The sequence below is a fragment of the Callospermophilus lateralis genome, chromosome X (assembly GCF_048772815.1).
Source record: "Callospermophilus lateralis isolate mCalLat2 chromosome X, mCalLat2.hap1, whole genome shotgun sequence".
NCBI classification, from domain to species: domain Eukaryota; kingdom Metazoa; phylum Chordata; class Mammalia; order Rodentia; family Sciuridae; genus Callospermophilus; species Callospermophilus lateralis.
Window position 1 is genome coordinate 94998925 of NC_135325.1, and position 576716 is coordinate 95575640.

The 576716-nt window shown below is 35.5% G+C and overlaps 2 protein-coding genes and 1 pseudogene across 3 annotated transcripts; 2 read left to right on the forward strand and 1 right to left on the reverse strand.

Moving 5' to 3' along the window:
- Positions 1 to 58052: 58052 nt before the first annotated feature.
- Klhl13 (kelch like family member 13) lies at positions 58053 to 240274 on the reverse strand. Of its 2 annotated transcripts, XM_077106678.1 has the most exons (8): positions 239995 to 240274; positions 174919 to 174992; positions 105157 to 105298; positions 80420 to 80552; positions 79675 to 79871; positions 69162 to 69957; positions 61673 to 61786; positions 58053 to 59578 (listed from the first exon to the last, which is right to left on the reverse strand). In XM_077106678.1, exons 2-8 carry the CDS (start codon positions 174966 to 174968, stop codon positions 59091 to 59093), a joined length of 1920 nt encoding a protein of 639 aa, XP_076962793.1. In that variant the 5' UTR covers positions 174969 to 174992; positions 239995 to 240274; the 3' UTR covers positions 58053 to 59090. The 2 variants fall into 2 exon arrangements, with proteins under 2 accessions (XP_076962793.1, XP_076962794.1); XM_077106679.1 differs by lacking the exons at positions 174919 to 174992; positions 239995 to 240274 and adding an exon at positions 138151 to 138212.
- Positions 240275 to 240574: 300 nt separating this feature from the next.
- Positions 240575 to 415581, forward strand: LOC143638647 (large ribosomal subunit protein uL15 pseudogene; annotated as a pseudogene).
- A 34831-nt stretch (positions 415582 to 450412) lies between these two features.
- Positions 450413 to 539539, forward strand: Wdr44 (WD repeat domain 44). Its single transcript, XM_077106379.1, has 20 exons — positions 450413 to 450851; positions 481643 to 481676; positions 486447 to 486521; positions 491274 to 491907; positions 492630 to 492760; positions 493768 to 493863; positions 495593 to 495729; positions 496375 to 496458; positions 501177 to 501283; positions 502006 to 502157; positions 503867 to 504005; positions 505574 to 505638; positions 520938 to 521051; positions 528879 to 529001; positions 532890 to 533081; positions 533278 to 533379; positions 533606 to 533721; positions 534860 to 534987; positions 535765 to 535899; positions 538672 to 539539. The coding sequence occupies exons 1-20, from the start codon at positions 450790 to 450792 to the stop codon at positions 538764 to 538766; spliced, it is 2721 nt and encodes a 906-aa protein (XP_076962494.1). The 5' UTR covers positions 450413 to 450789; the 3' UTR covers positions 538767 to 539539.
- The last annotated feature ends 37177 nt before the right edge of the window (positions 539540 to 576716 follow it).

A 576716-nucleotide genomic window follows, 5' to 3' on the forward strand; every position in this document is an offset into this window, starting at 1 on the left:
CAAGTGGTGGGTTATATGCTGAATGAATTGCAGTATGCTGCCATTTTAAAGCTGATAACAACACACCTGTAATCCCAGAAGCTCAGGAGGCTGGAGGATCTCGAGTTCAAAGCAACTCCATGAGACCTTGTCTCTAAATAACATATTAAAAAATTCTGGCGATGTGACTCAGTGGTCAAGTGCCCTTGAATTTAATCCCGCCAAAAAAAAAGGCAGGTAACAAAACCAAACAACACATATGGTGGTCAGATTTTGGTCTTCAAGATATTAGTCTGTAAAAAAAAGTGGGGGTAGAAGAGAATAGGAATTTCAGGAAGAGATAATGACAAAATTGAAGACACAGACATTAAAAACAAAATACTGTGCTCAAAATAATTAAACCACTTTAATTGGAGCATACTGGAAAAGGGGGAAGGTGGGGCAGGAAGTGGAGAGAGGGAAGGGAGAAGGTGAGAAGATGGATGGAAAGAATATTCACTTAAACACTAATAGTATTACCTACATTGCTTCATTTAATCTCTGCAATCACTTTTAAAGAATATATTATAATTCCTGTTTTGAAGAAAAATAAAACTCAGATACAAATAGTTAGGTAAATTGCCCAAAGCCATAGAGATAAGAGTGGTAGTGGTGGAGAACAAACAAAACCTTGCCTATTTCTGAAACTTCTTTCCATGATATCATACAAAGTGTATGAACAAGGTAAATGTGAAGAGTTAGGACCAAACCCTGAAGGTCCTTGAATGTCAAACAAATAAGTTCAATAAAGAATGCAGTTGTATGAAATCAGATAAAAAAAGTTTAAAACATTCCATAAGTCATAAATATAGAACCTGTAAACATTTTATATGAAAGTCATGCTGTTTTACAATGCTTCTCTCTGCCCTTTTCTTATTGGTATCTTACTCCATTTCCCCAACTTTTGATAAATCAAGCAGTGATGTGTTAATAAGCCTGTTCTGGCACCAAACTACTTACATTTGAATCCTGACTCTGCCACTACTGAAGAAATTATTTAACCCTTCTGAATCTCAACTCATCTATAAAATAGGAATGATAATATTCTACCCCATAGCACTGTTGTACAATGCTCAGAATAGAGTAAGTGCTCAAAAATATTAGCTTTTGAGTCCAAAAGCAAACCTAATTACAATTAAAGAGACTAAGAGGAGACTCAGGGATAGTTCCAATGAAAAACAAAAAGCCAAGCATTTAGAAATGAATTTAGACAAAGAACCAGATTGTCACTGTGGCAAAGACCATTAGTTGATTCCTGATATCTATTGTCCCATCTTCTTTAGTAAAGAGAACCTCCACTTTTAGCTCAGCACATTCAACACAGAAAAGACTATATTTCCCAGCCTTACTTGCAACTAGGTGGACCCATGCATATAAGCTCAAAAGAGTGTGACATATGCAAAATTGTTCCATGGAACTTCTAGAAAGTTCCTTTAAGAGGGAGATGGGGTCTAGGGATGTGGCTCAAGTGGTAGCGCACTCACCTGGCATGCGTGCGGCCCGGGTTCGATCCTCAGCACCACATACAAACAAAGATGTTGTGTCCGCCGAGAACTAAAAAAATAAATATTAAAAAATTCTTTCTCTCTCTCTCTCTCTCTCTCTCTCTCTCTCTCTCTCTTTAAAAAAAAGAGGGAGATGGCTCACTCTTTCCCCTTTCTTCCTCTATTTTGCTTCCTGGAAAATAGATGTGATAGTAGGAATTCTAGCAATCAACTTAGACTCCAGGAATGGGGCCTCCAAGATGATTCCAGTGTGCATTAAAGTTTAACAGCAGCTGGCTTGTACTGAATTTGAATTTTGCCTTTCATAGAAATATATTAGTACTGCTCCATTCATAGTGTAAATGATTTCATCTTTTTCCAGGAAAAAAAGTTACAGAAAGATAAAACAGCATCAGGATAACAAATATATCAACCTGGGGTTCCTTCACTTCTCATGATCTGTATCTATCTTCTCTACTAGAATATAAACTTCATGTTATTTAACAGAAAAACCCCACGTATTATTTAATACATGCCAGTCACTCTTTTAGTCCTCAGTACAACACTATGAGGGGTTAACTCTTATTATATCCATCATACAGAAGCAGAAACTAGAGCACAGAAAGGTTAAGTGACTTGACTACTATCAAACAGCTGGTAAGCATCAGTGAGAACAGAGTAGCATTCATATAGAGTTACAGTTGAAAATTGAGACCTTACATTGTTCACCACTTATGCCCTAGATGTCTGACAAATACTAAAAGTTGAATAAATACATATTAAGTGAATAAATGAAAAGAATGAATGAGAGAAAAAATAAAGAGCAAGAAACTTGTAAAACACTAGATTTTTTTCCATGTACTTCATAATGTGAGCTTCAGGCCATATACTTCCAGAAAGAATAGAGAATGTAAGAACATATATTGCTGTGGGCCTAGATCCCACAGACAAGGCTTGAAGAACTTTCTCCACAGCAGTTTCATTGACTTTAGACAAAAATTGTGGTTGGACAAATAAGATGAAATTTCCCTTTCAAGACTAATTGCAAGAGAGAGAGTTTACAAGAGCAATCTCTATATAAACCTCAATAATGAAAGTTGCCCTCCCAACCTTGATTCCTGAAGCATCTTTAGGAAGTAAGCATAGATTCTGCTTCATGGGTTGCCGCAGTCTGGCTGGGCACAAAATAACAAGCCACCACACAGCCTTGTAGATTCAAACAGCAACTCTTTATTCCCGAACTCTCACCGGCACTCTACACACACTACCTGGGAAATAATACACTCCCTCCACCGGGCTCTGTGTACCAATTCTCTCAGAACCCCAGCAAGAACTCAATGGGAGGATCCAACATGGCGGCCGGCGAGGAAGCAGCACTTTCAATATCTCCACATTAACGGGATCAGAAACACCCATTAAAACAGCTACATTCTACCTACTGAGGATCTTCTAGCAAAATTCCGTTGAAAGGAGACCTGCCGAGAATTAGTAAGTTTATTAGACGTGACAGTTTGCCCCAGACAAGTGAAACTTGACCGGCAGCGCGGGCTCAGAGTCCAATCTCGCGGCCACCCGCCGCTTCTGCAAGCGGCAGGCGGCCCAGAGCAGCGCAGCAGAAGGGTCCCTGCCCGGCCAGCAGACAGCTCCCGCCATCCCGGCTACCCTGGCGGCCCTGCTCTCGCTCGGCGAACAGCCACCCCGCCAGCCTGGTTCTTAGCCACGCGGCTGCAGCCACCCGGCTTTACAAGCACCCCCGGCGGCCCTGCTCGGCGAGAAGGGTTCCCGCCCTGCCGGCAGACAGCTCCCGCCATTCCGCTCTTGTTCTGCAAACAGCCACCCCGCCCGCCTGGTTCTTAGCCACGAGGCTGCAGCCGCCCGGCTTTACAAGTGCCCCCGGCGGCCCTGCTCGGCGAGAAGGGTCCCTGCCCGGCCGACAGACAGCTTCCGCCATCCCGGCTACCCTGGCGGCCCCGCTCTTGCCCTGCAAACAGCCACCCCGCCCGCCTGGGTCTTAGCCACGCGGCTGCAGCCACCCAGCTTTACAAGCGCCCCCGGCGGCCCTGCTCGGCGAGAAGGGTCCCCGCCAGGCTGGCAGATAGCTCCAGCCATCCCGCTCTTGCTCTGCAAACAGCCATCCCGCCCGCCTGGTTCTTAGCCACGAGTCTGCAGCCGCCCGGCTTTACAAGCGCCCCCGGCGGCCCTGCTCGGGGAGAAGGGTCCCTGCCTGGCCGACAGACAGTATCCGCCATCCCGGCTACCCTGGCGGCCCCGCTCTTGCCCTGCAAACAGCCACCCCGCCCGCCTGGGTCTTAGCCACGTGGCTGCAGCCACACGGCTTTACAAGCGCCCCCGGCGGCCCTGCTCGGCGAGAAGGGTCCCCGCCCTACCGGCAGACAGCTCCCGCCATTCCGCTCTTGCTCTGCAAACAGCCACCCCGCCCGCCTGGTTCTTAGCCACGAGGCTGCAGCCGCCCGGCTTTACAAGCGCCCCCGGCGGCCCTGCTCAGTGAGAAGGGTCCCTGCCCGGCCGACAGACAGTTTCTGCCATCCCGGCTACCCTGGCGGCCCCGCTCTTGCCCTGCAAACAGCCACCCCGCCCGCCTGGGTCTTAGCCACGCGGCTGCAGCCACCCGGCTTTACAAGCACCCCCGGCGGCCCTGCTCGGCGAGAAGGGTCCCCGCCAGGCCGGCAGACAGCTCCAGCCATCCCGCTCTTGCTCTGCAAACAGCCACCCCGCCCGCCTGGTTCTTAGCCACGAGGCTGCAGCCGCCCAGCTTTACAAGCGCCCCCAGCGGCCCTGCTCGTCGAGAAGGGTCCCTGCCCGGCCGGCAGACAGCTCCCACCATCCCGGCACTCCTGGCGGCCCGCCCGCTCTGCGAAGGGTCACCCCGCCCGGCTCTTAGCCACGCGGGCGCCGTCTGCCTGGCTCTGTGGGCGCCCCCGGCGGCCCAGCGCAGCCAGAAGGGTCCCCGCCTGGCCCGACAGAAGGCCTGTGCCCTTCCGGCTCTGCTAACGGCCCTGCCCACCCGGGAAAGGGCTCCCCCCCTTGAGAGGACGGGAAGGAAATCTAACCAAGCCTCTATGAATTAGCGAACTGTGATCTAAAACCAGAGATTGTGTCAGACCAGAGACAAGCCAGTTCCACCTCTCCCTTCGGTCACTCCTGCAAGGAGCCAGGGGCCGCCATAGCAGAGAGGGGAAGTCACCAAAGATCGGCCAAAGAGATTCCTTCCCAGCGGATTCTAAATTAGCAGGAGCGGCGCGGGAGCCGGCCGGAGCTGGCGGGAACCGCGGCAGCGGCACGGGAACCGGCGGGAGCCGAGGCGGCGCTGACGCAGGAGCCGGCGGGAGCCGCGCGGCGCGGGTCTCCCAGCTACCGCTCCCACCAGTGCTGACAACTGAGGTCTCTTGCACCAGATACGGGGGCGTGGCTACCAGAAGGTAAGCAAATTTGCTGGGGGTTCTCAGCCCCAAGCTCTACAAACTTAGGGCCTGAGGGAGGCAAACAAGGAGAGTGTGCCCAGGCACTAATGAAACAGCTGCTCCACGCGTGTGCAAGGTAGGCGGAACTGTGACCACCGACAAAACAGGCCCAGTGGACCGCCAGACACATCGCTCCAGTTGGGGGAGGGGCAGAGCCGCCAGGCGCCTGCAAGGTAGGCGGACCCACTACCCACCAGCAGAACAGGCACAGCAATACACAGAGCGACAGAGCCACCCCCCGAGCCTACAAGGTAGGCAGACCTGCGACCCACCGGCAGGTCAGGCCCAAAAACCTGCGGAGGGGCACAGCTGCCCCACGTGCCTGCTAGGTAGGCTGAACTGTGACCACCAACAGAACAGGCCCAGCGGCCGGCCAGACACATCGCCCCGCCCCGGTTGGGGGAGGGGCAGAGCCACCGGGCGCCTGCAAGGTAGGCAGACCTGCGACTCACCAGCAGATCAGGCCCAGTGACCCGCGGAACAGCAGAGCCACCCCCGCGCCTGCAAGGTAGGCACACTTGCCACCCACCGGCAGGTCAGGCCCAGCAACTCTCGGAGGGACACAGCTGCTCCACGTGCGTGCAAGGTAGGCGGAACCATGACCACCGACAAAACAGGCCCAGTGGCCCGCCAGATACATCGCCCCGGTCGGGGGAGGGGCAGAGCTGCCACCAGCGCCTTTTAGGTAGACAGTCCTGCAACCGACAGACAGAACAGGCCTAGTGGCCAGCGGAGGGGCAAAGCCGCTGCTCACGCCTGCAAGGTAGGCGGACCTGTGACCACCGAAAGAACAGGCCCATCGAAAGTACAGGTACAGCGGCCTCCTGGCGTGGTAGGCACATTGCCTCAATTGGAGGAGAGGCAGAGCCACCGCCAAAGCCTGCGAGGGAGACTTTGCAGCTTTACAAGAGCAATATAAATATATAGGGGGAAAAATCAATAACACAACAGTTTCACCAAGCAGAAAGAAACGCGATCAGTATGAAAAGACAAGGAAAGAAAGGACCACAAGCAATGCAGGTCAACTCAACTTTAGAAGAGGTAATATCTGCAGCAGATGGAATGTCAGATAAAGAATTCAGGATATACATGCTTCAGATGATCTGGAGTCTCAAGGAAGACATTAGACAGCAAAATCAGACAATGAAAGACCACTTTGACCACTTCGACAATGAATTACATAAACAAATCCAAGAAGCAAAAGATCAATTATACAGGGAGATAGAGGTTATAAAAAACAAACAAACAGAAATCCTGGAAATGCAGGAAACAATAAACCAACTTAAAAACTCAATTGAGAATACTACCAGCAGAGTAGAACACTTAGAAGATAGAACATCAGACAATGAAGACAAAGTATTTCAACTGGAGAAGAACATAGACAGCTCAGCAAAGCTGTTAAGAAACCATGAGCAGAACATTCAAGAAATATGGGATAACATAAAGAGACCCAACTTAAGAGTCATGGGGATACAGGAAGGTATTGAGGTCCAAACCAAAGAATGAGCAATCTATTCAACGAAATAATACGAGAAAACTTCCCAGACTTGAAGAATGAGACAGAATCCCAAATCCTAGAAGCCTACAGGACGCCGAATGTGCAAAATCATAAGAGATCCACACCTAGACACATTATAATGAAGATGCCCAACATACAGAATAAGGAGAGAATTTTAAAAGCTACAAGAGAAAGGAAGCAGATTACATTTAGGGGTAAACCAATCAGGATAACAGCTGATCTTTCAACACAGACTCTGAAAGCTAGAAGATCCTGGAATAACATATTTCAAACACTGAAAGAAAATGGGTTCCAACCAAGAATTGTGTATCCCGCGAAATTAAGCTTCAGGATGGAAGATGAAATTAAAACCTTCCATGATAAACAAAAGTTAAAAGAATTTGCAGCTAGAAAACTATCTCTTCAAAACATCCTCGGCAAAATATTACAGGAAGAGGAAATGGAAAATATCAATGAAAACCAACAGCGGGAGGTAGTACAGTAAAGGGGGGGGGAATAATCAAAGAGGAAAACAAACCATGTTTAGTAACATAAATAAACAAATATGGCTGGAAGAACAACCCATATCTCAATAATAACCCTAAATGTTAATGGCTTAAACTCACCAATTAAGAGACACAGGCTAGTAGAATGGATCACAAAACAAGACCCAACAATATGCTGCCTTCAGGAGACGCATTTGATAGGAAAAGATATACATAGACTGAAGGTGAAAGGTTGGGAAAAATCATATCACTCATATGGACTTCGGAAACAAGCAGGAGTGTCCATACTCATATCAAATAAAATAGATTTCAAGCCAAAGTTAATCAAAAGGGATGAAGAGGGACACTACATACTTCTCAAGGGAACCATACACCAACAAGACATAACAATCATAAATATATATGCCCCAAACAATGGTGCAGCTATGTTCATCAAACAAACTCTTCTCAAGTTCAAGAGTCTAATAGACCACCATACAATAATCATGGGAGACTTCAACACACCTCTCTCACCACTGGACAGATCTTCCAAACAAAAGTTGAATAAGGAAACTATAGAGCTCAATAACACAATTAATAACCTAGACTTAATTGACATATATAGAATATACCACCCAACATCAAGCAGTTACACTTTTTTCTCAGCAGCACATGGATCCTTCTCAAAAATAGATCATATATTATGTCACAGGGCAACTCTTAGACAATATAAAGGAGTAGAGATAATACCATGCATCTTATCTGATCATAATGGAATGAAATTGAAAATTAACGATAAAAGAAGTAAGGAAAAATCATGCATCACTTGGACAATGAATAATAGGTTACTGAATGATCAATGGGTTATAGAAGACATCAAGGAGGAAATTAAAAAATTCTTAGAGATAAATGAAAACACAGACACAACATATCGGAATCTATGGGACACATTGAAAGCAGTTCTAAGAGGAAAATTTATTGCTTGGAGTTCATTCCTTAAAAAAAGAAAAAACCAACAAATAAATGATCTAATACTTCAACTCAAAATCCTAGAAAAAGAAGAGCAAAACAACAGCAAAAGAAGTAGAAGACAAGAAATAATTAAAATCAGAGCTGAAATTAATGAAATCGAAACGAAAGAAACAATTGAAAAAATTGACAAAACTAAAAGTTGGTTCTTTGAAAAAATAAATAAAATCGACAGACCCTTAGCCACGCTAACAAAGAGAAGAAGAGAGAGAACTCAAATTACCAGCATACGGGATGAAAAAGGCAATATCACAACAGACACTTCAGAAATACAGAAGATTATCAGAAATTATTTTGAATCCTTATACTCCAATAAAATAGAAGATAGTGAAGGCATCAATAAATTTCTTAAGTCATATGATTTGCCCAGATTGAGTCAGGAGGATATTGACAACCTAAACAGACCAATATCAATTGAGGAAATAGAAGATACCATCAAAAGACTACCAACTAAGAAAAGCCCAGGACCGGATGGGTATACAGCAGAGTTTTTCAAAACCTTTAAAGAGGAACTAATACCAATACTTTTCAAGCTATTTCAGGAAATAGAAAAAGAGGGAGAACTTCCAAATTCATTCTATGAGGCCAACATCACCCTGATTCCTAAACCAGACAAAGACACTTCAAAGAAAGAAAACTACAGACCAATATCTCTAATGAACCTAGATGCAAAAATCCTCAATAAACTTCTGGCGAACCGGATACAAAAACATATCAAAAAAATTGTGCACCATGATCAGGTAGGATTTATCCCTGGGATGCAAGGTTGGTTCAATATACGGAAATCAATAAATGTTATTCACCACATCAACAGGCTTAAAAATAAGAACCATATGGTCATCTCGATAGATGCGGAAAAAGCATTCGACAAAGTACAGCATCCCTTTATGTTCAAAACTCTAGAAAAACTAGGGATAACAGGAACATACCTCAACATTGTAAAAGCAATCTATGCTAAGCCTCAGGCTAGCATCATTCTGAATGGAGAAAAACTGAAGGCATTCCCTCTAAAATCTGGAACAAGACAGGGATGCCCTCTCTCACCACTTCTGTTCAACATAGTTCTCGAATCACTGGCCAGAGCAATTAGACAGACGAAAGAAATTAAAGGCATAAAAATAGGAAAAGAAGAACTCAAATTATCACTATTTGCAGATGACATGATTCAATACCTAGCAGACCCAAAAGGGTCTACAAAGAAACTATTAGAGCTAATAAATGAATTCAGCAAAGTGGCAGGATATAAAATCAACACGCATAAATCAAAGGCATTCCTGTATATCAGCGACAAATCCTCTGAAATGGAAATGAGGACAACCCCCCCATTCACAATATCCTCAAAGAAAATAAAATACTTGGGAATCAACCTAACAAAAGAGGTGAAAGACTTATACAATGAAAACTACAGAACCCTAAAGAGAGAAATAGAAGAAGATCTTAGAAGATGGAAAAATATACCCTGTTCATGGATAGGTAGAAGTAACATCATCAAAATGGCGATATTACCAAAAGTTCTGTATAGGTTTAATGCAATGCCAATCAAAATCCCAACGGCATTTCTTGTAGAAATAGAGAAAGCAATCATGAAATTCATATGGAAAAATAAAAGACCCAGAATAGCAAAAACAATTCTAAGCAGGAAATGTGAATCAGGCGGTATAGCTATACCAGACTTCAAACTATACTACAGAGCAATAGTAACAAAAACAGCATGGTACTGGTACCAAAACAGGCAGGTGGACCAATGGTACAGAATAGAGGACACAGAAACCAATCCACAAAACTACAACTATCTTATATTTGATAAAGGGGCTAAAAGCATGCAATGGAAGAAGGATAGCATCTTCAACAAATGGTGTTGGGAAAACTGGAAATCCATATGCAACAAAATGAAACTGAATCCCTTTCTCTCGCCATGCACAAAAGTTAACTCAAAGTGGATCAAGGAACTTGATATCAAATCAGAGACATGGCGTCTGATAGAAGAAAAAGTTGGCTATGATCTACATACTGTGGGGTCGGGCTCCAAATTCCTCAATAGGACACCCATAGCACAACAGTTAATAACTAGAATCAACAAATGGGACTTACTCAAACTAAAAAGTTTTTTCTCAGCAAAAGAAACAATATTATTGAGAGGTAAATAGGGAGCCTACGTCCTGGGAACAAATCTTTATTCCTCACACTTCAGACAGAGCCCTAATATCCGGAATATACAAAGAACTAAAAAAATTAGACAATGAGATAACGAATAACCCAATCAACAAATGGGCCAAGGACCTGAACAGAAATTTCTCAGAGGAGGACATACAATCAATCAACAAGTATATGAAAAAATGCTCACCATCTCTAGCAGTCAGAGAAATGCAAATCAAAACCACCCTAAGATACCATCTCACTCCAGTAAGATTGGCAGCCATTAGGAAGTCAAACAGCAACAAGTGCTGGCGAGGATGTGGGGAAAAGGGTACTCTTGTACATTGCTGGTGGGACTGCAAATTGGTGCGGCCAATTTGGAAAGCAGTATGGAGATTTCTTGGAAAGCTCGGAATGGAACCACCATTTGATCCAGCTATTCCACTACTCGGTCTATTCCCTAAAGACCTAAAATGAGCACACTATAGGGACACTGCTACATCCATGTTCATAGCAGCACAATTCACAATAGCAAGACTGTGGAACCAACCTAGATGCCCTTCAATAGACGAATGGATAAAAAAAATGTGGCATTTATACACAATGGAGTATTACTCTGCATTAAGAAATGACAAAATCATAGAATTTGCAGGGAAATGGATGGCATTAGAGCAGATTATGCTAAGTGAAGCTAGCCAATCCCTTAAAAACAAATGCCAAATGTCTTCTTTGATATAAGGAGAGTAACTAAGAACAGAGTAGGGAAGAAGAGCATGAGAAGAAGATTAACATTAAACAGGGATGAGAGGTGGGAGGGAAAGGGAGAGAGAAGGGAAATTGCATGTAAATGGAAGGAGACCCTCAGGGGTATACAAAATTACATACAAGAGGAAGTGAGGGGAAAGGAGGGAAAATATAAGGGGGAGAAATGAATTACAGTAGAGGGGGTAGAGAGAGAAGAGGGGAGGGGAGGGGGGAGGGGGGATAGTAGAGGATAGGAAAGGCAGCAGAATACAACAGACTCCAGAATGGCAATATGTAAATCAATGGTTGTGCAACTGAAGTGATTCTGCAATCTGTATATGGGGTAAAAATGGGAGCTCATATCCCACTTGAATCAAAGTGTGAAATATGATATATAAAGAACTATGTAATGTTTTGAACAACCTACAATAAAAATTAATTAAAAAAAATAAATAAAGGAATACAAAAACAAACCAGCCCATTCCCAGAAACATACTGCGCTCCTTCAGAGGATGGACGCCTTGCGCCATCCACCTCAGTAGGGCCTTCTTGCCATTGCCTGAGTCAGGGGAGGGGTGCAGCAGGGCCATTTTATATTTGTGGCATCAAGCATAATTTATCACATCTAATTCTTGTTACAGTTATGTATTTGAATAAATGAATAAATGCAAGACATATATTACCTTAAAAAAAAAAAAAGAACTCAATGGGAACTCCAAAGGAGTTCAGGATACACCCTAATCCCAGTTCAGCAGGATAAGCCCTATTCCCAGCAGGATCCACCCTAAACCCTGAGCAGGGTCACCTTTCAACCCAAAATGCCATGAGTCATTCCTACTTGGCTATGGCTTTCAGCAATGGGTATTACCAGTTAAAACGGAAACATAAAGACATTCCACCCCTTCCATCTCTCTAGTCCTACAGCAAACAAAGATTTTGTTGAATCAGTGTAGAGATAGCTACGCACTTAGGGAAGTAATACCAACCTCAGATCCCTGGAGTTGGGAAAGGGGAACACACAGAGGCCTGTCATTAACTCAGTTTCCATAGGACAAGGGCATTTAATTCCTGGTTTTAAAAGAAAGAAATACTTCTAGAAGGGAGATGACAGTTTACTTTGTAGAATAGAAAAATGAACTTTGCTTTACATTCAGGGTTCAGACTATATTAGAATTTTCAAATGATCCTGCTGATTTCCAGGAACACATTCACAACACTTATACAAGATCCAGCTGTGTGTTTATATGTCTCATGCATTCAGGGCTCTTTTAGTGGTCTGAGTGACCTCAGTCTTGGGGCTGTAAAAGCTCTTTCCATAATATTAATGGCTTCTTTCTTAATGAAGCATTTCCTCAGGATAATGCTTACAGATAAGAAAGCTCCTTCTACACCCTCATGAATTTTGGCCAGTTTCTTCCCTCTCAGTCCAGAAATTTGTACGACTCTTAAAAGTTCAACATTGGGAAATTTTCACAAGTGAAGTATGAGCATTGAGCAAAGATACTCGTTATACAAGGAATATTTCATACCCTTTACTGTTATATGAATCATAATTCAATATGGTACCTCCCTTCCATTATCTTCACATGAACACTTTATTCTCACAATGTGCAGTTCCTGTGGCAAATTGCCTATAGAACTGGATACAGTGAACAAGCAGAATTTGGAAGGACTTCACTGGGTTAAAAAGTGATCTAAACTTGCCTGAAATCCCAGCAAAGAACAACTCTAGAATCTCAAAAGAAATGATAAGTTCAATAAGTGAAACAGCATCTTTTGTCACATAGAATGGGAGCTTAACAATGGTTCCCATGTTGACAAAAGTTGAATGTGCATGTTTTTCTAAAAAAGGCAGTGTCTATATGTTTTGCAACCGTCTGATCTTCAAATATTCCATTTCCTTGTCTACTTAAGTACACTGCAATTTGTCAGACCATGTGCCCTGACTTGCAATTGGAAAATATGATCACCACATTGATAGAGTTTAAACTATACTGGGAAGCTGTTACACAAACTCTGAGGAAAGAAGAAAGCAGAATACAATCACACCACAAATTTGTCACTCAGAAACTAATAAAATGCTGAAGGGATTGGAGTTTTTCCCATGGTTGCAAATATGCAAACCACACTCAGCTATATGAAGGTTTAGATGCAAATATGCAAACCACACTCAGCTATGTGAAGGTTTAGATGTCTCTATGTAAAACAATCCTCAGCAAAAATGGACATTCAACTTACTCAGAAGGAAGGAATACTCATGAGTTGTTCCACTTATAGGCTCTATGACCATAAGTATTTCTCCTTTGTCAAGCCGCTAATTATGCTTCAGCATGGTTCTGACACAAAGGCTCATCAACAAGGGGATACCCCATTACTCCAAGGTAAAGACAATTTTTTTTTGGAAACACATCATGTTGATATAAAACAGAGCTTAACTGTTTATTTATATATAACTTCTATATAACAAAAAGCTGCTTTTCTCATCAAAAGATGAACTACCATTTCATGTCAGTGAAATTTTTTCACAGACCCTAAAACAACTAGTAAGATGGGAACTATGTAGGAAAGTGGCTATGAACTGAACACAAAACAAATAAGCTTTCCAAATAACACAAGAAATGAGAGGAAAGGGGGAAATATAGTAAAAACAAGAGTCAAGAAGAAAAGTGAATGTTTTCTCTCATGTGTGAAAGCTAGAGCAAAATAAAGAAAAATAAGTGGGGGATCCCATAAAAACAGAAGGGAGATCAGCGGAATAGAGGAAAGGAATTGAGGTAGAGGGAGGAGGGGTGGGAAAAGGAGGAACTGCAGAATAAATATGACTAAATTATACTATATACACATATGAATATACCACAGAGAATTTTATTTATATATATAACCATTTTTTAAAAACCAGAAGGCAGACCAGTAGAATAGAGGAAAGGGAACAGGGGAACAGGAAAGGAGAGGGAAAGTAGAAGTACCAGGGCCTTAAATGGAGCAAATTATATTCCACATAAGTATGAATATGTCAAAATGAACTCTGTGTATAACTATAATATACTAATAAAAACATTTTTAAAAGAAAAAGAGTCATAAGCAAAAAGGAAATTCTGTAAACTTAAAAAAAATGAATAGAACCTGAAGTTTTAAAGGATTTCTGATCTATATTCAAGAATTCCATTCTACCTTGAAATTTAAATCAAGTAGAGATAAAAAGAAGATGCCCTACAGTGGAGCTTTTAATAAAAGTATGTGAACAATAATTCAATGCCTTTTATGACCACATGGAATACCTTCCTACAGTTAGGATTAGGGTTAGGATTAGGGTTAGGGTTAGGTTTAGGGTTAAAGTTCTTTCTTAGTTCTGCCAGTAGCACATCTCCAACCCACCTGTGGAACCTAGCACAGAGTATGTCCAATGAATGTTGCTATACTCTTAAAACATGTGACATTCAAGACTTATGTCAGGCTTTTCCAGAAGGATCCAAAGAGTGATATTAACAACATCTCTAGTGTTTTGAAATACCCTCTCTTTTTCCAGATGAACTTTTTTATTGTCTGTGAAGTATCCACACCAGTCTCTGGATTCTGTAGAACTAATGAAGGTATTCCCAAAGGTGATTATTGTGAACAAATTACTCAAGTAAAAAAAAAAATCCTGAAATGTCCTATATACACTTCTCAGACACTTCAATTAAATATTCCAGATCAGTGATTACATTCACTTCACAAGAACCTGATCCTCTCAAAGGCCTTTATTTCTGAATGAGGGAGGTCACTCCACCCTACAGACCAAAGTGGCCATGCTGATCTGGAAGTTCCAGAGCCTTCCATCTGTGACATCACTAGAGTTCTTATGTTCACTATCTATAGACTAATGATATATCCAAGTGGGTTTAAGCTCATGTAACCTCTTGAGTTCTTAAATGTTCTCACCAACAGGATACAGTGGAATAAGTATGTTCTGAGAGTCAGATGGTTCCAGGTTCAAATCCTTGTTCTCTTCTTACCCATGTGATCTGGTAAGTCATTTAAACCTCTTTGAAACTCCATTTTCCTCATCTATAAAATGAAGTTAATGGAGGTAATTGACACAAAGAACCACAATGGCCACTCCAGAAATTCTACAAAGATAGAGCCCAGAGTTAGCATTCTGGTTGAAATGGACTGGCAACGGAGATTGATTTATTTGAAGCTGAGGTTATATGCTGTTTTGCATGGGCTGAGTTCTTATTTAACAAAGTTTGTGGTGTTATAGAAATTAAATCCCCACAATATACCACAAAATGGTCAACACTTTAGCATTTAGGAAAACAAAAATCAAAACCATATTGAGATTTGATCTTATTCTAGTTAGAATAGCAATCCCCAAGAATACAAAAAATAATAAATGCTGGTGAGAATGTGGGGGATGCATTTTTACATTGTTGGTGGGACTGCAAATTAGTTCAACCATTATAAAAATCAGTATGGAGGTTCCTCAAGAAACTGGGAATGGAATCACCATATGACCCAGCTCATTATTTATCCCAAAGAACTAAATTTGACATACTATAGCAATACAGTCATACCAAAGTTTATAGCAGTACAATTCACAAAGAGACAAGTTATGGAACCCACCTAAGTGCCCATCAACAGATAAATGCATAAAGAAAATGTGATATATATACACAATGGAGTTTTACTCAGCCATAAAGAATGCAATCATAATATTTTCAGCAATTTGGATGGAACTGGAAAGCATTATGTTAAGTAAATAAGCCAGACTCAGGAAGTCAAGGGTCATACATGTTGTCTCTCATATGTAAAAGATAGAGAGAAAAAGGAGGGAAAGAGGGAGGTTCATGAAAATAACAGGGAGTTAAGCCCAGAGTAGAGAAAGGGGATGAGGACAATAGAGCATGGGAGAAACTGGGGAATAAAATTGACCAAATTATGTGTATGTATGGATAGGTTACTGTGAGTCCCACTATTATGTATAATTATACTGCACCAATAAAAGATTTTTAAAAGCCCCACAATAAAAAGACTCAATAGCGTTCTCATCCAAGCCTAACCATTGTAGAGGTCAGAGAAGCAGTATCTTCCAAGATCAGAGTCTCTTTAGAAACTAACACTAGCATAATATTTGATTCTTACTGTTCTCCCCTATTTGAAAACAAAATCCAGAAATATTTTCTTACTTGGTTTTATCCAGCTGAGCTCAACCCATTGAAACACAATCAGGAATGAACAATTCTATAGTAAAGTAGCAAAGTGCAGGTTACATGATCATGTGTATGAGTGTGTGTGTGTGTGTGTATTCAGGTTCATAAAGTCAAGCTATTTATTTTGCTTTGGTAAATAATAAGGCAAGTCTGCAGCTCTCCTTAGCCTTCTGCATAAAACATAGGAAACAACTTTACCTGAACTCAGAATACCTTGAAACAATTAACAACAACTGCAAAAGCCTTGTGAACCAATTGTGTACCTTGGTCTGTATCTAAGAACCTGGATAAGAAGCATATGCCACCATACCAGATACTCAACTTGAGTTTCAGTGAGATTCTTGCTTCCTTGACTGTAATCAACTGACAAAACATAGAAGGCAACTCTTTGCATTCAGAGAATAATTCCATTTTACTTTTATCTTTGAACCAGGATTTGCTCATCCTGTATATTGACCCATTCAGTGAACATTCACTAAGTAATGTTATATAATAAATGTAAGGTTTGGAGACAGACTCAGGTTCGAGTCCATTCTGTCATACACCCACTGCCCCATACCAATTAGAAGAGAAAAGACTATTGTGGTATTGAAACCAAATAAAAACCATGAACACATATGTGCCTTGATTTCTTTATCTAAAATGAGATTAATATAATTTCTTTGAATTTTTTCATTTGGCACAGTGCCTGATGTAGAACAAACACTCAAGAAATTTAAAAAATTATTTAACAACCCACAATGTGCCAGGCACTACACTAAGTGCTTTGTATGCGAAAACAATTGATACACAGAGGGATAATTTAGACTTTATAATAAAAAACTCTCAGAGTTATTGAATGTATAGAGACCTGTACTGTTCTAACAACATATATTGATTTTTTAAATCCTCATAGCCATCCTATAAGATGTGTACAATTGTACCTAATTTACAGATGAATAAGTAGAGGCTTAGAAAGTTAAGTAAACTGTGTTGACACCCAATTCAAGTCAACATACTTTATATACAAACAGAGATACAAAAATTGTGGTATATATGTGTATTAAGAATTATAATACAAAAAAAATGTACATGTATAAAGGCAAAAAAAAGAATAGCATTACCTTAGATTAGGTAGAGGGAAGTAAAATGGGGGGTAAGGCAGAGGAAGTGGGGATAAGAAAGACAGTAGAATGAAACAGACATTATTACTTTATGTATATATGTGACTGCATGACCAATATGATTCTACAATATGTATACTCAGAAAAATAAGAAATTATATCCTATCTATGTATGATATATCAAAGTATATAAGTACATTCTATTGTATGTATAACTAATTAAAACAAATAAAAAATTAATTAAAAAAAAGAAAGTTAAGTAAACTGGCGCAGGATCATACAGCTGGAAAGTGGCATTGCTAGACTCAAAACCAGACAGTCTGACTTCAGAGCTTAAGAGAATGTCTGTCTGGCCACTTACTCTGTGCCATTCTTCTCACCTGCCCTGAGTTACATCCCAGCCTTTTCACCCTTCATTCAAAGTTTCCCCATTACAGTGTGGAGTTACAGAGAACCATAATACATACCAGATTACAACAACAGATACAATTTATTGGGTTTCTATTATATGCCATATTCTGTGCTGTGATGTATGTTGAATCATTACATCAATAATGTGAAGTAGCTACTATTAAGAATGTTCATAAAATATAGTAATATGGCTCCCCAAACACTGTAGCTGTTTCCTGCTCTCTGCAAACCCAAGTCTGACTCCAAATTATAGTACTTGTAATTCTTCATGGTGATCCCGCACTGCCCATCCCCACTCTCAACTCCTACCCCCAGAGTAGATTGTTAACTAGAAGAGAAAGGGCATTTTTATCCCTTAATATAGTTTCTGGATAAGAAATTTCTAACCATGTTCCTATACAAACATGGCTGTATTTTGTTTTCATGTGAAATTTTTTCATTGCTTTATTTTAATGCGGTACACTATCAGGACATATTGAATCCACTCTAAGAGTCCTGAAAGTTTCTTGGCAGACCTGACAATCAAGGTACCTTCTTTCCCTCCAATCAAGAATCATCATTTCTTCTTTGTCATCTCATATACTGTAGCCTAATAATCCTGCCCCATGCTTGTCCGGACACTGTTCACCCTCTCCCCAGGAGAGTGAAGAGGCTCCAGAGCATCACAGATGTGGGTATGGCATGTGCTTTGGGGTGTTCTTTAGATTTCTGAGAACTAAACATTTCTTGAAATGTTGAAAAATTGGCCAAAATGTTTATTTGGTCACTAATTCACTCAACTAGTTAAAAATGGTTCAGAATAAATGGGTAGCCCAAATGTAAAATCTTAAATGTTAAGAAGCATTTGGGCTTTAGGAAGTATTGGAACCCACACTTTTCTAAATTCTACAGAGAAAATAACTACCTTTTCTATCTTAAGTTTGTTTCCGCTAATGGCTTTTTTTTCCTCTCTAGGATAGAAAGCCCATTACCAAAAATTTTCCAATGAATCTTGTATCTTTAGTTGTCATCATTTATAATACTGAAAAGAGTACAACAAGATAAGGCCTCTAATTCAGGCCTTGTTGTTGAGTAAGTTGCTACAGGAAATAGTGTGAGATGCCACAGAGTTTTGTCATTGTTAACAACAGTCAGAATACAGGTGGAACAGGTAGGTAAAACTTGCCTGTTTTCATACTAAAAGGGAGCTGACAGAGAAAAACTAGTAAAAATGAGAACAATATCAAGTCCAAAGTAAGGCCCATCTCTGTGTAATACAGTAGATAAAATGAACTTGGTTAATCAAGGACATGGGTCTTGGGCTAGAAGTTTAAAAAGGACAGATACGTATTATTTTTCTTCTTTGGGTGAGAGTGAACTTACCAAAGAATAGAAGACAGATGCCCACATGTTTTCAGGAACATAGTGTATGGTTCTAGCAGCATCTATAGACACTCATAACAGATATAAAATAAAGGACCTGAGCAGAGGCTGTGGCCCCAAGAACCTACTCTAACTCTTGCTTTTCTTCAAAATCTCTGCTGTTGTATACAAAACTTGAATGAACAAATAATAAGATTATCCTACTCAACCTACATAGGAAAGGGACCTAATAGCGAAAAAGGGTGGCTGAGAAGTCTTTAGAAACACAAATGTGGGCTGGGGCTGGGGCTGAGCAGTAGAGCACTTGCCTAGCACATGTGAGGCACTGGGTTCAATCCTCAGCACCACATAAAAATAAATAAATAAAATAAAGGTATTGTGTCCAACTACAACTGAACAATTTTTAAAACACACAAATGCTCCTGAATTTAGGGAAAGAAAACAGTAACAGATCACTGCCAGCAAGCACTTGTCTTGGAGTCAGAAGATATGGATCTGAATCTTCGTTTACTGACTTCGCAACTGAGCAAGTCACAAACTCTTAGAGTTGTAGTTTGCTGATGAGCAAAACTGGGAATAATACATGCACCATCTATTTCATATTACTTTTATTTATGTAGTCCTCTAACTGAAAATGATAGAATGCTGACTGTATCCCAGATACTATACTAGATGCTGGGGCAGAAACAGGAATAAAGCCTGAGCTTCTTTCCATGTGTGGTCCTTGAAACACACAAGTAGAAACACTATCATGATGGTTATATGTGATCTCCCTTGATAAAATAGTGACCATTTATTCACCACTATTTGTGTAGATACTCTCCTAGGTATTCTTCATAAATTACACCATCCTTTAGGAATTGGCATTATCCCCAGGAAAAGGGGGGAAAGGGGGAGGTTAAGAGACCATAGTAAGGAGGATGGATACAATCAAAGCACCATATGTGCATGTATGGAAATATCACTGTGAAATCCATTATTTGTATAATTAATATGAATTAATAATTATAATAAACAAAAAATGAAATTAAAATGTAAATTGAGAGCATAATTTATAATGTTTGTAATAGCAGTATGATCTCTAAGATGACAAAAAGTTAGTAATTTAGGTTTATGGTAATAAATACAATTTAATAAATTGGAGATAAAGATTGGGCTTTATCACATTTATTTTGCATATGAAACAACTAAAGTGATGAATCTTAGATATCTTGCCCAAGATCACATACCTTTTAAGTGGCAAAGCTAGGATTTCAATCGAAGACTGAATGCTAAACCTGTGTGTTTTTTCCCACTTGTGTGATGTGGCTATTAGCACAGATACCTTTTTATTTTGTAATCAAGTATGCAAGTGACAAATGCATTTTTTCCCAATCCAGCCTCTGAAAAGCACAACTGATAGTCTTTTTTCAACTCAGTGCAATGCAATCTGTCTGAATTGCCTCTAAATTTGAAGGTTGAAAGTAAAGATGACTAAAATAGTCCTAGGCAAAAAAGGAATATCAGCTTAATCAGGGCCAGATATGATGACACATATAGCATTTATTACCAACAGAGAGACTTGATGTGCACAGTCTCTGGGACTCAGTGTCAGGCCAATTATGGATGTAAGGGACAAATGTGCTTCCATTTTTCCTTCAGGGATTATCACGATCATTTAGCATCACTAGTGATGGGGCAGTCATTCATAATGTAGCATGAGCAGCAGTTTTCTGGATCACTTGTATTGATGCAGGTCATTGGACAAAGAAACCTTAAAATTCTTCCTTGCACAAGACACAGTTGCTACCATGAGGTCTACGTTTAAACATTAACTCTTCATTGATTCACATTCAGACAGCAGTAATATTTCCACTGCAATAAATGTGTAGCTACAGGAATCAGATACTGTATAAATGATTAAAAGACTGCTCTGGCAGACTCTTAATTGTAGAAGGTGAGAACTGAAAATGAACTGTGAGAGCATCTGACCCAACTCTTACTTTATAGGGGAGCAAGCTGGAGCTGAGGAAACAGAAGCAAAAGAAATAAAATCAGGGACAGGGTGTGTGTGTGTGTGTGTGTGTGTGTGTGTAAGAAATGAGTTAATAGAGGTGTATATAACTTTTCAGTCTTCTAAGCTACCTATACTCAAAGGTATAGGTAAATTATTTTGTGTTATAGCCAGCAGAACTGATGACAAAATCAATCCTGATGTGACCACAAACTAACTGTGTGCTTTGCACCAACTCCCTGAACCTCAGTTTGTGTCATCTACAAATGGAGATATTGCCATTTTTCCACTCACTTCCTAAGATTCTAGGAGAGGCAAACAAGATAGCAAAAACATAAATGGTGAGATTTCTCATCCCAAGGCTAAGATGGAGTCTAGTAATTTTTTCCAATTAATCTATAGAAGGCTCCTATAACACAGCCCCCCTCCCCCGCAAAAGAAAACCCTACACTGGCTTCTTTCCATGGGATGTCACCCAAGGTTATGATCTATTCTTTATAAACTTTGACTAAAAAAATTTTAAATCTTTGCTATTTAAGCACAATTGGAAAATATCTAACAAATCCTCTCCTTCCCGTAATCAAGAAATTTTACCTCTGTTACAAGATTTTCTCACTGGAATTTGAGATTCCTTATTATAGAATGATTCAATCTCTATTTACCTCCCTTTGTCAAAAAGGTATTGAGCAGTGTATTAATTAATGTAGGAGAACAAACACTCTTCACCAGAAAGAGTTTAATGTCAACTTTAAAGAGCATCATAAGATAGTTGAAGCTAGGAATAGTCATCTCAGAACTACCTTGTGTCACTGCCCGTCCCCCCCAAAAAAAGCATCCAATGTGTCTCCTTGTTCAGAACTATTATTATTCATGGGTATGAGAAGAAACTGATAATCTACTATTCTAACCTCCGAGATATGTTGTATGTACACATATGCAGGCAAATACACACAACATAAACACTAGGCACACACTCTCCCTTATTTGGTGAAACAATATTTTCTGCACTGTGAGAGGCCTTTTGCATTAATAGACTGTGTAGTCCCACTAAGCAGAAAATCAGAGTGACATTTTTTAGAGAAATGCATATTTATTCCAACTTTCCTCTCTAAATTATCCAAAGCCCTTACGGTCTTGATAGGGTTCACTTAAAGATCATTACTCATGTAACTAAGTGGGCTGCAGAGTGATCATGCCTACGCAAGGTATTCTTCTGGGTGTTAGATAATGACAGGAGTTCGCTATAGTGTTTAATGTGCTGAAATTAACTCAATCTTACAAAGTTTCATCAGTACCATATAAGGGAATATATTTATCCTGCAACTAAAGTCAGGGAAGGGGAGGTAGAGAGATAGAGATATTATATGATTTACAATTGAAAATGTTCAAATCAGCAGACAGGCTAAAGGTGCCACAGGATATTGCTGGCAATTAGCAATATAGCCATTCAACGTTGTGTTTAACATTAACTACTAACACAAAATTAAAAGAGTTTACTTTTAAAATGTCCATCAATTTCTCCCAACTTTCTTATTTTAGTTGACCATAAAGACTACCTGCAATGTGTTATTCATAACTAAGATCAAATGTACATCATTTTAATAGAAACTGAAGAAATGATTGCCTCAACATGCAAGAGGGACTTATTAAATCCAGTTAAAAGCTTCTTGTGTGCTTTATAATACTCCTCAAGAAGTGTCTCAGGTCTTAATTAGCTTTCCTCCTTATCTCTGGTAAAGCAGACTCACAAAGTTTTCTGTGCCATTTCCACAAAGGCATTTGAAAAATATGTGATCACACACCTGGAATATGTTTAAGCTCATTTCCATCCTATTTGAGACTTATTGCTGGCAATGTGTGTACATTTGTACATTCTGACTAATAATTATGGAAAATTATAGGAGATGCTGTTAGGAAAATTGGTTCCATTAAATTAGGAAGGAATATTCTTCCAATATTTCTGTAGGCAGAGACCTCGTATCATAATAACCATGATTTACAAAATGAATTCCAAGTCATTTTAATGGAAATTATTCTGTAAACTAGGATGATATACTCTCTCATTCAGAATTTGATTCTGCTCCATTGTGTTCTTAAAAGCACAACCAGAAGTTAATTGAAATTTATAAAAAATTATTTGATGCATATAAGGAATCAGTTTTTGAAGAGTGCCCTAAATAATGGTGTCTGCAGATATCCTGTTTTTCCTTCTCACTCTTCATTAGTCAACTCCAAATTTTTGATATTTTGGTGAATGCATCCTTTCCCAAACTCATAAGTATGATATTGCTACTACTAATGGGGCCTTATTGCTGATCTTTCTACATTTAAGATTATTACTTGCATGGGGCTGGGGATGTGGCTCAAGTGGTAGCACGCTCGCGTGGCATGCGTGCGGCCTGGGTTCGATTCTCAGCACCACATACAAAACAAAGATGTTGTGTCCGCCGATAACTAAAAAATAAAAAATATATGTATATATAAAAAGATTATTACTTGCAGCTAAAAAGCACATTTTAAAGTTTGAGTCATTTCACCACTCTAAAATGTTTTCCTCCACCTTTCACAGAGCTCTTATTTGAGTCTGGAGCTAAGTCCAAAATAAGATGAATTTTCCTCAATGCCCTCTTGCTCCAAAAGCAAACCAGGCTTTCCACAGGTAGGATATTTGAGTCATTGATTATCAAATTACTTAATTTTTTAAAATCATGTAGCAGGTTTCCCTCTTGTTGACATTGTGGCTGAATTTTTCCTATATTCCCAATTTATCTACTAGACAGTGAAGAACACAGAGGGGTTTTTAAAGCGCCCCTCTTGTGTTCTATATGATCTTACCTACCTCTCAGTGATGCAACTGTTTTTCTGCCCTTCAGCAACCTTTGAGCATGCCCCAGGCTGGTAGAACTAAGCTGCTTCTCTTTGGCCTGGTTCTGGTTGCATAGCTGCCCCAACTCTGTCTAGAGACAATCTGAGCATTGATTACTGGTGTGGAATGCAACATAGGAAGCAACATATGAATTTGCTTTGCACAGAATTTAGAGTTGTGGTTTCCATAATACAATTGTGAGGCAGGTCTATTTCAAACATTTCAGTCCCACTTTGTAGCTAGTCTTTATCAACTTTAAATAGGTCACCCTAAGCATAGCTGTACCAAAACAGTCTCAGATTTTCAAATTGAACTACTTGGCTAATCCTTACACAGTCTTAAAAGTAGCCATTTTCTAATGTGGCGGACAAACCATTATTCAATATAATAATCACTATTACTTGGCATTAGAGTAATGATAATGGTAATAACAGCTATTATTTATTAAGTATTTATCATGATTCATGTACCATGCTATGTACTCTTTACAAAAATCTTGTAATATCAGTACCACAATTACCTTTATTTTCCAAATGGAGAAGCTGAAGCTCAGATACATTTACTTTCCCACTCTAATAGCATCTAGTGAGATGAGATTTGAACCCAAATTTGTCTCTTTCCCAAATCCTGTCCTTCAAGCTGGTGATTCTTAACCCAATCTGCACATCAAAATTACAACTAAAGTGTCAGTAATTTTTAAAATACTTCCAATGTTTCCAAGTAGCTGAAAGATTTTGAACTTTGAATCTGAACTTTGAATCTGTGTTACAGTTTGGTTACTTTCATAGGTTAGTAAATGGCCATATTTGACTTCAAGTAAGTTACCTCCCTTAAGTCTCACTTGCCTTAAAAGCTTTAAAAATCTAGTCAAGCTTGAATATCTTAATATCTATGGTTTAAATTGAAATTTGGGAAGATCCATAAAATTAAAAACCTAAAATGAGAGGATTTTACTCATATATGTGGAGCTACAACAATCCAACCAAACTATCCCACCACTGAAGGCATCATTGTCTGACTAAATCCCTCCAAATTTCCTTTCCTTTCAATATATTTTTATTTTACCAGCTGGATACCCTACTCTACCTTTGGTTTCCTGATGCTGAACAGAATTTCTAGAGGCTTTTGTCCACATTCTCACCTAAATTTGTACTCTTCAGGCTTAAGGAGCAAAAATTACCATGACTGGCATTCTTCCTTTCATTTCTTCAGCAACTATTTACTGATACTATGTGCCTGGCACAAAGTATTTGTGTTCATATAACATTGAACAAATCAGAAAACAAAGTCCTGCCCTCATGGAGCTTATATTCCAGTGTCAGGAGACAAGTAATAAATGTATAAACAAATATTTTTGTCATTTCTATGTTGACAAGTATTAAAGAGATAATGAAGCCTGGATAAGAAATTAGAAGGTTAGAACGGTATTTTAGATAAGGGGTTCAGGGAAGGCCTCCCTATGGAGGTGAATTATTTATTTATTTGTTTGTTTATTTATTTATGTATTTAGTTTGGTTCTAGGGATGGGACCAGGGCCTCATGAAGGCTAAGCAAATGTTCTACCACTGAGCTATGCCCCAAGTCCAGCAGGTGAGCAGAGGGTTGAGGGGAAAAGCAAGGCCATCTGATGGAAGAATATTCCAGGCAACTGAAAGAAAATATCTTCCTACAGCTATACTGAAAAACTTCTGAAGATATCACATGGATGAAGGAAGGTTCAGTCAGGACTTAGGCTGCAGCTGTGCAATTTGAGGCTGAGAGTACTTCACCCTAGCCTAAGTTTGCCTTCTTAGACTCTATCTCCAGAGATTTTGCTATCACATGCTCATTGAAAAAAAAACCTTTAAAAAAGGTTTGACAACAGAAGAAACATAGTAATAATTAAAGACACAATAGCTAAGAACACAAACTTAGGGTCTGATCTCAGTTTCACCTCCTAGGAGCTATTTGGGCCCTTCCAAGATACATCTCCTTTCTACACCTTGGTTTCCTTTCTTCAAAATGAGGAGAATAATGAGTTAATGAATAAAAACTCCTACAATATCTGGTACAAAATAATTTGCTCATTAAAACGATTTTAATTCAAAACTTAGGAGTAGAAGGGGAACTGTCCTGGAGACAGGAGACCTGGAATTAAGATACAGTCCTATCACTTACTAGATATGTGATCATGATTAAGCTGGTTAACTTCTCAAGTACCTCATTTCATCTATGGAAATGGAGATGATGATTAACACCTGGCCTCAAGGGTTGTTAAATCAAACGAAAATTAAAAAGTGTAGAGGACGATTTAAACATTTGGATTTTTTTCCAATTAGATAAGAGAACATGAAGGTAAAGAGTAAGATGTGATCTGAGAATTGTATTGGCTCAAGGCACAGGATCTTTTAACTATCAATATTTGGCAACACAATAACCATTCCAAGGTAAATTTTACAAAATTACAAATGTAGGCACTCCAGGTTCTCACCAGCATAACTTTTCTGGTAATCCAATCCCAACAAATTATTTTTTTCCACTGTATTTTCTTTCTATAATATTATTGAAGTACAGATATTAATAACTGGAAGGGTTCTTAGAGTTCATCTTATCCAATTGTATCTATCTACAAATTAGAATATTGAGGCCCTGACAGATAAATTAGGTACAGCCACAAAATGACTTCATGGGAGATTCAGAAGCAGAATCAAGAACCGTATTTCTCTCTGTGCTCATCATAGTAGAGGAATCGTCTCTGTTCCTTACTGTTTCTTAGACTCAATAACTGCCTATTTTATTGCATTTTTTAAAGAGATTTTGCTTTTAAAAATGACTTTCCTAGGTATCTTCCTTAAATAACATATCTATGTTTCTATATCTGATTTGGGCACATGTACACATGAAAGAGGCCTATTGCACATCTCTAGCAATTTCTCACACTGGTAGTTGAAATAATATGAACACTTGGACTGCATTCAATTATACATTCATTTCTCTAGGGCCATTTCAACAGATAGCAATAAAATTCCTCTTACCCTCATAAAAATGATATTTGAATAAAAGAAACAAAAAGGAACAGGTGGCTTTATAAATGTCAAAGACAATTAAAACCCACAAATGGGTCAGATTGTTAGAAAAAAATTGGCCTGTCCACAAACAACAGATCATGATAGCTGGCCAAAGGTAAGGATTTCTGTGAAAAGCGAAAAAAAAAACCCAAATGTTGAATTTTTTTCTGTTTTGGGGATGCTGATCCATAATGGGGATGGTGGGGGAGCATGGGAGGAATGGAGGAACTTTAGACAGGGCAAAGGGGAGGGAGGGAAAGAGAGGGGGTAAGGGGGTAGGAAAGGTGGTGAAATGAGATGGACATCATTACCCTAGGTACATGTATGAAGACACAGATGGTGTGACTCTACTTTGTGTACAACCAGAGAAATGAAAAATTGTGCTGTATATGTGTATTATGAACTGAAATGCATTCTGCTGTCATATATAACAAATTAGAATAAATAAATTTAAATAAATGAATAAAAAGAGTAGAAAGAAACACCTTATAGACAGGGAAGACTTATCAACTCACTTGATAACTTTCTTTCAAAGTTCTAGAAGCACTTAAGTAACTATGGTTTTCCCTAATGCCATCATGCTCTTGGCAAATAATGACATTTTACCCAAATGGTTCACCAAGGAGCTGGCAACATAATGCATCCAATGGAGACTGTACTGTAATACTTAGGTTCACCCTACTCTGAAGTTCCAGTGGCATCATTGAAAAGGCTCAGTAAAGCTAAAGAGATCAGTAGAGTGTAAGATTATTCTATAGCAAGAAAGTAATAGAAATTCTCATAAAAATGTTCTTTTCTTTCTTTGGGATTCAGGACTAGATGTTCAAGAGACTGACACTTTCTAGTCATCTAACTAAATTAAATTTCGGAATTTTTTTCTGCAGAGGCATGGCTCTTTTTGCAAATCCAAAGAAAAAAATGATTATAGCCCATATGGTGCTTCCTCCCTGCTCTACTTCATGGGTCAACAGATCTTGTGAGACATCCATAAACAATGGTCTCCATTGATGAGGCAAAAAATATCACCTGACATTTCAAATGTTAATGCTGAATGTGATAATAATGCTGGTCACAGTAATAGTGGATAATGTTTATTGAGCATTTTATTCTGTGCAAGGCACCTCTTAGATAATTTAACCCTTATCACATCTAAGGTAGATACAAGAATATCTTACTTTTACCAGTAATGAAACTGAGGCTAAAAGAAGTAAAGCAGCTTTTCTGAGATTGCAGATGAATGAATGACGAGTAGGAACCAGATCCCAGCTAACATGACTGCACAGCCTACCTTCTTAACTCCTTATGCTTGGTATTAGAGGCCTATTTGACATAAATAGCAAGTTGATAATTCAAGCTTAAGTGCAAGGACATAAAACAAAACGTGCTACCAAAATTCCACACAATCTCTATGAAACCTCCTCTTCCAATGGTTCTGGTAAACAGTGTTCCTCTCTTTTAATAGACTATTACACATACATGCGCGCACACACACACACACACACACACACACACAGCCACAACATTGTGAATGTACTAAATACCACTGATCTGTACACTTTAGGCAAGTGCTCTACCACAGAGCTACTTCCCTAACCCTGAATTGTACACTTTAAAATGGTTAATTTCAAGTTATATAAACTTCCCCTCAAAGAAAGCCTTGCATTTGAGAAAGGTGTTACTTTCTATTTATGGGAAATTTCACCACCCCCAATTTAAAATTTGGAGGGAATCTTTTGAAGAAAATGTGTAACAAAGAGAGCAAGAGAGTGATTCCACATAATAAAATTGACCAAATTATTTTATGTGCATATATGGATATATCACAATGAATTCCACTTTTATGTATAACTATAATGCATTGATTAAAAATAAGTTAATAGAAGGAAGACCAACAGAGTAAAGAAAGGGGCTCAGGCGAAAGAGGAGTAAAGGAAAGGGGGTAGTACCAGGGATTAAAATGGAGCAAATTATGTCATGTGCATTCAGGAATATGTCAAAATGAACACCACAATCATGTAAAACTATAAGGTACTAATAAAAGCATAAAAGAAACAATAAAAATGAACAGCAGGAAAGAAAAAAGAGGGAATTTTTTGGTAGTTATTTCCTTATGCCATAGGGAAAGACTCCATTATGAACTCAGTAAAGGCATTTCCATTTTTTTTTTAGAACCTAGGAACTGAAAATTGGCAAAGTCCAGAGAGGTCATCTGGACAACGTCCTTCCAAAAGTAGGGATCATCTCTGTAATATTGTTGATACGTGATTATTCAGCTTCTGTTTTCACTTCCATTGACTGGGAACTCACTACTTAAAGGCCTGCCACTCCATGTGTAAATATATTCAATTAATAGGAAGATCTTACTTATGCTGAGTTAAACCTGCGGCTCTTGTGCTTCTATGCATTTTTTCCTGCTTTAACCTTTTAAAATTCTTCTGTCAAACCTAGTAACCAGCAATCATATATGGCTATTTGGATCTAAAGCCATTACTATTAAATAAGATTTTAAAACATAAATCTCACTTTCTCAGAAGCAGTAGCTATATATCAAGGGCTCAATAGCCACTTGTACCTAGTGGCTGCTTTATTGAACAGAATAGCAATAGAACATTTCCATCATCTCAAAAAGTTTTATTGTATGGCACTGCTCATTAGCAAGAGAATATTTAATACTTCTTTAATATGAAAAAAAAACTATTCAAATGTTCCCTCTCAGTCATTTTTTATCTAGAATAAATAACTAACTCTAGTTCCTCCATCTTTGGAGAATACTGTATTAGTTTTCTATTGCTTTGTAGCAAAGTACCAAAACTGTAGGGGCTTACAACAACACTCCTTTATTATCTCACCATTTTGAAGGTCAGAGGTCCATGAGCTCAACAGAGTTCTGTGGTCTGTTTCACAGTGCTGAAACCAAGTTGCTGACCAGGCTGGGTTCTGATCTAGGGGATCTGGGAAACAAGCTCATTAATATCATTGGCAAATTCTTCTCCATGCAGCTCTAGGAGTGAACTCTGCATTTCCTTTATGGCTCTCCATTTCTAGAGGCTGCTCTTCACTCCTTTTAGATGAACCCCTATGTCCCCTCCATCTTGAAAACCAGCAACAGCACAAGTCCCTATGGTGCTTTGACTAGAACTTCCTGTTGTGCCACCAGCTGAAGAAAACACTGTTTTTAAAGGCCCTCTATGATTCAATTGGTCCCACCTGGAAAAACTCACTTTTTAGAGGTAACTTGCAAAATTCCTTTTGCAGATGTCTCTATATTCAAAATCTCAGGATCAAGGTGGGAAATCTTAGAATTCAGCCTACAACAAACAATTTCCTATAACTACTTAATCACGGCTGTACTTGTATTTTCCAGAGAGCTATTGGCCCGTATCATTCTTCCTTTTTTTTTTCTACAAAAAGAGGAGTTACTTCAGCAGGAAATATTTCTAAAAATTTCTAAAATTTTTCCAACCAAAATTTTAGTAAGTTGATAAGTGCAGTTTGAGGTCTCCTAAAGATGAGCAATTAACCACAGGAATGAAATCAAAACCCATAGCTAAAGATCCTTTTCCACCAATTCACTATTCAAAGGAGCTAGGAGGTCACAATTATTCATTTAATAATATTAACATGTGCTGAACTGGTATTAAATTGGAAAACCTGAATCCAAGGAGCATTTAAATGGAATTGGCTCTGTGTAACTAAAATATAAAGTTTATTCAGAGGAAATATAGAAGGTTTTAATAACTGAGAATCCAGTACAGAAAATCAAGCAAAATTTGTCGAGACAGTGGAGTTAGAAAACAGCAAAATATTATATTTAATACCAATATAAATGAATGCCTTTTCTGTTATTCTCACCTGATTAACCTTGCTAACACCTTCCAAATGCCAAATTTCACAATAATATTACCCTCTTTTGTGGCTTCTTAGAGAAGACAGTTTAAGGACTTGGAACCCTTTAGAAGTAATGGGGTAATGTTCTAAAAAAGTTTGATTCTTCCTAAGAAAGAAAATGTTCAAGTGGTGATCCAATGGCAACATTCTTGCAGCCAGAAATAACAATTAGGTGAAATATTCAAAACATCACCAAGCATCCTCTCTTGGAAAGGTAATGAACCTCCTATGTACATATGTCCATATATGGTCTGTGGAGCAATGTTTCCAAATATTTTCTTTCTCCTTTGTAGGTATCTACCATACATACCTTGGGGGCACAGGATAGATAAGAAGAAACAAAATAACTTGAATGTGCATTGAAAGGTTAAAAGTGTTGTATAACTAAAGGGATGATGATGATGATGATTACTGATATTATGGTGCAGAGGACACTAGAAGAACCTATATCACTAGAATCCTGTAACCTCAGGCAAAGTTGCAGGAAAAGAGTGTTGAAATAGCCTCATCTTGAAAATGGGAGACAAGGCATGTATACACAATTCTAAAATAAAATATGATTTATGATTAACACAGTTTTCTGCTTTTCTGGACAACAACTTTGCCTTGATGACATACTTGTTGACAAAGATAACACATGTAAGACCAGCCCTGGATATTCTTCAAAGGGCTCTCACAAGCACCATAATCTTCAGAACTTTTTCCAAGTTTTTCTACTGCCAAAGGAAGTAGAAAAACAAAATTAACATTCCTGTTTCAACTTTTTACAAGGTCCATTTTCTTCAATATATACAGTTGTACTAGAAGCAATACCATAACATTTCAAAACTGTAAAAGGTTGTTAAAATTTAAATCCAGTGATGTCTTTTCTAAATTAGGAAACTAAGGTACATAGAGTTTAGGGTCATAAAACTCAGTCCCATGATCACATTCATCTCTTTAGAATCACCTCTCAGTCTGGCCTAGGATTCTCACTAGCCATATATGTAAAAGCCTACAAAATTTGAGTGATTTGTAAGGCCAAAGAAGAAACAAAGTTCAGTCTAATATGCTGAGGCAAATAGCTTCAATATGACTAGTTTGTATATTTATGTTTCCCAGTAGTATGTCTAAAATGATTTCAGATCATTTTAAACTTTTTATTCTAAAATAATAAACTTACAAAAAAGATGCAAAAAAATAGTCCAGATTCACATGAAGACTTTACCCAGGTTTCCCAAACAAAGAATTTACATACTTTAGCAAAATTATCAAAACCATAAAATTACATTGATCCAATACTATTAACTAAACTTATTGGTATTTCACCAGATTTCTTGTTCCTAATGTTCCTTTTCTGTTCTACAATCCATTCTGGGCACCATATTGTAATAGTAATTGTGTATCTTTTGTCTCTCTACCAGTCTGTGACAGTCTTTCATTGTCCTGATACTTTGGATAAATCAGTAATTTTGTTGAATAGTTCTCAAATATTTCAGATCCTTTTTGAGAAGTATAAATATCATTGTTTAATAAATAGCATTGTTTAATAATCTTGGTCAGATTCATGTTTTACTGTTAATCTCAGGTTAAGTTGTACCTGGGATTTTTCATTTATGACCATTCCCTAGATGAATGAAGTCAAATTTATCATCTCTCATTTGCTATAATTAGACTTACTATTCTTCAGGGGGCTCTGGAGAATAATTTGTGATACATCATGAGTAATGAGAAACATTGTCAGGACATACAATGTAGAGCTTGTTAATATGTTAATCATGAGTCTGTGTTATCTTGCCTAGTTTAATTATGACAGAGTACTGTGGTAAAGCTGAACAACTGGACATGATGGTGCAGTCAAAAGCCATGAAGATATGATATATGTGTTACATGAAAAGCTCTGTAAATACAAACCATAGGGAGAGCCAGGTAATGTTAACTCAAGCCAGTCAAATCCCAAAGTACCAGTACCTCCCAAGTTCTGGAGATCGCTGGCAAAAATACTTCACAACCCACCCCATTCTTTGATACATCATATTCCCATCATAAAATAGAATGTTCATCATAAAATAGAGTATGCATAACTGTGGAGAGGATTTGGTTAAGAGGCCTGCCCAGATCAGTGATCTTGGGCAAATATCTTAATGCCTCTGAATTTGAGTTCTCTCACTTATAACATGCAGATAACAGACCCATGTACATTTACCTCACAGGTCTGTTGGTAGAGAGAGCATAAAGGAAAAGGAATTGGACAACCAAACAGAGCTGCATGGCAGACTCACATAGAGATGATTTGATAGCACAGTCTGTGGCACCAAAATGCTGTGTTTCTGTTGAAGCCTCTCACCATCACAATCTCAAAGTTTATATATTTTTATTGATTCTTTTTAGCAATACATAATATTAGGATACATTTTGCCATAATCACAAAAGCATGGAATACAGTTTGCTCTCTAATTCCATTCCCAATACTTCTTCTGCCCTGTTTCTCTCCCTCCAGTTTACTGATATTTCTGCTATTTATTTATAATTTTTGTGTATTAGTGTCTTATGGATATATACAATGGTGAAATTCACTGTAGTATATTCATGTATGTACATAGGAAAGTTCAGTCAGATTCATTCCACTGTTCTTCCCTTATAACCTCCCTCAACCCCTCTAAACCACTTCATCTAATCTACCAATTTTTTCTCTATTTTGATCGAATCCCTCTCCTTTTGTTCCTTTTTCTTTCTCTTTCTTTCTGATAGCCAAAAAAGGCAAGGAGAAGAAAAGAAGGTTTATATTTTGATAATTATGTTGACAGTGAACTCTTGCCCTTTCATTAGGCTATTCACCCTCCTACCTTCCATAATCTCCATGACAGCATCTTGTTTCAAGTGTGTCTTATCCCTGACACTAGAAACTTCTTGGGAGCAATGAGTAAGGCTGTCATTGGAATATATAGTAATCAATAAATTATAGTCAATTAATAAATGATGAACCAATGAAGAATCTGTTATCATATTTGATCTTTCCAACAGTCCTGAAAAGCAAGCAGGTCAGATATTATGTCCACTTCAGTGAGAAAAATGAGACTTAGAGTTTAAATGACCTGCCCAAGGTCACATGACTTAAAGGACTTCCAAAGGAAAATTAAGAAAATGACCTGAATTAAATGTCTGATTTGTCCCATACCTTATGCTAAGCTAGAAGTAATAAACTTAAATGCATTCAGGGGTCATCTAAATGCAGAAAAGCAGAGGATGTTAGACAATAGGAGTGGTAGAGATGATGGCAAAATGGAGGGTGTATATGATACATAACAAATAAAGCAAATGGCCTCTGTGGACACCCTCACACCCAGGATGTCATTTTACCATTATCACAACCTGTAAGGTTTGCGTTCTCATTCCCTTTTTACATATGATGGCACTGGGATTAAGAGATGCTATGAGCCTAGGAACTGCTGAGTGTGTGGGAAGAGGCATGGACCTGAGCCATTTTCTAGGAGACACTACTGCCTGAAGATGGAGAATATCTGACTTTTGTAACTATTGACAAGTGTAGGAAGGTAAAAAATAAGAGACTCAGGTACATGGATGGATGTTGTTTTGCCAGATTTCCTATATAGATCCTTTAATTTTTAGAACATTGGAACAGAAAAATCTTACCCTTTAGTTCAGTGTTCTTTTAACTACCAGCCACTACCCATTACTGGGTTATATAACTAGTTTTGTGGGTAACAACAAGCAGTTAAAATAAAAACAAAAGAACAGAACAGAAATCATAAGAGTCCTTCTAGTATGTGACTTAAACAACAATAACAAAAAAGAAAACATCTTGCAAAGTCACGGCTCCATTCCAGTCTCTTCACTCTGCAGATGAATAAAATTGACCTGTCTAATAGGATCACAGTCATTTAATGGTAGAGCTGGTACCACACCCCATGTCTCCCAAGCTCTATTTGTGGCATTGTCACACCATCACTTGTGTCTGCTTAAGGCATCATTTGGGAATTCTGGCAGTATATACCAATTGTCAGTTGAGTATGAACAAATTTGTACATCTTCCAAATAATCACTATCTGTATATTTAGTCAATATTCACACCCATCAGTCATCAGAGTCCCTGCATGCTCTGCTATCTAAAGGAGAACTCTGGGGCCCTCATAATATTTTATTGCTAGAATGATCTCTGTCATTCTCTTAGTGCAAAATACTCATGCAGCCTCCATGTGGGCTTTCTTCAGGGTCTTCTCAGGGGTAAGAGCTCTGAAGGGAGACCAGATCATTTGGTCTTTGGCACAAGGAGAATTCTATAGGAGTGGTTGGGAGGGACAGATTGAGGAAAATGTCAGGAGGACAGGCTCAGTATATAACTGATTGAAGGTGATGGGAGTAGAACTCCCCTTTTTGGGAATTTCTGAAAGGGCAGGAACATGGGGGCAGAACATTCTAGAAGAAGCAAAAAGTAAAAGGAGAAAACAGAGTCATAATGTAACTATTATTTAAAGGGGATCTCCACTAAGCCTTCTCCCCCAGCATTTCTATGAGGGTAAAGAAATGAAAACAGGAGATCCAACATGGCGGCGGGCACGGAGAGATCAAGTCTCTGACCTCTTCAGCTGCGCAGGCCTAGGGATTTGTAAACCATCTAAATGCTGTTTGCCCAGGATCACTAGACAATGCTGAGCTGACGTGGATCTGGGGCGAACAGTCTGGGCCTCTCAGAACACACACTAAGCCCAGGTCGGCTGAATTCAAGCTCCCATTCACCTGCTTCTCGCAGACAAACCGCTGTGACTCAGCACTAACGATCCCGCCGAAACAACTGGTCAGCCCTTCTGAACCTGCGGAGGTTAATACCAACCGAGCCTTCATAGGCAGTGGCCACAGGATTGAGACGGGGCTTGGGAGAGACAGTCAGGACCCACCCGTTGCATTGGTCACCTGGCAAAGGAAACGAACTGTCGCCATTTGCATGGGATACCACCATGGCAGAGAACTGACGTCACCAAAATGCGGCAGAGGAGATAACTTCACTGAAACCGGCGGCGACAGGTGTGTAACCCCCTAGCCCTTCCTCTCCACACAGCGGGGAAACCTCAAGGGCCCCTCCCAGCTCTCCCGTGAGCGCGATAGTCAGACTGAGGGAATCAGGAGTGGCACGGGACCCGTGGCGCGGAACCCCCGGCTACCGCTCCCAACAGTGCTGACAACTGAGGTCTCTTGCACCAGCTACCGGGGGTGTGGCTATCAGAGGGCAAGCAAATTTGCTGGGGGTTCTCAGCCCCAAGCTCCACAAACTTATGGTCTGAGGGAATGGCAAACAGGGAGAGTGTGCCCAGGAGTTCATGAAAACAGGGCTCCCAGGAGCAGCAGACCTGGCGAATAGCCAGTATTGTGGTGAGCGTCACCAGTGAGCGGGGCCTGGCTTGAGGAAAAGTGGGGAAGTGTCTAGACACAAGAGAAGTCCCTAGGCACTCAGGATTGGAGACCCGCCCAGTCTGGGAGGAGGAGCTGCTGCACAGTGATTGGTTCCCGCATATTGAGAGGAGAAGCTTGACCCAGTGGGCACAGCTCCACCTACTGGAAGAGAAGTTAATCAAACTCTAAGACTGCATTTATTAAATTTTTTTTTAATTTTCATTTTTTAATTTTTTTAAATATTTTTCTTTAATTTTAATTTTTATTTTTTTGATTATTTTTTTAATTTTTTTTCTTTTTTTCTTTTCTATTTTTTTCTTTTGTGTTTTTATTTCTTTTCAATTTCCTTATTCCCCCTTCCTTGAATTCTACCTTCTTACTCTCATTCTCTTTAGTGACTTTGTCCCTTCCCTTCTAATACCTTTCCTCCCAAGCATCAAATAAATTTATAGGAGTAAACAGTAACTCAGCAGTCAAACAGAACAAGAAGTAACATGAGCAGCATGAAAAAGCAAGGAAGAAAAGGAGTACAAACAATGCAGGACAGCCTAAATATTCAGCAGGACATAGAGGCATCAGAAAAATGGCCAAATAAAGAACTCAAGGAACACCTTAGACAGATGGAATGGAATTTTAAAGAGGATATGAGACAGCAAATTCAAACAGCGAAAGAACACATTGAAAATGAATTACATAAACAGATAAAAAAAGCAAATAAGCATCTTTATCAGGAGAGAGATTATAAAAAAATCAAACAATAAATCTAGAAATGAAGGAAACTATAAACCAAATTAAAAACTCAAATGAGAGTATCACTAACAGAGTGGAGCAAGTAGAAGCCAGAACATCAGATAATGAAGACAAAATATATCATCTGGAAAAGAGTCTAGCCAACTCAGAAAGGCTGGTAAAAAGTCATGAGAAAAATCATCCAAGAGATATGGGATAACATAAAAAAAAAAAAACAAACTTAAGAGTCATCGGGATAGAGGAAGATATAGAGGTTCAAACCAAGGGAATGAACAACCTGCTGAATGAAATAATTATAGAAAACTTTCCAGAAATAAAAAAGGAAACAGATGTACAAATTGTAGATGCATACAGGAAACCGAGCATACAAAATCACAGTAGACCAATGCCAAGACACATTGTTATGAAGATATCCAATACACAGAACAAAGAGAAAATATTAAAAGCTACAAGAGAAAGGAGGCAGATTACATTCAGGGGTAAACCAAAAAGGTTAACAACAGATTTTTTATCACAGACGCTGAAAGCGAGAAGATCCTGGAACAACGTATTTCAAACACTGAAAGACAATGGATGCCAACCAAGAATTCTGTATCCAGCAAAATTAAGCTTCAGGTATGACAACGAAATAAAAATCTTTCATGATAAACAAAAGTTAAAAGAATTTGCAGCCAGAAAACCAGCATGGCAGAGCATCTTGAGCAAAACACTACACGAGGAAGAAATGAAAAACAATAACCAAAACCAACAGTGGGAAGTACCTCAGTAAAGACAGAGGGTGGGGAGAAAGCTAATCATGGAGAAACAAACTAAATTTTAAAAAAAGATAAATAATCAAACATGGCTGGGAGTACAAACCATATATCAATAGTAACTCTAAATGTTAATGGCTTAAACTCTCACAAAAAGCGACATAGGCTGGTAACATGGATTAAAAAAACAAATCCAACAATATGCTGCCTCCAGGAGACACATCTGATTGGAAAATACATACACAGGCTGAAGGTGAAAGGTTGGGAAAAAATATACAATGCACATGGTCCTTATAAGCAAGCAGGGATGGCCATCCTCATATCGAATAAAATCAACTTCAAGACTAAGTTAATCAAAAGGGATAAGGAAGGACATTATATACTGTTAAAAGGAACCATTCACCAACAAGACATAACAATTATCAATATTTATGCACCAAATAAGGGTGCTGCGATGTTCATAAAAAAAACTCTCCTCAAGTTCAAGAATCAAATAGACCACAACACAATAATTATGGGTGACTTCAACACACCTCTCTCACCATTGGACAGATCCTCCAAACAAAAGTTGAATAAAGAAACTATAGAACTCAATATAACAATCAATAGCCTAGACTTAACTGACATATATAGAATATATCAACCATCATCAAGTAGATATACTTTTTTCTCAGTAGCACATGGATCCTTCTCAAAAATAGACCATATATTATGCCATAGGGCAACCCTCAGTAAATATAAAGGTATGGAGATAATACCATGCATTTTATCTCATCATAATGGAATGAAACTGAAAATCAATGATAAATGAAGGAAGGAAAATCCTACATCACGTGGAAAATGAACAATATGTTACTGAATGATCAATGGGTTACAGAAGACACAAAGGAGGAAATCAAAAAAATTCTTAGAGATAAATGAAAATACACAACATATTGGAATCTATGGGACACAATGAAAGCAGTTTTAAGAGGGAAATTCATCGCCTGGACGTCATTCCTCAAAAAAAGATAAAACCAACAAATAAATGAGCTCACACTTCATCTCAAAGCCCTAGAAAAGGAAGACCAAAACAACAGCAAATGTAACAGAAGGCAAGAAATAATTAAAATCAGAGCGGAAATCAATGAAATTGAAACAAAAGAAACTATTGAAAAAATTGACAAAACTAAAAGTTGGTTCTTCGAAAAAATAAATAAGATCGACAGACCCTTGGAGCCATGCTAACGAAGAGAAGAAGAGAGAGAACTCAAATTACTAACATATGGGATGAAAAAGGCAATATCACAACAGATGCTACAGAAATACAGAATACAATTAGAAATTATTTTGAAATCCTATATTCCAATAAAATAGAAGATAGTGAAGATATCGATAAGTTTCTTACGTCATATGACTTGCCCAGACTGAGTCAGGAGGATACACACAATTTGAACAGACCAATACAATGGATGAAATAGAAGAAGCAATCAAAAGACTACCAACCAAGAAAAGCCCAGGACCGGATGGGTATATAGTGGAGTTTTACAAAATCTTTAAAGAAGAATTAATACCAATACTTTTCAAGTTATTTCAGGAAATAGAAAAAGAAGGAGCTCTTCCAAATTCATTCTATGAGGCCAACATCACCCTGATTCCGAAACCAGACAAACATACCTCAAAGAAAGAGAACTACAGACTAATAATGAACCTAGATGCAAAAATCCTCAATAAAATTTTGGTGAATCGATACAAAAACACATCAAAAAAATTGTGCACCATGATCAAGTAGGATTCATCCCTGGGATGCAAGGATGGTTCAATATACGGAAATCAATAAATGTTATTCACCACATCAATAGACTCAAAGATTAGAACCATATGATCATCGCGATAGACGCAGAAAAAGCATTCGACAAAGTACAGCATCCCTTTATGTTCAAAACATTAGAAAAACTAGGGATAACAGGAACTTACCCCAACATTGTAAAAGCTATCTACAAAAAAGCCTCAGGCTAGCATCATTATGAATGGAGAAAAATTGAAGGCATTCCCTCTAAAATCTGGAACAAGACAGGGATGCCCTCTATCACCACTTCTATTCAATATAGTTCTGGAAACACTGGCCAGAGTAATTAGACAGATGAAAGAAATTAAAGGCATAAAAATAGGAAAAGAAGAACTTAAATTATCTCTATTTGCAGCTGATATGATTCTATACCTAGCAGACCCAAAAGGGTCTACAAAGAAACTACTAGAACTAATAAATAAATTCAGCAAAGTGGCAGGATATAAAATCAACACGCATAAATCAAAGACATTTCTGTATATCAGCGACAAAACTTCTGAAACGGAAATGAGGAAAAACACCCCATTCAAAATTTCCTCAAAAAAAATAAAATACTTGGGAATCAACCTAACAAAAGAGGTGAAAGATTTATACAATGAAAACTACAGAACCCTAAAGAGAGAAATAGAAGAAAATCTTAGAAGATGGAAAAATATACCCTGTTCATGGATAGGCAGAACTAACATCATCAAAATGGCAATATTACCAAAAGTTCTCTATAGGTTTAATGCAATGCCAATCAAAATCCCAACGGCATTTCTTGTAGAAATAGATAAATCAATCATGAAATTCATATGGAAAAATAAAAGACCCAGAATAGCAAAAGCAATTCTAAGCAGGAAGTGTGAATCAGGCGGCATAGCGATACCAGATTTCAAACTATATTACAGAGCAATAGTAACAAAAACAGCATGGTACTGGTACCAAAATAGGCAGGTGGACCAATGGCACAGAATAGAGGATACAGAGACTAATCCACAAAGTTACAACTATCTTATATTTGATAAAGGGGCTAAAAGCATGCAATGGAGGAAGGATACCATCTTCAACAAATGGTGCTGGGAAAACTGGAAATCCATATGCAACAAAATGAAACTGAATCCCCTCCTCTCGCCATGCACAAAAGTTAACTCAAAATGGATCAAGGAGCTTGATATCAAATCAGAGACTCTGCGTCTGATAGAAGAAAAAGTTGGCTCCAATCTACATATTGTGGGGTCCAGCTCCAAATTCCTTAATAGGACACCCATAGCACAAGAGTTAATAACAAGAATCAGCAAATGGGACTTACTTAAACTAAAAAGATTTTTCTCAGCAAGAGAAACAATAAGAGAGGTAAATAGGGAGCCTACATCATGGGAACAAATTTTTACTCCTCACACTTCAGATAGAGCCCTAATATTCAGAGTATACAAAGAACTCAAAAAGTTAAACAATATGATAACAAATAACCCAATCAACAAATGGGCCAAGGACCTGAACAGACACTTCTCAGAGGAGGACATACAATCAATCAACAAGTACATGAAAAAATGCTCACCATCTCTAGCAGTCAGAGAAATGCAAATCAAAACCACCCTAAGATACCATCTCACTCCAGTAAGATTGGCAGCCATTAGGAAGTCAAACAACAACAAGTGCTGGTGAGGATGTGGGGAAAAGGGTACTCTTGTACATTGCTGGTGGGACTGCAAATTGGTGCGGCCAATTTGGAAAGCAGTATGGAGATTCCTGGGAAAGCTGGGAATGTAATCACCATTTGACCCAGCTATTGCCCTTCTCGGACTATTCCCTGAAGACCTTAAAAGAGCGTACTACAGGGATACTGCCACATCGATGTTCATAGCAGCACAATTCACAATAGCTAGACTGTGGAACCAACCCAGATGCCCTTCAATAGATGAATGAATAAAAAAAATGTGGCATTTATATACCATGGAGTATTACGCAGCACTAAAAAATGACAAAATCATGGAATTTGCAGGGAAATGGATGGCACTAGAGCAGATTATGCTAAGTGAAGCTAGCCAATCCCTAAAAAACAAATACCAAATGTCTTCTTTGATATAATGAGAGCAACGAAGAACAGAGTAGGGAGGAAGAGCAGGAAGAAAAGATTAACATTAAACAGAGACATGAGGTGGGAGGGAAAGGGAGAGAAAAGGGAAATTGCATGGAAATGGAGGGAGACCCTCATTGTTATACAAAATTACATATAAGAGGTTGTGAGGGGAATGGGAAAATAAACAGGGAGAGAAATGAATTACAGTAGATGGGGTAGAGGGAGAAGATGGGAGGGGAGGGGAGGGGAGGGGGGATAGTAGAGGATAGGAAAGGTAGCAGAATACAACAGACACTAGTATGGCATTATGTAAAAATGTGGATGTGTAATCGATGTGATTCTGCAATCTGTATTTGGGGTAAAAATGGGAGTTCATAATCCACTTGAATCTAATATATGTAATATGAGATGTCAAGAGCTTTGTAATGTTTTGAACAACCAATAAAAAAAAAGAAATGAAAACAGAGCTGTCTGGAAAAGAAGCATTTCATAAAAAAAAGGATTCCAGCAAAGGCTGTTGCTGGATGGAGAACATATGATTATCATATATGATCCTCAAGTTCTAAACAGAGAGGAGACCAGCTGCTTTTATTATGTGGATTATCTCTCTCTCCTATCTCAAAACTGGCTCTCGTCAGCTCTTTCCGGTTTTAAAAGCATATTGCAAGACCAAGTTCTTTGTGCTATTTTGCTATTCTTCTGCTTCTCTTTTTCTTTATATTTAAAAATATAGATTCTCTATATCCAGCTTCCAGAATAGTGTATGGATCTTATACACTCCTTAAACCAGATATTAAGTGATTTATGGATGCCATGTCAAATAATCTATTCTTGTGATGATATAAATGGAAAGAGAACTGTAAATAGAGCAAGGCTTGAGGCTACAATTGGGCAAAGAAACTGACAAAAACAAAACCCTAGGGAATCTTGTGCTTTTGTTTACCACCCAAATTAATTCCAATGATATTTGAATCTGGAAAATATAGTCATGGGTAGTCATCAATATAAATAAATGTAAATATGAAGGCAGAGGAGGAAATGTTACACCCTAACTATGTCTGTTGATTTTTTTCCTCAACTAGTTATTGTATTGTCTAATGCATTTAAGTAAATACTTATATGAAGGAGAGAGAAGAAACAGCTACCACCAGAATTAATTCCAACAAACTAATTTGGCATTTTCTCAAACAGGTAATATTTGAGTCACTACATAACTCAACCAATTCACTCCTAAGGATACATCAAAGAAAAATAAAAACAAATGTCCATACACAAATATGCTACAACATGGATAAACCTTGAAAAATGCTAAAGAAAAGAAGGCAGCCACAAGAGACCACATATTGTTTGATTTAATTTATACAAAATATTCCAAACAGGTGAATGTATACAGTCATAAAACAAACTAGTCAGAGACTGGAGGCAACAGAATAGTGAGTGCATGCTAAAAGGTAAAGGGCTAGTTTGGAGAAATTAGAGGGTCCAATGGTGGGACTCAAGGTCAAGAAGGCATAGAGATCATTTTTAAAATTGATTGTAGAATGTTTTATCATCAGTGAGGAAACCTCTAAAACTTAATTCATGCAGGGTATGTCCTTAAGCTAATTCCATGAAATTATTTTTCATTAAAAATTGGATTTCCCCACCACACTATAAAAAGAAAGAAGACAAGGACAGTGGACTATATTTCATTGCTACTTCCATGCAATTGGCCTTTTATTTAGTTCCATATGGCATTTTTTCCCCTTGAAGTAGAGTATTCCTAATTAGAAAGCCCAACGGCTGCACCTTCTACCTAGGATACACCAGGAGACACTAATTGAGAGCAGATGGGATAACACTGATCATCCTCTCTATGTAGAATTGGTGAATCACAATTCTACCTGAAAACATGGCAAATAAGTTCTGAGTCCAGTTCACAGAGGACAGGGGTATTGTGGTGTCTAGCATATAGCAGTGCAATAAAAAGAGACTGTGTTGTCATAAAAGGAAACATAGGGTAAGGATGAGCTCATTGAGTCATAGCACCACAGTAAGAAATTGAGCAAAGGAGGCTTTTTAAAAGGGAAGGGATTTCAAAGAAGAAATGTAGCTTGTTGGCCTGGTGAGAGAAGACAGCCTTCCCAGACAGCCTGTCCCACCTCCATGTTTGCAGTTTTCCTTCCCAATCCAGCATTAGTTTGTCCTTACTTAGGCATAGGTCAGAGGGGATCTACTAGCATGATGTGGGTTTAATCTGCCTTTTTCATTTCCCAGGTACATTTTCCCCTTGAGAACTAATATATTCTACAACTATTGGGGATCAAACCTTGCTCCCTTACCAGACTTTGCTGGGTCTTTGCTGGGAAAAGGTGGCTCTCATTTGTCAAAAAGGAAGGGTTCTCAAATATCTGGACACATCCCAACAGCACTGCCTTAGACTGCCTTTCCTGAAAGAAATGGTCCTCCTGAAAGATCTAATCATATATGCAACTCTACCATGCTCTTAGGAATATAGTGTCTAGTGGTCAGGGGCCACTCACATTATTGTTTGCTCTCCAAACAAGAAAAATATTTTTAAAGACCAGTGTGAAAGTCCTGCTGCCTTCTAAATAACAACTCTCCTTTCACAGTTATTTATCGTGCATCTGACCATAGAAGAGTCTGATCTGCTTATTCTCAATGAGGAATTAGTACAGATTTAAGTAATGGGAACAAAAGCAGGAAGACAATATGAAAGTCTCAAAAGGCTCTAGGCTCTTTCTCAGTTCACAAGAGATACCAAGGTCTTGACCTTGACTATTAACATGCATGTGGCACCTAGAGACACCTGGTGTCTTCCAGTCCAATTTGACACCCAAAGAGGCTACCATTGAGACAATTGTATTTTGCTCCCTCTGATCTTGATCCAAAAATTGAGGGTTTCCAGAGGTGAGTCAGTTAGCTGGGCCCAAGGACTGCAATTCACTGGTATTAAAAGATTGCAGAATGGATAGATACTGCTTAGGGATTCCACACCCTGCAGGACCATGTGACTGCATGTGCTAGAGAAAAGAAAAGTCTACCAAGGAAAATAAATCTAGTAAATTAATTTTTAAAAATGCTTTAAGGCATACCACATGTGGTCCACTGTCATTTATAATGGTGGTAAGCTTCGTTTCCTAGGATTTATTGTTGTCATTTGGTCCTAAGGGAAGCTACTGGGAAGGAGAAGCAGATTAATAAAAGGAGATCAGTGCAGGTCTGGGGAACTAATAGATGGAAAGAAAATGAGGCTCACATTTAACCTGAAGTACAAGTGAGATAGGGACTTAAGGAAAAACTGATGAGTAGATGGCCTCTTGGGGAGGCAGCTCCCAGCTTAGTGGGCCCAGGGGCTAGACTTAAGGTCAAGGGAGCAGTGGATCCTTATTTTTAAAAAGGCTACTGAATATGCAGCTGTCATTGAGGAAATAGCAAAACTGGTAATGCATGCTAGGTGCTTATTCCAGCTTACTACAAAGGATTATTCACTATTATAAGATATGAATTCTTTTTCTCACCAAAAATGAATCTATATTACAATATTCTCATAACATTATTTATTCTCTTGGAAGAGTGATGCCACATGAAGCACAGCGTTCTGTTTGGCAATACTAGAATATTGAACAGTTTTTCTGGCCTAAGTGGCTGGAAATTTGAGGAGGACAGTGAGAGTTGCTTAGACCAGGGGTGGTAGCAGTACATGGAAGGGATCAGTTAAGACAGCTAGCTTCTAGGGAATCAAACTACTTATCCACTAGTTATCTTCCATTGAGCTCTACATTAGAAGGAAAGTCTTTGTGTATACTTTTTACATATTTAATAATGGAGAAAATATGGGCAAGAATCTTGAAGGGTACAAACATCCTGAGGCCTCCCCAGCCACTATGATTTGACATTTCTTCATTCCTGCACACAAGAGTATTAGTCCCAGGCCCTGGCCTCCCTGAGATCTATTTCTCAGGCCAAAGAGTGAAAGGCAGAAGGAGAACTGGATGTGAATTGCTACCTTTTGGTAGCAAATCAAAAGATACTAGGATCCAAGTCCTTCTCTCCATTTCCAGGTATCCCTGCTAAGCTTTTCTTGGGATCTCCTGGCCTCCTGCACTCCACATGGTCCAGCTCCAGACTGTCTAATCCTCTCGATATATCTTTCACTTCATTTTCACCATGGCCCAAATTGGCTGCATCCCTGAACTTCCTGGGAGATCAGAAGTGTAGACAGACTCCCTGTTATGTGTTGCTACCTTGATGGGTTTAGGTAACTCTCTTGACCCCTTTCTACTTTGATTAGAGTTTATATGCATTATACCTTGAATTCACCAGGAAGCAATAGTGGACACAAATGAGATTTCATAGTTTTCTTGAGTCTATATAGACTCATGGACTACATATATTCTGCCTTGGGTATACCTAAAAACAATAGTAAGACAGTATTATAGTTTTGTCCCTCTTTCAAAGTGAAGGAAACCCCAGTTTTCTTTTGGGCACCTCTGTCTTTTGTGCTGTATCTGTAATTAAGAATTCCCTTACTGTGACTACTGGTATCACTGTTGCTCTTCTCTTTCCTCCACTAGGTAGTCTTTAATCTGCTCTTATTTGCGTTGTGCACTCCTCCAGGGCACTGCCCATTTTACATGGGCATCCCTAGTTCTGATAATGGTCAGTGTTAGTTTAAAACACCTTAGAAATGATTCCCAACTTGTATTGCTGCTATTCTCAAAGATAATCCATATTTCACTCTTCTCAATCCTTGTGTATAATCATGTATCTGTAATTAAAACATCTGCCATGTTAGGGCTGAGTTTTTCCTCTGCCTATCATTTAAGAACCTAGAAGAGACCTGAGTGCACCCTCTGTCCCCTAACAAAAGAGGCATTTTCCAGAAAGGCTGGGCATATGAAGTAGGCTCATTGTTCTACCTTGATCTCTACTTCATAATCTGTTGGGACCTTTTAATTTCCAACAGTGTCTTCTTGATTTTTTTTTCCACCACAGAATAGCCCCTTTGTGTCCATACAGTCATTTGAGTGGTGTGGCTGGGATACTCCATATGAATGGAAGCCCAAATATTATTATGGCTACTCTGCCATAGACATTCAAGAACATGAGTTATATGTGCAGGATATCAAATGTCAGGATATCTATGTCATTAAGTCTGCTGTCTGGTTCACTCAGTAAAGAGGAAAGTAGAATATGAGGGGGATCCCTGAACAATGTGTTCATGAGGCAATTTTTCCTGCCACATCTCTATTTTTGGACTTCTAAAAGCTACTTGAAACTTTATATCCTACCCTCTATAAAAGGATCATTTCTCCCACCCATTTATGTGCCCTGAGAGCTCATTGAAAACTTTTCTCTTAAACTGTACCCACACACAATTTTTGTTTTGGAAGTAAAATAGGTAGGGCCTTCCTGAAGGATGTGTGCACATTCTTTCACCTTCCAAAGAGTCCCAACCATTCCATGAATCCCCACTAAGATCTCTATCAGTAATGCTCATGAAAAAGAACTAGGGTTACTTACCTACATGAAGAGGTAAGTGACTAATTGGAGATTAAAATGGAAAATCTGTTAAAGAGGAGAAAAAAGGGGAGCCTCCAGATGTGAGAAATACACAGAGAAATGTATTCCAGGGTTTCTGAGAAAACATTCATCTTTTTGATGCTCTCTGATTGAATTTGTATACTAGAGCTGACTTATACCTGCTCATGAGAAATTATTGTTTGTATCTCTTGCCAATTCCACTTCCAAAGATGTCACATGACAAGTTAAAATCAGCTATGTTGGAAATATTTACTCCACAGAAATTGACAAACACTATAAATTGGGGTACTTCCCTTCCTTTTCTGCAAGTTGTTAAAATATTGACCTGTATACCACTAAGTAAAAATGAATCATTAAGTTTAAATATGGGGACTCTCAGGAAACAGGGAGATACAGAAAGCAGTCAGAAAATACAATTTTGGGGCTGGGGTTGTATCTCAGCAGTGGGAGCGCTTGCCTATGACATGTGAGGCACTGGGTTTGATCCTCAGCACTAAATAAATAAATGCATGATGTCCATCTTACAAATAAAAAGATTTTTTAAAAACTAAGATACTATTGTGTCGCAGAACCCTAGCATTTCACAGAAGTGAATTATCTGGTGCATCTCTTGAACACTGTGTTCCATTGGCCTATCTTGGGGATTTCCTCTGATTAAAGTCTCCTATTTAAGATCATGGTCCACAGGAGTCTATGCTGTGCTTCAATAATGTATAAAAAATCTGTCTTTACCCTTCTTTGGGCATAGGTATAGGCTTTGAGTTCTTCTCTTACAAAAACTTAACCATACATCAGAGGTTATAACAAGTCTCTCCCCATATTTTGCTCTTGATTCTCTACTTGATACAGACAGGTTCACCGTTCAAACCAAATGTGCAGAGCCTCTTCTCTCACTTTTCTGCACCCTACACTGTGCTCATATACTTGAGGAACTCATCCAGGATCAAGTGGTAAGAGAAAATTTCATGAGATTTTCTTGCACCTGCTACCCTGATCTGACAGGCTGAAATCAGAATGTGAATAGGAGGTCCCTTATGGATACAGGCAAAAGCAGTCTGCTCTTGTCCTTCGAATTCAAGATCTCATGCCCCATGAAATCTTTTATACTCACTGAACCTGTGGAGACTCTACCAGTTTCCTTGGAAACATTTTGCCTCCTAAATCAAAGAGGTAAGTCTTTCAGTATGGCAGAGTCTCATAATGCTTTACCACAATTTTCCCTCTTTTGGAATTCAATCTTAGACAATATTTACTAGCTTTATTGAAAGGAGTGTGGGAAATTATGTGTACCATATCGAGATCTAATCCACAAATTCTCTGACTTGCTATTCAATCATCCCCTCTTTCTCTGTTCTTGCTTACTAAAATGGACATGATCATGGCTGTTTGGGAAGCCATAGATGGAAGACTTGGTTCTTGAATGTCTCTCTGGAGGAGAGCTACCCTCAGACCTTGACCATTGTGCAGATAATAAGTTAACATTTTTTTAGCTATTATCATTTTGGGCATTTTTGAGCCATTATCATTTTGGCAGTGTTTTACTCAGCTTTTTTGCTGCTATGACCAAAAGACCTGACAAGAACAATTTATTATATTGTTAATTTTAAAATTGATTTTTAAAATATAAATGACAGCAAATGCATTACAATTCTTTTTACATATATAGAACATGGTTTTTCATAACTCTGGTTATATATAAAGTATGTTCACACCAATTCATGTCTTCATACATGTACTTTGGATAATGATGTCCATCACATTCCACCATCCTTGCTAACCCCCTGTCCCCGCCCTTCCCCTCCCACCCTCTGCCCTATCTAGAGTTTGTCCCATGCTCCCCCTCTGAACCCCACTATGAGTCAGCCTCCTTATATCAGAGAAAACTTTTAGCATTTGTTTTTTTTTGGGGGGGTGGGGTGGGGGGACTGGCTACATTCACTTAGCATTATCTTCTCCAACACCATCCATTTACCTGCAAATGCCATGATTTTGTTCTCTTTTATTGCTGAGTAAAATGCCATTGCACATATATGCCACATTTTTTTTTTATCCATTCATCTACTGAAGATGCTAGGTTGGCTCCACAGTTTAGCTATTGTGAATTGTGCTGCTATAATGGCTATAAAATGTGCTGATGTGGCTATGTCCCTGTAGTATGCTGCTTTTAAGTCCTTTGACTATAGACTGAGGAAAGGGATAGCTGGGTCAAATGGTGGTCTCCATACTGCTTTCCATATTGGCTGCACCACTTTGCAGTCCCACCAGCAATGTATGAGTGTACCTTTCCCCCCACATCCTCGCCAACACTTATTATTGTTTGTCTTCATAATAGCTGCCATTCTGACTGGAGTGAGATGATATCTTAGAGTGGTCTTGATTTGCATTTCTCTAATTGCTAGAGATGATGAACATTTTTTCATATATTTGTTGATTAATTGAATATCCTCTCTGAGAAGTGTCTGTTCAGGTCCTTAGCCCATTTATTGATTGGGTTATTTGTTTTTTTGGTGCTTAGCTTTTTGAGTTCTTTATATACCCTAGAGATTAGTGCTCAATTTGATGTGTGATGGGTAAAAATTTGCTCCCAAGATGTAGGGTCCCTATTCACTTCACAGATTGTTTCTTTTGCTAAGAAGAAACTTTTTAGTTTGAATCCATCCCATTTATTGATTCTTGGTTTTAATTCTTGCTCTATAGGATTCTTACTAAGGAAATTGGGGCCTAATCCCACATGATGAAGCTTAGGGCCTACTTTTTCTTCTATTAGACTCAGAGTCTCTGGTTTAATTCCCAGGTCCTTAATCCCCTTTGAGTTTTTTTGCATGGTGAGAGATAGGGGTTTAATTTCAAATGACCATACTACCAAAAGCACTATACTGATTTAATGCAATTCCAATCAAAATCCCAATGGTATTCCTCATAGAAGTAGAAAAAGCAATCATGAAATTCATCTGGAAAAAATAAAAGACCCAGAATAGCTAAAGCAACCCTTAGCAGGAAGAATAAAGCAGGTGGCATCACTATATAGACCTTAAACTATACTACAGAGCTATAGTAACAAAAACAACATGGTATTGGCACCAAAATAGACTGATAGACCAATGATACAGGATAGAGGACACAGAGACTAACCCCCCAAATTACAATTATATTATTTTAGACAAAGGTACCAAAAACATGCAATGGAGAAAAGATAGCCTCTTCAACAAATGGTGCTGGGAAAAGTGGAAATCCATAGCTGACAAGAACAATTTAAAGTTGATTTGGGGTTCATGGCTTCCAAGGTCTCAGTCTATAGATGGATGACTCCATTCCTCATGGCCCAAGGGAAGACAGGTCATCATGGCAGAAAAGTGCCATGGAGGAAAGCATCTCAGAACATGGTTCTAGTAAGCAGAGAGAGTTAGAGCTCCCCACACCAGGGACAAAATATAAACCCCAAAGGCACACCTTTAATGATCCACCTCCTCCCTACCTGCACACAGTCACCACCCAGTGAATCCCTATCAAGGGACTAATGCACTGATTAGGTTAAGACTCTTGTAACCAATCATTTCACCTCTAAACTTTCTTGTATTGTTTCACACATTAGCTTTTGGGGAACACTTCATAGTTAACCCATAACAAGTAGTTACAGTAGTTTAGCCTACCATTAAAAAAAATAGAAACTTTGTTTTGTTCAATTTTTGCACCCATAGCTATCCTAGGTTGCTTCTCAGGATTCTAGCACTATTTCTAAGAGTTCTGAAAACAAAATCACTTTCCTGAATCTCTGATGAAAAGTTCTGATGGAAAATTTTTCAGTGATGGTGACCATTAGTCCTTTTGGGACCCTGGGCAAGGAAAAGCCCTTCCTCTGCCATAGGGCCAGGGTGCTCTGAGACTTAGATGCAACATCCTACATAGAAAGCACCTACCTTACTTTTTAAAAATAATTATATTGTATTTATTAGATCAGATATAAATATTAGCAGCAGAATTTGTGATTAAAAACAAACTAGAATTAACATTGTGGCACTTACCTTTCTTACTGTCTTACTGGCAAATATTCTAAAATTATACTTTTGGGCCACAGATACTTAGTGGGCATTTAAATGTGGATGAGCAAGGAATTATGAATTTTGTTAAGCAGAATAATGATATTGGTTTTAAGAAGAAAAATTGACTTAGTTTTAACTATACACCCTGAAGTATTTAGGGAAGAAATGCCATAATGTTCATTATTCACTTCAAAATATTTTACCAAAATATTAGATTATGCAAATATGAAAAATGTTATAATTGTTATGTATGTAAACAATGGGTATGAAGGTTTTATTATACTATTCCCTTACCTGACAGTATATTTGAAAGTTTTAATATTAAAAATGAAATATAAAATAGTCTTTATTCCTTACAAATAGCTCTCAGTTGTGGGCTTTCTTGTAGAAGTGAGTTTAAAATTAAAATAAAATGCTCAGGCTCCATCTCTGGTCATTTTGTCACATTAAAACATATTTTGTTGGGCTGGGGTTGTAGCTCAGTGGCAGAGCACTTTCCTAGCCTGTGTGAAGCACTGGGTTTGATTCTTGGCACCATATAAAAATAAAAATATAAAATAAAGGCATTCTGTCCATCTACAACTACAAAAAAAATTAAAAAAACACATTTTGTTAATATTGTAACAAAGTAAGTATGTAGTGTTTGTTCATGTGTGTACCTATATGTGTAAGTATTGTTTTTGTGAAGATTTTCTTTATTATATACATGTGTGTGGATATGCATATATGCATGTGTAAGTATAGATATATATGCATGAGTGTATATATGTATATATAAACATTCATGCATTTATATAATCAAAAGAATAACCATAAGATGCTTAAAATTATGATGTATATTATACTCCATTTTAGTCAATTCTTGTATAATATATTGTTTATAATCCACTAAAATTGACTTTATAAACAAGACCAGCTATTCTCAAATTTTTGGTCTCAGGACTCATTTACACTCAACATACTTCAAAATCACCAATGAGACTTTGTTCACGTGGGTTATATTTATTGATATTTACTGCCTCAAATGAAATTTGAGAATATTCTAAAACACAAAATTGCACAAACTCATATTTCATTACTTGACTGACCCATAAAATCACTGTGCATCCTTTAGCCTCTGGAAAACTCCACTATACTCTCTGAGGGCATGAAAAGTCAGTATTATGATGAAAGTATTTTTGAACTCATGAACCCCCTGAAAGGGTATCTGGACCACAGTATGAGAACCTCTATACTAGAAAGTTATGACCCAGACTTTGAAAAACACTCATGTAGAAAAAGTTCAAGGTGATTATGAACAAATTGAACCATGTAAATCCAATTAATCATTTTTTGTTCTTTATTTCTCTTTTGTTATTCCTGAGTGAGAAGGGTATTGTGGTTGATTCCACAACCTTAATTTCATATAAGACAATTAGTCTAAGCCAATTTATGCATGTTACTCCCCTAGCAACTGGTTTAGGTGCAGTCAGATGTCCTAAGTTGACTTCCTCAGAGTGAAAATAAGTACTTAAATTCCATGGTTGGGTGAGAGGTTTTCTCTTTCTCTCTCTAGATGTGAACTAGGGATGTTACTAACAGAATGGAATGTGGAGACAGAAAAAAAGCCTAGCTATTTGATGACAGTGAGGTAATTATATCATGCCTGGAGCACCCTTTACCTCCAAGAGGGCTTTGCAGTTTCACGAGAAAACACATTTCTTTTTTAAAATAATAATAATAATAATAATAATAATTATTATTATTATTATTATTTAATATTTATTTTTAAAGTTTTAGGTGGACAGAATATCTTTATTTTACATTTAGGTGGTGCTAAGGATCAAACCCAGTGCCTCATGCATGCTAGGCGAGCACTCTACCACTGAGCCACAACACCAGTCCCACATTTCTTTTTTGTTAGAGTTGGTGTTTTCTATTCCTTGTAGTAAAACACATATTGATACATGGATACTTTAGGGAAGCTTTGTAAAATATTATCTTATCTCTACTAGGTTATAAAGTATTTTTTAATTTAGTTATAGATGTACACAATTCCTTTATTTTATTTATTTATTTTTATGTGGTGCTGATGATCAAACCCAGTGCCTCACACTTACTAGGCAAGTGCTCTACCACTGAACCACTACCCCAGCCCCTAGGTTATAAAGTATTTTAAAGGACAAGTTGTAGGTGACCCTACTTGGCACAGAACCAGTAAGTTGGTATTTAGAGTAATTAATGAGAAATTTGCAAGATGAAGTTGTATCACAGGGGATAGAAACCAGGATTTAAAAGATTGGGCTGTACTCCCTATGTGTAATCTTTTATTTCCAATTTTGTGGCCATAGAAGTATATTAAGGCAGGCCTTTGTTTCTTTATAGCCTTCCACTCATTCACTTTATACCCATTCTTATGACTGCTCAAATGTTGCCTGTTCACACCCTTCATAACCTCAAATACACTATATTGTATGTACCTATTGCCCAATTAGATTGAGCTAGATTAAGCTCAGGAGGGCTAGGATTGCTGTATTAATCTTTGCAGCCCTAGGACATTTCATTGACTGATATAAAAAAGGATTAAAATAAATATTGTTTTAAACAGTCAATTAATGGTAATAAAACATACTCTTATAAGACAAGAACCAGAAAACTACAGCCTGTGTACCAAATCTGGCCTGTGACCTATTCATGGGCTATGAATGGATGTCACATTTTTAAGTGGTTGGAAAAAAAATCAATCATTTTAGAAGAGAGACTCTTAGGAAAGGAAATGACAGGTGTGAAAAACGGTGGCAGGGAATAAGGGTGGATACGATCAAAGCACAATATATACCTGTATGGAAATGACACACTGAAACCCATTAATTTGTAATATTAATATGTATTCCTAATTATAATAAGTCAAATAAATAGTTTGTAATACATGAAAATTACATGACTTTTAAATTTCAGTGTCTTTAAAGTTTTATTGGAAAACATTCATACTCATTTGTAAAGTATATGTGTCTGCTTTTCCACTACAACAGCAGAGCTGAGTAGTTGTAATAGAGAACATATGGCCACAGGTATTAAAATACTTATTAGTTCTATACAGAAAACGTTTGTCAAGGCTTATTGTAATAATTCCCCCCTTTTTTCTTTCAATGGAAATATAGCGTTTGGTCTCACATTTTTCATTTACTCTTTATCTTAGTCACACTGTCAAATAACAAATGCAAGATAAAGAAGTATTTGACATTTCATAATATATAATTAGTGGAGATAATAAGGAAGCCTAAATTTAAATAGAGATGAAATATCTGCTCACTATAAGATCTGAATTGTATGACTTAGGTTCACTGATGAGATGTTTTGCCTAGCATCACTGTTGCTTAATTATTCAGACTTCATATTTAACCACATTTATGTTTAATATTTTTAAACTGAAAAGACCCAACACATTTCCTAAAAAACTTCACTTAATATGGGTTAGAAAATCTTACCCTAAAAATTACATTGATGTATTCTGTGTCAGAAAATGATATTGATATATCAGAAAAAATTTATAAAGTGTATACAAAATCATACTGAATTTTTACACTACCAGTGAAACTCCACATCATGTACAACCACAAGAATGAGATCCTATGCTGGGAAAGCTGGCACATGCCTGTAATCCCAGCAGTTTGGGAGGCTGAGACAGGAGGATGGCAAGTTCAAAGCCATCCTCAGCAAAAGCAAGGCTCTAAGAAATTCAGTGAGGGGCTGGGGATGTGGCTCAAGCGGTAGCGCGCTCGCCTGGCATGCGTGCGGCCAGGGTTCGATCCTCAGCACCACATACAAACAAAGATGTTGTGTCCGCCGAGAACTAAAAAATAAATATTAAAACTCTCTCTCTCCCTCTCTCTCACTCTCTCTTAAAAAAAAAAAAAGAATTTCAGTGAGACCCTGTCTGTAAATAAAATACAAAATAGGACCGGGGATGTGGCTCAGTGGTTGAGTGCTGTGAGTTCAATCCCTGGTACCCCCACAAAAAAGAATGGGATCCTAACTAGAATAAGTTACACTTATGTATGTATAATATGTCAAAATACATTCTACTCACATGTATATCTAGAAATAACAAATAAAAATCATACTGAATTTAAGTAATATTTGTATAAAAACCAATATATTTATATTTAGCAATAGTTTTATGATACAAGGGGAGATGGGTGACCAGAAAGTACTTCTGATATATGAATATACAATTTTCTTTTCTACACTTTGCATTTTTATAATTTCCAGAAGTTTTCAAACACTGTTATTTGATCAATTTAAAACAAAAATGTCTTAACCTTTGAGAACTTGCATTGAATTTACTGCCTGCCCAGAAAGTTACTTGATGAACAAAGGACTAGACCAGAGGGTGCGTGGCTTAAAAAATGAAAAATACAAGGGAAGGCACAGTAGCCAATGATAAAATTAGAGCCAGGGCCAACTTTCCGCTGCTATTACTGTTCTTGGAAGGAAAACACACAGACTCTTCAAATGGAAAAAAAAGTATCGCATGATGGAACCAATTAAATAAAATACTATACTTAATTGCCCTTTGGAATATTCTATGATGGGCAAATATGATGGAATGAGAAACCTCCAAAGAAATTTTATGTACTAATAAACATATATAAAGACCCTAAAGTAACATTATGAAGGAAAACATTTCAAGTCAACTTCACTTTTTAGGGCAAATGTTGATGATCAGGTGTGTTGATCAGCTTTTCATTGCTGTGCCCAAAATACCTGACAAAAACAATTGAGATGAGGGAAAGTTTACTTTGGCTCACAGTTTCAGAGGTTCAGCCGATGGTTAGCCAAATCTGTTGCTCTGGGTCAGAGGTGAGGCAGAACATCATGGCAAAAGAGTATCACAGAGGAAAGCTGCTCAGCTCACAGGAGCCAGGAAGCAGAGAGAGAATGGGGGACAAAATACATAATCTCCAAGGGCACACCCCCAATCACCTACTTCCTATAGTCATGCCCCACCTGTCTATAGTTACTGCTTACTTAGTCCATTCAAATTAGTATGGACAGCTCTCAGTCTGACCATTTCACCTCTGAACATTCCAGCATTAACATAGGCACTTCGCGGTGGCTCACATACAAATCACAACATCAGGTGAATTTTCTAAAAATTATAGAAAAAGACAAATAAATTCTTTAACTTTCACATCCTAGCTACCTTGACCAAAAAGGAAAATTAAGAAGCTTTTGGGATTTCATGGATTCTATAATTCCTTTTTCAAGTAGACCAAGAACTTAAGAAGGGCAAATGTAAGAAATGCGTATAAAGCCAACCAATGACTGGCAGGTATTCTTTCATAAAGAAAAATAGTTAATTCACCATGAAGGAAAATGTGTAGTGATTTACCAGCTGTTAGAATTGTTTAATAATAACTCTTATAGTAAAGTGTGAAATTAATTGTTTCTGAATAACATATGCAGAATGCAGAAAGGGTAGGTTGTCAAGCATAACTGTGTAGATTTGTATTATTTTTGTGGCAGACTGCTAGCAGATTACCAATCCTATTTCCTTTCATTTCTGGGCACACAGCCGATATTTTCCAGTTCCCTTTGTGTATATATATAGCCACTGTTGGCCAGTGGGATGTGGGTAGAAGTGATTTAGAAGTGATTTATGCCTCTTTCTGACTGACCGTTACATCCCTCACACCTTCACTACTACTCAATCCTTCTTCTGCTAAGTGAACGGAGAGGACTCAGCAAGCATAAATGGGAAGACCACAGGATAGAAAGAACCTTTGCTGCTTTGAATAGAGCCACCTGATCAGGAATACCTACATTAGGCTGTTTTGGGATCATTAGTCTGTCCTGTGCAGTCTCCATTTTTAGGCAGGTGTTAGCTATGTGTAAATGGCTATATCCACTCTGACTTTAAGCAGACAACTGAAATCACTGAACCAGCTGATCACACTTAAGAAAAGTCTTGTCCAAGGGGATCTTTCAAATTTATATCAGGTTCTCCCAACATTGAAAAGTACCACTGATGGGAAAATTGTTTCCTTAATCATGTTTAACTCAAGTGGAGGTATTGTTATCTGGGTTGCTATTTGTCCACTAGTGAAGCAATATGATGGCTCTCTAGTTGTTTTGCAATGTCCCTAAATTTTTGTTTCAGATTGCATCTGATAATTTGCACATAAAGTAGAAGATATCACAATATGTTCCTATATAATTATCAAATAATCTTCTACAAAAACATTTTTTCCTTTAGTATCCTAGGTCAAGAAAAAATCTCCAAGGTCATTTTACACAGTCTCTTCTCAGGAGGAAACAGGGATCTTCTTTTTTTAAAACTTATTTTGATTTTTTTAGTTGTTGATGAACCTTTGTTTTATTTATTTATATGTGGTGCTCAGAATCGAACCCAGTGCCTCACACATGCTAGGCAAGCACTCTGCCACTGAGCCACGACCCCAGTCCACAAGATAAGATCTTCTTGAGCACCAGGGAAACTGACCTCAGAAACAAGTGATTTTAAGCTGGGCATGGGGGTATGCTCCTCTAATCCCAGCTACTTGAGCTGAGAAAAAAGAATTATTTGAGCCCAGGAGTTTGAGACCAGCTGGGCAACACAGCAAGAGCCCATCTTAAATAGAAAAAAGAAAGAAATGTAACACTTCTTATAAGGTAGCTATGCCTGGCAGTTCTGTGGAGATGAAGAGTCAATTAACATATTCCACAAACTAAATCCTTGAAGACAACCAGCAATAATTATCACCAATGAGGTTAAACATGGTCAAGCACTTTCTTCCTTGAATAAAATTTATAAATATTCACTCATCCAAACTGCTTAATGTTCTACATTCTGATTACTGGAGTCTTGCCAAAAAAAGACACTTAATAAAAGAAAGTCAACTCAGGCAATAATAGGATTCCTCAGACCAAAATGACATTAAATGTTTTTATTGAACAGAAAAAAAGATAAAACATGGAAGTTGAATTCTTTTGAGCAAAAGCAGCTCTCCAGGTGAAGCTGCTATATTTTGTGCTAAATAACCTCATGAATTGAGAGTATACAGAATACACAGAATATGTAAGTTACCTCAACAGCAAAGGAGAAGGAGTAGAATACAATTTTTAAGATAAAATTGGGTCAAGTGACAACTTTAGTTGCTCAAAATTTCTAGCCCTTATCCACCTAAATTCATATGGTTCTACACATGTGTATTCAGTATGTGCACACTGAATTCCCATTTTAATGGAAGCTGCTTTTAAAAGATTTTTTTAAATTTCATATTTATTTGATGTGACACTCAATGTTTAGAAATCCATATCCAAGTATGTGTGTATACATTTGCACACACTTTAAAAACCCCAAACCCTTTTTTTTATAAGTAGAGGGGTCATGCTTTTTTAAAGTTAACATTGGTGAATTTCAGTTATTTCTCCTGTGTGTCTAAGAAACTTTATATGTTCTCAATGCACCCACACAGTCAGGTGGGTTGACAGATACATCAAAAATACTTCATGAAAAGAGGGAGGTAGCTCATGCGAGTTGGCAACCTTTTGTGTATTGTTTCCTGCTAGAGCAGGCTGCCTCCCTTTGACATCTTACAGTCAAAGATGAAAGGAAAACTTTTTACTTTGAAGCCTAGTAAGCACAGTTGTACATTTACTATAATCCACCTTCAAATTGGCTTATAATGTAAGATGACAAATACCTTACACCCAGTACACAGCATTAAAAAGTACTGAAGAAACAGTTCATAGACAATACTTTTTTTCATATGTTAAACAGCTTCTATGGGATACATTTCCAGGATGGTTTTGTTAACCACTTTATAAACATTCTAGGCCAAACAAACAGCACAAATAACATCAATGTTGTCTTTTTTCCAATATCAGTATCAATTACTGGAGGCTAATTCTAACAGATATACTACTTAAGGGGAGAAAAAGAAGAGAATCATGACACACTGCAAAGGTAGGACTACAGCATCTTAGTTGTAGGGATGATCTTAAGGTGCAGAAAGAGGGGACTCTCTAGAAGGTGATGGTGTGGTTTCTTCAGGTGGAAAAACTGTGAGTGTACAAGCACGAATACCACCAAGGGATTCTGGGAGATCAAAAACCTTATGCCATTCATCTTTGTCTGGATCATATTTCTGCACTATCTCTACCATACAACGATTATTCCAAGAATACCCACCAACTACATAGATTTTGTTTTCAAAGACAGCAACCCCAACATCACTCTGCCCTCTTAACATGGCAGCAATTGGGGTCCACTGGTCAAGGATAGGTGAATAGTATTCACAGCTTAGGACATCATCATAATCACTGGTTCCTCTGAAATGATTGCCACCAATGACATAGAGCCTTTCTCCCACTGTACACATGCAATGCAGACCTCGGACAGTGGTCATTGGTGCCTTCTGGATCCATTTGTCAGTATCAGGGTCAAAGCACATGAGCTCCTTTTGGAAAGTGTCATGAGTAATTCCTCCTAAAGAATGAGAATAATAGACATGAGGTAAAGAGATAATAAAAATGGAAAAGTAAAGGCTAGTATAGATAATCAACTTTTAGCTACGTTTTGTGGCATAGTATAGTTTATCAATAGTGTTTTTATAAATATTTGCTCTCTATAAATATTCTTTAGGTTAAAAATAAAGAAAATATGACTTTCATCTTCTTATAAAATGAAAAAAAAGCTTATATTGCTGCAATGACTTTGTTAAATTAGGGACCTATCATATTTAAGAGGCTTTATCAAGTAAAATATATATTTTGGCGACTATTACAGTTGGGTTTGCAGTAAATGCAAACTACATTCACTCCTTACTGCTTTTTAGTGGGCACCCTCTGGTGCTGAGCACTAGGCTATAAGAGCACTTTAAATTCCAGGTGCCCATTTCCTCTCTTGCCAAATAAGAATATCCATCACAGTTTTCTCATTAGGATTGGGACTATGAAATGAGATATTTATACAAAATGCTTTTAAAAAGTTGGGAGTCTTATGCAAATAATGTACAAGCTTATAAGAATATATAGAATTGTTTGTTTTTGTGGAGTTTTTGGTAGATGGAATAAGGATGAGTAATGCCATCTGCTATTGGAAAATATATTTAAAAAGTTAAAGAATTGGAATGCTGAATCTATGTAGAAGTTTATTTCTGCAGCATTTTGCTGCTCATCTATTAAGTCCATATCATCTAAAAAGTATATATTCTTATATCACACATAAATCAGTCTGTACAATGAATATGAACATATCAGACTGTATCTTTTTTCAGACAAAGCTAATCTTTAACTATATCATTCAAAACTCTACTATCAAGTAGCCAAATAGCAATCATTATTTGCTGTTGCTTTATAGTATTATTCTATGCTTTAAAGAATTCCCAGAAAGCAAAATAGCATTCATTGGTTTGAAAATCAGCTTGCTTCCTTTCCTACCCTTGATTTGGAAGGTCATTTCTGCAATATTTCCCAGTTATGCTAAAGCACTACTAAAACAATTCAGGTGTCATTTTTCCCCCCAGGGGATTTGGAGCTCTCATTATAATGGTATAGCAGCAACACACATAAAATAGGTAGATGGTATAAATCATTGACTAGTGGAGCATATGATTTCCTGGATGGCTCTTTCAATATAAGACATCCTATAGTTGCTCATGAATTTAACACCAGAAACCTGCCAATCACACACTACAGTCCTTTCTCTGATCCTTCTTGATTACAGATTTCATAAGGCAGTGTTCAGACCACAAACAATCCCTTAATGCCTTTGTTCTCTAATAATGCAATTGCTGGATTAGCACTGCCAGGCCTTCCAATAAGGTAAAAAAATGTCATAGGCAGACTGTATGAGTGCCAAATGATAAGAACCTGCCTAACAAAATTAAATGTCAATATCAGTGGTGATCATTACATTAAGCAAGGTTTTTTTTTTCTAAATGCTATAGAAGGATGATTTGAACATCAACAATTTGAGAGTGAGTTATTATTGGAACACTGAATAAAGAGTAGCCATTTCAAATTTTTAATAGAAAATATCTCTGCATGTGCCTGAAATACAGATACTTAGCACAGAATTAATCCTGTAATGATACCATAGGAGAACTGCATTACAATGCCAAGGAAAAAAGAAATGTATTTACTATATATTACACCAAAATACTGAACATAATGCATTATTATGCATGTTTAATGCATAGTAGAGTTTATGTTATATAATTATATATTTCCTCACATAGTTCAGCTAAATTTTAAATAAAATGAATTAGTTGGTGCTATATGTGAATAGTGTTTATTATAATACAGGGTATGGGAACTGGAAAATAAACTGGAGAATCTGAATGCTTTCCAATTTCTTCTAAGCTACACATTTATAACAAGATTGGTTTGCTGCAAGTCTTACAAACTTATAGAATGCCTAAAGCATGTTCACGGAAATGTACATACAATAATACCTTCTTAAGCCAACATTAATTTATATTTTGATTATCCATTTTCTGAATTATTACTATCAGTATATACAAAGAATATCATATAGTTAAAAGTACACATATATGGTGTTCACATGATATTTTTTTACCTGAAATATACATCACTCCTCCATACACAGTTCCAGCATGTCCATAGTGAGGCTCACTCATTTTGGCAACATAGGTCCATTCATTTGTTCTTGGATTATAACATTCTACCGTAGCTATTTTAAAAATTCAAAGAAAATAACGTGACTTTCAATCTCAAATTTAGCAATTTTTTTCTTTAGGCATAAAAATAATTATATATACATATTTGAGACACATATATGTGAGATCCATGGGGGCTCTTATAATAATTATTGAGATTATATTAATATGAACCATTAATAAAGTATTACATAAGACTAGGTTATATAAGAGTCTAATACATTTCTGTCATTGCAGAAATAACTAAGATTTCTTTTCCTTGGGAATCTGGTTACATCTTTACAATTTGACATTTCTTGAATTTCTTTGCTATGAAAATATGAGAAGAAAACATGAAAAATATCACAAGTAAGGAAGAACACCTCAATCATGGGTCCCCTTATTGACATACCATATAGAAACAAATATAAATATATATGAAGCAAAGTTATAAACTTAGAGTGAAAGTATATGTACTGTCTGGTTTATGTCCTAAAGCCTATTGTTTTATTTCATACTCAGACTACAAAATACAATGACAATAATTTTTCCACATGTCATAGCAATCAGTACCTCTCTTAACCTGAAGATGATTGGCGGTATAAAATGAAGTTAAGACCTTAATTAAAGGTACTTCTTATCAGCCATAAATTTATCATCTTTAAATAAATCATTTTGGAGGAGTGACCTCAACTTTCTTAAATACAATCAGTCTGTTATAACCTCAAGATCAGAACAATGACATTCCAGGCAGATGAAAAACATAATCATTTTTTTAAACGCAGAAAGAAATAGGGCTGCTATAGAGACTGTGGTCAAAACATAAGTCTAGATTGACTCTAAATGTTCACATTATTTATTGTGGACACTGCCAAATGTTAATACTATTTCTTGCCTTCCTCAACTCTGTTTTGTTTTTCTTGCTAATAGAACCATAACACTACTCATGGAATCACTGCACCGAGTCCCCAAAGTAAATATAATTTTGAAGGTTCCCCTGAAGCTTTGGTCAGCCAGATGATATATTTCTACAGGGTAACAGGTAAACAGAAGCATACTGAACATGGCTATTTGATCAAGTCACTGGAATAAGGTCTAGCTACTTATAGCCAAATGCAATCCTAACAGAGAATCAACCTTTGAATAAGATTCTCTACTTACTAAGTACAGGTAAAAGGGAGGAAAAGATACACACACGCAAACACACACACACAAATTATTTTTCTGTTGCATCCACTAATTTCATTTTTTCATCAAATTAATTTAATGCAAATTAATTTTTCTCCTACAATCAAACCTATATTTTACCACTTTTCATATGCCTTTACTGCTTTTCTGCTTACTATAGGTTTAAATTTTCAGTCTTATTTCAAAGAGTTTTACTATTTTCATCTCATCTTAATCTGCTCTCTTGCTGGTTTTGTTCATTATTTGAGGCCTGGATCCTTACCAACACTATTTCTTCTAAATCCTTCTATCAAATAGCAGGATCCTATAAATCTTTCCACAAAATAAAGGCTATTTTCACAATTAATAACCAGTTAAACTGCCAGAAGCCCCAATTTTTTTTTTAACTATTTCCAGGCACTGAATGTCTTTTTAGGTTTTATTTTAATTGACATATAATAATTATACATATTTATGGGGCACAATGTGATGTTTTGATATATGAATACATTTAGATGTGTGTATATTATATTACGTAATGATCAAATCAGGGTAATTAACATATCTGTCACCTCAAACATTTATTATTTCTTTGTAGTAAGATGTCTTTTTAAATATTCATTTCCATTTGCCTTTAGCATGACTTTCGCCTAACTAATAAGCAAATCCTACTGAATGAACATTATTATCTCTCTCTCTCTCTCTCTCTCTCTCTCTCTCTCTCTCTCTCCATTTTAACAGGGGACCTAGCATATTGATTGGTGTGTGGCATTAGCAAAGTAATTAATGGTAGAATTTTCTATGATAAAGCAATCTAATTACCCATAAAAGAAAAAAAAGTTTTAAAAGACTTCCAGAGATCGTTTTCTCCATCTATTTGAAGTCAAAGACAGGTTTGACTACAGTTGTAAGTTTTTCTTAATGCACAACTCTGCCTTGAACTTTGAAATTTCTAAATCATAACTGTCCTTTCCCATGTCTAATTCAAATGGTCTTGGGATGAATTCCATTAGGCTCCTCTTTTTCTTTCTATAGTGGAGTTAGAAAAAAAATGGGGGGGTACTGGGGATTGAACTCAGGGGTACTCGACCACCAAGCCACATCCCGAGGTCTATTTTGTGTATATTTAGAGACAGGGTCTCACTGAGTTGCTTAGTGCCTCACTTTTGCTGAAGCTGGCTTTGAACTCAAGAACCTATCTCAGAGCCACTGGAGCCTATCTCCGGAGCCACTGGGATTACAGGCATGCGCCACCATGCCTAGTAGAGTTAGAAATAGTTAATCACTCTTAATTGTTGTTAATATTTTCTGATGTAAAAAGACAATGATGTTTTTCTGTCAGTGAATTATATTTTTTCCTAATAAGGTTCATAAGAATCCATCTAGAAGATTTTCTCACACAGAATCCTCTAAGTGCAGGATGGATATTAACCACCAATAACACAATAACTATAAAATAGTTCATCATCCCTAAACTTTTCTTCTTCCATTTAATAATCTGTCTTCTTCAGCTTTTCTAGTCCTTCAGTCTTTTTGTTAGCCTTTAGATTTTCTCTATACAAAATTGCTGTTATTAGTAAAATCAATAATATTTAGTTGAAAAAGAAATGCATCTAATTAAAAAGAAGAAAACATGCTCCTGTTTCTATCTTCCATAATTACAAAACAATCAGATACAGATTGATGCCAATAAATTTTATGGGAAGAGGGGTTAAGGGATGATGCAGAGCAATGATTTGGAGCCCCAAAGCGATGGCTCTATCATAACCTATGAGAGTTGGGAATGATAAGGGGGCAACCAGAAATTTCTAGAGCATGGGTCAACAAACTTCAGCCTGTGGGCCAAATTTTTGTATGGCCCACAAGATAACAATATAAATGCTTTTACATTTTTAAAGTATTGAATAAGAATTGAAAGACTATTTTGAAACATACAAAAAATATATGAAATTCAAATTTCATTGGTCATAAATCATGCTATTTTGAACCTAGCCTCACCCATTTGCACTATAATATAATTGAGTGGCAGATTTTTACTCACAAAAACAAAAATAAACACTTCTTGAACCTTTACAGAAGCTTAATGACCACTAATCTAGATATTTGATTTCAGGAGTCTAGGGACCTGGTGTGTGAGTTAGAGAACTTCACCATTTTAAGAATTACATTTAGTTTGGTTATTTCATATTTATCAGGGGTCCTTATTTTCTCAGATGATTCCACTGGGGTCCCGAATTGGACCCAAAGGATGATGTGAAACTTACTTGTTCTTTAAGATTTGACCTGAAGAAAATAATTTACACTCTGAAGGCTCCCATTGAGCAGGGATGATCTTTAAAATCCTAGGGTGCTGCTTAGTGTTCAGGAAAAGCCCAGATCCATTAAAGTATATACAGGCATTTTGCACATTTTAGTAATTTTATTGTACATTTATTTGAGAAATCAAACATGTTTTCTATAAGTTATTTTATTATTTGAAAGCTTGACTTATTAATATTTAACTGAAGTGAAAGATATCACAGCTGTCATATTCTTCTTCAATATAAAAAACCTCAATGGAAGATCAATTTCTCACATGACATAATTTTGAAAGATGTTAGAAATAACTGAATCCTTTTTCACTTAAGTGACAGCTCCTGTAAGTTTCCCGTAGTTTCCTATTGTAACTAATGTCAGGGAAAGCAACATTTCCAAAGGATTGTATTTCAGCAATAAGCCAGGCCTGCAGACATACTGCTAGTCTTTCTTTGATGTACTATGGACTTAGCTTTTCTTTAGTTCCATACAATCCACAAAAAATTTTTTTAATCAGCCAAATATATTACAGTGATCAAAAATATCTTACAAATTTTCCAGTTTTCTTTTTATAAATACACAAAGAAAATGGTTATTTGTACATGGAAAATAAATGATGTACTGGTGCTAATAAACTTGCTAAACTCTTAAATGACTTCTGTATCAGTCCCTTTTCTTGCTACCCATTTCCACCCCTTCTCCATTGACACAGGCATATGAATATGCCAATGTATTCAGTTGTAAGATAGAAATGACCCTTTATTATACAAATAATTAATACGATGTTAGTGAGTGTGGAGGGGGGATGCATTAAAAAAAACAGTGGCTGGGGAGGCTGAGGCAGGAGGATCAGAAGTTCAAAGCCAACATTCACAAAAACAAAACGCTAAGCAACTCAGTGAGACTCTTGTCTCTAATAAAAAACAATAGGGCTGTGGATGTGGTTCAGTGGTCAAATGCCCCTGAATCCAATCTCTGGTACCCAGAAAAAATAACAACAACAACAAAAAAAATCCCAACAACCTGTGGAGCAGAAGAAAAGTTTAAAAACTCAGCCTCTGGCTTGAGAATTCTGAAATATAAACAAGAGTTTCTTTAGAAACAAAATCTACTATTTTGTAAAAACATTGGGATCAGGAAAACTGAAAAGGGCAACTGAACATTTTTTTCTCATTTATAAAAAGAGATCATTTTCAATGGGTAGATTCCAGAAGAACTTGTTGATATTATTTACTATGAACAGAGGTAATCAGGAAAAATTACATCACATTTGGTTACCTTGATAATACAGAATATGAAAAAAAATGGGACAATCCATTTCCTGCTCCCACTTAAATATAATATAGGAGAAAGTCAAAGGGAGTATAGGAGGTGGCCTGGGGAGCAGGGAATGTTCTGTTTTAAGTAATGATGTTTTAAGTAATGATGTTTTTTGAGGGGTGGGAGCTGAACCGGGGATTGAACTCAGGGTACTCAACCACTGAGCCACATCCCCAGCCCTATTTTGTATTTTATTTAGAGACAGGGTCTCACTGAGTTGCTTAGTGCCTCACTTTTTTGTTGAGGCTGGCTTTGAACTCAGGATTCTCCTGCCTCAGTTTCCCAAGCCACTGGGATTACAGGTATGTGCCATTGCACTGGGCTTAAGTAATGATTCTTTTTTACCTGAAGGCTCTCTTGGAATTCTGACCTTCAATTTGAGTATACTTAAAAGTTAATCATGTAATTTTTAAAACAACTCCTAACATATTTTAACTTAAAATATTTAGTATTTTAAGAGTGTATTTGCTGGATATGCTGGTTTTAAGGGAGGCAACCATTTTCTATAAATGTTTAGTTACTTAGATTACATATCATTTCAAATTGGATAACATATCAAAAAAGATTAATTGGCATGGAGAGTTGGTATCTACATTATAATCAGATTGCAGTTTTGAAAATGCAGTTTAGGAAACAATATAAAAATGAACCTATATCATCTAGAGGGGGATTTATTTTTTTAAAGAAAGTCATCCTTAGGGTCAGTTTGGGGAATTTTATTTTTCAAGGCTAAATATAAACAAATGGTTAATATTGATTTAGGAATAGCTCACAAAGGCATGATTTACTTATTTCTTTTCACTTAGAAGACCTTTTTCATCAGAGGTAGAGAGCTGGTATCTAAAAGTTGTGATCAAAGAAGACTGTGCATATGCCACCTGCACAGTGGGGTAGTTTCTTTCCTATTCCTAGCTGGGTACAATGCGAGAGAAACACAAAGAGTACAGGGATGGGTCAGAAAAAGGGGGATGCTAACTTTTTAGCTTTATGTAAAGACTCTCTTTGGCCTGAAGATAATAAATCCCAGAAGTGTAAGGCTCCTAATTAATATTAGAAAGAATATATTGAAAACTTAGTTATTGCATATTAACATTGGTGATAACATTAATAAACAAGCACTGATTTGAGGAGAAAAAAAGAAGCTATTTCCTTTGAGAACAGAAGTTTCAAAATAACCACTGACTGCCTGAGTTAATGACCTTTAATTTATGAAATCTTAAAGAATTTCATATACTAATTGTATTTCTAATAAACCACAAAACTGCATCTCCTGGATATTTTCACATACCATAAATTTACATAGTAAAATAACATGAAAATAATACGTATGGGTCGACTGAGGAGACCTGAAATGACAATTCTACACTGAACTCACTAATGCCTCAAATGCTTTTAAAAGTCTGATTAATAAAGTATGTTTGGGAACATATGTACTTGGTGATCATGCCACCTAGTCCAAAAATCTAGAAAGCTTGGTTTTAGGGAAAAAATATGGTAACAACAAGGGGGAAAACTGGGTGATAAAGATGAGTAACATTAAGAGCATGACACTAAAAAGAAGGAGTTTTAAAAACAGGAAAGTATAGGAGCTTAGAGTAGTACTTTCCCCCAATACATAACATAGTCTCACATCCATGCAACTACCTTTCATTTCTTAGAATACTGGGAAGAAAAGATTCTGAGAAGTACTCTGAATTTATCCAGAGCCAATGCCAACATATACAATATGTTGACCTTCCACAGTATTATGGAGCCTGGAATATTGGCCAACTACAAGGACTCTACAACAGAAAGTCAAAGAAGGCAGGTAAAAAATAATAATAATCACAGATATATGTCACAATATAAAATGAAGTCTTCCTGCCTTTCTTTCTAGACAAGCTATATTATCCCATTTAGTCTAAAATAACAAAATTATACCTTTTAAGTTAAATTTATTTAGCCAAATTATTTTTATGTTCAAGTTTACTTATCAATAGTCTTAGAGAGACAGCAAATACCATTGAATAGCTTACTAGGTCAGTTTACAATGAAGAAAAACTGATATTTCAACAAGAAAATAAGTTTTAAAACTAATAGTCACAGATCATAATACCATAAATAAACTTTAGATAATATTGAACTTCGTACATTAATCTATAAAGAGCATTATCTTGCTATATAGCCTCTAATAGAGGACAAACTATGGAACTAGACAAACAACAAAAGTCAGTTCTCTGTAAAGAAGGATTTTAACCTATTCAGTAAAATATCCTAGTGGGCTTTTAAAACTAGAAAATGAGGAAACACCCCAAACTTCTGCTAAAGATTCTATTAGAATTTAAACTAATTGAATGTACTTCTTAGTTGAATTTTCAAGATGAAAACTGTACATCCTGCACAAATAAAATGTTCTGCAACATATTCATGTATTAAGAAGATAAAATTTGCACTCTGGCCAACTATATCTGTCCAGACAAGCTATACAGATGGTCTCTAATATTTTTAAAGAAAAAAATGTTTTAAAATGAAACCCTAGGTACATTTTGTCTATACTTGTACTGAACTGTTTATTTTATGATTCAAAATGGATTTCTGGGTAAAAAAAGAAATTGTTCTCTATGCATAAAAGTAAATGTGTACACTTACGCAGTTCCCCAGCTGCATTTCGCCCACCAACTGCATACAGATATCCTTTGAGGGCACTTAGGTGGAAGAAGGTGCGCTTTTCATTTAAAGATGCAACTTGCATCCATTTATTGTATCGAGGATCAAATCTGAACACTGTATCGACTGCTGTTTTTCCTTTTGTGTCATAATTACTCTGTCCACCAACGACATAGAGGAAATTTCCAATGACGGCAATGCCATGCTGGTACCTTGGGGCATCCATGGGGGCTAGGGACTTCCACTCATGGGCCTTCTCATCATACATGCGCAATTCCTTACTGACAACCAGCTGCTGTCTCAGCACACCTCCTAGGGTAACCAAATGAGTGGTGTCAGACCGAATGGCAGTCCTGTCTGACTGCATAACTGGCTGCATGTATGGCATCATTTGGTAATTGCTGGCTTCCAAAAGCAAATTCACGCAAGTATTGTCAGTTCTCATGAAATCCACTGTTTGCACGTAATTAATGAGCTCCTGTGGTGTCATCAGTGGAAATCGTATGTTCTTCATTAATTTTGCAGCAAAGTCCATCCGAGGCTCTTCCAGGCGAAGCCAGCGACAGGTAGCCTTAAAGAGCTCAAGTTCAGTGCAATGCTTAAGGCTATTACTGGAAAGCACAAAGGCAAGACGCTCGAAAGGGAGTTTCAAGAACTCTCCAGTGCTCAGCAATGCAGGAAAATTCTTTAAGACGAAACTGTTAACGTATTTATCCACTTCGGTCAGATTGTAGGTGTTGGCAATCCGCCCAACTTCGACACAATTGTCTAAAGTGACCTATTAAATCAATAAAACCAATTCAAACACGGCTACTTTCTTGACAGTCATCTCAAACAAATACCTGTTCTAGAATAAGAGTGAGTTATGCTTCTTACTGTTCATACAGATGCAAATAAAATTTTTATCTAAATGCATTATTCATCTAAAAAGAATACGCAAATGACCTTTACCTAATTCAGTAGAAAGGTGATTAAGAGACAATGATCAGTGAGTAGATTAGAAGTTAATCTAAAAAACAATGAGAAAACTTGACTGTGGCCAAAATAGTTTCCTTTCCTCAAAAAGTACCACACCCCACACAGGAAAAAAAAAAAACACACTAATAAAATCTTTGCTAGATGGAAAATTTGGAAAAATTGAGGGTTATTAATTATGGTTCATGTCTATTCACTTTTCAGTCATAATTCTTAAAAGTACCACACAGCTAGCAGATCCACATACAGGAAAATTCCAATTCCTCAATATCCCTTTCATGTCAATAGGTATTTCTATCATTCATATTGGTTCCTTGAGGGCAGGAAGGATGTATCTATATCATTCATGCAGATTGGTTTGGGGTATATATTGCTTGTATCTGAGCAATGTATCTTTCCTTAGGCACTCTCTTACTCTCAGCATATTCTAGCTCTGTTTGGAGTTAAAATGAGGCCATAATGATGTCCCCAGCATACACTAAAACACACTATAAAGCAAAAGAGCTGGCAAAAGAAAGAAGTTTACAAGGATCCTTCCTCAGCAGGATCTCTTTTCAATGTCTAATCACTGTCAAAAGGAAAATTATATCAGCAAATATAATGCAAGAAAAATTCAAATAAGCAAACCCACTATACAAATGTCAGTACATGTATATGCAAGCACAGAGACAGGTCATAGACAAAGGACTCAAATGTGTACATGTGTATGTATTTTTAATTTTTTCGGGGTGTGTGTTCAATAAGTCACACAAAATTCATCAGTGCACTGTTAACTTATTGTTAGCAAATGTTTTAGATGGTTAAAACCAACTAATCCTTCTACTGACATTTCATTTAAAAGTTGAAATGAAGCTAAAAGTAAAATAACAGTCTGCATAAAATAACAGTCCAGTTAGGATGTTACAGCACTTAAAACTTTGAAATTAGCTGGGTGTGGTGCTGCACACCTATAATCCCAGTGGCTTGGAAAGTTGAGGCAGGAGGATCACAAGTTCAAAGCCAGCCTCAGCAAAAGCAAGGTGCTAAGCAACTCAGTGAGACCCTGTCTCTAAATAAAATACAAAATAGTGCTAGGGATGTGGCTCAGTGGTTGAGTGCCCCTGAGTTCAATCCCTGGTACCCCCCCCCAAAAAAAAAGCTCTGAAATTAACACAAATGGCTATTTTCCTAGATTTATTACTCAGAAAGAATTTGTACTCTTTTAAGCAATTGATTTGCTTTACAAACTTCTTTCAAAATATCTGATTGCTTATTCTACTGTAGCCATATATATAAAACTGCCTACAACATTACTGTAACACACAATAACTAGGAAAATAAGAAATTATGGGCCTCTAAAAATGCATTGCTTAACACTGTATCTATACTTTGGATTTCTAATATGAACAATAAAAGTTCATGTTCATTCACTTATGACTTGTGGATTCATGTCTGATAAAATTTTAAGTTGTAGAAGTAGAATTAGAGATAACAATTGCCCAAATAACCCTAGGCAGTTAGGGGTAAGGGATCTACTTCCCAAAGCAAGTAAGAAATAGCCCTTCCTCAAGCAAAGGTAATTTACACTTTTAAATATATTTACTAATATGGATAAGTAAAAGTTGATGACAGTACAAACCTAATTTCCAAGTAAGCAGATTCTCATCATTATTAATGTGAATACCAATAAAATCAACAAGGAATGGGGACTTTAAGTGAGCAAAATGAGATCACTAGTTGTTAGCCATCAAATTTAAATCTAAATTGATACCCTCTAAAACAGACCAAGATTAAGATCAGAATCAAAATAGTGTAATTTAGAAACAGAATTAAGGTATTTGATTCTTTTTATTTTAACCTCCTCAACTTTATCCAATGAGGAAAACCATTATTAAAATATTAGGAGATGGGCTGGGGATGTGGCTCAAGCGATAGCGTGTTCGCCTGGCATGTGCGGGGCGCTGGGTTCAATCCTCAGCACCACATACGAGTAAAATAAAGATGTTGTGTCCGCCGAAAACTGAAAAAAAAGATATTAAGAATTCTCTCTCTCACTCTTTAAAAAAATATTAGAAGAGGGGCTGGGGCTGTAGCACAGTGGTAGAGCGCTCGCCATGCACGTGCGTGACCCTGTGTTCAATCCTCAACACCACATAAAAATAAATAAAATAAAGGTATTGTGCCCAACTACAACTAAAAAATAAATATTAAAAAATATTAGGAGAGGGGCTGGGGCTGTAGCACAGTGGTAAAGCGCCTGAGGCACCAGGTTTAATCCTTAGCACCACATAAAAATAAGTAAATAAAGATATTGTGTCCATCTACAACTAAAAAATTTAAATATTAGGAGAATAAAACCTACCTTTTACTTAGTGGCATCTGTAAAATACTTCCTAATATATTAGCACACTCATATATACTAATGTACAGAACTAGAAACAATTTTGACAGTCTACTTAATCAATACAGATAGTTCCCTACTCTCTTCCTAAAACTGCAAAAGAATGTATTTTATAACCTTCTGAATCGTCATAGTCTTCACAGAAGGATTAAGTATTTTATAGTTCATTTACAACAGCTACCACAGAGTATATAGCAAAGATTAAAGTCTATGAATATCAACAATAACAATTAAATTTGTAATGATTGAAGGGATTAAAAGTATAATGCCTGTTAAATTAACATAGCAGGCGGTATAGCGATACCAGACTTCAAACTATACTAAACAACAACAAGTGCTGGCGAGGATGTGGGGAAAAGGGTACACTTGTACATTGCTGGTGGGACTGCAAATTGGTGCGGCCAATTTGGAAAGCAGTATGGAGATTTCTTGGAAAGCTGGGAATGGAACCACCATTTGACCCAGCTATTCCCCTTCTCGGTCTATTCCCTAAAGACCTAAAAAGAGCACACTACAGGGACACTGCTACATCGATGTTCATAGCAGCACAATTCACAATAGCAAGACAGTGGAACCAACATAGATGCCCTTCAATAGATGAATGGATAAAAAAAATGTGGCATTTATATACAATGGAGTATTACTCTGCATTAAAAAATGACAAAATCTGCAGGGAAATGGATGACATTAGAGCAGATTATGCTAAGTGAAGCTAGCCAATCCCTAAAAAACAAATGCCAAATGTCTTCTTTGATATAAGGAGAGTAACTAAGAACAGAGTAGGGACGAAGAGCATGAGAAGAAGAAGATTACCATTAAACAGGGATGAGAGGTGGGAGGGAAAGGGAGAGAGAAGGGAAATTGCATGGAAAGGGAAGGAGACCCTCAGGGGTATACAAAATTACATACAAGAGGAAGTGAGGGGTAAGGGAAAAAAAACAAGGGAAAGAAATCAATTACAGTAGATGGGGTAGAGAGAGAAGAGCGGAGGGGAGGGGAGGGGGAGGGGGATAGTAGAGGATAGGAAAGGCAGCAGAATACAACAGACACTAGTATGGCAATAGGTAAATCAATGGATGTGTAACCAATGTGATTCTGCAATCTGTATACGGGGTAAAAATGGGAGTTCATATCCCACTTGAATCAAAGTGTGAAATATGATATATCAAGAACTATGTAATGTTTTGAACAACCAACAATAAAAATTTTTAAAAAATAAATTAGCATAGCAAATTACTAGAATCTTACTCATTTAAAAATGAGTCACATAGGAAAAATATGTACTAGAAAGTGAATTCTCATCAAGTGCATGTATTCAAAGGTAAAACATTAATCATAGAATATAGAGATTAAAAAAACAAAGTCTAGAATAATGGATAAAGATATAGTGGAACAAAATTATGGAAATGATAAATAATTCTGGAAAAATACTGGATTATTCTACCATGGTTCATTTTAACCCACTTCCAAGTCATTATTTTTATTTTTAACTGATACCTAAAAACAAAAAATATACATATTAATGAGGTACCAAGTAATGTTTTAATACTAATCTACATTGCATAATGTTCACATTAGGTTAAATATATTTATCTCCTCAAAGGTTTATCATTTCTATGTGCTGAGAACTTTCAAAATCAGTAATGATTGTCAAAATTGTCTCAACTAGTAAATCTCCAAAGAGATCAGATGGTATTAATAAATGAGTATGTGCTGTAACATAATACAATGTATGTATGTAATAGACTACATTACACGTTGAAAACATAAAATATGAAGCTTAAAGATTATTTTCAAAATTTCTAAGTAGAAAGAATACTAATTTCATCGGAATTCATCTAATTTCATCTGAAAACCTGGCCAAAATTCCAAAGGTACATTTGAAAACAAAGTTATAAGAGAAGTTAATCCAAATAATTATATTGGCATTTAAAAGGCTAGCACAGCAAAAAAAAAAAAAAAAAAAAAGACAAAATTACTCAATCATTCCCAGTTACATCCCCAGTCTTTTTTATTTTTTGTTTCGAGAAAGAATCTCACCAAGTTGCCAAGGCTGGCCTGGAAAGTACCATTCTTCTGCCTTAGCCTCCGAAATTGCTGGAATTTCAGGCATGAGCCTCTATGCCCATCTTAAAAATATTTTAAATAAAGAGCATCACCAGGTCTAAAGCACTAAGGAATCTGTAATGTCTGATTAAATGTGTTTATATAAAAGGAAAATGGTTTCTTTGTCAACTTTACTCCATTTTGTTTATTCTGTATATTCAAATTGTAATATATCTAGTTCAATTACAAACATCCTATATCAGCAAACTAATGTTAAAATATTAAATTGAGTTTATTTTGTGAGCTAGCCTGCTATCAACCAAAATAGTAAGGATGAAAATAGAAGATGCTAAAATTTCCAAATTCCACACAAATGACAAGTAAAAAACCTTAACTCCAGCCTTTTTGAAAATCAGGGAATGACTGGAAAATATTTAGCATGTTGTAGTTATACAATGTCATAAGGATAAAAACAAATATAATTTTTAAAGTTATATGACTAAAGAAAGTAATTTTCACTTTTTTCCATTGTATATAAAGGTGTTTTTAGTTTTGCAGAAATTTTTACATACTCTGTTTTATTCCCTTAGTTGTCATCCTTTTCTATTCAATTCCTAGTCCTCTTTTCCAAAACTGTCAAGAAAATAACACAGCAAGAACAAAATGCCAGATTCTATAAACTGTAATACTAATTACCACCCTAAGAGAAACATTATTACTGCAATAGATGGCAAAGTTAGATAGGGGATTGGTTCCTCTAATGAGTCTGATGCTTTGTTATCAATAAGTGGCATTTCTTTTTTTACTTTATTAATATTTTTCATTGTAGATGGACATAACACCTTTGTTTGTTTATTTTTATGTGGTGCTGAGGATCAAACCCCATGCCTCACATGTACCAGGCAAGCGCTCTACCACTGAGCTATAACCCCAACCTCAGATAACTGATATTTCTATCCTGAAGCTAAGAGTAACTTTTATAATAATATTTAAAACCATCATATAAAATGCTTTCTGCATTGTCAATTTACATTTTATGTACCCTGTTCTTCTTCATTCACACAAATGATAAAGAATGATATAGAATAGAAATGTATTAAAAAGAAATTTTTCCTTCTAAAAGTTCAAATCCAAGTAGTTTTGGTTATGTGAGCTATAAACTCACTACATCATTAAAAACATAAAGTATTCCTCCAAAACATTTGATTTCAGTATACAATTTTAAAAATATAAGATCATTATATTTTTAAATTATCCATAATAACTTAGCTCATGGGAGAACTTAAAAAAAACTTCCTTGTATAATATTTACAGTCTCTTGAAACATTCAGTTCTCCTAAGTAGAATACACACCCAAGGCTACTGTTTTTTCTATGGAAACTTGATTGCTAAGAAAGAAATGGGAAATAAATAGAGCAAAGTTGAACATATGCCTAACTAAGAAATACAAAAATGAAAAAAGTATAAATATATGAAAAATATATATATATATACATAAAGGAAAAGTTGAATTTCACATGTTCCTAAAACTAATAATCTACTAAAGTTTCTAAAAAATTATCAGATTCTAAGAGAGAAGATTCCTACTATAAAAGCATACAGTCATATCTTTGGCAAATATGATGAAGGATAGATAATTTATAATGATGCTAAGTAAAGAGGTGTCTCCTAAAATGTTCACAGGCAAGAAAGTCCTAAAACTAAAGGAGGCAGGGATAAACTACACCACAAGCAAACTTTGCTAGGCAGAAGCCCCTTCTCCATTAGAAATGGGTTTTAGGATGTCTGCAGAAGATACTAGGAATCAAGAATATTATCCCTAAAATAATAAATATTAAGTGTTCACACAAATGAAATAGGTTAAGGAACCTCTAATTATTAGAAATTTGTCAATCTTACAGAATTACTGTGTTCTCATCTTTAAATAAAACTGCTTTGAAAAGTTTTCTATACCAAAATTCTTTTCTATTATTTTGACAATAATACATTAATTGTGCAAATTATATACATATACACACAGAGAGCACTTATAAATCCAGCCAATGGCTAATTTAATTGCACTACTGAAAGTTTGTTTTTGTAATGTTATATGTAATATATACATATATAAATGAGACATATATTTCATATATACATAATATCTATAGCATATTATCCAATTTTGTCTTCTTCTTTCAGGTAAGGGAAATGATCACAACCAATATCTAAAGTTGTTAAGTATTAAGCTTCTGTACTCTTGTTAATGATTATTTCCAAAAAATCATAGCACTGCCCCTAGTTTGGCTCAGGATAACCAAGTATTCCTAAGACCAGTGTAAAACAATGTTAATTAGTATATAAGCATGAACTTTTAGATATTACTTCCTAATTAAGTATTGCAATTTAGACATTTAAAAAATACATTCAATAAAAGTTGAATGTAAGATGTCAGGTGACACAAGAGACAAGCTACTTATTGCTTTTAAGGGAATTGACTTTGTATGACAGAATTAAAATAAATTCTTCTGGCTGTAAATTAACTCATTATGGTGCTTGTTTTAATTTTTATAACATTTTATTGGTATGTTTAATTATACAGAATAGTATGATTAATTATGCTATATTCATACTTAAACATAATTTGTTCAATCTCATTCCCTATTACCTTCCTTTTCCCTCCCTCCCCCCCTGCCCCTGATCTGCTTGCTCTACTCTGTTGATCACTCTTTTATTATTATTTTTAGTGCATTATAATTATATATATGCATATGGGACTCATTATAGTATATTCGAATATATATGGACATAGTATAATGGTATAGATTTCATTCCCCAGTTCTTCCTTATGCTTCCCTTCTCCCTCCTTCTTGATCCTCTTCCTCTATCTATTGGTCTCCCTTCTATTTTCATGAGATCCCTTTTATAATTCCCCTTTCCCCTCTATCTAGCTTCTACATATGAGATTAAAATTTTACCTTTTATTTTCTGAATCTGGTTTATTTCACTTAGCATGATATTCTCCAGTTCTATGCAGTTACCAGCAAATGCCATAATTTCATTCTTCTTTATGACTGAATAAATTCCATTATGTGTGTGTGTTGTGTATGTGTGATATAACATTTTCTTTATCTCATTTGTCAACTGAAAATTAATATAACCACTTCGGAAAGCATATAGAGATTCCTCAAAAGAATTTGAATGGAACCACCATATGACTCAGCTATCCTACTCCTTGATTTTTATCCAAAAGAAGTAAAATAAGCAAGTTAAAATGAAATTTTGCACACAAACCCAATAATGGTTGTAAGCAATAGCATAGGAGACTAACAAACTCCACTTGGAAGTCAAGATGATGTACATCTACAACATTATATGCTTCCATAAAACCCTTAAAATAGCCATCAGTTTAAAATTTTATAGGTAATTATGAGACAGCATTCTGAGTACTCTAAAATGGGAACAAATATACAAAAAAAAACATATTTTCAAGAATGTAGTTAAATTAGCTATTGGTTTGACTTTATAAGTACCTTATTTTTAAATTTTTCCAACATTTAAATACTTTTATTTTTAATTGATACATTACATAATAGTTGTACAAATGTATTGGGTAAAATGTGAGCGCTCTCCCCCCCCCCCCCCTCTCTCTCTCTCTCTATATATATATATATACACACACACACACACATATATATATACACACACACACATTATATAAGGATCAAATTACAATACATCATGTCAAGCATTTATCATTTCTTTGTGGTGAGAGTATTCACAATTTTCTCATAGCAGTTTTGAAATCTAAAATACATGGCTAATTATGGTCACCCTATTGTATAACAGACCACTAAACTTATTCTTCCTATCTGACCTTATTTTTGTACCCATTAACCAACCTCTCCCTATATCACACCTCCCACACCCCTATCCTTCTGGACCTCTAGCAAACTCTATTCTACTCTTTTATTGTATATTTTTAATTATACATGACAGAAGAATCCATTTTGATATAATTATATAAGCATGGAATATATCTTATTCTAGTTAGGATCTCATTTTGCCTGTTCTACTCTTGTATGAGGTAAACTTTTCTAGCTTCCACATGAGTGAAAACAGATGTTACTAGTCTTTCTGTGCTTAGCTTATTTCACCTAACACAATGTCCTCCAGGCTCATCCATGATAGAATTTGATTCTTTTTAAAGGCTGAATAATATTACATTGTGTCTGTATATACCAGTATATCCCTTCATCAATTGATGGAGAAGGACTGTCTGATTAATAAAATAATTAAGCACATGCTCTCTTGAAACTTAGTGTTTTAAAGAGGATTGCATGTTCAAAAATGTTGAGTTTTTAAAAGCCAAATGGCAATCATTTACCAATATTAAAATTTATATTAGTTAAAACCAATTATAAAAAAGCATGCTATCCATAAATAAATAATTCAGAAAATATATAAAAATGACTACTGCTATAATTCTTAATCATAAAAGCTAGCTCTAGGTGTTCTGGAATCTTGGGAATATTTCTGTATAGCCCAGGCATTTAGTTTCACAAAATCAAATTTAAGGATCTCAACTAAAATAAAACACTATCTTGAGAAACTGGGTGACTGCTAAGTACTCCACTGATTGGTCATTAAAAAGGCTAAACACTATTCAGTAGTTAATATGTTCCTAAGAGACCAAGACTTGTATCTTTACAGTCTACACATAAATTTAGTTCTAGATCTTAACTCCTATACTAAAAGAAGGAAAAAAAAATGCCAAAAATATTTTAACAGACTTCTAGCAGCTCAGATTACATTTCCATAGGATTCCATTAAAGATTATTGTCAAAATCATTAAGATGAATAGAACCAAATTAAGGTATGTAACATTATCAAACAGGCTAAGGTATATCTTTATTGAACACTTAGTATTCCATGTCATTTGATTACACTGAAAGTTTTTGTTAAATGATAGTGTTTAGTAAAAATGTAGTTGTTTTAATCTAATCTTGTTTCTAGACCACATACTATGTGACACCATTCTATTGGCAAATTGCACATATCTACACTCTAAACAGGCTACAATTGGAATCTATCAAAAAACGTCTGAAAATATCTTACCCCAGATATGAGAAATACTTTACAGAAGTCCAACACTGGCAGAATTTGTAGAAAGCTGGCAGCTTCCAGTGTGTCTTGAAGGTTGTCCATATTAAGAGAAAGTTTTGCAGTATAAATGAAATCAATAATTTTCCTTAGACCAACTTTGCTCACACCATGAAGCTTAATGCACATTAAATCTTGTTCTTTCATTCCACCTTAAATATAAAAAAAGACATTCAATTAAATGAAGGTGGATAATTAAGGTCAAACTCACTTCTGCTGCTAATTAGATGCAATACAATCAAGGAAAAGTCTTTTCTGTATAAGCATTCATACCAGAACCAGGCTTTTGCACATTTTACAATTAAAAGAGAGTGCTTAAAGAAGCTCATCTCTATACTAATGGAGGTAATATATGATGCAAGTACTTCTAAAATGTTCTCCTATCACTTCCTATCTTTTGATGGATCAAAGATTATATTAGTCAGACATAGAGCCTCTAATGACCCATTCAGATATGAAAAGGAAAAGCTGTGAAACAAAGATGAATGTATGAAAAAGTGCATCACTTTTTTTTTTAAAGTTTCATGTACTTTCATGCACAGCTGTATAGCACCACTCACGATTACACATACTGGTGATTATTCCCTTTGAAAGTAATAACTGAATAAATAACTGAATTTCAAATTAGAAATAAAAAGACTTAAACACAAATTTCCCATATTGTTTTAATGTGGATGCAGAGTTTAAAAAGGCAAGCTACCTGTGAACATAGCCTTGAAGTAGTCACTAGCAGATGCCATCATGACTCTATGCACAGGGAAAGCATCATCTGTATCACCTGGCATCAGGGTCACATCACAAAGCAATCCTTCAAGTCGAAGCTGGTCAAAGCCCTGTAACAAGAATATAACTTGAGCCACTAATGAATGGTTAGGGTTAGAAAGCTCCAGGCTAAAATTCTATTTATATAGTCATGTGGAACAACGTATTTCGAAAATAAAGCCAAAAGAATAATTACTCCAGAGAAGAAAAAAAATCAAACAGCTTTCTTGATATGTAGAAATGTATATATTATTTCATTGTATGAAAAAGATAAAATTTTAGGGCTATTTAGGCCTATTTAGAGTAAGAACAAATAGGTTAAGTACATAAATTCAATTATTTACACAAACATGAGATTCTACCTTGTTTTGGAAAAATAAATCATGTAGTCTTCTGTTTTCCTGTCCAAAGAGTAAGAGTATTAGACTGGACAACACTCCTTTCCATAATAATATATTAATAGCCCTATTATAGGACTTTAATGAAAGATTTGGGGGTTTGTTTTTTGAGAGAAAAAGGAGAGACTATCTGCATTAAATACAAGATAGGAGTACTTTCTACCAATCAGATAGTTCTCTCTCTTTGAGAACTAAGGACTTTGCTATAAAAATTCCAATACTTGGTACATTGCTGCTGCTTGACCAATTATCTTTCAATTTGAAATTTAATTATCTTTGGTAAAAGGAGGCCAGGAAGCAGCAACATAATTCTTAACTGTCCCCAAATGCTTAAAGGTTTAGCAGAGAATTAACATGATAGCACCCATAGTTTGGAAGAGAGATAGGGTTTTGATAATAAGAAGAATCTTTCACTTATACCACTTATGATCCCAACCAATAGCAAAGAGGCAATTGTTCCTTTGCCCCTTTGGGGAGAAGGAAACACTTTTAAGATCATAAAAGTATGATTCTACAATGTATACATATTTTACAACATCATGTGGTACACAGTGAATATATACGATTTTGTCAATTAAAAATAATAAGGTCAAAGAGATTATAGCAGGCTGGCAAAATGCATCAGAAAGAGGCAACATAAAATTTAATAATGAGGCCAAAAGTATGAAGATTTTGGCAAGACTGAGAATGTAGATTCAAATATAGAAATAATTCATTATTAAAAAATTGGGAAGATAGAGATACAATAATATAATACAACAACAAGAACCAACATAAAGGATTAATGAATCAACTTCATATTTTAATGACCACAAATAAAAATTTCTTTAAATAAAGTTATGAGTCACAGATTTAAGAAGCAAAAGGCATAACATCCTAAGAACACATTTTTAAAAATATCGATTCTACACATATGTATAATATAATTCTTAGTCTAAATTTCTCATTATATGCTGGGAGCCACAGCCAATTAATATGATGCATGGCATTTTTGATTGAAAGGTGATGCCAGCTAGCCATTGAGATGATATGATTATGTTAAAAATTACATTCATATGGATACCGGACTCCTGCTGCGGGACTCCTGGAGAGTTCCCATTGGTTGGGAAAGTGCAGTAGGAGGGAATTCCGGGGAGGCGCTTGCGCTAGAGTTCCGGGAAGGAACCAACAGAACGCCGCGTGGGTGGATCGGGAAGCTTCCCGGGCACGGGCGTGCTATTGGCGGTTTTTTTCAAATAAAGTTTGTTCCTGTTTGAGTGGCTCGTGATCTTGTGCCCAGCCAGACAGCGGCAACTGGTGGCCCTGTACGGGGAGCGCCTGAAGCTTGGAGGTGAGTAAAATTGCTCGCCCCTGAGGGAAGGCGACAGAATGGGTGACCATTTCAAAAAACAATGTGTTCTTCTTTTGATTTATTTTGTTTTTGTTTCAAGCTGCCTATCCCTAGAATTTTCTCAGGCAAACTGGGAAAAATGGTTGGCTCAAGGCTTGAAGTTGTTTGGCCCGGAGAAAGAGAAAATTGATACAACTATTCTTTGCTCCGTTTTTGTTTCATTCTGTTTCGGCTTTGTTTTATGCTACCTTACTGGGTTGCGTTACCTTTATAGTAGATTAGAAACTAGTAAAAAACAAACCGAAAAACTGTTAAGTAAATTGTTAGAGGTCCAAACTGTGGTAGAAAACATGTCAGGTCAAACAAAAGAAAAGGTCTCTCCAGCTAGTCAGACAGAGGAAAATTTGAAGAAAGAAAGCTTAGAGGAAAAACGACCATCAGTTGGGGAGTTACAACAGGAGGCTGCTACTAACTCCGTTCTATCACCAGAGGGCGTAATTCAACCAACAGCTCCATCTGCAGCTGAGCGGCCCTCAATTCCTGTAGTTAATGCACAAAATCCTAAGGCAAGATCCCAAAGACTAGCATGCCCTGTACTTGAGCAGGCAGGAGGGCAACGAATTCACCGCGCTCTAGATTTCAAAACAGTAAAGCAATTAAAGGAGGCTGTAACAACCTATGGCCCGCAAGCACCCTTCACCATAAGCATGGTCGAATCTATTACCAACTTAGACATGACACCAGCAGATTGGGCTAACATGTGTCGATCTGTGCTAAATGGAGGACAATATTTGTTATGGAAGGTTGCCAATGAAGAATTCTGCATGGAGACAGCTAGGCGAAATACAGCAGCCGGTTACCCTCAAAGAAATCTGGAGATGTTGTTAGGAAAGGGACCTTATGAGGGTCAACGGCAACAAATTGAATATGATCCTGGTGTATACGCACAAATTGCTGCAGATGCAGTTAGGGCATGGAAAACTTTACAGGGGCATGGAGATTTACAAGGACAGTTATCTAAGGTAATACAAGGAACTAACGAACCTTACGCTGAATTTGTAGATGGGCTTATTCAGACAGCTTCTAGAATATTTGGAGATGTAGAACAAGCAATGCCATTTATAAAACAACTGGCTTATGACCAAGCAAATCGTTGCTGCAGAGAGGTCATTAGACCATGGAAACATGAAGATTTAAACACATATATTAAATTATGTAGAGACATTAATGAACAAGGACAAGTCTTAGCAGCAGTACAACAGGCTTTAGATGCCAGGCCAAAAACATGCTACAATTGTGATCAGACAGGACATTTTAAAAGGAATTGCCCCATAGGAGGAGGGTTTAACAAAGCTAGGTATCAAAGGAATAGAATACCAGGTATTTGCCCACGATGCCGTAGAGGGAGACATTGGGCTAATGAATGCCGTTCTCAAACTACCATAGAGGGCACTCCGTTATCAAAAAACGGACAAGGATCAAGTGTTTACCCACGATATCGTGGAGAAAGGCATCAGGCTTCATTGCCAAAAAACGGACTGGAGGGCCCAATGCTCCGGGGCCCAAAACCACAAATATACGGGGCAATGGAGGAACCCAGCAGCACCATCAAGGTAGTGCCCAGGACACATTATCCATTAAATCCCTCATCAGACAAACTAGAGGGAGCGCAGGGCTGGACATCTGCGCCTCCGCAAGAGCAGTACTAACTCCAGAGATGGGAATTCAAATCATTCCCACAGGAGTAAAAGGACCTCTTCCCCAAGGAACGGTAGGCTTATTATTGGGACGCAGTTCTTCCACACTAAAAGGACTTATGATAAGTCCCGGGGTAATTGATCCCGATTATGAAGGTGAAATAAAAATTATAGCTAGTTCTCCAAGAGGCATATCAGTTATCTCACCAGGGGATAGAATAGCACAGTTACTAATAATACCCAGCCTACATGATAAATTTTCTAGTCGTACTGTAGAAAGAGGTACCAGGGGATTGGGCTCCACAGGTGTAGATTGGGCTATGCTGTCTTTAAATTTAGATTCTCGCCCCATGCTAAAACTAAATATTCAAGGATACGACTTTAATGGGCTACTGGACACAGGTGCAGACCTTAGCATCATATCTAGTCAGGAATGGCCAAAACATTGGCCATTACAACAAGCCACTCAAACGCTTCGAGGCCTAGGAGTGGCTACTAATCCCCATAGAAGTGCAATGGTATTAGATTGGAAGGATCCTGAAGGATGTGAGGGAACTATACAGCCATATGTATTGGATCATCTTCCTATAAATTTATGGGAACGAGATGTCCTAGATCAATTGGGTTTAACGTTAACAAATAACATCAATCCTAATGCGCCCACTACTAGGGCTAAACAAGGTTTTAAAAAAGAAAAAAGATTAGGAAAACAAGGACAAAATATAGCAGCACCAATTCAAATAGATCAAGGAACAGACAGACATGGGTTGGATTTTCAGAAAGGGCCACTGAGACAATAAAAATTACTTGGAAATCAGAAAGACCAGCGTGGGTTCCTCAGTGGCCCCTGACTAAAGAAAAGATACAAGTAGCCCATGATCTGGTTAAACAACAATTAGCAAAAGGACATATACAACCTTCCATATCTCCCCATAATACTCCCATTTTTGTTATTAAAAAGAAATCTGGTAAATGGAGATTATTACAAGATTTAAGAGCCATTAATAATGAGATGGTTATTATGGGACCTGCTCAATCAGGGATTCCCCAATTGTCTGCTTTACCAAAAACCTGGTATGTTTTAGCTATAGATATTAAAGATTGTTTTTTTTCAATTCCTATTCATCCTGAGGATAGTCCACATTTTGCATTTACTATCCCTGCACTAAATCATGAAGGTCCTGATCAGAGATATGAATGGAAAGTACTCCCTCAGGGGATGGCTAATAGTCCAACTATGTGTCAAATTTATGTTAACAAAGCAATCCAACCACTTAGAAATCAAAATCCTGAACTACAAATATTTCACTATATGGATGATATGTTATTGGCACATAAAGATAAAAACACACTGCTAGAATGTTATGCCACACTTACAAATTTATTAAAAGGTTATAATCTAGAGATAGCAATAGATAAAGTACAATTAAATCTTCCAATTAATTATCTAGGAGTTCTGTTATCCTCAACCATGGTCCGTCCACCAAAAATTCAAATACGAGTAGATCAACTCAAATCACTTAATGACTTTCAAAAGTTATTGGGAGACATAAATTGGATAAGGCCTTATCTAGGCATACCAACAGGAGAGCTAGGACCTTTATTTGATATCCTAAAAGGTCCATCAGATCCAAATTCACCCCGCATGTTAACGCCTGAAGCAAGAAAGGCATTAAAAATCATTGAAACATATATGGAAAATATGCACTTGGATAGAATTGATATAAGTTTGCCTTTATTATTTATTGTACTACCAACAAAAAATATTCCTACAGGAGTATTTTGGCAAGAAGGTCCATTATTGTGGATACATTTATCTTATTCTCCTAATACTATTCTTACTAGATATCCTGAGGCTGTAGGACAATTAATACTCAAAGGAATAAAAGCAGCAAAGGGAGTGTTTGGGATTTCTCCCAATAAAATTATTACTCCATATACTATGGATCAAATTGATGAGTTAGCCAATGAGTTAAATACTTGGGCAATAATCATGTGTAAATCTAATGTTTCATTTGATAATCACTTGCCATCTAATCCTTTGTTGTCTTTTTGGTCTAAGCATCCTGTAGTTTTTCCAAAAATGACAAGAAAGACCCCTATCATGAATGCTCCAAATATATTCACTGATGGGTCAAATAATGGTACAGCAGCAGTAGTTACCCCTGATCAAACTTTTACATTTTTAGTACCCAAACAATCAGCTCAAAAGGTAGAGCTTAATGCAGTATTACAAGCTTTTATGATGTTTAAAGATTCCGTATTTAATTTATTTTCTGATAGTCAATATGTAGTTAATGCTATAGTATCCCTTGAAGATGCAGGTAGGATTTCCCCTTCTTCTACTGTTTTCTCTTTGTTTTCCACTATACAAAGTCTAATCTGGGACAGAAAAGATCCATTCTTTATAGGACATATCAGGGCACATACAGGATTGCCTGGAGCCCTTAGTTTGGGCAATGATTTAGCAGATAAATCTACACATGACATACATATTTTCTCCACAATAGAAGAAGCTATAAATTTTCATAAAAGGTTTCATGTCAATGCTAATACTTTACAAAAACGTTTTAAAATAACTAAAGAACAAGCCAGACATATAATAAAACAATGTCAAAATAGTGTGACATTTTTACCACAAGTTAATCTTGGAGTCAATCCTAGAGGACTGATACCTAACCATATTTGGCAGATGGACGTCACACACTTGCCAGAATTTGGAAAATTAAAATATTTGCATGTTACAGTTGATACTTCTTCTGGATTTTTGATGGGCTCCCTTCATGCCGGAGAAAAAACTAAAGATGTTATAGCTCATTGCTTACAAAATTTTGCCACTGTGGGCGTTCCAAAACAGTTAAAAACAGATAACGGTCCCGGTTATGCTTCTACCTCTTTTAAACAATTCTGCTCATCATTTGGCATTACTCACATAACAGGAATTCCATACAATCCACAGGGACAAGGCATAGTTGAAAGAGCTCATCAAACTATTAAAATGTACTTATTAAAACAAAAGGAGGGAATTGGAAAGGGGTATATATCCCCCAAAGATAAACTTAAAATAACCCTCTTTACTCTAAACTTTTTAAATTTGGATTCATCAGGACTTAGTGCTGCGGAAAGGCATATGTATCCAAAAAATGTGCATAAGCCTAAAGTTCTTTGGAAAGATATTCTAACAGGACAATGGAAAGGTCCTGATCCAGTGATTGTCTGGAGTCGGGGCTCTGTCTGTGTGTTTCCACAGGGAGAACAGCAACCGATTTGGATTCCAGAAAGACTAACTAAAACGATTTCTACAGATCAAAAAGAAGATGATTTGACTCAAATCCATAACAGCTGATATCCAGAACTCCAGCTTGGCCATTCTTACATCTGCGACTGATTAACCAGGATGCTTTTTTCAATATCTATTTTATTATTGCATTTTTCCATATCATAAGGTTCTATTTTATTTTTGAGCTCATACAGACCTAGGTTGATGTTTTTCTGATCAGTTTTATTTTTTGACTGTGGAGTTTTTAACATTGCAATGGAGATTTCACCTAGGTGAAACTACAAGGCCTTTACTATTGTCTTATGTGTTGTATGTTATATGTGCACACTTCTGTTTTGTGTTATGTGTCTATATGTGCGTATGTCCATAGATCATATATGAGGAGTGCTCATAAAAAAAATGGATCCAAGTACTTTTTATTATTCACGTAATTTTAATGGTTTAATTTAAATTGGGTAAACAGCTGTTAAAAATTATTTTAATATGTGTACAAATAAGCAGGTTAACAAATCTGTTTGTTTATTTTCATCTTTCCTTTTCATTATATTTAATAATTCTGTTCAAGATAATGTAAATTGTTCTAAAAAAAAAAAAAAATGTTTTCTTAGTACCTGTTAAAATGTTACATTTTTTTTCTTTCTCTCTTTAACATCATTGTCAGAATTCCTATTTTTCATCCCAGTGCCGGTGAAGACAAAGATGAAACCAAACTACAACTTCTTCGATAATTATCACAACAAACTGTATAAACTGATACATCAATGATCTTGGGAGGAAATGGACATATTGATAGATTCCTCCACTTTGAACTGCTTACAAAACTTGCCTGGACTATGTATCACTTGTATGCACTGTGATCTATCTGTTGATACAACAAATTATGGTAATGCTGGCGTATCTTTGCTGATGTGTCACCAGTGATGCAATTTTCCCTAGGAGTCGTCAATTGATGTGGTGTTGTGGCATTTCTGTATCCTCCTCCCTTCTACTAGTGATGGTCTAATTTTGGGGGCCAACAGAGGTGAGGCAAAGAACCTCACCCCCCCCACTGGCACCAAGGCCAAATCTGGGGGCCAACAGAGGTGAGGCAAAGAACCTCACCCCCCCACTGGTGCATAGGCCTATCCACAAGTATGGCTATTTGCTGGACCGGTAGTCAGTGACGGGTATGATCCAATTGCAATGGTATCAACCTAAGACAGGAGGCTGACGCCTAAAGGTCAGTTTTCCAATGACGGGTAAGAACCATATGTTGAATTGGACAAACCTAACAGGCACAGTCCCTAGCCACATTACTTGTTTCTTAATTAAACAGAAGGGGGGAGATGCTGGGAGCCACAGCCAATTAATATGATGCATGGCATTTTTGATTGAAAGGTGATGCCAGCTAGCCATTGAGATGATATGATTATGTTAAAAATTACATTCATATGGATACCGGACTCCTGCTGCGGGACTCCTGGAGAGTTCCCATTGGTTGGGAAAGTGCAGTAGGAGGGAATTCCGGGGAGGCGCTTGCGCTAGAGTTCCGGGAAGGAACCAACAGAACGCCGCGTGGGTGGATCGGGAAGCTTCCCGGGCACGGGCGTGCTATTGGCGGTTTTTTTCAAATAAAGTTTGTTCCTGTTTGAGTGGCTCGTGATCTTGTGCCCAGCCAGACAGCGGCAATTATAATTTAAAAATTACATTTTAAAGAAAATACTTGAATCTAAAGAACTGGAACTTCAAAGAAGTTATCTGATCCGTAGTTACCTTTCCTCTAGGAAGAGAGAAATAGTCCTACATTTTATACACACACACACACACACATACTTTAGAACAGGATTATGTATCATATTTGTCTTGCTCCAAGAATGAATGACCTATGCTTTTGTGAACAAATATAATATCTTTCAAAAATGTGCATTTTACTTTGTAAACACAAACATATACTCCACAACCCCTACTTTATCTATTACCCTGTTATTCAGAAAAGGAGAATGAAGAGAACAATAGCTCATCTTGGAAAAGAAACATCAATTTGGGGGGAATAATCCCATGCTAAAGGTAAAAAGTAACTCTTTTTAAGATTCATATATGAAATCTAAAGTGTAATGAGTTTACAAGAATCACCTTCCAAATGCATAAGCATCAGGAAGTACTGAATGAGTACACTGCAGTGGGGGGTGACAGTTAAGCAACTAAGAAGTCCTTCAGCTGGAAGAGTTTAGGGACTAGCATCTTTGAATTCAACAAACAAACCAACTTTTATCCAGAAGCCATCACTTGGTACTGGGTAGAATTTGCACTTTGTCGACAAGTTAACTAGGAAGTAGAAATTTATTTGTGATACCTCTCTCAATAATAAAATGAACTATGCTCAAGGTGCTTATTTGTGTAGATGGTAAAGGAAAAGTGTCAGAGAAAAGAAACCTAGCCAGAGTTTAGGGAGAAAAGGTTGACTCCAGAGAGTGCAGATTTTTTTTAAATTCCCTCAAATAAATTTCAGGTTAAAATTTTTAAATATATGCTTTTAAAAGTCAAAATACAAAAAAATATGTTTAAAATTAAAAGCAAAGCTCAAATGGGAGACCATATACATGGCTGTGCATTTTAAAATTCACTTGAGCAGATAATATGGGCAAACTTCTACCTCTCTGGAATCTTCTTAGAGGATGCAAAGTATTCTATAATGGGGACACACCATAAATTACTCATAAATTACTCTGATTGAACACTTGGACTGTGTCTTAACTTTTGAAATTGTAAGCAATGCTGCAACACACACACACACACACACACACACTTCTGAAAGTATATTTGTTGGAGATATTCTCAGAAATGGAGTTGTTTGCTAGAAAACATATGTATTTTTAACATTTTGATAGCTCATGTTAAGTTAAAAGATTTGATTTTTGTTGGGAGAAATATACCCAGGGTACTAGCAAAAAGGAGATGTCAAGATATCAGTAAGATGAGATTAAGTACTGTGTGTCTTCTTCCCTTATTTTCATTCATCAAATAATTTTTTGATCTTCTCTGAAGCAAATGTAATCTTTGAGAAAATTCAAGCCCCATTTATTCAAAAGCAATGATTATATCCAGTTGGTTGTTTTATACCATTAAAACAAAACCAAAAAAACTTCTTGGCTCATTTGCTAGCTCTCCTGCCTTTTAAATATTCCTACAAATATATAACATTTAGAATTGAGTAACATGAAAGGCTCCATTCCTACTATTTATTATTTCTTCTCTTTTCTTTGAAAAAAAAAGGTATGGCTAATTCTTCTTGTATCATTAACTGTATCATTTCTTATTTTGTCCACATTACATTAAAATTGTACATGGAGACACAATCCTCAAAATATGGATAACTCAGATCAGCTAAGACATCAAAAGCCTTAACCCTCTTCACAAATTTGGTCATTTGTATCCTTTTACAGTATTATAAAAAAAATGTTCTACCCTTTCTCAGTATAATCTGCTGTCCCAGAAGAACAGAAACTGACATGCCTCAAAAATTTTCATCACATTTAAGTGTTTCCTATTCTAAGCTTAATTTATCTACCTTTGGCAAATTGTATGCTCTTGTGAGGTTTTACACTTATTTTCACTGCATGTAAAGTAGTTTGCTTTCTATACATTTCACAACCTTTATTTTTTATGCATAAATGAATGATTTCACCATCCAATTTTGTATTTGCCAATTTTATTTCAGATTATTACTATCGTTATCAAAATGAGATCTGTTAATTCAGATTGTTTTCTAACACACTCTTGGTATCTTGTTTGTATGCCATTTTCTGAATATCCCAGATCTGCTTAAAGAAAAGTTCCTTCCATAATATACACTGTTGGATAGCAGAAAATAGTCATTTCTCTAACTTTTAAACTGTAAGCTTCTAGTGGAGTACACACATTAAAAGAGGAGGTCATTCTTTTTCACACTGTCCACCTGTTTTTTGGTATATTTATTTTTTACTCTCACTCTTATTATTTTTTCCTCCATTTAACTCTAGGAAGAGTCATGAAGATAGCTTCAATACTCAAAATTAATCCTTTCATTGCAAAATCATTATCTTCCATCAAATTTGTACTCACTCTTCTCAAAAGATTTCTATAAATTATGTTATCTATCTCTATATGCTAGTCAACTATGTACCTAAACAACTCTGCTTTATGTAAATTGCTCAATTTCCAATTAGCTTTCTAGACTGTCCTTAAAAACTGCTTATGTTGATTTAAATTCAACACTTTTCTTAGTTTTGTATTTTTCTACTTCTTCTGGACCTTGATTTTAAGAGGGATTTGTCTGTCCTTAATGTCTTTAATATTTCCCTTTCTATATTCTATCAATCTCCCCATATCTTCTTTTTATCCTCCATATCCTTTTGAGAGGAAAAAAAGGTATTAAAATGTGTTTTTCCTCCTCTGACTTAAATTTACCCAATGTATCAAAACTTTTAATGCTATTAAATAGAGGGAGATATATATTTACTACCCTGAAAGACTAAAATATATTAAATGAGTTGGATAAACTTTATAATAACCATATTTAAACAGAAGATAATGAGTTGGCATTTTAGAATTATAATATGGAAAACAGACAAGACACAAATAGTTTCCTTAAAAAGTTGATTAGATGTAAATAGCTTTTACATGAAATATAATTCCATTATGGAAAAGCTACAGTGATACTGTAAGGTGTGGAAAAAACAATCTAATAGGGGCTGAAGTTGTAGTTCAGTGGAAAAGCACTTGCCTAGCACATGTGAGGCACTGGGTTCAATCCTCGGCACCACGTAAAAATAAATAAATAAAATAAAGGTATCGTGTTCACCTACAACTAAAAATATATTTTAAAAACAATCTAACAAGCAAATCTTTCCACTAACTTCTGCATTAAAAAGAACTTGTTTTCCACTAACTTCTGCATTAAAAAGAACTAGTTTTGATGACTGTAATTTTCAAAAATGCAGTAGAGAAAACAGGAAATATATACTGAAAAAAGCAATAAAAATTACTGAAGAAAAGTATGTTTTATGAATAAAGATTAAAAACTAAAGAAAAGAATGTTATGAAATTACTTTACTTCAGTGCTAAAATAAATGTAATGTATTTGATCAAAACAATACCAGCCATGTTTTTTATGAAGTCACTCTTCATTTTATTCATAGGAAAGAAGGAGAACAGATGTACTTATGTTAAAAAGAATACACAGGTTGAACATAAAAGTTGATATAAATATTAAACTCTGCTCTCATTATATAATAACACTGCTCAGAGTTTAGAATATTTCTAATGGTTCTCTATCACTGTATTATATCACAACTCCTGGTTTTCAATGACTTCTCTTATTTGGCCCAACTTTATTATCAAACGTTATGTTTATTATTTTCCTATGTACTATAACTCATCTTATCCAGTTCTCCATATTGTCTCACTGGTAAAAATGCAGGCTTACTCCTTTTCTAGAGCTTTCATTTATGCCATTATTTTTCACATGGAATATCTTCCTTCCTTCAAATGCTAGATCAAATTTGACCTCCTTTGTAAAGTGATCTCCAAACAAATCTCCTTTAAAATAATTAGGTGACTTCAGTCTGGGTTTTATAATTTAGCACTTAATTATAGCCTATAAATTTCTGTGTCCAGTGAAGATGGAGAGACAGAGATTGGTTTTAGTTACCTCTGAAAGACCTTAAAACCAGGAAAAAAAATGTATGAAAAAAGTAGTTTAAAATGATCAAAGGAGAGGTATCCATGAAAAAAAAAAAAAGAGAAACAAATAAGGTGAGCCCTATAATTGTTACAATTTACTACCTAGAGATTCCAGATAGAGATACAGGGAGTACGAACTAAAGTAAAACCCAGCTTTCTCTCAAGATTGAGAGTCTGAGGAGATCAACACAGCTAAATCTGTGGGGCAAAATATAAGAGAATTCTGCACAGAGAGAGGGCGTTAGACAGCTGAAAATAGCCCCTCTCAAGGATGCAGGTAAATAATAAGAGAATTTGGGGGGAAAGAACCACCCAAAAGAGCATATGGAACAATCTCTAAGACTCACAAAGGGGAGGGAAGAGTTCCTATTTAAACCATAGGAATGGAAAGCTCATAATGCTGGGGCCTTAGAGTTCACAAAAGAATTTCGCCTTAGTACTAGGGAAAAGTTGGCTCTAAAATAAATGCTGCTCTGGCATCACCTCTCAAGCCTTAAGATTAAATGAAAAAAGGGGCTGGGTTGTGGCTCAGTGGCAGAGTGCTTGCCTCACACATGTGAGGCATTGGATTCAATCCTCAGCACCACACAAAAATAAATAAACAAAGATATTGTGTCCTTGTATAACTAAAAAATATTTTTTTAAAAAGTAAATGAAAAATGTTAATAGTAGGTGAATTGGGAAAGAAAATCAAAATGCAAAGGTATACTATACTAATGGTGAGTCCCTACCCCATCCCTACTCCCCACCCACATCCCTCCAGGATACCAGGCCTGGACTTAGGGCATCTTGCAAACTGAAAGGGGCACTGGTAACATATTCCTAATTCCCAGGCAATTCCAAAGCAGTGATGGTGGGAACATTGATAGTGGTGAAAGTGAAGGTAGCAGATGCCTAAAACTCTGAATGAGAAAAACCTTCTCTGGTCATAGGAGCTGTGATGGCCTCTTTGTGGTGAATACCTAATGTTTCTACTTTCTCCGTGTCCTTAGACCTAGGACATGGATGTAGTTGTTCTAAGTACATGGCATAACAGGGGAAATAAACTCCAGTTTCAGGTAGAAAGATCAAAAAGAGTGTAGGTAACTGGAAAGTACCAGGGAGATGGGTGGTAGTTGAAGTGGAAGAATATAAAAAAGAAACCCCATGAAGTTCTATAACACAAAACACTGCTCAATCATAAAAGGAACAGTCTACTAATACACATGACAAAGTGAATGGATCTCAAGGCCTAGACTATGTAAAAGAAGCTATTCTCAGATGTTTATAGACTGTATGATTTTAAAAATATTTTCAAAACAACAAAAATATAATGACAGAAAACAGGTAATTTCCAAGGTTTAAGGGAGGTAACAACCAAAGGGTAATAACAAAGAATAAATTGGGATCATGTAATAGTTCTGCATCATAATTGTAGTGACTAAATTAAACTGTATATTTGCTAAAACTCAAAATTATATGCAAATAAAAATCACTTTGTTTTGCTCTGTTCCAATTTACAAAATAAAAAGTAAAGGTATGGTAACACATATACCAAGTAAACACTAACTAAAACACAGATGGTATGACTATAGTAACATACAAAATAGATTTCAGAGCAAAGATTATTTACAGAGAACATAAGCCAAGAGAACATAAAATACTTAAATGCTTATGTGTAATACAAGAGTTTCAAAATATATGAAGCAAACCTGAAAGAACTACCAAGATAAATAAACAGATTCACAATCGCAGTGGTAGATTTCAATTCTGTTCTCTCAAAAACTGAATTTAAAAAGTGACAGAAATCAGTAAGGATACAGAAGACTTATATCAACTAACTTCATCTAGTCAAAATTTATAGAGTAAGACTTAACCATATCAACCAACTTCATCTAGTCCAAATTTATAGAGTACTTCACCAAATAAGGGAATGCAAATTATTTTCAGGCACATATGTGACTTTTACCAAGACAGATCATATTGTGAGCTATAATACTAGACTTTTTAAAATATAAAGCAATTTTAAAATTTTTAAGGTATTTAAGTCATACAAAGTATGTTTTCTGACCAGTTTTAATTAAATTAGAAATCAAAAACAGAAAGGTCTCTGGAAAGTCCCCAAATATTTGGAAATTTAATTATATAATTCTAAATAACCCATGAAGAATTTAAAAGGGAAAATAGAAAGCATTATTAGCTAAGTGAAAATACAATGTATCAAAAGGGGGTATGGGAAAGGGGGAAAGAGCTAAAGCTATAGCTAAGATTAAATTTATACAAGTAAATGTCTATATTATAAAATTTTTAAAAAGGTCTCATATAAAAGACCACAATTTCCCCCTTAGGAAACCTGAACTAAGAGAGTAAATTAATTGTAAGTTAAAAAGGAGAGTGGACATAATAGATCACGGTAGTAATCAATAAAATATAAAACAGGAAAATAGAGAAAACACAATAAAACCAAAAGCGATTTCTTTAAGATCCATGAACATAAAAATTTCTAGCCAGACTGACCAAAGGGGAGAAGGCAGAAAGTACAAACTACAAATGCCAGGACTGATAGATATAATATTACTACTAATTCTACAAATATTAAAAAGATGATCAGAAAATTTGAACAAGTGTGTGCTGAAAAATTTGACAACTCAATTGAAATGGACAAATTCCTTAAAAGACACAGCTACTAAAGTTTTCTCTAGAAGAAACAGAAAGCCCAAATAGTCATACTAGTATAAAATTGAATTTAAAATCTTCCCCCAAAGAAAACTCTAATCTCAGATGGTTTCACTGATGTGACACACCAAACAACAAAGAAAAAAGAACAGCAATACTCATAACCACATTCAGATTATTAGGGGAAGGGGATACATTCCAATTTATTCCATATGGTTGGAGTCATCTTTATTTTTCTTTTTAGGATTGTACCCAGAGCCTGGCCCATACTAGTCAATTATTCTACTACTGAATTGATTCATTAGCTGCTAGCATTAATAACAAAACCAGACAAAGACAACTAAAGAAAACCAAGATCAAAATTCAGCAGGAGCATACATATAAAAATTCTCAACAAGATTTTATCAAATCAAATTGAACAGTATTTTAAAAGGGCATTCCATCATGACCAAGGAGGGTTTATGCCTTTACTACAAGATTGCTTTGTCATTCAAACATCAATCAATATAACTGACCATATTAACAGACGAAAAAAGAAAAATTATTAGATCATCTCAATACCTATTACATGAAATTCAACATTTGTTTCTGATTGGGTGTGGGGACTCCCAGCTAACTAAAACTAAAAAGGAACTTCCTCAAATCTACAAATAACATTATATATACCCAAAGACTGAATGCTTTTCCCCATAATATCAAAAATAAAGCAAGAACATACATTCTCATAAATTTTATTCAGCATTTTTCTGGAGGTTCTACAGAGTGTAATAACACAAGAAAAGAAATAAAAAGACTGGAAAGGAAGAAATAAAACCATTTTTCTTTATAGGTGAAATGATTGTCTATGTTGAAAATCTTATAGAACCTCCAAAAACATTCTAGAACTAATAGTTTATTAAGTTTGTAAGATACAAAATTAATTAATAACAAACTGAATTAATACATAATAATCATAAATTGAATTTATGTATTACAGTATTTTGACTCTTGAACTAATATGAACTAGTCCTATCAACACATGCTAAATAACCAAAAAGTGCTCAATTGAGACAGCAGGATAATAACACAGTAAAGTGACCTAAAAAGGAACATAGACAGTCTTTCAACTTAGATTTAAAGATATACATTCAATTGGAACTATATTAATAACTTATTGTACCTTAACTTGAGTGTCCCAAGAGCTACTCCCAAGAAAACCTAGAGATTCATTTCTCTATATTCCAGTTGCCCTTAAAGAGTTGAGAAGAAATGAAGGAAAGTACCATTTTCATATAAAGCTCAATAATATAAATTATTTGTACGTTTCTTCTGTAAAATGGAAATCTCCTAATCATTACACACCTGTTTTTTATGTTAACAGTATAATTTTTAAACTGCTTCTCTTATAATCATGATGTTTTGAAATAGGGTACAGTTCATCAACACAACATGATCAGCAACAGAAGCACTTACCCCAGGAAAAACATTCCATGAAGTTAATCCAGTGGAAAGCAATACACTACTTACGTGTATATAGGTTTTTGGAATAATCTATTTCTTTAACATTCTATTAGCTAGATAATAACTTAGAGCTATAAAATTATATCTTACTTTGACATTAGATCTAAAATTAGAGAGAGAAAATAAATAGCTAAAATGGAAGAAAACATGGGAAGAGCAGTTTTATAGGCACTAATCTTTAACATGAGAAAATGCCAATTAGCAACCTAGCTAGCCAGAGAAGGGAGGCATTTTCAAGCTTTTATAGGTTTCAATAAGCATAGCCAATAACCAGGAAATGATTTCTTCTCCCCTATGTAAGTATTATACAATTAATATACATTGCCACCAGATGAAGCACAGTATTCTCATTATGGCCTCCTTGTCCTAACAGTAATACTTCAAACTGGTAGTTAATAGTTTGATCCTATTTTTGTTTCTTCCTTTTGGGCAGGGGAGGGGAAGAAGGAGAGACAGGCAAGAAGATAATCTGCATATGTTTCAATAAAAAATGAAACCTGTATTGTTCATGCCAGATTATATTTTAGCCTTTGTTAACGTGTTTTTGTACTTTTAGTTAATAAACAATATTTAGACATTATGTTTAAAAGGTAATGCAGTTTACAGAAAGATTAGAAGATACATAAATGCAAATTTATAGTCAGCATATCTGGGTCAAGTCCTAGTACTTGTCATTTACTGTTTATGTATATTTGGGAAAACCTCCTAACTTCTGTGAGATTCATTTTCCTTATCTATAAAATAGAAAAAACAATATTGTCCTTTCTCTCATGACATTGTTTTCAATTTTCAATGAGGCAAGTACATATGAAAATAATTTAAAAGCTGCCACCCGAATTCATTTATTCCACAACCAATATCCATAAGAGCAGTAAAAGGCACTGAATGGTTCTTCTGTGCCAGGTACATAATATATTATCTCTTTTTAATTATGATACTAATAACATCAAAAATGAACATTTATTAAGCATCACCAGGCACCCCAACCCTAGGTAAAAGACATACAGAAACAACAATTTAGCACCCAGATATTGAGGACCTCACTGAGAGGTGATATCAAAAAGTGCTAAATGGTGTGTATACAGGAGAAGCCACTAACTCTGCTTTGGTCAAGAAACATTTCACATGGGGAGAGGTTGATCAATGGATACTACATTATAGTTAGGAGCAAGATGTTTGCTAAGCTATCACACAATAGAATGAATATAACCATAATTGTACTGCATACTTCAAAAAGCTAGAAGAAAGCAATTTGAATGTTTTCACCATAGAGAAATGATGAAAGTTTGAGGATAAAGATATAGCTAACCTAACTTAAACATTATACAATATATAAATGTACTGAAATATCACAAGGTATCCCATAAGTATGTAAATTTTTTATGTTTTTATGTATCAGATAAAAATTTATTTTAAAATGCCAAAAAATAAACATTTTATACAAAGGCCATTTAACTTGAGTCATTATGATTAAATTGGGGTTTAATATACTGATACAATAAAGAAAGGACATTTGAGGGAGAGGAAATAGGTGTAAGAACACTTATAGATGAAAAAAATAATATATGTTAGGGGATAGTGAAAATAAGAAATATTCCAGGTATTTACCTTGACCCTCTATTTAACTCTGCTCAGGTATTGCCAAAGGAAAGACTATATGGTTGAATGGAAAAGGGATTGGAAATTGGCAGAGTATTTATGGCAGAACAATGAAGAACCATAAAACTGAAGGTGCTCAAAGAAAATACTTATAAACTACCGACCAGATAAGGGATTTGTATCTAGAATATACTTAAGAATTCTTGCTACCTAACACTAAAATTATAAATAACTCAAATGAAAAATGAGCAAAGGACCTGACCAGACATTTCTCTAAGGATCACATCCAAATGACCATAGGCACAAATTTTAAAATATTCAACATTATTAGCAAATCAGGAAAATGCAAATCAAAACCAGAAGTATGAGTACAATAAAAAAGAGAAGCCAAAAGTACTGGTAAGCCTGTGAAGAAATTGGAAACTTCTATACTGCCAGTGTAAATATAAAATGGTACAACCATTTTGAAAAACCCTCTGGCATTTCTTCAAAAGATTAAACAAAGAATTACCTGGAATCAATAATTCTGTTCCTAAGTATGATCATAGCAGCATTATTCATAGTTAAAATATGGGAAAATTCAAATGTCCATCAATGGATGAACAAATTATGGTACATCCATATAGTAGAGTATTACTTGGCCACAGAAAGGAAGCAAGCATGTTGCATGCTACAACATGGACCAACCTTGAAAACATTATGCTAAGTAAAAGAAACCAGTCACAAAAGAACACATAGCACATGCTTTTAATTTTATGAAATGCTCAGAATAAGTAGATCTATAGAGATAGTGCATTACTAGTTGCCTACAATTGAGAAAGGGGCTGGGGACAAATAGGGAGTAACTGATAATAGATAAGGATTTCTTTCTTTTCTTCTTCCTCCTTCTCCACCCTCTGGTAATAGAATTGAACTCACGGGCTTGTACTTTCTTGATAAGCATTCTATCACTGAGTTACATCCATAGACACAAATATAAGTTTCTTTCTTTCTTTTTCTTTTTTTCTTTCTTTCTTTTTTTTTTTTTTTTTTTTTTTGGTACTGGGGATTGAACCCAGGGGCACTTAACCACTGAGCCACATCCCCAACCCTTTTTAATATTTTATTTAGAGACAGGGCCTCACTAAGTTGCTGAGGCTGGATTTGAGCCTGTGATCCTCCTGCCTTAACCTCTGGAGTCACTGGGAAAACAGGTATGTGCCACTGTGCCCAGCAATACAGGTTCCTTCTTGAGGTGATGATAATGTTATACAATTGACTGTGGTGATAGTTACACAATCCTGTGAATATACTAAACATCATTGTATTATATACTTTAAGTGGGTTAATTTTATAATACGTGAATCATATCTCAATAACAGTATTATTTTAAAAACTGAAGGTGTTAGGAAGGGTATGACTCAAATAATTACCATAGGGTTAAGTAGTAAAAGATAGATATTGTCATCTAGGGACAATAGGGAGACTTCAAAGACTGGAAGATTTCCAATGATAAGTAATCATAGATTTAGCAGCAAAGAGAAATGAGAGCATCCTTAATTTTACCAATCAGTACTTTAGCTAACCCTGGTTAATCTTCATTTCAGTAAAAGTAATTTGCACTGCTAATTCCATCACAGATTCTCTTGGGATTTGTTCAGGTTTCTAGGAATCCAAGCCTATTAGTTATCAAATGTCTTTCCATGCACTGTCTTTGACACTCTAGTTTGCTAGGCCTATTTAATGAAGATGACTAATCTACAAGATCCATTCACGCCAACCAGACAGACACCTTCTTTGGTTCACACATCATTTTTGATCGCTCCATTTTGTCTAACACATTCTCTGTTTAGCTTGGATAGAACAAAAAATAACTGGATATTTATCAGGCAAACTTTCCTTTCCAGAAATTATGACATTTAATCTCCATACCTCTCACCCAGTTTGTAAAGAAAGAAGCTGGCCCAGAGAGGATATGTGACTTCTCCAAGTCATCTAACCAGTTGGTAAGTGGGACAATTAGAATTCCAGTTTGGGCTGAACCCCATGTGGAGTGGGTAATCAACTAAGACTTCTTAGAACACTTGCTCCCCATGGATCTGTTCCTCTGACAGTACTTTCAAAGCCTTTTCAAGCTGTAGTTTGTGTTATTGCTAATTTTAAAATGGTGATAACATTTACACATTAAACACTTCTCGGGTTTATTCCCTTGAAAACCACATACCTAAGATTAAATACAAAAAGGTTCCCTGTTAGTTTTTGGCCTTAAAAAATTCAGTTTGTGAGAACATAATTTTAATAGACTTTAAAATAAAGTATACAAGGTTTTCTAACCACAAATATAGAGTACTAGCTCTGTACACTACAGAAAATTTAAAAAAAATCAGTTGCAGAAAGATCATTTTCAAGAATATAAACTTTGAGTTCACTTTAATATCACCATTTTTACCACCAGCCTGGACCAATGAGAGAAACCGTGACAGAGCCAAGTGCTATAAGATCCAGCTACACTTTGGTCAACCATTCTATTTTTAAAATTATATAGAAAAATATTTCCATTGTGAATAAATTAAACACCTGTGCAGTTGTGCATAGCAAAACGTAATATCTTTCACTATTCTCCCAAATGTTTGGAGACCTTTTGCTATGAGCTCACATTCATGTGTGTGTGTGCGCGCACACACACATATATATGTGTGTGTCTAAAAATTAGACACATATTATCTAATTTTTCTACAAATAGGATTATTTAATATACACTGCCCTATTACTTTTTCAGTTAGTTTTATTGACATATAACTCATATAAAACACAATTCACCCACTTAAAATGTACTAAATCAATGGTCTTGTGTATTTAGAGATAGATGCAACCATTTCCACAGCAAACTTTAGAATAATTTCATAATCTCAAAAAGAATATTTTTATAATCTCAAAAAGAAGTCCTGTACCCTTCAGTTATTATACACAAATCCTTCCAGTTTCCCTAACCCTAAGCACACACTAGTCTATTTTGTATTTCTATAGATTTCTCTATTCTGATTATTTCATACAAATGGAAACAGAAATTGTGGACTTTTGTGACTAGACTCTTTTATTTAGCATGGTGTTTACAGGATTCATCCATGAAGCATGCATCATGCTACACTTTTAAAATATAGGTGAATCACATTCCACTGTATAGATAAATATACCACATTTTCCCCATTACTTATTTTTTTCCATTTAATGTCTTATATTCTTCCATTTAATACCTATATACCTATTTCACTCTTTTTAGTGACTACTTAATATTGCATAGTTTGGTGCAACTTAATGCATATAATCATTCCCCTGTTGATGGATATTTGATCTATTTCCAATGTTTTCCCATTTTAACAATAATTTGTAATATATATGAGTGTGCGTGCATGCATGTGTGTGTGTGTGTGTGTGTGTGTGTATAGGGGGTGGGAAGAAGAGGCTATCTCTGTTGGTGAAATAGTCCATGTTTTTAGAACAGTAGAATTAAGAATACAGGCTGTCCTCCCTGTGCTCTGTGGGTTCCTCGTCTATGAGTTTAACCACCCTCAGATGAAAAAAAAATGTGGTTAAGCATACAATGATTCTATCTGTACTGAGCAAACAATACAGTACAACAACTAGTTATATAGCATTTACATTATATTAGGCTTAATAAGTAATTTGGAAATCATTTAAGTTATTCAACAGAATACGCCTAGGCCATATGCAAATACTGCACCATTTTATGTAAGGAACCTGAGTATTCATGAATTTTGGTATCTGCAGGGATCCCCAGAACCAATCCCCTGTGGCTACTGAAAGAAGACTATAGCTTTCCTGAAACTTAATTAATACCTAGGAACTTGCTAGAAATGCAAATTCCTGGGCTCAGCTCTGGGTATTTTTAAAAATCCTTTGTGATTCTGGGATACACTAAACATTGAGAATAACTGCTGTAAAATTCACTGTAGAACAGTAGCTGTCATTATTTGGTTTAAATTTTTAAATTTAGCAGGACCAAAATAATTAGCTTGAACACATAATTATGATCATGCACAGTGCATAAGTATAGTGGCAAGTTAAGGCTGTTTGTTATTTTTCTATTATTTTTTAATTTTTATTTAGCAAGACCACATTAGTATAGCAAAACACTTCTTTTATGTTTTTCCTATCTGCTTGGCCCCTTATTCTCCTTTCCTATAACCTTAAAAACTAACAACTATTCCAATTATGCTATATGCATGTACGAATATGTCACAATGAAACTCACTATTCTTTTTTTTTTTTTAGTTATAGATGGACACAGTATCTTTATTTTATTTTTATGTGGTGCTGAGGCCTTCCACATGCTAGGCAAGCACTCTACTGCTAAGCCACAACCCCAGCCCCTCACTATTCTTTACAACTCTTTTGCACCATTAAAAAAAATTAGGATATTGGAAAAATAGGATTTCAATAGATTCCCAGACCAGAACTAGAAGGGAGTGTAGAAATTTCCTAGACAATAGCCACATTTTGGAGATAAAAAAATGAAGCCCAGAGAAATTGCACTAAACACAACAAGTATAAGCAACACAGCAAGTATAAACTGCTTCTCATTATAATATATATTATATTTATAATAATGGTTTATTATAATTGATATTATAATGGTTTTTAAATATGTATGTGCATGAAATCCACATGGGGAAATTTCATTTAAAGGTGAATTTAGAAAGATATATTTTCCTTATCTGATAAACAGAGAAGACATATAATTTAATTATAGTTAGAATACACGTACACACACACACACACACACAAACACACAATGAATTCTGGGAATTATTTTTTAATCAAGAAACTATACATTCCTCCATCAAGATTTCTCAAATGTAGTTGTTATAACAAAGGACTTTAGAGTCACAAGTTTTTCCTGAGTGAATTTGAACCTGATCTCATAAAATTATGAATTTGCTTAATTTGCTACATAGATAAACTCTCGAACTATTTTTCACTGGTATGATTATCTAGCCCTGATATTTATCCCTCAAACTGGTCTAAAAGTTGTAGTGTGACACACACAAGCCCTAACTAAGTTTACCAAGAGAGCTCTAAAAAACAGTTAAAGGGATCCCACTACTAAACATAGAGGTAAATGCTAATGAGAAAGCTATTTTATAAAAACCACGTGAAATTACATATCTTAACTACAGCTCAAGGGGACACCTGTGTCATTAACAAAAACTAAATGTTGTCCATATCTCTAACAACTTGGCTAACAGTTTCTAAAGCCTTAAATAGCTGCAGATTGCTGGAGTTTGTGTTCAAACCAGTGGCATGCTGGACCCCATCTTAAGCTTTAATGAGTTACTATCTTCATGGTTTTCAGAGATTGGCTGAGATACTAATTGTTTTGATGCTAGTTGTTTACAAAACAGTAATGTTTTTTCTTTTGTGTTTATTGTTGTCCTAGCAGATCCCTGCCCTATGTATGCCTTGTCCAGTCACTCCACCAACTTTCACCATGGACCTTTGGACTTCCCTGATGCTAAATACCCTTAACTGTCCATGCCCCACCTGATAGAGAACAAGGACTTCCAGTGACTCCCCCTCAACTTTGCCCTCTCCCAGCAGGAAGTAGTTTGGAGATGTCTCTGCCCATTTTTCCATAGAAATGCAATGTAGAAATTGACAGTTGGGGAGTTATAACACTGGTCCACTTTATGCTCTAAATATAGCCTACTGCTCTGCCACTGCAACTTATTTTGTAAAGGACATGTTTCTTCATCTTCTCTTCCTCCTCCTCCATCTCTCCTGCTCCCTAATCTCAGGGAAAACCTACCTTTATTCCCCATCCTAGACAGAGTTATCTGTCCTTGAGTACTCACCTACCACAGGACAAAAGTAATTCAGACTTTGGGGATGGCACCAGAAAATCTCAGATATGAAGATCTTTCCAAATTAACAAGTGAATTACAGCTTCCAACAGAGAACTTGTGGAATGTAGCCTTTGAATCACCTTTTTAAAAGACCCCTGTTCCCCTGATGGGCAGAATCACAGCCTCTGTGACAGGAGTTCCCTGTGTTTCTCCTTTGCTAGCAAAGCAATAAAGTTTCTTTTTCCCTTTTTTCACACACACAAAAAGATTTCTCCCTTCGTTGTCAGGTGCAGTGGCACATGTCTATAATCCCAAGGACTCAGGAAGGTGAAGCAGGAGGATCAGAAGTTAGAGACTTAGCAAGGCCCTAAAAAGACTCTGTCTTAAAATAAATAAATAAAAATGGCTAGAGATGAGTTCAGCAGTAGAGTAACATGGCTCCATTCCCCAGTAAAAAAAAAAAAAAAAAACCCTTCCCTCCCTGATGGGTATTTGTGTTTTCTAAGTAATAAGCTTTTTAGTACAGTTTTGTATTAACAGAAAACACAGAGATTTACCACACACCTTCCATCCCAGTCCTTTCACACCCACCACATTCCCTACTATTGACACTGCACACCAAATCCTGGTTTAAAAGATGTGTAAATATTACCAAAGGGGCAATTTAGATTACCTGTAACACCACAGAACTGTGGGTATTGCTGGTAAAGATGCGAGTGGTTCCTGCCTTGGAAGACTGTAAATGGGAAGAGAGGCCCATTTCGCTGCTTCCAAGGGATAATTTCATGTGTTGGTCTTCCTCTTCCACAAGAGATCTGAAATGTTTTTAAAATCAGAAAAGAAAAATTAAAATGTGTACAATTCACAATAACGAAATTACTTAGAAAAAACGTCACTATTACCAATAATCTTACTATGGAATATGCGGAAGTCTGTTTCACTGTATTCAAGGCTCATATCACTCTGTATCATACAAGAAATATATATTTATAAAATGTTTTGTAAGGGCAGAAAATATAGACAAGAACTGAAAAGTCACTTAAAAGATCATTTGAAACTGTAGTCATATGCTCTTTTTATTGCCATAGTATTTGCCTTTGATATTTTGCTGCCCAGACAGTAATGCCATGAAGTTATATTATTTACAGTTAAGTTTAATTTAAAACATCTAATTTTAGAAATTAGAAATTTTAGAAAATTAAAACTAATAGGTACCAACAGTCACTACATGTCAGATCCTTGCCAAAAATTTTAGAAATATGAGTTCATTTAATTTCTTAAAATAATCTGATGGAATAGGTATTGTTATTATCTCCTTTTTATACGGATAGTGATAACAAGCAAAAGTGGGTTAAAATAACCAATCTAAGATTACAATGTTATTAAAATGATCAAGTCAGGATTTGAATCTAGGTTTAGTCTGATTCTAACTCCAAAGCCCCCATTAATATAAGTCAAAGATTAACTACATTAAATATATGGCTTCCCTTTCTGGTATTAACAGTTCTAATCAACACCAACTGAACAAAATTTTACACATGAAATAGTATCTTTTTCTAGCAGTATCTCTCAGTATGGGACTATTTGGCTTATGGTCTAGTAGCATATCCATCTTGTCAAAGAAATGAAAAATAAAATAACACAATATAAATTACATATGTATTATAACAACAATTTTCTCAGAGGTCATAAGAAAGGGTTAGAGAAACTGTAGTGAGCAGTTCACTTAGTTGCCTAAAGAATATGACTGTATATTTGATAATTAAACAGCTCCACATAGGTTACAGTAAAAACTGACCATCATGGAATGGCCTTTCATTATTCTTTAGAAGACGCCTTGGGTTTCCTTAGGTTATAGATAGCTAAAACTGTTTCTGGATCACCAGTCTTAAGAGTACAGAGGCCATAGCTCTGAACTGGCTTGTGTATTCATAATACAGACTACTAAAATTGACAGTAGGGAAAAAGGAGAATGCATTTAACTCTGCTTCACTTTTTCCTATTTATCTGTAATTTCCTAAATTTTTGAATTATTTGCTTTTCTGATTGGACTACAGATTAGACTAAAAAGTACTTTTTCTAAAATACTATAAACTGAGTTAATCAATTTCAACAGGAAAAAAGCTTTAAGATAATAGCATATTTTATATAAAATCCTGTTTGAATTCTGATACCAACCAAATGGTTTTAAATCCTGCAATAGTTAGCAAAAATCCTGGTCTTAAGGGTAACATTGATTTTTATAAATGATATTAGAACCATAGTATAACCAAAATGAATTAATAATATATAAACATGCTTTATTCAACATTCATAGATATTTAATAAAAATAATTTAAATAAGATTTTAATAAGCATAAAAGAAAACAGATACAGCCTTCCATCAGAGTTTCAGAAATAGCTTTAAAAATTAAATTATATATATATATATATATATATATATATATATATATATATATATTATACATATCATCACAGATACTTCTCAATGGCTTTTGTGGACAGACATTTAAAATTACAGAATCAATTGGAAAAGTCAAAAAATAGATTGATGGTGAGTAGTATCTCTAATCAGAAGATTTCTATTCATTGGGAATTATTTTAATAGGATATTCAAGCAGACTCTTATTAGGATATGTATTTTCTACACAGAGCCTGGCATGAGAAGCTTAATATATGCCCTCTAAATGAATATAGAATCTCATTTCTGTGGATCATTCCAAAGACATTTCTTTATCATGCCGTGCTTAAATGACTATCAATTATCATTTTTATAAAACTGCAGATGTAAAAGGGATGGGGTAAAGCTGAAACAACATTGCCCTCATGACATATCCTAGAAATTGCTTTTTTGAATAAACTATAGATAACAACTTGTTTACTTGTCATTTGTCTCTTGCTCTTAAAATTGAAAAGCAGAATGTGAAAATGCAGCCCTTTTTTGGCAATATAATGTAGCTGGCTTTCTAATTAATTACTTCAAAAACTGAAGAAGCCTTCAGTAAATTCATCTTCTTTATGACTTTTTGTCAGTATCTTTTGACTTTTTAACATTCAAAACACTCCCTGTTATTTCTGCATCAGTAACAGTACATGACATGTCAACCTTCTTAGCAGATTCAATATTCCCTTCCATCTCCTTTTCATTAAGTTTATTGACTAGATGTGAAGAGCATTGTTCCTCAACATTGCAAAGAGGCAACACCTCTCTGTAATCCCAGGCCACAATTATATCAGACTATGCTTAAACGAATGATTATTTGAGTAATTCCATGAACCAAAACAACAAGAACAAAAAACATTTAAAAAGAAAATCTTATTTTTCTTTCAATTCATATGATTAAAAACAATATACAGGCCAGTGGTTCTCAATGAAGGAAGGAGGAGTAAAAGGCATTTTGCTGGCCCCTCCACACATACATTCAGCTATGTCTTGAGGCATTTTTCATTATAGCAACTGGTAGAGGGGCATGCAATTACTGTCATCTCTTGGGATCCTACTAAACATTTTTTAGCACACAGGACAATTCTGTACATCAAAGATATTCTCAGGAAAAAATATCAACAGTGCTAAGGATGAGAAACCTTGATATAGAGAGACTGAGTACCTCATGAAATATTTCTCAGTCAATTTCATGTTTTAAACAATTCCCCAGTCCTCTGGCTGATTCCATGTAGTAATGTTAGCAATACAAAAACACAGTATGATTATTAATTACCACTAACTCTCCTATGGCTACCAAATAGTGTACCTGTGTTGTCCTCATATCCATCAATTGAAAGATCAAGTGTTTACAGTAGATCAGTAGCTTTTAAGTTTATAAGACAATTATGTAGCAAAGCTTTCATTTTATATAAGCTCATGTAAAAATAATGATTTATTGATTCTGCTTAAAACAATTGTTATTTGGATCAAAATGAAGTTTAGAATGTAGTGAATCCTGTCCCAATACTCCCATTTCATCAACACTACAAAATTATTCAGGGGAAAGACTATGTTCATCAATTTTCTTTTTAAAAATTAAATTTCTCTTTCTTCCTACAACATTAAAGTCTGCATATGTCTGCCAAGATACTCCTATCCATTGGACACATGCTATTTTCAAAGCAATGACCAACCCCAGAGCACAAAATAATCTTTCACAAAAATGTGCATCAGTCAACTGTGCTTACTCAGAGAAAATAATAACTTTCTTGAAGAGCATTAGGTTACACATAGAGGCACCTCCAGAACTGTAATCACAGACTATGGCATTTCTTTGCATTGTTGTTTGAAGACAAAGGGGGAAAACATTTTAAGCAACTGTCCTTTGTTAACAAAATGATGCCAACATTGTAATCTTGCCTCAGAATTTACATATTTTAACAATTACCCCAAGAGAAATATATGTAAATGATATGAGCATACAATTCACAAGCATGAAGTACAAATGGTTAACAAAAAAATGGTTCAACTTCATCAGTATTCCAGAATATGCAAATTAAAACAAAGATTCTATCTTTAAACCTATAAAATTATCAGAGCAGAGCAGAAGCCATTCTTTCAAATTTCTAGTGCAGACATATATTAAGCCACTACTGTCTACATGGAATGTTCATCCAAACGGATATTTGAAAAGAAAATTTTAAAATCACCTAATGGACAAATCTTTTTTTAATTTTTTATTTTTATAGCAAACATCATGACATAGAAGGATTTTATGCTGCATCCATGTCCTGTCATATGGGTCACAGTGAGAGTGCTCTGTCAATCTGTTTCAAATATATTTTCTACAAAAATAGTTATGTAGAAGTTTAATTTGCTAGTGATTCTATAAAGAATGATACATTCTTATAATTTACTATAGCAAATTAACTTGTCAAATAAGGAAGGGAAGAGTACCTCTTAATTGCATTTGAGTCCAAAGTCCAAATGATTTCCCAATGCCCCAAGCAAAATCTTCCCAAATCCACTATATCCAGTATAACACCAATATATGTTATACAGAAAGGCAGGTCAGGTCAAATTTCATTGGGAAGGAAAGGGAAACAAAATTTTAGTGCTTCTTGAAATTATTAGTTTCAAAAATACAGGGAAACATAACTTTTCTTAGTAGAGGCTGTGTTTGCCAACTCATGCATTGACATATTAGCTTCTAGCTCACACCAAATAAATAAATCAGAGAAAAGTAAAAATGCAAAAGTGTACGAACAACATCTTTATCTTTTTTCTATTTAGTTACCAATTGATTTCTCAGTGCATCCTTTTGCTTGCCACCATTTCCTTACAGAGGTTAAGTCTAACAATGTCTTCTAATAACACGATTTCGCTGTAACAAAAGAATAGGGTCTCCTGAGTTAGTATCTAAAGTTATTATACAAATATTTTAAGCTCCAAGGTTAATATAATTATCACACCTGAAAGTTACTACCAGTGCTTTGGTATACAAAAAGAGCAACAGAAACAAACAAAACAAATAAAGCCAGTAATGGTTTAACAATACTACAAAACAGGTGGGTTAATCAAGGAACTCACTCATGCTTTCCACCACCCATACCCCAAGGGAAAAAAAAAACATATTTCTCACACTCACAATTTAAAAAGAAAATCAAGAAAAAGGTTTTCTTCAAAGAAGTACTCCCCCTCCATTTGTTTTTCTGCTCTGAAACAGAGAACTGTCTGCTAGCAGCAGCATTTGCTAAATGAAACATTTCTTGAGATAAAGTTGCATGGCAGGTGGAGAAGAAATTTTGCCACCTGTTCACACAGTCATTTGAATTTGAGTGCTAAATCTGTCAAGGTATTTCCTTCCACCCTTGAGAAATGAATTAAAAACTTGAGATGATAGAAATCATTTCCATTGTTTTTCAGATAGATTCAAACTATGCATACATCATTGAATTCTAAAGATATTAATAACTTTTCTATTGTCCTTCATCACCCCTCCCAAACAAAATTTGAATGTTAGATCATAAGTTTGCACAAACACACACACACATACATACACACACACACACACACACACACACACACACACACACTCAGCTTGTGTTATGAAAAATTATAGGAATATTTTAAATAAAAATCAGACACAGAATTTCCAACTCCTGAAATGGGTTAACGTGTAAGCTTGTCATGTTCATTGAAAAAAAAAATGGAAAAAACCCTTTAAACCTTTGAGCATTAAAATATCTGTCCTCCAACTAAAGCATTATCTGTGGTATCATTATATAAAGAAATTACAAATATCATATGAACCTCTCTTAAGAAGGCATAAATTAATTGCTGCTTAAGATACTATAGAGAATGTGTATCAGGTGTTTGCCTAAAAGGATTCCAGAAAGACAAAGCTTTAGTTGGTTATTTCTATTTTTAATGACATAAATATAATTAGATTATTCTCTGTCTGAAATGATTTCATTAATGGAAACCTTTAGCATAAATAATATTTTATAAAATAGCTACTATCTTCCTAAAGCTTTCTTTTTTGCTGTAGCAATACCAGAGTCCACAAAAGATCAAGGTGATAAGATTATTCTATAAAATGATTTTCCAAAGTAGCTATTGCACACACTTCTTATGTCTGTCAAATTTAAAATTGAATCACACTAATAAATAGCTCATGTCCATTTTAACATAGGAATAAGATCATTTACCCAGCACCTGCTATGTACCAGGCATTGTGCCAGGCACGTTCTAGTATGCTACTTAATCCTCATGACAACCCCATTCTAAAGACAAGGAACTGAAACTTAACAGAGTTTAAGGCCTCACTATGAGTCTGATTTTGAACCTACTTCTGAACCCAGAACCACATTGTTCCCAATGCACAAAACATAAAAATAAAGAACAGCAGAGAGTAGAAACTATAAAGCAATTCCTGTTTCAATGCTTAATTTATAAATACAAGAAGGATATCTGAGAGATTCATTCTGTTAGAGACAAGTAATTTTTCTAGTTTAATTAATGCAGTCTAAAATCACCTGCTTTGTGTATCAGGAAGGGGGATAGAGAAGAGGATTGTTAATAGTAATTGGGTACAATTCACTAGGGTAACTGTGGTTGACAAGAATAAACTGAGTGTTTCGAAGTAGCTAGTAGAGAGAGGATGTTGAATGTTCCTAACACAAAGAAATGATAAATGTCTGAGGTAGTAGATATGTCAATTACCCAAATGCAATCGTTACATATCATACACACACACACACACACACACACACACACACACACATATATATACATACATACATTCACACAGACACACTGAATCACATAAATATGTACAATTACTATATCTTATTTAAAAAGGAAAATATATTTTACGCTGGGCACAGCAGAACATGCCTGAAATCCCAGCTACTTGGGAGGTTGAGGCAGGATTGCTTGAGTCTAGGAGTTCAAGATCAGCTACGCATAATAGTAAGACCCTGCCTCAAACAATAAAAAGTAAGAATATATTTTAAAAATAAATATTATTAAAATTATCCACTTTTGCTATTCCATCCATTTCCATAAAAACAATGTCAATGCTAAAAATTTCTACCGATGCATATGGAGTGAGGAGATAGAATGTCCTAAAATATAACTCAGATCAAATTTAGGGAGAATTTCACATTACTGATATCAACATTTAAAAGAACAGATTTTAAATTCCAATGCCAACCATCATGATCATATAAATAGCACTATGACACAGATGAGGGAATTGGGCTAGACAAATGGAATGACAAATGATACTCCATTAGATAACTATAACAGGATGAAAGTTAATTATCCAAACCAAAAAGCATTTGCACTGAATATCTCAATCCTGTCCTTGAAAAACTTTAAAATTAATGTTTGTTCCCTCTACTTACTGTATTTCAAGACGTCAGTTTTCCCTTCATCTTTTAAAATCCAGATTCTACTTAAACCATATAAAGTCTCACACATCTTGACCAAATAATTCTTCTATTTAGGAAGCCTAATTTATATATTATTTTTTCACTACCACATTTCTTGTAATATTCTGGTGAAAACAAGATAGGTAGTCAGGCAGAATGAGTAAGTGGATAGATGGATGAGTAAGTGGATAGTGGATAGGGAAATAGACAGCAATAAAACATTAAAAATTTTTGAAGAGATATATGTAAGAATTCAGTCTATTTCCTTAAGCAGAAATAAAAGAGTAAGAAAAAAGAATGAACACTGAATATTGTTTCCATAATTACTATGCCAAAAAAAAAAAATCCAAGTCAAAGCTTTCCTTGTCCTTAAGAAGCCACATAAGATAAGGAAGTATACAAGCGATAGTGCTTTGTTTTAAAAATACTGGCTGTTGGGGCTGGGATTATGGCTCAGCGATAGAGTGTTGGCCTCACACATGCAAGGCCCTGGGTTCAATCCTCAGCACCACATATAAATAAATAAAATAAAGTTATATAAAAAATACTGGCTGTTGTATTAAAACCATATGATTGATTTAATACTGAAATTTTTCTATATTCATTGAAATTAGAAATGCTGCTATGCGGGAAAATGGTGATGTGATGTAGGTTGAGAGGAAGTATGCACTTGCATCACTGTCAACAATCCCTCTCTCAATGCACAGAGGAAATAGTCATAATCCTCTGGCTGCACATAAGCCCTCTACCTGAATGCTCTGTCCTACTGCTAACAGCATGCCTGCCCATTGAGAAGTCTGGCTATACCTGCAGCAATGAGCTTGCCTTCTCCTTCTTCAAGCCCAGAATGAAAAAACTGGAATATGCATTTCAATCCCTCCAACACCCAGGCTAACTTTTTCGGAAGAAGCTTTGATTCCGGATGATTTGTTAACTAAGGTGTCATTTTACTCCCATTATCTGTAGCTTACCAACTCTGAAATGTCACTATTGTGCTATAGTGCATTTAAATTGAAAGTCATGTTATGAACAAATTAGGTTTCACCTGCCTAAAATTTCAGTTTATTAAATATTCAAACATCCGAGTTATCCAATTTTCAAGTTTATTAGAAAGGCAGATTCTATACACCCAAAACCAATTAGTAATCACTGGGACAAATCCATTGGAAAAGGAAAAGCATTAATCAAGTACTTTAAAAAACATGGTGAAAATCCTATCCTTTTCTGAATTTTCCACTTATATTCAACTTCACAAAATCAATAATTCATGACCAGGTCTTAAGGGAATGTTTATTTCTCTTTTAAACATAAACATAAACACACACACACACACACACAAGGAGTAAGTCTTACAACATAATAACCATTGCACTCCATGTTTTAATAAACATAATTGGCAGCTCTTAGAGTCCCACTGACTTTATGTATTCAAACCCACAATAAATATAAAAAATTTCAGCCTTGATTTTTGCAATAACTCAGAGGCATCTCTAATTATATCAATGAATACAGAAAATTTTCAGTATCAAACCAATCATATGTTTTAATACAACAGACAGTATTTTTTAAACAAGGATGAATAATATAAAAAAAACATGGAAGACAGGCTATCAACCTCATAAGTTTGGGAATCACACTTAGAATAGTTCTCTCAAGTTCATCTCACTTATGGGGTTTATGGAAGCAAAGAATCTGTTATCATTTTTCATGTTACAATTATTTCTCTTTTTTGCATATCTGTCTTACCATTAAAGGGTATTTTTTCATAAAACTTTTGTTATAAACTTGAAACTATCCCTCTGGACTATGCTCTCCAGAAAGAAACATATATATTGCTGGCCTTAAGCTTTTTATTAAGAAATAAAAAAAAATCCTTACTGTCACAGTCCACTCACCTATCCACATACAATGATCATACTTCAACAGTATAAATGCAGTCTTTAACTCTCGAAATGGTACTGGATTTTTCTCCTAAAATGCCTTCAGCACCCACCATTTTATTAGACTCCTAAGAAACTATTTTAATGAAGATTACTATAATGCTCAGTTCTAGATCACAAAGTAATTTTATAATCTAGCCAAAGACAATTGTGTTAATGTGAATAACAAAAACTGTTCTGTAAAAACACTTTAAGTCTTTGTCCATAGTGCATTAATTCTAAGGAAGGAGTCAGTTGGGCAAATTATTTTTGTGTCATGACTTCATTTGATTACCTATATTAAAAATTCTTAATAAAATTTGTAGTGTTTTCCTGGAAGCCAGACTGGTGTATGTATGGGGTGGAAGAAAGATGCAAATTTTAAATCACTGAGGAGTTTATTTCTTTGAGAGTAAGATATATTTTAAGGAATACCATGAGCTCTAGTTTATTAGTAGAAATAACATCATATGTACAGACCATCATATCATTTTGATGAGATATTATAGTATGCATCAAACATTCAAATTTCTTGCTGATTTAAGTGGAAATTTCAAATAAAAGATAATTGGAACATTTCAGATTGTATGTGTATGTGTTTTGAAAAAGCAATCTATAAGTTGTGAAGAAGTAATTATGTATAACCTAAATTTGTCTGAGAAAGAAGCATTTCTTTCCTTCCTTCAACATAGACCTTTAAACCATTGTTACACACCTAAATTATAATTCCTGACTCTGAATGGAGGTGAAAAGCAGACAAAGGAAGGCAAGAGTCACCCAGTAGGCAAGAATAGCAGGGAGTTGAGGTGTTAAAAGTCTGCCCAGCTAGTTGGAAGATGCTACTCTAAAGTCTGCTGCACTCACCTCCATGAGCTATTTCTTGAAGTAACAATCATTTTTAAATCCTTCAAATCCAATCTTTTCATAGGCTTAAGATATTCTACAGGGGAATGAATTTGACTACATTTTTCTTAATGGCCATTTCTGGAAGCTTGTTCAGCCAAAACAAATTTCAGGAGTCTCGAATGTATCTTGATGTCATACATTCAAGAGAGCCATACATAGAATATTTCAGTTTCTTTTTTTTAAAAAAAAAATTTTAGTTGTAGAAGGACACAATACCTTTATTTTATTTATTTATTTTTATGTGGTACTGAGGATCAAACCCAGTGTCTCATGCATGTGAGCAAGCATTCAACCCCTGAACTGCAACCCCAGCCCATATTTTGGATTCTAAAAGGCAATTGCTATCATCAAAATACTTGTCATTTTTGACCACTGCTTCTTCCCTATCTCTCATATCTAATCAACTTTTTTTGGTACTAGGGATTGAACTCAGGGGCACTCAACTACTGAGCCACATCCCTAGCCCATTTTTTGAATTTTATTTAGACACAGGGTCTCACTGAGTTTCTTAGGGCCTCGCTGAGTTGCTGAGGCTGGCTTTGAACTTGCAACCCTCTTATCTCAGCCTCCAGAGCCACTGGGATTACAAGAGTACACCACTGCACTCAGCTTCAACACTTAAATACTACATCTCTCTAGAATGTTTTTATCCTTCACCTTCACCTTCACTCCACTCCCACTGCCTCTACCATAGTTCTAGTCTCTACTAATAGTTACTTTGATTTGGTTATGATTACAAATTTCATACACATTATGGCATAGCTTTACATATTATGGATATATTTATAGCACTATAAAATGACTGATTGTAAATCATTCCCTTGCTCAAAAGTATGCAATGACGCATTACTCTCTAATAACAACCAAATCCTACACACTTGGATTCAAGGTTTCTTGGCCAAGTTCTCTTTGACTGATTCCACATTCCAACAGATTATTCAAAAGAAATATATACTTAAGAGTTAGGGAATAAGTAAAAATTCAAATTAATATTTCAAAATAATATTTTTTTCTTATTTCTTATTTCTTATAGACTTTTTGTCTATTACTAACCAAGTAATGTGGAAAAGCCATTTTATTTAAACATTTTTAATAGAAGGAAAGTTCATTTCATGTAAATCTAATATCTGCTAATCTTTTACAATTGCATTGAAGCACTTTAAGTATAAAAATTTCAAATATAAGTAAATTTGGATGGGTTTTTTTTTAGTGCTAATTTTAAATATATTTCTTCTAAACCCTAGTCAGGTTTCTTTTCCTTCTAGTCAGCTATTCTTTTTATCAAACTCCACAAACAAAACACGTTATCCTGTAAGTGCAAAAATACTAGCTTCAAGATATAAATTGTCTCAAATAGTCTTCTCTGTTATGATAAAAGATATGTGAAAATAACTCAAATAGTCCCCAACTTTAAGAGTAGTTGCAATCTTCCAGCAGATTATAACATTATTTTCTTTATCAAATTATAATTTGGTGCACCATAACTAAGTATTTTTGTGACTGGCAAACTGCTTCCAATGAAACTACTTCCAATCTGTGCTTACATCAGAGTATTTATCAGCAACAATGAACAGAATCTGGATTTTGTATCCACTCTTTAATAGGAGAAATACCCATAAATTACTCTTCAATAAGACTGTGATATATTACTACATATATCAAATAAAGAAATCCAACACTATTAAGTGAATAGATATAAACAGTGCTGCAGACTTAAAAACTAGCCTCTCTAAATTCACTCACACATTCAACATTCAATCAACAGCTGTCACATGCCAGGCATTGCATTAAGAAACAAGAAAATGAACAGCAGTCAGGATACTTGCTTGCTCAGAGATCATCATCAAATAAATAATTACTTTCCAAAGGATTAAATCATATAAATTATAATAAGATAACATTATCTACCAACAAATATCATGCTGTATAACAAAATTAATTGCAAACTTTGTTCCCCAGCCCATAAGGGTATCATTTCATATGTTGCATATAAACACCAAAGTTTTAAAAAATTCACAGATTTCCCTTACTATTATATTAAAGGATTATTTTCTTCTGGATCAGGCTATCTGTAAGTCTGGATCAGCAATCAATGTTAACTAACAACACAAATTTTAATATTCTCCTCATTCACCTGCCAAAGACCAAGCATTCAAGGGCATTAGCAAGGTCAACAACCACATAATTGTTTGCCACTGTTACCTAATTCTATAATATTTTAAGACTATTTTAGTCTTATTGATTTTTTCCATTTTCAAATTAAAATAAATTTATTTTTAAACTGATATATATGAAGATTTCTAGAAGGTTCTCAAAAATCGGTGCCATTTGACTTTCCAGAGACATGTGAGGGCCTTCCAGTTGTAAACTATTATTTCATGGTGGCCTTTGTTTCTTTTCAATTATTTATTGGTGCATTATAATTATGCATAATAGTGGGATTCATTATGCCACATTCAAACTTGCTCATAACATAATTTGATTGATCTCATTCCCAAGTACCCCTGATCTGTTTGCTCTCCCCTATTGATCTCCTTTCTATCATTATTATTTAAATTAATCCATTATATATATATACACACATGTGTGTATATATATAATGCATATATAATGCATTAATTTCATATATGTATGCAGGATTCACTGTGATACATTTACACAAACAAAACATAATTTAGTAGATTTTGTTCACCAGTATTTCCCTATACCCTCTCTTCACCCTTCCCTCTCAAGCACCTTCATCTATTGGTCTCCCTTCTATTTTTATAAGAACCCCATTTTTTAAAATTCCTTTTATCCTCCCTCTAGCTTCTTCATAAGAGAAAATATTCAACACTTGACTTTCTGAGTCTGGCTTATTTTGCTTAGCATGACGTTCTCCAATTCCATCCATTTGCCAGCAAATGCCATAATTTCATTCTTCTTTATGGCTGAACAGAATTCCATTGTAGCAAATACCTAAATTTCATCCTTCTTTATGGCTGAATAGAATTCCATTGTGTGTATATATATATATATATATATATATATATATATATATATATATATATATATATATATATATATCACATATTTTTATCCATTCTTCCGTTGATGGGCACTTGTGCTGGTTCCATAACTTGGCTATTGTAATGTACACAGCAGCCTTTATGTTTTATCTGATTTTGAACTCCTTTGAACAAACTGAAAATGTTTTAAGATAGAAACATAGAGTCCGTCAATTTTTATTCTTCTATTTTTTTTCCAGTACAAGAGAGTGAACTGAGGAGCACTCTATCATTGAGTTACATCCCCATCACCACCACCCGTCTTTATTTTGACACAGGGACTCACTAAGTTGCTGAGGTAGGCCTTAAACTTGTGATCCTCCTGTGACAGCCTCCTAAGTGTATGTGCCACCAAACCCAGCTGAGTCTTTCAATTGTTCAATGCAATCAACACTGCCCAACTTATATTATGCACTCACTTTTGTACTTTTTGACAGTTCTGATGTCAATGGAGTCATTGTGAATGCTTCTACTTTTTACACCAAGTTTTATTAAGAAAAAGAATTCTATGATTTTAATAAAAATGAGGCATTACTACTTATTATCTTAAAAAAGACTTGGAAAATACAAATTAACACAAAATAACCTACATTTGAAGAAAGCAAAGAAATACTAAAGTCTTTTTTTAATGACTAGCATCTTAGTTCTTACTCATATCTGCATTTTATGTGATTATGCATATTTGCAAAAATCAATGTACTTGCTGGGCACAGTGGAGCATGCCTTTAATCCCAGCAGCTCCGGGGACTGAGACAGGATGATCACAAGTCCAAAGCCAGCCTCAGCCACTTAGTGAGTCCCAAAGCAACTTAGCAAGACCCTATCTCAAAGTAAAAAGCAAAAAGGGCTGGGGATGTGGCTCAAGGTTTAAGTGCCCCTGGGTTCAATCCCTGATACCCCTACCCCCACCAAAAAGTAAAAGTGTCAGGGGAGTACCATTAAAATAGAAGAGAGATCAGTAGAGTAGAGGCAGGAGATTGAGGAAGAGAGAGAGAGGAGAGACAGGAAAAGGGAAGAATGGTGAAATTAATCTGACCAAACTATCTTATGTACATATGCGAATATACCACAGTGAATCTCACCTTTATATATATATATATATATATATATATATATATATATATATATATATATATATATCTCCACAGATTTAAAAAATTTAAAAAACAATAATAAATAAATAGAAAAAAGATCAGTAGGGTAAAGGAAAGGGAAAGGGGGGAGGAAGGAAGGAAGGGAAAGGGAAATCCTGGGGACTGCATTGGAGCAAATTATATTCCATGCTTATATCATTATGTCAAAATGAACCCTAATATCATGTGTAACTTAAATGAACTAATAAAAAAGATTTCCAGGAAATCTTTGGATTTGAGAACTGCCTTTGTAATAGTTAAACCACTATGATTTGCAAGAATAAAACTAGAGGCCAAGATTAATAAATTTTTTTTTAAATATTTAAAATAATTTATTTATAATAAAGTAAAATTTACAGAACTGCTTGGATTAATTGGAACAATTTCTTACAGTGCTTGTGTAAACCTAACATGATTGTGTTCAATGAAGTATGCATTAGACAGAATAATGGCCTCCCAAAGATACACATATCTCAACCCCAGGAACCTGTAGATAGGTTGTTACATGGCAAAAGGGATTTTGCGTATTTGACTAAGGTTAAGGACACTGATTTGGAGAGAGTATCTCATAGTATACAGGTAGTTCAATCTAATCACCTGAGTCCTTAAAAGTGAAAGAAGAGTGGGTCAAAGGGAAATCTAAAAAGGATTCAATCTGCTGTTATTGGCTTTGAAGAAGCAAGGAGAAAGACAAAAGCCAAAGAATGCAGGCAGCTTCTGGAAGCCAGCAAAATGAGAGTCACTGAGAATCGAATGTGGTCAATGACAGTAATAAGCAAAAAATAAATTAAAAAAGAAAACAGATTCTCCCATAGAGTCTTAGTCCTACAGACACTTTGATTTTAGACTGCTGAGACTAATACCAAAACTTCTGACTAAAAAACTATAATACATTTGTGACGTTTTAGACCATTCATTTGTAATAATTTGCGAGAGGAAGAATAAAAAAAAAACTAATAAATTCAGAGATTTTTCATTGAATTCTTGCACACACTTAAGAAATGGGATAATATTCACAAGAAAGTACTAAACATACTGACTGGGGATGTGCTAATAAAGAGAGCACAGCAGCTCCAGCACTGTCCATGGTGGCTAACTTCCATGAGGAGAACAGGTAGGTCATCAATGAAGGTGGAATAATGCTTTAAGAAACTATTAAAACATCAGAAGTTAATCCCAATATCATATCAGCAAGTAAACAAAAACTTCCCAATATTTTCCTAAAACTCCACCACTTGACAAGATACAAAATGTCTAATTTCTTTTTGTACTACCACCACTTAATCCAAAAAAGCTTTCTCATCTATCATCTTTCTGTTTCTTCTATCCCTATTAAAATATTACCTAATTAATAGCATAAAAGTAGCCAAAACCTATAAAAATGAAAATGCATTAGAGAAGTCAAGAGCTTTGAAATCAGGGAGCCCTGAGTTTGAATGTGGACTTCACTTATTACTTGATACATTACACTGAGCAAGTTAACTAACTTCTGTGTAAACAGAGAGAAGACTTACTTTATAGAGTTTTGGAAAAACATCATGCAAGGTGCTTAGCACTTTTACAGCTACACATTTTTAAACTGGGAATAAATATGTCTCATACAAAATTGAGAATATATAATATACAAGACAAATTAAATTTTTAAACTGGTTTTGTTTATATTTTCTTTATTGAAGGATCTTTTTTCATTTCTCAATCAATATTCTAAGAAGGACTCTCAAAACAAGTTGGGTATGTTCTTATCTTAGCATATGAAAAATGGGAAAAAATTGATAAAAAATAATAGGTATCTTCATCATAGCAAGTTTTCCAGTAAAAAGTATTTCAGTGTAAATGAAAACAAAATCACTTTTTTTTAAACTAACATTTCATCTTGTTGTCTGAGACCAAATTATTGCTTCTTGGAAGGCAATATATGTACCCTTATATGATATAAAACATCTAAACAATAAATTATTCCCTGTCCAACATGAAGGATGGCATTCTATCCTTTTTGTTCAAAAGAATACCATTAAGTTTAAGCATAAACTTCATTTTCCATTCTGTACAATATGCACTTTGAAATTTGGTACCTATCTCCAACTTATTTCTCCTCATTTCTCCCAGACATGTTTTTCTCTTGTAATGTTTTCATTGCCCTTGCATTCATCATCAATACTAAAATTACATTAAACAAAAATTTTATTTAACCTATTTGTCTTGGTTCTGAATTTTCACAACAGTAAAGTAAGCAATTTAGTTGTTTATGAATAAAGATAGTATGGAAGATGAAGAAGAGTCATTCTGAATGGACACAAAAGCTATATCCCTAATAGTCACAAGAGTTATGCCTGACATGTAATAGTGAGTAAATGCTGAACATTTTAAACTTAACATAAGCTGGGTGCAGTGGCATGCGCCTCTAATCCCAGCAGCTCTGGAGGCTGAGGCAGGAGGATCACGAGTTCAAAGCCAGCCTCAGCAAAAGCGTGGTGCTAAGCAATTCAGTGATGCTCTGTCTCTAAATAAAATATAAAATAGGGCTGGAGAAGACTCAATGGTTGAGTGTCCCTGAGTTCAATCCCCAGTACTCAAAAAAAATTAACTTATAGATGGTCCCTGACATAACAATAGTTTGACTTATTTTTCAACTTTACATTGGTGTGAAGGTGATATGCATTGAGTAGAAAACACACTTCCAATTCTGAATTTTGTCCTTTTCCAAGATTAATCATATGTGGTATGATAAACTTTTAGTGGCATCAAGGTGCAGATTCCAGTCAACCACACCATCATAAGGATATACGACCAACACTCTATATTATACTGCACTGGTAAGCTGGATTGTTGAGTAGATTAGGTGTACTAAATGCATTTTGACTTATGATATTTTCAACTTTCAAGGTGATTGAAAATGAACTGAGTACTTCTGAAACTGAATTAATCAGGAACTTCTTTATGTATGGATTCCCCAAAATTATCAGGTTTATACCACCTATTTCTCACAGTCTTGAAGAAATAAAGCAATATACTATGGCTGCCATTTCAATTTAAAATAGAATGTACAATGCATATAATTCTTAACTCTTCAACTGCAATAAAGGTATTAACACAAATAACTCAGTTCTTTCCCATCTCTCCCTCTCCCTCTCCCCTAAATTTGACTCTACATAGGTCTCACCTAAATATGCTAAATGTCAAGTTGAATGTTTGGAATTCTCAGTAACTGTGGATTTCCCATGATGGTGTGAAAATTTGCAATTATGTCTTTCTTCCCTCTGGAAGAAGGGGGTGGTGTCTGGGGAAGGGGTAGTGTACTTGGAAGCAAGACTCATTTCAGCATAAAAATAATGAATATACATAAATTATTGATGAGCAAAATTCTTCAAAATATCTAAAAGCAACGAGAATACTAGGTATCTTTAAGATTTGTTTAATAGTATGTTTTTGTTTGATAGTGTTTTTCAGTTACATTAAATGGTGTCAAGAGGCCTTTAAAATATATGCAGGCTGGGGTTGTAGCTCAGTGGTAGAGTATTTACCTCTCATGTGTAAGGCACTGGGTTTGATTTCCAGCACCACATATAAATCGATAGATAAATAGATAGATAGATAGACAGATAGACAGATAAAGGTTTGCAAAAATATATGCAATAGGGCTGAAGACAAAATTTTAACTTGCACATGCCAGGCTTCCTTAGAGTACAAGATCTAAAGCAGCTGAAAGAATAAACACTGACAAGAAGTAGCAAGCAATCCAATCATAAACTTCCAAAACAGAAGTGTGAAAACTCTAAATTCATGAGGGACAAGTGAAATTCCATAATTAAAAAATAGCATAATCCCTGGATCTTTTAAACAAGCAGAACAGCTGTTTAAAAGAGAGAGATGTCTTTGGGGCTGGGGTTGTGGCTCAGCAGTAGAGCACTAGCCTAGCACATGCGAGGCCCTGGGTTCGATCCTCAGCACCACTTAAAAATAGGTAAATAAATAAAATAAAGGTGTTCAACTACAATTAAAAATTAATAAATATTAAAAAGAGAGAGAGATATATATCTTTTCCTAGTAGGACCATACAGTGGATCACATTCAGATGTGGAATCACACATAAAGATTAACATGAAAAAACTATTTAGGTGAGGAGAACTGGGAGAATATATGGTTTGGAAATCAAGGCATATGAGATTTTCAAGCTCAAATGTAATAGACAAAAAAAATCTATATAGCCACATTGGTATCAGGAGACTACAAAAATAGGAGGAATTGATTTTGCTCAACAAAAAGAAGAGCTGTCCATGAATGAAAGTTGCTGCCTTGGTGAGGTAGTGAGCTCTTTGTCACTGACCATGTTCAAGGAGGACATGTATTGCCATCTTTGAGAGGTCTCACAAAGTGACCCCTGCATTAATTAAAGGGGATGTAAATTCTCCAAATGACCTCAAAGATCACTTGTATTTCTTCTGCAAGTGCAGATAAGGCACATTCCCAAAGAACATGCTACAAAAGTTAGACTGAAAAAATTGTTATAAGTGTTAGCTATATTATTTCTTGACACAATTTTATTAGAGTGTGCATATGTAGTAAAAACAGATTAAGTAGAATCACAAGGAAAAGTTTGTGGTGACTGTGAGAGGAACTAAATATTCTTTTCTAATTTGAGATTATCAATTTTAAAAATTTATTTTACTAGATAAGATTTCTTAAACAAATCTAGATATATTCAATAAATTAGGAAAAAGACATTCTTATGGGAAAGAAATGTCAAAATAGAAAACACATTTTTATGATGTCTGTCTTTTGAATCACCCACAAACAAGGAGAATTTATAAAGTATGCATAATTTTTCCCAGGAAATCTAGGGACTTAGCTTTATTTGTGCTATCAGCATTTATTATAAAATACAGTTTACATATTAAATAAAATAATTGTATACAGGAATCTCACTGAATACAAGTGCAGGAGCTAAAGGAGGCCAAGTCTAGTTCACTAACACTCATTGTCTTTTAGCTTGAGAACCATAAAATTCTAACAAATACATCTCACATTATCTTTCTTGCTAGAATTCACTGTGATACTGCACTGGCTAATTTTTACCTAATTGTATGGTCATACTATTATTGTCAAAATTTGTTGCTTGTGAAGAATAGATAAAAGGACTGCTAGTGTTAATCTTGTTTATTTCAGTGAGTCCTTAGAATCTAACAATGCATTAACCCCATAAAAACTGGCCTAAAGGAACCATTTGTTGTTTTAAAACGATGAATAGCAAAACACCAGAAAACAACTTAGATGTGATTGGCCTTTAAGCTTTATTAATTTAGGCAAAATGACAGGGTAATTTATATGGTTTGCACCTGTCAAGAACAGAGTCTTTACTAATGCAGTTTACAATGACCAGGAGATTCTCCCTCAGGCTAAGGTTGAACTTCAACCCACTGTTGAACAGACTGTAACACAAACACATGTCATCAAGGACTTGAATTCTATCAAGACAATCCCTTAAGAAATTCACATTTATGATATACCACCATTCAAGTGTTCAAATCTGAAGCTGAAAGAAGATTATATCTACCCAATAAGGACTGTATCATCCTAAATCTTTTGTCTTTATGATACTCTACTTCTCCTGTATCACAAATTGTGCTAGCAACACAATGTAAAAGTGTTTTATGCTACACAGAAAATCTATTTTCCTTAAAATTGCCACAAATAGTCCATCATCAAGAAGTCTGAAGATTGTTGAGACATTTCAAGTGTCACTCAGGGTTTTTAAAAAGAAAACAAACTTGGACTTTAAATGCACAAAGGAAAAAAAAATAAATAGACTTTCTGTTCAAGGTTTGCAGAAAGTGAAATGTTTTGTATTTTATCTTTCACTAGCTTAGCAGCACCGCCCTATCTATAGCATCAGTAAAGAGCTACAGATAAGCAGCACCTACACTGGGTTTAGAAAGAGACCATAAAGAGCCTTTATATTTTTCTTTGCTTGCTCAATTCCTGCAATACATTTTTACTACAATCAAGCACACTTTATATTGATATTTCAGTCCTGGAGAAAGTACCCAATACTTCAATGAAAATCACATAATATGTATTAGACAAATCACAGTAAAAAATGATAAACATTAAAAATCAATGCTGATGCTATACAATTGTACATACAAAATGATTTTATATCAAGTGTGAAGAATCCTATATTCAAAATATTTAAGTTTTTACAAATGATTTTACAGATAAATTTCTAGTAGGTCACAATTTTTTAAGCAGTCAGAATTTAATTCATTTCAATGCAAAGAGTTTAGGCAAAGAAATTGATTTAACCTACGTTTGACAACCAAACAATTGTGAGAGCAAATATACTACTTGAGTCAGTAATCTAATGTAGTCTTCATAATTTTTGAGTGAAATTTTATGTTAAACTTATTATCAATTTTGCATGTAAGAGGTTTATGGAATATAAAGAAATACTGATGAGAACATGTTAAATATGATGTTTTTATTTCATGCCAAGTGGGGAAATGAACTATGATCTAAAATAATCAAAAACTACACATTTAAAAAAAAAACACCTGATTTAAACTCCCCAAGCAAGTGTTTCCCTATATTTAATATTTTCTCTTAGTGAATATGTACTTAAAAATAGTTATTAAAATATTTGTAAAGAAAAATGTTAGGTTAACTTAATAATATATAGACTGATTTGAGTCAAAATAGTTTAGCCTCCCAATAGCTCTTCAAACATATTTTTTCATTCTACCTATGTGTACCACCAATGATCAAGATTTGACATTGTAAGACCTGTGGTATTTTCTGGATTCTATCTTCTAAATCAGTTCACTCATATCATCAGGTCAAAGAGGTAAATACTTGAAAGGAAAAAAAGTGACTCACTGAAAGTGTTTATTAAGTTGTATCTGGGCTTGTGGCTAGTATGAATTAATAAAATATGGGCATATATTTAACCATCCCTAAAAACTGACAAATCAGCTGTAATTGGAGCTGTGATTTAAATCTTTTGGACAGAATGAATAATAGAAACATTAATAACCATTATGAATTGGAACCTGCTGATTTTAGTGGAGTTTTGTTTTGTTTATGATAAAGTTGTTTCTGGTGAATCTTTGGTGATTTCTCACCAGCCAACATTCATAAAGTCAACAGGCATATTCTATTTTCTCAAATAGTGTGAAAGAGCTCAATTAACTTGTCCACTCCATTAACTTGTCACCTCCATTAATTTATGCTTTTGACAAAAACAGCTTTTGAAAATCAGATATAGCTGGATTTTTTTTTTTACAAATATAGTCTAAATTTTACTCCATAAGAGAAACTGGTTAACACCTGTTTCATCAAAAACTGTAGCATCAAAAAGGAATATAAAAAAAATAATCTGAAAATGATTCTGAAATGTCTTCATTTTTTTAGAGCTTTCCAGGGAATCATTTCTTTTGGACTGAAAGCATAAACACACTTCCTCAGCAGCTGAAAGCCTTTCAAAGAACCAGATATCACTGTGTATCTGAATCTCATATAAAACAAAAAAACTAAGTTAAAAATGGTAACTCACCAGACTTCTACACACACAATTAACCTAAAGCAGGGAAAAATTCCCACACCTTTCCTACTGAAAAATATTTTAAAGGGAACACTTATAGTTAAAACATTTTTCGTACTCAAAAGCTTTTCTTGCACTAATTTTGTTTTTTAAAAAGGTCCAGCTTTCCTTCACTTCTTCCTCCACCAAAAGAAAAGGATTGTGAATACTACTTTAAAAGAATGTTTTGTTATATCTCCTAAAATTTGTTTTTAAAGCTATGCTTTTTAAATTTAACAACATTTTGGAAAATTCCAAAAAATCTTGAATACACTTCTCAATTCATTTCAGTATTTTTTACTTAACATACATTTCTAAAATAGTAACATATAGAATATTTTTCAAACCTCTGCATATAAATAACTGCTCAAAGTATAATCTGCAAGAATTCAAACTTACACTTCAGAACTCAAATGACAGAACTAAAAAGATGTAATGTCAAACTTATTAAAATTTATATACAACTACAGTATAAAAGTCTTGATTGAAAGACTCATTTTCTGACCAATATGTTAACTCTGAATGTTTCAAATTCATAAAAAATAATATAGAAGACATAACACACCACCAACATCAATCATCGTATTTTAAGCCATTACACAAAAGAAATAATCAGGTTTTAGATATATAGAAATTTTTTTAAATCCCACGTTAAACCTTAAAGTTTCCTAATGCAATCTCTTGGCTATACCTTTGTGCTTTCACATTAGTAATTAGATTAGCATTAAGCACTTTTTAAGTGAACATAGACATAAACTATAGGAAAACAAAACAATGGTAAAATGTGGGCATGCCAATCTCTTTAAATGTTAGCAAGCATGAGGATTTTGTAATCTTGTAGGTTTCGGGATATTGCTGTTTAGGGGTTTCCCCGTTTTGTCACAAGGTAGATTCATGAATGAAATCCCACTTTAATATCCTATTTTCTCTCACTTACATGTATGCTGGAGAAAGTGGAGTTGACCTGGATGTTTTAAGCACAGGAACTGGGAATTTCCAGATAGCAGGAGAGCTCGTTTTCCATTTCAATGGCATGTTGTCACCACGGTACTACAATAACAGTAAACAGCGTTTCCATAACAGACTACCAACTAGGACTTCCATTCCACACTGTACTGACACAGCAGTGGCTGCCGCAGAGAACAAGCAAAGGATTCTGCCAGTGCCCTTAAACAGTTGCTTCCAATCTGTAAAATAGGACTGCAAGGTACCTCCTTTAAACCCTCCTGTCTCCTAAAGCAATATGATGATTCTATCCTTTCAACACAACAATAGTGCCACCTCGTTAGAAAAGCATTGACTGCAGTGTGTGTGTGTGTGTGTGTGTATGTAAATGTACATATATATTCACACACACACACACACACACACACACACACACACACACACACATATATATGACTGCACTGTGCATACCATACAATGCAGCTTTAGTTAATAAAAGCAGCTAAGGGTTTGATTTTTTTTTAAGCTTGCAATGCTATTGTTCTATCTTAAGAGGGATACTGCAGCACTATAGTATATTCTGCACCTATTAACCTGATTTCTGACCAATAGTAGCAGGAAAAAAATAGATGGGTTTCATATGAAAATGAAACAACATACCTACTCAGAATACACTTGTCATCCTCTGAACATTCTTCTTTTGAGCTGCAACAATACAAATGGGATATAAACCTCAGCATAGCCTTAGGCCACAGCTAATAGAGATCAGTGACTAAATTCAGCAGCCTGCTTTCCTCCTGTGCAAGCTCTGGCCACACAATACAAGAATGCCATTATGGGAAAAGCCCGTTTAAAAATGCCAATCCCTCTGTTTTCCAGTTAGAAGAAAGCAAAATGTAAGAACAAATATAAACTGCTGCAGAACTCTGCACGCTCTTCTAGTTGCTTCTGATTCAAGTTGCTCTCCTTCCCCTATTTTTATTTCCAAGCCGGGATGAGCAAAATCTCATACATTTACAACATGCCTTGTAACTCGAATATCTCTCTGCCTTCTGCAGCAGAGAAGTACAGAATAGCGTGCTCTTAATAGCAGTCCTTGGAGGGACGCTATCAACAATCTAATTCAATACTGCCCTCCCCTTCTTCTTCCCCCTTTCTCCTCCCGTTCACCCCCCTCACTCCTCCCCCACCCACCCCCAAACAGCTCACAAATTGCCTAGAGGAAAGACCAACGCTGCTGGGCAAGCAGGTGTCCAGCAGGGACCACTCCAAAGCTCAGCAGCGGTCCAGTAACCTCTAGGGATTAGCGATTGTCACAAAGGTTCAAAAATTGAAGCTGCTGTCAAAGGCAGCTTGAGATATTTCGTGAAAGCAATGGCAAATAAAGGGTTCATCTATATTGTTTTAAAATACTTCCAGAAAATAGCATTGTGAATGCTTCAAAAGTGGTGGGTGTTTTTAAGTTTCTGCCTCCAGCACCAAAACAAATTCATAAAATTTCTACACAATTCTAAAAAGTAACAATAAGTTAAAATGGTATTCTGCTGAACTCTTTACTTACAGGTGAAGAATTTTACTTCTAATGTAGGCAAGTGTTAATCACTAAAAACATACCATCATGACACCCTTCTATGTCTACGTGAAGACAAAATTATCCATCTCCATCAATGCAAGCTTAATAAAGGCAGATCAACCCTGAAACAAAAGTCACTCCCTTCTAACAAAATCACAAGAGCTCATATTTACTTTCATGTCTGTATCCAAACAATACACTGTGCTTCCAACTGAAATACTCAGCTTTCAGATACTTTTAAAATATTCCTGTTTTTTAATATTAAGATTTAGTATGTTAAGAGGATTTTTCATTTGTATTTAAAAAGCTCAGATTATAGTAAGAAGCTACTTTCACAAACTCCAAAATACACAATTTAATATACCAGAAATTCAGCACAGAATCACCTAAGATAATCACAAGAACCATCCTTTTAAAATACAGGTCAATATGGAGGCAAAAAGACAAACTATTTTCTTCCTATGAACTACAATCATTATTTATATGCAACATACACACACAAATACATATATGGAGAGAGAACATTTATTTTAAAGCATCCATCAGTAATACATGAACTTTATTAATATTAAATTGATGTTAGCCACCACTACCTCATATATAACTTTTATTCAATCCATCATATGCAAATGCCCCTCAAAAAACCCAAATTACATTTCTAACTCCTTTTAACTACCTCTATACAAAACTGTTGTCATAAAAATCTTTAAAGGAATCAGAGAAAGGAGTATTTTATCAATACCTTCATGGCCAAAATATATTTAAAAGGTTAAAAAAACTCATGCCACTAATACAAATATACCATAGTCAATGTATTTTACATTATAAAGTTTTAGTGTTTTAAATCAGAAATGTCCCAGGTACAATTATCAGTGTCAACTTGTTGAAAACCAAAGAATACACACACACACACACCCACACCCACTCACACACATACATGTGCAGGCTCACACACGTATGTAGGCATCAATGTTGGAATGTCTCATTCCACAGTGAATTTCAAACAAATTTTCAAAACCTGAAGCATTTGCAAATATTTAAAAATATAAAACATAAAAAGCTATATAATAATACATAGTAAGAGGTGATATTTTAGAAAGGAGATTCAATTGAACATTTTCATGCTTACGAAAATTTTACAAAGCAGTAATTACAAATGTGACTTCAACTTCTGAGAACAAAGACCCCAAAACTCTACAAAAATCCATAAAGTGAAGTGTATCTAGCAGTCTATTTGTCTACAGAGATTCCTCAAAACTTCTTAGCAGAAAAAAGGGCTAAAGAAGAGTTTTCCAAATTTCTAAAAAGATATTTTACCCCATTATGCAGGTGAAGACCATTTTATTGTAAAGATTCTCAAGTTATTATTCTTTTGTGAACAATCAACTGATTGAGAAAAACCAACATTTTTTTTCTAATCTCATTACATTCCAAAGAAATCAAATTCATTAATTTTCTGCAACAATTTTAGTCTAGATTTCTCATAGACATAGAGTGTAATACTAGTTTTGTGGCATTCCAATATTTTTAATATTTATTCAAAGTAAAGTAAAAAGAAAATAAGACTGCTTCCTTGCACACCATCCTCAGCATCCTTAAAAACTCAAAAACCCAAAAGCTTGTGGACATTTATGTATATCTAGTTCTTATTTTTGCTTTAATAAATTGCTAAATCATTTGTAATTTTCTCTCATAAGCAAACAAACATTATGCCAAAGGCTTTAAAAACAGTCCTTTAAATAGAAATGTGATCCATGAACTATACACTATTTTAATTTACTTAACAACATTCCTCATACATCATTTAGAAATAAACTTCAGCCAGGTAAAATTACCCCAATTACAAATTAGCAGTATCCAAGTTAATCAGATTTTACTATCCTGGCAGATACTCTATTAGCAACTATGAATATATTTATAATAATCTTTACATTCCAGAATTAAAAATTATTTTCATCTACAGAAAAAATGAAGAAAATTATTAAATATGTATTTAAAATATAATTTTATGCAAGCTTAGAGCTCCACTACTTTAATACTGAGACTGGTAAATGTCAAAAACCCTCAGTCATATCATAAGAATTACTAATTTCATTTACAGAACACTTGGTTTCTATTACAGATCACTGCATAAGACAGGATAGAAAGACAGCATACACAAAAGATCTTCAAAGCATGTTATGAATATTAACTAATCACTTAAAAATACCTGTGAAATGCATATTTTAGAGATATAATAAACAAAGGACAATGATGGTTCTTGGCCAAGGCACAGAAAGAGTCATTCTTGGCCAAATCTTACAACACAGAATTCCTGGCTCCTGATATAGGAAGAGGAGATTTTTAGAACTTGTAAAACTCTTAGAAATCATCTTGCTGAGTGCCCTCATTGTATAGATGAAAAAACTGGAACTCCGAGATGTTAATTTGTCCAACGTCACCATTCTAATTAGAAGCAGAACTGTTCTCAATCTCTAATCTAGGATTCCCCCTCTAGAATCTCTACTGTCTCTCTTTAAATCAGACCATTCCATAAGATATATGCTTTTATCTGAAGTGAATCATTTTCTGTAAATGTCTCAATGTATTTTAAATAAATAAGAACTAGAGAGAAGCATTCACCCCACACAGTAGATGTACACAGAAAGATAGAAGTAGGAAAGACCCAAAATGAAAAGGTGTACATAAGGAACTATTTCCAAAATGTCCCAATTCTACAAAACTGTTTTAAGAATAATCAGAGAGAAAAGGGTAAATACAACTTAAGCCAGTCATAGTATGGGACAAAAGTGAAAAGCACAAATATCAGCCAGGAACAGTGGCGCACATCTGTAATTCCAGCAGCTTGGGAGACTGAGGCAGGGGTATTGAAAGTTCAAAGCCAGCCTCAGCAACAGTCAGACACTAACCAACTCAGTGAGACCCTGTCTCTAAGTAAAATACAAAATAGGGCTGGAGGTCTGGCTCAGTGGTCAAGTTCCCCTGAGTTCAATCCCTGGTATTCCTCCCCATAGGGGAAAAAAAAAAAGCACAAATAATTGTCTGATGCTTTCCTAAATAACTTAAGTAAAATTTAACTTGCTGACCAGTACCACCTAATACATTGTGTGTCTAAACTCTCTCTCCATTTTTTCTTGATATGCCCTAAAAACATACCAACCTTTTCCTTATAAGGAAAAAGTTAACCTGGGATAGGTACAGCTAAAAACTAAAAACATCAGCCACATTTTATGTGAGCAGGCACTATGTAATCTCTTTTGCCCTGACAATGTCTCTGCAAACTAATCTAGATTATCAGTGTTATTCATGTTACCCAGATAAGACTGTAGATCATGACAAACTATGTGCCCCATTTATGTTCTACCAATCAGTATAAATACAGCAACCAAATAGAACTGTTAAATCTGTTAAAGCACACAAAAATTCTGGACAGAAGAGTAAAATTCTAAATATATTTTGGTTCCTTCTTACAGGAAATAGAACTGTTCACATTTATAGCTGTACATATTTGTGTATATCTGTTATACAAATTTCTAATTATGTGTGTATCTCTATTTGGTTATATCAAATTGAATATAAAATACATTTAAAATTTCTTACTACTACATATATATGTAGTCTTGCTACAATCAAAATGGGAAATTCCAGATGTTTTTCAGAGATAACTATGTTAGAAAGTTCTATCTTGAAAATTTCCTTAACATAACTGTGTGGATCCTTATAGTCCTACAAAGGATCTATGAAGACATAGCACAACTGTGGCTATGATTATGTCTTAGATTTACAGAGTACCTACCAATCATTCATAATATAAATTGAGTATGAAGACATAATTGTGCAGGCACATACTCTTGTACATGCATAGAGAATTCTTTTTTTAATTTTTTTTAGTTGTAGAGAAACACAATATATTTATTTATTTATTTTTATGTGGTGCTGAGAATAGAACCCAGTGCCTCACACATGTGAGGAAGGCACTCAACCACTGAGCTACAGCCCCAGCCCTGAGAATTCTTATTTCATGTTGACATAAATAATGTAAAAACTCAGGACTCTCTCAGTCTGCAATAGTTTCATAGGCTAGGAAGGATACTAAGTAGGGCAGCAATGTGAGGAATTGGTATGTTGAAAAGTCAGGAAGCACTAGGGAAGGGTCCAAAGAAGAAGGCAGCAGCAGGGACAAGGAACATAATGATTGGCTGAAGGGGAATAGAAAATCAGAACAGTAGTAATTCCTGATATTTATGTAACACCTTCTGTAGTTGGGAAACAGATGAAAGATGTTATGGTGTTAAGACAAGAGTGTGTGTGTGTGTATATATATATATGTGTGTGTGTGTGTGTGTGTGTCTGTGTGTGTGTGTGTCTGTGTGCGTGTGTGTGTCCAGGTACAGGGGCACTTGCCTGTAATCCCTGTAATTCCAGTGGCTCAAGAGGTTGAGGCAGGATGATGGCAAGTTCAAAGCCAGTTTCATCATCACAGTGAGGCCCTAAGCAATTCAGTGAGACCCTGTCTCTAAATAAAATATTTTTAGGGGGTTGGGGTTGTGGCTCAGAGGTAGAGCGCTCAGCTAATATGCATGAGGCACTGGGTTTGATCCTCAGCACCACATAAAAAGAAAATAAACATATTGTGTCCACTTATAACTAAAAAATAAATATTTTATAATAATATTTTTTTTAAAAGTCTGGGAATGTGGCTCAGTGGTTGAGTTCCCCGTGGGTTCTATTGTCAGTACTAAAAACAAAATCAGGTATGTGTTAAAGAAAACCATCCAGAATATATATTTAAATAAAATAAATTGTTCTGTGAGGAATCTCTGCTCTCACCTTGAATAAAGATTTTTTTTTTATCTGTTTGGTCATCTCTCAGCAATTTCCTAAGTATATCCTTCAATTACTTTGGGCAAATAAAATAACAAGTCATTGCTAGCTTTTCTGATGCATTGTACATAAAACATTCAAACTTGTCAAAATAAAAAGCCATTTTAAATTTGCAGTGCAGGCTGGGTGTTTGACTCAGTAATAGAGTGCTTGCCTGGCATGCATGAAGCCCTGGATTTCATCCTCTGTAATGCCCCACCACCACCACCACCAAAAGAACAGAATAAAGTAGAATGAGCTTGCAATTGAAGGAATAGTTAAAAATATGGCTGAACTAGATTAAAATATATTCATATAGAGCTTTTCAAATAATTGCAAAACTGTTTTAATTTTGGTGCAGCAATCACAGAAGTAAGACTAAAGATGCATGAAAACTACATATATATTTTTATCTACAATCTTTATATCTATAAATTCTGAAATATCTTGCTAAGAATAAACAATTGCTAATAACATTTGTTTATGACAGTTAAAACCTTTTAAACAATAAATATATCACATACCAACCTCAAAAGACATGCCAGTCAATTCTTGATACATTCTAAAGTATTTTAGAACCACCTTGATTTTTTTTATAAAATCTGAGTTTCTAAAAAAAATCTAAAATAGTATATCTTCTCTAAAATTCCAATGTAAATCGATGAAATAATGATACTATTTTGAAAAACATATATAAAAAGAGTTATTATAGCCACATGTGAACCATTGGTGTTTCAGCTAAAAACAATGTTACCCAATCACCTGGTTGTCCAATGTCTTCTCCCTATTTGTAAATCTTGATTACAGGTTTTATAGTATAACCACAATAATATTTGAATAACCAGAGGCAATACTTTCATGGAAAGTTAATCCTAATGATTCATCAAGACGATATACATTTTAAATTTTCCACAAAAATGGTTCTTTATATTCAATTGTTTTATTTTTTACCATTTCCCAGGCTTAATCATTAAAACTTTAAATTCCCTATACCTATATCCACAGACAGTATTGTCAACTAAAAAGAAAAGGTTTAATTATATAGTAAGTGAGAAAATCTTTTACTTCAAAAACAACTCAATCTCAAATTTGAACTCTATGACTCATTACTCTAACATGAAGCCTAACAGTTATGTTAAGGGTATAGTTTATAGTCATGGTATTTGGTCTAATGGTACTAACCAATAGACTTTTAGCAAACTGGTCTCTATTTTCATGACTATTTCTAGATCCTTTTCATGTTCTAATTTAGAATTCTTCTCTTTGTTGATTTTAAGTTCTCTAAAACAAGTAAAGGATATAGAAACAGTTGTAGCGAAAGATGCCCAATATATGGTGGTAAGCCTAAATTATAAATGCTAACTAAAAATTGTGTGACTTAAATTTTCTATGCCTTCAAATAGCAATTTAATTAAAATCCTGTTATAACACATCATTAGCACATGTTATAAAAAGTGGTCATGTATTGTGATCTAACCAAAGCATTGCTTTGGCATTATGCCTAACTTTATTATTTGGATGCAACAGCTATCCCATAGGGGGTAAACCATTTATTTTCCTTTATCTCATGTTCTATTATTAACTAAAGTGGATGAAATTTTGAATAAAAACAAAATTTATATTCTACATTGACCCTAGGTTTAAGCTACTGCTAATTTAATTTTAGGTTTCCTGGCAGCCTTTATAAGCCTGTCTACTATAATATGTTCAGAATCACTTCATGTCTTTAAAATCAAATGCATGTTTTAAATAATTAGTTATTTTAGTCATTTCTCATGGAATTCTGAAGCTACATAACACTTGGGTGAAAATATTTTCCCTTTAGCTAGTATATATTTATTCATTCATTCCTTATTCAGCTTGATCTAAGTCAGAGACACTGTTGAGCATTTTTTATGAATCTTCCACTGCAGGGTCTAGCCATTTTATTTAAATTCCTACAATACTGTTCAGACATTAAACAAAAATATTTATGTTTAGAGCTGGGGCTGTGGCTTAGTGGTAGAGCACTAGCTTAGCATGTATGAGACACTGGGTTCAATCCCCAACACCACATAATAAAATAAAATAAAGGTATTGTGTCCATCTAAAACTAAATTTTTTTTAATATTTATGTTTACAGGTCTCAAAAAATACCAGTTTTTGAGATTCAGACTCGTAAAATACAGAACAACAAAACACATATTCCAAAAGGCAAGACAGAGCTTCGACTGATACTCAGGGAAAGGCATTAGCAAATTTATTAATTAGGACCATACTATTTTATATGTTAACTAAAATGTGTTTCTACTGAGTTTGTTTTTACTATATTAGCCTTTATTGACAGTGCAACACAGACTTGATGTCAGAAATACCAAAATCAATCAATTCACTATGCTCAACCCCAACCCCCTAGAGAGGAGGTACATGCTAATTTAGTTCAATCATCAATAAATATTGAAAATACATGACTTGCTGAATGTTACAAATATAGAAAAGAACACGTGCCCTGGCTATAAGGCCCTCATAATCTAATCAGTCTGACTGGATATTTGCATATGAAACATAAAGGAGAACAAATATATTGACACAGTAAAGCCTGACCTATAATAGAAGCTTGGATGGCCTAATTTTCTAGGCAACTTTTAAAAAAATTACTTAAAAATAAAAACTAGGAAAGGTTAGTTATTATAATATAAACATTTATTTTTCACCTTTTGATGGGAATCTTTATGCCTTTTCACCTTCTTCAAGTTTAAAATGGACACAATCTTTTTAAAAAAAATACTTCATAGTCTCCAAAGTGAGCAATACCTATTGTGGTGTGCTTCAGATGTGGACACAGAAATGTGGGTAAATAATATCTGTTATTCCTCACCCTTGCCTACCCCTTGGCTCCCACTGCCCTGGTTAATATGATTTCCCATGAAACAAATGTTGCTGAGAAAAAGGGTCTCTTCTTTTGACTCCTGTACAATTGAAAGAGAGAGAAAAGTTTATACTTTTAAAGCAGATGCTCTCAAACATTAATATGCTAAGAATCAACCAGGGTAAATAAAATGTAGAAGTCTGGAGATAGGTATTTGTACTCTGCATTTGAAACAAGTACTCCCACTGCTTACCATGCCAGGTCTAATAAACTTAGAGAAACACTTCTTTTAAGGTCAAGGTTGCTCATCCCTGCTCAAAATGCCCCAACTATAGTAACATTCTGTTTTCTTTCTCAATCCCTAGCTTTCCTTAGCCCATCAGCACTGGCTGCTCACCACCAGTTGTCAAATTGAACTGTCCACAACCATTATCTTGACCTCCCACACTCCAAATTCTTCCAGGTCTGGGAGAATCTGAAAGCAATAGCATGCAGCTGGCAGACAGGCAGAGAAGCAGACAAAAAGATGAAAAGTGGGAGATTATGAGGGACAAGAAATTTTTAAGTAGTATAAATTATATTGATTGTGTATTACAAATTTAAAAGCTAAAAACTTGTTTTAAACTTTTTCCATGAGGAAGAATGCAAGAGGACAGCACAAGGCACCTTGGGTCTGGTTGCAGTTCTGTCACTAATTAGCTTTATGACCTCTAGTGTTATTTTCCTCATCTGTAAATCAGGAAAAATGCAACTTTCCTTGGTCATCTCATAGCAATGTTATGAAAAACAAATTAACTTATATTTGCAAAAGCACACAGGAAAATATAAAGCACAATAAATGATGTGTGGTACTTTAATAATTTTTAAATAAACACAAAATCTTAGACATCATCAAACTTTACTTGATAACTAAATGTCTTCTGCTCTCTCAGGGTCTTTTATAAAAATAAATTCTCACTAAAAAAAAGTAGAGGAAAATGCAGACCCTTAGACATACCCTGAAGTTGATTTTTTGAATATATCCTTGAAATCGGCTTGTTTTAAAGACAATTGCCTCCGTCTCCTGAAAGTGGAGTGCAAAAAAAAAAAAAAAAAAAAAGTCTGGTTAATTGTGGCTTCATTGTATTTAGTTCAAAATTTTCAAAGCATACCCTGAAAGCATTTTAGCGGTAAATTAATAAGTCATATTTATAAACCCTAAACAGCTAAGGCCACACAGAACAATTTAAAATTATGTAAATTGACTTTTAAAAAGCTTAGCTAGAAAGTCATAAGATTCTATTTGTTTTTGGAAGCTCTCTTAACGTTTTAGAAACTCTGGAATAAAGATTGACATTAAGTACAACATTTATTTACAACAGATCTACAAGACTAAACTAGTCAAATTTGGACACAAGGAAACACTTCTCCAGTAAACATATACTCAGTCCTTGAAGTGATTTGTCATTTTCTAGCTTTTTAAGCCTAAAGGTCAATTCTTTGCTGATATACCGCTTTGCCATAAAAACCTGAAAGCAAATGACACACATTACAAGCTTTCAGAGAACAGATGGCTAATGTTCTTCTGGGCTCGTTTACTACCAATTTTCTTATTTTCATACTGCTTGTAATTAATAAAAACATATAAATAGATGTACTGTTTTCTAACTAGAAGATTTGGTGTTGGGGAAGTTCTGCCATTTGTCTAGCTCCTTTAGGCAAACACACAAAAAAGCAACCTTGGACAGACACACTTCTGGTACTGCCTCAGGAATGCAGTTTTAAAAATAGAGACTACTACAGAAGCACTGCAGTATATACTGCCGACAGTCAACTCTCTTAATAAATTACAGCATGTTGGCAGATGTTTGAGAAGCTCTAACACAATATGTAATTTATTTACACTTATTCTATTTACATTGTTATTAGCTTCTAGAAAGTAAACATTAGCTTCATCTAACATTTTCTTCGAAATAACCTGTCTGAATTTTTTCTGGGTCATCTCACAAGCATTATTGCCTTATTAAAGTCGTAACTAAATCAAAGTCATAGTCTAATAGTATCTTTACAAAGACCTTGACAAAGACCTTACCTAAAAGATTGTCTTAAATCCAATGACTTTCAATGAATAAAGGTAAATGGCGAATATTTTCTTTTTAGCATGATAAATTCTAAATACCATCTCCTTGCTGACAATATTGTTTCAAAGTCTACTTTTAAAATGCTATAATATCAATATTATTGTTGAACGATTAAAAGCTATTATAAGTTAAATTCATATTTGTCATGTTTTAGCACAGGCCTTGCCAAGCAAATAACAATTATAACATTTCCTTGCTTAAAAAACATTAAAATATCTTTAAATACAGCTTATTTTATATTCCTATTAATATTATTCCTTTTCTTTGTGTATGTAAGAAGAATCTGGTGTGCCACCTTCTGGTAACTGAGTGAAATTATGTATTTCTACACAAGTCACTGTTCTTTATTTTAACTTTTTAAATATATATTTCTTAACCTGGATTACATTTAAGCTATATAAACAAATCTATACCACAGTCTGAAGTCAAATAAAATTTCCTTAGAGATTTTGTTAAAAATCAAGCTTTATACAAGCTCTCTATGATTTTTACATGGTTACCAATATGTCTCCTGAATTCTACAATACATGTAAAATTGATTTTTGTATACCGCTTCACAGCCACATATGAAAATAACAGGCTTGCTATTTCAATGAATAAGTAACAGCAGTAAATAAAGGAAAAGAAAGGTCTCTTACCAATAAGCCCATTTTTCTCTTAAGGTTTGAACTCTCATCATTTGTCATGTTCTTGTGGATCCCTCTCTCATCAAATTCTCTGGAGTTTTAAAGTTAAGAGCTGTGATGCACAGCTAGGCTCTGCTACATAGTAGCGCACCCCAGTGCATCTGGCTGGTATAACACCTCAGTTGCAGCTCTCAAAAGCAGAAATAGGCTTTATACATTCAAAAACCTATGCACTGCTCACTTTCCCTTGATAGAAAATTGTACGAGGTGTGCTTTAACTATTTATATTTCACATGTAAACTCCAGGTCAGATATGAAAATGGGGATCACATGAATTTTGAGCTTAATTCCAATAAATTGAACAGGAACAGAGTGTTTATCTTTCGAGCAGAGAAGGGGTGAGGTGAATTGCTAATACGAGATCTGACTTGGGAAACAACATGTTTATCTGAAAGTAATCTTATTTTTTGCAAGGGTCACTGTCCTTCTATTTGTCATACTGAATCTTTATTATCTTTCCTCTTTCCTCTCTCTTGCCTATAGAAGCCAGCCACAAATCCTATCATTTCTCTTTACCAATTTTCCAGGAATCTAATCCCCCTTGTTTTTTTTTTTTTAATAAATAAGCTTGTTTAAAGAAGACACATGTAACTGGTCTCCCTGCATCTCCCATCTCAGCCTATCAATCACATTGCTTCTAGATCACTCTTTTAAAATGAAACTACACATGATGTAAATTGTGTTCAATGAATATTTTATTTTAAAAACATTAGTTGAATTATCTATAGGTACTATAGTTGGTGATATGGCTATAAAAATGAATAAGTCACAACCCCTTGGTCACAGGAAGCTCCTATTTGAGTGAGGGAAACAGACATGTATTTCAACAACACAAAATAAGATGCAGAAGCTTTAGTAGTACAGACTCAGAATTCTACAGCAACAGCAGAACAATGAAAACCTTGCTGCAACTGAGGCTGAAGAATGAGAAATTCATCAGACATACTCTAGAAGAAATAGCCTAGGCAGAACTGCACAGATTTGAGGGAGTACAACATGTTGGAAGGATCAGCAAAGTCTTCAATATATCTGGAAAGAGTTCAATATGACTGCAAAGAGGGTACAAAGTGTTGAGAAGAGTAGATTTTAAGATTATGCAGAAACCACACAGCAGAAGGCCACAAATGACAGTTAAGAAATTTGTATTTTATCCTCTGAGCTATGAGAAACCATTTATTCAATAAGTGGATCAATCAAAGAATTAAGCAACTAAGTCCAGCACTTAGAAGTCACCATACATTCCAGCAGTTTGCTGTCCCTAGTATTCATAACAACAACTTGCCATTCTCTACTGTACCGGCTTTTTTTTGTTCTTTCTCACTTTTTTCCAGGAGTCTGTCTTGCATGAAATCTTTTCCTGTCTCAACTTTTCTACACTCAACCCACCCTTCCAGGTACAGCTCAATTTCTGTTCTTTTCTGTGGCATCTTCCATAGCAATTGTACTACACTTTTTTTTAACCATTCCTCCATTACAGGGTCTGTGTTATTCCTAACATTTAGCACATATTGTCCAAGAAATCTCTGTCACTGGACTAGGAAAACTGGCAAAGCAGGCAGAAGTCCAGGGTTGTATAAATTCTCCATGCTAACTGAATGAATCAGAACCCTCTTGTATCTCTGAAATGGAACAAAACTCAAATCATACAACTATCTAGCATTACAAATGATTGATAGTAATTCAAACTACTTAATAGATATTAATTATCAAAGTTTACTATGAAATATATCAACTCATAGTTTACTAACATAAATCCTAAATAAATTATTATTTAATAGTCATAATGGGAATCTAAAGGGGTCTAGGATATACATGCTAGAACACAGGGAAGTTTAAATTTTTTACCATGCTAGCTTTAAAAACATAAAAATAAGCTACATGAAGCCCCCAAAACATAAAGGCAGATATATGAGGTTAAGGAAGAAGTAAAATATTTCCATTTGACAATTATTTTTCAACCTAATTTTCCATCCAAATACTCTTCAAAATATTTTACTTGTTATTAATGTCAGTTTAAACTCAACTAACAGAATTTCAAATAAAAGATTTTACTACACCTCTTTATTTTTAAGTGTCTCATTTTCAGTTCTGAGGTAGGCAATGCAGGTGTTAATATTCCCATTTCACTAATGAAAAAACAAAGTTGTTAAACGATTTGGCTCAGGTGACATCTCCTGAGAGAGCTGGAAGATAAGAACCCAGGTCCCCTGATGCCCAATTCAGTGTTCATTAGTCACCACTGTATTACACTATTTATTTTAGGGGAAAACTACAAAGATGGCTCCTAAGCATGCCCTTCCCCCAAAAAACAAAATACTTCACACATTAATCATGGGAAAATAAATGGTTCGGGGAGGGGAGAGCCAGATAAAATCTCATAGAGGCTATAGGTTGGCTACATGACCAAAATTACAGAATGATCAACCTATTCCTATGCCAGGAATACTTTCTCAATGCCAATTCACAGAATTCCCTTTCATCTATCAGTCAGCAATTTCTTGGCATAGGCTCCAAACGTGCCACACTTTCTCATGCCTCATTGGTTTTTCACAGGCTTCAACTCGGAATTCCCTGCTCTTTTTTCCAACTAAGAAAACTTCTAGTCATGCTTACGTGTTCAAACATACCTCCTTCCATGAAACCTTCCCACACATCCCTTAGCAGACTCATGTGCTGGGTTTTGTATCCTCCTATATTATAGCTCCTTTCTCTTTGAATTATAACTGTTTCTATGCCTCCCTACCCTATAAACTCCTGAGAGCTAAGCTTGAGTCTTCCTTATGTTTTTGTGATATATAACAGATATGTATTTCAACAACACAAAATAAGATGCAGAAGCTTTAGTAGTACAGGCTCAGAATTCTACAGCAACAGCAGAACAGTGAAAATCTTGCTGCGACTGAGGCTGAAGATGTATATTGTAGATGTATTTTGGAGGCAGTTTTGGTGAAATCAAAGCAGCAGAGTTAGGTTCTTCCTTTCTCCATGCCTAAGCTCACTTTTCTAATGAAAATTTAAAAAGAAATCCTTACTTTGCAAAACTAATATATGAATCATAAGAAATAAAATATTACAATTGCAAACAGTATGCTTAAATGGTTCCATTTGATGTTTGCATGATAGAGCCTGCGTGTGCCTGGCAGGGTGCCCAGCATAGCAGATATACAACAACTTTATGAGAGATGGATGTAGGTAGGTGTGGCTTACTCAGTAAGTGATGCTGAACTGATCTAAGCAAGGGGAACACTTAGCTCGGACAAGAAAGGGATATGCCAGTAATTAGTTTTCTAAGTAAAAATAGTATTGGTAATGCTAGAAAGTGAAAAAATGCATTTCATTGGTTTGTCACCAGCTAGACCAGTGAATATTGCAAAATGAAATAGTATCTCCAAAAACTAGTCATTTCTACAGACTGGAAATTGAAAAAGATGAAAGTGTATTCTTTGGATTGTTAAGTCTTATTGAATTATGGTTGCAACCAGTGATGATGAAAGACTAAACCACAAAATCCAATTTTGACAATAACTGCTCCATTAGATGGAGCAAGAAAACAAAATAGCAAATTCGACCAAGCAAGCCACTGCCCATCACCAACACCCAGTATCACAATTGGTATGGTGAGCTGTCAAGAGTAAAGTATGCAAATGAGATGCAGGAGGGCCTATTGTTAACAAGACCCTTTAACTTTCAACATGTAGAAAAATATACTATTTGATTAAAGGCTATGAATTCTGTTCCAATTACAGTATTATAATCTAGGCTTAAGAAAGTGTCTCAAATCTCTATCTCCCCACTTCCTTGCCTCCTCCTTCCTGCAGACTGGCAGGGTAAAAACATCAAGGATATTAACATAATGAACATTATAAAGAAAAAAAAAAAACAACAGGGTTTCTCAAGGGAAAAGCGTATTTGCAAAATGGTTAAACATGCATAGGTTGGGGAGGAGGGCAGAAGCTCCTGCAGCTGTGAGGGCTAACGGATGCAGATCATTAACTGTTGTGTTGTGTTCTGGGGGACAGTTGCAAGGGCTGGAGACTTTCACTAAAAAGAAAAATGTGGTCGTGTATGTAGTCTTGGTATTTTGCTAACATTGGATTTTAATTTTGAAATATAGAAAGAGTACATAAAGTCTAATGGGCTAGTTGGGAATATAAGAACAAGAAAGCCTCAAAGAGCCTTAATCTTAAAAGATGGGTTCAGGAGCCACAGAGAAGAGTAAGATGACTAGGGAAACAGACATTAACATTTTAAGAAAAAAGTTTCAGGCACAAATAGGATTTGGTATTTATTAACCAATCACAAGCCAAGATTCAAGTTGACACCCCATCATTTCTAATCCAAAATTTAAAATTAATTGTGCCTTCTTTATTGCTTTCATCATCTCAAGCTTTTATTCAAAAAACTTCTTTGATTACTTATTTGTGTAGATGTATTTTGTAGGCTCCACTTTCAAGGGCCCCGCAACCATAGCCCCTGCCTTTCTAGTCAGCCCTATTTTGCATTACAGGTTGTCCCAGATTTGTGCATAAATGAATAACAATACTTATCCAGAACTGCCATGAAGCTATTAAAAATTATACAACTTGCAGCTTACAGTAAATCTGTGGAGAAGAATATACAAGAACAATTTGGGGGAGGGAGGTGAAGAGGGAAGGGAACTAAGCAAATCTCTTAGCCAAGGTTCCCCTTCCCAAAATATCTTACAGAGTGGAACTCCCTCTTTCTCCAACCCTTATCCCACCCATTATTTGCTCTGAACTACTGCCAAAAATTCCAGCAATTACAGGTTCATTTGAGCTAACAAGAAGACTGTTAAAATTATAAGTACAGGTGCCAGAATGAGGTAGCTATCAGTTATTTACACATTGTCCTGAATGAGTTCAATCAAGTCTCTTTAAATAGCACATAGCTGTTACCCTGAGGGAGTGGGGCAGGCTGGAGGTGAGACCCAGTACCCTCAGCTGTACTGCTTTTGTCAAGGTAGTTAGCAGCACAGAGGTCTTGGGACATGATAGAGAAACTGAGCTATAGAACCAAGAAATTGACATGTAAAAAGGGGTGTCGAAAGGGTCATAGGCTAAACTTTATCTTCTTGTCCCAAATCCACTACACCTTTTCTGACCCTCTGCTTCTACAGGCCCTAAAGCTCAGACCATGCTGTCCATGGGCCACTTCGACTACTTAAGTAGGTTAATTACAGTATCTTGGACTGGGTCAGAAATCTCATTATCATGTATATGATCTATAAAGTCCAAAAAATTTATAAACAAATCCTTAGAACACACACTATTTACAGGTTGGGAAATACTTGTAATTTTCAACATATAACCCCACACAAACACCCTAGTTAGACTGGTGTCTTCTGTTTTGCAAATGTTACATGTTTTTGATGTTACCATCCATTGAACTCATATCTCCCTTGCAGATTATACCTGCCCTTCTTTTCACACAAGTGCTACTTCTTAAGTTCCAAATCAAGCTCTACCTTTTTGAAGCCTAATTAGATTACTCCAACACTCACCAAATGCCCATTTTTTTTCCCTTAACTCTTCCAGGGCTTATCACACAATGTTCACAGTTATTAATTCTTCAGTGTGTTCACCTTAACAGTCCACAGGCAGAAATCATTCATTCATCTACTCAAGTATTCAATAATATCTACTTTGAACTAGCAGCTTTCAAGGTTTCATAGCCTAAGGATCATCAAATAGTCACAGGACCATGAGATGTGCTATAATTGGGGTATGCTTGAGGTGCCATAAATGCAGGTGGATGGCTCTAACTGGGCTAGGGTAGAGGACCCGGAGAAAGTTTCAAAGAGATGTCATCTGAGTTGAGTATATGAGACTAAGCAAGAGTATATCAAGAAGTTGTTAGACAACCCTCTGACTTGGGATGGGGTGAAGCAAGACTAGTTAGGGTACAATTGCAACTGTGACTACATAAGGTCCTAAACTAAGGCAGTGGGATTGGGGGACATTCAAAAAGATTTTTAGGAGGTAGAATGATGTACAGGACTAATACACCAAAGATAATGATAATGGTTATCATTTCTTGATCACTTACTAAGTTCAAATCAGTGTTAAAAGTGCTTTGCCAAGGCTGGGGTGTAGCTCAGTGGTGAAGCATTTACCTATCATACACATACACCTATCATACACCTCAGCATCACTATAAAAATAAATGTTTTATCTACTTATCATTTGACTTAATCCTTACTACAACTTTATAATGTAGATGATATTAGTATTCTCATTTTATAAGATGGAAAACTAAGATAGTAAAATCAAGTGATCTGACTAACTTTACATGACATATAACTAATAGGAACTGGAATTTGAACCAAGGCAATCTAGCTCAAGAGTCCACTTTCTTAAGTCCTTTAGCATACTATCTTCAAAGAGGGGGGGCCCACATAACTGTCAGGTTAGTGATAGAGAAAAAATACAGGCAGAAGGGAGTACAGTGCCTAGAACTTAAATACATGGCTTGTGCATTTATTAATTACTGCTGCTCCGCATCTCTAATTTCAAAAGCAAATTGCTCTCTAAAATGGTGTCCCATCAATACCCCTTGTACCAACCAACAATGCCTAAACTAGAACCTGATCTTGACCTCAGTCTGTTTGAACACTTGGCACATTTAGCCTCTGCCTAAAATTATTTACGAACGTGGTTCATCACCTTTATTAGCTGAAAGCCCTGATGGCAAGAAACAAATTTTGTTCAACTTTGATGAACAACAACTAGTACCCAATATGTTCTCATTACAAATTAATTGGCTTAAACATAGAATACAGTGTTTCTTGAAGTTTCTATTTTTTTCAGTCATCTCTGAATTGTCTTCATTTATCATCTCAGTGGCACCTTTATTGTTTCTTTTATATTAATCCATTTAAACTTAACATTTATCTTTAAAGGAAAATTTATATTCCTGCAAGTAGAAAATTAAGATAATTTACTATAAAAGGAAAACCATGAAATTGATATGTAATTCCTGTAACAAGTAATGCTTGTGCATAACCTAACATCATTCTATTCATTACACCACACCACACTACAGGATAGGTCTTTGCATTTTTTATTGAGGTAAAATTCTCTTCCATAAAATTAATAGTTTTAAAGTGAACAATTCAATTCAGGGCATCTAGTGCATTCAGAATATTGTGGAATCAAGCCTTCTATCTTGTTGCAAAACATCATCATCACCCCAAGAGGAAACTCATACCCATTAAGCAATTGATCCCCATTCTCCCCTGTCTTCCCTTTGGCTATTGTGAATAGTGCTACCCTATACACAATTCTACATAGGTATGGATTTGTTTCAGTTATCAATTTTCAATTCTTTTGGGTGTATATCTACAAGTGGAATATCTAGATAATATGCTTAATGCTATGTTGAAATTTTTGAGAAACTTCTTTTATATTTTTTTATGCAGCACTCTTTGTGTGTTTGTTTTAAAACAACACTTGGGGTTAAAAAGAATCACACCAGAATATGCGTCCATAAACCTATGGCATACAAGGAAATAGGTTCATTCTCAACATGCTTATGAAAAAACAAACTTCAAATATTTTTATCATATTTGTGGGATAATTGTTTTCTTTACAGCTGGTCCCTCTATAACAGCAGTAGATGATTCCAGGAATTACTAAATTTGGTCCTCATATCTATCTAAAGATATATAATTGATTTCATCAAAATAATTCCCTTGTAGTAACATTTCCCTCATAGAATATACCTTTATATTTTAAAAATTCCATTTTTAACTATTGACCTGTGTTGACTTGAACAATAAAACAGGAAGAAAAAACAGAGCACTGGTTTGATTCCAGTTCACAATTGTGTGTAAATATGTTGTACGTTTAATTACTACCATTTTCTGAAAATAGAATTTTACTGTATCCCTATAAAAATGCAGCAACAGGGCTGGGGATGTGGCTCAGTGGCAGAGAACTTGCCTGACATGTGTGAGGCACTGGGTTCTATCCTCAGCACCACATAGAAAAATAAATAAAATAAAGTTATCTACAACTAAAGATATTTTTTAAAATGCAGCAACACTTTCTCGGGCATACCTGAGCACTGCACCAGTAATTCATCATTTGGTCTGGATAGGGTGCTGACACCTAGTCTAGTCTTAACTTCACCAATAACATCCATGTAATCATAAGTATCGTACAACCAGGCATTTTTTTTCTAATAAGCATTAAAAGAAGTAGCAAATCTATTCAAATCATGTTAGTTTACTTCTAATAGTATGTATACTACACTTCAGAAAACGCTGACCTAAGAGGGGCTACTTTTTAAAGCTACACAAGCCATCCTCACACGTTTTATTGCCAAAGAGGGAGTTTTTAACCTCATCTGCAAAAAGTATGGACTCCTCATAAAAATATGAAACTGAATGAAGCTTTCTAATAAATATGAAGGTCCATTCCTCTTAACTTCCTAAGAGAAAAGTTAAGTGTCTTTGGGGAGCATCTTATAGAATCCAAGCTGTAAAAAAAAAAAAAAAAAAGCACCTTAGGGAGGGTTCATAATCACTTGCACTTTGCAACATCTTCCACTGGGAGATGCACTCATCCTGTGATTTCATGGGATACTTTGTGTTTGAAGAGTAATCATTTCTAATGTAAATAGTATGCTATATTCATTCCTATATGCAATCAAGTACAAGTACGTCAATCCCTAGAATGTTTTAAACCCAATCAATTTGTGAACAAATTGTTTTCCTTTTTTAACATGGAGATTATTATACCAGACTTCTATTTACCCTAGTTCTGAGGTAAAACATATTTAACTATTGTTTCCACATGCAAGTATCCATTAACGTATACAAAAATAGGATATGCATAAAAAAACTGCATAAAAAACAGAATTTTCTGTCTGAAGAGTTTACCATCACTGACTCACATAACTGACAGAGGTGAGTTTCAATTAAAGAACAAAACATCTGAATATAAACCTGTCCTCAAACAAAAGTATTTTGAAAACCAGTCCAAGACATAAAAATGGCTGGGGATATGGCTCAATGTTTAAGTATCCTTAGGTTCAATCTCCTGGTATCCAAAAAAGAGAGAGAGAGAGAGAGAGAGAGAGAGAGAGAGAGAGAGAGAGAGAGAGAAAGAAATGTAAAGGATAAATATGATAATATGTAAACTGTCTAGCACCCAGATCCATTTGTGTCACAGCCATTTAACAAATGGCAACTTAAATCCTACAAGATCAGCTGGCTTGCCTTGGAATTCATGAATCTTCTGGATTAAGTTCCAATTGTCTGGTCTGTTGTAGCCTGTTTTAGCACTAGCACATTCAGCCTCATCTAATATTATATATGTTTTATTAAGTTACAAGCACCTCTGAGGGCACCTCAAAGTTTTGGTGTAATTTTATTTTTAAGTATCTTTATTGGATTATAACTTACATATCATAAAATTCACTTTGCAATGGTGTACAATTCAATGTTTTTTAGTAAATTTACAGAGTTGGGCAAATATGACCCCAATAGTTTTAGAAAATTTCCATGTTTCCCCAAAGATCTTCCAAATCCATTTACTCTCAGTTCCCACACTGAAGATTTTGTAAGGTATTAGTTTTTGCATTTCATTTAAGAATGGTAGATGTGAGATGGAAAAGAAATTTAAGGAACCTAAGCCCAAAGGTTAGGATCTCTCTCTCTCTTTCCTTTCTTCCCTACTTTTTATCTATCCACATTATATTTATTGAACACTCAGTATATACCAGTATGTCCAACTGTCCTCTGCCAGTTCAATGCCATCCATGAAAAGGGCTGTCATCTATAGTGTGTTAGTGTAGTTTAGTTGTTAAAACACCTACGTTTTATTTTAGTCTACAGAACACATTTCTGAAATGGTTTTATGTATAATTTAAAATTTAAACACATGGAAGAGAAAAACACTTAACAAACAAGTAATATCACCTTATTTTACATGGTGCCCCACTAATTACTAAGCACTTTAATGTCCTTGATTTAATTATTATCTTTTTATCTCAAACTTACCCAGAAGGAAATTGAGATCAAGCAATAGCTTGTTAACAGCAAAGCTAGGATTCAAAACTAAGTATATAAAGACAAATATGGGAGAATACTGATAACTAAGAGTGAAGGTGGTGAAGGTATAGCACATAGAGATAGAAAAGAGGGACAAATACAGAGGTGCACAGAGATTCCATTCAACCACAGAGATCACATTCTATACTCATGTGAGGAAACTCCCAGTTCTTCCTCACACTCAGAAAAACTGCTCAACTCTATGGGATTTTAAGATATTTCCCTAAAGGATATTTGAAATGCACTATCTTAATTTTGCTCAACTATAGGCATAATGGTGTCATCCCTTAAAAATCGTCTTATAAGTGAAACATGGAGGCTCATAGAGATATTTAACTGGATCTAATCAGGAGAGAGAAACCACCCAGTAATTTGAACTGGGAGTTGCACATAAGAAATTAACTATGACAGGGAATTGGAATAACAGGGAATTGGAGTGTTTATAAATTGTCTAGTAATAAGAGAATTTAAAAAGAAATAAAGAATCCAGATATCTGGAGCAACCACCACCCTAGGGCCTAGATGGAATACATAAGGAACTACCTCCTACACAGGGCTGAGATCAGACTTTATCATAGAGGGCACGGTTATAGCTCAATAAAGGGCACAGAAACTGCTGTGGTGCTCCTTCACTGGAATTTGTCAGAAACCCCTTATTTGGAACCTGATTCAAATGCATTTCCTTGAAAGTATCCTACTAGAAGCACTCTGCTACAAAGCTGTGTTTGGGGGCACCAAGAGAAGATATGGACTACCAGGTAAAGAAGCTAAGCACTAGTGAAGACACCCCAGGAACACCCTGCTGAGAGAACACACAGAAAGCAGGGGTGGGTGGGAAAAAAGCCTTCCTTCCTGACATGCCATTCCATCACTCTCTACTGAAAAAAAATCAGTGCTAAGGAAACAAAATATAGAATGGGTTCAGGTACATTTCAAAAAGCAGGCAAAGAAAAAGGTGATTTCAAATTTGGAATACCATAAATAAATAACTGACAGAATGGCTAAGAGAAATACACTTTTTAAGCAAGAGTCTAATTATAGCCTAGCTAAGATCAAGTACCTGTTTACCAAGACTACTTTCTGGACAAATTTTCTAGGATAAGAATTGTATATTTGTGTTATTTTGATTCTATTGCTTCATACTATATAAATTATTCCTCAAAATAGCCATTTGACATGTTAATGTGGTCCTCGTCATCCAAGCACTTTCATGACTGCTAACGCATTTCATACTCATGAGGTGGGAATTATTAGCTCCATTTGATGAATAGGCAAATAAACTACAAATGCCAAAGTTAACCTAAATTCACATAGATATTTATCTTTGCCCTTCCCCAATACAGACCAACCTCCAGTCTTACGTTCACTATTCTATTTGACCAAACGAATATGACCAAGACCACCTTTCTGGCTAGAACCCATCCCTATCAGAAAATGCTAACTTATCATTGGGCATTGTGGATGGATTTAGACTGCAACCTATCCTGCTCCAATCTCTGAAAATTGCTACAAGATAAATTTGATTTACTTCAATAAAAAAGCATGTTTGGGAATCTTTCAACATTCAAAGATTATAACTGACAATGTTATTTCCTTGCAAACAAAGTAGAAAGGGACATTATTATTGGCTAGGGATGAGTATAAAAGTAATGTTATACTTGCTTCAATAGCTTTCAAGGAGTGTTTCCCATGCTTTTCGATTTTGTGGACAAGTGAAATTAAAAAAAAAAAAACATCTTGGGGTCCTGTGCAGGGTAGCCAACTTTATTTTGCAAACTAAGAACATTTTAAAAGGCAATCCCTCATCCAGAATTTCAAAATCCAAACATTTGGAAATCAAACGTGCCTTTTTTTTTTCTTGCCTATAACTCATTTGGCATCAACATCTTAACTAACCCGAACTCATCTGGCAGTAAAGCCTGACCTGAACTGACATGAGGCTACTCACAGGCTTATTCTCTCATGTAGTATAAATATTCTTATGTTTCACTGCAGAAACATTACTGTAATTGATTAGGGGGTATCCTCTCAGCCCCTGCTGTGGCTGTTATATAATACAGGATACATGGACTTTATTACCTTTTTAAAATCCAATATGAACCTAAATTCTGAAATGTGTTGTCTCAAGTATTTCACATAATAAGGGTACAGATTCATTAAAAGAAAGGGAAACATGTGATTTAAATCATCAATAAGTATGAAGGACAATCTTAGAATAAAGGATGATCCTTTATAATCAACAAAATTTTGCTTTCTAGGGAAAATCAAATTGTTGCTTTCTGGATTTCACTGCAGACAATATTAACTAGAATATGAGAATTACTGCCATTGAAAAATGTCCACATTTAAAAGATGACCTTTGGAAATTTTTTTATAGTATGAAACAGGACAGTTTATATAGGAAAGGAATGAATTAAGCCATTCTGTGGCTCCTGTAGGACACAGATAAGTTATATTTATTCAGAAAAAGAACCAGTGATATGGAATCTATCCAATAACAGAATTTTTTTTCCTTAAATTACTTTTAGTGTACAAATTGGAAGTGCTTACAATGCTGGACCTGATCTGAGAAAGTTCTCTGATTTTTTTCAAAAAAATAGCGCAAATGAATGAACATGAATATGTATAGAGATAAATCTAGAAAATCAAAAGATGTATCCTGCTTGTCAGGATATTGGGCAAGATGGAGAGAAAAAAATCACCAGCAAACCAACTTTTTGCATAAGACTCTTATGGCATTTTTAGATTGTTTATTTCTATACTGCCTATTCTCTGAAGAGTTTGAGGTATTAGCAAACTGGATTACCTGGACATGTCAAATTTCATCCTAGCAGATACTAATGAATTAAGTGTCCTACAGTTTAAGAGAAATCATTAAATCTCTGCTATAGGGCCACCAGCTGCATCTATAAACAAGACAATAAATTATTCAGTTTGACAACATTTAATGAGTTTCTACATGGTATAAGTCACTAGGCTAGCTGCAGGAAATGAATGGCTAAATAAGAACACTTAATTTTCCTCGTGGACTTCATGGTCTAGTCAGGACAGACTATTAAAAATATTACACAAGTAAGTTCTACGTGTTATGATAGATGTGCAATCAAATACTATGGGATAGAAAATCATGTGATTTTGGTTGGAGGCAGGGTACACAATGCTAATGTCCAGCAAGAGCAAAGGCACAGAGGAGGGTCTGATTAAACCTTTAGAGGCCTAATTACAGAAAAAGACTATGGTGTCTCCCTCATGTGTATTTCAAAATATAAATAGTTCTAAACTGTGAATTAGTCGTAAGGAAGTCCAATAAAGATTTAATTTCTTTGGTGATGAGAAATCTGATGCTCATGAAATATCAAATGCTCTTTTTTCTCCTCATTATTTGTTACCTATGCCTTGGGGAACACAGCATTATTGCAGAAATACAAAAGAATGTGGCATCTTTCGGGAAAGAGAAATGATGTGATACACAAATCAAAATGAGAAGTGGCAAAAATGTAGTTTGGGAGTCCAGTGAAGTGCTTTCTGTGACATGTGAAGGACATCAGACTTTTTAAAACTCATATTCATAATCTTAAATAACTAGGAATAGGTTACTGTGCAATAGATTTTTAAACTATCTTCATTCAAAAATGATTATTATGAGAAAGCAATACCAGTTCTTCAAATAATGCCAAAGTTATCTGAAAACTCATTTTAGTCCCAGCTGCCTCGTTTACTAAGACCTTACTTCTATAATATAATTAAGTAGAAACTAAACCAGCAGTAATAATAAATGAGTAAACTAGTGTTAGGTTTTATGTTTTTTGTTGTTGTTGTTATTTTTTGTTTGTTTGTTTGTTTGTTTGTTTGAGATGAGATCTCACTATGCTACCCAGGCTGACCTCAAATTTCTGAACTCAAGCAATCCACCCTCCTCAGCCTTCTGAGAAGCTGGAACTACAAGTATGTACCACCATGCCCAGAAAACTAGTTAATGGAAGTTTGAACAGCACTCAAATTGGCAAGCAAAAATTTCATAAATTATAATGAAAAAAATGTGGATGTTGCCTGCAAGAACATGTGAGATAACTGAACATCCATAGAAGAGTAGTGATCATTAAAAATTCTGGTAGTGAGAAAATAGGTAACATCAATTTAAAACTTGAAGTATAGAAACTGTCCTTTTCATTCCCTTTCTTGAACAATTCAGTCAAAATCCTATTATTGGGGCCGAGCAAAGCAGACATGCCCTGGGAGGAGGACTGGGAGAGGACTGGCACGGTAAATTGAAGTCTTAAAAAAAAAATGAGGAGGGTATTCATTCCGGGAGCTGGCAGCTGCAGCCAGGCATGGACTGTTGGAGGCCAAGAGTAAGGAGGGTATTCAGGAAGGGGGAGGGCAAGGGTGCATCAACAGAGCACTGTTGACCTACATAGGAACTGGTCAAATAATGAGAGGCACATTTTTTAAATGTTAGTTATTGAGAAGTAAAAACATGAAAAGAACAAAACTAGAATGAAAGCCATGGTCTTGGATTAGAATTTGAGGTATTAGTAAGAACTCATTGTCTTTCATGTATAAACATATAGAAATACAGATATAAATATGTATATGTTCCCTAACTCTTCCACCAAATGGGCTTAGCAATACCTCAATATCAATGAGTACTTGTAGCACACAGATTTTGGTTCCACACACCATTCTCTGCTAAAGGAAAACAGGATGGCTAATTATGTGGATGAAGAAGAAAAAGTACAAAATGAACTCAGACGTAAGGAACAATGATAGATACATGTTGAAAGGACACAGAAACCATATTCAAAGGGGCTCCTACTGGCCAAATCTCAGAGCATTTGACATCAAAATAAATAACACTATAACTCTTTGAATGAGGCTGCCTTCACACTGATAGAATTAAATAAATGAAACAGTTAAAGTTTGATGAGGAATATTCCCAAAGTATTCCTCACTAATCCAGAAATAACACTAACTAGAAAGAAAAGGAAAAGGAACATTACCATGGAGAAATCCGAACAATACTACTAAACAAGTTTTAATCAGTATGAGACAAATAAAAATCAGGTGCCAATTGATAGGATACAAAGAAAAGATCAAAGAACATGTGCAATTCCTGAAGAAATAAAATCTAAATATAATCATGATGGACCATTAAGACTAACAGAAGAGCTGGGGCTATAGCTCAGTTGATAGAGTGCTTGCCTCATATGCACAAGGCCCTGGGTTCAATCCCCAAAACCACACACACAAAAAAAAGACTAACAAAAAGTGGAGAGACATTCTACAAAATAACTGGCCTGTAGACTTCAAAAGTGTCAAAGTCATGAAAGTTAAGGAAATATTGAGAAGTGTCCCAAATGGAAAATAACTAAAGAGATATTACAATTAAATGTAATACAGGATCCTAAACTGGAACTTTTTGTTATCAAGAACACTTTGGGGATAATTGGGAAAAAAATGGAATGAGCTTTGATCAGAGTTTAGTAATGTATTAATGTTAATTTCCTGAATTTGATGGGTGAATTAAGGTTATCTAAGGAGAATGTTCTCATTTATATGCACTAGAGAATTTTAGGCTGAAAGGCACTGTACTAGCAAATTACTCAAAAATGACTTAAGTGAAAGAAATATTCTGTGTACTAATCTTATAAATTTTTGTATATTTGAGATTGTTTCAAAGTAAAGTTTTACAAATAGGAAATGGCAACACACATTTCATACTTATGATAAGGCTGATAAAAACAGTAATTGCAAAGAGCAAATGGCATTTGATTGCTTATTATGTTCCAGACAGTGTTTGTAGTATTTTATAAACACACTTCCTATATTATCACATAGAGTGGTACTTAAGAGGAATAGGGGCCCAGAAAGATATCCTTGATATTATGCAGAAAATGAAAATACAAAATAATATGTATAATGTAAGCTTTTGTTTTTTATAAAAATAACTTTATACACAGACATTTTATATAAATATAGATCAAAACGTTAACTGTAATATTAAGAAATACTTCATTGGTTAGATTTTGTATAACTTTTTTGTCTTGTATAACTTGTATGTATTTTCTAAATTTAAAAAAAAATTAAAAATCCATAAATAAATAGAATAAAGATCTACTGTGGAGCAGAGGAAAGGAAATGGGGAAGGAAAAGGAGAAAAGGGAAGTACTAGGGACTAAATTGGAACAAATTATAATCCATGCTTATATAATTATGTCAAAATCAACCCCTATATCATGTATAATTATAATGCATTAATAAAAAATAAAAGTAATAGCCATGTACTTACAATTTACTTTTTAAAATTACTGATTAAATTTTTGCTATAAGTGGAAATGTTAAGATTACACTATTCTTAAGAGAAAAACATGATACAAAAATACTGAGTCAAATTTTTCATTATTAAAAAATAGGAAGAAAAAATGACTGAATGAAATATGCTAATATTTTAAGGTAGTTAAATTCGAATGGTGTTATTAGAAAATAGTTTTGTTTTCTATTTTCTGAATTTTCTTCTATGAACACAGATTGGAGTTATGAGAAGAAAGTTATTTTTTCATTAGGTGATTATTAGGAAGACTATTAATACAGAAAGGATTAACAACATTGCATTGGTGAAGAAAAATACAAATATGTACACTATAATGGCTATATTAAATACATGCACAGTTCAGTGAAATAAAATACCACATGACCTTACTTATATGTGAAGTATAAAAAACAGAACTCATAGAGAATAAAATGTTGTTTACCAATGGCTGGGGGATGAGGCTGGAGGATGAGGGGCAAAAAAACAGATGGTAACCAAAGTATACAAAATTTCAGTTAGACAGCAGGAATAAGCTTTAGTGATCTGTTGCATGGAATGATGACCATAATAAATAACAACACAATATATAATTCAAAATTGCTGAAAGAGTAGATTTTAAATGTTTTCACCACAAAAGTATTACTATGTAAGTTGACAGATTTGTTAATTAGCTTGATTTAATCATTCCACAATGTGGATGAATATCAAAATATCACATTGTACCCTATACATATACATATGTATAATATAAAAATGGGTGAAAGGAAATATACCAAAATAACAATTGGTCTACATTAGAGTAGATAGAGTGGTGTATCATTTTCTTTTATGCATTTTCAAAAATTTCTATATTTTTCATATGTAAAATATTAAACAATCATCTATAACCAGCAGAAATTCTCACCTTTCCATATCAAATTGTCCATAATTTTACATGTAAGAGGGTTGACCATTGTCTTTATGATCTACCTCTAAAGAAATGTAGTCTGTTATTTGTGGATCCATATAGATTCTTAGAAAAACAAACATCCTTAATTCTGCTTTCAACTTCTTTCAAAAAGATCAACTTAAATTTATTCAGGGTCCACAGGGAGAACAAAGTGATTCAAGCATATCATCTCATTAGTTTTCAAAACAAGAGAAAGAAAGTATTTCTGTTGTGAAAAAAGAAAAAAAAAACAAAGAAAAGAAACTGGTGGCAGATTAACTAAATTGCCATTGTCAGTTGGCAAGTCAAGACCAGGAAAAAAAAAAGTGTTTTCAAACTCTAAACTCAGTATTGCATTCTGCCTATGCTACAGGAGGATGAATCAGGTACCCTTAAGGGTAAATGGATAGGAGTATGCATCAAAAGCTCATATTTATGTACGTTCTCCTTCATGGTCAAAGGATAACTGTAACATGGAGGTGCAGGCAGTGGGGTGTGGAGATCAAATAGCTGCCTTTCCCTTGGAGGCTTTATAAGTCTTAGTGCTGCCTCAAGGAACCCAGACAGAAAAGTGTGTTCTAGGTGGCCTCCCACTGACTCCAACAACCACCCAAGCTTGAGAAGGCAAGAGTGGGAGCTAAGCCAATCCTGAGAGGCTTGCCTACTTTAGACAGTGGCTGATCTCAGATAAAATTCAGACAAAGTTAAATATTAGCATTTTCACTAATGTACCAGGGAAAAATAAATGACACTGTCTATACCTAGATAGACAAAGCTCTGTCAAAAACATTAAATTTAATTCAAATTAACTGTGCTTCCTCTCTTGTTTTCCCTAAAACAGACTCTAGAAATCACTAGAAATTTTCTTTCCAGCTATCTAGACCCTGTATCCATGTTGGCTATGTCAAGCCATGCTGATATACGAAAATATCTTCACCTTCAGGAGAATTCAATTCATAGCACTCAGGAGGTTCGGGACACATTTCCTTAATTTCAATTGCAGATTAAGGCCTTGGATTCTTAGAGGTGAACAACAGTAGGGCTATCTGTGGGTCACAGCATTTAAACTGTCATAATTAATCCCCAATGGCAGGCACAGAAATAATGTCCAATGAAAGTGTAGAGCTTATAGGAAAAAGAGAAGGGGATCACTTTTTCTGTTCATATCAATCTATAAGAAATAGTAAAGGAAAATGAAGTGCTATGGAAAGTAAAAGTGTTGAAATATCAGACAACATGGACAGAAAGACAGAGGAAAACTCTGTTGTCCAGTCATATATCTTTAAAAAAGCATCCATATTAATTAAGGGTATGAATTATTTTCTCAAACCACATTCCTGTTCATATTTACAGTAGCCATTCTTTATCCACAGTTTAACTTTCAGCAGTTTCAGTTACCATAGTCAGTGGAGATCCAAAATTTCAAAATATAAAATTCTAGAAATAAATGCTTTATAAATTTTAAATCAAGATATTTTGAATCATGATGAAATCTTGCACCATCCTATCCCATTTCACTTGGGATGTGAATTATCACTTTGTCCAGAGTATCCACACTATATATGTTACCTGCCCATTAACCATCTTAGTTATCAGATAAGCTATTGAGATATTATAGTGCTTGTCTTCAAAGTAATCCTTATTTCACTTAATAATGTCCCTAAAGCAAAAGCATAGTAATGTTATCAATTTTATCACAGTATATTGTTATAATCACTCTATTTTATTTTTTAAAGATTCTTCTTTTTATTTTTATTTATTCTTTTTATCTATATGTAACATTAGGATACATTTTGATATAATCACAAAAGCATGGAATATAATTTGCTCTAATTAAGTCTCGTTTGCCCCTCCTCCCTCCACTGCACTACTCCACTGGTGTTTCTGCAGTTTATTTATAGTTTTGTTGTTGTTGTTTTAAATTAGTGCTTGTGAATATACTTGGTGTTGAGATTCACTGTCATATATTCATGTATGTTCCAAAGAAATTCCAGTCAGATTTATTCACTGTTTTTCCCTTTCCTTCTTCCTACCCCTCAATCTCCTTCATCTACTCTACTGATCTTTCCTCTATTTTAATGAAATCCCCTTTCTTTTTTTTCCCTTTATCTCTCTCTTTCTTTCTCTCCCCCACCTGTTTTGGATTAGCTTCTGCATATCAAAGAAAACACTGCACCTTTGATATTTTGGGACTGGTTTGTTTCATTTAGCATGATTGTTCTACTTTATTATGAGTTAATATTAGTCTCTTACCACACCTAATTCATAAATTAAATTTAACCATGGGTGTGTGTAGGTATGAAAAAATATTGTACAGGGCTGAAGTTGTAGCTCAGTGGTGGAGCACTTGTCTTGCACATGTGAAGCACTGGGTTCGGCACCACATAAAAAGAAATACATAAATAAATAAATATGAACTAATATCAGAGGCAAAAAGCCAGATTAAAAGGATATTATGATGATTTAGGTGGCAAAATAATAAATACATAAAGTTATTGTGTCCATCTACAGCTAAAAAAATTTTTTAAAGAAATATAGTACAGGTCAGCCCCTTGTTATCTGTGGTTTCCACATCCATGGATTCAATCAACTATGAATCAATAATATTTGAAAAAATTCCTTTCTCATGTAAAGTCCAGTGTTTCTTGTCATTATTCCATAAATAACACAGTACAACAATTTGCATAGCATTTATATTGTATTAGGTATTATAAATAATCTAGAGATTATTTGAAATATATACAAGGATGTACATTATATATAAATACTATATATCATTTATATAAGGGATTTGAGCATATATAGATTTTGCAATACACAGGGAGATCCTGAAACTAATCCTTCATAGATACTGATAGACTATTGTTTATATAGGGTTCAGTACTATCAGCAGTTTCAGGTATCCACTGGGTGTCACTGGACATGTCTCCCATGAATAAGATAGGACACCTATGTGGACTCTGGAACTGGACATCCTGTGTTTGAATTCTGGATTCATGCTTTTAACTGTGAATGCTTGGATACCTTAATTTCTCAGTGCCTCTATTTCCTTGTTAGTAAAATGGGAATAATGATTAGTACCTCTTTGATAGGGTTAGTGTGAAAATACAATGAATTAACATATATATGAGGGCTTTAGAAGTGGAACAAAGTAAACACTATGACTACTGCCAACACAACTAATACTAATACTAGAACCTCCATCACCACTACCAACACATAGAAACAAGAGTCAAAGATATGGGAGACATAAGAAATGGATACTTCATCCTGCTTAAAAGAGGAAAGGGGGTTCATGTTGGTGAAAGTTTCACAAGTAACTTAATACTTCTGCTGAATCTTGAAGGACAAAAAGGAGTTGGTTAGGCCAAGAATATGAGAGAAAGCATTCCAGAAATAGAATGGAAATATGAGGGAACATGTTGCCTTTCAGTGTTGGAGGAAATTGCAACACATGCTCTGGTCAGGGAATGAGATCTGTGAGGTAGAGAGGAGCCATATGAGAAGCCTTGCTACACTGAGAGTCACTGAAGAAATCTAAATTAGGAAGAATTATGAACACATTTACATTTCAGAAAGATCACAATGGCTGCAATAATAAGGATGAAACTTCAGGGAGAATAAGTGAAGAACTAATATCAGAGGCAAAAAGCCAGATTAAAAGGATATTATGATGATTTAGGTGGCAAATTATGTGGGACTAAAGTAAGGAAGAGGTAATAAGAATAAAGTGGCAGGAATCCAAAAAAAACCAAAGGCCAATATATGGATGCTAACACATAATAAGGGGGAGGAGGGAAGAATAGAAGTTCATTGGATTAGACAAAGGGGAATGAAGGGAAGGGAGGGGGATTGAATAGGAAAGATAGTAGAATCAACTGGGTCTAACTTTCCTGTATTCATATATGAATACACGGCCAGTACAACCACAAGAATGGGAAGTTATACTCCACTATGTATAATATGTCAAAATGCATTCTACTGTAATGTATACTTAAGAAGAACAAATAAAAAAGAATAAAGTAGCAGGAAAGCAGATTAGAGAAATAGTACTTGGTGACTGAATATAACTTTTTTAATAAAAAGAGTCAGGATGATGTTCAATTTTCTGACTTGGGCAACTGAGTGAATGCTTTAGTAAGCCCAAGACTATAGATGACAAGGCAGGTTCTGGGAGTTAAAATTAGATGGGTTTGGTCACGTTATATTTAGAATACTGGAAAATCTTCATGTTGAATAAACATTTGTTTTTTGTGAGTTCCAAAATATTAACAGTACATTCAGAACAATGGGATTATACTTCTCCATAATTTTTCCAAATGGTTTATCATTAGCACCAATTATACAATTGGATAAGAAAAACTTAAACACATGAATATTCAAATTTTTTAAAGAACTGTAACTTTTTGTACCTTTATTATACTTATTTATTTTTATGTGGTGCTAAGAATTGAACCCACTGCCTCACACATGCTAGGTAAGCACTCTCCCACTGAGCCACAACCACAACCCCCATGAATGTTCAAATTTTAAAAAACAAAATGCTATTTGCCTCTGATCCTGCTTTCCTCAACTCCTATTAAGTATCTTATATATAAGTGTCAGGAACAAGGGTACCAGCACTGAAACTGAGACCTAAAAAAGGTATTAATTTTTAAAACAGCCAGGGTGTTATTCCTTTCTACTATGTGCCCATTTCTGACCTCTACTACCATTATTCTCTCTTGTATTTATACCAAGTCAGAAGTTACAGCTCCTGGAGTATGTTAGGAAGCCTGTGTGCCACACTCTGAAAAATCAGTATATGAATTCCTTATTGCCCCTGTCACAAATAACTATAGAGTGGCTTTAAATTAGCAATTAACTTACAGTTTTGGAGGTTAGGAGTCCCAAACCAAGTGTTGGCAAAGCTTACAGGGTGAGTTTTCCCTTGCCTTTTGTAGCTTCTAGAGGTCAGCTGAATTCTTTGGTTAATGGCACCTTCCTACACCTTCACAGAGCATCACTCAAACCTCTGGGTCCTTCTTCACATCTTCTTTCCCTGACTCTGATTCCTCTTGTATGAGGACACTTGTGATCAGACTGAAAAATCCAGGATAATTTCATATTTGAAGTCCTTAATTTAATCACGTCTACAAAGTTCTTTTTGCCACGTACAGTATCATAGTCGCAGATTCTGGGAATTATGATGTGGACACCATTGGAGGGGAGACACTATTTTATCCCGAATAGGTAGTGTTTGTCAGGTTTCTTCTCTATAAAGGTCTTTGTCCCATTCCACGTGCTTTTCTTTGGAAGTATATCATTAAAACCATACTTGGTGAGGGATGAAGTTCTACCTCCTGGAGTGGGAAGATATATATACCTACAAATACATAAATAAAACATGGAATTCTTCTGTAATTAAAATTTATACAACAACTTATTTTGGTAGGTACTAAATCTGAAAATGGAATAGGATTAATGTCCAAGACTACTTAAAGAAGGCCAAAGTTTAATTCATATATCTATTGATTCAACAAATATTTGTTTAGCAACTAAAATGTGCAAGACATGGTTGTAGAAGCTAAAATTAAAATTAATGCTGCAATCAAGTCAGATAAGCCCTCTGACTTCCTAGACCTTCTATTCTACTGAAAGGGAATAATAAATGAAGGGAAATATCTAATAGTAATAGTTATAAGTCTTATGTAGATTTATATCAGGGTTGTATGACAGTAAAGAGTAAAACAAGTGGCCACTTTGGATAGTCAAAGAAAACTTCTCAGAGGCAAGCACATTTAAAAAAAATGTTTTTAAGTTGTAAAAGGACAGCATGTCTTTATTTTATTTATTTTATTTTTATGTGGTGCTGAGGACTGAACCCAGTGCCTTACACATGGTAGGCAAGCACTCTACCACTGAGCCACAACCCCAGCCCCAATACCTTTATTTTATTTATTTATTTTTATGTGGTTCTGAGGGTTGAACCCAGTGCCTCACATGTGCAAGGGTAAGTCAAGTGCTCCATCACTGAGCTACAGCCCCAGCCCCCAGAGGTAAGCATATTTAAATGGAGATTTGGACAAGAAGAGTCAGCCACTTAAAGGCCAAGAGTACGAACATTATGGACAAAGAGCACATTCAATATAAAATCATTGACAGAATCCTTTTTCTTTGAGAGTAAACACCACAAAAAATAACTAGCATGAAGCCACTGAAAATGTATTGAAAAATCAATGTTTCTTATTGAATAATATTGTGGATCAGAGGCACCCAGAACTCACCTACTTCTTCATGAGATTGAACCAAAACAGGCATATAGCTGCATGTTGAGGTGGGAGGGGTGATAAGAAAGTGGGACCATTTAATAATAATCAGTGATCAGGTGAAATCCATAGATATTAGATATTACTATAGTAGGAGGAACAGAAGACCCCAGTATTAAGTGTTTAGCAGCTTGGCCCGGGGAGGTAAAGTACCACCTTGGTGAAAAAGAAAGTCTGAGAATCTCCACAAGCACAGCAAAACCTATAGTCTAAACAGACAAGAGATTTCGCAACAGAAGCTCTAAAGGCCAGAGGGCGTGGAATGAGGTATTTCAAGTCCTAAAATAAAACCTGACAGACAAGATTGTTATATCCAGCAAGTTTGTCCATCCAAATCAAAGACCAAATCAAGACTTTCCAAGATATGCATAAACTAAGAGAATTCATGGACACTAGACCCCTATTACAGAAGACAATTTAGGAATCCAACACTAAGAAGAAAAAAAAAAAGATAAACAATCATGAGAGTATGGGAAAGAATATACCCAAATTGAAGAATATAAACACAGATGAGAAGTAGGAAAGAGTCAAACATTATCAACATAATAAACTATCAAATTTCTAGAATGAATAAGAGAGGAAGAAATAAACATAAAATATTCAAAAGAACCATAAGAAAAACAACAAAATAATAGGAACAAGAAAAAAAAACCTTTCAATAATAACCATGAATGTAAATAGTCTAAATTCTTCAATTAAAAGATGCAGACTGTATGAATACAGAAAGAAAAAAAAAAGACCCAACAATATGCTGCCTATATGAAACATAAAGAAAGACAAACACAGATTGAAATAGAAAGGATATAAAATGATACCTCAAACAAGTAAAATCAGAAAGCAAACAGGAACAGCTATACTTACATACAAAAAAAATATACTTTAAAACAAAATCAGTTAGCAGAGACAAAGAATTTCAAGTTCACTATACATTGATCAAGAGAATAAGATATCAAGAAGATATAACAATTACAAATATATATGCACTGACATCAGAACACTCAATTTTAGCAAACAAATACTATTAGATATAAAGGGAGATATAGGCCCAAATACAAGAATAGTGAAAGAATTCAAAACCATACTCTCTTAATAAATATATAACCCACACAAAAATCCACAAAAGTTATTTAAATTACATTACAGATGAAATGAACTTAACAGGCACATACAGAATATTCAGTCTGACACTGTATAATTCACATTATTTTAACCAGTACATGGAATTTTCCCTATATTACAATACAAAGTAAGTTTTAGCAAATTCAAACAATTGAAAAAGTTTTTTTGCATCTTATCTCATCAAAATAGAATGAAACTACAAATCAACAGCAAGAGAAACTGCAGAAATTATACAATCTTGTTAAATTCATTTCTCATCAAGTTAGTATAATAAGTGTTTATTTAGCAATCTACTGTGTTCTTACACTTAAAGATATAAAATTTTTTAAATTTAAAAAAGAATGAGAGCTTCCCTCACAGTTTACAAATGAGGACACTGAGAATAAAAGATATGCTTTCTCTCATATATATATATATGATTGAATCCAGGGGCGCTTAAACACTGAGCCATATCCCTGATTCCCCAGTCCTTTTTAAAAAAACTTTCAGACAATATCTTAGTAAGTTGCTTAGGGCCTCACTAAGTTTCTGAGGCTGTCCTTGAATTTGTGATTCTTCTGTCTCAGCCTTCCATGCTGCTGGGATTACAGGTGTGAGCCATCGCACCTGGAAAAAAGGCCCAATATTTTTAAATATCAAATAACTTGATTCCCACCCCTGTATTCCCTTGACATCATACACTACTAAGAAACAGTTATATATTATGCTCACTTAAAATTCTAAGCTCCAAAGGGGAAAAAAATGTGAAGCTGGGCATGGTGGTACACACTTATAATTCCAGCAACTGTGGAAGCTAAGGCAGGAGGATTTCAAGTTTGAGGCCAGAATCAGCACTTTAGCAAGACCCTGTCTCAAAATGAAAAAAATAAAAATAAAAAGGGCTGTGGATGTGGCTCAGTGATTAAGAACACCTGGGTTCAATCCCTGCTACCAAAAAGAGAAAAGAAAAAAGAAAAAGGGGGCTGGGGTTGTGGCTTAGTGGTAGAGTGCTTGCCTCACATGTGAGGCCCTGGGTTTAATTCTCAGCATCACATAAAAAAATATACAAATAAAATGCAGGTATTCTGTCCAGGGATAACTAAAAATATATTTAAAAAAAAAGAATAAGAAAAAAATCTCTGAGCTTATTTCAATAATCTACATTCCATCAGCATATTATACAGTTTTAAAGATTTCCACATAAAGTAAAATTTTTTAACTATAAGTAAGAGTTGATTTGGGGAAATACATGAAAACTGCCCCTATATCATCTAACCAAATAAAATAGCAACAAATAATTTTTGATCAAGGCTGCAACTTCTGCAAGTATTTATTAAACACTTTCTATGCACAAAATGCTGCATTATACACTATATGATACAAAATGCATTAGACACAGTCATTCTCTGAAAGATCTCCCTTAACAAGCCATAAGCATCAACATCTCCCTTGAAATTACTTCAAGGGAGAACCAAATGTAATAAAATTCATTGTGGTTTTAAATAAGTTCAAAAGCAAAGAGACCCTTCCAGATCATCTGGTTGGTTTGAATGAGGGGCATGGAATTTGATCTGGGTACTGAAGAAAAAGTTGGATTTCAGTAGTCAAACAAGAGGACAATCTGGGTGACATTATTAGGTTAGCAATTTTAAAAGGTCCCTCTGACTAGAGTGTGAAAAATCCAATTGATTTCCTAATACTGCCAAATATTTCAAATTACTCCTAAATGTTTCACAAATCTATTTCCTATTCTTCATTACCACTGCCATCAACTTTGTTCATACTCTTAATTTCTTTCTGCAACTACTATAATAACTGAGTTTCTTAATTCCCCCCCCCCCAGATTCCCCAAACAGTTCACACAGCCACCAAAGTGCTATTTCTAGAAAAATGAATCTGACCAATCACATCACTCCCCTATTTGAAAGTTTCAGTAGATCCCTGAAGTCTATGGAGCATCCATACTGCTTTGAATGGCACATCAAACTCTTTTAACCTGGCCTCCACCATCTCTACAAATTCATCTCCAGCCTCTTCTTATTTTGCCTTTAGCATTACAAATAATAATTATCTAATTTTCATTAGTTCCATGAACATATCATTGCTTTTTCATGGCCCCATGCACTGTGGTAAAAGGTAAGATTAACATCAAACATTATTCAAAAATTAAGAGAATTACAGACTAGTTTGAAAGTCAGAGAGGCAACATGGTAAGATTTGAATTTTGAAAAGCAAACTCTATTGAGAAGAATGAATTAGCCAGCCAATCATTACAGGAATCCAGGCAAAAATGACAGTAGTTTGATATAAGGTGGAGGTTAAAAGGGATGGAGTAAAGGAAAGAGAAACCTGAATAAACCCAGGGAGGGGCTGTAGCTGTGGCTCTGTGACAGAGTGTTTGCCTAGCACGTGTGAGACACTGGGTTTGATCCTTAGCACTGCATCAAAAAAACAAACAAACAAATATAGTAAAGGTATGCTGTCCATCTACAACTACAAAAAATTTTAAAAACATAAACTCAGGGAGCCTACCACGACCCCCAACGCAGAAGAGTATATTATGTTAGACACATTCAACAGCACCCTATATTTTCTTTTCCTAACACATGATAAACAGAATTGCTTGTTTATATTCTCCACTAGACCAAATAATCATGTGTTGTGTAGCATTCACTTCTATATCCCTAGCACTTCACACAAAAGGTACTGCATGATATTTGATAAAGGCATAAAATTCAATCAAAATGCTTGGCTCTCTTTCTCTGGTTTTGCAAATACCAAGCAATATATTGTATTATGATTCCTCTAACAAAGAGTACTTTTAAAAGACTGGAATGCTTCATTATGGAATCCCTTTTTAGATCTAGGAATGTCATCAGAAAATACCACAAGCAAATGACTCCTGTCACAAAGTGTCCTCCTATACATACCCATAATGGGTGCATGAGGATTACGTTCAGATTAGGATACTGTTTGCAATGAAGCAAGCCACATACTCCTGTACTTTATAAAACACTGGAGTGAAACCATATGTAAAACATATGGATGACAGACTACAAGATTTAAAATATCCAAGATTCATAGACATTAACAACCTCTCCATTACCATTTCCAATTTAGTCCTTTATCTTTCCACCTGCTTTATTAGTTTTCAAGCAATTTTCTCTGTGATATATATATTTTATTATCTGACCACACTTCTACAAAATGTACAAATTCCACAAATCTGTACAAAATTCCACAAATAAGGATTTGGCAAGTTTTGTTGTTTTAGAAAGTGAAAATGTTTAACATCTAGCAATTATACAATAAATATTTATTACATTGTAAACAAAAAATGATATTTTTGAGTAGTCCATTCTTTATTCAGTAATAATTAATGGACAATTCTACATGCACTACATTGCCAGACATAAGCAGTAGTAATGGGATACAATTCAATTTTTGTTAAATTTATAGAATAATTTGAAGAGAATTTCTCTTTTCCCAATATTTAGCCTTTTAATCAAGGACTAGGTTGTGTTTCTCCATTTGTTAAATATCTTCTGTCCCATTTATGCCTGGAATTTCAAAATTTTCCTCATATAAGTCCTTGACATTGTTGTTGGGATTATTACTAAATATTTATGTTTTGTGGCCATTTTAATTGTTTTCCATTATATCTTCTAAATGACTATTTCTGACACAGATAAAAGGTGGTTTTCTTTAATTTTATTTATACCCAACCACTTTGTACAATTTATTAACTCTCTCAAGTAAGTCTTTTCAAGATTTGGCTTTTATAGGTATATGAGCCTATCTCATATTTTTATGCATATGTTTTTCATTGCTTATATTTAAGTTAACAAAGCATAATGTTTTGATACAGATAGACATGGTGAAAATATTCCTAATGTCAAGTGAATTGACATATCCATCACATTTCATAAGGTGCCTTTTTTGCATATTCATAAAAGTACCTAAAATTTCCTCTCCTAATAATTTTTAATAAATAATATGATATTACTAACTAGTGTCTTTATGCTATATTTCATATATCTAGACTTATTCATCATACCTAATTCTAAGTTTATACACTATGATCTACTTCAATCCATTTCTCCCCACTACCCATCTTTGGAACCATCTTTCTACCCATTGCTGGGTTTCTGTTCTCACGACTAAAATGCTCAGGGGTCACTCCAGTTAAACTGGGCTAACTGGGCTGCACAAAATAACCACACAAGAGACACAAATACCTTTTTCTTTGGGGTCGCTGTGACAGCTCCTCTGACCTTAAGGGTCCGAAGAGAGAGAGAGAGAGAGAGAGAGAGAGAGAGAGAGAGAGCTCACGCACTGACCCCTTTTATTGAGGAGAAGCTATTCAAATGAGGCAAGGGGTCAGGTTTCAGGGGGCTGAGTCTATCTTCATGATGTCCACTGTCAGCATCATGGGTAGGCCACATCCAAGGACACAGTGAGAGAAGGGGACACACACAAGGCACTTCCATGGAAGATTCTATCCTAAACAGGGCAAGGGGTTATATACAAAGGAACAGGTGAGCTTAGCTTCACCCATGGGGCTGTAGCAAGACACACCCATGAACGAGACACCGACCACATTTCTGTGACTGAGCACCTCAGCACCCAACCGGGGAGTGTGACCCAGTCACGTGCAAGGTTGATCTCCCACACTACCCTATTTCAATTTTGCCTTTTTTTGAGATTGTACATAAGTGAGATCATATAGTACTTTTCCTTGATACAGTACTTTCTCATTTAGCATAAAGTATATATAAGTGACTATACACAGTATTTTTTCTTTCATACAGTACTTTTTCATTTAGCATAAAGACTTCCAAGTTCTTCCATGTTGTTGCAAACAGCAGTATCCCTTTTTTTAAGAATAGATATTAATTCCTTTATCCATTTGTCCATTAAAATTCGTTCCCAAATCTTGGCTATTTTGAGTAATGCTGAAATGAACATGGGCATAAATATTTCTCAAAAGGTGTTGATTTCATTTCCTTTAGACATATACCCAACAGAGGGATAGCTGACTCATGATAATCCTATATTAGTTTTTTGAGGAAGTGCCATACTGTTTTCTACAATGGCTGTACTAAAGTCCATACCCACCAGCAGTGTACAAGGGTCACCTTATATTTATATCCTTGCCAGAAGTTGTTACCTTTTTTCTTTCTGATAATAGCCATTGTAACAGGTGTGATGTGATATTATGGTTTTAATTTGCATTTTTCTGATGATTAGTGATGCTGACCAACTTTTCATGTTGGCCAGTTGAATGTCATCTTCAGAAAAAAATATCTACTTAGTTCCTTTTATCCATTTTAAACCATGTGTTTTTTATTAAGTTTCGTGAGTTCCTTATTTTTTTAGATATTAACCTTTATCATATATATAGTTTGCTAATATTTTCTCCCACAGGGCCTCACACATGCTGTGCAAATACTCTAATGGCAAGCTATATCCTAAGGCTTTAATAAATTTTATTTCGAGACAGGGCCTCACTAATTCACCCAGGCTGGCCGTGAACTTGTGACCATCTTGCCTCAGCCTCACAGGTAGCTAGAACTACTGACATGAGCCACCACAGCTAGCCAGAAGTTTCTTATGTGGATCCAACTTCTTAATTTTTGCTTCTGCTGCCTGAACTTTTGACGTGGTATTCAAATCACTGCCAGGGTCAATATCAAAGAGTTTTTCCCCTACATTTTCTTTTAGGTGTTTTATTCTTTTAGATCTTAAGTACATTTAAATCATTTAATTCATTTTTAATTTATTTTTGTGTATGGATTAAGGGTCCAGTTTTATTCTTTTTTGCAGTTTTTTTTTCAGTTTTATTCTTTTATATGTGGATATCCAGTTTTCTCAGTGCCAATTATCATCTAAATATTGATAATTTGTTTTTTATATCAATATTGGCCATAATATATATATATATATATATATATATATATATACACACACACACACACACACACACACACACACACATATATATATATACACACACACACACACACACACACACACACACACACACATATATATATATATATACACACATACACACACACACACACACACACATACACTAAATACTGGTGATTGTGAGCATACTTGTTCTATTGTTACTTAAGGAACAACTCTTAAATTTTACCACTGATAGTGCTGCACTGCTGGTAAGTTTCTATCATTAAATATGAGTTATTTTTTACTCTTAAAATATTCATTAACTTTTCAAACACTTCAGCATTTATTTTAGCACTTTCTTATGAGATCTCTTAATATAATGCATCCTAGGAATAACCTTCATATTGTACCATTCCCATGCTGAAATAAAATGTTCTTATTCAGAAAGGGTTATTTTTTCATATTCCCAAATTTATTAGTTTTATTTTATTTAGAATTTGCAATCGACCCATAAATTATATATGCATACAAGTCATATTTTTTCTCAGGTTTTGATATCAAAATTATGCAGCATCATAAAACTAGATGGGTATCCATCACTTTTTAGTGTTCTGGATCCAGTTATTTATAATCAGAATCATCTGTTTCTTTGGAAGGTATTTGTAATCAGAATGATCTGTTATTTCAAATGGGATCTTATTTATTATAAGAAAGGCCATAAAAGACTGAAATCAAGTCACTGTGTTAAAAACTGAGAATTATAAGACTAGTTCCCTGTATCTCACCAGGCTTAGCTCACGTTACCATTCAATTACCTTGCCATCTACAAAGGTCCTAACTTAGAATTCAAAGGTATAAAGACACTTTCCTTTTATAAAATTGTCTAATTATTTAGTCAGACTCTATGTTAAATCTAGGCTAAAAATTCATTATTTGTTTTTGTTTCTGCTTTGTTTTTGTTTTGGGATTTGTTTTGTCTTGTTTTGATCAAGAAAGCAATTATAACGTGAGGGCTTTCTAACATAAAACTTTCTAAAGAAAGCCTGAAATTTGAAAGAACAATGATTTATTGGGCAAGATGCAAAAAGCACTACTCTAAAAGAAAAAACTTTTACAATTGAACTTCAAAGAAAAAAACTGCTGCTCATCAAAAGATACAAATTTTAAAAAAAATGGGAGAGCAAGCCCACAGATTGAAAGAATACTCATAGTATATACCTAAATATCCGGGATAAGTTGAAATCTTTTAAAAAATAAAAATAAAACAACCACCCATTTTTAAATGGGTAAAAGAATTATAGTATGCCAATTTTAGATATTTTGGACATATACTGAGGAATGGGATAGGATGGTGGTTCCATCCCTGGTATTTTGGGGATCTCCCTACTGCTTTCCTGAGTGGTTATACTGGTCTGCAGTCCCACCAGCAATGTACAGATGTTCCTTTCTGCCTTCAGACTCTCCAGCATTTATTGTTGTTCATACTCTTGATCATTGCATTTTGATTAACCAGTCAAATACAAATTAATAGATAAATAAAAGGAAGTCTAGTAGAGTAGAAGGAGAATGGGAAAGGGGAGGGAGGACAGGAGGGAAAAGGGGGAATCATGAACTCAAATCAATTTCCATGCAAGTATGACTTTGTCAGGATGAACCCAATACTATATATAACCATAAAGCTCTAATAATAATAAAAAATTTAAAAAAAAACAAATTTAAAAAGAAAAGCAGATTCAAGGAAGAATTGAACATAAGCTTCTAAAAGAGTCCAAATACCTAATAAACATAAAAATACACTCATGTTATTACATATGAGAAAAATGCAGAGTAAAAACTATGAGTAACCACTACACACTCTGATAATGGCTAAAATTTAAATGAGAATAACAATAGCAAGAATTGGTAATATATGTAAATGTCTACCCTAGGTACCAACAATTCCACTCCTGGTATATAGCTAAAGAAAATGAGTGCGTATGTGCATATGCCAAAAAAAAAAAAAAGACTCTACAAGAATCTTAATAATGGTTTCATTTATAATTTTCAAATACTAGATGTAACATAAATAATTGATCAACAGGAAAATAGATTAAGTTGTGGTATATTTTAAAATGGAATATTACACAACAATAAGAAAAATGTACTACTGACACATGCAGCAATGAAATCAATATCTCCTCATCTACTCCTTCTTTATCTTTTTACCCAACATGGTCACACATCATCCCTGTTATGATTTTATTTTCTGTATCTTTGAGAAAGTCTATCTTACAGCTCCTACAAAGCTCAGTATCCCATCTTTGCTCAGATGATATTACCACTTCAACAAACAAGTACCTTTTATATATTTCTTTAATATGATTATTACATAAAAATGCATTCTGTGGTATCTGCCAGATAACAGTGACATTCCTATCTCAACCTTTCCCATCTTATCTTTCTTTTATAATACACCTGCATTTAAAGTACCTCACAATTCAGAAACACAAACACAGTCACACATCACTTAATGATGGAGATATATTCTGTGAAATGCATCACTGGGTGATTTTGTTATTGTATTCACAACATAGTTCGTATTTACACAAAACTAGCTGCTATAAGTCAATCATTTGGCATAGCCTCTTGATGCAATCAAGAGTCATGGTAAACAGATTATGTATGAGTCTGCTGACAGCATAACAACATACTATTTTGTAGTATACTTTAAATATGAGAAGTAGTACACTTCAAACTAATAAGTACAGTACATTCATAAACTAGTAAATTTGTCATTTACTATAATTATCAAGTACCTTATTCCATGCATAATTGTGCTGTACTTTTTTGGGGGGGAGGGTACTGGGGATTGAATGCAGGGGCACTCAACCACTGAGCCACATCCCCAGCCCTATTTTGTATTTATTTAAAGCCAGGGTCTCACTGAATTTCTTAGTGCCTCGCTTTTGCTGAGGCTGGCTTTGAACTTTTAATCCTCCTGCCTCAGCCTCCCAAGCCACTGGGATTATACACATGTGCTACCGTGCCCGGTGTATGTGTTGTACTTTTATACAACAGGCAGAACAATCTGGTATACTTATACCAGCATCACCAGAAATGTGAGCAATGGATTGCTCTATAATGTTAGGATGGCTACATCATTAGACAATAAGAATTGTTAGCTCCGTTATAATTCTATGAAACTTCTGTTGTATATGCAATCTGTTGATGGAAATGGCATTATGTGGTATATGAATAAACAATATTTTTACATAATTTAAATCCCACATTTACAATTCAATAATAATAGCATTTATATATCACTCCCTCATACACTCTCTACACAAACACACACACACACACACACACACACACAAACCCAAAGTTACACTTATTTAATTTTCACAACATTCTTGCAGTATAGGTACTATTTTTGACCCCATTTCAAAGATGAGAAATTTGAGGTACAGAACATTAAGAAACTTCCTCGTGCTGGGGCTGGGGCTCAGTGGTAGAGCTCTTGCCTAGCATGCGGGAGGCACTGGGTTCAATCCCTGGCACCAAAAACAAATAAAATAAAGGTATTTAAAAAAAAACTTCCTGAAGCCTACATTGCTCATAAGCAGCAGAGCCAGAACAGAGACAATTCAAACATACTATTTTAAATAGCTCATCTAAACTGTACAATCAATCATCAAGAATAAGAGAAATTCCTTTACTTCTGAAAAACAAGGTTATAGTTTTTTTAAAAAAAAAGAATATACTAGACAAATTAACAAGATAAACATAAATAATCCAATAAAAAGAAGAAACAATTGTGAAGAAATAATTTTAAAAGGTAGATATTTAACATTTTATCTCAATGTTTATGTTTCTTTAAACTATGAATTTAAAATTTTCAATTGATGTAGGAAGTTCTAAATGTCTCATAGGAATTCCATGAGACGCATTTAACTGGATTTTTAGTATCAGAAATGTACATGCACTCACAGGACAATCCTATTTTAAAATAGGTTGTGGAGACTTTTCTTACGTTATAGATACCAGTAGTTATTCACAGATATGCTTTTAAAACTGAAAGTTCAGATCAATATCTCCACTGACTGTATTCTAGGGGTTCACAATTTATACCAATTGTGTTTTCTAGTTATATTCTCTATTTTTCATTAGCTCCAGACATAGTCACTAACATCTCCTTCATTCCATTTCTTTATTACTCAATCATGCTGTTATTCATTCATACAGCAAATGCTTCTTATTCTATTCTAGGTATTTAACAAATATTCATTGAGTATAGATAGGACAGACATTATATAAATAAGGTAAGTTGTTTCCATAAATATACCGGTTATGAAGTATTGCAGCAACCAATTCCCCTCTATGCAGATGATCCATCACCTCTAAAAGTTGGATAATGACCTGTTCAAAAGGAAAAGAAGCCAGTATTTATTATGAAAGTCAATACTATAACTTCCAAAATTTGCTATTTTTTAATGTTTTGTATATTTCGGGGTTAATTTAAAGGCAAAATGTGTGTTCTGGTACCTAATGCCCATATTACATCTTACAAAAATTAAGAAACTCACTCTATCAGAATGGCAATTATCAACAGTAAATATTGGTGAGGATGTCGGGAAAAGGTTCACTCATACTTTGCTGGTGAGACTGCAAGTTGGTGCAACCACTCTGAAAAGCAGTATGAAGATTCCTTAGAAAACTTAGAATGGTGACCATCATATTCCACCATCCTTGTTACTCCCCTACCCCCTCCCTTTCCCTCCCACCCCTCTTCCCTATCTTGAATTCATATGAAGACTTGAACTGGATGTCAACATACTTAATATAAAAACAGAAATACAAAAAGCATGGTATTTATGTGTATTAAGAATTATAATGTACATAATAATAATAATAATGTTACCCTAGATTAGGTAGAGGGAAGTGAAAGGAGGGGAAGGCAAAGGATGTGGGGATAAGAAAAATAGTAGAATGAAACAGACATTATTACTGTATGTATATATGTGACTGTATGACCAATGTGATTCTACAATATGTATACTCAGAAAAATTAGAAATTATATCCCATCTATGTATGATACATCAAAATATATAAGTGCATTCTACTGTCATGTATAACTATTAAAACAAATAAAAATAATAATAATAATAAAAGAAAACTTAGAATGGAATCACCTTTGGCATATACCCAAAGGACTTAAAATCAGCATACTATAGAGACAGGGCCACATCAATGTTTACAGCAGCTCAATTCACAATAGCTAAGATATGGAACCAACCTAGGTGCTCTTCAACAGATGGATGGATAAAGAAAATGTGGTATATATACACAATGGATTATTACTCAGCCATAAAGAAAACTGAATTTATGGCATTTGCCAGGAAATGGATGGAACTAGAAACTATCATACTGAGTGAAATAAACCAATCCCAAAGAAATCGAAGGCTGAATGTTCTCCCTGATATGTAGATGCTGACACACAAAAATGGAGGGGAAGGGAAGAAGAGAAGTTCATTGAATTAGACAAAGGGTAAGGAAGGGAAGGGAGGGGGTTAGGAAAAGGAAAGACAGTAGAATGGATCAGACATAACTTTCCTATACTCATATATGAATACATGACTAGTGAAACTCCACATGATGTTCAACCACAAGAATGGGATCCAAATTGGAATGAGTTATACTCCATGTACGTACTATGTCAAAATACACCTTACTGTATTGTATATCTAAAATCAAGAAATAAAAAACGACATAGACACTTAAAATTATAACTAAATTAGAAGCTGCTTTTGCTAAAAGCACTATGTATTGGGCCTGCAGATGCCCAATGGATAAATAAAAGCAGGAAAAAAATGTTAAAAAAAAGAAACTTAATCTTTTATAAAAGCAAAATAGTCTATATATGATTCACTCAATTGTGCATCATTAAATAGAATGACTAAATTTCATGTAAAGTCATTAATTAACAAATATCCATGGAAATTCAACCAAGTATAGGGGAAGTTAGATTAAACAAAGAAACAGAAGGCCTGAGGAGTCTGGAAAGCTGGATTAGACAAGAGAAGTTACCAGGAAAGAATTGAGGCAACTATTTGCCAAGTAGATACAAAAACAACACTAATTTTCTTGTTACCAGGGGGACATGGAGAGGTCTGAAAAGCCCAAAAATGGAGGCCACAATTTTAGAAGTAAATGCACAAAATACAGACTAGAAAGTTATATTGTGTTATATCCTTAAAGACATAAAATAGTGAGTAATAATGTTATTTTTCTTGGCCTGGATAGAATTGGTGGTTGTTCTTATGGGAAAAGAGCAGGTGAGTGTTGGTAAACTGACCTATATAAAATATATTTCTTTCCAGCAATACCAATAAATTACATTGCAAAGGTAAAGTATATTTTATATATTTATCCAATTTATTTCAAGTATACCAGGAAGCAAATGTATATTTTACTTAACTATTCCTTGTAAATAAAATCAACTTCTATTGGTAAGATAAAAATATATTAAATGCAATTATTTCTTTCATAAAACTGTCTGCTATAAAGCTATGCAGATTTCAAATAATTAAGTAAGCCAGGGGGATTCTTCATTATCTCCAGCCCTTACTTTAAGGAAAAGTAGTAGAAGGAGAGAAAGTACTCATATTTGGGGGGGTCTTCATAACTCTAAAAAGGAAATAAATTCAATGACAATATAGAATTCATATTTATTTGAGCTATCATATCTGATTATAATCCTGTTATTATAAGAAATCAGGTAGCCAAACAAAATGAAAATTTTTAAAGCATCTTGAAATCAACTGACCTTAGATTGCCTTTCTAAAAAGGCTTAAGTGGGACTGGGGATGTGGCTCAAGCGGTAATGCGCTCGTCTGGCATGCGTGGGGCACTGGGTTCGATCCTCAGCACCACATGAAAAATAAAATAAAGATGTTGTGTCCACTGAAAACTGAGAAATAAATATTAAAAACTCCTCTTTCTCTCTCTCTCTCTCTCTCTCTCTCTCTCTCTCTCTCTCTCTCTCTCTCTCTCCTATCTTTAAAAAAAGGCTTAAGTGGTGAGAGAATTTTGACACAGTGAGAACTTTTTTTCAGAGAGAGAGAGAGAGAGAGAGAGAGAGAAGTTTTTAATATTTATTTCTCAGTTTTCAGTGGACACAACATCTCTGTTTGTATGTGGTGCTGAGGATCGAATCCAGGCCGAACGCATGCCAGGCGAGCCCGCTACCGCTTGAGCCACATCCCCAGCACCAACACAGTGAGAACTTTTTATTTTCTTTAGTATTCACATTTAGGGAACATTGAAAAGGGGAAAACCAACTATATCGAGATTACTACTAGGAATCTAATAATGTAAAATTAAGTAATTCACGCTTGGTTTCACTAACTGGATCTAGCATGAAGCATATATTCCCAAACTTAGGCATGCAAACTTTCTCTTAATCTCTGCTATGTTTTATGTCTCTCTAAATGTGTTATGGTGGAAACTTGATCCCCAATATGGCAATGATGGAAGCTGGGTCTAATGGGAGGTATTTGGGCTAAGGGGGCACGGCACCACCCTCAAATGGATTAATGTCATTATTGTGGGAGTGGGTTCCTTATAAAAGGACAAGTTTGTCCATCTTTTACACATATGTATTCATTATCATTCTCTCCCCCTCTCCCCACCTCTCTCTCCCTCCCTCCCTCCCTCCCTCTTCCCCCTCCCCCTCCACTCCACCTTCCACCAAAGGATGATGCAGCAAAAATGCCCTTATCAGATGCTGGCCCCTTGATTTTGGTCCTTCTGCCTACTGAATGAACTAGGAAGAATAAACTTCTTTCTTTATAAATTTGCCAGTCTCAGGTATTCTGTTATAGTAGCACAAAATAGATGTTTGGGGGAAAAATTCCAACATATGAGAATGGGCCACCAAAAACAGAGTTGGCATAAAACCTAAGAAATAGGCAGGATTGCACCAGGTGCATTTTTGGAAACTTATAGACAGAAGCATGTCTTAGGCATCAGCAAGGCATTTGTATTCCCATACCTCAAGGTAGGTGGAAGGGGGTTAGTTTATATGCTAAGCTAGACAAAGGTGAGCCATACCCAACTGGAATGCATCTGGCCTTCCTCAAAAACTATTAACATGTTCAACATCAGTTATGAAATACTCCCAGCATCAGTGGCTAGCACAACTCACTTAGCTAACAATCTTAATGACTCCTTTTGTCCTATAGGGCTTGGGATGCATGTCTGGGTCACTTAGCATGCAAAATGGCAATTACAACCAAGATGAATGTAGTCATGTCAAACTGGATCAAACTGGATCCCTACAACAGACAGATGCAATTTCCTTGTTTCAACTAATACCCCTGCTGCACCTGGATCTCTAAGACTTGGGCTGTCCCTTTGAAATTTTCCAGATAGCAAAACTTCTAGTCTCCTGAACAGTAGGATATGGGGTGGTAGGACATGGGATTCCAGCCACTTACTATGAAGACTTCTAACAAACAAACCATGTTTCAAACTCATGACATATTCCTATTTCCCACAGAGTTGGTGACTCCAAGTTTTGAGATATTAAGAATTTTATTGCAAGAATTAGTTGGCCTTTCTTACACCTTCATGTAAAATGAGATATTGAAATGGTAACTTCTTTGCTCTAAGTAAAAATTAGTTTGAACTTCACATGACTCAATGCTTCAACTTCTGTTCTTTTTGTGTTCATGAGTTTTTCCATTTTCTTATTCTCATTTTAATGGAATTAAGAAGGGAAAGTAAGTAAACACATATTAACAAATTTAAGTAGGATTTAACTTAAACCAATTTAAAAACCAGATTATTAAATATATGCATATATTTAAAATAAAATATATAAAAATAATTTTTATATATTAAATAGATTGATCAAGTATATAGATAGATAGAGATATTTGAACATTCATACTGTGCTAAGAGCCACAGCCTCAAAATGGGGGTTGATTAGAAAGAAAAGTATGAACACCAGTTAAGAAACTACTTCCAGAGTCAAGGCATGAGCTAAGAGCCCAGACAAGGACTATGGGACAGGCAAAGGAGAATTAGTATTTACTGACTAAAAGATCACTGACAAATATTACAGGGTTAAGGAGACATCAAAGATAAAATCACAAAATCTATTTAGGTAATGGGGATGATATCAAATAACAGGATATAGAGAGGAAGGAAAAACATTGAAAGGAGAATAAAATTTGATGTATATATATTTAATCTAACAAAGGACACACTAGGCAGTCAAGTGATGAGATTGGGAAGTATTATCAAGAGTGTTTTTGCCCTGAGAAGGCAGAATTCCATTGAAACAGAGGGAGACACGATAGCAAAAAAGAGATAGGGAGAATAGATAATGGAAAAATTAAGGGAATTATGAGATAAAAGCTAAGAATTAATCTAATCCTCCTAATTCTAGATAGGGAAGAGGGGTGGGGAGGGAAAGGGAGGGGAAAGGGGATTAGCAAGGATGGTGGAATGTGATAGTCATCATACAAAATACATGTATGAACATTTGAATTTGGGGCCAACATTCCTTATTTACATACAGAGAGATGAAAAATCTTGGTGTATGTGTACTAAGAATTGTAATGCAAAAAATAGAGTACATGTATAATGGCATAAATTGGCATGAACATACTTTGTATATACAGAGATATGAAAAATTGTGCTCTATATGTGTAATAAGGATTGTAATGCATTCCACTGTTGTGTATTAAATAAATAAATAAATAAAAAGCGAAAGAAGAGTAGTTTAAAACTATCCAACAGTTTCAAGTTTAGCTGAGACCAAGTAAGGTACAGCTACTTGACTTGACAATTATAAATGAGTAGTGACCTTTTTAAAAGAGTAGTTTCAGTATCAATAAGGAGGAATCACAATATAGTGTTTTGAAAAAATAAATCATAAATTCTTTCAAGATCTTGTGAGAAACTCAAATACAAAAATTTTATGGTAAGTATGGACGTTCAAATGACTAAAGGAAAAAATGATTAAATAAATTATTGGGGGACAACTGGATAACCTTTGCTTTGTTGTTTGTTTGGTTTTTTAAAAAAGGATTTTTTTTTATTTTTAAAGGCATAAGGTTGTATATTACTTTCCTTCTCACCTTAAAACAAATTCCTAAAGGATTTTTGATTTAAAGATCAAAAATATGAATCTGAAATAATACCCAAAGAAAACTCAAATGAATTTTTTATAATTATCCTGTAGAGAAGGCTAACCAGTACTCCAAAACCAGAAATCTAATTACAGAAAATCTAAATGTCTATACTTCAAATATATCAAAATCCAAAAGAAATTGATAAACTAGGAAATAATGTTCACAATATACATGATAAACAACAAAGGGCTAATACTTTTAATTTATACACAAATTAATTAGTAAAAGCAATAAAAGTGAACACATAATATAAACAAGAAGCACATAAATGAAATACAAATAATTTTGAAATAAATAAATCCTATCTAAATGAAAGCACTGTATTCATCTATGAAACACATACAAACATACACACAAAGTCTGTTTATATCTTTTATTTCTGAGAGGAACATGGGTTAGGGGAAAATGTGTACTTTTCATTGTATATTTTCTATACAAATTATTTTGAAATTAATAAAAGAAAGAGGATATGGCAGAAGAAATAAGGAATGGCCATGAAAGAGAAAACTTAAGAAGGTATGGTATCCTAGAAGACAAAATAAAGTGTTATATGAAGAAAGGCATAAATGAGTTGCCTAGTATGTGTGAGGCACTGGGTTCGATTCTCAGCACCACATAAAAATAAAATAAATACAATAAAGTTAATATAAAAAAAGAAAGGAGTAAATGAGTGTGTCAGATGGTGCTGAGAGATTAAGAATTGAGAAATGACAATTCACTTTGGTTATATAGGGACCACTATAGATCTTGTTAAAAGTACAATGTGTCAAAATGCATTCTACTGTCACGTATAACTAATTAGAACAAATTAATTTTTTTTAAAAAGTGGGTTATGTGGAATGACAAAGAAGAAAGATGACTAAGGTTGGTTCAAGAATGAATGAGGGGGGTGCTGGGGATGTGGCTCAAGTGGTAGCATGCTCTCCTGGCATGCGTGAGGCCCGGGTTTGATCCTCAGCATCACATACAAACAAAGATGTTGTGTCCGCTGAAAAACTAAAAAAAAATAAAATAAATTAAAAAAAAAAAAGAATGAATGAGAGAAAGGAAAGAAACTACATACAACTCTTCGGCCAATTTGGAAAGCAGTATGGAGATTCCTGGGAAAACTGGGAATGGAACCACCATTTGATCCAGCTATTGCCCTTCTTGGACTATTCCCTGAAGACCTTAAAAGAGCGTATTACAGGGATACTGCCACATCGATGTTCATAGCAGCACAATTCACAATAGCTAGACTGTGGAACCAACCCAGATGCTCTTCAATGGATGAATGGATTAAAAAAATGTGGCATCTATACACCAAGGAGTATTACACAGCACTAAAAAATGACAAAATCATGGAATTTGCAGGGAAATGGATGGCACTAGAGCACATTATGCTTACTGAAGCTAGCCAATCCCTAAAAAACAAATACCAAATGTCTTCTTTGATATAATGAGAGCAACTAAGAATAGAGCAGGGAGGAAGAGCAGGAAGAAAAGATTAACATTAAACAGAGACATGAGGTGGGAGGGAAAGGGAGAGAAAAGGGGAATTGCATGGAAACGGAGGAAGACCCTCATTGTTATACAAAATTACACATAAGAGGTTGTGAGTGGAATGGGAAAATAAACAAGGTGAGAAATGAATTACAGTAGATGGGGTAGAGAGAGAAAATGGGAGGGGAGGGGAGGGGGGATAGTAGGGGATAGGAAAGGTAGCAGAATACAACAGTTACTAGTATGGCATTATGTAAAAATGTGGATGTGTAACCGATGTGATTCTGCAATCTGTATTTGGGGTAAAAATGTGAGTTCATAACTCACTTGAAGCTAATGTATGCTAATGTATGAAATATGATATGTCAAGAGCTTTGTAAGGTTTTGAACAACCAATAAAAAAAAAAAAGAAAAGAAAGTATGGCATTTGCTGGTAAATGGATGGAACTAGAGATTATCATGCTAAGTGAAATAAGTCAATCCCAAAGAAACAAAGGCTGAATATTATTTCTGATATGCAGATGCTGACTCACAATAGGCAGGAGTGGGAGGTGAAGGTTCACTGGATTGGATGGGGGGGAGTGAGGGGAAGGGAAGGGGATGGGAATGGGAAAGACAGAATGAATTGGACATAACTTTCTTATATTCATATATGAATATGCAACTGATATAACTCCATATCATGTACAACAACAAAAATTGGAAGTTATACTCCATGTATGTAAGATATGTCAAAAAAATTCTATTGTCACATATAATAACAAATTAAAAATTTTAAAAATGTAAAAAGAAGCTTTCTTTTATAAAGAACAGAGAAATGGATGATAGTTGAAATGAGATATAAGGTGGAAGTAATTAACATTTTAATTGTTTCATAAGGGGAGATATGGAACAAGTATATTTTAAAAGCATGATACTAAATAAAATGTAAACTAAAAAGTACAATAGCATTTACATACATTTCAAAAGCACATAATCCTCCCTCTCTCCCACAATCCTCATTTTCCCCTCCATACACACATACATATGTGCATTGCACATACTGTTGAAAAATTATATCTAAAAAGAACAAATTAAAAATAAATAAAAAGAGAGCCATGAGAATGATAAACAATAAGTTTGGGATAGTAGTTGCCTCAAGAAAGAAGGGAGAAGAATTCAATTGTGAAGGTTGCTTCACCTGTATCCTTTTTTGTTAAGAATCTGAAACAAAAATGGCAAAAAGATAAAGTTCTACATGGCCAAATGGTGGCTACTGTACTCTGCTGTGTGCTTAAAATATTTTATTTAAAAAGAAATTAAAAGTAAAAACAATATCTCTACCCTAAAATAGGGATTGTGTAGGTAAGCAGACAAAACATGATATCTAAAGGCCAGCATACTTTAAAAAGAATTTTCAATGAAAAAAAAAAAAGACATGACTAAAGTATAACCTGGCAGCATTATAATTAAAAAGACACACTTCTCCCTGGACATGATATCCTAATGAATAAAAGGGAAATTAATCATTACTCAAAGCACACAACTGACAAAGACCTAATTGCAGTTTCACCCTCAAAATACTCTACTTAGCTCACCAGAAATAAAACTGACAAAATTGCTTCTGATAGTTAGATATCTTGCATAAGTTCAAGTAATTTTGCTCATGAGGATTTCAGTAATTCACCAATCTAGTATTTGTCAAGCACCTATCATACAGATAATATTTCAAATAGAGGTTCCAGTTTATGATTTAACATTTAATTAAAACTTACTGTATCGCTCTTTCCTTCTATAAGAACCAATAGATTTAAAAGTAATGAGGTTTGCGATATCAGTAACCTATTTCATACCACATAAGGTAAGCCCTGCTTATAAACCAAACTGATATTATATAAAAGAAATTTTAGGGTTTCTATTATAGTCTGTCTTCAAGTAAAATTTTGATAAGTACTGTGATAAGAAAAGAAAGCTGACAGAAAGGATTATTGAAAAATGCTAAGCACTACAAAAATCGAAAAACTGCAAAATCCAGAAAAATTGCACATAATTGCACTCCTCCAAGTCAAGTTATATATAGCAGCACCACTAAAAATTCAAAACCATCTTGAAATTACAAAATCAGAAGTTTAAGAAACAGAATTGTGTTCTTCGGGGTTCATTAGACAAATGTTGATATTTTTTAATGTCACAGAGTGTTATAGAGTCGTTTAGCTTACGTTTCCCTACCGCCTGTGGCACTCAGGCAGTCTTACCTAAAACAGCAGAACACTGACTGTTGCGCTGGGTGGTGATTTTTCACTACAGTTTTCGTCCATGTCCAGCGCAGAAGACTAACTGTTCAGTCACTCAGGGGAAATTCTCAGAGAGTTAGAAACAAAACAAACACACAATTGACCTTTAAATGAGGGCTCCTCTTGCTCTCTGCCTCAAGCTCCCCAGCGGGGCAGCGAGGATCTACAGGAGAGGCTAATGAGAGAGAGCGCATGCGCAAGCATGCTTGGGAGTGGGCTTTTATTGGAGAACTCTAAATTCTGGGAAAAATCCCGCCCAATGAAGGTCAAGAGGGGCAGGGTTGCAAGTACAGGTGAGGTGATTGGGTCCCTGGGGTTGTGGAGAGACACGCCTCTACAGGAAGACACTGTTACTAGAACCCTAGAACAGGGCGGTCTAGCAGCATGGCTGCCGCCTTTGATGCCACATCGCCCCGCAGGGCAGTTAACTCAGTCACATGGGAGGTTGGTCTCCCACATATAGTAAATCTAAAAATGAATACAGTCATGTGATATGCTTCAACATAAGCACCCTAACAAAATGTGTAACACTATAAAATTCAACAGTTGCACTATTCTAAAGAGTGCACCTGAAGATGGTTTCAAAACATATCTTTTAAGCAAATGATCAGCCTGCCTGGTAACCAGCATCTTATACTCCAAACAGTGGGACCAGAGAGGTGCAATAGTAGGCATGTCTAGGTCTAAACTCCCACCAAAACCACTGGACTCCCATGTTCCATAAGATTCTCCCTTTTCTTGGTGGGGTGCCAGGGTGGCTGATATACTTTTCTCAGTACTTTCCATTTTCTGGCTACAGTCACTGAAGCAATCTGCTTATGTCATCATCATGTACTCACTACCATCCTGTTCTCAACTGCTATAAATACACACCATATACATGCTGTTCCACTGCTTTTTTGCAGTAATATCACTCCATATTTCTCAACAAGATTCTTCAGTAGTCCCTGTCATATTGTCACTCATAATAGGCATCAGGAATGCTTTTGGAGTATCTTGTTGTCTTGGGTCATCACTGCAATTGGCCATTTTTACTGATGTTGACATTACTGCCCCTTGTATTCATGTAATTTTATCTGATTTTCTAATAGTTGCTGCTCTCTTATTGTAAGGACTAAACTTCATCTAACATTTATTGAGTGCCAAATGCAGGCATAGCTGATTTCATTTATTGCATTTGCATAGTGCTAGAACCCTTACTTACCTATGTAAGTGATACTGTACTGTCTCTTTTTAAATTTTTTTTAATTGTTGATGGACCTTTATTTTTTATAATTATATGTGGTGCTGAGAATTGAGCCCAGTGCCTCACACATGCTAGGCAAGCACTCCACCACTGAACCACAACCCCAGCCCCCATACTATCTCTTTTAATCCTGTTATTCTTAATATTTTTCTCTCTTCCTCCCTGCTCCCATCTGTTCCCCCATTCATCTAATTAAGGAATTAAGAAAATAGGAGTGTGTGCATATCATGTGATTTCCCTCTCTATATTACTCTTGGAAGTTAGCAATTTGTCCCAGCCTATTCAGTTAATGTTCATTCTACATAATCCAGAGTCCTGTTATATGCACATCTTGCAAGAAAAAATAGATTTGAGAAGTTAATTATAGGTAACAAAAAATAAAAATTATTTATATCAGTGGCCCACAAACTTAAGCATACATCAGAATCCCTGAGAGAAGTGCTAAAACACAAATTGCTAAGCAGAGCTTCTCATTCAGTTAGTAAGGGATGAGTCCAGAGAATTTACATTCTAACAAGTTCCCAAAGGATTTTCTGTTGCACCATCATGAATGGCAGTCCTGGAACTAATGATTAATAGCTAATATTATAGTTCTTATAGAAAGTTAAAAAGAATTAACTGAAAATTTTGCAAAGTGAAAGGCCCATTATAAGAATATCAACTCCATACAGACAAGGATTTTTTATATTACACTAGTATCATTTTCTAAATGTAGTGGGAAAAAAAAACATCCTCCCAAAGCAGCAAAATCTGTAGAATATCTAGAAATAAGTTTCAAAATATATGTTGAAAATAAAACTTTGCTGAAGAACATAAAAGAATATAGGACCTGGAAAATGGATACATACCATATCCAAGGACAAACTCAAAATCATAAAGATGTGGCTGGGCATGGTGGAGCACACCTCTAATCCCAGCAGTTCAGAAGGCTGTGACATGAGGATTGTGAGTTCAAAGCCAGCCTTAGCAATTTGGTGAGGCCCTAAGCAACTCAGCAAGATCCTGTCTCTAAAATATATGATAAAAAAAATGGCTGGGAATGTGGCTCAAGTGGTAAAGTGCCCCCAGGTTCAATCCATAGTACCCACCAAAAATCATAAAGATGTAATTTTCTGACAAAATTAACATCGTATATAAATTCAACGCAATTCTAATCAAACTCACAAAGGGTCAGAATTGGGGAGGGGTGAAGATTTTCTATGCTGAACCTATAGTTCATTGAAAAAATTGAACATATAAAAATTGTTCACAAAGTTTAAAAAAGAAAAGTAAGGGTGAAATTTTTCTCAATTGCTATTAAAACATACTATTAAGGTATAGTGACTCTAACAGTGTAACCCTAGTGTGGGAACAGACAAGGATCTTGATAAAACATATCTAAAAATATATCCAAATACAGATAGTTATTAACTAAATCATGAATATGGCACTTGAAATCAGTAGGGATAAATATGAACTTTTTAAAAACTGGTTTCGGAGAAGCTGGCTATGGTAGGGGGTGGTTAAAATCCTAACTGTACTACAAATACACATTAAAGACAGATTAAATATCTGCATAAGGTGGAACTGAAAAAGTAGTAGAAAATAAAGAATATTTTAATGGGGAACAAATAAAATCTAAGGTCTGACACAAACCTCAAAGTCCATAAAGAAAAATGGCTTATAAGTTTGCTGGTTTAAAATAAAGGTTACAATTCTATAAGTGTGAGAAGCCCAGTGAAAAATTATTGAACAGGCCTTTCATAGAAGAAGAATGACAACAAAGAATAAGCATAAAAATATTCAAACTCAATTGTGTGTGTGTGTATATATATGTGTAGAAAGAAATTGAGAGAAAATCCACAGCCATACCAAAGACACATAAGTGGCATCCATTATTGTTCTTTTTAACATTTTTATGCTCAAAATAAATAAGGCATCTCTCAGGTCCTACTAGTCATGCAAAATACTATTTTGCCATGAAAAAAAAACATGGCAAACAAGAAAGACAATGAGTGAGAAAAAAGGAAAGAGCTTATAGAAAAATGTTTAAGCTGAAATCAATAGAGAAATTGAGGGGAGATAAATAAAAATGTGGTGAGTATTTTATAGGTAAAAGTAACTAAGGGGGTTCATGTATCCAAGTTTCTAACTTGGGGTAATTAAGCAAGCAGGTGCAGGTTGTTTTTTTCCTTTATCTCCATGCTAGCAGGCCATAATTCAATTTGTCCTCCATGTTCTAAAGGGTAAAATTCTTAAGTGGTTTTATGTTACAGTAATCACCTTACCAGAAATCTGTTTATTCAAGCAAAATGAGATTCATATGCTATCTTAAAACAAAAATGTCTACATCTCTACTATAATGGAATATTATGAAGTTCCAAGTGATTCTTGAATTCTAGATGCAAGTCAGCATTTTTATAACATGATATACTTCTAGTGTAATAAAAGTACAAAATTGAATCACTTTCTTTTATTCACACAAGAGGCCTCAAATCTGAAGGATTCTGGTTTTTTTACTTACTGTATAGATAAAATCTAAAGTTCATTCTCTAAACACTAAGCCACATCTAAGCAATAGAAAGACACAAAAATATTTGTTTACCATTGACTATAGCACTTATTCAAAAAGAAAAAAAAAATCATTCCCCCAAACAACTTAGATCAATATGAATGAAGAACAATCTTTAAGGTATACTGGAATTTATTTTTAAACTGACTCCTCATATTCTTCAACATTACACTCAAAAGTATTTACTTTTCAAACAATACAATGCTGCATAACATCTCTTTCGGTCATAATTCACACGACCTAATTAAATTAAATATAGCAGTTAAAACCAGTTTTGACATGGTGTGGTGACACATGCCTGTAAGGCAGGAGAATCACTTAAGCCCAAGAGTTCTAGGACAACACAGGCAATATAGCTAATATCTCTCTCTCTCTCTCTCTCTCTCTCTCTCTCTCTCTCTCTCTCTCTCTCTTTTTCTGTCTTTCTCTCTTCCTCCCTCCCTCACTCCCTCCCCCTCCCCCTCCCCCCCTCTCTCAATCTCTCTCTCTCTCTCTCCAAAAGCTTCATCTCAGAAAAGCTTTGGGAAGTGGAAAACTTTTAAAGGGGGAAAGGATGCATTAGGACAAAAGATAGAATTTCACAGCTTTACAAGAGGATTTACATTAGAGTCATCCCAGCACAGAGGAATTTCACAGGTTTTGACTTCCTCCAAGTGCCTGGGAACTGAGACTTCCTGAGCTGGCATCTGCATCTTCCTAATTTCTGTGGGAGGGGGGATCCCCCAATTCATCTGGCTTCCATGTCATCTGACTAGTAAACATATGGAGATCAGATATTTATTCTTAAAGGAGGCAAATTCTGAAATAATAGCTCTGCCTAAGGGAAGGACTTCAATGTTTGTGTAAGAACTCTCTTTCCATTACCTCCCAGCTGTTTATATTTTTGGTGGGGTTTAACAAGTGACTCCACATTATTTTCCCTTCTGTCTCTAAAAAATGTCATCTGAAGACTGTGGATTATTTGCCAAAACATCTTGACCTCGACATTGCAGGAACTTTCTGCCATTCTGTCATCTGAGTGGTCCCACATCAACAGTTTAACAGAAGTCCCCTCTTTAGCCAATTGTACACAACAGAAGGTTTTTTAGAAACATGAATTCTTAGGTCAGAAAAACACAAAACACCAATAAGAGCAAAGCAATCCCATTTTTACATAAGATTTGAACTAATAAACACAATCTCTTTCATTTTATCACCTTTACCCAAAGAAAAGCAACTTGTCTGTATCAAGATAAATCACCATCTGGGTAGAAAGCATATTTAGAATTTAGATACATTTTACAAAACTGTAAAAACTTTGACAAGAATTAATGTCATTCCATCAAATAAGAACATCCATATGCACTTAAACGTACTTTGTAAACTAAGTCACAACATAATATAAGCAGATTAATTGAGAAAACACATTTTTAAAATAGCCATCCCTATACATATCCTATATTAAAATCTTTAATTTTAAATTTATCTTGAGATGGAATTTTTATGTTTCATTTATTGGTGACCAATTATTTTATCCAGTTATGAAACAATAAGAAATCATCTTAATAAAACACAAAATATTTGTTCTTTAGGCCAGTTCTTTGTAACCTTTATTAAGTGTGATCCAATCACTGCCAAACTATTGGATCCTTACTTACAAATGCATTTTAAAAGTTACTTTCAATCTTTTAGAATTTAATAAGCATTACTAAATTTAAGCATTACTAGACTTTTGACAAGATGGCAAAAAAAATCTATTTAACATTTCAAGAAAGCAATGAAGCACCTTGCTGGTTAGAATAATAAAATCCAGACAGCTTGTACAGCACATATAGAACCATAAATGGAAATTACTTGAGTTGTTCTATAAACAAAACTATATAAACTCATTTTAAACTCCAGATTAGCAGAGCAACTAAAGTTAGTTTATAGAGAATTGTAAACATGCTTTTAATCTGCTTTTACTAAGGCTTATTAACATCAATTTCACACTGTTGGTGGGATTGTAAATTAGCACAATTTTATTTTTAACAATCACAAATTTAGAGCTTGAATGTCAACATGAACCTTTTCTAACAAGAAAATTGTAAAATTAAAGGAAGTATACTACTTGAATAGGATTTAAGGTTACTAAATGAAGGTATATACAGACTGATGTTTAATTTCTCAAAGTACTGCTAGGATTTTACGATCAATTAACCACAAAAACAGGAACAAAAATTCCACAATTTTACCTCATTATCAAATGAATTCTTTGTATACTCTGGATATTAGGGCTCTATCTGAAGTGTGAGGAGTAAAAATTTGTTCCCAGGATGTAGGCTCCCTATTTACCTCTCCTATTGTTTCTCTTGCTGAAAAAAAACTTTTTAGTTTAAGTAACTCCCATTTGTTGATTCTTGTTATTAACTCTTGTGCTATGGGTGTCCTATTAAGGAATTTGGAGCCCGACCCCACAGTATGTAGATTGAAGCCAACTTTTTCTTCTATCAGACGCAGAGTCTCTGATTTGATATCAAGCTCCTTAATCCATTTTGAGTTAACTTTTGTGCATGGCGAGAGAAAGGGATTCAGATTCAGTTTGTTGCATATGGATTTCCAGTTTTCCCAGCACCAATTGTTAAAGATGCTATCCTTCCTCCATTGCATGCTTTTAACCCCTTTGTAAAAAATAAGATAGTTGTAATTTTGTGGATTGGTCTCTGTGTCCTCTATTCTGTACCATTGGTCCACCCGCCTGTTTTGGTACCAATACCATGCTGATTTTGTTACTATTGCTCTGGAGTATAGTTTGAAGTCTGGTATTGCTATACTGCCTGATTCACTCTTCCTGCTTAGAATTGCTTTTGCTATTCTGGGTCTTTTATTTTTCTATATGAATTTCATGATTGATTTATCTATTTCTACAAGAAATGCCGTTGGGATTTTGATTGGCATTGCATTAAACCTATAGGGAACTTTTGGTAAAATCGCCATTTTGATGATGTTAGTTCTGCCTATCCATGAACAGGGTATATTTTTTCCATCTTCTAAGATCTTCTTCTATTTCTCTCTTTAGGGTTCTGTAGTTTTAATTGTATAAATCTTTCACCTCTTTTGTTAGGTTGATTCCCAAGTATTTTATTTATTTTTTTTTTTTGAGGATATTATGAATGGGGTGGTTGTCCTCATTTCCATTTCAGAAGATTTGTTGCTGATATACAGGAATGCCTTTGATTTATGTGTGTTGATTTTATATCCTGCCACTTTGTTGAATTCATTTATTAGCTCTAGTAGTTTCTTTGTAGACCCTTTGGGGTCTGCTAGGTATAGAATCATGTCATCCACAAATAGTGATAATTTAAGTTCTTCTTTTCCTATTTTTATGCCTTTAATTTCTTTCATCTAATTGGGCCAAGGTCCTGAACAAACACTTCTCAGAGGAGGACATACAAACAACAACAAGTACATGAAAAAATGCTCACCATCTCTAGCAGTCAGAGAAATGCAAATCAAAACCACCCTAAGATAGAATCTCACTCCAGTAAGATTGGCAGCCATTATGAAGTCAAACAACAAGTGCTGGCAAGGATGTGGGGAAAAGGGTACTCTTGTACATTGCTGGTGGGACTGCAAATTGGTGCAGCCAATTTGGAAACCAGTATGGAGATTCCTTGGAAAGCTCAGAATGGAACCACCATTTGACCCAGCTATTCCCCTACTCGGTCTATTCCCTAAAGACCTAAAAAGAGCACACTATAGGGACACTGCTACATCCATGTTCATAGCAGCACAATTCACAATAGCAAGACTGTGGAACCAACCTAGATGCCCTTCAATAGACGAATGGATAAAAAAAAATGTGGCATTTATACACAATGGAGTATTACTCTGCACTAAAAAATGACAAAATCATGGAATTTGCAGGGAAATGGATGGCACTAGAGCAGATTATGCTAAGTGAAGCTAGCCAATTCCTAAAAAACAAATGCCAAATGTCATCTTTGATATAAGGAGAGCAACTAAGAACAGAGTAGGGAGGAAGAGCATGAGAAGAAGATTACCATTATACAGGGGCGAGAGGTGGGAGGGAAAGGGAGAGAAAAGGGAAATTGCATGGAAATGGAAGGAGACCCTCATCGTTATACAAAATTACATATAAGAGGAAATGAGGGAAAAGGGAAAAAAACAAGGGAGAGAAATGAATTACAGTAGATGGGGTAGCGAGAGAAGATGGGAGGGGAGGGGAGGGGAGGGGAGGGGAGGGGAGGGGGGATAGTAGAGGATAGGAAAGGCAGCAGAATACAATATACACTAGTATGGCAGTACGTAAAAACGTGGATGTGTAACCAATGTGATTCTGCAATCTGTATACGATGCAAAAATGGGAGTTCATAACCCACTTGAATCAAATGTATGAAATATGATATGTCAAGAGCTATGTAATGTTTTGAACAACTAATAAAAAAAAGAATATCAAATGAAGTAATTCCAGAAATCAGAAACATAAATGATACATAGATTATTAGCATTTAAAATCATTTATTATTTTCATTGACTGGAACAAAGAAAGTATAGGCTCACTTGTGACTTTCCAAATTTATTGAATAATTAATATTTTAGACAAACCATGAAGGTCACATATAAATGTAAACATTATATACTTATTTAAAAAATTTCTGACGGATGAAACACCTAAGATTTCTAGCTCTGAACTAAAGTTTTCTTGTAAAATCAAAGCTATTTTAAAAACTACATTTTTAAGAATCAAAAATGCCTGTCCTATATATTTATTTACTCATTTTAGTAGCTATCTTTAAATTATTGACAAAAATCAAGCATAGTTAACGTTTTAAATTTTATTTTTGGTTTTAGTTTGTTTTTTGTTTGTTTGTTTTGCCAAAAAGGTCTGAAGAAATTGCTTTATATAGAAAACCTTGAACACCTGTATCTTGAATATTTAGAAACAAATATTCTATATCCTAATTAGTTAGCAGGCCAGAAAAATGAGTTACTATATTTTAAACACATTACAAACAAGTTTAACTTACTTATTACAGATTTACTAAAGTCATATGAATCAAAAAGGCATTTTGGGCTAATTTTCCATATGTCAATTTAGTACCATGCACTTAGTCTGTATGCATATAAACATATGGGCACATAAAAGAAACTTATATTTAATATTTGCTAGGTTTAAAAGTCAGACTTTTGACCTGATATTGAAAATAGTCTGTTAAGTCTTAAATTTGCATTTCCAGGACCCTGTTTGATTAAAAAAAAAAAACAAAAAATCACACCTGTTAATAGTCCATTGATCAGGTATTAATCTTTCCAACATAAATCTCTATGTTACTAACCAGGTCACTGTCTTTTATTATGCAAGGGATTCAAGGGAGTGCAAACATGAAGTCTAGATAAAGATAATGGTCATTCTTGGTCCAAAACAAATAATCTTAGCAAATTTATCAAAATGAAAGATGGCAGGAAGGGAAGTATTGGTAGCTCTGTCTTTCACATAATCTTTTATAGCCACACTAGAATCATCTTATGGAATACATTTAGCCCCAGAGTTTGTCAATGAATCAAAAAACATTAAATGAAGGAATCTTTTATGGTTTGCCAAATCATTTGTTCTAAAGCCAAGGTTTTATCTAAGCAAAGGCCTGAAAGTTGGATCATGGCATCTTGTTTCATAAATTTACCTCACCACCATGATGCATGATTGTATGGACTGTGATTTACAGATTTGGTTCCTGCAGCACAGAAATAGAACATAAAGACAATGAGGAAGCTAACCCATAATAAGGCTGAGGGGGGTGAGGGAAAGAATAGAAGTTCAGTAGATTAGATGATGGGGAAAGGAGGGAAAGGAGGGGAGATAGGAAAAGGAAAGTCAGTAGAATGAATCTGACATAATTTTCCCATGTACATATATGAAATCAACACAGTGAATCCCACCATCATGTATATCCATAAGCATGGGATCCTAACTAGAATCAAATATATTCTATCCTTTATAATTATATCAAAATGGATTCTGCTGTCATGCACATCTAAAAAAGAACCGTGAAATTTTTATAAAGACATTTACAAAACAATCTGAACTCAAAATCTTAAGAACTTATTACAATTTCCCCCAAAGTCTTCTACAACCTCAGGGTTGGGACTAGTGCTCAAAAATGTAATGAGTGGAGATAACAAGATGGCAGCTCAGAGGAATCTTCAGAGCTGCAGCAGTTTTCCAAGACTGAATTAAGTCAGCAGTTCTGCAGCAGCAAAGTGATGTAGAGAAACTGGGGGTAGGGGATGGGAAAGCAGGGTGGTAACTCGGTAAAATAGTATTCAGGGAAAAAAAGTGTTGGTTCCTAGAATAAAGAATTAATAAGGACAACAGACTGAGGCAGTGTCCACCAAGCTGTGGCTCAGTGGAGGAGTGGAAGCAGTCCCTCTTCAAGAATAAAGACACTTTCCTACCAAGATTAAGAAAAATGGTCACTAATCAATATATCTACAACTGGAGCAGAACACAAACTCAGAAAAACTGGGCTGTGCTTATAGAGAGAAAGCCTGGAGTCCCCAGATAGAGAGAGAACTAGTAATCCTCAAGAGAGTTACCTGAATCTTCCTAGCAGAGGTGATCTGAGCTGAGATGCACTAAGCCGACTGGGAACTCCAGCAGTTTACCAGGGTTTTTCAGAGATCACTTTTTTACCCTTAGGTCCTAGTACTTGGTATACTTGTTTTTTGAATATTCAAGACCAAACAAGCCTTAGGCAAGTACTTTTCATTGGATCATTGATGCCCAAACAGCCTCATTCTGAGCACAAAAGACTTTGACCCTGCTAGGGCTCTCAGAGTGAGGAAGAACAAAGGCCACTTCCTTTGGAATTTGACAGACTGATCTGTGAGATAAAGACAGGGGGGCAGGAATCTGGATCTGAGGAGGTAGAGTCCCAAAAGCACCCCTGCAAGTTTAGCACTTGTTGATAGGGATTCTGAATAAGAGGCTCCAGGTAAAGGTGTTGGTCAATTCCTCAGACAGACTCCACTTTCACTCAAGACAAACAACAAAGCCATTTTGAAAGACAAAAACAATTTACCATACCTATTCCAGAGAAGGTGGTCAGGCAAGGAAGGGGCCTAATTCTGCATACAAAGTTACCTAACAAGTTTGGCTGGCCTGGGGCAGAGCTGAAATGGAAGGTGATTTACATTTTAAAGTCTTCCTCATAGCTAGCACTTTCTGAAAGTTGAAATGTCAGACAAAAAAGACTATTTTAAAAACTTCTGAAATAATTAATATGAACCTCTGAGTGATAATTAACATATTAACTGAATGATATTAATGACTAACTAGTCTCTCCTATATACAACCATTCCACATGGGCTCCAACTTCTATTACCACTTCATTCTATTTTAAGCCATTTCCCCTCCCTCTCTTCTTCCATTTTTTTTTTTACTTTTTTCTTTTTCCTTTTTGTACTTTTCATTCTCTATTTTCTTTAGTTTTATCCCACTTTCAAATTCATTTACTATATAATTATTAGTGTATGATTCTTTCAGCCTATATTAGATTAATTTTTCTCCCATGTTCCTCCAGGTTAATAGAATTATAGAGATTTTTATTAATTACATTTATAGTATGTATTGATATATGATTTACTTTTAAACCACTGCTGTTACTTGTGACACTCTTTTCCAATAGGCATTGGAGGTTGAGATTAAACTTGGATTACACTGAGTTTATATATCAAGGCTAAAATATACTGACAGCACAGGACAACATTTAGAACTTCCTTTCAAAGTTCAGGACTGGCACTTGAACAGTTAGTCCCTTTTCTTTAGACTACAGAAAGGGGGTCAGCAAGCCAGCTGAGAAACTTTGAAACCCTGCACAGACAGGAACCCACTCTGCCATTACCAATAGGAACAAGAGTTCAGAGTCACTTGGATTCAATCCTCTATGAACTCCAGCAAGGACAAACAACAGTTTTCTTTTATTTATTTTTTTTTTAGTAGTATTATTTTTTTTTAAATTAATTTTTATTGTTGGTTGTTCAAAACATTACATAGTTCTTGATATATCATATTTCACACTTTGATTCAAGTGGGATATGAACTCCCATTTTTACCCCATATACAGATTGCAGAATCACATCAGTTGCACAACCATTGATTTACATATTGCCATTCTGTTGTCTGTTGTATTCTGCTGCCTTTCCTATCCTCTACTATCCCCCCTACCCCCCTCCCCTCCCCTCTTCTCTCTCTACCCCCTCTACTGTAATTCATTTCTCCCCCTTATATTTTTCCCCCTTTCCCCTCACTTCCTCTTGTATGTAATTTTGTATACCCCTGAGGGTCTCCTTCCATTTCTATGCAATTTCCCTTCTCTCTCCCTTTCCCTCCCACCTCTCATCCCTGTTTAATGTTGATCTTCTTCTCATGCTCTTTGTCCCTACTCTGTTCTTAGTTACTCTCCTTATATCAAAGAAGACATTTGGCATTTGTTTTTAAGGGATTGGCTAGCTTCACTTAGCATAATCTGCTCTAATGCCATCCATTTCCCTCCAAATTCTATGATTTTGTCATTTTTTAATGCAGAGTAATACTCCATTGTGTATAAATGCCACATTTTTTTTATCCATTCGTCTATTGAAGGGCATCTAGGTTGGTTCCACAGTCTTGCTATTGTGAATTGTGCTGCTATGAACATGGATGTAGCAGTGTCCCTATAGTGTGCTCATTTTAGGTCTTTAGGGAATAGACCGAGTAGGGGAATAGCTGGGTCAAATGGTGGTTCCATTCCCAGCTTTCCAAGAAATCTCCAAACTGCTTTCCAAATTGGCTGCACCAATTTGCAGTCCCACCAGCAATGTACAAGTGAACCCTTTTCCCCACATCCTCGCCAGCACTTGTTGCTGTTTGACTTCAGAATGGCTGCCAATCTTACTGGAGTGAGATTCTATCTTAGGGTGGTTTTGATTTGCATTTCTCTGACTGTTAGAGATGGTGAGCATTTTTTCATGTACTTGTTGATTGATTGTATGTCCTCCTCTGAGAAATGACTGTTCAGGTCCTTGGCCCATTTGTTGATTGGGTTATTTGTTATCTTATTGTCTAATTTTTTTAGTTCTTTGTATATTCTGGATATTAGGGCTCTGTCTGAAGTGTGAGGAGTAAAGATTTGTTCCCAGGACGTAGGCTCCCTATTTACCTCACTTATTGTTTCTTTTGCTGAGAAAAAACTTTTTAGTTTGAGTAAGTCCCATTTGTTAATTCTAGTTATTAACTCTTGTGCTATGGGTGTTCTATTGAGGAATTTGGAGCCCGACCCCACAGTATGTAGATCATAGCCAACTTTTTCTTCTATTAGAGGCCATGTCTCTGATTTGATATCCAGTTCCTTGATCCACTTTGAGTTAACTTTTGTGCATGGCGAGAGAAAGGGATTCAGTTTCATTTTGTTGCATATGGATTTCCAGTTTTCCCAGCACCATTTGTTGAAGATGTTATCCTTCCTCCATTGCATGCTTTTAGCCCCTTTATCAAATATAAGATAGTTGTAATTTTGTGAATTGGTTTCTGTGTCCTCTGTTCTGTACCATTGGTCCACCCGCCTGTTTTGGTACCAGTACCATGCTGTTTTTGTTACTATTGCTCTGTAGTATAGTTTGAAGTCTGGTATAGCTATACCGCCTGATTCACACTTCCTGCTTAGCATTGTTTTTGCTATTCTGGGTCTTTTATTTTTCCATATGAATTTCATGATTGCTTTCTCTATTTCTTTATAAAGCTTTTATGGAAGCTGTTAAAAATTATGAAATGAAAAAAGGCAGGGTAAAAAGAAGGGGAAAGGGCTGGGGCTGTAGCTCAGTGGCAGAGCTCTTGCCTAGCATGTGTGAGGCATTGGGTTCAATCCTCAGTACCACAAAGAAATAAGCATTCTGTTCATCTACAACTACAAAAATCTTTAAAGAAAAAAAGAAGGGAAAATTATGAAATAAAAAAGGCAGAGTAAAAGGGGGGTAAAAGATATTTGAAAATTTTTCTTCTCACAATATATGTGGGAAAAGGAATTACAACAAGGGTCCATGTAAATATGCTGGCATTGATAAGCTCATGGCCATCCTGGGTTTTTGCTGAATTAAGACTATAATCTTTATGGTCTTTCACTGAAGCAGAAAGGGGCAAGCTACCTCCAATATCAAATGAGGGAAATGAGTAAAAGTCTTTAGCAAATAATTTTAAAAGGCAGAGACAAAGGCTGCTTCCTCTGCCATCAAAATGTACATAACCATGAATAGGCCAATCATACAGGCATTAAGTCATCAACCAGTATTTCACTTTTCAAAACCAGACTACACAGGAAGTTCTAAAGTTTCATTTATACTGTAGATTGTCTTAGGGATCCAATGAGATCTTGTTTTATCTACAAGGCCATTCATTACAGCACTATTTGCAAAGGAGAAGCAGTTCATCATAGAGGACAGGTTGAATAAACTAAAATACTTACACACAATGGAGTATTAAACATCTCCAAAACAGAATGAGAAATATCTCCAAAATATATTCTGATGAAAAAGTTCAGTGGAAAATAGTACATACAATATGCTATTGTTTACTTTTAAAAGGGCAAGATGGACTATTATCTTTAAGAGAAAAGGAGAGGGGTAGTAGTTTGACTTCTTTGAATAGATTTTCTTTTGTAGATTTGACTTTGGAACTATGTAAGTAAATATATCTAATTCAAAATCAAAATTAAATTTAAAACCCAACTGTAAAAATCAAAAGTAGGATTAAATAAATGGACTCTGCTCTATATCCTGTTAGTGATACATAATACTGAATTATATTTCAAATTATCTTAAAGCAACAATTTAACTGTACATTTCTAGTGAGATACACCTTAAGAAAAAAAAAGGTTACCTGTACAAATATTAAGTTGCTTTTAGTAATCATGTTGGCGTTAGCAGTGTTGATATTATTATCAGGGTTGTTGTGTATGAATGGTAAACAAAATAATCAATTAAATATCATTGAAGTTAATTTAAAACACTGTAGCCTTAAATTTGAAGCGGAATTGTAAATAAGAACTTTCTTTATGACACTGGGATCTAACACAGGGCTTTACACATGCTGGGCAAGTTTTCTACCATTGAGCTATGTCCCCTGCCCCAACTCCAATAAGAACCCTTGATATATTGTACCTTAAAAAATATGTAGATCTGTAACAGTGAAAGGCTTTAATAACAAGCCTAGCAATAACAACATCTATATTATGATATGTAAACACTACCACCCCCAAGAAAATGAAGGATGACTCTTTTTTAAATGGCTGACTATGGGGTCTGGAGCAGAACAGGTATAAGATGAGACTGAAATATCTTGTCATAACAGAACGTAATGAAGCCATCAAAGGCTACTGCAGCAATGTGACACTGAAGCCAATTTCTATAAGCTTTTGTTGGCCAAATATGGACTAATGGGGCATTAATAAGGATAGTAACTGCAATAGATTTAAACATGCCAGAAATGTTTAAATGTGTGAGTTCATAATGATGTTAGAATTTATGATCGATCATCTTTTGGGGGTGTAGGGTTATTGGGGATTGAACTCAGGAGCACTCAACCACTGAGCCACATCTCCAGCCCTATTTTGTATTTTATTTAGAGACAGGGTCTCACTGAGTTGCTTAGTGCCTCGCTTTTGCCAAGGCTGGTTTTGAATCATGATGGAACATCTAGGAAAGGCACTAAAGTACCAAATCATTCCCTTAGAAATGGGTAGAGAAAGGGAAAGAATCAAGTATTTACCTTGTCTTTTCCATAAGACTTTTACCTTAGGATAAGTTTACTATAATAGAAGTGTAAAGGGTTGGGAAACAGATGAGAGTATCAAAATCAGGCCATAGGAGCTGTGGAGCATCAACCATAGTGTGAAAGATAAAAAGGGAAGTGAAAAGCGTGGTTGGGAGAACTATTTGCAGGTGCTCATAGTAGTCTAAACATGTGATACGATGGTCTGAAAACAAAATAGTGGCAATGGGATAGGAGGAAGTAAAAATTTTATTAACTAATTGGATGAATGAAAGGAGTTTAAAAATATCACATCACTGGTGCTTAATAAAGATGGTGTCACTAACTGAAGTGAGGATTCTCAGAAAAGGCTATAATGTCCCACAAAGCTCAAAATTATTGTTATCAAAAATACACAATGGAATTACTAAGAATACAAGTAATAATAACTGTTGTTGAGGCTATGGAGGAAAAGGTACACTCATGCATTGCTGGTGGGACTGCAAATTGGTGTAACCACTCGGCAAAGTACTATGGAGAGTTCTTAGAAAACTTGGATTGGAACAACCATTTGACCCAGTTATCCCACTCCTCAATATATATACCTAAGAGACTTTAAATCAGCATACCACTGTAATGAAGCCACATCAATGTTTATAGCAGCTCAATTCACAATAGCTAAGCTATGAAGCCAACCTAGGTGCCCTTCAATGAATGAATAGATAAAGAATATGTGGTACATATACACAATGGAATATTACTGAGCCATAAAGAAGAATGAAATTATGGCATTTGCCAGGAAATGGTTAGAACTAGAAACTATAATGTTAAGTGCCAATTCCAAAAATCAAAGGACAAATGTTCTCTCTGATATGAAGATGCTGACCCACAATAAGCAGTGGGGTAGGAGTGGAGGGTCATAAGATTAGACAGGTGGGAGTGGGGAGAAGGGAGGGAGAATGTGAATAGGAAAGATAGTAGAATGAATAGGACATAACTTTCCTGTTTATATTTGAATATGTAACCAGTGTAACTCAACATCATGTACAACCACAGAAAAATTTACTCCATGTATGTATAATATGTCAAAATATATTCTACTATCATTATAACTAAAAAGGACAAATACAAGTTTTTTTAAAAATGCACAATGTGGGCACTGAGGTTGTGGCTCAGTGGTAGAGTGCTCATTTTGCATGTATGAGATACTGGGTTCAATCCTCAGTACCACATAAAAATAAATGAAGGTATTGTGTCCATCCACAACTAAAAATAAATAAATAAATAAATGCACAATGGCAAAATAGGATATAAGCAAAAGTAGGACCAGACGTAAATACTGGTTTTGATTTTCTTCCTAGAATCTTCACTTTGGCCATAAGATGCACTATTTCTAATGTAAGCAAATACTTTTTCAATGTTTACTTTATTAAGTGATTTCTATCTTTCTTTCATCCAAAGACACTTCAAATAAGAGACACCACTTCCAGGACAAGTCCAAAGACCCTATTCAACATATTTCTAGCTGTGTGACTTTGAAAAAATTTATTTGTGTGTGTGTGTGTGTGTATTATTTTGAAAAAAAAGATAATAATATTTATCCTACTTAGATCCATGTTGTCCATACATTCACCTAATAAACTGCAGTTTCAACAATAATAGTATCAACAGCAACAATAAGACAAGGTAACACTGCTTTACATATGGTGAAGCATGAGACTGAAATACTGAAAAAAACAGTATGTTCAACTTGAATTTATCATAGAAAATATTATTTCCTCAATTTGTAATTTACCAACAGCTGCTACATATACATCATAGTGAAGGACTAGCCATAATTTAGTAGGCATTTGATAAACATTAATTACTTGCCAATTACTGTATTAAGCAAAAAGTGTGTATATTTTCAGTGATTCTCAATAACATTGAAGGTAGGCATAATTACCTGAAATACACCAAGGAGGACTCTGAGACCAAAAGATCTTTAAAATTACTTATTTAACAATAAATTCTAGGGAAGATGCAGGAAAAAATAAACTCATACACTGTTGGTGAAAATATAAAATAGTGCAGCTATCATGGAAATCAGCATGGAGGTTTCTCAAAAAAAAAATAAAATTAATATATGGTAATGATCCAGCTATACTGATGCTTGGAATCTACCTAAGAGAATTATAGTCAGCACACTATAATGATATATGCATACCCATGTTTATTGCATCATGATTCACAATAACCACATCATGGAATCATGGAAACCTTGGTTCATTTCAAAACTGTATAAGGAAAAGTTTTATTCAGCCATAAAGAAAAATGAAATTATATAATTTGCAAGAAAATGGATGGAACTGGAGAGCATCATGTTAAGTGAAATAAACCAGACTCAGAAAGACAAGTACCATCTGTTTCATCTTATATGAAAGTAGAAGGGAGACCATTAGGGTAGGGGAAGAGGGTCAAGGGGAGGGAGGAATGGGTAAGGGAAGGTATTGGGAGTGAAATTGATCAAATTATTTTATATTCATGTAAAAATATGCCACAATGAAATACACTATAAAGTATCATTAATGCATGAAAAAAGAGAAAAATACTTATTTAATCTCAAAACAGTCAGAAATAAGAGCCAAGAATCTAACCTAAGACCATTTGATTATAAAAACTCTCTGTACACAATATTACCTCCTTAGCCCTTTGAATCTGACTTTAGCCCACTATTCCTTATACTGATATAAATAATTTTATCTTAAGGTCAACCATCAACTACTGCTTTGATTTATTTTATAAATATGATTCTGCAAAGCAATGCCAGGAAATTCTTCGCCTATTCCCTTGCCTCACTTCCATTTCTCTTGTATACCACACTAATTAAATTGTACCACACTAATTTAATTCCTTGTCAGCTCTCAACTTCCTACCATACCCTTTCATTTCATTCTGCAGTTCCTCTCAAAAAGTTTGCTAAGTGCTTCAAATGTTTTCTACTCTTAAATCCATGACTAGTCTCTTGATCTTTTCAAAACAGTTACAATTCTTTACTTCCCTGATAAGTTGTTATGTCCTCTTGAGTTGGTGATTAAATAAATGCTGCTCCCAAAACCATCACCAAAAATGTGTGTTGACTTTTCTCACACTTTTAAAACAGGTAAATTAGAGCAGAAAGTAAAGCAGAAAGAACTTTACTTTCCAATAATATTCAATTACAAAAGTCACTAAAACAATCTACTGGAAAAGTATCTGAACTTCTGAAGATTAAGCCAAACAAGACCTTTTAACACAAAAATTACAACATTTTATAATATCTAGAATGAACCAATATTGGAGTAACACCATCTATTCAAACAGCACCAATGAAAGAATAAGTGGTCCCAGAGACAAAACAGATGTCACAAAACTTAAGCACAAATGAACATTCATGTTAATAATTGACATATCCCTTAATTCTTCACATATAATTCTAAACAAGCTTGGAAAACTAATTTTGAGCATACAACAAATCAGAAAGAAGCAGGGAAAGATGAGGATCCAAGATGGTAGGCAAGAGGGAGGCTGCATTCTGTGTCGCAATACTATTTCTCTTGGAGTTATTAGAGGACCCCTGGTAGCTGCTCCCATGCAGGAATTCCAGCTGCCATGCCCGTGCAGGTTTCCAGACCTCAGTGTCAGTGCAAGATTCCTGGCTGCTCCCCTATGCAGGACCACCAGCAGAACTACCAGCTGCCATGCTGAGAAGGACCACTAGCATCAGTACCCATGTAGGAACCCTGGCCATCCACCTGTGCAGAAATCCTGGCCACCATTCCCACACAGGGTACCCAGCCACTGCCTGTAGGCAGGACCTCCAGCCATCACTCCCCTGTGAACCTCCATCTACCAACATGGAGCTCCCCCGATCACCTCCATCTTGGGGCACTGCAACCACTGCTATAATCCCCTACATGCAGTAGCCTGCACCTGGGGACACAGAACAGGTCTGGAGACAGCTGCCAGCAATAACCCTATACACCACAGAGCTGCATCTCTGAACATGTAGCCCAATGTCACTGCCTGGACCCAGCCAACCCAACACCCCATCACTGAAAGCAGCTGCCTCCATCTTGGGACACCTCTGTCACCATCTTTAACTGGGACAACTCCCAGGTAGGGACACCTTTTGTAGCCTAGAAGCAATATCAAGGTACCTATAGTCCCCAACTCTCCCCTCTCCCCCACAGCCACTAATCTGGCATGTGATTGGAGCTACACAGCAGTCTGGTCCTTAGCTCGCAAAGCCTAGACCTGAACTGCCCAATACAAAATAGCTCTCAATGACAGGTGTGCAGTCCCCAGGGTACAGCCCACAAGACCTCTGAAGAGAAAGGTTCCTAATTGGGAAGTAGAAAGGGAGGGGGTAAGTGACATACAGTTTAGAAACTAAATTAGATACCAGAAATTTTCCTATACTTATAGTGAGGTATAACCAAAGAGTCAGTGAGTACCACCCCCTCAAGAGCATTTTGGAAACATGTTCGGTGCCGCAGCCTGGCTGGGCACGAATAACCGAGCCACCACAAAGCCTTGTAGGATCAAACAGCAACTACTTTATTTCAACTCTCCCCAGCACTGCTTGCCCACTTTTCTGCCAACGCCACCAACGCGGCCCCCTCCAGAAAACCCCCACACCGGAAATCCTCCGGCACTTCCCCAGGCACTTCCCCAACCAATGGGAACTCTCCAGGAATCCCCGAGAGAACTTCAAAGTAGCAGAGGCAGACAGTAAAGGTCTAATATACAACTGAATCAATCCAGCATCATCTTAATGGCTCGCCTCTCAACCAATACTATTGGCAAAATGCCAGGGGCCATTCCGACTAGGCTATGGCTCTCAGCATCTAGGGTGTTTTTTATTACTCATAATTATTAGGATAAACTGTTAGCATTTGGTGGGCAGAGGCCAAAGTCGTGGAATACATGGAGCAAGCAGTCCCACATAACAAAGAATGGCCCATGTATCAGAAGAAAGGAATATTCTGTCAGACTCAATTAAACACAAATGGACACAAGGATCATTCTTATGTATACTAAAACAGGAAGATTTTACAAGAACTTAAGAGAAAAAGCCCAATAATTTAGGACACATTAGCCCAAATATTTTAGGACAAATTTATGGAGATTAAAAACTTACATCAAATAAAGATAGTCTCAAAATAAAATAATGTTATCTATTCCTTGACCTATATTAGAGAATTTTCAACTATATATTTGGTGAAAGCAGGTTTAATACAATAGTGTAGCTACTGTGAAAGCATTAAAACCACTGCAAAAATATCAGAGAATATTTAAGTCTACTTTCATAGATTTCAAACAAAACATTAAAATAGTAGAGACACATGAATCTCATGGTCTCAATAAAAATACTTCAAATATTTCAGATTATTGAAATTCTGTGTTTTAATTCAATGTTTTTAACACTAAGGAATACATGCTATTAAAAAAACATAAAAATACTGAAAGTATTTGATGTTTGCTTGTTTTTCAGTCTTCTCTGTGTAGAGACATCTATTATCCAACTTCGCCAAAGCTTCTCATTTTATTATTTCTCTTTCTAATCTATTCTCTATTCCTCATCACCTAAAGAAGTATACAATCTTTAGGTGATATAGGACTTCAGGTGATCAAGGTCTGTTGAAGTACCAGGAACCTTAAAAATGCCTCAATTTCAAAATAAAAGATATGGTTTCTGTGATTGATACCCCATCAGTACCCCATCCTATTTTATAACAGGAATTTGTCATTACACTTATAAATATAATACAGGTAATTTATATGAATATCATATTCCATATTTCCTCCATTTTCAGAGCATGTAATTTGTCCTGGCATCTTTTCCCTACTTCAAATATCTTCTCCATTCTCTTATCATAGGAAACAAGTCTGGTCTATTGTGACTTATTCTAATACTTGTATTATATATGATCTACATGCACCACTGATTTTTTCATTTTCTGGGGCTTTCTATACAGAATCATCTTCTTATTCTTCATAAACCCTAACTTGCTCCTTGTTTTAAACTTTAGATTTATTTTAACTGATGCATAAAATATTTAAATTATACATATTAAGGCAATATGATGTTTCGATGTATACATTATGTCCTGCTTAAATCAGGCTAAATATATCTGTCTCCTCAAACATTTATCATTTTTTATAGTGAAAATTGTCAATGTTCTACACTTTTTAAATATGCAGTACATTGTCACAGTAGTTACCCTCCTTTGCAATAGCACAACAAAATTCCTAGCTCAACTATAACTTAGTATCCCATTGATCAACCATTCCCCATCCCTCCTTGACCTCTATGTTCACCATCTTCTGGTAATCACTATTGAACTCTCCATTTCTTTGAAATCAACATTATTACCTTCCATATATGAGTGAGATCATGCAATGTTTGTCTTTCTGTGTCTGCTTTATTTTAGTTAACATAATGTCTCCAAGTTTATTCATGTTGTCACAAATGACAAGATTCTCCTCTCATAGCTGAATAGTATTCCAGTGTGTATATTACCACATTTTCTTTTTATTTTATTTTGTTGTTGTTGTTGTTATGCCTGGACAGAATGCTTTTATTTGTTTATTTCCATGTGGTGCTGAGGATTGAACCCAGTGCCTCACCCAGGCTAGGCAAACACCCTGCCGCTGAGCCACAGCCCTGCCCCCCCATTTTCTTTATCCATTCTTCAGTTGGTGAACACAACTCAACAGCAAGAAAAAACATGTTAAAAATGGGCAATGGACCCAAGTAGACAGTTCTTAAAAGAAGACACATAAATAGCCAACAGATATGTGAAAAAAAATATTCAATCTTAATATTTATCAGGGGAATGGAAGTCAAAATGTTTATGGCAACATTATTCACAATAATAGAACTTATTCTTTAGAAGTAGGAACAAAAATTGCATACATTACATCTTTTACTACCATTAGGCCCTTACAGGTACATCCTGAAATACATACTGTTTTATCATAAATTACTTTCATTTATCTTTTATATTATAATAATGCCATTATGTTTTCATTATATGGGAAGGCAGGTTATATTGTCTGTGAATTTATTTCTGATTAAATAAAGTTTCACAAAATACTTAAAGAGGTCTGATAGGGTTGAAAGTCACATATGGTGACCTGAAATGGGGAAATAGAAACTGACCCTGAATATGGTTAAGAAAAAAAAAAGGGAAATGTTCTTTACTACTAGTCCTGTGACTAAACAACAAACAGAATTAAATACTGTAGCCCAAAAATTGGAAACAAAGAATTTAAAGAAAAATGAAGACGTGGTTTGCAAGAAACTCAATGATCAACCATGAATATGTAAAATCAACTCCTGGTAATGCTTTTAGACCTAATTCAGGCACAGTTATAGCATCAAAGTTGAATAGGGGAGTCTAAGAAGATGGGAAGACAGACTAGTCAGAACTTCAGTCCTAAAAAAAATGCTAACAGCATGGATCTGACTAATAGATCAATTCATTACATAAAGTCTCTGACCTACATAACATGCTCACCACTATAGTAATGTTAGGTTGTACATCAACTAGACTTTATATGAGCTGGCCTTCAGCTGAATGGGAAAGGAGGTCAAGAAGTCAGAGAGAATTGAAGGTCAAGAGGACACAATACTGAGAGCTTAACTTTAGAAAAAGAAAATTCTATCAGTAATAAGCTTCCATCTTTGCTTTGGGCTTGCCAATAAGAAAAACATTAGCAGCACCAAAAGGAACTACAGGACAATTTGTTTGACCCATTAACTCTACGTGGGCTTCATTTTCCCTAAGCCTGAGCTAGTATCTGGGCCAGTAACTCAGGGTTACTTTTAATTAGGTCCTTTCTGAACAAAAATGCTGTCAGCAGTTTGGTCAAAACTCTGATGTTTCATGCTCAAAATATGTCACACTATATTAGTTTATCCCTTGAAAAGATAGCTTCTAAAGGAACAGCAAAACGATTCAAAAACTAAAACAGAATGTTTTTGGTTTCTCCTTTCATGCCCTGAAAGATAGCAGCAATCTATACTCCAGAACATCAAGTTCATCAGCCATCTCCAGTCCATTTTAAAAAGCCCATTGTGAATTCTTAATAAAGCATTAAGATAGATTTAATTTATATCAAATAACCTTAAGCCATGAGCCAGGGAGACCACACTTGATCAGACTGCTTACAGAGAGAACACAATCTTATCTTTTGCTAGAAAATGCATATTCTTCACCACCCAAAGATTAAAATTAGTTATTTTAGAAGTTACAATTTAGCAGTTTTAAATTTTTCAGATTAAGTCTGAACTACAATAACCACATGATAATTTGTTTCAATTTTATTGGTCAAATTCATTTAAGTTGATCAATTAGAAGGTAAAACTATCATTAACTCACAGGTAAAAAAACAATATTTGAAGAATAGTTTACATAAATATTACAAAAATAATTTATTATAAATATTTGTCGGGGCTAGGGTTGTGGCTCAAGTGGTAGAATGCTTGCCTAGCACATGTGGGGCACTGGGTTCCATCCTCAGCACCACATAAAAAATAAAATAAAGATATTGTATCCACCTAAAACTAAAAAATAAATATTTAAAAATAAATAAATAAATATTTCTCTTCAACAACAATTTCTAAAGCATACATTTTCATATTTTTCACACTAAACATTTGGTTTTTAAAATAACAGGTTTCAAGTGGATAAACATAAAAAGCTTAAAACACTGCTTCTAAAGTTTAAAAGTCTTTACTTTCCTCTTCCTGTTTGTTCAGACTAAAAAAGAAAGGTCAGCTTTCCCTTTTTCCCTCACTTCCCAATTTAGCAGCCATTAATATTTAGAATATAAAGTTAAAAAACATTTCTTTCCAAACTGAAGCTACTGCTATTTTAAAATATTGATTTATCACTTCAATGACCTCTGGAAAATCCAGGTGCTTAAGTGACTAACATTAGACAATTAATAAAAATTTCTATTTGCTCCTGATATGGAAAAATGGTTGCCACAAGTTTGAAACTGAGTCTTAAGTATACATACAAGGAAATGAGCTAGAAAGCTTCTGTAGAGTCCTATTTATAGCTTCTTCCAGAATGGTATGACAAATAAGCTTTTATACTCCTAAACAGTATACATTGGGGAGAGAAGTGACTCTCAAAAAACACAGATCTGAGCTTAAATCCCAGTCCTGTCATATATTTGCTGGATGTTCTCTCTACGTTTTAATTTCTTCACTGGTTCTGAGATAACAATGCTTATTTCTTAAAGTGTGGTTGTAAGGACTTAACATATGTTAAGTACCCTATTAATCAGAAACTGATAGTGTTAGTCTCCTATCTTCCCTTTGCTATTTGAAGGCAGCTTTGAATTTTGATATATCTAAATGAAAACTCTTCAAATATAATTTATAATACATGTCAGAAATTTTAAATATTCATTTTCTTTAACTTCCAAATCTCTCAAGTACTAAATCCATAGAATATTCTGTATATGAGTGACTGCAGCCTTTTAAAATGAAGAGTACCCTGGGGTCAATATATTTCACTGAATTTCTGTATTATATAAGTTTAATTATTTTTAAAATGATTATTTGATGACAGTGTGACTTTTCCTAGATTTGCATCCATAGTTTCTTGGGTTTTTTAAAAATTTCTAATAAACTTTCTATGAACTTCATGTTCTGAAGAACAAATTTATTAAAATTTACTTTAAAAGGTAAATGTATGCAAATGACCACTTTTAGTATTTTGGTAGAACCAACACCCTTCTCAATCTCAATAGTGATAAATCAATATTTTAAAATAGTTATATACTATAACTAGTAAAACTAATTCTATTTCTCCTGAGAATTGGAACACAGCAATTCCAGTCTGTCTAGAAGTAAACTCAGGGCCTTTAGGTAGATATTTGCATAGAGATTCAGAGAAAGGCAGTCTGCAGAGAGAAATAAAAGCATCATATAAAAAGCAAAGCTGTAGTCAATGTAGAGCAGAACATAAATGTTAGATGTGAGAACAGATGATAAGGTTCCTGGGCCTTGGCCTCTCGTGGCCCCAATGGGTAGTGCAAACACTAGTGATTTCTGTTACTTACAAGTAAAAGTCAAGGCAGCGATAGGTAATGAAACACAAACACCAAAGAGTTATAGCTCCTCTACAGCTGGACATCACCATTTTAACAGACACCAAAATAAATCCCATTCATCCTTCAGAAGCAGCCTAGTACTCCCCATATATCCAAAGCAGAAGTCATTTCTACTGCATGCCGCTAAGCTTTCTCCTATGGAATTGGTTACATTCTGCTTTTTCTCATAGATGTTTCAAGACTTCCATTTCTAAGCTTCTTAAGGCCAGGTGTTTAGACATGTTCATCTGGAAACTACCACAGCAGATGACAGTATGCCTTGCTCCATGCACAGTGAGGTATCAGCACTTTTAGTGAAGTGCAGTCATAAAAAAATAAAAGAATGCCACATGATTCTAGAAAGGATCAAACGAAGAGGAAACGCAGGCAGTTGTGAAAAGCAAAATATCCAAAATAATAAAGCAGAAGTATGTTTTCCCCCTGTATTAGTCAGAGTTCTCCAAAGAAACAGAACTAAATAGAAGAGAAAATATAAAAGCAAAAAATGATTTTTGTTAATTTTAATTTAAAGGAATTGTGGAAGCCCACAGACTAGACACCCAGAGAAGAGTTAATACTGACACTACAGCCTGAAGGTAGACTTGTCTTTGTTAGGGATATCATTCTTTTTCTGCTAAAGCTTTCAAATGATTGAATGAAATCACTCACCTTAGGAAGGATAACCTACACAAAATCTAATGATTTAAATGTTAACTCATCAGCGAAATACCTAGAATAATGTTTAACCAAAGAGCCAAGTTTTATTGGCTTTTCTCTAAATACTACTCCACAAGTCTCCTTTCCCACAGTATTTCTACCCAATGCAAGTACTACAATGAGAGCTTCCCCTCAAAAAGAAGCAGTTTCTCTTTAAATCTAAGACAAACTATACAAATTCCTGCTAAATTATAACTAAATGATAATTCTAACATGTGTATAATAATTTATATTATAATTGGTTAAATATTTTACAATGTATTCATATTTAAAAATCTCTCAGAAGAGTACATTTCAAAATAAACCTAGTTCACAGGACAACATAATTTCTTATGTTGCTCCTTTTAAATGAGGTAAAAGTGACCTTACCTGAAACTAAAATTTAACATATCAAGAAAAAAAAACAGAAGAGAAAAAAAAACTGCTGGAAAAAACTAAATATCATAATCACTAACGTTAAAATCAATAATGCTCAAATAAAAATAAAATTAGAAATTCTTAACTATCTGAAGGAACCATTCTTTTCCAATAAAATATCTTGTGACATAGAAGTAGAATCTAGCAGAGTACTATTCTAGCCACCAAATAATGAACTTTATGCAAAGAATTCAATGAAGATTTCTCCTGGTACTAAAGAAGATCACGTTGAAGTATGTTAATTAAACAAATATTGAGTGCCTGCCATAAGTGTTAAGTACTATAGAAAATGCAAACAGGTTTCCACTGAAGATGGATGGTAAAAGCATAATGTGTCATATGGAACTGCAATCACCAACCAAGATAACCAACAAGCAAGCCAATGAGCATGTTCAGTTCATTTTTTAAAATATTTTTTAGTTGTTAGTGTACCTTTTTTTATTTATATGTGGTGCTAAGAACCAAACCCAGTGCCTCACACATGGTACAGCATGTGCTGTACCACTAAGCTAGAATCCCAGTACTGTTCAGTCCATTTTTTTCTGGCACCTCTGAAGCATATCACTGATGATCACTCTCTAATATTTTTCTTTTTTATTTGTTATTTTTAGATATATGAGTCGATATATTATACATACATGGAATATAATCATTCTAATTAGGATCCTATTCTTATGGTTGTACATGATGTGGAATTTTAATGGTCATGTATTCATATATGAACATAGGAAAGTGATAACAGATTCAACTGTCTTTCCTATTCCTATCACCTTTCATTCCCCTTGTCTATTCCACTGAACTTCTGTTCTTCACCTCCCTCCTTGTTGTGATAGCATCTGCATATCAAAGAGAATGTTCAACCTTTTGGTTATTTGGGATTGGCTTATTTCATTTAGCATGATAGTCTCCAGGTCCATCCATTTACTGGCAAAGTAATAAAGTCATTCATTCATTTTTATGGATGAGTAATATTCCATTTTGTATATATATCACATTTTCTTTATCCATTCATCTGTTGAAGGGTACCTAAGTTAGCTATTGTGAATTGAGCTACTATAAACATTGATGTGGTTATGCCACTATAGTATGCTTATTTTAAATCCTTTGGGTATATTGTTAGGAGTGGAATAACTAGATCAAATGTGGTTCCTTCCCAAGTTTTCTGAGGAATTTCCATAGGGCTTTTCAGAGTGATTGCACCAATTTGTACCAGCAATGCAAGAGTGTACCTCTTCCCCCACATCCTCACCAATATTTATTGTTGCTTATATTCTTGATAAGCGCCATTGTGACTGGAGTGAGTTGAAATATCAGTGTAGTTTTATTTTGTATTTATAAAGAAATGCTAGAGAAGTTGAACATTTTTCATGTATGTGACCATTCATATTTCTACTTCTGTGAAGCGTTTGTTCAGTACTTTTGCCCATTTATTGATTAGATTATTTGGGGTTTTTTGGTGTTTCTTTTTTTTTAGTTCTTTATGTATTCTGGAGATTAATGCTTTATCTGAGGTGCAGGTGACAAAGATTTTCTCCCATTCTGTAGGCTCTCTCTTCACACTCTTGATGTTTCCTTTGCTGGACCACTCTCTAATTTAAGGATCTCTTCCTCAGATTCCTAACTCCACTCACTCTGTCATCACTCTTTCAAAATCTCCTCTTCCTCTACATACATTTATCAGCAATGTTGGCAGTTCCCTTAATCCTGTTGCAATATTTCTTCTATTCTCACTTTATATACTTTTCTTGGAAAATCAATCTCACACATCTTTTTTGGTTTTAACTACCACCCACTGGCTGATGACTTTCTAAAATAAATTTATTGAAACATTTATTTTTAATTATGTGTATTGTGATAAAACATATCAAAGAAATTTTAATTTTAAGCCTCTCCTAAGACCCAGGACCATATCCAATTGTGTACTAGAACACTTTCATGGTACACAAATGCCTTGTTGTTTGTTTTATTTTGTTTTGCAGTGCTGAGAACTGAACTCAGTGCCTCCAGCACACCAGGAAAGTACTCAACCACTGAGCTATATCCCCAACCCAGTGCTTTGATTTTGACGTGTCTAGAATTTAACTGTTCATCTTAGTTAAATGTTTTGCTTTTTCCTCTCTCCTTCTTGTATTCTCTGGCACTAAGAACAGGCTGTTCACCCACTAACCAGTATAAGATGTAAACATGAATGTCTTCCTTTATTCATCCTTATTTTCTTACTTCTTTATTCATTCAAGCTGTGAAATTTTTGGTTGGCTTTCAAATCTATCCTCCCTCCTATCTCTTCTCTTATACCTTAGTTCTTATTAGTCTTCTAACTGATGCTGACCTCAAGATTTGCCACCCCCTTCAATTTGTTCTACAAACTGCCTTATGAGAAAGATTGATATAATGCTATTCTGAAGTCATTTCTCTGATGAAAAATAATTCAATGGTTTCCCAGTGTCATCAGTATAAAATTGAAACTCTCTGGAGTTACACATAAAACTTTCAGTGAGGACCTGGTCACTTGGTAATTCTCAACACCCTCCATATCCAGCATACAAACTGAGTTCCCTGCTCTAATTTATGTTTTATATCACTTCTGTGGTTCCATCAGCCTATAATGTCCTCTCCCTTCCCCACATTGCTTGGTTAACTCCTATGCATTTTCTAATAAACACTGAAATCAGTCTTTATTTCCTCTCAGAAGCTTTAAGGACACAAGAATATTAATAATGTATCGAGCTTGGGAAAGGGGCAAGGATCTAAGATACTGAGACAAAAAACCTCATAGAACATGTAAACAATTTCCCCGTTCAAAGGGACAGGATCGGTAGTAGTTCTCAAAGTATTAACTTCCCCCATACTGTTCATATATTTAATGCATTCCATCGTTAACTCTCAAAACTTGGAACAACTCTCTAGAAGGGAGGGGGAAGCATAGAAGGGGATAATTAAATATGTACATGGTGAGGTAGGGGAGCAAAAATGAAAGGAAAATAACCAGTTTCACAAACCCAAGGATATGATATCAAATTTTATGCTGAAAGTGTTGGGGATTGAAGTTTTAAAAATGACTCTATCGGAGTCCAGTCTTTAAACCTATATAATAATTATGGGCACAAAGATGGAGTTTAAAATTTGACAGTAAGCTCTTACAAAATAACCAGTGGAAAATGTATGACGTGGTCATAAATTCAATGACATGCTTAAAAGATATGTGATACTTTCCATATTGGTAAGTCTATCTGCCCCCAACCAGCTCATACAACAAGCTGTAGCATAATCCAAAGGAGTTGGAATTTCCATGAGAAAATGCCCTGGAAGTTTTCATAACAAGTGAAGAAAAAAAATATTTGCTAAGAAAAATACAGGTGGAACCCAATAGCCAGATGAAACCAACACACTTATTATACTAGCTGAAATATGTATGAATGTTTGCTGCTAGGTTAGAGTCATAAATATGCATTCAGAGAGATTCTGGACTCTTTGGAAACCAGTTTTTTTCTCAACCCACAAGGGTGACAGATTTATGGTTGAGGCTTTTATTTCACAAACAAACCCTTAGGTACAACCAGCATTTCAGCTAAGGTCAGAGTGTCCCTTTGCACCAAGGAGACTCCTAAGAAAAAACAGTTTTGTAGCAGTTTATATAGGTATAAGACCCTAGCAAGTCAGCAGATAGAAAAGTCTGTGACTATAATGAGACCCTCAAGTAGAAAAAAAGAAGGAAAACTAAGATGAGGAAATTAGAAAAAGGAGACTTTTAACTGATCTCCATCCTGCCAAAAAAGGTAGAATTCTGAAAATTTAAACTGACCTGTAAGGACCTCAGTTTCTTCAATTAAATGTGTTGGGGTTAGAAAAGGACCACTAAAAACCTCTTAAGGTCTCTTCCAGCCTTGATAGAGTACAATTTGATCCACAGACTTCATTGAAATAGAGACAGGCAAACATGAACCCCATCAGGAAGCAAGAAAAGTGGATACCCATGACTATCCAAAATGAGAAAAAATTATGTAGTGAAGCTGGATATATAATCTTAAACATCAAATTTATAGTTTAATAAGACAGCTTTAACCATTCTTTTCCAAACACCCCTTCTCCCAACATGTAGAATTCTTTTTTTCATTCTTCTATGACCTTCTTATTGTTATATACTACATTTGGAGAAAAGAGGATCACAAATAATGTGGTTGTGACACCCAACAGATAGGTTTGAAATTACAGTCAGTCTACTGTTAGTTCCACAGCCAAGTGCATATGGGGTAAAACTTATTGGGGGAATAGGAAAAAGTAGATAGAATAGGAGATTCAATGTAAAAGGAAAAATCTCTAAACTGTGTGTGTGTGTGTGTGTGTGTGTGTGTGTGTGTGTGTGTGTGTTTTGCTGGGAGTTGAGCCCAGGGCCTTATGCATGAGAGGCAAGCACTTTAAACTTTTAATATACATAATATATAGCTTTAAAATATATAAACAAAACTGGCTGAATAACAAAAAGAAACTAACAAATCTGCCAATAAGAATGTAAGATTTCTAACACCTCTCTGAGTAACTGATAGAATTATCAGGCAAAACTGAGCTAAATTATATACAATATGAACACAATTATCAAGTTTAATCTTTATATATACATAGAAAAGTATTTCAGCAAGTAGAAAAAATGCCTTCCTTTCACAAGCACAGAAAATACATTTGTGGTAACTGACTTCATGCTAGGCCATAAAGCAAATCTCAACAAATATCAAAAGGGCTAAAAATTAGAGCATAGTTTCTGGTAACTATGTAATTATGTTGAAAATCAATAATAAATGATAACTAAAATACCCATGTTGGATTTTAAACATTATTAAACATATTAAACAACACATTGGGTCAAATAAATCATAATGGATATTACAAAGTATTAAAACTAAACAATAACAAATACTACATAGCAATATTTGTGAGGTACAGATAAAACAAAGCTTTGGAGGTAAATTTATAGCCTTAAATACTCATGTTTTAAAAGAAAATCTAAAGGTGGATGCACCAGAAATGGATGATAGAAAAAGAAAAATATAATAATAAAGTACAAATACAAAAAAACAGCAAAAAATAAATAGAAAACAAAATATCAGAAGTTTAAGAAAATCAAAGGTGAATTATTGAGGGCTTTTTAATCTATTAATAGTTACAAACTTCTGGGAAGAATGATCCAGAAAAAGAGAAACAGCATGAATATAAAAAGGAAAATTATATATGCTTCAGAAGATAAAAAGATAATCTCTTTTTAGGATTTTAGGGAAATAGATACTTGAAAGCACAAATTGATGAAGTTTCCTTAGAGGATAATGAGGATATAAGTATACCTTTACTGTAGCAATTCCATTTCTAGACTGTTATCTAAAAAATATGCACATTTCTGCATGTGCAAGGCTGTTTGTACTAGCAATTACAAAGTCTAGACCTACCTTAATATCCTTAGGCAGGATACTATTTAGATAAACTGCAGAACATCCAAATGACAAGATACTATGAAGTTATTAAAAATAATAAAGTATCATGCCATATAACTTGTATACAAATGTTCATAGCAGTGTTACTCAGAATAGCCAAAAAAGCAGAGATAGCCCAAATATCCATCAACTAATGAATTAATAAATAAAATTTAATATTATCTATATGATGTAAAATTATTCAGCCATAGAAGAAACAAAATACTGATACATGCTATAACTTAGATGATCTTTGAAAACATTAGGGTAAGTGAAAGAAGACAGACACAATAGGCCATTGTATGATTACTTTTATATAAAATGTCCAGGATAAACAAATCCAGGGACAGAAAGCAGAATAGAGATTGCCAGGAACTGGGGGGCTAGGGGATTGGAGTGTCTTGATATGTTAATTATACTCAAGTTTTAAAAATTATATGAGAAAATAATAAGGTAGGTAATGTCTTGGTATTGATGGATGCATAATATATATTAAGTTTGAAAACCAAAGCCAGCATATATCAGTATGTACTCTGTACTTCCTTTTGTGTTTAAAAGGATAAACACACATGCTTCTGTTTCTATAGAAAACATCTATACACAAACAAATAATAATGTCTGCCTCCAGATACATAAGACTTATTTTTCATGGTTACTCCAGTTTTTCTTTTAATGTTTTCATCTTTATGTGTGCAGTAACCTTATAATAAAAAAGTGCTAAAAATATTTATGAAAAGATAAATTTAATTATGTATTGACCATAATTAGAAAGGGAAAGACAACTCATTCATATCCTTTTCCAGGGGAAAATTTTTAGCACTGAGGCAAATTCAGGCCTTCTGTTTAAATTTTTCCAATCCAGGAGGTATTTGTTAAAGTGTTAAAATGTGAAGAAAATTAAACATTTAAACTATGAATGTGTCTCCAAAGTTTAGGTAGGAATTGAAAATCTCAAAGTTCAAAAGGAACTTTACAGGTCATATGTTCATATGTGTCCTACCACCTATACAATGCTAAATTTCCCTATGAACTATCATCCCTGGAAAGAGATCAACAACAAGACTTCCTTTAGTCACTTTTAGTAATGGGAATTTCCTGTACTCTGAGATTCCATATTTCAATAAAATATCTTTATTAGAAGACCTCCTTATAATGATGTGACATTTAGTTCTTTGAAACTTGTACCCACTGATTGTAATCTTAAAATTATACCTATATGACTTGTGTGTATACATTTATTCATACCTTACGTAAAGCAAGTTACAGAAAACTCTAAACCAAGCATTATATACATTTTATACCAGTAATATGCTTTTACAAAATAAAAATTAATAAATTTGGAGATCTTTCTAAAAACAACATGAAAAGAATAAGATTTCTGACTTCTTTCCTTCTTTTATGTATTCATAGTTCAAAATTGAAGTATATTTTTCAATGCTCAAATAATTTAATTTTACAAAACTTTATCTGAACCTCTCTTTTGGGAGAAGTCACTTTCTACCAAGCATTATAATTACTTCCACCCTTTCTATCTCCTTCAGTAGATTCTGAGGGCAGGCCCCAGGTCTGAGCCTCCTCTCACAATAACAGCTAGTAGAAAACACTAGGGCCCAGAAGCAGGGAATCTGAGTCCTAGTTCTTTTAATTAGCTTTTTACCTATCTCAAGTTCCCTTAACACTCCTGGACTTCAGTTTCCTCATCAGTAAACTGAAAGGGCTGCATTCAGCTCTTTTGATATCTTTATTCTTCTATGTTAACATTCATCCATGTGATCACAGGTGGATATTTTTTTCTCCTTTATCAGTAGACCTCAACTGTAGGAGCAGGGGAACATTTTGCCACTGCTATTATTTTGAAGTCATGCTCACAAACTCTCTTAACAGTAACACAACAAGAAAGACAACGAAAATTCTCAGGAAGATGCTTAAGTACTTAGGAAATGTATTGTTAAAGCAGTCAGCCTTTAAATCAATCTAATCTATATTTACTGTTTCAAGGCATGTAAAATAATAGAGTGTGCAAATATTATATGTCTCTAAAATATTTTAATCACAGTGATGTGCTTGCTAGTTAACTAGTACTATAATAACAAATATATTTAATCATTACTTTAGCATTACATATAATTATATTACTGAATTCAGTGTGACACCAGTCTCCTATTCTGATTTCAAATTTTTTCTCTTCATGAAATTTGCGTCATCTATACCTGCCTCCACTTTTACTGTCCTTACCTCAAACATGTTTCGTTTTAATATTAAGTAAATTAATAAAGTGTAACAGACTCTTGTGTGTACAGCGTATATTTCACCTACTTAGCACTTTGCTTTACAAACTAAAACAAATGCTACCTATATAAAGATTACTTTAAATGATATCGTTGCCAAAACAGCAAAAATGGTATATAAAGCCATTCCAAACTGTCTCATGAATTAGAATAACAATAGTCTCCAGTTTCAAGTTGAGATGTAATTAAAGCATAATATTATAACAAAAGTTCAGCAAGGCCAAGAATTATGTCAAACTTCTGCTTCTAGAAAGATGAAACAGGGACAATTTTTCCCTGTTCCTTTTACAAAACAGCAAACAACCACAAACATAGACTATAAAAGAAAAATAAAATGGTTCTAAAAATTTGCCAGAAAAGGCAGATAGCTAAGGACTTCAGGATCTAAGGAACAACACAGTGATGAATTCCTTGATCTTCTTTTTGCCTCATATATTTCAACATGAAAGTGAAGAAGCTAAAAACCTAGAAGTAACAATGACCACAGACAAAGAAAGAAGAGAAAAGGAAAGAAAAAAAGACAGACTGTTCTTTCTGGCCAAAGGACCAGCAAAATGAGAATAGCAGAACAGAAAACATTTACACATTAGCCTCCCTAACTCTAGCTAAACATCACAAAAAATATGGTGCTCCATCCATGTCACCAAAGTTTTAGTGAGGAGTCTAGACTTCTGCCTTCACAAGGCTATACTGAAAAAAGCACATCATCCACTGATATGGTGGTAGAGGAGTTAGGACTTTGGTAGAGGAGTTAGGACTTTCATCACTGTCCTGTGGTTACATAGTCATTCTTCCCTCATGGTCTCAGTGGAGTCAATATGGGAAGCTGTTAACAAGTTACTCCTATTCCTCAGGCAAGGAAGTATCACTGGAGACCTAGTGGGAGCCAGGATCTCCACTCTCACTCATAAGAAAGAGGATCCACTCCTTTGTGTATCAATGAAGGTAAACAGGTCAACCTGGAAATCTAGACCCAAATGGTAGTAATGAGGCAGCAATCTTCTTCCCATGACAGAGAGCTGTCACAGGAAGCTAGCTGTCAGAAGAAGTCAGCTAAAATAAAATGTTTCAATAAGATTCAAAATTTGAGGCATAAAGCCCCAAATACACAGGTTCCCACACACACACAAAAAAAATCATTTACCATACCAAGAACCAGGAAGAAAAATTTGCATGGAAAAAGAATCAATAGATATCAATGCCAAGATTATACAGATATAATAAAAATTTAAAACAGCAATCCTAAAAATGCTTCAATGGGCAATTATAAACATACTTCAAAATAAGTGTACCATGAAAGAAACGGAAGAAATGAATACACAAATGGAACTTTCAAAACTGAAAAAAATAGAAGAATCAAAATAAAATACTTACTCAACAGATAGGTTCAATGGCAGAATGGAAGAGACAGAGAAAGTAATGAGTGAACTGAAAGATGGAATGATACTCATTACCCAACTTGAACAGCAGAGAGAATATAGATTGAAAAAAAAAAATGAACAAATCATCAGGGACCAGAGTGCCAGAAGGAGAGAGAAAGCAAATAAGGCTGAAAATTGGAATAGCACTCCCCATGAGAAAAGGATACATTCCAAAGCTCCAGGGAATGTCTGAAACTATATCATACCAAACCCTATATATACTGTTTTCCCTACATATATATCTAAGATAAAGTTAAATTTATAAATGATGCACAGCAATAGCTAATAATAAAATAGAATGCTTATAACAATCTACCATAACAAAAGTTATTGTGAATTTTCTCTTTCTCTCTCTTTTAGAAGTTTACTTGAATAAAAGCACTGCAATACATCAAAAGTTGATCTGAGACAGATTCTAAGCAGCTAAACAAGCAGGTAGTATATACAGCATGAATACACTGGACAAAGGATACACTGGGCAAGACAGAGGAGCACAGCACTTTACTACCCACATAAGTGTTCAATGTAAAGCATGAGTCATTTATTTCTAGAATTTTCCATGTAATAATTGTGGATTTCACTTGACTATGGGGAACTGAAACCATGGAAAGAGCATCTGCAGATAAGGGAAGACTACTGTACTCACTTAAAAATTAAGAAACCTACAGATTTGCAAAGTTGTGTAAACCCAAATAGAATAAAACCAAAGAAATCTACTCTAAAATATATCATATGTGAATTTTTAAAAATCACAAACAAAAAATCTGGAAAGCAGCTAGAGAGAAATGATACCTTACTTATAAGGGGGGAAAATTCATGTGACAGCAGAGTTTACATCAGAAACCATGGAGGCTATAAGAAAGGGGCACATGGAATTTTTCAAGAACTGAACAAAAGAACTGTGAACCCAGAATCCCATATCCAACAAAAACATCCTCCAGGAATGAAGAAGAGAAATCAAGGCATTTTCAGATGAAGGAAAACTAGGAATTTGCTGCCAGTAGGCCTACCCTGGAAGAACAACTAAAGGAAGTTCTCTAATCTGAAAGGAAATGATAAAAGAAAGAATCTTGGAACATCAGGAAGGAAGAAAGAACATGCTGAGAAACTATGAATAAATACAATAGACGTTCCTTACTTCACCCCTTGAATCCTCAAAATTATGTCTACAGTCATAATTATAACTCTATATCTTCATTGTGGAGGTAGGTATATGAATATAAAATGTGATTAAAAGTGGCATAAAACTATACACAGACACATTGTACCAATGCCAATATCTGAACTGTGATAAAGTACCTTAGTTAACTAAGATGTAACCATTGGGGGTGAACGGTACATGGAACCTCTCTGGACTACCTTTGCAAGTTCCTGGAAATCTGCATTTTTAAATGTTCTTTTAAGTGTCTAATCAAACTAGACTATTTTCTAATGTGAGGCAAATTCAAACAAATCCTATAAATAAAAGTTACAGGCAGCCATTATTAGTCTGGTGGTCAATTTTTTTTCTCATTTTGTTTTTCAAATATTTGCTCAAATAATTCACAATAATTTACTTGCTAAAAATATTCCCTACTACTTCATAACTATTATATTGCTGATTTAAACACTTACCTCATTCTTTTGATATATCTTCTTCTATAGATGTTTGTTTTAAATATAGCTGGAAAAATGAATTTAAGCAAAGTTCTTTTGATACCCAGATAAATATCATTAGCATAAAGTAATAATAACTAACATTCATCGTCTCTTACCATAGTGTAGGCACTGTTCTAAATAGTGAATGAAGTAGTACAAGTAGAAAGTAGAAGAGTCAGAGTCAGGCTTAGAGTCTATACTCTTAACCACTACACTATAATCCTATGTCTATATTGTTTAATCACCATTTCATATAACAGGACATATGCTGACATATACTCAGTACTTCCCATTCCACTCTACTTTTTAAATTATTTTAAGTACTTCAGTTAGGATTTCAACCAGATTGGGAAGTAGAACAAATACTTCTCAATAGATCATAGCTAGGAAATCCTAAGGACTGTTTTTATGTCTTAATGACACACTTGATAGCGGGACTTTCCTGAAGTATTATGAAAGGAAGTCTTATAATGACACATGATGGTAAAAAACTAGTTGCTGCAGATTTCCATGTTGTTATACAGGCTGAAGTTTACCAGATTTTCTAACAGACTAAAGAAAATTGAATCAAAGAAAAATCACACTTTTAGTATTTGCTAAAACACACTTACTTTTCAAAATGCTACATGAACTTAAGTTTATGTTGAAGTACAAAATATTAGAATAGTTTTATGCATTTAATTGTATACCATCTGAAACAAGTACTTTTAGGTAGGTTTCCTTAAAAAAAGGTTTAACAAATATTCCAGACTCATCAATACATCTTCAATGAACATCAATTTAAATGCTATTTTCCTTCTAATTCTTAGAAGAAATACATAAACTATTCACATATAGGTCTTTAAAAAGGGTACATATTAGTTTCATGTAGTCCTTGATGAAAGGGAAAAAAAGAAAACTATATAGGACATGTACTGATGTATAACTAAATTATTCACATTATATCAGTCACCTCCTTTAAAACTGCCCATGGTTCCCTTCAGTGGCATGTTATTCAAGTTCCTCCCCTTTCTGATTCCATTTGTCTGCTTTCTTCATTCTAAATACCACTCAACTAAACATATTTCCAAATTCTCCCATACATCCCTATGTTTCCACCTCTATGCATTCTGAGGTTGTAAATTTAGAGACTTTCAAAAGCCTGTGTTAAAGCCATTGATGTGTCCTTTCCAGATCCACATATATATTACCTTTAAAGAAAAACACTCATCCCTGACTATACCAATGAGTTATACTACTTATGAAGCAAATCTTGCTCTATGAGCCTACTTTTTGTTTGTCTATACAGAGTGAGAATTTAAGGTCCTCTTCTCATGCTTCTCATTTTTAGATAAAAGTTTAATGTACTGCAGACCTCTTCTTATTGTTCTTTAAAATACAATGTATCCTGTTATCTTGCTAAAAAAAAAAAAAAAAAACATTCTTAAACAAAATGGCTCAAATATCCATCAGGAGGCTTCATGCTTCTTCCACAAATTTGTGTAGTCTGTGAATGAATTGTGAAATAGCACAGGCTGGTGCTGCAGCTGCTACCATGTTCTCAGTTACTTCAGAAATTTTTACAGTTTATTGGCGTAACGTGAGAATTTATGCAATTATCCACAGTATGTCATGATTAATACAGGCACATTACTAATATCCCAAGCTTGCTGCTTGGGCTTACTTTTTCTATTAAGAAAAATTCCAACATTATGTTAACTATCACAAAAATTGGTGATAACTCATGTTTTTTTTCCTTTGAGCAAAAATGAGAACACATTAAGTTCACATTTTTAATTGGCATATTAGACAATGTGCCAGTTTCATAACCCATTCAGCTATCAACCTAGCACACCTATCAGTCAAATAAAACATAAAAATAATTCTCATTATATTTTTGCCTACTTAAATACTGCTCATGGATTCCCTCAGTAGCCTGTTATTTAAGTGTGTCTTCCTTTCTGGTACTAGTCATCTGTTTTCTGTCTTCATACAAATACCATTCAATTAAACATGTCCCCAAATTCTCCCATACATCTCTATCTTTCCATCTTTATGCATTTCCCACACCTTGAATGTCTTCTCATTTAAAAATCCTACCCAGAAATCAAGGGCCATTTCACAACCTAATTCCCTGGTCAAACCTACCTTGACTATTCCAACTTTTTCTATTCCTTTGTACCTTTATCTCAGGCATCTTTTTCATGTTTGTAAATACCATCTTCCCAATTATATTGAAAGCTCCTTGGGGATAGAGACACTTAATCAAGCATTTTAACTTTTCCCTTTCCATTACATGATATATCTTTCTAAAATAAGAAGGGCTGGGTTAAATGATATGTAAGGCTCCTCTCAATTCTAAAATTTTAGTTATTTTTTATAATCTTATATAACATATATTAACATATAATCACCTGGTATTTTTTAAACAATCTGATTTTATCAATATCTAGTATAAAATAACCCAGTCCTGGCTAATGGAAAACACTATAACTACATTACAGCAATTTCCAGATGGAAAATAAGCAGACCTGCCAGTTTGGCCAAGTAGCCATAATTAAAAAGTAAAATATTCATTCATCCATTTTCTCACTTAACAAACATTAAATTCAATTCTGTCCCAGGTATCATGTCAGACAACAGAGATAACTGACTTGGTGCCTGCCTTCAAGGAACTCACATCTAATGGGAAAGACAGAGAAGTAGAAATAGTACTTATAATAAAGGTTGCTAAAGAGAGAGACAAGCAATACTAAAGAAATACATGAAAGAAACACCTGGCATAGGTTGTAAAACAGAAGAGGCTCAAAGAAATCTTCCCAGAAGAGGTGTCATCCAACTAATCCCTGAAAGACAGGAAGTCATCAGCATTTCAGAAAGAGTGACAAGTGCAAAGAAAACAGGGGAAATTTGGGGAAGTGCAAGAAGTGTCAATAAGGCTGGAACTTAGAATGTAATATTGGGAGGGGTGAGAGAGGAGATGGAGGAAGAGGCATGAGTCAAATCATGTCCTGCTGACGAGTCTGAGATTTTATCCTGAAGCAAATGGGTAGCCAATGTTATGGAGATATTATCTCCAGTTAAGCCATGACATTGACCAAAGATTCAAGGTTTGCATTAGAGAAAATGCATAGTAGACAGTGTTGGGAATCCTCCAATCTGTTTTTCCATTCTCCACAGATTAATAAACTTTTCTGCAAAGCACATAGTCATGAGTGAAGGGCAATATTTTCCAGCCTCTCTTGTAGCTAGGTATGGCCATAGGTCTGAGTTCTGGTCAGTGGGGTATGTACAAGAGCAATGTGTATGAATGCCAAGTTATATCCTTAAATGGAAGGAGTGTTTCTCTGCTCCCTTTTCCATTCCTTTGGATGAAATTTCTTACAAAAGGGTAAAGGTGAAAATTATAAAATTAAAAATATACTTTAAAAAAAGAACAAAAAGTGAACAGAATATTGTAATTGCCTCATAGGATGAAGGTAGAATTTGACCTTGTTCACCACTGTATCTCCAGCACTTTGACCACAAGAGTGCTCAATAATTTTTGTTGAATGAATTTACATAAAATGCCTTATTTCCTCTCAGCAAAATAAGGTGCTGCCCTACATAGAATGGCTAATTAAACTCAGTAAGTCTCCATTATTTGCAGTCAAAGCAAATATAGCTATACAAGAGGTAGATGGATCTAATCCATATGAAGAGTCCTTCTAAACTAATACTCCAAACCATTTTAGACACTAAGTTAAAAATCAAACTGTTCTGAAGTAATCATTGATGAGTACACTGTAATAATATCATCTTTTAAATCAATAAATATTCCAAGCCACAGAAAACACAAAATTCACATTACTCTCAATCCTCTTTTCTAAATGATGTGATATTTTCTTATTCAAAATGGCCCTCTTAAACCAGACAAATTTGGCATGTTTTTATGTGCTTACTTCTAACCCTTTCCACATAGCCCAATATTGCAAAGTCTTAATGAACAAAATTTAGCCATAGGAAAAAAGCAGCATCACAATATAAACATCAAAATTTCTAAATCCAGCACCCTTTTTTTTTAACTCCACAGCATCTGATTCTCTGACTACAGGTGATGTCAACTGCCTTAATGATAAAACTGTGCTTCTGTCTAATTAATACAAAGATACACTTAGTTTTCTTCTTCTAGTGAAAGCAGTGCCATCTTGTCTAATCATATTCTACCCACCAGCTATGAGATCACTACAGCACTGCCACACGAGCAAATTAAAAATATACCTGAGATTTACAACAAATCACTTTTAGTGAATAAAGTCAACTTAAATTCAACTGCAACTTTGGGCCCTGAGTAGAAACTCAACCCAAGTACAAAATAAGCAAAGAAAAAATACTGAGGAAGTACAATAAAATTTCAAAGTCATTCCAAAATGAAAAGTAGTTAAAATCAGATGTAGTAAGAGACCAATTAAGATTAACTCATTTCAAAACACACCTATGTTCTTTAAAACATCTAAATATGTCTAAAGATTTTTTTAAATAATGAAAAGTAAATCGTAATTCCTAGCCTAAAAATAACACTGACTTTAACTTATTTAATGAAGACCTAAGAACAGTCTGTCTTCCCCAGCACACACAGATGTTTGGCTTGATAACTCCCACTACATTGAAATACAGTCCTTGACTATAACACTGACTGTATATTTTTGTGAAGCCTAAGTGACTGAAAAGCAAGGGGCTGAAAAAAATATTTCTGAATTTCAATTATTTCATAATATCTATATATATCATAATGATATTTTATAAAACATTTCCCATTACATGCCACCCCAATAATATGTCATAGCCCAAAAAAACAGTGTATTGCTTTTATTTCAATCATCTATCCACTAGTAACTTATATGAGGAATAATATTTAGAAATATTTTAAAATGACATTTTCCCCCCAGGAAATTTTTCAGGTATTTCTGATTCTGGCCCACTAGAATGCACAAAGAGGTTACCATTCACACTAATGGATTTAGCAGTTTTGTTTTTAAATACAAATCTTCCTTAGTTATTTATTACTAATATCAATATTTTATGACAAATATATAATGAGCAAATTTATATAATCAATTTGGATTAAGAATTTAAAATCAGATATATAATCCTCTGAAAGACTAGTCACTAATCAAACTGAAACTGAAAGAAGGAGTCTCCAACAATTTGGAGCTAGACTGAAAAAAAAAACACTATTAAGATCTGAGTTACACTAAGCAGACATCTATGAACATTTTGATAGGGAAGCAATAATATCATTGGTCACTCTAGTTCCATACCCCCCCATAACCACATTTGTTTCAAAACACATATCTCTTTGGGTAAATGATGAAAATGTTCTAAAATTGATAGTCACACAACTCATTAAATATACTAAAAACCATTGAATTGCATTCTTTAAATGGGTAAAGTGTCTGGTATGTCAATTATTTTATTTTTAAAAACAAGTTTGTGAAGGCAAATATTGCACCCCAAAATAGATCTCTAATATAGAGGATTCTCAATTTCATTTACTTTAAAATATTTATTATAGCTCAAACACTCACATATACAAAGAGACAGACACCTGTGCACACAAATGCACACACACACACACAGCTTTAGGCATTAAAATATTTTGAAATACTTTCCTTGCTTTTTAATACAACCCCATTCTTTGAAGTATCTTGCCACTACTTTTCTCGGATCATTGCTCTGTATTTCTCCAGAGTCTGTTTTTTAACAAGCCTTTTTTTAAAGCTATCATGCTCCCTTATATAATGTCCCATGCCATAAGCAGAATGAAAGGAAGTGTTTTGGTTAAAAGCACAGATTCAAAAATCAGACAGACTACATGGACTTTATACCTAGCTCTTCCACTTATTAGGTATGTACCCTTGAACAAGTTATCTACACTTCCCTCAGTTTCCTTAGCTACTTCTCCAACAGAGGATTAATATCCAGAATATATAAAGAAATCATAATACTCAATATCAAGCAAAAAAGCCATTTAATAAATGGGCAAATGAACTGAATAGACATTACTCTAAAAAAGAACAAATGACCAACAAGTATATGAAATATGTTCATCATCTTTATTCATCAGGGAAATGCAAATCAAAACTACATCTCACCTCAAATAAGAATGGCAATCAGCAATAATGCAAATAACAATAAATGCTGTGGAGGATATGGGGAAAGGAATTCTTATATACTCTGGGTGTAAATGTAAATTAGTAGAGCCACCATGGGAATCAGTATATTTCTCAAAAAATTACAAATAGAACCCCTCTCTGACCCAGCTATCCCACTCCTTGGTATTTATCCCAAAGAAATAAAGTCATCATACAATAGCAATACACACATACCAATATTTATTGCAACACTATTCACAATAACCTAGTTATACAATGTGTCCATTGACAAATAAACAGATAAAGAAAATGTGATACACACACACACACACACAATGGAGTATTATTGAGCCATAAAGAAAAACAAAATTATGTCACTTGTTGAAAAATGAATGGAATAGGAGAGCATCTTGTTAAGTAAAATTATCCAGATTCAGAAAGACAAGCATCATATGTTTTATCTCACATGTGGAAACTGGTTTAGGGAATAAACAGGATGCCCTGAATATGTGGAAAGGAGACCATCAACGAAGAGGAAGGGGATCAGGGGGAAGGGAGAGGAGCAGACAAGGGGAGGTACTGGGAAGTGAAATTGACCAAATATGTTATATGGATGTATGAGTATGCCACAATTAAACACCTCACTCTGTATAACTAATATGCACCAAAATATTTTAATTTTTTTAAAAAATCAAATAAATCAAGGGCATTCTATTCCTAATTCTACCTCACATGATGTGACCTTCTGCATGTTACTTAAACTCATTGTGCGTATTCCACAAGAGTAAATAAAATGAGAGTTAGCCATTCTTCAAAAGAAAGGTGCTCTATAAATAAAGGGCATTACCTTTATTTAAAATTTAACTAAGTACCTAAGGGAAGAGTAAGTCTAATTTTTCTAAAAATACTTTTTTTTGCAGTGCTGGGGATCAAACTCAGGGCCTCCCATGCTAGACAATTACTCCATTACTAAACTACATCCCCAGCCCTAAAAATGGATTTGGAAAATGTCTTTTCATCTTCAAATGATACTAATAACGATTGCTATCTATAAATGCACAGTGTACTGCTAATAAACATCTCATTAGTATAGTAATCTAAGCTGTTCATTAATCTGGATATATATTACAATAATAATTGTCACAAAACCTCTAAATATACAGAATAGTACCAATGTGTTACATGGGTTTTCTTTTTGGTACACCTGTGGTAGTCCACAGCTAGGTTGGCTCTCCAAGCATCATATCTGTCTGATTCATCTCATATTGGAAACAAGGGGAATCATTTAGGAAAGCAGGAATGATAGCTTAATATATTTTTAACTCAAAAAAATAGACTATACTTCCATCACCTGAAGATGCTCTCAATAATTCACTTAAACGTATCCATTCATTTATTAAAACTACTATTGACCTTTTTTGGTACTGGGGATTAAACCCAGGGGCACTTTATCGCTGAGATGCATTCCTAGACCTTTTTATTTTTTATTTTGATCTCACTGAGTTGCTGAGACTGGACTCAAATTTGTAATCCTCTTGCCTCAGCCTCCCAAGTCACTGGGATTACTGACATAACCCACAGTGCCCAGCTAACATTGACTTTTATCTTCTCTTACAATATTATTTGATTTGCTTCTAGAGTAACTACAATAAAATTTAACCATACCAACTCAAACTCTATAGAAAGAAATTATTCAAAAGGAATTAGCCCTTTGCCCAATGGCTTAACTTTTACAAATGCTTTAATATCGGAAACCTAAAAACTGAAACAATTCAAGATGCATCAAGAAAATTTGTTGTTGGGTATGTAGTTCAATGATAGGGTGCTTGTCAAGCACACAGAAAGCCCTGGTTCAATCCTGATAAGCACCAAAAAAAGTTATTAAAAAAAAGTTGTGACCTCTTTGATTATCAGAACACCAAAAGTTTTCATATTTAAAAGACAATATTGTAGTATATATTTTCCTGCATCTTCTTCCAGATAGATATTGAAATTTAAAATCTTATCAAACTGAATAATATCATATTTGAATATGTACTGGGTTAACTATTAAAAACTGATGTTTTTTTACATTCAATGTGATGCCATTTGTGAATAAGTAATAAGCCAAGGATTTACCATAAACTTTCTTGTCTGCTAGAAAATTGGTGTTACTTCTAAACAGTGTACTCAACATTTAAAAGGTACAAATTAAAAAACAAGCATACACACACATATATTTGTGTATACATATATATGACACACAATTTCCCTCACATTTTGCATTCTGCTTCATATGTGAATTGCAAAGTTCTTAAACTATGCTTCAAATTTTCAACTATTTCAGTCACTAATCCATGAAAAGGGTCAATAATAAGTATAGCTGTATCATGTATGTAGTGTAAACTGTGCTTAGTGCTTCCTATACATTATTTTATACACTACTTAAAACAGACAAAATAGTTTACAGGAGAAAAATTAAAACTCAGAGAGATGAAGCAAGTTGTCCACTATAATACTTCCCGTGATTCCAGAACCCAACATCTTAGCCATCAAATTCTACTACCTTCCTACTAAGAAGTATATAAGAAAGTATACAGAAAATTTTGTTGAAATGAACTATTCTTTAGAAATGTATGACTGTTCTTTAAAGGTGAGACCAAGAAACAAAACTCTAAAACTCTCTTATCCTCTTTTACTGAACAGAATCTAAAAGTAGTTCACACATAGATTATAAAGACTGTCCCTTAATCACCATCCTTAGTACCTACCTCTTTATAATCTTTAAGTAGTAACACAGCAATATGACAATGTCAGACCCTGCAAACTGTGCCTGGCATGAGAAAAGAAGAAAGTGGAAAAGCAATCATGAAAATTAATTGAAAGATTTAGTGTTTGACTTACATCATTTATTTTCATCCCTTTCTTCATTTGCCTTTTTCTTCTTTATCATTCTCATTTGGAGAAAATTAAATGATTACTTGGTAACAGGCACTGCTGACCTGTTTACAATACACTCTCAAACTGTAGAACCCTTTTACCAATGAAGCAAACTTTGACAATTTTCTTCTAGTAGGGAATACTTCAGTGGCCAGCAATTAACAAAATAATTTGCATACTGAATGTGTTATAAACAAAAGCAGCTTGAAAGTTAGCAAAGATAACTTCAAATCAGTGAGATAGACAAGTGTACATAGAATAGAGCAAAGCTTTTTTAAAAATATTTTTTTTTTTAGTTTTAGGTGGATACAATATCTTTATTTTTATGTGGTGCTGAGGATCGAACCAAGTGCCTTACAGGTGCCAAGCAAGCACTCTACCACTTGAGCCACAACCCCAGCCCCTAGAGCAAAGCTTTAACTGCATCAGCTGTGCTGCTTCAAGTTCATGGTCACTGTGTCCTAATAATCTCTCTTCTTAAAGATATCAGTTCCTTGACAAGCCCTTCACTATCCATCTTATTTACTACTCACCAACATCAGGGACTGAACACATTTTAAGATTTATACCACTATCAAACAATGTGTAGTCTTGAATTAAAAGAAATTGAACACCATAGAGAAAACATTAATATCCATTACCTTTATCACGGGTCATTATGGGAATTTAAGATTATGAAAATGTATGAGTATTTGACTAAAAGAAGAGATTTTGGCAACACAGCAGTTTCAATGGTCACTTAATGGTTACCACAGCTGCCCTTAAAAGCTGATACTTTCTCTTTAGTATTGGTTTTTATCTCAAATTTTCATATAAATATTGCATTCTAAAGTACAATGTATGAGTTTGTTTAAATATTTTCACATATTTTAAATTAACTACTAGTTGATGCTCTCTTAAATCTTTGTATAAAACAGATACTTCAAGAAAATGCAAGCTGTCAGGCATTATGGTACACATCTGCAATTCCAGCAATTTGGGATGCATTGGCAGGAGGATCACAAGTTCAAGGCCAGCCTCAGCAATATAGTGAAACTCTGTCTCAAAATTAAAAAAAAAAAATGGCTGGGGATGTGGCTCCGTGATAGAGTGTCCCTGGATTTAATCTCCAATAGAAGAAAGAAAGAAAGAGAGAGAGAGAGAGAGAGAGAGAGCGCAAGCAAGTAAGTGCAAGCCAGAGGGGGAGAGGGAGGGAGGGAGGGAGGGAGGGAGAAAGAAAAAGAAAAAGATAAGAAATGCCAAGGCACTCCATTTTGTGTCTCCTGAGGCATACTACCATGTTGTTAGCCTGCTCACTGAGTACGTGTGCTATAGTTTGAGGGAGCCCAAACTAGTGGAAAGAGCACTGGACAAAGTAAAGACATAGCCAGGAATGGTTGTGCACACCTGCAATCCCAACAATTCAGGAGGCTGAGGCAGCAGGATCACAAGTTCAAGGCCCACCTCAGCAACTCAGTGAAGCCCTTGGAAACTCAGAGACTCTCAAAATTTTTAAAAAAATTAAAAAGGGCTGGGGATGTGGCTTACTGATAAAGCACTTCTGGGTTCAATCTCTGGTACCAAGAAAAAAAAAGTAAGAGAAAAAAGAAAATATACCAATTGTGATTTATAAATATTGAAAAGGGAAATCAATAAAAACTATGCTTTTTAGTCTAATTGGGAAGAAAAGCTTGTCAAGATGTTATTTAATATTGAAAGGGAAGTTAGAATAATTAAAAAGCAATTCATGTAATAGACACTAAGGAAAGTTTTCAATTGACACTTGGATTTCCCTTTGTTTTTTCATCATTTCTGGTAATGCTGGGGATGGAACACAGGATGAAGCACATACTAGGCAAATTCTCTACCACTGAGCCATGCCCTCGGCCCCTTTTGTATGTTTTTTTATATTATTTCAAGAGTACAGAGGAAAGTAAAGGATTATAACATAGACTCATGCCCCCATGTAACCATGCATGATGCTAGAGCTGCTAAAGGCAGGAACCATGTATCATTTGTTTTATACCTTTCTTCTGCTTTTAATACAGACATCCATACACTTAGTTATATAAATTAGTAAAAAAAAATGTTTAGCAACTTCAAAGCACAGGCGTCTAATCATATTAAATAAAATCTTAACTGAATTCCATCTCCCCCCAAAAAAAGATTCTCTTGTCCTAAAGAACTAGTTGGTCTTAAGTAACAAAATAAAAACAAAAATCAATAAATAAATACTCTTTATGGTACTAAAGAGAACACTGAAAGGCCTGGATCTTTGCTTTGCCATATCTGCTTTCCTATAAGATTAGGACAATACAGCCAGCCCTCTATATTCAGAGTCATTGTAGGACTAAATCAGCATGTATCTACATGGTAACTATTTACATGGTAACCATTATGAGCAAGCTATTGGGAAAAGATAAAGTAATTTATTTACTTCCCTAATCTCTACCACCCACAGCATCAGCTTACTATGTGCAAGGCCATGATTTAAGCCCTTTACTGTGAGGTTTACAATCTCTTATCTGAAAACCTTGGTGCCAGATGTGATTCAAATTCAGAAATTTCCAGACTTTTAGATAGGCAATAGCCTGCATTAGCTACATATTATGTTTCAATAATGCTAAACAGAAAAGTTCCAAACTGAGGAAAATGAGTAATTATGTAATACCCCACTAAGGTCTGTGGTACTATCCCCATAAACATATTACTGATACTATAGCAAAAACAAGAAAAGATTAACAATAAGTAGAATAAAGACTATTAATGAAGACCACGAATATCAGTTTGAGCAATGTTCTGCTACCACTTGACATCTAACTGACCAAATTAATTTTTTATAATTTTCAGAACTTTTGAAACTTGAAAACTGTTAAATTGTGGGCCTAGCTAACACATCTGGTCCTTACAAGTGCCCTAACAGGTAAGTTCAATTATCTCTATTTTACAGATGTGGTGACTCAGGTACAGTGTTTAGCCAGCTTTTTCACCACTGTGACCAAAATACCTAACAAGAACAATTTAGAAGAGGAAAATGTATTTGAGGCTCATGGTTTCAAAGATCTCACTCCATTGATTTGGGGCTCAGGTGAGGCAGAACATCATGGTGAAAGAGTGTGGTAGAGGAAAGTGGCTCAGGACATAGCCACCAGGAAGTAGAGAGACCATTCCACTACCCAGGGACAAAATATATACCCCCAAATCATGCCCCCAATGACCTATCTCCTCCAGCCACATCATATCTGCCTATAGTTACCATCCAATTAATTCCTATCAGCATATTAATGCACTGATTAGGTTAAAGGTCTCATAACCCAGTCATTTCACCTCTAAACTTTCTTGCATTTTCTCACCAATAGCCTAGCTCCACAGCTTGTGCTCTTAACTTTGTTTCTAAATAACCTCTCTCAAAAACTGTTTCAGAAGACCACCAGGAGCCAGATGAGATGGCACATGCCTGTAATTCTGGAGACTCAGGTGGCTGAGGCAAAAATATTGCAAGTTCAAGGCCAATCTCAGCAACTTAGCAAAACCCTGTCTCAAATAAAAAATAAAAATGAATGGGGGTGTAGCTCAGCGTAGAACACCCTTGGACTTGATACCAAGTACTAGAAGAAAAAAAAACCTCAGAGGTACATGTGAGAAACAAAACAGTATTAACTTATATAAGTGTCCAAAAATAGGAGAAATATCATAAGGCAGTATATATTCATAACTTAATAACTATACAGTATACACCATATGCCAGGTGCTCAGAATACAATGATGGGAAACCAGACAAGGTTCAAGTCACCTTCATGGAGCCAGAGACCAGAAAAGTTCAGACATCAAATAAGATAATCATGACACAACAGGGAAAGTGTGTGCCTACTGCTCACATTCAGAGGAGAAAGAGATCAGACTCAGTGGCAGATGCTGTAATAGTGCCTGATATTTAAACTGTTCCTTGAAAAGGAAAGGGAAGAGCTTTTTTATTTTATTTTTTTAGTTGTTGATGGACCTTTATTTTATTTATTTACTTATATGTGGTGCTGAGAATCGAACCCAGTGCCTCACACATGCTAGGCAAGTGCTTTACCCCAGCCCAAGGAAGGGCTTTTCAAATGGATGGCATAGTTTCCATTTGAGAAGCACCCATTGTGCACCTACTGTATGCCAGGAATAATGCTAAATAAAAAAATTCCAAACTGGGAAAAATCAGTTGAAATTAACAGAAATTTATACGAGAATAATAAATACATGTGGGAAAGTAGACTGGGGTCAAATCATGAAAGACCCTTGAGTGCTCAGTTTAGGAGGTGGAACTTGACTCTGGAAGAGCTGCTAAAGAATTTTTGCAGGTCATCCCCCTACAATATTAGGATTTACCCCGTGGGACTTCAATTGCCATCTATGTTCCTATTTGGGGACATCTAGACCTCGAATCTGAATTGCTTTGAATTAACGGCTCAGAGCAATAAAATTAATTTAAGCTTCAAACATTAGAATAACCCTAATCTCTCCAGGAATAAAAGTATGGAAATTGAAAATGTTGGGAAGGCAATGGTTAAAGAGAAATGGAAAACCTCACTTAAAATTCCAAAGGCCATGACTAAACTTAGGATATTCCTTTTATACAGAAATGAAACTTCCAACCTTCCCAAGGAACATATTCCTATGAAAAATAAAACATCATTCTTAGAAAAACAAGCTCTTAAATTTAACAGTGATCTGATTTGAATCAAGTTGATGACAACTTATCTTGCAGTACAGGTGACAATGTGACAGTGGAAAGTGGACTACTTTTTAACATACTCTCCTCAAAGTCCCATTACCCCACCCTTTAACTAAGCAGAGTAGAACGGAACCACATATTGATTTAGCATACTTAATCAAAGAATCTCTCTCTCTCAGTTATTAATGTAGATGACTGATTAGCTGAACATTCTATTTCTCCTTAGCAAAACATTTATTTTTTTAGTTCCACAGGCTTACATTTTATTTTATAGTCAATTGCTTTCCACAGAAAACACTCTTCAATGACTTCTTACTGTTCTGAGAATCAAACTCAAATTCTTTCTCAAAGCTTCCAAGTCTTATCTATTAGCTGACTCCATCTAAGATCTCTAACATCTTCTGTAACCATTTCCCTGCCCAGCTCACTAGGTAGTGCCATTACTGGCTTTCTTTCTGTTCTTCATAAACTGCAAGCCTGATTTCCTGCCTCAAGACCTTAGTTCTTACTCTTCTCTCTGCAAGAACATTCTCTGGAGAATATACACCCATATCTTGACAAGGCAGACTCATTCTCTATTCTTTTTCAGGTATCTTCTCAAACATCACCTTCTCTAAGAGGCTGTATTTGTTGGGATTTTCCAGAGACAGAACGAAGAAATATGCACATAAATAAATATGTAGGGGAAATTATTAAAGGAATTGGCTTACACAATTATGGCAGCTTAGAGAGTCCCAAGACAGGCTATCTGCAAGCTGGAGACCCTGGGGTGCTGGTAGTGTGGCTCAGTCAAAGTCCAATGGCCTCAGAACCAAGGAGACAATGTTGTAACTCTCAGTTCAAGGAATGTTGAAAGCATGAGAACCCAAGGGGCCCCTGCTGTAAGCCCTGGAGCCCAAGTCCAAAGGCCAGCAAGCCTGGAGTCCTGATGTCCAAGGCCACAGAGAGAGTCTTTCTCAGCTCTGGGAAAGACCAGTTCACCTTCTGTATTTGTTCTCTCCAGCCAATTGGATACTCCAGCTTTCTGATCCTGAGGGAGGATCCTCCCCCACATAACCAATCAAAGTAACATACTGATCTCTGCAAACACCCTCACAGACACACCCAAAATAATGTTTTACCAGTTTCTAGGTATTCCTTACCCAGACAAATTGACACCTAAAATTAACCGTCATAGAGGCCTTCCCCCGCTTACTTAAATAGGCCCTTCCTTGTTCTCTGTGTCACATTCCCTTATTTTCTTACTTGTTATTACTACAATCTATAAGAATATTCTTCATTTGTTTATTTATTTTTTATCTATAACCTCTGATAGAATATGATTACTGTCATGTTCCACAAGAGCAATGATTATGGCTTACAAGTTTTAAGTGTGCCTAATACAGGGTCTTGGCATACAAAAGGCACTCAGCTGATTTTATAAATGAATTAATAAATGAATGAATAATACTCACAAACCTAATTGCTGCCAGGCACAGTAGCACACACCTATAATCCCAGGGACTCAGGAGGCTGGGGCAGGAGGACCTGAGCAACTTAGCAAGACCCTGTCTCAAGAGGGCTGAGAATGTAGTTCAGTGTGTCAGAGCAACCCTGGGTGCAAAGTCCAGTATGAAAGGAAAAAAAAAAATAAAAAGCTAATTGCTATGAGTCTCTCTAACTTGGTAAAGTCATTTTTTCCCCTAATTTTCAGATGTATTCTCTAGGGCTCTTCATTTTTCCTACACTTTTTCTACACTTTCTGAAGTCTGATGATTCCTGCCAAACTGTTGTATTATTTCATAGCAATAAAAATAGAGTTCAACTGACATATTACTTGAGAAGTCAGTAGTATATTAAACATCAAAAAATCAAACATTTTGAAAGCTGGTTAGTCTCATTTCACTACTGCAAGTCACATTACATGAAGAAACATAATTGAAAACAAGAAAGATAATACAATAGCAAACTGCAATTACACTTAATAACACCAGAAATATCCATTTTGATAACCTCTAGATGTACCAGGAGAGCTATTAAATATATATTGAGAAATCAGAGCAAAATGCTTATAGCTAACTCACATCCATGTTTTTCTTCTAAGCAAACATAAATAGTTTTACAATATAATCACATCAGTAGTAATTTTAGCTTGGATTCAGTATTAATAAGAAACACAAGAGAAAAAAGTAACAAAAATGGTATGCACTCCTATCCTTGAAATAGTCACAAGTTTGTATATCTTTTGAGAATGGGTTGCCAAAAAAATTAGACCTATAATGGTGTGCCTATTGGAACAAGTACTCTCTCCCTACAATTTTTAAATAGAACTTAAGTGAGCTCAGGAATTTACCAAATGAATGGGAAACAACACTTTCACCTGCAAGTTATCTAACTAAATTGATATCCAACAGCCTTTACTGCTCTTGTGAAAACTACTTTCTTCATAACATCAGCTAAACTCTACAGGGTCACACCACACAATTTAAAATGTGCTTATAAAAATGGCAGATTAAAGGCCTTGGGCAATTGAGACTCTTATTTATCTATGTTAAAAATATATCATCTGATGTTGTAGCAGAAAGTATTCTCATTGTCTCACTGCCAAAAGAAGTGCTACCAGGACAGTGAAATTTAGCCACTATCTTCATTTACAACTTGTTTTTTTCTGAGATTTCTGTCAATTAGTTCACATTGTGTCAGTGGCAACACCTGGTCACCCATCAAGCAAACAAATCTATTACTGTTAATTTTAAGGATTTTAATAAAAACTTGCAGTTAAGGGAGCTAATATTTTTAGATATAAAATGATGTCATGGCTACTTAGTTCATTTTTTCTCAGTTTTCAAATTTAAGCACTAGATATATCCTATTTCCAAAAACATAACTGCATACATCAGCATGGGCTTGTTTGCTGGTATTTGCCTCCACTTTCCATGTCTCCATTTAATTTTCTTTATATTACAAATGAACCTCAGTTTGAGTACTAAAATAGCAACTGCATGGGGAGAAAGTGATAAGCTGAAAGTAGGAGTTTGTTTGTTTTTTAAAAAAATAACTACAAGGTTTTAAAATGCTGTTTCTGCGGGGTTTACATAAATATGAGACGTACTGTAAGAAACTGTGGCTTCTTTTAAAGGGGAGGGGGCAGGTACCCTCCCAACAGAGGCAGTTTTAAACCTCCTCCAAGTCTCTCAGTTCCTATTCAATATGCTTAGTAACCAAACTATATTAACTTGAGTGATTTTTTTTTCCCCAAACCATTAAGGTCCTCTCAACTGCATTAAAAGGATGAGCATCCTAATTTACAGATTCAGGAATAGAACTAGGCATCACAAACCCTACCAGTTCTCCCTCTGTCAGGCCTGTTTAGCATCCTGTAAGCTTTAGGACCATGTACAAGGATTACACACAAACATATATACACACATTTCAAATGGCTATGATTCTTGAATTAAGTTATTGAAAACTAGAAAGACATTTTTCAAGTTCCTTAACAGATATTTACTAAAGAATATTTAATGAAGGAATGATCCCACCACTTTCAGTAAACGCAGGCTAAGCTGTAAGCCTCCAAAAAAAAAAAAAAATCATTAGTCAACTGTGATTAAACCAAAAACAGCCGAGACATTCAGAGCTAAGGATGTTCAAAACTAAGTTCAAAGCTTCGAGGAAAAAGAATGTGCTCCTAACTTGGGAGCCAGCAGCACAGCCTCCCAAGTTAGAAGATTGTGACGAAGGGATGGGTTAAGAAGGCACAAAGCAGAAACTGTTAGACAGAGGGCCGAGGTGGACATCGGAACCCCAGACTATCAGGGCAGCGACCTAGAAGCCCAGAGAAGATCTTGGAAAGATGACAAAGAGCACAGGAAAACTGGGTTCTAGGATCCTATAAGAACCCAGGTATCTGGCGGGGTCAGAGGGACCTGGAGTTGGCAAAGATGCAGGGATAAGGGAGCGCACGCGGTAGAAAAGGCAAAAGGGGGGTGCGCACAGAGCGAAGCGGATTCCCCGCCCCAGTGTCCCTGATGCAGATCAACTCTTTGCCTTGCACCACGAGCACCGCCAGGTCCCAGAGGCAGGGAAGCGGCTAATGGAACCCCTGTGACTTCAGCAACCTGCCTCACCTTGTTTGCCGCGTCCCTGCGCCCCAGCCGCTCGTCCGCCAGCTGCTGCGCTCCGAGGGCCGAAGAGCGAGTAGCGCAGCGCAATCAAGGCTCGCTCCTGCTGCAAGGCACCAGCACCCGTACCTCTGCACCCCTGTTCGCCCAGGCCACTTCACCCTGTCCTCAAGCAGGAGGAAAGCACAGACCCTAACCCAAAAGCCGCTCCAGTTATTTTCAAAAGTCCCCGTTCCAGGCTTCCTGGGAATGGGAGAGGAGCTGCTGCGGCCGCAGCGGCAGTGCCTCCGCCTGACCTCACCAGGGGATGGGCGGGGGGGGGGGGGGGGTAAGGGAGGGGGGCGGGAACCCAGCTGGGGAGGGGAGGGGGGAGTGGTGGGAGGGAGCGCGCGGGCGGGGGAAACATGGCGGCGGGGGTGGCCCCGGCGGCGCCTGCGCGGGAGGCCGGGGGAGCTAGGGCTAGGACCAAGTGTGGGGTCAGAGCTGAACTCCCTGGCCAATGCGTGGCAAGGCTGGGCCTGGAAGCAGGATGACTGCCAAATGGCCCTCACGCCTCTGAAACCGGGAAACTCGGGTGTGAGCCCACATGGCTTCTAGTACCCAAGAGGAAGAAGTGAAAACTGTCAAGTATACAGGGACAACAGAGCAGCCGCCCCAGGTTAGCCAAGGAGGTCGTCTGTTTGTCCTGACAGCCTGGATCTTGGTCTCTCATATTCATGGCAAGGCCCAGGTAAAGGGTATTCTCTGGAAGCAGTGCAGTGAAGCCCACACCTCAAAATAAGCCTGTCCAAGTTTCTCACAAAACTGTTCATCACTCTCCTCCTTCCTAATGGAGTACAGCATACTAAGAAAGAGAAAGAATAACAACTACAAATATAGCAGTTTGACATTTTACTGTTTACTATTAGCCAAGCTCTGAACTACCAACTCTCTTAACTCTCAGAGCCACTCCGCAAAGCATACTTTATTATTATCTCCATTTTACTAGTGACAAAACTGAGGTGTAAAGGTTAAGCAAGTTGCCCAAGGTTACAGAACTAGTAAGAAGCAGAGGATTCCAAGCGGTGTGATTCTGTCACCCAAGCTCTTTACCGCTGTTACACTGATTCCAAACTCTGGCGTGACTGCTCTAGTTCAGAATCTCCATTCTGTCTTCCCAACTCTGTCACCCTAGCCCCCAACAAAAACCCCTGGTCAAGCCAGTTTTTCCCCTTGCCTGTCTTCTATTCATTCTTTACCTTCTAGACTGTTACAGCCTGGGGCCACCTTCTTACATCTCCTGTCTGGTATCTTTTCTCCTTGTATTTTCTGACTCCTCTTTGGAAAAATAATGAGTTTGCTCTTAGAAATCATTTAATCACTCTTTGGGGGTTCTATGTTTTAAGGGAGTGATGGGGTGAGTGTGGGGACCTGTAGTTACATGTTTTTCCCTACATATTTCTCCCTTTGCTTACAAGTATACTGATCTACAATCTTTTTAAAAATATATATATTTTTAGTTGTCAATGGACCTTTATTGCATTTGTTTATGTGTGGTGCTGAAAATTGAACCCAGTACCTCAGACGTGCTAGGCAAGTGCTCTGCCACTGAGCTATAACCCCAGCCCCCTGATGTAGGACCTTAGATCTCAATATTACTCTCTTGTTATTTCAACTTCCATATGCTGGGAGCCATCAGCCAAAAAACAATGTGTTCTTCTTTTGATTTATTTTGTTTTTCTTTCAAGCTGCCTATCCCTAGAAATTTCTCAGGCAAACTGGAAAAAATGGTAGCATAATAGGAGATTAGGGTGTTCCCCCTTTAGAATAGGGCGTATCCTGCTGCTGAGTTCCTCTTGAGTGCTTAGGGTCAGACAGTATATTTTGGGAGACCGAAGCCCATGCGGGGTGGATTTGGGCAGAGTAGTGGATTTGGGAGAAGTGGATTTGGGCAGAGAACGTGGATTCCCCCAGAGCGTGTTTGTAGACGGCCAGTGTGAGTTCGGGAATAAAGAATTGCTGTTTGAATCTACAAGCTGTGTGGAGACTCGTGATTTGTGCCCAGCCAGAGACTGCGGCATTTGGTGGCTCGTACGCGGAACGTCTGAAACTTGGGGGTAAGTGAAATTGCTCGCCCCTGAGGAAAGGCGAGAGAATGGGTGACCATTTCAAAAAACAATACGTTCTTGTTTTGATTTATTTTGTTTTTATTTCAAGTTGCCTGTTCCTAGAACTTTCTCAGGCAAACTGGGGAAAATGGTTGACTCAAGGTTTAAAGTTGTTTACCTCCAAGGAAGAGAAATTGTTAAAAGAAGGAGGCACCCCAGTAAGACCAAGAACAGTTAGGACATATGTTGATATAATACAAAAATGTAGCCCATGGCTTTTTAACGAGAAGTTGTTAAATATATCAATGGGACCATCATGGTATCCTGTAGAAGGATTTTTCTTCAACAAGAAAGAGATGGCTAGTTCTGTTTACTATGCTTGTCTAAGATCTTGGTTTTTACAGACATCTGATTAATTTACACAACTAGAGTGTTAAAATATCAACCACTAAATATGAAATCAAGTACTCTTTACTTATTAAGTTCCATAAGGTAATATATTTAAACATTATGTGTGTTTTCATAAATTGGTAAATGGAAAAAAGTTTAATTATTGCTTTGGTCTGTGTCTTTGCTGAAACAAGGTTACTAAGAGTTAAGATTCTATCAGGTGTAATTTATATACAAAGAGTATAAGAAGTTTCAGTTGGGTTTCAATTATAGTATTATAGTACCATAAAAAAAACATGAAAGTATTTCATCCTATTAAAGTAGAGTAATTTGTCTAAATCAGAAATTTTATAAGGGTTATTTCAGAATGTGAATTTATAAAAAGGGTTAATGGCTAGAAAAGAAATATTAAAAGATTCAAGATGTGAAAATATATTTTAATATGGAAGGTTAATAGAAAAATAAATGTTTCTAGATGAGATAATCTCTGTGTGGTAAAGTAAAAAGTTGTGAAATGCCATTTAAAAAGATTTTGAGGAAACTAAACTTACTTTAAAAGCTTGAGAAAGGAAAAAAAAAAGGTATTTGTACATGGCAGATTGAGACAAAGCTTCTTAATGGAGTAAAAAAGGCCTTTGGTTGAAGGGCAGTCATGTAAACTAACATTAAGCGATTTAAACAGAATCTAAGCCTCGTTTAAAATAGTGAAGCTGTAGGTGGTGAAAAAGTACATTTAAAAGTACAGTATAGACGATAATTAAAAGGCTTTAAAAGGTTAAATTGAAGGTGGTTAAGATGCCTTCATGACGGAGGAAAGATTGCGTCATTCGAAGCCTAGTTAATCTTAAAAATTGGAAAGGGGTATATATCCCCCAAAGATAAACTTAAAATAACCCTTTTTACTCTAAACTTTTTAAATTTGGATTCATCAGGACTTAGTGCTACAGAAAGACATATGTATCCAAAAAATGTACATAAGACTAAAGTACTTTGGAAAGATATTCTAACAGGACAATGGAAAGATCCTGACCCAGTGATTTTCTGGAGTCGGGGTTCTTTTTGTTTTTCCACAGGAGAACAGCAACCGATTTGGATTCCAGAAAGACTAACTAAAACGATTTCTACAGATCGAAAAGAAGATGATTTGACTCAAATCCATAACAGCTGATATCCAGAACTCCAGCTTGGCCATTCTTACATCTGCGACTGTGATTAACCAGGATGCTTTTTTCAATATCTATTTTATTATTGCATTTTTCCACATCATAAGGTTCTATTTTTATTTTTTGAGCTCATACAAACCTAGGTTAATGGTTTTTTTTTTTTTTTGATCAGTTTTATTTTTTGACTGTGGAGTTTTTAAACATTGCAATGGAGATTTCACCTAGGTAAAGCTACAAGGCCTTTATTATTATCTTATGTGTTGTACGTTTGTTTGCACATTTGTGTTTTGTGTTATATGTCTGTGTGTGCGTATGTCCATATTTCATATATGAGGAGCGCTCATGAGAAAATGGATCCGAATTATTTTTTTTTATTCACGTGATTTAAATGGCTTAATTTAAATTAAGTAAACAGCTGTTAAGGATTGTTTTTAAAGGTGGTTAACAGATCTGCTTGTTTACTAATTTAAATCAGGTAAACAGCTGTTAAGGATTGTTTTTTAAGGAGGTTAACAGATCTGTTTGTTTACTTTCACCTTTCCTTTTCATTATATTTAATAATTCTTTTCAGGTTAATGTCTTTTTAGCATCATTGCCAGAATTCCTATCTTCATCCCAATGAATATAACTCAACAAGTATGCTCAATCAAGGAGTCAACTTACTTTGGGAGGAAACGGACTTTGGGAAGAGACGGACAGATTGATAGATTCCTCCCCTTTGAACTGCTTACAGAACTTGCCTGGACTATGTAACTACGTTTAGTGCAGCAAATTGTGGTAATGCTGGCATATCTTTGCTGATGGTGTCACCAATGATGCAATTTTTCCAAAGGAACTGTCAATTGGCTTGGTGTCGTGGCATTTCTGTATCCTCCTCCCTTCTGCTAGTGATGGTCTAAATTTGGGGGCCAATGGCTATATGCTGGACCGGTAGTCAGTGACGGGTATGATCCAATTGCAGTGGTATCAACCTAAGACAGGAGGCTGACGCCTAAAGGTCAGTTGCCTAAAGGTCAGTTTTCCGATGACGGGTAAGAGCCATATGTTGAATTGGACAACCTACCAGGCACGGTCCTTAAGCCACATTACAGAGGTGAGGCAAAGAACCTCACCCCCCCACTGGTGCATAGACCTATCCACAAGTATGGCTGTATGCTGGACCGGTAGTCAGTGACGGGTATGATCCAGTTGCAGTGGTATCAACCTAAGACAGGAGGCTGACGCCTAAAGGTCAGTTTTCCAATGACGGGTAAGAGCCATATGTTGAACTGGACAACCTACCAGGCACGGTCCTTAAGCCACATTACTTGTTGTTTAATTAATCAGAAGGGGGGAGATGCTGGGAGCCATCAGCCAAGTAGGTATGACAAATTCCTTGCCAGCTTACTCCCATGCTGTCTAGTGGAAGGACTTCTGAAAGGTGACCTTGCTCAAGGACCAGGGCAGGATCCGTGTTTAGGGTGTTCCCCCTTTAGAATAGGGCGTATCCTGCTGCTGAGTTCCTCTTGAGTGCTTAGGGTCAGACAGTATATTTTGGGAGACCGAAGCCCATGCGGGGTGGATTTGGGCAGAGTAGTGGATTTGGGAGAAGTGGATTTGGGCAGAGAACGTGGATTCCCCCAGAGCGTGTTTGTAGACGGCCAGTGTGAGTTCGGGAATAAAGAATTGCTGTTTGAATCTACAAGCTGTGTGGAGACTCGTGATTTGTGCCCAGCCAGAGACTGCGGCATCCATACATTGAAATTATAGTACTGTGATAAATTTTACGTGAATTTAAGAATAACCAGCTACTCAAAAACTTGCTAAAACTAAAGATAATACCATGTTGTTAGGCTTTATCAAACTGCTGGAAAGAGATGAGAACTCCAAATACATATGGAATTTGCATTATTACCTTTTATCTTTCAGTTTATTCAATCCAGTTCACCTTTGTTAAGAGGAATTCATTAACTTGCTTCTGCACTGTGCTTATTCAATAATTATTGTATACCTACATCACACAGTCAAAGCCTATTAAGAAGAAAACACCTACTACAGAAGTTTACAAACTCATCAAGATGTGTTTAAAGCAATCAATTTCACTATGTATCCCCAAACTGGCATATATGTTAAAATAAACCCAAATTCAGTTGATGTACGTCCCTTCCATAAAAAGGTTCAAGTGGACTTACTTTACAAAAATTTCTCCAACAGAAATAACAAGAAAATGGGATAATGGGTTGTGAACCATGGAAGCCTTATTCCACATAAAGACAAACCCCCCCCCCAGAGTTCATAACAGGGGTGTTGGGATGAGGACAATTATAGAATCTGCATTTCATTTTGGTCCTAATCCAAAATGAACTGAGACTAAGGTGTTACAAATATTCAATGGGAATCCTGCTATTTGGGTAAGGACAGTTTGTCTCAATAGTTAATCTAGTGAATAGAGCACTAGACTTAGATTCAGAAGACATGTGTTATATAATATAAAACTAGCCCCTTCACCTCTTAGAGTGTGTTTTCCTAAATTTTGAGTACATAATAATAATACTGACCTGACATGCTTCACCATATTGTCTTCAGTTTCAAATAAGAATGCATATGAAAGTACCTTGTAATGTTGTCAAAAATATACAAATGTAAGGTGATGATTTTGTTACTTGTGGGCTGATTGACCATTAAGATTGGAATGTAATCATCAAAGATTTTGCATGTTAATCTGAAGCTAAAACTGTCAAGAACAAGAAAAAGGGCTGGGGTGTAGCTCAGTGGTAGAGCTCTTTCCTAGCATGCACAAGATCCCAAATTCAATCCTGACACCCCACCCCCACCCCACAAAAGTAAACAGAAAGTATCTGGAACACAATAGTATGACAAAAACCTGATGAATATGTGGACGTAGCAGAGGTTCAGGAGCTAAAAAGAAAGTCACAATGAAATATCACTGTGACCCCCGCCATTCAATGTTGAAAACCTAACTTCTAGTATCTCAGAATGTAATCATGTTTGGAGATAAGGTCTTTAAAGAGAGAGTGAAATTAAAGTGAGGTCCTCAGAATAGGTCCTAATCCAATATGACTGGTGTCCTTACAAGAGATTAGGATTTAGATGTGTGCACATAGAAGAAAGACTGTGTGAGGACACAGTGAGAAAGTGGTCACGTGCAAGCAAAGAAAGGCCTGAGAAGAAACCAAACTGTCTAACCCCTTGACCTTGGATTCCTAGCCTCCAGAATTGTGAGAAAATAAATCTCTGTTTGTGTCATCCATGCTATAGTCTTTTGTTATGGCTGCTGTAGCAATACAATGGCAGACATTCCAAAGCTAGCTACAGTAGCCATTGTGTAAATTATAATTAATTTCTGTGTAACAAATTGTCACAAGCCTGGCCATGTAAAACCACACACATTTATTATCTGTTTCTATGAATCAGGAGCCCAACCATTACTTTGATGGGTGTACTCAGGGGCTCAAAAGGCTTCAATCAAGGTATCTCTTGTGAAGCTCAGAATCTTCTTCTGAACCTGTTCAGAAGATTGTTGGCCAATTTTAGTTCCTTACAGTTATATAATTGAGGTCTTTAGCATCTACAAATTCTAGAGGTTCACCCTCTCCACAGGCATTGTACAACAAGGTTTTGTTTATTTGAGGCTAACAGGAAAAATTTCTCCTTGGGAATGGCTCTATCTCTCTCTTAAGGTCTTTTACCACCAGATCAAGGAAAGCCCACCCAGGATAATCTCCCTTTTTTGTTGACTCAAAAAAATCAACTGATTGGATACCTTAATTATCTCTGCAAAATCTCTTCATGTTTGTCATATAATATAACCTAATCAGGGGAATGATGAACCAAAAAATTCACAGGCCCAAACCACTCTTAATGGGAAGGCAATCAATATACAGAAATCTTTGGGTCATTTTGTTTTTTTGTTTTTCTTCTTCTTATTGTTGTTGTAGGGGATTTTTGTGTGGGTGCTAGAGATCAAACCCAGGGCCTCATGCATGGTAGGCAAGTGCTCTCCCACTGAGCTATATCACCAGTCCTAAGAAAGTATACAGAAAATAAACACCAGAAGGCAAGAAAAATCTTGGAAGCCATGTTAGAATCTTTCCTACCAAAAATCCAAAAGTGTGATAGCACTAATTTAATTATAAAATGATAAAAATACTGGCAGATGTGGGGACCCACATGTACACACACACATACGCACACACACACACACACACACACACACACACACACACACAGAGCAAAGAGCCAATAGCTAAAGCCTAGTCAGTACAAAAGCATTTATAAGCCTGCTATGCACCTAATGTGAAAAAAATTCAATTGCATCAATTCTGATTAAAGAACAAATCGAGATATATTAGGACACCTTTTTTGGTCTGTCTGGCCAATTTGCATTTCTTTGAAACATTCATCTGGTTCATTATTGAGTGGAACTACTACTTACAAGAAAACTTTAAGATTCACAGAGCTTTGAGAAACATAAACAGAAGGGTTTTGCTTTAGAACTTAGGGATAAATCTGACTAAATATGTTCAAGACCTGCACCCTGAAAATTAGAAACATTGCTGAGAGAAATAAAAAGACCTAATTAATGGAGAGCTATATTATATTCACAGAGCAGAACCCTCAATATCATTAAGATGTCAATTCTTCCCAAATCGATCTGTAGTTAAATGGCAACCCCAATCAAAACACCAGCTGGCTTTTTTTTTGGTAGAAATTCATAAGTCAACTCTAAAATTCATGTGGATAAGCAAACTACCTAAAATAACCAAAACAACTTCTAAAAAGAACAAGTTGAAAAGATAACACTGATTCCAACTTTTACTGTAAATCTACAAAAATGAAGACATCATGGGATTGCTCAATGGAACAAAATGGACTCCATAAATAAGCCCAAAACATATATGGACAAGTGATTGTCAACAAAGCTTCAAAGCCAATACAGTTTTTTTGAGAAACATTTCTACTATATTCTGTAATGGCTGTGCTAATTTATATTCCCATGAACAATAGTGTATAAGAGTTTCCCTTTCTCCACATTCTTACAACACTTGTTGTCTTGTGTTTTTGATAATAGCCATTCAAACAGTTGTGAAGTAACATCTTATTGTTGTTTTAACTTGCATTTTTGCTGATGATTGGTGATGTTCAGCATTTTCTCATATATCTATTGGCCATTCATGTGTTTTCTTTTGAGAAATGGATGTTCAGATCCTTTGTCCTTATGATATAGTAATATATCTATCTATCTATCTATCTATCTATCTATCTATCTATCTATCTGTATATATCCATAGGGATTGAAATTGGTATGTCAAAAACTGCTATTCTTCACAATAGCCAAGAATGGAAGCAACCAATATGTCCATCCTCAGATGAATGAACAAAGAAAATCTGTATGATGGGATACTGTGCAGCCTTAAAAAAGAAAAGAAATTCTGTCATTTATGAAAACATGGATGGTACTAGAAGACACAATGTTAAGTGAAATAAGTCAGGTATAGAAAGACAAACAATGTAGGCTCTCACATTTGTTGAATCTAAAAAAGTCAATCTCAGACACAGAGAATAGAAAGGTGTTTACCAGAGGCTGAGAGGGAGAATCAAAATGAGGAAAGGGATAATGTTGAAGTTTCTATACATTATCATGGAATCTCTCACTATTCTACTATGGATTGGCATTGTATGCTTTTCAAACTGCATAGTCGGACATGTCACAAACCTCTGGGTTATATCTCTTCTATGCAAGAAATCAGACAAAGTGAGTCTGGAGTAGTTAAAACTCAATTCCGTATTCCATTATTCCATTGGAAGCCCTCTGATTGGCTCTTTTGGTATCAGGTACCAATTCTCTGTCCTGGATTGAATCTAAACTAGAAGTGGAAAGTCTTACTTAGCCCAGGCATTAGGAATTTGGGAAAATATGTGGGGGTGTAGTTCCATAGGAGAGTATCTGCCAGCATGCTGAAGGCCCTGGGTTTGATCCTCAACATGGCATATATATATATATATATATATATATATATATATATATATATATATATATATATTTGTGTATATATATTTGTGTATATATATTTGTGAATATATATTTGTGTATATATATATACATATTTATATATGCATATATATATGAATAGTAGTCATCAATTTAAGTTATTGGAGCTTCAGTTAATTCCAACACTCTACTACATGAATCTACGAAGATGACATTAACAAGCAACTAATTAAAATTTTCCAGAATTTATTTCAAAATATTTTCAACATCAGGATAGATATCATCTCAAATTAATATGTTTAAAGTCATATTTATCATGTTCCCTTTTTTTCAAACCACACTCCTCTTTCTATTAATAAATGGTATTTACCATCATTTTCCTTGTCACCTAAGCTTAGCATATAATCTCTCCATTCATTCAACAAGCATTTATTGAATGATTCCCATGTGGAAATCCAATGCTAAATTTTATGAGAGACACAAAGAAATATAATATCTGGTCTCAGAAATTAAGAAATCCTTTTGGGAAGTTAAAGTGCAAATAACCACAATACCAACCATGAGCAAGTACCATGAGTGTAGTTCAAGCAATAAGAATTCACCTAAGCAAAGTTTGTAATATAACTAAGTAAGAAATAATTTCCCAATGATAACACAGGAATTGCCTATCAAAGATGTTCATGAAGAGTTACAAAACAATATGAATGATGCACACATATGTATTATATACATACAAACAAAATAACTTAGAAAACTATACAGTAATATAGTAACAGTGATTAGCTCTTGGTATGATGGAATATGGGGATGATTATATTATTTGCTTCTCTGTACTTTTCGGTTTTTTATACTGAGAAAGAAAATACTGTGATTTTATAATAAAAAAGAAAGATTTTAGAAAAATGTTGATGCAGAGTTATGTGTTAGCCATGTCATTTTTAGATGACACCATATGCACTGGAAATATAGGACTAAAGCAATTAATTGGAAGGTATTTATATACAGATGACAGTTAATTCAATTGACACAATTAAGAATAAAACTCAGGGGAACTCAGACTTACAGAAGACATAGTTGCCAGAAAATACACCAAAGGAACAAGAGAAAAGAAAAGGGGTCACCTCCAATTGAGAAATAAGAGAATATCAGAAGCAATGGATAGGCAGTGGTGTTAAACATAGGAAGAATGGAGGGTACTTATTCCCAAGGTGTACAAGGTAAAATTCCCAAAGTGGAAGTGTTCCAAGTAAGTATTATAATTACAATTTAAGCTGCCTTTTGTAAAAAAATTATCATAATATTTCTCTATAAAATAATGTCATCTTTCTGAAATACAAATCTAAATGTCATTCACAAATGCAAAATTCTCTTCTTTGCACACTAGAACCAATTGAAACCATGAGACCCATGCTGGAGACCCGTCTGGAAAGGGACACAGAGACCATTTTGTCTTTGCCCTTACTATATCTGATGATAAAATTGAGGTCTAGAGAATTAAAATAATTTGCACCAATTGTAAATTACCACTATGGAAATCAATATGGAGACTCCTCAAAGACTGGGAATGAAACCACCATATTACCCAACTATACCACTCCTCAGTATCTTTCTGAAAGGATTAAAGTTGGCATATTATAGCAATACATGTATAGTCATATGATAGCAACATATATATGCATATATACATATGTATATATAAATATAATATATACATGTAACATATAATAATACATCTATATATTATATTTATATATACTCATGTATATATAACATAGTTTTATGAGGGCATATATATATATATATACATTTAATATGTATAATATATGTGTATATGTGTGCATTACATTTGTGTATATATATATATATATATATGTATATATACACATACATATATAAAATAGGGTTTCATTCAGCCATAAATAAAAATGAAATTATGTCATTTGAAGGAAAATGGATGGAACTGGATAGCACTGTATTGATCAAAATGGGTCAGACTCAGAAAGCCAATGATTGTATGTTTTCTCTCATACATGGAAACTAGAGGGAAAAAACTTAAAACGAGATCTTATAAAACCAGGAGGAAGACTAGTTGAGCAAGCAGATCAGGGGAGGAAAGATGGGAGATTAAGGGAAGATGCTGAGGGATGAAATTGATCAAATTGTGTGCATGTACATATATGTCTAAATGAATCACATTATAATGTATGATCATATTGCATTAATAAAAAATGAAAAGAAAAATGGTTTGCCCAAGTTCACACAATCAGTGACTTAAATAATTTTAAGTTTCTCAGCTGTCTACGCTAAAGGGAAATGTGGGCAGTTTGGTCAATGAATCCTTAGATATTCTGCCAAGCTCTCTTTGTTAGTTTCAAGTTTCCTCCTTTACCAACTTTTTTCTTCCTTGTGATTCTGGTTGGCCTACTCTATTTCCTCCTTTCTACCTTCCCCTCTCATTTGTCCTGAACTTCTTCATTTTGAGATACTGCTTCATTTGGCTATGTCTTCGCTCTTTTTACCATCTTAATAGGAATTCTTCCCTTTTGGCATCCTGATAAACACCTTATCCTTTCACCAAACTCAGATCAAGCGTCACTTTCATTATGAAGCATTTTTTTTTTTGTCCACTCAGGTGGCACTGCACATATCTCTGGGCAGTGGTGAAGAGTAAAGCTTGCCTAGGTTTGAATCCAAGCTCTGCAACTCACTAGCTAAAATGACCTCCAATCTCTTTTTGCACGTTTTTAGGATATGTAGAATGGGAATATTTCAATTTCTTATCTAGTGAGATTCTCCTGAAGGTTAAATTATTTATTATACTGAGCCAGGAGTGGTGACTTGTACCCATAGTCCCAGATATTCAAGAGGCTGAGACAGGAAATTCACTTGAGCTCAGGAGTTTGAGACCATCCAGAATAACATAGCAAAACTCCATATTTTAAAATTATTTTAATAATTTGTTATTCTTTTAAAAACACATAAAAGAGTTTCTGGTACATAGGAAGAGCTCTATCAGTGTTAGATCTACTCTCTTATCAGAGCACCTGGAATACTTTCAGGCATTTTTTTATGTATCTGCCTCTTTCTACTAGACTATAAGCTTCCTGAGGCCAGGCTCGATGCCATATTCATGGTCTGGCAATAATGAATGCTCAATAGATCTTTGTAGAATGAATTAACTATGTCTAAATAGACAAGTAATCTCTATTCTAAACAAACTAGATCCCCCAAAAATAAATCCCAAACAAATAAATATAATGAATTAGTCTGTACTTGCTTACTTTAAATATTAAATCCTTCAGGTACATTTCAATCAATGCAAATTTACAAAACTCTTATATAATTTTTTCAATTCTATTAGACAAGAAAATGTATAAAGTGGCAATGAGCCATTCTACTACATCCCTTGTAATTCCATCCTTAATTTTTTTTTTCTTTTTTGGTGGTTCTGGAAATCAAACCAAGGTCCTCACGCAGGCTAGTCAAGTGCTCCATCACAAAGTATATCCCCACTACTAAAGATTTCTGAAAATAATTCCATGTAACCTCTTCCAACCTGGCATGTGAGCTCTGATGACAATTCTCTAATTTTGGCTAGTCCTTTACTTCACTGACACACATCTAATGCATAAAATGAGATAATAACACTCACTACTCAATATTTCACGTTGAAATCAAGATGATTAACATGATGATATTACTAAGGTACTTTAAGATTAAAAGTGTTAGACAATTGCAAAGTATTTTTTATAAAGTGTGTCTTCCTTACTCTTGTTGATACTAAATGTGAATATAGGAAATTTATCTACAAAAAGTCTCACCTTCTATTTCTTCACATTAACTTTCTTCTAACATAGTACTACATTTTATTCTTGTGGGCTTGCCTAGATATTTCATGGGCAAATCAATCAGCAAGAGCTCCTTGAGAACAATAGTCTAGTTTTTTTAAAAAATAGCATTTTTAGGGATCTGCCTCTTACCCTTAGGTGGGATCAGCATCTGATCAAGTTTTTTTTCTAATCCCCATTCCCAAAAATGTGTCCATATATCTGTTTCAGTAACTGATTCTATCAAAAATTACACATTCCCTAACCAGTACTGATGACCCCTGATGCTCACTAACAATCATAGCACATGTTTAGTTTTGTCTTCTGATTTACCCCAACCTTGCTTACATATACAAAATAAAGACTAGAACATTACTAACCAATAGAAGTATAACATGAGCCATAAACATGATCCACATGTAATTATCTAGTAGCCACATTTTTATATGTAAAAAGTAATGAGTGCTATTAACTTAATATATTTAAATCCAATAAATCTAAAATGTTTTCAACATGTAATTATTATTAAAAAATAAGTGAGAAAATTAACGTTCCTCTTTTATTATACTAAATCTTTGAAATCCAGGGAATATTTTACACATACATCATATCTCAATAGAGACTAGCTGTGTTTCAAGTGCTGGATAGTCACATGTGGCCAGTGGCTACCATATTAGACAGCATAGGTCTAGTGTTCTGGTTTATTGATCTGCAGTAACCTGAAAAAATATATAATATGTATATATGATATGATATATATATATATATATATATATATATATATATATATATATATATATAATAACTTTCTCCAGCACTGCTCTCCTCACACAACACTGTGTGAGTACAGAAAATTACATGGATGTGTGGTTTCATTGTCCATACATTAGTGGTTTTACAAATACCACTAATAAATTATAATGGCATCATACAATATCAAATGTTGTACAGAAAAATATAAAAGTTGTAAGGAGTTTGGATTTTACATGAAAAGACCAGCTATTAGTTTCTGACCAATCTAAAAAGAAATAGGTAACAGAAAATGCATACTGAGCATCTCAACTTTAGAACAGAAGACTTTTTAATAAAAGTAATGCTTTTGTGAAAATCTGGAACCACAGAATGTTTTTAAGAAAAAAAACAATTACATTACTGTCAAGTATATAGAGAAATGCACATTAGATTGGCAAAGAGTTGAGAGGAACTTTTAATAGATCTGCTATATTAATCAGAAAGATAATCAGCCAAGTGAGGCATCCAAGTCTCACATGCTGTTTCTTCTAAGGACACTATGCCCTAGCCCTCTTTTCCCAAACAGTTTCTACTCCTCCTTCAAGTCTTGTCTTAGTATTTTTCCTCATAAGACCCTTTCTGATACACTGGACTAGAATGGATATTTCTGTAATATGCTCCTCAAATCATAATACTATTCCATTAATGCAAAACAATATTTATTTTCTTGCTCCTAGAATATAAATACCATGAAGGGATGGACCATATCTATCTTGTTTGTTACTGAATATCAGTGTCTCAAATAAAGCCTTGCATAATTGAAGTGTATAATTATTGTTAGTTTAATTCGTTGACTCAAGTCATAAACAAATTATGTCATGTGAGGACTAACTAGATTAGCTAACAATTATACCTAAAAAAGAGGGTCCACCGGTGTTTATGCTTTTACATATTTTATAGTCTCCTGCTAAAATCATGTTTATGATGCTGGTAGTCTTGGCAATGCTTTTCTTTTTCCATAGATAGGACAATAATCTCAATTTCTATCTAAATATTCTGAGATTCTCAACCAATGAAGTACACATTAATGAAGCTGAAAAACTTCATATTAACTACTTCATCTCAGGGATTTAAAAGTTTAGAATGTGTTATGCCTAATTAACATGAGCTATTTTAAATTATATGTCTCTTTTAATCTGGGTCCTATGTACTATAACTGCCTAAACATAGAATTTCAGTATAAATCCCACATCCATACATTCCCAACATAGGAATGTAAATTTCAATTCCATATGTAATTTCTTGTCACTTTTGGCAAAATTTTGTTTTCAACTATTTCATTCCAGAATAAATTATGTCTTTCCAGAGGCTGGCTGCTCCTTTAAGCAACCACACTCACCTTGCCCAACTTCAACAGTGATAATCAGAAATATTTTGAACTTCTCTCAGCCTCGGATCTCACTCCTCACACCAACCTTCTTGCCAACTTCTACCTGTCATTCTTTGACCTCTTGATATTCCCCTAATTATTCTTTTTTAACTTTTTTAGTTGTAGATGGACAAAATACCTTCATTTCATTTATCTGCCTATCTAGTTATTTACTCTTATATGGTGCTGAGGATGGAACCAGTCAGTGCCTCACATGTGCTAGGCAAGTACTCTACCATTGAGCTACAGCCCCAGCCCCCTAATTATTCTTAATGATAAATAATATGAGTGCTATGATGTGCCAGGTACTATGCTTAGCCCTTTATAAATACTATCCCATTAAGTCCTCGAAAGGACTCAATGAGGTACATGCCATTAATGTCCCTGCTACACAGAGGTACAATCTGAAGTATATGAGGTGAAATAACCTCCCTAAAGTTTTACAGTTATTAAGAGACAGAGATGAACTTTGGTCCTAAGCAGGGGGCCAAAGCTTATGCTACAACATTTTGGTGAAAATGTTAGTACCTTGGTATCACTAAGGGAAGAGCTCTATCTACCTTGCTTTGGCCTTCTCAGTGTGACCAAAAAAAGTCATATTATTTTATTCAAGATACTTAGGGTTAGCCAGAAATAATCTCTTTTTTTTTTCAATTTAAGTGTGCCATCATTCCTCTTCCTAAATTCTACCTACATTTGATGAATTTGAAAATCACTATGGCAGATTCCTTTTCAAACCTGAAACAGTTATATATAGAATATCTATTCCCACACTCCTTGTAATTGACAGCTTCTTTCCCCATGCTCAAACTTCATTTAAAAAGTAAGTTATCTGAATGGGAAAAAGTACAACATTTTTGAGTTGGAAATGACCTTGGAAATGATCTAAACTCTCCATCTTGTAGGTAAAGATCCCTGGACCCAGATTTATTTCAGGCCTTTGTTAATTCTGCAAATGTTTTTTGAGTACCTGCTATGTGTTCTGGATGGTGCACAGAGGCAAAGTTACACCGTTAAGGAATTTATATTCTAGCAGAAGGAGTAAGATAATATCAAGCAATAGCAGGTTATGATAGTTTCAGGTAATGATAGGTGTTAGGAAGGAAAGAGGGAAATGGTTTATAAAAAATAATTTAGACAATGAGTGATCTGAAATGGGTGGAGCTACTTCTGAAAGGGTGCTCAAGAAAGGCTTTTCTGGGGCTGGGGTGTAGCTCAGTGCAGAGCGCTTGCCTCGCACATGTGAGGCACTGGGTTTGATCCTCAGCATCACATAAAAATAAATGAACAAAATAAAGATATTTTGTCCATGTATAACTAAAAATACCTTTTAAGAAATAAAGGCTCTTCTTTTTAGTGTAATCATTCAGAATAATGAATTTCATGATGACATATTTGTATATGCAAATAACATACTTTGATCATATCCATCCCCCAGTACCCTCCCTTACTGTTGTGATTTTGATCTGGAATGTCCCCCAAAATGGTTATGTGTTGAAACTATGGTCCCCAATGCAACAAGATTCAGAGACAGGTTCTTAGGCAATGATTGAATCATGGGAGTTTTTACCTCATCAGTGGATTAATTCATTGAGAGTTGCATGTAATACTGGGGCGTGGTAACTAGTTGGAGGAAACTCTTCCATTCTACCTTCCTTCCCCACCTCTCTCTCCCCTTCTTTCTGTCCTCCCCAACCCCCAGCTGCCATGAGCTGAGCAGTTTTCCTCTACCATGCTGTTCCGCCATAATGTTTATGCCTTACAGACAGCCAACCATGGATTGAATCTTCCAAAACCATAAAATAGAATAAATCTTTCCTCCCCTAAGTTGTTCTTGCCATGTATTTTGGTTATGACAACAAAAAGCTAACACATTTACTCTCTCTTATGCACTCCCTTCTTCTTCCCTAATAGCCTCTCTGCTATACAAAGGCTATTCTTAATACATAACAACAAACCCCATCATTATGCACAACTATAATGCACCAATCAAATGTGGAAAGATAAAAAAAAGTTATTCTTAAGAAGTAAAATTTAAATTCCTCCCTTGAATGAAGAGAGGAAGCCATTGAAGGAAAGATCTGAGGCAAAATCTTCCCAGGTAAGGAAAGGCAAGTGAAAAGCCCTAAGATGGGAATGAATCCAATGCATTAAAGAAAAAGACGAACAGCCATTATAGCTGAAGGATAGTAAATTATGAGCAGAGTAGTAGGGAATGATGTCATAAAGGTAGATAAAAACAAAATCACTTAGGGCCAGTGGGTTGTGTCAAGGAATTTTGAGTTATTTTAATTGTAATAAATATTTCTTAGTCATAGGTTTTTCTGTTATCAGTGCTTGGGTAAAATTGACATTTTTAGAAATTATAACAATGGTTGTAAATATGGCCTCCATTGAATCACACCTCCCTGTATCTGCTGTCCTCATATAAACAGTCCACTCCCCCTGACTATGAACTTGGCTTTTTACATTGGCTCTGTGACTTCCTCTGGCCAATGTGACATAAACAAATTCAAAAATATCAAAATTAAGGAATGGAAAAGCATTTAGGCAATGAAGCTTGTTCTGTCTTACTGCTAGTATAACCAGGAAGAAATTCAAGTTAGCTTACTGTAATATAAGTGACACTTGGACCAGTTACTTCCATCACCCCTGCTGATAGAGACCCTGTCTCTAAATAAAAAATAAAATTGTCTGGGGATGTGGCTCAGTGGTTAAGTGCCCTGGGGATTCAATCCCCAATACCAAAATAAATAAATAAATAAAAGTCCTCCCATTTCTGTCCTATCCACCTAGAACCCTTATCTGACATAACCATTATTATTCATTTCTTATGTTTTCTTATTATGTATATCTTAGTGACAGAATACTTGCCTAGCATTTGAGAGGCCCTGGATTTGATTTTTAGCACCCCAAAAATCAAAAGAACAATAGTTGCATAATATGTTTGCTATTGGGCTTTATTAACTAACTAAAGAGGTATTCACTAAGTCTATTTTCAAGCACAATGCTAGGTGTTGGCTATATATGTATCCCATTAATATACTATGGTGAAATAAAAATTAGGTTTTAAAGAACAACTTTAATTTCACATTAATAATTTTCATAAATGTATTATTCTATAACCAAGAAATATAACTTTTCTATTGAACATGTTATAGGAAATTGAATATTTATAAAACAATTGATTAAATGATAAACACTAGAAACATAAAACAAGGAGTGAAAGAAAAGGAAAACACAGGAAACTTGAAAAAATGGTGTTAGGAATGTCTATAGTCATTAGCTTTCAGCCACCAGGAAGATGTCCAACCAAAACTAAGAATGAAATGCCTTTGGGGATAAGGGAGTTTCAATATTTAGCAGCTTAGTTACTAAGACAGTATCTGGCCTAAATTCACAGTAGAGCCACTCATTTTAAGTTACCTCCTACTAATCCATTTCTCAAGCTTATAAAATAGATTGGTGATATACTGAACAAAAAAATATTTTAAAATAAAAACACAGAGGAATTTTAACGTTAATCTGAATGAGGTAACCAATTAAATAACTAGCAAACTAAATAATGGATGTCCCAGGAGAAATCACAGCCCAAGGCAACTATACAACATTATGCTGCACACAATGCCAGAAGGAGGGCTTGGTCAATCATGAGACCACTACTTGCATTTATATATTCCCCTCCTAGACTGGGAAAAAGCTTTCACAACCAAAATCATATATATGCACAATAGATATATGCACAATATCTGTAAGATGACATATCTTCAAAGTTCAGCATTTCATTATCAAGGTGGGTACTTTTCCATACATCTTTATGATTATGTCAAGTTTTGATATCAAAAGTAAGCAGGTCTCAAAAGCTAAAAATGCAGCTTGTATAAAGTTTCCCTGCTCTGCTATTTTTTTTTATTACCCTAATGATACAATCAAGGGGTGGGGAAAGGTAGAGTTGCTATTAATGGAATAGTTTGGAAGAATGGACAACATAAGCAAGTTATGCCCATCAGTGGAATGGAATTCAGGTAAATTTCACATTGGACAGCCATACTACATACACATATTAGACAATATACATTAATATATATAATATATTATATTGTACATATTAAAATATATATTATCTAATATATTATTATATTATTGTGTTATATAGTATATATAATAAACAAAAATCTCTGTGTTAGTCAGCTTTCTACTACTGTAACCAAATACCTGAAATATTCAGACAATAAACTGACAAGCTGGAAAGGTTTATTTTGGCTCACAGTTTTGGGGGTTCCATGCATAGTCTTTTGAGGAGCCTCCATACTGATTTCCATAGTGGTTGTATTAATTTACAGTCCCACAATTATAAGTCAGTCTTTTCAATGCACAGTGCTGTGAAAATTAGATATCCATATGCAGAAGAATGCTAGACTCTTATCTTTCATTAGTTATACGGATACACTCAAAATGAATTAACTTAAATCTAAGACCCAAAACTGAAACTACTAAAAGAAAATGTAGGGTAAACACTTCAGTACATTTGTCTGAGCAAAGATTTTGATATGCCCTCAAAAGCACAGGCAACAAAAGCAAAAATTGACAAATGTGATTACATCGAAATAAAAAGCTTCTGAACAGAAAAGGAAACAATAGAGTTAAAAGATAGCCTACAGAATGGGAGAAAACATTTGCAAACCATTCATCCAACAAGAGATTCATATTCAGCATATGTAATAAACTCAATTCAGCAGCAAAAAATGATATTAAAAATAATCAAATGCTCTGAATAGACATTTCTTTTTTATTTTTATTTATTTATTTTTTGTGGTACTGGGGATTGAATCTGGGGCCTTGTGCATGTAAGGCAAGCACTCTACCAACTGAGCTATATCCCCAGCCCTAAATAGACATTTCTTAAAAGATGATACAAAATTGGCCGACAAATTATGGAAAAATACTATTAGTGATTATCAGGGAAAGCCATATATAAACCACAATGAGATATCACTTCACACTAGCTATATGACATGCATATGACACACACACACATATATATATATATATACATATATATACACACACATATATATATACATATATGGAATATATACATATATATGCTATTTATACACACCCTCAAATGCTAGCAAGGAAGCAGAGGAAATTTCATTCATTCTTGGTGGGAATGTAAATCATAATAGCCATTCTGGAAAAGAGTATGAAAGTTCCTAAAAAAAAAAACTATAAATAGAGCTACCAAATAATCCAGTAATTCCACTACTGGGTATAAACCAAAAGGAAAGGAAGTCATCATATCAGAGAGATTATCTGCATTGCCACATTTATTACAGCACTATCTCAGTAGCCAAGATATAGAATCAAACTAAGTGTCCATGGATGGATGAATGAATAAAGAAAATGTGGTATACACTCCTCAGTGTCTATCCTAAAGAATTAAAGTCATCATACTATAGCAATATATGCAATAGTATGTTATAGCAACACAATTTGCAATAGCCAAATTATGGAACCAGCCTAGGTGTTTGTCAATGGATGAATGAATACAGAAAAGGTGGCAATATATACACAATGGAATTTCATTCAGCCATAAGAAAAATGACATTTTCTAGGAAAATCAATGACTCTTGAGAACATTATGCTAAATGAAAAAAGCAAACTCAGAAACTCACGTGTTGTATGTTTTCCCTCACATATGGAAGCTAGAAGAGAGAAAGAAAAGAAAGATGGGAAGGACCTCATGAAAACTGAAGGGAGATCAATAGAGTAGAGGAAAGGGACTGCGGGGAGGGAGAAGAGGAGGGAAAAGGTTAATACTGTGGATTGATATTGACCAAATTATATTGTTATATCACGTATGTGTATGCATATGTAACAACTAATCCCACTATTATACATAATTATAATGCACCAATAAAAATGGCAAAATATATGAGTAATAAAGAAAGATAGTATATATATATATATACACACACACACACACACACACACAAACACACACACACAATGGGATATTGTTTAGCCAAAAATAGAATAAAATTCTGTCATTTCTATCAATATGGATTAAATTGGAGGACATTGTGCTAAATACAATGCCAGCTAAAGAAAGACAAATGCCACCCACTCTCACTCACATGTGGAAGCTACAAAAGTTGATTTCCTAGAAGTAGGGAATAAAATAGTGGTTACTAGAATCTTGAAAGAGTGGAGAACAGGGAATGAAAAAGGAGAGAAGATGGTTAACAAGTGCAGAGGTACTGTTGGATAAGACAAATAACTTCTAATAAGAACTTCTAGTAATTATAATAAAATATCCACAGAATACAAAACTGAGTAATACCGTGTGGTTATAATTGATTTTGGAGTTCTTCTTTCTTGTGAAATTTTGGCATAACAACACTGGTATTCCATTTTTTGTTGGAACATTATAATTATACATAATTGTTGGATTTGTTATTACATATTCATACAAGCACATAACAATTTGGTCAATTTCATTCCCCAATACCTCCCCTTAACTTCACCTCTGATATTCCATTTTTAATTCATCCTCACAAAATATGAAAACTCTCAAATAGGACTTTTCCTTGAAAGCGTTATTTATGGCCTAAATGGAATTAGAATCTTGAAAGCTAAATTCATTTAAGATTTTGTTAGTAACACAAGTGCACCAATTAAAAATATTAGAATTGTTATAATCTAGACTATTTGATCTGGTATTATTGTTTACTTCTGTAAACATTTAGTAACTCAAAAATATATATTCTTTATATATATGCTCATATGCTATATATACAAATCTAGAGAATACATTCTTTAATATTCATACTAACTCTCAACCTATTTCTCTGTTTATTTAACTATTTGGCTGAATATTCATTGGGCTTGTATATGAATTTAACAACTTCCTCATTCATCACTTATTAGTGCAACATTTTACTCTTGTAAAAAAGTGTATATTTATGCTCCAAGTGATTGAAAATTTTAACATGTAGAAAGCATTAAAGCAATTTTAGTGTATATACTATCTAGAATGCTTACCTATGTTTGAAATTGAATATTTTGATATTAATAATAATTCAAAATTATGTTCCTTGGTCATGTACACTTTCAGGGAAGCCAAAATGATGTCAATATAAGCATTGGCTACTCGGTCTTCCAAAGACATAGGCCTAAAAACAAATAATAGATTAGATACAAATACAGAGGCCAAAACAAGGCTTCCCACAACTCTTTGATGGACAGTGGGTTTACAGGTGTTATGGTATACTTCATAATTTATAGAATGCCTTTGTAGTTATCTTATATTTGATAAAGATTACAATGATCTGGAGGTATTTTTTAAAATATCCATGTAAGGATAATCAAAGTTGTAACCCATGCTTGCTTTCCCCTTTTCCTCTTCACATCTATACCAGTTTTGTTCAAGAGACCTGATGCACCATGACCCTTATATTCAGCCTTTGAATGCTCTCTCATTTTACTCACATCTGAGACTGGATGTCTCACCCTGGCCCCAGATGGCCCCTTAGCAACATTCACACCCAGGGTATGCTCTGGTTAAGATTTAACACAGTATTTCTTTGGGTGCTCCATATGCCCGTGGCTGACATACAGATGGGCATATGGATGTTAATAGACCTTCCCTTACTGCAAATTATTCCTAAGAAGATTTAATGAGCTAAGCATATTAACATTTAATAGCTTAAACATCATTTGTGTTTACAGTGACCTCCCTGGAGGCAAAAGAAAATTTATGCAGGAATTGTTTAATTGCCTTTGAGAAAAATATTAATATCTGCCTGCTTGTGTTTATGGGCTCAAAGACGTAAGGTACAAGGCGGTCAATTCTGCAAGGCAATCAAGGACATACTACATAACAATCCTTTCCCTCCCTTTTGTTTTTGTTGTTGCATTGGAGACTTGTGACAAAAGAGGTTCTCTTTTCCTGGGAGATCAATTGACTTAGCAACTAACAAGTGATCAGGTGGCATCATATATACCAGTAAAATAATGAGACATGCCCCCTGTTTTTCAGGAGCTGACAATATATCAGAAGAGAGACTGTGGATGTAGTTCAGTGATACAACACTTGCCTGGCATGCATGAGGCCCTGGATTTAATTCCCAGCACTGAAAAAATAAATGAATAAATATCAGAGGAGATATGTAGGTAAACCAGAAACCATTTCTGTATAGTGAAATAAGTGCTATAATGAGGTATGCACACATCAGGTGTGAGGGGTAGGTTGGAGAACCAGGGAACACTTATTGAAGGAAATAAGGCTTGAGTGGCATTTTGAAGGGCAGATTATCTATACAATGAAGCAAGGTCTCTAGAACTTATTCCATAATCTTGATTACTGTCACCCTCTATGGAATGTAAGCTTCATAAAATCAGACTTAAAGTTTGCCTGCCTTATTCTCTGCACTCTTCCCTGCATCTAGCATAGTGTCAGTTACAGACTAGTCTCTCAATAAATAGTTGTGAAATTGCTGAAGGATAATAGTGTCTTTTGGTTCTAAAGCACTTTATAGTTTAGAAAAGTACTATATGTTATTATAATTGATCTTATCAGGTTCTTTTGGTATAATCAAAACAAATGGGGTTGAAAAATGATACAGTAAATAGCAAGCAGGAGAAGATAGAATGGACACTTGATAAAATTGCTATTGTTGCTATTTTGACTATATTAAATCTAACCAACATAGCAAGAGATGTTTCTTATACATAAGAAAAAATTAATTCTGATATGGGGGAAAAAACTCTGAAACATATAGTGTATATATTTCCATTACTGTGACAGAACACCTGAGGTAATCAACTTAAAAGGAGAAAAGTCTTGAGCATGTGGCATCACAGAACATCATGGTGGAAGCATGTGGCAGAGGAGTCCTGTTCATTGCATGGTAGCCAGGAAGAAAAAGAAAGAGACAATAAGGGTCTAGGGTCCCAATATCCCTTTTAACTGCATGTTCCTCAATAACTACCTTCCTCTAACCAAGCTCCACCTCCTAAAGTTTCCACCACTTCCCAATAGTGACACAGGCTAGCCACAAAGCCTTAAAGACACAGGATTGGGGGGGGGTATTTCAAACTATATAATTTCACCCCATCCCCCAAAGGCTCATGCTACCTCATAATGCAATTGCATCTAGTAATGTCCAGATCACCTAAAGCAATCTACAGATTCAATGGAATACCCATCTGAATACCAACGATATTCTTCACAGAACTAGCAAAAAAAAAAAATCCTAAAATTCATATGAAAAAACAAAAGACCCAGAATAGCCAAAACAATCATGAACTAAAAGAACAATGCTAAGGGCATCCCAATACTCAATTTCAATTATACAACGACTCATAATAACAAAAACAGCATGGTACTAGCATAAAAATGGACATGTGGACCAGTAGAACAGAATAGAAACACAGAGACAAACCGACACAACTATCATTATTAGATTCTGGCAAAGGCACCAAAAGCATATTGGAGAAAAGACAGCCTTTAAAATAAATGGTGCTGGGAAAACGGAGAAGAATGAAATTAGATCCCTATCTTTTGTCCTGCACAAAAGTCAACTCAAAATGGATCAAAGACCTAAGCATAAGACCAGAAACTTTCTAAATGCTAGAAGAAAATATGGGGAAAACTTTTCAACATGTAAGTATAGGCAACAACTTCCTGAATAGGATTTCTATAGCTGAGAAAATAAGAGCAAGAATAAATAAATGGGATGGAATCAAATGAAAAAGCTTCTATACAGCAAAAGAAACAATCAACAGTGGGAGGAGATAGCCTACAGAATGGGAGAAAATCTTTGCCATCTACTCTTCCAACAGAGGATTAATATCCAGAATGTATAAAGAAATCAAAATGTCAATACCAAAAAAGTATCACAAATAAACAATTCAATAAATGGGCAAATGAACTGAACAGATACTTCTCAAAAGAAGATGTAAAAATGTCCAAAAATTATATGAAAAAATGTTCATCATCTTTTTCCATTGGGGAAATGCAAATCAAAACTACATTGAGATTCCATCTCACTCCAGTAAGAATGACAATCAGCAAGAATACAAACTACAAATGCTGGCAAGGATGCAGCAAAAAAGGAATTCTGATACACTGTTTTTGAGAATGTAATTGAGTACAGTCAGTATGAAGAATATAATTACCATATGATCCAGCTATATAATTCCTTAATGTGTATCAAAAAGAATTAAAGTCAGCATACTTCATAAATAGGTACATATCCATGTTTATTTGGGCACAATTCACAACAGTTAAGTTATGAAACCATCCTAGATGTCCATCAACAGATGAAGGGATAAAGAATATGTGGAATACTTCAAATTAGAATGGCAGTCATCAAAAATGCAAATAACAATAAATGCTGGCAAGGATGTGGGGTAAAGGTATATTCATGCATTGTTGGTAGCACTGAAAATTAGTACAACCACTTTAGAAAGCATTATGTAAATACCTCAAAAGACTAGGAGTGGACCCACCATATGACTCAGCTATCTCATTCCTTGGTGTTTATCCAAAACAACTAAAATCAGCATACTATAGTGATTCATGCACACCAATGCTTATATCAGTACAATTGACCAATATTCAAGTTATGGGACCAACCTAGGTATACCTTAATAGATGTTTAAATAAGGAAAATGTCTGATATATATTCAATGGAGTTTTACTCAGCCTTTAAAGAAATATGAAATTTTGTCATCTGCTGGTAAATGAATGGAAGGGGAGAACATTATGCTAAGTGAAATAAGCCATTCAGAAAGTCAAGGTTAAGAAAGTCAAGGGTTTCTTTCTCATATACAGAAACTGGAAAGAAATGAGCAAATTTTCTAAAGAGGGAAAACAGTGTAATATAGGAAGGGTATTGAGGGGGGAGGAAAAGGGATGGGAACCGGGAGGAACAGCAGAATGAACTTGACTGAACTAGGCTATGTGTACATATGAATATATCACAATGAATTCCATTTTTGTGTATAACTACAATGCACCAATTTTTAACATAAATTAATAGAAGTAAGACCAATAGAGTAAAGAAAGGGGATGGGAAGGGAAGAGGAGAAGGAAGGGGACAGTGTTGGGGATTCAAATGAAACAAATCATGTTATATGCATTTATGAATATGTCCAAAGTAAACCCCACAATTTTGTGTAATGATGATGTACTAATAAAAAATAAATAAAATTTTAAAAGGAAATAAATAAACCTGAAGTGAAAAAAGAAAATTTGGCATATATACCACAATGGAGTTTTATTCCACCATAAAGAAGAACAAAATTATGTCATTTGCAGGGAAATGGATGGAACTGCAGATCATCATGGTAAGTGAAATAAGCCAGACTCAGATAAGTATCATATGTTTTTTTCTCATATGTAGAAGCTAGAGAGGGGGAAAGTCATCACAAAAGTAGAAGAGAGACCATTAGGGGTAGATAAAGGGGATCAGGGGGATGAAGGAGGGCAGGAGAGGGGAGTAAAGTGATCAAAATATTTTTTAGGTATGTGTGAATATGCCACAATGAAACCCCCTATTCTGTGTAATTAATATGCACCAATGTACAAATGAGTATAAGGAAACAAGTGAGAAAAAAATGTTAAAAAAATACATTTGTGGTAGAGTGCTTGCCTAGCACAAGTGAGGTCCTAGGTTCGAGCCTCAGCACCACATAAAAAGATAAATAAATAAAATAAAGGTATTGTGTCTACCCACAACTAAAAAATATTTTTAAAATAACAACTATTATTTTTAAAAAATACATTTAATCCTTCTTCAAGAGTCCCCAAGACCTGAACTGTTCCAGTATTACTCAAAGTCCAAGTCCCAAATCTCCTCTGGGACTCAAAACGAATGCAGCTGTCAGTCCCTGTAAATATAAAAAAACCAAGTTACGTACTTCCAAGATACAATGACACAGGAGGAAGTAGAACAGAGCAAGACCAAAACCTAACAGGGCAAACATTAAATCCTATAGCTCCATGTCTGGGATCTGGAAAACAGGGTGGCATGATGTGAGCTCCAAAAGGCTTGGGCATATGCCATCCTTCATCATTCTTTATTGCTAAAACAACTGTCTCCCACTGAATGCACGAGGCACTCTCTTCCATATTACTGGCCTGCCTGTTTTGCCTGTATGTGTTCAAGAAATCAGAAAACAGACATGGGACTAATTGCTATGAAAAATCAATGCCTGTCGCTTTCTATTTTTATCATGACAATGAATGCTGGATTGTTGTATCTGAACACAAGAATGGGAATTATTCATGTAGAAGAAATCAGACATGAAACAAAGAACAGCTCTGTATGAAGAGTAGAGTCGAACATTACTAAAACTGGTTCAGAATCACTGTCTGACATACCTCTTCAATTCCCCATTCCTACCTTATTTCCCTACAAAGTATAGCCTAAGAGCTATGTTTTAAGACAAATGCTCTTTATCTTGGTATTGGCCATATCTGGGTCTCAGAAAAACCCACAAAGGGAGTGGCAGAGTGGTGATCTTTTGCTACTCTCCCAATCTAAATGGAGCCCTTTGGTTGCCTTATCTCTTGGCACTCTTGTGCTCTTTCCTCACAACTCTTACCACAGTGACACTCCAGCTCACTCAGGGGTTAGGTTCAAAAATCAGTGTACATGGTAAAAATAGCAATGTCCCGATTACCACTAAAAATCCTTTAAATTTTCATAAAGTATTACATATAGTTAAAAGGTTACTACTTTTTGTAGAAGCATGTACACAGGAATATCCTGTACAGAATAGGTAATATAAGCAAAAATGTAACTTTGAGGGATTTTTTTGTGTGTGGGGAGGTGGGTACTGGGAATTGAACTCAGGGCACTCAGCCACAGAGCCCCATCCCCAGCCCTATTTTGTATTTTTATTTAGAGACAGACTGAGTTGCTTAATGTCTCGCCATTGCTGAGGCTGGCTTTGAACTCATGATCCTCCTGCCTCAGCCTCCCAAGCCACTGGGATTACAGGCATGAGCCATCACACCTGTCTAGTTTGAGTGTTTTAATTACATAAAAATTAGAGGGTTCACAATGGAAATCACAGAAGTACACCTATGTTATGAGTCTAATTGTTTATAGGAATAATTATTTAACGCTTATCGCTGCCACTAAATTTTAGTCTCCTTAAAGGCAGGAACATACCTTTTTTGATGTTTCCTCTGTCCCAAATGACTACTTCAGCTCTGTTCAATAAATAGATGTCAACTGATAAAGATGTGATGGAAAGACAGAGGCAGGATAAAAAAATCACTCTAGAACCAGCCTGACCTCAGTAATGACGATGTGTACAATCAGCCCTTGGGCCCTAAAGATCACCTTGCTGATCAAGAACAGCTGGTTGCTGTTCCACTGTTTCCATCTTTTATGCGTAAGTTGTGGGGCAGAAGGAGACCTGGGATGGGTGACATGTGTACTCTAAAGGACAAATAATAACCATTTAACTACCATTAGCCCACAGTTTTACTTTGTGGATTTAGTCCATAATTCTACTTTGTGAATTTCTGTTTGGTATTTTTAAACTAATCACTTTTATATGTTAATTCATCATTAAAAAACAGGTACTAAATATAATGCACTAATAAATTAAAAATAAATTAATTAATTTAAAAAACAAGTGCCATGGACTATGGTATATAGCTCAGTGGTATAGTGCTTGCCTAGCACAAGCAAGGCCCCAGCAGCATGCGCCCCCACCCCCCACCCCCACACACAAATAGGTACCACAAAGTGAGGGGATTATGAATGAGTTTTCTTTTCAGGGAGCAATAGGGTACTGGGGAATGAACCCAAGCCCTGGTGCATTCTAGGCAAGCATTCTACCACAGATTTACAACCACAGTCCTTTTTATTTTTTATTATTAGATAAACTGGCCTGAACTCATGATTCTCCTGCTTCAGTCTCCCAAATAGTAGCTGAAATTACAGGTGTATGTCACATGCCCATCTCCATTTTCCTATGTTGACCAAAAGTATTCTATAATGATTACATTTTTTTGAAATTAGAAAAATGTTTAAGATATTAAGTATCATATAATCTAACTCCCACCTTAAACTCTTTTAAACTCTTTGGGATTACAAACACTTAATGTTAGACAATTTTGGACTGTGATATATTGAGAGCCACTATTTGAAAAGGTAACTGTGATTATATTAAATATTTTAATTGTGTAAGGACACTATTTGATTGTTTCTAATTCAGTGGCATCCTTAATAAAAGGCAGTTTCTTTCAATTAGAGGTTGAGCATCCTTAATGCAAAAACATGAAATTCAAAATGCTCCAAAATTTAAAAAAATATATTTTTAAACACTAGCCTGACACAACAAGTAGAATATTTAACACCTGGAATTACATGATGGGTCATAGTAAAAATCCAAGTGCACTAAAAATAGTTTGAATTTACCTTCAAACTGTACATAAGGTATGTATATAAAACAAATGAACTTCATGTTTACACTTGGGTCCCATACCCAAGATATCTCATTATGTATATGCAAATATTCTAAAATTAAAAAAATATGAAATCCAAAACACTCTGGTCCCAAAAATTTCAGATAAAAAATGTTAGACACATAGTAATTTTTTGAGACAAAATTGCAAATTGTGTTCTCATGGAAAAACCATCTCTGAAGTTTGTCTTGAGTCTTTTTCACCACCTTGAAGTATGTACTACTGCTAGGATATAATGAATGAGAGGTTTAGTAAGGGTCAGGAAAGTAGAAGGGAGAATAGCCACACTACTTAAGTTTCTACATATTCAAACTGTGAATTCCACCTTCCTACAAAACACTCCTTAACTTTAATACTTTGGTATTCTGACAGATCATTTCCTTTCCAATTTATCACTGGTATGATCTATATATGCATATATATTTGAGAAAAAATAAGGAAGCAGCTGATAAACAAAGGTAAAGTTTTGTGAAATGGTTGCTGCTTCCTAATCTCACATGTCAAATCAAGCACTGCTCGATACATATTCATTCCTTTACAGATAACGTTAATTTCCCTTATATGACTAAAATCCCATTGAATTCGAGAACTACATAGTTCAAAATTAAAGTAATGAAATTAGATGAAATGCACTGTTATGGCAAGCACATTGGGCTGACCTGAATTCTGAATTCTGCTACCAAGTATGACTTCGGGTTAAATGTTAAATTAGCAAGTTGAGCTGGAAGAACTCCAAGGACAATTTGATTTCTAAAATTGTGTTGTTTTTTAGATTCCAAATTGTAAGTGTATGATAATATGTTAAGTAATAGATCTTTGTTAGCAAATTATTTGTTCTCTCCAGCAGTGCTGAGATTTTTGTATGATATCTATAATTCACATAATTCTGGCACCTAGGTAAATATTTCTACCAGTGAAACATAAGCTTCTCCTTGTCTGCAGCACATTTAGGCTGTAGCTACATTATCTTTAGCTGCAATCCTCCTAGGGGTACTTAACTCTACAAGGTAAAGTTGAGTCAATGCTCTGACATGGAACTTCTAAAGTCCAACTAGTTTCTGTGTCTATAATTAAACTGGGAAAACAATATCCCATTCAATACCAACTCACTATACAGCCCAAACTGAGAGACACTATTACTTAAGATTAATTAAAACTATTTAAATTGGCATCATGATGACATTTAACATGAAGAGTAGTGACCTAAATAGAAACACATACTCTAATTATACTTCTATTAACAGTTTGCATTAGCAATTTGAGGGCTCCATCTATGCTAAGTGAATCACTCCTAAATCTCCCCCTTCATCTCCAGTAGAGAATAATCTCCTGAGTTCTACACACATATTTCTAATTGTTGTTTTGGTGTCATGCCCATTTTTCTACCCATAGATACCTGAGACTCAACATTCCCCAAACTACTCATCTTCTACATTTGTATCCCAAACACACTCCTCTTCCTGTGTCTATGATCTTACAGGACATTATTACAATTATGTTGGGGGTGTGGATTTTCAACCTCAGCATGTTATCATTGACTCTCCTCTCTCATGCCTAATCAATTGTCATGTCCTGTCAAGTCATATCAGTACTTCCAGAATTACTCATCCATTTTCTGCTTTCCATGTGCACTGCCCTAACCCTAGTTTAGACTCTATTCTCTTTGATTCTAGTCCCTACCTTTTCCTCTTCAATCTCTCATACTAATACCAAATAAACTTTCCACAAGCAAAGGTCCAGGATTTGTATTCCCTACTCAAAAATTTTCAGAGACCCCTGATTCCTATAGAATATCGATTTTTTCAGACATTTTTGTTTCAAAATCAGATGACTTCTTAGAAGAAAATGACACATATTTCATCAGCATGAATTCATTTTATAAGTTAAAAATCATTACATTTATGTATTCTAAAAACAATCAATGAGGAAAAATTGGGCTCTTGATAAATACAAAACTCTGAAATCAAGGATAAGGGAACTAAAGTCTTATATTATGTTTTTACCTTGGTTGTAAAATATTGAAAAAATTCTCACTCACAGACAAATAGTTCAAATGTCGACAATTTTCATAGTTCATCTTGCAAGATACTTTACATAAGAAGGCCAAGCAGCTAAACTATGTTTTGAACAAAAATAAGTAAAATGGCAGCATAATTGTAATGTCTTCAATATATTAATTCATATATACTACATTCTTTAAATTTATTACATTTTAAAAAATGTAATTCATGAGGCTGGGGTTGTAGCTCAGTGGTAGAGAGCTTGCCTTGCACCTATGAGGCACTGGGTTCAATCCTTAGCACCACAAAAAAATAAATACATAAAATATGTAATTCAATGTGTATATTAAGTATAAAATTAAATCAAGTATCTGTAGAATCCTTGAAGCACTTGTAAAGAATCTTAAAGTTCATGAAGCATAGTTTGAAATACTTGTTATAAAATAAAATGTTTGATGATTTACCCTCGATCTATTTTTCTAATCTTATTTTCGTCCATTGCTTTTCACACATTCCTTTAAAAACAGAAAGAAAACTTGAGTTTTTCCTAATTATTAGTGTGAGAAAGCTTGTAGAAGAAAAGAATAAAATTATAAACTCCTCATAATTCCTCAATCCAAGGATAACTACTACAAATGTTTTGGTGTAATTTCTTTTGGCCTTTTATATTTCATGATAATATTGAGAGAACTATGCCAAGCACTTAAATAGAAGTATGCCAACCATTTAGACATTGCCCCCATTAAATACAAACATCCTATTATGCAATTAATTTTATTATTTCCATTTTACATTGAGGGAAAAAAACAGGTTGACTAACTTGCCCGAGGTCAGAGTAAATTGCAAAGCTGAGCTTCTAACTAATGTCTATTGGACTCCAGAGACTACGTACTTAACCACAATGCTGTATGGCTTCCCTTTCCATGCCCTTTCACTTACTTTAACTCTGCCCACTTGAATTTACTATTCCCTGAAGACATCTCCCTCTGCTCATGCCATTTCCTTGGCTAGGATTGCCATTTGCCCCATTTATGCCTAGCCAAACCCTACTTGTCATTCAAATGCCATCTACACCTCAGTCTTCTTTAGTCTACCTTCAGTTTTACCTTCTAGAACTCCCAATAATACTCTTTCTTGTGCTTCATTTACTTCCTCCTCCTGTGTCAACCTCCTCCTCTTCTTACCTCCTATACTTTAGACAGGAGTTACTATATTTGTCCATGCTGTATGACTAGTGGCCCTGTGCCAGTTCCCACACTTTGGACCTGGGGCTGAGCAGTTACTCTAGGATGCAGCTACTGGTGCATAGATGGTTTGGCCCTCTGACACTAAGTGAAACTGAAGCTTCCATGCACACCAGTCAAGAAAATCATTCCTTCCATGATCTAGGCAATCTTCCACCGCTTCTCCCAGAGTTGCCTGTTGCTTTTTAAACTTCTTTTCCCCTCAAGGCTGCCCTTGACATTCCTTTGAAGAGGATTTCCTCTTGATAAAGTCATTTACAATGTGGGATAATGCCAGCTTTGTGGTCTTTCCCGGGTTCTGCAAAGGCATACTTGGTGGTAAACAAATTTCTTTACATTATTCCAAAGTTTTTGTGGATCCCAAAAGAGGCCAGAGCAATTGAAAAGCAATGTTCTGAATCTGAGATTATGAAACTCAGTTTCATGAAACTTTGTTTCCCAGTTTCACAAGTCTTCCCCAGGGGGTCCTTGAAAGAAGGTGTGGACATGTTTATCTAACTCACTTGGTTAAGGGTGGAAGCAAGGGATTGTCTGTACATACGCCAACTGGAATGCAGCCTGAAGTGACTGGGACTGGAAGCCATGAGCCCTCTGGGTGTGTGCCATTTGTAGAAATACAATTTGCTGATGTATTTCTCATATATCACATACTTAGTACTGGGATATGGGAAAATGTGACTCAACTTTGTCCTGAATTTAAGATCCACATATCCAACTGCTTAGTAGACGTACTTACTTGGATGCATGTCAGACATCTTTAACTTAACATGCCCAGATGAATTCCTGATATTCCCTCTGCCCACTCCTACTCCATCTACCCCAGCCTCAGGCACAAACCATACTCCTCCTTGAGTGTCCCCTATCTTAGTTAATGGTAACCCCATTCTTCTAATTACTGACATTAAAAAAAGAAAACCTTAGTGACATCCTCATCAGTCTTTTTTCTCACACTCCATTCTGGTCCAGAGCAAATCCAACTGGCCTTACCACCAGAGTTTGACCACTAGTCACTATCCCATTACCACTATTCTGTCACTCTCTGGATTATTGCAATAACCTGACAGATTTCGCTGTTCTTCCCTGACCTACTTTCAATCTCTTCTCCTCCTAGAAGCCGAAGTAATCATTAGAACTAAATAGTGTCTACTTAGAACCCTTCTGTGACTTTTCATTTTACCCTCAGTGAAAGTCTTCCTTCCTTGAACATGCCAAGCACGCTCCAACTTCAGGGTTTTGTACTTGGTGTCTTCCCCTGGAAGGCTCTTTCATAAGATCTCCACAGAGCTAGCTCTCTCATTCCCTCCAGTCACATAAAACTCATCTCATTATCTCATTGAGGTCTTCCCCTGCCACACTTTCAAATACCCCGACACTTCCAATTTCTTTCCTTGTTTTACTATTCTTCTTAGGACTACATACAGCTAACAAACTATGTTTCAGTTATTTAGCATGTTACTTAGCTGACTACTCCACTAAGGTTTATACTATAATTTGGATCTAGAATATCTCCCAAATTCCCATGTGTTAAAGGCTTGGTTTCCAACCTCTGATGCTACTGGAAGGTGTTGAACCTATAGGCATTAATAACTAGTACAAGAAAGTTAGGTCATGCCTTTGAGGAAATATCCAGTCCCTTCCTCTTTATCTCTTTGCTTCATAGCCACATTTAGATAAGCAACTTTTCTCCACTGCATGCTCCCTGCCATGATGATCTGCTTCACCATAAGGCCCAAAAGCAATAGGACAACTGACCATGAACTAAAATCTACAAATATGTGAGCCAAAATAAACCTTTCCTCCTCATTAAGTTAATTATCTCAGGTATTTTGTCACAGTGATAGAAAGCTAACTAATACATGTTAGCTCCATCTGAACTGAAAATTTTATGCTTTATTCACTACTGAATTAGCAGTATTAGAACAGTGCCTAGCACATAGTGGTCACTCAACAACCACTAAGTAAATGGATATTGGATGAATGGAAAATACCAGATTTAGATGAAGAATTCATTCATTCCATTTTTTAAAGTTTGTTTGCTTTTGTGTTGGTGTATTTTGTTGTTGTTGTTGTTGTTGTTTGTTGTTTTGTTTTTGTAGTGCTGAGTATCAAACCCAGGGCCTTACACTAGTTTAGAGACTTTTAAACTTCTTTCAAAGCCTTCAGAATCCCCTTACTAGGGAAGGAGAAGAGATGCAAAGGATAAGGCTCTGGGTCTCCAACTACTGCTTTAACCAGAGCAGACACAAATCTTACATATTGGCTTTCCATTTAACCTTTGTTTTGAGGAAAATATTACTTGAATGAGTTTTTGGAAATTATTTGAAAGGTACTACCCAAATCTAAAGAAATCGGAGACCTTAACCTTCCCAGGCTAGGAATAATGACCTTGTATCAAGGAGTTGGATATACCAGGTACTTCCCAGTTCCATGTTCCTCAAATAGGCTCCTATAATGTGGTTCAGGTGTTCTAGGAAATGTTACAGGATATAAACATGACATATTTTCCTAAGCAGAAATTTTACTGAAAATTTCAAAGTGGATAATTCTCTACCGAAACAAAGGATTAAATAAAATAACAAAACCTCATACATTTAGAAAATAAAACATAAACTTTAATAGAAATTATTGCATGTATGCAAAAAGTCACTTCAAACTACTCCATGTCTTGTCCCAAGAGTTCACAAAGACTTTTGTTAAAATAATTTTTCAGTTGTTGATGGGCCTTTATTTTATTTATTTGTTTGTTTGTTTGTTTATATGCAGTGCTGAGAATCAAGCCTAGTGCCTCGTAGGTGCTAGGCAAGCACTTTACCATTGAGCTACAACCTCAGACCCCCACATATACTTTTCTCTACCATTAGGAAAAGCAAAATTGTTTGAAAAGCACTATATCCAGTGATCTTCTATACCATATGAGGAACAAACAAGATTAGAAATAGTTAGTCATCAAGATAGCCAAAGAGTAAGAGGCCAGCTTACATGGGTAGGCTCCTTACAGTAATACTCTGACACTGGTGTGAAACATTCTGCTGATCAGATGTAATTTTCTAAGTCTTTTTCTGTACATTACACAGATGCCATTAGAAAATATATCAGTCAAAGCCCTTTGCTTTTTTGCTGCTGCACTAGGGAACAGCATCGGATTTCGTATAGGTAAGCACATGTGGACAGAATTGTTTCCCCTGGGAGACCTGGGCCAATGAATAGAACATTAAAACCTATAATTGAGATGAAACATTTATTTCACTCAATACAGCAGTCCCTCAGTATTGGCAGGGGATGTGTTTCATATTGCAGATAGCATAGTATTTGCATAAAACCTACATATATCTTCCCGTATATTTCAAATCATTTCTAGATTATTTGTAATACTAGCACAATATAAATGATAAGTCATACCATATACCATTTAGGAAATAATTACAAACTCTATAAATTTTCAGTATGGATACAACAGTTTTTTTAAATTTTTTTCTGTACATATTTATTGAGCATCTACTTCACTCTCAGTACTAGGATTTTAAAAATATAACATTGTTCTATTTTTAGTACTGGGAATGGAACCCAGGGATGCTCTCCCACTGAGCTACATCCCCACCCCTTTTATTTATTTATTTTTAAATTTTGCAACAGGGTCTCACTAAATTGCCCAGGTCTGCCTCAAATCTGTGATCCTCCTGCCTTACCCTCCTGAGTTACTAGGATTACAGGCATATGCCACCATGCCCAGCTCAACATTTTTCTTTAAACAAGAACATTTTTAACAGTTACCATAATTACATTTACTTAACCAACTAAAGATAGTGTTAGTAGTAACTAGGAATAGTAAAGCTGGAAAATATATGAACATGTTCAATGGTCCCAGTAATTAAGTCTGAAAAGTCCTATTGGATATGATAAAATTGCAGGTAGGAAGCATAACTTTCAATGGCAGCATTTTCCATTGCAGCTATTATTCACATTGGGTTCATAATTATTTATTGGCATCTTAGGAAGGAAATTATCAGATTCAGGAATAGGGGATAGTTGATCTCCATAACTGATCAATATAGCTATTACACTTTAGGAAATAAAAAAGAGAAAGGGTTTTGAATTGAGAAGAAAAAGGTTGTATCTTGCCACAAAATCAATATGTCGTTTCTCCTATCTAGACCTCAGTTTCCTGATCTGTTAAATGAGGTCTTTGATGAAGATCCTTTCACATGTACTTTTAGCTCTGACATTCTGAGTCTACAAAATCCACATCTATAGCCAAGCTACTCTATGCATGTACATATTTTGAGAGTGAACAACCACTACCCCCATGTAAGCAAATGAATAAGCAGGCAGGGAAAGCAGTTATATTAAACAAATGGACCCCGCTCTATGTTCTCATTTCCAAAAGCATGAGTAAGAGTTTGAAGTCCAAGAAACACCACCACCTGACCCCTCCCCACACTCCATTCCAATGCAAGATTATTCTTCAACACTTCAAAAGTCAAAACAGGGGTTGTCAAAATATCTGAATCCAAGCTGACAAACCCCATCAGGCTTGTTGGCAGATGAAGGGAAGTAGTAAACAGAATGTGAACAATTACCAAAGATTTAGATGTCCTACATTTATGGCTACCCTAGCAAATATTAATCCAAATAAAAAATGAGGAAGGCTCAGGTCTGCAGAGGAAGGTAAGAAATCACACATGGGAAAAGATTTAGATGCCTGCCCAGTTCTTGGTTTTTCTTCAGTCTTTTCTCAGAGCAACAGCATTTCTTTATAGATGTTGTTTGGCCTGAAACCCACTTGACCTCCTTTCAGGGATTTAAAGCATTTAGCTTTCAGATTGGGTTTTTAAAGTACTACCAAATAATGAAAGGTCAGAACTGGAGGGCCCTCAGCAAGGAACTAGGCCAAGGCTCCCACTGGTAGCAAATGGGCCTAATTTAGCACATGTTTTGTGAGACCAGCACATAGCTAAAGTAATTTTGATTTGTGAACACCTTTGAGAACAGCACACAGTCTCCTGTTCTTCCAGGTAGCCTCCACTTCTGGACTTTCACTGGGCAGATTAGCCTCAAAATGCTTTTGAGTTTCAGCTAAGACTCAGAAGCCAGACCTCCCTGTGACACTATTTTCTGCCCTAGACTTCCTCTCCTTGCAGCCACCAGTCTTGTCTCCAATAGCCATCCAAAATGAAACAACCTACAATTCAAATCAGTCAGACCCTTCTCTAAAACGACCATTCATTCAGGCCTGACTGTGCTTCCCCCACACTTCCTTCTATACTTTGGTATGGCTGTAGTGCAACCAATACAGGAAAGTACTTTAAGGGGGCTTTCACACTAAGCCCTGATACTTCCCATTGAGGACAGGGGACTACTGTGGGCCAGAGTGGGGTCAGTAAGGTACCTCAAACTCTAAAGAAGAGCCAGAGTTGAAGGTTCAGAGAGACACAGCAAACACAGGAACCTCTGTGAATTTACAGTTCACTAGAAGGTGGGTCCATCCAAGGAGTTTAACCTAGCAATGAATTAAAAAACAAAAACCACAAAAAATCCTTGGGATAGGGGCTGACACCTGGAAAGAAAGCAAGATAGTAAGTCCCTAAGGAACTTCATTTATGCTTTTATAAGAATGTTTGTATCTGGACTTTATATACAACCAGAAATATGAAAAAAGCTGTGTTGTATATGTATAATAAGAATTGTAATGCATTCCATTGTCATTGTTAAAAAATCAATTAAAAAATGTTTGTGATATGTCTCAGATTGTCCTTCACATTCCCATACTCAAATCCCATGTCCCACTGTGAGATCATATGTCCAATCTGTTGTTTCAAAAATGTAATACACAGTGTGCTTTGCAAGAAAATGATACAGCCATGGCAATATTTATGTGGCTAACAATGGATAGAAGTATCTAATTTTTTTCTTCTCCATTTTCCCTTCCTTCAAATTTGTTCCTTACTTCTAACATGACACTGGATTTTATTCTCACCCTTGACTCAAATGAAGGCATTAGAATCTGTACTTGGCTGCAATGGAGGCTGAGATAAAAAAAAAGAAAAAAGAAAATTTACAAATTGTTATTCAAATCAAACAATGCAAATTGAAGGCCTACAAACATGGCTTATGAGGTCCCTTTAATACCTGTAATTTTTTAAAAAACTTTACTAAACATTTTCCAGGTGCAGTAACGTACACCTGTAATTCCAGGTACTTGGCAGACTGAGGCAGGCAAATTTATGCAAATTCAAGGCCAGCCTGGGCGACTGTCTCAAATTATAAATTTTTCAAAGGCTGGAGGTATAGCTTAGTGGTAAAATGCTTGCATAGCATGCCCAAGGCCATGGGTATAAACCCCAGTACTGAAGGAGAAAAAACTAGCAACATTTAAAGGTGGAAATTTTCACATAAAAATCTGTGCTTCCACCTTTTCTTGAAAATCACAAAATCTGGCAAAATTGGGTCCATATTCTCCTGTGGTGATGATTGGCCAGTGCTGAACAGACGCAGTCCTCATTACACTGGGCATTCTCTCTCTAGGCAGCCACATTCCTAACCATTCCCTCTTGCCTCTGACACTACAGCTGGACATCAGGACATCATTGCATTTACCCTACTGGTTTTTTTTCTAGTAAAGAAATTGAAATATTTCCTCTATCCATGCCTAACAGTATTAGAAAAAGAAAAGATAAATAGAAATCACATGTTTCAAGAAATAATGAAAAAGAATTTTTTGGCACAAGAACACTGCTATAACATTCCATATGCAACTCAAATGTGACTTTCAATAAAATGCAATCTGACCTGGTTTATTCGTTCAAATCACTTATTCTACCTACAGGCTTCTAGTGGTCACCTGTATTTTGTGGGGTACAGCCCCTTCTTCCATCTTCAAAACACATCACTCCAACCTCTGTTTTTATCATCACACCACCTCCTTCTGTCTCTTCTTTTCTCCTCTTATAACAACTGTTATAATTATGCTGGTCTCATGCACACAGTTCAGGACGATCTTTATATAACAAGATCCTTAAGTTAATTTAATCTGCAATGTCCCCTTTGCCATAAAAGATAACAATAACAGCATTTAGGGATTAAAAGAAGAATTTGGAGGAGACGTTATTCAACCTATGATAATAGAAAAAGTTTATGATCGAGAAAGGGTTAGTGGCCTGGCTCAGGTCACACACCTAGTTAGGTACAGGACAGACCCTAGGTCTCCTGACTTTCTAACAATCATTCACTACAGGGCAGATCTTCTCAGAGTTAAGCTCTTTGTATCTTCCAAGGTAATAATCAACTAATCTGATAAACCATCTTAAAATGGCTGGGAAATGATGATCAGAGTCTTCTCCACTTTCTAGACAATATTTTATACGGGAGAATTTCAGAGAACATCAAGAAGAGAGGGTCAGCTGTGTGTGGTGGTATATACCTGTAGCCTCAGTTACTTGGGAGGCAAAGATAGGAGGATCACTTAAGCCATGAAGTTCAAGACCAGCCTGAGCTACACAGCAAGACCTTGTCTCAAAATTTTTTTAAAAAGTGAGGATCAATAAAAGTGATATAAAGGGGAGGTGGGCCACACTAGAGTTCTCAGGATGATTTAAAGTGATAGAAGCTGATCTGATTAGCAGGAATTATAAACTTATTGAGAATTCTGAAAATTATACAGGAAGATAATAGAGTACACTACCACTAAATTTGAACAAATTCCTAAATAGTATACACTGTCTCCTATTGGCATCCATTAAAGATCTGAGGAAATAGATATGTTCCAGCAGGAAACAAAAATAAACACATAAGGGAAATGACTTGCAAATTATATTTATGGATAATGAATTAAATGGATGTAATTAAGCTCCTATCAAAGCAGATATATTTTTTTCTTAATTGTATTTAATGAGTTTTTTAAAAGATCTTTTAAAATACAATAGCATGGTAAGTACCCTATTCATAAATAATTTCCATCACAATTAAGAATAAGCCATAAATTTCAAATTCATAGCAAGTTGACTTCTATGTCCCTAACCTAGCTGTGAGTGAGTGTCTTTGACTTTTCTGAAAGCACTATAGGAATACTGAAAACCTTCACTGCCTACTCATTCTGATCACAACGTAGAAAGCATAAATTCACAATAAAGAGTCATGATAAAGAAGCACTCTGGCACTGGGGTTGTGGCTCAGTAGTAGAGTGCTTGCCCTGCATATGTAAGGCACTGGGCTCGATCTGCAGTACCACATAAAAATAAATAAATAAACAAAATTAAGTTTTTGTGTCAAAAAAAGAAACACTCTGTCCTTTTGTTACAGTTAAATTCACACTACATAAAAAATTTTTGATCATTCCCAGACATAAGCTACAAAAGCAGAGCTCTAAAGATCAATGGATTTAAATGGCACCAACTGTAGTGAACATCAAATCAGGCAATAAATTTAGTACAGTGCATTCCTAAAGGGGAATTATCATCTGATTCAACACTCTATCTCTGTAGGCAAATGGGTCTATACAGAAATGTTGCATTCTTCTCTATAGGTAAGCTGTAGAATTTCAGTTTATGTGGTCATTTTAATGAAGAATTCATAAAACAAAAAAAAATAGTCTTGAAAAAAATGTTGGGTTCTCCAAACAAAACAAAGTGAAGCAAATTTGATATTTTTGCATGTAAGTTTGATACTCAAGCATTGGATTCTTATTGTTTCTCCTCCAAGTTAATCATCTACCATTTAACCCAGTCATTGGATACACTCAAGCCCTCTCAAGGGATCCAGGTCCTATCTTTGTTTCAAACCCAAGGTCCACTCTCTTCAGTTACCTCAAGTCAAATCTACCATGGTCTCTGCAGCTGCCAATTCTTTTAAAACAGACCTCCTTTCTCCTGTTGTGAGAGAAAGCCTCCATCTTCTCTAATCCTCAATTTTCTCATAAAAATTGGGAATAGCTCATAGATTTATTGCAAGAATTAAGATTTAACTTACATAGAGGACCTGGGTAGGTGATTATGAAAAGGTAACTGAAATCACAACAATAATAATGATCATTATGAGTCTTCTCCATTTAACTTACCTCCTTTTAAACAGATGACATTTTTACACTTGCTGTGTTTCCATTAACTTAGATACAATCATCTCTCTCCAATTTCAGTTTTCTCTGCAAGGTCTTTTACTTGGCCAACTTTTCCCCTCATAGCTGGCCTAAACATATCTTCTGACTGACTGCCAATCAATTATTACATAGGTTTAAATTGATGCTTTCAAAGCCCATATTTACACAGACACAAAATCATGGAATTTTCAAGCTGAAAGGAACCTAGGATATCACCTAGTCCCAGGTTTTCCAACTCATATTGTATTGTGTCCAAGGATAATGTTAAATTCTCCACCATGAACAACAGAAATAATTTTTTAAAAGTGTAGAAAGGCAAGACAAGAGTCAAGAGTCACAAGTCACTTTTTTTAAAACCAAAAATTGAACCCTGGTGTGCCTATCTACTTAGGCACATCCTCAGTCCTTTTTCATTCTTTATTTAGAGATGGGGCCTCAATAAGTTGCTTAGGTCCTCGCTAAGTTGCTATGGTTGACTTAAGACTTGCTATCCTCCTGCCTCAGCCTTCTGAGCCACTGGGATTACAGGTGTGTGCCACCATGCCCAGTTAGGAGTCACTTTAAAATGCTACATTGCTTGATTATGGATTACCTATGTGGTAAGATAAATCAAGCCCGAACCTATTTTTGATTACAAAAGATGAATCTAGGAGCCAAGAGAGGTTAACTTATTTGCTCTAAATCATACAAAAAGTTGGGGGCAGAGGTTGAATTAACATCCAGATCTCCTGGCTCCCAATCCAGATACTCTACTCCTTACACTGTGCTCCCTCAGGGAACATCTTTATACTTCATTAGACTCTCTTGAGCTCCAGGCTATAAAAAAAAATCCTTAATATTGGATGCCTAACTATTTAAGATATGTGTCCACACTATCAAGGCTCTTATAAGCAGCCATACCCTCCTCCAAAAGGAAAAATTCTCAAATGCTTATCTCATCTGCACTGCGACTGCAGTCCTAGTCAACTCTAAACTATGTTGGCTGTTGTCCTTGCTACTCCTTCCATTCTATACCCACTCAGCCCTCTACATTTATAAAATATTACTTTCTTCCTGATAATAACATGTGGTTTTTCTCTCAGATGTACCTAGCACACTATCTGGCCCTCAATAACTTTTCAGTGAAGAACTGTAGACTCACTGACTAAGTGAATAATTACAACTTTGCCTCTCCAAATTACTAATGAATTCTCATACCTCCTTAGATAACAACTAATCTAGATTAATCCAATACTCAGAATTTTCCCACCTGGGCACCCATGGGGGCAGAAATAAAACTCAGGGAGTTTATTGTTTAGAATGGGCAAGGCTAATTCTGCAAGTCAGTGACTAGTGGTGATGATAAGTCTCCCAAGATATTTGTTTTGATCCTAATGATTTAACATATTTTAACCTGGTGACTCCAGGCTACAGTCTTTTTACAGGTTTAACTTCTGCCTAATTTCTTCCTCATTCTATTTTTTTTTTCTTCACTGGACATCCTTAGCACAATACCTGACAAATTGAGCAGGCAAGCCTTAGCAAAAGTGTAATAAGCTCAACTAACTCTTGCTATTTGAAATCTGCTTCCCAACTGCCCCACCACCACCACATGTGATGGAGTCATATGGAGTCCAGTTATCCTTAAATGTAAAAAAAAAGAGAGAAATTGTCTTCAGCATTATCACCTTTGATATTTGGGGGTTTTAGTAGTACTGACCTTTAATTTTTACTTTGTTGGGGTATTTTTATTTTCTCCATTTTCTAATACCTAAGACTGTGTCTGTTCTAACTAGTGTTATGTGTAGGGAGCTGTCTGAGTTTCAGCAATTGTTTCTTCAAACCTCTGCCATGACATAACTATGTAGTATGGGCGGGATGCTGGTTAAATGTATGGATTGGGCAACAGCCAGACTTGAGTTTGATTCTTAGCTCTACCACTTTTCATCGATTAAACCTTAAGCAAGTTAAACTTTATCTATTTATGCCTAAGATTCCTTATCTGTAAAATGACAACAAATGCCTAATAATGGTATAATAAAAATATATTGATCTGTCCCTGGTCCCTGACACAAAGCTCCTAAAACCCTTGGGATTTCCTAAGTAATAGAAGTATCTTGCTTTTTGACCAGACCTGAGTTTATGCTATTGAGCTGAAGCTGATAGGGCCCCCTAGATAACTTCTTGATGAGGGCTAGTCATAAGACAGACTAAATGTGATTATAGAGTTGAACCTTTCAGCTCCACTCCCAGACCTTAGAGAGGGGAGGAGGACTAGAAATACAGTTCTATAAAAATTCTTGAAAAAAAGAGACTGGGAAATATTCCAGGTTGGTGAATAAACATGTTTTGCTCAGTGAGATGGAATGAAATCTCTGTCCCACCACCTTTTCCATGCCTCACTCCATGTATCTCTTTTATTTGGCTATTCCTGAGTGGTCTGTATAATAACCTGCTAATCAAAAATAAAGTATCTTCTAGCAGACTAAATATTAAAATTATTAAAGTTGAAGATGGTCATGGGAATTCCTATATTCATTGGAAGCTGGACAGAAGTGTGTCACCTGAAGACCCCATTTGTGACTAGAGTCTGAGGTAGAAGAAATCTTGTGGGACTAAGCCTTATAACATGTAAGATCTGAGGGAGTTAGCATCAGAATTGAATTGAATTGAATTGTTGGACACTCGGTGTCCACAGAGAAGGGGAGAATCGGTTAGTGTTAGAAAGATTCTGTGTATTTTCAAGAGGAAAAAAAAAAGCAGATTACCTTATAATATTGTAGGGATTACATAGAATATTCTATGATAAACTAAAAATGATTATATTATTAATTAAGAACAGCTATTACTATTATTTGCATAAGTGTGCTTCTTCCATAGTTCCTGGATTATAGTCAATGTTTTCTGCGTGGAACCCCAACTAAATCGGCTACAACCCTCAATCCCCATGTCACTCTAAACATTTTTGTTTCTGTTGGACTTGACATCTCCCTCTCTCTGTAGCTACCAGCAGAAATTCTGCTGAAATTAAAAAGGCATCCATATCCAGCCAGCTACACCAAAGTGTGTCTGACTTAGTACCACCTGTGCTACTAGGCCCACACCATCAAAGGTAACACTTCAAACATAATTTCTGCCCAATTACAGGTGAAATTTGCACTATGTCTTCAGATGCTGGGATTTGGATAGTGGGCTACCCTCTTGGACAAGTGCCTTTACCCTGGTTCAGTTCGATCTTGGCCTTCTCCATATCCCCACTGAGTCTCAGCATACCTCATAGCTGAATACATATAGTTTTAACTTAAAAGGTAAAGTAAGACCATAGGTAATGGTGGTCTCATGACTTTCAGAGTGACTTACACTCCAAAAAGTCTTAGCACTGACTTCAAAAAGAATTTGCAACTATATACTAATCTTCCTGGATTGGTCAAGAAGGTCACCTTTTGCCTAAAAATTATCACAGATTTTTTCCATATGAGTCACACATCACCAGAGGTTTCTGACTTCTTTTTGAGAATGTAGATATTCTAGCAAAAAAAAATTTGAATACCACACTTTCTGCTAACACCCCAGGGAAGAAGTGCATAGAAAGGACCATTGAGACCATTATGACTACCCTACAACAAGAATCTGGTTGTCTGAGACCACCGTAGGAGGCAGAATGAATGGTACTTTTCTGTTGGTTTTTTTTTTTTTTTTTAAGGATCTTAATCCAATTACCTTCAGCTCCCAAAGTCAAAATAAGACTTTCCTGGACAAAGATAGAAGTGAATTCATTTGGACAAGTGAAGTCTGTTAAGTCCAAAACCAAACCCAAAACCATCATGCATAAGTATCTTTCTTTATATAATAGACTTGTTTCTAAATGTGCTGCACGTGAAAAGACTTTTTTAAAATAAATTGACCCATATTTCAAGCATACCAGAGGAGTTTTCTATTTAAAGGAATCTCTGTGAGTCATTTTGTAGAACAAATAACCATCTATTAATTTATTTGCCAAACCTGGATTTCCACACGTTGCTTTCAATTTAAGGGAGAAAAAAAGGCAACATATTTTCTTCTGATTCCCAGAATCATGAAGTCATGATCAATAGAACATGCCAGAATCTTGCCATCTCTGCATTGTAGCTACAATCAACTAGAAGATCTGTCTCAGTTCCCGGTTACTAACATATCAGGCCATAGAGTCTCAAAGGGCCTTGGAGATCAGGCTCCAACAGTATAACATATCTAAAATAAACATTTACTCCAGGACCAAGATTACAAAAAATGACCAAGCTGATCACAAAGACACTTTAGGTCTACTTCTAAGTACACAGATCGCACATCACATATCAGGAAAAGCTATATGTTCTAATCTAGTAAGTAAAATGCTGGGCACATGCACCAAAGGTGGCATTCAATATGAGCTGGCTGCAATATGCTAGTACGACTAAGAGCATGTGAGTTGGCAAACACTCCAGTAAGTGGGAATCTTGTATCCAAATTTTCTGTAGGAGGTGTCCTAGAGCCAGGAGGGAGAGAGGGAGAGGGGGACAGCCCAGGCTTAGGGTGGTTGAGCTGGGAGAGATTTAGAAGAGTCATGATAAAGGGAAAAACTTTGTCCCCCTTCTCATAGCAGCCAGCACTCTGCCCTCATTCACTGCCCTAAGCTTCTATACTTTTCACAACTTCTTTATACTTTTGACACTTTAAAAACTGCAGGTGGGGCTGGGGTTGTAGCTCAGTGGTGGAGCACTTGCCTAGCACATGTGAGGCACTGGGTTTGATTCTCAGCACCACATAAATAAATAGATGAGGGTATTGTGTCCATCTACAACCAACAACTCTTCCTCTGCCTATTCCCAGTCCCCCCCAAAAAACCTTCAGATTTCCTCATCTTCATTAACACCATATCATTCAAATTATAGGGATAATTTTGTCTACTTTACACAGGAATTTGTTTTGAATATTTATGTATATTTTCCCTCCTTCCATCAAGGAATTGGGATGACTTTCACTTAAAAGCACAAAACAATGGAAGGAAAATATAAATAAATATAAGCTAGCATTTGTGGGGAAACCACCCTATTAATTGTGTTTATAGAACTGTTGATGGGGTAGGGTAGGAAGGGGGAAGAGAACAAAGCAATACAATTCAGTTATGAAGCTCCTCTGGTAATCAGACTGGTCAGAGTGGTAAAGCTCAGAGGACCATAGGACAATACATGGTTAATAAATGGTTAATTTATGCCTCCAATTCTTCCTCAAATATCAACTGTCTCAGTCAGGCTTTTGGTAGGAGAACAGGGGTATACTTTGGATGGGCTATAATTGGGGAGGGAGATTTCACCTTAGGCGGTATATAATTAAGTGCCAAACTGAGTGACAGTCAGTGCTCTGGAGATCAAGAGGCAGAGAGATCAGTGGAAGCTATAGCAACTGTGAAAGGTTTCCTGGAGCAAGCCAGGGAAGAGGCTAGAATTCTGCATGTCTCAATGACTTATTTTTCACCACTCTTTACAGAGATCAGGCCCACCCTCCTAGAAGCATGATAAAAAGGGAGCCTACTTCCCATTCAGTTATCCAGGGAATAAATGAATGTTCCCTCTCATCAACATTTCAGGGAATTAAATATAAATCTTTACCCATGAAAGGTGCAAACATTTGGTTATTTGGGGCCTGGAGGAGCATTGCTCTATTATGTAATTTGGTGACTATAATTACATGGCCTTTACAGGATGGAAATAAGTGCTGCTGAAATGACCTGGTGTCTGTGGCCCACTGTGTTTATAATTTGCTCAGGTGCACTGACTCTTGGCAGAACTGATAATCAAAAGCCCTGAGGTGTGTATCGGTCAGAAGCTGGGATTCCTGTCCAATGTGTATATCTGTCTTAAGACCCCACTTTTCATTCTCCCCAATTTGACCTCCCCAACATCACTCATTTACACATGTATCCAACACAGTCCTCACCAGGACTTCCAATATAAATATTACCAATAATGAAAAATAAGTAAACATCCATATCACTTACTGTGTACCAATCACTATTCTAAGCTCATTACATATATTTACTCACTTAATCCTCTTATGAGGTAAAAACACTGTTCCATTTCACAGGTGAGGAAACTGAGGCACAGGGACTATAAAGAACTTGCCCTGGGTTTCACAGTCAGTAAACAGCAAAGTTATGATTACAACCCAAGCTGCCTGACTCTAGAGTCTTTGCTTTTGAAAACTATGCCACAGTGCTTGATCTATAGAGCAAGAGACAAAGAACTTGTCTGTAATCACCCACTTTGGCCCAGAGAGCATATCAATGTATAGCCCAGATAGCAAGGTTGTGCTCAGGAGAACACAAACTAAGCTGCCAACTATGTTATGATTTGAGAAGAACTAGGTGGAATATCCTGCCCCAAAATCTCTCTCACCTTCTGCAAATATATTTATATTCATTCCAATTAGAAAGTCATTTTTCTACATCTTAGAGGCTTTTCCATTCTCAAAAATCCCCTAAGAAGGTTTAAATATGACCAGGAAAGGTAATCCCTCAAACATTAGCTGGTATCCATAGTGTGATTTAAAAAAAAAAAAAAAAAAAAAAAAAGGTAAATTGAACTTGCAGCTGGAAGAGGGGTTCTATCTCTAACTTTGTCAATTATTACCTATGTAACCTTGGACAAAATATTTAGTTTCCCTGTGTCTTTTTTTCTTTATCTGTTAAATGGCAATTATTACACCTTCTGCAACTCCCTCATAGGATTATTGTTGGAATGTAATGGATGCAAAAGCAATTTGCAGACTTTAAAGGATTATACAACTTTTGTGATCATCTAAATCTCTGGTAAGATTAGATAAATTAGTTGACAGCCAGAGAAATGTATGCAGCCAGTTTAAGATAAACAGACTTACATGGCATAGTTCCAAAAAAGTTACATCACAGGCAATTCACAGCAGTCAACCTGGAAAAAGATGACCTTCATCTAAATCTCCTTTAGGCATACTCACACCTTACCTGGCTGGCCCTGGCTGTTTCGACTTTGGCGCCTGTGTCTAGGAAATTTAGATTGGCATTTCAGGCTTCAGGGCCTCAGGCTTGGTTCTAGCTTCTGGGCCCTACTACTCTTTCTTGAACTTTCTCTCTAGTGTGTTGCCCTTGGCAGCAAATCCACCTGTGTTCCAACATGACTTCCGGATAACTGACTTCCTCAATGCATTCATTCCTCCAGTTACAATAGTGCCCTAGATCTTTGTTTTTCTGCCCCCATCAACAAGTCTCTATTAAGTGTCTACTATGTGACAAGCACAGTATTCCTCCACCAAGTACCAAGATGGAGGAGAGGAACACTGAAAAGTAGAACAGGAGGTAAAAGACAGTCTTTTTCTTCCCTCTTTTGTAGAGGTAACTGTGTTTAAGGCACCTACTCTGTGCTACACTTGGGATAGATAGATGGAAGACATGTTTCGTTATTTTGAAAGGCTTACAACAGAATGGGAGAAACAAAAAAAATCACAATAGTCCTTCAGGGGCCTAAGAGTCTCTGAGGAAATGCTATTTGGTAAGAAATCTCTTTCTTTGGTAACTAGTAGGTCAGAAAGGCCTTAAGTAAAACATGATTATAGCCCAGCAATTGGAGTTTAGGTGTCAATTCTATGTTTGAAACATAAATTGTGATGGGCTCCTTTTTCCTGCTATATATATTTTACTCTTTTTTAAAATTTTTATTAGAATATAACATACGAACAATAAAAGTGCATAAATCTTAGTGAATCACTCAATAAAATTTTACTTATGAATCACCCATGTAACCACTGTTTGGATCAATATATAAAATATTCTAGCATACCAGAAAACTCCCTTTTGCCACAAAATCAAACTATCCCCACACAATGAGGCTGCCATTACTTTAATTCTCATGTAATAGTCTTTCTGTATATGTTTTTATTGGTTCTTCATAGTTATTGACGACAGTAGAATCCATTTTGATAAAATTATACAAGCATGGAATATATCTTATTCAAATTAGGACCCCATTCTTGTGGGTTAAGCCCTGGGAATTTATATTTGACTGGAGAGATTTGGCCCCTCAATGCTAAACCTCCATCAATGTACTTAGACCGCCAGTCCTAAATACTATCATTTTTAATGTGATCAGGCTGCCCAAACCCTACTTGCCTGGCTATCCACTCTCTTATCATAACAATTATGTCACCAAAAGATGGAGGAATAGCCGAAGGAAGAACAACAAAAGGAAGACCCATAGCACTGTTGCAAATCACTGAAAAAGGGCTACCAATTTACTAGATGGCCAATAGAAGACTCACCCTTGTTGGGAGCCTATGGATTATTAGGATAATTCCACATAATCTGTTACTCTGCTAACACACAGCCTTGCTCAAAGCTAAAAAAAAAAAAAAAAAAAAAAAAAAAGTCATCCTTCCTCCAAGTTTGGATTAGGGAATGAATTCTTATCTTCTCCACTGGAATTTAGGAGAATGGGGAATATTATCAAAGTTTGCTTGTGCTCTATTCGTAGGCTATGAATCTGGGTCTTGCTCTAAAGGTCCTCTCTATTAAGTGCCTACTATCTGACAAGACTTCCTTGCTTCATATCTGGAACTAATAAATGAATATTTAATTAAACTAACACACAATAGAAGCCATCATTATACAATGTCAACTACAATGAAGGTTGATACATGGTAGAATGGAAGACTAAACGAAGGAAAATTGAGTCAGAAAAGACTTCCCAGAGGACACTGCTTGAATTGACTTTAAAGAGGGAACAGCATGGGGGAAATTTGTATTGTGAAAGGACATGGCATTATCAAGGGACTCAGGGAGCTCAGCATTGCCATAGCAGGAAAGGATGGATGTGAGGGGAGATGAACTAGAGAAAAAGTAAATGTCGGGTCATGAAGGGCCTTCCATGCCCTATAGAGAAGATTTATGCTTGGCAAAGGAGAATTGCTAAATATTTCTGAGATAGAGAACAACTCAATAAGGTCTGTATTTTTAAAATTTCTGTTAGCAGTGTGGAGAACTTAAGAGAATGAGATAAGACTGAAGATGACTGCAATGAACCAGGTAGGACATGGTAAGATGCCTAAAGGACACCCACATGGAAATTTTCTATAGGCAATTGAATATATAGTTATGGAGCTTAGAAGAAAGATTTGGGATCAAGATAAGTTTAAGAGTCATATGTATATAAATGATAATGCTTTGGACTGCTCACAAATAGAGTATAGGACAGAATCCAAGGTCGTGATTAGAGCCTTGGGAAACAACATCGAAAGTTCCAGCTGAGAAAGTGGAGCCAGATAATGAGGTAAGAAGGGAAAGAAATGAACAAGCAGTAGCCAAAGGAGGGAAAATTTTCAAGAAGGGAGTGCTTAATATTTCATATGCTGTAATGCATTGCAAGATAAGAAAAGTATCCATTGGTTTGGCAATAAGCTCAGTGTTGTCCTTAGAAGGGTATCAGTGCTAGATCACACCACATTGAGGAATGAACAGGGAGTGAAAACATAGAGGCAAGCAGTTTAAAAGCATAGTTAAAGCAGGAAGACAGAAAATAGAATAACCAGAAGGAAAACCATAATTGTGAGTTGTATATGAGGGAGACCAGAATCATTGCCAGGAAGTAGTATTCCATTGGAACTGTTGTTAAAGGGATTCAAGCATCCAATGAGAGAGAGATTGACCAAAATAACTTTGTTGGGGGATGTGGGACATACCAGGAAATTGAACCCAGGGGCACTCTATAACTGACCCACACCCCCAGCTCTTCTTTTAAATTTTGAGACAGGATCTCTTTAAGTTGCTGGGGCTGGCCTCAAATTTGCAATTCTCCTGCCTCAGCCTCCTGAGTAGCTGAGAATACATGCCAGGTATGTTCCAACATTTCCAGTTGCAACAAAATAACTTCTAAGGATTAAACTCAAAGATTTTATGATTCCTAATGATAAGATTGGGGCTTCCAAATAAAGGATTTATCAGGTTCATAGGAGCTTCCTAAACTGTGAAGTTGAAACAAAAAAATTTAAATTTAATGCACTTTCATTTGCTATAAAGAAATGACTGGACAGCATACTACAGTGACACAGCCACACCAATGTCTATAGCTGCTCAATTAACAATAGCTAAGCTATGGAACCAACCTAGGTGCCCTTCAACAAATGAAATAATAAAGAAAATGTGATATATATATATATATATATATATATATATATATATATATATATCACAATTGAATATTACTCAGCTGTAAAGAAGAATGAAATTATGATATTTGTTGGTAAATGGAAGGATCTGCAGACTATCATGCTAAATGAAATAAGTCAATCCCAAAAAACCAAAGGCCAAATGTTCTGATATGTGGACGCTAACATATAATAGTGGAAATAATAGAAATTCATTGAATTAGACAAAGGGAAATGAAGGGAAGGGAGGAGGATAGGACTAGGAAAGACAGAAGAATGTATCAGACATAACTTTCCTATGTTCATATATGAACACACGGACCAGGGAAACTCCACATCATGTACAACCACAGGAATGGAATTCAATTAGAATAAGTTATACTCTATATATGTACAATATGTCAAAATATACTCCAGTGTCATGTATATCTAAAAAGAACAAATAAAAAATAAATAATTAGAAAGTGAGAATGTAATAGAATTCATTTTTGGCCTTTGGTTTTTATATACATAAGCTTAAACCAAACCACTAAACCTATGGTAAGGTACGATACAAAGTACTGTTCTCCTTTGAATTTTTCCTAATTGGTATATAGATTACACTTTTAAAATTCCTCAAGGTGGGCCTGAGGGTATAACTCAGTGGTAGAGTGCTTACCTAGTATGGATGAGGCCCTGGGTTCAATCCTCAACACCAACAGATAAATAAATATATAAATAAATCCTTCATGGTAGCAATTTGTTGACAGAGTTAAAGCAAATCAAAATATTATGGCCTACAATTTAGCATACCTCCTGTTTTTTTTTAAGAGAGAGAGAGAGAGAGAGAGAGAGAGAGAATTTTAATATTTATTTTTTAGTTTTCAGCGGACACAACATCATTGTTTGTATGTGGTGCTGAGGATGGAATCTGGGCCGCACGCATGCCAGGCGAGCGCGCTACCGCTTGAGCCACATCCCCAGCCCAACATACCTCCTGTTAAACAGATTTTCTCCTAAGTACACCAAAACATCTTAAACATCCTCAAATGTTTGAAAGGTAGGTAATTAAAACTGAGAGTTCAAAGACTTTCATGACCATGTTTATTGCATTACCATTCACAATAGCTAAGATATGGAATTAGCCCAGGTGCCCATGAGCAGGTAAATTTACAAAGAAATGTGGTGTATATATACACAATGGAGTATTATTCAGTCATAGAAAAAAAAATGAAATCCTGAATGGATGGAACTGGAAGACATTAAGTTAAGTAAAATGAGACAAAAACAGAAAGACAAGTATCGCTTATTCTCCCTCATATGTGGAAACTAAAAAGAGTTGTTCTGAAAGTAGAATCATTATTAATAGGAATTGGGAAGATAGGTGTGGGAAAGTGTGGTTGGATATGATCAATCCATGCTGTGTGCATGTATGGAAATATCACACATAACCCCACTAATATGTACAAATAAATAAAAATAAATTCATTTAAAAGTAAAACGGAGCTCAACTACTCATGGATGATTCATATATTCAGCTAGCAAATATTTATTGAGCATCTACTATGAGCCAGGCATTGCTCTAGTCATTTGATGTTAACAAACAAACAAACAAAATAGACGTATCTGTATAATTCCTTTTGGAATCTGATCAACACCATTAGAAAACTGCCTTCATTTCCAAAATATTTGGATTTATGATTATTTCTATTTCAAAACTATATTTATCTTAGTATATTAAAATATGGCGTATTAGAGCTGGAGGGCCCTTAAAGATCATAGCCTACCTATCCCATTTCACAGATGGCATATTTGAAATGATGAGAATTTTGAAATGCGATTTTTAACTATTAGAGCCAGAATTGAAACCTAGAATTCCTGAATTGAATCAGTATTTGCTGCTCTACCAATGAAAATCACACCAATAAAACCACTCCTTTCCCCAACACCCACATTTGCCTCTAATTCTTTTGACTCTTTTTCAGTCATCATGTCTATAGTTTCCTCTAAAATGAACAGTAAATATGTACAATTCATAGTCTCTTGGCCTAGATTTAAAACAGAGCTTAGCAAACATCTCTCATCAATTCCTCAATTATTGGGAGGTAAGGGTGGAGGTAGTTGGCAAAAATCATCTAGTTTCGAGCATTTAGTTCAAGTGTCCAAAATTCCCCAACTATTGGCAGTTTTATCTCCATTGTCTGGCTGCTAGGAAGGAGGAAGTGTTGCCTTAAAATTTCTATTCAGAATTTTAATTAAATTGTGGCCTGTGGCAAAATAGAAAGACATTAAAATCAAATGCTAGTGTCTCTTTGTTTATTTTATGGGCTCTCATCTCTGACTAGTTCTTGCTGAAATAATTAAATGTCTTTTCAGCAAATGGACTGTTCAGGCTATTTAGTTTAATGTTTCTCATAACCCGGAAAGTATGTGCTTCATAATTCAGTTGATTTCTGCTCTTTCCCACCCCTACCCCCACACAGTTTTATTCTCTCGCCTCCCCAACACACACACAGGCTGGCCTGAAGATTTCTGTGGATCAGAATGGCATAAATGCATCTGAAGGTCAAAGCCTCTTCACATAGACTGGTGGAGATTGTTAGAGGCTGAATACATTGTATTTGACATTAATAGGTCAGGGGCACTTCTAAATCAAAATTGGTGAAAGTGGGGACTACCACAGTTTAGTCAATAAGGTCCTATGGTCTTAGAATGATACCTAAAATTTCATTTTGCTGATTGATTGTATTGCAGGAAAAGAAAATTACTTTTAAAAGTGTATATAGAATTCACATAGAGGATGGGACAGAAGAATTTACCTAGGGGGTAAAAGGGGAGATGCTGTTCTTCTGTCTAGTAAAAAACATTATGGACATTCAGTAATAAAAGCCAAAACCCAAAACATAGGCCAAAGTGTGATTTAATCAAAGGGCTCCAACTGCCAACAAAATGAAGCACAAAATGCATCTTTCTAGAGACAAAGACACTGTTCTAGTGCAAAATGATTCTTGCTTCCTCTGAACAGAGACCCCAAAATAGAAGATGGAAAGAAAGTACAAGAAGAGATGATAGATGTGATTGAAAACTAACTCTGTAATGATAATAGTTAACTTCTAATGCATGCCATGTTCATCCAGGCATTAGACTAAGTGCCTGTTTGAATGTTCAAAATGCATGTTAAAGTTTAATTGCCATTGTGATTGTATTAAGAGGTGGGAAATTTACCAGGAGTGGTGGTGCAAGCCTGGATTCCAGCTACTCAGGAGGCTGAGACAAGAGGATCAATTGAGCTCAGGAGTTTGAGGACAGCCTGGACAACATAGTGAGATCCTGTCTCCTAAAAAGAAAAAAAAGAGGTAGGACCTTTCAGAGGTGATTAAGTCACAGAGGCTCTGCCTTCATGAATGGATTAATGCTATTTCTTGGGAGTGGGTTATTTATCTCAGGAATAAGCTCCTGAGAAAAGAAGTTTGGCTGGCTGGCCTTCTGTGTGTGTGTGTGTGTGTGTGTGTGTTGTGTGTGTGTGTGTGCGTGAGTGCTTTCTCACTATGTGATGTCTTCTGCCATGTTATGATGCAGCAAAGAGGCCCTCACCAGATTGGGCTCCTTGGTCTCATATGTCTCCAGAACCATAAGCCAAAAAATTGTTTATAATTATTTATAATTTATACAGTCTGTATTTTATTATAACAGCAGAAAACAAACTAAGATAAGTACCTTTCTCCATGATTTCATGTAATCTTTTCAAGTCTCATGATATAAGAAGCTTTAGTCTCTTCATTTGGCAGAGGTAAAAAAAAAAAAAAAAGTAGTTTTAGTGATATTCTTGACTATTTAAGTTCTCATAGCTACTAAGTGGCAGAGCTGACATTCATACTTGGCATGCCCCATTCACCTGCCACTGAAAAGGGAAAAGAATATGAACATTTAAAATCTGAGTATACGGGCTGGGGATGTGGCTCAAGCAGTAGCATGCTCCCCTGGCATGCGTGCGGCCCAGGTTCCATCCTCAGCACCACATACAAACAAAGATGTTGTGTCCGCCGGAAACTAAAAAATAAATATTAAAATTCTCTCTCTCCTCTCTCACTCTCTCTTAAAAAAAAAACTAGAAAAAAAAACTGGGTATACAAGCTCTTAGGCTCATTTCATCTGAATTAGTGATGGTGATGATACTGATAACAGACTGACAGATATTGGACACTCATTAAGTGCCAGGCATCGAATTAAGCACTTTATACAAGTTAGTTCATTTGCTTCTCATAACATTTTGGTGAAGATATTTTTATTCACTCTATCTTATAAAAAGATGGAGTTTTAGAGATAAACCCACTATCCAAAGTTACACAGCCAAAAAATGGAAAAGCTGTGGAGTAAGAGTAACTGTCCTGACAACATGGTGGGATACTGGGGCCTAAGAAGACAGCAAGCTACCAGGCCATGCCCTATAATGGGATGAGGCCCAGAATCTTTTGAAACACTGATATTTGATATGAATATTCACATTGCTCCAAGCCAAGCACAGTGCCACATTCCTGTTACTCCAGCTACTCCAGAGACTGAGGTAGGAGGATTGAAAAAACCAGCATGCACAACTCAGTGCATATGAAATCAAAAAAGAGTTGTGAATGTAGCTCAGTGGCAGAGTGCTTGCTTAGTATATGCAAGGTCCTGGGTTCAACCCACAGTACCAAAAAGTATTTTTTACATTGCTCCCAATTCTACACTATAGCCTGTCCTGGAAAAGTAAGTCTTAGGGCATGTATGACTTACTTGGTGGCTGTGTTAATAGTCAAGAAGTGTTTGGTGAATGAATGAATGAATGACATCTATCTAATCAGTAGTTTTCAATTTTTCTCTTCTGTGGCTTCATTTCTCTGATGAATTTAATTCTTTCGTGAGTTTTGAATGCACTAACATTTTTAATAAAGGTAACAAATAAAGAAAATGACTTATTTGTGCATCCAAAAATAGGATGTGCAAAAATATCTAAATGGAAATGACTTTCTCCAGGCTCTCATTGTCTCAGAAAGTGGGAGTATATTGTGAGGACCAAGCATCTAAGGAGGGAAGAAATTTTAAGAATGCCAAGAGGAATGATGGAAGAGAGAGCTAAAAGGGAACCAGTATTTACTAAGTGCCAATATAAGCTTTTATATACTCTAACCCAGGTCATTCTTGTGTTATCTGAGGAGGTATTATATTGCATTACTCAAGAGGCAGCATTATCATCTCTATTTTATAAATAAGAAAACTGAGACTCAGAAATTACTTGCCCAGATTCACACATAGGAAGTCGTGGAGTTAGGTTTCCATTTCTTCTGAACACTTTCTAGAACACACACTGACTCTTCAAATAGAGAGTTGAAAACAGAAAAGCATTTTAATTGAGTGAGGAAAAGAAAAGATTTCTGACTTTGAAAGAAGCATATATGGAAAAAAGTGTTTTTTTCATTATTTTTTTATTTAAAAAATAATTTTTTGTACTGTGGGTTAGACCCAGGACCTTGCATATACTAAGCAAGCACTCTGCCACTGAGCTACATCCACAACTCTTTTTGATTTCATATTTTGAGACAGGGTCTCACTGAGTTGCGCAAGCTGAGGAAAAGCCCAAACCAAGAAAAATGTGACTCCAGGATGCAGAAATACAGGGTTTGAAGGACTGAGATAATCTTTATGACAACAAAGCCTAGACTCTAATTCTCTGTTACTGGTATTTCCTCACTTGGTAATTGTAGCAACTCAACCTGGAGCAAAAGAGTGACCGCTGTAGCCAGGAAGACAAACCAGAGCAAGCCATGCAGGATGGTGGGGTGGGGGTGGAGGGAAGGACATTTCCCCAAGGCTACACTTCTCAGAGACCTTTCCCCAGGCATTGAATGGCAGAAGGGAATGGCAGGCTTGCTTCCAGCTCACAATATTTACACTCTCATTCCTCTTGACTTTATTCCTGATATTCTGGTCTTGAATATACAGCTTGAATATACAATTAGTTTTTTGGAGCCTTTCAGCTTTCAGTTTTCTTTTTTAACAAAATAGATGTTTACTTTCTCACAGTTCTGGAGGCTAAAGTCAAAGATCAAGGTGTAGGAGGATTGGTTTCTCCCCGGGCCTCTCTCCTTAGCTTATAGATAGCTATCTTCTTCCTATGTCTTCACATTGTCTTTCTTCTGTGTATCTCTTCCAGTCTTCCTGTCAGAATTGTAGTAAGTCATTCAAGTCAAATATAAACCTAGAAATGCAAACTGTTCCTTCCATCTCAAATACCCATTTCACTTGTATTTTTCTAGGTCTTCTGAGAAACATGTCAAGACTGGATTAAACATGGAAAGATATTATTAGGGGAAATGCCCTTGTGATAGAAAATAGGGAGGGAGCCATGATGGAAGTCTAATCCTGAATAAGGGGAAGGAGAGGAAGAGAGGAAGACAAGCTGAGTGGAAGCCTCCTGCAAATCCTTGAGCCAATGTTGGCCAATAAATGAGTCCATGTGTATCCCAGGAATTAATCTTTCTTAGTTTCTCCACAGTACTCAGTCACAGGAAGGGACAGTACATGGGAAGTGCCATAATACAGCCACTAAGGCCCTCAGTAAATTACACTCCCTACTTTAGGGGGGCTCCCAGCATACTTTAGTGGCCCACACATAACCACTGCCTCCTCTATCATTTCTACTTCTACAAACCTCAGCTCAAGCATTACTATCTCAAGGAAGCCTTTCTTGATCCCAATCCTCCATCCCCAATTGAAGCAAATTTATTTTTTTACATGCTCTCATAAAACCATGATCCTTTCTTTCAGAAAACTTATCTCAATTTGTACTTACATCTTCATTGCTATGATTATTAGATTAATAACTATGTATCTTGCTAAATTTTAAACACCATGAGAGCAGATACTATGACTGTCTTATTTTACTGCTTTATCCTCAGTTCCTATCACAGCGACTAATGAATATAATAATATAATATGGCTCTCAATTAATATAATATGTTGAATAAATGGATGTGAATTAATAAATATCAATGAAAAAAATCTAAGTTAAATAATATTCCCCAACTTACTGGAAACTATATAAGGCCCATGACTAGGATAAGGGAGATATAGCTTTAAGAGATAGGAGCAAATATGTAGTCTTATTACCAAATCTAAGTCTTTTCTTTCACTGCTTGAAAAGGGGCCCAATGAATTGAGGACCAGTTATTGAGGCAATGAAAAATATTTATTCAGTAAGCTAGCAAAACCAAGATGGTGGACTAGAATTCTAAAGACAAAACAGTTTAACTCAGCATAAGTTTTAAGCTCCTTTTATCCTTAGGCAAATGGGAAAGAAGAGTAGGGCTTAGGCTGGAGCAGGACTGATGACTGGAGGCTTCTAGGTGCTGCTCCAAAGGTCTGGAATGGGACATTGTGAAACCTGGTGGCTGGTACAGATGTAATCATAAGGTCATGATGCCTGTGTAAATTTTGAAAACATCTTAGTTATCCTTATCTTGGTGTCTTAAAGTGGGAGGAGAGAGATTAGGAAACTTTTGGGTACATCTATCTTCTACTGCCAGTTCTGGACAAACATTCCCTAAATGACTTACATGTCTATGTGCAGAGTTGAGCAGAAACAATCTGACCTAAAAGCTAAGGTAGCAAAGGAGGCAGACATAATATGAAGGCAGAAATGTCAAGCTATTCACCCTATTTTTGTCATCCAGCAGACACCTGCACAGACCAAAGTGAAGAGTCAGTGCTTTTGACAAAAGTGGCTTTCAAGTGTCTGAAAAATAACCTAGGTAACCATTAGCATCATAACCCACCTCCCAGAGAGGTAATCTATAGCAAAGCATGTGGAAGATTAATCATATATTTCTCAGCCACATGACCTCCAAAATCAGTGATTTTTAAAGTCAACTAAAAGCAAGTAATTAAAAGCAAGTGAAACTAAAGGGTTTACTCGTTTTTTTTCTTGGTTTCAGGTTTAAGATAAAATGGAGACAGAAGATTCTCAAACTGACATGAGTAAATACAAGCTGTGGCTGGCACCTGCTAGGCCTAACTACTTGAGAATCATGCCAGAGACATTAAAGTAAGAAAGAAAAGAGTGGATGTGCTTGGGGAGAGAAAGGGTCGTGAACATAAACCAAATAATCATCCCTTAACTAGATAAATCAGGTTAATCAAAGAAACATGGAATCATAACTGCAGCAGACACAAAATGAGCCAGAGGAGTGGAAACCATAGCAAGGCAGGAAAACCAGCAACATGAAATATCCCAGAGGAGTTATCCAGAGAAAGCCATCTTGTGTCAAGGACTGTGGATCTTGGCCATGTTTTTATCTTGGGTCTTTCCCAGTAGTCCCTGTAGTCTTAAAGGAACCACATTCTCTGGAGATAAGGGCTCAGATTATGGGGTATCAGTCATTGCCTAACATCATCTGTTTATAGTTCTACAGTCCTCTAGGACCACATGAAATTTCAGTTTTCTGAGCCTCAGCTTTCTCCTCTCAAAAATGGAGACAAAATATAACCTCATAGAATTACTAGATTAGTATTAGAGAATAATATGAGATAAATTGTAATTATGTATCAGAGTCTAATGAGAATCCTTGAAAACTTTTAGTAATTGTATGTCAAAAATAAGAGAAAATAAAAATTAAAACAAAATCTTCCCATTGATTCCACAGATGGGAAAAAATGGCTTCAAACACACAATACACACAAAATCTATACAAAATCCAAGATATTTTGGAAAGCCTTTGGAAAATTGAAAATTCCATGACTAGTTGGCTTAGTAATTGGGCTGTAGGTCAGATGACATAAAATCACAGAATTCTAGGATCTTTGAGCTTAGCAGGTCCTTGAAGGCAAGTTCAATTTGCTTAGAGGATGGTAGGGGAAAATATTTTATTGTCAAGATTCCAAGTATTCACACATCTTAGATTTTTTTAAGTGGTACTTTGGAAGACCATTACTAGAATTCATTGTCTTCTTCATAGCTAGAGAAAAATGTGAATTTAGCCCACAGACAATTGTAACAGGGATAAAGCTAATTTCAACCTGAGACTAGGGTATCAACTCATGCAAAATTTTTAGAAAAGTCATAGTGTGACATTGGGATAATTAGTCATCCAAAGCTGTTAAAAATCACATTAACAGTTAATCTGTTCTGATTTCTGATTGTAGTTCAGTGGTTATGTGACCCTAAAAGTAAAGATTCTTGTTCTTTTTTGTCTCTTTTACTGATCATTAAGGGAGGGCACTAATCTGCTTAATGTTTCCATCTCTTTTTCTTCATCTATAAAATTTGGGCTACATGTAATTAACTGTGTACAAAACCATTTTTACTTCATCAGTTGAAGCCATATTTTTTGTTAAAAACACATTAACTCTAAAGATGAACTTCAACTGAATTGATAATTATTTTTTGGAGCTTAGTACAGTGGGAATATAAATAGGAATAAAATTAAGTGTCTATTCTAAAATGTTGATTCCCACACACTAGTCCACTGATTTAGACCAATCCATGACAATGTTTTCACAAGTCCATGGCAAAATTTAAAGAAAAACAAAAAGGATAATGAAGAAAATATTTCATGATTCTAAATTTATATTCAATTTAAAAGACCTTCCTTTATTAAAAGTTTATTATGAGATTTTCCTCTCCACTTTCTGTGACACTGAAATGTTATTTATTTTATTATGGCAGCTGTCTCTTTTTAACATCCTCACTAAGTTAAAAAAAAGGCAACTCCAGGTCAGTCCACATATTTCTGTTAATTTTGTTGGTCTGTTAACTCAAAATGTATGGGAACTACTAAATCACTTACCACCTACTTAAGTAAAATGATTAATCCAGTTTATGGCTTAGTCAAGAGAAATGCTTACATTTATTATTTAGAAGTTTCTGTTCTGGGAATTGTTTGTATTTATAATTAGAAGTTCCAAAAAAAGAAAACAGATTTTAAGTACAAGCTACTGCTAAAAACAAAAGGAACAAAGCCAATAACAACCAAATGGTGCCTGGCACATAGAAGACCCTCAATAAATATTTGTTGAATAAGTAAATAAATTATCAGATGAAACAAATACAGTTAAGTAACACTTAGTCAGTAGCTGCTTTTTAAAACTATCCTGATGAGCATAAGGGAATTTCTACTCTTTGACAAAATAACACAGAAAAATGGTTTCTTTTCAATTAAAGATAACTCCTGAAAGACCAGTAATTCATTTTTCCCTCTTGCCAAAGGAAATGAAGAGGACAAAGAAGACTGAAAACACTTTGGAAATTATTTAGACTCATCAAAGGACAGAGACAAGAAATCATTCAACCTATTCCCTTCAATCTAGATAAGAATATAGGCTCAGAGAAACTTGCCCAAGTTACACATGCTTTGGAGTTTGGAACGTGAGAACAAAACCCCAGATGCTGCTGTCATCTAGCAACAGCATACACTAATTGCAGGTGAGGGGAGGAAATATTAGGCATTGTTTGAAAGATCTCTTGAATATTCAAGCTATAAATTCTAAAGTTTACATATACTTTCAAAGTTCAGAGGAAACAGAGACATAGAGATAGGAAACATTCAAAGGAGAATTTATTGAGGAAGAAGTGTTATTCTGAGAGTAGTATGTTGCAGATGAGCAAGGGTCCAGAGACTTGAGTACAAAGTACAGTGTACCCACCAAAACCACAGGTTGAATTAAGTTGACTGTGAAAATATTTTTTTAAAGTGGATTTGTTCTGAATATAGTCTTTCTTTTCCTTTTCATTATCCCCTAAACAATAATACAGTACAAGAGAACATTTACATTGTATTTGACATTCCAAGGAATCTAGAGATTATTCAAAATATATAGGAGGTTGTGTATAGATTATGTACAAATATTACATCATTTTATACAAGGAACTTTAGCATCCTTAGATTTCAGTATCCATACTAGAATCAATCCCCAACAGATATAGAGGGACAACTATATTGGGGGCATTTTTTAGTTAGCTTTTTCATCATTGTGACCAAAAGATCTGACAAAAATTACATAAAGGAGGGAAAATTTATTTGGGGTTCATGGTTTCTGAGGTCTCAGTCCATAGATGACCAACTCCATTGTTCTGGGCCTAAGATGAGGAGAGCATAATGATGGAAAGGGGTGGAGAAAGAAAGCAGCTCAGGACATGACAATCTGGAAGCACAGAGAGTTCTGCTCACCATAAATGAAATATAAACCTTAAAGGCATGTGCCCAGTGACCTTCCTCCTCCAACCACACCCTACTTGCCTATAGTTATCACACAATTAATCCATATCAGTGGATTAATCCACTGGTTAGGTTAGGGCTCTCATAACCTAATAATTTCACCTTTGAAAATTCTTGCATTGTCTAACACATGAGCTTTTGGAGGATACCTCCTATCTATAACAGCCATGTTGGGGAACAGTGGATACATCTCCTGCTTTAAGGTTTTTCCTTTCATAGCATTCATCAACTCCACATTAGCAAAGAGCTCTTACTATTGTCCTGCCACTAAGAAATGGAAATAGACTTGCTCAACTGAAAAATCACATTAAAAATAATATCCATGCTGGGTGTGGTGGCACATGCCTATAATCTCAGCTACTCAGCAGACTGAGGCAGGAGGATTGCAAGTTCGAGGCCTGGGAAACTTATTAAGACCCTGTCTCAAAACAAAAATAAAAAGGGTTGAGGTAGCTCAGTGGGGGTTTAATCCCCAGTACTGAAAAAAATTATCTCCATGATATCACAAAGATACACTGACAAAATACAAAATAGTTTATGTACAAGAACATTTGAAACAGTGTTATTTGTATTAGCAAAGGACTGGAAACAACCCAGATGTCCATCAATACAGGACTAGTTGTATTATGGCACATCCACACAACGGATGCTATATAGCCGTTAAAAATGAAAGAATGAGAAAGGTTTCTATGTACTCATATGGCATGTCTCCAAGATCTCTTATGAGAGGAAAAAAAGGTAAAACACTCTTTACAATATGCCATCTTTTGAACAGCCTGCTATAAAGGGAAACACATGCATACACCTACTTAAACACATTTGCTTATACTTTCAAAACAAACTAAGGATTATCAAGATAATAACTATCAGGGTAGTTGTCCATATGGGAAGGAGATAAAGTGCAGAGAAAAGGGATGGCCTTGAGGCTTTTTTATACACACTTTGTTATATAGTATGATGTTGAAACAAAATGAAGCAAAAAGAAAAAAATTCCTAACAATAGTAAACTGATAAAAATGAAACTGATTTTATACTAAATTGGTGACAAATCCACCTAGAACAAAGAATTATTTCAATTCAAATTTAAAACACAGAATTTTGATTTTATACACTATATTAGACACATACTCAAAACACAGAGAACCACAAAGAAATTTTAAACTGTATGTAGCAGTTTTATTGCTAATGGTTATATTATCATTTGTATTTTGGAAATATTTTAAGTAACTATGTTAATGTTATCAAGAATAAGAATGTTGAAACTAAGAGAACAGAGGTATAAGTATACATTCAAAAAAGTTAAGAAAAAAAGCCCTATAATCTTAAATTTGAATTGGAAATATCACTACAAACTTTTTTTCCCATTCTTTTAACAAAAAAGCAATTAGTACTTCTAATATGTAGGCTCAATGAATACCTAATAGTAATGACCACCTCTGGCATAAATATTGTAATCTCTGAATACCATTCCCAACTAAACAAAACCAGATATTCCTTAGAAAAATAGCTGACTCCAGTCTGGGGCAAGGAATGTACTAGATGAGCCAGAAATGTCTTCTTGTTCTAGAAAGCAAATAAGTTACCAGCAACTACTGTGGTCATGTCAACAGGCCTCAAGAACCAATTTGAAAAGGATAATTTGGGTATCAAAGTTAAAAATCATTGACACTCATTGAAATTCATAAAATACATAAAAATCTACAAATTTATAATGCTAATATGAACACATAAGACACTATTCAAGTTTATTAGGACACAAAACATCTAGAAAATTGTTAAGTAAAAGGCAGCAATAAACTACTTGTCTTGCCTTTCTCGTAAGAACTGTATTTCAGAATAGCCATATAGCTAATGAGGAATATTTATTCTTTACCAAAGAATTACAAGTTATAAAAGCAGAAGAAATGACAGGATTGGAAAATCACCAATCTCCAACCCCTAAGGAAATAACAAATTTAGGCAATGATCATCAGTGGATACTTAAGTCATTAGATTAAAGGTCAATGGGACATTTTCTGATACAAGAATCAGGTTGATACCACCTGGACCCCACTGATCAATCTTAACATTATAAAAAGTGAGACACCCAGACATTATAAGCTTCCTGATGTGAGGCAATAAGGAATAAATACCACTACCCAGGAGGGATTCTTGCCTTAAAAATTAACCTGAATCTAATCAAAATCTCTAGAAAAAAAGGATGATAATCATGAAGGCAGAGTTTTATTTGTATTTGATGAAGGAATATAAGAACAAAACAATTCTCAAAGTCGGACCCATTTGACAGCACCCAAACCCACTCCTGCAGCTCAATGTGCCCCAAATTCTGGAACAAATTCTTTTGAGAAATTAAGAGCCTGGTGACAGCATGTGGTCAACCTGCTGGTTGCCCTGCTATTAACATCATGTGTTTACCCCAGATCCAATTAGTAGTTGTCAGTTTGGTCCCCATATCTGAGTTCCTATTTGGTTAATTTGTCCACTGTGTCAATTTCTCAGAGACAGGGGGTTTGCCTTGATTTTACCAGACTAGGACTCTGACCTTGTTCCCAGCTCTGTAGCTGAGTCCCTGTCTCTAACAACCCTACTTGCACTCTTGGGTCTTTCTCACACCGTGGCTGCCTGTTTTTAATTTCTTGCCATCTTACTGAGGATTTCTTTCTTTCTTCCATTTTTATTTATTTATTTATTTATTTGTTTGTTTGTTTGTTTCTTAGTTTGTTTTTGGTACTGGGGATTGAATTCAGGGCCACTCGACCACTGAGCCACATCCCCAGCCCTATTTTGCATTTTTTATTTAGAGACAGGGTCTCACTGAGCGCTTGGCAGTTGCTGAGGCTAGCTTTGAACTCACTATCCTCTGTCCTCAGCCTCCCAAGCTGCTGGGGTTATAGGCATGAACCACCCGGCTCTTTTATTTTATTTTATTTCTTTAATATTTATTTTTTAGTTGTAGTTGGACACAATACCTTTATTTTATTTATCTATTTTTATGTGGTGCTAAGGATCGAACCCAGGGCCTCACACATGCTAGGTGAGTGTTCTACCTCTGAGCCACAACCCCAGCCTCTCTTTTATTTTTTTATGGAGGGCATGAACCGAATGCCTTACACATACTAGGTGAGCACTTTACCACTGAAATACATCCCAGCCCCTTCTGAGTATTTCTTAACCTAAAATCTCATGTCAATTTGACCCCATTATTAAGACTTAGATTAAATGCCATGCCATATTCATGAAATCTAAAGGCAGGTTGGTGACATTATTCTTGTTTTTAAATAGAATGAAAACAGCCTGTGAAACACTTATTTCCAGCCCTATATCACATAAGAATTCTCATTCTATGTTCCTTAAATGAGGAAGAGTAGACTCAGCATAAATTCTGTTGCAAGTTAGTTGGAAAATGATCCCATTCTCTCCAAGCCTTGAGTTCCTCCTCTTCCTCTTCTCTGTCACTTCTGTGCCCTCCCAAACATCTGTTCTTTCTTCATTCCACTCTGCCTGTCCTCTGATGAGAATGTTTTTTCCTCTTCCTTTAACAGCTTCAGCAGCCATATCAGTCTCCCAGAGGCTTCTTTAACTACATGGTTACACTCTATGTTGTAATGCTTTTTATTTAAAAGGAAAACCACACAGATGTGTGGCTTAATAAATTCATGTAGTAACATTCTTTTTTTTAACTAGGAATTGAACTCAAGAGCACTCTACCACAGAGTTATACCCACAATCCTTTATCATTTTTTAATAATTTTGAGACAGGTTCTCCTTAAATTGCCTAGGCTAGCCTTGAATTTGCAATCCTCCTACCTCAGCCTCCCAGGCTGCTGGTATAACAGGTGTGTGCCCCTGTGCCTGGCTTAAAGCAACACTGAAAACTAACTGGATATAGCTGAGACAGAAGGAATGAATGTTCAAAGCCAGCCTCAGCATCTTACTGAGGCCCTAAGCAACTTATCAAGACCCTGTTTAAAAATAAAATACAAGAAAGCCTGGGGATGTAACTCACAGGTTAAGTGCACCTGAGTTCAATCCCTAATCCAAAAAAGAAAAAAATCATAGATCTTTGTCAGTCACCCCAGAAGTCCACCCCATGAGCACTGCCCAGATCACCAGTCTCCTCTTGTTTACTCACATGCAGTCATTGTCTGGACTTTAATAGTAATCAATTCTTTACTCTTTTAAAAAATAGTTTCATCACATAAATGTGTATTTTTAGACACTTTATTTTAGTCTTTCCCATTTTTAACATTAGATATATCTATCTTTCAAGTCTCTTTATTTATATATTCTTTTCCCTTTGCTCTTTACCTTATGACATATTTGTTGAAGAACCCAGGATATTTAACTAATAGAGATCTCCAGTCTGAATTTTGCTGATCACTATGCCAATCAATTGATATTTTATTGAATGTGATTTTGCCTTCCCATCTTTCCACCTATGTTACTAGGACAAGCTTGCTACTACGGGAGCTCTATGAGAGATCTCACTCCACTATCCAGCATGACTGACTGAAAGAGGTCAGTTCCCTTGCTCCCAACTGCTGCCAGCAGGTTTCCATCTTACTGATGTGGCTAGCTGATGTCTAGAGCTCATCCATGTGCCTCCAGGATCCACTTCATTCTCTCCCTTCCTCTTAATGAGAGGAGCATTTTGACTCCTGAGAACAAGAAAAATAGAAAATGAAGCATACAGAATATCATTGCTTCTTGGGATTCAGAGAACCTCATTCCTTCCTATTGCAGGCCAATTTCTAATGGTGCATTTGGAGGATTAAGCAATGTACAAAAATGCAACCTGAGTTCCTAAATGTGGTCCAGGTCTGTTAGGATCCTGAAGACTTAATATATTTAAAACATATTTTTGTATGATTAAATGTACTTTATAAAGCTCAAAAGAAAAACGTTTCAAATCATAAATGCAACAATATTTCAGTAACACTGTGGGTTAAACTAGTTATTTGATGGCCCACTTCAAACCCTAATCAAATAGAGCATTGTTTCCATGGAAAATCAAACACCACATTCCAAACATGCAAATTACAAAATGTGGAATAGACCCTTTTATAAGTTTGAGGGATGTCCATGTGGACAACTGTAGCATTTTAGATTCTAGTTTACATAAGCTGAAATCTGAAATTATTTTCTCAAGATGTAAATAGGACTTATGTGTTCTTACCCCTGAGCATCTCCTCAAGTGACTTAAAATATAAATTTTTTATCTGTACTCAAATAACAGAAATGAATGATTCCCTTACTGTGATTTGAAAGGAAGACCAAGAAGGTTTTTGCTTCTGGCAGCTAAACAGCCAAAATATGACCACCATAAAGAAAGTCAAAATATTCACCAACCTCATAATAGCACTAGAAGCCAATACAGTTATTAGACAAGCTGAGCATCTCTCCAGGGAAAACAACTCCTTCCTCCAAGTCTTCTAAAATTCCAGGCAATATATGGAATTATTTAGGACTTAAACATGAATCAGTGGCAGCTGGAAAATTTTTAGATTTTGAAACGTGATAGGCTCCATTTGCTTGCATCCTGTTAACAGTTTCTGATCCACTTTAAAAGCATCACATCAAAGATAGAGGCAAAATGTAATGATAACCAAAAAAAAAAAAAAAAAAAAAAGCCCACATTAGTTTCATTCTGGAACCCCATGGTAATGATACTTCAGTTTTCTTAGATTTATTATAAGTTAAACTGGCTCCAAAAACACTAAACTCATTTTGAAGACCTTTAAAATAATCCAAATAAAATCATTTGGCCAAGATTAATTTATATTCAGATTTTTCAGGACATTCTGATTTGATAATGGGTGTTCCATAGTCTGCAGTAATGATTAAATCAGGGGGTCTACTGAGGCCTGAGCCTCACGTAAGAGAGCTGCAATTTAAAGCAGCATGGCCTTTGAGTACTATAACAACAGCACCTGCTATCTTACTTTAATAGGACCCAAGAGATATTCTGGAGGTATCTATTTTACTAAATATTCACTTCAAGTTCTAGCTTTGTTTAATATTCTTACAATGTGAGAAGGGAGAAAGAGACCTTATCAAGATTGAAAATTTGCCATGAGAATACCAGACAGTCCAAAAGAAAGTGCTAGGATGGCAATATAAATATGTCATTCTTTCCCTAACTAAATGTGTTATTATAACAAATAATACAAAAATATGAATAGCAAAAGGCTATTCATAATGTATATGCATTTAATAATTTATGATTTCTAATACATAAAATCTCATCTGGGCACAAAAAGAAAAAGTTTGTAACTTAAATTATATATTCATTTAAAATATATAATTCATTTAAAATATATAATTTAAAACCAACAGAAGTGACATGATATTTATTATCAAAATACAAAGGATACAAAGCTAGGATTTTTAACCTAGCAATTATATAGGAGACTTGAACAAAAATTATACTTTCATAATGAATATTTATATAATCTTACACACATTTTTTAAAAATACACATTTATTTCAAGTGCATATGGAACAGTTATAAAAATTGACTCTGTAATAGGCAATGCAGCAACAAATCAATATCCTTACTGATCTTACTAGAAAAAAAGAAAAAGAACACAACATACTATAATGGAAATGAAGAATATTTTTAAATGATTCTCAGCCAAAAAAGAAGAACTCACAATGAAAATTAGTTAATGCACAAAACTGTAGTGAAAATATCATGTATTAAAACCTGAGGGAGGGGTTGGGATATAGCCTATGGGTAGAGCACTTGCAGAGCCTCCATATATAGTAGCACCACCACCACAATTACAAGAACAATATCAACAAAATCAGAGAACTACAGCTAGACAAGTAATTACAAGTAAATTTATTTCTCAGATACTAATCTAAGAAAGATCTAGAAATTAGTGAATGCATTATAGAACTGAAGAAGGTAGAAAAACAAGAAGGTAACAAAGATTGCAAATGTTAATAACATAAATTTTAAAAACATACAGTGAAGAGGTATAACAAAACCAAAAGCTTATTCTGTAGATATACTAATAAATGTGGGTAGAGATTTAGCAGAAACTTTGGGCTTCTCAAGCACATAGCTGATTTTGCCCTTGGGTTATTTTGTGACATCTGTCAAGTCTGTGAAAAGTAGTGTAAAGCTTACTATATAAAGATTAGAGTTTGGGATCTTCCCAGGAAAGGGGATCCAAAAATATCTATGATATTCAATAAAATGGAGAAAAATGGAGAAAACAGATAAAAAGATGAAGAATTTCACCAGAGAATTGAAATATATACACACATATAATATTCAAAAATTGAAATTAAAAACATAAGGGTAAGGAAGAAAAAAACAACACTTCTAGTATATTCAAATTATATGAATGGATTATCTGCCTAATAGGAACTAATAAGACATATCAGCAATGGTGTTAGATAATAAATAAATATATGAATATATCAACTACATTCCCATCAAGAGCAAAGAGAATAGGTGAATTAAACAGAAGATGACCTTCTAAAAATAGCAACAAAGTTATAAGATATTTCTATACATATTAATATACCCCACAGAATTTCACCTTTATGTATATCTATAAAACATCAATTCTAAATAAATAAATAAATAAATAAATAAAAAGGAAGACCAGCAGAGTAGAGGAAGAGGAGCAGGGGGAGGGGTAAAGAAAAAACTGATATATTTGAATTATTGAAAAATAATATGTACGTACTTTATAGAAAAGAAAATATAAAGTACAGATCAAAAGAAAGTATTTACCATACACATAACAAAAAATATATATGAAAATACATAAGAACTTATATAAATCATTAGCAGTCCAATAGGAAAATACGCAGATAGCTAATGTGTTGTGTACTGCTTATCAGTACTGTTCTAATTACTTTACACATATTACCTCATTTAATTCTTTTTTTAAATTTTTTTTAAAGAGAAAGAGAATTTTTAATATTTATTTATTTTTTTTAATTTTCGGCGGACACAACATCTTTGTTTGTATGTGGTGCTGAGGATCGAACCTGGGCCGCACGCACGCCAGGCGAGCGCGCTACCGCTTGAGCCACATCCCCAGCCCCTACCTCATTTAATTCTTAAGGAATACAAATAGGCAATTGATAGAGGAGGAAAATATACTCTAACTCACCAGTGACTACTAAAACAAGTTTTTTTTAAAATATTTATTCTTAAGTTTTAGGTGGACACAATATCTTTATTTTACATATATGTGGTGCTGAGGATTGAACTCAGTGCCTTGTGCATGCCAGGCGAGTGCTCTACCACTGAGCCACAACTCCAGCCCCCTAAGACAAGTTTTTAAAAGCAGAAAAACTAAACTAAAATGAAAATATATTTCCTAGCCATTACATTGGTAAACATTATAAAATCTGATAATACCAATTTTGATGAGAATATGAAACAATATATCACGGGTGGGTTTAGTACACTGTTGAAATTACTTTAAATTAGTACAATTACTTTAGATAGAAATTTATTAATATCTGATAGAACAGAAGATGCACAATTCCACTCGGTATATTCCTTAGAGAAATTTTTGCCAATGTACAACAAATAAAATTGTTCCTTGCAGCAATAGCAAGAAAGAAAAAAGAAGAAGGGAAAGAGGAAGGGAGGGGAGAGAAGACAGAGAAAAGAAAGGAAGGAAGGAAGGGAGGAGGATGCCCATCAACAGGAAAGAAGATAAATGATGGCACAATCATACAATGGAATTTCATTTTATGGTAATTAATAAATAAAGTTCTGTGTATCTGCATGGATGAATTCAATAACATAGTGGTGATCATAAGCAAAAAATAATGAAATACTAAAATATACCTGAGAATGATAAACACCAAACTCAGGATCGTGAGGTGCTATTGCACAACTTTAGAAAGCATAACTCATGCTGTATTCCATAGAATTGTTTTTCACTGGAAGAGATTCACAGGCTAAAACAGAAGAAGGAGGATGGGACTGGAGAGAAGTATTCATAGCAGGGAGGGGTCAATTGTATCTGTAATATTTTATTTCTAAAAAAGAAGTGAAAAAAGAAAGAAAATGTTAAAATTTGATACAAGTGGGTGTTAGGCACCTAGGTGTTGATGATGCATTTCTTGATGCTCTTCAGCATTCTTCAATATGTTATAATAAAAAATAAATGAGTGTTTAGGGAGGCACACACCCAGCAGCACAACTCCAAAAAATGAAGCCAAAGTGACAGAAACATGGGGGGGGGGGGGAAACAAGCTACAGTAAGATGGGAAATACTCATCATTTATTGAATTAATTAAAAATATCATTTTCCTTGATTTTCTTTCAGAAACTTTGTTAACTTCAGTTTTCCTGTGTGTACTGCACTCCTACAGATCTATCCTTATTCCCAGCACAATCCAGATGTTTCCAGCCTGGGTGTTCCCAAGAACTTTCCCCTTCTGTGTGCATCCTTCCCTTTAATAGTTAGAAAAAAAAAAAAGTATGTTGATCCTCCATTCCAAGTACTGTGGGAAGTCTCTTGCTCTTTCCCACAGCTAATATTTTCTGTGCACTGAATTATGTGTCTGGCATTGTTCCAAATATTTTACAACCATTATCTCATTTAATCCTCAGAGTGGCTTTATGACATAAGTTCCATTTTTATCCCCACTTTCAAGATGAGGAATTGAGGCTCAAGAGGTTAATTGACTTCTTTAAAGCCACTCTGCTACTAAGTAGTGTCTCTCCAACTTGGCCTAAATCCAGAACTCTGAAACTTCAATTTCTTGTTTCCACTAAGCTCTTGATCTTAGTAACATCTTGCCTTATGTTATTCTTTTCTCTGTGTGATAAAGACCTAAATATAGAATGAAGTTCTTTTCTATTAATTCTCCTAAATACCACTATCAAAAGGATATCACATCTAGAAGCCTTTTGAAAGTAAGGTATCACATTATTTACAATGGAGTAAATATTATAATCCTTGTCCACTCCCATAACACCAAATGTCTCTTTGTCTATCTTTATTCCTCATGTGTCCTTCATGTAGTATTTCTCCTTCCCCTTCCTATTTCTTCTCTTTCCCCCGCTCCCTTTCTCAATTCTTTTCCTCCCTTTCTCAATTCTTTTCCTCCATACCTCAACTCCATCCAACCCCCATTTTTTAAAGTCATCCATTAATACACTGAGGAATTTTAAATGTTTAATTGTATTCTCCACTTTCAAATAATACCTAGGGTTAGGGTGAGGGAAGTAAGATTCATCATTCTAAAGTATGTCACTAAGACATTTTCATAAACAAAAGGGCATCTCCCTGGACTTCTATGATGGCCCTTTTCTTGATGCAAAAATGTCTACACTCAGTTCTTATTTTAAATAGAAATAATTTCTTTTTTTCTCACCATGCCAATGCCTATGACATTTATTATCCTCTTTATTTCACATGATTTGCATCACTAGATATTATATAGCAAGTTGGAAAGTGTGACATCAAACAACAGTTTCCTCAAAATAAAGCAGACTCCACAAAACTGTTGAACCTTCTATGTTCAACATATTCCCTTAAAACTCTTGTGTTGAAGTCTTACCCCCCAGGACATCAGAATGTGACCCTATTTGTAGACAGGGTCTTCACAAAGGTCATCCAATTTAAATGAGTTCATTAGGGCAGGCCCCAATTAAATATGAGATGAAATTTGGACACAGATATGGATAGAGTGACTACAAGGTGAGAAGACTCAGGGAGAAGATGACCATCTATGAGCCAAGTATAGAACCTGGAACAGATCCTTCTTTCATAGCCCTCAGAAGCAACCAACCCTGTTAACTCCTTGATTCCTAACTTCCAGCTTCCAGAACTATAAGAAAATTTTGTTCTAGAAGCTGCCCAGATTGTAGTTCTTTGTTATGACAGCCTTAGCAAAACTAGTACAGTTACAGAGCACAACTTATTCAGTTTGGAATTCAGGGACCTCCAAAACATGTCTCCAAACTCCCTCTTACCTTATATCTTCAATCATCTGAAGCTCTAGTCAAACTGTGCCTCTTGCTGTTCCTGCACTCAGTTCCACATGCTTTGCTCAGACTCTGTGCTCTCACTTGAAGTGATCTATACCTCTGGCTATATATATCTGTCCTTTCAGTTCCATCTCAAATGTCATTTGCTTCAAAGACTGTCCTGAATCATCTAGATATTAACTCTCCGAGGTCAACCAGAAAGAATTGGGCTTGAATCTAGATTACTAGCTGTGTGACATTGAACAAGATGTGGAATTTCTCAGATTCATGCATAGACATAAGAAAAGTTACTCATTTCATAAGGTAAGCATTGTGATGGAGTGAGATAATGCATGTGAGGCATGTAACACAATGTTTGCACAGAGAAATCATTCCGGAAATGCAAGCTTTTATTATTGCTTTTTATTATCTAAATCCCAATGACATTTTATATAAAGCACTCGAATACATCACATTCTGTCTTGTCTTATTTGTTAATGGAATTTATTAGTTAAATCACTACTGATTTAAGACAGTTATGCTCAATCTCCTGCTGAATAAAGAGAGCTATCAACCTGTCAGGTGTAGGTAGTCCTCACTTTATCCAGGCCAGGTGAAGTTTCCACATTTGGTCAAATTCAGCCTCAGACTTCTATCTTGTGATGCCCTTCCATCAGCTTCTCTGAGTGCCAACTCTGCAAACCTACTCTCTGTTTTCCCATCCTAAGGGCACCACAAGCTTTGGTTAATTTGAGGCTACCCAGCAAGTTTTCATACCAGAATCACCCTTAATAAATTTTGTATTATAGTCCTTTGTTAAGAACTTTATCACTAGACAGACTTATGTTGTATTCCCAAGGCCATCATTGTAACCTGTGTGACTGACCTTGAACAAATTATTTGATCTCTCTAGGGCTTACTTTTCTTATTTTCAAAATTAAGATAAAAAATTTTACTCTATAACAGGTTCCTATGAGGACTAAATGATACAATCTGGAGAAAAGGATACTGAGCATCTACATAAAGATATCATTATCATTAAAGGTCTTATTTCATATGATTTGGGGGGGTATTACTGGTGATTGAACCCAGGGATGCTTTACCACTGAGCTATATTCCAAGCCCTTTTTAAAAATTTTTTTGTGGTTGTAGATGAACAGCATGCCTTTTTTTAATCTATTTTTTTCATACGGTGCTAAGGATCCAACCCAGTGCCTCATACATGCTATGCAAGTGCTCTGCCACTGAGCTATAGCTCCAGTATCCTCCCACCAGGCCCTTTTCATTTATTTATTTTCTTAACTTTCAGACAGGGTCTCACTAAACTGCTGAAGTTGGTCTCATGCTTGCAAACCTCCTACTTCAGTCTCCTGAGTCAATGGGGTTATAGTTGTACAGCACAGGGCCTGGCATTTCTTATATTTTTTTAGAAAATTGTAAAGTTTTTGAGGACAGGAAATATGAGCACATAATAGATTCTATATAACTTTTTTGAATCAAATTTTGAGTTTTGATCAAAACAAATCTGAAACACTTTTATATCTACAACATTTATCTTGGGGAACAAACGTTTGCATCTGGATGACATTAGAAGAGAGAAGTAGTTGTTCCTTGGCATCCACAGGTGATTGGTGCTTGATCCCCTTGAATAACAAAATCCATGAATGTTCAAGTCCCTTATATAAAATGCTGCATGTAGGATTTGTATATAACCTATGTACATCCTCCTCTATACTTTAAATCACCTACAGTACCTAATACAATGTATATTCTATGTTAATGACTATTTTACTATATTGTTTAGGGAATACTGAAAAGAAAAAAATATGTACCTGTTCATTATAGATATACATTTTTAAATAGTTTCAATCCATAATTAGTTGAACCAGAAGATGCAAAGACCACAGATAAAGAGTCCTGACTGTACATTGTTTGGATACACCAAAATTAAATTTAAAATGGGTTGGAATTATCATGTCATTTTTTGCCATTCAGAAAGAGGCCCAATTAAAAGTGTTGAATAAACAATTCAGTAGGTTAGTTTAGCAAAGTTTCATTTTCACAGGAGAAAATGTAACCACCTGAAATTTTAAGTCTTTTTCAAGTGATAATGGCCAGGTCTGATAATATGAATTTAGTCTCCATTTTTAACATCCCTGTTTTTTATATTTGGTAATGTTGGAGCATCTTTCCTCTCACAGGAATTTAAAAGTAAAAGCAAAATTTTCATGACATAATTGTACAAACCAGGAGGAAACTGAGTAAGGGTATTTGATCAGTAGCATGGCAGTCTGTCCATAGACTGTAGTGTACCAAGGAGGTCTATGTGAAAATCCAAATCCTTAACAAATCTTTTAAAACTTTGGGAGATAAAATTCAGGATAAAAGAAAATAAGCAACAAAAATGTGTACTCCCAAGGGTCAAACAGTTTCTTTCTAGAAAAGTAGAGCTGCCAATGTTCCTTTAAAGAAGACTTTTCCTTTGTTCTGGGAAAATAACACTCCAATAGACCCATTACACAGATACTAAACAAAGACCCATTTTGAAATGAGAATGAAGTTCAATTTCCTACCTTAGGGATGATCATCTTAAAGGTACCCTCTTTAGAAATAGAGCTGCATTTACATAGACTAGGATACCTTGTGGGAAAAAATGAGTCTGAAGTGGAAAAAAGGTGGTCTGATGTTTGTCCCGTGCCTGGTTCTTTAGACTCATTTTCAGCCTTGTGGCTAGAGAAGTGGGCTAAAGGTAAATTGCAACTATTTTCAGGAGAGGTTTTATAAACTTCAAATAAAGATGAGCTACATCAGAGCACAGTTGACAAAACATGACAAAGTTAGGGAAAGAATCATTCCCTTGGCTTTTTCATCTGTTTTCATTCAGTCAGTCAGTGAACAAATACTTAGCAAAAGCCTACTTTGCACTATGCAATATGCCAAGTGCTTGAGAGACAGTGGGGAACCAAATATTCCAGGTGCCTCTCTTCAAATCATTTACATTCTGGTGATATATTAGTTATCTGTTGCTGAATAACCAATTACCCCAAAACTTAGTGACTTAAAACAATAATTTTCTCACAGCTTTTGTGAATCAGGAATCTGGCTGTAGCTCATGTGGAGATGTCTGTCTCAGTTCTCTCACAAGGCTGTAATCAAGATGTCAGCCAGGGCTGTAATCACCTCAACATTTCATTGAAGAAAGACCTGCTTCCAGGCTCACTCAGACAAGTTGCTGTCAAGACCTCAAAATCCCTGCTGGCTATTGGCTGGAGACTTTAGTTCCTTACCACATGAACCTCTCCACAGGGCCAGGGGAAAAGTAGCAACTAGCTTCCCCCAGATGAGGGGCTCAGAGCAGGAGAGAGGCAAGAGGGAAGTCAGCCTTTTTATAACCTAATCCCAAAAGTTATATTCCATCACTTTTGTGAGACTGTTAGAAGTAAGTCACTAGGTTGAGACTACACACAATGGTAGGAGATTACCTAGGGCATGAATACTAGGAGGCTGAGATCATCAGGAGCCATTTTAGAGGCTGTTTGCCATAGGTAATTGGGTTAAGTGCTATTCTGGCTCTGCCCCCCCTCCCCCCAACAAATCATTGGTGATTGTGAATGTATCTATTATATTCCAAGCTTGATTGTGCTGACGTAGTAAAGGAAATCTACTGTTTATGGAGAAATAGAAACACTTAATATTTAATGCCCCAAAATGTGTTGGGTAAGAAATTTTCTAAAAGCAGTAAGCTATAGTCTATTACTTTAAATGAAAAAAATAAATGTGTTCCATTATGTCCAATAACTCTAATTTCCTTAAATATCACTAAAGCACTCTTAGATACCTATGTAACCATTTACCAAGTATTTCAACATAAAATAAAGCATCTAAACATTAATTACCTAATTATTTAATTCCTAATGACCCCACTAGTATATTTCAATGTAATATGCAAAGGTACTAGACAGTATGAGATGCAATGATTTTTCTTCTAAGCTATGTCATCCCCATATTTTAATGTAAATAAATAATGAAATAATATGTTAAATACATGTAGTTGTCATAAACGACATTTAGCAAAATAAAGTATACTTAGTGGTATTTTCTATATTTTTTAATTTTTTGCAGCACTAGGGATTGAACCCAGTGCCTTGTGCACTCTAGACAAGCAGTCTATCACTGAAATACACCCCTAGACCTTTTTAAAATTTTTATTTTGAGACATGCCTTGCTAAATTGCCTAGGCTGGCCTTTAACTTGTGATCCTCCTGCCTCAGCCTCCAAGTAACTGGAATTACAGGTACATGCCACTGTGTCTAGCCTTAGTGGTGAATTTTTTAAAATATGTTTTTAGTCATTGATGGACCTTTATTTAATTTATTTATTTGTATGTGGTGCTGAGAATTGAACCCAGAGCCTCACACGTGCCAGGCAAACACTCTACCACTGAGCCACAACCTCAGCCTCAAGTGGTGAATTTTTTAATGGTGTATGCATATTGTTCCATGAGAGCAGTTTTGTATTTAAATAGTGAAATTTGAGTATAAAATTTTCAAGTCAGTCTAGGAACTATTTGGACAGTGAGAGTGAGAATTACCTATATTTCTTTTGTATTTACCACATTTCTAACATCTCTCATTAGTACTAATTGACTTTCAATTCATTCTCTTACAGTCTGCAGAAGGAAAACAAGGCGTCAGTAATAATGACATTCTTCCATTCACTTTATTCAATATCTAGACCTCTTATTCTGACTCTTCTCTTATAATATGGACTATAAAATGAGCTCTGTTAAAGGGAGTTTTATACATGTTAGTTTCATGGTGTTCCATACCATACTTGATAATAGAAACTTTAACTATAATAAAAATGTCAATTCTCCCAAAAATGAATACATAAATTTAATGCAATTCCAATTAGAATCCCATCATTTTTGTATTCCTTTGTTTTATAACAGTGAATTATTTTAGTGCTTAAGATGTAAAAATAAATGTCTAAAAATCTCTAATGTCTAGAAAAAATAATACTGTCTTCCATACCAGATTTAGGATATATTATGAAGCTAGTGTAATCAAAATAATATGATATTATCATAGGAACAGACATATAGTTTAGTGGAACAAAACAAAGTGTAGAAATTGAGGCCAGTGTTTATGGGCAACTTGGATATACGACAAAGGTAGTAATTAAATTCAGTAGGAAAAGGACAGTTTATTTAATAAAAATAATCTGGCACAATTGATATTCCATCAAGAATAAAACTAAAGCCTGGTGCAGTGGCTCATGCCTGTAATCCCATCAGCTCAGGAGGCTGAGGTAGGAGGATCACAAGTTCAAACCCAACCTCAGCAAAAGTGAGGTGCTAAGCAACTCAGTGAGACCCTGTCTCTAAATAAAACACAAAATAGGGCTGGGAATGTGGATCAGTGGTTGAGGGCCCCAAGTTCAATCCCGGGTACTCAAAATAAAAGAAAAGAAAAGAATAAAATTAAGCTCAACTCTCTATAACTTACTTTTAAAAAGTAAATTTGAGGGCCAGGGTTGTGGCTCAGTGGTAGAGCGCTTGCCTAGCATGCATGAGGAACTGGGTTGGTCCCTGGGACCATGTAAAAATAAAACAAATAAAATAAAGGTATTGTGTTCATCTACAACTAAAAAATTTAAATATATATGTAGTAACTAAGAATACCCCAAAACTACAAAGGAAAACATAAACATTGGCTATATAATCTTCTTTTAAAAGATTTTTATGGAAAATATCATAAATTCAAAGATGAGTGATATGTTGGGAAATAAACCTTATAAAATATGTCAGAAAAGAGATTGCTTTCTATAATATTCAAATAGCTCCTTCAAACTCATAAGGCAACATGGTATGAAAATAAACAAAGAAATATAGTACAAATTCAAATGGCCATTAAACAATAGCAGTTTGAGAAATTTAATTTTTTTAAAAAATAATAAAGAGGTATTTCTTATTCATTTTATTGATAAATATCTACATGCCCAACACCTTCTATTTGGTAGGATGAGGAAGCAGGACTATATTTTCATACATTAACAAAACTATTTATAGCCTTCAGGGAAAATAATCTGGAAATATTCTAATATAAACTGCACATACTATTTGTCCCAGTAATTTCAATCCCATAAATCTATGCAAAGTAAATAAAAACATCAGTATAGCCAGGCATGGTGGTACACACATATAATCCCAGTAATTCATGAGGCAGAGGCAGGAGGATTGCAACTTAAAGGACAGCCTTGGTAACTTACCAAGACCCTGTCTTCAAAATAAAAAGTAAAAAGGCCTGAGGATGTGTAGTTCAGTGGTAGACTACCCTTAGTTTTAATCCCCAATAGCAAAAAAAAAAAAAAAAAAAAAAAAAAATCAGTATAAATAGATAAATAGACACAAATACATACACAAAGATCTTTAAAGCAGCAGTGTTATTTCTATAGTGGCAGAAAATTGTAACAAAAGATATGTGCTTCCAAAGAGAAATAAGTAAATAAATTGTATATCTGTGTCATGAAATATTATTCGAAATTTAAAAGGAATAATTAGATCTATACCGGTAAATCTGGAGGAATTTTACTGTTGGATAAGAAAAGCAAGAGGCAAACCTAATAGATTTTTAGATTAACAAATACTTTTGCACTCCTATGTTGTATATATATCTATTTATTGATTTTTTAAAATATTTTTAGTTGTAGATGGACACAATATCTTTATTTTTTATGTGGTGCTAAGAATTGAACATAGTGCCTCACGTGTTGTAGGCAAGCACTCTACCACTGAGCGACAACCCCAGCCTCCCAGCCCTCTATTTATTTTTAACATAATTATATGAACCTGATGAAAGAAATGAGGGACTTACACACCCAATGGTTAACATTGGTTACGCAATGGAGGTTGACAAGCAAACAACCTAAAATTGTAAAATTCATGTGCACAATACACAAGAGGTGAATAAAGGGATGGTGACCAACATATTAATGGTGGTTATCTCAGGACAATGAAATTTCAGGTGATTTTCATTTTATTCCTTATATTTTCTCCACTTTTAACAATAAACATATGTTAGTTATTTAAGCAGAAAAAATAATAAATTTATCTTTATTAAATAAAAAACACTTGGTAAAAATGGTGTTTAATTTTGAATAGCTATACATGGATAGACTTGAAGACAACTAGAAACAGAATAACTAATTACAACAAATAAGAAAGAAAGAGAGAGAGAATCCAGAAAGCAACTCAAGATTCATGCTACCATGGAACTCAAAAAAAAAAATTCAAATTAGTTCAATAATGTAGGTGTGCTATGGTGATGATTTAGGCTAGAATGATTACTAATCAAAAAGAAAAAAAGGATATAGTTTTAAATTATTTTATATAAGGGAACAAGTAGCATTGGCAATTCGGGTGTGTATGCATGTGTGTACCTACACCCCTCCAAAGTATTAAATAGGAAGCACACAGGGAAGTTCTTCAGTTATGTATCTATGGCACTATCAGCTGTGACACTGAGGTTTCCACTTTCTGATAAGTAGTGAGATCCCATCAGCAAATGAGCAGCATCATATTTCTTTTCACTAATAACTTCAACAGAGTCCTCAAACATATTTCCTTTGCTCCAAGAGAAAAATAATTTTGGGAAGCTAATGTAGTTGCCTTGCTTTGGGGTCTTTTTTATTACTTAGGCCACTGTACATTTTGTAATTAGTAAACTACTCATGTGTGCATATATGAATAGATGTGGGTTTAGAGATGTATGTTTTTCCTATCCTCATATCTGTCTGTATACCTATCTATTTACTTAAACTATCTCTTATTCAGGAAGTGACTTAAGATGATTATTAAATGTATATCATTTTGTACTTTCAAGAGAGCTACTTCTTGAAAAATAAGCTCTTCCAGTCTTTACTTTCAGGCCACGTCTCTGTCTGTAAAGTCCAGGAAATGATATCATCAATCTGATGCCTTTGGCTGAGGAGCTGAAGTGAACCCTCTGAGATTACTCCAATCTATCACCATACAAATGATTTCGAAGATGGTAAAATAGCCCAAATCCTTTGTGCAGCAGCAATTTGGTCGATAAATGCTTGCTGAACTGAATGTTATAGTTAATGTAAGCAGGCACTGAACGATGCCAATTTAAAAAGCAGGTCAAAAAAGAGATAATCATCCTTAAAATGCTCTAAAGTCAAGCATTCATGGTCATATCTGAGGTAGATCCTGTTGATCCAAGTCCTACCAATCTCAAGCAAAGCCTTTCTTTCTGTTTAGAATGCCATTCCACCAGAATTTCACTTCCCCACTGGCCCCTGCTTCTCCATGAAGGCAGCCTGACAGAGTAGAGCCAGAGAGGCCTGCATTCAAAGTCTGTCTCTGACATTGACTAGCTATATGATCTTAGATAAGCAATTTGGTCTCTCTGAACCTCAATTTCCTTATCTTCAAAATGGAAACAGTAATATCTGGATCCCAAGGTTTCACCGAGTTAAGGGCAAAACTGCTGGATCTGAATAATGTTAATTATTTCTATTGCTCCTTCTCTGTCTTGAGAAATTCGACTTGATTATTCAAGGCCCACTAAAAATGTCACATTTTGCAATACATTCACTAAATCTCACAACAGGTATAATCATTCCCTTTTCTGCTTGTCCATAGTGCTCTTATTGTCCTGTTAGACTACTTAACACATTAGATGGTTTTTCTATTTGTCTCAGTATATTCAACGCTTTAGAAGGCATGGCCTATATTGTATGCAGGTTTAATAGTACCTTATAAAGAGTGCCTGTGCTTGGCATATAGTAGATATTCAATAAATATTTGCTAAATGAGTGTTTAGCTATAAGCAAAAAAGTAATATAAGTTCACTATTTTAAGTAAACCTGGTATCATGACCTATAGAGTCATACTCCAGAATTTCATTTCATTTTTGTGTCATTCCTCTATAGAGTTCTCTAAAAGGACAAGAATACCTGTTGACAAAGAAGTGACACATCTACATTATTTAGATCTTCAAAATGCCTTTTACAACTAGACATAATTCCAAAGAAAACTCTGTGCAGGCACAGGACAGCCTATGCAGCCTGTCAACCTCCACATGCTGAAATCCTATCCCTTCTCATGCCAGTCTTTGGTGTCACCCCCTCTAGGAAGTCTTTCCTGATTCCCCAACCTCAAGGAGCTGCTCTTTATTTTAAATGAAAGGGGCATTTTGCCTGTTCTCTCTTGTGACATGTAGAATAGTTTATGTTTTCATATATAAAAGTTCCTTGAATATGTGTTTAATTCTCCCACCCGGCAAAGAGCCAGAGGCAGGAACTGGATCTTACCTTTAGTGTTCCTGCAATGCCTAGTATAGTGCTGTACAGATACTAAGCATGTAATACATACATAATTAAGTGCTTTTTGAATGGTAGAGACTGCCTGTAAAATCCCTGCTATCATGGTCAAAGGTGAATCTCCCAGGCACAGAGAAAGGAAAGAGAGTATGAAGCAATCATATTTTATTGTGTCTGCTCTTTAAGCCCTTTCATATGCAGGAAGAAAAATCTGACTTGAGTGCCTACTATGTGCAAGGCTCTGTTCTGTATATTTTGACATATATTGTCTCCTCTGATTCCCCCAATATCTCTGAGAGGCAATCTTATTTGCCACCCATATTTTCCTTTGAACAGATAAATACATTCAGCATCTTCTAATTTTTCAGCCCCATAGACAAGCAAAAGGCACAGTCCCCAACCACAGATAAGTGGGAAAAGGTCTATGAAAACAATACATAGCAATAAGAAACACTTTTGAAAAGGCCTTTGAAAAAAAATTTCATAATTACAGAATTTTTTAAAGTCGTATATGTTTGTTATCAAGACAACATTTAAAAGTATTGTCACTCTTCCTGAAAGCTGATCTGTCCTCCACTTCCTTTATTCTAAGCTAATGACCTAGTCTTCTCACTATAATGATAAAGACCATCTTGTCTGAGCAATCTAGCTGCCTTATGTCCCCCTTTAAGCCAGGTCTGAGATAATTGAGGGATTACAAACTCAAAGCTCACACTGACCAAGCAGGCAAATTAAGAGAGTAAAGGCTGAGTGAAAGTCCCCATGCAGCCATGCTGTGAAGGGTGGGTCTGTAGTAAACTGGAGAGCAAGCCCTGTTTCTAAAGGGGACAGTAGCTCTTCAGCTCCAGCTGACTTACATTAACTAATGCAGGCCCAGGTTTGCCAGTGATTCTGGATTTTCAAGAGAAATCAGAATTTCAGATATTTTTTAAAAAATCTTTTTAGTTGTCAGTGGACCTCTATTTTATTTTTTTATTTGCAGTGCTGAGAATCAAACCCAGTGCCTCACACATGCCAGGCAAAGGCTCTACCAGCCCAAATTTCAGATTTTTTAAAATGTAAAAATCTCCTGGTTTTGTGTTTTTTCCATTCTTTTTTTAATATTTATTTTTTTTTAGTTGTAGTTGGACACAATATCTTTATTTTATTTATTTATTTTTATGTTGTGCTGAGGATTGAACCCAGGGCCTCCCACATGCTAGGCAAGTGGTCTACCACTGAGCCACAACCCAACCCCCCCCCCTTTTTTTTTCATTCTTTACTGAAAATAATTGAAATGTTGTCTAGGCCAAAACAAAACACAAACACTATTTTGTGCTCTTTAATACAAGCAAAGCAACACCAAAAAAGTTAATTATCATAGACTTGAACTCAACATACTGCACTTTAATATATAGCTCACCTGGTCTCTGAATATGAAAGAACTGCCATCATCACTTCCTGCTATTCAGACCCTTAGTCCTGGCATCAACAAGTCCGTATAGACAAATTCAGGGCCTTTCCTCAGTCTTTATATGCTTTGACCTCTGCAACACTTAGCCAATACTGACTCAAGACCCCAATTACTACTTGGACCAAGTCAGCAGGACCAAGCTTGAATCTCTATCCCCACTGCTACTAACTTATATCCAACCATCTTGCCCTGTCCTGGATGGAATTGGGGTTCCTGCCACATTTCCTGACTGGGCTTAACATACTGTGTTTAAACATCTTGAAGCCTCTCTCAATACCTGACTCTCAAAACAAAGACCTGATCACATCGATTCCATAAAACTCTCCACTAGTTTCCCACTCTTTCAGCATCATGAGCAAGGTTGCTGTTGATCCAGCCTGCTTGTCAACTCTCATCACTACTTTGAATCAGTTAACTTATTCCCACTCCCTGGGGATGCTGTGCTGTCCAGTGCCCTAATGCCTTCCTTGGCACATACTGCTTCCTCTGTCTGGAAAATCCTTCCCCCAGCCCCCTTCTCCAGGAAAATCCCAACTACTCCTTAGACCCTCAGTTCAGATGGCAGCATCCCTGCAACTAGCCCATCAACACCTCCAACCATGCTAGGCTCTCCCAGCACCTTCTATGACAGGATCAGAGCAGTTATGTCACTATTATAATTGTCTGATTCCTCTGATAAACTATAAGTTCCTAAAGGATAGGAATTTGTTTCTTTTTGTGGGGCTGAGGATCAAACCCTGGGAATTGCCTATTTTAGGCAAGTGCTTTACCACTGACCTATACCCTCAGTCCTCAGGGACAGAAAAAATCTATGCATCAGTCAGGCACAGAAGTACACATCTCTAATCCCAGCAACTTGGGAAACTGAGCCATGAGAATCAAAAGCTTGAGTCCAGCCTGGGCAACTTAGCAAAACCCATCTCAAAGTTAAAAAAATAATAATAGAAAGGACTAGGGATCTGGCTCAATAATATAGCAGTACTACAAAAAAATTCTGCATCCACACTCTCAAGCTGAGTGCATAGCACATAGCCAAGACAATAAATGTTTGCAGTGAATGAGAATTTCCTATATTAATGATTGTCTTTTGCTTTAAATATTTTTTAGTTGTTGATAGACATTTATTTTATTTATTTATATGTGGTGCTGAGAATCAAACCCAGTGCCTCACACATGCCAGGTGAGTGTGCTACCACCGAGCCACAGCCCAGCCCTTAATGATTGTCTTAATTGAAAAAATTATCATCCCAGCAGAGTGTGACATGAGACAAAAATATTATGCAACACACAGAAGAGGATCTCTAGGATTTAGACAAAGAAAAAAGGACAGGGATCCAGAATGTAATTATTATGGTTTAAATATTAGGTATTCCCCAAAAGTTCATGTGTGAGACAATGCAAGAACATGCAGAGGTGAAATGATTGGATTACAAGAGCCTTAACTCAATCAGTGAATTAATCCCCTGATGGAAATTAACTGAGTGATGACTAAAGCCAGGTAGAGTGTGACTGGAAGAGTTGGGTCCATGGGGGCGTGACTTTAGGGTATACATTTTGTATCTGGCAGGTGGAGTCTCTTTCTCTCTGCTTTCTGATCATAATGTGAGCTGTTTCCCTCCACCATACTCTTTTGTCATGATGTCCTACCTCACCTCAAGCCTCTAGGAATGGTGCCGGCTGTCTGTAGACTAAGACCTCTGATACCGTGAGCCCCCAAATGAACTTTTCCTCCTCTAAAAGTGTTCTGCTCAGGTCTTTTAATCACAGCAGTGAAAAAAGCTGACTCAAATGGTACTAGAATAACAGCAATTTCTTAACTACCAAAGCTAAGGGTCTTCCCCAATTCCATAGTGAAGAGGAAACTAGAAATTAATATTAGAAGCTGAAAATATAGGATATGTAGTTTGATATAGATAATGCTGCTTTGGTTTAAATTATATCAATTCTATATAATCCTTGCTTACATTGACTCATTTTCAGCTGAGTTTTTGCTATTGCTGTTATTACTATGTTCAAGAACAGTTGCTCCTTGACTTAAAATCCAAGTATCAGATTTTAGATTTAAATTCCAAATGTCTGGTTACATCTAAATTAATCCATTGTAAGTTGAAAATTTATTTAACATTCCTAACCTACAGAACATCATAGCTTATTACCACAGTACACTGTAGAATATTGATTGTTTCCCCTTGCAATTGAGTAGCTACCCAGCATTGCCAGAGAGTATCGTACCCCATGTCACTAGCCATGGAAAAGATCAAAATTCACAATTCCAAAAACTATTTCTATTGAATGTTTATAACTTTCACATCAACATAAAGTCAAACCATTGTAATCCAAGGACTCTCTATACTGTTATCCAGACAGCATGGATTCCACCTGGAAAATGCAATTAAGATTCTCATGCCCAGAGTGTGAAGATCAAGGAAAGAGCAGATTTTCTCTAATGGAGCTTCAACATGGCTTCTGCTTGGTAGTATTACTAAATTCACAGCCACTATCCCATTTTATCCTCATAGCTGCCCTGAGCACTAAGCCAAAGAGGTGCTATTATCCCCAGTTCAGAAATGAGGAAACAAAAACTGTAAGATTAAATGACTCAATTTTGGTTCCTTCTGCCTGGGGCTCCCAAACAGAACAGCAACAGCTTCACCAATATTTTTGCAGCTGCTTTACTCTAGTCCCTCCCATGGTAATCCCCAAATTTTGGATCTAAAAGGCCTCAGTAATCATCTGGCTCAAGCCTCTGTGTTTCACAGTGAACTTGTTTCCAGTGCTTCCAACAGCCCCCAGGGAGGGAGAGCTCAGGGAATTGAATAGACAGCAGCTTTGTAAATCCCTGGGTTTCCCCCATCTGGGACCCAGGGGGATCATGTGCTGGTTGCTGAGGTCTTGCTCTGCAGTGGCTAGTATCCATCTGCTCCTTTCCTGGCCTTGGCTCATCTCTGTTGTCATGAATCCTTAGCCTCCAATGTATTCAAGTGACAGAAAGTGAGGCCCAGAGCAGTGATGTCACCTGCCCTAAGACTCCAAGAATGGGATGAGCAGATCTTTGACTTCATATCAGTTTTTCTGATTGCTAATGAAGACTTCTATTTACTATATCTTGTTGTCTCTCCAAAAGGAACAGAAGATGGAGATATGTAGACCAGTATTATAACATATTAAGAACTTCGCTACTTTGAATATCAAATACTAAAACCACCCTTTGTCAAAGCTGTAAAATGGAATCTCAACATACTTAGAGCATAGAGAAATTTTTACATAAAAGACTGTGCAAAAAGAGAAGTGAAAAAGAAAAGAAAAAAAAAAGGCTGCACAAAAGAAAATGTAAAATACCACAAGAAACCCAAAGAGGAAAACTAGAGACAATATGCTACTGTGGAAAGAGGGTGTTTGTTAGACAAACCACAAAAGTGTATCAGCAAAACCACTTCTCTTAATTCTAGCTCTAGCCACTATTTACAATGCACATGCCACTCCTGTGGAGAACTCTGGTGCCCAATCAGCACAGCTCACTGAAAGGGCAGGCCAAAAAGTCACAAGCTGTTAATGTGAAGGAAACTGAGGACTATAGCTACAAGCAGGAAGTGACAGAGCCCTTAGTCAATCTGGAGAGATTAACTGTGTCCTCATTAATTTCTCTTTGCCATAGTTCAATAAGCATGGCCAGGTGTTTTAAAGGAGATCAAGGCAGTGGCTCCTGGCCTTAAAATGCTGCCAAGAGCAGCTGGCTGGGCACTATTCTAGGGAGAGAAGGTACTGGTGTAAGGGAGTTGCAAAATACCCCAAGATATTGTGTGTGTGTGTGTGTGTGTGTGTGTGTATACACAATCATCTATAAGCATTATATCTACAAAATATCCATTAAATACCTCTATAGGGCCTAACTGATGCTAGTCAATGAATTATGTTGACATGGTAAAAATAACTGCCAATATTTATTAAGCAATTTTCATGTATTATCTTCTTTAATCCTCCCAATAACCCTGTGGTGTATGCACAGCCATTATATCCATTTTACTGATGGCACAGAAAGGTGAAGTGATTTGCCCAGTATCACATAGCTTGTAAGTATCTGGGCTGGAGATTTACCAGCTGGCTTCAAAGCTGAAGCTCTAAATCACTGTCATAAGTGCTGCCCATCTCTGAATTTTATTCTTGAATAAATACACACCTCTTACCTCTTAAAAGAGACTGAGACATAGGTTTTTTCCCCCTTTATTTAAAAAAAATAATATACCTTCCATTTATTGAACATGTACTATGTGCCTGACACAGCATGTTCCAGGTACAGCATTATTTCATCTAACCCTTATACAACCCACAGATGTATGTGCTATTATTATTCCCAAGTTACAAATGAGGAAACTGAGACCCAGAGTGATAGAGTATCTGATTGTTATGAGACACACATTTAGGAAACAATTGGTCTGTCTGAAAGTAATGTGAAAGATTGCATAAGGAGTCTCCTGACTTATAGCTGTACTTGCACAATCTGCCATTTGTGTGTTGACAAATGTTTAGAACTGGATCTCCAGGAGAAAAAAATAAAGGGCTCTCACCTCCAGGCATGATGGAATAAGCATACTCTGTTTTTCCCATTGAACACAGCTTTAAAACCAGGACTAAATTCCTGGAGCAACTATTTGAAGATGCATAAAAGTAAATAGTAGCTGGCAGAAAGAGGAAGAGAATCAGAATTCAAATCATCACTAAATTAGTGGCGAGTAAACCATTTCCTTAGCTCCTATCTATTTATTATATCCTCCAACCCAAACACAACATTAGGTTGAAACCCAAAAGAAGATATCAGTGCAAACAGAAAAAGCTCCAAGAGAAATTTTCATTCTGGCATAAGGACCAGAGGAAGAAATTCCTAATGATCAAAGAGGTTTGAGGTTATTTTGTGGAATTTTATTGTTTGTTTCTCTGCATTTTATTATGGCCTAGCCCCTAGCAATTCAGTGGAAGTAGTGCAAAGAAGTCTGCATGGGTGCAAACCTGTTTTGATAGGTTGAGATGTGGGATGGGGTTACAGAGTAAGGAAATGAAAACTCATTGCTGGCTGAAGGACCGAGAAAAGGTGCCCATAGAACAATAAAGTATTGAGGGCTGGGTGTGATAGTACATGCCTGTAATCCCAGAGACCAGGGAAGCTGAGGTAGGAGGATCACAAGTTCAAGACCAGTCTCAACAATTTAGTTTCTCAAAAAAAAAAACAAATCTTGATTCCCAGTACCAAGAAAAAAAGAAGAGTATTGAGGAGATTGTAAGAGAGTCAGGAGCTTAGGAAAGTGACCCCACAAAGTTTAGTAATTCCTTGGTCTACCCCCAAGTTATGTTTGTATGAATTTGATCATAATCACCCTGATCCTAATGACCATGGTAGCATGCAAAATCCCAGAATAGATCAGTCCACAGGTCCCAAACTGACCATGGAGAGGCACTTATGTGGGGTAAATCCAAATAGTATGCAAAGGTTTTGAAAAGTGAACTGAAATCAAAACTAAAACAAACCTACAAAGGTGGGTTGTAAATTGTAACCCAAACCTAACCAAGGTGACTGCTAAAATATCAACATCTTTTATAGGACTTAAAAAAAGACCCAGAGTCTCATAGCACTCAAAAATGTCCCTCCTTCTCTGGGGGAAGACCCTAGGTGTGAGACATTTCTTCATGAAGGAAATGAACTACATGAGTCCAGTTAGAGACAATAGTGTTTCTCAAACTAGGAGAATGATGGCTATCATAGATAAAATATGAAAAACATCACCTACATTAGCACATAAGTGTGGGAGTACACCCTAGGTGGAATGGCAAAGCTGAGATTAGAATTGATCCTCAGGTCCCACCCGTCATTCTTGAGTTTTTTACCAAAAACCACTGTAGCATTTCAAATACAGCAGAGGGGAGGGGAGGGGAGGGGAGGGGGGATAGTAGAGGATAGGAAAGGCAGCGGAATACAACAGACACTAGTATGGCAATATATAAATCAATGGAAGTGTAACTGATGTGATTCTGCAATTTGTATACGGGGTAAAAATGGGAGTTCATAACCCACTTGAATCAAAGTGTGAAATATGATATATCAAGAACTATGTAATGTTTTGAACAACCAACAATAAAAAAAAGAAAAAAAAAGATTATGCAGTACCTTCAAGAATGGCTGGAAAGCAGAGTAGACTGGAAATTTCAAGGGCAGGTATCCTCATCTGCCTAATAGTCTATTATTTGGCAATAAGCAAAGTTTCATGGTACAGACAGCTTGAACATCCTTACACAGAGCTCTTTTGCATCTAGTATTCAATATATACAATCCCAGAAAATTCCTCTCTAACTTAACCATCTCATTTGTACACAAGACCCAAAGTTCCAGAGAGAACAAATGACTTTCTCAAGGTCACAAAACTAACGAGCCAGAACAACAACAACAAAAAAAAGAGGTCTCCTGATTCCCAGTCCCATGCTTTTTCCCTGACATCATCCTTCCTCTTACACTTCCTTTTCTGAACAAGATTACAGCTGGCCAGTGGTAACAGAGATGGAAAAGTATTTGTGTCACTTTAGAGGAGAATTTTTTTAAAAATTTCAGGGGCCAGTTATAGCTGATTCTAATCGCAACAAGGAGGAGTTCAAGCTAGTGATATGGTTGTGCAACCTGGAGAATGGAAACTCTGCAAATCAAGGAATTTAGATAGTTCCCTCTAGGAAGTGAGCATGCCACTTTTGAGAAGCAATCAGAGTGCAGCCGCAGCGTTATTACAGAGCTGCTGGGAAAGCTTGGTGCCCAAGGTAGTGAACATATCCTGGGTGCTGCCTGCTACAATCCCGCCTCTAAAGCATCCACTGCCAAGTCTGGCCAATTGTTTGACAAGGCAGCTGTGAGCATGCCTGTTAATTACACTGTGGGGCACCAAAGTGCAATGTCAGGCAGCTGCCTAGAATATCAAATGGCTGCTAGTGGAACAGGCCAGTTATAAGGGCTTTCTTCAGAGAAGTCCATAGAGCAGCTGACTCTCCCTCCCCCTTCCCCCGCCAATGCAGCCCCCTTTAAAGTCCTATTATGAAGGCTGAAATGATATATTTTCACAGTCTGGTTAGAATCCATAATGGAACCAGTGTTGCTAATCTTTCTGACATGCCTGGATGGGATGAATATGAATGCTATATTATATTGCAGTCTCTCCCAATGGTAATATCTCCTTGAAACCCCAACATATCCTTTGAATTAGTTATATTTAGCTCATCTAATTAGAATTAATTGGAACTATTAAGGCTGCTTCCAAAATAATGAAAGCTAAGACTTACATGTGCCAGACATTTTATTTAAAGTAATTTATTTATTCTTAATAACAGCCCCAAGTTAGATGCTATTATTATCCCTATTTTATAGATGAGGAAACTCCATACCATATAGCTAGTACACAGCAAAGCAATGTGGCACCTCCATGCCACAAACAAAGCTAGTAGTACAGGCCCATCATCCAACATTTATCTAGCATCTGAAATATGCATATTTTTGTTCTTTTGTTCTACTCGCTGCCTTTAAAAACGAGTCAATTTTCTGTGACTCTACTAAGTACAAGGAGGGAAAATTCACTTCTGAATGGGGTGATTGAAAAGGCTTCATGGAGGAGGCAGATTTTTTTAACCTTTATTTATTTATTTATTTATTTACTTACTTATTTTTATGTGGTGCTGAGGATCGAACCCAGTGCTTCACACATGCTAGGCAAGTGTTCTACCACTGAGCCACAACCCCAGCCCAAGGAGGCAGATTTTGAGTTGGACCTTGGATAGATTCAATTCTGCCTATGGGAGATTAGGGGAGTAAAAAGGGGTAGGATGTGTGTGTGTGTGTAAAACAAGGTAAAATCGGAGAAGTTGGTGGTCATTCACTCACAACTTGTGTTCTCTCCCTGCTTCTTCTACCATGACTCTGTCCATCATAGGAATAACTCACTGCCAGGCAAAGACCCTAAAACCACCACACTGACAATTCTCTGCAACTTAAAATTCAGTTGATTATAATTTTTATGCTCCATTAAAAACAGGATTGGTACTGGGATTGTGGCTCAGTGGGCTGGGGTTGTAGCTCAGTGGTAGAGCACTTGTCTAGCATGTGTGAGGCACTGGATTAGATTCTCAGCACCACATACAGATAAAATAAAGGTCCATTGACACCTCAAAAATATTTAAAAAGGATTAAATTTCTTATGGAATTCTAATGACTAATCAAATGCCATTAGCTTATTGAAAGCCCCCTGAAATGCATCCAGAGCAGTGCATTTTCCACAACTTTAAAGCTTATTTCCTTTCAATATCCCCATCTATTCTTTTTATTTCTTCTGTACAAATTGAGGTATATTTTCGTATAGTAAAATTCATGTTTTTAGAATTTGCAGGGAAATGGATGGCATTAGAGCAGATTATGCTAAGTGAAGCTAGCCAATCCCTAAAAAACAAATGCCAAATGTTTTCTTTGATATAAGGAGAGTAACTAAGAACAGAGTAGGGACGAAGAGCATGAGAAGAAGATTAACATTAAACAGGGACGAGAGGAGGGAGAGAAAAGGAGAGAAAAGGGAAATTGCATGGAAATGGAAGGAGACCCTCAGGGTTATACAAAATTACATACAAGAGGAAGGGAGGGGAAAGGGGAAAAAAAACAAGGGGGAGAAATGAATCACAGTAGATGGGGTAGAGAGAGAAGATGGGAGGGGAGGGGAGGGGATGGGGGATAGTAGAGGATAGGAAAGGCAGCAGAATACAACAGACACTAGTATAGCAATATGTAAAACAGTGGATGTGTAACCGATGTGATGCTGAAATCTGTATACGGGGTAAAAATGGGAGTTCACAACCCACTTGAATCAAAGTGTGAAATATGATATGTCAAGAACTATGTAATGTTTTGAACAACCAACAATAAAAATTTTTTTAAAAATTAAAAAAATAAAAATAAATTCATGTTTTGTTATGTTACTTTTATGAATGTTGACAAATCACCAATAAAATAAGATATAGAACAGTTGCAATCAATTTCCCTCATGCTGCCCCTTTGTAGTCAATACCTGTCCCAACTCTGAAGGTCCTGACAACCACTGATCTATTTTCACCTAAATGGAATCACACAGTAATATAGCATTTTAAACCTGGATCCTTTTATTTAGCATAAAACATTTGGTTTCACACATATTGTTATGAGAATCAGTTGTTTGTTCATTTTTATTGCTGAGTAGTATTTCATTTCACAGATATACTATAATTTTTAACTGATTTCCAGTTTTTAGCTACTATCTATCAATATTTGCATACAGATTTTATATGAACATAAATTTTCATTTTACTTGGATAAATAGTTATCTGATAAAAAGCTTGTACCCAAAATATATAAAGAACTCAGAAAACTTAATTATAGAGAAAAACCCAAGGTTTAAAAAACAATCAAAATATTTGAACAGACACTTTACCAAAGATACACTGATGACAAAAAAGTACATGAAAAGATATTCAACATAATTACTTTTTAGGGAAATGCAAATCAAAAATGATGTACCTCTAGTTACAATTTTTTTAAAATCTGACAACACCAAGTACTAGAAATGGTGCAGATCAACAGGAAATCTCAAACATTGATGATGGGAATTCAAAATGGTACAGAATTTTTGGAAAACAGTTTAGTAGTTCTTTATAAAGTTAAACATAAACCTACCCTACAATTCAGCAATCACACATTTAGGTATTTTTCATGAGTGTTTTTAGTGAAATTTTCCAGGATGGATTTTTTCTTGCCTTCTTGTTCAGAGTAAAATGAATATAATCTAATCATTGTTAGATGACATGGGTAGCATTATGAGCACTATTTGATTACGCTAAGATCCTGCTTTCATATCTGCCTTCTAAAAACGCTGGATCTACTTTGTACTACTTTATGGGATAAATGTTTGGAATACATATAGACAGAAAAGATAGTTCCTATCTTACAGAGAGCAATAAATTCAAAGCTATTGTGGCCCACATGGCTGTTTGTCCCTTCACTCAATGTTTTCAGACTGCTGAGCCTTTCTGGTTTTGTACATGTCTTAAAATTCTATTCCACCCTTGTGTTCAAGCTTTTGGCTGTTATTTCTCCTAGTTCTCAGCAGACCTGCTGCTAATAGCCTCTCATCTAATTTGCTGTGGGCCAGCAAGCCAGATAATGAAGTCTATTAGAATTGTGAACAAAATAAGGTTACTGATTAAAGTTAGGATCTGACTGCCTCTCCTGATGTTTCTCCTACAGGGTAAGGTCCATGGTCTTTGTGATAGTTATTTTGACCTCTTAAAGGCCTTCTTTGTTTCCTTTCAGGTTCTGGCCATGTTCCAGAGAGGCCAGTTAAGATGCTGGAAATCCAAACTACAGATAAAGGGGATGTTACCACAGTTTATAGCTATCTAATCTAGTCTTTTGTAATATTTGTTCTGTCTACATGCTGTGCAAAAGGACAAGTAAGCCTTATAATCTAGATGATCTAGGTTTGCATAAACTTAAAGTAGTTAGCAACAGAACAGTAGAGAACCATTAATAGAGAAGGAACCATTAACCTAAAGAGCAAAAGCAAGAATAGGAAAATGAGTAAAGATAAAATATATGCCAAGTTTTACCTCCTACACTCAGAAAGCTCTATTTCTCATTGGGACAACTGTATTTCAAAGAAAGTGCAAATTCTTTAAAGTGTTACATCTCATCTTCTATCCATTTGAATGGAAAGTTGTTCAGCACAAGCATCAGTCTCTCACCACAATATGCAATTGTCCTCCCTGAATTGCCACTACAATTTAACAATAGAAACAGCTGTTCTAATAGGTGCTTTTTTTCTCACCCATCTTGTCAAGGAAAAAGTAAGTCTTCAAAAAATAAAGTTAAAGAAATCATTTACCTTCTAGAATAACTTCTACTCTACCAAACCCAATTGCATTTTCAATTTTCTTTTTTGAGTTCAGCAAGTTTGGGGCAAGATACTTTAGAAAAAGGATACTAAGATTCATCTTTACTTTGTGCCAAGTGCACTGTCTCAAATATATCAATGATTTCCATTCCAAAGAATGGCTCAGTCACTTGCTGAATAAAATAATTTTCCACAGCACAGGAAATGAGGAGATTGGATATTCTATCAGATGGGCAACTGAACAAACAGGGCTCCAGGTGGCTAATGTCACAGGGTTGAAGGTACCCAGGGGAAAAAGGAGGCTGTGAGTTTGAATGGCCTTCTCTTCATTCACATCCAACACAATATAATTATATTTCCACTGTGATAGCTGGACTTTTCTAACTAACCCCCAGATAATAATCTGTTCTAATATAATGCAGTTTCTTTAGAAGGACATAATTTATTGCAATGCTGAGCTATTTGTTTCCTTCCGATTCTTTCATTATCTCTTTTTAACCTTAGTGTCTTTAAAAAAAAAAAAAAAAAAGTCTCTTTCTTGGGCTGTTTCAGCCAAAGTTGCCAAAGATTGAAGGAAATGAACCCTTGTTGTTTTTATAAAATGCTTTAAAAGGTCGAAAAATTATTTTGACAGTTTTATTTTAATTAAAATTACTATGCCATTTTCCCTTCTAAGAAACATCATTTTCAAGCTCTGCTTCTGTTGTAATCTGCATGATTTTTTTAAAAAAAATAATTTCTAAATGATTTTGTGTCAGCAAAGTGATTTTAGCATTCACCACTCATTTAAAGAATAGTTCACTTATGTTATCTGCATTTAGGTGACTCTATAAGCAACATCAAGTTTGCTAATTAAATAATACAATATCTTATTCTTGGGAGAATATACATTTTCTTTTGGGGGTTGAGTACTATCCCAGTAATGGCATGCCTTCTTCAAAACCCTTACATCATATTAACAAAATATTGTTCGTTTTTAATTGTTATCATGGTATTGTGATTATGTTTTTGTAAAGAATTCTTATATTTTATAGACACGTGTATGAAACAATAGGCTGTCTGAGATTTGTTTCCAAATAATAAGGGGGAAATGGAGCATGAGATTAAGTGAGAGTGGTCATAAGATGGCAATTGCTATAGCAGGGTGAAGGCTACATGAGGATATGTCACATTGTTCTGTTTATTTTTGTATACGTTTAACATTTTCCATAATAAAAAGTTAAAGTTTAATCACTCTAAATGCCTAATATATCAATTACTTAGTTGGTCTTCCAAAGACTTCATTAAGGTTTGCATTTTCAAAGTTAATTTTTAAACTAGTCTTTCCCTATTCCTACTCATGCAACCCATGCACCAACAAAGCTGGACTACTGATAATTCACTGAATATACCTGGCATATCCCCACTTCTAGAGTTTACATATCTAGTTCTCTCTACCAGAAATATCTTGCCCTTCCCACCTCTATCTCTATATGTGAAATTCCATCCAATCCCATATCAAATATCACTTGTTCCATGAAGATTTTCATTATTCCCTCATTAGAAATCAAATCTCTTAAGCCATTTGCAGTTGGTGCATGCCTGTAATCCCAGTGACTTGGGGGGTCAAAGCAGGAGAATCCCAAATTTGAGACCAGTCTCAGCAACTTAGCAAGATCTTGTCTTAAAATAAAAAAAAATAAATAAAAGGACTAAGGATCTAGGTCCGTTGTAAAGCATCCCTGGATTCAATCTCCAGTGAAGAAGAAAGGGAAAGGAGGGTGGGGAGAATTCGGCTTTGTATAATTTGGCTATTATTAATTGCACTGCTATAAACATTGATTTGCCTATATCACTATAGCATGCTGATTTTAATTCTTTTGGATAAATTTCAATGGGTTATATGGTAGTTCCATTCCTAGCCTTTGAGGAATCTCCATACTGCTTTCCAAAGTTGTACTACTTTGCAGTCTCACCAAAATGTATAAGTGCACATCCTTTCCCCCATATCCTTGCTAGCAATTATTATTATTTGCATTCTTGATGACTGTCATTCTGAATAGGGTAAGATAAAATCACAGCATAGTCTTGATTTTCATCTCTCCAATTGCTAAGGATGCTGAACATTCTTTCGTATATTTGTTGGCCATTTTTATTTCTTCTTTTGAAAAATGTGTCTTGAGCTCTTTCATCCATTTATTGCATGTGCATGTATGAATATATCACAATTCATACCAATTTTATATATAGCTATACTGAACCAATTTTTAAAAAGAAATAAATAGAAGTAAGACCAACAGAATAGAGGAAAGGAATCAGAGGAGGGAAGAGGAGAAGAAAGGGGACAGTACTAATGACTAAAATGGAGAATAATGTTATATGCATTTATGAATATGTCAAAACCACCCCCTGATTATGTATAACTATAATGCACTGAAAAACAATATTTTTTTTAAATTATTCAAATTTCTATTCTATTGGACAAAGACATAATCTCACTAAAATACTCTGGTCTAACTTTCTGATCTAGGCTTACTACTGATGTAGATCCGGGTCTGTGTCTACAGCCAACAGTCAATCTTTGGAAATCTGTGGTCAGACACACCATGGAAGAATCTGTCAGTTCTTTTCTTTCCTGAAAATCAACCCAGCATATGTGTGCGTGCATGCACACACACACACACACACACACACACACACACACACACACAAACACACACACACACACACACACACATACACAACACACATAGACCACATACAGACACCACAGCTCAGCAAGAAAAGCTTTCCTTTTTTTGTTGTTTTTGTTTCTCATTGCTTTTCTGCTCTTTTGACCCCGATGCCATGCTGATGAGTCATCTAACTACATCATTGACTTTAAACTTCGTTATTTATGATCTCTGCTTCCCTGCCAGACCCACCCATTCTGCCCCAGGAGCAAACCAAATGTAAACTCTCCTCAATCTGAATCATGCTAGTCAATTGGAGAACAGAGCAGACAGGATCTGGGAAAATTTACTTAAACCTTCTGAATAAGGAAATTAAATATTGTTAAAGACACAATGGCTTCTCTCACATAAACATTAAGAAGTCTGCCAGAAACAGGTATTAAGAAGAACCACAGAATTACCTAACTTACATAAAACTAATAAAGAAAATTCTCTTGTGGTAGGCTGCTGAGAAGCTTTAAGGTGATTTGTTGTTTGAAAGTGCAAAAAAAAAAAAAAGGACAGAATAAGCCACAGGCCACTGGAAAATATGCAAGAATACCCTCTGTAGATCACTATAAACTATTTTAAAGAGTTGGCATGGTTTCATTTGGTTTCATGAGAACACAGATTAAGTGTATATGTTGACCCACATATTCCAAAACCAAATCATTTGGAGTATTTATTGCATCCTGTCTTCGTTTTCCATGTCAATTATTACATTGTTTCTGCAATTATTTGCTTTTCCGTTTTTATTCATGAGAAATTTGAAGCAGTTAGGAGCCTTGACATTGTCTCTCCTGACACCTAGTGGATAGATATCAAATACCACAGTAACTATAATATTTTCAAAGGATCTGTTTTGGGTAAAGCGAATTCCTTTCCCCCTTTCTTGCTCATGCTTTCTAAAGATGACGGAAGATCTTTTCATCATGTTTCAAGGTAGAAAGCAAAACTAAATAACCTCTAATGATGAGGCTGAATATCACATATATACTGCTCAAGCTTATTCCCACCAAACAACCATCCTTTTCTGTTTTTTCCTTAGGATGGTCCTGTAATTCCACAGGCGTTTTTTGAGAGCTATCCAAGATACCAAGATCTAGGACTCAAAATCGTGGGCTTTCTATTCATTTCCTGTGGCTGCTATAACAAACTGTCACAAACTCAGTGGCTTAAAACAATATGCATTTATTATTTTCCACTTCTGGAGGTCAGAAGACCTAAAAAAATCAAGGTATCAGCAGAACTGCATTCATTCTAAATGTCATGTGAAATGACATTTACTTGCCTCTCAAGGAAGTCCCTTTTACAATACTACAGCCCCTTACTCCTCCCCATTATATACCTTTCTAATGAAGCAGCGCTAGGAATAAAAAGGAATGTGGTACCCTTCAATCAAAGGGGAAAGAAGTATGGACCTTTTATAATTGTGTTAAAATAAAATAAATCCTATTGTCATGTATAACTAAAAAGAACCAGTAAAAATACACACACACACACACACCCACACACACACACACACACACAAGAATTGTGGACCAGAATAGCCACACAGAGCCAGAGTCTGGCAAAGCTGAAGAATGATAATCAAGAAAACCATGCCACTGTTCCCATCTCTACTGAAGTAAGGTCAATGTGGAGTTGGGGTAAGGGAAGACTTTTTGTTTGCTCCTCCACATGCCATTTATTAAATATTAAATAAAAAGCAACATTCTTCCCCCAGAACCTAATGTCTACCAAAGATATGAGGGCCACAGCTTCCAAAGCATCAAGAGTTCTTTAACCACCCCAAGACAGAAATTTCCATTTTTTTTACTGATTTAAAAAAATGACAGTGGGATGCATTACAATTCTTATTCCACATATATACCACAATTTTTCATATCTCTGTTTGTATATAAAGTATGTTAACACCCAATTCGTGTCTTCATGTATAATGATGTCCATCACATTCCACCATCCTTGCTAATCCCCTGCCTCTCCCTTTCCCTCCCACCCCTCTTCCCTATCTAGAATTCATCTATTCCTCCCATGCTTCCCCTCACTACCCCACTATGAGTCAGACTCCTTATATCAGAGAAAACATTCGACATTTGTTTTTGGGGATTGGCTAACTTCACTTAGCATTATCTTCTCCAATGCCATCCATTTACCTGCAAATGCCATGATTTTATTCTCTTTTATTGCTGAGTAATATTCCATTGTGTATATATGCCACATTTTTTTATCCATTCATCTACTGAAGGCCATCTAGGTTGGCTCCACAGTTGAGCTATTGTAAATTATGCTGCTATAAACATTGAGGTGGCTGTGTCCCTGTGGTATGCTTTGGTTATAGTCTGAGGACCAGGATAGCTGGGTCAAATGGTGGTTCCATTCCCAGATTTCCAAGGAATTTCCATATTGCTTTCCATATTGGCTGCACCAATTTGCAGTCCCACCAGCAATGTATGAGTGTACATTTTTCCCCACGTCCTTGCCAACACTTATTGTTGTTTGTCTTCATAATAGCTGCCATTCTGACTGGAGTGAGATGATATTTTAGAGTAGTTTTGATTTGCATTTCTCTAATTGCTAGAGATGATGAGCATTTTTTCATATATTTGTTGATTGGCTATATATCCTCTTCTGAGAAGTGAGACTTCCATTTTGTACACTCTCTGAAAGGTTTTGAAACCCTATTGGACCCTGAGTTCTTAGATAATTTTAAATGGGAGAAATTGTAGTTTCAGAGTATCCAACTCTTCACAGCCCAACAGCTGAGTCCATTAGAAACCAATCAACACTGAGTATGCAGTATGGATTCAGTCTGCACTATTAACTCTACACTGTAACATTAATTATTCAATAAACAACTACCAACAATTCTTCAGTGTAGGAATGGAGTTGGACCTCTAGGTGATAAAGGTGAAAAATTGCTGACAAGGGACATACATTTCAGGAAAGAAGGATAGATATCCACAAATCCGATAATAAGTGATAAGTGCCATAAAAGCAGTATGAATGAGGTCCTACACAATGTCAGAAAAAGCAGAAATTATTTCTGCCTTGGAAAGGAGGGGAGGAGGATGAGGGGAAGCTTAACTCAGGAGGAAGCTGCTTTTAAGAAGCTAGAACTTTGAAAGGTGGGAGTACTCCGTGTGAACAGGATTTATTCTCTTTTATTCTTTTATCTGCTTACTTCAGTGAACATAGTTCTGGCCTAGCCCCATTTCCTATACCACTGTGCTACACACATATGCCTAGAGTATTCAGGTCAACACTCCTTAGTCTGTTCTCAGCTACTGACTGTTAATGCCAGCTTCCCTGGTTCTCCCCACCACCACCCCCTCCTTGTGCCTTTCCTATCTATATCCTGACACTTAAGATCACCTGTTGCAACAGTAGCTCTTTGGTACATTAGCACTATTCAGTATGCAAGCTGTTTATGTCAACACTCAACACTCCCCTCTGACAAGATACTGATCTTGCATCAGACAAACTTACTCTCTTTTTCCCCGCCTAGGGACTGATTTATTTAGGAAAGCAGATACACATTCAAGGAGAATACCGGCTATCTCCAGAGGTAGAGACTGCCTAAACAGACAAATTTTCTATGATTGGAAATAAGTTGATAATGAAAGAGCTCAAATATAAAGAGCAATAACAAACATCCCCTCCCAATAAAAAGAAGAAAAAAGAGAGAAGAGAGGCAAAGTCCTTGCTCCATTCTAAACATGGAAGACTGGGGAAACTGAGTAAGGACAAAATTACTGCTTTACTATTTGGGATGCCTAAGTCAAGAGTAACAGCTTAAGCATGGACACACAGTTTAAATATAGACACAAAAACAAGGCATGGTGGTATAGGCCTATAATCCCAGCAACATGGGAGGCTGAGAGGCAAGAAGATCACAAATTCCAGGCTAGACTCAGCAATTTAGTGAGGCCTTAAGCAATTTGGCGAGACCCTGTCTCAAAAGAAAAAATGAAAAGTTCTGGGGATATAGCTCAGTGGTAAAGTGCCTCTGGATTCAATCTCCACCACCCAAAAAAAGAAAGGAAAGGAAAGGAAAAAATAAAAATAGACACACAAACCAATGGAACAGAAGAGAGCCTAAAAATAAAACCACATATTTACAGCCAACTGATCTTCAACAGAGGTCTCAAAAACATACACAGGAAAAAGAAGAGCCTCTTTAATAAATGGTGCTGGGAGAACTGTACATTCATGTGCAGAACATTAAAATTTGGCACTTCTCACCCTACACAAAAACTCAACTCAAAATGGATTGAAGACCTCAATGTGAGGTCTTGAAGAAAACATAGGAACATATGATACAATGAATCCCACCATTATGTATAATGATAATGTACAAACAAAATGAATAAATTCACCAAAAGTTAAAATTATTTTAAATGAAATGCCAAAAATAGCAACGTAAAACCCTTACACTTCTTTTGTTAAATTTATTTCTGAATTTATTCTTTTAACAGTGCTGGGAATTGAACATAGGGCCCCACAAATGCCAGGCAAATCATTTAGCACTGAGCCATATCACCTGCTCTCTTTTTTATTCCATTGTTAATGGAATTGTTTTTTTTTCCTTTATTTTCTTTTTTTAAGTTTTTTATTTGTTCTGTCGTTTTCATTGTTGATTTCTTATACATAAAAGTACTATCTAATTTGTATGTTATATCTTATGATACCGATAACTTGTTTATTAGCTTCAGTGGTAATTGAATACATTCCTTACACATTTTTATATATAATAATATGTCATCTGAAATAAAAGTAGTTCTAATTCTTAAAAAGAGTAGTTTTCTCAAGCATCAAATACATGACAAATGCTTAAGTAAACATCACATCACCCTACAAAAGGTCTTCTACCTACTTGCTTATTTATTCATTTTAATTTACTTATTTACTATTTATATTCCCCTTGCTTCTGAAAGGATTTGGTACAACTTATAATTTTAAAAAAGTATGATATATATACCAAGGATGGTAAAAATAAAGATATATATCAAAACTCTAATAGAGATAGGAAAAGAAAGTTTATTAGGAACCAGTGATGAAATTGTTATTATAAGCTAGCATTCTGTTTACTTCTGAGCACCCTAAGGGTCAAGATCAGCCAAGCCACGTCAAACTAAAAAAAAAATCCATATACCTTATTGTCTCAATAATTCTGATTCTTCCACAGAAACAAACATTTTCCTTGTACCAAACTTAACATAGCATTTCTCATAAAGGTTCTTGGTTAAAAGACAATGAGTGTTGCCATCATTTTCAGCAAATCATTCTCTGAATGATACAGAATTGTTTTGGGTAACCGTTTCTTATACTACCTCTCAAAAAAAGTCAGATACTATGCTCAACTACATCTAGAGAATCTAAGGGAGTGTATGGTTAACATCTTAGTGTCTGCCTCTCAAATATTTTCAGCTATTCTTTGGCCAAAGTTAATCAGAAGTAATGAAATACTGGCGAATACCTCAAACACAATATTTGGAGTAGGGGTGGATATGCCTTATATAACAGAAAGGTCGCGGCCAAGGGTAGTTGAAAATTAAAGAGTTTGTTGTGCATTTCTTCAATGAGATAGATAATTGACATGACTAACTTCTTTGTGTGTATATTTCTTACATTTTAAGCAAGAGTGGTGATTCTACTCAAGATTTTTTTTTAAGTGAGAGAGGAGAGAGAGAGAGAGAGAGAGAGAGAGAGAGAGAGAGAGAGAGAGAATTTTTTAATATTTATTTTTTAGTTATCGGCGGACACAACATCTTTGTTTGTATGTGGTGCTGAGGATCGAACCCGGGCCGCACGCACGCATGCCAGGCGAGCGCGCTACCACTTGAGCCACATCCCCAGCCCCTCTACTCAAGATTTTAAAGAAGCTGAAATTTCCCAAGGCAAGGCTGTGTGCCATGTGTGCTCCAAACTTTCCTGCCCCTCTACCATCAAATTTTATCTGTCCAGCTGGGTAAAGTGGTACATGCCTGTAATCCCAGCGGCTCAGAAGGCTGAGGCAGGAGGATTGGGAGCTCAAAGCCTGTCTCAGTAAAAGTGAGGTGCTAAGCAACTCAGTGAGACCCTGTCTCTAAATAAAATACAAAATAGGGCTGGGGGTGTGGCTCAGTGGTCAAGTACCCCCGAGTTCAATCCCCGGTACCAAAAAAAAAAAATGTTGTCTGTCCTATTTCTGTCAGTGTATTCTGCTTACTAAGCATTATCCTGAAAAAAAAAAAAACAGATTCAGTTGTGTGATATGATTCCAATAAACAGAAAACTATAAACCATTATCTCCACAAAGCAGATTCCCATGCATTAACACAAAGTTAAACTGCACCACAACAAAAATATCAGAATATATAGAAACAGACTTGAGCTGTGGTTATCACCAGCAGAAAAAGCACAATGTAGAAGAGGTGTATCTGTATAATGTAGGTCAAAGAATATAAAGTTGAAGTTATATAAGATGAACAAGTCTAGAGATCTGTGTATAGCATTGATGACTATAGTTAATAATATTGTATTGTATACAAGAAATTTGTTAAGAAATTAGAAAGGGTAATAAAAATAAGATAACACAAAAAAGTAACTATGTGAGGAGATGGATATGTTAATTTGCTTGACTGTAATCACTATTTTACCATGCATATATGTATACCGAAATATCCTATCATATACCTTAAATACATACAATAAAAACCAATTTACCATCTTCATCATTTTAAGTGCATGTTTCAGTAGTGTTAAATATATTTACACTGCTGTGCAACAGATCTCTAGAATTTTTTCATCTATGGCCATTTCCCCCTTTCCCCAGGCCCTGGCAACTGCCATCCTAAATTTGGTTTCTATGAGTTTCAATACTTTATATATCTCATATAAATGGAATCATACAGTATTCATCTTTATTGTGATTGGCTTATTCTACTTAGTATAATGTCCTCAAGGGTCAACCATGTTTTACCACGTGACAAAAATATTCTTCTTTCTAATGTTTGAATAGCATTACATTGAACTATATATATCACATTTTTTAAATCTATTCTTTTGTTGATGACATTTCTCAATATTGGTTATTGTGACTAATAATACTAAGAACATAGAAGTGCTAATATGTCTTTTGAGATCCTTCTTTGAATTCTTTTCTTTTGTACATTTTGATATTTTGATAATAAAGAAATAGAAAAAGGACTATAATTCAGGAAGTAAAAATGCATGAAAATTATAAACAAATTATGTTAGAAATGAGATTTTTATAAATATTATTTAAACTCCATGTTTTTATATATGTTTTCAACAATTAAATATTGACCTTATCTAGAAATAAAAGAAACTAGAACTAAATGAGGTTTTCTTTTTTTATAACTTTATTTATTTTCTATTTGGTGCTGAGGATCAAACCCAGTGCCTCACACATGCTAGGCAAGGTGCTCTACCACTGAACCACAAACCCAGCCCCCTAAATGAGATTTTCTAGGCAAACATTGCTATTTTGCAAAATAAACATAATTGGTATACACGTATCTAATAGCAATTCTTTGCACTAGCACAAAAACTGATGAAAGGAAAAATATATTTTCTCTCCTATTCATTTTTAAGCACATATATTTGTATTCTCTATTATGTGTACAGGAACAAACACTTGGCCTCTTAAAGTTTCCTCTGATTGTAAATACACTGAATTTTAATTAAGATGCATATAATTAGCTCCAATATTTGTGTTGCCTCAGTATTTGTAAGGATGCAAATTCAGACACTTCTCAATTTCAAAGTAATTGTGATTACTATCTTTGAAGTGGCCTTTTTTGTCTTTGTATTTTGCCGGGTTTTATGTCAGTATAAATTAGCATAAAAGAGGTAGTAAGTGATAAGGCTGCAATATGGTTGTTCTTTTTATCTAATGCATTATAACGATGGAAATTGGTGGAAATTAAAACAATCATTAGTGGGCAAATGAGAAATCAGATGGAAGAGATTTAGAGTACCTGTGCTCTGTGTTTCAATAGCTTGATGACCAGATGTATGCTTCAAAATTGTGAATATTTGTTTCCATGGACAGTCTTCCAAGACTGCCCTTTGTTTATATGACTTGGCTCCACATTTGTTAATTTTCTACAAATTGTAGGTAATAATATGCTTCTAGGAAATGTGCTGGTTTGTTATTCTTGGTCTCACATCCTTTGGAGGTCTATGTATGCCTAGAGAACTCATGGAATTGGTATTAAAATTCATGCCTTCAACAAAGATTTTTCCCCCCCTCTTACAATCACAATTTGGTCCACATTCCAGTGGGAAACTTTAGGATGTGGCAGTACAAAATGGCTATAGATATCTGAAATCTGTATGAGCAAATGCCATTCAGCAGGAGCACAGAATGAACAATCATAGCTGTATATCCTCTCTTTCTCTCTCAATAACATGGCCAGGGAGCCAGACACAATACAGAGTGTGCTGGAGGCACTCAGTAAGCCACTGGGAGAACAGAGAGCTGATGTGGAAATGTTCACGTACCCTTTCAATCTTTGCCTATTGGCTTATCCAAACCACTCAGGACTATTATTCTCCACTATGCAGAACTAAAATTTTAAAAGTAAGAGGGGCAGACAACAGTCAGAAGTTGGAAAAGAAAACTGAGACCCTTGAAGTCTGCCTGGAGCATGCCAGCCTATAATTTTTCTGGGTACTGTATAGTGGAAACTAGCTATAATTCTTCTCCCAGGGTACAGACTTGCCACCTGTGCTCGCCTCTAATTATCTTTGATCAGGCTTATGTGGTAGGAAGTTATGTTTCAGTGGCTGTGATTGGGCCCAGGGCATAGCTAAGTCTATAATTACTAGCTGGTTAAATCAGAACTCTTTTGGAATTTAGCAGCCGTTTGTATAAACTGCCTCAATATTTTTAGACTGTAAACTTGTCCTTCTATACCTCTCTGGGAACTCAGAAATGAACAAACAATAGTTAAGGAAAAGTAAATTTGTTAGTGAATTAGCAAGAATTCAAAATGGAGAGAACAGTAATTATTGTAGAGGGAAGTTAGATACTTGCTCAATAGCCTTTTTAATTTTTTTTATTTATTTGTTCTAATCAGTTATACATGACAGCAGAATGCACTTCAATTCATAGTATACATATAGAGCACAATTTTTCATGTCTCTGATTATACACAAAGCAGAATTACACCATTCTTGCAATCATACATGCACCTAGGGTAATAATGTCCATCTCATTCCACCATCTTTTCTATCCTCATGCCCCCTCCCCTCGCCTTCTCCCCTTTGCCAATCCAAAGTTCTTCCACTCATCCCATGCCTCCCTCCCATTATACATTAGCATCCACTTATCAGAGAAAGCATTTGGTCTTTGTTTTGGGGGGATTGGCTTACTTCACTTAGCATGATATTCTCCAACTCCATCCATTTACCTGCAAATGCCATGATTTTATTATCTTTTAATGTTGAGTAATATTCTCTTGTGTATTTATACCACAGTTTCTTTATCCATTCATCTACTGAAGGGCATCTAGGTTGGTTCCACAGTTTAGCTATTGTGAATTGTGCTGCTATAAACATTGATGTAGCTGCATCACTGTAGTATGCTGTTTTTAAGTTCCTTGGGTATAGACCAAGGAGTGGGATAGCTGGGTCAAAAGGTGGTTTCATGGGGCTGGGGTTGTTGCTCAATGGTAGAGTGTTTGCCTTGCACATTGGAGGCACTGGGTTAAACCCTAAGCACCACATAAACATAAATAAACAAAATAAAGGTATTTCAAAAAGGTGGTTCCACTCCAAGTTTTTTTTTAGGAATCTCCATACTACTTTCCAGATTGGTTGCACCAATTTGCAGTCCTACCAGCAGTGTATGAGTGTGCCTTTTCCCCACATCCTTGCCAACACTTATTGCTTCTCATATCTTGATAACTGTCATTCTGACTAGAGTTAGATGAAATCTTAGAGTAGTTTTGATTTGTATTTCTCTAATTGCTGGAGATGTTGAACATTTTTTTCATATATTTGTTGATTAATTGTATATCTTCTTCTGAGAAGTGTCTGTTCAGTTCTTTAGTCCATTTATTGATTAGGTTGTTTTTTGGTGCTAAGTTTTTTGAGTTCTTTATATATCCTGGAGATTAGTGCTCTATCTGATGTGCATGTGGTAAAAAGTTGTTCCCGTACTGTAGGCTCTCTCTTCACCTCACTGATTGTTTCTTTTGCTGAGAAGAAGCTTTTTAGTTTAAATCCATCCCATTTAGCTCAATAGCCTTTTTTTGGGTAGAAAGATACTCCTCTAGGGGTTCTTCCACTTTGGAAATACCAAAACTTTAAAATGTGTTCCTCCAGTTAACCATTGAAAATATTAAGTGAAGGATAGCTATCTGAAAACTTGGGCCAGGCACAGTGGCACGTGCCTGTAATCCCAGAGGCTCAGGAGGATCAGGACTTCAAAGCCAGTCCCAGCAAAAGCAAGTGCTAAGCAACTCAGTGAGACCCTGTCTCTAAATAAAATACAAAATAGGACTGGGGATATGGCCCAGTAGTCGAGTGTCCCTGAGTTCAATCCCCAGTAACCTCCCTCCCCCCAAAAAAAGAAAAAAAAAAACTTATATTCAAATCCCAACTCTTCCACTGACTTTCTATGATGATGATGTTATGGGAAATCATTCAACCTCCCTAATCCTGACATTTCTCATAAACAACAACTTCCTAACTGTATCACAGAGCTATGGTGAAAATCAAATGAAACAACAGAACAAGAACATTTAGCATTATTCTTGGTACAGTAACAACAGTTAATAAATGCTTTGTAATAATAATAATAATAATAATAATAATAATTCCTATTATTGAGGCAAATAGGTTTTCTGGGCTATTTGAGAGATAAGTATGATTCCTTTTTCTATATTGTCTCTCATTACATGTCATCAATTGCTAATTAGGATTACATTGCAGAGTCAATGAAGATAACTCTTCTAGGTTGAAGAATCTATATTCCTCCTTCAGACTAAGAAAGGCTATTCCCAAATAGTATACTTTTTGCCCTTCATCTATAATGCCCTGAAGTGGTAGTTGATGAGGTTAAAGAAAATGGTATATAAACAAGCTATTTCCAAAGGAAATGAATACTCATATAATTTAATACAGGTGGTACTTAATAAACAATTCTTTCAGAGAATAAACAGAAGAGGGAAATTGTGAGTAATTTAGAGACATGTATGCATGTACGTCTTGAGACTTACGTTCTGTTTTACTGCTCACCTCTCAGATACGTGCCATTGGAACAGTCTGGCAACACAAACACATGAAAACCTCCTTAATCAAGTGCATATGTGTAGATCTTACACTTTGTTTAAAGAGGTGGATAAAAAAGAATTGGAGTCACTTGTTTATGTACTTGGGCAGCTGTGCTGTTGGATCAATGCCACCCTGATTCCCCTCTGAAATGAAGGAAGCAAACTGTTTTCAAGAAAATAATGTCTAACACTTTGGCCAAACAGTTGTCTCCAAATGTTATCTATCTTTAAAGAACACCGTAATAATTATGAATATATGATTAAACGACATTTGGAAAGATTACCTGTATGTGTGAGAGATGTTTAACTTTTTCTCATCTTAAGCCACCAGTACTGTGGTCATTTACTTGAGCTTTAAAGGGCAACACCTGACATTTGGTCTTTGATGGATTTAACAGTCCGTTTGTAAGCTTAAAGGTTTTGCCTGGTTAAATCAGGTTTTATCACAGAGGCTATTTGCAACTTTATGCTCTTACAGAAATGTCAGTATTTGCCTTTCCTCTGAACTGGGCATAGCAGCTCAAGGTTTGTCCCTGAGAAGTTCTGAAAATAGAAGATTCTTGGCATTAGGTCTATGTTCTTAACCTCCCACAAACGACCTGTATGAAGCATTCCTTTTCACTATGCATGCTATAAGGCTTCTGGATGACTAAGCCACAGCAGTCATTTGGGGGAGGTTATGCTCATAACTCTCTGTCACATTGTAAATTGCCAGCATGATTTCCTTTATTCTCTTCCTGGTGGAAGAAAAACATATTTTGATGATAAGCTTGAGAAATACATTTTCTATGGATTCTGTGGAAATAACTATCTCATTTGGTATGGGAAGTTAAGCCTCAGCTGGGCTTGCACTACAGCTTGGCAGGCCTCTTGTTGACTCCCTCCGGGATTTCTTAGAACAGTTGTTCTAAATCCAAACTGTTTCCACTGCTCCCAAGCCCCCAGTCCTACCCCAGCTGTCCCCTTTCTCAGAGATGACCTCACTACATACTTCACTGCAAAGACTTGTGGCCATGTAAACTCCCTTATTTTCCCTTCTTTCTTCAAAATGTACAATGCATGGAGCTTTTGCCTATACTCTACCACAACCCTTCTGTCTCCAACAAAATCATGTGTTTCTTTTTCCTTGCCAAGGCTATGTCCTCTACTTGGACACTTGATCCCATCCCCTCTCCTCTCCAGAGAGAAACTGTTCCATCAGTTATTTTTAGTGGCTCCTTCCCCAAGGTCTATATTCAGGGTTCCCCTGGCTTTGATACAAATCACCATCAAATTTCTTACCTTACTTCCATAAGCCAAAATTCTCACTGATTCCTTCCTTAGCATTAATTCACTTTCATTTGCAACCTAGCTTCCACCCTCCAATCTATTATGCTCATTTCAAACTGATGTCTTGAAAGTCAGCAATGACCTCATAATTGGCAGATTCAATGGCTTTTTCTTAGAATTCACCCTGCTTGACCTTGCTGCAGCTTTAACCACTGTTGGCCACTTCATTGCTCTGAAAATTCTCTCTCTGGATTTCATAAATTGTTCTGACTTTTCTCTTACCTCTTTGCTTCCCATCTGTCTCCTTTATTGGCTCCTCTTCCTCCATGTCTGAAAAGTAGGCATTCCCCACAGGTCTTGTCCTTGACCCTCATCTTTTGTATGCTCTCTTTTGATTAATATACTCACCTTTTCTTTTAAGGAATTAAATTTGTGTTGCTCTGAGTTGAATTAGATATTTTGTGCAGCTAATTTATGTGGTAATTCCACAAAGTCAATTACCTTCTCTATATAGGCAGTTACTTAACCCCACTCATTCATTCATGTATTCATCCATCAATTATTTAATGAACACATACATAGAAGTAGAATGACTATACAATTTATCATTCTGAGACATTTTGAGCATTAAAGATAGCACCATTAATACTTAAGTCAGAGCAACAAGCATAAACCCAGATTGTCCTTGGCAAACTGAGACATATGGTAACCCTAAATATAATATTTTCCAAGAATTTTGAAACCACAAGAGCAAGTTGTAAATTCATTCTCCCCTCAAGCATTTAGAGCATTTAGTCTAGTAGAGTGATAACACATGCACATAAACACAGTACTATTAGAAAGTGATAAATACCCTGAGAGAGGTTCAGATAAAATACACTGAATGTTCAGGTTAAGAAGAGACTTATGGGGGGATAGTAGAGGATAGGAAAGGCAGCAGAATACAACAGACACCAGAATGGCAATATGTAAATCAATGGTTGTGCAACTGATGTGATTCTGCAATCTGTATACGGGGTAAAACTGGGAGTTCATATCCCACTTGAATCAAAGTGTGAAATATGATATATCAAGAACTATGTAATGTTTTGAACAACCAACAATAAAAATTAATTTAAAAAAAAGAAGAGACTTATGTTCATCTTGAAGAATCAGGCAAAGCTTTATAAAAATGGCATTCATGATGGGTGGGAGTTTTGGGTGGAAGGAACAGTATGAGCAGGGGCCTACTCATGGTTCTTCAATTTGTGTGCTACAAAAGAGCACATGTAAGAGGATAATGTTCACATTGTTGATACCTTATTTCAAAATTTTTTGTATTTTAATAACTTTTTGTTATTCCAAAGATTGGTGATTTAAGTATTTGTTACAAAAATTTTCTAGTAGAATGGCAAGAGAATGTCATTTTTGAACAATCAGTACATTACAACAATATTCCAAAAGATGAAAATAAAATGTTTTGAAGAAGAGACACCTTTTTCTACTTTGCAGCAAGAACCCATATGGGCTGATAATCCTGAGCATGTGTAAAAAGCATAAAAGAGAAAATCATGGGGCACAAATGCAATGGAAAACTACATCAACCTGACAAAAGCACAGGGTACATGAAAAGACACAGGGGGGAAAACATTGAGAAAGTAGATTCAGACCAGATTGTGGATAGCCTGAAACATCAACAAAAGAAATTCAAGTTCTAGCTAGTTAGGCACATGATTTTAAGAAGTCATCTTGAGAACAATGCAGAAAATATTTTCAAAAGGCAAGGACTAGAAGTAGAGAGACCAATATTAAAAGGCTATTTAGTAGAGGCCAACATTTCCCAAAGTGAAATCTGTGGAGCTAACTCTAATTCTTCTGAATTTTTTAAGAGAGAGAGAGAGAGAGAGAGTTTTTAATATTTATTTTTTAGTTTTCAATGAACACAACATCTTTATTTTATATTTTTATGTGGTGCTAAGGATTGAACCCAGCACCCCGTGCATGCCAGGTGAGTGCGCTACTGCTTGAGCCACATCCCCAGCCCTCTTCTGAATTTTAATAACACTGGACAGCAAGAGACCATCTCTCCATAGGTCTAATCTTTTACATCTCTGCATGACCTTCTAGGGCTTCATATTCACATGTCCAGAATCAAACTCATCACCATCCCTCTCAAAACTGTTTCCTCTGTGGGCATTGTCACAAAATAAGATATTTTATCTGTAATTCCAGAGGCTCAAGAGGCTAAAGCAGAATAATAGCAAGTTTGAGGCCAGCCTGGGCAACTTAGTGAGATCCTGTCTCAAAATATAATAAATAAAATAAAAAGGGCTGAAGATATAGCTCAGTAGTAAAGTTCTCTTGGATTCAACCTCCAGTACAAAAAAAGAAAAAGAAAAAAAAAAAGAATTCCAGAGATAGGCTGTCCAGGGCTAGAATGGCATTGCCATGAAATCTTCAGGGACCCAGACCCTTTCTAGGTATATACTCTGCACATATTTTCATGGTTCAAGATGTATGCTAGTGTTTCAAATATTACATCCATATTCCAAATAATATACTGTAGGAAGAAGAAAAGAAAAAAATGTGTGATCTCTACATCTTAAAGTGAAAGTCCTAAAAGTATCATGTAACATGTCTACTTCAATCTCATTAATCAGAACTTAGTCATGTGGACACATGCAAGGAAAGCTGAGAAATGGTGTCTGTTAGCTGAGTGACAATGTGCTCAGGTAAAAATCCAGTTCCTTGTGCTAAAAAACAAAATTAAGAATGAATATTGGATATTGGGAGGTAAACTGGAACTATCTGCCATGGATGGTGGAATATGTAAGGCTAGCAGGGAGAACAAGGCAAGAAGAAGGTGTCAAGAATGACACGTTTTCCAGCCTGGGTGGTTGGGAGAAGCATTTTTCCCTTATTTGCTACTGCACCTAATCCTAATATAGTCCAGAATAGATTTATGTATTTTAAAGGGGAGTTTTAAAATAGTTTCCCTACTTACAGCAACAAAGAAGACACTATACTAACACAGTCCCACTAGCAGTTTTGGATATAGCTATGCATATAAATTAGCACTAGAAAACAGCCATTTGATGTCCTGGCCATCACAGTCTGAATTTAATAGGAATCACAATCTACATCATCAGACCCCCCAAACAGATGTTATAACAATCTTGTTTTATTAAGATTATACCTAGAAATTATACTTCTAAGGAGTTCAAATACAATACTGCTTCTTATTACTTTAATCTTATATACATGACAGGTATTTAAGCTACATAGGCAACAAGTAATTTAATACTTATTTTATTGATATATATGGTCAGGAATAAGTAGATGCTTAAGGTTTCTACAGCACCAAGTCCTCCGCTGGGCTTTCTAGAAAGCAAGCTTGTTTTGTCCAAGCAAGTTGATAACATATCATTCACATAGATCTCGTAAACAAGTAGGGGTTTCTATCCTCATATCAGATAAAGTGGACTTCAAGCCAAAGTTAATCAGGAGGTACAGAGAAGGACATTTTATACTGTTTAAGGGAATTATACATCAACAAGAAATAACAAGCATAAATATTTATGCCCCAAACAATGGAACATCTACGTACATCAAAGCAATAGAAAAAGAACAAATCAATACCAAGCAAGTTGATGACCCTAGCCTTCCTTTCTGTTATATATTGAAAGAGGTCTGAATACACACCATGAGCCAGGGACAGAAGTGAAATTAAGCCAAATCCTTCAACATACCCAGTCTTGTTCTACATGAGGCAAATATGATTTTTCAAAACAGATTTCTTTCCAAATAGAACTCCCTATTTGCATAGACCAAGCACCCAAATGCATATATAAAAGTATATACTAAAATTCAACTGGACCTTCAAGAACCCACACCAAAAGGTATGAGAGATATCTTGAAAAGAGACCTTTTCTATTCTGGACTTGATAAGCAGATGTGGGAAGGAAGGAGAATAGGAAGGGACACAGAGTACAAAAAAAAATATGACTTATTTTTTGTTTTTGTTTGCTTTGGTTTGGTTTGGGGTTTTTTCCTAAAGTACTGACCTAAACAATATCTTAATGAGGCAGGTCAGTATTTACAGTCCTTCAAACCCCATTTAACCTTTCTATGCCTCATCTGTTAAGCATCTTGGCCAAGATCACATACCAAATCAGTGACACAGTCATCATGAGGCCTCAAAGTGCCTGGTTCCCAGTTTCATATTTTAAATACACCAAGTGACAGACGAGAGGGGAAATCTGGGTCAGAGAAACAAAGTTGGCCTAAAAAATCTATGTTTCAAAATAAAGCCTATTACACAAAGACATGACATTTCTCATCTATAAACAGAAAAGCAAGTCAAGAGCCTAACATTTTTCTTGTCCAATGGATATACAAAGGAACTTTTCAATGATGAGAAGGGCAAAATCTACCATCATTATCAATTATTTTATCTGATGAAGCTCCACTTTAAAAAATAAAAATCTTAGTAGAGTTAGAGAATCAAACAAGTTAAGCAATGTAATACAGCAGAGCTATAAAGATCCAACTAAATAAAAAAAGGTGTGTATGTTGGGCCTAACACCAAAGACAGATATTAACAATACTAGTTGTCAACCAAGTGCAGTGGTGCACACCTGTAATCCCAGGAGCTTGGGAGGCTGAAGCAGGAGGATCAGGAGTTCAAAGCCAGCCTCAGCAAAAGTGAGGCCCTAAGCATCTCAGTGAGACCCTGTCTCTAAATGAAATACAAAATAGGGCTGGGGATGTGGCTCAATGGTCATGTCACCCTGAGTTCAATCCCTGGCACCAAAAAAAAAAAAAAAAAACCACTAGTTGTCATCATCTGCCCCTTAGATTCCTGATCATACAAATTGTTTTCCAACAATTTCTTCTCTTGTTTCCTTTAGGAATCTCCTTCGATTTCTAAATTTGTACTCTAATTTTTATAACTGTCTCTAATCCCACAAATTGTGGTAACTCACTCCTAATTGTTTTTTGAAGCTTGGTTTTCTGGCTGAGATATCTACTAGGATCCTTTGACTTTTGTGTTTCTCTTTCTCTCTCTCTCTCTCAAAACTCGGGGTTTCCAATGCTTTCCATCAGGCACCTTGGGAATATGGAAAATGCCATGTACATCTTATTGTTGGGGCTAATGAACTACAAGGAAATATACAGGGATGGGGCTAAGTAATCTTACTCAAGGCAAAACTGGCTAAAGCAAAATTGTCATAACAGTTGTGAGTGTGCTCATTTATCTGTGCTTCTCTCCTACCACTTCCAACATATCGCAAATCTAGGGGGTGCAAGTATATTTCCAGATTTTCTCCTACAAGTATGACTGTTATAGCCACCAAGACTCACAACTGATTTTGGAGGGGTGAAGGAGGACTGAGCAAATGAATATTCCCATATTCTCCTTAACCAAAGTGATTCCTGTTCACTAACTACCACCCAGACAGCCCCACTGGAGTACTATACAGCATTATAAGCTGTTATAAATCATGGACATATCATCACTACATACCAGGATATGAAGAATGCAGGAATGCTGGTGATAAACCTATAACCCTGGGATGCTATCTGCTGGAAACAGTCCAGTAATCCAGGAAAAGGGAAAGGCCTACATCTGGCCCTTTAAGACCCTGACTGCCACCCCCAAGCACCTTAACCCACACCAACAACTCCAGACTAGAAACTTGAGTACTGGCCTCCCACCCACAAGTCAGGGGTTATGGAGCAGAAGTGGAGTCCACCTCAAGCACACCACAAAATTTGTCAAGACTTTAACCAAGGTGACACTGGGAAGGCTCAGCCTTGCTTACCCTAAGGGAGTTGGGTTCCTTTCTCTCTAAGCAGTTGTCCAAAATTACCTACCTTCAGCATCCTTGTGTTCTCAAATCAATCATTTTTACTTGATTTTATCACCTTGAACCTGGACTCTTGGCTCCATAACCCTATGTCAATAATCACATTTGACCCTTTTCAGCTTCAGTGACACTTTGGGTTCCCCTCCAAGACTAGAAGTCTGGATTTCATCCAGTTTTGGGGCTTTGTTATTTTGTTTGTTTTTTAAAAAAATAGAAGTACCAGTTATTTTATTTAAATTACAAAAATATTACATGCTCACTGCAAAAATTAAAAAGAAAACAAAAACAAAACACAGATTGAGATTGGCCCATAGAGAATGGTATAAAAAATGAAAAATGTTACCCATGATCTCACCATCCAGTTGATGCCCTGTTTTCCTAATTGAAGAATTTCGTATGCCCTGAAAAACCCCACCATTCTAAGTTGTGCCAACCTCTGATAATCCCTGCAATTAGATTTAGTCCAAGAGGCACAGAATGAGAGAGTTCAAAACTTGGTCATGAAAGCAGTAAAAATATTTGGAATTCTCTTTCTCATTCCATGCTGGCCACAAGGTGAATAAGTAGGTCCATCATACCCAGCAGCATTTAAGGCATATAAGCCACATTAGACACATGGGGAAGACATATGGAATATGTAAGCAAATTACTTCAAGTATCTGACCTGGACCTCTCCAATCTTCCCCAGAAAGCAAACATGCTCAGACATCAATTTGAGACCTTTAGGAGATTTGGGGAAATTGATATATATATGTGTATGTGTGTGTGGGTACATATACACACACAAGTACATTAGATATTCATATATTACTACTCAACTTATTTTAGATTATGTAATTTTTTAAAAAAAAATTCTCATGTTTCTGATTTGAATCTAAAATCTTCAAATATTTTAATTTTTCTACAAATACTTGTCTATTGCAAGATATCTAAAGTTGAAACTTTTTAAAACATTATTCTTTTAAAAATAGTACTACTTTTAGTGTAACAACACAACAATCAATTTTAAGTTATTTCATTATTTTTCCTCCATCTGCTCAACTTTTTGAACAAGTTGAATTTTGAACTTCTTGTGATTCTAGAGTAAGGAAAGAGCTCCCCCTGATGGTCATGATTTGAAATGTACCAAGGAAAATGCCATTAACTACACTCAGAACTCAGTATTCCCTCTCTCCCTCCCTCCCTCCTTCCCCATGGCTCTCTCTGTGTGTCTCTACCTACAAGATTTTTAGAATTGTCATCCTAGAAACTCACAAGAAAATATTTTTGGTACCGGGATTGAACCCAGGAGCACTTAATTACTGAACCACATCCCCGGCCCATTTTATTATGGTCTCACTAAGTTGCTAGCCTTGCTAAATCAATAAGTCTGGCCTCATACTTGCAATCCTCCAGCCTCAGCCCCCAGAGTTGCTGGGATTATAGGTGTGTGCCAGCATACCTGGCTAAGAAAGTAATTTTTTAATGTAGAATACATCCTCCCACAAACTGTAAATCCTCTTTCACAATATACTCAAAAAGACAAAATGGTTAAAGCTGAGTTAAGATTAAACAAAACTTTTCACTTGGTTATTTGACTTGATATAGAATAAGAAAGTACATCAAATTCAGTAAAACAAGTGGAGCATTTTTTCTTCCTCTACGTAATACCAAATAATATGTCATTTGCCAGCAAATGGATGGAACTGGGGAATATCAATAATCTCTCCCCCCCAAAAAAAAACAAAGGCCAAATGCTCTCTCTAATATGTGGATGCCAACACACAATAAGTGGGGAGGGAAGGGAAGAATCCAATTTCATTGGATTAGACAAAGGGGAAGGAAGGGAAGGGAGAAAGGATGGGGATAGGAAAAACAGTAGAACGAATGGGATGTAACATTCCTATGTTCATATATATGAATACTCAACCACAAGACTGGGGAGTTACACTCCAGGTACTTATAATATGTCAAAATATAGCTGGGCACAGTGGCGCATGCCTGTAATCCCAGCAGCTCAGAAGGCTGAGGCAGGAGGATCATGAGTTCAAAGCCAGCCTCAGCAAAAGCAAGGTGCTAAGCAACTCAGAGATACTCTACCCTGTCTCTAAATAAAATACAAAATAAGGCTGGGATGTGGCTCAGTGGTCAAGTACACCTGAGTTCAATCCTGGGTACCCCCCCAAAAAAAGATATATTCTACTGTCATGTATAGCTAAAAAGAACAAATTTTAAAATTTTTTAAATAACCAATTATATATATATATATAGTATATATACCCAATACAATAATAATAATGATAGCAGTTAATTATTGAATACTTATGCAACAGACCATTATATGTGATGTATAGATGTTTATGTACTGTGTGGTGTGTGTGTGTGTGTGTGTGTGTGTGTGTGTGTTGTGTGTGTATATATATATATATATATATATATATATACACACTAGGTTAATACACAATTCTATAAGGTAGGTACTATTATCAACACCATTTTAGACATGAACAAACTGAGGCCTAAAGAAAATAAAATAATTGCTTAAGGCCACATAGCTAATAAGCAACAGAGAGGACTTGCCTAGGCTTCAAACTACCATGATATACTGCATCTCTATATCTCAAATCTGATATGGTCTCTCTCAAAATAAACAATCTTGAGACCATAATCTTGTTGACATTTTTCTCACAATAGCCAAAGGCAATATAAGACCCTTGGTTCTATTTCTATTCCTCTTAAGGCCATTGCAGATTTGTAACTCTTTGAATTACCTCCCATGATCTTCCTTACTCTGAAAATAATTCTATTTGTGAGTTTCAGTAGACATTAGTACCACTGAGAGCCTAGGTTTTGTGTCCTTTCACTTTCTGTCTTGTGCCTTCTCCCCCTGCAACCCAATTCCCATCTCTGCCCATTGAAACATCATTCATTAAAAATGTTTGGGGCTAGGGTTGTGGCTCAACCATAGAGCACTCAGCTACCATGTGTGAGGCACTGGGTTTGGTCCTCAGTACTACATAAAAAATAAAATAAAGGTGTTATGTCCATCTACAAATAAAAATATTTTTTTAAAAAAATTCATGTTTGATGGCTTGGTACTGGTACCAAAACAGACATGAAGACCAATGGTACAGAATAGAAGACACAGAGACAAACCCACATACATACAGTTATCTCATACTAGACAAAGGCAAAGACATACATTAGAGAAAAGATAGCCTCTTCAACAAATGGTGCTGAGATAACTGAAAATCCATATGTAGCAAATGAAATTCAACCCCCTATCTCTCACCCTGCACAAAACTCAAAGTAAATCAAGGTCCTAGGCATTAGACCAGAGACCCTCTGCCTAATAGAATAAAAAGTAGGCCCAAATCTCTACCATGTTGGCTTATGAACTGACTTCCTCACAAGACTCCTAAGGTGCAAAAAGTAAAATCAAGAATCAATAAATAGGATGACATCAAACTAGAAAGCTTCTTAACAGCAAAGGAAACAATCAAGAATGTGAAGAGAGAGCCTACAGAATGGGAGAAAATATTTACCATATGCACCTCAGATACAGCATTAATCTCCAGGATATATAAAGAATTTAAAAAAACTTAACACCAAAAAAAAAAAATAACCAAATCAATAAATGGGCAAAGGAACTGAATAGACACTTCACAGAAGAAGAAATACAGTCGGTCAACAGAAATATGAAAAAAAAAATGTTCAACATCACTAGCAATTAGAGTAATGCAAATTAAAACAACACTGAGATTTTATCTCACTCCAGTCAGAATGGAAATTATCAAGAATACAAGAAATAGTAAAGGTTATCAAGGATGGGGGGGAAAGATATACTCATACACTGCTGGTGGGACTGTAAATTGGTGCAACCACTATGGAAAGCAGATGGAGATTCCTTAGAAAACTTGGAGTGGAACCACTATTTAACCCAGTTATCCTACTCCTCACCATATACCCAAAAGACTTAAAATCAGTGTACTATAGTGATGTGGCCACATCAATGTTTATAGTAGCTCAAATCACAATAGCTAAGCTATGAAACCAACATAGGTGAATGGATAAGGATGAGTGGATAAAGAAAATGTGGTATATATACACAATGGAATATTACTCAGCTATAAGTAATGAAGAATGAAATTATGGCATTTGCCTGTAAATGAATGGAACTAGAGAATATCATGCTAAGTGAAGTAAGCCAGTCCCCAAAAAAACCAAAGGTCAAATGTTCTCTCTGATATGTGGATGCTAACCCAGAACAAGGGAAGGTAGGGAGGGGAGGTATACAAGTATATTGGATTAGACAGAGGGGAAGGAATGGAAGAGAAGGGAAGGGGGATGAGAATAGGAAAGGCACTACAAAGAATTGGATATAACTTTCCTATGTTCATATATGAATACACAATCAGTGTAACCCTATAGCATGTTCAACCATAAGAATTGGATCAAAATTATAAAGGGTTGTACCTCATGTGTGTATAGTATGTCAAAATATACCCTACAGTCATGTATATCTAAAAACAACAATCTATAAAAAAATAAAAATTTTAAAAAATCATGTTTGAAAATGGCACATCCTTTTTTTTCAGTACTGAGAACTGAACTCAGGGATGCTTTACCACCAAGCTACATCCCCAATCCTTTTTTATTTTGCTTTTAATTTTGAGACAGTGTCTTGCTAAATTGGTGAGGCCGGCCTTGAACTTGTGATCCTCCTGTCTCAGCCTCCAGGTCTTTGGAATTATAGGCATGTGCTACCATGGCCAACTTTGAAAATGGAACATTCTTAAAAATCCATTCATGTTAATAAACCAAGATAAGAATTTTTCCTAAAATATTTATTTCTAAACCATTTTATCTCTGGGCTATTTGTCTTAATTTGTGTGTGTGTGTGTGTGTGTGTGTGTCTGTGTGTCTGTGTGTCTGTGTGTGTGTTGAGTAAACACTAGTTCTTATGTAAAATCTTAAGTAGTATTTTCAAGAACTTTCAAGATTGCCACCAAAGCTACATTCCATTTGGGGGGAAAACTTTTCTCATTCATTGATTTAACAAAAATGTATTGAGCTTTTACTACTTCTAGGTTCTAGAGACACCATGAAGAAGCCAAATATCATCCCTGACTGATAGAACTCACAGTTCTGAGTATTATTCAAGATACATAAGAGAAAAAAATATTATTCTGACCTAGTGGTGACCTTTGGATAAGTATTTTAAAGATATTATCTTCAAACTGGAGTTAATAGCATGCAGACCATCCAGCTAGGTGACAAAAATCATTTACTATCTTTGTAACTCCATTAACAGTAAGTAAAACCCATGAATATTCTAATAGGGGAAAACAGGATTATATTCCACATTCCAAAATTACCAGATGACATTTTTCTCAGACTGCCAAAACCAGTAAATCAGAGAGGACTAAGACTGGAAGCCACCCCATATTATTTTGCCTTTTAAATTTGGAATTACTTGTTAAACTAGAGGCAATCAGGAAGCAGCTCAGCCTGGTCCAAATGGAAACCTTGGATAAATTTTATGCCTGTGATCCTTGGGCACCACCCAAATTGCAAACTCTGGCTGGACATTAACAGTCCAACAATTTTTTCAATACCATTCCTCTCTACTTCCCTTCTGTATCCAATGTCTTGCTATTCCTCCTTTCCCAACATTCCTACTACATTATCTGGAACTTATTCTATAGTAAACACAGTCCACTCCTAAGTCCACTGATTTTCTCCTCCATGATCACTCCATCTTCTGTTGCTAAATAAAAGTTTGCTCTCTACCCTACAACCCCACATCTCATATAGCCATCTCAAGGCTATTCTTTCTTGCACAATCTGCATACTGGACTGGGGAGAAGGTTATGAAGGATTGTGTTATCATACTCCTTACTCTAAACCACAGGCATGCAATGTTTTTTAAAGTACCAGATAGTAAATATTTTAGGCTTTGTGAGACAAACTTAAAAGTAGCTATAGACAATACGTAAACCAATTGTCATGGCTTTGTACCAATAAAACTCTATTTACAAAAACAGGCAAGACGATCAGATTTTCCTACATGTAGTTTTCAGCTTTCTAAGTATATCAGATTTCTAAATATTAATTTTAATACTCATGAAAAAATCCTTATTTGAAAATCACACTAACTACATACTGTATTCTACCTCCTCTTACTACTGTCTATATCCAACTCCTGGTCCATCCTTTTTACTGAGGACTCTAGCATGTGGCTTATAATTCATCTCTAATTTTAACATTATTTGGGATGATTACCAAACACATAAATACAACTGACATACTACAATGGCTTCACAGTGTCTTGTCTTCCTCAATTCCAATGACTTTCATCTCTACTCCATTTCAACAATCCACTTCTTTAGGAAATACTCTCTCCTTTGATACTTTCAAGACAATGTTCTGCTCTGACTGCAACTCCTATCCTAAAGGCTTTCTAACTCTTTACCTCCTAATAAGTCTGTTCTTTGACCTTGAATCCCCTCCATTATCTCCCAGGTAGTTTCTTTACTCCTACCTAGTCTGCACATCATGGTCAATCACTCTGCTAGCACCCTTAACCCCCTTGTTCCTTTTCTTTCTCTTGTACCTCTTTGACTGCCAAAATCATATCTCACTCCTGCATCAATTCAACTACCAGACTTCTCTGACCTTATAGCCAAATGACTGAACACAGCTGGAGAAAACTGTACTACTATATAAATCTAAGCCACAATAAATGAAAAATTCTAAATCTTATTTGGGCCCTGACTACCTCAGGTCACCTAATCCTCTTTAGTAATTTTTTAAACTCCCTTTTTATTCATCTTAGGCAAAACAATATAGTGCTATAAAAACATCACAGACTCAGCACCCAGAGAGGCCTGAATTTGAAGTCTGGTTCCACCATTTATTAGCTCCATGGTCTTTTTTTTTTAGTTATAGGTGGACACAATATATTTTTTCATTTATTTATTTTTATATGGTACTGAGGATCAAACCCAGTGCCTCAAACATGCTAGGCAAGTGCTCTACCACTGAGCCACAAACCCAGCTGTAGCTCTATAATCTTAAGCAAGTTATTTAACTTCTTTCTACCTCAGTTTCCTCAGGAATAAAATAATAACTACTTCATATGTTAAATAGGATTATGTATTATTATGTTTTGTATCTGGAATGTCCCCCAAAGTCATCGCATATATTGAAGGTTTGGTCCCCAACACAGCAATGTTCAGAAGTGGGACTTTTGGGAAGTAATCAGATCGTGATGGTTCTAGCCTTACCAGTTGATTAATACATCTGGTGGATTAATAATTTGAACGAACTATTGAGAGGTGATAAAAATTCTATGTAGAGGGAACTATTTGGAGGAAATTGGCCACTGAAGTATTCCCTGGAGGGTATGTTTTTTGTTCCCAGCCCCTTTTTCATCTCCCTTTCCCTGTATGTGTGTATATATATATATATATATATATATATATATATATATATATATACACACACACACACACACATATGAACACAAATATATGTGTATATATGTATATATATATGTGTATATATGTGTATGTGTGTATATATATGTATGTGTGTGCATGTGTGTGTGTGTGTATATATGTATATGTGCATGTGTGTGTGTGTATGTGTATATATCTGCCATGAAGTGAGCAACTTTCCTCTACCATGCCCTTTCACCATGATGTTCTGATGAAATATCAGAACTTACCTCAGGGCCAAAGCAATGGAGTCAGCTGGACTGATACCTCTGAAACCACATATCAAAACAAATCTTTCCTCTTCTGTGTTGTTTTTCTCAGGTATTTGTCACAGCAATAAAAATCCAACTAACACATGTATATAGAACAACATAGCACTATTACATATAATTATAATGCATTAACAAAAATATTAATGCAGATGTTCAATAAATGAAAATTATTAATAATAGATCAGATTCAGCAGATGGTTATGCTTTTTACTTCACTAAGACCATTAAGTGTTCCTTAACCTGAGTTCCCTAGAAAGCAGAACAAAGGTTTACATGTTACAATTTGGTTGAACCATATGAAAGTGTTGAAGTTCATCTGTTTTTATACATAGAAGACATATGGTTTGGTCTAATACATTATTAAAGTATGCAATCCCAGGGAAGCAGGAGGTAGGTAAAATGGGAAGATGAAGGAATCAGAGAGTCAATATGAAGGTGTGTTAATATCAAGCTTGAGCTCACGGGACCACTTTCAGAGAGATGATATAAACATGACTTAACATCTCAGTCAACAAAGAAAGAAAGATAATTTAACAGGTTCATCCTATCTTTTATTAATCAAAGGTTTGCACTACTGAGTGAATTTAACTCCCCTGCATCTCCAGGCTACAACATACATCAGTGCCTCAGCCAATCCTAGGTGTCTCAAGTCTCAGTGTAAACAGAAAAACACCAGAGCAAGAAGCAGCATGGGCATGCAGTGAGAAGATAACTTTTTGTACCAGTATCAGTTGATCAGAGCCCAGTCAGAGCAGGATCTAGGTCTTAACCAATAGCCCAAAGCCTCTATTATGGTTTTGAATATGGATTGTCCTCCAAAGGTTCATGTGCTAGAAATTTGGTTCCCAACATAATGGTACTGACAAGTGGTAGAACCTTTAAAAGGTGGGGCTTAACAGGAGATAATTAGGTCATGTGGACAATACCCCCCAGGGAAATCCTTCGCGTTGGAAGGAATGAATGCTCCACTTGAGGAAGTGAGTTGGATCTTCCAGGAATCAATTCTCTTGAGAGTTGGTCGTTATAAAGTGGGTCAGCTCCTGTTCCTCCTCTTTTCTGCATGTTCCACTTGCTGCTCTCACATGCACTGCACTATCTGTCATGTTATAACACAGCATGAATCTCTTGCCAGATGTGGATGCCCAATTTTGAACTTCCTTCTTTCAGAACTGTGAACTAAATACATCTCTTTTCCTCATAAAGTTCCTAGTCTTGATAAAGGAACTTTGGATTGAGCAGAGGGGAGTGAGAAGAGGAGAGGGGGTATGGGGTGGCAAGGAATGTGGAATTAGACAGATATTTTTGCCTTACAAACATGTATGATTATACTGCACATGTGACTCTGCACCATGTACAGCCAGAGGAATGAGAAGTTGGGTTCCATTTATGTGCAATGTGTCAAAATGTATTCTACTGTCATGTATAACTAATTGGAACAAATTTTTAAAAATAACTAAAAGTACATAGAAAAAGATCAATAGAGTAGAGGGAAAGGAACATGGGAAGGAGGAGGGGAAGAAAAGGGGGAGATACTGGGGATTAAATTAAATCCAATTATATTTCTTGCTTTTATAATTGTATCAAAATGAATCCTAATGTTATGTATAACTAAAAAGAATGAATTAGAAAAGAAAAAAAAAACAGTCTTGGATATTCTAACATAGCAACATAAAATAGACCAAGACAACCCCTGAGATAACAAGGCCAAGAAAATCTGAACTGGTAAGAGGTAGTTGAAATATAGTATTGAAAGCCTTTTCATTCTGCAAACTCTTCTATAACTGTAAATCTACTCTTTCTTTTGGTCAAAGGAAAGGATATCTCCTCTTGTTTAGAGCTAACATCCACCCCTCCAAATCTCCTACCCTTCCCCTCCTGGCTGTACTCTCCATTTGTATCCCTCCCAACTTCCCCAGGACTTTTACCTTCAACTTATACTCTCCTGATCTCTTCCCCTCTACCTATATATCCACTCAATCTTTTCTTCTTTAAAACATTCATTCTTTACTTTACACAGGTTTTAGCTATTTCCTTTTTTCTTTCCTTTTCCTGTTAGCAAAATATCTTAAATTAGTGATATGTATTTAACATTACTATTTGTTCACCTCAGAACAAATATGAACACACCTCATCACTCTACTGAAACACCCTTGCGAAGCTACCACTGACTTCCATGTGGTCATATCCAATAGACACATTTCTGACCATATCTATCTTAGTTTTTTGGCCTCATTTGGTCTTTTTGATTCTTCCATCCTAACTGAAACTCTTTCTCAGCTCAGTTACCATGAAACCATTATTTGTTGCTTCTCCTAATTCTCTTGCTAGACTCTTTCTTCTCAGACACTACCTGGCCCTTAAGCATTGGAGTTTCCCATAGTTCTTTCCTTAGTCCCCTCCTCCTCTCATTTAATATGCCTTTCCTGAATTTCAAGTATCACTATGTACTAACAATTTTGTAACTTATATCTGCATCCAAACCTTTCTCTAAGCACTCATCTTCAAACACACCACATTAAAATCTAAACTCATTATCTTCCCAACAACTTCTATCCAAATCTTGCCCAATAAAGCCAATCTGCAGAGAATACCTGTTCTCACCATTGCAGTTCACATTTTATTCAACAATTCATAGTTAAGTATCTATTCTATGAATATTCTAGATGTTTACTTTGGTCTCTCTGGCTTGCCACATTCCTCTACTTCATAATTTCTGGCTCCTTCCATTCTGGCTATCCTTTAAACTCTTTCACTATGAAAAGATTTAGGGCCTAGAAACCAGAATTTTTCATACAGAAATCTTAGACTCTTCCTGGTGGTATGATCAGCTGAAGTATCTGGGCCAGGATAGGACTACAGTTGAAAGAGGCACACCCACCCACTGCATTGCCCAGCACAGAAGATGGGGACACACAGTTGGAGAAGAGATGAGAATGAAGAGGAGTAGTGATCTGCCCATTGTGGCTACTTTAACAAGCTATGCCTATTCCTGCCAACAGATGGTAGGCCCTACACAAAATGCATGGCTAATAACATTTAGCATACCCTTATTTCAAAGACTAGTTCTGAATGCCAGAGCCTGGCATGCATCTTACACTCCATTCTATCTTCTGAAGCCTTCTATACACAGCTTCAAATAGTCTTTTTGCACATCGTGCCCTGGGACTGAATTCAGATACTTGAATCCAAGGTTATGGTTTTGATTCTTTCCACAGAAAACTGCTTGTGCTCTTGTCAATGTTATGACCTAGCTGTACTTGCCCAAGGGTTGAGACTCAAAAGCAAGTGAGAGAAATGGTTGGTTAGATAAGATTATAAAGGGCCTTGAATTTCAAATTGAGAACAATGGACATATGAGAAGTCTATGACGTTTCCACGCAAGAAAACAAGACAATAATAAAAGAATTTATGTTTCAGAATCTGTTAGAGAATTAAGAGTATATGTAGTAAAGATAGACTAAGAAGGAAGATTGGAAGTAAGGAAGCCTATTTCAGGAATTCAGGAATGAGATAATCAGCGTGACCTCGTCAACCACACCTGCCTCATCTCTTCAAGCATAATCCCTTATCAAACAGACCAAATGGAATTTAAATGGAGAAACTTCAATTAGTAACAAAGAACAGATGGCCATATTTGGAACAAGTTCAGAACATCAAAATGACCAGTAAATGAAATTGATATCATTGCAGATCACCTGTTGGATAGCTTAAATTTTTAAAGAGAGGTCCGTTGCCACTTCAACAGAAATATCTTAGTGCCTCCTTTGCTTTGAGCACTAATATTAGGTCTATTTACTAGGCACTTCCAATAATAAAGGATGACTCTCCCCTAGATTGTCCATGCCTTACTTTGAAAATTGTTCATCATTAGCCTCTCATTTTAGAATTGTATTACAAAATTTAGAATGGAGAAAAACTGAAGGCATTCCCTCTAAAATCTGGAACAAGACAGGGATGCCCTCTCTCACCACTTCTGTTCAACATAGTTCTCGAATCACTGGCCAGAGCAATTAGACAGACGAAAGAAATTAAAGGCATAAAAATAGGAAAAGAAGAACTCAAATTATCACTATTTGCAGATGACATGATTCTATACCTAGCAGACCCAAAAGGGTCTACAAAGAAACTATTAGAGTTAATAAATGAATTCAGCAAAGTGGCAGGATATAAAATCAACATGCATAAATCAAAGGCATTCCTGTATATCAGCGACAAATCCTCTGAAATGGAAATGAGGACAACCACTCCATTTACAATATCCTCAAAAAAATAAAATACTTGGGAATCAACCTAACAAAAGAGGTGAAAGACTTATACAATGAAAACTACAGAACCCTAAAGAGAGAAATAGAAGAAGATCTTAGAAGATGGAAAAATATACCCTGTTCATGGATAGGTAGAACTAACATCATCAAAATGGCGATATTACCAAATGTTCTCTATAGGTATAATGCAATGCCAATCAAAATCCCAATGGCATTTCTTGTAGAAATAGAGAAAGCAATCATGAAATTCATATGGAAAAATAAAAGACCCAGAATAGCAAAAACAATGCTAAGCAGGAAGTGTGAATCAGGCGGTATAGCTATACCAGACTTCAAACTATACTACAGAGCAATAGTAACAAAAACAGCATGGTACTGGTACCAAAACAGGCAGGTGGGCCAATGGTATAGAATAGAGGACACAGAAACCAATCCACAAAATTACAACTATCTTATATTTGATAAAGGGGCTAAAAGCATGCAATGGAGGAAGGATAGCATCTTCAACAAATGGTGTTGGGAAAACTGGAAATCCATATGCAACAAAATGAAATTGAATCCCTTTCTCTCACCATGCACAAAAGTTAACTCAAAGTGGATCAAGGAACTGGATATCAAATCAGAGACATGGCGTCTGATAGAAGAAAAAGTTGGCTATGATCTACATACTGTGGGGTCGGGCTCCAAATTCCTCAATAGGACACCCATAGCACAAGAGTTAATAACTAGAATCAACAAATGGGACTTACTCAAACTAAAAAGTTTTTTTCTCAGCAAAAGAAACAATAAGAGAGGTAAAGAGGGAGCCTACATCCTGGGAACAAATCTTTACTCCTCACACTTCAGACAGAGCCCTAATATCCAGAATATACAAAGAACTAAAAAAATTAGACAATAAGATAACAAATAACCCAATCAACAAATGGGCCAAGGACCTGAACAGACATTTCTCAGAGGAGGACATACAATCAATCAACAAGTACATGAAAAAATGCTCCCCATCTCTAGCAGTCAGAGAAATGCAAATCAAAACCACCCTAAGATACCATCTCACTCCAGTAAGATTGGCAGCCATTAGGAAGTCAAACAACAACAAGTGCTGGCGAGGATGTGGGGAAAAGGGTTCACTTGTACATTGCTGGTGGGACTGCAAATTGGTGCGGCCAACTTGGAAAGCAGTATGGAGATTTCTTGGAAAGCTCGGAATGGAACCACCATTTGACCCAGCTATTCCCCTACTCGGTGTATTCCCTAAAGACCTAAAAAAAGCACACTATAGGGACACTGCTACATCCATGTTCATAGCAGCACAATTCACAATAGCAATACTGTGGAACCAACCTAGATGCCCTTCAATAGACGAATGGATATAAAAAATGTGGCATTTATACACAATGGAGTATTACTCTGCATTAAAAAATGACAAAATCATAGAATTTGCAGGGAAATGGATGGCATTAGAGCAGATTATGCTAAGTGAAGCTAGCCAATCCCTTAAAAACAAATGCCAAATGTCTTCTTTGATATAAGGAGAGTAATTAAGAACAGAGTAGGGACGAAGAGCATGAGAAGATTAACATTAAACAGGGATGAGAGGTGGGAGGGAAAGGGAGAGAGAAGGGAAATTGCATGGAAATGGAAGGAGACCCTCAGGGGTATACAAAATTACATACAAGAGCAAGTGAGGGGAAAGGGGGAAAATATAAGGGGGAGAAATGAATTACAGTAGAGGGGGTAGAGAGAGAAGAGGGGAGGAGAGGTGGGGAGGGGGGATAGTAGAGGATAGGAAAGGCAGCAGAATACAACAGACACCAGAATGGCAATATGTAAATCAATGGTTGTGCAACTGATGTGATTCTGCAATCTGTATACAGGGTAAAAATGGGAGTTCATATCCCACTTGAATCAAAGTGTGAAATATGATATATCAAGAACTATGTAATGTTTTGAATAACCAACAATAAAAATTAATTTAAAAAAAAGAATTGTATTACAGAATTTAAAAAATAATCTCTTTAGTGGCCCACATAGATTTTACAGGTTTAGCTCTGAAAGGGGGACATTAAGTAATCATATGTCTAGACCTGAAAAAACTAATGTGACAATGTTCATAATGATCTCTGGCCAAACAACTCCAGCTTTAATCATTTATCTAAAGAAATTTTTACTCATTTGTCCTTATATATAACTGAACTCATTTGAGTCCTACTGTAAATGACCCATGGATTATAGCTTACTGTAATCAGGATATAAAACCTAAAGGTGGAAACAAAGAATGGCAGAAAATCTGTCTATGGACCATTGATGATAGCTATGTAATCAGGCCATAAAATATAAGAGTGAAAATAAAGAATGGTAGACAATCTGATAGCCAAATATTAAAGACTTTTATTTTAATAGTAATTTGGAAATTGACTTGATAAGATCAAGAAGACAAATACAATTAGGAAAAAGTACCCATAAGAAAGTGACTTATATTCACAAAAGAAACTTTAATAAGAGCTTTGAAATTTTTCTTTCACCTGAGAGGTAATGCATATACTATATACATCATATCTAAAAGTCTCAGAGATACTTTACACAATTGAAAATAAATTTGTATGAGATTCAGTTTAATAATGCTATTTAGAAATAGAAATAAGTTCAATCTAATTTTTTAAAAAGAAGCTAGTACATTTTCTTTGATCACTACATTTCAAAACAGATCAAAGGTTTGTTCAATCCAACAACACAGGACCATAATAAAACACCATTGCAATGAAGATTGAGTTATTGTTTAATACTCAATCTTGGGTAGTCACAAAATCATTTAAATTATTGGAAAATTAAATATCAAATCAATATCCAAAGCATGACTTATGATCTTTCTATCCATGCTAATGCATACTATTAACAATTTTAGCTATGCATGCTAATGCATACTATTAACAATTTTAGCTTAGTTTTCCTTATTTTCTTTTTTTTATTGTTTTTGTTTTTTTGTTTTTGTTTTGTTTTGTTTTGGTTTGATTTGGTTTGGTTTGGGTTTGAGGATTGAATCCAGGACTTCCCTCATGCTAGGCGAGGGCATTCCCACTGAGCAATACCCTCAACCCTTTTACTCTTCTTGAATACAGAGGAAGACACATCTCTGAATATTGAGCCCTCATGTGCCTGTTTCCTATCAGTTGTTCTGAGATTTCTTCAAGGTTAGCCCCATGTAAAATCATTCTGCTAATATAGAGAATAAAGAAAGGATCTTCACTCTCACCATTCATTTTCAACATCATTCTGGAAGTCCTAGCTACTATAATAAAAAATGAAAAAGAAATAAAACACACATGTGGGAAAGGATGAAATTAAGCTGTCTTTGTTCATAGAGAACATGATTGTCTCTATAGAAAATCCAAGAATCAACAAAAAAGAAATAAACTCTCCAGGAACTATTAAGCAATTGCAGCAAGGTTGCAGGATACAAGGCTCAGTACATGAGGCAAGTTAATCATTTTGCTATAAGCCAGCAATGAACAAATGGAATTTGAAATTTAAAGCACCATACCATTTACCTTATCACCCCAAAAGTGAAATACTTAGGTATAAATTTAACAAAATATGCATAAGATCTATATGAAGAAAACTGGTTAAAGAAATTAAAGAAGAGCAAAAATGGAGAAATATTCCCTATTCACACACAGAAAGACAAAAACTATTTTCAATATATCGGTTCTTCCCAATTTGATCTTGATATGGTTAATCTGGATTCGCAACCTAATTAGACTGGGAGATAGTTAGGATTATTAACACTTCTAGATGTGTCTATGAGGGTGTTTCCAGAGATGATTGGCATGTAGAACAGCAAACTGAGGGGGGAGACACCCAGTCCAGAATATGGGCAACACAGTCTAATAATCTATTCTAATAATAGCCAGATGGAACAAAAGACAGAAAAAAAGAAGAAGCTGGGCAGATGCAAGCTCACTTCTTGAGTGGGTGTATCTATTGCTGCTGCTATTGTCCAGGGATATCAGACCCTAGCTACTTCACTCTTCTAAAACAGACTCTCACCAATTATTCTCCAGGGAGTTGGCAGGCATTCACTCTCAGACTGGGGCTTCACCATTGGTCCCTCTTGTTCTGAGGCTCCAGCTTCTTGGACTGAGTAGACACTGGTTCCACCAGTTCTCCAGCTTGCAGAGGGATATTGTGGGACTATCCCACTTCTGATTGTGTAAACCAATCTAATAAATCCTCTTTTATAATCATACATATACATATCCTGTTGGTTCTGGCCCTCTGGTGAACTCTGACTAATAGAGATCTATTGATTCAAAATAGTACCAATCAACCTCTAGCGAGGTATTTTGTAGATATTGACAAACTGATTCTAAATTTTATATGGAAAGAAAAAACAAACAGCCAAAACAATATTGAAGGAGAAGAACAAAATTAAAGGAATGACACTACCCAACTTTGAATCTTGAGTAATTAAGACAGTGTAGCATTGGCAGAGGAATAGACAAATGCATCAAAGAAGCAGGTACAGAGCCCTTAAATTAACTACATGAAATAATCAACTGATCTTTGACAAAAGAGCAAAGGGGAAAAGACAATCTTTTCTTTTTTTTAATAGACCTTTACTTTTATTTATTTATATGTGGTGCTGAGAATTGAACCCAGGGCCTCACACGTGATAGGCAAGTACTCTACAACTGAGCCACAACCCCAGCCCATGGGAAAAGACAATCTTTTCAATAAATAATACTAAGGGGAGGGAGGGAAAAGGAGGGGGCCAGGGGGTGGGAATGATGGTGGAACGAGTTAGAAATCATTACCCTAAGTACATGTATAAGACATGAATGGTGTGAAAATACTTTGTGTACAATCTGTGTCTTGAAAAAAATTGTGTTCTATAGGTGTAATATGAAATGAATTGCACTCTGCCATCATGTATAACAAATCAGAATAAATTTTAAAAATTAAAAAAAATAAATTGTATTTATAACATGTAAAAATATAAATAAATAAATAAAATTATGCTAAACCAGGCATCTTAAAAAAGAAAAAGAATCTAAATATATTCCTTATACCCTTCACAAAAATTAACTCAAAATGGATCACAGACCTGACTATAAAAACTATAAGACTCCTAGAAGATAACATAGGGGAAAATCTTCTAGGAGTTTTATGATGCTGGGTTTTGTAATGACTTCTTATATACAATACCAAAGTCACAATCCCTGATAGAAATAACAAAGGCCCATGCCAGAGAGGTCTTGGTCTGCTGGGTGGGAAATGCCCTAGCTCCAGTCCTTCTGCAATAGGAGGAGGCTTGGTGGTTCCTAGAACAACTATGGGATTTCCAGAGCCACTTAGGTCCATACCAGAGAAGTGGGTAAAGTCTTTGTGATTAACCTTGACTCTGTGGTGATTCTTCCCATGCACTAAGAAATTCCTGCAAGCACACAAAACTGTCACCTATGCCAATGAGATCACTGCAAGCCTAAAACCAGCAAAACCTGCCATCTGACAGAGGGAACAGAACTCCCCCACTCTACCACCAAAGGACTACCACACATCTCTCCATGTAGCAAGCACCAAAGACTTCCAGGAACACAAAAAGTGCCCTTCCCATCCTATGGAGGATTCAGCCTGCTGGCAAGGGCACCCTAGAGCCCTTCAATATCAGAAGTCTACAGCCATAGAGTTTCCAGAGATGCCTGGATCCACGATGGAGGAGATTGGGATAAAGTCTTTGTAATCAAACCCAGGTCCACACTGATTCTCCCTACACAAATAAATCCCCATGAGAACATAATACTGCTGTCTACACCAGAGAGGAGATCTGCTACCAGGCAGTCATATTTCCCAGAGGGCCTTTTGGATCATACAAACACAGGAGAACACTTGGAGATACGTTAAGTTTGCACTGGAGGAGAAGAACAGGGCAAAAACCTAGTGGATAAGCTACAGTACCTAAGTTCTGCATAGTTTTTTGAAACAAACAAACAACAACAACAAAAAAAAAAACAGTCTGATCTAGATGTGGGAGAAAAAATTGGCTGCCCCTAGCCCAATGTGAAACTGAGTGGTTTGGTTGCTGTCTCTGGCCCAGAGCCAATCAGAGTATACACAGTCAAGCCTGGACATTAGCCACACCTCCTATTCTTGGTGGATTTCCAACCTGGAAATACCTAAAAGATATCTCATCCTGTTAAATGACACAGCAAGGTGTAGATTATTTGTCATGCAGATCCTAATGTGACTCACAGACAACAAAAGGTAGGGTACAGTGACAGAGTTTATTTTTTAAACAGAGGAAGTAGACCGCCCAAAAGGGAGGGGTTCCTTCCTGCTTGTCAAGATGAAACTGGAGTTTGAGCTGAAACTCAATTCTTTACTTCTGCTGGTGGGTGCAATCTGTGAAAGTTGCAAAGCTCTGCAGACAAGAAAGCCTGTTTTAGTGTTAGCAGCTAACCAATGCTAGAAGTGACCATCTGTGTCAGCTCTGAGAGTCACAGCTTGCAAAACCAGAAAGTGGTATGTTGTAGCTCTTAATGGTGGGGCATGCTCTCCAATATCAGAGCAGACCCTAAGAGTTCACAGCCAATTTTTTTTTTCTTTCCAGGCTCTTGTCTCATGAATTCAAAATCTGAAATGCATAGACAAGGAAGAGAAAGAGTAGGAATTATTAAAGTGGGAATAAAAGAGAGTTCCCCCAGGGTAAGAGGTGACTTGATAGGGGTTGCTGCTTGAATCTAGTCTAGGGGTTTATATAACTCATAGGTCAGTGCTATTGGTCCAAATTTATGCTAATCAGGTCTTTGAAAGTATCAATACTATTAGTTAGCTTTTGAGTAACTTTCTTGTAATCTCCAGTTGGGAATATTGCCACTTTAATTTTCTCTCCACCAATGGGACCCTGGCCAGGCCACTGTGGGGTGACAGGTCAGCATACCCTGGCTCACCATGCCTCAGGATGATGGGCTCTGTGTGCTCACTACCCATGCTCTCCCATTCTACCACTGCTTCCCCCAGGAAGGGCTTGGATTCAAAGAGAACTTGTAATATTTTTCATATTTTTTAAATTTCATCTGTATTGTCTTCTATGTTGGTTTGTTTGGCTTCCATTAATCGTTATTTCATAATTTCAAATATAATTTTAATTTTTTTAATTTTACCCAGACTTTTCTTTTTTCTTCTCTCTCATTTTGACTTCATCCCCTTTTCTTTTTTATTTTCTTCTCTAGTTGTTTTTTCTTCTGTCTCTCCTCCCTCCCCCACATTTTGTGATTTATTTTTTCTTTACTCTTCCTTTTCTCTCCAATTTCTTTATAGTTTAATATTGATTTTACTTTATTACCTGATGTTTTAGACAATAATACATAATAACTCCTACTACTACTACATAATTACTCCTCCATTTTTCTCTTTGGTTAATGGAGTTGTACAGACCATTTTCAATATTTTTAATTGTATGTTTGCTTTCAAGATGTAGCTATTTCTATTTGTTATTCTTTCCTCCAAACATGGAGTTGAGTATTGATTGAACATAGCTCATCGAACATGTTGAGTGGGTACTCTGAGACTTAGATAAACCTTGTCTCAGGGGGACTTAATAAAGAGAAATCAGTTCATAAAAAGGACCTTTCACATAACCATGGTAGAAATATACATCCCAGTAAAAGAGCAAATTTCATCACAGAAATAGAGAAAACAGGATAATAAGATGCCTACAAACATTCAATAGTTCCCAACAACTAAATCCATAAATACTGAAGTGGAGTAAATGCCATACAAAGAATGTTTTTGAAATTGATGTTTAAAACAATCAATGAATTATGGGTTGGGTTGTGGCTCAGTGACAGAGCACTTGTCTCACATGTGTGAGGCACTGGGTTTGATCCTCAACACCATATAAAAATAAATAAACAAAATAAAAATATTGTGTACATGTATAACTAAAAAATTTAAATAATCAATGAATTAAAAGAAGAACTAAGGAATAAACTAAGAAAGACAATACAGGATTTTAAAAAGGGCTTTTCAAAAAAGAAAAATTATGGGTGCTGGAGCTGTGGCTCAGTGGTAGCGCACTTGCCTTGCATGTGTGAGACACTGGGTTTGATTCTCAGCACCACGTATAAAGAAAGATCTATCGACAACTAAGGGGAAAAATATTTTTTAAAAAAAGAAAAATTCTGAAAAAGAAACAAACAAAAATTTGGAAATGAAAGGCAAAATAAATCAAATAAAATACTCAGTGGATAGTGTCTACAATAGACTAGATCAAGGAGAAGAAATAATATCAGGACTGAAAGACAAAGTGGTTGAAATAGAACATTCATACAGTAATGAAGAAAAAATAAGAAATTATGAATGGAATATACAAAAGCTCTGGGACAATATTAAAATACCAAATCTAAGACTCATGGGTTTTAAGGAAGGAGTACAGATAAATATCAATAGTATAGAAAACTTATTCAGTGAAATAATAGCAGAAATTTTCCCTAATATGGAGAATAAGATGAATTTGCAAATACTAGGGGCATTTAGAACTCCTAATAGATATGACCAGAAAAGAATTTCTCCATGAAATACTATAATTAAAAATGCCAAAAATCCAGAATAAGAAAGGGTTTTAAAAGCTTTTAGATAAGTGCCATTCACTTATAAAGACAAACCTATCAGAATCATAGTAAATTTCTTAGAAGAAACTCTAAATACCAGGAGTGCATGGAAGGATGTATTTCAAGCCCTGAAAAAAAAAAAAAAAATCACTGCCAACCTAGATTACAATAGCCAGCAAAATGATCCTATAGAAAAGAAGAAGAAATAAAGAACTTTCAAGATAAACAAACTAAATAAATTCATGACCACTAAACTAGCATTGAACAAATATACTTAAAGGAATCCTACAAACAGAAGAAGATAAGAACAACCAAAAGAGCAAGGGAAAGAATAAATCTCATTAGAAGAGTAGAAAGGCAAAAAAGAATTAGGAATGAATCAAGCATTAGAAATAAAGCAAAATGAAAGGAAGTAATACATATCACTCTATAATAAAACTGAATTTAAATGGTCTTAATTCTCCAATTAAAAGGAATGGACTGGCAAAATTGGATTAAAAACAAGGTTCAACTGTATATTATCTGCACAAAATACACTTCTCGAACAAAGACATTCACAGACTGAAAATGAAAGGATGGAAAATGATATTCCAGATAAGTGGAATCCAAAATCAAGCAGGAGTAGTTAAATTATTATATATGACAAAGCAGATAACCACGTCAAAATTAGACAGAAGAGACAAAGGTCACTACATATTCTTTTTTATTATTTTTTATTTATATATGACAGCAGAATGCATTACAATTCTTATTACATATATAGAGCACACTTTTTCATATCTCTGGTTGTATAGAAAATAGAGTCACACTGTCACGTCCCCTCGCCAGCAAGGAAGACACGACACAGGATTCTTCTTTCAGCAGTTTATTCAGGACCCTTGAAGCATGGCGAAAAAACTCTCTCTCTCCCAGTCTGCACTAGCTTAAATCCCTCGCCCAGCCAACGCACTTGTGCCACGTGGGAAAAACTGATTGGTACACGAAAGCGGAAACAAGTCAGAGCTCAGCTCTACAGCCTTACAAGGAGTTGTTTACTTCAACAACTCCAACTGCCAAGAAAGCGGAAGAAGGAGACCGACGCCATTTTTAGGGTGTGGTCGCTGGCTCCCTACATCACACCATTCGTGTCTTCATACCTGTATTTTGGATAATAATGATCATCACATTCCACCATCATTAATTACCCCAAGCCCTCTCCCTTCCCTTCCAACCCCTCTGCCCTATCTACAGTTCATCTATTCCTCCCATGCTCCCTCTCCCTATCCCATTATGAATCAGCCTCCTTATAACAAAGAAAATATTCAGCATTTGTTTTGGGGGGACTAGCTAACTTCACTTAGCATTATCTTCTCTAACTCCATCCATTTACCAGCAAATGCCATGATTTTATTCTATTTTATTGCTGAGTAATATTCTATTGTGTATATATGCAACATTATTTTATCCATTCAGCTACTGAAGGGTATCTAGGTTGGCTCCACAGTTTAGCTATTGTGAATTGTGCTGCTATAAACATTGATGTGGATGTGTCCCTGTAGTATGCTGTTTTTAAATCCTTTGGGTATAGACCAAGGAGAGGGACAGCTGGGTCAAATGGTGGTTCCATTCCCAATTTTTCAAGAAATCTCCATACTGCTTTCCATATCACTACATATTCTTAAAGAGAACAATCCAACAAGATATAATAACTGTTCATATTTTTGCCTCAAATGTTTGTGCACCCAATTTCACAAAACAAATATTACTCAACATAAAGGGACAGATAGATCCCCCCAAAAATAATATTAGATAACTTCAGCATACCACTTTAAATAATAAATAGATCATCCCAAACATAAAATTAACAAAGATACTGCAAAGGTAAACTATACTTTAGATCAAATGAACTTAATAGATATCTACAGAATATTTCATCTGACAAGAGCTGAATATATCTTCTTTTCAGTTGTTCACAGTACTGTCTCCAAAATAAATCATTTATTAGACCACAAAGAAAGTATCAGTAAATACTAAAAAAATTAGATACTTCCTTATATCTTATCATATAATATTGAAATGATACAAGAAATCAACAGCAATTAAAAGTACAAAAACTATATAAGCACATGAAAATAAATAAATATACTTTTGAATGATGAGTGGGACATCAAAGAAATCAAGGTAGAAATATTCAGAATCTTTGGGATAGAATAAACACAGTTCTAAATGGGATATAATAGGTATAAGGGTCTACGTTAAAAAAAGAAAAAAAAAAGAGCCTGCTATAGTGGTGAACATGTTTAATCCCAGCAACTTGGGAGTCTGAGACAGGAAGATCACAAGTTCAAAGCCAACCTCCACAATTTAGCAAAACCCTCAGCAATTTACTGAGATCCTGTCTCAAAATAAAATAAATAAAGGGACTACAGATGTAGCCCAATTGTAAAATGTCCCTGGATACAATTCACAGTTCCCCCCCAAAAAAAATCAGAAAAATCTCAAACAAACAACCTAATGATGTATCTCAAGTTCTTAAAAAAATAAGGAAAAAACAACAATAGAAGAAATAATAAAGATCAGATCTGAAATTAATGAAATACAGAAATACAGAATAAAAGAACAATGAAATGAAGAATTGGTTCTCTGAAAACTTAAAAAAGATTGAAAAGTCCTTAACCAAACTTACCAAAAGAGAAGATCTAAATTAATAAAATTATAGATTAAAAGGAGATATTAAAATAGATACAACTGAAATCAATAGAATCATTAAGGAATATTTTGAAAACTTATATTCCAATAACTTGGGAAATTTAGAAGTATTGGATAAATTTCTGGACACATATGACCTACCAAATTTGAACCAAGAGGATATAGAAAACCTAAATAGACCAATATCAAGCTGCAAGATTGAAGCAAAAATAAAAGCCTTCCAACCAAAAAAAGCTGGATCAGATGATTTCTTGGCTGAGTTCTACTGTAACTTTAAAGAAGACCTAACACCAGTTCTCTTTAAATTATCCCATAAAGTATAATGGGGTGGAACACTGGTATATTATTCTATGCATCCAAAATCACTCTGATATCCAAACCAGGTAAGGACACATAGAGGAAAGAAAATTAAAGATCAATATCCATGATGAATATAGATGTAAAAATCCTTAATAAAATACTTACAAATCACGTTAAACAACATATTAAAAAGATCATACATTATGATAAAGTTTGTTTCATTCAAGGGATGCAAGGATGGTTCAACATACACTAATAAACATAATATATCACATAAATAGAATTAAGGATGAAAATCAAATAATCATCTCAATAGATGCAGAAAAAAAGCCTTTGACAAAAAGTCAACATCCTTTCATGATAAAAATCCTACAAAAACTAGGAATGGAAGGAACTTACTTTAACATAATGAAGACTGTATGTGAAAAATCCAAAGCCAAAAAAACAGGAACAAGAAAAGGATGTCTTCTCTCATCACTCCAATTTAATATAATACTCAAGATTTTAGCCAGAGCAATTAGGCTATAGAGAGGAATAAATGGGATACAAAATAGGGGAAAAAAGAAATCAAATTATCCCTATTTGCAGATGATATGATCCTATACTTAGAAGACTCTAAGGCTCTGACAAACAAATACAGCAAAGTAACAGGATACAAAATTAACATACAAAATAAAAATCAATAATTTTTCTATACACAATAATTAACCTGCTGGAAAAAAAGCCAGGAAAACCATTACATTCACATTAGCTTTCAAAACAGTAATAAAATATCTAGGAATAAATCTAGCCAAGGAGGCAAAAGACTTCTAGAAGGAAAATTACAGAATATTGAAAAAATAAACTGAAAAAGACATTAGAAGATGGAAAGTCCTCCCATATTCATGAATAGGTAGAATTAATATCATTAAAATGGCCACATTACCAAAAGTGATCAACAATAACAATAAAATCTTCATCAAAATACAAATGACATTCTTTGCAGAACTAGAAAAAACTTCTAACAATCATGTAAAGGACAAAAGACCCAGAAATAGGCAAAACAATACTAAGCCAAAAGAATAATGCTGGTAGTATCACAATACCTAATTTCTAATTGTATTACAGAGACATAGTAACAAGAAGAGCGTGGTACTAGCATTAAAACAGACATGTAGATCATGGAATAGAATTGAAGACACAGAGACAAACCTACACAACTACAGTCATCTGATTTTTGACAAAGGTGCCCAAAACATACATTGCAAAAAAAAAAAAAAAAAAAAAAAAAAAACCTCTTCAATAAACAGTGCTGGGAAAACTGGATATTCATGCATAAAACAATGAAACTAATCCCTACTTCTCACCTTGTACAAAAGTCAAATCAAAATGAATCAAAGACCTAGGTATAAGACCTAAAACTTTGCCAAATGCTAGAATAAAACATAAGGGAAACACTTCAACATGTAGGTATAGGCAATGGCTTCCTCAATAGGATTCCTATAGGCTAGAAAATAAGATCAAGAATCAATAAATAGAATGATATCAAAATGAAAAGCTTCTGCACACCAAAAGAAACAATAAACACTGTGAAGAGACAGACTACAGAACAGGAGAGTATCTTTGCCTACTACTCATCCAATAGAGGATCAGTATCCATAACATATGAAGAACTCAAAGAAGTCAACACTAAGAAAAGCAAATAACCCATTCAGTTAATGGGCAAATGAACTGAATTGACACTTCTCTAAAGAAGTAGTACCAATGGCCAACAACTATATGAAAAAGTTTCAACACATTTGTCACCAGTGAAATTAAAATCGAATGTATATTGAGATTCTATCTTGTCTGAGTCAGAAGGGTAATCATTAAGAATACAAATAATGAAAATGCTGGCAAGGTTATAAGGAAAAAGAAACTCTTATACACTACTGGAAGGAATGTAAATTGGCATAGCCACTGTAAAAATCAGCATGGAGTTTTCTCAAAAAAATAAAAACTGAAGTTATTCAAAAGAATTAAAGTCAGCATACTTCAGTGATACATGCATATCCACATTTATCACAGTACAGTTCATAATGGCCAAGTTATGGAATCAGCTAGGCATTCATCAATAGATGACTTGATAAAGAAAATGTGGTACATATACACAATGAAGATTTATTCAGACATAAACAAGAACAAATTTATGTCATTTGTAGGAAAATGTATGGATCTGGAGAGTAAAATAAGCTAGACTTAGAACATATTAAATGTTTTTTTCTCATATGTGGAAAGTAGGGTGGGAGGGTTAAAAGGATGTCATGAATATAAAAGGGAGACTATTAGAGTAGAGGAAAAGAATCAGGGGGAAGGCAGGGGGGAGGACAAGGGGAAATACTGGGGAGTAAAAATGATTAAATTATGTTTTTGCATGTATGGATATACTACAATGAAAACCCCTGTTATAGTTTGTATATGAGGTATTCCTGAAAGCTTATGTGTGAGGCAATGAAGAAATGTTCAGATGTAAATTATTAGATTATTAGAGCTGTAACATAATTGGATTTAACCCATTAATAATTTGAATGGATTAATGCATGGTAACTGTAGGCAGGTCAGATGTGGCTGGAGGAAATATGTCACTGAGGGTATGCCCTTGGGGATATATTATCCCTAGCTCCTTTCATTCTAGAGCTTTCCCTCCTACAACCCTTCTCCTTCCTGGACATCATGAACTGAGCAACTTTGCTTCATCACACCCTTCCACCATGATGTTCTGCATCACTCAGGTCCAGAGCTATGGAATTGGCCAACAATGGAATAAACCTCTAAAACTGTGAGCCAAAATAAATACTTCCTCCTCTAAGTTGTTCTTTCAGATCTTTTGGTCATAGCAATGAAAATCTGACTAACACACCCACCATTCTGTGCAATTAATTATATCAATAAAAACTGAAATATAGATAAGCTATATTTAATTACAATGTAAAAACTTCAACTCTGAAAAATAAACTGTCAAGAAAATGCAAACATAAGTCACAGACTTCAAGGAGAAAATACTTGCAAAAGACATATCTGATAAGGATTATTATTCAAAATATACAAAAAACTCTTAAAACTCAACAATAAGAAAATAAGTACCAGTTTTAAAATGAGCACAATGTGAACAGATACCTCACCAAACAAAATATAAGAAAGCAAATAAGCATATGAAAAGATACATAACAATATGTCATTAGGAATTGCAAATTAAATCAATAATGTTACAACATGAGCAAAAAGAACTCATTCATTGCCTGTGGGAATGCAGAATGTAACAGCCATGTTGAAAGACAGTTTGGCTGTTTCTTACAAAACTAAACACACTTGGGGCTGGGGATATAACTCAGTTGGTAGAGTGCTTATCTAGAATGTGTGAAGCTTTGGGTCCAATCCCCAGCACCATAAAAAAACAAAGAACAAAACTATACCCACTCTTACAATATGGTCCAGCAATCATACTCCTTTGTATTAACCCAAAGGTACTGAAAATTATGCCCACACAAAAACCTATGTATGGATGTTTATAGCATCTTTGATTATAATTGCCAAAACTTGGAACCAAATAATATATTCTTCAGTAGATGAATGAATACATAATCTGCAGTACATGCAGACAATAAAATATTATTCATCACTACAGAGTAATGAGCTATCAAGACATGAAAAGATATCAAGAATAATAAACGCATGTTACTAAGGGAAAGAACCCAGTGAAAAGTCTATGTACCATATAGTTTCAACTATATAACATTCTGAAAAGTTAAAACTATGGAGACAGTACATAAATCAGTGTTTTACCAGGGTTAGAGGGGAGGGAGGAATGAATAAGCAAAGCACAGGCTCTTAGGATAGTGACACTATTTTAATGTGATATTATAATGGTGGGTAGATGTCACAATGTTTATCAAAACCCACAGAATGTTCAATACTGGGAGTGAACTTTCATGTAAGCTATGGACTTTGGATGAAAATGATGTGTCAACACAGGGCCATCAATTATAACAAATTTATCACTCTAGTGTGGGATGCCAATACTGGGAGAGACTGTGCATGTGTGTTACAACTTGAAACAAAGTGACAATAGAGAGGTTATATTAAATTGGTGGGGTAAATTCCTTATGGTGGTAAGCAGAAGGACAAAATCACTGAATACTTGTTGATTTTATGTGGTAAGCAGAAGGACAAAATCACTGAATACTTGTTGATTTTATAAGAAAAAAATACATTTAAGTATCATAAAATGTTACCAGAAACCTTAAAAGAATAAAAAATACAATATGTAGTTTAATATTAGAAGAAAAATGAAGGGGATATGGAACACTTTATTAAAGTTAGGGAGAAGAAGAAGAAGGGGAAAAAAGTAAGGAAAATAGTTGGTAACAGAACCTAACCTATGTGAAATAAAGAAATTTTCAAAATGAGATGTATATAAAGATACAATTTATGTGTAGTTTTCAAATCCAAAACACGTAAAACCTACAGTGCTATTTATAATTTGTGGAAACCTAAATAATAAACATAAAATTTGTGAAAATAATTATCTTTGGAAAGAAAGAATAATGAGATAAAGGAGGTATATATAAGGGACTGCCACTATGAAAATATGCATATCTATTTTTAAAATATTATTTTAAATAATAAAACTTAATGCCTAGCATACAGAATAAAGAGAGAATTTTAAAAGCCCCAAGAGAAAGGAATTAGATTACATGTAGAGGAAAACCAATTAGGATATCTGCAGATTTCTTAACCCTGACCCTCAAAGCTAGAAGATTGTGGAACAACATACACCAAAGTCTGAAATAAAATGGATGCCAACCAAGAATCTTATACCCAGCAAAATTAAGCTTTAGATTTGATGACAAAATAAAAATCTTCCATGATAAAAGTTAAAAGAATTTACAATTAAAAAGCCTACACTACAGGACATCATCAGCAAAATATTCCATGAGGAGGAAATGAAAAAAAAAAACAATGAAAATCAGCAAAAGGAGGTATTATACTAAAGGAAAATCCAATCAAAGGAGAAACCAAGTCAAGTTGAAAACCAAAATAAACAAAAATGACCAGGAATACAAATCATGTCTCAATAATAGCCCTGAATGTTAATGGCCTAAACTCATCAATCAAAAAACTTAGACTGGCAGATTGAACTAAAAAAAAAAGACCCAACAATATGCTGCCTTCAAGAGACTCATCTCATAGGAAAAACACATACACAGACTAAAGGTGAAAGGTTGGGAAAAAAAACATACCACTCACATGGACCATGGAAACAAGCAGGGGTTTCCATCCTCATATCAAATAAAGTAGACTTCAAGCTAAAGTTAATCAAAAGGGATAAAAGAAGGACACTACATACTGCTCAAGGGAACCCTATACCAACAAGATTTACAATTATAAATATATATGCCCCAAACAATGGAGCACCTACGTTCATCAAACTCTTCTCAAGTTCAAGAGTCAAATAGACCATAACACAATAATTCTGGGTGACTTTAACACACCTCTTTCACCACTGGATAGATCTTCCAAACAAAAGCTAAACAAAGAAACTATAGAACTCAATAATATAATCAATAACTTAGACTTGACAGACTTATATAGAATATTTCATCCATCAATGAGTGAATATACTTTCTTTTCAGCAGCACATGTATCCTTCTATAAAAATAGACCATACATTATGCACAAAGCAACTCTTAGCAAATACAAAAAGTAGAGATACTATTCTGTATTCTATCATATCATAATGGAATTAAATTAGAAATCAACCATAAAATAAAAAATAGAAGCTATTCCAACACCTGGAGACTAAACAATATGCTATTGAGTGAACACTGGATTTCAGAAGACATTAAAGAACAGATTAAAAATTCTTAGAGGTAAATGAGAACACTGATACAACATATCGAAATCTCTGGGACACTATGAAGGTAGTGCTAAGAGGAAAGTTCATTGCATGGAGTTCATTCTTTAAAGAGGAAAAAGTCAACAAATAAATGACCTAACATTACATCTCAAAGCCCTAGAAAAAGAACAACAAATCAACACCAAAAGCAGTAGAAGACAGAAAATAATTAAAATCAGAGCTGAAATCAATGAAATTGAAACAAAAGAAACAATTGAAAAATTGACAAAACAAAAAGTTGTTTCTTTGAAAAAATAAATAAAATTGTTAAACCCTTAGCCATGCTAACGAAAAGAAGGACAGAGAAAACTCAAATTATAACATCCATGATTAAAAAGGAAATATCACAACAGACACTACAGAAATACAGAAGATACTTAGAAATTACTTTGAAAATTTGTACTCCAATAAAATAGAACATATCAAAGGCATTGACAAATTTCTAGAGTCATATGATTTGCCCTAACTGAATCAAGATGACATACACAAATTAAACGTATCAATTTCAAGCAACGAAATAGAAGACACCATCAGAAGCCTACCAACCAAGAAAAGCCCAGGACCAGGTGGATACACAGCTGAGTTCCCCAAGACTTTCAAAGAAGAACTAAATACCAATACTCCTCATATTTATTCCATGAATAGAAAAAGAGGGAACATTTCCAAACTTATTCTATGAAGCCAATATCACCCTGATCACAAAACAAGACAAAGACACATCAAAGAAAGAAAAATTCAGACCAATATACTAATGAACATAGATGCAAAATTCTCAATAAAATTCTGGCAATTTGAATACAAAAACATATTAAAAAGATAGTGTACCTCAATCAAGTGGGGTTCATCCCAGGGATGCAAGGTTGGTTCAACATATGGAAATCAATAAATGTAATTCATCACATAAACAGACTTAAAGATAAGAATCATATGATCATCTCAATAGATAAAGAAAAAGCATTTGACAAAATACAGCACCCCTTCATGTTCAAAACACTAGAAAAACTAGGGATAACAGGAACATAATTCAACATTATAAAAGCTATCTATGCTGAAGCTGGGGATGTGGCTCAGTGGTAGAGTGCTCATCTAGCATTCCTGAGTCACTGGGTTCAATCCTCAGCACCACATAAATATAAAATAAAAATATTGTATCCACTTAAAACTAAAAAATAAATACTAAAAAGCTATCTATGCTAAGCCCAAGACCAACATCATTCTAACTGGAGAAAAATTGAAAGCATTCCCTCTAAAAACTCGAACAAGACAGGGATGCCTTCTTTCACCATTTATATTTAACATACTTGAAACCTAATTCCTCAAGTCAGAGGAATTAGGCAGATGAAAGAAATTAAAGGGATATGGATAGGAAAAGAAGAACTCAAACTATCACTATTTACTGAGTACATGATTCTATGCCTAGAGGATCCAAAAAATTCCACCAGAACACTTCTAGAACTAATAAATGAATTCAACAAAGTAGCAGGATATAAAATCAGCACGCATAAATCAAAGGTGTTTCTGTACATCAGTGACAAATCCTCTGGAAGAGAAACTAGGAAAACTACCCCATTTATAATAACCTTAAAAAATAAAATACTTGGGAATCAACGAAAAAAGTGAAAGACCTCTGCAATGAAAACTACAGAAGAACTAAAGAAAGAAATTAAAGAAGACCTTAGAAGATGGAAAGATCTCCCTTGTTCTTGGATAGGCAGAACTAATATTGTCAAAATGACCATACTACCAAAAGCACTTTACAGATTTAATGCAATTCAAATCAGAATCCCAATGACATTCCTCATAGAAATAGAAAAAGCAATCATGAAATTCATCTGGAAAAATAAGAGACCCAGAATAGCTAAAGCAATCCTTAGCAGGAAAAGTGAAGCAAGTGGCATCACTATACCAGACCTTCAACTATACTACAGAGCAATAGTAACAAAAACAGCATGGTATTGGCACCAAAACAGACTGGTAGACCAATGGTACAGAATAGAGGACACAGAGACTAACCCACAAAATTACAATTATCTTATATTAGACAAAGGTCCCAAAAACATATATTGGAGAAAAGACAGCCTCTTCAACAAATGGTGCTGAGAGAACTGGAAATCCAAATGCAGCAAAATGATATTAAACTCCTATCTCTCACCATGCACAACACTCAACTCAAGTGGTTCAAGAACCTAAGAATTAGACCTAGAAATTATACCAGAGACCCTGCACCTAATAGAAGAAAAAATAGGCCCAAATCTTCATCATGTCAGATTAGGCCCCAACTTCCTTAACAAGACTCCTATAGCACTCCTATAGCACAAGAAATAAAATCAAGAATCAATAAATGGGATGGTTTCAAACTGAAAAGCTTCTTCTCAGCAAAAGAAACAACCAGTGAGGTGAAGAGACAGCCTACAAAATGGAAGCAAATTTTTACCACACGCACATCAGATAGAGCACTAATCTCCAGGATATATAAAGAACTCAAAAACCTTAACACCAAAGAAACAAATAACCCAATCAATAAATGGGCCAAGGAACTGAACAGACACTTCTCAGAAGAAGATATACAATCAATCAATAAATATATGAAAAAATGTTCAACATCTCTAGTAATTAGAAAAATGCAAATCAAAACTACTCTAAGATTTCATCTCACTCCAGTCAGAATGGCAGCTATTAAGAATACAAACAACAATAAGTGTTGGCGAGGATGTGGGGGGAAAGGCACATTCATACATTGCTGGTGGGACTGCAAATTGGTGCCACCAATCTGGAAAGCAGTATGATGATTTCTTAAAAAACTTGGAATGGAACCATCATTTGACTCAGCTATTCCACTCCTCAGTCTATACCCAAAGGACTTAAAAACAGCATACTACAGTGATGCAGCCACATCAATGTTTATAGCAGCACAATTCACAATAGTTAAACTGTGGAACCAATCTAGATGTTCTTCAATAAATGAGTGAATAATATATACACAATGGAATATTACTCAGCATTAAAAGAATAAAATCATGGCATTTGCAGGAAAATGGATGGAGTTGGAGAATATCATGCTAAGTGAAGTAAGCCAATCCTCCAAAAACAAAGGCTAAATGTTTTCTCTGATATGTGGATGCTGATCCATAATGGGAATGGAGGAGGTGGCATTGGAGGAATGGAGGAACTTTGGATAGGGCAAAGGGGAGGGAGGAAAAAGGAGGAGACATGAAGGTAGAAAAGATGGTGGAATGATATGGACATCATTACCCCAGGTACATGTATGAAGACATGAAGGTGTGACTCTACTTTGTATACAACCAGAGAAATGAAAAATTGTGCTCTGTTTGTGTACCATGAGCTGAAATGCATTCTGCTGTCATGTATAACAGATTAGAAAAAATAAAAAAAAATTTAAATAATAGTGATAATAAAACCTAATGTTAAGATTTTGTAAAATGGGCATTTGTTATTTTCAATTTTTGTCTTTGTTTTGAAACAATTCCTACTTTAAACAATAAGTTAAAAAGAAAGAAGCATAAGGCATAAAAAATCTTGTATATGAATAATTAAAATTATATATATATATATAATGGGGAAAACATGCAAAAGTGGCTAAAAATGTACACTTAATTCTTAACAATGATTCTCTCTGGAGGATAGGACTGCAATCTACTTCCACTATCTGTTATATATCGCTACATATTTGGTTGTTTCGCCATGACCATGCATGAATATGGTAAGCAGTAAAAATAATAAGGTTTTTTTTAAAGTTGGAACAATGAAAAATTCAAGGGAATCTGAAGACATCTCAAAGCATCAATAGTTAAATAAAAGAAAAAGCATATACTTGAAAATATCATTTTCTTTTGTGGAGGGTGGATTTAGAACATGTCCTGAATTTGTTTGTGGTGATGGTTGCACTTCCTTGAGGATGAACTAAAGACAGTTGAATTGTATATTTTGATTTAATTGTACACTTTAAATGGGTGAACTGTATGATCTGTGAGTTATATCAATAAATCTATGTTTACAACTCAATTTCTAGAAACAAAAAGGAAGCTCACAATATTCAGAACAGGAAGTAATCACAAATGAAACCAGAAGCATTATTGTACAATATTTTTCTCAACTCTATACAGATATATTTGAATGCCTGGGTGAAATTAACTATTTCATAGGATATTTAAATTACCAAAATTAATTCAAGAAGAGATTGAAAATTGTTTAAAAATTACTATAAGTGACATTGAAAAATATTGTCAGTGACTACCCTCCAAAATGCATGAGGCCCAGAAGTTTCAGATAAATTCTATCAAATATTCAGGTACAGAATAACTCTGATGTTACTTCACCTGTTCCACAACACAGAGAAAAATCCAAAATATCTTCTTTAGAGTTCAAAGGAAGCAATAGCTCAATTTCACTTATAAGCCTCAATGCAAAAATCCTACAAGAAGTGTCATCCAATGGAATTAGAAATCCCCTATAAAGAACAAACAACAGTGACCAAGAGGGTTTATTTCTGGAAGACAAGTTTGTTTTAATATTGGGGAATTCATTAAAATAACTCACTATATGAGTAGAGCAAGGGAGAAAAACAACATTATCATTTTTATTGATACTGAGACAGTTTTTAACAAAATTCTACAACCATTTATGATTTTAAATACTCTTAATATAAGGAGAGATAAATATTTGCTTATCATTATGGCATTTAGAAATTTGATACTGATGCATGAACAGACAGACATAGTAGCAGAACAGAATACAGTTCAGAGACAGAGCCAAATATGCATGGAGATTTTAGTATTGAAATGAAAGCTACATTTCAATCCAGTAGAAGGAAAGGTTATATTCAGCAAATGATATAACAACAACTGGCTATAGGTAAAATGGACATCTACAACATACCTTGCATCGAAAAAAAAATTCCACATGGGATTAAAGAATTTTAAAGAAACCAAGACATATTAGAAAAAAAAATAGTTGGACATTTGTGACCTTCAGATAAGGAAGATCCATTTAAACTGGACACAACATGTGAATACCATTAAGAAAACTTTTGACATATTTGAGTACATTAAAAATTAAAATTCTCTACAGGGAAAAACTATCTCTAAACAGCTTTAGATAGATCAAAGATTGAAAAAAAATTTAATCATAACAATAACATAATTTTGTATTAACCCCAGATTTTAAAGGCTTTTCCAAACAGGATAAAAAATCCAGAAGCCATAAAGAAAATACTGTTCTACATACTTTATATACAACCAGAGATATGAAAAATTATGCTGTATACATGTAATAAGAATTGTAATGCATTCCATTGTCATTTTTTTTAAATCAGTAAAAAAAATACTGATCTATATTTGAGTGCAATGAAACTTAGGTTTGCACCAGAAGAAAATGCTATAACCAAAGTTAAAAGACAAACTAAGCCAATATTGGCAATTCATATCACAGACAGAGCACTAACTTCTTTAATATAGAAAGAGCACCAACACTAAAAAACAGACCAATAGAAAGATATGCCAAGGAGACAAACCCACAGTTCACTGGGGAAAAAAAATGGAAATTAATTTTAGATGTGAAAATTGTTGAAGCTAACTTGTGATATAAGAAAAACACATTTACAATAAGCAACCGTTTTCACCTATCGAATTGTCAAGGATCCAAAAGTTTGATAATACTACTTTTTGTGACAGTATGGGTAAATAGGCACTTTCTTACATTTCTGATGGAAGTTTAAATTGGTGCAACAAGCATGGAGATTAATTTATCTGTATCTACCAAAATTTAAAAGAACATAACCAACAATTATACTTCAGGAAATTTACCCCCTTGTTTTACTCCAATGTTTGCAAATGACATATGTACAGGGGTATTTATTGTAGCATTATATGCAATAGCAAGGGTTGGGAAAAAAAGTGCCCATTGAGTAGGGGGATAATTTAAATAAATAAAAGATGTATATGTTTATGATTATATAAGCAACTTCTAGAAGATACCTAAAAAAAAATGGTAACAGCAACTATTTCTGAGAAAGGAAATGGAGGGACTGGGAATCTGTGACCAGAAAGAGATTTACTTTTCATGGCACAGTTTCTTTGTTTCTGTTTGAGCTTTTTACTATGTACATAAATTTACTATTTTTAAATTACTTATTTGATAAACACACAGAAACTAGTGTGTGCCAAATACCAACAACTTTTCAAATATTAACTGGGATATAGTTCAGAATAACCTCATGAAGTAGAAACTATTATTTTATCCATTTCACATATGATGAAACCAAGGCACACTGGGATATACAATGATTTATGTATATCCTGGGCACTTTGGCCTTTATGAAACTCTTCTTCCATAAGAAGAGTTTGTGGTTGTAGCTCAGCAGTAGAGTACTCACCTAGCAAGTGCAAAGCCCTGGGTTCGATCCTTAGCACCACATAAAAATAAATAAATAAAATAAAGATATTGTGTCCAACTACAATTAAAAAATAAATATTAAAAAATTATATCCTACAACTCCTTTTCATATACATACATACAAATATAATCCAGGTTGGATTTATTATTATATATTCATAATAATATTCAAATAATAAGAAATATAATATTTTCTTCTGCTTTTAAAAAAATAAAATTAAGGCATTTCTATGGGCTCCTAATATTATATATTTTCATGGGTTCCTAAAAGTATATAATATGCCTTAAGTACTTTTCCTACTGTGCCTAAATGGTTAAGTCAGTCAGCCCTGTAGGCACAGAGATATTGAGTAACTTGCCCTAATCATATGTATAACAGCAGGGTAGAGCTGGGATTTGATGTGGCTCCAGAATCTGTTATTTTAACTTCAATACTAGACAAATAAAACAAGTCATAGAAGGAAAATAGTGTACATCTTATGTATTTTTTGGAAAGAAGGCTGATATGCACACATATGCTTAACATATGCCTAGACTATCTCTGGAAGAACTCACACACGCGCATGTACTAACACGAATGCATGCACACACACAAATGTATGAAGAAAGGGATGAGGAACTGGAGGGATGGGAGTCTTACTTTCATTGCTCCCTCTCCAATGATAGATTTTTTTTTTTACCATGAGCATATATCTGTAAAAGAGGAAACTGTGGCATAAACAAAGTTAAGTATTTTGTTCAAGGTTACATAGGAAGTAAAAAAGACCAATAGCGCACAAGAACAAACAACTATTAGGCCAATCAATAATACATCCTCTTTCCTAATGATATATTTTATGATGCATCCCTGTTAAATTGCATCATTGTAGCCATAAGAGCAGTTGGCCAAGCTCTTCTTGGATCATGATTCTGAATCCAATGCATTCATCTTTCTGACCTCCTTAAATCTAGCAAGCATGTGTCTCATGTTTACATCCAAGTTATTAATGAAAATATTTAATACATGACAGACCATAAGCAAATCCTGTGAGACTAGAAATCCTCCCAGGATCACATCAATCTATCTCTGTGGGTAATGAACTACCAATCCAACTGATTATGCCATCTACCATTCCACTTAACATCTCTTCTTGCCCAGTGACCACAGGATATCTAGAGATCCAAATATTTTACTGCAAAGAATCCACACAGCATTTCCTTTTATGCTTTGCTTCTCTGAAACCCCTTTCACATCAGGCATTTAAATAAAACTAATAAAAGACTGGTTTCTTTACTATATTATGCAGGCTTCTGGATTTTACAACCTGGCTAGATCCCCAGAACTCAAGTACAAACTGTTTCAGAAAGACTATGATTTTTCCTCCAAAATCTTTCATAACACGTTTGTATGAGATATTTTTAAATGCAAAGATATACAACTGTTTTCTCCCTGGAATCAACCCACTGCCACCCAAAATAACCCAGACAACTGAATACAGCAGCTGGCAAAACGATGGAGGCCCCTAACCGTGGGGGAAGGGAGCTAAATGCATACTGCTGCAGGGAATTACCAAAGAAACACTCTGTTAGCAAGACCTTGCTCTATTTCTAAGTACAACACACAAGCTATATATAGTCAAAGTGTAGGGGAAAGAAGATATTTTCTGGTTTCCTTTGGTATCACACACTATGGCATTGAATATTTACATAGATAATCCTAACAACACAATTGCTACATTTTTTGAAAGTTTACTATGAAGCAGAATCTACTGAACAAGGAATTCATTTTTTTACTAGCCCTGCCAAATTGGAATCACATTGCCCTAAAAAGAATTTTGTTCCATGGTTATTAAAAAACTTACAAATACAGAAGAATTTTCAATGACATATTTTAGGGGAAAAATCACAATTAACACTAAAATAAATAACATGTTTTACTCACAATGTCACAGAAAAGAATGACTAAAGCAAAAACATCAGAATGTCAGAGATCCTGGTAATGGAAGTACTTAGCTAACATTACCTCACTCATTGTTTCACTATATATGCTCAGTTGCGTGCAATTTCTAATATTTCCCACTGTTTTAGATTTACCATCTCCTTTTCCAACCTCTTTAACAGACAAAGTCTATACACATTGTTAAAGAATGTGTTTCAATAGGAGAACATAATGTATAAAGAACTGTTTTGATATGAAGTCATTTGGCAGTTGGATAATGTCCAAAAATGATTAGGAAATTAAATTGACATCCTACTGGTCCTAACCTAATAGTTAAAATTGTGTGTTACTCTCATTATGATTTATTATTGTATCAAAATAATATATATTTTTTAAAATTTTTAAATTGTTGTTAATAGATGCTTATTTTATTAGTTTAGTTATATGCAGTTGCTGAGAATTGAACCTGAGAAACTGATGTGACTCCATTTTTATTTTTTTTTATTTTTAATATTTATTTTTTAGTTTTCGGCGGACACAACATCTTTGTTTGTATGTGGTGCTGAGGATCGAACCCGGGCCGCAAGCATGCCAGGCGAGCGCGCCACCGCTTGAGCCACATCCCCAGCCCCCAAAATAATATTTTTAAGCTGGGGTATAGCTTAGTGTTAGAGTATTTGCTTAGCATGCATGAGGCCCTGGGTTCAATCTCCAGAACCACACATATGCACGTGCACACGCACACGAAAAGGAAAACAAGAAAATAGTGCTTGTTGAGATTAATAAAATGCTGTTCATAGTTATTAATTGTTTGCTATCATTTATCATTTCAGTACACTTTTATAAAACAGACACTCTGTGTTTTACATGTATTATCATATTTAAGCAGAAAACAACTCGATGAAATAGGAAGCATTGTTATCCACATATTTTGGAAGAAACAGGTACAGAGATGCTAAGTAATTTAACCTTGACCACATATGTAGTCACACTAATTTCAGAGTCTGAACTCAATCACTAGACCAGGAAAGGGGGCAGGGAATAGATATAATTGCAATATCTTTGTTGAAAAAATGAGGTTGCTGTTTGTATTTTACTAAGTAAATGACTTTCTTGATTTTAGAGTTTCTGTAAATCAATCACTGTCAAATGAAAGACAGGTCACTATTTATGTTGGACTCTATATTTTCTATATCTCTAAATGAATTAGATTATGCCTGAACCCTCCCCTCAATATAGTAAATTTGATGCCTTAATGACAAATAAAGTGCATTACTATAAAGAAGAGCTGGGAAGAGAAATGAGAAAGTTTTTTCCTGACATTCTGGGACATTTTAAAATGCAAAGATATACAACTGTTTCCCTGAGACTTAACTAAGAGTATGTCAGGAAAGGCCTGGAGGTACACATGCTAGGAACACATTAGGTCAAAGTTCTTAAGATTCAATTGTCTTTTGCACATAAATCATTAAAATTCTCACACACCTAGCAATAATAATCCACATTTTATATTTTTTTGAATAAAACACAATTCCAACTAAAAATGTTAATACACCCAATACTGATATTTCAGATTATTGTTTTATAACAATAAAAAGCCATAAGGATTCTAAAACACTAATCCTGATTCTTTTTTGAGTGATGTAGTAATAAAAGTATACTAACAAATTAAGCTGTGTCCTTTACCTACTCTGAATTACATAGGTCCTTTTTTTAAAATTTTTCCCAGTTTTCAAAATTATCTCTCTTCTCTATATGGTCTCTCAGACTCTCTCTTGAATAACAATAAACCTATTATCACAAAACCAGTCCTATATTTTCCCCTAAACTATATGCAAATTACTTATTTCACTCTCACTCCAAAAGAAATAAATCTAGTTTCCTCATCCCAAATCGGTTACTGCTTTTATGCTATTTCCCTTGATTTAGGGGTGGCAACAATTATTATTATTTCTAGTATTAGTCATGGTCTTCCAGAAAATAGCAAGGCTATAATTCATGCTTTACTACAATTGGTAAATCAGGCAAGTGAAAAACAGCAGAAGTCTATAATTTAAATTCTCTCTGGGTTCTTAATCTTAGACTCTGACATTTGAATTAGAATCTGTATTATATGGTTAAAATTAAACCATGAAGCAAGTCTATATAAATTACTATAAAATCTAACTCTATCACATAGAAACTCATAAATTAAGAATTGAGATTTAAATTCTATTTTTAATCCTTTGTATTATACCTTAATACTACAGCATATTCCATGCTAAATAGTTTTATACTTTGTTTTTATTTACATGGTCTATTAACAAAAATTTGAGCCTTCTCATCTAAAATGAAAGTCAATAACTTTCAGATGTCAAATTATTCCTCTGAAAACATATTTTTCCAGTTAACATAATTCTGGAAACATTTTTATGTCATCAAGTCTACTCTCCATTTATTCTAAGCAGTTGATTTTATATCCAATTTTCTCTTAGTTGTGATTTAGGTCTAGACTCTTTTCTCTCTCATTCTCTCCTTTTTTACTTTGATAGCTATTTTCTAAGAATCATGAATACACTGAAATTGTATAAGACAGCTACATTGCTAATAAACAGAAGAATCACCATCTTATTTCAGATGAAGCAAGAAGTAGTTATGTTTGATTATTTCTACTCAAATTACATATGAGGAAGTTGAGTGAAGTTAAAGCATTCTAAAGTTCTTGTTTTGTTGTAGAAGACAGAGATATTTATTTTATTAGCACAGAATTTGTTTGGTCAACTATGCATGTTAAAAATGTAAAAATTGGAGCTAGAGTTGTAACTCACTGGTAGAGTGCTTACCTAGCATATGTGAGGCACTGGGTTCAATTTTCAGCACCACATAGAAATAAATAAAATGAAGTTTCACCAACAACTAAAAACAATTTTAAAAATGTAAATTTAAAATGTAAAAGTAGGGCTGGGGATGTCTCAAGCCGGGCATATGCAGGGCGCTGGGTTCGATCCTCAGCACCACATGAAAATGAAATAAAGATGTTGTGTCCACCGAAAACTAAAAAAATAAATATTAAAAAATTCTCTCTCTCTCTCTCTCTCTCTCTCTCTCTCTCTCTCTCTCTCTCTGTAAAAAAATAAAATAAAATAATAAAATGTAAAAGTAATAGTGAAAGAAAAATTCTTTTAAAATTCAAACAAAACAGCCCTGATAAAGCCAAAAAAGACAGAAAAAAGAAATGGTGGGGGCAGAACAAATAACATACAAAGAGGCAGTAGATTATATACAAATATATCAGTAAATGTAATAAATGTAAAGTAACTTCAAAAATAAAGATTAAAAATAAATCCAGTCTTGCCCTTTGTAGAGTACCCAGGGCTTCTACAGTAGCCTTCAATGGCCCTCTCCCACCTGGCTTCCTCTGTTGATTGATGTTCTGGTAGTTTTCTCCTGTCCTTGCATCTAAGACAGGAAACAAGGGACTCAAGTCGTAATCCCTTCCCTAATTTGACAGCAGGGTTGGATGTTGTATATTGTGTTGTTTTGTTGTTGTTTTATTTTGTTCTGAAATTAAAATATGCAAAATTAAAAATCTAGCCTTTTCAAGGAGATAGGTAGATACAACTTTTTCTATTACTCCCAACAAATATAACTAAAAACCCTGGATGTTATATATAAAACAAACACAAGAAGAAGAAAGAAGATAGAGGAGCTGGGGACATTGGAATCCAAAAAATGGCATGACTGTGATTTCCCTACTTATTCTTTTTACCTCATATATGCCATATTTGGAGTTGATGAAGCTGGCAGCCCAGAAACAACAATGGATGCAGACATAATAAGTACTACCAAAAGGTCTAGGAAAGGAGCAGCCTAGCAAGACAAAAACCTTTTAAACAATAACTATTCTATTGTTACCAAACACCAAAGAACAAACTGAGGTTTTGTTTCTAATCCAGTCAGTAAAGGGCAAGTGAGGAGCCTAAACTTCTGTCCTCTTTCCAGGCTATAACAAGGTACCCCAATACCTTATCCAGAATGGTATCAGAAAAGACTGAGTAGGGAGTCAGGATTTTCATCTCTGGTGGGTAATAATAAGAGATCCTTGACAATGCCAATGATGAAAGTAGAGACCACAGTGGGAGCCTGGTAGTAATATGGTGCCCCTCCTTCTCTCTGCTAGAATGGTGTCAGAGAAGGCTTTGTGGAAAATCAGGACTTTCATCACTGCCCAATGGTAATAAGGCTTCCCTCCACCATGGTATCACTGGAGACCAGGTGTATTACAGTAAGGTAGTCATGAATGGAGGCCTATATAGGAATTAGAACTCCTGAACCCACCCAGCAATGGCCAGAAGGAACTCCTATACTATAATTATCAATAAAATCAAGGAACAAACATGGATTCCTACAACCTACCTGACAATAATAAGGCCTTTCTTCTCTGGTGTTATAGTAAGCCACCTGAAACACAAAATTTAAATAAGATCCAGAGTCTCATAACCTAATACTTAAAATATCTGTGTTTCAATCAAATATCACTCATTATACCAAGAACCAGAAACATATCAGACAATTAAAAACAGAACTAAGCCTAGTTCAGTGGTACACACCTGTAATCCCAGTTATTTGGGAGACTGATGTAGGAAGACTGATGTAGACTGATGAGACTACCCTGGGCAACTTAGCAAGGACCTAAGCAACTTAGTGAGACCCTGTCTTAAAATGAAAAATAAAAAAACGGGCTGGGGATGTGGCTCAGTGGTTGAATGTCCCTGGGTTCAATCCCCGGTACCAAAAAAAAAAAAAAAAAAAACAGAAACAAATGATAACTGTTTAAGGAGTTCGATATGACTAACCTGATTTAAACATTGTACAATGTATATACATATCTGTAATTAATTAAGTAATTAAATGAGATTAAAATATATTTGTTCATACTTTAGACAGGGTTACTTGCATGTTAATAGCAAAGGAGTGAGAGAATGGTTTCCACAGCCTCTGTATCTCTAAGAAGACTGGGTAAATACTTCTTTATTTAGTGAAGAGAGGAAGGATAGTTCTCAGAGTTGATCTCTTAAGTTACAGCTTAAGAAATGCTCACTGGAGTCTTTCTTTATTAGTGCTGACCTTTATCAAGAATAGTCAGATACTCTGTAGCTGAGCTGCTTAAAGTTAAGAAACCCACCTTTTATTTTTTGGTGTGTTGATATTTGCTAATCACATTTTTTATATTTCAAATATAGATTTGACACATAAATTCAAAAATTACTATTAGTTTCACCAGTTGGTTTTATTTTCGAGGACTACAGTCTTCAAGAATTTCATAAAGTTGACCACAGTAAAATGTCTCTTCATGAATGGCTCTTGCTTAATGATTCTGTGACCCCATTGAAGTAAACTAGTGCTTATTAAACAATTTATGATGATAGATCAGTTTTTATTTTTCTCAATTCTCTTTCTTTTTCCTCCATTTTGTTTACACTTATTGCCACAATTTTGGTTATAACTTAAAAGGAACAAAGTTCACCAGGTATTGACTTATTGTTTCTCCTTTTGAATAATAAATCTCTTCCAAATATTTCATTGGCAGTATATCCTAGATTGAAATGTGACACTTTCATGAATTAGTTCTTTAAATACTGTTTTATACTAAATGTCTTCCCTAAAAAAATAATTCACTCTGTAGATTTCAATAAGAAACTGAAATACAGGTACAACTAGAGGAAGGAAACAAGAGATAAAATGATTAATGGTTGGCAGTGTGCTATTATGCCCAAGATAATCAAATGAAAAACACTTAGAATTAGTAAGTTTAGTTAAAGTAAATGGATAGAAAATCAACATTTGCAAATTGATTCCTTTCTTCTATACCAGCAATTAGAAAATAACTGAGAAAAAACATATACACAATTACAATTATAAAAAATAAACCAACCTAGAAATTAGCTTATTAAGAAATATGCAGACACCATAAGAAAACTACAAAATTTTACTAAGAGTTGTAAAAGAAAACATGAAAATAAAGAGGCACATCATGTTTATGAGTGAGAAAAAAGTAATAAAGTTTGTCCCCAGCTGTCATATCCTAAAAGAATGGCTTAAAGATATTATCTAAACAAAAAGGAAATTACTTTTAAAAGGAAACTTGGAACATCAGAAAGGAAGAAAAAATGTAGTAAGCAAAAATACTGGTAAGTAGAATTTCTTTCTGCTCTTGAGTCTTCCAAATTATGTTGAATGATGGAAGCAAAAACTATAATGGCATCTGATATAGTTAAAAAAACAAATATATTGTAATCAAGAAGAGTAAGGGGCAGACATAAAGATAAGAAAAATTTCTACACTTCATCTAAACTGGTAAAATGAAGACACCAGTAGACTATAATGAGTTACACACACATATACAGAGTCATGCACTCCATACCAAAGTTACAGTCAAGGATGGACTGCATATATTATTTTGGTTCCATAAGATTAAAATGGGGCTAAAAAATTCTTATTATATAAATGAGGTGATAGCCATCATAATGTTATAGCACAATGCATTACTCACCTGTTTGTGGTGAGGCTGGTATAAATAAACTTCCTGCACTGCCAGGCATATAAGTATAATACATACAATTATGTACCAAACCTAATACTTGATAATGATTATAAATGACTATGTTACTAGTTTATGTGTTTGCTATACTATACTTTTGCTATTTCAGAATATACACCTCCTTTAAAAAAATGCTGGGCACGGTGGCCCACACCTGTAATCCCAGCGGCTCAGGAGGATCATGAGTTCAAAGCCAGCCTCAGCAATTTAGCAAGGTGCTAAGCAACTCCAAGAGACCCTGTCTCTAATAAAATACAAAATAGGGCTGGGGATGTGGCTCAGTGGTCGAGTGCCCCTGAGTTCAATCCCTGGTACTCCCCTGCTGCCCCCCCCCAAAATAAATGTTAATGGTAAACAGCCTCAGGCAGGTCTTCAGGAAATAGTCCAGAGGAACGCATTGTTATTGTTAGAGATGACAGCTACATGTGTGTAATTGCCCCTGAAGATCTTTCAGTGGCATAAGGGAAGATGGAAGACAGTGATATTGATAATCTTGACCCTGGGTAGGCTTAAGCTAATGTGTGTGTTTGTGTCTTAGTTTTTAACAAAAAAAAAATAATCTGAAGTACAACTTAAAAAACCTTAAATATAGACTATACCATACAACCTAGGTGTGTAGTACACTATAACATCTAGATTTATCAGTCTATGATGTTCATAGAGTGTCAAAAATGCCTGATGCTATCTTTCACAGAAAGAACATATTCCCATCATTAAGCAACACAAAAATACATGTAAAAATCAAAATGAGAGGCTGGGGATATAGCTCAGTTGGTAGAGTGCTTGCCTCACATGCACAAGGCCCCGCGTTCAATCTCCAGCACCAAAAAAAAAAAAAAAAAAAAATCAAAGAAAGGACAGGCACAGTGGTGTATGCCTGCAATCCCAGCAGCTCAGGAGGCTGAAACAGGAGGATTGCAAATTCAAAGCCAGCCTCAGCAACTTAGCAAGGCCCTGTCTCAAAATTAAAAATAAAAAGCAGGTTGAAGATGTGGCTCAGTAGTTAAGCACCCCTGAGTTCTATCCCTGGTACCAAAAAAAAAAAAAAAAGAAAAAGAAATTCTAAAAATAAATAAATAAATAAACAAATAAAGGGGAAAAATAAAATGGTAGATTTAAGTTGAAAAGAGCAATAGACTGATATGGTGGATTAAAAAAATGACCAAACATATGCCATCTACAAAAAACTCACTTTAAATATAACAGTATAATGAAATTGAAAGTAGGAGGACAGAAAAAGTTATATCATGTAAACATCAGTCAAAAGAAAGCAAGAGGGCTATATTGGTACCCAAGTATAAATAGTTTGTATATGCTCATATATAGTAACAATATGTTTGATGTATTATAGATAATATATAATAGTACTATTTTTATATTAAAATAATTCATATTAATATATAGGTATATATTAATGAACACATTGAATAAAATATGAAATACATTTTGGACCCAAAGTTTTAACTGAGATAGTCAAGGATGTTACATAATGATAAAAGAGTTAATTCATCATAACATAACAATTCTAAATGTGTATGCACTAAACAATAAAACTCTAAAATATGTAAAGCAAAAATTAAAGGAACTAAAAGGACAAATTGATGAATTTACTACTACAGCTAGAGTCTTCAATATTCCTCTCTCAATAATTGATGTCACAATTAGACAGAAAATTGGCAAGGAGATAGAATCCAATGTCAACTTTTATAGGTATTCTCCAGCCAACAAGAGCAGAATACACATTCTTTTCAAGTAGCAACAAAATACCTATCCCAGAACAAGGAGCAAAACTTAACAAAGTGAAAAGAATTCAAACTGAACAGGGTGTGTTCTTCAACTACAGTGGAATCAAACCAGAAATCAACTATAGAAAGATAACAAGAAAATCTCCAAATACTTGGAAACTAAGCAACACACTTCTAAATAATCCATGGAGCAGAGAAGAAGGCTCAAGGGAATTTTAAAAAATATATTCATGCTAAAGTGATGAAAAACTAAATAATGATGAAATGAATGAAAATGAAAATACAATATATCAAAATTTGTAGGACACAGCTAAACATTGCTGAGAGTGGAAAATCATAGCACTAAATGCATACAACAAGAATAAATCTGAAATCAATAATCCAAGCTCCCATCTCATGAATTTATCCAAAGAAGAAAAACTACAAGAAAGGCAAGCAGAAGGAAGAAAATAATAAAAATAAATCAATAAAATTGAAAAGAGAAAAACAGTAGAATCAATGAAATAAAGAATTGATTCTTCTAAATGATAAAAAAGTGACAAAATTTTAGAAAAAGTGACAAAGGAAAAAAGAGGGATAAATCATATTACCAATATTGGGAATGAAACAAGAAAAAAAAGAAACAGGAGACATTATCACATGCCCTACAGACATCAAAAAGATAATAAAGAAATGCTACAATTGTATACATATGCTTGACAGTGTCAATGTGCCAATTCCTTGAAGAACACAAACTAACACCAATTCAACCTATATGAAATACATCATTTGAACAGCTCTATAACCATAAGGAGATTCAATTAACAATTTAAAAGCTTCACAAAAAGAAATCTCCAGGTCTAGATGATTTCACTAGACTATTCTTCCAAACATTTAAAGAAAGATTAACATAAATTTTATACATTTTTTCCAGAGAATAAAAGAGGATATCCCCAAATCATTTTATTTCTCTGATTCAAAAACTAAATATGGTATAAAAACAGAAAACTATAGATGAATATCACTTATGACTATAGATACAAAAATTCCTAACAAATATTAGCTGATATAATTCAGTTATGCATAAAAATAATTATATACCTTGAACAAGCAGAATTTATTACAGTGATGCAAGTTTGTTTCAATATTCAGTAATCAAGCAATGTAACTTACCATATTAATGTGGTAAAGAAGAAAAATCATATGACCATATAAATCAATGTAGAAACAGCATTTGACACAATTTAACACCCATTCATGAGGAAAAACACTCAGAAAGAGAAAAATAGGGGGATCTTCTTCAACTTGATAAAGAATATTTAGAAAACCCTACAACTAACAACACACTTGACAATGAAAACTAGATGCTTCCCTCCAAAGATCATAAATAAGGCAAGAATATCTGCTCTCAACCATGCATTCATCATAGTACTAGAAATTCTAGCCAGTGAACTGCTACAGTTTGTATGTGATTTGTTGTCCAACGGTTTATGTGTTGGAAGAAGCCTGATACCTAGTATGGTGTTGTAGGGAGAAGGTATAGACCATTAAGCAGTAGGTCGTAATGTGTGATCAGGGATTGCCTTCAGAAAGGATTCATGTAGTTCTCCTGAGAGAATTGTTATAAAAAGAGCAAGTCCAGACCCACCCAGCTCTCTGGCTTTCTATCTTGCGATGTGATCTCGCCCTCTGGCACACATTCCCACCATGATGTCATCTACCATTAGGCCCTCACTAGAGGCTGAACCAATGCAGCTGCCTGATCATTGACTTTCAGTCTACAAAACTATGATCTACATAAACCTCTTTTCTTAAAGAAATTAACCTGCCTGAGGTATTTCATTATAGTAACAAAAATGGACTAATATATGCAAGAAGGTAAGAAAAGGAAACAAAGGCAAAAAGATCAGAAAGAAGTAAACAAAACTGTCTGTCCCTACTGGCAGACAACACATTATCCGAGTAGAAAATTCCAAGGAATGAGATAAAATCTCTTCTAACTAATGAGTTCAGCAAAGTTACACAATATAAGATAATCATAAAAGTTAATTTCTATATACCAGTCATGAACATATAAACAACAAAATTAAAAATACAATACCATTTAAAATTGCTCAAAAATAAAATCCTTAGGGCTGGGGTTGTAGCTCAGTGGTAGAGCGCTTGCCTAGCATGTGTGAGGCACTGACTTTGATTCTCAGCACCACATATAAATCAATAAATAAAATAAAGGTCCATCAACAACTCAAAAAATGAAAATGCTTATGTATAAAAACAACAAAAATATACAGGACTTGCATGTGGAAAATTAAAAATTTGGATGAAAGAAACAAAATATGTGAACATATGTGAATAAATAGAAAGACATACTGTGTTAATGGATTTGGAAGACTCAACATAATAAAAAAATTAATTCTCCCCAAATTGATATGTAGGTTTAATGCAATTCCTATCAGAATCCAGCAATATTTTTACAGACATAAACAATATTATTCTATAATATATGTAGAAAATCAAAGGAACTAGAATAGCTAAAATAATTTTGAAAAAGAATAAAGTTGGAGGCTGCACTTGTTGTTCAGTGTAGAGCACTTACCTAGCATGTGTGAGGCACTGGGTTTTATCCTCAGCACCATGTTAAAAATAAATAAATAAATTTATAAAATGTAATAACACTATGAAAAAGAATGAAGTAGGAGGAATCAATCTAATTGATTTCAAGAAATTATACAGCTACAAGTGTGTAACCGATGTGATTCTGCAATTTGTATTTGGGGTAAAAATGGGAGTTCATAACCCAATTGAGTCAAATGTATAAAAGATGATATATCATGAGCTCTGTAATGTTTTGAACAATCAATAAAAAAATAAACAAATAAATAAATTAAAAAAAGAAATTATACAGCTACAGTCACCAAGACCATGTGAAAGGACAGACTTATAGATTAATGAAACAAAACAGAGATCCCAGAACTAGACCCACACAAATATACCCCACTGATTTTTGACAAAGGTACAAAATCAATTAAAAGAAAGAAACATAACTTTTCAACAAACGGTGCTTTCATCATCAGCAAAAGCGAAACTGGACCTGTCTCATATCCTTTACAACTATTAACTCGATACAGATCACAATTTCAAATATAAAGTGTAAAGCTACAAAATCTAGAGAAAAAAGAAAAACAGGAGAAAAACTTTGTGTCCTAGGGGTAACAAAGAGTTCTTAGATTTGACACCAACAGCACAATCCAGAAAAATTTAAAAAATGACAAGTTGAACTTCATCAAAATTTAAAACTTTTTCTCTATGAAAGACTCAGTTATGAACATTAAAAGGCAAGCTACAGAGTCTGAGAAAATATTTGAAAATTGTAAATCTGACAAAAGACTAACATGTAGAATTTATAAAGAACTCTCAAAACTCAACAGTAAAAACCAAACAATCCATTAGATAATTGGCAAAACACATGGGGTGATATTTCAAGAAAGAGGTTATTCAGGTACATGAAAATATGTTTAGCATCATTACCCATTAGGGAAATGCAAATTAAAACATAATGAGATATTACTCAGGTAAATGGTTAAATAAATCATAGTACATTGACACCATGGAATACTACTTAACAACAAAAAGGAATGAACATTGCCTCACACCTCTGAGGATGGCCACTATCTCCAACACACGAACAGAAAAAAACAAGTACTGAGGATGGTGTCGAGAAACTGAAACTCTCATGTACTGTTTCTGAGATTGCAAAATGGTGCAAAACCTATGGAAAACATGATGACAGTCTCTCAATTACAAAATAACTACCATACGCGCCTCTAATCCCAGCGGCTCAGGAGGCTGAGACAGGAGGATCACAAGTTCAAAGCCAGCAAAAGTGAGGTGCTAAGCAACTTAGTGAGCCCCTGTCTCTAAATAAAATACAAAATAGGGCTGGGGATGTGGTCAGTGGTTGAGTTCCCCTGGATTCAATCCTCCCCCCCCCAAAAAAAAGGTTAAGACTGGCTAGGCATGGTGATGGTGGCACTTGTCCTTAATCCCAGCTACATGGGAGGCTAAGGCAGGGAGATCACACATTCAAGGCCAGCCACAGTGAGACCCTGTCTCAAAAAACAAAAATGATTAAGATGGACCAGGGATTAGCTCAGTGATAGAGCATTTGCCTAGCATGCATGAGATCTTAGGTTTGATCCTGGCACTGCAAAGAAAATAGTTAAGATGGTAAATTTATGTTATGTATATTTAACATAGTTAAAAACAATATTTATAGTGTATTATAAATTTCTATGTTGTACAAACCCAGCAGTTATTCTGAGCAATTATATTGTATATTATCCATGTTAAGAAAAAAAGCATTAAATTTGTTAAATATATGCATTTAAAATATGCCACAACATTTAATCCATGTTTGCTATTATTTTTTGAGAGAGAGAGAGAGAGAGAGAGAGAGAGAGAGAGAGAGAGAGAGAGAGAAACCTTTTTTTTTAATATTTATTGTTTAGTTTTCGGCAGACACAACATCTTTGTTTGTATGTGGTGCTGAGGATTGAACCCTGGGCCGCTCGCATGCCAGGTGAGCGCGCTACCGCTTGAGCCACATCCCCAGCCCATGTTTGCTATTTTTTAATGTAGCCATAAAAATAAAATCGGTCAGGTTTCTTTAGACCACTGAGAGTCCTTGCCCCTCTTCATATACTTCTTTTCAATCATCTTTCCCTTTCCCCAAACTTTGTTCTAATTTTCCACCCCTTTAGTGCTCCCATCCTACTTCTTACTGCAGAATTATTACACTGAGAGTGCTCAACTAGGAGCTCCTGTTGTTTCTGCCTCTCATCCCTATTCAAACCTGCATTTATATTTTTAATTGATTTTATTTTTAAAATGCATGACAGTAGAATGTATTGTAATTCTTATTACACATATAGAGCACACTTTTTCATATCTCTGTTTGGATATAAAGTATGTTCACGCCAATTCATATCTTCATAAATGTACTTTGGATAATAATGATCATCACATTCCACCATCATTGCTAACCCCATGCCCCCTCCCTTCCCCTCCCACCCCTCTGACCTATCTACAGTTCGTCGATTCCTCCCATGCTCCCCCTCCCTACCCCACTATGAATCAGCCTCCTTATATCAGAGAAAACTTTCAGTATTTGGTTTTTGGGGATTGGCTAACTTCACTTTATCTTCTCCAACTCCATTCATTTACCTGCAAATGCCATGATTTTATTCTCTTTTATTGCCGAGTAATATTTTTTATCCATTCCTCTACTGAAGGGCTTATAGGTTGGCTCCACAGTTAAACTATTGTGAATTGTGCTGCTGTAAACATTGATGTGGCTGTGTCCCTGTAGTATGCTGTTTTAAGTCCTTTGGGTATAGACAGAGGAGAAGGATAGGTGGGTTAAATGGTGGTTCCATTCCCAGATTTCCAAGGAATCTCCATACTGCTTTCCATATTGGCTGCACCAAACCTGCATTTATCTTACAGCTGCAGCTTAGGGAAACTGTCACTACTTGGTTTTGGGGAATTTTCAGTCTTGTTTGTCAGGAACTGGCATGGCATGTCCTAGAACTGGCATAAGCAGTGCTATGTTAGAAGGTAGAAAGCTTTTTAGAACAGATTTTTGTATGAGGTTGATAGTTTCATGAGTTTTCTCTGGCTAATGATATCTAGAACCAAACTCCCCAGCCTGCTACTGTGTAACCATGAAGCCAGCTTCAAGGAAGTAAAACCTGTGAAGTCACACAGGGACCCTAGCTTAGAAGGACCCAGGTTGGATTTAATGCTTTGTCACCATCTTGAAATTCTTAATTTTATCTTTGAACTTGTATTTTGTAAATGGTGTTCAATAGGATGATGGATTATGCACATCAACAGGAGAGAGATTCAACAAAGGAAAAAATTTATATTTTAGTATCTTTAACAGAAATTTTTCTTGCTTTTGAAAAAAAAAAAGTATTTTCATTTATCACTGGGCCCAGCCAATTATGTACCCAGCCCTGTATAACCCTCACATTTTCCTACTACCCAAGACATCTCCACTTGGCTCCCAATATACCTCAAAAACTACCTCAAATCAGGCATCATATTCTACAGTATAGAGTAGAGGGACGTACTTTGTGTTTTTCTCCTTAATTTCACAAAATACTTTTATTACAGAGTGATAATAAGATTAATCAAAAGAAAAATACATAAAAATCATTACTAATCCAAAGATCCAAAAATAATCAACCCTAATATGTTAGCATATGTTCTGTTTATATGCACATATATTCATGTATGTAAAAACAAATAATATTAAACCACACATTTCACTGGTGCATTATAATTATATATAATAGTGGAATTCATTATGCCATATTCACATGTCATAGAACTATTTGATCACTCAACACTCTCATTCCCCACTACATTCCCTTTTCCTTTCCTTCTCTCTCCCTCTCACAAACTTGCTCTGTTCTACTGGTTTCTCTTCTATTGCTATTATCATTTTTTAAAAAATTTTTTAGTTGTAGTTGAACATAATACCTTTATTTTATTTATTTATTTTTATGTGGTGTTGAGGATCAAACCCAGCACCTCACATGTGCTAGGCAAACACTACTGCTGAGCCACAACCACGTCCCTTCTATTGTTATTATTTTAATTAGCACATTACAATTATATATAAAGTGGGGTTCATTTGGTATATTCATAAGTGGACATAGCATAATTTGATAGATTTCCTTCCCTAGTTCTTCCTCATTCCCTTCTTTCCTTCCTCCTTTTCAATTTCCTTTCTTTACTCTATTTCTCTCTTCTATTTTCATGAGATCCCTTTTTTATTTCTATTCTCCAGTTCCATCTATTTTCCTTCAAATGACTCTTCTTTATGTCTGCATAAAACTCCATTCTGCATATCTACCACATTTCCTTTATGCATTCGTTTATTTACAGACATTTAGACATGTAGGCTAGTTCCATAACTTGGCTATTATGAATTGTGCTGCTAGAAACATTGATATGCATGTATCACTATAGTATGCTGACATTAGATCTTTTGGATAAAAACCAAGAAGTGGGAGAGCTGGGTCATATGTTAGTTCTATTCCTAGTCTGAAACCATACACTGTTAATAATCTTCTCTTTCAATATATTAACATATCACAGATCTCTCTTCTTATTACTAACAACACACACTATTTTTATAAGAAAATAAATGTAGCCAAGCACGGTGGCACACTCCTGCAATCCCAGTGGCATGGGAGGCTGAGGCAAGAAAATCGTGGTTTCAAAGCCAGACTCCTAAATTTAGGAAGGCCCTCAGCAACTCAGCAAGATCCTGTCTCTAAACAAAATATTAAAAAAGGGGTGGAGACGTGGCTCAGTAGTTAAGCATCCCTGGGTTCAACCCTGGTACCAAAAAAGAAAAAAGAAAGAAAACAAATGCATTGATTTTTCTAAATATAAAAATAATTATAGTTTGGTAGGGAAATACATTAGGCAAAACATAACTGTAGAAGTAAAGAGAAACTTCTACTTATCTACCACCCACTTATAATAATTTCTAATAATTTGGTACAGAAACTTTGAAACTATCTTCTGTGTGTGTGTGTAAATACACACATACATGAACTATATATTACATATATATATTTAAATAAATATTGGACCATACTCTAAATATAGTCATATAATCTTTTTTACTTTCCTATAGAATATGAATGTTTCCATATAAATATAGATCAAGATATGCACAAATAAGATCATCTTCCATTTTATATTACCGATCATAATTTTATTTCTTAAAAATAGGTCTTTCCCTTGCCAATATAGATTTTTCTTATTCTTTGTAACAATTGAAGAGTATTTAATTGTGTGAACTTATTATAATGTAAACATTTCTCAAACATTTAGGTTATTTCCAGTTTTTGTTTTTAAAAATGCTATGATGCACAATAGCTCAACTGTGGAGCCAACCTAGATGCCCTTCAGTGGATGAATAGATAAAAAACATGTGACATATACACACAATGGAATTTTACTCAGCAATAAAAGAGAATAAAATCATGGCATTTGCAGGTAAATGGATGGCATTGGAGAAGATAATGCTAAGTGAAGTTAGCCAATCCCCAAAACAAATGCTGAATATTTTCTCTGATATAAGGAGGTTGATTCATAGTAGGGTAGGGAGGGGGGAGTGTGGGAGGAATAGATGAATTCTAGATACGGAAGAGGGGTGGGAGGGAAAGGGAGGGGGCAGGGGATTAGCAAGAATGGTGGAATGTGATAGACATCATTATCCAAAGTATATGTATGAAGACAGGAATTGGGTGTTAACCTACTTTATATAGAGAGATATGAAAAATTGTGGTATATATGTGGAATAAGAATTGTAATGCAAAAAAAACAAAGTACATGCATAAAGACATGAATTGGCGTGAACATACTTTATATACAAAGACATGAAAAATTGTGCTCTGTATGTAATAAGAATTGTAATGCATTCTGCTGTCATGTATTTTAAAAAATAGAATCAATTAAATTTAAAAAATTAAAAATAAATAAATATAAGTAAAAAATGCTATGATGAACATTTTGTTATATGAGTATATATCTTTAGACTCTTGTGTGATTATTTCTTTAGAATAAATTGCTAAATATGTAATAGCTGAATTAAAGAATACTAACATGAAGTTTATATTATAAAATTAATACTTTGCAAATATGTATAGCTTTTTTATTTCTATTTATCTGAAGTTTCTTACAAACTCCTACCTTTCTATATGATACAGGAAGCATGCAGACTTAAATTTGCCCTTTAAAGATATCTTTAACTCTTCAAGTTTAAACAATAATATTTTCTATTTAAAATAATTTCCTTCAGATAAATTCTCAGACTCTCAAGCTTTCTCTCCCTAATCCTTCCCTAGATGTCCTCATGGCATTCTGACCACTGACTGTCCTCTAGGTCTTTGCTGGTCTTTCATTCCATGTTCTCTCTGGGCATCTTCTGAAAGAAGCCCATGGGATGGGGCTGGTATCTTCACCTACTCTGGTCTTTGAGACTGGTGATTTCTACCTTCTTGGTTCTATCATGTGACACTCCCACTACTGCTTATTGGTATTAGAGTGCCTACACAGGCATGACTACTGTCCCTGTGACTTATCTCTAGAGATTGGTCAGCCACAAGCCTCTGCTTGGTTTCTGCTCATCCCACTGTCACTTGGAAACTAAGTGGGTCCATGTCCCATATCTGACCAGAACATTCTCCAAGATCCCATTGTGCCAATCTTAGTGCCATGGGAAACTAGGGGATACTTTTTGCCCTTCTCCAACTCACTATACTATCATGCAGTTTTTATCCTTTTATCTGAGTGGCATAATGTTGGACATGGTACTTCTCTAAGCTTAGTATTTCCCACCCTATACCTTGGGATTAAAGAAACTCACTCTAGTGTTCTAAGAATACCCCAAACTAACATGGGATCACTTACTTTTACTTTGTAGACAGCTTCCTCTAGGAACCAAAAAGGGACATATTTTACTTCCTCTGCTGTATAGACAGATGAAATGCTCCCTCCTTCTCAAGTTGACATTCATCTTTCTATTCCCTGGTGTTGTGCTTTGGATATGTAGTATCTCCCAAAAGCTTATGTGTGAAACAATGCAAAGAACATTCAGAAGCAAAATGATTAGGCTGTAAGATGTGCAACTGAATTAATGGTTTAATGCACTGATACAGATTAATTGGGTCCTAATTGTAGGCAAGTAGTATGTGGCTGGAGAAGACAGGTCACTGAGGGCATGCCTTTTTGTCCCTGGTAAGCAGAGCTCTCTCTTTCAGCTTTCTGTTGTCATGTCCTGAGCTGCTTTCTTTGGACATAACATTCTGCCTCACCTCAGGCCCAGAGCTATGGAGTCATCTATCTATTGACTGAAACCTCTGAAACTGTGGGCCAAAGTAAACTCTTCCACCTCTAATTGTTCTTGTCAGGTCTTTTGGTCACAGCAATGAAAAAGCTGACTAAAACACCTGGGGACCTATTAATGGGACATTGTCAGATTAATAAAAGTAAGAACCCATTAAAATGGTTCTTAATAATATTTCAAAAATATTTTACATCACATACATTTCAAAGTCCTATTACATAACACCAAATTGCCTTACAAAATATAGTATCAATTTAAATTCTCAGAAACAGTATATGAAATGTCCTTTCCCACAGTCCTTCAACAGTAAGCATTAAATGTGACCAACCTTTTTATTGTCAAAATCTTGTTATCTCAATCTTTTAATTCCATTTCATTAAGTACTCATAAAGTTGACTTTTTTTAACTGTTTCATGTGTACTTTTATGAATTTTCTGTTCATATTATATTACAGGTCTTTTTCATGGTCCATTATATTACAGGTCTTTTTCATGGTCTTCTTATTGATTTATAAGAGCTCTTAATATAAGAAGAATACTAACCCAAGTTGTTCATTTGTCTTTTCATTTTATTTATGATAGATAGTCTTTGCTTTTCACATTATTAAATTTTTTATGAAGTTGAATCTTTTTTTTCTTTTCTGTTTTCTGTTTTTGTATTCATGCTTGGAAGGGTCTTCTACATGCTCTTTATATGAGCTCTTTATATGAATATGTACCTACATGTTATTCTGTATTTGAATGTTTTTATTTAAGTATTTAATATTTTTGAATTTTTATTTTGGTGCAAGATATGCAGAAAGGCTTTTTTTTGCCAAAAGTATAAGTTATCCTAATATTCTGGTGCCCTTTGTAAAGAAGAAAAATATAGTGTTCTTAGTTTTCCAAAATACTATGGCCTCAATGTAGTAACTCTTATTTCTAACATTATATTATCTCTAAGGAATCCAGGTCTAACTAAAATTCTGTCTCCAAGGCCCAAACTCAACTGGATTTAAGTGATTGGTAAACAGAAAGAGCCCTTCAAGATTAATCTTGGAGAGATAGAATATCTGATAATGCCCTCTGCCCCATGTCACATACTCTGACCATTTCCCAAAGGCCAATCAAAAGGATTCCTTACAATCTCCTGACCAGAGTTTCACTTGTCTTGAAGAACTTCCTGCACCTCAATTATCACAGTATCATTTCTGAGCTTACCCAGAGATGTTTATTTTAGAAAGCACAGATGTGAATATGACAAGTTCTCTTTGGCTGAGACATCTTCAAGATGTTGGACAAAGTATCAATTATCTTGGAGTGGAAACCCCCAAGCCCTAACCCTAACCCTTAATAAAGGATATCAAAGAGTTAGTGGAGTTCCCCCAGTTTTCCGCCCTAATAACCCTATTTTTCAAGAATAAAGAAGGTTTTCTCTTTTATATAGGCTGCCAATCTGCCATCCAGACTGAGGAAGACCCATAACCTTCAGGGCCACATGAGCTACAGCCATGGCCACATTGGCAAGCTATGGCAAGTATCACCACAGGATCAACTTTGACATATATTACACAGGTTACTTTGGGAAAGTTGGTATGAAGCATTACCACTTTAGGCAGAACCAGAGCTTCTGCTCATCTGTAAATTTGATAAATTGTGGAGGTTGGTTAGTAAGTAGACATGAGTCAATACCAGAAAATCAAGACTGTAGCTGCTCCCACCATTGATATGGTGAGATTAGGCTGCTACCAAATTCTAGGGAAGGGAGATCTCCCAAAGTACCCTGTAATAATGAAGGCCAAATTTTTCAGCAGAAGAGATGACAAGATGCAGGGTATTGTGGGGGTGTCTATGTCCCTGCAGCTTAAATCCACACAGATGGAGGTTCATTAAATTTTAACAAATGCTTTCCAACAAGGAAGTAGGAAGGCCTTTACCTAGTCTCTGAATGTAGCCACAGAATGTCAGCAACTAAAAGCTCTGTTTACTTCTGTCTTCATCTTTGTTAACCCTCCCCCAACATGCTTCTAAGTTTATTAAAACAAAACCAAAAATGGAAAGAGCCATTTTATCACATTTTCTCCAAAATATATTACGTTATTTTTGTACCCATTTCTTAAGGAACCTGGCTTTGGTTGAAGTTAATTACACAGTATGAAAACAGGACACACTGTCATCTAGGTAGAGACAAATACTTCAAAGTCCTCAAGTTTCTGTGATAGTAAGGTCAGACACCATTGGCTAAAGTAACTAGGCAAATCACAAAACTTGGTTTTTGACAAATAAAGGAAACAGTGACTATAGATATATTTAAGTTTGACATCCAATATACACGGAGACACTAAGCAGATGCTTTATCATATAAGCCAAAATACCAGGAAATCCCAGACACTGTCCCTCCTCAAGAAATCCCCTGACCTAAAATTATACCCAGCTGGCATCAGATGGAATTACAATAATCCAATAGAGAGAGCAGAAAAACATTAAGTATGCATGGCTGATGCCCAGGGCTACCTAAGGCATCCTTTGTAGAAATAGAAAAGAAAATGGTAAGGTGGATAGTTTTCTCAAAGGAACTTCCATTTTTTTAGTGAGAAAATCCCACACATAAATTATGTGTTTCTGCCACAGAGAAATCTCATAGACATCTGGAAATATATTCTCCCAATGCCCACCCACAGAATAACACTTGTGAAACACATTTCCAGATCAAGGATGCATTAATTCAACAAACACTGAACATTTTTTATATGCTATGAACCATGTAAAAGGGTGAGGTTGCAATGATAAACCAAACAACCATGTTTCTGGTTCTCATGAAGTTTAGGGTATAGTGAGGGCAGATGTATAAAACACATAATTATACTTAAGTTGACCACTGCTATGATTCAAAAACTACAGATAGACCCAGAAGGTCTAATGTGCTATCTTACTTATTCTTCATTTCTAAAATCCCTAGGAAATTCTCCCCATTGTTAACATCATGTAAACATGATGTTTATCTTGCTTGTAGCAGAGTCATCATCCTAAAACAGAAATATGGGGCTGCAGGTACGGCTCAGTGGTAGAATACTTGCCTACCATGCACAAGGCCCTGGGTTCCATCCCCAGCACTTCAAACAAATAAATAAAACACAAATCTGGTCATGACACATTTATTTCAAATTCTTTGGTTCCTACCAAATAAAGCTCAAGCTTCTTGATTAGCTTGACAATCAATGTCCTTCACAATGTGGCCATAACCTATTTTGTTTTCAGCTTGCCATTTTCTTCCAAGTCTCTCCCACATTAGCCCATACTAAACTACTTCCCAAAGATACTAAAACTTCATGCCAATCTTTTTTTTTTTTTAAAGAAAGAGTGAGAGAGAGAGGGAGAGAGAGAGAATTTTTTTTCCTTTTTTTTAATATTTATTTTTTAGCACTTGGCGGACACAACATCCCTGTTTGTATGTGGTGCTGAGGATCGAACCCGGGCCGCACGCATGCCAGGCGGGCGCGCCACCACCCGAGCCACATCCCCAGCCCAATCTTTTTTACATTATTTAAAAAATATTTTAAATAAATTTGATTGTGTATAATTAAGGTATTCAACATGATGTCAGGACACATATAGATAATAAAAAGGTTTGCAGCAAATTAACATATTCTTCATCCCACAGAGTTGCCCATTTTTTTGTTTGTTTATTGTAATAAGAGCAGCTAAACTCTCCTTTAGCACAAATCCTGTATACTGTATTATTTAATTACCTATAATCCCCATGTTGTACCCTAGCTCTCTAGACTTGTTCATCCTACATATCTCCTTTGATCCTCTGACATACCTCTCCCCCATTTCTTCTTCACTTCCCCTGATCAATAACCACTGTTTTATTTTCTGTCTCTGTATATTTAATCTTTGTAGTAGAGTGCTCTTTTAGATAAATGGATCAGTGAAGGCTTCTGAAAAGAAAACATACTGCAAATCTACATAAAGAGAGGCAGGAGTTGGGGACTTAGTTAGTAGAGTGCTTGCCTTGCATGCACAAGGCCTTGGGTTCAATCCCCAGCACCACAGAGAGAGAGAGAGAGAGAGAGAGAGAGAGAGAGAGAGAGAGGGAGAGAGATGCAAGTAACTGAAGGTAGAACAGTCAGGGCTAAAGGAACAGTGGAGTGTGCTGGAACAATACAGAGGCCAGCAAGCCTGGAGGATCATTAGCTGGGTGACAGTGGCAGGTGATTGAAATCAAAATGATAGACAAAGGTCAGATTAGATGGAACCTTGAAGGTCAATGAAAGGATTTCATTTTATTCAAAGAGAAGGAAGAAGTCACTGGAAGGGTTCAAGCAGAATGAAGACATTATAACTATCTTCCTATCTGTCTCTATCTCCTTGGTTGATACATTCCTTGAAAAAAATAGCTTCTATATTCTTTACTCTTAAAGTCATTGAAGTCACACCATAATAAGGATAAGGTTCCCTCCCAGTTACTAAATTCAATGTCTGTTTTCAATGTTCATCTTTTCAGACTCTTGGCAGCCTTCAATGCTTTTGACATTGGCCTCTATTTTGAAATTCTCTTCATCTATTTATAACCTAGTTTCAACAATTGTTAGTTCTGTGGCCCTAGCAAACTGCTTGTCCCTGTTCTTCAGTTTCCTCATCTGATTGTGGGGGCTAAGTTGAAAATCTGCAGGGAAGACTGGCAGGCTAAAGATCAAAGGACAAATTGCTGCAGTCATGAGTCCAGGGCAATGAGCAGGCAGAATTCCTTTTTCTCCGGGATAATATTATTTCATTGTCCATTCAAATCTATTCTTAAAATAGCTAACATAATGATTGTAAAATGCACACCTAGGTAATTCCCCTCTGTTAGACTTTGGATCTTAAATGTCCCCCAAAAGCCTATGGGTTTGGAGTCTTGGTCCCCAGGGAGGCACTATTGTGAGGTAGTAAAATATTTATGAGGTGGTGCCTCATAGGAGGTCTTCCAGTCATTGAGGATATGCTCTTGAAGGGGATAGCAGGACCCTAGTCTCTTCTTTCTCTCCTTTATTGTTCCCTGGTCACAAGGCAAGCAAATTTGCTCTACCAGACACTCCCTCCATGATGTGTTGCCCACAGACCAAAGGCCTAAAAGCAATGAATCTGCCTAACCCACAGACTAGAACCTCCAAAACTATGAGCCAAAATGAACTTTTTCTCTTATTGATTATCTCATGTATTTTTTGTATCTCGTGTATTTGTCATAGTGATGGAAAACTGACTGACAAATTCTCCTTAGAGCCATCACTTACAAGATAAAGTTCAAACTTTATAACATGGAACAGAAGGCCATGCATAATCCATCCTCCCCTTACTTTTCTAATATAATTCCTTAACTATTCTCAGTCTTGAATTTCATTAAAACAGCATATAGTCTCCACTTGCACCATGTCACCTCTTATCTCTGCTTTTATGGGTACTACTCCCTCTAAGAATGCCTCAATCTTGCCCACCTCTTTCTTTTGCCTAATTCCTAAATAATCTTTTTATGCTTTTATTAGTACATTATAGTCATACATAATAGTTGTGTTCATTTTGACATAATCTACATGCATGGAATTTAATTTGCTCCAATTCAGTACCCAGGGCCTCCTCTTTCCCTCTCCTCTCCCTCCTCCTATTCCCTTACCTCTACTCTACTGGTCGTTCTTCTATTTATTTATTTTTAATTGGTGCTTTATAGATATACATAAAGGAGAAATGCATGGTCATGTATTTATACATGCACACAGCACAATTTTGTCAAATTCTTTCCACTTTTCCTACTCTTTCCCATGCCTCTTCTCTCTCTTCAGTCTCCTTCTACTCCACTGGTCCTTCCTCCATTCTTATGATATATGAACCCCCACTGTTTTCCCTTATTTTACTCTAGCTTCCACATTTGAGAAAAACATTTGACCTTTGATTTTCTGCATCAGGTTTATTTCACTAGCATGATGGTCCCAATTTCCATCCATTTACCAGGAAGTGCCATCATTTCTTTCTTCCTTATGACCAAGTAAAACTCCATTGTTTATATATATATACTATATTTTTTAATCCATTCATCTACTAAAAGGCACTATTAGTTCCGTAACTTGGCTATTGTGAATTGCACTGCTATGCACATTGATGCACATTAATGCAGCTGCATCACTATACTATGATGCTTTTAGTTCTTTTGGATGAATACATAGCAGTGGGATATCTGATTCATATGGTTTTTCTATTCCTAGTCTTTTGAGGAATCTCCATACTGCTTTCCAGAGTGGTTGTACTAATTTGCAGTCCCGCTAACAATGTGTAAGTGTACCTTTTTCCCCATATACTTGCCAGAATTTATTATTATTTGTATTCTTTTTTAAAATATTTATTTTTTTAGTTATAGGTGGACACAATATCTTTATTTTATTTTTACATGGGGCTGAGGATCGAACCCAGTGCCTCATGCATGCGAGGTAAGAACTCTCTCTCTGAGCCACAATCCCAGCCCCTATTATTTTTATTCTTAATATTGCCATTCTGGCTGGAATGAGATGAATTGTCAATGTAGATTTGATTTGCATTTCACCGATTGCTAGGGAAGTTGAACATTTTTTTCATATATTTGTTGGCCACTGGGTGCAGTGGCGCATGCCTATAATCCCAGGGTGGCGGGTGTGGGGGAGCTGAAGGAGGAGGATCATGAGTTCAAAGCCAGCCTCAGCAACAGTGAGGCACTAAGCAACTCAGTGAGACCCCGTCTCTAAATAAAATACAAATAGGGCTGGAGATGTGGCTCAGTGTCCAAGTGCCCCTGAGTTCAACCTCCAGTGCCCCCCAAAAATATAGATATATAGATATACATTTGTTGAACATTTGTGTTTCTTCTTTTGAAAAGTGTCTGCTTAGTTTGTTTGCCTATTTATTGATTTGGTCATATGTTTGCTTGTTTTGGTGTTAAGCTTTTTGAGTTCTTTATATATTCTGTATATTAATCCCCTGTCAGAGGAATAGCACTCCCCAGTTTTTTCCATCCTATACTGTGAGAATGGAAGTTGAGAGATACTATAAACAGCTTCGGCTCCTAGCCACAAGGACTCGTAGCATGGTGAGAAACGTGAAAAAGTGGGATTTAACAACCCTCAGGCCTTGACCTGAGGGTTATAGTGTCCCCATCCCCAAAAAATATAAATATAAAGAAAAGCACTAAAACATAAGCAATGAAGGGCTGGGGTTATGGCTCAGTTGAGGAGTGCTCCCCTAGCACATGGGAAGTACTGGGTTCAAACCTCAGCACCACATAAAAATGAAATAAAGATATTGTGTTCACCTACAACTAAAAAGTAATCTTAAAAAACATAAGCAATGAAGATTTTCTCCAATTCTGTAGACTCTGTCTTCATACTATTAAATTTTTTCTTTGCTGTACAGAAACTTTTTAATTTGATGTCATCCTACTTATAGATTTTTGGTTATATTTTGTGAGTTTTAGGATCTTGTTAAGGAACTCAGTGCCTGCACAAATATGTTGAAATGTTGACCCTATGTTTTCTTCTAGCAGTTGCATAGTTTCTGGTCTAAGCCCTAAGTCCTTGATTCATATCAATTTGACTTTTGTGCAGATTGAGATATAAGGATTTAGTTTCATTTTACACATATTGATAACCAATTCTCCCATCATTTGCTAAAATTGCTATCTTTTCTCCAACATATATTTTTGGCATCTTTATCATGTATCAGATGACTATAAGTATGTGGGTTTGTTTCTGTGTTTATTCTGTTCCATTGGTCTTTATGTCTATTTTGATGCCAAAACCACACTGTTTTTGTCACTATAACTCTGTATTATAATTTGAGATGAAGTATTGTGATACCTCCAGCATCATTCTTCTTTTTTTTCAGATAAAATATTATAGGTTTATTTAAAACTTAATTCTCACCTTGAGTATGCAAAATACAAACTCCACAATATGTTCATTTTTCTTACTTTGTAGTTTACAAATATACAAAATAGAAGTTTGCTTAAATTTATATTACATATTTATTAAGGCAAGGAACTATATAGAAAAAAACACATTTGTTCTGCTTAAAGCATACTTGGGAATAAACCATTGTACAAGTTATTGCACATCTGAAACCACAGTGCATAACAGACTATCTGCATAAAAAAAGTAAAAGAAGTAAACCAGACGTATTTACCTGACTTAGGTCATACATGTAGATCGGAAGACAAAAATAGATTTTCCTTGTCAAAGTATGCAGCAGTTTGAGAACTTTGACTTCCTCATTTGGTGCCTTTAGAACCAAGACTCACCAAGCACCATCGCATAGGCTATTAAAAAACACATTTTCTGTACCTGAATTTCTTCTTCTTCTTCTAACATCATAATAATGGCTTTTAGAAGGCAAACAGAATACAAGGTAATCTTTATGCTTAATATTGCATAGGAACACAAGTCAAGGGAATTCTGGTCTTCCCTCCCCCACTCCCAACTCGGATCTAATTTATACCCTGATATCCAAACTTCCAGTCACCTCTTGGCATTTTGTAAGTCCAGGCATGTTCAAGTTGGATTGAGAATTGGAATGATAGAAGATCCAGTCACAGACCCCATCTGTTTTTTGATTTGTCTTTTTTTTTTTTTTTTTTTTTGAGAGAGAGAGAGAGAGAGAGAGAGAGAGAATTTTAATATTTTATTTTTTAGTTTTTGGCAGACACAACATCTTTGTTTGTATGTGGTGGTGCTGAGGATCAAACCCAGGCCAGGCGAGCACGCTACCGCTTGAGCCACATCCCCAGCCCTGATTTGTCTTTTTCATTCCTCCTTTCTACTGATTATCCATTCCTTCACAAACTGACTCCTTGGGAACTTGGCCCAGCATCACTCTTCTTCCTTAAGATTGCTTTGGCTAACTATGGAACCAGTTTTGGTGTCCATCAACTGATGAATAGATAAAGAAAATGGAAACACAATGGAGTTTGTCCATCAACTGATGAATAGATAAAGAAAATGGAAACACAATGGAGTTTTATTCAACCATAAAGAAAAACAAAACTATGTCATTTGCAGGAAAATGAATGGAACTAGAACCCCTTGTGTTAAGCAAATAAGTCAAACTCAGAAAGTTAAGGATCTTATGTTTTCTCTCATATGCAGAAGCTAGAGAGGAAAAGGAAAAGAAAGAGGCACATCTCATGAAAATTAAAGAGAGATCAATAGAGGAAATGGATCAAGTGATGGAAGGCAGGGAGAGAGGGGAAATCACTGGGGAGTAATAGTAATAGTAATATAATATAATTTTTATTAGATCTCCGAATCTATCAGTGCAGCAAGAAAACAGACACACTCATGCTGATTGAAAAAAAAATGTAAAAATAAAATTAAAATTAAAGATAAGAAAAGGGGAAAAGTAAAAACAAATTCTTAATAAAGGACTTGTTTACACTGAGGTGGTCAAAACTTGGCAAAGTTGGATGTTCATTGCTTATGTTGTAGTGCCTTTCTTTGTGTTTATATTTTTTGGGAGGAGTGGGGACACTGTAACCCTTAGGTCAAGGGCTAGGGATTGTTAAATTCCACTTTTTCACCATTCTCACCATGCTACCAGTCCTTGTGGCTAGGAGCCAAAGCTGTTTATAACAGCTCTCAACTTCCAGTCTCACAGTATAAGATGGGATAAACTGGGGAGAGCTGACAAATGGTGTACTTCTATAGTGGGGCTGTGCAGATTCTAAATTGGAAGTTCCGACAGGTGGGGTTTAATCTTGGCTGACCTTTAGAATTCTGTCAGTGTATATTTGAGATGTGAACCAACACCCTGTTGCTGGACAGATGTAGGTTTCTTCTGGATGTATGGGTCTCAGGGGCCTCCAGAAAATTCCACTCTTAGGGTGAGGAGGCTGAACCTCCACAGGTCTCACATGTTCACCATGATGGATGAGAATTGCCCCAGATCTAGAGAGTAGATGCTCCTGTCTGGCCAGTTACTGGCAAATAAAGGTAGCTTTCTCTCCTTAGTGTCCCCAGCCTGCATTACCCTAGGCACAATTCTCTCTGTGCCTGTTTGAATCACACTAGTACATGCACACTCTGAACCCCACAAAAAGTGACTGCTGACTCAGGCTGGCAACATCTTTTATGAGTTTCTTTTTTATTGATTTTTTAAATATACATGACAGCAGAATGCATTACAATTCTTATTACACATATAGAGCACAATTTTTCATATCTTTGAATATAGAGTATGTTCATGCCAATTCATGCCTTTATACATGTACTTTGTTTTTTTGCATTACAATTCTTATTACACATATATACCACAATTTTTCATAACTCTGTTTATATATAAAGTATGTTTCTAATCTCCTGTCTCTGCTCACTGTTGCATAGTTGCTTAAAAAATGGTTCCTGCCAGACTCTGCTGTGCTTCCACTGATTTTGATTGCTTTTCCTTCAACAACTTCCCCCACTGTCTCGAGGTTGGTAAGATTGGCCTCCCTGTCTTCCACAAGTTCCACCAAGTCAATTTTATTTGCCAGGCTTTCTTGTTTCTCTGCCTATGTTCTCCTTCCCCTCTGCAATGGACTGGTAGCACTGGAGCTGTTGCTGTCAGTTAAGATGATATGTTTCTCATGTGTTATTTATTATTTTGTGTCAAATTTCTGACTTTCTGTGTGTTTCTATGATTATTTTACTGTCCAATGTTGAATATCATTGAATTCCCTTAGTCACCCACCTCACTGAAGTGCAGTCTTGCTCTGTTTAAATCTTCCAGCTGAGGAACAGCCAGGGAATACACTCTTTCTCTAATCTGACATCTTCAGAGTCTCCCCAATTCCTATATATTCTTTAACACTCAGTTCAAATATCATCTCCCAGAAATCACCCCTGGTAGCTGGGTGTGATGGCACACGCCTGTAATCTTAGCAGCTCGGGAGGTTAAGGAAGGAGGATCATGAGTTCAAAGCCAGCCTCAATAAAAGCGAGGCACTAAGCAACTCAGTGAGACCCTGTCTCTAAATAAAATACAAAATAGGGCTGGGGATGTCACTCATTGGTTGAGTGCCCCTGAGTTCAATCCCTGTTAACCCCTAAGAAAACCAAATACATGATGTGCATCATGTCATTTGATAGCTAAACCAATTCTCCTTCGCCAATCAAACAATAAAAGAGGTGCCTTGAGGAAAGAAAAAAAAAATCTGCTACAAACTAAATCATGAACAAATTTTAAGAAACTTGTCAAAACAGGCTAAGACTGATTTTAATATTGTATATCTACCAATTCCATACCCAGATACTATAATTGTCCAAAAGAACATCTTTATTGATTGAACTGACCATTCTAATAAAGAATAACATTTATTCTACATAATTTCTTAGTGTGATTATTTGTTTATGTCTCAGTATCTTCTTAAAGCCCCATACCCAGCACAATGGTTGACATATAGAAGGCATTCAATGCTTGTTGAATGGATAAGATAGACAATCAAAGTGCTACTTTTAACAGAAAAACTTTTCCACCACCTCCTTTTTCAGCTGAAAAAAACTTAGGTTTCAACTTAAATGTCAAGTCTTTCTGACTCAACAGAAACAGAATTACTTCTTTGAACTACCATATTTGACTATACATATAGTTCTTGTAGCATCTATTACATTCTGGGGTAGTTACATTTAAGAACCATGACCCACTACTTGTGAACTCCTCAAGAACAGGAATTTTGACTATTTACATTTATTTCTCCATATACTGTACCTAACACAAAGAAAGCCCTAGATAGAAGCTTTTCAAATTAAACTGAAAGCAGTAACAGTAAGAACAGAATGGAGGAAACATATGTTGTAACAATGGGACAAAGATTAAACCAACAGGAATTTTCTGAATAAAAGTAGTATGAGGGAGGAGAGATATAGAGAGGAAATCAAGGATGAGTTGAGGTTTTGAACCTGAATTACTGGAATAATTGAGTCATTTGAACCTGAAGAACAGAAATAAAGAAATGAGGGCTAAGCACATGTTCAGGCAGGTGTAGTAATTAGTTTACATTTAATTTTGAACATCTTGAGTCTAAGGTTCCAGGAAACATCCAGCCAATATTTAAAATTGTCATCTAAAAATAAAGTATAAGAGATGCAGGTTTAGCAACCATCTGTGGTTGAAGCTACCAGGACTAAGTGGAAAAAAAACTACTATAATCACATTAGTCTTAGTAAAAATAATTAAAAGAAGTTAAAGAAGTGAGTATTAAATATTGTCAAGGAAGAGACAATGCACTTGCTGATGGAAGGATAGTCTAACTAAAAAATTAAAAGAATAAAATTAAAATCATTAAAATCATAAGAGTCAAGATAAAAGATGAATACACCAAATAAATTGATTTCAGTATAAAAACTAATTAGAAAATACAATAAAATCTCTTCACAATAATAAAACTATAAAAATACTTAGAAAATATATGAAACCTATATGAAAAAAATCATAAAAGTTTACTGAAGCACCTAAGAGAACATCTTTTAAAATGGAAAAGCATACTGAGTTCCCTGATAGAATGATGCAATATCTGAAATAAAATAATTCTTCCAAAATTAATGAATAAATCAAATACAATTTTTGTCAAAAACCTAAAGAAATTTTTTAGAAATATGGAAAGTTAATTCTAAAATTCAACTATTAGAGCACAGCTTAGAAATTTTTGAAAAAGAACAATGAAAAGACTTGTTCTATCAGAAAATAAAGTTATATAAAGTAGTAGCCATAAAAACAGTTCAGGAATATACTTTGTGTATCTGAATAGTTAATATGTGATAATACTGGAGCTTCAAGACAGAGGGGAAGAAAGTTATTATTTTTTTCAGTATGTACACTTTAATTCATATATTCTTTTTTATTTATTGGATCTTTTTAGTTACACATGACAGCAGAATACTTTCTGACATAATCATAAAAGCATGGAATATATCCTTGATATATATCCAAAGGACTTAAAATCAGTATACTATAGTGACACAGCCACATCAATGTTTATAGCAGCATAATACACAATAGCTAAGCTATGGAGCCAACTCAGGTGCCCTTCAACAGATGAATGGATAAAGAAAATGTGGTATATATATACAATAGAGTATTACTCAGCCATTAAGAAGAAGGACTTTATGACATATGCCAATAAATGGATAGATCTAGAGACTATCATGCTAAGTGAAATAAGCCAATCCCAAAAAACCACAGGTCAATGTTTTCTCTGATATGTGGAAGCTAACCCACAATAAAGGGGAGAATTAAAAATTAAAATGATTATTTAATAAATGGAGTTTGAAAAGTTTTTAATTCATTTGGGAAATACTTAGGATCTCTATAGTACATAAAGTATAAAGTGTATACTATTTAAAGTCTACATGGTTGAAAATCTAAATGTATAAAATAAAACAGAAAAATAAAATACAGAAGAGTCATTGTGACAGTACTAAGATAGTAAAAGCTTTCTTTTTTAATTAATTAATTTTATTGGGACATTATAATTATACATAATAGTGGAATTCATTATAACATATTCCTACATAAACATGACATAATTTGGTCAATTTTAATTCTCTAGTACCTTCCTTTCCCTTTCCTCTCCACTCCCCTCCCATTTCCCTTCTTCTATTCTACCGGTCTCCCTTCTAATTAATAGGAAAAGATTTCTAAGGAAATCATAACATCCAGAGGCTATAAAGTGAAAAAATTTATACCTCTCATTATATGAAAATCTAAAATTGACAGCAAATGACAGCATTAACAAAAAATAACTTTTATTTTTAAAAAAAAACTAAAAAATAAAACTGGGAGAAAATATTTTAGCAAAGTAAAAAATTTAATATACATAAAGAAAAAAGGGTTCTTTTAAATCAATAAGGAAAGAAAATCCAAAGGAAAAAATAGGCAAACAAGCAATTCAAAAATTTTTAAAAATCCAATAAAATTTTCTAATAAAACATTTTTTATTTATTTTAATTTTTTTTTACTTGTAGATGGACACTCTAATAAAACATTTTTAAATGATCAGAATCACTAGTAATAAAAAGTGTAAGGAGAAACAATGAAATCTTTTCTTTTTACTATCAGGTTGACAAAATTTTAAGTGATTGACTTGTTAATATCTAGTGATTAATGATGAGGGTATTAGAGACATGGACTCTCAAAGTATTGGTAAGATTGAGGGCAAATCATTTCAAACTTTTCAGAAAATGAATTATAATTGACTTAAATATTTGCATATTTGCATTAAAATCTATAAAAATGTTTATATATAAATAGATATATATTATAATTTAAAATATATATACCCAATCACCTAGTAATTCCATAGTGTGATTTACATACTTATATGGATTATGTTTATGCCTCTTCCAAACCCCAATTCATATACTGAAGCCCTCACCACCAATGTGATAGTATTTGGAAGTCAGGCTTTTGCAAGGTAATTAAGAAATTTAGATGCCTTATTATAAGGTTAGTACCCTTATAAGAAGCAATGCCAGAAAGCTTGTTCTCTTTCTCTCCCCACCACACTACATAAGGATACAGCAAGAAATAACCTATCTGCAAGCCAAGAATAGGGTCCTCCTCAAGAACAGAATTTGACAGCACTTTAATCTTGGATTCCCCAGCCTCCAAAACTGTGAAAAATAATATCTACGATTTTTTTTTATAGCAGCCAGAGTTGACTAAGACACATTCTGTATTTCCTTCAGTCATATCAGACCTCTGATCTCTCGTAACTTAAACCCTAATTGTTATACCACTCTTAGTCTTCTAAGTAAACCAATGACTCTCTCCTTACCCTACCAATTTTTTATGTCTTCTGGAACTCAGTTTGTATCAAATTAGGACTTTGCAATGTCCTCAGTTTCCTTCCTAAATGTTCCTTTCACCTTCTTGTTCTAAACAAAACCTCACATGCCTCTGAATATGCTGCTTTCTCTGAGATGCTCCCCAGTGGAGGCTGTTGCTCCTCCACATAATTCACACCATTAGCCTGAGAGGTGAAATGCCTTCTTGTTGCTTATTGTCCTCAAAGCAATTTCTAATTTATTCCTCCCTAAAAATCACCTAACCCACAGTCATCTATGGTTAGGCTACCAGTGTTTCTAGCTTGTTCTCCACAATTACTGCTATCTTTATTCCTAGTGACTTTAGTATTCTCATGCATAATCAATGCAACCCCCTCATCAATTAGTTCCTGGACCTCCTCACATCCAGTGATGTTTTTCCCCAGGCTATTTCATCTGCTTGCTTCCACTGCCATAGCCCAAATCTTGTCATCACCATCACAGAACCACCTCTCAATATAACACTGGAAATTCAGAGACAATGGAGTCTGCTCTCAAAATTCTGAAGGAAAAATATTTCCTAACTAAATTTCTATATCCAGGGATGAGGTTGTGGCTCCGTGGCAGAGTGCTTGCCTCATCACATATATGAGGTACTGGGTTTGATCATTAGTACCACATAAAAATAAATAAACAAAATAAAGATATTGTGCCCATGTATAACTAAAAAATATTTTTTAAAAATTTCTATATCCAGTCAGACTATTAATCAAGTAACTGCACAGATTAAAGACATTTCAAACAACCAAGATCTCATAAAACCCTTGATGCCTGGACCAGCTGAGGATTCCAATTTTACCCACAGAAGTGTTATACTTTGACCTCTTCTTGAGAGCTGGAATTTGATCATGGTGAGTTTAGAAAATATACAGCAGCCCATTCCTTCAGCTCATATTTCTGCAGGCTGCTCAAATCCTGGTCTATATTGCCACTTGCCAATTATCCTGACCATTGTAAACATGTATTTCTCAGGAAAAGTGATTTTCTGGTTTTCTGGCTCTCTGAAAATATCCTTTTCTTTCCTTTATTTTTTTTAACAGAACTGGTTCAAATCCAGGGCCTCACATATGCTAGGTAAATGCTCACCACTGAGCTACATCCCTAGTCCTGATATTTTTAATTTATAAAAAGGCTCTGATTTTGGAGTTTTCCAACTTTCTTTTTCTTAATATTGTTTTTAGTTGTTGATGGACCCTTTGAAAAAATTCATTTATTTTTATTTATTTATTTATCTCAATGCTGAGAATTGAACCCAGTGCCTCACACATATTAGGCAAGCACTTTACCACTAAGCCACAACCTCAGTCCTCCAATGTTCATGATAGAAATATTCTCATTATCACTGGGCACAGTGGCACATGCCTGTAGTCCCAGCAGCTCAGGAAGCTGAGGTAGGAGGATCATGAGTTCAAAGCCAGCCTCAGCAAAAGTGAGATGCCAAGCAACTCAGTGAGACCCTGTCTCCAAATAAAATACAAAATAGGGCTGGGGATATGACTCAGTGGTCAGGTGCCCCTGAGTTTAATCCCCATTACCCCAAAGAAATAAAAAAAAAAAAATTCTCATTATGGGCAATTTCTTTCTTATTTTAATCAACAAACATAAATTATATGTACTTATGGTATACAACATTTTTTAAAATATGTACACATTGTGAAATGACTAAATTAAGCTAATTAACATGCATTATCTCACATATTCATTTTTTCAGTGAGAACAGTAAAAATCTACTCTTAGCAATTTTCAAGTATACAATACACTGCTATTATCTACGGTCACCACAAAGTAATATAGATCTTTTGAATTTCTTACTCCTGTCTTAACTAAAATTTGGTATCTTTCGATCAACTTCTCCCTAATTCTCCCTGCCCACACACAGTATGGGCAATTTCAAGCTGCTAACATGACATCAGTTTCCTGAAACCATAAGCCAGCTCTAGCAAGCCACTGTGTGACACAGCAGCACTCACAACTTTGCCCACTAACTTCCTTAGAAGAGATTCTTATAAATTCTCAGGGAAGCTAAAGACAGGCTATGATCCAAGACTATTCCAGTTGGAGCCTCTAATAATGTCAGTATTTCCCTTTCTTGAGATAAGGGCTTGCTAGTCAGTTTTTCAAAATTAAACAATATATTGCACACATGTGATTAATTTGTAAAAAATCAAAGAAATATTTAAACATTAATGTAAGATATTGATTGTCTCTGGTGGTGAGGGAAGGGGAAGTAATTGAGAAGGAGCACAAAGGGGCCTTTTCAGGGATTGAAGGATTGAAAATGTTCTATTTCTTAAGCTGGATGGTGAATACACGGGTATTTATTTTATTATTCCTATGCTATTTTTATGTGAGATATTAATAGCTTAAAAGGTGTAAGTAATGATAAGATTAAAAAAGAAATGAAAAGTATGTATTAAAATAAAATACAATAGAATATTTTATATCATCTTTGATTAGAAAGGTCTTCCTTAGCAAGACTCCTAACCCCAAGTCCAAAATTTAACAGATTTGATAACATTAAAAATGTTAAATATCTGTGAAACAAAAGATAACAAATAAAAATAAGCGATAACAAAATGGGAAATATTTTTCTATTATATGAGAAAAGGATTATTACTTTAAATACATGAAAATTCCCTATAAATCAATGAGAAAAAGATAACCAATAGAAAAATCATTAAAGAATATCAACATAGCCATTCACAGAAAATGCAAATAGCAAAACAAAAATATTCAATGTCACTACTATTTTAAGAAACAAGTTAAACAATAACAAAATTCATTTTCACCCATTTTTTTGCAAAGATAAAAATGATTAATGAAATCCAGTGATAGTGAGAGTATAGAGAAACAGGGTCTTTCAAATATTATTGGTAGGAGTAAAGTAGTGTACATTCTTCTTAAAGATCAATCTGGTTGCATATTTGACAAAATCATAAATGCATTTTTCAATCATTCAAATCTAGAATGCTAGCCTTCATAAAATGTGTACAGGCACACAAAGTAAAACTAAAAGCCCTTCATTAGAGGATTGATTAAATATGTTGCAAGATAGTCACAAATGGAACTTGTTTTAAAAAAGAAGATGGACTGGCATGGAAAGATGCCTCTAGCCTATTATTACATTTTAAAAAGTAACATTCAGATTAATATTTATGGTATGGTTTTATTTATGAAAAAAAATGTATGTATACACACACACACACACACACAAGCATAACATTTTGAAGGAAACTAAAATGTTCTTTCTGGTTACCTCTAATGGGAATGTTACAGAAAAAGACTAATAATTATTACATTTAACTTCTATATTATTGGAATCTTTATCAGCATGTATCTGAAGATTTCTTATATCATTTTTATATAAAAATGTTAATGTTTGTATAGTTGTGGGAAATTCTTTAGTGGAAATTTATCTGATAATGTCCAATTTAGTATAGATTTAATTGGAGCCTCTTTTATGAGTAATCCAGATTACTTTTATCAAAACAGCCTATGGATAATATGGGATCACAATTACAAAATTATATATCTCTGACTCCTATTCCATCTGTTCTGCAGAAGTTATAAATAACCCTTCTTAAGTTTTTCTTGAATATTTCTGAAAATAAGTACTCAGAGGCCATCTCACATGTGTTCTGAAAATGAGACTGTTTTGCTGCCATGTGGTGCCTGCCATTTTCCTCCAGTAATGCTCCTGTCTCTTGCTCCTGTCATCACCAAGAGTGGCTTGTCAACAGTTTCCATAAAGATTGCATGTGCTAACATCTGAGCTGAAGGCACTGATGCTATTTGTCAAAGACATTGAACACAGTACAACTGCCAATAAAGCTACTGCCCTCCACAATACCCTGACAAATACTGCTGCCACCATCACCATCATCCCAATACTTAACTTTCCCTTACCTCTAAAAGACTATGAATTCAGCTGGTCATGGTGGTATGTGACTGTAATCCCAGTGGCTCAGGAAGCTGAGGAAGGAGGATCACAAGTTCAAAGCCAGCCTCAACTAAGCAAGGCACTAAGCAACTTAGCAAGACCCTGTCTCTAAATAAAATATAAAAAGGACTGGGGATGTGGCTTGGCTTGGTGGTTAAGCATCCCTGGATTCAATCCTTGGTTCAAAACAAAACAAACAAACAAACAAAAACAAAGACTTCTTTCCAAGACTTGGTAGCCTAAGCTACCAAGTTATGACCATAGTTTACTTGTGCTATTACAAATACCCTACTAACTGATCTTCCTGTTTCCACTCTTACAACATTTTAACCCATTTAATGATAATTTAAAGTAGAAATTGGGTCTTATTTCCCTTCTAAAAACCATTCAGTGACTCTTCACCTTCAAGTTCAGACTCTTTACGGGTGTATATGACCTGGCCCCTGACTACCTCTAGAATGTCATCTTATGTCCCAATTAGCCAGATGTAGCCACACTGGCCTCCCTTCTGTTTCTTAGACATGGAATAACCTTGCTTCTGCCTTAGGGTCATTGTATTTACTATTCCTTTACCTAAAAAGTTATTTTCTCTGTCCTTCATAAAGTTGACTCTTTCTTAGGAAGAGAGTCTTAAAGTATGAGTACACCTTACCTTAAGTGTTACTTCTCCATAACTGTCTATGACCTACCAATTCAAATATGTACCTACTCATTCTCCATTACATCACTCTCTTTGAAACTGCACAACATTTAACACTACATGATGTTGTTTTTGTCCATCTCCACCCACTAGAATCCATGATTCAAGAGAGAAAGAACCCAGTTTTCCCTGTTTGCCACCATATCCTCAGCACTTAGACTAGTATCTGGTGCATAGCTTAGGCTCTCAAAATTTTGGTGAATGAAAGGGTCACCATCACCAATATTGCCAGTGTTGTTGCCAATGCCAAAGCTGTTTGCCCTTGTGCTCTTACTATTCTCTGAGTTTATAGAGGACACTGTTACTTTAGCTTTTACACTCTTATTTTAGCGCCTTAGACCTACGTCTCATGTATGGCAATTCAGGTGTCAGTTTGACTCCTCGGAGCTGAGTCTAGGAACAATTTGATTGCTAGATTCATGCTGCCCCCAGTACCGCTCTTCTCCTGCCACACTGGCCAGTGTCCTTGACTCAAATCTGTACATCTATAGGCTCTCATCTTTTATAGCAGCAATTCTCCACCTTGGCTGCACAAAGAATTGCCTGCAGAAATTTAATAAATATTTATGCCTGGGGGTGGGAATCTAATGAAATGGAAGGGAAACCAGTAGATTAGGGGAAAAGGAACAGGAGAGGAAGGAGGGGAGGGAAAGGGGAAATACTGAGAAATGATACTGATCAAATTATATTGTTATATCATGTGCATGTATGAATATATGTAACAATAAACCCCATTATGTATAATTGTAATAAACCAATAAAATATAAATAAATGAATATGTGGAAAAAATATTAATGCCTAGACAGGTCCCACCTCAGAGGTTCTGATTAATTGGTCAGGAGTGCATCCCAGGCATTGAGATTCTTTATTTTTTAAACATGTTTTTAGTTGTAGATGAACACAATATCTTTGTTTTTATTTATTTATTTAGTTATTTATTTAGTTATTTATTTATTTATATGTGCTGCTGAGGATTGAACCCAGTGCTTCACACATGCTAGACAAGTGCTCAGCTCAGTCATTACAATCCCAGCCCAGCACTGAGATTCTTTAAAGTGGTTGTCAACCACTTCTTTAGAATAAATTCTTTCACAGGAGGCTCCTTAATTCCTCATATCAATAGATTCCTGGCAGGTCAATTTCAAGTAGTCTTGACACTCCCTGAATTATAATCAATAAGAAATTTAAGTTCAAGCTAGGACCTTTGGTGCACAGATGTGCCACCACTCACTAATATTGGAATATTAATAATATTGTGACAAAATCCAGGGTTCTGAATATTCATTTCGTGGTCACATTAACTGAGTTGAGGCCCTTTTAAGAAATGTAGCAAGTGGATGGGAGTGGTGGCACATACCTATAATCCCAGCAGCTCAGAAGGCTGAGGTAGGCGAGTTCAAAGCCAGCCTCAGCAAAAGCAAGGCAACTCAGTGAGACTCTGTCTCTAAATAAAATACAAAATAGGGCTAGGGATGTGGCTCAGTGGTCAAGTGCCCCTGAGTTCAATCCCCAGTACGAAAGAAAGAAAGAAAGAAAGAAAGAAAGAAAGAAAGAGAAATGTAGTATGTGCTTGTTGTCACTAGAGGGCTGTCAGGTAAGGTAAGCAAAAGAGGAAAAAAGGGAGGATGTTTTCAAATTTTCAGGGAATCAATCTACTTCCACATTCCTATCACTTTATCACTTTGATGAATACAAATCTAAACTTTTTATCTCCAGTTCTATCCACTTTTCGAGACTCTATCCCTACATATTCAAGCGCATCCTAGCAATTTCTTCCTGATTGTCCAGTACCTCACATTTAACCAAACACTAAAACACATGCCTCCCAAACTAATGTGCCTTTGTGAGTTGGTTTTACTCTCTCAGTCACCCAAATGAGAAACTTCACAGTCCTATGCCTCTCTTTTCCCATGTCTCCCCTCCCTCCATGTTCCAAATTTAGTTTAGTTTTCAAGTATTTCTCACATCTGTTTTTTTGTTTTGGTTCTGGGGATTGAACCGAGGGGCCATTTACCACTGAGCTACATCCCCAGCCACTTTTTATGTTTTTATTTTGAGCCAGTCTCACTAAGTTGCTTAGAGTCTCACTCAGTTACTGCAGCTGATCTCAAACTTGCAGTCCTCCTGCCTCAGCCTTCAGAGTCACTAGGATTATAGGCAATCACCATCACACTTGGCTCACATCTGTTTATCTCCTTTTATCCCCACTGCTATGAACCTAATTCAGACATATGAGACTTCTCACCCAAATAAGAATAACCTCCCAACAGGTCTTTCTGATCCAGTTTTGGGTTGTCCACTCCCTCCTCAACACTGCCACCAATGTGAGCTTTTCAAATCAAAAGAGCTCATCATGATCTTGGCAACCCCTTGCTTAAAACTTTTCAGTGGCAGGCTGGGTTGTGGCTCAGTGGTAGAGCACTTGCCTAGCATATTTGAGGCAGTGGGTTCAATTCTCAGCACCACATATAAATAAATAAATAAAATACTATCAACAACTAAAAAAAAAATTTTTAAAAAAACCTTTCAGTGGCTCCATAACAAATACTTAAAATACAAATATCTCTTCAAGGGCCCTCTAAGATCTGGCTCCTGGTTACTTCTCTAAACACTAAGATCTGGCTCCTGATTACTTCTCTAAACACTAAGATCTGGCTCCTGATTACTTCTCTAAGCATATCTTTCCTTCTCTTATATAGTAAGAACTAGCATTTCTAAAATTCAGTTCCCTCATCTGTGCCTTTGCAATGCTATTTCCTCTGAGTATGATGTCCTTCCTTCTTTTCTTAATCTGGTAAGCTACTCAGCACTCAAGATTCAGGTAAGGAGTTCCCTTCCTTTACTAGGTAAGACTCTGGTACTATCTGGCATTAGGATTTTTAAAGCTCTCCAGGTGCCTCTGATGTGTGTCCAAACTTAAGAACCATTACTATCACATGTCTTTAATACTATACTGTATTTCAACCAGTTTTCTGAGTATCTGCCCTCCCTTCTAGATTCTAAGGTCTTTGGGACCAAAAAAAAAACATTTCCTATTCAATTTTGCAATCCTAGTACCTGTTAAGAACAAATAGATGAGTGCCTAATCCCTGCCAGTAATATAAAATTATAAATTCCATTAATACTTTTGTCATATCATAACCATATATAGTTCTCTTTTGTAAAAATGTAATGTAGGGCTGGGGACATAGCCCAGTTGGTAGAGTGCTTGCCTTGCACGCACAAGGCCCTGGGTTCAATCCCCAGAACTGCAAAAAAAAAAAATGTAATGTAGCATTACCTTATAAGAATATAAGAATTGAACCAGGCACGATGGCACATACCTGTAATCCCAGCAACTTGGGAAGCTGAAATACAAGGATGGCAATTTTAAGACCAGCTGTGGCAACTTAGTAAGACCCTGCCTCAAAATAAAAAGGGCTGGGTCTGTAGCTCAGTGGTAGAGAACTCCTGGGTTCAATCCCCTATACAAAAAGAATTAGAAAAAAAGAATTTAAGAATTGTCTTGACAATTCAGACTAAATATTTTTTATTGATAGCATAAAAGATCAAGGTTGTCCTCACCAACATCAGTCTCAACCTGTTCAGAGATATACCTATAATAATTCTAGCTTCCTTTAATAATTTATTATAAAACCATTATAGGTGAATTAATAAATCTCTCCAGAAGCTATTTATAATTTTAGCTAGTTGTGTTTCCTGGGGATGATTTTACTATTGGCATGCAGCAACATTCCAGGGCCTGACAGTAGACTCAGAGTACAAGTGAAGCCACCTAAAATTTTCTTTTTTAGATAGAACTTGATCCTAGGAACCAAGGACAATTTATCCCCAGAGCAGCTTCCCTAGATGGCTTCATTACACCATCACATTATTAGCAACAGCTGCTTAGCTGAAAGGTCCTGAGGATAGCTCAGCTAGCACAGCTCAAAAAACTTGAAGATATTTCTGGAATTACAAGATAGTCTGTTATGAGACCCTGGAAATAGAGGACACCTGTTGTTGTCATTCCGCAACAAAGAAGACCCCAAAAAACTTGGGCCTTTATCCTAGGTGAGAACGTCTAATCACAGTTTGAAAGTCTCTGGACATAGGAACATGAGAAAAATCTAACCTCAGTTTGGTCTGGAACATATATCTATCTTCCAATTTGAATCCTAATTCAGCAGGGGTGTCTTGTTAAAGGGCCCTCTGAATTCCTTTCACCTTATTGACCTAGACACACATAGGATATTTATAGGCTAGGACCATTCCCCCTTTCCAAAAGAACGGGAACCTAAATATTTAATTGGGTCATGAGCTGGCAATAATAAAATTGTCTTGGTGCATGTGTAGTCATATCAATAAAGACAGAATACAAAAGAAAATTGGAATACTTACCAACAGACTCTTATGCAGGAACATGATCTAAAGTTACAAACACAAGGAAGCCAAATGTCACCTCAGTCATAGTCTAAGGAGTGCTGTTTTGGGATATAAATGGCAAATATTCTTTCAATTTTCAGGGCTTAAAGGGGTGATCCCCCTATTCTTTAATGGAGAACTCTACTGAAGTTGCCAAAGCACTAAAATGAACCTGGAAAACCTCTGGCTGAATCCGCATTTTTCCCTCTGCCAACCAGCTCCCCCAGTCTATGCCCAAACACAACAAACTGAAAGCACTGAGGTCAATTTTGGGACAAATTACTTAAATTTGTAATGATGGCAAGTATTCTTCACAGGTGAAACTAAGTAGACGCTTCCAGTATTCCTTGTTAATAAAGTATTCCTTTAATACTGAGGGGTTATAATTGTCCCTAGAACCCAAGCTTGAAGTCCAAGCTTTTCAAATTAATCTTTCCTACTTCTACTTTCCAGTCCCTGATTATAAGGTTGGCTTTAGCTTCCTTTTTGGTCTCTCAAGGGGCAAAGTTTTTTGCTATCTGGCCTTCAACGAACACATATTTTGGCCTCAGATTGAAACAGCACTAGTTTCCTGACTACCTCCCATAACCCACTTGGCTAATTTCCCTCTGGCTGCTCCTAGGATGTCCTGTTTCTCCCTATCTCTTCCCTGTTTCAGAGAAAGAGCCTATTCCCACACTGTTACTGGTCCTTGCCACCAGGATTATAATATCCAGAATAGGCTACAGATTCTTCCTATTATCTCTCTTAAGACTCTCTCCCTGACCCCTGCACTCTGCAGCCACCATTATATATATATTAGTTTTTGGTGGACACAACATCTTTATTTTATTTTTTATGTGGTACTGAGGATCGAACCCAGCGCCCCAGGAATGCCAGGCGAACACACTACTGCTTGAGCCACATCCCCAGCCCCCATAATACATTTTTTAACCAGCTCTTATGAGCTTCTTCCTGCCCAAACACTGTTCATTCCATAGGTTTTCTGTCTCTTCTCATTTTTTTCAAAAAGCACTCTTGAATTTTGGATTTTTTTACCCTAAGATATCTCCCACCTGCAGTGTTGGGCTGCATTTCCTTACCTCCTTCCAGTTTAACTTTTCTCCCCATGCAGGATTTAGCAATACAAATCTTTGAAAACACTCTCATCACCACTAATTGCCATTAAGCATTTACAGATTATTCCCACTTTAGACTTTGCCTCCCCAATTTCCTTCACTTGGAGGAAGGAAGACATTTCACTATAGATGTTTTGAAGTGTGGATGCTGTAATTCTCAATCTGATGATAAAATGGCAAACCCTTATGATATAAAAATGTAATATGGAAGTGGGAGTGGTAGCACATGCTCATAATCCCACTTACTCAGAAGCCTGGGACAGGATGATCACTTGAGCCCAGGAATTCAGGGCCAGCCTAGGCAACATAGTTAGACTCCATCTCTTAAGAAAAATTGTGTGTGTGTGTGTGTGTGTGTGTGTGTGTGTGTGTGTGTGTGTATGAAATGCCCCCTCGAATAAGCCTTATTTGAAGTATTATCTAAGGACCTCCTGTGTAACAGTCATTTTGCAGATGTTTTTAAAAATGATGATTTGGGTGCACTCCCAAGAGATCAAAATTCAATAGATCTGGGGTGAAGTTCTGGAATCTATATTTTACAGGCTCGCTAAATGTGCATATAGCTTGAAAACCTCTGCAGTAATAAGATGCCACTTATGTAGCTTGTTCACTTTAGGAATCAGAATTTTGACTGTGATCAGTAGGCAATTCATCTGTAACAGTTTGTGGTAAGTTCTCTAACTGAGGACTTTATGAAAATAGCAAAAAGTTATTTGAGAATAACTGAAACTGAACTCTAAAACTAAGAGCTATATACCTACTCAAGCACATGTGCACTCACACACATATACACACATATACATACTGCTTATTTACTTACTGCACATATTTCAATAAAAACAAACTATAGTATGTATGGTAGGTTTTAGTATTCATCTCCATGTCCTCCTTTCTCAGGAACTGACCCTATATACATTTCACTTCTAAATCCTAGGGATCATTACCTGACCGACTGACCCAGCAGTTCCAATGCTTGCTTCAGGATGCTTATTACAAACCCCATGTGCTTGCTCTAAGTATTGAGAATTAATTTATTTCTATGTTAATGTTTATTTCCTTCTAATATTTTCTGCAAATGACTCAGTACCTGATGAACTAGTTAATAGGAATTGGCAAGTCTTTCAGTTAACATCTAACTTGATGGTGCCAAACTGGGGCTGGCTGGAAGGGAAGGGGACAAATGAAAATTCCCTGAGGATTTTTTTCAGGTGATGTGTGCCTTTGGCCCAGGATACCTGAGATTCTGGCAAGATTGTGGATGGGGTAGGAGGTTTGGGATGAGAAACCCTTGTCTAATCAGCATTCTACATACAGCTGTGTTCTCTACTGTGGTTGGATTCTTTCATATTTAACACCTTTTTTGTACTTGGGATGAAACTGAGGGACAATCTACCTCTGAGCTACATCCCCAGCCCTTTTTATTTTATTTTTTAACTTTATTTTGTTTTATTTTATTTTTATGTGGTGCTGAGGATCGAACCTAGGGCCTTGCACTTGTGAGGTGAGTGCTCTACCACTGAGCCATAACCCCAGTCCCTTTGTTTTATTTTTTATACTGTGTTTCATTAAGTTGCCAAGACTGGCCTCACTTGTGATTCCCCTGCCTCAGCCTCCCCGAGCTGCTGGGATTCGGAGCATGTGCACTGTGCCTGGCATTCTTTCACTTTTAAAGTCGTCATTCTTCGAGGTGAGTCAAAGTGGGGTGCTTTTGAATAACTTTTGCTTAGAAAAGTCATCCTTGGTTTAGAGATTAAACTGAATACAAATTCTCCCCTTTCCCTCATTACACAGGTCCATAACACAACACATCCTCTATAACATCATAAACATCCTCCACTACCATCCCAACCCTTACTCTTGTGGCAGTATCAGCTCAGAACATTACTAATCACTTCTTGCCTTCTATTCCTTGATCTACTGAATGATTTTGGATTTACAATGGGCATCTTCAGAGTTCAACAGTATCCAGAATCTTTCCCAGGGCTGATTTGAGATATGATTTAGATTCCAAGTTTCCTAAATATGACATATATGACAAGGGGAAACTGATTTCTATTACAAGTCTCATTGACTTCAATCCCCCAACCAAAATGATGTATGCTGCATAGGTGTCCAATAACAAATGCAGACCCAAAGGGAAAAGACTTAGATTCTAACCAAAGAAATCAATGACCCCTTCTTAGACAAAGGTTATGGCTCCTTGATACTAAAGCAGCTCAACTCCAAATAGATAGAAGCTCCATACTTCCTAGGTTAGAATAGATATGCTCACATTCTCCTGGAAACAAACAGACTCTCACTTTCTATACAAAAAGTATTTGATATGCCTCCTGCAACTCTCCAGCAACTCTCCAGCAACTGGCCTCTTTAGGACCTTCTGCTAGTAGAAATAGCTATGCAAGCCAAGTCTAGGGGAATAGATATTCCCAGCCACAACAGTCAATGTAATCAGGCGGGCAGGGTAGTAAAGGTGGACAGGATAACTGAAGTAGGTAAAGAGATCCAATAGGGCAAGCTGTTTTGAGTCTAAAACTTAGTACCAGCCAGAGAACATGGGAAGCCTGGTCAAGGCAAGCTGGAAAAGGCTGATGTCCAGAAGAGTAAGCCTCAGAGATTTAAAACGTATGTAAAAGGAATATATGAAAAGTAATTTTTCTTTTCAGGGACTAGAAAATGACTAATGGAAGCCCCATCCCTGGGTCCTATGAATAGGAATAGATAATTATCAGGCAATGGGCTCCAATTAAGGTCTTAGTCAAAGGCAGAGACCACACCAGGAAGCTAACTGATAGAAATACTAATGTGCGTCATCAAAGCTTATTTCAAATATAAAAGACCATGAGGTTCACCTGTGGGTTCACACCAGCCAACTCCTTTGTTCCAGAGAGTCAGGAAATTGAAGGGGAAGTGAACACAGATGGGAATTACAGGAAGGATTAAAACTCAGGCTAAGCCAGGTGCAGTGGAACACACCTGTAGTCCCAGCAGCTAGGTAGGCTAAGGCAGAAAGATTGAGAGTTCAAAGCCAGCCTCAGCAATTTAGCAAAGCCCTAAGCAACTCAGAGAGACCCTGTCTCTAATAAAATACAAAAAGGGGCTGATGATGTGGCTCAGTGGTTAAGTGCCCCTGGATTTAATTCCTGTTTAAAAAAAAAAAAAAAAAAAAAAAAAAAAAACTCAAGCTAAATACATTTTCAAGGCTGTCTAACATAGTATACCCAAACCATATAAGCCCCTAAATTAGCACACCAAAATGGTTTTTCCTGCTATCTGACTACCTCCCACATCTTAGGAGTTCTACCTCTTCTCACATAAATAAATCCTACTCCCTTTATTCTTCCCTTCTGTTATTGTCCATGGATCTTATTCTTCAAATTTCCAAGACAATAATCCAGAAAGAAATTGGCAAATTGGGTAATTTAGTCCCATCTCAAAACTCCTTTTTTTAATATGTGCCAGATTCCAGGCACAGGATATTGGAGCTACATGTCAGAGCTTAAATCCAAAGCTTAGCTGGCATGGATAAAAGTCCAATCAAGAAGGATACATGTTTTTTATTCCTAGTGAAAACACTTTGGCTGCTTCAGGCTGAAAAAGGGCATTGAAAGGGGATAGCAGTCAGGGTCCTTCCACAGAGGTCTGTCTAAGGGGGCCCCAGTAGAATTAAAGCTTAGTTTTGGATTCTGCATGTAAGGCTATTTGGAGCATGGGATCTTGTATATCAGGTAAGTTCAGAGGTCTGTGGTGGTGGTTGGCAGGTAACTAGACAAGGCATTTGTAGAGCAGGGGCCGGGCTGTGGTTGTGACTCAAGGGTAGCACTCTTGCCTAAAACATGTGAGGCACTGGGTTCAATCCTCAGCACCACATAAAAATAAATAAATAAAAGAGAGGGCAGGGGTCATGTTAAGACAATAAATAAGACAGCAAAGCATTATTTTTTTGTAAAACAATTACCACAAAAGTAATCAGTATTATTAACTAGTCTCTGAAAACTATGAAGAAACAGTGAATTATTAAATTTTAGGGTGTGTTCTAATGTGCTACTGGTTCGTGAGGGCCATTTAAGACTTTAGAAACATTAGCAAAGTTGTTAGAAACATATACATTAACATTTAGCTTTTATAATGGCTTAGGTGTCCTCTTGAGCTATAGTGCCATCTGATTTTTGTAAAACACTTTCTTATTACAAAAAAAATTGTCTCTCCTTCTAATCATACATGTAGGACTGTGCATTTGTTAATTCTCCTGCCATTTATTTAAGGCCAAGTTAGTCAAAAATTAACCTTGTTCCTATCTACTAATAAAAGTCAGCTGAGAATTGTCAGGATCACTCTTGGGAATTTGTGAGAAGCCTCTGGGTCCTTTAGTTTTCCTCTACCAGTCATGCCATCTGCCAGGATGAGTCAGGGTCTTGCTGATCTTATGTGGCTTCCTTTGGAAGCATCTGGGACATTTCCCTTTCCAATGACCCTTCTCTTTGCAGATTTTGTACTTGTCAACTTCCTGTTCTCTAGGGTTCCCTTGATTCCCCAGATTGGGACATCAGGTAACTTAGAGTTACAGGGCCCATAGAGAAGTCCCCTTTCCTGAGTCCTGGCTGACCTTAGAGGGCAAGGCCCAAAATATTGGCTGCTTTTTTCCTTAGCTCTTTTCTTTCCTTGATTTTGGCCTCCTGGTTTTGGTTTTAAACATTCAGCAGACCAGTTTCATCACTTTTGAAGTAGAAGTCCTGGGTTTTAACTTTAATGTCTATAATTTTACAGTTATTAACTCTGTCCCAAACACACTCAATATAAACACATTGGTATGTATTTCCAAGATAAAACATAAAGAGAATTAATAATCATTGCTGTGGCTGAAAATCCCCCAAAGTTCATGTGTTGGAAACAATGCAACAGTGTTGGGGGTGGGGCCTAATAAGATGTGATTAGGTCATGAGGGCCCTGCCATCATGAATGGATTTAAAATATCATCATGGAGTAGAATACCTATAGGAAATACATCTCTATTATTTTTAAATTACCTAATTAGATATTCCATGATAGCAGCAAAAAACACACTAAGACAATCATCTTTAAATAGATGAAAGATTTTATATGAACTTAGTAATCAGAATTATAACCAGTAGGTAGAAATCACAGGAATGCAGATTTGGGCTAAATAAACAGAAGAAATTTGTCAACATTTGTGGTTATCTAAAGATTGATTGAGTAGGGGCTGGGGTTGCGGCTCAGCAGTAGAGTGCTCACCTTGCAAATGCAAGACCCTGGGTTCAATCCTCAGCACCACATAAATAAATAAATAAATAAATAAATAAATAAATGGTATTTTGTCCAACTGCAACTAAAAAATAAATATTTTCCAGAAAAAGATTGATTGGGTAAATAGTTCCATGTCCTTGAATGACCATTTATCAGGCAAGTTTGTAGAAGGAATTCATGCATTAGATATGAGGCTTGGATTAGTGACCTTTAAAGTTCCTTCCCAGTTCCAAATACCATTACTTTGGGGATTAGATTTCAATATATGAATTTTGAGACGACACAAGTATTTAGTCAATAGAACCATGCAATTCTAGTTGTTGCTGTTGAGCATGTGTGTATGTGCATATAGTTTTAGCCTGCCAGTTGATCATTTCTAAAAACAAATACTTGCCATTAGCAATTTAAAAATATATAGATAGATGCCACACAGGGGAGGGGGAACTACAAAAGAAGTCTCTCCCAGTTTATGAACCAGAGTACTTTTTTGAAACATAAATTTCTTATGTTATTGCTTATCTCTATATCAAGCCATATATGCTGCTTATTGTTTTTTAATCTTTATTTTTATTTGTTTATTTATGTTTTATGTGGTGTTGAGGTTGGAACCCAGTGCTAGGCAAGCACTCTACTACTGAGCCACAACCCCAGCCCAGCTGCTTATTGTTTTGAAAAACAAAATTATGCTTAGCTCACATTATTAGAAGTGTACCTTTAATATTGTACCATGCTTTAGAAACTACCATTCCTTATCCTATAAATGTGTCAGGCCTGTTATACAAAAAATATGACCTCAGACTAATTACATTCCAAGATTTGCTTATGGGTATTTTTCAAGTTTAGCCTCTTGGTGACAATTATTGAACTTTTCTAAATACTAAAGTATAAAACCTACAATAGGCCTAGCACTCATAGGCATGCAGTATGTTGGAAACAAATCTCATGTCTTAATTTTGTACATGTCTACCTCATATATGATAGGTTTTATATTTTCTTTTAACATTTTCCCCTTGTTTACAAGGTAATACATCATTACTGTTGAAAATTATATCATTACACAAAGGTATAAATAAGACACAAATATTATTTTAATAAGCAACCAAAGACAATCACTACCAATCCTTCTCGGATTCTTCCAGAATTCTTCTAAAATTCTTTATGCATGTAGATATTTACACACAGATATATAAATAAATGATTTTACATGAACAGGATTATTATATATGCAATATTCTGCAACATGTTTTCATTTAATACACATCATAAGTTCTTGTCATGTCAATAAATATAGAGACTTACCCATCAATAATCCATGGTAAGCATGTTGTTTCTGTCTGATAGTATCCTTCTCTTGGAAAAACCACTCATTGCATACTCCCTGCAGTCTCAGTGAGGAAGGTAACCATGGTAGTCTCTCCGCACTTGGTGTGTGGCATGGAATCAGCTGACCCAGGTCTGACAAATGAGATTTCTCTATGCCCCTAGTTAGATGTGCTTCCTAAGACCAATACACATCCTCTGTGAGATTAAATGTATGAAAAACACTGGAAAAGAGAGTGTCTTGCTTCCTTTGAGAGTGAGAGTTAAGACATCATAAGCTAAAGTTGCTTGCAGCCATCTTCACTAACTAGAAGAAGCTAGCTGCTGGCAATAGGAAAACTGAAGCCAAATCACATAAAGAAGCAGTGATAGCAAAAACAAATGAGAGATGGACAGAAACGATATTGACATGCCTTGGGCCCTGAATGCAGCCATTCCTGAAGCTACTTCATCTAGACTACAGTCAATTGCCCTATAAGGTGATACATTAATTACTCAAACCACTCTACTGTGCAAAATTGTTTAATAAAAACCACAGGGCTTATGAGGAAAATGAGGCTCAGGGGAACTACATTAAAAAATTTCACCAGTGATATATACCATATACTAAGACATGATCCAATAAAAATTTTACACATGCTAATGGTTAGAAATATATGCAAGTACTATAGTAAATATGACACTTTTGAAAAAGATCTGAAGTTTACTTGTAGAATTGGGTATCAGAAGGGTTGCAGTTTGTGAGTTATTTTGAAGTATTGCCAACAGGGTTATCTCAAATCAAACAAAAAGATGTTACACTATATGTGGATAGGTGGGACTTAAAAGACCCAATAAACTGTGTACTGAGGTAGCTGGTAGATACCTGTGGTTTATGGGCTTGCATTTTATGAATTCCTAGTGACTTGATTCAGTTGGGTGTAATTTTCTGCTTTCGCCTAATATTTCTGGCTGATAAAATCACGAATAAACAAATGTGAAATCCACTTTAAGCTCAAATTATTCTCTATTAATCACAATGGAACAAATTTAATAGAATTCTGCATTTGATTATGCAAGCTAATAAATTCCATTTTTATGTTTAAGATATTTCCAGTTACCTCTTTCAGAGTCCTGTAATGTAGTACATGGCTACCTAATATTCCATTACATAATAATAACACATTTTAAATTATAGACTGGCTTTTCTGTGTCTTTTAATATATTTCTAGACTTTATTTGCAGTTCTTGTGTGCTAAGGATTTGAAAATTCATTTTAATATTCACATAAACTAATCATCAGAAAGGTAGACTGGCTGACTGAAAAAGATATAAAGATTCCAAAGGCAAGGAGAAACAACGTTTGAATATTAATTATAATATATAACTCAACTGACCTTTCAAACAGATAATTGAGGAGTGATAATTATAGAATTTTATCTTGGCCCTGATAAATTTTGACCATTTTCAAAATTATTCTTTTCATGGATTCTGACACTTCAAAATCATAAAAACTCATAGAAATTGCACTACTAATTTTCAGGTCAATGTTATGTTTCAGACCACCTACTGAGTCTATAAAAATTTTCCTGAGTTCCTGAGTTTCCTCTAGTTCTTGTTTGTAACAAAAGGTTACAGGCATTATAATGCACTTTGAATCACTGATTCTTTGAATGGCTACCCTTCGGGTTGGGGCAAAACTGGCACCAAAGATACTTATAGTCTGTATTATTCTTGTCAAGAGAAGAAAGCAAGTATTCCATAGACAAGATGTTTCATATGGTGGCCATGACCTCTACTTTGAAGGGTAGTTTTTTTCTATGTAGATAAGAAAGCCAAGCATAAAATTTTTTTCTTAAATGCATCATATCTGTAGATCTGTGTAGCTTTTATAGTCATTAGAAATAAGCCAAATGGGAAAAGGTTTTATCATTATTTTTAAATATATGTATGATTTTGTACAATTTTTATCTGTATGTATGATTGTGTGGCATATAATTCAGTGGTAAAACAAATTGAAATAACCATTCAATTTGAGGGTAGTGTCTTATGAACAAAGGGGTTGCCAAAATTTTTCTGTAAAGGTCTTGATAGTAAATATTTTAGGCTTTGCAAGCCATATAGTTTCTGTCACAGCTACTCAAATCTACCATGAAAACAGCTTACATACAATACAAACAAATATGCATGGTTATGTTCTAATAAAATGTCATTTAAAAAAAGTTAGTGCAGGCCTATAGTTTGCTGACCTCTGTTTTAACCAATAGTTTTCGAGTTGTTTCTTTTTGTTTGTTTGTTTGTTTGTTTTTGTTTTTGTTTTGATTTATGGAACTTCCATCTTCAGAAACTCAGGAATGGTCAAGCAGGCAGGAACTTGAAATATCTTTCGAATAGAGCAATTTTTATTTTTTATGATATGTGAACTTTTGCATGCAATTAGGTTCAATTAATGGGCTCCATTTCTAATACGAAGAAAGCTTCAAAACCAGTCCTTTAAAACTAAACCTAAAATCTGATGCTTTAAAACTTAAGAACAGATATTTTGAGAAAAATAAACACACATTTTGACATCTTTACAAATGATGATGAGCAGTATGCATATGAGTTTTGACGTTCCCAGCAATTTTCCTGAAATTGATAGAAGCATTTAAATAGATAACTCTAATAACTTTAAATATGCTATCAACTTATCATTTCTGTGCCATTTTTTACTTTTCCTAAGTATAAAGTTTAACCCATCTTAAAAAGCCCAAGAGAGGTGGTATTGTATATTGAAAACAAGTTCCAATCTAGGATTTCATATTTGTTTCATATTTGTTCTAGGAAGACAGGAAATAAGTTGTCTACTTCATCTTTGAATTGTCCTCAGCACCTAGAATAGTGCATGATACCAAATAACACATGTTCACTGAATTGAAAGACTGGTTTCCACATGTGGCATTTTTTAGAAATATTTTTGTTGAATATGCGAAAGGGGTTAACAACTGTACAATATGTAGAAACTGGTTTTTTAAATTATTTTTTTAGTTGTCAGTGGACCTTTGTTTTATTTATATGCGGTGCTGAGAATGGAACCCTGTGCCTCACACATGCTAGGCAAGCACTCTACACTCAGCCACAAACCCAGCCCAGAAACTGTTTCTAATGAAAATAAAAATTCATTACTTGACAACTAGGAAGAAAATTCAGGTAGTTATCTTTTCATATAAAGTTATATCTTCTCCTAAATATAAGATAGATCTTTCCATAATCCATAAAGAAAAAAGTCTGTCTTCACCACTGAGCAAAAAAAGTTACTATTTTGAGATGCATTTTACTACTTTGAGATGCATTTTAACCTAGAAACAATTAATGTGTTTTAATTAATTTATTTTCAATAGATTAATCATAACTGTGCACACTTTCGGGGTACAATGTGATGCATTGATCTATACATACACTATAGAAACAGTCAATCAAGCTAATTACCAAATCTATCATGTCACCAACTTGTATATTGTAATTATTAGCTTTTAACAACAACAACAAAAAAAAAACTAAAAGGATTCACAAATCCCTTGTGTGTGCTTTTGAAATCTAAAAAGTTCTAGAAACCAAACTTTGTTTTAGCGGTGTTGTTTTGTTTTTGTTTTTGGTGGTGCCAGGGATTGGATCCAGAACCTTGCACATGCTGGGCAAGCACTAACACTGAACCACATCCCCACCCCTTTTTTGTTTTTGTCTTGTTGTTGTTGTTGTTGGAACTCTTGTTTCAGGGTTTAGCACTAAGGAAATAAAATATTTAATTGGAATGCATTAAACTTATCCTTGTTTGTTTTATGAGAAACTTATGTGATAAATTGATCTATCCTAACCTTATTTGACAGTAATATCTAATCTGAACAAGGCTACATATTAGCATATATTTACTCCAATAATGTTTTGTACAAAATATATTATGCAGTGTTTTTCTTAACCCCATGGGATATTACAGAACATACAGTATATGGCGTTAGAATTTACACAAATCTACCATGCCATACGGGACTTTGCCATGGTTGCATGACAAGAATCCATTAACTCCATTCTACCCTCTCTGAGGAAATGTCTTTGGCCTCAATCCATTCTTTTCTGCTGCCATCTTGAGTAATAAGTTGAGGCTGCATAAACAGCTCCAAGAGCCTGCTTATCATGACGTCAGTGGGAAAAATAAATGTGTCTTGTGATCGAAGTGAAAGTCAATGTTATCACTTTGATGGCCAACGATCTGTTGTTTAAGAAAGACTATCTGGGTCTTTCAAAAAGTGCCTATTTTCATAACTGGACATTGAGCAATCAAAGATCAGTATCAAGTTACTATCTTAGCCTTGCAATGGTATCTGCTCAACATATATTTACCATTTGGCTGACGCACATCTTGGGCAGTAAGAATTTGTCTCACATTAAGATGGGCAGCAACAGAGGTATGTGGAGGAAAAAGTAACCAGAGGCCTTATCGTGGCTCAGTTCGAGCAATAAATCCATCATTACTCCATGGAATTGGGACACTCCCCGCATATCTCTCGTGGACCCTATCCTCTGGTGGTCCGGATCCATCTAGGGATCTCAATGAGAGCTCTTGCTGGGAATAAGTTGGGTTATTCCTGTAACGCTCTAGATGTGGTGGACCTGCTGACACCCTAGGGTGGGATATTTCGGGCTTGGCTACTAAGGCAACGTAAATACACATCAAAATGCCCACACAAACAGTTCCCGACAGCATTCCCTCACAAGAAAAAAAAAAAAAGCAGACTCAAAATTATCCCTTTTAAACGCCTCTCTTTGGAACTGTAAGAGTTGGTATAGTTAGTGGGTAAAGCACTATGCCAGACCCCACCTACGTCGGGCACGCGCCCACAAAGTTGGGGCTCCACGCTGCTCCTGCGCAGGTCCTAGACTCCTCCCTTTAGGAGGCTCACCCCTCCCTTCTCCGCTACTTCCTGCCCTCACCCAACGCCTTTAACGCGCTTGCGCTGTTTTGATAGGCTTCCCAGGCATAAGTAATCACAGAGCTGCCTCTCTGGGACCGCCCCCGCCACCTCTTCGCCCCGCCCACGCTTTTACCGGCCCCTCCCGAAGTCTCGCGAGGGTAGGAGCGCGTCGGTATTTTGCGGACAACTAGCTCTCCCAGCTGCTGTAATTGCTGCTGCGGGAGAAATTGGAGCTGCTGTCGCCGGCACGCCCGCCCTCCCCCACTGAGAAGAGCCACCGCCTCTTCTCCTGCGCTCCTTATACACCTATCGCCGGGAGCAGCGGCAGCAACAGTCCTTGGACTCACTGCCGCCTCCTCAGACAGCCGCTCTGCGGTTCATTCCCGCAGCCCGGCAACTGAGGGCGGCCCCCTTTCCCTAGCCGGCTTCTCACTCCAGATCGTTTGCTCCCTCCTTAACCTCGCCTGGGACCCACCTCCCCATAGTCTCGCCGGGGTGGAGGACGAAGAGGAGGAGACGGGAGAGTCACCCTTCCTCCGTGCCGGCCCCCTCACCCGCGGGTGTGTCCTATAAATGGCGTCGGAAAGCGACACCGAGGAATTCTATGATGCCCCTGAAGATGTGCACCCTGTAGGGTAAGTAACGAAGCTATTTGGCCCAAAAGCCGGGCATCCCAGTGCCCTGGCTTCTCCTGTGCTTTCCCCTACACCCCTCCCAGGTCCCGCTGTGTCCGCCACTGCTGTTCCTCTCAGTCTCACTTCAGCACTTCAGAGCCCAGATCTGGGGCTCCTTAGGGTAGGGTAAGTTGGAGAAGGAAGAATTGTCCGCCTCGGGCACCTCTTGCCCCTTTCCTTAAAGAACAGCCCGGGTGCTCGCTTGGATTCCCTGTCTCGTCATATTCAACCTTCTTTGAGTGGGACAGTTTACGTGCTTGAGAACCGGAGATTTCTATTTGTGGGGTTCAGACTTACCTTTTTCAAACATCCGCTTTGGCCTCGGGGACCATAGATTAAAGGAGCGGTAACAGGAGAAATTGCACTTCCCAATTTTTTTTCTTTTACCGCTAATTTACCTATTGGTGTCAAAGATAGCTGTAACTCTTACCTACTTGCTGTCCACTTTTTCTTGCACAGAAAAGGAGTGGAGGAAAGATTGGCTATTTACTTAAGGAAGTCCTCTAGCCGAGACATTCTGAATCAACAGTGTTTTACTAAAATAGCACCTTACAGTGAGGCAAACGGAATCAAAGACAAGACCTTTACCATTGGGGAGAAGGATGTGAACTAAAAGGGGAGCCGGACATAGATGTATACAACAGATTACAGAGGTACAAACAAGTGCTGAGTAATCTGGTGCTTGGACTGGGAGCCCCAACATTGTGCCCTTTATCTAATTTTGCAAGATGTTTTAGTGGTGATTAATATGGGTGATTCTGAGTTGAAAGTACAATAGTTGGAATACTTCCCTTGACCAGAACTTCTACTTACTTTCCACTCTTCTACTTTTCAAAGTCGAAATAGTGTTTAAAGTGTCTTGCCAAACTCTTTTACTAACATGAGTGGAACTAGGAGCAGTGAAATATATTTTCATGCTGTAAGAATTTAGAATTGGTAAAATTTGTATGTTAGTATAAATCACAAATATGGTTCTGGGAGTTCAACAGCCTTCAATTCTCATGCTTATCCCGTGGAAGAAATACCCTGTTTCATAAATAAAGTTATCTGTACATTTTAGAAATCATTCTGAAATCTTTATTATACACAACTTATACCAAAAAACTTACAGCAACAAAATCTGAAAGAAATGTGTGTTGGCAGATTGCAAATATGTGTGTTCTCACTAACATTCATATTACTTCACTGTTGTGAGATTTGGGGATGGTAATGCCAGATCTTGAGATGACACTGAATCTCCTTCAAGTTCAATATCTGAGATACGTTCATAGCTACATAGCAAAAATGCATTTGAATTTTCAAATATTTTGTATTACTTTAAAATTTTTGTGCATGATTTTCCCTTCAAAGTAATGAACTATCATTTCAGGTTAAATGAGAGACTGAATCCTTTAGTACATGTGTGTGTGTTGAAGTAGGGGAAGGAAATAATCGGTTTACTTGATTATTAATCTAGAATTATGTGGATATTAAGTTCATTGAATAAGTTTAATCTCAAAGAACAGTTATTTCAGAACCTATGTAAACTGTTTAGTCCAGTACTTGGTACAGAAAAGCATTCAAATATTCATTCCTGTCTTTCTTTCTGGATATTAGCAAATTTGTTATCTTTACACAGTGTTTGCTTTGGGAGGTTGTATCCAGAATTTGGAAGTATTGTGAGACAAGCACTCTACCAACTGAGCTACATCCCAGCTCACTTATCTAAACTAGATGACTCATTTTGATAGAACTGATAGTCACTTCCTCCCTCTGGGATAATATAGCTTCTTAAACACTTTGATACTAGGTGAAAATAATAATAATAATAATAATAAGAAGAAGAAGAAGAAGAAGAAGTCGTCGTCATCCTTGGGACTCAGCTTCCTAATTTTAACTCTAGACTTGCCTAAAATCTGAGTATGTTGAAAAAAAATTCTGTTAACAGAATATAGGATCTGTTTGGATTTCATGGCTCTGTTGCATTAGTGAAAGAATTTGGAAGAAAATAAACTCATCTGGAGAATTACATCTGAAAAGAACTAGCTGTATTCAGAGGAGAGAAAGGGGTAGGATCATTTACATTTTCCTCTATCCTTTGTGGCAGGTTTGTTTGCATAAGGTACTGTTAGCCCACTTGACCGAAAACTAACTACCTAGAAACTCAGTGAGAAATCTTGATTTGTAGAAACAGAAGGCATCACTCAATATGTGGTCATCAGAATTATCTTCTGTTCCTTGATATGAACTGGAGTAACACATCTTACAAACCCTAAGAGATAAATAGACTGGATCTGGATACTTTTAAGAAATACTCCTTGCTTTGTCTATTTGGGTACACACAGACCTTTTCTTCAAATTGTAGTTAACTGAGCAGACAGTTGAGCATTATCTCATGTGTTTTTATTGATCAGTGAAATTCAAGTATACAGTCCATTTCCTAAAAATGTATTTCTTGCATTGCCCATCCAATATTGTCTTCAGTTTTGTTAATCTGCTCTTTGAAAGTAAATGTAAAAAGTTGAAAAATAGCAATTTTTTACAGAAAGAGTTTTGAGTTCAGTACAAGATACTTTTTCACAGTGACAGATCATCTCCTCTTGCCCAGGTTTGCAAAATGTACTATATTTATAATGCTTTATTTTGATTGATACTTTAGGTCTAGTTTCTTTATTCCTGTCTCCAGTTTTACAAATAAGGAACCTTAGACTCAGAGAAGTTAAGTGGATTATTTTAGGAGAGACAACTTGTAAGTGTCAGAGCTGGGATTTGAAACCAGCTCTTCAAACTCATTAGTCCAGAATATTTTTCTAGTACATCATAGCTTCTTCCATACTATGTATAGAGTGGGGTCAGGGAGTTTCTCCCCAAATAGATTCTAGGTCAAATACTTTCTGGCCAACTTGCTGAATTGAACTGATGCATCAGTTTAAAACCAGCAACCCAGAACTAGAGACCCTTATGTTAAGTAAAATAAGCCAAACTTAGAAGGTCAGAGGATATATGTATTCTCTTATATGTGGAAGCTAGAGAGAAAAAAGGGGGAAAAGGTGGGGAATGGGTGGGAATCTCATGAAAATCAAAGGGAGATCAGTAGAAGAAAGAGACCACCATGTGGCAGGAGGGAAGGGAGGGGGGAAGTTCTGGTGATTGATATTGGCTAAATTATATTATTACATTCTGTGCATGTAGGAATATGTAACAAAAATCCTATCATTAGGTTCAACTGTAATGAACCAATAAAAAATGTGAAAAAAGAAAACCAGCATCCCAACTAGGTATGGTGGTGCACACCTGTAATACGAGCTGCTAGAGAGTCTGAGGCAGTAGGATCACAAATTTGAGACCAAGATATGCAATTTAGCAAGACCTTGTCTCAAAATTTAACCCAGGGTTTGGCAGGGGAAGCTCAGGATGCATCTCACTCATATAGCGCTTGGCTATGGGTTCAATCCCCAAAAATTAAAAATCAGAAAAAGCCAGTTACAGTGACACACTGCTGTAATCACAGTGACTTGGGAGGCTGGGAGGATCACAAGTTCAAGGCCAGCCTCAGCAACTTAGTGTCTCAAAATAAAAAATTAAAAGGACTGGAGATGTAGCTTATTGTTAAAAGTGCCCTGGGTACAATCTCCAGTACCAAAAATAAAATTAAAACCAGCAGCCCAAACTTTTCAGTTCTTTTCACTAGAAATTCCCACTTTTTCTTTCAGGAATATGTATTTTTGTCAGAAAGGAATCTTATAAGATTATTTTCTGTTATTAAATAGGAGGAACATCTAGTTAAACTATTTCTTATGAAATGTGAAAACTTGAAGCCCATAGAAGGAAAGTGAATTGTCCATAGTGCTATGACAAATTCATGGCAGAACCAGGACTAGAACACAGACCAGTTTCACAGTCTGTCATTTTCTCTGGTATCATGGTTAATACAGCAGGAAAGGAAAGAGGAACTGTGGTATAGTAGAAAGGAGCTCTGAACTGAGTCATTTCATTTCCTCATCTTTAAATTGAGATTACATTTTGAGAACCCTTCTGACTCTAAATGTCTGTCATTGTATGGAGATTTGATAGTGTGCTTTTATTGATAAGCTTTTGTTCTTGGAAATCATACACACACAACTTTGAGTTTAACAAACTTGATGTCTTTGGTACATGATTCAAGAAAGACCAATAGATTTGAAATTATTTTTTGGATAAATTATATATTAATTGATTGCCTCTGCTACAGGTAGCTTATATCTACATGTTCTAAAGGCTGACACTGAGAACATGTTATAAAAATAAATGTAGCATTTTCAACACTGTATTCAGCCAAAATATATTTGAGGCCTCAGAAGAGGGAATCATATATTTTGTAGTAGGAAGGGACCCATTATTTAACCCAGTCCTCCCATTTAACTGAAAGTGAAACCTAGGCTCAGAGAAGGGAAGTAACACACTGCTGATTAGTGGTAGACTAGAACTAGAACTTAAGTTGTTTTTTGATTTTGTTTTTTCTTTTTTCTTTTTCTTTTTTTTTTTTTCTTTTTTTTTTTTGCGGGGGGGTGGGTACCGGGGATTAAACTCAGGGGTGCTTAACCACTGGGCAACATCTGCAGCCCTTTTATTTGTGTTTTTATTTAGAAACAGGGTGTCGCTTAATGCTTAAGTCCTCACTAAGTTGCTGAAGCTGGCTTTGAACTTGTCACCCTCCTGCCTCAGTCTCCTGAGCCACTGGGATTACAGGCTTGTGCCACTGCACCCAGCACTGAACCCAGGTTTCTTGATTCCTCATTTGTATGGTGCTGCCATGTGGAATTGGGGAGAATAATGCTGGTTATCCCTGTTATAGGTTTCTGATACATACCCTGTTTGCCAGACTTCTAAGATGGTCTACTTCTATCTAACATGACTATTTCTTCATGCTTTACTTGTGAAAGGACATTGACTGTTCTAGGATCCTATTGCTCACTACTTTTCTCCAAATCAGAATGAAAATGGTGGCAGACTGGCTTATGTAGAACAGAGTTCATATTAGTTTATTTTTAGGAGTCTAGTTAGTGTTACTTGCAACTACCATGTTTAGATTAGAGTAATGGCAAAATATTGATTAACTTATGGGAACTGTGATAAAAGTGTCTGGAAGAATTGCTACATCTAAAAAACAAAACTGTCTTTGTTGAAAATTCAGCTTTCTTACTTTACTTAGCCCTCAGAAATGTTTCTCTCTGAATTGAAAATTTATGCAGTTTTATTTAAACAATATTTGCATGATGTGAATTACTTTAGGGAAGCAAAACCTCCTTTATGGCCGTTTGTTCCTGAGTTTTTGACATTTAATCATAGATTATATTTGATTGCTGTTGATTTTGTGGATTGATAAAAATTCATTTATAAATGCTGTTTTATCACAGTCTTATATTGAAGTGGAAAAACCTTCAACATATTAATTAGTAAAATTAAGTTCTAAATTTAGTGACTTCCAACTGTCAATTGGTGACTCATTTAGGTAGGACAGTTGGTAGCAGTATGGCAATTTGGGGGGATCAATTTGAATCTGTAAGTTGAAAGCTTTATTCTGTTTTTGATAACCTACTTCATAAAATAGAGTAGACAAAATTTAATTTTTAAAAACATAAAAAACCTATACAGTTTTAGGATAAAAATAGTTCACTAACTATCTTATAGGACAGGGAAAATAACTTTTAATTTTTAGCATGCAACCTTTGTACAACACTCTTGTGTGTGTGTCCTCTTCAGTTCGTTGTTATGACAGATAAATTTTTCAGGTAAATCCCTTAAAAAAGCTGTTTTTTTTATTTAAACCTATTTCCTCTTCACACTCTGGCTACAATTTGGGGAGAGTACATCTTGGGGTAATGAAGTATAGGAAGAGAGTATGAAAAGTAGCTCATGAGAGTTGTGGTGAAGGAGGTGGAGGGGGTGAGGGGACCAGGTTATGAAGCTGCTTCCTAGGGCCTGTGTAACTGAGATAAGACAAATTCCACCATTTAGTATTGTTTTATATACACATAAATGGTTTGCTTTAAATAACCCTATATTCAAGAAATTAATAACCTGTAAGAAATATCTCTGATAATATTTAAAGTCACAAAATTGGAGCCAGGGCTGTAGCTTAGTGGCAGAGCACTTGCCTAGCACATATGAAGCACTGTGTTTGATCCTCAGCAACACTCCATAAAAATTTTAAAAATAAATAAAAGTACTCTGTCCATCTATGACAAAAAATAAAGTCACAAAAATTATAGGTACCTTATGATGCCTTACTGATACTTACTTGAATTGATAATTAACCTACATTTCTATTTTCTATCCAGAGCTAAGGTAATTTCTACTAACATTCACAAAGCCTGTTCCCCTTTTTCTTTTGGATTTTATTCAGCTAACCAGATAAATCTTTAATTGGGTACTCTGTCCTCTCATGATTCAAAATTGAGGGGAAAGCACCTAAGACAAAATGTGAGCCTCATAACTGATGACAACCCAATGTTTTTCCCAGTCAGTATACAAATTTATCTTGGTTACTATAGCAACCAGTCTATCAGTTATTCTTCTAGCTCTTTTGCCTTCTCTCAGATGCTAGGATTACCATATAATCAGGTTCTGCTAAAGTGCTTCAGGTCTTAGCATTTTATTACCAGCTGCAGCTGTCTGGCAGTTTATAATTTGGCATTCCATCAGGGTCAGTTGCTTTCAAGCCCATGAAACCTTTTTTTTCCTCCAAACACTTTTAAACATTTTAAACATACAGAATTTAACAAAAACATGTTCATGCAGCAACTTCTTCATACTAATTATCTCAGTTCCAATGTTAACCATTGTCTTTTAGATTGAATGCATTGAATCACTGGCATCCATTGGCCATCCTTTGTAATACCAAGTAGAATAAATTTCAAGATCAAGGGTGACCTTTAGGAAATATATTTGCAAATAGGATTTTAGACTCAGTATCATCACGGCTTAGCTGAAGTGCTTTAAAAGCATCTTGATTCATCAGCAACTACCAAATAATATTTTAACAAAAATGATTTCTATGGGTTGTAGGAAGAATATTTGGCCTTTAGTTGAGTTCATTATAATTTGAGAAAACTGTTTAGAAATTTAATAGGAAATGTTATCTTTGTTTCACAGCCTTTGAATAAACAAAGAAGGAAAGATAAAGACTGAATAATTGGATGGGTCTTTAAGTTTTTTTGTGTTCACTTAACATTTTTATCTCATAAAAACTCAGAATTCAAATAATTAAAGTTATACATGTGTTATTTATTTTGCTCAAAATAAGGATATTGAAGAACTATGTCAAATATTTAAGTCACTTCCATTAATGTTTGTTTTTGGAGCTCATGCTTATTAGTATTGCTAGGTATAGTAGTAACATCTAAATGTGCACAATTGATCTTTTGCATTTACTAAACTGGAGGTGGTTATTCTGTTAAGATTTAAGCTTTGGATCATTTCCATACATTACAATAATATAAGTCATTTCTATTTAGCAAAGTAGAATTCTACTTTTTAAATTGATACATAAGAAGTACACATATTAATGAGGTGCCATGTGATGTTTTGATGCATGTGTACTTTGTGTAATGTTTAAATCAAGGTAAATCTGTCTCTTTATTTATCATTGTTTTATGGTGAAAACATTCAGAATCTTTCTTTTAGATTTAAAGAAAAATTAAGCAGTGCATTAGCATTATCATTATCTGTAGTCACTCTATTATGTCATAGAATACCAGAACTTCTTTCTCCTAACTGTAACTTAGTACCTGTTAATCAACTGTAATCTGTCTTCCCTCACTTCTTATTTCTTCAGCCTCTGGTAACTACCATTTTATTCTCAACTTCTATAAGATCAACTGTTTTAGATTCCATGTGAGTGAGATCATGTGGCAATTGTCTTTCTGTGCTTGGCTTTTTTCAGTTAACATAATGATCTTCAGTTCTATACAGGATGTCACAAACAACAAGTTTTCATTCTTTTTATGGCTGAATAGTATTCCATTGCATATATGTTCTACATTTCTTTATCTATTCACCAGTTGATAAATAACTTCAGTTGCTTCTCTCTCCTGGTAATTACCTTGGGCATGTAGATATCTCTTTGGATTGATTTCATTTATTTTGGATATAAACCCAGTAGTAGTATTGCTGGGTCATATGGTAGTTCTATTTTAAAATTTTTGAAGCACCTCCATACTGTTTTTCCACAATGTATTAATTTACACTCCAATCAGCAGTGTGCAAGGGTTCCTTTCTCTCTATATCCTTGACAGCACCTGTTATCTTTTATCTTTTTGATAATAGCCATTCTAATTGGAGTGGAGTGATGTCTCCTGGTTCTGTTTCAATTTGTGTTTCCCTGATCATTAGGGAAGTTGTACTTTTTTTCATGTACCTATTGGCCATTTGTATGTCTTCTTTTGAGAAATGTAACTTTGTAACTAAATGTCATTTTAAGTGGGATTATTTGGGGGGGGTTGCTGTTGTTTGAGTTCTTTATATATTCTGGTTATCAAACCTTTGTCAAATATATAGCTTGCAAATAATTTCTCCTATTCTGTAAGTCGTCTCTTTGCTATGTTGATTGTTAGCTTTGCTGTGCAGAGCTTTTTAACTTGGTATAAACAAATTTTTCTATTTTTATTTTCATTTCTTGTGCTTTTAGGGTCTTATCCTAAAAATCCTTGCCCATTCAATTGTCCTGAAGCATTTCATCTATGTTTTCTTCTAGTAGCTTCATGGTTCAGTTCTTACATTTAGGTTTTTAATCCATTTTGAATTTTTTTAAATCAATTGGTGATAGGGGATTATTTCATGTGGATATCTAATTTCCCCAGCACAATTTATTGTCCTTTATCCAGTGCATGTACTAAGCACCTTTGTCAAAGATCAGTTGGGGATGGATATGTGTATTTATTTCTAGGCTCCTGCTCTATTCCTGGTCTGTGTGTCTTTTTTATGCCAGTACCACTTAATTTTAATTATTATAGCTTTGCAGTATGTTTTGAAGTCAGGTAGTGTAATTTTGCCTGCTGTATTCTTTTTGTTCAGGATTGCTTTCTCTACTTGAGAATTTTTTGTGGTTCCATATGAATTTTGTAATTTTTTTTTCTGATCTGTGAGAAGTGTTACTGATATTTTGATAGGGAATGCATGGAATCTGTAGATTGATTTAGCATTACAGACATTTTAACTATTGATTCTTTTAATTCATGAATTTCAGATGTCTTTTTGGTATCTGTTTTGATTTCTCTCATCAGTGTTTGATAATTTTCATTGTAGCTCTTTCATATCTTTGGTTTATTCTTAGGGTTTTTTAACTATTGCAAATGAGGTTGCATTTTTGTTTCCTTTTCGGACAATTTGCTATTGGTATGGAAACAAACTGATTTTTGTATGTTTCATTAAGATTTTACTTTTAAGATATTGTGATATTTTTCAAAAAGTAACTTTCCTGAATTAGAAATTATTATAGTAAGCTTGCTAGTATATACCTTTGGCACTGAATGATAAAATCTTATCTTTAATTTTTATTTAAATCATACGTTGAATGGTTTCATTTTAAGATTAGTACATCTTATCCAAAACTGCAGTTAAGTTCCAATAATGCCCCCTAGGAGAATATTAATTGCACAAATAGACTTCAGAGCAGAAAGTTTTACTTTCTCCATGGGACGCTGATCCTTAAAATTTTGAAAGCGGGAGGATCAATTTTTAAAAATCCAAGGGTGGCACATAAAATTATTAGAAACTTAAGATGGAAAACTTTTAACCATTTTTTCTATACCATAATTTTTTTTAGTTGTTGATGGACCTTTATTTTATTTATTTATATGTGGTGCTGAGAATGGAACCCAGTGCCTCACACGTGCTAGGCAAGTGCTCTACCCCTGGACCACAATTCTGACCCCTCCATACCATAATTGAACCCTGAATGTTCTGATGGACTGCAGATCAAACTTTCTAGAGAACCAGTAAACAGCATGTTGTGCTGTATTCAAGCTCGGTTTGTCCAAAGCAAGCATTTGATCACTAAGTAGGTTTGAGAGAAGGGATAGGAGTATCTTTCTGGCCTTATTCTTGAACTGGTATGAATAGCCATGGATGAACTTAAAACCCATAGTCCTCTTTTAAATATGTCTCGGAAATCCTTTATTTAAATTAGGGTACTGGGTAAGTAATCTTTCTGGTTATTAGCAGTACTAGTAACAATTTAAGTGTCTTTGAAAAAAACCTCTTAGCTGGATGTGGTGGCACACGTCTGTAATCCTCATGTTTTGGAAGCCTCAGCAATTTGGCGAGGCCCTAAGTAACTTAGTGAGACCCGTCTCAAAATAAAATAAAAAATAAAAACAGGCTGGGGATGTGGGCAGTGGTTAAGCTCCCATGAGTTCAATCCCCAGTACAAAAAAAAAAAGAGTAAAAAAAAATACTCTTAAAATATGCTTATTTTCCAATGTCTACCTAAAATGACAGGTGGTTTGAACATTTTTCCTCAGCCTCAAATCCACTCTTTATTGCCAACTTTCCCCTTCCTAGTAACATTACTACAGAGATTCCCTAGCATAACAGTTCTTGTCCCTTATAACTGAGAAGGAACAGTGGTGCATGAAATATGAAGAGTGGAAGGATTGGGGAAGGAGTAAGGGGAAAAGTCAGTTAAATTGGATATATACATTCGTAAGTGAAATTTTTTTAATAGTGTGTCTGGTGGGTATGGGTTATTGGATTACACAAAGATGGATAAGCAGAGTGAATTCAGTAGCTTGATAAAATTAGTACCTTGATGAGTGAGAGCAAGTAGGTCTGTTGATATTTTGCAATGTGTACTTTATTTTTATTGAATTGGATTAAGGGCTTAAGGTAAATGACTTTTTCCTTTAAATGAATTTTATTATCCCTGTTATATCCCAGGTCATAGTTCTAGGCTGCTGTTCTTTATTTTAGCCTTTTCCTTATTTCCCAGCATGGAGAGATATCCACAGTTGAGGTATAGCAGCAGCAGAAGGTTTAGATGGGGATTGAGTTGATGAGTATGCATGTTCTGTGGCGTTCCACTTCCCTTCACAATTTCTTCTACTTTCAAACTTCCTGGTACACTCAGATCTCTACCTAATCATCCCAGCTCCCCTCCCACACATTCCAGTTACTATAAGAGAAGTAGGGGAGGGGCTGAGGCAAGGACAGTGGTTTGTATTTATGGGTCCTTTGTAACTTGGGGACATCCTGTACTCAATAAATATTAAATGTTAACAGTGAAACCTTGGGAAATATTGACAGTTATCCTGCCCTTATATCAAATTCTTGTTATTAACTTTTTTCCAGGGGTAAATGTGTTCAAAATAGAAAAATTAGTACTATATAATTCTATGTGTTGTTACATGCAAAGAATAATAACTTCATAATGCCTACTAATGTTGGACATTCATTTTCAAAGTTTTTCTTAATACACAGTCACTTCTGACTGTCTTGCAGTTCTGTGTGATAGGACAATTTTTTAGATAGGTGGAAAAATTGACAGCTTAGGGTAGGTTAGGGACTTGTTGTAAGTCAGAAAGAGGTAAAATTTTACTAACTTGTGGTAATTAAACAAATGGTTTTGAATGAAGATTTAAAACACTAGGTCACCCCTACTTTTATTTTCTAAACTATAAACATTTTGTGATGTTCTAGTTTACATGTAAATTATTAAAACAACAAGTCAAACTCCTGACATTTGGGTATATAGAACTTTGAAATAATAAAAGGGAGAGTTTTAAAAAGAAGGGCATAAAAAACTCTCCCTTTTATTATTTCAAAGTTCTATATACCCAAATGTTACGTAAGCCAGATCAGGAAGTGACCTTGCTACTGAAAAAGATGGAATCCCAGACTACTGTTCACTGTCTTTCAAAAGGTGCGCGCGCATGCGCGCGCTCTCTCTCTCTCTCTCTCTCTCTCTCTCTCTATCCCAGGGTCCCAGGGGTGCGAATCCACTGAGCCACATTCTCAGCCCTTTTTACATTTTATTTTGAGACAGGGTCTAAGTTGCTTAGGCTGGCTTTCAATTTGCAATCCTTCTGCCTCAGTCTACCGAGTTGCTGGGATTACAGGCCTGCACCACCATGCCCAGCATGTTCTTTGTTCATAAGGATAACCCAGGATGTGAGCCACTCAAAAGTCTCTATCCCCAGACTTTTTTTTCTGTAATTGTTTTATAAATTGTTGTCAGTTGTTTAGTCAGGCCATGGTACTATGGTGGGATAATTATTTATAACTCTGACTCATACTTTTGGCCACAACTCACTTACCCAATATTTCTTTTTTCCCCTTTCTCCTTCATATGTGTTTTCTAGTAGTCACAGTGAGATACATGATAGTTATTAACATTTTCTACCTAACCAAATCTCTATTGACTATTAAATTAATGGGAAAAATGCATTCCTGATAACTAGGTAATTGAAAAATTACATGAATAGTAATTACTATTTAAGATGCTGATAAGATTGAATAAGCTTTTTTATAATAAATCATAAAGGACTTAAACTTGACCTATAGAATGTTTAATGTACGTAAGTATTCTAGGTAATTTAAGATTTTTCTAGAATATTTAAGTCCTTCATACATTTTTCATAAATAATTGCAGAAGGAGAAATTCAAATCAAAAAAGCATAAAAATTGAATTTATATAGTGCTTATTATTAAATGTTACCAAAATATGTTTGATTTTCCATTTATGATGGTGAAGAAGAACATGAATAATTAAAACTTACCCATTAACTGGATGTGGTGGTACATTCCTATAATGTCAGCTACTGGGGAGGCAGAAGATCACAAGTTCAAGGATAGCATGGGCAATTTAGTGAGGCTTTTTCTCAATTTTTCTTCAAAAAATTGAGTGCTTGGCTAGCATGCATGAAGTCCTATTTATAGGATCCCTAGTACTGTCCCCCCCCCAAAAAAAACCCCCGCACACTTTATACCAGAATCTTACTTAAGTCATTAGTTTACCACTTATTTTCCTTTAAGACCTTTTTATCAGAGATAATACCTGTAAACGTTCTTTAATTTTAAAACAAATGGTTTGATTTGACTTTTGTTCCTCTGCCTGTTTTGGGTGATTATCAGTGAACTCAACCAGGAATCTTGAAGACTGAAATGTAAGTTCATTGATCATAGAAATGATTCATTTGCATTTTAAAGGGGGTTTTACAAGTACTTTAGAGCCCTATTTTTTTGTTTGTTTGTTTTAGGTGGACACAATATCTTTATTTTTTTTATTTTTATGTGATGCTGAGGATTGAACCCAGTGCCTCATGCATGCTAGGCAAGCACTCTACCACTGAGCCACAACCCCAGCTCCCTAATTTTTATTTACAAGTTACTGGTATTTACTGTTTACAATTAAGTGTTACACTGAATGTTTTAGATAACTTACAAAATCTTATAAACATATTAGTTTGATAAAGTTTCTGTAATGTGGCCTGCAGCCCAACATCTTGTTTGTTTACTTTTTAAAAAGTAAGTTACAAGGTGATTTCACATGTTTGCAATAGTTATTGACTTCTCCAGACAGGCATAATTTTAATTATCTGCTTCTGTCTATTTTTTACTAGAAATTACTTTAAAACATTAATAGATCTGATTTTTATTTTAACCTACTTAATTGGAATATTATGATATTGCTGCCTTACCCCAGAGTTATTTTTTTTAATGTAGGTATTTATTGAATGGTTTTAAGTGTGCAGAGTAGAATGCTTTTCGTATAACATTCTTGAGTAGGACAAAGAACGCGATTTTTTTGGTTATTTTTTCAATAAACACATTATTGAAAAATGACATGGAAATATATGGAAAATATAGGAATATGGCATGGAAATATAATATATACATAATATTTTAAAAGTCAGTTTGTCATTTTAGACAAGAGAGTTGCTTAAGGGTCTACTTTAAATTTGTAATTTACCTTACGTGTGAACAGATTTATATTTCACCACTAAATTTCCTTTGATTTCATTAAAGGTTATTTACAAATATTGCCACAAAACATACTTTCAAAAAATATAGAGCCATTGTGCCAAATTTTCTCACCATTTCTGTCAATATCATTGATAAAATAGGTACTTTTGATACATTTCTACTTTTGGGCTTTCATCATATTTAAAACTTAAAATGACCATTCAAATAATAATATGTGAACTAAAAATAGCTCACATCTGGAGGATTCAGTGTATTCCCTGTTATGTGATTATTTTAACTGTTTTGTCAGCTTTTTGTCAGTCTTGTTAGTAAACCAGTATTGCCTTATGTCCAGGGAACTCTGAGTGATTTGTTTTCTACTGCCTAGTTAAAACATGACATTTTAAAATGTACTATGAATTGAACTGCTATAAATATTGACGTGGCTACATCACTATAGTAAGCTGACTGATTTTAAGTCCTTCAGGTATAAACCAAGGACTGGATAGCTGGATCACATGATGGTTCCATTCCAAGTTTTTTGAGGAATCTCCATACTGCTTTCCACAATAGTGGCACCAATTTGCAGTCCCACCAGCAGTATATGAGTGTACCTTTTTCCTCACATCCTCGCTAACATTTATTGTTGCCTGTATTCTTGATAATTGCCATTCTGACTGGAGTGAGTTGAAATCTCAGTGAAGTTTTAATTTGCATTCCTCTAATTGCTAGAGATGTTGAATATTTTTTCATATATTTGTTGATTGATTGTTTGGTTTTGATTTCTGATTTTTGCTGCTGCATTTTTTTTCCTGCCTGGCCTCAGTTGGCAATAATAGGACTCCAGGTCAGTGTTTTCTGAGCACTAGAATCCTTCTGATTCCATGCTTAGACTTAGCACTTTAGTGTTGGTCTTGGTTTGCTATCAGATCTTACTATTTCAAGCTTGCTGGGCTTTAGAAATCAGAACCCTTTAATTAGCTGTTTACTTAAATGAGGGCTACTCCCTTATCTTTGCTCATAACCTGTTCACCTCAAAGACCTTAGAATCCCAGTACTTTCTTTGTACCAGCAAGCTGTTCTTTGTTCTGCTTGTTTCAGTTGCTTGAAACACTGCTTAAGCTCATCTTACTTTTTGTTTTGTTTTGTTTTTCTTATGGCAAAGGCAGAAGAGGGGGATAAAAACAAAATTACATTGTAGAGTGAGTCACCTTTCTATAAGAAACATGTTTCCCAAGCTACAGGCTTTATTCCACCAAACTCGCTCTATACTACTACTTCAATGTCATTGCTGCTTTTTACTTGGCTTCTTCATAGCCAGCCACTTTTTATTCTCTGAAAAAGAAGTAAGTCCTCTTAGGCACAAAAATAAAGACCTAGTTAGTCCATTTCTCTGTGCAGTGCCCAATTGTTTTGGTATATTTCTTTCATGAAATATAATAAGAAGTTTGGAAATGGTGATGTTAAGAATCAGATTGCACTAATATTTTATTTTTATATCATAGGAGGTGGTTTTTTGCGTTCCTAGTTGTTTAATTAAATGTGAAATAGATGGCAAATGTAGGTTTCGCCTGCACACTGATTTCTCCCTATTTGCAAAAGCCTTATAAGTTGTGTTTGTTTGTTTTCAGATAAATCTAATAGGTGGAGAAACACCAAACCCAAAAGGCAGAAAATCTGCCTATAGGTAACAGGTGAGAAACTAGAGGTAGGATAGCTTATGAGATCTGGCTCTTTGAAAATATAGAAATTCAATGTTCTTTTTAAAAAGTAGATTTAACTACTTATACCATGATTTTAAGTCCTAATTACCCTAAGGCATGAGTGATGAAGATCCAGTAATTGCCTGCAGGGAAACTAATGGTCAAAGCTCTGAAAAACCAACTTACATTCCTACTGTGGTCAACCATGTCAGTAGCTGATTTCAAAATGTGGGTTTTGCAGTGAGCCTAGTAAGGCAGTTCAAGTTGCTTCTATTTAGGGAATCTAATCTATGGGTTTTTTTTTTTTTTTTTTTTTTTTTGGTACCAGGGGTGATTAACCACTGAGCCACATCCCCAGCCCCCATATTTTATTTAGAGACAGATCTCACTAAGTTGCTTAGGGCCTCGTTAGGTTGCTGAGGCTGGCTTTGAATTCACAATCCTCTTGCCTCAGTCTCCTGAGACCTGGGATTATAGGCCTGCCCCACTACACCTGGCTACATGGGTTCTTAATACACATTTGTATCTATTGCAATTCATATCTAGGTTCTATTAGTGCCTCTGGCGGTGGGAGGATGTTTAGAGTATAAGTTGACAGAATTGAGAAGCAAATTCTACTTCTTGTTGCAGAAGGTTCATCAGTTTTTTGATTGATATAGAAATAGTATATCTGAAATATTTCTATAGGGAGGAAAGTGTCCTAAAATAACTATATATGTAGTATGTGATTCTCTTTTTTAATGACAACATACTTTCAATTGATTAATCTAGAAAGTTAGCTGTTGATGTTTATTTTACCTATATCAGTTAACCTCATTTTGATTATGTTGAATGAGAATAGTTTTATATAAATATCTATATAAACAATGGCTATAAGTCAACTTAAATATCTAGAAATTTTGTCAGTTTGTTACAATAGCCTTCTTGAGTGTTTTTTTTTTGGGGGGGGGGGCGGAGGGAGTTATAGTATTTGCATTTACCCATATGCACTGAATGCCCTGTCCAGAAAAACTTTGACTGAATATGTAAATGTATAGATCTTTTCCCCCATTCAGTGAATGTTGTAAAATATTTAGAATATTTGTATAATGACATTGGCCATGTGATTCTTCCTTCTTAATTCTTTTAAACACACACCAGCATATCACAGGATTTTTTGGTTCATCTAATTAACTTGGGTATGAATTAGAGTTGCTGACAATGTACAGAACAGTCTGTTAAATTCCAATTTCAGATAAACAACAAATACATTTATATTATATTTTTCTGAAATTGGAATTTAACTGAACATTTTGTTTTTAGTTGCTAAATCTGGCAACCCTCGGTGGGGGAGAAATAGAGGGAAACTAGTGGATGTGGGTACAGTTTTAAGATTTAAGTACAACTGGAATGTATGCAATGCCAAGAGTGGCCTTTATACTTGACAGGAATAGATGATTTTTTTTTGGTACCAGGTATTGAACCCAGGTGCACTTAACCACTGAAGCACATCCCCAGCCCTTTTTTTTAAAAAAAATTTTTAATTGTAGATGGAAACAAACCTTTATTTTATGTATTTTTATGTGGTGCTGAGGATTGAGCCCAATGCCTCACATGTACTAGGCAAGCACACTACAGAGTTACAACTTCAGCTCCCCCAGCCTTTTTTTAATTTTTTTATTTTTTTAAATGGTCTCACCAAGTTGCTTAGGGCCTCACTAAGTTGCTAAAGCTGGCTTTGAACTTGCCGTCCTTCTGCCTCAGCCTCTTGAGCCATTGGGATTACCAGCATGTACTACCGCATTCCGCAGTGCAATGATATTTAGTGTCCAACTTTTTTTTTTCTTTGAAATACATCAGTGAAAACAGAGCTCACAAATGACAAAACTTACCAATGTATTGTTTATATATATATGCATGTTTTGATGAAACTTTTTAAAAATGAAAAAGTTAAGGGAACCATACGTAAAATCTGGGATAATGGATACCTCTATGGGAGAGACAGGCAAATGGGGTAGAGTACACAGTAAGCTGCACTGCTATTGCAGCTGTTCTAATTGGTAAAATGTAAAGTGGTGAGTCGCAGGAGTTCATATTACTTATTATGTGTCATAATTAATTATATGTAAAGATTGAATATTTCTTCTCCAAGATACTTGGGATAAAAGTGGTTTGAATTTTAGATTTGTTTTATTTCATATTATTTTGGATTTCAGAATATTTACATGTACATACTTAGATATCTTAGGGACAGGACTCAGGTCTAAACATGAAATTCATCTATTTCTTATACACATTTTTTGGGAGGGTACTGGGGATTGAACTCAGGGGCACTTGACCACTGAGCCACATCCCCAGCCCTATTCTGTATTTTATTTAGAGACAGGGTCTCACTGAATTGCTTAGCACATCGCCAGTGCTGAAGCTGACTTTGAATTCTGGATCCTTCTGTCTCAGCCTCCCAAGCTGCTGGGATTACAGGCATACACCACCATTCCCAGCTTTATACACATATCTTAAAGGTAATCTTCCATAATATTTTTAGTGTGCCTGCACTTTGATTACCACTTGTCACTTGAGGGCCACTATGGAATTTTCCACTTGTGACATATTGGCTTTCAGAATGTTTCAGATGTTGGAGCATTTTGGATTTCAGATGTTTGGATTGAGGTTCTCAATCTGTATGTGCTGCATATACTCTTGTATATATCAAATATAGAATGGCAGATCAAAAGTTAAAACATAAACTTAAATAAGAAAGTTATTCCATGTATTAAGTTTCACTGTATATACTTTGCAAAATAAATCCAAAAAATAAAGTCAAGAGGCATTAACTAGTTTCTCAGAGATCAGATCAAGTAATTAATAGAATTTAGAATGATTACTTATCATATAATACATCTAAAATTAACTTCTCAGTTTATAAAATTTTCATTTTTATCATTTGACCTCTACAGTAACAAGCTTCAGTTTTTTTTTACTTAGAAAAAGTGATGGTTCAGATGTGTTATGTGTCAAGTTAAAAGAAGAAAACAGCATGCATAAAGATTTGATTAAATCAAATGGCCAAGGTATAAATTTTAAGATTTGTAGGGCAGAGCAAAAATCACAAAGAACTCTGCTCTCCTTGATTAATTTTTTAAAAATTAGATTTCTAACTCCTCTCACCTAAGAACTGTAGTCACGTGCTGCATATTGACCTTTTTGGTTAGCAAGAGACTTACATAGATGACAGTGGTTCCATAAGATTTATCTTGCCTAGTGACTTAGTTTGTGTAAGAACATTCTCTCAGCCGGGTGCAATGTTGTATGCCTATAATCTCAGAGGCTTCAAAGGCTGAGCAGTGGAATCACAAGTTCAAGCCCAGCCTCAGCAATTTAGTGAGACCCCTATCTCTAAATAAACTACAAAAAAGGACTGGAGATGTGGGCTCAGTGGCTAAGCACTCCTGGGTTCAATCTCCATTATCAAAAAAGAGAACATTCTCTGGTGTTCACGCAATGACAAAATTGCCTAATGACACATTTCTCAGAGTATGTCCCCATTATTAATCCATGTATGACTGTATTTGGACAGTTTGCAACCATCGGTAAATAGAAAAATTCATCTTTAGCAAGCACCAGTTTAGGGCAAGCTAAAGTGTTTTGTGTCCATTTACTTAGTGTTTTAAAGCACTTCTAGTTCTCAGTATCCTTGTATAATTTTCTGTGGTAGAAATAGCTGGAGGGCTGTTCCAGGAAGCCTTTCTAAATATAATCCTTTCTCCCTGTTATATACTCTTGAGTGCCCCTCTGTGCTTCCAGGAGATTATTGCTTATGTCTCTCATTGAAAGTATTGAAATTATCTGTTCATGTATTTGCCTTCCCACCAGATTGTGACCTCTCTGTGGGCAGAGGCTCAATCGTTCTCATCCTCCCCCCCTCCAATGCCTGGCAGTGCCTGGCACATGGTAGACAACCAGTAATGGTTTGTTGATTAATGAAGGAACTTAAGGGGTCAACCAACTTAAATCTAACTCCTTCATTTCACAGGTGGAAATCTAAACTCTTCATTTAGAGAGATTAAGAAATAGAAGCAGACCAGAGTGGTTATCCATTCCAGACTTCTGCAGTGCCCCTGTTAAGGTTATTATTCAGTTTCTGTTTGAATATCAGGGAAGCAGCTCATTTCTGTTTCTAAACTCCAATGGATAACTAAACTCATTAGGTTAAGCAGAATACCCACTTAGTCCTTGTTCTGCTGTATGATGCCTGAAACATTTAAAGACAGCAGCTGCTTTTCTTTTTTCTTATTCTCCAGGTTAGCCATTCTTGTTTCTTTGTAGCATTCCACTTCAGTATTTATAGCATTTATGAAGTTGATTTCTCTCTTTTGGATATATTCCATTTTATCAATGTACCTTTTTTAAGATGTGATAATCCAAATAGTACACAATATTCTTAAGTGTGCTCTTTTCAGTGAGAAATTCCAGAACACTCATACCCCCCTTGCTCTGGACATAATGATTCTACTAATGGTTCAGTCTAAGAGCACATTAGCTCTTTGGCAGCCATGTTATGACCTTTACTCTATCCAAGCCATCAACAAAAATACTAAAATGTTTTCACCTGGTTTCTGTTAAGCCACAACTTCCTTCCCCATGCATTTTACATTTATCCCTACTACATTTCATTCTGTTAAGATTTGATTCATTTCTCTAGTCTGTTGAAGTATTTTGAATCCTTTTGCCCATTATAATACCTACCCATCCCAACTTTTTGTCATCTGCAAATTTGGAAGATACACCATCAGTGTCCTCATCTAAGACATTAGTAAGAATATCAAAGTAGGATAGGGAACTTACTGCTTTAATCTGTATATTTCTGTGTACAGTAGTCCCTTTTTATTAATGTGTTTAAGAAATTTGTTTGGAGTCAGGTGCAGTGGCACATGCCTATAACCCCAGGTATGAGGAGACTGAAGCAGGGGGATCCGGAGTTTGAGGCCAGCCTGGCCAATACAGTGAGACTCAGTCTCAGAAAAGAAATTTGTATTTTATTGACAAAAAATGAATCTGTCTATAGTTTGTGGCATATGCCTGTTCAGTGTTGACTCTTAGAGTGTTTTCCTCTTCCATTTTCCCAGTTTTTTTCAAAGGTTTTTGATAGAAATTGAGCTCATAATTCTCAGATTTACTAAGAAATAGTTTGTCTGGGACCATAGAGCTGAACTTATTTGGAATAGTCAGGTACTTTCATCTCTTTGAATGTTTCAGGATTCTATAAGTCATTCTACAATTGGTTTTTCCCTTTATGGTTTGTCTATTAAAGATCTTAATTGGAAAAAAATATTAAACACTTTTTACATTATAATATTGTATACTTATCCACATATAAACAGCCTGCACTTTTTGTTCTTGTTGAATATAATTCAAGAAAATGTTTTTTGTGACATTTTTTGAAATTTTGAACATCATGAGCATCAGCTTTCTGATACTTTTATTACAGTTTTTTTTTTTTTTGTGTGTGTGTGTGTGTGTGTGAGAGAGAGAGAGAGAGAGAGAGAGAGAGAGAGAGAGAGAGATTTTCCTTGGATATGTGCCCATTCCATCTCTCCAATATCTCCTGCAGTTTTTCCTTTAAAATATGACTTGTGACATGTAACCATAGAGATGCAATCAACAAAATTTAGATCATGTGAAATTTTACAGGATGAGCAACCTAATTTCTTCAATATAAAAATTGCAAGAAAATAAAAGATTGAGGGGGAGCCTACTGATTGAAATAGACATGTTATCTGATTGCAATATATGAACCTCGTTTGAAATGAACCAACTGTAACAAAAAATTGAGGCAAACTGGGAAATCAGAATGTTGACTATATAAAATAAGAAATGGTTAAATTTTATAATGGTCTTATGGTTATGTTTTAAAGAGAAGTTTATGTTCTTTTTAGGTACATACTAAAAAGTTTATGGGGAAATGAAATTGTTTCTGATATTTGCTTTAAAATCTGACAGGACTGGAGGAAAGGGTATGCTGTAGATGGACATAACACCTTTATCTTTTTATGTGGTGCTGAGAATCAAACCCAGTGCCTCCCACATGTGAGGCGAGCACTCTACCACTGAGCCACAACCCCAGCCCAAAAGGGTATTTATTGATCATTGTTTAACACAGTCATCATGTTGTATGTATGGGTCCATGATATTATTCTCCCAGCTTTGTGTATGTTTGAAATATCCATAATTAAAAACTGGAAAAACTCCCCCCAATTATTTTTTATTATTGCATAAATTGTTACTGTCTGATTTAAGTCTGAAACTCAGGTCTCCTGATTCTAACTCATGCTCTTTTATTGTTTAGCTAAAGTTCCAGCAATTCTACTTCAATATTGATGATATATTTTTCTTTCAGTGTCTGGAAACCCCAAGCTTTGCCTAGAAAATTGGTGGATAAATTCTAGATAAATCAAGGCTTTAATATATTGTTATAGTTTTAATTAATTGGCTACCAATCCATTGAAAACTTGAAGGGACATTAGAATTAATAGGGTATTATATGGTTTGTTGGAAACTGCAAAGGAACTCCTTGATGACCTAGTCTAAACTAGTTTTTTTGTTGTTGTTATTTGGTTGGTTTTATGTTTTGTTTTTGATAGTGGAGATTGAACCCACATGCCAAGTAAAGTTCTACTACTGAACTGTATATACCCCAGCCTAACTAGGGCTTTTGTCCTTAGCATAATTTCTAAGATGGCAGGGATATTGTTTGTTTTGTTCACTACTTTACCCCAAACATCTAACACCATACCTGGTATATGATAAGAAATAAGTAAAAGTTAAATGAAGTTAATTTAACCTCTTTTGGTCTCATTTTCCTTTAATTATTAATATTTCTTCAAACACTAAAAAATTACTCTTGACTTCTAACTCATTTTTAAAAATCCTTTGGGGATTTTTAATGAATTACTGTAAATCTCTTTAATACTAGGTAATATCAATAGGTAGGCAACATGTTCACTTTTAATAACTTGTTATTTAAAAAAAACAGTAGTTATATGTTGCATCCAAATCTGAAAAAAATAACCTATTGCTATATACTGTGTGTGTATGTGTGTGTGTGTGTGTGTGTGTGTGTGTGTGTGTGTTTTACTAGAGACTGAACTCAAGGCCTTATGCTTGCTAGGCATGGGTATATATTTTCTGTTGGATTGATTTTTGTTTCTATAAAGTAAATGTATACTCTTCTCAGCATATTAGATTAGAGAGTCAGGTTTAGCAAGTTTCAAAGTCCAGCCATATAAGAGGATTGATAAAACATTGCTTTGCTTGCATATTTGCATGATTCACTGCAGTTGTATTGAATGCAGTACTATTATGTGAGAGATTATAAAGGATTTGACAGTTTACTTCCTATGAATCTCAGCAACTCTTGGGTAAGTTGCTCATTAGATACATATACTTTGTGACTGGGTACCTATGCTTGGGAGTAATAACCTTATTATTCTAATGAAATTTTGCTTCATATGTCTGAAGGTTATGGCTGGATCAGGTTAGAATTTATAAAAGAAAAATACTATCTACAAAAAATACTACTACTATCCTATAGTATTACCAGAGCAACATTTTGTAACTACATGAAAATTTTTAAATAGTGACTATTTTGAAGATATTAAAATATATTGCTACTGGACACCAGTACCCTAGCTTCAAAAGGAAAACTACTATAATTAACAATGCCAGAGCCTGGCATGGTGGTGTATGCCTATAATCCCAGCAACTTGGGAAATTGAAGCAGAAGGATCACAAGTTCAAGGCCAGCCTTAGCAGTTTAGCGAGACTCTATCTGCAGATAAAAAGTAAAAAGGACTGGAGATGTATCTCAGTAGTAAAGTGCCCCTGAGTTCAATACCCAGTACCAAAAAAAAAAAGAGTAAAGCAAAACAAAAACTAAATGAATTGGGACTAGAGAAAGTATCTACCACATTATTTTATATTCAAGCATGAAATTTGTTAGTATAAACTGAATGTTAGTATATGAATATAACTCATAGAATACAGGATATAGTGAATCAAAATATTCTGTCTTTGAAAGTTGCTGAAGTAATAATCTAAAAATCACTTTTACATGCAATATGTAAGTAGAAGCCACACTACTTTTAGTATTTGTAAGTCATGTTTTCTTCTTAGTAGAATACCAATATTATTTAAAGCAGAGTTTATTTTAAAACTGTTTTGGAAATTGTTTTTCATGTTTAAATGTAATAACACAGTTGATAGACACTGTCTTCAATTTGGGAAGCTACTGCAAACTTAAAATTTTACTTTGTTTTCTACATTGATCTGAGCAATGATCTTTTGTATTTAACCCCAAAAGCATAGATGGCAAAAGCAACAGTAGACAAAGCTCCTGCACAGCAAATGAAAGGGTTAACAGAGTAAAGAAACAGCCTATGGGTTGGGAGAAAATATTTGCAAAGCACTTATCTTATATATGGTTGATATCCACAATATAACTAGGTGGAGTAGCTGGCACATACCTGTAATCTGAGTTACCTGGGAGGCTGAGGCAGGAGCACTAGTTCGAGGCCAGCTTTAGCAATTTATGCCCCAAGCAATTTGGCAAGACCCTGTCTCAAACAAAAAAATAAGAAGAACCAGGGGTGGAGCTCAGTGGTAAAGCATCCCTGGGTTTAATCCCCAGTTCCATAAAGAGGAAAAAAAGGAATATCCAAGGTATATCAGGAACTTGGACAATTTAATAGCAGGCAGAAAAAAGTTAAAAGACCTGAAAATCCAGGCACAATTGGGCATGCTTTTAATCCCAGTGGCTAGGGAGACTGAGACAGGAGGATTGCAAATTCTAAGCCAGCCTCAGCAATTTAGCAAGGCCCTGTCTCAAAAAATAAATAAAACAAGCTTGGGATATAACTCAGTGGTAAAGCACCTCTGGTTTTCAATCCCCAATAATCCCCCCCCCAAAAAAAATACCTGAAGAAACATTTATCAAAAGAAATATAGATGGGCTAGGGTTGTGCCTAGTGGTGAAGCGCTTGCCTAGCATGTGTAAGGCACTGGGTTCAATTCTCAGCACTGCATATAAATAAATAAAATAAAGGTCCTTTGACAATTTAAAAAAAAAGAAAAGAAATACTGATGGCCTATATGTATATGAAAAAGTATTCAGCATCACTAATCATAAATGTGATGCAAATTAAAATCACAATGAGATCTCACCCCATACCTGTTAGAATAACTATTATCTAAAAGATAGTAGTGTTGGTGAGGATGTGGAAAAAAAGGGAAGCCTTGTACATTGTTGGTGGGAATGTAAATTAGTATAGCCATTGTGGAAAACATTATGAAAATGCCTCAAGAAACTAAAAATAGGACTACCACATGATCCAGTAATCCCACAATTGAATATATATACAAAAGAAAGGAAGTCAGTATATCAAAGAGATATCTGTATTTCTATGTTTCTTGCAGCATTATGTGTAATACCAAGATAGAGACTCAAGGTGAATGTTCATCAGTGGATAAATGGATAAAGGAAATGTGATATATATATATATATACACACACACACACACACACACACACATACACACACACACAATGGAATATTCAGCCATAAAAAGAAGAAAATTTTTATTTAAAACAACATGGATGAGGGCTGGGGTTCTGCTCAGTGGTAGAGTGCTTACCTAGCATGTGTGAGGCACTGGGTTCAATCAGCACCACATAAAAACGAAATAAAGATATTATGTCCTCCTACAATTAAAAAAAAAACACAGATGAACCTAGAATACATTAAGTTAAGTGAAATAAACAAGGCACAGAAAAACAAATGCTTCATGATCTCACATTTGAAATCTAACAAATTCATAGAAATGAGGGGCTGGAGAGAAAGGGAGGTATGGGAAGATGCTGATCAAAGTGTATAAAGTTTCAATTAGGAGGAATCAAATTTTAAGATCTATTATACAGCATGTGACTGAAGTTTATAATATTGTGTTTCAAAATTGCTAAAAGCATAAATGTCAAATATTCTTACCATAAAGAAATAATAAGGGCTAGGGTTATAGCTCAGTTGGTAGAGTACTTGCCTTGCAATGCATAAGGCCCTGGGTTCTATCCCCAGCACCACAAAATAAAAAAAGCCAAGAAATAATAAGTATCCAAAGTGATGGATATATTAGTTAGCTTGTGATTTAGTCAATCTATGATGCATATATATATCAGAACATCTCATTTAATATTTTTAGTTTTAAAACATTTACCATGTTTGCAATCTAATGTTGAAATTTAGTTCAGTTTTGTTTTTGCTATTAGGTATGCAAGGAAATTCAGTTCCTTAATGTTGTATTATTGTTTAGCATTAACTTAAAAACTCAGCTAATCAGATAACAAATGCATCAAACATATTTGAACCCTATGATAAAAGTTTCTGAAATGAAAAATGAACTTTCAAAGTTCTCATTTTGGTTTGTTAGATTTACTTTGAAGTGGGATCCACTTCCAACATTATTTAATATGTCTACATGTAACTTTAGGGTTTACTGAAAGATTTTCCACTTATAGTACTGTTAAAAAAGGTTATTTTAGGGGCTGGGATTGTGGCTCAGCAGTAGAGCACTCACCTAGCACATGCGAGGCGCTGGGTTTGAGCCTCAGCACCACATAAAAATAAATAAAATAAAGGTATTGTGTCCAACTGCAACTAAAAAAATATTTTTAAAAAAGGTTATTTTATGTAGGCATTTGAGTGGGCTTTTTCTGGAAAAAATTATAGACTCTAACATATTAAAAGGAAATTTTTAATCTGCCTTATTCAGCATCTACAGAATACTTGAAGAAATATTTTTCAAGTTAACTAGAGGTAGTAAATAAAACTTCTGAATGTGTGTGTCTGTTTGGTTATGTCCATGTTTTATATACTACATCTCAAATTTAGGGGAAACCAGACAGTATAAATTTAGATCATTAATCTTGGTGTAAATTATATCTTTACTCCGTAACTAACAAAGGTTCTTAAGATAAAATTTCCTAAAATTACATAAACTCTACAAACCCTTGCATAAGATCTTGCAGCTAATTTGTGGGAGAGCCAAGAGTAGAATTTAATTTTCTTGACGTCTAGTGCCTCATTTCTCCTTCCCACACCAAACTTGACCTGAATGGTTGTTTTCTTCAGACACATAAATACTCTGAACTAGTATGATTTTATCTTTGCCTTGAAAATAGTTACCAAGCCACAGAGAAGTTGAATTGTCTAGAAATACAGAAGATGGTTAACAACTCATTTAGCTGGCAGCCACTTCTTTGGTAATGACAATTCTCAAATACAGCCAAATGCTTAAAAAAATAAAAAGCATATTGAAAATCTCTCAATGATCAAAAGAAGTGCCACAAAGCCCATAATAAGGTCATGTACATAAAGTCTCCTGGAGAGACTCCCCAAATCCCTATTCTTTCTTTACCATATATTTTTAAAAATCTGGCTTCCTGGGCTGGGGCTGTAGCTCATTGGTAGAGTGCCTGCCTCACACATGTGGGGCACTGGGTTCGATCCTCAGCACCACATAAAATTAAATTAAGATATTGTGACCAACTACAACTAAAAACTATATATATTAAAAAAATCTGGCCTCCCAGTTCAATACAGGTTAGAAACAAAAATTAAAAATGGGAAGAAAGCTTTTAAAGGTAGGCACCTGGCCAATTGTAAGAAGTGACTACTTAAACTGAGGAAGGAAACACAAAACTCTAAGACATTCCAAACATAGTAGCCTGGGGTACTTTGGTGTGAACACAAATAAATTCCCTGCATTTTAGAGTTTTAGAGTCCCAGGAGGGCATTATTGTATTAATATATTATGTATGAGTAATAATTAAAGAAGAAAGGGAAATTTGTATATCCTTTGTTTGGGAAGATATTTTGAAGGGATAGTTTATTGAAACTGTAAGACCAAGCCTATTCATATACATGTACTTATTTTTTTAAAAAAATTGTATTTGTAGATGGACAGCATGCCTGTATTTTATTTGTTTATTTTTATGTAGTGCTAAGGAACGAATCCAATGTCTCACACATGCGAGGCAAGTGCTCTTCTACTGAGCTATAGCCTCAAACCTATATGTACTTATTTATAATCTGCTTTTGAAAGTTTTTATTCAAAAAATAGTTAAAAGGTAATGGTTATGAGCTGAGTGTGGTGGTGCACACATGTAATCTTAGTGACTTGGGAAGCTGAGGGAGGAGGGTTGCAAGTTTGAAGCCAGCCTAGGCAATTTACTGACACAATATCTCAAAAAAAGAAATAAAAGATTAGGGATATAACTCAGTGGTAAAGTACCCTTGGATTCAATCCCTAGTAACACAAACATCCTAGTTATAAAAATTTTGTTAATGTGCTACTATTTGAGTTGGAGTAAACTGATTAAGTCAAAGGCTTTTGAATGCTGACCTGTTTTTAACAACTACAGTTAATGCCTGACTTGTCAAGGCCAGGAAATGAACTAATGAATTGTTCCATATGTAAAATTTCTAGAGAAATGGAACTTTCCTTTGAGTGCCAAACTTTTGATAAGAAAGGAAGCAATATTATAAAGTGATTGAAACAGTGGGCCCTGGAGTACATACATAAGGTCATTCCAGCCCTACTATTTACTAACTATGCAGTTTAAATGATTGTTTCTGACCTAAGTCAGATTTTTGTTATGTGACATAGGGGAAAATAATATAACTACCAAACAGGGGTCATGAAGACCAAAGCCAGTTAAAATATTAACATAGTTTGGGGCACATATTTAATAAAGGATAGTCATTGTTTTATTATTACTTACAAGGCCCCTTTTAAGAAAACTTCTAATCGGGATATTACATAATTAGCCAACTTTAAAAATTATAAATATTTTGATTTTTACTTGGTGTTGATGTTATATATGTGGGTCAAAAATTTGATCACAAAAGAATTCTAATCTTACAGACTACCCTGGTAACAAAGTTCTAGGTTTAATAGATTGGAACAATCTAAGACCTTAACAACTTTATAATTCTTAAAATATGCTTCAAACGTGAATGTCTTTGTTACCAGTTCTTGGTTTAATGACAACACCAGTTGCAAGCAAGATCCCATTTTAATCATTAGCTCAATATAATATTATTAGGTAGAAGTTCAGTGTCACCAAGATGACAGAGGCAAGGTACAAGAAAAATGCTAGTAGAGGTTAGGACAAGAAGATGAGTCATCATGTCCCTGTTTATGATAAGTCCAGTTACCATAACAACTCCCGCCACAGGTTCAGTATTCTAAAATAACCAATGGAGGTAAAGTGGACAGTATTCTATTTAGGTTTTATAAGATAACTAATGGGAGCAAATGGAGTACGGTCTTCAGTCAGGTCCATATAGGGAAGAGAATGCCGTATAGCTCAGCATATAAGACACTAATTTCCAGACATAGATCCTTGAACCACTCTTTCTTGTTCAGCCCACTCCATTCTATCTTTGGAACGCTACTTTCAGCTTCACTGTCAATAAATCTGTACTTCACCTGTTACTTGTGTGTGTCTTACTCAGTTCTTTGTTTGGGACACCAAAGACCTGAATCCCAACTAGACACCCCAATGATAACAATCTGGCTTTTTCCTCATGCTCTCTGTTATTAAGGCTGTAGGGTACCTTTTCTGTATTCCATTGACTGATCTTAGGCTCCTCGGTACTGACAGACTGCCAAAGTACCTTTGAGAAGCATGTAGCATTTCAAAGCTGCTGAAGAAATTACTGCTTAGAGTGTGGGCCCCAGATATTCTCACTGAATCCTCATAGTAGTCCTGAATAAATGGTTTTATCCCTTTTTACACAGGATGAGACAGGGACTTAGAGAAGCTGAAACTATTTGATCACACATAGGATAAATGGCAGAAATGATAATTCAAGCAAGGTTCATCTTCTCTAAAGCCTGTTTTCACTGTGTCCCTTGTCTCTGAAAAGGAAGTAATTCCTCTGCATAATCTGAAATATCTCTATATGTGTTGAAAATTGGCCAATAACAGATTCTGTGAATAAATAGCTGGAAAGTGCTCTTTATGAGCTGTGTGATAGAGTAAAAGGGATAAAACCATTTACTCAAGGTCTTGAAGGTGCCTTTCAACTCAAAGTTGTATCATCTGGTATCATTGTAGCTTATTTATAAAAACTTAGAAATGAAATGGCATGTTAATTATTTAAAATTATATTATTATATGTGTCTTTCTCCCTTGTGCTTTGAAGCAGATATCAGACTGTTCTTATTTGGAAAAGAATGTGAGGGATGAAAATAATTGGTGAAAAGTTACTTTTTAAAATTGATATATCTAGAGTAGTCTATGTTTAAGAATAAAATTTTACTCCAGTATAAAAAATGAGCTGATAAGAAAAATGATTATCTTCAAAGGCAACTGTAACTATCTAATGCACATGAAATTTTTCAACACTAGAAATCAAAGTGCAAATTAAAACAATGATGAGATATACTTTTGCCTGTCAAATAAGTGAAAAATTTTAAAAACATTCATTTTTGACAGAGGTATTAACAATAATTTATAAAGCAGTGGGAGTATAAATAACTGCTGTTTTGGATGGCAATTTGAAAATTTCTCAAAATTCTGAAAAGTTTGTGTATTTTTGGCTTATAGTTCCACTGTTAGAAAAGTTTACTTTAAGGAAATTTATCATTGAGTTGAAATTTATTTACGGGGATGCTTGCCATATATATTTGAATATATGTATATGTTTGCTATATATATATATATATATATATACACACACACACACACACACACACACACACATACACACACACACACATATATATTTGAACACCATATGTATGTGTTTGTGTGTATGTTTATTTATACATATATATATAGTGTTACATACATATATATTTTATATTTATAGTGTTCAAATCTCTAGGTCATAAGATTATAAATCATCTTAATTTTATACTGATTTTTGACATTTTCATATTCTCTATATGCAGGCAAGAATTTTCAGTCACAAAATATATGTTTATTAAAATGCAGGTTTGGCTTTAACAGTGTATAAAAGTAGTTTAACTTCTTATCTCTTCTATTCAGCACCTCATTGTTTTTTGTTTTTTGTTTTTTATTTCTGAACAGGTCTCCAGGAAAAGCTGGGCTTTCATCATTCAAGGTCAGTGTGCTTTCTTAAAGATGTGTTTATAGAAATCATATACACTTTTCATTTATTTTCTTATTTATGTAATTTGTCATTTTCCTTATTTTGCTTTAAAAAAAATTTTTTATTCAACAATATTGTCATTATATCCTATTGAGTATAATTAGGTATTCTAGAAATACCTAACCAAATATTATGCTGTAAGGAAAGGGTTATAAATATTTTTTAGATTTTTCACTATTTTTCTTTGGTTTTTAGAATAAAAAGAACACTTTGTAATACTTTGTGGGTATGTTAACTAAAAAAAGTAGTACTTGTATGACAAAAACATTTGTATACTTCTTGTGGGCTCATGAATTTGTACCATCATTATATATTAAAATAAATCCCAGCCTTATATTATCCAAGCAGAATAGTTTGGTAATGAGATATTATGCCAGTGAGAACCTTCATTTTTTTCTTTTGTGGTGTAGAGATCAGACTCAGGGCCTTACACATGCTAGTCAAGTGCTCTACCACTATACCCCAGTCCCTTAAGAGAGACCCATTTCAAGAACAAGAATGTCACCAAACAGAACTATTTACATCAAATAGAGTATGTATTATATATGTGTGTGTTTGTGTACCTATAATCTCAAGCATGCCCTTTTTTTCAGCTCTAGTACACTTCTTTTGTACATATTGGATGCCAGTCTCTTTGATAAATTGTGGTATACTTATTTGGAATATTCTACAGCAATAGAAATGAATGAATTATTTACATACAATAACACGAATGAATTTTAGCCCCAGAATATTGGGTGGGAGCAATCCATAGAAAAATATGGACTCTATTATTCCCTTTATATTAACTTTAAAAAGCATGCCAAATCAAAGAGATTATTTAGGGATAGATGGTTTAGGGATACAAGCATGCTCAAATTACAAATAATTCAAAGGGAATAATAAAGACAAATTTTAAGCTCTTGTTCATTTCTAAGGAGGTGAAACTATAAAAGAAATAGAGAACAATACAGACTTGAAAGGTAAATAGTATTGAATTTGTTTTTAAACAGAGCACTTAAAGTTATATCATAATTAATTCCTTGTATTTTATAAAAAAATAACATTTACTCAATATTTAATAAAAGTAATATTAAAAGTAATATATGTACATGGTTAAAATTTGCTCAAGGCAAAGGTATATGATTGAAAATGTACTTTTTTCCTCCATCTTCCATCCCTACCTCCCAGTATCCATATCCAGAGGCAGTTTCTCTTTATTCTTTTAGGTTTTGAAAGCCACTTAGCTCTAAGTTATATTTAGGTTATAACAAATAATTTGGGAAATTAATTTTATCCTAGTAATTACTTATTATCCTTTACTCGAATAAAATTAGATAGCAGTTATACATATTTAGTAAATAAATATAAAGTTGAATATTGTTCCTTTTTTATGTTTTTATGTTGAAATAATTGTAGATTCCCAGGAAGCTACACAGATAGTACAGAGAGGTCCTGTGTATTCTTCATCCAGTTTCTCCAGTGATTATATCTTAATTATAGTAGAATATCAAAACCAAGAATTTAACATTAGAATAATGTGAGTGCATAGTTCTCTATCAATTTATCACATGTGTGTCTAGGTAACCACCACCAAAGCCAAGATACAGAATTTGGAGTATTCCTTGTGCTACTCTTTTAGAGTCACACCCACCACCTCCCCAATATCATCCCTAAATCTGTTTTACATCTCTTTAATTGTGTCATTTTGAGAGTATTTTATAAATTAAATCATATAGGATTGTTGTTTTGAGGTCAACTGAAAGGATTGAAATTCATCAAAGTTGTTGCATATATCAACAGTTCCTTTTTATTGCTAAATAATAGTCTATGCTATGGATATACTGAGAATATTCAGTATATATTATGTATGATAATTTATCAGTTGATATCTTTTTCTTTTTTTAGTACCCAGGAGTGAACCCAGGGGCATTTAACCACTGAGCCACATCCCCAGCCCTTTTTTTATATTTTATTTAGAGACACAGTCTTGCTGAGTTAGATAGGGCCTCACTAAGTTGCTGAGGCTGGCTTTGAACTTGGGGTCCTCCTGCCTCGGCCTCCCAAGCTGCCTGGATTATAGATACACACCACTGCACCAGTGTCTGTTGATATCTTAAGCAATACAAAGAAAGGTTTCATAAGAGTCCTGATTTTTGGTCATTGTATAGTCTTATAGAAGAGACATATTCAAAGAGACAGTATATGAGATCTTGATGTTTGTAGACTAGATGCTGAGTGCTAAAAGAAGGTTTCAGGGAGAAGGTAAAACTTGGGCTTTGAAAATTGGGGACATAGAGAACAATTGGGAAAGCACTGTATGGCAGTTTACTATGAGTCCCTTTCTTTCAGAGTTCAAAGTTCAAGATGTTTTTTTAAAGCCAAATAAAATGCAAGTCTAATCACTGCTTGTCCATTTTGGTCTGTGTAAGAATGTTAATCTGTGATCTTTGTAAGTACTTTATTAAAGCAAATTAAATTGAGGCCCAGGAATTATTAACATGTATTTTTGCTTAGCTTGACATAGACAAAATATCTACAGAATTTTGTTATAAATGCCTCTCATTTTCCTAGTAATGAACAGTTATTGGAGGATAATTGGATTGATAAACCTAATTGGTAGAATGGTTGATGGTGTTTCTCTAATGTGCCTAATGGCTCTTATAACGATGATCTCCTTTCAAGTTATCATCTTGTCAAGGTTATTTTACTAATTTGTTTTGATTAGATTTTCTTTAGTTGAAACCAGGAATCAAAAATATATAACCTTAACATGTGTATTAACTGAAAAACAGCATGCATTATTCAACATTCATAGGGCAAATGACTACTTAGTGCCAGGCACTATTATAGGTACTGGGGAAATAGTAATGAACAAAACAAATCAGGTCCCTGTTTTTTATGGACCTAACATTCTAGTGGGACAGAGACAAAAAACAAGCAGGTAAAAAAAATGTCATTTCAGGTGGTGATAAGTCATTTTAAGATGATCATTGAAGGCCTTTCTGATAAAATTACACTTGAATCACCAACTTTGTGGCAAGGAATGACCCAGTTGGCCAGAGTGTAATTGAGAGGGAAATAGGAGAGGGATATCAGAAGTATAGGGATTGCTGGGCATGATAGCACATGCCTGTAATCCCAGCATGTCTGGAGGCTGAGGCAGGAGGATCACAAGTTCATAGCTAGCCTCAGCAACTTGATGATGCACTAAGCAACTTAGCAAGACCGTGTTTCAAAGTAAAAAATAAAACAGTCTGGGGATGTAGCTCAGTGGTAAAGAGACCCTGAGTTTAATCCTTTATGCCAAAAAAGAAAAAGATAGAAGATATCTAAAGGGACATGTCATTTTAGGCTCTCATTAGCAGTGGTGGAGTTTGGATTTTACCTAGTACCTAAGATTCCATGATTTTGTTTTTTCTACAAGAGTTTGTATAAGATTAGTAATATTCCCCAAATGCTGGGTAGGATTTCAGTGAAACAACTTCTCAGATTAAGGTTATTGAAGTCCTTTGGAAATTTCACTTCCTCATTAAATCCATAATAGTAATCTCTGAGGCAGTTTTATCATGGAGTCTATCATGATCATATCCTGGTATTTATGTAAGTACCACCTTAATACTTATGTAAAACCTTATAGGCAACCTTTATGTGCCTTGAGTGACTTATCTGTCAAAAATGATTATATAGTGACATTCTAACATGCTCTGGGATGTACACCCAAGAATTATGCAATGCTTTCTCAGTATTCAATAGTAGCATTCAAATTGCTATACTTCTGCTGGATGCATTGGTATACTCTTGTAATCCCAGTGGCTCAGGAGGCTGAAGCAAGAGGATTGTGAGTTCAAAGCCAGCCTCAGCAACTTTGTGAGGAACTAAGCAATTCGGTGAGACCTTGTCTTTAAATAAAATACAAAATAGGTCTGGGTATGTGGCTCAGTGGTTGCGTGCCCTGGATTCAATCCCTAGTACCCCCCCCAAAAAAAACTGCTATACTTCTGTAGTTATAAAAATAACAAGATGGAAAAGAACATTATGTTAAAATTTGCAACTATATAATTGTCTCATTTTGCCCTGATTTTTTTTTCTAGCAGAAATGAAGATCCATTTGTACCTTCTCTAACCTCCCAAATATATATATATATGTACGTATGTGTATATAAATGTATACGTAGATATATATGTATTTTTGGTGGGTTTAATATTTTTCATCTGTTACTATTCTGGGGGCTTCATTTAACTTCTGGTCGAGTCTTGATTCCTTTTATAAAGCATGTAGACTTTTTTTAAAAAAAATGTTCTCTGAATGTGTTTTTCTGTATTATATGCTTTTGTATTAATGTCTATTTATGGAGCCATATCTTGGGAACAATAATTCTGATTCAACCCTTTGCTTAAATCTTTAATCATTTTCAGGTACAAAGGTACTTACACATTCTTATTTTATTATTATTAATCTTCAGTTACAGTTTTTTAATGTTAAAGAGTTTGGCAGGATTTCACATTTAAATGTAAATATTCTATTATGTTAGATAAATAGAAAATTGCAGATTATCAGCCTTCTTATTCAATTCACATTGGCATGAAATCTATAGGCATCTATCAGTATATAGACATCTAAACCATTTGTGGATCTTAGATTTATTAATGCTGTATTTTCTCATTTGAACCCTTTTTAAGCAGATTTTTTTAAAAAAAGAAGTCATCATTTGGTCTCTATTTGTTTTCTTTTTAAAACAGGAAACAGAGAACACTGCACACAAAGTTGGAAATGAGTCCCCTGTACAAGAATTGAAACAAGATGTGTCTAAAAAGGTTGGAAAGATATGTCAATATTAGTATATAGCAGACATTATATTTACATGGTATATTTAAAACAGAAAATTTCCTACTTTTTTAGTGTAGTACACTATTCAGAAATTATATCTCGAATCCATTGAATTTGTAATTGAAGGCACAGGACTTTTTATAGGTCATTTTTACATTCTAACTAATTGATAATTATCCTTAAAATAGTATTTTATAAAACATTTTTATTTTTTCTACTTATACTTTATTAGAATAATCTGTAACTCCTCTTGAAATTGCCACTGGGCATTACAGGTATTGAAAAACTCAGTGCATCAAATTCTGATGTCTTTAGGAATCAGTTCTTATTCTGATAATATCTTTGATACTGTTTAAAGAATCAGTGCTGTGAGGCTCCAGAAACTGGTTTCTTAGAAGAGACAGAGCACAAGATAAATATTTTTAGAATGGACAGTTTTAAATATCAGGATAAAACTCACAGAAAGACTGGATGTGTGTGTTTATTCATTTCTACAAGTTCTGAGTTTTTTCCCGTGTCCTAGGCACTGTTATAACATGTGAGTTTTTGAAAGCCAACAAAATGACACATTTACTGTTTCTTTAGTAGTAGCTGTATTAACTTTGGGGGCTGGATAATTCATTGTGTTAGAGGGAAGGGGAAACTGTTGTATGTATTGTAGGATTATTCTACCTACTGGGATGCCAGTAGCATCCACACCCCTACCACCTAGTCATGACAACCCAAAATGTCTCCAAGAATCACCAAATATGTGGGGAAATGCATATGGTAAAATCACCCCTAGTGTGGATTATTTTCCCCTTACAGAATTTACAAATTTAGTGGACACATAGTTTAATGTTGGTCATACTTTTTCCTTTAAAAGAAAAAATAATCCCTTTTGGAAGAAAATAATCCGGCTACCTTACAAGTCCTGTGTTAAAACAATTAACAATTAAATGATGGTGTGCATACCGGGCTTCTTTCTTTTGGAAGAAGTAGTAGTATTGTGTACCAGCATACAAAATAGGGATTTAGGGGCTGAGTTGTAGCTCAGTGGTAGCATGCTTGCCTAGCATGTGTGAAATACCGTGTTCAATTCTCAGCACAGCATATAAATAAATAAAATAAATGTCCAACAACTAATATTAAAAAAAAAACAGAGATGTAACGATTTTTTAAAGAATTTTTCATAGTTCTACACTGTAACATATCAGTTGTCAGGATTCCCTTCTGGTTCTCATGACTTGCATATTTTTATATACTTGATTGTAGTGTAGATAGAATTTTATATTCTGTTTTACTCTTATCATATTTTAATTTTTCTCATATTTCTACCCCATTTCAATACTGAGTCTTTACTTGATGTATCAGTTTCCATCAAATGTATTACAATGTATCTAGCCACTTTTGAAATGATTGTTGAAACTTTAAATGTTTATATTTTTTTGCTATAGCTTTTCTTTCCCTTTTTGAGAGTATTTTCTTAGTTACCCATTTGTAATTTATCCTATCTATAGTTAGTAGCCAAGAAAAAGGTGACTTTATTGATAATTTAGGAGCTGAAAAAGTAGTGAGGGACTGGGGATATAGCTCAGTTGGTAGAGTGCTTGCCTCATATGCCCAAGGCCCAGGGTTCAATCCCCAGCATCATCAAAAAAAAAAAAAAGTATTGAGAAAACACCATGAGACAGTAGAGTGAAGCTTAAGACTTGAGGTGTAACTTTTTTTAAGTTCTACACTTTTTAATGATATGTAGAACATTTATGATAAAGATTATGGGCTAGACCCTGGACCAAGACCCTGAGAATAGCTTCCAGTTTTGTAGGGGATATTTGATAAACATAAAGCTAAATGTAATAAACATTCAAATAAATTTGCAAGATAGTATAAGAACTCAAAGAAGACTTTACTTCCTACTTGCTGGTAGAAATGGAGAAGACTTCATGGAGAAAGTAGTATCTAAACTGGTTCTTAATGAATGGGTAAGATTTAGGAAGGCAGAGATGAGAGAGGAAAGACATTACCAAAGGCATGGAGATGGGGAATGTGAAGAATGTTTGACTATTAGTCTAGTTAGGGCCAGGTTATGGAAATGCCTTTTATCATACTAAGTATCTGGGGTTTATTTTATAACCACTAGGAAATCAGTGAGCTTTTTATAGCAAAACACTGCTTTATGTTGCTCTTGTTGCTTTGTGTTGGTCATGGTTTTTCATTGTTCTCTCCTTTCCCTTTTCATTACCTCCTACAATCTAGGGTGAGGCAATATATATATATATATATATATATATATATATATATATATGTATGTATGTATGTATGTATGTATGTATAATGAGCCTGAAAACATGGGCCTTACTCTCCAGTAACAAATTATGTAGTGTGGAGAAAATGAATATGCAGAATGCCCATATGCTCCCTGTATTTGTATTATTGTTCATACTGTAATGACCAGCAAGAACAATTAAAGTTTAGAAGAGAGGGGGAGAGAGATTGTTCTCAGGGGGTTAGGGAAAACATGATTTTCAAACTCCTTTTGACCCCTCTTATGTCAAGTGCCTTTACATTATGTACAATGATTATTTATAAACCCATATACTCATCTTGTGCTCACTATGGCCACTTGCATGCCCCTCAGCAAATAATCTTGTTTCATGTTACATGTAGACATGAGAGGCTAAGAAGCCTGAATCTATTTCTTTCTATCATCTCTCACTTCCCTCCCCAGCAAACTTGTTTTAATCTCTTACCTCTTCTTTTTTTTTTTTTTCTTTGTTTGCGAGGCAGTGCTGGGGATTGAACCCAGGGCTTTGTGCATGTGAAGCTAACACTCTGCCAACTGAGCTATATCCCCAGCCATCTTACCTCTTCTTAATGTCGTTCATCACTGATCATTTAGGTATTTTTTATTTGTTTGTTTTGTTTTCTGGCACAGGGGATTGAACCCAGGGCACTTAACCACTGAACCACATCCCCAGCCCTTTTTATTTTTTTTTATTTCAAGACAGGGTCTTGCTGAGCCTGACTTTGAACTTGTGATCCTCCTTCCTCAGACTCCTAAACCGCTGGGATTACAGGCATGCACCACCACTCTAAGCCCATTTAGTATTTTTTTTTTCCCCATCCAGAGTAGTGTGGTATATTTTAAAGAACACTTGCTTTTTAAGAAAGACCTGGATTTCAATTTGGTCTTTGTAGCTAGCTAGCTATGGGACATGGTACAAAATTCTTCATGCCTTTACCTCAGATGCCTGCCTTTGTAGAGGGAAGATAATCCAGCCACCTTACAAGACCTGTGTTAAAATAATTAACAATTAAATGATGGTGTGCATACCGGGTATAGTACACAGTAGGGCTTCTTTCTTCTCCAGAACTTTGCTCAGTTATCTTCATTTCAAGGCTCCTTCCCTTCAGTTTATAAAAGTGCTAGGTCACTTTCTGGCAGTCTGTTCCAATTATAGCCAAGCCTTTTTTTTTCCTTCCCTCCCTCCCTCCCTCCCTTCCTTCCTTCCTTCCTTCCTCTCCTCCTCCTCCTTTTTTTTTTTTTTTTGGTGTGTGTGTGTGCACGCACACGCGCACATGTAGTGCTGGAGATCAAAACCCAGGGCCTCATGCATCAAGCGTTTTGAGAAAAGAAACCATACCAGCTGTGTATGTCTTTACTTCTTGTTCAACCTTAGACCTGTTGTAATCTGAGTTTTGTTATCACTAAGGTCCTTACCGCCTAATTGACAAATGAGGTAGACCCTAGTTAATATTCCTCTGGCAAAAGTAGTGAGGGAATTTCTAGAATTAAAAAATTGAAGATTGAGGGAAAAAAACTGATATAAGGAATGTGTTGATATTAAAGATGAATATTATCAAGTAGTAGTAATATCCAATTCATGTTAGCATGACTGGCTATGTTCAACCAGATGAGGATGGTTCTGTGACACACTCCATTTACTTGCTGAATTCAAAGAATTGAGAAATCAAAAGTTATTTCATGATTGAGTGTGGTAGAAAAATAGTGGGTTAGGAGATTTAATGTGTTAGTAATCATAAGACTAGGTAGAAATGTTGGTAGAAGACAGACTTTCTATATTTTTCAGCTACAGATAAGAATGTGGCAGGGTGAGGCAAGATGGGATGGGTGTTTGAACTCTTTTCATAGACCTGCCATCAGTTTGAATAGTGGAATATTGGGTATAGTTTGTTTAAGAACTTTAATCTCCCTGCATCTGCTGGCTTTTCTAACATAGGCTCAAGTTTAGACCTAAATAAGTTGAATTCTTGTCCTGGGTGGGTTTTTATTTTCATGCTTTTGTTAAAAAAAAAAAAAAAAACTCAAACCCAGCAGGCAGTTATTGCAACTAATTTGACACAACTATGACCTTATGAGTCTTAATATAAATTTAGGCTTGAACTTTATTTTACAGGTTTGATTGAACGTTTGTTACTATATGCAAACACAGATTCTCTGTTATAATGTTAAAGAGTGTAGATTCTAGAACCCAAATACCTGGGTTTACACCAGCTTAATAACTTATTAGCTCTGACCTTGGGCAAATCACTTGATCCCCATATGCCTTAGTTCCCTCATTTGTACATTGATCACAGTAGGAACATAATCTCATAAGGTTGTTGTAAAGATTGAAATTTATAAAGTGATAAGAACATTGCCTTATACGAACTAAGTACTATATAAATTATTAGCTATTAATATGTTTTTATAAATAGCTTCATATTTCAAAAAATGCTTTTTAACCTTTCATTAGATAATTGAAAGTATTATTGAGGAAAGTCAGAAAGTACATCTTGAAGATGACTCTTTGGATCCCAATGGAAAAGGACTCTCTGATCAGGCTACTGCCAGTCCTGTTGTATCTGGAACAGATCTTAGTAATGTACCTGGACTGTTAGGCATAGATCAAGTACTACAGGAAGATTCCACAAAGGCAGAGAGTCAGAATGCATTTGAGGAAATTGAATTAGAATCAAAACAATGTTTTCCATCTGATGATACCTGTGAGAAGTCAGTAGACAAAACCATAAAATTAAATGAAATAAGTTCAACTGAGCAACAGAATGTGCCTGAAATGGAAATAGAAGTATTGAACAAGGAAGCAATGGAAGTAAAACAAAGTGATGTTGTAGATCCTGCATCCTCAAACTCTTCATCTACTAAAGATTTTGCTGCTGTGGAAGAAGTGGCTCCCGCCAAACCCCCAAGGCACCTTACTCCAGAACCTGATATAGTAGCTAGTACAAAGAAGCCTGTTCCAGCACGCCCACCCCCTCCAACTAATTTCCCACCTCCTAGACCCCCACCTCCATCTCGACCTGCTCCACCACCAAGAAAAAAGAAAAGTGAATTGGAATTTGAGGCTCTAAAAACACCGGATCTAGATGGCAAGTATTAATTGAAAAGTAACTGTTTTAATGGGGAGAATTGGGAGTTGAAACTGTTTAACTTTCTGCTTTTGCTTCAGTTCATGATTTTTAAAACCAGTAAAACCACACTAATGACCACATTACAAAAATTATTTATTTATTACTAGATAAAAAATGAAAATTTTTCATTGGTGATGTTACTATTATTGAACATTTCATCTAACCTCAAACTTTCACATCTATTACCAGCTGAGAAATAATGTGTCATGGTGAAGTGAACATGGGATATAGAAACTTAAGGTCTAAATTTGAATACTTCACTCCTTACTGTATGAACTGAATAATCTTGAGGAAGTTAAATAACTTGGTTGAACCATGGTTTCTTCATATAAAAAATGAGAGTAATAAAACAACTTTCCTCATAAGCTTGTTTTAGGAACCAAATAAGTGCCGGGCGCAGTGACACATGCCTGTAATCCCAGTGGCTTGGGAGGTTGAGGCAGGAGGATCAAAAGTTCAAAGCCAACCTCAGCAACTTAGTGAGGCCCTAAGCAACTTAGTGAGACTGTGTCTCAAAATAAAAATTAAAAAGGTCTGGGGATGTGGCTCAGTGGTTAAGCACCCCAGGGTTCATTTCTCAGTACTGAAAAAAAAAAGGAATCAAATAAAAGTTAAAGCACTTTTAAGATATGTGTAAGGGCCTATATAAATGTTAGTTGTTGTTATTTTTATCGTTGCAGTACCCAAAGAGAATATTACGTCTGATTCTCTCCTAACTACAACAATGACTTCTGAAAGTACAGTCAGGGATTCTCAGCCTTCTCTTGATTTGGCAAGTGCTACCAGTGGAGATAAAATAGTTACTGCCCAGGTTGGTGAATTAGTGTTATATTTGATATAGGCATTATCAGACTTTCTGCAATTGGATAATTTGTTAATTATAAAATCCTCTTTCTCCTCCAAGCCAAATAATTTCTTGTCCCCCAAACCTAGCCCCCTTATTTCCCTTATGTAGCTCTGTTACTAACTAGCTGGGTGAGCCTAGTAAGTTATTTGGCATCTGAGTCTCAGATGCCCCATTGATAAAATAGAAAAAAGATAAATGAAGTATGGCAGGTAGTAGGTATTCAAAACATGACAAATGCTTATTATTGATTACAACTATACTCTTCATTTACCTAAATAATATTGATCAAAATCAGTGGACTTTTATAATTTCCTAATCATAAAAATCTTTTGTACTAGGCAGTGGGCTATACAAAAGACTAAATAACATGAATTTTGCCACAGCCAAATTCTGAGACTCAGGGTTACCTGTGTTTTAGTGGAGGCGGGGCAGAGTAGCAGACTGAGAGGTCTAACACTGTAGTCTTGTTAAAACCTTAAAGAAGAGGTCAGCAGCAGTTTATTTTGTAGGCCAAACATGATCATTACATGTTTTTTTCTTTTAAGCCAAAAATGGTCTTTACATTTTTAAAGAGTTGTTAGAGAAACTGTATGTGAACAAAAAGTCTTAAAATATTTACTATCTTATCTTTACAGAACTCCTGCCTTGGAGTTATCCACATACAGCCTGATTAGTAGCAATTTTAGTAGAGAGCTGCTTTTGGGTCAGATTCAAATAGAACATCTACTCATTTTAAGACAAGTAAATTAACAAATATATATTTTTATATCATGGGCAGCAATAGTTTTGGTATCTAATGTTTTTCATCATTCAGGGAACAATAAAGGACTGAAATGGAGTATACCATTTAAAGTTTCAGTAGACTCCAATGACTGGATTATAGAATTCTTTAGAACTATGTATAATAATGAATAATTGAATTTATAGATACTGACTCAGTCTACTTTCTGTTTATAAAATTATAATTTCAGGAAAATGGAAAAGCACCTGATGGGCAGACAATAGCAGGTGAAGTGATGGGCCCTCAGAGACCTAGATCCAACTCTGGGAGAGAGCTTACTGATGAGGTAGAATTCGGTTCTCTTTTTTTTCCCATTAAGAATATAAAATATAAAAATCATAACAAGAAAATAAGAACATTCTGTAAATGGATGATCCTGATAGTTGCCCACCAGTATGAATGTACTTCATGTTATTATAGGTCACCACAGTTAGACTTTTTTTTATTGACATTTAACCTTTGTACATATTTATGAGGTACAGTATGATTTATACATGTTTATAATGTGTACATGTACCAGAGTGGTTAGCATTTCCATCCTTTCAGACATTTATCATTTCTGCATTGAAAACCTTTGGACTCTTCTAGTTATTTTAAAATATAGAATAAATGACTGGGGCTGGAGTTGTGGCTCAACGTTAGAGTATTCACCTAGCACATGCGAGGCACTGGGTTCAATCCACAGTACAAGTAAAAAATAAATAAATAAAATAAAGGGATATGTCCAACTACAACTAAAATACATTTTAAAAAAGAATAAATGACTGTTAGTCCACAAAGTTATATTGAAAAACAATGAAAATTGAAGATTATCTTAAATTTTTTTTTTTTTTTGGTGTGCTGGATCTTGCATCCCCTGACTGAAACTTGATCTTTTACGCAGTTAAATAGTAGAATAAACATGTTCAAAGTAGGATCTATATTTTATAAAAAGCAAGTTTATAGATACATGTTTTATACAAACATAAAGTAGTTTTTATCATTTGAATGGTTTTTACCATTAAAACTTTGTATACATCTATTGCCCAATTTATTCAACAGTCTTGAAGCAAAATATTTTTTAGAACAACACATTTTTTAAAATTATGATACTTTGGAAAATAGTTTAGCAGTTCCTTGAAATGTTAAACATGATGTTGCCATGACCCAGTAATTCCATTCCTATACATATACCTAAGCAAAAGTAAAGTATGTCCACACAAAAATATACACAGATGTACATAGTAGCATTGTTCATAACTGAAAAAAAATAGAAAGAACCCAAATGTATATCACTAATGAGTGGATAATGAAATATAGTATATCCATACAATGGTGTGTTTTTTAATAATTAAAAGGAATGAAATGCTGATACATGCTACATTGGTGGACCTTGTAAACAGCCTGCTAAATAAAAGAATCCAGCCACAAAAGGCTACATATCATATAATTGGATTTATGTGAAATGTCTGGAATGGGTAAATCCACAGAGACAAAATCTAGATCAGTAATTTCCAAGGGCAGGAAAGAAAGGGAAATGAGGTGTGACTGCTAATGGGTAGGAAATTTTCTTTTGGGGTGATGAAAATATTCTAGCTTAGTGGCAATGGTAGCACAACTCTGTGAACATTTCTTTTTTTTTTTTTCTTTTTTGTACTGGGGATTGAACACAGGAGCACTCTTATCACTGAACTGCATCCTTAGCCTTTTCATTTTTTATTTTGAAACAAGGTCTCACCAAGTTGCCTTGGGCAGCCTCAAACTTTTTAGTCCTCCTGCCTTAGCCTCCTGTGTAGCTGGGATTACAGGCATGTGCCACCACATCCAACTAACTCTGTGAATATTCTATAAGCCATTGAATTATATGCTTTAAAGGAGTGTATTTTGTGGTATGTGAATTATATATTAATAAAAATGTTTAAAAATTATTGTGCATAGTATTGAATGTATCTAGAAAGTTCTTAAATTTTTGAGGACTTTATAGATTCAAAAAGATAATTAAATTGTAGGTCATCTTGGTGTTATTTTAACCTCAGGAAATTTTAGCCAGTGTAATGATTAAGAACCTAGATACTGGAGAAGAAATACCTTTAAGTCTTGCTGAAGAGAAGCTGCCAACAGGTATTAATCCTCTCACTCTACACATCATGAGAAGGACAAAAGAATATGTAAGGTATGACCTAATGTTGTTATTTATCATTTATAATATTCAAACTGGAAATAAAATGGACTGTGTGTATATATTTTATTTCCAGTTTAAATATGTTATTATATATATTCCTTAACTTTGTTCTTTTTTATGACTATATAGTTACTTGGAGAAAATTGTATAAATCTTAAATTGCATAGTTTTTAGTTTCTCTTAAGATAACTTATACTAGAGACAATACAAAAACATTGAGGCTTAAAGGCTATATGGGATAAATACTTGGTCTTCTGAAACCTTGCTTTAAGGATGATAAATTTTATAATAGCTTATTGTTTTGGTAGGGCTGGGAAATATCTTTAGAGTGAGGCGATTGACTTTACTATATAATATATGTAGATCTTAGGAACAATTTCTAGAAAAGCAAGAACTTTTTATTAAATATAATATATGATGTACCTGTCGAGTTGGAAGGAATATATCCACAAGTTATTTTTAACATTTTTGTGCAGTGTCCAGTTAAAAAAAAACTTTATTTATAATAAGTTTCTTAGGAGTTACTAAATGGCATTCAGTTTTTATTCTGATAGCTGATTATATAGTAAGTATAAAGAGATTTTTGAGAAATGAAAGAGAAGTGGTTTCTTTTACAATGACTTCTCCTTCTTATAGTAATGATGCAGCACAGTCAGATGATGAAGAAAAGTTACAATCTCAGCCAACAGATACTGATGGTGGAAGGTTAAAACAGAAAACGTGAGTTAAAAGTATAACCCTTTTCTTTATTTCAAGCATTTCTTAGAAAAAATATGAGAACTGCTATATTCTTTTAAATATACACTCTATCCAGCTTAGTATGTCCACCTACCACCACTACTCCCTGCTCCCAGCTGATTGATTATGATGAGTTCCTTAAGGTTGTAGTGGTCAGTTTTAAAGTACCTGACGTAGATAAAATGACCAATAAGTTTTGTATCATCCCTGTATTCTTTTTCTGGTGGTAAGTACCAGAAGTATTAGAAGAAAAACATGATTGTCCTTGAATTTGTCTTTCCCCATTCTCTTAATCTCTTTAAATCCTATTAATCTTTCTAAATCCGACTTTGTGAGATTTTTCCTTGCTGCTCCAGTTCATAGCAAATATCTTTTTTCTCAATTTCAGTAATACCTAGAATTCATATAACTTACTTTTCCCCTTTATCATATATTATCTTAAACTCTTTTCTGATTTAAAAAGCAAAACAAGTACATGTTAAACAACTAAGCCATATATTGCAAAAAGATTGTGTTCATACCATCCTGTTGAGATGTCTCGCACAGTAATGGGCATATGGATTGTGCTTGATTATACACAGGTCCTTTAATTGGCAATAATTTTATTTAAAGTCCAAAGTTAATTCTCTACCTGAGTCTAATTTTTTTCTAGTGTATAACAAAGAAAACATTAAGAATTTTTTTAAAAGATGTACTTAAAAGGTATATATATAGTATCACCTCAGATATCTGATACTTGGCTGTCTAGCAATGGCAGCTATCAGGAACCTAAGAATTAGGAATTTTCAGGAGACAGATAAACATCCAAGAAAATATTGTGTTGTCCATGCACTAAAGCTTGTTTTTCTGAGAGAAAAGCTCCTCAGGTTTATGCAAAGCAATTATACTATGTTTCATAAATCATTTTTTAAAATCTGTTCATTTAGTGTTCAATGAGCTCACAGCAAAACAGAAGCAATAAAACTGTGACAACATGTAAGTTGACACAAAAGAATATCAGGTAATCTGATTGTAAGGCAATGATAAGAAAATTTATAAAAGAACTCATACATAGCACAACTGTCCTTAGAGTAGTACTTTTCAACATCTCCTCATGCCACAACACATAAATTTATTAATAGTTGCACTGAATACTGGTTAAAACTGATGAGGCAGCTGATGGCCAGAAGAGACTGGCCCAGAGTTCTGGCTTCCCTTGACCATGTTCATTGGCCTTGAAGTCCAAAGGAAAACCAATAGTATGACCAAACTGCAACCTGTTGGAAAGGCTCTATGTGTATTAAAGAATAGTAAAAATGGTAATAGTGGGACTACACATCAAGGAAGGAGCCAGGAATGGTGGCATACACCTGTAATCCCAGTGGCTTGGGAGGCTGAAGCAGGAGGATCATGGATTCAAAGACAGTCTCAACAACTTAGTGAGACCCTGACTCAAAATAAAATATAAAAAAGAGTGAGGGATGTAACTCAGTGTTTAAGTGCCCCTGGGTTCAATTCCAGGTACCAAGAAAAAGAGAGAGAGAAAAAAAACTTAACTGAACATTACATGCCATTTTAAGAATGCATGAAATTATATGTTTTAGAAATATTCTCATCTGAAACGGTTAAAATATTTTCTTGTCTTTTAAAGTAGTAAACCTATTGTCGTCCAGAGAATATAACTTTAGGGTTAGAGGTAGTGGAGACTTTATATTGGTTTTAGAAGTGGTTTGTCTTCTGTTTTGTCTGGTTATCAAAAGTAATAATAGAAATGCATAAAATAGAAAATGAAAGTTTCTTATAATCTCACCCCCAGAAATAATCAATGCAATAGTTTAGTGTATTCTCCGCAGAATTTTTTTTCTCACAATATTGCGATTTATATTGTGCTTAATAGTTTAACTTGTTTTTTTAAAATCTAATATATTATAAATATCTTTATATCGGTACCAGTAATAAACATATTGCAATCTTTCTATGAGCCAGGCCTGGGAGTTTAGTGCTGGGTATACATCAGTTAAGACAGTCTCCATTCTCATAAAATTTCAAGTTAAATGGAAGAGACAGATGTAAACATGAAATTACACAGATAAATCTAACTAGGTATGTACTAATGGTTAGAAAACTGAGGCTGGGGGGAATGCCGTGGGAGTATGTAATAGGAAAACTGGTCCTAAAGTCAAGGAAGGTCTTTGTGAGAGAGAATTATTTGATCTGAGGCCTAAAAGGTGAATAGGAATTATCCAGGAGAAGACTCTTCTAGGTTGAAACAACCACAAGTACAGAGGTTTTGAAGTGACTGGGAGGTTGGAACATTTAATGAACTGAGGTTTGGGCACTGGGCAAGGGGGTACATGCCTGTAATCACAGCAGCTCAGGAGGCTTAGGCAGGAGGATCACAAGTTCAAAGCCAGCCTCAGCAACTTACTGAGACCGTGTCTCAAAATTAAAAAAAAATAAAAATTAAATGGTCTGGGGATGTGGCTCAATGAGTCATTAAGCACCCCTGGGTTCAATCCCTGGTACCAAAAAAAGAAGAAAGAACTGAGGTTTACCTCATTCATTTATTATATGCCATACCAACACTTATATCCATTCCCCTGTTGATTAAAATTTATTTTTGTATCTTACTTATTCTAAAAACCGTGACAGTGAACATCTTTTTTTAAAACCAGTAACATATAGGCATTTATTATCATTATTAAGTGTTATATACTATACATAATTGTATATTCTGTACTTCATTTCCCACATTTTTTTATTGGTGCAGTTATAATTGTATATAATGGTAGAATTTGTAGTTACATAATTGTACATGTACATAATATAACAATATAGTTTGACCAATATCATTCCCCAGTATTCCCCCCTCCCTACTGCCTCCCCTGCTCCCTTTCCTCTATTCTACTCATCTTCCTTTGTTTTTCATAAGATTGAATGTCTCGTGTGTGTGTGTGTGTGTGTGTGTGTGTGTGTGTGTATTTGTGCATGAGTTATCAACTCTTTTTATTTTTTTTTAAATTTAATACATTATAGCTATATATAATAATAGGGTTCATTTTGACATATTCATAAATGCATGTTACATAGTTTTTTCTATTTTAATCTCTAGTACTACTCCTCCCACCCCCACTCCCTTATCCCCTTCCTATACTCTCTTGGACTTCCTTCTATTTACTTTTTTTTTTTTTGGTTCCAGGGATTGAATGCAAGGGCACTCAAACACTGAGCCACATCCCCAGCCCTATTTATTTATTTATTGATTGAGACAGGTTCTCACTAAGTTGCTTAGGTCCTCTCTAAACTGCTGAGGCTATCTTTGAACTTGTGATCCTCCTCCTGACCTCCTGGGATTACAGGTGTGCACCACCACAACTGGCTTACTCATATATTTTTAATTGATACATTATAGTTATATATAAACTTGGGATGCGTTGTGGTATATTCATATGAATATAGCATAAGTTGGTCAATTTCTTTACCCAGTTCTTCCCCTTTCCCTTCCCTCCTTCCTTCCCCTGGTTCTGCCCTTTCTGATGTACTGATCTCCCTTCTGTTTTTGTTGTTTTTTGTTTGCTTGTTTGTTTTGGGTACCAGGGATTGAACTCAGGGTCACTCGACCACTGAGCCACATCCCCAGCCCTATTTTGTATTTTACTTAGAGACAGGGTCTCACTGAGTTGCTTAGTACCTCACCATTCCTAAGACTGGCTCTGAACTTGCAATCCTCCTGTTTTAGCCTCCTGAGCCTCTGGGATTACAGGCGTGAGCCACCATGCTCAACTTTTTGTTCATTTTGGTTTTTTGTTTTGTTTGTTTGTGGTGCTGGCTATTAGAACCCAGGGCCTTGTGCATGAAAGGAAAGCACTCTACCAACTGAGATATATCCCCAGCCCTTCCTTCTGATTTTGTAAGGCACCTTTTTCCCCTTTTTTCTCTTTAGTTTCCTCAAAAAGTTAGCTATTTTTAAAAATAGGACCATTAATACCATACATTTCCATGGATTGGTAAAAATTACCCTTGATTTGTAAATTATTTTGCTTTAAATATTATGTAGTGTGATTTGTTTCTTAATATGTGAAATTTGAAACTTAGACTATGGAAAAAGAAATAATTATATTCTCTTTGAAGAAGCTTAAAATAAATACTTGTGTTAACATTGTGTTTTAGAGTACCTACCAGGAAAGCTTAGTCTAATTTTATATGCACATACCTAGACTGAAAGAGAATGGGCAAAGGACCACCTTAGGCTACTAAAGCATTCTATTTTATAAGTAAATATCTCTTTACCCTTTCTTTTTATTGGTAAAATATGTTTTAAAGGACTACTTTCTAAGCAGTCTTCTCAAAGTGATTCTCTCTACATCTTCATGGCTTCACCCCAGACTCCAGATCACATTATCTATGTGTGGGGCATGAATACCTGGATTTTAAATATTCCCTTCCCCACCCAACACCTGCTAATCAATTATTCACCATAGAAAGCTGATACCCTTGAATATATGATACTATAAATTAGGCAAAACTGCCTATATTTCCTTGGTAGTAGTATATTGACTAGAATATATTTATTCCAAGGAACATGAAAACTCAAACACCTACTATTTATGTGAAAATTCATTTCAAAGTAATGTACCAGTCACAGTTAATGTGTTTATCTATGAATTGTTAAACTTTAACAATTAGTTGAGTTAATAAATATATTTTATATTTTTGTTAAGGACTCAACTAAAGAAGTTCCTTGGAAAATCAGTAAAGAGAGCAAAGCATCTTGCTGAGGAATATGGTGAACGTGCTATAAATAAAGTTAAAAGTGTAAGAGATGAAGGTAAATAATACAAGATATTTCAACTGAGTGTTCATTAAATTGGTAATCATCTCATCTTAGCCTATAGTTTATAAGGAACACTATTTTATTGAATGTATTAAACCTTTATTGCTAATATCTTAGTTGTATTTCAGTAAATAATGAGTTACTATATCACTTAATTTTTTATAAGTGCAAAGGTAAATGCATTTATATAATTATTATGTCTACATTTGGTGATTATGACAACCTGGAAAGGTTGATTATTCAGTAATCAGTTGTAACTTAATTTTGTAAGGTTATTTAGTTTTTATAAATATTTTCAAAATTTATTACATTTTCTAAATTTGCACAGATCTTAACCTCCTGTGCCTTTGCCATTATTACTTCATTTTTTAATTTAATAAACACTTATATTGTAATTATTCTGTGCCAGTTTCTAAGCACTTTTATTTGTGTTCATCCATTTAATACCATAAAAAACCCTATGAGATAAATACCATCATTATTCCCATTTCATAGTTGAAAGAAGTGAGAGGCATAGAAAGTTCACATAGACAATAAATAACAGAATTGGATTTGAACCCAGATAACCTGGAACTAAGATTTCATGTTCTTCACCAATGTTATATAGGAATAGCTAAATTTTTTTCTCTATTTAATGAATTTTCTTGATAAGCAGTAGTATGAAAGTAGCTATATGTATATTAGCTAGTAATGGCTTCTGTTGCTTTTCTCTTTAGTGTTTCATACTGATCAAGATGATCCTTCATCAAGTGATGATGAAGGGATGCCATATACAAGACCAGTTAAATTCAAAGCTGCACATGGTTTCAAAGGACCTTATGATTTTGATCAGATCAAAGTGGTACAAGATCTTAGTGGAGAACATATGGTAACCAACCTTTTCATTTTTCAGTATTGCTACTGTTTTTGTTAAGAGAAATACTTTGGCTTTATAAAATTGATCTCTAGTTATTAATATGCATGCACACACATACGTACTTTTGCTAGCCTGACTCAAGAAAAGTACATTTATATTAGTGTGATATAATGAATAAGTGATACAGAGTCTATCTCTGAATTACAGGTCGAGAGGTATTGAATATGTAAACTCTAAGCTTCTATCCTTAATAAAACTATGCCAAGGTATCAAACTTTAAAGCAGTTAAATTAGAGTATGATTTGTCACTATGAAAAATTTAAGATATTTCCCAATATATTTTAAATAATTTTAATAAATATTTTAGAAGCCCAATATATGTTTTAAAGTGAGACACTCAGTTAAAACAAGGAAGAAAGTAGAAGTTTACATTCCATCAGAATTCAAGTATATCAACAAAGATCAAAGTACACCAATAGCATTACAGTTATCTTTGAAAATCTAGGAACACAAAGAACACAGCGATAGAGCTCAGAGATGGATAAGTGATGCTGTGTTCTTGATCAGGGAATCTATTTAGAATTTAAATCTAAAAGTTGGCTTAACTAGAAGGAAGCAACCATAAACAACAGATGGCAGCCAGATTGGAACTTAAATTTAGGTGTTTATAATCTGCACATAAAATGTTTGAGTTGATTAAAGTACCTAACCTGATGAATTTTCTTGTACTATTTTAACTTCCTTGTTATTTGCCATTTTAAATAAAATCCCATTGTAGTAGACTCCAAATGACAAGTGTTTATTGCTCTTGAACTTCATAGAAATGAATGTTATTGCAGTAAATGAGCTTTTGCTTCTAACTTGGGTAATCTTTTTGATACATCTAGATGGGCATTATAGAATTGTTGTCATAGTATTTGCCTCTTCCAATTTAAGGATTCATATTCTTTAGCCCACCCCACCCCCATATGTTAAAGAACCTTGTTTCTAGGGAAAAAAAGCAGGATGAGACCACACTATTCCAATATTTCTTCCTAAGTACCCAATGCCATGAGATTTGTGGCCAAGTGGGCTTTATTTTTCCTCAGCCCTGGTTAGGGAGGCTGTTTGGAAGAGAGAGCTCTCTCTTCCCACTTCATGTTCAGCTAGGCGACAAAGATCCCAAACTAGGGCTTGTACTTTCTAAGATATCTGGCTACCTCAGAATGCTTATTTTCATTAATATGTGGATAGAGTTTGGGGTACTGAACTTGTAAATTATGGGAAACTACAACTATCTTACCCACCTTTTCTCTGAAGGTCTCCCTTTGTGGTATTATAGCACCATTGGACTTTTGACTGTGAAGGTCATTATTAATGTGAGCATTATCTTTCTTAAAAAATATTTTTAGTTGGGACTGGGGTTGTGGCTCAGCGGTAGAGTGCTCACCTAGCACATGTGAGACACTGGGTTCGATCCTCAGCACCACATAAAAAAGTAAATTAATTAAATAAAGGTATTGTGTCCAATTTTAGTTGTAGATAAACACAATACCTTTTTATTTGTTTGTTTGTTTATTTGTTTATGTGGTGTTGAGGATTACACCCAATGCTTCACACGTGCTAGGCAAGCTCTCTACCACAGCCCCAGCCCATGAACATTATCTAAGATATGAATAATTTGGCATCATTTTAAACTTTGACTTTCAAAATACAACCTGAAACTTCTTTTGTTTTCACAGGGAGCTGTTTGGACCATGAAATTTTCTCACTGTGGCCGGTTACTTGCCTCAGCTGGACAAGACAATGTAGTGAGAATATGGGCTTTAAAAAATGCTTTTGATTATTTCAACAATATGCGAATGAAATACAATACTGAAGGTATCTTTCATTTATTTAAAAATCTACAGAAATCTGGAATTTTTACATTTTAGGTACAGTACAGGTTGAGCATATTGAGCATCCCTAATCCCAAACTCCAAAATCCAGAATGCTCTCTACACTTGTTGAACACTGGCATCATGCTCAACAAATTTTTAATTTTAGAGCATTTCAGGTTTCAGATTTTTAGATTGGGGATGCTAAACTGATAAAGTATATGCAGATATTCCACAATCTGAAGAACTCCAGAATCTGATAAGGGATATGCAGTCTACAATGCCCTCCTTATCTGTCTGTCATTTGGTTACTTAAAAATAAGACAGAAGTCAGCAGCTAAAAGCCTCTAAAGCCAAATGAAAAGAACTATCACAAAGCTTTTGATTTATTCCTTGTCAAGCATCAACCATTGAGAACAAAGCTATTTGATTCCCCATGGCAACCTTCAAATTTATCCTAGGTTTAAGGAAGGAAAGATCTCATTAAACTGTAAAAAGAATGAAAGTAGTATGTACACCTTAAATGTAAAGAATGATTAAGGAAATAGCCATGAAAATTAGGCCCAAATTGTCAATATATCAAGGAGTATATGAAAAAATGTGAAGTGGAAAAGAAAACCCTCAGAATATTATGTATACAAACACCTATGTTTACATATAGATAGATAGCTACTCACCTATGTAAAAATGTTTGTCTTGTGGTAAGTTATCAGGAAATGTAAAATTGATGTAAATAGGGGCTTTTCATTTATGGGATTCTTTTCTTATTATTTAGCAGCATAATACATTTTCTCCATAAACCTCTCCCTCCCAGTCACCTAAGGCTGAGAATAGGGAAAGGAGAATAGAGGTAGCCATTGATGAGAATATAGAGTACATTCAAAGCATCAATTTAAGGAATATAGAAATCTAGAGAGATTTTTTAACCTGGCAAGCTAGGACTCATGTTTTTTAGAAAACACTTTCGAATTTATTTGCATTATATTGTAATATATATAATTGAAGGTAATGATGAGTTTAGCAAGAAATTAAGCTGTTTTTACAATATAGTGAGGTTTTTTTAGTATTAGTTGTTTATCATTTCTTTAATTGCCCTTCCTAAAGCAAAAAGACTATTTCAGTGGCCCTTGAGACAGAGACATAGCTACAGTCTTGACCCTTCCTTGCCCCTTTCTTGTTCCTCCTGCTATTTGTTATAATTAATAAGAATGTATTCACTATGAATACTTGGAACTTGCAAGTTCCAAGCCAGCCTATACTTTCTGAAAATAGAAAGGACTGAGGATGTAGCTCAGTAGTAAAGTACCCCTGGGTTCAATTCCCAGTACCAAAAAGAAAAAAAAAAAAAAAATATATATATATATATATATATATATATATATATATATATATATGCATGCTTTTGGCACTTATATATATAGTAGGGTAATACTTACTTGTATAAAAAGCTTATTTTTCCAGAATATATCCTATGATTTATTAGGCATTACTGTGTTATTATTTATGATTATATTTTGTTTGGGTGGATATGTGTACATATATGCCTTTTTACAATTATTATGCTGTTTTTAGGACGTGTGTCCCCGTCACCTTCTCAGGAAAGTCTAAATTCATCAAAATCTGATACAGATACAGGGGTATGTTCATTGTTTTATGGTTACTATTGTGAAATCTATGATTTGTTTGCAATAAAGTACCTTTTGTTAATCAGAAATTACAGTTGTTTGAAGACACTTAAAGTATTATATAGAATTTATAGCAAGATTTTCTCATTCTTGAGAATATTCTAAAAAATCTGTTGTTTATATAAATATATTCATACCCTATCCATTAGTAAGTATCCTTAACTCTTAGTTGGGAAATTTTATATTTTCATAACCTCTGTCTCTTTTTTTTTTATTTTAAACCATCTTTATTTTATTATTTTTCTACACTTTTAATTGGTGCATTATAGTTATAAATAATGACAGAATTTGTGGTTACATATTCATATATGCATATAATATAACAATATAATTTGCTAAATATCACTCCCTAGCACTTCCCCTTTTCCTCCCTATCTCCCACCCCCTGTTTCCTTTCCTCTACTGATCTCCCTTTAATTTTCATGAGATCTACCCCCACCTTTCTTTTTCCATTTTCCTCTCTAGATTCCACATATAAGAGAAAACATATGACCCTTGACATTCTGAATTTGGCTTATTTTGCTTAACATAATGGCGTCTAGTTCCATCCATTTTCCTTCAAGTGACATAAGTTCATGTTTCTTAATAAAGTTCATTTGTGTATATATGCCATATTTTTTTATCCATTCATTTGTTCATGAACACCTAGACTCATTCCATAGATTGTCTATTGTGAATTGTACTGCTATAAACGTGTATGCATATATCACTATAGTATGATGATTTTAATTCTTCAGGATAAATACCAAGATATGGTATAGGTGAATGGTATGGTAGTTGCCTAGTCTTTTCAGGAACCTCCATCCAGATTTCCTTAGTGGTTGGACTAATTATGTAGGCACTCATACCTATAAACTTCCTTCTTAGAACTGCCTTCCTAATGTCCCAAAGGTTATGGTATGTTATATCACTATTCTCATTTGAGTCTAAGAATTTTTAAATTTCTCCCTTGATTTCTCCTATCACCCATTCGTCTTTCAGAATTGTATCTTTTAATCTCCATGTGTTTACATAGTTTCTTTAGTGTTTTGTTTGTTGATTTTTGAATTTCATTCCTAAGATGCAAGGGATTATATCAAAAATGTTTTTTTTTATTTGCTAAAAGTTGCTCTGTGGCCTAAAATATGGTCTATTTTGGAGAAAATTCCATGAGCCACTGGGAAGAAAATGTATTCAGCTGTTGTTGAATGAAATATTCTATAGGCGTCTGTTAAAATCATTTGGTTTATAATAATTTTCAGGTCAAAATAGTCTTTACTGAATCTGGATGATCTATCTAATGGTGAGAGAGGTGTGTTGAAATCACCTAGTATTATTTTACTGATATCTGAGGTTTCAATTTGAGTGGTATCTCCTTTATGTGAATTGGTTATACTAATGGTTAGGCATAAATATTTATTATTATTATATCTTCTTGTTGAATTATTCCTTTTACCAGTATGAAGTGAACTTCTTTGTCAGAAGTGACAAAGAATTTTGTCAAATTTTGGTTTCAAATAGGAGACCTACTCCTGCTTATTTTCAGGCTCCATTCACATAGTATATCAATCTCTTTCCTTTCATTTTCAGCCTGTGGCTATATTTGCCTGTAAGGTGCATCTTTTGCAAATAACATGTAGTTGGGTCTTGCTTTTTAATCCATTCTGCCAGCCTATTACATTAAGTAAGTTCTATAATGATGGTTTAGTAGTCGTAAATTCTTTTAGTTTCTACTTATTTTGGAAGGTTTTTATTTCCTTTTCAATTTTGAAGGTTAGCTTTACTGGATATAGAGTTTGCACAGGGAAATTGGAAATTATTCTGATTGGCTTGCCTCTAAATGTGACCTGACATTTTTCTCCTGAGGCCTTTAAAATTCTATCCTTGTTCTGTATTCGAGGGATTTTAATTATAATGTTTTTGTGGAGAGGTTCTTTTTATCTTGTCTGGATATCTATTTCATTCTCAAGGTTTAGAAAATTTTCTGTTGTTATTCCCTAAAAAGGTTATCCATTCCATTAGCCTGTATCCCACAACTCTCCTCAGTTCCGATGATTCTTAAATTTGGTTCGTTTATGTTATCCCAGAGTTCTTGTATATTCTGATCATTGTTACTTATTTTCTTTAATGCTGAGTGTTCAAGGCTGGTGATTTTGTCTTCCATTTCTGAGATCCTGTCTTCATCATGGCCTACTCTATTAGAGATACTTTCAACTGAATATTTTATTTGATTTATTGTGACTTTCATTTACAATATTTGTTTTGTTTTGTTTTTCAATGTGTCTATCTTCATATTGAATTTCTCATTCATATCCTGAATTGACTTCCTTAATTCATTCAGTTGTCTTACTATGTTCTCTGGGAATTCTTTGATCATCTTTATAATCATTCTTTCAAATTCTTTATCTGATATTTCATCCACTTCAGTATCTTTGGGGTCAGTTGCTGTTGAATAATGAAATTTACGTGTCATGTTACCTTTTTTTTCCATATTTCTTGTATTCCTATGTTGGATTTTATGCATCTCTTAGAAAGGATTTCTCTTCCACTCTTATGTGGTTCTTTTTAGGGTACAATCTTCACTTGCCAAGGGTGTCCTAGAGTGATCTAGGTTGAGACCTTCTCATGGGTCTGGTATCCTTTGTGTTAATTCTGTTTTTTTGTTCTGTTTTGTTTGTTTTGTTGCTGTAACAATTTATGTCCATGAGTGGGACCTGAGGGCCCACCTCTTGCCATTTCTACTTGGGGCCTGGTTGTTAGGGTTTTTGTCTCTTCTATTCTTTGTATCAAAGTACAGCTGAAGTTTGGGTGTTGTTAATTTGTTTGTGGAATAAGTTGCACTCTCTTGTGGTTGAATTTAGTTCAGCAACAGTCTCTACTCCATGAACTTGTAGTATCCCCATAGGTCCCCAGAACCTCACAGAGTAGGAAGAAACAAACAATAGTAAAAAACAATGCAAGTAATTCACAGCATTAAAATAAATACCTGGGGCTAGGGTTGTGGCTCAGTGGTAGAACCTTTGCCTAGCATGTGTGAGGCACTGGGTTCAATTCTTAGCACCGCATATAAATAAATAAAAATAAAGGTCCATTGACAACTAAAAATAAATTAAAAAAATAAAGGCCGGTCAAAGTGGCACACGCCTGTAATCCCAGCGGCTTGGGAGGTGGAGGCAGGAGGATCGCAAGTTCAAAGCCAGCCTCAGCAAATCAGCGAAGTACTAAGTAACTCAGTAAGACCCTGTCTCTAATAAAATAGGGCTGGGGATGTGACTCAATTGTCGAGTGCCCCTGAGTTCAATCCCAAGTACCCCCAAAAAATAAAAATGAAATAAATACCTGATTCCTACTATGACATCTATAAGGTTAATTACCACAAAACACATAAATGATGGGGTCAGCAGTTACCAACAGCAAAAAAAAAAAATAAGTAACCATAAACTAGATCTTGCACTAAAACAAACAGTAGGCGTTAACTATGTCATCCATAGCAGTAGTAAGTAATTGATGGGTAAAGGAGTTATATAAACCAATTAGTTCTAAAATATCATCAAAATTACAGTTAATTAATGGAAAAGGTTATAAGAAGGGAGAAAGATGTTTATGACTTTAAAAAGTGAACAAAGAATGGAAAAGAGATGTATCACATGGTGATTATAAGAAAGGAGAAGAAAAAATCTGAAAAACAAAGGAGAGAATGAGAGAATTTGGCTATTCTGAAGAAAAGAGAGAGACAAATATGTGTATATATATGGAAGGATATACACACACACACACACACACACACACACATATACATATACATATCTTCATGAACCAATTAACACAGCAAGAATTTAAAAATAAAGAAAAGAAAAATATTCTTAATGAAAAATGAAGGAATCATCTCTACTGATGTGGTCAAGGTAATCAACAAAAATGGATGGTCACTCTCTAGCCCAACTGTCTTTCTTTCCATTTCTTCTTAGGCTATGTACTGAGAGAGAGAAAGGAAGGGCTGGGGATAGTGAACCCCTTCTTTTTGTGTTGTTCTCCAAGCTGCCAGTTGAAGTGTCCTAAGACTGAAGCTGGTTGAAATAAGTCTCAGCTTCCCTTCTCACCAGTATAAGGTAGTATGGAATGGGAAGTACTATCAGTTGGAGTTTTGTCTGCACAGACCAGTTGGATGCAATCTCAGGATGGATTACTGCAGAGTTCTACAAGTGGAGTTCCTTTAGCCGGGGCTTAGGTCTAATCAGGGCTTATGGGCTTTGTTGGGTGGTACCTGCTTTGGAGAAATTAGATCAACACACCCCTAGGGTCTGGTGGTTGCCAGTCTCTGTTGGGAGTCTGATATCAAGAGCCTCCTAAGAATTCTACTTATGGTGCAGTGGAGTCAATCCTCCACACACTCTGCTGCCCATAGCATTCACACTTGCTTCTTCAGATTCCTGACTTGCTTCAGCTGGTCATGTGAGCTACCAGACTCAAAGGAAAAGCAAATTGGGCTCCCCTTCGCTTTTCTGACTTGAATCCGCCTGGGTACATTTTTCTCTGTGTGATGTTTCCTTCCCGTTCTGCTATGTACACCTTAAGTTACATGGCATGCATTTGCTGAGACAACATGGCAGTGTTGGCTATGATCTCCTGGCTCCACATCAGTAGCTGCATTGTGGCTGCCTCAAGATGGCTCTGCCTCAGCTCTCCATGGCCATTTGGGAAATTGGGAAACATAGGGCAGTTTTCAAACACTAGTTCACAGTGCAACCTCTGGATTATCTAAGTTCAGTCTGCTTTTCTGATCTTAGGTTTTTTTCATACCAAATCTGTCCATTGTGTTTCTCTCTGTATTACCTCTCCCCTGGTGAACCAGCTCCCTTAATGGCTTGGCTCTAATGTACTATTTCTTCTTTGTTTAATATGTCCAAATTTCTGAGTCTCTAAGACACTCTGACTGTCCAGTATTGAATTTTAGTGAATTCAATTTTACCCACTTTGCTGAGAAGTTGCTTAAATCCCTAGCCACAGAGCAAGTAGGAATACAGCCTTCTTCTAATCCACCATCTTGAATCCTCTTCTTTCTCTTTCTTGCTATCCATGAGAAGACCTAGAAAATAAAAGGAGTAGAATCCAAAAAAAGAAAACAACAGTTTCTTCCATTAGAGTTGACAAATAAAAAATTTTGATATTTAAAGATTGCCAGATAGTGAATAATATTACTTAAGGTACCAAACTACTAATGTAAACTTAAATTTTTTAAAAATATTTTGTAGTTAGACACAAACCTTTATTTTATTTGTTTGTTTTTATGTGGTGCTGAGGATCGAACCCAGGGACTCACATGTGCTAGGCAAGAGCCTACCGCTGAGCCACAACACCAGCCCATGTAAACTTAAATTTTAAAAAAATCTCCCTCCCTCAGATTCATGTTAGATACTTTTAAAATGATAATAATGAATGCCATTTTATGATTTATCCTCCAGAATAAGGTCTGTCTTAACAGTGCCTCATCTTACCTTTGAACTCACTTCTAATCCCCCAGTGCCTGTGCAGTCTACTTACCATGCTGGATATAAATCTGTATCCTAAACACTTTTTCATGTTTGTTTCACCTTTATTTTATTCTCTGTCTCCTTTCTTAACAGTGCAAACCTGTATTCATCCTTCAAGATTCAGCTCAAATATGTTACTTTCTCTTAGTATTTTACCTAATACAGCATGCAAAATTGTTCCTTATCTGTGTTCTGATAGTACAAATATACTTTTATATTGATATCGCTTATACATCTTCCTTATCTCCCTGGCTAGGCTGGTGGCTAATTTGAGCCACAGAGCTTTACTTCACAGATTTTAATATCCTTGAATCTGATTCCATGGTCACTGTAATAGGACTGCCATCAGTGTTGAATTTCTGCCTGTATGCCTTTATTCCCATTGTTGCCCCTATCTGGGTGCCTTCAATCTCCATTCTTTCAATTCAAACCTTGCCTAATTTTTGTGGCCTATTTCCTCCATAAAGCCTTCACTGAGTAATACAGTGGTAGAAACTCTAACTGCTTTGCTTCAGAGAAATTAGTTTGCCTTTAAAAGTTTAGTTTACCTTTAAGTTTCCAAGCACTGATAATTATTAAAAATGGGGGCTATATGTACCACCCTGTGTTATGCTCATTTTAACAATCCTACCTAGAGATTCTTAACTACTTCCTTCTACTCCTGCCCCCCACAAACCAGAGTAACTAAAATTTTTATTGAATACAAGGCCTTTTAAAATGAGGACTGTCATGTATTTTGACATAAAAATTAGTGGTCCTTCCTGGAATACTGTGATTTTTTTCCGGAATAGTTGAGTAACCTTTATCTGCTATTTCAAGGAAAAGATCATTTTTGCATTCTGTTTGGGGAGAGTTTAAAAAAGGCCTCTATTTCATATGCCATTAGAGTTTGGTATTTGTAATTATCTTTTGACTTAGCTTTAGGTGCAGTGAAGCATAGTGAGTGCAGTGGAGTTTATTTTCCTGATGTATGTGAGATTTTTTTCCCATGTGATATTTTTTTTTGAAATATAAACTCACTCTTTTATTTTCTCATCATTCATATAAAATAGAATATATAAATATACCTTTTATACAGTTGAGCAGACGGTGATATATTCAAGATCACTGAACTATTTACTTTAGTGCCAAACCTAGAATTCTGGCTATTATTCCATTTCTCTTGATTTTGTAAAGTTGCTCAATAAATGTAAGAAAGGAAGAGGTGCATGCTTAGTTCTCTGTATTATGCTATAGGTGTAGCTTAGGCTTTTGACCTCATGGTTTCTAAGAATCCATAATTAAGCCAGATTACAAATATGAATATTTTGTATAAAATTTTATTCCTAACACTACAAGTTTTAAGTATGCTTTTTACCTAGAAATTAATTCTTTGCTTGGGTAAATATATATTTAGTGTGTTTACAATAAAATATCAATATGACTATTGATAGCATTTAACTGCCATTTAAAATATGAGGGAATAGATTGTAGGAATCTGGAACTTGAGTGAAGGAAGTTATCTCTAAGAGAATGAGAGATAATTTCTGTGAAATGTAGGTTTGCAACATTTCATAAAACAATGCCTTGAAGACACACACAGTAGCACATGCCTGTAATCCCAGCATCTTGAGAGGTAGAGGCAGGAGGATATGAGTTCAAACCCAGCCTCAGCAACTTAGCAAGGCCCTAAGCAACTCAGTGAGTCCCTGTCTCTAAATAAAATATTAAAAAGGGCTGGGTATGTGGCTCAGTGGTTAAATGCCCCTGGGTTCAATCACTGGTACCAAAAAAAAAAAAAAAACAATGCCTTGATACTATTGTAATTCTCATTTTACAGCCAGGCACAGTGGCACACACCTGTAATCCCAGTAACTCAGGAGGCTGAGGCAAGAGGCCTTGACAACTTAGCAAGACCTGTCTCAAAATAAAAAAATAAAAATAAAAAAGGTTAATACTCAGTAGTAGACTATATCCCCAATACCATTAATTAAAAACTCTATTTTTCAGATAAAAAAAAACTCTTAAAAAAGCTAAGGATAATAGGAAAGACAGTAGAATGAATTGGACATAACTTTACTAGGTTCATATATGAATACACGACCAGTGAAACTCCATCCACATCATGTACAACCACAAGAATGGGAAAATTATACTCCATGGATATATGATACGTCAAAACACACTCTACTGTCGTGTATATATAAAATAATAATTTTTTTTAGAAAGCTAGGGGTGCAGCTCAGTGGTAGAGCTCTTGCTGACATTTGCAGAGGTCTGGGTTTATTCTCCACTACCACATACAGGAAAAAATAAAAAGAGGAGGAGGCTTGGAAATACTGAGTAACTCACTAATTTCATCAATCCAAAAATATTAATTGAGTACCTACTATGTATTAGCCACTGTTCTAGGAATCAGAGATATCTAACTGAACAAAGGAAGCAAATCTATCAGTTGTTATAAAGCCTACATTCTTTTGAAAGAAGATAAAATAAATTTTGTAACATTACAAGACAATTTTTAAAAACACTTTATCCATGTATGATTGACCCTCAAAAAATCAATACACATTTAATAACACAATTTGATGAGTTCAGAGATAAGTGTACAACAACCATGAAATGTATGCCGTAAACCTACACATTGACTCCAAAAGTTTACCCCTACCCTCTCGTTTACTGTTTTTTTTAATTATAAAAGCACTTAAAACTACTAAAGGTCAACATTCAGTATTTTTTGTTTTTATTAGTGCATTATAGTTATACATAATAGCAGGGTTCATCTGGAAATCATCATATATGCATGAAGTATAATTTGCTCCATTTCAGTTCCCAGTACTTCCTCTTTCCCTCCCCTCCTCCTTCCCTCTGTTCCTCTTCCTCTACTGGTCTTCCTTCTGTTTATTTGTCGTTTTTTAAATTGGTGCTTTATAGATATACATAAAGGTGAAATTCACTGTGTTATATTCATATATGTACATAGCATAATTTGGTCTATTTTATTCCACAGTTCTTCTTTTTCTATCCCTCCTCCCTCCCTGTTTACCTCCTTTCTTTACTGCCCTGATCTCTGTTCTGTTTTCATGGGATTTCTGTTCCCCCCACCCCAACACACACACACACACACACACACACACACACACACACCTTTTTTTCCTTTATTTTACTCTTGCTTCCACATATCAGAGAAAACATTTGACCCTTGACTTTCTGTGTCTGACTTACTTCATTTAGTACCTGTTCTCCATTTCCATCCTTTTAGCAGCAAATGCCATATTTCATTCTTACTTATGAATGAGTAAAACTCTATTGTGTATGAATGCCACATTTTCTTTATCTACTCATCCGTTGTTAGGCACCTGGGCTGTTTCCATAACTTGGTTATTGTGAATTGATGTTATAAACATTGATGTGGTTATATCATTATACTATTCTGATTTTAGATCTTTTGGATAGGTCTGGGGATGTGGCTCAAGTGGTAGCACGCTTGCCTGGCATGCGCGGGGCGCTGGGTTCCATCCTCAGCACCACATAAAAATAAAATAAAGATCTTTTGGATATATACTGAGTATGTGATAGCTGGGTCATGTGTTGATTCCTTTCCTAGTCTCTTGAGGAATCTCTGTACTGCTTTCTAAAGTATAAGTTTTACTAATTTGTAGTCCCACCATCAATGTATGAACATTCAGTAAATTTTTAAATATACAATACAGTATTAACCATAGTCATTATGCTATATAGTAGATCTCTGGGACTTATTCAGTTTGTATAACTGGAACTTTCTACTTTTTGACTAATATGGTCCTGTTTCCTCCTCCCCCAGCCTTTGGCAACCACCATTCTACTCTCTGCTTCTGTGTCATGTAATATTTGTCCTTCTGTATTGAACTTATTTTACTTAGCATAAAGAAAATGGAAGCATTTTCTTTTTTAAGACTGAATAATAATCTATCATATGTATATACAACAGTTTTTAATCTGTTATGGACATTTTGGTTATGTGTATGATCTGGATATTGTAAATAATACTGCAGTAAATATGAGAGTTCAGATATCTCTTTGAGATCCTGGCTTTAATTCCTTTGTATTTATATCAGGAAGTGGGATTACTACTTCAATTGTTCGTTCTGTTTGTAATTTTTTGATGAACTTCCATACTACTCTCCATTGTATCACCAATTTACATTCCCAATAATAGTATATAAGAGTTACCTTGTCTCCATATTCATGCCAACACCTATTTTTTATAATAGAATTCTAACAGATGTTGGGAGAAATATCATTATATAGTTGATAACTGGTGATGTTGAATGCCTTTTCATCTATCTATTGACTATTTGTATACCTTCTTTGGAAAAAGTTCAGTTCCTTTGCCCATTTTTAATTGTTTTCTTTTTCCTTTTTATTTTGTGGTATTGGGGATTGAACCCATGGTTGCTCTACTGCTAAACCACAGTACAGAATTTGCACATATTTTTGTTTGTTTTTTATATTGAGACTAGTTCTCACTGAGTTGCACAGGCTGTCCTCCAACTTGCGAGCCTCTTGCCTCAGTCTCCTGAGTTGCTAGGATCACCAGCATGCACTACATGCCCTGTTTTTAATTTGGTTATTTGATTTGGGTTTTTTTTTTTTTTTTAACTTTCATTTGTAGGAGTTCCTTATATATTTTGGATATTAACCTTTATCAGATATTTGGTTTATAAATATTCCCCCACTCCATAGTTATCTTTTCATTTGAATGGTTGTTAACATTTTGTGCAGAAAACTCATTAGTTTATGTGCATTAGTCATCCCTTATCCATGGGGAATATCATCCAAGGCCCCAGTCGGTGCCTTAAAACCTGAATATTACAAGCATTTTTGTATGTACAAACCTATGATAAAGTTTAATTTACAAATTAGACACAGGCCAGGCACACTGATGCATACTTATAATCCCAGCAACTCAGGAGGCAGAGATAGGAGGATGGCAGGTTCAAGGCCAGCCTCAGCAACTTGATGAGACCCTGTCTCAAAATAAAAAACAAAAAGAGCACTCAGTGGTAAAGCATCCCTGGATTAAATCCCCAGTACAATCAATCAATAAGACACAGTAAGATTAACAAAAATAATAATAATTAAATAGAATAGTTACAATAATACGTTGTAAGAAAGTTTATATAAATGTGGTATTTCTCTCTTGAAAGAGTCAAAATAAACAAATATTTTGAACCACAGTGGACTGCTGCTAAGTGAAACTGCTGAAAGCAAAACTAAGAATAAGGGAAGACTCCTGTAGCTCTGCTATTTTTACTTTTGTTCTGTGTGCTTTTGGTGTCATATCCCAGAGATCATTGCCAAGCTCAATGTCAAGAAGCTCTTTCCTTGTTATTTCTAGACCTTACATTTTAAGTGTTTAATCCATTTTCAGTTGATTTTTGTGAAAGGCATAAAGTAAGGGTCCAAGTTTTTTGCACATGGATATGAAAAGGTAATAAGTTTTATGGAGAAAAAATAAAGCCACTAAAGTAGGGTGGCAAGGGGCAAATAAGGTGGGAAAACAAAGCTTCACCCAGAGGTTGTCATTTGACTAAAACCTGAAAGAGGTGAGGAAATGATCATGTGGCTATCTGAAAAAGAAGACCATTCCAGGTAAAAGAGGCAACAAGCAAGACTGCTATAAAGCAGAAGTTCTGGTGTATTCAGTAAACAGTGGCATGGTTTGGGTAACTGGAGTCAGTGAGCAAGAGGGAGAGAAGCAACACATTAAGTCACAGAGATAAATGTGGTGGGGATTAGAAGATGTAGGCCATTCAAAGGGCTTGGCTTTTGCTCTAAGAAAGGTGAGAGCCAGTAGAGGGTTTTTTAAAATTGAATGACATAATCTGACGTTTTACAATGATCATTCTGGCTTTTATACTGAGAGTAGACTATAAGAGTAAGAAATGTCTTATTCATTTTGGTACCCCAAATAATCAAAACAGTATGTGGTATATAGTAAGTCTAATAAATATCAAAAGCTTTATAATTTTTCTGAACAGTCCAACTTTAGACCACTTAGCAACACTACCATGTGGCAGAATAGTCCAACTTTAAAATGACTTATTTAGATAATCAAGAGACAGGTTGAGCATCCCTAATCTGAAAATCTAAAATCTGAAATATTCTAAAATCCAAAACATTTTTAGCATGAATATTATGCCACAATGGAAAATTCCATGTCATTAAACTGTATTTCATGCACAAAATTATTAAAAATATTGAAGGGCTGGGGGTTGTATCTTAGTGGTAGAGTATATGTTAAGCATGCACAAGGTCCTGGGTTCAATAACCAGCACCACCAAAAATGTCATATATGGGGAGGGTGTGAAAATTACCTTCAGACTATATAATAATAGGGTATATGTGAAACACAAATTGATTTTATGTTCAGATTTGTTTTCCATCCCCAAGATAATCTCATATATATGCAAATGTTCAAAACACTTCTGGTCCCAAGCATTTTTGATAAGGGATATTCAACCTATGCTTAAATATGGATTAGGTACTAGATGATATAAATGGTATTTTTTAGGTGTGATAATGACATGGTAGTTATATTTAAAAGAGGGCATATCAATTGGAGATTTATCAGTAAATGTGTGTGTGTGTGTGTGTGTGTGTGTGTGTGTGTATTTACTGATAAAATAATTAGTGTCTAGGTCTTGATATAAATATTCCACCAAAAATGAATAAAAATAAAAGGATTGATGATACAAGATTGTTGAAATGTTGATAATTGTTAAAGCAGGTGACAGATGCATGTGATTGATTATATTATTATTTGGGGCTTATTCATTCACTGGCATAATGATTATAAGCTTTTTTATATTCATTCACATTTTTTGTATATTGGATATGTTATAATAAAGCTTTACAAAAATTTTTATGATCTCAGTCTCTCCCTCCCTCCTTCATTTGTTGAATATTATATGTATACACATATATAGAAAACCTACAACATTTTACTTTATATTTCTACCTCTAGTAATTTATCATGAGGAAATAATTTGATATGGCCAAAGATATAAGTAAAAATATATTCATCTTGGTGTTCTCATAAAAGCTAACATTTGAAAAAGCTAAATTTCTCAGCATTGAAAAATAAACTATAATATAATCCATACAGTAAAATACTATGCAGCCCCTAAATGTTTTCAAAGTCTGTGTAATGACATTAAAAATATACACAATAAAATAAAGTGGAAAATTATATACAATATTACCCTAATTTTGATTAAAAACAATAAGATGTAAGGAAATATAATGAATTCTTAATAGTATTATCTTTAGGTAATAGGATTTTAGGTCATTTTTATTTGGTCTGTTTCTTAAAATTTCCTTAATAAATTTATCTACTTGTATTAAGACAGACAAACAGATGATATTTTTATTTAAAGTCTCAACTTTAAACTTTTTGACCCAGTATTACTTCTTGTATAAGGATAAAGAAATAGTCAAATTAGGATAAACATTCATGTTCCAGGACATTCATGAATTGCTGTTGGTATTAGCAAAAGAATTGGAAATGTCTAGGTGACCAGAAAATGGTGAATGATTAAATTATGGTGCATTCATGTTGTATGGCCTTTAAGTGTTTCCAAAGTGTGAAATGAAGAAAATTCTCATGGCACAAAAAAAGAAAGATTAAATTGTGTATACAATATGATTTCAGTTATAGTTTTAAAAGATGAAAGATTGAAGATCGTCAATATGTAAGAAGATTGTGGGTGATGTTGGTTTTAGCTTTTCTACTTTCTAGATTTTGTAAACTGTCTATACTGATCATGTACTATTTCATAATAAAAAATCTTTTTAAAATATCTTGAAAAAAGGTAGAATGCAGTGGAAAGAAAATGGGTATTTGAAGAGAAAGAAAGAGGCCTGGAATCACTGCTAGGGAAAATATGCTAAGAAGTTAATGAAAAGTAAATGATAGTTAAACAAGAAGTGGACTCTTTGTAATAGGGCAAGACTATTTAGTTTTATGTCTTGACAGCAGTCACTAATCTGGCAGCAAAGTTAGAGGTAAAGTTTTAGTTATCTAGGATTAGGAGAGCTTGGTAAAAGGTCCCAAAGTCCGTGTTACTGGTCTACTTCCATAGTTGATCTGAAAATGTTTTTGATACATGGTAAAGTTCTCTAGGGGGTTGGGTGTATAGCTCAGTAGTAGAGCACTTGCCTAGCATGCATGAAGCCCTGGGTTTGAACCCCTGCACCACAAACAAGCAAACAACTAGACAAAGAATAGTGGTAATTTTTGTCTATCCCATGGCCCCTGTCCTAATTCAAACCTCATTATTCTTAAACTTATTGATTGTTCTTCTTGCTCCAATGGTTCTCTCCAAACTGTCTTTGTCATTGTCCAGAGTTCTCTTTCTAAAGCACCAGTCAAATCATTTTATTTATTCCTTTTCAAAACCCTGTGTTGGCTCTCTGTTGTCTTAGAATGTCCAAACTTTTAAGCCACAAATTCAAGACCCTTTATGATGTGGTCTCAAAGTAGCTTTCTACCTTAATTCCTTACTGTATCTCAATGAACTTTTTCTATCCTCATTCTGCCCACAATTCTATAAATATGCAAGGCTTAACTAGCACTCCATGGTTTTGTTCATACTACATCCTCTAGAACAGCTGAAGGACAAATCTGGAATTAAAATTAGATGACTTATATTCCTGCTTTGCTTCTGCTGTTCACAGCTGGCTGTGTGATGTTTAATATGTTATTTTAACCTCTTTGAACCTCAGTTTCTTTCCTAATTTTTTCATCTTCACTGTATTAATATCTACCTCAGGGAGTTGCTAGGACTCATTCAGATAACAAATACAAAAAGCATGTTATAAGTAAATGCATGGCACACATGTATGGCATTTTCTACCTGGCTCTGTCAGGATGCTTTTGACTTCAGATAACTTAAACCAACAGAAAAGAGCTTAAACATTGAGGAAGCAAGACCATAGGTAAGGCTATTCCTGGGTTGGTTAATTCAGCAACTCAATAGTGTCATCAGGGACACGGGATCCTACCATCTTCCTGCTTTTTACTCTGTTGTTTTGTTCTCTTCACTTTTTTCCCACATGGTCCCAAGATGGCCACTATAGTCTTAGGTGTTGCATGCACACAACAATATTCAGAGACAGGAAAGGGGAAGGTCCCTTAAGTATGCTCCTTTTTAAGAGTGAGAAAATCCCTCTAGATAAGACTCCCTTTATTCTTACCATCATTGTAATCTTCTCCTTATGTCTAATTGATAAAACATCTAAACCAGCCATCACTGGGACAGCTCATCTTAATTAACTTAAACCAATCATGACCCATTGCCTGGTGCTGGCCCCTATCTTTCCTGAAGAAACAGATTCTCAGAAAAGGACAAATTAGGGACTTTGTTAGGGAGGGAGAAGATTGTGATAGCAGGGTATATATAGAGATTAGATAGATAGATAGATAGATAGATGTAGATAGATAGATGTAGATAGATAGATCTAGAGATAGATGTATCTAGAATGATCTATCTTCTATCTAAAGGAAAGATCCTAGTTTATTAGGTAGGGCAAGGAGATGAAAAGAAGAGGCCATAAGTAGTAGATCAGTATAAAATGGAGTTTGATTTTGGTGGCTTATGATTTTATTTTAGGTACCTTACCAACTGATGACAAAACAGGTGGGGTGGGGAGAGTAAGAAGCTTTGGTTTTGCAAGTTCTAAGCCTCTGTTTTAAAGTTTCTCTTTATATTTAAATAGGTATGCAGTGGAACTGAAGAAGACCCTGATGACAAAAACGCACCTTTTCGCCAACGGCCATTCTGCAAATACAAAGGACACACTGCTGATCTCCTCGATCTTTCATGGTCTAAAGTAAGAAATTGTTATTTTAATTGTATATTAATTCTATATAACTGAATTTAAGATTAAAACAGTTTTATTTGTATCATTATCACACTGTCAAGTGTTTGGATGTTCATATATCCTTTGTGAGAATTGTACCTACAAGTTAAGTTTAAAAGAAGAGAGCTTTTGAGCCAATTTCTTTCTTTCTTTTTTAATATATGACAGCAGAATGCATTGCAATTCATATTACATATATAGAGCACAATTCTTCATATCTCTTGTTGTATATAAAGGCATGAGCCAATTTCTTAAAGAGTTGTCATTAAAGGCTAGGAAGGGTGGGAGGGTAGGGAGATGAGGGAGGGTCAAATAACAGGTACCAAAATACAAATACTGGTGTTCCATAGCACAGTTACCTTTGCTTTTATTATAAGCAGTAACTTTGCAAAATAAGTTTTCTCCACAAAATGAATATGATTTTGACTACTAAGTTGAAGTCCATAATATCTAATCAAAACTGTTTTGGGGTTAATTGGCTAACATTCATGAAATTATTATTTTTTGTTTGACAGTTTGTGATATTTTTCCTTATAGGAAAATTATTTCCAAAGTAAAGAGGCTCTTTTGCCACAAAATATCTTAAAAGTCTTGTGAAAATTTAAAAGAGATGTTTTAAATTTTATATAAGGTATTTGAAGTATGAAAACTTAGAATTTTTACATGATCTCTTATGCTTTCTTATATTAAAATTTGTCAGTAATCAGAATCTACAATATGTTAAAAATTTGGGGAAGAAAATAATATTTAAAAGCCTTGACTTAAGGAAAATGAACTGAGTTAACCAACTAATATCAGGCATACCAGTGGGGCCCATATATTTTAACTATGTCAGGAGAACTTCATGTGGCACAAAGATTCCAGTGGTATATATTGGCAAGTCAGGCTTTTTCTGAGCTCCAGTTTTGTTCTTGCCACACCTGTTTAGATGTTCTGGGTACTTTTCTTTAATCATGTGTTCTTTACCCACATCTCTCTCAACCTCTCAAAACAAGCTTAAGTCACACCTGGTAGTTGATTTTTAAACTAAGTCCTAATTGTCTCTTTGCACTTCTTTCCTACCCTGAGTTGTCAGAAGACGGAAATCTGAGGTATCTTTAATCTGGTAATCATATTCATCTGTAATAAGTACAAATCAAATATTTAGAATCTTTGCTTTCATCTTGCTTTTTTTTTAAAGGCAAACCATATTTTTTTCTGAAATGTGATACTAACGGAAAGAAATTTTAAATTTTTTAAAAAGTATTTGTGGGATACAATGTGATAATTCAATATATGTATAATAATATGTAATGATCAAATGAGGGTAATTTTAGCATTTCCATCTCCTTAAATATTTTTAATATTTTTACTTGTAGATGGACACAATACCTTTATTTTATTTATTTATTTATTTAATGTGGTGCTGAGGATCAAACCCAGTGCCTCACACATGCTAGGCAAGTGCTCTACCACTGAGCTACAACTCCAGCCCCTCAATCTCCTTAAACATTTATCATTTTTTTCATGTCAGGTGCTTCTGAACTCTTCTGTAGTTCCTTATAAAGCATGTAATAAATTGTTAAAAATTATAGACACCCTATACTGTTCTATGGAACACCAGTATTTGTATTTTGATACCTGTTACTTGACCCTCCTTCATCCCCCTACCCTCCCCCCCTTCCTAGCCTTTAATGACAACTCTTTAAGAAATTGGTTCATGGGCTGGGGGTGTGGCTCAAGCGGTAGCATGCTCGCCTGGCATGCATGCAGCCTGGGTTCGATCCTGAGCACCACATACAATAAAGATGTTGTGTCCACCGAAAACTAAAAATAAATAAATAAATAAATAAATGTTAAAATTCTCTCTCTCTCTCCTCCCTCCCCCCCCTCTCTCTCTCTTTAAAAAAAAGAAAAGAAAAGAAATTGGCTCATGCCTTTATATACAACCAGAGATATGAAGAATTGTGCTCTATATGTGTAATATGAATTGTAATGCATTCTGCTGTCATATATTTTTTAAAAAAGAAAGAAATTGGCTCATGCAATGTGGTGAAAGGCAAGTTTGAAATTTATAGGACAGCCCTGTAGGATGGAAGGAAACAGCAGAAGTTTATGCTGCAGGCTTAAAGCAAAATTTTTTATCCTCTGGGAAACCTCAGTTTTTCTTCTCAGGGTCTTCAGCTGATTAGTTGAGGCTCACCCATATGCTCAAGGATTATTTCCTTAAAGTGCACTGATTGTACATGTTAACTAAGTTTACAGAATGTCTTCACAACCACTAGAGAGGTGCTTGATTATACAGCTGGGTACTATACCCTACATAGAATGACACATAAAATTAACCATTATAGAGGCTGGGGGTGTAGTTCAGTGGCAGAACACTTGCCTATCACTGTGAGGCACTGGGTTCGTTCCTCACCACCACCTAAAAATAAATAAATAAAATGAAGCTATTGTATCCATCTACAACAAAATATTTTTAAAGAATTAACCATCATAGCTATCTTTTGATCAAAATTAGTACCTTTTCTTTAAATTCATTCTCCTTAGCCTTTCTCTGGAACTTGATCATTTGATACAATTAATCTTTTTTTTAAATACTCTTCTTGGTTATGGAAACTTATACTTTCTTGATATCCTCCATGTCTTGTTGACCATTCCCCTTTTTTCCTTCACGGAAGAAATAGTAAAAAGAACATTACTTAAAACCTATGCATACACACCTATATAAAGGTCAGTACTTTCCACTCACTCAAAACATATCTGTTTATCAATCTACCATCTAATTAAGCATATGAACTCTGGAGCTAGACTACTGGGGTTTATAACCTACCTAGTCTAACCCTTATAGTTTTGTAACCTTGGACAAGTTCCTTAAGGAACTTGAGGCTCAGCATGCCTCATTTGCAAAATAAGCAAAATAAAAGTAGCTTCCTCAAAGAGTTATAGGGGAAAATTAATTGACCTCGGAAATACAAATCAAATGGCTCAACTAATATTATTTGTTAAGGTGTCACGTAGCAGTTTAAGCATTGAGGACACAAGCAAAATGTAAATACTTATGCTCTCTATTTGTACTCTCAAATCGTATGATGTCATTGATGTTTCCTTATCAATAATTTTTCTAAAACTGAAATTTGTGCCTGTTAACTAGCATGCCTAAAGCCATATATCCAAGGAGTAAAGAAAGGAGTTAGGGTTCAACTCTCATGGCTTTGAAGTATTCCACTCTAACCCATTCCTGTGTAATAACAGCTAATCACCACATGGAAACAAAATTACAAAAATAACAAAATGTTCTGTACATCACAAGACTTAAGAAATCAAAATTTTTATACACTTTCTTCCCTGTTGTTCTTTCCAAACCCCTGGAGGCAGCAGACATATGATTTAGTATCTATCTCGCTGTCTACTTATTTCTAGTGAAAAATATGCATTTTTAAGGACTGGTGCCAGTTTATGAACTGGCCTTTCCTGGTCTTTTTTTTTTTTTTTTTTTTTTTTGCTACTAGGGATTTAATTCAGTGGCACTTAACCACTAAACCATATCCCCAGCTCCCCCTTTTTATAATTTTAGGGAAGGATCTTGCTAAGTTGCTGAGGCTGGCTTTGAACTTTAGATCCTTCTGCTTCAGCCTCCCAAGCCATTGGGATTATAGGCGTGTAATAATGCGCCCGACTCTTTCTGATCCTTTTTTTAATATTTATTTTTAGTTGTAGTTGGACACAATACCTTTATTTCACTTGTTTATTTTTGTAGGTGGTGCTGAGGATCCAACCCAGGGTCTTGCACGCACGAGGCAAGCACTCTACCGCTGAGCCACAACCCCAGCCCCTCTTGCTGGTCCTTGATAGTACAAATACCACTCTGTGAAGAGATAAATACAAAAACCAAGATGAAGCCATTTAGAAATGTTAATGGGAGTTTTTTAGAGTAATTTTATGATTGTTGACTCTAATCTTAAAAATTGGGCTTTTAGCCAGAAGCAGTGATGCACACCTGTAATCCCAGCAGCTCAGAAGGCTGATTCAGGAGGATTAAAAGTTCAAAGCCAGTCTCAACAATTTAATGAGGCCTTAAGCAAATTAGCAAGACCCTGTCTCAAAAAATTTTAAAAATGGTTGGGGATGTGGCTTAGTGGTTGGGCACCCCTGGGTTCAATCCCACTTATATAATAAAAATTGGTTTGTGTTTTATATTTCTTTTATTTTCTTTTTATTCTTCTAGTAGTTGTTTTCTGTATTTTTAGTAGTTCTGGCCTGTGATTCACTGGAAATTAAAAACAAAAGCAGTCCTTTACCACAAATATTTTGAGAAGCATTGGTCCAGATAGGTTATTTGAATGGGATTTCATCCCATATCAGAATGGTCACTAAGACAAGGAAAAGATGGGGAGAAAACATCAGTTTCTGATCACTTTATTGGGGTAGTGGAAAAATTAATAATCATTTGAGACCAGATGCAGTGTTGCACACCTGCAATCCCAGGGACTGAGGAGGCTGAGGCAAGAGAATTATAAGCTTGAGGTCAGCATGGGCAACTTAGAAAGACTATCTCAAAATAAAAAATAAATAGGACTGGGGATGAGACTCAGTGGTACAGTATCCCTGGCTCAGTCCCTAGTACTGCAAAATCATTATCATCACAATCATCATCATCATCATCATCAAATGTTCCAGGTTTTTCCTGTGTGTAAGCAGGTACCAAAGATGCAGCTGGATCCCAGGATTAAAAATCAGTGAGGAGAAGAGGGAAAAAGTAGGGCTGATCATTAAAAGGACATGTGTAAATTCTATTGTGTCTATTGTTATGGCCAAAATTGGCTTGGGTTTGTTGATGTCCCTGCTGTATCTACTTTTAAATATTTTGAAATATTTTAAGAGTTAATAACTCTTAAAACTCATAAGCAGTTTTCCATCTTTAGAAATGCAGGCTTTGAGGACTTAACCATTTTAGTTAGTAGGAAGAAGTTCAAAAGCTCTATTGTGCAACATGGTGACTATAGTGACTATCCATGTGTTACATTCTTGAAACATGCTAAGAGAGTAGATTTTACATGTTCTCACCACAAAAAATAAGTATACAGATAATGTGTGTGTTAATTAACTTGATGCAGCCATTTCACAATGGATACATATCATGCAATGTTTATGTGTCAATTAAAATCAAATAATAAATTGTAAAAGTTGGGGATGAATGGTCTCCAAGGGCTTATCATAACCCTAACTCCCCAACCCCAGAGGAAAAGAACAAAATTTCTTCTGTTCTAACTGCACACATATAGTGCCTTTCTTTTTCTTCTCCACTAACCAAAAAATGTATTCATTCTTTTTAAAAAAAATTTTTGTAGTTGTAGATGGACAGCATGCCTTTATTTTTGTTTATTAAGGATCAAACACAATGCCTCGCATGTGCTAGGCAAGTGCTCTGACACTGAGCTACAGCCCCAGCCCCAAAATATATTCTCTCTTTAATCCCATCTCCTTTGTAAGGCATTTCCTGACAACAAAGATAAATGTTGATCTGTTTCACTGAATTTTTATAACACGTATCTTGTGCTTTTTTTCATGAACTTTCTTTTTTTTTTAATTTTTTTAGTTGTCAATGGGCCTTTATTTTATTTATTTATATGCAGTGCTAGCACTCTGCCTCTTAGCCACAACCCCAGCCCCATGAACTTTCTTTTTACTTAAATCTTACCTATGTACATTTCTGGGTCTTGTTTGCAACAAGATTCTAAGTCCCTCAAGGTTAGAGGCCTGATCTTCTTTCACTGTTGTTCCTCTTTAATGTCTTTAACAATCACTATTTATGATGGGTTTTCTATTTGTTGAAGACTTATTTTATGCCAGGTAATAAGAATTACCTTATTAATTGTTAGAATAACAACCCCCACATGGTGGACAGTCTTTCATTTTATAGATGAGGGGACTGGGCTCTATGATGCACCGAAGATCACAAAACTAGCTATGGGTAGAACTTGATTTACATCTAATTTCTTTAACTCCCAGGATCAATGCTTAGTTTAAGAAATTTATCTAATTTTATTTATTCAATAATTATTTATTAAGTAGAAACTTCTTGACATATAGAACAAATCATAACATGTCTTCTTTACAGAATATTTTAGGAATGTCTTCATATCTATTTCATATGCTTATACTACCTCTTTTAGTTACACTACCTCTTCCAGCTTAAAGCAAGAACTAAATGAAGACAATTTTTATTTGGAATGTTTTATTTTGGGTTTTTGCTGGGGATTAAACCCAGGGCCTAGCACATGCAAAGCACATGCTCTACTACTAAACCACATACCCTTGGCCCTGAATAAAGCCAGTTTTAATGAGCAGTGTGCCATCGGTTTAGTTTTTATATAGTTGTTATTAGTCAATAGAAAATAATAATGAAAACTACATATACTTGTTTAAGCTTTTCTGGAACTGAGTGGATCTGCAAAGTAAAAATAATGGTTATTAGATGTTTCAAAGAATATTGTAGGTCTTCCAAATTCTGTTTGTTTGTGGTACTAGGGATTGAACCCAGAGCCTCATGCATGCTAATCAAGTGATTTATCACTGAGTTACATGCCCTGCCCCCAAATTCTGGTTTTTTAATTGTAAAGTATGCCATCTATCTAAAAATGGTTTTGCTACATAAATGTATACTTTTTGAAATAGTCAAAAATAACATTTATTTATATCTCTGTATAACTACATATTCAAATCCATCTTTGCAATTAATGTTTTTTACAGTCAAAAGAGTAAAGATTAGTAATTAGTATTAGCAAATGACAAAGTTATCATAGTACTTTCCATAACATGTCTTCTACTTAAGCACTCTGTGAAACAGTGTAGTGGTTAGAATCTGGACCTTAAGCCAGATCACCTGAGCGCAAATCTTAGCTATGCCACTGATGAGCTATATCTCTTAGCCAAATTGTTTACCCTCTCTGTTCTCATTTGTCTAAAAGGATGATTTCTACCTCGGAGTTGCTATATAGTACTAAGAATAATAAAGACAAATTATACATATTCAAAAATATTATTATTGCTTTGATTTGTTTAGAACCTTTAAGCATACCAGAGAATAATAGGGTCTCATTTGAGTTTCCTTATTCAGTATCCCTTAAATTTCTTACCCTTAAATAGATTGTTTAGAAGTTAATGAATTTCTACCAGCTAGATCATTTTGACAGATAGATGTTTTGTTCTTTCATGATGGAGCCATCACAGTGCCTCATCATTTATACTACCTCTTCAAGCTTTGAAAGTTCTATGATCTATTATGAAAGATTTGACAATTTGTATTCTCTATTTTTCTTGCCTAGAGTGTGACAGGTGCACAATAACTTTTCATTTCCATGCTGCATTATAAAGTAATTTTTGAAGACTTTAAATGACAATTAGGATCCATGTGAGTTAAAATTCACCAATATTATCAATGTGAAAAATAACTGAACTGAAATGACAACCAAGTGAGTAGATGCCTTGTATTTATAGTTAAGTAAGTTTCCGTGTGTACAGGTTATACCAGCTAAGGTACACCTTAGTCTTCTGCTGATGCCTGGAAGATTTCTTTGGACATAGATTGTAAGATTCATACAAATTTCAGAAAAGGTAATATGAATTGATGAAATCTGATATTTAAGTGATTGAGAAAAATGAGATCTTTCCAGTGAATTGGATAATCTTTTGTTCTTTCTGGTGCTGCATACAATAGCAGCACTATGGAGGTACATAAAACTGAAAGTTCACTTTTGTTGTACAAGTAGGTTTTTTTAAATATGGTCATAATCAATATCATTTTCTTCATAGAACTACTTTCTGCTGTCTTCTTCAATGGATAAAACAGTCAGATTATGGCACATTTCTAGAAGAGAATGCCTTTGCTGTTTTCAACATATTGATTTTGTCACTGCCATAGCTTTCCATCCAAGAGTAAGTAATTGTTTGTATACTGTGTGTCATGCTAAAAGGAAGATGAGGGAATTTGGTTTCTTTGGAGGGCAGTTGGGCTACAGAAAAAATATTAATAGCTGTATAAATTGAATCAGTTTAAATTAGTGTTCCATTTTGCTTTAAAAATGGGAAGGGAAATAAATACTCTGTTACTCTGTATCAGAAGTGGGAATATTTTATTCTTAATGTAATAGTAAATAAGCATTCCAAATATTTTATTAGATATGTAGGGTATAAATAAAGTATCCCATTAAAGATGAGAGCTGTTACAGATGGAAGGAGAGATCAACAAATTTATAAAATGAGAAAGGGAAGTGTATACAGAAGAATTGTAGGAGGATTAGAGAGGAAAAAGAGAAAGTGGAAAAGACTAAAAGAAGCAAAGACCAAAATTCATTATAAGATATACAAAATTCTGCCAGGCGTGCTGGCAGACACCTATAATCCCAGAAGCTCAAGAGGCTGAGGCAGGAGGATTACAAGTTCAAAGCCAGCCTTAGCAACTTAGCAAAACCCTGTCTCAAAATATAAAAAGGGCTGAGGATGTGGCTCAGTGATTGAGCACCCCTTGATTCAATCCCTCGTACCCCCCACACAAAAAATACACACATACACACATATAACACACACACACACAAAAAAAAAATTCCTATTTAATATCTGGAAACTTTGTTAATCCTTTATTGTCGTTATTTATTGTTTTGACAGTGTCTTGCTTTGTTGCCCAGGCTGACCTCAAACTCTTGGGCTCAATGATCCTCCTGCTTTAGCCTCCCAAGTAGCTTGAACCACAGGCATTTGCCACCTTACCAGATATATGTTGTTAATCTTGATATCCCTTCTTACTCATTTTCAATATAGAAATTTTTTAAATATCTTTCCCCGGGCTGGGGATGTGGCTCAAGCGGTAGCGCGCTCGCCTAGCATGCGTGCGGCCTGGGTTCAATCCTCAGCACCACATACAAAGATGTTATGTCCGCCGAAAACTAAGAAATAAATATTAAAAATTCTCTCCCCCCCCTCTCTAAAATAAATAAATAAATAAATGAATAAATATCTTTCCCCTTTAAAGAAAGTACTTCATATTATTTCAACCAAAGGAGAAAAATCTACTTTAATGGAATTATTGTCTATTGTATGCCCTTGAAGGACAGAGACACCAAATGCTTAACGCTAGATTGGTTTTAAGTCTTTTTGCAACTGTAAGTACAAGGGAGATCACATGCTGGTATCAGTTCTATTGCCTAGACCTATAATAATTGGAGTCACCCTATGCTGAGTTAACTTGCCCTCCCCTGTGTTGACATATGGTTACATTACCAGTCATGTCCCTATCCCAATTTGTTTAACAATCAGTGTCTTTTTATTTTTGTACTGGAGATTGAACCCAGGAGCACTTTACCACCAAGCCACATCCCCAGCCCTTTTTATGTTTTATTTTGAGACAGGGTCTCACTAAGTTCCTGACGGTGGCCTTGAACTTGAGGTCTTCCTGCCTTAGTTTCTCCAATTACTAGAATTACAACTGTGTGCTGTCATACCCAGCAAGCATTATCTTTCTTTTTTTTAATTTTTTTTAGTTGTACATGGACATAATATCTTTATTATTTATTTTTATGTGGTGCTGAAGATCGAACCCAGTGCCTCACACATGCAAGGCAGGCGCTCTACCACTGAGCTATAGCCCCAGCCCCACCATTGTCTTTTGAATGTAGCATTTCAGTCATATTCCCATTTCTTTCTCTTTTCACCCAAATTAGGAGAAAAGACTGTCTTTTTTCCCCTCAGTATACTTTCTGCCTTTCCTAGGCAGGTTTACGACATAGGTAGTAATAATTTTGAACCCTTAGAAGAACTTGGTCATAAACTTACAAAAATTAAAAATGTCTGATCTATGTTAATACCTTATCAGTTTTGACTATCAAGTTGTTAGAGGCTTCTTTCTGAATAACATTGGTCCCCTAAAGATGCAGAAGGATAGATTTAACCTTTGTCTCTTTTTTAGCTATCAGGGTAGAAAGATACCTTACATTGTGATAGTACTGGGTAGCTTTTTATTATTAAGGCCTCTGACAGTCAGTAATTTCTGTATATTTTTATTTTTGAAACAAAAAACGTCTACTGATCTGGAGGGGTTTTGAGAGGAGATGGGGAAGAATGCAGTGGTGTAGACATTTTCTTAGACAATATGACTTGGAATATGACTGGAAGGAAGGTAGCAGAATTGTAAACAGCAAATTGGAGACACACACACACACGTACATAAGTAAAATTTTGAATTAGAATGCCAAAATAAAGGGGCTGGGGATATATCTCAATTGGTAGAGTGCTTGCCTCGCATGCATAAGGCCCTGAGTTCAATCCCCAGTACCACACACACACACACACACACAAAAAAGAATGCCAAGATGAAGTTATTTTGTTTGTTTTTTGGTTTGTTTTTGTAGTACTAGGGATTGAACCCATGGCTTCATGCATGCTAGGCAAGTGCTATACCACTGAGCTACATCTTCAATCCCCAAGATGAAGTATTTTTACTTGTTCAGCTCTTCTAGTATACAATGAGTAGGGCTGATTAAACCATAGTCATAAAAATGCCCATTATTTGTTGATTGTCCTTGACAGGCATCATAAGTAGGTAAGAAAAATAATCTTAAACAGAGAAGAGAATTGCCTCCTTGTTTTGGTGCCCCAATTATTTAATCTTTAATTCTTATATTGCCCAAGATTAGACCAGCTTGTTGGTAGGACTGATTTAGTTTACTGCAGGATTTCTTAACCTTGATACTATTGACATTCTTTTTGTAAATATTTTTTAATTGTAGGTGGACACAATACCTTTATTTTATTTATTTATATGTGGTGCTAAGGATCAAACCCAAGGCCTCACATGTGCTAGACAAGCACTCTACTGCTGAGTCACAACCCCAGCCTGACATTCTTTGTTATAGGGGGAGAGAAGCCTCTCCTGTGAATTGTAAGATGTTTAACAGCATTCCTAGCCTCTGCCAACTAGTTGTTGGTAGTATCCCAACCCACAGCAGGCTGTGACAACCCAAAATGACTTCAGACAGTGATAGATATCTACTGTAGGGTCAGATTGCCCCAGACTAAGAACTCCTGATCTGAGATTGAATCATGAAGTAATTCTCTGCTGACAAGGTATTAGAGTTCCCAAAAAAGACTGGTTCTGTAAGCTACTGACCCATGTTACCCTTTTATCCCTGTGTTATGTGTATCTCAGGGAGAGTATGGTTTAGGATAGTGTTTCCCAAAACATGGTCCTTGAAGGTATTAGCCCTGTTAGATGTTCCTTCTTGACTCCCCCATCTGCCCCCAAAAAAGTGTGTGGTGAGATAAGTTGGAAAACACTAGCTGCTTTACCCTCTTTTTAGAGATTCAAATCATGGATTAGTTGAGAATACTGTTTAACATTTTGCAATCCAGAATTTCTCTGAATTATTTAATCACAGAATTTTTTCCATGCAATACATACTCAAACACATTTTCTATTAATATACGTACTTTAAGAAAAGCAGTTCAAGGATAGGATAAAATTATTAGAATGTTATTTCTCCAAAATGAATACTGAGGTTTCTAATTTTTATTGTGTTTGATGCATAAACTAATGCTAGCTTAAAGAATAGTGCTTTGGGACTGGAGGTGTGGCTCAAGGATAGAAAGCTTACCTGGCATGTTTGAGGCCCTGGGTTTCATCCCTAACATCCAAAACAAAAGATGAAGAAGAATACTTCTACAATGAGATCTACATTTTAAAACGTTATTTATAATAGACTTAATGTTTTGGTTTGCCAAGTTTTTCTTCATGTGGTAGAATAAAAAGCTTTTCTTTTGCCACCTTTTTAGGATGACAGGTATTTTTTAAGTGGGTCACTGGATGGAAAGCTTCGCCTTTGGAACATACCCGACAAAAAAGTGGCTTTGTGGAATGAAGTAGATGGTCAAACAAAATTGATCACAGCTGCAAATTTCTGTCAGAATGGCAAATATGCAGTAATTGGGACATATGATGGGAGATGTATTTTCTATGATACAGAGGTAAATGATTATTTTGTGAGAGTAATGTAATTGAATACTTAATAAAACGCTTTTGTGGTTTGGGGCAAGTCATTAATCCCCTGCCTTACTTGTAAAGTAGGACAAATAAAAAAAATATATCTGTCTAAGAATTGGATCAAGTGATCTTTGAAGTTTGTTCTAATTCTGATATTTTTAATTTATGCTTTCTTTTTAGCACCTGAAATACCATACACAAATACATGTCCGATCTACTAGAGGGCGCAACAAGGTTGGAAGGAAAATTACTGGAATTGAGCCTTTACCTGGAGAAAATAAGGTACTGTTCTATTCAAAACCAGCTTTCTTCACACTTCACATAGATTTGAAGTTAGTTTTAATATCTGGACAAAAAATGTATTCCCTTTCTGATGAAAACTCCTATTTCTAGCTTTGAGGTCTGTTTGTTTTATATGTGTTTAATGCCCCTTTTTTGGCTTTGATGAAAATAGCTTAACTTAGACTAAAAGTTAATATTTTTAACTTTTCCTTTTATTTATTTTTAGATACTGGTAACCTCAAATGACTCTAGAATCAGACTATATGATCTGAGAGATTTGTCACTATCCATGAAGTATAAGGGTTATGTCAATAGCAGCAGCCAGATCAAAGCAAGTTTCAGGTAAATTGACATTGAGAAATTCCCAAAAGAGATCAAAACATTTCTTCCCTATTCCCATTTTTTTCATTGATCTATGCCTTATTTTTTATGTGAGGATTTTAGTTTCTTTGAACTTTGTAACTGGCATCTCATATCATCATGCAATACTTACCTTGTCTACATGTATGGTTGATAAGACTTAGAATGGCCCCTATTCTACAGATGAAGAAACCAAAACCCCAAAAGTTGATTGGTCAAAGTCACAGTTGCAGAGCCAGGATTAGAAGACTCTTAGCTTCAAAATTTTTGCTTTCATTTGTTATGTAAGCTTTTAGTAGGAGGATTACCCCAACACCCCCACCATTGTCTTTTTCCTTTTAGGTACAAGAGCTCAGAAAGCAAAGTGCCCTATGTTTACACCTTTACTTATTATTATTTGAACTCTTTTTTTTTCTTTGTATGAGGGATTGATCCCAGGGGCACTTAACCACTGAGCCACATCCCAGCTCTTTTTTGAATTTTATTTAGAGATAGGGTCTGACTGAGTTGCTTAGGGCCCTGCTAAGTTGCTCAGGCTGGCTTTGAACTCAAAATCCTCCTGCCTCAGCCTGCTGAGCCTCTGGGATTAGAGGTGTGGGCCACAGGCTTCATTATTTGAACTCTTAATTTGTGATCTGCAAGCTCTCCTTTTGAAATAAGATTGCCAGCTTGCCTTTTCTTCTTCCTAGCCATCTTTCTTTCAGCTCTTTTCCTATCAGTTGTACTTTTCTTCTTGAATTCCCTAATAATTAACTGGTAAAGTATTCTGCTTCTCTCATCCCTTAAGTCATTGTTTGTTCCAGTGTGAATTAACTGGCATCAAAGTGACCAGAGCTTTGATGAAAATACAGATGCCAGGACTAGAGGGGTTAGCTAGTGTGTGTGAGGCCCTAATTTGATCTTCAGGAAGTACACACGTACACACACACACACACACACACCATATAGCACCCACATTAGACCACCCACTCAGAACCTCCAGAATGAGACAATGAGTCTAGTTTTCAATAAGCTCCTTCAGGTGTGTCTTAGGTATTTTAAATTAGGAAGTACTGGTAGAAAGAAACCTTAATATTTTTTCTTTTTATTATCTTTTTTTACCTTTATTCCCAAAATTTAGCCATGATTTTACTTACCTCGTTAGTGGTTCAGAAGATAAATATGTTTATATCTGGAGTACTTATCATGACTTAAGCAAGTTCACTTCAGTCAGGAGAGATCGTAATGACTTCTGGGAAGGTATTAAAGGTAAGCAAATGCCTACTTATATGTATCTTATAAGTGAATAAAGTGGAAGTTTATCAATTATAACTGCTTTACATCCTATTTGGCTTTGTTTGTTTGATTTTTCTATGCCAAGGAAGAATTTGTCCTGGTCTAAAATGTAAGAATTCATAGAATCTTAGAACTTCTATGTGTTCGATTTTTTGCTTTTTGTTTTGTTTTGTTTTAGAAAAATACTTCTAGGTTTTAAATTGCTTTTAGTTACTTCTGTTTGTTTGTTTGATTGATTACCTTTTGAGAATACTGGGATTAAAACCAGGGGTGCTCTACCACTGAGCAACATCACCAGCCCATCTAGATAGGGATTTGCTAAATTGGCCAGGCTGCCCTCTAACTTGTGATCCTCCTCCCTCGGTTTCCTGAGTAGCTAGGAGTAGAGGTGTGCGCCGCTGGGCCCAGCTCTTTCATTAGTTTTTAAGGATGTTTGGCATATAACATATGTACGTTAGTTTCTTTGCCCTATCCCACACATTGGGGATTGAACCAGGGGTGCTTGACCACTGAGCTATGTCCCCGGCCCTTTTTAAAATTTTTAGTTTGAGTCAGAGTCTTGCTCAGTTGCCCACACTGGCCTCAAACTGGCAATCCTTCTACTTCAACCTCCCAGCTAGCTGGGATTACAGGTATGCATCGTCTTACCCAGCTTGTATGTTAGTTTTAAAAGAAATTTTGTATATTACCTTTTTGTCTTGATGTTTAATATCAAATTTATCAGTTATCCTAAAGTGAATTATTTTCCAGCACATAATGCAGTTGTTACATCAGCCATCTTTGCTCCAAATCCAAGTTTGATGTTATCTTTGGATATGCAATCTGAAAAATCAGAAGGGAGTGATAAAGGTGAAGATGCTGAAGTTTTAGATACCACATCAACTGGTAGGTACCTATATTTTATTTGCCCTAAACTTTTTTCTTGTCACTACTTAGGAGACTCACTAACCTAGTGTTGACTATGATGATATTTTAATGAGTATAAAGAATGTTTGCTTACAACATAATAGTCATTGTTTGTTCCAGTGTGAGATAACTGGCACTGGTTGTCAGATATTCATTTTGGAACATTTTAGTAAAATTTTTTGCAAATTTTGCTTTTTTAATTCATCTAGGAGTTAATGAAAAATTTGAAAGTTCGTAGTTTTTATAGGCAACCATTTTCCTCAAAGAAATGCAAACAGTATATGTAAGTACAAAGCTTCTTTATTATGTGTCTTTTCTACTAGACTGTAATCTCTAGAAGAGACTGTCATATTTATTGTCTCATTGCCAGTGCCTAGCAAAGTGATTGCCTGTATATTTTGTTGACTAAGTGAATTAAATTCAAATGAAAGCAAGCTTATTTTCTACTTGCCACAAATTTACAGCTTCTTGAGATAGGTAGCTATTTATAAGCCAGTAATTTCTTACATGTGGTAAGACTTTGAGAATGAGTAGTGATTCCAGTTATATAAAAAAATTCAGATTAGGAAGTGAAAAGAAACTGTGAACAAGTACTATTGAATGCCAGCCAATTGTTTAAAAGTAGTCCCTACTAGTCCTAAGATTATGGTAAGACCGTGCAAAGTTGAGCCAGTTGTTAGTAGAAATCAGTTTGTATTATGAAAATCAGTAGCAGAAGAGTTTATTAAATGTATTTTCTCACTCTATAGACTACAAGCCAACTTTTTAGAAAGTCTTAAAGTCAAAGCAATAGGATGTACAGAGGGTACTTCTTAAAAAGATTTTGAATGCTGGAAAGTTCTTACTCTCAAGAAGTTACTCTTGTAGTAGTATTTACACTCTCCACACACTATTCTTTTTTTTTTAGTTGTAGTTGGACACAATACCTTTATTTTACTTATTTTTTTTATGTGGTGCTGAGGATGGAATCCAGAGCCTCGCATGTGCTAGGCGAGCGCTCCACCATTGAGCCACAACCCCAGCCCCATCTACACACTATTCTTTGATAACAAAGGTGAACTTCAGTCTAGTACCTCATTCAATTGCAAGATTTAAAAACAAAACCAAGTTAGAATTATTAAACCTTTACTTGAATACATATTTGGAAACACTGACCTCTGTTTTTTGTTCTTTGGAGGGTTTTTTGTATTGTTTTTCCTCTTTTGCTTTCCTTCTCAGAATTAAATCCCATCTCTTTCTTCTAACTTAAGTGATACAGGATTTTTTTTCTTTCTCTTTTTCTTTTCTTTTTTTTTTTTTTTGTACCCACACTGTTATACGTTTCTACACTCATATATGTTTCCCCTTCATATTCTACAGGAAATACTAGCTATGGATTATTCTCAGATTTTTTTTTTCTTGTTGTTGCTTTGCACCTATGTTGGTATAATCTAAGATTTTTCTATTCCAGTACTGGAAAATAAAGCCAGGAACACTCAACCACTGTGCTACATTTCCCACCCATTATATATACACACACACACATATACACATACACACATATATATTTGTTTGTTTGTTTTGAGACAGGTTCTCACTATGTTGCTGAGGCTGGCCTCAAAATTGTGAGCCTTCTACCTCAGCCTCCCAATTTACACCATCACACGTGGCAGGAATAAACTCTTAATCCCAGGGTATGGAGATCATAAAATATCTGATTGTCCTCTCTTTCTTCCTGACATATTTGACAGTTTGAGCCTGTCATCCTAGTATATAAAATGGTGGCGATAACCTGCTTTACAGGGTTTTGATAGGAATTAAAGATAACATTGCAAAGTGTCTAGCAGAATGCCTGGTATGTAGTAGATGTTATCAGTATCCTTTATTATTACATAGTCTCAATGCATTTGTGTATGATGAATTTTTTTCTTCTATAGCCTTTCTCATATACCTAAGTCCTTTGCTACTGCAACACAGCATGAGTTTGGATATACCAGAAGGGTGATGAGGAATGCTCAAAGACATAGAATATGTTCTTAGTACATCTAAGTGAAACCATTTTGTCTGACTCATCCTGTATACAACTTTCCAATTAAAGTTTAGATTATTCTTTTCCTTATCAATCAGTCCTTCTTACATCTATAATCTTTACCTATTTATAATAGAATTAGTTAACACTGAATTTATTAAATGTTTTGACACAACTGGCAATTGTTAGAGGTAAGCATTTTTGCCATTCAGCATAGCTACATAGATCTTCATATGAAATGTAAAGGCAAATGGTGATGTCAGCATTCATAGAGCTAAGGTGTTTACTTCATTTCATGGCAGTTTTAATGTGTCTGCAGTACAGTAAACCTTACTGTCACTGTCATTAGAGACGCCGTTAACAATAGACTTGCCCAGCTAGTCCCATTCAGCCAGCATTCCAGTCCTGCTACTGAATAACACTCTAACCTATACTCATGAAACGGAAACATTAAACGACTTAGAGGCTTAGACTCCTGAGAGTAAATCTGGGCCTCCAGGTCCCAAGGAAGAAAAATATCCTCAAGCCAGGGAAAAAAGAGCTAACACAAAGTTAGTGGAAGTGAACCTCAGAGAGGAGGAAGGTACAGCAGGATGAACAGGTTACAGGAACAAGCCAGAAAAGACTGTGGGGAAAAGATCTTCCCCCACAAAGGTGGAGTGTCATGGGCATATGGTAATTGTGGCAGCAGGCTACATTTTCCTTTCAAATTCACTGAAACTGTTTTTTTCTCTGCTTTTAAGGTACTGCAAAGACAGACAACACAGAAGTTCTTCTCTCTGCTGACTTCACTGGAGCAATCAAAGTGTTTATTAACAAAAGGAAAAATGTATCTTAATTTAAATTGACATTTAAAATAAACATATCAGTAAGTTTCTATATGTATCAGAACTGAAAAAAATATATAGTATTTCAGGCTAACATCCTTTTTTAATTTTTATTGAAAGTTTTTCAAATATAATATATTTTTTGAGAGGCAGTGTTAATGATCTAGGAAATCCTGGACTGATAGACTAGAAAAGAATGTGGCTAGATTAACATTGCCAGACATTAGGCTTTATGTTTTGTTATATTTGTGTTTTTGTTATATAATTATGAACATGCACAAGTTTCTGCATGAAAGATATTAATATATTAATCACATGTGTGTGCCTTTTGGTTACATGCACTAAATCTAACAAAGTTAAATTATTTCAGTGGCTCTTTTAGCCTCTTACTGGGGTATAGTCTTGTTTCTAGCTTAAATTTCTTTTGCACAAAATTTCATTTTAAAGAAAAGTGGTCTCCCCGGGTGCAGTGGTGCACGTCTATAATCCCAGCAACTCGGGAGGCTGAGGCAGGAGGATCCCAAGTTCAAGGCCAGCCTTAGCAACTTAGTGAGACCTTGTCTCAAAATGAAAATAAAAAGGTCTGGGGATGTGACTCAGAGGTAAAGCACCCTTTGGTTCAATCCTCAGTACCAAAGAAAAAATGAAAGTGGTCTCTTTTGACTGAGTTATTGTTTTGAAAATGTTATATAGATCTTCAATAGGTCAATAACCATGGGTAAATGGTTTTTATAAATTTCTCAATTTGGGGACAAGATTTTTTTTGTGGTCTAAATTGTGGACTTAAGATTATTTTCTTTGTGTATATATATATATATATATATATATATATATATATTCATATATATATATATACATATGTATGTATATATATATGTGTATATATATATAATTTTTTTCTTTGCCACACTGGAGCACAATATTTCTATGTAAAGAATTCTTTTCATTCTTTATTCATGAGCACCAGGCTTTGCTCACTTAAAAAAAAAATAAGCCGCATTAAGGAGTGAGTCTTCTTTTTTACAATAATGTAAAATTGAACTGTTTACATTTTTTTTAAAGCATTGTAGTTTTTAAAAATTCAAGCTGTTTTGTTTTTTGTTGTTGAATTTGAAAGCCTTTGTAAATATCAATATAATGTACCAATGAAATAACATCTGGGACAGTGGAACCCTGACCATGTTGTTGATGGTTAGCATATGTTTCTGAAAATTAAATATGTATTATTAAAAGTTGGTCACCAACACTTGTTGAATATGACTTATTTTCACACGACTTCACTAAACAGGAATGCAAGACAAACTCTGGTTTCAGTCATTTTGATTTTTAGCAAACAGAGGGCCAGATTTTAGACCCCTAAATGATAAAGCATTAGCTTCATGCCTTTAAAAAATGTTTAAGTTTAGCCCGGTGTGGTGGCACACACTTGTAATCCCAGCAGCTCAGGAGGCTGAAGCAGAAGGATTGCAAGTTTAAAGCCAGCCTCAGCAACTTAGCAAGGCCCTAAACAACTCAGCGAGACTCTGTCTCTAAATAAAATATAAAAAAGGGCTGGGGCTCAGTAGTCAAGTACCCCTGGGTTCAATCCCCAATACTAAAAAACAAATTAAAAAAATGTTTAAGTCTGATTCTAAAAGGAACTGGTAAGAGTTCATCTCTATGCTGATATGTTCTTTACTCCATTTGTTTTCAGTATGTGAGAGAGAAGCTAGGGAGTCACACTCATCCTTGTTAATTAGTATGGTCTTGGAGTGTTCTGGGATTTCTGGCTAACTGTATTTTGTTTGCCTTGGTTTCTCCCCCTATGCTGCCTTCTTCCTCTCCCCTTTTCCTTCTCCCTTCTCCCCTATATTCATCTCTCTACTTTGGTGCCCAGATTCTCCTATACTTTACCTATAAGATTGAATTGCTTTGTCATTGACTCTCTAACTAATCACAATTCCTTTATGCCCAAGGTCTGGGTGGCAGTGTGATTGATCCAGAACTCAATGTCTTCAACTTTTTGAGGTAGCTTGACTTTCACTGACTTCTCTCTGAACACTGTAGCCTGCCATGGTGCTGGTTGTTTCCACTGCAAATAATCGGATATTGCCATATGAATATTTCCTAATAGGTGTTATGTGACTGTTTGAACAAAAAAACAAAAATAGTTGGGATGCAAGCTTAAAGCATAATACTGATACTTGCTATCACTATAAAAATACATTGCAAAGTTACAAGTCAGATAGTGAGTTTGAAAAGGTAACATTAAAAGGTATACAAAGAACAATTGGACACTATCTGTCCCTAAAATTAGTGTTAGAAACTGTAATAAGTGTTTCAGTCAGCTTTTTCACCACTGTGACTAAAAGACCTGACAAGAACCATTTTAGGGGAGGAAAAGTTTGGGGCTCATGATTTCAAAGGTCTTGGTTGACAGATAGCTGGCTCCATTCCTTGAGGATCAGGATGAGGCAGAACATCATGGTGGAAGAATGTGGTGGGCGGGTGGGGGGGGGGGCAGCTCATATGATAATCAGAAAACAGAGACTTCACTCACCAGATAGAAAATATACCCCAAAGCCATGTTCCCAGTGACCCACCTCCTCCAGCCACATCCTACTCACCTTCAGCTAACACTCAGTTAATCCCATCAGGGAATTATTTCACTGATTGGTAAGACTAATAGCCCAATCATTTGTCCTCTAAGCCTTTTTGCACTGTCTCCCATACGAGCTTTTGGGGGATACCTTACATCCAAACCATAATAATAAGTAATGTGGTATTATAGGAAGGCACAGATTTCAGACTGAGATAAACTTGGATTAGTTTCCCTCTACTAACACATTCCTTGGGCAAGTTATTTATCCTATGTTTACTTTGTTTTCTTATACATAATGTAGGAATACCTAAATCCTAAAGATTTGCTGATAAATCATGTCTATGTAAAGTTTGGTGACTAGCTAGTAGGTATATTCAACATGTATTTCTCATTGCCTCTTTAAAATCCCTGAGTGCCCTCCCAGACCTCATCCCACAAAAAAAAAAAAAAAAAAAAAGCAGTATATGTAAACACTTTCTAGGTGCAGGGATTTCATGAACATACCCCACTTTAGGCATTAATGTAGGGCTTTTTTTGTTTCAGTACACTTTTGTTTTTGTGGTGCTAGGGATTGAACCCAGGGGTTCACACATGCTAAGCAATCACTCTACAACTCAGCTACATCCCTAGTCTGTCATTCATATATATAAAAAAATTTCATATATATATATATATATAAAATTTTTTAAAGAGAGAGGAGAGAGAGAGAGAGAGAGAATTTTTTTTTAGTATTTTATTTTTTAGTTATCGGCGGACACAACATCTTTGTTTGTATGTGGTGCTGAGGATCGAACCCGGGCCACACGCATGCCAGGCGAGCACGCTACCACTTGAGCCACATCCCCAGCCCTATATATAATTTTTTTTTGAGACAGGCTCTCACTGAGTTGCTCAGACTGACCTCAAACTTGTGATCCTACTGCCTCTACCTCCTGAGTAGTTGAGATTACAGGTGTGTGCCACCACACCCAGCAAGATACATGTTTTTAAAACTGCCAGCGTCTATTATCACCTCTTCATAAAAGGGAGAACATTTTGGAGCTGGGGTTGTGGCTCATTGGTAGAATGCTCACCTAGTAGGTGTGAGACACTGGGTTCAATCCTCAGCACCACATAAAAATTAAATAAAAATATTGTGTCCACCTACAAAAGTACAGGGCTGGGATTGTGGCTCAGCAGTAGAGTGCTCACCTTGCATGCGTGAGGCTCTGGGTTTGATCCTCAGCACCACATAAAAATAAATAAATAAAATAAAGATATTGTGTCTAACTACAACTAAAAAATAAACATTAAACGTAGATCAAGCATAATTTTATAACCTTAGAGCAATAATCTACTAAAGTAAATAAACTTACTTAGCTTTTGAAAAAAAAAAGTGATTATATTCCCTTATTTCTTAATAGCCTCTTCAGGGAAAACCTCATCATTGACTTGCTGTGGCAGGCCAAGAGCCACTGTACTAGATGAACAAGTTTAATTTTTTTTTCAGAACTCTTTGAAGACTCATATTGAGCTTTCTCCCCACACCTTGTCTTGCATACCTTAATGAGAATGAAAATATTAATGGCTCAACATAATTTAGCATGCCATTTTTTTACTGGTTTCCAAATTATATAGCTGGGCAGTGACTTTTTATTCTTTTAAATGTGTTTAACATAATATATCCATCCCTCAAATTCTATTTCAAGTTGTATAATTTTAAGAGTCATACACCATATTTCCCAATTGGAGTGAAAAATTGAATTAGCAAAATATTTTTAATTATCCCAGAAACTTGGGGAGGCTGAGGCAGGTGGATCACAAATTCAAGGCCAGTCTTGGCAACTTAGCAACACCCTGTCTAAATTTTTTTTAAAAAATGGGCTGGGGATGTAGCTCAGTGGTAGAGCACCCCTGAGTTCAGTCCCCAATACCAAATTTTTTTTTAATAGATTTTTTTTTAAGAGAAGAGAGAGATAGAGAACTTTAATATTTTATTTTTTAGTTATCGGCGGACACAACATCTTTGTTTGTATGTGGTGCTGAGGATCGAACCCGGGCCGCACGCAAGCCAGGCGATCACTCTACCGCTTGAGCCACATCCCCAGCCCCCCCAATACCAAATATTTTAATTGTCTTAAGTACTCTGAGGACTAAAGGTGAAGATATGTTTGTGATTGAACATTTCCTCTTAGGTTTTCAAAAGAAAAACATTCCTAATTGCACTGGTTTCTAGCTTCCTGCCTTACTTATTCATTAAATTGATGAGTATTGAACACCTACAATGTACAGAACACTGCTGTGCCTACAGAAGAATAAGGCAACATCCTCATGCCGGAAGAGTTCACAGTCTGGTGAAGAAGATGGCCACAGACACAAGTTAAGAGGTTTGGAACTATATGGCCCTAGATATGTCCCTTTTTCTCCCTTTCCCTGTCTATTCTACCCTTCCTAGTAACTCATGGCACCCATTTGATTCTTAGGCCAGTCTTTATTCGTCTATTATTACAAGCAGCAAGGATAATATGCATAAAAGAAGTTGTAAGTCACAGGTAAAGCAGAAAAATTGGAATGCCAATCATATCAATATTTTCCTTGGTCTCTGCCCCTCCCCCTGTCCTAACTAAGAATCATTGTCTCCTTTCCTGAAAAATCTTAACTGTCCAGTTAAATCCATGGTTAACAGATCCCATCCTCCCAACTGTTCTCATGTTCCTTTCAGTTCTAATGCTTGGCCCTTTTTAGTTTTGTTTTGTTCCCTAGATTTGGGTCATCTAGTTTCCTAGGGAACCCAGGCTCCCCCTGTCAGCCACAGCCACTTTTCTGCTCTAGATACATGCACCAGAAATGCATTCAGGTTTATTCAACAGGGCCAACATTAGAATGTGTGTGGAAATCAGGGTGGAGATTCACTACAGAGTCCTACAGTACCCTTCTGCAGGTTATCTAGGGTGGTCCAAGCAAACCAAATTTGCTTGTATATTTATCTACCCTGCATTGCATTATTCTCTTTTTAATTTAGAATCGCTTTAAGTTTATAGAAAAGTTGCAACAAAAATATGAAATTCTGGTAGAAGCATTTGCCTAAAATGAATAAGGCCCTGGGTTCAATCTCCATTACAGGATGGGAAGGGAAAACGGAGGGAGGGAGAGAGGAAGGATAGAAGGAAGGAAGGAAGAGAGTTTTCATATACTCCTTATGCAGTTTTCCCTAATGTCAGTATATTATTTACCATAGTATATTCATCTATGGTACATTATTATTTTTAAGTAAACACTAGATTTTATTCAGATTGCACCAGTTTTCCCACTTATATCCTTATTGTGTTCTGAGATCCAATCCAGGATACCACACTGCATTTAGCCATATTATGCTTTTTTTTAAGTTATACATGGACACAATATCTCTATTTTGTTTATTTACTTTTATGTGGTACTGAGGATTGAACCCAGTGCCTCACACATGGGAGGCAAGCACTCTACTGCTGAGCCACACCCCAGCTGCTGATATGCTTTAATTTTTTAAATTTTTTTTTTAGTTGTAGATGGACATAATACCTTTATTTATTTTTATATGGTGCTGAGGATTGAACCCAGGTCCTCACATGTGCAAGGCATGGATTCTACCACTGAGCCACAACCCCAGCCCCTGCTTTTTTAATTTAAATAAACTTTTCATTTTAGAATTGATGATTCTTTTTTTTTATTATTGGTTGTTCAAAACATTACAAAGCTTATGACATATCATCTTTCATACATTTGATTTAAGTGGGTTATGAACTTCGTCACTAATATGGCATTATGTAAAAATGTGAATGTGTAACCGATGTGATTCTGCAATTTATATTTGGGGTAAAAAATGGGAATTGATGATTCTTTACCAGGTGTAGTGGTACATGCCTGTAATCCCAGCAACGCTGGAGGCTGAGCAGGAGGATTACAAGTTTGAGACCAACCTGGGCAATTTAGAGAAGCACTAAGCAATTTAGCAAGACCCTATCTCAAAATTTTTAAAGAAATTTTAAATTAAAAAGGGCTGGGGATGTGATTCCGTGGTTAAGCACTCCTGGATTCAATCCCTGGTACCAACAAAAGATTGGTAAAAGATTGGAAAAAAAAGATCTAGGTTTTTTCAGAGAAGTTGCAAAAAGTTTCCATATCCCCACATTCATTTTCCACTGCTGTTAACATCTTTACGTCACTATGATATATTTTTCACAATTAAGCAACCAACTCTGATACATTACTATAAACCAAACTCCACAGCTTCTTTGGATTTCATTAGGTTTTTACCTAATGACCTTTTTCTGTTCCAAGATCCCATCCAGGATACATTACATTTGGTCTTAATGTATCCTTAGGTTCCTCTGAGTCCTGACAGTTTTTAGAATTTTTCATACTTTTGATGACCTTAAAGTTTTTGAGAAGTACTAGCCAAGTATTTTGTTGAACATCCCTCAATTTGGGTTTGTCTGAGGTCTTTCTCATTGTTCATCTAGGATTATAGACTTGGCAAGAAGACCACTGAGGTGAATTGTTCTTTTCATTGTGTCAGAGGTACCTCAACAGAACTTATCACCTGGTGGAGGCAGCACTCAGGTTTCTCTATAATAAAGTTATTTTTTTCTCCAATTCCATACTCAACTCTTTGGAAGTTGTGTTGGTCAGCTTTCCATTACTATAACAAATAATTGAGATAATAATTTTTTTAAAGAAAAAAGGTTTATTTTGACTCACAGCTTTGAAAGTTTCAGTCCATGATTGTTTGGCTTTGTTGTTTGGGGCCTGTATGAGGCAACATATCATGATAGAATCGGGGTGGAGTGAAACCACTCACCTCATCATCAGGTAAAAAAAGAGAAAAAGGCTGGTATCCCACTATCTCCTTCAGTGGCACACCTCCAGTGTCCTAACTTCCTTCACTAGGCCCAACCTCTTATAGGTGGTTCCACTGCCTCATAAGAGCTCCATGGGCTGGGGACCAAGCCTTTAACACGTGGGCCTTTGGGAGACATCCCAGATCAAACTACTGCAGAAGTGATAAGCATAGCCCAAATTGAAGGGGTGGGAAGGAGTCAAGCCCCATCTCCTCAAGAAGCAAGTAACTATATAACTTATTTGGAATTGTTCTATACAGGAGCTAGGTCTCTCCTCCTTCATTCATTCATTTAATCATTTATTTGTGTCAGCATGGATGTATGGGTTTTGATGCTTTGAGGTATAATCTAAAACTACATTCTTTTTTTCCAGCCTTGACCATTAGGAGATCCTTCAGGTTGGCTTCTATGTCCTTTCAACATGCCCTCTTTCTTCCTTTTTAGCACTTCTCTACTTTGTCATTTCTCACTGTTCCAGGCTCATCTTGCCCCAGCCCTAGAATCTTCCCTTGCCTTAGCCCTAAAATCATCCATTTATCCAAGGAGCTCTGGTTCCTTCTACTAGAGAATAGGATTAGATACCAAGGCCTGGGGGGTAGATGTGCACATTATCAATGAAATGTTGTTTTTCTTATGTTCTCTGAGTTCTTCCTGATTTCTCTGACTCTAATTCATTAACACATGGATCATTGTGGGATGCCACCCATGAAGGTACTTGAGTGGTCTTCTACTCAGCACTGAGCCATGGGGGACTTAGGTCTCCCCTTGTGAATGATCCTGGCATTCCCATGTATAGACTGCCCAAGGCATGAGATCTCTGCCTTTACTCTTCTAGTGGGACAGCTCTCGTAGCTCTGGAGTTGGGCATGACCCACTGGGAGCTAATCATCCCACCCCCTACCTTATTTGGCAAAGAACATTCCATAGAAAACCTTTGAAGTCCCCCCCATATAAATAAAGCAAACACAGGCTCTCAGTCTCTCTTTCCAGTGTGGAAGCTTGACCCCTAAGGTCAAGGAGCTGTCCCATCCCCACTCTCTAAAATTACTTCTTGTGTCCTGTGAGTTCTTCGCTGTTTTCTCTTTCTTAGCTTTATTTTGCAGCCAGTCTGTTACACGCAGAGGAAGCCCAAATTCCACTGCCTGCATGGGACTAGGTGAGAGATCATTCTACCACTCTCCCCTTGCTTATTGGCAACCTCTTTCTCCAACAGGAAAAAACCAGGCTTCCTTCATTTACCCTCATTTATTTATTTGTTCAATTCTAGCATAACATACTCAGTGGTTTCAGAGTTACTAACTTAACACCCCTGTATGAAACAACTTTACCAACTAGGTATAGTATTCATGTACATTCTTTTGGTCTTGGATATCATAATTTCCATTCAAAACTTTCAGGTCCATAGGTCAGCACCATTTTCTCCACCCACATTGCTTTTTTTTAATTATTTGTTCTAATTAGTTATACATGACAGCAGAATTGTACACAAATTGAACACAACTTCTCATTCCTCTGTACATGGTGCAGAGTCACACCACTTGTACAATCATACGTGGACATAGGGTAATAATGGCTGTCTCATTCCACCATCCTTCCCACCTACATTGTTTTTTTTAATATTAGTTGAATTTAAATGATCTATTCCTCTGACAAAATTTATTGGGATTTGATCATGTACATGCCCTTACTATTTAGTAAGTAAACATTACTTCCTAAATCCTTTTGCACACAGCTTCCTGCCTTGCTTTCAGAGACTTAACATTTTCCTGAAGCAGTTTTATAGTTCCTCCCTGTTGCTGCACTGAGGTTTTAGTTCTTCAGCAAATATCAAGTGCTTGCTTACTCTGTCAAGTCCTTGAGAATCTAACAGGGAAAACAGACACTGTCTAGACATATATTTATGTGATTAAAGGGGTCTTCTCTCACTTTCTTATCTTTCTGTGCCATGCCATTCACTAAATTGGATGTGGGTGGGTAGATGGATGGATAGATATACAGAGATAGAAAGTCAGGTTAAGTAGAAACCAAGTTCTCTAATTCAACTTACAAACATTCCTCCTTATATACAAGCTATATTTTGAGTTAGCAAAAAGCAAACTGTTTTGAAAATATGTAAAATTTAATGCTATCTTGAGGAATTACTAATTTATTGGAAGTTATGAAATCAATTCTCTAGTTATGAATAACTGATTGTTCTCCCTTCTGATTAAAAAAATATATAAAGGTAGAACCATTTTAATGAACACTAAATGTTGATTACATTGATCACAGTGACTCATGCTGGGGACCTTTGTAAAAGCAATCCTGATAGATCCTTAACTTGGTTGCGGTGAATAGGCTGTATTAGTTTGCCAAGGCTACCATTAAAATATCAGAGACTGGATGGCTTAAACAAGAGAAATTAGTAAATAGTTCTGTTGGCTAGAAATCTACAAAGTGTTGGCAAGATTCTGTTTCTTCTGAAGACTTGCTACTTGGCCTGTGTGTCACCACCCTTTTGTGGCCATGAGTCCCTGGTATCTCTGTGGAAATCCATTCTCCCATTTTGATAAGGACACTATCAGATTGGATTAGGTCCACCTAATGACTTCATTTTAGTTTAATCACCTCTTTAAAGGTCCTATCTCCTGACACAGACACATTCAGAATTATTGGGGATTAAGGATTTAACATGTAAATTTGGGGAGAACACAGTCCCATCCATTATGCTACCTCAATAATCCATTTCTTTTTTTTTAATATGTTTTTAGATGTATGGACCTTTATTTTATTCATTTATTTATATGTGGTGCTGAAAATCGAACCTAGTGCCTCACACATGCTAGGCAAGCGCTCTACCACTGAGCCACAGCCTCAGCCCCAATAATCCATTTCATTCAAAATATTTTTTTAAGAAATGGAGGTCTTGCCTGGCTAAGTGATGCAAACCTGTAACTCCATCAACTCAGGAGACTGAGGCAGAAGGATTGCATGTTTGAGGTCAGCCTCAGCAATTTAGCAAAACTCTGTCTCAATAAAAAATGCTTAGGGGTATAGCTTGGTAGTGGAGCACCTCTGGGTTCAATCCCCAATACAAAAATAAATTTTAAAAAGTGATAAAAGTGTAATAACAACAGGAAAATTGGGATTAAAATTAATTAGCCTGAGGCTGATTTTTTTCTGCCCTGTTTTTACAGTGTACATGGAATACATCTATACCAGATAAAGTCAGAGATGGAGCAGATTGACAGCTTAGAATGTCAGAGTTCATGACGAGTTGATAATATACGTTTAGATACATTCAGATACTAAAATAAATGCCTAAAATCCAAGTCCATTCCTTCACATGCACTTTGGAATATTTGTTTAAATTTTTTTTGTCAGTTGTTGATAGACCTTTGTTTTATTTATTTATATGTGGTGGGAGAACCAAACCCAGTGCCTCACACATGCTAGGCAAGTGCACTACCCCTGAGCCACAGCCACAGCCCACTTTGGAATATTTTTACACATCTTTATTGAGGTGTAAAATACCACAAAATTCACCCATTTAAATTGTACTGATTCAATGGTAAATTCAGATTCGTGCAACTATCACCGCCAAGTTGACAACATTTTCATCATTCTAAGAAACCCTGTATCCATTAGTAGTAGCTTTTTACTTTTTTTCCCCTACAAGAATAATCTACTTTTTATCACCATGGAGATTTGCCCATTATGGACATTTTTATGTAAAGTGGAATCACTTACATAAATGTGGCCCTTTGTGCCTCGCTTCTTTGACTTAGCATAATGTTTTCAAGGTACATTCCGGTTGTAGCATGAGTTAGTACTTCATTCTATTTTATTTCTAAATAACAATTCACTGTACATTGTGTTTGTACCTTCATCAGTTGAAAGACATTTGAGTTGTTTCAGTCTTTGGCTATTATGAATAATGATGTTTGGAATAGTGGTGCACAATTTTTGGTGTGGACGTTTTGTTTCCATTTCTCTTGGGTATAGACCTAAGAGTAGAATTGCTGAGTCATATGTTTAACTTTTCAAGAAGTACTGTTTTTCATGGCAACTGTGCCATTTTTTGTATTTCCACCAGCAATTACATTTCTTTTTTTTTTTAATTTTTAATATTTATTTTTTAGTTGTCGGCAAAGACAACATCTTTGTATGTGGTGCTGAAGATCGAACCCGGGCCGCACGCATGCCAGGCGAGTGCACTACCGCTTGAGCCACATCCCCAGCCCTCTTTTTTTTTTTTTCATAGCTAATGAATTCTTAGTTTTATTTTTTTTACCATACAATTTATTTTTAATTTTTTTAGTCATACATGACAGCAGAATGAATTTTGACATATAATATATACATGAAATGTACATACATCAATCATATTGTCTATTCTATTCTGTTACCCTTCCTATCCTTCCTATTCCTCCCCTCCTCTCCCATCCTTTCTCTCTATCCAATCTAATGTGACACACTTTTTTTTTCTTTTTCTCATCACAACATCATATATGTATTCTGTATAACAATGAGGTACCAGCAATTACATTTCTATAGCAGAAAAGTAAATTGTTATCTATAATACATAATTCAGAGACAGCCAGTGTTATTTTAGCATTTAACTTCATTTTTATGCATATATATTTTAAAAACTTACATAATTATGCAATATAATTGAAATAACAGTCATGCTACATATCATGAGCATTTTTAATATGTGTTCATGGTATATAAATGTTCAATCATATGGACATAATTTAAGCAATCTATTGAACATTCAAGTTTCTAAGAATTACTATAAATAACAATAGGAGATAGAGGTATATATCTTGTCAGAATTTCTAGTAATTGACTTAAGGAATACATCCTTAAAATAGAAGTATAAAGCACAAACTATTAAGGATAAACAGCTGAGAATGGTGGTGCATACCTGTAATCCCAGCAGCTCAGGAGGCTAAGGCAAGAAGATCACAACTTCAAGGCCAACAGTCAGTAACAGTGGGCCCTTCACCTTCTGAATATAGCCTCCATTGCTCTAAGGTTTATTTATTTATTTTTCTCTTCTCCCCTCTCCCCCTAACAAGATTGGGGAGACAGAGTTATCTTTTCTTCCCCTAGTTAACTGCCTATGAATACTACAGGCAGGAGATGCCTGCTGAGGGTCAGGGAAGTGAATATCTCCCAAATTAACAAGAGAATCCTAACACACCACCAGGGCACCCTGAAACCCCCTACCAGAGCACTCCTGGAATGTAACCTTTGAAGTTCCTTTAAAACTCCCCTGTCCTCCTGAGAGTCAACCTTTGGGATAGGAGTCTCCTGTGTTTTTCCTTTGCTAGCAAAGCAATAAACCTTTCTTTTCCTTTTTCTCAAAATCGAGTCCTCATTATTAAATTGGCATTGATTGGCATTGGGGACAGGGACAAGCTTTTGGTTACATGGCCTCAAGGACTTAGCAAGTCCCTAAGTAACTTAGCAAGACCTTATCTCAAAATGAAAAACTAAAAGGCCTGGGGATTTGGCTCCCTGGCTAAACACCCCTCAGTTCAATCCCTGGTACAAAAAAAAAAAAAGAAAAGAAAAGAAAAAGAAAAGCAGTATCATGGATTAACATGAAACCTGCTTAGAAACTGGAAGCTCTGGCCTAGGGTTGTGGCTCAGTGGTAGAGCTTCCCTAGCATGCTTAAGGCCCTGGGTACAGTCCCCAGATCCCACCCCCCAAAAAAAGAAGAAATTAGAAGCCCTGTTTTGTACTCCTGGTTCTAGTACCTGGTAACTTCAGGAAAGGCAAGTAGTTCTCTGAGAGCCTAATTAAAAAAGGCATTTGGACTAGGATTTCTTTTGACTCTAATCATCCATATACCTGTCAGCAATCTTTCAGAGGCAGGGTAGCCTAGGATTTGCTCACTTTCTTGTTCATTATTCATATCCCAACTGACAGTACAAATTGTGATCTTCCATACAATCAGAATGGCACATTAGTGACCAAGTTCTAGCCCTAGAATTTTCCAATTACAATGACCATGCCCCAAAATAGCATGTTTTTTTAATATGATTTTTTTTTAGTTTTAGATGGACACAATACCTTTATTTTATTTATTTATTTTTATGCGATGCCAAGGATCAAACCCAGTGCCTTGCACATTCTAGGCAAGTGTTCTGCCACTGAGCTACAACTGCAGCCCCCCAACTTGAGAATTATTTTCCCTGATTTTTTTCTCCAAATTATCAACTGGATCAATAAATATTATCTCTGCTAAATGATACTTAATATTTAAAATATTGCAGTACATATTCATTATCTGTGTAGGAAGGTTAAAAGCATAATTTAAAATCTCTAGGAAAGGACTGGGGATATAGTTCAGTTAGTAGAGTACTTGGTGCTTGCCTCGCATGTACAAGGCCCTGGGTTCAATCCCTAGCACCACCAAAAAAAAAAAAAAAAGAATCTCTAGAAAGAAAAATGCCTTAGATTTTCACCATACCTAGGAGTTTTTCTTTTTGGAATCACTCAAAAAAAAAAAAAAAAAAAGGTCTAGGGATGTAACTCAGTGGTTGAGTAGCCCTGGGTTCAATTCCCTGTAGCAAACAATATATGAATAAATTGAGTCTGCTGCGGCCTATAGGACAATATAAAAATGGTTCAAGTAATGAAGAGACATCAGAAAGGATGTGTATCTTGATTGCTTCAATTTTTTCCCTTGATATGGGCATTTGCTAAATCAAAAGACTAAACCATTAGAAGTTGGGTTCAATCAGCCAAGTTTTCATGTGTCTCCAATAGGAAAAGGTTTTATTTTAAGCTTATAAATGTAAACAATTAAATGAAAGCATTTCACTCACATGCATTAGTGTCAAGAACAGGACATTTTTTGTTGTTGTTGTTTTATAAGGCCCTCTCCTTTCACTCTGATAGGGACTTCTCAAATTGTGGTCTGTCTGCTTCACCTTCCTTAGAAACTCATTAAAATGGCAGATTCCTGCTTCACATGATGAGTCACAAACTCTGCGGGGGAGGGGGGGGCAGGAGTCTGTTCTCAACACCTTCCTTGGGAATTGTTCAGCAACCTCAAGTTTAAGGATCCCTGAGCTAGAAGTTCAAGTAACTAACTCATAACTCATTTGGGTAAAGTCCAAGAGACAGACAAGTAGAATCATGGATTGCCCCAGGTCCACAACCAGTCAGCAATGTACTGGAAAATGTTTAATAGTTGGCTCTCAAAAAAAAAAGTCCAGAGTTCTGGTTTGTACCTTTTGCCAATTTCTGTGGTATAAATACTGTCACCATGCCAATTTCAGGCTGACAATATGACATCAACTAACAGATTACACAAAAACACACTGTTAATATAGTATTTCCAGCATACAGATACAATACACATAAGTAATCTCAGGATTATATATCATTGTACAACATGTTAAAATATAGGAAGTGATGAGGTTTTTTTTGTTTTTGTTTTTGTTTTTTTGTGGTATTGGGGATTGAACCCAGGGCCTTGATACATGTGAGGCAAGCACTCTACCAATTCAGCTATATCCCCAGCCCCTAAAAGTGATGAGTTTTGAGTATTTATTACCTTTATTATAATTTATATTGTGGAGATTTAAATACTACTTGTGTTTAACAAATGGCTTTCAAATTTTAATAATCAACTCTCACAAGCCAACACCAGCAAACCACTACCTGCAAATATATATATATATATATATATATATATATATATATATATATATATTTTTTTTTTTTTTTTTTTTTTTTTTTTTTTTTTTTTTGGTGTGTGTGGGGTACCTGGGATTGAACCCAGGGTGCTTTACCACTGAGCCACATTTCTAACCCTTTTTATTTTTTACTTGTAACAGGGTCTCCTTCAGTTGCTTAGGGCCTCGCTAAATTGATGAGGTTATCCTCCAACTTGCAATCCTCTTGCCTCAAGCTCCAAGTCACTGGAATTACAGGCCACTGAACCTGGCCTTGAAACCATTCTTGAAAGATACACAACACTCCTTTGGCCTGTGGACTCAAGCATAGCATAAGAACAAATGAAGCCAGAATTAGACAGGCAGTCAGTATAGACAGGAAAATCGAGTCAGGTCAGATCAAGGAGGCCAATTTTGAGGGAGTCCAGCAAGTTGGAGACTGTCCCCTGAGGGATTGAAATGTTAATTTCTTCAGAGCCCTTCCTCCACCCTTATCAAGAACCTGCCCCTGCTCCAACCTGTGGCTAAGGTAATCTGTCTATGCCCTTCCCCACTGGAGGCTATAAGATTGTTAATTAATGTGTCCCCGGGCTGCTCCATCCTGCCCTTCCCCCTTCAGCCCACCTGTTTCTCACCTTTTGGCCATTCCACCAAGCATTCCTGGCCTACTCACATAGGCAGGAAGGAGAAAGATGGGGGGGGCAGGAGAACAAAGGAATCCTAGGACACATAAAAAGGGCAGAACACCTCGCTTTTGGGGATACCAGGATACCAGCTATGGCCCCCTTCTTCCTCGCAGGAGAAGTCTATATTACCCCTTTTTAAACAAACCCTCCTTCATATGCTTGCCTTGGCGTGGCGTGCTTCTCTAATGTTCAAACTTCAACATGTGGGTATCACAACATGGCGGTATCACAATCACAGAGAATCTGGCATCTGTCATGTGAGGAAGGAAAAATATGGGGGAAGGCATTGTTTAGGGATGGATTTAGCTAGAAACCAACATGCAGGAAGAGATATTCCTGTGTTCATTCCCTGGGGCCTGAGTGGCCACAGATAAAGCCAACTAAGCAGCCACCTTAACCTCATTCAGAGGCCTGCATTAGACCTTAAGCTAAGAAAAACAACTACTGGCGGTTGGGCCTGATACATTTAGCACCCTGTGGGGTAAATTTAAATAAACTCTTCTGCATTTAAATGGACCTTTTAAAACAATAAAAATTTTTCAGGAATTAGTGGTAAACAGAGTGTGTTATGGCTCAATCCCTACCCCCCTCTCCCCCACCCCCCACCTCCAGATTCAATTTCGCTGTCTGCATAATAAGGGGTTGGACACAAAGATATTACAAGTCCTTCCAGCTCTAACTGTGGAGATCTCTCTTCCTAATTTACCTACTTGTTTCTTTTTCCCCTCACTGTTTGTATAATTTCAGTTCACTTCCACTAGAGGGTAGCCAGGGAAAGGAGATGAGGCCCAAATCAGTTTCTTGAATTCTTTGCAGTCAGCCCTGGCAAGAAGCAAACAGTCAGCAGAAGAAATTGATGTTACAAAGACAAAAATGAAATTTGAGATTCCTGTTGGTATTATTTGTCTTAGCTATGATGGTCCTATAATATACAAAGAAATTATGACAGAGGTGCTTTACATAATTTTCTATTTAATCAATATCAAGAAACCAAGTATACAATTGCCTTGTCTGTCTGTCCCAGCTAATAAAACCAGTTTTACAAAGTCCATCTTGAAGCCCACCCCTTCCTCATTCTTTCTACTAAAATTTCCTATGAAGAATTCTGATCAGGAAAACTACATTGATTCTTACCACAGAAAATTCTAACTGCCAACCAACTTTGTTTCCCATTACTCCCCAGAAAATATCCTGTACTCCCAGAGATGCAGCTTTCCATTAAAATCCTGCAAACATAGCTTTGGTTTCTGCATGGCTGACCCAGCTGTGATGTGATAGGAAGAGCTTTGAGCTGGATTCAAAAGATCTTATTGCAGGGCTGGAATTGTAGCTCAGCAGTAGAGCCCTTCCCTAGCATGTGTGAGGCCCTGGGTTAGATCCTCAGCACCACATACAAATAAATAAATTAAAGGTATTGTGTTCATCTACAACTAAAAAAATGTTTTAAAAAAACCTTACTTCACCAGAGCTCCTTGGAGAAATGGCTGACTGCAGCTGGGCACAGTGGTGCACAAAGCCCATAATCCCAGCAAGTTCAAGACCAGCATCAGCAATTTAGTGAGACCCTGTCTCAAAACAAAAAAAAAAAAAAGGACTAGGGATGTAGTTTAGTAGTAAAACAGCCCTGAGTTTAATCCCCAGAACCAAAAAGAGAAAAAAAAAAAAAAAGAAAAAGAAAAAGAAAAGAAGGAAATAAATGACTGATTCCAAGGATGGGCAAGGTAGGTACACAGTAAACCCAGAATGTATTGTTATGCCAGAAATTAAGGAAGTCCGAAGAATAATTGATGGGGTGTGTCGCAAGAACAGGAATCAGTTTGAAGCGACCATAGGCCAAATTTGAAATAAACCGAAACCAAAACATGTAAACACAGCAATGAATTAGAGAATATAGCGGGGAGAAAAAGCCCAGGCACAGTGGCTCATGCCTCTGATGTCACCAGAAGCTGAGGCAGGAGAATGACAAATTCAAAGTCAGCCTCAGTAACTTAGGAAAACTCTGTCTCTAAATAAAAATTAAAAAGGGGCTGGGTGCAGTGGTGCACACCTGTAATCCCAGCAGCTCAGGAGGTTGAGACAGGATGATTGCAAGTTCAAAGGCAGCCTCAGCAACTTGGTGAGGCTCTGAGCAACTTAGCAAGACCCTGTCTCAAAATAAAAAAGGCTGGGGATGTGGCTCAGTGGTAAAGCACCCCTGGGTTCAATCCCTGGTACCAACAAATAAATTAAAAAATAAAATTAAAATATAAAAAATAAAATACAAATAAAAAGGGCTGGGGATGTGGCTCTGTGGTTAAGTACCCCTGGGTTCAATCTCCAGCACCAAAAAAAAAAAAAAAAAAAAAAAAACATGAGTCCCTGCCAATAATAAGCAGATAAATAAATAAACAAAATGGGATTAGGAGTGATCTTCTTTACAATAGAACCCAATTGGTAAATGTGGAAGCACCAGATTTGGAAAGCCAGCATTTTGCAACGTGCATAGTAAATATTGGTTCAGACAAGAATCATAAGGAGTGGGATATTTGCATGGTCTTGAAGTATTAACCCACGACTGCTTGTTAATTGCATAGCAAAAAAAATGATAATACAGAGAAGAAACTGGTCATCATTTTGAGAAAATGATCAAAATTAACATCACCAAGTGAGGGGCTAATAGATAACTCATTTTCAGTTTGAAACCTTGAGAAAGACTCAGCATCATCTAGGTAGTATTCCAACTGAGAATGAATGCATCACCTGGATCTAATCATCAGGAAACACCAAAGAAACCCCAAATAAGAATCCAACTACTATGTATAACTACAATGCTCTAACAATAATAATAAAAAGAAACCCCCAAAAGGAACATTTTATTGAAAGGAAAACAAGAGGAAAGTGGGAACTGTAGTTTTCAAAACTGTCAATGTCATAAAAGACAAAGCCTGTGGAAATGTTATCAGATTAAAGGAGATTAAAGTGACATGACAATTATATGCTTACTGGATCCTGGACTGGATTCTGTAAGGGAGGAGGGGGATAATGTTATAAAAGACATTATGGGGTCAATAGACAAAATTGGAAGGTAGATTAAATAAAATTACTGTCTCAGTATTAAATTTCCTAAATTGACAACTGTACTGTGGTTATGTAAAAGAATATCCCCCTTCTTACAAAATGTACACTAAAGTATTTAGAGGTCATAAATAATGTAACTCTCAATGGTTCAGAAAAATAGGAATATGTATACAGACAGAAAAACAGAAATTAGCTATAAAGATAATTATAGGTGAATCTGGGCAAAGAGTTTATGGTGTTTTTTGTATCATTTTTATTATTGCAACTTTTCAGTAATTTTGAAATTATCTACAAATTTAAAAGTTTAAAATAAGAGGGGCTGGGGTTGCAGCTCAGTGGTAGTACACTCACCTAGCATGTGTAAGGCACTGGGTTCGACAACCCTCAGCACTACATAAAAAGTAAATAAAATAAAGGTATTGTGTCCAACTACAACTAAAAATATAAAGTTAAAAAAAGTTTAAAATAAGAAATAATGCCAGGCATGGTGGCACATGTCTGTAATCCCAGCTGCTCAGGAGGGCTGAGGCAGGAGAATCACAAGTTCAAAGGCTAGCCTCAGCAATATAGTGAGGCCCTAAGCAACTTAGCAAGACCCTGTCTCAAGATATAAAATAAAAAGGGCTGGGGATGGGGCTCAGTGGTTAAGTGCCCCTGAGTTTACTCTCTGGTACCCATAATATAAATAGATAAATGAATGAATGAATGAATGAATGAATGAATAAATAAATAAATAAAATAAGAAGGAAATGTGGTTGCAAATTCTGGCTCCACCCCTTAGGTCCCTATGAGCACAGGCAACATGTATGATTTCATTATAGAAATGGTTACCAATTATTGAGCATTTACCATGAATCAGTCACTGTGGTAGGTTTTTACCTACATTATTCCAATCCTCACAAGTTTTCTCCTGGTTTTATATATAAGGAAACTAAGACTCAAAGAAGTTAAATAATTTGCCCAAGGTTACCTAAGTCATTAAGTTACAGGGTTGAGATTTAAATTCAGATTTGATATAAATACACTATTGCTAGGTAGCACAATACTTAGTCATAGTTGTTTTTTTCTTTTTACCATATTCTAAAATACTATTTCATTAGTTGATTTGATGTTTGAACAATTTGTTTTCTGTCTTCCTCCACAAGGTTAGAGATCTTTGTCTACTTCGTTCAATGTTATAGGAATCTGGAATAGTGTCTAGTACATAGGAGCTGCACAGTAATTTTTTTCAGTTATGTTCTTAATGAAAGTTTAGGCCATAGGTATGTTGGATGTATTACACAGATGATTTAGATAATACTTTGGTATTCTTTACTGTAACTTTTGAATGACTAAGATAGACACTGTAATCAGTTCTGCCAGTAGTTCAAAGCTTTGGGGAGCAATGGACCTCTACTCCTCCTAGAACCCTTTGCCTGCTTACAATAACATTGAACTTTCAGATTGAAAATAAAGCATACTCTTTTTTGTGGGGGGTACTAGGGATTGAACCCAGGGGCACTTAACCACTGAACCATATCCCCAGTCCTTTTCTTATTTTATTTTGGGATGCAGTCTCACTAAGTTGCTTAGGGTGTCACTAAATTGCTGAGGCTGGCTTTGAACGTGCAATCCTCCTGCCTCAGCCTCCCGAGTTGCTCAGATTACAGGCCTGCCCCATCTCTAAGCATGCTGTATTTGAATCTATGAAATATTATCATATTTTAATTTCCAGTGGCACGGAAAAATCTAACTCCTTTGGGAAAAGCAATGTTTCCATGCTGGTGTCCAATAGTCAAAAAAGATAGGTAATGGTGTACACCTGTCATCCCAGTTACTTGGAAGTTGGAAGTAGGAGGATCACAAGTCTGAGGCCAGCCTAAGCAATTTAGCCAGACCTTGTCTCAAAATTACAAAGGGCTGGAGATGCAGCTTTGAAATAGAGTGCTCTATTTCAGAGCTGCATCCCAAAGGAGACAGATTTTTCTGTGCTACTGGAAATGAAAATATGGTAGTAACACCTCGGTTTTGAAAGTCCAAGAAAGACCAAAAAATGGGGGATGGATTGTTAAGAGATGAGAACTGAAAACCAGACTAAACAACACGGAGATCTTACATAGGATCCTAGTGCATGAAGGTGGCCCCACTTTAAAGAAGACATAAAAAAGAAATTAATGAGAAAAAAATATGTCAGCCAAATCAAAGTTAAGAGGTAGTCTGTGATTTTCATATGAATAGTATCTGTTTTTGCTAACTGCTTAATTCCAACCCCTAGCTCAGTGCTTGACATATAGAAGGTATCAGGATTTTTTTTTTTTTTTTTTTTTTGGTACCAGGGATTGAACTCAGGGGCACTCAACCACTGAGCCACATCCCCAGCTATTTTGATATTTTATTTAGAGACAGGGTCTCACTGAGTTGCTTAGTGTCTTGTGTTGCTGAGACTGGCTTTGAATCCACAATCCTCCTGCCTCAGCATCCCAATCCACTGGGATTACAGACATGTGCCACCACGCCTGGCCCCAGCATTTGACAGACTAGTATACATTAGGTATTTGATAAATGTTAAAGTCATTCACAGTAGCTCACACCAGTAATCCCAGTGACTCAGGAGGCAGAATCTGGAATATTACAAGTTCAAGGGCAGCTTCAGCAATTTAGTGAAACCTGGTCTCAAAATAGAAAAAAATAAAAAGGGCTGGAGATATGGCTCAGTGGTAGAGTACCTATGGTTCAATCCCTGGTACCACAAAAAATAAAATAAATGTTGAAATAATAGATGAAAAAAATGGATCTTAGTGTTTCTGTTACAATGTTACAACATCCATCTCTCTTTCTAGAACCTCAAGAGTGTTTCGGTTCTGTCAGAAATGCCCTGCTAAAAATGCTTTGGAGAACAGAGGTTGTGGGAGACCAACTTGGCCTGACTGAGTTAACTCCCCTGCTGGGCGATGTGGCTTCAGGCACCCATGCTGCTAGACTGCCCTCCTCTTCTAGGGTTTGACTGACTGTGTCTTCCTGTCTGGGCATCTTCCTACATTCCCATGGGTAGAGCTATGCTCACCTGTTCCTTTGTAATATAACCCCTTGCCCTGATTAGGGTAGAATGTTCCTTCCATGGAAGTGCCTTGTGTGTGTCCCCTTCTCTTACTGTGCCCTTGGGTGTGGCCTACCCAGGTGTCAGTCAACCCACTGACAGCAGACATCATGAAGCTGGCCTCAGCCCCCTGAAACCTGACCCCTTGCCTCATTTGAATAGCTTCTCCTCAATAAAAGGGGTCAGGGGTCAGCACGTGCTCACTCTCTTCCTGAGGACCCTTAAGGTCAGAGGAGCCATCACAGCGAACCCAAAGAAAAAGGTATTTGTGTCTCTTGTGTGGTTATTTTGCGCAGCCAGTTAGCCCAGTTCACCTGGAGTGACCCCTGAGCATTTTAGTCACAAACAGAAACCCGGCAAGAGGTCACTGTTAGGGTTTGGAAGAAAATATTACAAAATGACAATGATTCTGGAAGAGGAACCTACAAGTGGAATTGAGGTCTGACTCTGTAGTCATAATCTGGACTGGGAAAGTGTTGGTAAGAAAGATCTCTTTGGGCTGGGGATGTGGCTCAAGCGGTAGCGCACTTGCCTGGCATGCATGCAGCCCGGGTTCGATCCTCAGCACCACATACAAACAGATGTTGTGTCCGCCAAAAACTGAAAAATAAATATCAAAAAAAATTCTCTCTTCCTCTCTCTCTCTCTCTCTCTCAAAAAAAAAAAAAAAAAAAAAAAAAAAAAAAAAAAAAAAAAAAGATCTCCTTGATGTCACTTGATTTCTGGCATCATCAAGTAAAGTTGAATAGCAACATATTACCCAGTCTTGCACAAAAACTCTAGGACACAAACCAAGTAGGCAAAGGAGAAAACTTTTTGAAGACCAAAAAAAAAAAAAAAAATTGTCCATTTACTTAGTTGCATCAAATAAATCTTGAATTGTTAAAAAAAAATGGGCCTTATTCTCAGTTAACCATTCAGGGGCTCCCTGGGCAGGCAGACAGAGATGTTCTATGATGAACCCAATTTTTCAGATATGGGGAAACATTGAATCCCTACCTAATGGAGAAGCAAAGATATGCCCTTCTGTGCTTCTCACATTTCCCCATAGAAGTATCCCAAAGACAGCATAAGAGTGTTGTAAGCATAAAATTTCACTGAAGTCTCAGGTTTTATTTTAAAAATTCATGCAAAATTTGCTTTCAACTTCATATTATATCCAAGTTTTTGGGTTTTGTTTTTTCTTTCATTCTCCCTCTCCCTATATCCCCCCAGCTGGGGGTAGAATTCAGGACCTTGCACGTGCTAGACAACTGTTTTACCACTGCCCTACCTCCCAGCTCCTAAGTTTGTTTCAACATAGAAATGCCATTTATAATTAACCCTCAACTATTACAATAGACACTCCAGGAAGAGGCGCCTGGTTGTATGGCCTTCTTCCCCAGTCTATCACATTCTTTCCCGGGGCTCACTTATCTCTGTTCAACAACAGGCCTTTTTATCATTGTGCTGAACCTATTAACCAGATTCCTGAATTTAGATTAGTCTGAGTGGAGATTGCCACCTTATTCAAGAGACAGTCCCAAAACAGATGCCAGAAGCAAATTGGGGGGGGGGGGGGTGTGCTCTTTAGCAAGCGGAAAAACAAAAAGAATTTGCAAGAACAACCATTGCCCCAAAAGACTTTGGGATATTTCTCCAGACACTCTTTCATAAATGTTGCAGAAAGGAGGAGGGAGGGGTATTGTAGGTTTTTGTTATGACCCCCACCCTAATTTGAGAATTCAATCTAAAACCTTATAGTTGTGGAATTCCCACCCCTACAGAAATCACCCAGGATTTGCACAATGAAAATGACTGGTGGGGTATAAGTCATCCGACAGAATTAAAGAAAAAGTTTTTTTATGGCTACTAGAGTAATTTGCTGAGAGCCACAGCCGAGTCGGAATGGCCCCTGGCATTTTGCCAATAGTATTGGTTTACAGGCGAGGCATTACTATCCACCTCTGCAGCTACTTTGCAGTTCTCACGCTACTTTGGAATTCTTGTGGGGATTCCTGGGGATTCCCAGAGAGTTCCCATTGGCTGGGGAAGTGCAGGAGGAGGGATTTCCGGAGGATATATTTCTGGTGGCTGGTTCCTGAACTAGTCGCGTGGGGTTCGGGATAGTTCCCGGGGAGCGTGTGTGGAGAGTGCTGGTGGAGTTCAGAATAAAGTTTGTTCCTGCTTCAGTGGCTCATGATTTGTGCCCAGCCAGACTGCGGCAGTAATTCTTGTTCATTGAGTAAAAAATGTCGGAGGAAAATAAGCAGATAACCCAGAGCAACCCTGTTTCAGAATATTTTCTTCCACCTTTTAATCCAAAATTTTAAAAACATAGTAGAGACCATACTACATATATAAGTTGTTTTTTGTTTGTTTGGTACTAGGGGTTGAACCCAGGGGCACTCAACCACTGAGCCACATTCCCAGGCCTTTTATATTTTATTTAAAGACAGGGTCTAACTAAGTTGCTTAGTCTCTCTAAATTGCTGAGGCTGGCTTTGAACTTGTGATCCTCCGTCCTCAGCCTGCCCAGCCACTGGGATTACAGGTGTGTGACACACTGCCCAGTCATATATACATTTTTAATCTTGATTTTCTCACTTAATAATGTAGCATTTTATCATGTCTTTAAATATTCCTCTAATGACTCTGTTTAATGACTATAGTGTCCCAATATCTAGATGCACCAAAATTTACCCAACCATTCTCTTCAGGTTAGAAGTTTAAATTGTCTCCAAATTTTTAGTTTTCTGAATAAATATTTTATGTTATTGGTTTTTTTGTGTTTGTTTGCTTGCTTGCTTGCTTTTTGGTACTAGACAATGAACACAAGTATGCTTTACCACTGAACCACATCCCCAGCCCTTTTTATTTTTTGAGATAGTATCTCATTAAATTGCTTAGAGCCTCCCTAAATTGCTGAGGCTGGTCTTGAATTTGGCAATCCTTCTGCCTTAGCCTCGCTAGGATTATAGGTATAAGCCACCATTCCCTGTGGATAAATGGTTTTTGTTTACAAAAGTTTTGTCTGTGCTATGGAGTGCACACTGAGGTAAGTGTCTTTAAATGGGGAATCAAAAGATGTATACAATTTTAAGAACCTTGATACTGTATATCTGTCAGTGTTCTTAGTCCCAAGCAACAGAAACATTGTGGGAGATTGAACAGAGTGGCTGTTTATTAAAGGAAATTGAGTTTTTCACAGAATTTTTGGGAGAACTGAATAAACAAAACTAAGTTTCCAGAAATGATACCCCAAACCAGGCCACAAAACAATCTTGATGGAAAAGCAATCAGAGTCTATGTAAATGACACTCCCTAGGTTTATATATGTAGTGCCCTTGAATCTTACTATAAAAATTCACTGCCTTGCACTACACCCCCAAAAACCCTCAACCCTCCCCAAAACTGGACCCCTCCTTTCATCACCCGAATCAGTACAAATGGAAGCTCCATGCAGAGCCTGGTTTATTCATCAGCTTCACTTATTAAGTCTCCTGAAAGCAAAGCTGTGGCCACATGCTTGCTAACTAGCTGCAAAAAACATTGAGAATCTGAGAGGAGCCTTGTAAATTAGGAATTTCCACAAGTATAGACAGTTACATTGCCACATAAAATACAGGATGCTTGGAGCTGGGGTTGTAGCTCAATGGCAGATCTGCCTAGCATAAGCAAGGCCCTCAGTTTGATCCCTAGCCAAAAAAAAAAAAAAAGGCTAGTTAAGTTTGAATTTCAGATTAGGAGTAAATTTTCTTTGTGGTACAAGGGATTCAACCCAGGGGTACTCAACCACTGAGCCACATCCCCAGCCCATTTTTATATATTTTTTTTAGAGATGAGATCTTACCAAGTTGCTTAGGGCCTCACTAAGTTGCTAAGGATGACTTTGAATTCGAAATCCTCCTGTCTCAGCCTCCTGAAATGCTGGGATTATAGTTGTGTACCACCGCACCCAGCTGGAGTAAATTTTAAATATAAGTATATCCCTAATATTTATGAAGCATATAACAAAAAAATGGTTGTTTATCTAAAATGCAAATATAATCAGGCATTCTATATGATTTGTTAAATCTGGCAGCCCGAATGGAAATGCTATTCAAAATATGAAGGGCAGGTATGAGGGAATATTTCAAATATGCACACTATCATATTGCCTTGGCAAAAAGTACCAGAAATGAACAGGAGTTTCTAATTCACTAATAATATCACTTCAAAAAAAAGTTTGCTAATTTGATAGGCAAGAGATAACTAATTTTCATTTCAATTTATCTTTCTTTGACTTTTTGTGAGACTGAACAATTTTCCAAACCTTCATTATTTATAATCTTCCCCTTTGTGAACAGATCATTTAAGTGCCAAACATTTATCTACTGGGCCTTTCTGTGTCCACTGTCAAAGAGCATTAGCTTTGCCCTTGATAGACATCTTAGTCCTTTGCTTTATTATTTATCTTTCAAGTCATGATCCATTTATTTACAGAGATTTTACTGAATCAAGTGTTTCACTTACCTCCATATTAGATCTCTAGTTTCCCACCTAGAGATCAGATAAATATTCCTTTATATTTTATTCTAATTTTTAAGGTTTGATTTTTTTTTATGGTGCTGGGAATTGAACCCAGGGCCTTGGGCTTGCGAGACAAGCACTGTACCAACTGAGCTATATCCCCAGTCCCTTAAGGTTTGATTTAAAAAAAAATTAATATGCTTCGAATAGGGAGTTGGTGAAATAGAACTTTTTCTAAGTGGTTAACCAATTATCCTTGTAGGATTCATTTAGCAATTCAAAGAGTTTCTTTTTTCAAAATATCTATAAGTGTAGTCAGTTTCTCTCTTTCATTTCCTAACATCACTGAGCCCTTTCAATTCCTTCTTTTAGCATATTCTTGCAATTTAAAACCAACACACACCAATAGTAACAAGAATTTCACTTGGTACATTTGGATTTGTAGTAAAGACATTCAATTAAAAAAATCTATGATTCTCCTAAGAATCATACCTCAAGCGACTTGAATGATGATGGGATTATATCTTTGGTGCCAGATGGTCTACCTCTATATAGATGTAGTCAATTGGGTCAAAGAATATGAATGATTTCTCTCTAAAATATAGCCTTTATAGCTGAGCACAGTGGTGCACGTCTATAATCCCAGGGGCTCTGGAGGTTTAGGTAGGAGGATTGGAAATTCAAAGCCAGCCTCAGCAATTTAATGAGGCTCTAAGCAACTCAGTGATACCCTGTCTCAAAATAAAATATAAGGGGCTGGGGATTGTGGCTCAGTGATAGAGCACTTGCCTTTCATGTGTGAGGCACTGAGTTCAATCCTCAGCACCACATAAAAATAAATAAATGAAATAAAGTTCCATTGACAACTAAAAATATATATATATATTAAAAAGGGCTGGAGGGGCTGGGGCTATAGCTCAGTGGTAGAGCACTTGCCTCGCACATTGAGGCACCACATAAAAATAAATAAATAGGGCTGGGGATGTGGCTCAAGCGGTAGCGTGCTCGCCTGGCATGCCTGCGGCCCGGGTTGGATCCTCAGCACCACATACAAACAAAGATGTCGTGTCTGCCGAAAACTAAAAATAAATATTAAAAATTTCTCTCTCTCTCTCAAAAATAAAAATTAAAAAATAAATAAAGATATGGGGAAAAAAGGGCTGGAGATGTAGATCAGTGTTTAAGCACATTTGGGTTTAATCCCTGGTACCAAAGATGTATAGATATAGCCTTTATTATAATAAAATATTATTAATAATGATTTACTCTCTACTTAAAAAGTCAGTGTAAAATTTTCAGCAAGATTTAAAGAAATACACATGCCTAAGTATAGTACAGCAGTTCCTTCATTCAATCTCAAGCCTCATCAAGCATAGCTTTATCTAACGCTGCTATTCCCTCTTCTTTTCACTCTTGATGTTTAGGATATTCTTCACCAAAGAACCTCATCTGTAATACTGTCTACCAGTCTCAGAAAACATTTGAATCACTTTTTTTCCCCTTTTATGCCCTATTAGGTTAGCTGTCTGTATCTTTTCCCTTTCATTACCCAAAATAGATGAAATAAAGCTCACTGTTGTATTATTCTCATGCACAGGCTCTGCCTTTCTGTGCCTGGATTGTTTCAATCATGAAAAAAAATTTCTTCTCTACCAAATCCATTTATCCTTTTCCTTGAAATACAGACCAGTATAAAATCCCAATTTGCATAATTTCCTCAAAGTTATCTCTCTTTTGGAGACTTCAAAAAAATTTTTAGTATTTTTTTAGTTGTAGATGGACACACAATACCTTTATTTATTTATTTTTTATGTGGTGCTGAGGGTCGAACCCAGTATTTCACACATGTGAGGCAAGCACTCTACCACTGAGCTATAGACCCAATCCTGCAAACTTTTTTTTTTCTTTATGGGGTCTTGCTCTATTACTATGTTGCCCAGGCTGGCCTTGAATTCACAGGCTCAAGTATCACTGGGATGACAGGCACGTGTCATTGGGCCTGGTTGAAGAATATACTGTCAAACATATTTGTGAATTTTTAAATTAAAATTTCAGATTTATTAGCAATAGACTGACCAAGGGAAAATAAAATTTAAGAAAAATCAACTGAATGTCTGGTCTGTTACTACTTCTTTTATGTTGATTGCCAAGGAACAATCTTTGCATTTTAATAGCATTTGTTACTTTATCTTCTACAGTTTTAATAGCAATTACTATTTTTCTAATTATAATGCATGTTCTTTGTACACATTTTTAGGAAATAGAGACAAGTATAAATAACAAAATAGGGCTGGGGATGTGGCTCAAGCAGTAGCGCGCTCGCCTGGCATGCGTGCGGCCCGGGTTCGATCCTCAGCACCACATACAAACAAAGATGTTGTGTCCGCCGCCAATAACTAAAAAAAATAAATAAATATTAAAAAAAATATAAATAAATAAATAAATAAGAAAATAACAAAATATATCACATCTGATTCTTTCACTTAATGATTACGACAGTTGCCATTTTGGGTGCATTTCCTTACTATTTTTCCTGCATATGTATTAATTCATTCACAAATATTTATTGAGCAACCATTATGTTCCAGGTGCAGTTCTAGGTGCTAGAGACAGCAAAAAAAGACAAAGTGTCCCTCATAATATTAAAGGATCAATTTCTTCTCAATTGACTTATAAACTCTATGCAGGGCTGTGTTTGTAGCTCAGTGGTTGAGCGTTTGCCACACATGCATGAGGCACTGGGTTCAATCCTCAACACCACATAAAAAAATAAATAAAATACAACAAAGATATTGCGTCCATGCACAACTAAAAAAAAATTTAAATAAAATAAAATAAATGCTATACAATACAATCAAAATCCCTGTAGTGTTTTTGTGAAATTTGATAAGTGAATCCTCCAATTAATAAACAAGAGAAAAATTTCAATAACCAATATTTTTTTTAAAGAAAGAGTGAGAGAGAGGAGAGAGAGGGAGAGAGAATTTTAATATTTATTTTTTAGTATTTGGCGGACACAACATCTTTGTTTGTATGTGGTGCTGAGGATCGAACCCCGGGCCGCACGCATGCCAGGCAAGCGCGCTACCGCTTGAGCCACATCCCCAGCCCCGACCAATATATTTTGAAGAAGAATAATATGGGAGGATTTTCGTTACCAAATATTGCTTATTATAAACATATAGTAATGCAAACACTGTGGATTGGGACAGGGATAGATAAGAGTTTCAGTGGACTGGAACAGAAAAACCAGAACACACTCACCAACATAGGGAAACTTAGTATGTGACAGAGGTGACTTCACAGATATGAGACAAAAGGAAGGAGTATTTATTAAATGGTGCCAGAACAACTGTTTTTCTAAATTGAAGGAGGTTGGTAAGAGATCTCTATTATACACTGTGCACACATTATTGTTGGTTAACCAAATACCATGAAAACAGAACACCAATACTTTCAGAAGAAAGCATGATAATAAGTATTCATAAGGATGGGGAGGAATAGGAGATAGGAAAGTTTTTTGAATTGCTTGTACAGGAGTGTACTGCTACTTCAAAAAACAAGCTGGCAGTTTATGGAAAAAGTAAGAAGGACCACATTATACCAGCCCCAAAGAAACTCTTACATATTTGCCCAAGGAAACTTTGTAGGAATGTTCATCCAAGTATCATCCATAATGGGAAAGAATTGAAAATAACCTAGGAGTCATTTGGAGAATGGGTCAATGTTGTATATTGGTGTGGTGATATAGTGTACTGAAGTTCAAAGGAATGAGATGTATTTGTATTAATACAGAAAACACTCAAAATCAGTATGGTGGCTGGGGTGTGGCTTGATAGTAGAGTTCTTTCCTCTATCTTTGGGGTTCTGGGTTCCATTGCAGAGCTACATGTGCAAAAAAATCATTATGCTAAATTACAATCACAAGTTGCAATTTACATAAATCGTTTATATATAGAAACTTAAATACACAAAGCAATGTTATATTTAATGGTTAAATGCATACTAGTAAAAGTATAAAATCTTGCTTAGATTTTTATACTAGTAAAAGTATAAAAACTTGCTTAGAAAGTATATATAGAGATGTTAGATAGTGGTTACTTCTAATAGAATGGAGAATAGGACTGAGTAAAGGTACAGGAGAGACTCCAAATGCATTAATAATGTTTTATATCTTGAAAAACTCTAAATCCCATATGATAAGATACAAAAATTTGGTAGTCTTGATGGTGGTGAAATAGGAGTGTATTCTCTGACCTTTACTGTGTGTTTGAAATATTTTATAAATTCAAAACATTTTTAAAAAAAGAATCAACAAGGGTAGGTGATTGATAGAATGTGGGTGTGAAGTCAGGAAAGGAGTCAGAAATGACTCAGGTTTTGTATCTGCTGCTAATGTCAGTGGCACAAAAAGAGAAGCTATGGAACTGGCATCATGAAAGATGATGAACTATATTTCAGATGTAATCTCCAGGAAACGACAGAATATCCAGCCAGAAATGCACATGAGAATGTGTGGAGCTAGAGATTGGGGCAGCAAGGAAGCTGGCAAAGAAGGACTTGAAAAGCAGGATATTTTGCTCTGAGCTCCAATCTTTCATCTGTCCCAGGGGCCAGGATATAAAAGTGATAACGGAAAAGAGATTCAAGAAGAAGAGGATGGGGAAAAATGAAGAGGTCAGGTGAGGAGGACTGAGGAAAGGTTATTGAGTATGGTTATAACTTTCAGATGATAAAGAATTATTTATTTTATTTTTTATTTTTTTGGTACCAGGGATTGAACCCAGGTGCGCTTACCCACTGAGCCACATTCTCAGCACCATCCCCCCTTTTTTTTAAATTTTGACACAGGGTCTCACTAAATTGCTTAGGGCCTCACTAAATTGCTGAGGTTGACTTTGAACTTTTGATCCTCCTGCCTCAGCCTCCTGAGCCACTGGGATTAAAGGTGTATGTCATGATGCCCAGCTATGATGATAGAATTTTGTCCAACAGCTATGAGAGGCCAAGTGGCAGGCAGCTCAGGAACAAATATTAAGTGGTAAGGAAGGGAAGCCATGGTAGAACAATCATTTCAGAAGGTGGGCAATGAAAGGGCAGGAAGCTACTATATATTGTTTTTGTTTGGGGGCATTGCTGGGGATTGAACCCCAAAGTGCTATATCACTGAGCTACATCCTCAGCCGTTTTATTTTCTGAGACAAGGTCTAAGTTACTGAGGCTGGGTCCAGATTTGCCATCCTCCTCCCTCAGCTTCCTGAGTTGCTTGGATTATAGGACAGGCCTACACCACCTCACCCAGCTATATATTATTTAGAGATTAGTGTATATGCAGCAAAAGTACAAAAACTAGTAATGAAAAGTATATTAGACTTTATATGTGTTCACACATGTATGTGTATATAAATATGTGTAGATTTATGTACATGTACATAATGGAGCATATTTCAATGGTTCACAATACTAATTAACAAACCTCAGACTCTCACAGTGAACAAATATATAAGTATATATGCACAAATATCCATTAATATATACACATATGTGTGTATATATTTACACACATTATATATAATATGTGTATATATTAATATATGTGTAATTATATATATATAATATGTGTATATATTATAATATGTGTAAAATTGTAACTTGTGCAAAAAGTGTATAAGGAAAAAATTTAGCATTTAGGATGATCCAAGGCCCAAGTTTTCAAATGAACTACCATTCAAGATTGAAGAAAAAGATAATCTCAGAAAGCTCTTTGCATGGAGTACTGTGAGTAGGACAAGAAATTTTAAAAAAATGACAGAGATTTTCAGTCATTTCAAGAGAAATATGAAACTAAGGTCAATAGCCATTAAGGATTAGATACAAAAAGAATCCTCTAAGAGGAGAAAAATTGAAAATTGCTCTCTTACTAGCAAAAAAGCAACACAATGGCAAAGTACTTGATGTGGAAAGATTTGGGCTCACATTCACAAATCAGGAGAAGAGCATATGGCTACGTGAGGTGCCCTGAGCTGCTGAAGACCAGACAATTAAGGACCAAGGAGGTGGAGTACTTTCCACAAAATAACAGAGTCAGCACTTCCCACATGTATTTGACCAAAGGACATCCTTCCCACTTTGTATTGGGGTGCCAAGAATCAAACCTAGGCCTTCTCAGATGCTAAGTGAAGGTTCTACCACTCAGGTATATCCCAGACCTGAAAAGACACTTTATTTTTGTACCAGGAATTGAACCCAGGGGTGCTTCACCATTGAGACGCATCCCCAGTTCATTTTTATATTTTATTTAGAGATAGGGTCTCACTGAGTTGCTTAGGGCCTCGCTGAATTGCTGAGGCTGGCTTTGAACTTGAGATTCTTCTTCCTTGGCCTCCCGCACCGCTGGAATTACAGGTGTGCACCACCGCATCTACTGAAGGGACACTCTTAAAATTAGTGTGGCTGGAATATTCCACCAGGAGCTCAAGATATAATGCTCAGTTGAATTAAAATAGACAACTAAATAACAAAAATGTTTTAATAGCAAACTAATTGCCCCCAAAAAACTATCATGATTAGATTCATGTGGTTTAAAATTATTATGAGGCATCAAAATACCTTAAAGATTGGATTATTTTATTTTATTAAGAAAAAGATTATAAAGTTCAGATATCTTATATTTTATACAAGATGTTGTATTGTCATAATATATGACAGAAAAGAAGCAATGATTGACCAGATATGGTGGTGCAGATCTGTAATCCCAGCTACTAGGAAGACTGGCAGGAGGATCACAAGTTTGAGGCCAGCCTCAGCAACTTAGCAAGATCCTATCTCAAAAAAAAAAAAAAAAAAAAAAAAAAGAAAAGAAAAGAAAAAGAAAAAGAAAAAGAAAAAAGAAATAAAGGAAAAAAATAGGACAGGGGATGGTTCAGTGATAAAGCACCACTAGGTTCCATCCCAAGTACCCCTCCTCCACAAAAAAATAAAATGTTTAAAAATGAAAACAGTGCTTTGGTGTCTTCTCAGCACACACACACACACACACACACACACACACACTCACATGCACACACATTTTTTTTCCATTCTGGGGATCAAACCTAGGGCCTCACACATGCTAAGCAAGCACTCTACCACTGAGCTACGCACCTAGCCCCACATATTTTCTTAATATTATAAACAATTATGAATTTCATATCATAAAAGTTATTCAACAGGCCTGGGATTGTGGCTCAGTGGTAGAGCATTTCCGTAGCACGTGTGAGGCACTGGGTTTGATCTTCAGCATCACATAAATAATACTAATAATAAAGAAATAAAATAAAAACATGCTGTCCATCTACAACTACAAAAGTCATTCAACAAAGATCTAATGAGCACCTACTATGTGCCAAGCACTTGCTAGGTGCTATAGATACATGATGAACAAAACAGAAAACTCTGTTCACACAGAGCTTATACTCTACTAGGAAGAGACAAACATTAAACAAAATATAAAGGTAATAAGTGCTATGGTAACAGATACAACAGAGAAGGGGATTCTAGGATGTGGAAATGGGTTTCAATTTTAAATAGGATGTTCACTTATGGAAAGTGGCATTTGAGCAAAGATTGAAAGGGGGGGGGTGAGAAGGAGCCATATAGCTTTCTGGAGTAACAGCATTCCAGACAGGGAGGACAGCAAGTGCAAATGCCTGGAGGCTGGAGCATTCGTGGCGTATTTGAGAAAGAGCAAGGAAGCTGGTAAGCTTGATGTGAATAAGCTGAAGGGAAGGAGAGGAGGGCACAGAGACCACTGGAGGTGCAACTATTGAAAGGACTTTAGCTTTTTTGGTACTGGGATTGAACCTAGGGGCACTTAACCACTGAGCCATATCCCCAATCTTTTTATATTTTATTTAAAGACAGGGTCTTGCTGAGTTGCTTAAGGCCTCACTGAGTTGATGAGACTGGCTTTGAACTTGTAAGCCTCCTGCCTCAGCCTCCCAAGCTGCTGGGGTTACAGGCGTGTGCCACTGCACCTAGCAAACTTTAGTTTTTACCAGCTGAAATGGGGAGCCAGTGGAGAGTTTTGAGCGGATTGTTATGATCCTTCATTTTAAGAGATCACTCTGGCTGCTCTGTTGTAAACATATCAAAGGGGCAAGGCTGCTTGCAAATAAGGAGACTATTAGGAGGCTGGTACCTTCTCAGTAAAAAATGGTGGTGCTTTGGTCCCTGGTATTAGTGGAGGTGGTGAGAAGTGGTCTTGTATTTTGAAGGGAGAGCCACCAAGATTTGTTGAAGGTTTGGATGCAGGAGGTGAAAGAGTATGGGGGCTCCAATGTTTGGGGCATAATCAAGTGGAAAAATTGACTGGCCATTAACTGAGATGTAGAAACTTCTAGAAGGGGATCTTAGGGAAGATGAGCAACTTTGTTTCAAACATTATAAGTTTGAGATGCCTATACTAAAAGTGGGTAGGGCAGTTAAATAAATGGTTAGATTGGATGAGTCTGCAGTTCAGTGGAGAGATCTGGGCTGGAGGAATAAATTTGGAAGTTGTCAACATATAGACATGTGTTGTTTGATACAGTAGCTGCCAGCCACATGTCTCTATTGAGCACTTGAAGCATGGTTAGTCTGAATTGAGATATGCTGTAAAAGTAAAATACTCACCTGATTTTAAATACTTCATACAAGAAAAAAAATGAAATGTCTCATTACTAATTTTTTTTTTATTGATTGTATGTCAAAATTATAATATTTTGGACATATTAGGTTAAAGAAAACATATTATTAAGATCAATAGCAGTTCAGGAGGCCAAAGCAGTAGGATCGAGAGTTCAAAGCCAGCCTCAGCAACTTAGAAAGTCCCTAAGCAATTCAGCGAGACCTGTCTTTAAGTAAAAAATAAAAAGGGCTGGGGATGTGGCTCAGTGGTTAAGCACCTCTGGTATCAAAAAATATTAATATCACATTAATATTATTTCTTTTTACTTTTTGAATGTGGTTACTAGAATATGTAAAATACATATGTAGCTCACATCTTATTTCTATCAGACTGCACTGACATAAGTAGTATATAAAGCCATAAACACTGGATAAGATCACCAAGGAAATGAGAAGAGTAGCTAAAGAAAATATCTAAAGATTAAGCCTCATTGACAAGATACACACACACACACAAACACCCACTCTCATACACTCAACTTTATTGAGCTATAATTGTAAGCAAGAAAGCACACTCATTCTCTCTATATATGCATTTAACCTTCACCCCACTGTATTTTAAGTGCAACTTAATATAAACCACATTGAACAAATTAATTGGAACAAAGAGAGGAACACAAATACCCTGTTTTACAATATTTAGGTACTCTTTAATTCAGCTGTTTGTTTCAGAAATCATTATTATTTCATTCCAGATGACTCACCTCCTGAATTTTGAGAGATCAAAGGCTCTAATCATTTACATTTGCTTTTAATTATTCCATGTCTTTGTTAGATTTCAGTCTCATAAACCCAGGTTTTGTTTGCTGATGACTTTTCTTTCAACTAAATATCCCTGGAGAATGAAGAGAATGAGCTTCCATAGCACAGGGCCAGTTGTATATGGCTCCACAGCTCAAGAGGGGTGGCATTCACATAGTCTATGATGCAATTACCATTCTCTAGAATTGTTCAATGTGGCAGTCCACGTGGTATGTATGTTGATTACATAATTCTGAATAATGTCACAGGAGAAAAATATATTTCAGTATGATATTGAGTTGATAAGTGCTGGCTATGCATTAATTTCTTGATTATCATGTTTTTATTCTCCTGGTGATCTTTTGTGAAGTTCTAGTACTTATTGAGCACAGACAGCACCCCATTTAAAAAGCCAGATTATTACAAAATAACAACTATGAATGTTCCCTTAGATCTCATTGTCCTTAACACTTTCTGGCTTCCTTAGCAATCTTTCCCCATCCCATCCTCTCCACACCAGCATACATAAACAGTTGGTCAGGGCATGATTAAGTTGAAGACTTTCAGAGGAAGAAAATTTGTGAATATGGACCATATAGATCATATTATTACCATTTTATAAGCACAACTCCTCTCTTTACTTTTCACTATACAATTTTTGTTTGTTTTTGCCTTCTGGACATGAACCCAGGGCCTCATGTATGCCAGGCAAGTGAGCTACCACTGAACCACATTCCTGGCCCATCATCACAAATTTTTTTTTATGTACAATATATACAAGCAGAAAGTATATTTTAATTAATCCTCATGTACTGATCATCCAGCTCCAATAATTATTGAGTTTTGTATATTTGGGTAATAGAATTGAACTCAGGAGTGGTCTGTCCCTGAGCAACATCCCAAGCCCTTTTTATTTTTTATTTTGTGGCAAAGTCTCACTAAGTTGCCCAGGCTGGCCTTGAGATCCTCCTGCCTCAGCCTCCCAAGAATCTGGAGTTATAGGTATGCACCACCATGCTAAGTGATTTCTTTTCTACATTTGTTAAATAGCTTGGATTTTTATCACAAATTTACCTGCCACATTAACACTATCCTAATTGAACTCAAGATACAAGTATTAGAAACGTCATTGAACCCTTTGACTTAGAAATTCCACTTGATGAATCCATGCCAATAAAACCTCTCACCTGTAAACAGAGATACCTATATAAGGATTACTATTGCATCACTGTATCTAATAGTAAAATATTAGAGACAATCTAAATGTCCATCTGTAGGGGACTGATTTATCCTAAGTCTCTAGACCAGTGCCTGGCACATAGTAGGTACTTAAAAAATATTTGTTCAGGGAATGAATAAACAAACTAATCAACATGATTCATTCAAGCTAAGGAATTCTCTTCTGCTATTAAGATAAATGAGGTATGGGCTGGGGATGTGGCTTAAGCGGTAGTGTGCTCGCCTGGCATGTTCAGGCCCCTGGGTTCGAGCCTTAGCACCACATAAAAATAAAATAAAGATGTTGTGTCCACCAAAAAATGAATATTAAAAGACTTCTCTCTCTCTCTTTAAAAAAAAAGATAAATGAGGTATATATGTGCGTACTTACATTGAAAAAATTCTGAAAGATATCTATTGGTAAAAATAAGTTGCAGAACAATTCTACTTATGAAAAAATATCTGTGCATGTATACCCTTATATATGAACTAATAGTGGGGATCTCATGGTGGGAAGTGGAAGTGGGATATAAAGGGACTTTTACATTTTTATCATCTAAATGGGACTACAGGTGCATGCCATCATAAATGGCAACAGTTTTTATATTTACATATGTGTTACTTTAGACAAAATTACAAATTTAGTTCTCCAGTTACATGAGCCACATTTCATGTGCTCAATAGCCAGATTTGGCTAGTGCCTGTTCTGTTGGACAGGGAAGACCTAAAACAATGCCCAGCACAAAAGGGTCACTCAATACAAATTGTGTGAAGCTTTTCCAATGAGAACATAGTCATGATTATGTGAATGAGACAGATGAAACAAAAGCAACAGAAAAATGACAAATGTTGGCCAGATATACAAGAATTGG

Coding starts and splice junctions, on each gene's coding strand:
- Klhl13 (XM_077106678.1), bottom strand. CDS start 174,968: ATGGATCATCTGCATAGAGGGGAATTGGTTGCTGCAATACTTCATAAC. Junction 61,787..69,161: donor AAATGCAGCTGGGGAACTGC/GTAAGTGTACAC, acceptor TTTTTAAAATAG/CTACGGTAGAATGTTATAAT. Junction 59,579..61,672: donor AGGAGTGATGTATATTTCAG/GTAAAAAAATAT, acceptor CTCATTCTTTAG/GAGGAATTACTCATGACACT.
- Wdr44 (XM_077106379.1), top strand. CDS start 450,790: ATGGCGTCGGAAAGCGACACCGAGGAATTCTATGATGCCCCTGAAGAT. Junction 493,864..495,592: donor GGAGAGAGCTTACTGATGAG/GTAGAATTCGGT, acceptor TTTTAACCTCAG/GAAATTTTAGCCAGTGTAAT. Junction 533,722..534,859: donor CAGATCAAAGCAAGTTTCAG/GTAAATTGACAT, acceptor CCCAAAATTTAG/CCATGATTTTACTTACCTCG.